The sequence below is a fragment of the Copadichromis virginalis genome, linkage group LG6 (assembly GCF_057382275.1).
Source record: "Copadichromis virginalis isolate Kocher_CV1m ecotype Utaka linkage group LG6, C_Virginalis_male_GT1.1, whole genome shotgun sequence".
Taxonomy (NCBI): Eukaryota; Metazoa; Chordata; class Actinopteri; order Cichliformes; family Cichlidae; genus Copadichromis; species Copadichromis virginalis.
Window position 1 is genome coordinate 30,975,406 of NC_140623.1, and position 508,831 is coordinate 31,484,236.

General features: G+C 38.6%; 1 protein-coding gene and 3 long non-coding RNA genes across 5 annotated transcripts; 2 read left to right on the forward strand and 2 right to left on the reverse strand.

Annotated features, from left to right (window-relative positions):
• The first annotated feature begins 4,686 nt into the window (after positions 1-4,686).
• LOC146708102 (zeta-sarcoglycan-like) lies at positions 4,687-384,526 on the forward strand. Its single transcript, XM_085459840.1, has 8 exons — positions 4,687-5,371; positions 210,079-210,288; positions 258,351-258,452; positions 286,202-286,289; positions 309,556-309,678; positions 312,017-312,089; positions 355,405-355,528; positions 381,893-384,526. Exons 1-8 carry the CDS (start codon positions 5,333-5,335, stop codon positions 382,097-382,099), a joined length of 966 nt encoding a protein of 321 aa, XP_085315966.1. The 5' UTR covers positions 4,687-5,332; the 3' UTR covers positions 382,100-384,526.
• LOC146708103 (uncharacterized) lies at positions 123,562-124,589 on the forward strand. Its single transcript, XR_014921101.1, has 2 exons — positions 123,562-123,750; positions 124,332-124,589. It is a non-coding gene; the product is annotated as an uncharacterized LOC146708103 (long non-coding RNA).
• On the reverse strand, positions 184,671-187,648 carry LOC146708104 (uncharacterized). Of its 2 annotated transcripts, XR_014920918.1 has the most exons (5): positions 187,362-187,648; positions 186,878-186,941; positions 186,367-186,519; positions 185,912-186,002; positions 184,671-185,307 (listed from the first exon to the last, which is right to left on the reverse strand). It is a non-coding gene; the product is annotated as an uncharacterized LOC146708104 (long non-coding RNA). The 2 variants fall into 2 exon arrangements; XR_014920917.1 differs by having other exon boundaries at positions 186,878-187,648.
• LOC146708105 (uncharacterized) lies at positions 249,760-250,370 on the reverse strand. Its single transcript, XR_014920919.1, has 2 exons — positions 250,017-250,370; positions 249,760-249,927 (listed from the first exon to the last, which is right to left on the reverse strand). It is a non-coding gene; the product is annotated as an uncharacterized LOC146708105 (long non-coding RNA).
• Positions 384,527-508,831: the final 124,305 nt, after the last annotated feature.

Genomic DNA, 508,831 nt, shown 5'->3' on the forward strand with positions numbered 1-508,831 from the left:
TTTTTTTATTTTTAGTGTAAAATATAAGCAGAGGGCAAGTAAACATTCCGTATAAATCAATCAAAAGATTGATAAATCAATCAATCAGTCTGTCAAGTTAAGATATATTTAATCGAAAACTGAAGCATGTGTTTTTTAAGGACTGAGAGAAGTTACTAGCTCAGTTCCAGTGGCTGTTGCAGACTGTAATGGCTTTCTGGAGAGAAAAAAACCTCCCCCAATGCTTCTCATCTAAACCACTGTTTTTAAGGGGAAAATGAATATATGTGTATGTGAATGAATAAATAATGAGTATATGAAAACACACAGACACAAACAAAAACCCGCGTGTGTCTGTGTTAAATTAAACGCATAATGGACTATTAAAGCCAGTGCACCATGAAACAATCAGTACATGTTACAGACTTGTTAATTCACAGTTCATTCACTCGATAGCGCTCAATCATGGAAACATTCCCAGACTTGTTGGCCGTGGCTGCAAAACGATTTCCTGGGAATTACCTTACTTGGTTATTGTTTAAGTTGTACTGCAGATTGCACCTGGTAAAAGTTTTGATCAGATGACCTCTGGAATATTTCTGTTTTCCTTAAATCTTTATTTCAAGATATAGAAAAACAGCATTGTATTGTGCCAGGAAATGCAATTTCATCTAGGGCTGCCACAAACGATTATTTTGATAGTCGACTAGTCACCGATTATTTTTGCGATTAGTCGACTAATCAGATCATCATCCATTGGACGTACAGCTTATTGCACCAGCAGCATCTGGTCTTACATAACTATCATTAGCTTACAGCTTGAAGTGTTTGTGCTAACTAAAAATAAAGACAAGATGGTAGTTTATTAATTTTTAATGAAATTTGCAGATTGTTTCGGTGAAGTTTAATAAACTCCTTGGTTTCTAAAATATAACAGGACACCGGAGTATATTCTCCAGCGTCTCACACTTCTGACAATCAGCTGTCTGCTTGACAGTTTTAGCTGTGCAAAAACTATAACTTTAATCTCAGCCAAACCGATTTACTCAGGAACAAATAAAATACTAAAGAAAGCCAAACAATAACATTTTTAAGTTATCTAAGTGACTTATATATATGTTTAACCTGACTAGCGAAAGACGGCGGTGGGTTTGAAAACGATTTGCCGGGAGTCCGGTGTTCTCACGGCTCTAGTTAGCCTTGCCCCCGCCTAGCTAACGAGCTAGTGGGTAACAGACGTCTCCGAAAACGTCGGAGCGCTTTTGAAAATATGTGGTGTCTTGATAAACTGAGCAGATATTTGAGGTTTACACAGCTACATTCAAGCCTGAAAATATGTTAAACGTTTATTTTGTGCCCCAGAAAGAATAATAAGAGTAAAGTTAAAACTAACTAGCTGCCGCCATTGTTGACAGCTGCGCTATGAATTCTGGGACACAGCTTCTTCTTCTTCGGGGTTTAACGGCAGCTGGCATCCTTGTACATGCAGTGCTGCCATCTTCTGTTTTAGTCCGTTATTACACTCTTAAATCCTACTACCGGTACTCATTCCTGCGTCCTTTGTGATCTTACAAAGCTTCAAACGATGCGTCGACTATTAAATTAGTCGTCGACGATTTTAATAGTCGACATAATCGTGACTAGTCGACTAATCGTGGCAGCCCTAATTTCATCTAATCCATTTTTCTTGGATAAGGATAAGGAAGCACTGCTTTAGTTAAATTAGGATTACTGGAACTCTCTCACTGTCCCATAATTCTTCTCTGGGGCACTGAAGCATTTTCATGTCAATCCTCTATGTTTTTCTCAAAGTATCTAGCACTCAGCAGTGACCTATAAGTTGCTGTCAAACTTTATACTGCGAGGCAGGGGAAAAAAGTGACCCTCTCCTGAGTTTTTGCTCTCTTTGCATCTAGCAAAGCAAACAGCCGCACTTTGCATTTAAGTAGAATAAAACTCCTGTCTGATCTGAAGCTAGAGGAACAGAGGGAGAGCAGAGGGAGAGCAGGGGGAGAGAGACACAGAGAATCATGTTAAGTCAGTTGCTGCTACTGCAGAACTCAGTCATGCTTCTTTAGACCAGTGTGACAGGTAAAATTACACACTGCATGTTTTGGATGGGGGTTTGTGTACTGACACAAAGCAACAAGGAGGGATACATAGAATCAGAGAGGTTAGTGTGAAAGATGGAAAAAATGAATTCCATCTCATTTAAGGAATTTTGTGTGCTGTAACTAAGTTTAAATAAAAAAATAAAAAAATTTTGCTTATTTTTTGTAAAGTAAAAATTGCATTCAGTACAGTGCTAATCCATTTTCATTTTTATTTGAAGACATCTGCACAGAATGCATTTGCTGCACTGAGAGCCCAATTCATAGGGCCACAAAGGCAAGAGAGGAGAGGCCAACGTGAAGTTGCCAGTCAGTCTCCTGACGTAGGTTCTATATATAAATTTGGGGGGGGGGGGGGGGGGGGGGGGGAACGGTAGTCTGAGTTGCCAGGTGTCCACCAAGAAATTTAAAGGATTGAGAATGTTTTCGTAAAGAGGAGTGGAACCAAAATTTCTCCTGAATTGTGTGCAAAACTGGTGACCAACTACAAGAAACATCTTACCATTATGTTTGCCAACAAGGGTTTATCCACCAAGTACTCAGTCATGTTTTTCTTGAGGATTAAATGCTTATATCACTAAGTGACATGCAAATGAATTTATAACTTTCATGTAATGTGGTTTCTTTTCTGTATTTTTTTGGTTGAAACTTTTACTCTCTCCATTAAAATGAAGCTACCATAAAAATGAGACACTGTTCATTTCTTTGTATGTGAGCAAACTTACAAATTCAGCAGGGGATCAAATAATTATGTCCTCCACTGTAAATGAGAGGCAAAGAGAGAGCTTGGAAGCACAGACAGGAGAGGGGAAAGATGGGTGATGGCATTTCCAGCTAGCACAGTAGCGAGTACCCGCAACAAGGGTCAGACTCTCCCATATGAAAAATCACAAGGACTAAGAAAAGTGATTAATTGCTCTGCAACACAAAGTTTACAGGAAAAAAAAAACAGAAACAGTGGAACTAGATGGAGGTGGTTGTGGTCTCTGAATTGCAGAGCTGCAGGAAAAAGGAAAATAGTGCAGCCAACAGAAAGGTTGAGAGAATGCAACAATAAAAGGGAAACGAGAGAGTGGAGGAGCGAGAGAGACAGAGAGATTGGAATATGAAGGAACTGGAGGCAAAGATAGCAGCAGGGAAGTTAGAGCGAGTCATGTATCGAATGAGCGTACATAGGAAAAGAGTCAGACAAACAGAGAGGGAGGAGCAAAGAGATTGACTGAGGCATTCATTAATATGATGTTCGTTATCTCTGACGGACTCCCTCAACAAATGTTCCTCTGTTCTCTAGTGTGCCATTCAATAAGTCTATGGCTGTGTGTGTGTGTGTGAGACAGAGAAACAGAGAGTGGGAGTTATTGTGTGTTTTCCTATGATTATGTGTTCATCAACTCTCAGTCTTAGCTCTGTACAACAATAATGCACTACTGCTAAATATGATATGACTGTGCAAAATGATAAACAAATCTTTCTTGTAACTGTATGGCTATATGTTTTGTTTCACTTGGGAATGCGTTCTGTGACAATATTATGTATCATAACCACACATCTCTTAGGGCTAGTGATAGATGCTAAAGTCAATTATAGATATTAACAATACTTTTAAAGCACAGGTCTTGAAGATTTTTAGACTGAATAGTCAGCATTTCTGACATTTCTTCCCAACATCTTGTCACCCTATGTTTCCCATTTTCTTCCTGGTCTGTGCAACTTAGTGCTTGACAAGCCGTTATCGTCACCTCTTTTAAATATTCCTCTCATTCTTTTGTACCCAACTACATTGCTCTTCTTCCCCGTCAGCTCTGTATTAGTTTGCTTTGCTCTCCTCTGGTCATCCTCTTCTCTTCGCTTTCTTTTCCTCACCTCGTTTTATGATTACACCTTCTTGCAAACATTTTTTAAAAGGTGTTTTATGGATGAGGAAAAGCCCTGGCAGTCAGCAGGCGGCGACAATTTAAGTAAAGGAATTAGGACAGTTTACACCATAACATAACAAAAAAGAAAGAAATTTTGTCAATCTATATATATGATCTATTCACTGACTCTTTTACAGTATTTTTCTGTTCCCAGGCAATCACAGTATGATTCGTCTTCTGCAATATCAAAAGACTGATAGTGTATCAGACTAATGCTTTTGCATTGCATTTGTACTCACAAACACACTTCAAATGCAGACACACACAAAACCACACACAAGCTTCCCCAGACTTTCTGAAACAACCCTCTTCCAACAGCCTCTGCATTTAAATACCCTTCTTGAGTTCTGTGGCAAGCAGCATTGTCCATTCATCTAATTGATTAGAATGCCCCCCCCCCCCCCCCCAATCCATCTCTCACTCACACACACACACACACACACACACACACACACACACACACACACACACACACACACAGAGAAGAAACAGCTAACATCACACTCTGGGGCGTCAGACACTGAAATTATATACGTCAACATCATTGCCTATTTTCTAGTTTTCCATCTCCTATCTTCAGCATTTCTTCCATCCGGTCTCTCTCTCTCTGTCTCTTTCTCTCTCTCTCCCCCCCCTTCTCTCTCTCTCTCGCCCTCTCTCTTTCCCTTTTCTTCCAGGGAGAGCTGATATCTCTGGCGGTTTGCCGCATGGAAGTCGCCCAGGCAAGGCAGAATATCATCTCTCTGAGCCGGACGTCTTCTCTCCATTTGCCCACCAGACACAGCACACTCACATTTACCGGGATTCCACGGGATATAACGGCATTTATCCGCTGACCGACTATCAGGAGAGTCTAAATCCCGGCTTCATTCCAGCAGAGGGGCGATATTTCTTAGTCAGATGTAACAACACAAAAACACGTAACGGATCACCAAGTGCGCAAAAGCCGCAGCTTAAAACATTACGCACGGCGAATTCTTTTCTTTTTCTATCTATTTTCAAATTCACCCATCAATTCTCTGCACGGACAAACCGGGGACTGGAGGCGGGGGGTACTTCCATGCTATGGAGTCCTGATTTTACCAAGCGACCCAGAGGGAGGCTTGAAACTGAGAAAATTCGTCGTGCCGTGCTGGAATATTAATAGCCAAATCCTAACAATAATCAAGGGGATATCGCAGCAGAGTTTGGGACTCTCGAGAGCACCCCAACTTTTTTTCTTCCTTTTTTTTGTTTCCGTTTTTAATCTCTTCCCCTCTTATCTTCTCCGCCTGTGGGACTTGTATTTTCGTGACTGATTAGCAGTAAGCTACTTCACTTTCTGTCATGGACCGCTCGACGTCTTTGGATATAGAAGCGCTCAAGGTAAGACAGTCGCAGCATAGAGACGCGCACTTATTCCTGCAGAGAGAGTTGCAATACCCTTCTGTATGGGTGGATGAGTGGAGACACTGGTGGCGTATTGGGTGACTTGGAATGATGAGTGAATTGTCTTATGGCTGTTATTGGCTGGTTGGATTAATCCGCAAATGACTGACTGGTGCTGAAGGGTAAAGCTGATATCATGAGACGATGCTTGTTAACTGTTGGTTAGTTGGATGGGCGGCCAGCAGGTTGTTTGTTCTTTCTGGGGGGACCAAGTGACTTTTCGATGCTGGGAGGTTAACTGGTATCTGAAAGTCTTGAGGTACAATCATCAAATGGGGTTTAACATTCGGGTCGAGTAAACGGATGTAGTTGCAGCACTATCGAAGATATGCTTTCCCTCTCTCTCTCTCTGTTTCTGTTAAGTATAAAACCACACTCGTGCATGTTGGTTAAAAGAGGAGTGTGAGGGCGAGCGTGTGTCAGCATTCAGCGTGTAAGGTAAATTTCACTAAGCTTTGCTTGCACAAAGATTTGTTGCAGTGAACTGTTGTGCGGTGTTGGGACATTCGATCGACGGGACGAATGCGCCCGACGTGTAAATGAATTAGCAAACATTCATAGAAACAGATAGAGAAGTAAGACTGCCACCAGACTTATCATTTCTATCCCCTTTCTTGAGTTATTAATCTTACTTTTCATTTCCCTCGGTGTAATACAGGTTTTTACTGGCTTAAAAGTGAAGCTGGCGATTCCTAATGTCAAGGGGAAGAAATAAATACCTGTGTGTACTTGTGCCCACAGATTTAGGCTATGTGGCTGTGTAGACATTGCTTTCCCGACTATATTTGTGAAGGACGCTTATATAGTTCGCGCTATCCTTTTATTCTAACCGTTGACATTTTTGTCCAATTTCCTAGGCATTTGCATGTCCATGTAGGTCAAATTCGGTGTTTTGTGGGATGAATCTTTTTGCACTTCACAATGAGAGCAACATAATGGGGAAAAAAACAATAATAAGACATTGCTTCTAGTTACGTTTGACCAGAGGTAAGAATTAATGAAGTACAACTACTTTGTTACTTTACTTGAGTAGACTTTTCAGGTATTTGTACTTTACTGGAATATTTGTTTTTCTGACAATTGTTTACTTTTTACTCCTCATATTTTAACACAGATATATTTCCTTTCTGTTGCTTGTTACATTTTCAGAACAGGCTCATTACTTTAGGTTTAATGCATTTGATCTGTGTTGTTATTTCACATCACTGTGGAATTCCCAGTATCAAACCAATTAAAACTGTAGTCACTATATTCAGGGGTTAAAGTCTGGAACAGTCCATTTTTGGCACAAGTTTAAAAGATGTGTTCATGATATTATCGAGTGAGCAATTCAGAAGAGAACCAAGCATGCAGTCTCTTTTCATGGTAGTTTCATTTTAATGGAGCAAGACAGAATATTAACCAAAAAATCTACAAAAAGCACATTACATAAATTCTATATCCTGTCATGGATGTCACTGAGTGAAGTGAGTTTTTGATTCTCAAGCAAAACATAACTCCGTACTTTGTGGAGAAACCCTTGTTGGCAAGCACAGCAGTAAGGCATTTCTTGAAGTTGGTCACCAGATTTGAACATCAAATGAGGAATTTTGGCTCACTCCTCTTTAAATAAACTTTAAATCCTTTAGATTTCTTGGCTGCTGATTGGCAACTCAAAGCTTTGGCTCCCTCCACAGATTTTCTACATATATATTTTTTCCCCTTGATTTTTGGTTCGCCATCAAAATTAACTATCATGAAAATGAAAGACTGTTTATTTCTTTGATGGTGGGCAAACTTACAAATTGAGAAAGAGATCAAATAATTATTTTCCCCCGTGAAGGAAATCACTTTTTTTTTTGAAGCAGCAGGTAATTTCAAATGCAACATTTCTAACAGCTCAACAAATATCAGCTATGTTGGACTGGTGAAGAGAAGATGAGATGTTCATGGTCAATGTTAGGTTACATCAATGGTAGGAGAGCTCAAAATTCATTTAAGTTAAAGATTGGGATGCTGATTAGATTCATTCACTGAATTCCAGCCTTATAATGTTTAGGTGTCAGAAATCAGCTACACTTGCTCATGTAACATCGGCTTATGTTGAATTCTGTTTGGTAAATCCAGAAAGCGCAGTGAATATTGGAGCAGCAGCTCCAGCACATGGCAGCTGATGCATTAAAAAAATCCACTGCAGCTCAGAATAGAAAATATCGAAAATATTGTCCATATGAATTCTTTTCACCACCTTACAACACTACACTCGATTTTACTCATTTTTCTGTTTTGGTGCAGAGGCAAAGTCATTCACACTGTAGGAAACAGAAAATAGAGATGAACTCCATTTGCTTTTAATCTCTGTGTGTTCTAGATAACACCTGTTCAAGCGGACTAAATAGTTTAGAATTAGAATTTGGGTTGAAGTAAAGTTTGTATTATTTTTTTTGTGACATGAAGTTCAGTTTCGTTTGAACAAAATAGCTGGTAGCTGATGTCCTCCAAAGAACTATATTTTACTTTTATACTTTGAGTGAATTTCGGAACTTTTTCCACTTTGAATAAAGAAGTTGAATCAGTACTTTACTTTTGCCAAATCATTTTTTTAAACAATGTGTATGTGTAAGTGTCCGTACTTCTACCTAAGTGAAGAATGTTTGTACTTTTTGCCACCTCTGTTAATGTTTGCTAGTCATTTATCACTCAACTTTCACTCAGTATTTTGGCTGTTTTTAATGCGGTTCTCTATTTATATATGCTAATTCAATTCATTATACATTTGAATTATATAATGAAAATACATTCACTCTAACTCTAGAGTAGGTCATTGTTAGCAGTCATGGACATGTATTGAAAGATAAGTAAATAATTCTAGTTAAGAAAGCTCACTGTAGTATACACATTAATGGCCATTAATGGCCACATACATTGTACACCTATTATACCACTGAGTTTTCAATAGGGAATACAATTTAGACACAGACTGTGGGTGGAAATGTCTATTTACTGCGTGCTACTGCATTTATTGGTGACCAGTAACTAGATAAATTAACAAATCAATAAAATTCCTCCGAGGTTTGACATTTCAAGCAACATTTTATGTGATCAAATTTCTGAGAAGGGAACCTTGATACCGCACTGATGCAGAGCTCCAGACAGACTTGGACTCAGCTGGCTGGTTGCTGATTTAAAAGATCAAAATTGGCGTTCGGATTTTAAAATGACCTTAACTGTTAGCCAATGAAACTGATCTGCAGAATTTTGTGAGTACTAATGTTTTTGTCTCTGCTATTTTCTGGTGTCTATTTGATGCTTGTTCCTTTTAGACATGCACTCATTTCTGTTAATTTGATGAATCACTTACCGACTTATTAATCATCGGCAAAGGTAATTATTGATAACAAGTTTAAATAAGAACTCTGGGAACTTTGTGTAAAAATATTATGGCAATCTGATAGTTACATTTATGCAAAGATATATATGAAGACATATATATGCGCATCTCTGTTATGAATCTTTGTAAGTTGCACAGCTCACCAACAATCACAACTGTGTTGGATACACACCTAAACAGCAAAAGCAAATGTGTAGTTTTAAAACTTTTAAAACAGCAATGTGGTTGCCGCTAATGCAACTGAGCTTTTTGAATAAAATTCAGCATCGCATGTATTATTCCCATTCTCTCTGAATGACTAAAGGTAAATAATTAAGTTAAGCTGTCATTGCTGTCATTAGATTATGTTTTGTTAATCTCTGTACAGTGGAACTTACTGAATGTTACTGTGATTGCATATTAAAAGTTGGTGGCTCTAGTTTTATAGCGCTATGTTAAAAGAATAATGACCTTTCCTTTCCTTAAAAAAGTAAATGACCATGCAGGATTTCTAGCTGTTATTCTCTAAAAATAATGATCACCCGTACCTCCCATTCCACGTAAGAACTACTACATCACACTACATATTGAGTTTAAAGTATTTCCATCTAGTTCTGCTACGTCCATCTCTTTATCTATCTGCTTGATGTTTTCTGCAGAGCTGGTGACATGTCCTTGGCAATGGTGACAGTCCCTAAGTTTGAGTGCATTGGGTTTTGGCACTCAGAAGTACTCACACATACACACTCCTGCAGTATGCTCTGTATAGTGAAGGTTTGAAGGTATGCACATCTGAGTGAGTTTATATGCAAGAAATCATAATTCATGATTAAATGCTGAAAAGTGTAGGAACTGCAAATGAATGTAGTGGCTTTTCTAATACAGCAAAAGTGTGTGTGTGTGTGTGTGTGTGTGTGTGTGTGTGTGTGTGTGTGTGTGTGTGTGTGTGTGTGTGTGTGTGTGTGTGTTTGAGAGGGAGAGAGAAAGAGAGAAACTGCACAGGCTTACTGACCACATAGCCTTCTGGACTAGTGGAGACAAACACATGCAGTATATACACACAGCAATCCAATCTAATGAAAAACCAGATTTTTTTTCTTCAGTTAGTCAAATGTGTGTGTGTCTAGTGCCTGTGTGTGTGTGTGTTTCAAAAAGCACTCTCAGGAAATGAACAGAGAACAAGGACAACATCGGGACATTGATAAGACACTGCATTATATAAAATCTACAATTGGTATGTGTGTGCGTGTTTGTGTGTGCATGTGAATGTGTGTGTTTTTAACCAAAGACCTATGGGGTCATAAATCAGTGCAGGTTTCAATATCAATAGAGCAGTTTAAGTGGTATTGATCTTTAGTAATAGCTGCACCATAAATTATATACAGTATAATAAGGGCAGTCAGATTGAATTTGACCCTCTAGATCAGAAGCTCTGGACTTGCAACAGGCAAAGGAAACCTGGAGTTTATCTTTCGTAAGTCTACAGATTATGAGTTAACACTGATATAACTATAACTATACATTATAAATAGTGTCTATAAATTTGTGACTGGTGAAAAAACAAGGAAATGTAATTCCTTTTCTAGCCACCATAGAACATAACTTCTAAATTATGGTTAGTTAATCACAAAGTGGACAGCCAAATGAACCAACCTATGATACAAGCCTGAAACTGAATGAAACAGCATTTGCAATGTGGCTGTTTTCCCACCTTGGTTACACTCTTTCACTTAAATCCATTTGGTAACCACCCAGTGCAGCCACAGTTTTGCATTTCTGGCCACTGAGCAGCTCAATTGGAGCAATTGGGGGTTCAGTGCCTTTTCCAAGGGCACTTCAAAAGTAGCTGCTGAGGGATGGGAGAACATTACTCATTCATTTAAGTGAGCTGGGCTGCAGCTTGCCTCTCTAACCTCCAAGTTAGAGAGTGCAATTCTTCATCTGTGTATCACCAGTTCAGTTCAATTATGTTACAAGTGCAAAAACACACATGAACTGATTACTCAATGTGCTCCAGTGTGAAATACATTATATTGTAGTGACAGTCATGTTTGTTGAGGTTGCCAATGTGACAGCTGCACAATTTGAAAGTGGGGGCCTCACTCTCAGCCACACTGACTTCATTCCTATTGTAGTGGAGACTTCCCAAACATTTGCATGCATCCTCATTTTCAGTTTTGAATCCATAACAGATAGGCTGTGATGCATTACGATTCCTGACTGTGGCATCACATTAATAACAAAGCCTTTCCGGGTGGCAAATTATTCCACTGCAATAGGCAGCTGAATGTGAATTTAACCACTTTGAAGTTTCTTAGCCATTGGAATTGGAACATCACACGGCATTGCATAATGTGCAAATGAATAGAAAACACAAGACTGACATATTAATATTTCTGTTTTTTTTTTCAATTTTGGTATTTAGACAAAATTGTTTGTCTAATTAAACTAATCAACACTTGCTCAAATCAAGGTAACTTATTAACCTATACTATTTTGAACTAAGATAAATCCCTCCCTTCTATCATTCATTGATAAATTTGACACGGACTTACGTTACATTTGGGGTTAAAGTGATAATCAGTGTTGACTGGTAAGGTACTGATGTATTTTAATTTCACTTAACAGAGGCAACCTTTAGTAGCTAGCCAGTGTACTTCAGTTCTCATGTATGCAGAGTTAAAAATGTATTTCAGTTGATTAATATCACCATTGCCTCTGTATTGAACAGTCGTCTACTTTTCCCCCTACTTTCTAACACCTGGAGTAACAATGAAAAAATATTGAAAAAGATAGTCAACTATTAGTGGAATTACAGCAAAATGGAAGTGATTGGGAATAGCAGCAACTCAAATGCAATGTTTTAAATGTTTTAAAGCATGCTGCCACTGGATTCTCTGGAGTGACGAATAACACTTCTGTGGCTTGCAATCCGGTGGACGAGTCTGGGTTTGGCAGTTGCCAGGAGAATGGTACTTTTCCGACTGCACTGTGTCATGTGTAAAGGAGGGGAGATTATTGTGTGAGGTTGTTTTTCAGGAGCTGGGCTCAGCCCCTTAGTACCAGTGAAAAGAACTCTTAATGCTTCATCATAGCAAGACATTTTGGACAATTTCATGCTTCTGACTTTGTGGGAACAGTTTGAGGATGGTCCCTTTCTGTTGAAACAGAACTGCGCACAAGTGCGCAAAGTAAGGTCCATAAAGACATGGATGAGCGAGTTTGCTGTGGAAAAACTTGACTGGCCTGCACAGAGTCCTGACCTCAGCCCAACAGAACACCTTTGGGATGAGTTACAGTGGAATTTGTGAGCCAAACCTTCTCGTCCAACATCAGTGTTCAACCCCACAAATGCATGCACTTCTGGAAGAATGGTCGAGTTGAAGCTGTTAGAGCTACAAAGGGTGGGCCAGCATCATACTAAACCAAATGCATTAAGAATGGGATTTCACTCATGTTCGTATGTGTGTAAAGGCAGACTTGTGAATACTTGGCATTACAGTATATAAATGAGTACAGGTTAAAACTATTCCCAAATTACTCTAGGCTTCCTTTTTTAAAATTTTTTTTTTTACCTTTTTCTTACTCATACCACAGTGTTTTTTAATTTCATTATAAATTCAATAATGCACACATGCCCACACATTCACTTAGAGATGGCCCGGAGCAGGAGTGTGCCATATTGAAGGTAAGTTTCAGAGTGAAGTAGTCAGTAACCTTCTTTATCCACATCAGTTCATTTTACAGTTAATTACCCAATTTTGCAGAAAGAATATTTCCATTACACAACATAGTGTGGTTGTGCATGTGTGTGTGTGTTACATAAATAGAATTTCACTCGCAATCATGGCTTTTCTGTGTTTATGTTTATTCATGTTTGTGTGCGTGTGAGTGTGTGCGGGGGTGGGTGTGCGTGTGTGTATTGCTTGGGTAGCAGTGTTTAAAGGTCTAATAGCTATGGGGCTAGAATTGGCCTTTTAAAGGTTAATTTACAGTGTTTAGACTTCATGAGTGTGTGTGCATATTGGAGTTTACGAGTTTTGTTATGTTTGCTGAACAGTAAAGTAATTCACAGTATGAACCCCTCTCCTTCACATTGCTTGTAGGCATGTATGTGTTCTGTTCTATGTGTATGTGAAGTTTAAACCACCTGACATTATGAATTGCTTGAAGATGAGCTAACACAGCTGTGCTGCGTAATAATTAAGGAAAATACACTGGTAGTTTGGAAAGTAATGCTGTTTTCTTTCTTCTTAGACTTAAAATGGACTGTTTTTTCTTAGCAAAAATGTTTCTTAAAAAATGTTTCTTGAAACAAGAACTAGAAACAGCTGGTCTAGCGCCATCAGAGGCTCCCTAAGAGAACCTTACCAATATGTATTTCCCTCTTTCCTGCAAAAACAAAGTAAATACAAAATACAGTTTTAAATAATGATTTCTTTTATTAAGGGAACAAAGTTATCCAAACCTACAGTGGGGCAAAAAAGTATTTAGTCAGCCACCGATTGTGCAAGTTCCCCCACCTAAAATGATGACAGAGGTCAGTAATTTGCACCAGAGGTACACTTCAACTGTGAGAGACAGAATGTGAAAAAAAAATCCATGAATCCACATGGTAGGATTTGTAAAGAATTTATTCGTAAATCAGGGTGGAAAATTAGTATTTGGTCACCTCAAACAAGGAAAATCTCTGGCTCTCACAGACCTGTAACGTCTTCTGTAAGAAGCTTTTCTGTCCCCCACTCGTTACCTGTATGAATGGCACCTGTTTGAACTCATCATCTGTATAAAAGACACCTGTCCACAGCCTCAAACAGTCAGACTCCAAACTCCGCCATGGCCAAGACCAAAGAGCTTTCGAAGGACACCAGGAAAAGTATTGTAGATCTGCACCAGACTGGGAAGCGTGAATCTACAATAGGCAAGCAGCATGGTGTGAAAAAATCAACTGTGGGAGCAATCATCAGAAAATGGAAGACATACAAGACCACTGATAATCTCCCTCGATCTGGGGCTCCACGCAAGATCTCATCCCGTGGGGTCAAAATGATCATGAGAACGGTGAGCAAAGATCCCAGAACCACACGGGGGGACCTGGTGAATGACCTGCAGAGAGCTGGGACCAAAGTAACAAAGGTCACCATCAGTAACACACTACAACGGCAGGGAATCGAATCCCGCAGTGCCAGACGTGTTCCGCTGCTGAAGCCAGTGCATGTCCAGGCCCGTCTGAAGTTTGCCAGAGAGCACATGGATGATACAGCAGAGGATTGGGAGAATGTCATGTGGTCAGATGAAACCAAAGTAGAACTTTTTGGTATAAACTCAACTCGTCGTGTTTGGAGGAAGAAGAATACTGAGTTGCATCCCAAGAACACCATACCTACTGTGAAGCATGGGGGTGGAAACATCATGCTATGGGGCTGTTTTTCTGCCAAGGGGACAGGACGACTGATCCGTGTTAAGGACAGAATGAATGGGGCCATGTATCGTGAGATTTTGAGCCAAAACCTCCTTCCATCAGTGAGAACTTTGAAGATGAAACGAGGCTGGGTCTTCCAACATGACAATGATCCAAAACACACCGCCCGGGCAACAAAGGAGTGGCACCGTAAGAAGCATTTGAAAGTCCTGGAGTGGCCTAGCCAGTCTCCAGACCTCAACCCCATAGAAAATCTGTGGCGGGAGTTGAAAGTCCGTGTTGCTCGGCGACAGCCCCAAAACATCACTGCTCTCGAGAAGATCTGCATGGAGGAATGGGCCAAAATACCAGCTACTGTGTGTGCAAACCTGGTAAAGACCTATAGTAAATGTTTGACCTCTGTTATTGCCAACAAAGGTTATGTTACAAAGTATTGAGTTGTATTTTTGTTATTGACCAAATACTTATTTTCCACCCTGATTTACGAATAAATTCTTTACAAATCCTACCATGTGGATTCATGGATTTTATTTTCACATTCTGTCTCTCACAGTTGAAGTGTACCTCTGGTGCAAATTACTGACCTCTGTCATCATTTTAAGTGGGGGAACTTGCACAATCGGTGGCTGACTAAATACTTTTTTGCCCCACTGTACCTGGCCCTGTGTGAAAAAGCAATTGAGCCCTAAATCTAATAACTGGTTGTGCCACCCTTGGGAGCAAGAACAGCAATCTTCTGAGTCTTTCATATTGGCGTGGAGGAATTTTGGCCCACTCTTCTTTGTTTTACTTCAGCCACATTGATGAGCTTTCAAACATAAATGCCCCGTTTAAGATTATGCCAAAGCATTTCAATTGGACGTCAATTAGGAGTGCCTGGTTTGGGCAATCCAAAATCTTCATTTTGTTTTCTTTATTTTATTATATTTTTTGTATTTTTTTGTGGTTGAGTTGTTAGTGCGGTTTGGATCCTTTTCCTGTTGCATAACCCAACCGTGCTTGAGTTGGGTTATGCAACTTAATTAATGGCCAGATGCATCAGGATTTTCTGTTACAGAGCAGAATTCATGGTTCCATCTGTTACGACATCAATTAAGTCATCAAGGTCCCGAAGCAGCAAAACAGCCTTAGACGAACATGTTGGTCTGTTGGCACAATGTTCTTTTTAAGAAATTTACACGAAATGCACAAAATGTAAAGGGACTCAAACCTTCCAAAAAGTTCAACTTCGGTCCACAGCATATTTTTCTAAAAGCCTTGCAGATCATCAAGATGTTGTTGTTGTTTTTTTAAAATTTGAGATCTTTATGGTCAGCAGTGGTTTTCACCTTTTGTTGAATCACTAAGCTTAACTGAGGCATGTGAGGCCTGCAGAATTTAATTAAGCATCAGGGATATTTTAGGAATGCATGCAGCATACCTAAGTCACATTCGTCGATATACAAGAAATCATGAAATGGGAGTTGTCTGGGGATGCATTACTCAGTAGATACATGGGGAAAAAGGCAGAGCAGACTGCAGACATGTTTTGTTAGCAGAGAGAAAACATGGTGGGGTTGATCTTGGCCCTGGGGAGACTCTAGGGTCCGCATCACTATATGATTTAAACAATTACAAACACACACAGTTGGCCAGACAGAGTCCTGCAGACGACCACTTTATGCATATAATAACCATTGAGGAAATAGGTGTAAATGTGTGAATGCATTACTATATAAACCTTTTGCATCCACGGGCAAACACAAATGAATCCATTTGTGTTTGCCTGTGGTGCATTTACTGTGTACTTGTCCCCAGATCACCACTCATGGCAGTAATCACTAACATACATACTCAGACACACACACAACACACACACACACACATATCCCAGTGGAGCCTAAAGCTTCCAAACGAGCGATCAGTCTTAACAATGACTGATGCCGCACCTCGCTACTTGCCACTCAACCTTTCCTGTGAAAGCCTCAGTGTTGTGCATTTGTTTCTCATTGTGTGACCTTTATACCCTATGTTAGCCAGTTTTGCACAAGGGAATGCTCTGTCCACTTTATGTTCTCTCATACTCTTGCAACTACTTTCTTCCTTTTCCACAGCAATCACATCTGCACTTACTGTAGAGTGTGTGAATGAAAGGAAGAAAATTTGGGTTTTTGCTGCGTTAATAATGTGAGTGTATATTATAAAGCTATACACATTTTTGCAGCAGCATTACAGCATACGCAATACCTCCAAAGTTACAGTGGTTTCTTTTAAAAAATATTCTTCTATTTCTCCAGTTAGGCCGAAATAAGAGCACTAATAACAGTAAACAATTTTAAAACCTTGTAGTGCAGTGGTATGTTTATTACTTCTTTGAAACCGTTTACTAAAATCTTTTATTTCAGCTTGATACCTATCTGTCTAAATTCCAAAGTATAACTGAGAAAAGGTGAAATAATAAGAACTGGTGAAAAAACGCACTTTTTCTGTCACTTTGCACACAGCATTAAGCAAGAACAGCAAACAGAGAAAGAGTGGCTCAGCAACGCCAGATTCATCATTCTTATTTTTTTGATATTTTGAGCTGAGTGGAATTTAGTGAAATCATCCAGAATTACCTCAAACAGCATTCACATTCATCTATTGCTTTTTGCAGACATATTTCACTGGTAAACTGAAAACGCTGATCGACTTTTGATGCAAGGGGGAAATCAGGTAAGTGATTAAGATTCAGCCCCAGTGGGAGAAAAGGAAATACATTTACAAGCTTTCATATTAAATAATCTAATAGTTGTTGCTGCATTTTTAGTCTTGGCCAGAGTAGTGGCCCATACTAGCAGCATGTACACCGCAATGTCTAAAAGCAAAATATCACTTTGAACACTGTATCAGTGTAAATATCAATATAATTTTAAATGTTATACAGCAGACACAACAGGTGCCATGGTATGTCAGTGCATAAAGGATCCTTCCTCAGTTTAATGAAACATTTTTATGAGGAGCAGTATTATCAGCACTCTACCATGAAATGTGGCATATGAAAAATACATTGCAGTATCAGCATCATGATCAAGGCTCATGGCACAGTTCATCCTGGATATGTCACATAGCTCGACTACATGGCCTTGATGTTTTCTATACCCCTGATTCTGGCATTGACGCTCAAATGCTTGTTTCAGCTGACCTGTCACTGACATATTGAATGAATTATTTTCAGTATTGCAGCACTATTGAAATTGTGTTGCAAATGACCACAACAGTCTCTCCTTAATTCACTGAAAATTGCAATCAAGGAAATAGCGGGTGTGCATTTGTTCTGCAGACTTTCATTATCTTGTACATTTTTCCTCTGTCCACTGTGACTACTTCAGAGATAGTGGTTTTGAGAGATGTACAAATTTGTCTCTGTCCAAAAGAATGAAACGATGTGGTGCCATTTCATCTGCAGCATAAATGTCACAAGGCTGTTCACTGTTCAATATTAGATTTTAATTTGAGGTGTAGCTCACCATGAAGGGACCTTTACAGTTGTCATCATGTGCACTGCTGCAGGCTATGTCCCCCTGTCCAGCAATGACAAGTTAATATGCTGCTTTGCACAGTGGTGCTAAACAGTCTCAGATCTCAGTCATTAAATTCTTCACAAATTGCTATGATCATTTGTAGCTTATTGCAACATGACTCTGTTTCTCAACAACAATTTTATTTCAAAATTGAATTATGTTGTAATGACAAGGTAATCATGATCTGGTAATTATGTGGTCCAGCTATGACAAGCTAATGATCGCCTGTTTTGTCAGGTACACAAATCAGTGGCTTTTTGTTGTGGCTTTAGTGTAAATCTGGCTGAGATAACATTTTTAACACTGGGCAAGCCTTAGCGCTGCACTTGGACTCATATTCTGTAATGCACACAGGCCATAAACTAAACTTAACTTAAATGGTAGTGCAGTATTTAGCTTAGCCACTCTTCAGAAAATCTGATTATTTTATACTGACAACACATTTTTCTCTAATTTTTACCTCATGATTGTGCAGGAGGCTATACCTCCAAATGCTGTAAGCAGATATGGACTTTTCACTCCCTGCATTCTCAGCCTCCAACTTGCACATGCGGCGTAACCTTTATTCCTTGATAACATTTATTTTGTCATTTCCCTGCAGCAAGCCAGCTATCATGTGCCCCAGCTTGGTTATCATTTACAGAGACTGTGGAACTGACACTGAAATGACAGGGTAATATTCGTCTCCGTATACACCATCTTGTCCTGTCTGTCACGTCCCAAAGCACAGACTTTGATGCCATTATGACATAAATTTAGCTCAATATTACAATTGAATTAAATATTAGGGTTAAATGATTTTGACCCAGGTTGATAAATACCAGCCTTGGCACTGTTAACACTCTAAAAAGTTCAGTTGTGTTAATTTTATTAACAAACAGTAAAAGTACTGAACAAATCTTATTTAAAGAATTTCACGATACTTCAATCTTGTTAGCAAAATTCTCTGTTAGGGTAAATGGGTTACGTTGGGTTGCTTTTTCAGTGACAAATTTGAATCTCTAAGATGAGACAAGATAGGATTCAATAAGGCATGTTATACTTTATTCATCCCAGCGGTTGTGGTGTCACAACAGCCAAAACACACAGCCTATATTAAAATAGCTTAATTACGCTCCCTGTTTTGTGAACATTTTATTATGTCCTTATATTGTTAATTTTTCTACTTTATTTAAAAATCAGTTTACTACATTGTGCTTTATCATATCAACTGTGATTTGATATGACAGCTGTATAAAAAATACACTATTAATTATAATTTTAACAAAGTAGGAAATGCTAGAAGCAGGTGATGTCCAACCCAAATGCAAAGAGCACTCAGAGAGTGCAATTCCTCCCGAAGAGCACTGGCTATACCAAAAATTTTATGTTTTATGATGTTTTTATTACAACATGATGACTTCAGCCTGTTTTTAATATATAACATGACGATTTTTGACATTGTAGGGCATTGCCTTAAGATTGCCCCTAAGATCCAATATATGCATTTGTGAATTGAAGATTGTTCAGCCTAATTGGATAGTGTTGTGTTAGAACCACATGACCACAGGACGTTCTAACTCTCTAAGCTGGAAAATAAGGTACAGCCAAAAATGCTGAAGATACGAAGGTGACACCATATGAATCATAATTTGAAACAAACATGACTGCAGGAGCCAGACAACCTGTGCCCCAACTCGCTCTGCATCAATGGTCCTTCAGCTGTACTGTCCCTGCAGTATTGCCTAGCATCTTTACATTATCCCACCAGCAGCAGTGCATTTATCTGTTAGCTGTATCTGCCTTCCTGTCCCTCAGCCCCCTGACAAGTAAATCATCTCTTCTCCTGCTGTGACAGCACAATCCTGATGTCTTTCACTTCTGCAGGCTAGGGTAGGCCACACACATGTTGAACACACACGCGCATGCACACACACATACACACATACACATTTGCAGCGAAAGGCAGGAACAGGCAAACACATTACACACATGCTGGGATCCATACGCACACACAAACACTTTTTGTCAGAGGGGATTCTCGTCTACTCAAGGACAGAGTGGTGACACCTCATCATGAGCCAAATGAAGCAAGAGCAGCACAGAGAAGAGGAGGGAAAGAGGAGAGATCGAGGGCTGGATGGAGCGGAACGACAGAGTAATATGGAGGAGGTTGAGTTGAGTTATATGCCAGCAAGGCGACCAACACCTGGTGCTAGATTTCAGGGGCATGAAATAAGCTCTGGGAAATGTAGAGGGACAGACAGAAAGTGAGGTGATGGGGGGAATGAAGTGTCCAGTCTAGTCCAGGTACAGACACCTCTAGACACCTTTCTCTCTCGCTCTCTTGCTTCCTTTATGTGCTGTTCTTATTTGTGCCAGCTTTTGCAGTAATTCATTGAAGACTGTGAGGAACTTAGTTTAATTGAGATAGCAAGTGTGACAAAAGGAGAGAGATAACATTAACATGTTTTCCACACCACGCTTCTCCTTCAATTTGCTTGGATTACATTCACAGCTGAAAAATATGCCTTTTCTAAACTCATTAAAATTGGATTTCATTTCCATTTTACAAAATGTAGCAGTCACCTACTTTACAATTTTCCCATCATATAGTGAATAAATGTTATTTTTCTTATGCATGTAATGTATCAATGTACTGCCTGATTTGGATTAGCAATTTACTTTAATATAAATACAGGTCTTGAGCTTTGTGCATGTGCTGGGTTTAAATGTGGCCAAATGTAGCGTCACATGTCACTAACGAATCAACTGATCTTGAAAGTAATTCAGGAGTATTTATAGTTTGTGATTATGACTGTGATCTTCCAGAGCCAATGTTATTTCTAAATAAAAACAGGGACCCAAAGGCTGGGGAAGAGAAAATAAATTGAGAGAAATGAAGCAGAATAGGACAAGGTCCTTGTCACTGTCTGTTCTCGTAACTCAGAAGTGGGAGAGTGAAGGACAGAAAGAGATGGAGTGATGGAAAGGAGGACAGAGGACTGTGTTTCACCTGAGAGAGCTACAGATGGATGATAATGCAGCAATAGACAGAGGGCAGAAAGGAGAGCACGCAAAACAGAAGAAGAAAGCAAGATCGAGGCAAGAAGTGTAGAGGAAGGTACAGTGGGGCAAAAAAGTATTTAGTCAGCCACCGATTGTGCAAGTTCCCCCACTTAAAATGATGACAGAGGTCAGTAATTTGCACCAGAGGTACACTTCAACTGTGAGAGACAGAATGTGAAAAAAAAATCCATGAATCCACATGGTAGAATTTGTAAAGAATTTATTGGTAAATTAGGGTGGAAAATAAGTATTTGGTCACCTCAAACAAGGAAAATCTCTGGCTCTCACAGACCTGTAACGTCTTCTGTAAGAAGCTTTTCTGTCCCCCACTCGTTACCTGTATGAATGGCACCTGTTTGAACTCATCATCTGTATAAAAGACACCTGTCCACAGCCTCAAACAGTCAGACTCCAAACTCCGCCATGGCCAAGACCAAAGAGCTTTCGAAGGACACCAGGAAAAGTATTGTAGACCTGCACCAGACTGGGAAGAGTGAATCTACAATAGGCAAGCAGCTTGGTGTGAAAAAATCAACTGTGGGAGCAATAATCAGAAAATGGAAGACATACAGGACCACTGATAATCTCCCTCGATCTGGGGCTCCACGCAAGATCTCATCCCGTGGGGTCAAAATGATCATGAGAACGGTGAGCAAAGATCCCAGAACCACACGGGGGGACCTGGTGAATGACCTGCAGAGAGCTGGGACCAAAGTAACAAAGGTCACCATCAGTAACACACTACAACGGCAGGGAATCAAATCCCGCAGTGCCAGACGTGTTCCGCTGCTGAAGCCAGTGCATGTCCAGGCCCGTCTGAAGTTTGCCAGAGAGCACATGGATGATACGGCAGAGGATTGGGAGAATGTCATGTGGTCAGATGAAACCAAAGTCGAACTTTTTGGTATAAACTCAACTCGTCGTGTTTGGAGGAAGAAGAATACTGAGTTGCATCCCAAGAACACCATACCTACTGTGAAGCATGGGGGTGGAAACATCATGCTATGGGGCTGTTTTTCTGCCAAGGGGACAGGACGACTGATCCGTGTTAAGGACAGAATGAATGGGGCCATGTATCGTGAGATTTTGAGCCAAAACCTCCTTCCATCAGTGAGAACTTTGAAGATGAAACGAGGCTGGGTCTTCCAACATGACAATGATCCAAAACACACCGCCCGGGCAACAAAGGAGTGGCTCCGTAAGAAGCATTTGAAAGTCCTGGAGTGGCCTAGCCAGTCTCCAGACCTCAACCCCATAGAAAATCTGTGGCGGGAGTTGAAAGTCCGTGTTGCTCGGCGACAGCCCCAAAACATCACTGCTCTCGAGAAGATCTGCATGGAGGAATGGGCCAAAATACCAGCTACTGTGTGTGCAAACCTGGTAAAGACCTATAGTAAACGTTTGACCTCTGTTATTGCCAACAAAGGTTATGTTACACAGTATTGAGTTGTATTTTTGTTATTGATCAAATACTTATTTTCCACCCTGATTTACCAATAAATTCTTTACAAATCCTACCATGTGGATTCATGGATTTTTTTTTCACATTCTGTCTCTCACAGTTGAAGTGTACCTCTGGTGCAAATTACTGACCTCTGTCATCATTTTAGGTGGGGGAACTTGCACAATCGGTGGCTGACTAAATACTTTTTTGCCCCACTGTATATAGAATGCAAAAAAGAAAGCCAGAGCTGAGTGTAAGAATTAAAGGCAAAAAGTGAAGGTCAGAATGAACATAAAAGAGCCAGAAACAAAGAAAATGGATGCTTCCTAAAATTGTAAAATTGACTGAAAAATGCTAGCTTTTAACTTCTTGACCCAAACTCCTGTAAAAATATCCTTGGCTGCTGGCCAGATTTAAGCCTGATTCTATCTGCTAAATTGATTCAGATCCTGAAACTGGCAGCTAAGATAACCATGCGTCTTGTGCCATATATCTTATGTAATTGATATCTGTCTCTGAATGCGCTATCAGGGTAATAATCACTTAAATCAATACCTTTGAATTTGCAGCTTATGCTCGTTAACATATGTACAATTGATATTCTTCAGTGTGACTGACAAATAGATTCTGTTTTATCATTCCTAGGAAGGCGTGAGGAGAAAAGACGCACAATTGCCTCACTATAGTTAAGGAAAGTAGTGGTGACTTATGGGAGCAGATCACGCAGGAGTTCTTCAGTGGCTGGCAAACTTCAGAGTGAGGCTTCTACCCAGAAGGCAGGACTCTCACACAAATTAGAACATCAAGTAGTGAATGTGCACACACTCTTGGCTGAGATCTGACCACCCACAGAGGTCTCTGGCATCACATCTTTGATTTCGAATGTCAGAGCAGTGTGTGTCTTTTTTTGTAGTTAAGATAACTACAAATTAATAGCATGTTGCCAGTGAATTAAATTGCTGTATAATATCAAATGGCATCACATCATATGACCCCCTATGAGCAAGCACTGTGGCAAAAGTGGGAAGGAAAAACTCCCTTTTAACAGCAAGAAACCTCCTGCTCAGGGATGGGCGGCCGTCTGCTGCGACCGGTTGGGGTGAGAGAGGGAAGACAGGATAAAAGATATGCTGTGGAAGAGAGCCAGAGATTAATAATAAGTATGATTCAGTGGAAAGAGGTCTATTAACACATAGTAAGTGAGAAGGTGGCTGAAGAAGAAATACTCAATGCATCATGGGAATACCCGAGCAGCATACACCTATTGCAGCATAACTAAGGGAGGATTCAGGGTCACCCGATCCAGCTTTAGCATCTTAAATATAAAGTTACTTGAGAGAGAAAGTCCCAGTTTTGGGCCCGCTCATGTCGTAGGGACCTGTGGTCACCCTTAGTTTTGATGAAACCCAAGGCTTGCAACTTCTCGCCATTTACTCTTTAGTGAAACTTAAAAATAATGCAAAATGGAAAAAGAGAACACTGAGTCAGTTGTTGTGTCAACACACTTCAAAAGGAAATTTACTATCAAATGTGACTGGTTCTTATTTGTGTCACACTTTGACTATCACTTGCCAAGTAGTTGGCAAGGGTTAGTTGGCAAGTTAGAATCTTCCATGCCAACTCGTCTGCAAATATTTTATAATTTTACCAACAAGTGGCCACCTTTACTCTTTTCTTCCAACTAAAAGTAACGCCAAGAGGGTTCTCCCGGATGGACCAGCCGGCAAGCTCCAATAACCAACCAACCAGTCGAAGAATACACGTTATGCCACTGTAACTAGTTTAATCAGATGGTCTAGGCCTGTGTAACTGGGGCCTAAATGAATGTCTTTGTGTGTACGCATGTGCTCATAGAGACAACTATAAGGATTGTTGTTCTCTTCTATCATCAATACAACATCAAATAAAGCAAAACTACAACAATATACTGAACCTCCAGTGTGTTGATCAGAGCCTGATCCATATGTTGTGACTTGAGCTCATTATTTGTTCACTTGTTTGCTCAGAAATAGCTTTACATGTTGTTCATGTCACAAAAGAAGATGGACAGCTTATGTGTCTTTCATTCCTGAACTTAAAAACTGCATTGTGGGTAAAATTACTTATTCCTTTTTGTCATGACATGAAAGAGACTTATTTTTGATATTTTGTTGTGATGTTATTTCTTTTTCCATGCAGGGATTCTCTTGATCTTGTCATTCTACCTGCTTTTGATGCTTTGTGTGCATTTGTCTCTGCAATATTAATGTTTGATGGTATCAGGCTACGTGTGTGTGCTTATTTTTGGGAATGCCAGTGTCTGAATAGTTTGATATCAGGTGTTTGTTCTTTTTTTTTTTTTTTTTTTTTTTTTTTTTTTTACAAAAGACCCTTTAAAAAAATCTTTATGCCCTTACTGTCATTTTTGAGGGTGCAACAGTGTAGCATAGCACATTTTACCAACTTCTATACAAAGAAATCATTTTAAGAATGTCATCAGCAAAAAAAGCTACCTGGAAGAGAGAGAAACAATCTATTAAAGTTTAAAGAGCATCTCTTTCCACCGTAGCTCCTTACCACAGCATTCCCCTTTTTATTCTTTTCATTGCTAGTTTCAACCCTTTTTCTCTTTATTAGAAGGGAAACAGAGTCAAAAGGAAAAAACAGAGTGTTGCACCTTTGATGTGTAATAGATACTCTGCTATTCCTTGTGAGAACCAGCTCAGTAGAAAAAAGGATTTTTTTTCTCAAACTTTTTCTTTTAATTTTTTTTCCTCTTGCATATTTTTTGTCTGTATTGAGTTTTCCAAAGACATGAAAGAAAGTGCAGATAGTTTCTGTTTTAGATGGATTTTGGCACATGCATGCATCGACGTGTGTGTTTCTTTTTCAGTTTACATCTGTAAGTATGTGTGTATGCTCTGCATTCCTGCACTTTGAAGTTCTTTATGCACACAGTTTTTTGTAATTTCACCAAGAAGAGGCCATCTTGCCTTTTTTCAACTAAAAGTAATGTAAAAATAAAGACTTTATTTGAAAAAGCCCAAAGAGTATTGTTATTATTATTATTTTTAACTTTGCTGTTATGAATGGGCATTGATCACAGCAGCATGCTTTACTTGCCTCTCGGAGACCAAGGTCTGGTTGAAAAATAGATCTGCAGCTTGTATTAACTGTAAAGGAGTTTTTGCTGAATCTATTTATCAGTCCACCTTAACAACAAAAAGCACTTTTACACAAAAACACATGTAAACACATTAACCTCACGCTTTTTTCTAGATATGTGGGTATTTCATGAAAGTTTGCTGAAATGGAAAAACAGAAAATACATTCATATGGAAACATAAAATATGTTTTCTTATAATGAAAAAAATACAAAAGAAAAAAGACTAGAGCTAGGAACATGTATTTATTACAATTTTGCACTGTGACATTTTGATAATGTCTTCATCGAAAAGCAAGTCCCCAACACGTAGATCCTTAAAATTAAGGTTGATGTTTTAAGTTTGGAGTGAGTTTAGAGTTAGACAGTGTAACCTTGTTCATCCTCTCCCAGTCCAGGCAGTGAGTCGTAAACTCAGTCAAAGGCAATGCAGTGGTGTGTTATCTGCAGCCCATGTTACCCATTGAATTATTCTTTGTCTTTTATATCCATCTTCATTAAAATGGGGAACAGTGTTGTTTCACATCAATGATTTCAGAATAATTTTGTTTTGATGAAGACGTTAACTGATTGGAGTTAACTGTCTAGCTTGCCTGACACTAAGTATGTTTGTTTTTTCAGAGTTGTTTTAAACTAGTGACAGTATAGTTTAGCCATGTTTGAGTTAAACTTATAGCCAGTTTCTGCTTAACAATACAATTTAAATTCAGTAGTTAGGGTTAGATTAATCTGTCGGATTGGTTTCAAGTGAGAGCAGTAGTTATGCTGATGTTGGTTTTCAGGAATTAAATGTAAGGCAATTTAATGTTGTCAGGGATACATGATTATGTGTACAATGCATTTGTGTGTGTGTAGGTGGTCAGGCAATCAGGAACAGTGTCATCCTGTTGCTATGAGACAGCTGGTCTCACCAGAGGGGGCGAGAGAGCAATAAGGAGGAAGAGGGGGGTTTTGCAGGACCAGCTGTAGGCTTTTGAAAGTTCTTGGCAATCATTTTTCTTGGAGGCTTACTATGAAAATGGAATTAATTATTATTTAGTTACAGTAGGTGTTTAAAGCATTAGGTTTCCCCCCCACTCTAACATATAATGTTAAAAAAATCTAAAGAGCAAACCTGTCACTGTTGGTGAATTCAGACACAAACATGTCAGTTTTTCCTTTTGTCAAAAAGAGTAATAGACTGACCTTATATTTTATATATAAAATAAAATATGCATAAAATATATAAAAGGTGGTTCCTATTAACCCATAATAGAAGAAAAGTGGTATAAGAGGTAATTTGTGCCGTTTAGTGTCATTAGCTATTTTATTTACATTTCAAAATATTTAATTCTACTTGCATTTAGCCTCCGTATAGGCCTAGTTTGCAACATTGTTCTTGAGAAGCTTCTGTTAATGGTATGGATCCATGCGTGGTATTTCAGGTTTTTGTCTATATAAGCAATTACAACTGCAATTACAAACTGAAAGCAAACCGCTGTCCTCCTGTTTTGGGAACAAATCCAACAGAAACACTCTGTGAAGGTAGGAAGGACAGAGAAGCGGAAGAGAGGGAATGGCCTGAGCACAAAGTGATACTAGCAAACTGTGTGAAATTATAGAGGCAGTAACAGATACACAGCAAATAAAAGGGAAATGGAGAAGAAAGGAAAAAAAAATATTTCGGAAGTGCAACACACAGTGACCCTGTAGCCAGAGGAAGTATTCTGTATACAGTAGCTGTGACACCACTCCAGTAACTAAATGCATTTGCTACTTCTCTGAATAGCTACCATCCACTGATGTTGTGAAATAGATATGGCATATCCTTGCTTACGGCCATACCACCCTGAACACACCCGATCTCTTTGATCTTGAATGATGGCATATGCTGATGTGTTGACGCTTGTCAGCTCATATTAAGACACTGCTGGTGTGTGAGCCTGCATAGGAGAAGTAGGCAGGGGTGTTGTGACATGTTACCCACAATTGTTGTGTGTTGCCCTTGGGGACCAAATGCCTGGTTATTTTAGACTGTTATCTCTGGAAGTGCGACAGCAATGGATATTCTCGCTAGTGCACTAAGTTAACACACTTTTATTTTAAATGGTAAAAAGTTGTAGCAGCCATGATATTTATTTTGAGAGCAAAGGAGGAAGTGAGTCGGTGTTATTAAAAAATGACAAAGAAGTCCACAGAAAGACAAGGTTACAGCAGATGGATGGGTCAACAAAATATCAGACTTTGACGGGAAACTTCCAACATACTCATGAAAAGTGATCATGATGGTAACCATGACGACTAAGCTACCATAACCTTTATAAAGTAATTTTTACTCACACTGTGATCTTTCTCTTTTCTTCCTATTATGATTGAGGAGTGGGCCTGGCTGAGAAAAACAGTAGAAATCCCACGCTCATATGCTCATATCAACTTGTAAATCACAAGTTATATATAGGTTTTATAGTTTTGTATTTTCTTGTTAGTTTTTATTTTATATTGTTCTGCTTTTGTTTATAATTCAATTTATTTGCAGTTTTATTTGCAATTTAGTTTTTACAATATGTTTGCTCATTTTGGTTTAGTTTTAATTAGTTTCAGCATTATTGTTATTCTTTTTAAATTATCATTGTAGTTATACCATACAATACCATATTACAATATAAACAGAACTTTCTGTTGTAGTCTATGAATGCCTCCACCCATTAAATAATTTTTAGAATTTTTTTAATGTAACTAAAAAACAAAAAACAGGAAATACTTTGAACCACAAGGAAGCAGTTTCTCTGTACTTCAAAGCTGCTCACCACCCAGAGATTTTGTCTTTGGCAGTTCCTGCGTCTCTCCAGCTCTGCTGTGATCAGCTGCTGTAAGTGTATGGGTTGAATTTGAGTTCAAATTCTTGAAGGGACAAGAACATTTAGTGGATGATGAAAATTAGGAATAAACAGAAAACAGCAATAAAAGAGAAAATATCACAAGGGTGGAGAGAATGTGTGTGTGTGTGTGTGTCTGTGTGTGTGTGTGTGTGTGTGTTTGTGTGAGGGACAGAGAGATAACTGTTGTATGTTATCTCCCTCTCTATTCTATCTTGGGCTGAAGGCAATAATATGATGATTGGGATATGATCTATATAGGTTTGGCCTTGAGTAGGGATTAGTGTTGTTACACACACACACACACACACACACACACACACACACACACACACACACACACACACACACACACACAGAGGGACGGAGAGAAGATCACACTTTAATCTAACATGCATTTAGGTGAGATAGACTATTTTGTCTTGTCCTCTAAATATGTCAGCTAGCACTCTCCTTACTTCACTTTCTTCTCTCTCTCTCTCTTTTTATACTTTCTCCTTGGTCCAGCTCTGCATCTTACAACACTCCCCTCATCCTTTGCAGACTTTCTTCTTTTCTGTCCTCTAATTCACCCTTATGCCTGTCTTTGCACCCCAGCCATCTCCACCTGCTTGCTTTCTCTTCCACTGCTTCCTCTTTTCCGATCTAATCTCTCTTTCATCCATTCCACCACCTTTCTGTCTTCCTGTCATCCCTTTATCTTCCCACCCCCACCCTGGGCACACGACACATATACACAAAGGTGTGATGCGAAGGCCAAGTGTGTGAGTGTGCATTGTATGTGTGTGTGTGTGTGTGTGTGTGTGTGTGTGTGTGTGTGTGTGTGTGTAAGTAAAAGTGTGTGTGAGCCAAGAATCTGTCACAGCTTGAGTGGTCTGACTTTTCTTGCTGTGGATCAATGAACACAAAGACTGGTGTCCCACACTGCCCCTAGGAATCTGTGTGTGCGTCTGTCTGTATGCACTTTCATGTATGTGTGTGTGTTTGTATGCGTGTGCATGTGTGCCCATGTGCGTGCGTGTCTTGTTTGGATTGAACTCCCCAAACAAGTGCATCTAACATATTTCCTGTCAACTCTGTGGTAGTTGGAATTGCTGGCGTGTTTTTTGTGAGTGTCCATATGTCTGCGTGTGTGTGTTTGCGTGTCGTGTGACCAGTGACCTATGTGGTTTGAGGCCTGTAGCAGTAATCCGTGTTGGGGCTGGACGAAGGAGGGTGGTGACGATATGGATCAATATGTCAGCAATGCATAGTTGTTCTCCATCTTCCTCCCTTCTTCTGTGATTGCCCTTTGTACCACCTTTTCTCTCTCAGTCGGCTCTTCCCACTTCTGCATCCAAACCAGTCCCTCATTTGAATTCTCTCTTTATCGTTACACACTCTCCCCCTTCCCATTTTTTTTATCTTTCCTTTCATTTATCAAATCCTGCTCTCGGTGTGTAGATCATTTTCCTTGCTTCTTTACCTCATCCCCCCCCCCCCCCCTTTTTACTCATCATTCTTCATTGCTAGCCCCCTTCCCCAGATTCCTCCCCCATGACCACTCCCCATTTGGCAAATTTATTTTTCTCATTCTAAATCAACGTCTTCATCATCATGTAGCACTCTTTCTCACTCTTTTTTTTTTTAACTGAGACAGCCAGTCTCCTTTTTCCCTTCTCGCCCCCACTCACTTTCTCTCGAAGGCGGGAGTCTATTCCTGTGCATTCCCAATCTGTCACTGCTGCCCTCTGACAAAAAGACATATTCTATTTTCTTCTTCTGTCTTTGTCCTCTCTCTCCCTTAGTTCAGGTCTATAACTTTATTAGCACAAATTGAAGAGCCAGTAGTTTGTAAGATGAGTTCAACATGAAAATAAATGTTTTTCTCCCTATCACTTGATAAATACGCAACATGTTCATTTTTATTGTGTGTATCAAGGGAAAATAACTTTTTTTTTTTCACTGGGTCAAATGATTAGAACCGCCTATGCCAGTGTGATTCATGAGTCTGTTAAAAACAATTGCAGAACTAGTGTGAATATTTTTTCTTAATAGAGAGGTCAGCAACTACGCCTATGACCTTGACACAGGAGGCTGTGGTTCATATTATATTTCCTGGTAGTTTTTATTTTTCCTCTTACCCAGAGCTGCAATATTCTCCTTACCTGAAGTAAACTTTAACAATAGGTAGGGCAGATTACATGAACAGTTGTAAGGAGTGTGCGTATTGTACACTTACAAAAGAGGCAGCAGCATTAGGAAAACGTAGGTAAGAACAAATGACCTTTTTTATGGGTTTTGTTTTTGATGACCTCTATGCTCATAATATTAAAATAGGAAAAATTTACGATAGTAGCTAGGAAACCACAATGTCAAGAATACGAAACTATTACAAATAAGAACTTAAAAGATGGGCACCAGGTCTTTGGTCTTGCAGGTCTATATATGCTTGCCACTCATCACGTTGTACGGTGCTGTGGGACAATAATGATGTTACATCCACTTGCACGAGCTGCCATGTTGGTGTTGCTTTAGCCAAAATTGCATCTCTCAATTTTTTCAGCCTGGCATGTTGTGCTGCTGGAGCCACAGCTAAAAATTGATGATGATACGCTTGTGTGATTATCTCCCTTTTAAAGCACCTTGAGGCAACTGTTGTGTTGTGTTTTGGCGCTATATAAATACAATTGAATCAAATTGAATTTAAATGCTATCTTAATGACATTATGCAGACATTCAGAAATTCACAGATTATACAGAGGAGGATGTTGCAACAACAACAAAAAGGCTCAACATTGTCTTTGATTCGGATTTTGAGTTCTTTGCTATTCTTCTTCTATTCCTGTATCAGCGCTGATTTGCAATACTGTCTGAGTGGTGACACCTTTCATTCAGGAGAACGACAAGTGCTACCTGCATCGCCACAGCGTGCATAAATAGAAGTGGCTGTGTTATGAGTTACCTGCAGCACTCAAAGCTGAGCTCAAAGTCTTTCAGCTCTTGCTTTTGCACATGTAACCAGTTTAAAATTAAAACGACACAACACCTAAACATTAGCTACTTACACTGAAAACGTTTAACATTTTTATGACATTTTTTTGATAGATGGATATTGGTCACCAAGGCAAATATTGACAGAGATCTGTAGTGTAAAGCAGGATTTGGACTTATCCAGGTAACTTCATGGTTAACCCACGGGTTGAACCTTTGCATTTGCATGTAGACCTACCTTTTAATTTAGTTCACTTCCACTTCCACCTTGTATTAAAGTACCAGTCAAAAGTGCGGACACATGCACTCATTCATATGAATGGTCTGGTAGTGTGTGTGTGTAACCTCTTCATTCACAGTTGTAGCTAAATTAGCAAACCATGGGTTGACTTATTGAATTGGTAACTTTCTGCATGTAACCGCTTCATCCCCTATCTCATCCCCTCCAATTTACTTTTCTCTCATTATGATTAGGTCCCCGCTTTGACATATGCACACATGCTCACAAACATGTTCGTGTGCATAAACTAGCATCCTGTGTCTGTGTATGTTTGTCACATGTGACCATGATGATCTAGTCTCATATTAGGCATCTCCAGGGCTACACTCTCTTCCATTTTGGCTTTCATCTCCTTCTCTGCTCATTTTCTTCCCTCTCATTCTGTTCCTGCGGGACAGAGCTTCCACCTCTCATTTCTTTAATTATGCTTTTTAATTCCAATAAGCCTTAGGCAATGTTTTCTGAATTTATTAGTCCTCCTGACATACGATATGAAAAGAAAATCCCTTAAAGAGACATGTTGTTAATAGCATTCCATATTCTTGTTCTGTTAGTAATTAAAAAGAAAAACTAAATGGAAATTGCATTTATCAAGTGATAGGGAGAAAACCATTTATTTGAACAATAAGGCAATCACCCAGACACTGATAGTAGCCATACTGAGTGCCAAGCCACAGACAGGACTTTTGAAATTATTTACATTTTAAAATATCATGTTTACCTTATACACAAACAGCTGCAGGTCTTCTATGCTTCTCTGTGTCCTTGGGCTCAATGTTATGAAGTGTGTCTTTACAAGAACTGAAAAGAAAATCTAGCAGAAACACAGAGGTAATGAATTCACAACTCTCCGTCATCTTAGTCCTGTCTTCAATCTAATTAATATTCTGCTCACGTCAGCTAAAAATCACAGAGTATCCTCTTGCCTCAGTATCAAATACCAACAAAAGCACCTGGGCAGCTGTGCCGCACTCACCCTACAGGAAGCAGTAGTATTACTTATCTAAACAGGTAATTTAAATTTAGGAAAATGCTTAAAAAATATATATACACACATAATAATATGTGTCGGTTTTATGCTTAGAGTCGTTCTCTTGTTGGAAAACCTAAATCCATGACTTGTGTGCAGGGTTCTGGAACATGAGGTGTAAAAGGGCAGAACTTTATAATTTAAACATAAAATATACCATTTACATTGTTAGCATAAAAACAGCCTCCAAGTATGTGTACTTAACTCATGGTTTTTCAACTTTTAGTGGTGATTTTGCTGCAGTGCCTGAATCAAAGCAACCAACTCTATACTCCAGCTCACTTTGCTCTGGCCTTGAGATTAAAGGCAATTTTAAAGGCATTTTTCATCAGTAATCTAGACGGTATTTCATCTACATAACATTTAAGATGGTAGTTGTGAAAAACCTGCAGGCAGCCAAATATGACTGGACCCTTTTTCGAAAAACCCTGAGTCTCATATTGAGAATCTGTGTCTTAGTTCTTATTGCAAAGTAGGACATCCATGTTAAAATGCTGCGAATGATATCCATTTTGATGTAGTGAACTACATTGTGCTGTCGCCATAATGTGGTCCAACTTGATGTTCATTAAGCAGTGTAGCTTGACATGGCAGATGCTGCATTTCTCTCTGGCCTTCACCTGATTAAGACAGCTGAGTCTGTGGTGTAAAAAGGCACACGGGGGAATAGTGTAACTCGGCTGCTGACTAAGGTTCCTGGCTGTAAGGAGCTGTTTTAGAAGACGCATTAATTCAAACTCCTTCAGCGGTACTCCATGAGGAGGTGAGTACATTTATCATAAAATGCTTTCTTTTTAATTAGCCGTACGAAATGCGTGTCAGCATGCCTTTGTTTCTGGTTGCTAGCTTATCAAGTGCAGCTGTAGTCTTGTCCTGTTTTGTCACAGGAAATAGAACCCAGGCAACGCCTCCATCACTTTTCCTGCATTGTCAAACTAATTTCAGGCATTTGATGACAAAAGGATCAATTTGTTTGTGAAAAGAGGCTCAATGCGTCTGCAGGGTGCTATTTCAGGAGTAATGAAGAAGGATGTGGCTTCAAATGATAAAGGAAATCCACATCTCGTTAAAATGACTTCTCTTTATACTGGAAGGAAGTAGTCACTCTGCAGCAGGCACGCTTCATAGAAGTTGGGGATCAGGGGAAGTATGCAATAAAGCCATGGTAAATTAAAATCAATCACCTTTGATTGCTGTTTCATAGCTTCTGACATTTGCTCGTAAACCTTCCTTTGGCCCTCTATCACTATCTCCATTTTCTCCTTCTTTATCCATCCCACACCCTAGCTTACAGTTCATCTCCCCCTCCCTCTATGAAATTAGCAGCAAGGCACTCCATCCATCTATTCTCTTCCATTTATTCTTATCAGGATCGCCAGGTGGCTGGAGCCTATCCCAGCTACCATAGGGCGAGAGCTGGGTTACACCCTGGACAGGCACACCAATCTGATCCAGGGCTAAGACAGAAAGAGAGACAACCATTCACACTCACAATGTAAGTGTTTAGAATCACTGATTAACCTAACCCCACTAATTGCATGTCTTTGTTCTGCGGGAGTACCCAGAGAGAACTCATACAAACACAGGGAGAATATGCAAACTCCACACAGAAAGGCGGTGGTGGAGTAAAGTCCAGACCTTCTTGCTTTGAGGCCACCACTAGCCAGTACGCCACCATGCTCCCTGCAGCAAGGCACTTCTCCTATAACATTAAAACAAAGAACCTATATTTAATCTTTTCAATTTGATTTCCTATTAGTCGGCCTTTTTTGCCTATTTATGTGTGATGGGTATTGCTGTAGAATACCCTCTCAGGTCCCTTAAAACATGTGTAGAACTTGTATTAGACATCTTGCTTTTTCAGATTACACACACACACACACACACACACACACACACACACACACACACACACACACACACACACACACACACAGAAACACTTGAACACAATGCTGTCATTGTGTTACAAAAATTCCTGTGACACAAACTGAAAAACAGATGAATAAGTAGTGAATTGCCTGTGTCCTCATACCTTGCCCTAGTAACACTACTATGTTCTCTTTCTCTCTTTCTTGCCCTCTCTCATGCAGTTGCTTTCTTTCCTGTACTGTGACTTGACTTCAGTTAGGTTTTTTATATATTTATTTTATTTTTTGTCTGAGCTAATGAAAGATGTGGAAGCTCAGCATTCATTTCTTTCTTTTGGAGGAGAATACACACACACACACGCACCCACACACACACATTAAAATTTTATTTATGTGCTGCCCAGCTGTTCTCCTATGCACCTAAAATAATGACACCTCCACATGCATATGTAAGTCCCCATTGTATATGCGAATATATTTCTGATCTTGTAATTGTGCGATTGTGTATCTTACATAATGTTTTCTCACAGCCGCACTACCACCAGAATAATATTAAGATTAGTTAGGAAACTCGTAAAAATCCTTACCACTTAACTTCTTGACCCCTAAGAGTTAGCAGTTAATTGCGATTTTAATTTCAAGGCTGTCATCTCTCTTGTTAGGGTCGTTATACTGGAGAAAGTAATTTGATGCACATTCCTTGATGCTTTTTTAAAAAAAAAAAAAAGTAATGTAAGTAATGGATTATGTAGATGCATTTTCACATAATTACCAGTTTACAATTTAAACCTTAGTCTACAAAGTGGAAAAGAAACATCACAGCCATAAGGCTCATGCCACCGATACTCCTCAAACCCCCTTGATGGCGGCTTTGCAGCTCTTTCAGTGTTAGATTTGATATTCCCGTGTGTGTGTGTTGAGATACCCACATGTAGGAAAGTGGTTTTGCCAATATATGTGTACTTCTTTGTGTCAGCATGTGTTGCAGATTATAGACTTTCACCCATCACTGACCAGACAGCACCCGTGGGTTCACTTACTCATCCTTGTTCTTTCCACAGTTTTACTGGTAACAACACACGGCTTTAAACTGTTGCGTCAAGACTTATCATAACTCTACCAAACACACACACACACACACACACACACACACACACACACACACACACACACACACACACACACACACACACACACACCTATCACATTATTTTGTATCTTTTCTTCTTTAGTTTTAGTTCCGTATTATTTACTGTTTATGTCAGTCCTCGTGGGTCATCTTAAGTATTCAGCATCATTGTGAATCAGCACCAGCCCTCATACGTTTTTCCAGCTTAAATATATTCTCATCAGGTCTGCTTGTTTGTGACCTGCTAATGTGTGCTTGCCCTTGGTCATTATTCAAATGAAGGCTATTTATAAATTTTGCATGTTGTTAGTTAGATCACCTGCAGGACTTTCTACCACCAGCAGCACTGTGCATCTTACCCTAATCCGGTTGTTCAGTGATGACACGACGAATCCTACTTCCGGGTCTAAAGTAGTCTGCGTTTAATATGGCTTTTGTGTTGTTAACATGTTTAATGTTATGTATTTTCTTCTATTTGATCTCAAAAAGCTCCTAAAACAGTCAGTGATCACTGTTGACCTTCCTTGGCTTTTATTACCGCTAATCATTTATTTAAGCTCAGTTTTTAAAACCTTGTAACTACAGCCCAGCCCATGCAGCAGTATATGAATGACTAACCTCGTATTATGGATGGATTATCTCAGTTGTTCTCCTGGCTGAAGTTTGGTCCTTTTACAGCATCCTGCCATGCGATTACATTTGTTTCTGACCACCGAGAACACTCACGTTAACTTTTATTGAGTGGAAAAAAAGTTAGCTTGTTTATATTATGCTAGCATAGCTGTGTCGCTAGCGGTCACGTAGCACATCATTATATACCAGCTAGCCAAACTTCAGTAACCCTACAAACGTCACTGCTTTTTAGTTTTCTGTCTTCATTTATGCTGGAAGTGATAACAGAGCTGTACGTTTTAATTTGTTTCCAAAACCCCGCAGTCAGGACATGCTATATTGTATTTAGATAGAAGCTAGTGAGCTAACTCCCTGCTAACTTCTAATCGTTAAATGTCATAAATTTCGTTTTCATGGATGCCTGGATGTTAAACTCAATTGTTACACCTGGTAGAGCAGAACGCTGATCATTTTATTAAAGATGAAAGACTTTAGACAGTTTTTCAACTCTCAGTAATGCCATAGTGATTGTTTGATATATGGACCTGCAGTGGAGTTTAGGTCCAGACACGGCTAGTGACGTCAGACTGAACAACCGGATAACCCCCAACCCAACCCAACCAAACCAAAAAAACCTCCAAACATAAAAAAAAAAAAATCCACACAAATACATGTTAAATAGATTTTTTTACAGCAAACACAAAACTGTGATGATTCAATGATTGTTATATTACTTTTTAATTGTGTAATATGAGCTCTACAGCCCAAAAAGAGAGGCAGGTGCAGCTGAAAGAATACATGTCATTTGATGGATTCTTATTTGTGACAATCAGAAGAAATAAGAACTGATATGGGATTACACCACACAAGAAAATACAATTCAACAAATTAATGAAAGCACATATTTTACTGTAAAGATTTTAAACATAACAATGTTATTTTGTGCTATCATTATCTGTCATATTATTGTCTGTTACTTTTAAATGACCCACAAGTAACCTTGAACATAACTTCAGGTGATTAGCATCACTATGTATTTTACCTTCAAAAAATGCCAATTAACTACATGAATGAATCTTAATCTGAATCACTTGCTGACAGTAGTTCTGTTGAGTAAGTTAGAAAACATTCAGTAAAGTTACATAAACTTCATGCATTATAACATATTAGTCATTTGCTATTAAAACACAAGTTATTATAATAATGATAATAATTGATGTGGTCTGTCTAAAGAAATCCTCAACAACATTTGGTTTTCATAGACGATAAACTTTATTGCCAGGCAGGCGGAAAAGAGGAACGCCACACAGAAGATTCATGGATTCTAAAGGACGACACACAGAGGGTTTGTGTGACAAAAGAGGATGCTATGGACAGTGTTGGGAAGGTTACTTTTAAAATGTATTCCATTACAGTTTACAGAATACATGCCCTAAAATGTATTCTGTAACGTATTCCGTTACGTTACTCAATGAGAGTAACGTATTCTGAATACTTTGGATTACTTAACATATTGTCATGCTTTTTACAACTACATGAATGTACTATTGCTGTGTGATTTATTACTATTACTGAAGGTCCCCGGCTCCGAACCGTAGTAAAGGGACCTCTGACTAATACGGGTTCCGTGTCGGGCTCGTAGCCGAAAACTAGCTTTACTTTGTTGTCTGGGTCAACTTAGCTTGCGAGAGACAGAGAGAGGCGTTGAAAGGCTGCTCCAACGGAACTTATTGTTTCGGAGGAAAACACGAACACGGTGTACAGTCGAGTCTTAATAGCTTACTTACAACTGGGCTCGTCAGGCACTCTTCTTGGCTGCAGTGGTTATTATTATATTTACATGCTTCCAGCTCCTGTTTCTGCTCGATGACAACTCTTACTTTTCGACTCTCCTTTTTCTCCCACCTCGCGCTCACAGACACATAACGGGTATGGCAGTCCATTCTCCCTGCAGCACGGACTACACTTCCCACGAAGCTACATTCTGCCTATTAGCTTAGTACAACAACAACAAAAAGGCGCTCTCTCACCCAGGAAACACGCAGAGCGAGAGCATCACCCTGTAACCATGGCAACCGTAACGCTGCCGCCTGGAACTACAGAACGTAGCTGTCAAACAAAACCGAAACAGTCCTGACCCGCCACAATATGAAACAAGAAAGTACCGCCGTGTAATCCATTTATTTCAACAAAGTACAGCGGGGAAAATAAGTATTTGACACATCAGCATTTTTATCAGTAAGGGGATTTCCAAGTGGACTATTGACACAACATTTCCACCAGATGTTGCCATCAAGCCAAATATTGAAGTCATACAATCAAATCAGAACATATAAGTATACAAGTTAAACCACAATAAATAAAGTGAAATGACACAGGGAATAAGTATTGAATACATGGAGATAACAAGGGGCAAAATGACATAGAAAGCCAGGAGATCACCTGAAATCTGTCAGTATTGATAGAGAAATCCTGTCCCCTATCAGTACTAATTGATATCAGCTGCTTTAGTCCTAATTGATGGCCTATAAAGGCTCCTCATTACCCAGAAGGCACACAGGAAAGACTTCATGATGGGTAAAAGCAAAGAACTCTCTCAAGATCTTCGTAATCTTATCGTTGAAAAGCATTTTGATGGGAATGGTTATAGGTGCATTTCCAGAATGCTGAATGTTCCTGTGAGCACTGTGGGGGCCATTATCCGGAAATGGAAAGTGCATCAGTTCACCATAAACCTGCCACGATCAGGTGCTCCACGCAAGATCCCTGTCCGAGGAGTCCAAAGAATAATCAGGAGGGTTCTCCAAGAGCCAAGAACCACTCGGACAGAACTTCAGGAAGACCTTGCATCAGCAGGTACTGTTGTTTCAAAGAAAACTATAAGCAATGCACTGAACCGCCATGGCATCCATGCACGCTCACCACGCAAGACTCCATTGCTGAACAAAAAGCATGTCAAGGCTCGGTTAAAATTTGCGCAACAGCATTTGGAGAAGCCTGTGGATTATTGGACGACTATAGTATGGTCAGATGAAAGCAAAATTGAACTTTTTGGCAGTCATTCTACACACCATGTTTGGAGAAGAAATGGCACTGCTCACCACCCCAAGAACACCATACCAACAGTCAAGTTTGGGGGTGGAAGCATCATGGTTTGGGGCTGCTTTTCAGCAAGGGGTACTGGCAGACTTCATATTATTGAAGGCAGGATGAATGGAGAGATGTACCGGGACATTCTGGATAAAAATCTGCTGCCATCTACCAGGAAGCTAAAAATGAAAAGAGGGTGGACATTTCAGCAAGAACACAAGGCCAAGGAAACAATGAAGTGGTTTCAAAGAAAGAAAATCAAGTTGCTTGAATGGCCCAGTCAATCACCTGACCTAAATCCCATAGAAAATCTATGGAGAGAACTGAAGATTAAAGTTCATAAAAGAGGCCCAAGGAACCTTCAAGATTTAAAGACCGTTTGTGTGGAAGAATGGGCCAGAATCACTCCTGAGCAATGCAGACGACTGGTCTATCCATACAAGAGGCGTCTAGAAGCTGTAATCACCAACAAAGGCTTTTCTACAAAGTATTGAATAAAGTGTGTTCAATACTTATTCCCTGTGTCATTTCACTTTATTTATTATGGTTTAACTTGTATACTTATATGTTCTGATTTGATTGTATGACTTCAATATTTGGCTTGATGGCAACATCTGGTGGAAATGTTGTGTCAATAGTCCACTTGGAAATCCCCTTACTGATAAAAATGCTGATGTGTCAAATACTTATTTTCCCCGCTGTAATTGTATTCTAAATACCACCTTTTTAAACGGTACCTGTAACGGAATACAGTTACTCATATTTTGTATTTTAAATACGTAACAGCGGTACATGTATTCTGTTACTCCCCAACACTGGCTATGGATAGGGGGAGATGGGTGCAGATATTTCCCTGTGGCGACCCCTAAAGGAGAAGTCTAAAGAAGAATAAGCTCTCCATGAACATTTTTTTGCTGAGTAAGGCTAGAGGTAATTAGATGAGTTTGAAACAACAAACAGGGCTGTTCCTGTTTGTGTGTCATTACAAATGTAATTATTTTTAAGTTTCTCCCAGATGATCATGTGGCTCTAAGGACTGAACAACTGTAAACTGTTAGCTAAAAAGTTAAAAGACTACATTTGCATGAGTATATTAGTTGTATTTATAATATCCTATTGTATTATATAACATGTACATATAACGTATAACATACCTTATACATCATGGCACAAATGCGTACAGTATTTTGGAGGCATGTTAAATGCTTAAATCATCAGGTAATAGTCGCATAAATTTTGCAGTGTATAGTCATATACGCTGACTAACAGAGACACTTCGGGAAGGCTGTGACTCCGTATAAGACTTCCATATTAGGTGTCTGATAGCTGAATCACTATAGCATTATACTGACTGTCAGTCATAAAAGAAATAGGTGCAAGGGTGCAGACTCACATACTCCACAGTTGCCTAACATTCATACTGTAATACATAATATAGCTTGCAAATCTCATCTCTTCCTGGCTGCTCCTAAATTGATTTGTATTTCAAATTGATTGAATTGACCCCAGACAGAGAACTGACTTGATGATTTAAGCTGTGTCCAAATAGCAATCAGTCAGCGTCTATCTTAATCAGACCATATCCTGGCCATACAGGACTCCAGGAACTTCTCCTTTCAACTTATCTCTTTCACTTCCCCTTGTCTGCCTGCCAGACTGGAAGAAAGAGCATTGGACTGGGCAAATGCCTGGGCCTCTACAGGGTATTCAGACATACAGAACACAAACACCAGCACACACACACAAACTATACAGCTTTTGTTTGGAAACGGTTTCATCTTCAGCCTATTATTTACAGTCTACTGGTGACAGCTCGCTATGCTGTGTACAGATCCAGAGCCGTGTGTATGTATGTGTGTGTTTGTGCATGCACATATTTGTGTGTGTGTGTGTGTGTGGTGAGTGTGTGAGTGCACGTGTGATGTGGCACTCAGCACTTTGACTCTTAGTATTGATGTAGGCTTTCTATCGCTTTCTAAACTGGAAACTGGGGAAAGTGCTTTTGGTTAAACTTTCTCTTACACACATACAGAGCTCTGCATATGTGCATGTGTTTCCAAAACCTGTTGAGCCACTTTGATGCCTCAAAGCAGATTAACAGATTTTTGACATACATGCACATATCATCTCTTGTTATTAACTGTACGAGTAAACAAAGCATTGAACAAATGTGCATATAGCAGCTTTTGAGCATAAAATAGAAAAAGCACAAAAGCTTTTTTACCTTTCAGCATACATACATTGTACAAATATGCACCTTTGTTCTGTGTGTAATTTTTGTTCATTTCTGCTTTAAAACATGCATTTTTATATTATAATTTTGTAAGTCATGAGCGTGTACACCAGTATTGCACATTATATATGTAGTAGGCTTGGTTCAGAAGCAGAAAGCGGAGAGTCTTTACCTTACAATATAAAGTGCCTTGAGGCAACTGAATTGAATTGAATTGAGAAAGACACTTGATTGGTGCAACATGCAGCTTTCTCAGTTTATTGTGACATGGCTGTGGAGTTCATTTTGAAAGCCAAGTTGCTTGTGAGAATAGTTATTCACTGACCACTAAAAGTATAAAAGTAAGTTATTAGCGAGTTTAGATGAAGAGCAGGTGCTGCATGACAGTCTATGATGGAGGAATGACAGCAACTTCCAATACATGAAATTATTTTCTATTTCTCTCCAAAGTCAAATATTTACTACTATGTACTATGAAGTTTAACGACATCGGTATGAGCTTTCAGTGAAACGTTAATAAATTTAAAGAACAAAATGCTATAGTCATGATATTATCTCAAACATGGCCATCAGCTTATTTTCAGTGGGAAACATCCCTCTTATGAAGTGTTTAACCTTAAACATGCTGACTTTTTAATAGATATAACACTTTCGGGTGTCAATTGTTAATTATAGGGTTAACAAGCAACAGTGTTTTAAATCTGTTAGCGATTAAGAATATTTTTTACAGAGGATATTAAAGGCTCTAAAGTTATCTCCAAAAATAGGCAGCTGAATGAAGCTACAGACAGTCCACTTCAGCCATTGCCAGTGTAACTTTTTTATAAGTGAATTGATTTACTTAAAGTGAAATATCGCCCCTTTTAAGGCTCACACATGCTGTCCTACCAGGACAGACACTGTATCGTGAATGGTAGAATTATCAATCTGTTTAATTAGCATTTTAAATAATGTCTTTCCTCTTGATTTTGATCGCTGAGTAAATGTTACAAAGCTCTTTAACTGTCATATTTCTACATCACATCTATTAGTTCAGCACTACAGATACATAATGACTGCACTATATTTTCCTCTTCTGACTTTAGGGACCAGTTAAAAAGACCCATCATAGCCTGGGTGCAACATCGTTGTCAGTCGATTGCAAATTTAAATGTAACTCGGGCCATAGTAGGCAATTACTTATATTTAAGCTTCTTTTAAACCATGAGTGTGCTGCAGAAAATGTGAGGATTGCAATGCTTCTCCTCTGTTTGTCTCACTCGATCTTCCTCTTCCCTAGTGATCATTGGTTCTATTGATGAGTAGAGTGAGTCTTAGTACATCAACAAGATCTGCAGTAAGAACTACTCGATCGATTGTACAGCCCGGATGAGAGGATAGCTGAATAAAAGTGAGAAAGGAAGGAAGCAGGAGTCAGTGAAATAAGTCAGAAGGATGGTCTTAGGACAGCAATGCTCATATCTCGACTTAAATTGAAGGGAGTAACGAACAAGTGATAACTCTCCTCCTTATTCCCAATCCCGTTCCCGTTTTACTTTGAGAGCAGATAGCCAGACCTGGCCAGCATATCAAAGGCCATCTAGAATTTTGCCTTTTTACTGTCCTTCTATTGAAGTAAAAGAGCATACTGGGGAAGCAGTGATGAGGGTGAAAAGACAAGATTGGAAGAGGAGATGACATTAGATGAAGGGGAAAAGAACAGACGAGTAAGAAAAGTGATTTTAGGAAGGTTTTACACACACTGTAAAAATATACAAGACCGGTTTTTGTTATTTTGTGGTCCTGCAGAGTGGAATGCCTTTTCTTTAATGTCATGCAAGTAAATGAACTCGGTGGGTGGGTTCTTAATTTTTTGATGAATTACACTAACTAAAAACTAAAACAATAGGCTAATAGGCTTTGAAAAAAAAACTTACTTCCAGATGTTTATTTAGGTTGGAGGTGGAGTCTTTTGATGCCGAGTGCAGCTTGGTTGCTGGTTGTTTTGCATTGAACGGACAGATTTTGCCCGTCTCTTTCTTTTTTAAATTTGAAGTGGTGTCGGAATTTCCAAGTAAGAAATGCAATTCTGCCTGTGCACAGCTGGCTCTAGTTGTGCAGGCTCCATTACAGAAATTTAGGTACACATACATATGTTATATTCATTTTAATACATAAGGCGATAAATCAGGAGGATGTTAATCTGACTAAAAATGGTCAGGCATAAACCTCCCTTCCACGCTTGCCATTCATTGCAGAGGTGAAGGGAGAAGTAGAGGAAAGGAGACATGAAAGGAGATGACAATGGAGAAAGAGATAGGAGAGGAAGGGAGAGCTGAAGAGATGAGCAAGAGAAATGATGAGAAGACATGAAGATAAAGAAATGAAGAGAGGATACAGAATGAAGGGCGAGAGTGACTTTTGCATGAACTACGAGAAAACACCTGCAGCAGTACAACTAATTGAGAGGGAGAAGAGGTACAGATGAGAGCAGAGAGACGGGACTGTGGGCAGAGAAGAAAGAGCATGTTTGTGCATTACCTGACTCTGCTTCCTCTATTGTTCTCCACCTGTTTATTTAAATCTCATCTGTCATTTTTTTGTCATCTGTCTTTTCAAACCAAGTTTTTCTACATTATGTAATGTAAATATAAACTTTAATAAATCAGTTTGGCCTGTTGTTGTTGATTATATTAAAGGTATTGCTGTTCACATATGCTCATCATAAATACTTGTTTTAAGTATATGACTAATGTAAATTGTAAAATCTCAAGGTTAAAACTTGGTTCATAGTCAAAGTAAAGTTTAGGTTAGCGTTGAAAGTAATTATGGCTAAGACTCATGGAAATGAGTGCAAGTCAAGAAAAAGGGATGCTGAGTGTTTGTGTCTGTGTGCATGTGCACATCTGTCTCTCCTTCTCCCTCTGCATGTTTGTGTGTCTCTGTGTATATGGTTACATTCTGTTGCTTTGCAGTAACAGTTATCTCTGCCAGAGCTGTTTTCCCCTTTTGCTTTTTATCGATTGCCATCAGTTTGACATACACAGCTCTCCAAAAGATAATTAGTATACACCGCTAAGCTAACATCTTCCTTCCAAGAGTGTTAATGGCCATGTGGGAAAAGAATTAGTATGCTTTATTTTCCTTTGTTAAAAAGTCATTCTGCAAAGAAAGTTAATTTTTTTTGGAAGTAGCTGCTCTATATAACATTGTACTGGTGTCTATTCATGCTTTGACTGCAGTACTGCAGATTTGGGTGGTCACTTTCGTTAGCTTAGCTTGCCTCTTTGACTTACTTTACATGAGTAAAAGAGAACTTCAGTGAATGTCATCTCACTATCGTCACCACTGTAATGAAGCAAACAACAACTTATATTTTCTTTTTTACGTTATTTTCAATGTCTAAGTGGTGAAGTCAATATATATCTGTGTGGGTGAGTGACAGAGAGAGAGAAAGACAGTGATTTAACTTTTAAGTGACTCTGAATGTGGGATGCACATCCGTCTCTAGGGTTTACAGAGAATGGCAGTTCTCTGGAAGAAAATGCCTTATTGATGCCCGATGTCAGAAGAGAATAGCCAGACTTCTTCAAGTTGACAGGAAAGCAACAGCAACTCAAATACTTGTTGCAACTCAGGTATGCAGAAGAGCATGTCTCAATGCAAAGCACACCAAATCTTAAAGCAGATGGATTCCAGCAGCAGACTTAATGCCACTTCTGTCAACTAAGAACAGAAAACTGAGACTACAGTTTGCATGAGCTCACCAAAATGACATAATGGAAGCTTGGAAAAGTATTAACTAGTCTGATGTCTCTGATTTTACATTTGGATGGTGGGGTCAGAATTTGACATAAGCAACATGAAATCATGGATTCATCCTGCCATGTATCAGCGCTTCAGGCTGTTGCTGTTGGTGTAAAGGTGTGGATTCTCACAAAGCTCAAGTCAGTTCAAACTGGTTTCTTTAGTTCTCTGTACTCAGATGGGCTCCACAGATCTCAACCCAATAGAGCATCTTTGGGATGTCGCGGAGAAGCAGATAATCTAAAGTAATAATGTATTTCATATGTCAAACACGCCAACTGTCAAACCAACAAAATTGAAAAGTTGCTAGATTCAATTCAATTCAATTCAATTCAATTTTCGCAAAATCACAACAAAAGTCGCCTCAAGGTTAGATGATATAAGCAGACCATATAGGTACCATATAGGTACCTGCTGTATGTGCTTCAAAACTGGCTATAATCATAACTGAAAATTCGTAATCAATATATGATTACAAATTTTCAGTTATGATTATAGCCATTTTTGAAGTACATGCATTGCAAACTCCAAAAGTTAATCAGACATTAGGACCATAACGTTAAATAACTGACTCTTTCCTTTGCTGCGTTTCTGCTGAGTTGTGCTTTTACTATTCATTGAGCATGATAACAATCTTGCTTTGTATGACTAATAGACATTTTAAACACCAGTTAATACACCACCTTTAAAAATGATGATGTATAAGAATAAAAAGTGATTGCCTTTCTCTTTTTTTTGCCTGTGTTCAGCGACTAGAGTTGCATTTTTGCTGCCAGAAAGTTATTTTCATAAATGCAAATTAAGATATTCAGCTAAGCTACCATATTTTTATTGCTACTTTAGTTTGTAATAGACCATTTTTTAAAATCTCAGGTAGTTTTACTTGTTCACAGAGCGTGACAGTACATTAACTTAACGAGACAAAAAAACAGCTTTCTCTGCCGCTGTAATGTCTGATATCAACATGGAAAAGCAGTTTGTTCCATTTCTGCCTCATTGCTTGGTATTTATTTTTCATGATGCCTGATGGGGTTCCCACAGATCTAAAAACACTTGTTTGACGCTCAGTAAATCCATTCATCTTTTCAATGTGTCCACAGGGATTCTTCGAAGTTAACAATAAAGATCTGACTCCATTTAGTTTTATGTAATTACTTCTTCTTCATGGTTCACAAAGCATGATAGCATGCAAGCTGGTTGAATGTTCGGTATATAAAACATACATCACAATGACTGCAACTGTGAGGGTAATATTATGAAACATTGCAAGATTTTTATCATTGTCATCCAGCTGTGTGAGCTAGAATTACAGTGTAATTACATATTTTATTAACAATTGTAAGCTATTCATAACACAAATAAAATGTTTGTAGCAACTGATATACTTAGAGTGGTAAAATAAAACAACTCTGTTTTGTGTACTTGGTAATCACCCAACTGTCTACTGAATGGTACTATATTTCACATGCGTCAGCAACAGAGGAGCTGATTCCCTGCAATGTTTGCCAATACATTTCAAATATTAATGTACCTCTATAACATTCTCACAGTCATCATATTGAGAATTAGAGATGTTGATTTGCTGACCAATGCTTATGGCTGAGTTGCACAAAAACAGGACAGTCTTTGTTATCACAAATACTGCACACTCACTGTTTTTGGTGGCTTTCCTTTATATCTAAGGAGTAAGTATTTTAGATTCTATCATGTGGTGAAAGGGTTCTGGCTTGTTTTCCTAGCACGAATATTACAAGCTTACTGAATCCTACGATACTACATGAACAGCATTGAGTGTGACTCGGCCTCCAAAAAATATTCAGTTATTTTATCAAATAATATTCAGTGCAAAGAAGCAGTACACACAGGATGAAAACGGGGAAGAGACTGTCAGCTTTCCAAAGAGTGGCTCAGGCAATATATACTGTAGTGTGTCTACTCAGCTAGAATTGTGTATCCTCTGACAATGGACTTAAATTATTTATAAATCGCTATTATTTAGGGGCTGGAGTATACCAATGAAATCACACACTTAACATTTATTGCTGACGGATATGACTCAGTGTTATAGAAACTTATTATTTGTGATAATGAAGATTTTAAGAATGGAGTAGTAATAACTGGTGCTTTTGGAAGTGCAGCATTGCTTGAAAATAGTAATAAAAAAATATGGTATTCATTCTCACAGCCATTTTTGGTTTCATTTGTCTAAAAATGAGACTTCTGAGCTACTTCCAATTTCATCAACTTTAGTTTTACAGTTTATGCTGATTTTGTTATTTAATTTCCCCCACATCTTTTATATCCTAAAGTAAGGTTAACGCAATAGCAATCTGTCAAGATAAGCAATGCAAACAGTGCTTGTCTAGTGAAACGAAAAAATAAAAATCCATTAGGATTAGTGTTGTTAGCATTAATCTCGTTAAAATGACATTAAAGCCAGAACCGCATCAATGTGGCAAATCTCTGTTAGCGAGTTAGTGCAGGGCTGCACGGCATTAACGCGTTACCACGATTAGCTCATTAACGGGTTAGCGCCGTGCAGCCCCACGCAAGGGGCAATCTGCGCTAACTCGCCAACGGAGAGATGCCGCATTAATGCGGTTATGGCGTTAACGTCATTTTAACAAGATTAATGCTGACAGCACTAATTAAGATATGTCAAAGTGAAAGCAGTCTCTCCCCGTTCTGTAAATTACTGCCATCTTGTCACTGCAGTTAGCTATTGTCTCTGTCTCTGTTAACTATTGCTTTACAAAGAGACACTGAAATCTGTACAGGGCCAGCGTTGTGGTATATGTTTCATCAACAAGTGGCTTGAATATGTCAATCTGAGAGGCCAGTAGCTTTATCTGGTTGTTAGAGGATAAACTTCCAGTCTTTGACAACAAACTGATGGGTGACTAGCATGCTAGACAAGCTGTCACTAGCTCTGTTTTATCTGCTATGAGATCAGTTACAATCTTATATGGTGTGGAAACACAGCTAGCATTAGCAAGTAAGTGAGCAGTCTGTGATTTATCATTGTAGGTTTCCTGTTAACAAATTGTCCAACCTATGTGATGAAGGGGAGTATAGAGTGAAAACATTTTAATAACTCCTTCAGCATGTTAGCAACGAAAGCCTCGATGAAAGGGAGGGTATATCTAATCCCGTGTAACCCCCAAATTGAACAGGTACAGGATCATTCAACTCTCTCAGATCAATCTCAGATAATCATTATATTTTAAAATAATGTGGGTTATTGCATAATTATATGAGATAAGAACAGCTACAGGATACATTTTGCACCCAACTTAGTGGATGAACCACCACAAATCACTCCAGAATGTTTTCCTTTTCTCTTAAGGGTAACTGCACTTCCTGTGTCCAACTGCAATTTAAGAGTTGAGGCATGTATCACACACACACACACACACACACACACACACACACACACACACACACACGCACACACACACGCATGCACACACACACACGCACACACACACACACACACACACACACATACACACACACACACACACACACACACACACACACACACACACACACACACACACTACTTTGAAGGATAGCATAGTCCAAGAGTGTGTAGAGTGATGACAGTCAGAGGATGAATGACCCAGAGGAGTATCACTGAGCTGACACACTGATAATTACATGCCAATCTCACACACTCTCATTTCCGGCATCACCATACACAGACATGCACAAACACACTATTTACAGTTACATACAGTACAAGAAATGATGCTTGGCTCTTTACCAAATACATATGTGAATTCATCCCATAGTCATAAAAATACTATGTTCAGTGTGTTTTTGGCAGGAACAAAACTTGAGAGTATGGTAGACACACAAATACACACACAGACTTGATGTATTTTCCGCATTGCGTCTCTCTCAGAATTCCTAACTGTGTTCATTTAGAGGTCTCATCAAACTTTAAGCAGGCAGCATAAACAGCTTCAAATGGAATAAAACACCACAGCCAGTTAAACTGGGACTACAGACACACACATTGCACAAAAAGAAATACAGTATGTACACTCATCACAGGGACTATATCCTTTTGATACATGTATATCACAGATCTATCTATCTATCTGTATGTATGTATATATGTATACACACACGCACACACAGTAAATATAGGCAGGGAAGTGCAGATGTTCATTGTCATTGTTATCAGTCTCAAGCCAGCAGTTTTGCTTTGTGTGTGTGGGTGTGGGTGTGTGTGTGTGTGTGTGTGTATGCCTGTTAGTGTGTGTTTGTTGTTAATAGACAGAGTGATGCAGTAAGACATTTTTTCTGTCATCACCCTGTGTGCAAAATCTTTCTCTATCACTGCTTGTATCTTTCTAACTAATGGGGTAAAATCAGACTAAGAGCCCACAAACCTGAACTGTGATTTTTGAGCTCCTTGCTGATGCTCAGCCAATACAATTGCAGGTGATGCATTAAGAGGTCATTTAACTAATGAACAATAGACTCATTTACCCAGAGGCCTCCTTATGACTTTATTGATACCTGGCTCTTTAGAGGCCCATTGGCCCCTTTGAGACTAAAGTGAGGACATATGATCTGTTGTCCCAGATGCAATAGGGGACATCCATTGACTGTTAGGATCAATGCAGCATGTCTCACTTGTCAACTCATACTTCCTCACTTGTTTCAAGGTGGCTAGCTGAATCATGACATACTAACAGAGAAGGAGGGGAGTCTACAGTCATGATGATTTAGCTCTATGGAAACACTGTAGTCCCTGAGTTTTAATTTAAATTGTTTGAAAGAGGTGGACGGATTGAGAAATGGGTAATTTGGAGGCCATGTCAACACCTCAAACTTGTTGTTGTGCTCCTCAAACCATTTCTGAACCATTTTTGCTTTGTGGCATATTAGCCTGCTGAAAGAGGCCACAGTTGTCGGCGAATGTGATTTCCATGAAAGAGCAATACTTAGGTACGTGGTGCGTGTCAAAGTAATATCCACATGGATGCCAAGACCAAAGCTTTCCCAGCAGAACATTGGCCAAAGTATAACACTGTCTACCTGCTTGGCCTCTTTCCATAGTCGCTTTGGTGCCATGTGTTCTTCAGAAAAGCGCCACAAACACACACATCATCTACATGATGCAAAATGAAAATGTAAATGTCAGACCAGGGCACCTTCTTCCATTCCTCTTTCCAGTTTCCGTGAGTGATGCTCACGTGCCCATTGCTCGTGCATCCACCAGTGGACAGGGGTCAGCATGGGCACCCTCATTGATCTGCGGCTTACAAATGTGTATTCTGACATCTTTCCATCAGAATCAGAATTAACCTTTATGGTGATTTGAGCTACAGTAGCTTGTCTGTTGCATTACACCACACAAGCCAGACTTTGCTCCCTACCTCCATTACTGCGCCTTGGCCACTCATGACCCTGTCGCTGGTTCACCACTGTTTCTTTGTTAGACCACTGCAAACTGGGAACACCCCACATGAGCTGCAGTTTTGGACCTTATGCTTGTAAGTTAAAGCATATATTTTTTATAATATATTGACAGACCCCTTTTCCTTTTATCACGTGTCATGTAGCCTCATACTGATAGTTCAATACTGCCACTGAGTCAGTCTTAATGGGGTCAACTGTGCTATTTATTTTACCACTTGAAATCCTACAGTGTGAGGTTACTGAAAAGTGTCTTCATATGGGAAAGAGAAGTTAGAAGGAGAGGAATTGTATTTTGATCTGCTCAAGGATCAGGTCAGGTGTTGGGGAAAAACAACAACACAGCAAAAACAGATGGTGAACTAAAAAAATAAAACACTTTAGAGGCCACATAAAGTTCATCCACCACTTTGAGCTGTTGTTCACCTTAATCACTTGAAGTTCCTTATGCCAGTAACGTCTATAATCTTTTAAATCTTTTGTATATATATCATTTCTATTAATGAAAACTTAAAAGCTATGTGGATGTTGATAAATATCCATTTTCTGGGATGACATTACATGTGAAATTCTGTTTATTGTTTAATACCTTCTCATAGTATGAAGTCAGAGCTTGTTTTCAGGCCAGCTGGCTCACTGTCTTGGCTCACCTGTCTGATGTAACTCATTGTAACACCTGACTTCACTGTGCAACCATATGGTACTCGTGTATGTGCGTGAGTAAATCCTGAGCCAATATCAAAACGCACACGTGTTAAAATATGGCTCATATTATACTTGTGTAAGTGAGGAGGTCTACGGTCAGCATTCTCTTTCTATTTGTAGGTATTTATAGTCATTGTGATGGACTGTGTGTATCTCAAAGAAATGCTTGGAGAAAGGCCTGGAGAAAAGGTCAGGGGAGAGTGTACGTGTTTTTGCATGGGAATGAATGTGTTTAAGCAGTTATGAATCCATTTGTGTGCTGTATCATTTTGACACATGTAGCATATGAGGCAACCTTGCCCTTAGAGAGAAGGTAAGCTTATGTGTTTTGTCAAGCTGCAAATTTGTTGAGATTTCAGGGTTAGTGCTTTGTGACTCAGCTTGGCCCTGAGGAGAAAAGATGACGGGCTAGTTAACCAGTGCAGATTATATATTCTGCCTCATGCAGCCTAAAAAGAAAAACTATTCTTAAAGATATTGCATTATAGTTGTTGCATGACTACAAGTTCTTGGGAGTTATTTGTTCTTATTGTTTTTTAGTGTAGATGATCCTAAGTAAAACCATGCTGGTGAATGAGTTCTCAGCTTATCCTTGCTTGAAATCACTTTTTATGCGAGTTTGTTGAATACGGCTATATTATATATAATGTAACATTGCACAATCTGAATGCTTATCCTCTCTAGAAATGTTTAATTTTACACATGAATGAGTTCAACTTTAGCTTACAAAATCTGGTATATGTTGTAGAAACCAATGAACACACGCATGTGCATTATTTAGCAGCCCATTAGGTAGAAACCTCAGATGTCTAAGCACATCATAGCTGGAGAAAGTGATGGATGAATGTGCTGCACTCTTCAATTGCTTCAAGCAATGCTTTTATTTTCTTTCTTTTAAATATCCCAGAATAGAAATTATCTACTCAATAACATGATTGTGTGAAAGTTATTTTTATGCTGCCTTCACTGGTATATCAGTTCTGGTTTATAGCTACTTCCATTTATTCCTCACTCTCATCTCTAATGTCACATTTGTAAATTTGCAAATACTTCTGTCTTATGCCTGCTTGTATATGTAAGGCCTGCAAATGTCTCTGTGTTTGTGTCCCTCTTTGCCCTGTATGAAATGTTACATCTGCCTGTTTAAATGGCACAGACTTCACTCAGACACACTTTTGGGTTCTCATGTCTACTTTAATACAAAAAAACATAATATAACCACACAAACACCCAAATGTACTGACATGGCACACACGTGGCACGAGCCATACAGCCTTTTTTTCTCTTCTTGCCTTGTCTGTTTTTCTTGACACATACCTGCTCACACAGAGCGTGGCTGGGCAAGTCTGTCTGTGTTAAAGCTTAGGTCTGCTTGGTTTAAAGTGAGTCTCACTCAGCAGCAGCTCAGCATCTCCATCAAAATCAATACAGAGAATTGGTGTACTGAATTCTCAGGGAAAGTTACAATATGGCAGTGTGTCTGCAGGTGCGCACGTACGTGTGCGTGGGTCAGGAGACATGGTATTGAGCCCAAGAGGCAGGAGTGACGAGAGTAAGCTTACTGAATGCCATAATGGATTCCCGTTCACACTCCTCTCTGCCCTTACTCTCGCTCTCCTTTTTCTTCTTTCCCCACCGAACTCCTGAGATGACCCCACCTCCTCAGACTCCTGTCTTAAAACCTTAAGCTGTCTAATCTGCTATCCTCACACTCATCTCTTTTTCTCCTCTCATGCCTCCCATCTTGGTCCTCCCTCTCACTCCTTTTGTCCTTCGCCTTGTTTGACTTATATGTCCAATGTAAAGTGCCAGAAACGTCTTCATCCTTTGTTGATAGAGGTATGTTCTTCTTCAGAGGCCTCTTTTGTGCCTGGATTAAAACATTCGAATACATCACAAGTGGCTCATTTATCAAGACCTACCATAGATGTTCCCAGGACAAAGAGCAAAGCCTTCCATTAAAGGCCACTTTTAAGAAAATAGCAGCCCTTTAGTTCATCATTCCACGAGGGCCTCTTTAGACACCGAGTGTCTCTAATATGTCTGACAGTTATCTGATGATACTTAAATGATTCCCGTGGGAAAACTGTTACTGCAGCAACAGCAGGAGATAAGATAAAAATAACACATTAGGTCAAGAGTGTTTACATCCTTGTAATAGGTAGATAAAATAACACGTTTAAATAAATATGCTGAAAAAACAAGACCTGACAAGATTTACTTGCTTTCATGCAGCCTCTAACTGATTTGAGGTTCCCCAGATTTTAGTTATAGTCAACATAATGATTTATTGCTATACAGAAATGGGCAATGACTTATCTGTTTAATAAGTCTTAAGAAGTCTTATGCTAAGTTCTAAGTTAAGCCTCAGTTAGGGCTGCTCGATTATGGCAAAAATGATAATCACGATTATTTTCACTGAAATTGAGATCTCGATTATTTGACGATATTTATTTAACAATAACAATGTGTTGAATACTGACTTTAAAGCTTGTCAAAAAATAATATAAAATAGTGTGCAAATACTGATAACAGTGCAAATGTTTGCAATATAAAAAAATAAATGAAAAATGTAAACATCTATGTTTAGTGAACTTTGCAGTGTTGCTCTGTGGTGCAGCTACGACACTGTACCAAAGTTTACACACTATGTCTACTTGATCCACGTCTGACTCCGCAAACCCATAATGTTTCCACACCACTGAAGTTTTTTTTACCTCTTTTCAACCAACGGCAGTCACTCTCCTCTCCAAATAACTTCTGCTTAGCTTTCCGAGCTTCCCTCGTGTCCTCTTAATTGTTGTGACACGTGTTCGAAATGCGGAGAGGTGCGCTCGATTTGCCACACGGAGCAGCGCGAGAGTAAAGCACGAGGGAGGGGCTAATAATCGGCTCAGTCATTTTTAATGATCGTTGAAAGCCCAGATCGTAATCGAGATTAAAATTCGATTAATTGAGCAGCCCTACCCTCAGTATCACCATATTTGCATTAGTGGGAAATTTGACTCTTGTATATGCTGTATGTGTTATATGTTATGTATGTTTCAGCAAAAAGGCATAAGGATACAAATTTTTACATTAAAACATTCTCTGATAAATATTGTTTATACAAGACTATGGATCAATTTTAACACAACTACTTTCATGTTTTTGTCTGTTAGCACAATTTGCCAAAAAAAACCCAAAACTACTGATGGATATATTAGTGGCTTTTTTAAAAGTCATGTTTTGGGTGTTTGTATTTGTTATTTGAGCCGCTTTTGAAATGCTTCTGTATCTAAAGATAGAGATGTCATCCAAACAGTGTTTTCAGGGAAAAAAAAGAAGAACACTATAGGAGAGCAGTTTAGTGTTTTGCTGACGGTTGTGTTCTCTAACACTTTCTCATTTAACACTAATTAAATGCACTACATGAGGAAGAGCATCTGTGTCAACCTTTGGGAATTTAAGCCTGGCATCATTTGAGTTTGGAAGCTTCCAGTCGACAGTGCACCGGGCAGAGGATCAGACTTAAAGGATTTCACAATGAACATTTCCTCACTGGCCATGGTGGAATTTGAGGGTGTTGCTCTGAATATCCTCCAGGTTTGCCTCGCAGAAAATGTACATATTGGTTTCTTAAGCTGAAAGTGAAAATCAATGCATCAAGGCTTCCTGGAAGAGAACTTGAGATATAGCTTCCTAGAGTCATATTCAGATGTCTTGAAGTTTGTGCGGTTGTAAAAAGTGGATGGGCCATTTGTGGGCAGCCAATGTATAGTTCACGACTGCAGCAGACTTTTTCATTATCGTTCTCTATCTCTTTCAATGTGTCTGCTTTCTGCTCATACAAACCTGAGGGACATTACCATTTTAAAAGATGTGTGTACCAACCACAATATTTTCACTTGCTGGCCTTCAGGATTAACCTTATGTTCTGGTACTCAGTATCTGCAGGTGGGCATTGGTGGTAACACTTCCCCAAAACACTTTGGCACTGCCCAGACATGCACTTCTGAGATCTGTGATCAGGACCATTGCTACAGCAGTCCTGACCTGTACTGCCATGTTGCCCTGGCGACCCAGCTCCAGATGTCTCTCTCTGCAGGACTCCATAGTAACACGCCATCCTAGCTGGCAACAAACCTACCCTGCACTAATCACTGATAGCACAGAAGCTGTGGGGTAGATGGACTGTCAGCAGGGTGAGCAGAAAGTGTTATGAAGTATTAGGGTTTATCTGTAGATTCAGTTTGCTAGTTAGAACAGGCTGTATCACCCAGGTTGTAATCAATTTTACTTTTTCTGTTGCCAAATCTGTTTTTATTCCAAAGGGACTGGTGTAAAGTGGAACATTCAGGCCAGGCAGAATGGAAATCCATTGATTATCATATTGTCCCAAATGAAAAGTAACACTGATTTTGATTCTGTGAGGATTAGAAACATATTGAACCGAACACTTGAAGGGATACACTGAATGTGCTTTGAATGTACTAGTACTGTGATATTTGAACAATGATAATGAAAAAAGAGACCCTTTTAAGTGAGCTCTGTCTGGATTCATTATACTATCACAAATAGAGTCAGAAATATGTTGAGCTTAGTGACATTTTTCAAAGCTTTCAGCTCAGGAGGAGCTTTGGTAATGGACATTCCTTTATTCGATTTTCAGCCACTTCACAGACACTCTATGAAGCTTTTTGAATGATCGTGTTCAAAAAGATCTCTGTTTAGCAACATTTTGAAATACTGCATAATTGGGCTTGCAGCCTTCCATTGTCAAAAAATCTGAAATGTCACCCTTTTTTCTTCCTTATGTCAACTTAAAGTTGAGATTAATTCTGCAGTTGTGTTATACAGTGGCTTGCAAAAGTATTCGGCCCCCTTGAACCTTTCCACATTTTGTCACATCACAGCCACAAACATGAATTAATTTTATTGGAATTCCAGGTGAAAGACCAATACAAAGTGGTGTACACGTGAGAAGTGGAACGAAAATCATACATGATTCCAAACATTTTTTACAAATAAATAACTGCAAAGTGGGGTGTGCGTAATTATTCAGCCTCCTTTGGTCTGAGTGCAGTCAGTTGCCCATAGACATTGCCTGATGAGTGCTAATGACTAAATAGAGTGCACCTGTGTGTAATCTAATATCAGTACAAATACAGCTGCTCTGTGACGGCCTCAGAGGTTGTCTAAGAGAATATTGGGAGCAACAACACCATGAAGTCCAAAGAACACACCAGACAGGTCAGGGATAAAGTTGTTGAGAAATTTAGAGCAGGCTTAGGCTACAAAAATATTTCCCAAGCCTTGAACATCCCATGTTCAAGCGATCATTCAGAAATGGAAGGAGTATGACACAACTGTAAACCTACCAAGACAAGGCCGTCCACCTAAACTCACAGGCCGAACAAGGAGAGCGCTGATCAGAAATGCAGCCAAGAGGCCCATGGTGACTCTGGACGAGCTGCAGAGATCTACAGCTCAGGTGGGGGAATCTGTCCATAGGACAACTATTAGTCGTGCACTGCACAATGTTGGCCTTTATGGAAGAGTGGCGAGAAGAAAGCCATTGTTAACAGAAAACCATAAGAAGTCCTGTTTGCAGTTTGCCACAAGCATGTGGGGGACACAGCAAACATGTGGAAGAAGGTGCTCTGATCAGATGAGACCAAAATGGAACTTTTTGGGCAAAATGCAAAAGGCTACGTGTGGTGGAAAACTAACACTGCGCATCACTCTGAACACACCATCCCCACTATCAAATATGGTGGTGGCAGCATCACGCTCTGGGGGTGCTTCTCTTCAGCAGGGACAGGGAAGCTGGTCAGAGTTGATGGGAAGATGGATGGAGTCAAATACAGGGCAATCTTGGAAGAAAACCTCTTGGAGTCTGCAAAAGACTTGAGACTGGGGCGGAGGTTCACCTTCCAGCAGGACAACGACCCTAAACATAAAGCCAGGGCAACAATGGAAAGGTTTAAAACAAAACATATCCATGTGTTAGACTGGCCCAGTCAAAGTCCAGATCTAAATCCAATCGAGAATCTGTGGCAAGATCTGAAAACTGCTGTTCACAAACACTGTCCATCTAATCTGACTGAGCTGGAGCTGTTTTCTGTGTTATTTGGTGTGTTTTATAAACAGGGAATACCAACATTTTCCTCTTTTGCTATGGGTTAACACTACACAGATACCTTTCAAAGTGATTAATGTATTTCTTCATTAAATCTCACAGCAAAATTACTAAGCAAATTATGCTTTCTATTGCACTTCTTATAAAGAAGGTTAAAAGACAATATTTGCTGCAGAGCAGTGCCCAGCAGCTGGAACTGCTCTAGTGTTTTGCTCAAGGACAATTTATCAAAGTGAATGCTTGCCAAAACACAAGCTTGAATTTGAATCCTCTTGAACTTGTATAATGCATGCACACATAAACACACAAACACACACGGGAGAGAGCGAGAAATGTAATTCCATCTTTCACATGGAATTATACTGAAACTCCAATCCTAACCTCTATTACTACTCATTTAACGTTTACCAGCCTTAACCAGTAACCCACCTTCACCCAAGCCATGCCTTTGTGGTAAGATTTAGTGGCCCTCATTTTTTTTCCTGAAATGATAAGCCATTCCCCTCATACAAAAAGATTTTCTGTAAGTCCACAGAGCATAAAAAATGTAAGTCCACACACAGTTACTATAACTCTCACTGAAGTCTTTTTCAGTATCAGCGTCCAGGGTGTGGGAGGGCAGGAATGGGTGTGGGAGGGCAGCAACCCCTGACGGGAGGTCCAAAGCCAGCATTCAGCTTAAGTGCAGTGACTGTCTTTCATACAAATAGCACAGGCTGCACACTTACAGCTGTTATATCAGCAGTTATATAGTTAAAGCATCAGCAAGCACCAAACACACACACAGATTTCCATGCTATAAGGCAGCTCGAGGCCTTTCTGTGGTTTTGACATGGGCTCTTGTGATGTGAAACAGTATGCCAGCTAGCTGGGTGGGAGGATAGAGATGTGTTCTTATACGCCTCAGTAAGGCTGTAATCCGTGAATCACACTGTGTGTGTGTGTCTGTGTGTGTGCGTTTCATGAGGTAAACAAATGACAGCTTCTGTTAAGGTAAACCGATATCAAAACATGATCTCAGAGTATGCTTGTACTTCAATACTTATTCAAAGACAATAAAGGACAGGGCAATGAAAAAAAACAAAACAATGAAAAGATTAGAAATACTTATTTTTAGAAATGCCATCTGTTTATAGAGCATCAATTTCCTTAAACATCCTTTGTTGTAAAGGTGAACCAGGAATTATTGCTATGAGTATTTCAGATAAATAAAGTAAACACAAACAACAGAGTGATGATGGAAACACTTTTCTTTATAGCTGTATGTTTCTGTTCGTCCAACTAAGTAAGCCTTCCTTTTAAAACAGCGCTTCTGCATATTCATACTGCCAAACATTAAATAACCCCAAGGCAGCTCTGAACAACAGCAGTCTTCTTGGCACCTTAAATAGTTGAGGGGTTAAGTGTCCTGCTCAAGGGCACCCACACAGTTTTTTGGGAGGAGTGAGTTCTGTTTATGTCTCTGTTGAGAATTTGAAAAGGATATCTTTCAAGCTTGTGGTTCCTTACTTATGGGTATTGATTTTTTCATGCATATTTTGTTTTACTTGTGCATAAAAAACCCAGTGCTGTGCTTCAGTTCAGTGCTATAATTCAATGTGGATGCTGCTGAATCGTGTCAACACATGTACTTAAAGAAATGCTAAAAAATAATGTAAATTAATACATAATAATGTGTAACAATCAATTTTTTTAAATGATTAATTTCATAAAATTATATTATTAATAACCATTAATCAGCCTTGTGAGCCTTGATGTTTACTTTATGTAAGCTGAAAGCAGAAATGAATTGTAAAACTTGTAACACTCTTCTTCTCTGTTTTATTCAAACTTTTGTTTTCTCTTACTTTTAGATTATTTAGAATTTTATGCTTTTCAAAAAAAATCTTTATTAAAAGACAACATTTTACCATGGGAATGTCGATCAAAGAACGGGTTAGATATCAATAGAGGGTAGGTGGTTGTGCTGAAATGGTGATTTGGAAGAGCAAAAGGAGAGAGAAAGCAATACATGCAACAAAAAAAAAAGAAGAAGAAAAAAAATGCTGCAGAAAGATCAGAGGCATGCAGAAGCTACTGGGTGTGACTTGAATAGTAATATTCCAAGAGACAAAAAGCAGTGTGAAGGGGCAGAGGGATGAGCGTAGTTTGACTTTTTCCCTTAGTTACAAGCAGAAAAAGAGAAGGAAGAGTAGCAGAAATCCATTACCAATGTTATCTAATGACTGCAGTTTCTGTTTCTGGATATTATGAGTTGCTTGGCCCCATGATGATTAATTATGGAAACTGCAGTTAATATGATGTCTGTAACTGCACTTCTAGTGTTGGTAATCATACTGTACCACATACTGTAACAGCATTTCCTTGATTTTCTTTCCTACTTTTGTCTGGACTTATATTTGCTACCTGGACTGAAGTGAGCCTAGAATGTAGACATTTGTAGAATGAATTAGTTCTGTCTAATGTAGCACAACAGAAACTCTACATGATGAACTGAACCATTCCTTAAGGGAAGGTATACTGCGATTGTAAAAGAAACAGCAGCTCATCTGTAATCACTCAACCGATGATTCTCTGTTTTTGTTTTTTCTATTTATGTCTATAACCTTTTCAGATCTATAGCTCTGGGATTTATCTTCTGATTCCACTTATGGAGATGTACTTTTCATTTTCAAAAGTGGGACTGCTTTCTCTTAAATAGCTACATGTAAGTTCAAATGAGTAGGAGGAGAAAATCATATGCACCGTGTGTTGTGATGTGTCATGACAAAAACTGTTTAATATTACATGAGTGACACCAGGGTGCTTCCTCTGAAATGAGCTGAAGTGAAATATATGAACACTTAAACCAAGTTAGCAGCAATCTATCATTCACTGTATGGTTTTCTGATGTCGTTTTACAGTGCCCAATAATACAAATGCAAATAAAGCTCACCAATTGCCTAAGTGTATTTTTTCCCCAGACACCTGAAAGCCACACTCTTGGAGAAGACACGTGTTTAAGTTTAAAGAATCACAAGCAGAGATTTGTCTCTTTTTTTTTTGTCAGATCTCAAATGTTAGTCGGAAACAGAACAATCGGAAATCTTGCAGTCTGAGCTTGTAGCATAAAATATGACACCAGTGAATTAGGGAGATCAAAAAGGCATGTTGAATGTCTGCCCAATTTGGACTGTCTCTTGTCTTGACAATGAAATGCCAAAAAAATCTAACCACAAAGGCCTCAAATGATTACAACTGCAGAGATCTCAACACAAGCAAGGCAATTCTTTTAAATTAATCCTGCATCCGAGCTCTTAGATCTTACAATCTTAAAAGATGTTTTGTATTTTCTGTGAAACAACACATGACCTATTGCACCATGTCATTATTTACTTAAAAAATAATCCAAAATACAGAAGCAGTGTCTGGAACATGATTCAGTAGCTTTTTTCTAACCACTTCTAGCAGCAATATCTTGAAGTAACATGTTTCTGTATAACTTTATTGGTCTCTCACTCTAACCCTTAATTATTTTCTTTTTCAGCCAGTCTGTTACAGATTTGCTTGTGTGCTTGGACGCTTTGGCCTCACATCCGACTCTAGAATAATTTGGTATACAGAGGGGTTTATAGTTAACCCATTTACTGCACGGTTTTGAGCTACTAGTTGCAAAACAAGTTTAAATCTTCACCTCTGTATCACCATGCATGATAGCTAGTATGTGGTGTTTGTGCTGATATGCTGTTTTTGCTTTTTGCCAAAAGTGTGGCTGTGCAATATGGCCAGACTTCTCTGATCATGGAGTGAATCTGCTGGGTTATCCCTCTTGGGACGACCGGCAACTTTCTTGAATGTTTTCCTGTTTCTCACTGTAGCATGATAGACTTCAACTTGTTTGGAAATGTTCTTATAAACCTTCCCAAACTGGTCCGCGGTAGCAATTGCTTCTTTAAAATCATTGCTGATGATTGCTTTTCTACCCAATTTTAAGACCTCCTGAGGAGTGGTTTTATGCTTTATTAAATATTTTATTATATTCTTTTTGCTCTGGTACTTAAATCTTTAGACTTTCACACAGTTTGTAATTTCTTTTTACCATTACAGCGCATATTGAGAGCTTTTTGATTTCATCTGTTATCTCGATCAGCCTGACTCACTCTAGTTTATTTGTGTTTCATATCTTGTGATACTCTTGAACTTTAACGGAGGAATGAAAAGTCTTTCAAATAATATTGCCTTATTTTGTGTTTTGATGATGGTGTTGAAGTGTTCTGTCAAACACAATGGACCAAAGTCTCCATAGGTGTTCAGATGGGTGGAGATGTGGTGACTGTGAAGGCGAAGCATTGTTCACATAATTTACAGACTCATCAAACCATTCAGTGACCCCTAGTGCCCTATAGATGGGTGTAGAAGTGTTTCATCATTGAACAAAAGTGATCACTCAGAGCTACTTTGTATGGGTTGGCAGTGACCCTTCCCTCTAAGGGGCAAACCTGACCCAAATCATGACTGTAAAATGTAACATGTAGCATAACAGAGCTGAGGGTTTCATTAAATTGATCACTTATCTATATATTCACTTTACCAGACAAAAAAAAAATCTATATATTTATATTTATCTTTCCAAGCTCCTTAGACTATATATTTAGTGTTTAATAAGTATAAATATATAACTCCAATGCACATTTTCCCTCTTCGTGTTGATATACACAGCCTCTTTTGTATGTCTGAGTAAGGTTAATGTGAAATTTTAATTTAATTAATCTACAATGGAATAAATGTTGAATTAGGATCTGAATATCAAAGGACATGGTTTATTATCTGCAGTGTATGTAAGTCATAAGGTCAACTATGTGGGGCACCCACTGATGTTTACTTTATCCCATACATAGTGAGGTTTGACTCTGGAATGTTAAGATATGTCGCAGTCATATGTTTCCACTGCATTCATGTAAAGCAGTTTTTTTTAACGTGCATTCTGTTGACAGTTTTATTTCAAGTATTTATGTCAGAAGGAACATTCTTCATGGCCATACCTTTCTAGCCTACCTTAATGCTTCCCTGAACTCATCCATACACACAGAAGACAAAAGTCACCTTTCTTTCATCTGTTCAGCTGGCTTGTGAAGTAAAAAAGGTGATTTCCATAGGCTCTCTACAGTTGACTGGGCAAGTGGGAAGGCATTTTTATTAAAGGTGTTTTCCCATTTTCACATGCAGATGAAGAATTTGAGACACTACAAGATGTTAGGTGTGTGTGTGTGTGTGTGTGTGTGTGTGTGTGTGTGTGTGTGTGTGGATGCATGGATGGAGGGAGCTCCATCTGTGTGGGGACACACATCATTCAGCATGCCACCATCTGAAGCAGAACATTGGGGAAATTTTAATCAAGGCTCTCAGTGAGCCTTGTGGGCTAGCAGAGGTGAATGTGTGTGTGTGCATGTGCGTAAGTGGGCACAGGTATATTTGAAATAGCGTCTGGGGTATTGTGATGAAACATTAAGACTTCTGCCTGTGATAAAGAAGCAAATAGTCCTGTGTGACCCAAGAGTGGCTTCTTGGGAGAAAAAGAATAGAGTACTGTGGCTGGCTGTTTAAAATAGTTACAAGATATATGCATGTTTGGGGACCTCTATCTTGCCCACCAGTTTAAACTACAACCAATTTTCAGTCTCACGAGTTTCCACTGACCTTCCTTTTTCCTTGTGATATGGTTTAGTTTAAAAAAAAAATCCTTGTGCAGTTTTAATTCTCCCTTTATCTGAAAAAAAGATATAAATTTGGCAAAAATGCTGTCATGACATACCGTCCCGTTTTGTTCCCACATTATTGTTTAGAACCAGCTTTTCTTGTGCCATTTGCCAGATTTGGATTAGGACACACATACAAAAAAAAAAGAAAGAAATGCATTTAGCAGTATTTTAGTAGGAGTGTCAGTTTGGGGAACTGCAGTAACTGCAACAGCACTTAAGAAAACATGCATGAAGATAAACTACAAAGGTCGAAGCTTTAATCTGTTTCCAGGCCCACTTGAAGATAAACTAGAGAGAGTTTGGCCTTTACACTCCTTACTGTTAGTTGCTTTCAGTGCCATCACTTAAATGTGTCACTGCCTACAGTGAGAATGGTGCTCTTATAGCATAGTTTTAGCACATTTATGCTCCAATATAATTCTGAAAGTGGCGTTTAGTTTACACACTGCTTTTCACAGATAAACACTCTCCAGCAAGGCTTTGAATGTGATGTCACATCATGCCAAAACGCACCATTTACATGGTCACCACCAACAGGCAGCCTGTGGCACAGAACCTCTCCCGATTGTGATTAGGGATCATTCTATAGAACATACTACATTACTGACAGCATCCCTCTAAATCTGCAGTCTCACAAAGTTTCACGGCCACTTTTACAACATCCTTACCAGTTTCATCATGTGTTGCTTCATGAGATATTTGAGCCCACTTCACTTTGCCACACAGGTGACAGTAATCAGGCCTGGATGAGGCTGGTGAAAATGAACACAGCTTTCCAAAAATTGTGGTTAATTACAGTTATTCATGTTTTAATTCATGATTTAACTGAGGGGGCAATTACTTTTTCACACAGGGACACGTATGTTTGGATAACTTTTTTTTAAAAACCTTAATCAATGAAATTATCATTTAGAAAAAAATCACTTTGTATGTACTTGGGTTCCCTTTGCCCAATATGAAAATGTATTCAATGATCTGAAACATGTAAGTGTGACAAATATGCAATAAAAAAAATCTATAATCAGCATTCCATCATAAGAATTAAAAGTGAGTGAATTGTTACCTGTGAGTTGGTACAATCAGTGCCACATTCATACGTTTGTTGGAAATACTAATTCCTGAAGTTCTCCTATCCACGTTTATTTGAAATAAATAATTTCTCCATTAGTGTTCTATTATACTTTGGATGTTGTGTTCTTTATTTTTTCAAAGCCATTTTAGCATACATAAATATTTGATTGCCTACCACAGCAGTGTAAAAGCTTCAGCCTTGAAAAGACATCTGAATATCAAATGCAGATTTATTACATACTAATTGTTGTGCAGTACTCTCAGCTTTGCATTTGAATGCTAGGTACCCTTAGAACTTAACTTAAAAACATTTTTCAGCAGATGTCTCTCAGTATGTGAAATAAACACCATTAGACTGTAGCCATTCTCTTACAACCTTCTGTCTTAGAAACTCCCGGCAACAGTCCGGTGACCCTCTATGTCAAACCTAATGCTAAATGTGCACTCAATGCTTTAAAATATCACAACAAGGATTTCTGAATATGTGTGTGATTGACTGAAAGTGAGAAGAACTTTTTTAGCCTTTTTTTCTTTTTCATTTAAACTGTTTGTGTGGACAAACAAGAAGTCGTGCTGGAGCCAAATCCAGAAACAGACACTCAGCACCATCCTAACAAACAGTTCGTACTTAAATAATTATCTGTACCACCAGAAACAACATACGGCTGATGAGTTTATATTGCTAAAGCTAGGTATTCTTAGTCATTTACTGACAGAGTGCAGAGTGATGTGGGTCATGCACCTGCTGAAATACATGAATTGTAAAAGTATAGGATAGTCATTTTGTTAAATGAGTTCAGTAAAACCCTTGAATGTAAAAATGTGCAAGTGTGCAAAAAAACACATCAATGCAAAAGTGACCCTTATTATGCATCCACAACAGTGTTGGTCAAGTTACTTGAAAAAAGTAATCAGTAACTAATTACTGATTACTTCCCCCAAAAGTAATCCCGTTACTTTACTGATTACTTATTTTCAAACGTAATTAATTACTTAGTTACTTAGTTACGTTTTAAAAACACGATTTACAACCTGAATAGGTGATAAAGCGATAGATCTTTCAGCCCAATTCTACTTTTTCTGCATAATCCATCATACAAAATGTAATCAAATGGAAAAGTCCCTTTTTAAAACTTGTTTTATTAGTTTTAACCTTTTAACTTTATGCATCAAGCAAAAATTTAATTATATGCAACATTCTCTGACTGGAAGAAATTTGTTTAATATTTACCCTACCCGCCTACCCTACTCCTGTAAAGCAGGAGTGGAGTAGGCGGAGGTTTACCCTAGTGCAGGTGTGCCGCAGCGGTCAGTGGAAGAATCCGCGAGTTTCTCTGTGAGTTTCCCATTACGTCGTAGCGCACTCGTGCTTGCTTGGAAGTTTAGGGGTTTTTTTCGCTGTAAAAAGAAGTTTTCTTCCCACGCACAACGGACGCTAATGTTTTTGTCACTTTTTATGGAATCAAACTCAAAATAAGGCCAGTACTTCCACGCTTTAAACACTGCACACTCACACTCTCTCCCACACTCGATATATGATCCACTGTTGATCTGCACACAGCTGTTGTCACGAACGTCGCACTTGCTTACGTCACTGTCATGAGACATTCTCGCAAAAAAATCACGGTTTTAGTAACGCAGTGACGCAGCGTTCCTATGGTAAAGTAACGGTAATCTAATTACCGTTTTTGCAATAGTAATCCCTTACTTTACTCGTTACTTGAAAAAAGTAATTGGATTACAGTAACGCGTTACTGCCCATCTCTGATCCACAATACCACAAGCTATTAGCTGCAGAAAGTACCTTCAGGTATTTCATCTTCCTTTCCATTGAGCTCCGATAAAGATGTTCACCTTGACCCTTGCCCTGAGATGCATTTTTAGCTTACTCTCAACTTACTCGAGTTAAGATTTCAGTCAAAGAGCATAGCCATCGTTATTAAAGAGTATGTCAAGGTCTACACTGCTGGGAACATTTTTTCCCTCTTTATCAGATTTATTTTAGTCCTTTTTAATCTCTCTCTAGGGAGCATGGAGTAAAGGGCTTTGAAAAGGACTTTGAGTCTTAATGTGTAGTGCTCATCAAGTCTTTATTGCACTCTGAGAATTTTCACTACAGGTGTGCATCCATAGGACCACAGATTTAACCAATAGATACTAATATAAGAGTTTTCTTGAAATGTATTTTTTTTTAAATATTGAATATGCTTCATAACTGATTGGTGACAATTTTCCTCCATTTGTTGTAATTAAAAGGCTGAAAAAGATGCAAAACCACCCAAAATGGGCTCAAACGCCAGTTAACACAAATTACTGCTTTTTTTTTTTTTAATTTCTTATGCACTTGGGCATATACAAGTTGAACTTGAACATATGCACATGCATAAACAAAATACAATTACTCTTCCCTCGATGTTGCCAACAGGAATAATTTGCAAGCTGTGCTATTATTTTTCACTACTCTGGTTTTGTGCAATTAACATTTTGAGATGGCCCTTATCCATGCTCAGCCTCATCTCAGTCAGCTGTGCAGGAGACAAGACACTGCTTCTGTGGACCTCACAGCAAATGAGACACTTCTCCCACAGAAAACTAAAATTAAAAAATAAATAAATAAATGAATACATAAAATTTAAAAAATTGAATTTTCAACTTTCCAGTCGATCCAGGTGTACTTTTTTCTAAGCAGCAGTATGCATAATAATGATCTCCCACTGGCGCAAACTCTTTACTCTGTGCTTTATGAACTTTTACTCATCCAGAATGGAGGTATCCAAACTTGGAAGTTTTGATACCTCCTTCACTACCGTCTTATTAACTCGTGCTCTGTTGGTGCTAACCTCCTACCCCCTGCTGTCTGTATTAATTATGCTCCTCTGTGGATCAGGGAGGATTTATTAGATAGAGAAAGGCTTAGGGTTGCTGGCATTTTGCTTATTAATGATGATCATGATAATCCCCTTTTCTACTAGACTGGGATTTAGTACCTGAGGAGATGATGCCCGTTTTCGTACTGTTAGCAGTAGATTACTGTTAACCCCTATATTTTGTGGTTGTCCCGTGTTCAGTGCCTCCTGTCTTTATCCCCTTTGTTTTATTCATTATTTTAGATACTGATGAGACCTCCTCCTGCTTTAATTCTTCTTCCTCTGTCGCTACTATTTCTTCTTCCGTAACTTCTTCCTTCTCATACTTTCTCATTTCATTTCAAGGGGTGCTTTCACTTCATTCCACAACACCTGTCATTTTCCTTCCTTTCTGCAACCTTATTTTACTCCTCGTTATCTTTGACAGGCGACACTTTATTACTTATTCTTCCACTCCTTTCTTTAATCTCTCCCCCCTGTCGTTTCATATAGACTTATTTTATCACTCTTCCCATTACAGTTTTATCTAACATGCAGATATAGAAGAATCGGGACCTTTATTCCTCTTCCATTGACTTCTCATATTCCTCCATTGCTCTTGTTCATCCCTTTACTTTCTCCTCCCCTGTGCTTATTTAACAACGTCCTCTCAGTCATCCTCCCTTATTTTCACTGTCTTATTGTTTGTTTCCTTTCATTGATTTCTTCATCCTTTCAATGTCAGCCTTTCCTCTTCCTTTGTCACCCTTACATCTCTGTACATGCTCTTTTTCCCCCTACAGCTTCCCTTCATTTATTCCCTGCTCTTACTCTATTCTGCCTCTTGCTCTGTCCTTTCCCTGCCCCCACCCCATCCCCACCCACCGCTTCTTCATCCTTACCAGAAGTCCTTGCCACTGGGCCAAGCCTGCCTGTTTACATTGGCATAAATCTACCTCATCACACCATCACTTTACTCTCCTTTTTTCAACCGCTGCAATCCTTTTAGGCACCAGGCTCAACAATTAATAAAACTCAGCTATAAACTCTTTCATTTTATTCCAACCTCTTCTTTCCCCCTCGCTATTTTCTCAATGTCAAATGATGGTAAATGTTGGTGCCAGCTCTGACGTAATGGTACTACAGTTCTGTTCTCAAATCTAGCCTCCATCACATGGGGCTCTTCGAAAGAGATAAAGGAGACAAATATGAATTTTCTAGAAAGATAGTATAGAGATTATGAAAATTAATTTAAAATACAAGACAGAATCAAATGCATCTCTGTAATGCGCCACAGACACAATGACCAGGGTGTTTAAAGATGTGGACCCTGTGTATGTAGCAGACCTGCTGAGGACTTATTCCCCTCTTCCTTTCCTTGTTCCTCTCTGATTACCTAATCAAGGATTTTAACTGTTACACACTTATTTTAAATCCAAAGGTCACCACTGTTTTGAGGTCGTAGCACCAAAACTTTGATTGAACAAGAGCCCAGGTCATCTGAATCAGTGGCTTGTCTTAAGTATCTGCTAAAAAAAAAAAAAAATTATAGGTGAGTTTTTCCTTAAGCTTTTGGTCATAAGTGTTTGTGCAAATACACAAATTTTATTATTTTGCCTCTGTATGCCAACATGGTGAATTTTAAATCAAATAGTGTGGTTTTGATTGAAGTGCAGACTTGCAGCTTTAATTTGGGGTGGTTGTACATAGTACCCCTTTTTTTCACGAGCTAAAATAAATGTAAAAATAAATTAACACAATTTTAAATATAAAGATTTAAAAAAAAAATCAGATTATCACTTTTTTTTTAAGTCTACAACCCATAGACATCACCAAATGCTAGTGATGGCTACACTCTTATTGCAGTGTGTTTCCTCCCTTGAGATGCTCTGCCAGGCCTTCAACTGCCACCAGTTTGTGAGTCTTTCTGCATTCAGCTTATTATTTAATAACTGAAAAGAAAAGGCTATTGATTGAGATCAGATGACTGACGTGGGTATTGAAGGACATCCCATTTTTTTGCCCTGAGAAACTCTTGGGTTGATTTTGGAGTATGCGTTGGGTCGTTATTTATTTACACTGTAAACTACTGTTCGATCCGTTTTTCAACATTTGGCTGAATTTGAGCATTTCAGAATTAATAGTGCTATTTTTATCAGCAGTTGCATCATCGGTAAACACTTGTGATGTGGTTCCACTGGCAGCCATACATGCCCCTGCCATAACGTTTCCTCCACTGCAGATGATATGGTATGCTTCAGATCACAAAGTGTTCTTTTGCTTCTCTCATCTTAGATTTATCTTTTATCTTTATCAGGCAAAAATACAAAAAAAGTGTCTAAATATTTACAGACCTAAATGTATTTATGTATACTTGGCCACATGTTTGTATGTTGTATGTTGGGTTATGTACACTCAATTGTAATATCATAATATATATTTTATTGAAACTGTGAAGAACAGTCTATTTAAAAAAGTGCTATAGAAAAAGTTAGGAACTTGTATTTTCCCCTGATTCAGTCCCAGTAGAAGACACTTGCTTATTAGGTGAATGTGTAAACCACGGAGCCACTATTAAGGTACACCAAAATGATCAAGATTTTTCCACGGTAGACTTTTCAGCATGTCTCAACAGAGAAAGCAAAGATGTAACTGATGATATTAAAAGGCAAATATATACTGCTGAGCATTTCTTAGAATTCAAGTATCCGAGTGAATCATGACAGTGACCCAGACTCTAAAACTAGCTTATCTAGCCTACATATAATTGAGTAATGTTCAAAGTTTAATGCCTCTCCTGCCGTGATAAGCAGTATTAAAGGTGACCAATATTCCCCTTTCTCAGCTCAGTAAATTAAGATGTGGAATATTCAAGTTGCCTTTTTATCACCATCAATCATCTGTCTCATATTTACCTTTTGTGGATAGTGTAAGATTTTACAAATCCTTTAAGCGGCTTTGTTAATGCTTCAGCAGTGTTAACAAACTTTCTGCAAGGCAACTGGAAAACTGATAAGCCCACACACTACACTATCTGACATTCACTTTATGGGTTACAGCTAAGCTCAGTGGGACACACACACACACACACACACACACACACACACACACACACACACACACACACACACACACACACACACACACACACAAAATAACTACACTATGCTCAGCTCTTCAACTCATTAGTCATGTAGAGCAGAAGCAGTTGACACTTTATACTCTTGTAATAAGGGAATAGGGCTCTGTGTGTGTGTGTGTGTGTGTGTGTGTGTGTGTGTGTGTGTGTGTGTGTGTGTGTGTGTGTGTGTGTGTGTGTGTGTACGAGTATGTTCCAGTGCTGGTGAGCATAAAGTAATTAGATTTAAGAAACACCTGCATCTCTTAGCTCTCCACATATACTGTAACTACACAAAGAGGTTGTGAAACAATGACATTACAAACCATTTGTATGTTACTTGTGGAAAATGGTCTTGTGCAACTCTATGGCACGCAAGTACATTGCTGATACTAGATTAATTCCATTTTTTTATTTGCTCCACTCAAGGTAACGCAACACAGACCAAGAATAAAAGGTCAACACAAGCATGGCACGATCTGAACAAATGAGTTAACTGCCTTCATCTGAATTTTTTTGCATGGTTTTGCATAAAGATCCCGAGGTTAATTCAGAGTGAGTGACACAGTAAGCCGTGGGCGTTGAAGTTACAGAAGACATCATGAGCTTTGGTATTCAAAAGACAGATGATAAAGAATTCACAAGCAGGAGACGAACAGAGGAGTCCTGTACTTGAGGTAGGGGAGATGGAGCGACCTTTTCAAACCACAGTTCTTCCACTGCCATTGTACCCTCATTTGTCATACTTTGCTGACTCTACTTTCAAATGACACGGATCAGCATCAGTCTCAGAAAGGGTATGGTCGAGTTTCACATTTGTAACGTTTCACTCTTGTGCTTTCAGACAATTTACATCCATGTTTTACTTCCTTACAAGCTGGTTACTGTAACTCTAATGGTAGGTAGACTTGGTTATAGTTGTTCAGGTTTTCATATGCCCTTAAATTTCCTGCTTCTGATCCAATGCAGTGGAGCTGAATGGAATTTTATTTGAGTATCTCAATATGTCGTTCTCAGTACCATTATAGTGACATGGCTCTTCATGGCTGAAACGGGGTCTATTTTTAGCTAAAAAATCTAAACAGCTTTGAAAAAGCTTGTAGTTTTTTTGTTTTGTTTTTTGTTTGCACAATGGCATGCAAAGTTATATTCACCTTGTTCAATATTGGGATCGAGGCCCTCGGTTCTACAGAGCTCATGGTAGTTTAATCAAAAAAAGTAATTTCTCTTAATATTCAAATTCAAATTTTATTTGTCACGTACACAGTCATACATAGTACGATATGTAGTGAAATGCTTGGACAACTGCTCGTGACCTAAAGAAAACAAAAAAGGAAAAGGCTATGAATAAGATAGGAAATAAATATTAAAAATTAAAAAGGGTAAATTTAACTAGGAAGGAATAAAATATAAATTGAGGTTAAAAATGAAATAACTGTACAACAAAATACACAATATAGAACTATATAAGAATGTATGAAGAAATATAAATAAATATATACACAATAACAGCAGCTGTACAAGTATTAACTGGAAATGAAGAATATAACGTCCAGTGTTGTGCAATCCACATTATGTCTTGTGCAGTGCAAATATGCTTAAAGTGATTTAAGTGATGAAGTGAAAACAATGTCCAGAATGTCCAGTGTGTGTGTAAGAACTATATGTGTGTGGAGAGGGTACACTCCATGAGGTTTCTGGGCGTGCAGATCTCTGATGACCTCTCCTGGACTGCAAATACTACGGCGGTGTTTAAAAAGGCCCAGCAGCGTCTCCACTTTCTGAGAGTGCTCAGGAGGAACAACCTGGAGGAGAGGCTGCTGGTGACATTTTACAGAGCCACCATAGAGAGCATCCTAACGTACGGCATAACAACATGGTATGCAGGGTGCTCAGCTGCGGACAGGAAAGTACTGCAGAGGGTCATCAACACAGCCCAGAAGATCACTGGCTGCTCTCTGCCCAGCCTGGAGGTCACTGCAAACTCTCGGTACCTCAGCAGAGCTGGCAATATCATCAAGGACCACTCTCACCCCAGCAACCAACTGTTTGAACTATTACCGTCAGGCCGACGGTACAGGTCACATAAAACCAGGACAAACAGATTCAGGGATAGCTTCTTTCCCAAAGCTATCACCGTAGTAAATAAGCACAAAAACAATTGAACCTATTCCATACTGTCACTGTCATTATATTATGCTGCTATTCATACTGTCATTATATTAATGCTGCTATCCTGTATATATTGTATATACTATTGTTTGAGTACTTATGATTGTTTTTTTGTACTTTTTATATTTTACATTTATATTTATTATTGAAACTTGCACCAAGGGAGTGGCACTCCAATTTCGTTGTACTCTGTACAATGACAATAAAGGCTATTCTATTCTATTCTGTGTGTGGGTCAGTATTGTGTGGTGGTGTGATTGAGAGACCGTATCACCTGCGGGAAGAAGCTCCTCCTCAGTCTCTCTGTGTTGGTCTTCAGGGAGCGGAATCGCTTTCCTGACCTCAACAGAGAGAACAGTCTGTTGTTGGGATGGCTGAGGTCCTTCACGATCTTCCTGGCCTTGGTCCAGCACCGCCTGCTGTAGATTGAGTGCAGGTCAGGGAGCTCGGAGCGGATGGTGCGCTCAGCTGACCGCACAACCCTCTGTAGAGCTCGTCTGTCCTGCATGGTGCTGTTCCCGAACCAGGTTAAGATGTTTCCCGCCAGGATGCTCTCTATGGTGCACGAGTAAAAGTTCCTGAGCACCTTGGAGGGCAGTTGGAAGTCTCTCAAGCGTCTGAGGTGGTAGAGACGCTGACGGGCCTTTTTCACCACGGTGTTGATGTGACAGGACCATGACAGGTCCTGCGTGATGTGAACTCCGAGGTATTTGAAGCTGTCCACTCTCTCCACTGGGCACTCGTTGATGACGGGGGTCTGGTAGTTCCTCTCCTGCTTAGTGCTGAAGTCCACTATCAGCTCCTTTGTCTTACTGACGTTTAGAAGGAGGTTGTTCCTCTGGCACCAGTTCTCCAGATTCCTAATCTCCTTCAGGTAGGCCGTCTTGTTGTTATCAGAGATCAGGCCCACCACGACAGTGTCGTCAGCAAACTTGATGATGGTGGTGGAGCTGGTAGTGGCCACACAGTCATATGTGTACAAAGAGTACAGCAGGGGGCTCAGAACACACCCCTGGGGGGCTCCAGTGCTGAGAGTGGTGGAGGCTGAGACATGTCCGCCCATCCTTACTGCCTGTGGTCTGCCAGTTAGGAAGTTGGAGATCCACTGACACATAGATGAGCTGAGTCCCAGATGCTCCAGCTTGGTGGTGAGTGTGGAGGGAATAATGGTATTAAATGCAGAGCTGTAGTCTATGAAAAGCATTTTAACATAATTCCCCCTTCTAGTGTCCAAGTGAGTGAGTGATGTGTGGAGGAGATGAAAGATGGCATTGTCTGTGGAACGATTTGGACGGTAAGCGAACTGTAGTGGGTCCAGTGTGTCTGGTAGTGAAGAAATGATGAAGTCTCTGACCAGGCGTTCAAAGCACTTCATCACTACTGAGGTGAGGGCTACAGGGCGATAGTCATTGAGAGAAGCAGGGTGGGATTTCTTCGAGACAGGAACAATGATGGACTCTTTGAAGCATGTGGGGATCACCGACTGAGATAAAGAGATGTTGAATATCTTAGTGAACACAGGAGCTAGCTGGTATGCACAGTCTCTTAGGATACGACCTGGGATGCAGTCTGGTCCTGCTGCTTTCCTGGTGTTCACTCTTTTGAAGGCTCTCCTTACTTCATGCTCGGAGATGACGAGCACGTTTCCGGTGCTGGCAGTATCTTCCTGTCTGCAGCCGTTAGCGCCGCTAGCACTAGCATTGTTGGAGTCCTTAGCTGCAGCCTCGAAGCAAGCATAGAAAGTGTTCAGCTCGTCTGCCAGAGTCACGGCCGCGTTCGTCATACCGGTTGTTGGTGCTTTATAGTCCGTTGTTGTCCTTAGTCCCCGCCACAGGCTCCTAGAGTCACTCTGTTGGAGTTGTGACTCTAGTTTCCTCCCGTAGCGCTGCTTCGCCTCTTTCACCGCCCTCCGCACGTTATATGACGCGGCTTTGTACGGGTCCATGTCCCCCGTCGTGAGTCCCGTGTTGTAGGCAGCGGTGCGGGATCTCAGAGCGTCGCGGATGGTTTTATCCACCCACGGCTTCTGGTTGGGAAACGTTGTGATAGTCTTTGTCTCCACTGTATCATCCGCTAGTTTCCCAATGAATCCCACAACCGCTTCCGCAAACACGTTGACATCATCATCCGAGCTATTTCTGAACATGCCCCAGTGAGTGCGTCCTGTAACGCGGCCACCGATTGATCCGTCCAGCGCGCGACCTTCCTCTGAACCGGAACTTCCTGTTTCAGCCTTTGTTTGTATTTTGGCATGAGGAAGATGGCGGCGTGATCAGATTTGCCAAACGGAGGGCGGGATTGTGCCTTGTAGCCGTCCTTGACTGTAGTGTAGCAGTGGTCCAGTGTCCTTTCACCTCTGGTGGGGCAGGTGATGTGTTGATAAAAGTTCGGCGCTGTGCGTTTGAGGTTGGCGCTATTAAAGTCCCCCGTCACAATAAGCGCAGCGTCCCGGTGTTGTGTAATATATCTGAACTGATCGATAATTGCTATAACATCACATCCTTTTCAGGTAAAAGAAGTCTGAAACACTAGCTTGCCATCTCTCTCTCCCTCTCTCTTTCCCTCTGTCTCTCTTCATCTCTTTCTCACTCGGCCCTCAGCAGGGAAAGAAAATTGAATATGCTGAATGGGTTTGTTTGACCCTTTAAATAGAAACCTGTCAGACTAAACCAGCTTGTACACATACACAACCCAATAGGCACACACAGAGACTAGAAGATATATTAACCAGTTAGTGTGTGTTTGAGACTTTGTGTGCACGGGACCTGGAGAAAGTGCCTGAATTCTGCTGAGTGATGTGTCATTGTGTTAGTATAATAGTTGACTTTTTCCACATACTGATGTGCAGAAGATTATTGAGCCTCAAATGTCTCATCATGGTCTCCGGTGTGTGATTTGGTGGTGACACAGTTGGGGCTGCATGGTGATAGGCATCTCTAGATCCCAGACATTTACCAAACAAATCATGCAGGTTAGATGTGATTCACTCATCAAATAAAGTAGGTGGGTGACATTCACTTAACAAAGCCTTTGGGCAAGACTTTAACAGCAGGAATGGCGGGTAACATTTGCTAATCAGGACACGTGTGTTACATTTATTAAAAAAGTGGCTATTTTGTAGCTGTTGAAACAACAGACATCAGGAATGCACACAGACCTTATTTACAACAGTACCATAACTACTTTAGATATGATTTAATAACATTCTTTTCAGACTTTTAATTTGTGTCAGTGGAGGGAAAAAAAGGAGGCTAGGAGAGACACGAGTGGAAAGCTATATTTCCATCTGGACTCCTTACAAATACTTGTAGTAGTTTCCTACAAATCTTCCTCAAATCTTTTTTTTTAATTAAACAAATAATTAAAATGTAATTTTCTAAAGTTTACGACTGACAAATTTGGACAAATTGCATCATTATTTAAATCAGATGAAAAGCATATGTTATTTTTGTTCCTGCTATGGGTATGAGAGTTGCTACTAGGAACATTAAATTATTTGGATTGCTAGCCCAGTTAACATCCACATTACCCATGGTGCTGATCAAAACCTGGAATGATGCTACTGATATGATCTGTGTGTGTGTGTGTGTGTGTGTGTGTGTGTGTGTGTGTGTGTGTGTGTGTGTGAAGGAGAAAGAGGGGGAGAGGGAGAAAAGAGGAAGACAAAGTAACAAAGTTACATCTGTGGTTGGTCCACAAAGCACACAGAGGCCACTTTGTAAAGTAAAAGAATATGAAATAAGTAGTCTTACATATTGAAATATTAATGCTGTAAAATGAATTATTGAATAAAATCAACAATGGGAATAAACACTTTAATGGCCTCGATTTTTGTTTTCAAACCAACTACAATCAGTGTGCTCTTACTACATCCTCCTACCTGAGCAGCCAGAAAGAGAAGCCAGAAAGTGCAGACTTCCTAGAGATCACTCAAATAGCGACTGGCTAAATGGCAGTTAGAGCAAAGTCTGCCTTCAGCTACATTAGTTTTAATTTCCATCCATGATCAGAAAAACAGAGTGTGGCACAGTGCAATAAAATCATTTTTCTTAGCTCTAAAAACATAGCTATTATATACATTACAGTGGGTTATAGTTACCAACTGCTTTTCTAAAGGTTGCAGTAGTTCATCTTTACTGTGGTACGGTGTTGTGACTGTGTAATTAAAAAAATAATTTTAAGCTTGTTGTGACCTTGTTTCCCAGTGCAGACTGGAACCAGATATATATATTATATACATTACACAGACTGCTGTGCTATGTAGCTGCTCTGAGCTTCTGGTGATTAATTAGTACATAGACAACATGGATATAGCTTGCACATATTTACACTCAAATTGACCCACACATGTTCCATGATCATCATCCCTTCCTCTGGGGGCTCATATGTCTGTCTGTGCTGTGTGTGTGTGGGTGGGTGGGTATTTTAGGGTGGGGTGGTGATGGGGTGACACTTCCTGTATCACGTACCACCGCCTGTTTGATCTTCCTTCTTTCATCTTCTCAGCAAAGAAACCTGACATTACAGGGTCTCTCTATACTCTCACTGGCTCCATTTTTAGGCCTGAGTGTGGCTGCCCCCCGTTAGTGTGTTTGTGTGCGAAAGCTAAGCCGGAAGAGGGGTGTGTGTCGGTGGTGGTGAAGGGGGGTGGGAGGTACATGAGTGTGTCCTTGCCACCTTAGGGTGAAAGAGAGCAAAGTGTACATTTCCCTTCTTCCTCTCGCACCCTGCATTAGCCAAAGTATTGGATACAGGAGCGAGTACAATGTGTGCAAGTTGACTCGGGTTATTCAGTTTGAGTGTGTGTTATCAATACCTACATTAATCTGCAGGATTCTCAGATTTTCCAACCTGATTTCCACAGAGGCTCATTGACATTCAAGGTAATACAGGCGATTCACCAGAAAAAACGTTTTCTAACCTTGGGAGTTTTGAAGAAGGAACAAGTCCGATATAAAACTGTAACATTGAAATTCCTTAACAGTAGAGTGAAACCGACATTTGTAAACAGCTCCTCATTATTATGTAGTAAATGTATAGTAATTGCTTGGTGCAGTGGGGCTTTTGTATTACTTGAAAAAGATAAATCTAGAACAAGGAATTGTTCTTCAGAGTTGAATATGCTGCCACAGTGGTAACTGATAAGGGAAAGTGGAGAATATTTGTTTTTTTCCTTCACATATCAAAGGTACAATGAAAAACACCAAAACAATGCCTCTCTTAGCCAACTGGAAGTATCTACTGAAAGTGAATATATGCAGTCATCCAACATTCTTATATGTCCTCAGGTATGACATTGAATGACTTCCAGCATTAGTGGTGCTCTTCTGGAAATAACACTGACTTCTGCCCCCTGTGTATACAAAGTTAAAATAAGTATCGTAACATAATTAGTGGGAAGTGGAATAGGTCAAAATAACTGACCTCAGTATAAATACAGCTGTGGCCTTCATAAAAGTCCATGACCATGTTATCTATGTATGGCTGGAGAATAACCTTCATCCATATATATAATACATTTTCTGAATATTGTCTCATAACAATGTTACACTTGATGTGTGGACCAGATATTTAATTATAAATTCTTTCCATTTCAACCTTTAACAAAAGGGATCAAGCGATACTGAATGTGCAAATTCCCTGCTGACTCGGCCTCAGGATGTCTAGAGGCAAGAACCAAGCGCACCCAAATGAGAATGAGCGCACCAGAGGCGATCATGTGCGCATCATGCAGAGGGAGAGTGAGGGACGAAAAGCAGCAGCAGAGCATGGCAGTTGTATCGCAGTTTGTGTGATTCCGTGTACGTTAATGAGACTACAAACATGCTTATAGTCACCGATACTGCACCTGCCACAATTATCAGTGCATATCTTCTGTGAAGCTTCATTAAAGACGGTGAACTAAACTCCTGGACTGCTGCAGTCTTTCTGACCGAAGACTTAGGCCAGACTTGTATACCCAGCACTTCCAGTATATATATATTCTACAAGTGGTCCTTCGAGCCGGATTATACAAGCTGCGCTATGGCTACACCCAGAGAGTTCAACGACAACCAGCCTGCACTGAGTCCCCGTCCCAGCAGGGTGCGACGCATTCCCGGACATCTGGAACTCACCTACCCAGCTCACCATCTTTATAGTACCACAGTAAGACCAGCATCACCACTGACATCAACTTACGCAGCACCACTCAGCCCTGGGAGTTCCCCTAACTACCCTGCAGCTGGTCATTATGGTACGGCAAGTGCAGGGGAAAGATGGCAGGGGCTGGAAGCACGTTGGCAAACGATAAGCCAGCAGATGAAAGAACTTGAAGTGGAAATGGACAGGGTCAGATTGACTTCGTATCCACAGAGTGCACATCTGCCTCACCCTTCATACCGCTATGCAGCATTTCAGCCACATTACAGTAGCCTCCCCCATTTAGAACTGGGTTACCCTGTTCGGGCCCCCAGTCCAAGAGCTGCACCTAACATCCAGCACGAGGTTCTGCACGCTCCAACACAAGCCCCTGCTCCTCAAGTGCAGGTTGACACTGCCGCATCAAATCCAAAACCTGCTTCAGAAGCGATGTCTGTACCAGCCCCCGCATCCACGGCTCCTTCAGCCTGCTCGCCGCCGTGGCTAACACAGCCTTCATTGCCCTTCTCACTACCTCCTGCTTCTCTAATGATGCCTCAGCCAGTGTCCCCTATCACACCGCAGCCAGAACCACATGTGCCTCCGCCAGTGTTCCCTATCACACCGCAGCCAGAACCACATGTGCCTCCGCCAGTGTTTCCTATCACACCGCAGCCAGAACCACATGTGCCCCCGCCAGTGCCCTCTACCACACCGTTACAGCCTGAGCATGTCCTGCCAGAGCAGCAGTATGATGCACTCCCCAGGGCCTGGCAGTCTGCTCCACTGCCATATCCACCTGTGCATCATCCTAGAAGACCCCGTGGTCAGCACTATTATCCAACACCTCACCCAGTAGATAGTTCACATCAGCCGAGTATGATGGAGATGGCGATTGCTTCATCATTTGGCATTCCTAAACCCAAACTGACTGTATTCAGCTCAGGGAAAGAGAGTGATTTTCTTATGCTCAAAAAGGGTCTAGACAGCTTACTTGGTCCGCACAAGCATTTAAGTGAAGACTATAAGTATCAGATCCTGCTTGACCATCTCACATTCCCCTCGGCACTTCAAGTGGCAAAGAGGTATGTCAACAGTCAGATCCCATACACAAGTGCCATGCAAGCGCTCACGCAGAGGTACGGACAGCCAAGGCAGCTAGTGCAGGGGGAACTGAAGGCCATTCTGAATTCCCCACCAGTCAGGGCTGGAGATTATCAAGCATTTGAGGACTTTGCTACCGCAGTTGGAACTCTGGTGGGAATGCTCAGCACCATGGAGGGCCCCTCATCGTCAGAGTTGAAGTGTGGGTCTCATGTGGACACCCTACTCACCAAACTCCCCACTAACTATCGAGATGCATTTGCTGAACATTGCTTTAATCGAGGAATTATCCAAAGTGGCAGTGATCGTACATACACTCTCCCTGATCTAGCGGAGTGGCTGGAAAGGAAGGCCCAGACATTGCAGGTGTCTCGCCAAATCACAAGCCCCTTCCCAGCTATACCAGCACATACTGAGTACAAGGACCGGAAAGCAGGGAGACAACAGAGGCTCAAACCTGCTACTATTCTGCTTGGGGTTCAGCAGGGATCGAAGCCCACTAATCCTTCTCCGAGCCCTGCCACTGTACCACACCTGAAGAAGAGGGACCGTTTCAAGCCCTTCTGTCCTTATTGTAATAACCAGGAGCACTACCTCAATGCCTGTGCTGACTTTGCCACGCTAACCTGTACTGCCAGAGCTACCTGGATAAAAGAGAAAAAACTATGTTGGAAATGTGGGAGAGGACATTCCCCAGTAAACTGCACTCTGAAGAAGCCCTGTGCAACATGTGGAGAACAACATCTGCACATACTACATGAAGTTGCTACTGCTGAGAGCATCCTGACCGTGAATACGTCCTCTAACATGGTTTTCTTGGACCAAGTCAGCCATTCTGGGCGAGTAATGCTAAAGGTTGTCCCCGTGCGGTTGCATAATGGGGAGAAAACACTGGACACATATGCTGTCCTGGATGATGGCTCTGAAAGAACAATCATACTACCTGCTGCCGTCCATCACCTTGGCCTTGTTGGAACAGAAGAGATTCTGTCCCTCAGGACGATTCGACAAGAAATCGTACAGCTGAAGGGAGCCACTGTATCCTTTCAGGTGTCAGGTATGACAAACCAGGGAGTGAAATACGACATTCACCAGGCTTTTACAGCCGCCGAAGTAACTCTGGCAGAGCAATCACGTGCCGCTGACCTCCTGACACAACGATACAAACACTTGAGAGGCTTATCCCTGCAGTCTTTTGACAAAGTCCAGCCCCTGCTACTTATCGGTTCTGATAACCCTCACCTGATAATACCTACCCAGCCTGTGCGTACCGGTCCAGTTGGTGGCCCAGTGGCTGTGTGCACAATGCTGGGGTGGGCGATTCAAGGACCAGCAAGCTTTTTGCAGCAATCAACAGATGAGAGAAGTTGTCTGCATTTGTCCACTCTCTCTTCCTCAGATGAGCTGCATCAACACGTCCAGAGACTCTGGCAGCTGGACACCCTACCCTTCCACACCAACAAGGAGGTGACGCGATCATGCGAAGATAAAGCAGCCATAGAACGACTGGAGCAAGGGACTGTCCGGGTCACTGTCGATGGAGTGGCTCGCTATGCTACTCCACTGCTGCGAAGAAAGAATGCACCTGTTCTTCGGGCACCTCCCACAGCTGTGATGGCACTCCTCAGAGCGACAGAGCGACGTTTGTGTAACAGTCCAGATCAAGCTGCTGTCTACAATGAGGAAATCCACAAGTTGGAGAAAGCTGGTTATGTAGTAAAGATCAGCATGAATGAGGTGAGCAGCTCTGCGGAATCATGGTTTATCCCGCACCACATGGTGTACCACAACAACAAGCCCAGAATCGTCTTCAACTGCTCCTTTAACTACAGGCAAGCTTCACTTAACAAGAACCTGCTTCCAGGCCCGGTTCTTGGGTCAACACTGCTTGGCGTGCTGTTGAGATTTAGAGAGTATGCTGTAGCTATCAGTGGGGATATTCGTGGCATGTTCCATCAGGTGCGTCTTCTGCCTGAGGACCAGCCACTTCTACGCTTCTTGTGGTGAGATGGGGAGAGGGAGCGCAGCCCAGACGTGTACGAGTGGCATGTCCTTCCTTTCGGGACCACATGTAGCCCATGCTGTGCTACATATGCCCTGCAGCGCCATGTAAAGGATCACAGCAAAGACAATGGAGAAGTACTGCACTCTGTGCTCCATGCATTCTATGTGGATAACTGCTTACAGTCTCTACAGTCTCAGACGCAGGCAAAATACCTGATAGACAAGATGAGAGCCCTCCTTGCCAGTGGAGGATTTGAGATAAGGCAGTGGGCTAGCAACGCACCTGAGGTTATCTCTCACCTACCAATTGAAGCCAAATCAACTGAGTGTGAGTTATGGCTAACCACTAGCAAGACTGATCCAGAAGAGTCTTCCCTTGGTCTCCTGTGGCGATGCAGCTCTGACACATTGGGATACAAGCACCGTACCATTCCACGTACTGCACCAACCCTGAGATATGTTTACAGAGTACTGGCAAGTCAATATGACCCATTAGGTTATATCATACCCTTTACAACACGAGCCAAGGTTCTAGTTCAGGCACTCTGGAAGAAGGAGAGGGGTTGGGATGAGCCGATTGCTGACGAGCTCCTGTCCGTGTGGTTAGCATGGGAAAGTGAGCTGCCATACCTGCCAAACCTCAGCTTGCCAAGGTGTTACACTCCTGGTATCTCGGCTGGGAGCCCTGTGAACCTACACATCTTCTGTGATGCCTCAGAGAGAGCCTATGGTGCGGTTGCATACCTGAGAGTAGAGGCTGACAGCAATGAAGTTAAAGTGGCATTTGTGATGGCCCGATCTCGCGTGGGACCCAAAAGGCAGCTTTCAATACCTCGCCTGGAACTTTGTGCTGCCCTAGCAGGAGCACAGTTAGCCACAGTTCTGCAGACCGAGCTAACCCTGCCATTACAGACAACTACTCTGTGGACCGATTCGACCACTGTCCTCCACTGGATCCAGTCTGAATCCCAGCAGTATAAAGTGTTTGTGGGAACCCGAATAGCAGAGATTCAAGAGCTTGTTGGAGCTGAGAGCTGGAGATATGTTCCCTCTGAAGAGAACCCTGCTGATGACATCACACGTGGGAAATCCTTAAAGGATTTAATTAAGCCAAACCGCTGGACAGATGGCCCAGCATTCCTCCATCAGCCTCACGCTAGCTGGCCTACGCACCCCATAGTGAGCTCGGTGCAGGAGGAAGAGATCCGCGACACCACCTTCTGCGGCAACATTTCCACAAGCAGCCCGCTGATACCTGATCTGACCCAGTTCAAATCCTGGACTGAGCTGGTACATGCCACATATCACGCCCTCCACGGGGCGGCCGCTCTACCCATGACTGCCTCCAGTCAAAGGGAGGCAGAAATTGCCCTACTGAAAAGGTCACAAGGTGAGAGTTTCCCAGCAGAGTTGGCTGCATTGCAGTCAGGTAAACCTATCAGCCCTAACAGTCGCTTACTGTCGCTTTCACCTGAATTAGACCATACTGTAGGGTTGATCAGAGTTGGAGGTCGGCTCCAGAGGGCTGAAAATCTGAAAGAGGACACCATCCATCCTATAGTTCTTGCACCAGACCACCCTGTCACAACGCTGTTAGTGCAGGACTATGATAACCGTCTGTTACATGCAGGTCCTGACCGTATATTTGCAGAGATGAGGAGGACCTACTGGATACTTCGCGGCCGACAGATCATCAAGAGGCATCAACGCAGCTGTGTGGAATGTTGTAAATGGCGCAGCAAACCAGTCACTCCCCAGATGGCCGACCTACCAGCTGCACGATTACGCATCACTAAACCACCATACTGGTCCACTGGAGTCGACTGCTTTGGTCCTTACACCATAAAAATAGGACGGAGGCATGAGAAAAGGTGGGGTATTATCTTTAAATGTCTGACCACCAGATGCATACATCTAGACCTTTTGTGCAGCATGAACACAGGTTCATTCTTGCTTGCTCTTCGGCGCTTTGTGGCAAGGAGGGGAAAACCCTTTGAGATTCTCTGTGATCGTGGCACCAACTTCAGAGGAGGAGAGAGGGAGCTCAGAGAAGATTTTGCTGCCATGGAACCAGTTTTGAAGCAACAGCTCGCTGAACAGAGTATTGATTTCAAATTCAATCCACCACTTGCTCCACATTTTGGAGGCACCTGGGAGAGGGAAATCAAGTCGGTCAAAGCTTCCCTGCGTGTTGTCCTGAAAGACCAAGCTGTCCCAGAAGAAGTGCTGATGACTATGCTTGTAGAAGTGGAGGGTATTCTTAACTCGAAACCCCTTGGTTATGCAACATCAGACATTGCGGACCCAGATCCCATTACTCCTAACCTTCTGCTTATGGGGCGGAGAGATGCATCCCTACCACAAGCAGTGTACAGCAAGAGTGACCTACTGGGACACCGCCGCTGGAGACACAGCCAAGTGCTTGCCGACCATTTCTGGGTTCAGTTTACTCGCAATTACCTACCTAACCTTCAGCTTCGTCACAAGTGGTGCATCAGTACCCCAGATCTCACAGTAGATCGAGTGGTCATGGTGATTGACCCACAGCTCCCAAGAGCCCTGTGGCCAGTTGGGCGGGTAACTAAAGTAATCTCCAGTGATGATGGCAAGATACGCACAGCTGAGGTTGACATCAAAGGAGTTAAATACATTCGCCCCGTGACTAAACTCATTACTCTTCCAAAAATGCCAGAGAATTGAAGGGGTGTATATATATATATGTATATATATGTATATATATTATCCAGCAAATTCCCTTAGTGAATTTGGGGGCGGCTGTGCAAATTCCCTGCTGACTCGGCCTCAGGATGTCTAGAGGCAAGAACCAAGCGCACCCAAATGAGCGCACCAGTGATCATGTGCGCATCACGCAGAGGGAGAGTGAGGGACGAAAAGCAGCAGCAGAGCATGGCAGTTGTATCGCAGTTTGTGTGATTCCATGTGCGTTAATGAGACTACAAACATGCTTATAGTCACCGATACTGCACCTGCCACAATTATCAGTGCATATCTTCTGTGAAGCTTCATTAAAGACGGTGAACTAAACTCCTGGACTGCTGCAGTCTTTCTGACCGAAGACTTAGGCCAGACTTGTATACCCAGCACTTCCAGTATATATATATTCTACACTGAATTAGTCTATCAACGCAAAGTATTTTATAGTTTATTCTGAGGGCACTGATGACATTCCTGCACTGGTGCATTCCTGCATAGTTTGAAATTCTTAAAGGTACAAAATAGAGATATGAATAATATAATGCAACTTTACATTTTTGTAAAAAAAAAAAAGAAAGAAAGAAAGAAAGAAAGAAAGGCATGAACCCAAAAACAAACACCCCCCCCCCAAAAAAAAAACAAACAAGAAAACAAACAAACAAACAAACAAAAAATTTAAAAAATGAGTACTGAACACATTTGGTCCCAACCAAAAAAATATATTCTTTGTGACTTTAATTTCATTTTAAGAAGCAACTTGCAAATCCCTCAACATCCCAAGGAAGAAATACCTACCACTTAGGGTTAGGAAACAATTACATTCCCTAAAGGTTTTGAATTTTTTATTTTTATTTTAAATGAACGAAATTTTCTTGTTTTGTTGCTACATTTGAAACTTTTTACATGTCAGTACAAAAACCGTTGTCAGCCTTAGAAAGAACAAACAAAGCCCTCTAACGGGAATTGAATTGTCACTGGGCAAATCTTACCTTGAGGCAGCATAAGCATGTTCATTGTGAGATTACTTTGTAGCTGGTCAGCTATTAACATGTGTAAATATTCAAATTAAATATTCTTCAATTCATGGTGGCCTTGAGAGTTCAAACACACGCAACTTAAGAAAACACCAGCAAAATGAAAAAAGCACTGCAAAGCTCTGCTAAAGCACACAAACAACAAAGAAAGTTGAATGTGGAAGTGATAGAAATTATGGAAAAAAGATATGTGGTGTTGTGTGTTTTAATATCATGGCTCACATAATACTGTAGATATATGTTAGCTTGTTACTTCCGCAGCTGTTCTGTCATGTTATTGACAGGTTTTTGTATGTGTGTGCATGTGTGTGTTTGTGTGTGAGGTTTAGTTGCGATTTTTATTTCTGTTTTCGTTGTATTTTATTAAACTTCCATTGTGTTTCATGTACTTTTGCAACATTTTTTCGATTTGCTGGTGTTTTATTATGTTGCAGTACATTTCACCTCTCAGAATAACATTAAATTCAAAAATTTTCAGTTGTTCAAAACAAAATTTGAGGATCACACACATTCTGTGAGTTTCTTGGGAATAATGAGTAAAGCATACTGGCAGGTACGCATTATTCATGTTGTTGACAGTGATACTTTCCTTGCCCAAATGCAAACATAAATTACTGTCTGTCAAATTATCTCTGCCAACTCATCTACCATGTCCTTTCTTTTCCAAGACTGTGAAATCATTGGCAGTAGTTTTACCTGTGGAAGATCCTTTTGCTCTGATTTCAAAAGCCCAAGTGCTGCTAGTCAGCTAGGCTGGCTTGGCTTTTCCCTCACTGTGATTCCCTCACAGCAAGGTGGTCAGGTTACTGTTGTGGCTGTTCTTGATGCCTTCTTTCTACTTCATTACAGAATCTCTAATCCCACTCCAAAAACTGCAGCAGGTAAAGCGCTGGTTCATGTATCACTGCCCCAAGCTCACTGAACCTTCGTAGCAGAACAAGGACTGTCAGCTGCAGTCTGTGATCATGGAGTTGGAATTCATCTCTGAGATTAGACATATTGTATGTGGAGAGGCAGCTGATTATTTTGCTCTAGAATTTGCCACACATACAAATGCAAATCTGTGTGAAGCACTGTGCTGCCTATCCATTGAGTAGCCATGGGGAAACTAGAAGACTGAATACGATGTGTGCACACACAAATCTTTTGAAACACATGCACTCACAGTATGAAAAAGACACTCAGCTATCATGCTGTGAAAGGCTGTTGTCAGGGTGTTGTAACTGTGCCATAATGCTGTTTGTATCACTGCTCACACAGCAAAATAAAAGCACTACTTAGGTGACAGGGCTCTGCCTCTGTTTCTTTATCTTTCTCCCTCTTTCTCTCTACCCTTCATTGTTTCAGTTGATTTTTTCTTTTCTCTCCATGCCCTGTCAGTCTCTTATTACACCATGCCTGTCTTTCTTTAGTTGTCTCAATCCTTCTTCCCTCCCTTTGTCGCGTGTAAATGTCATTTTGTCAGCCAGTTGTCATTTTGCCTGCTGTCTCTCTCATGCTCGTCTCCTTTTTTACCCTCCTGAAAGACTAATGAGTGATTGCATGCTGAGGGATGGTTAAAATATGGGAGAAAAGGTAACCTAAACTGTGATAGCAAGCAAGAATCTGAGATACTGAACTCGATAAAAATGATTCAATGAGGAAAAGAAATGGCAATGTATTTTGAAACTTTGCAAAGTTGATGGTTACAATGTACATAACATCCCTCAAGTTAGTCAGAGGTAATTCTGTAAGGACAAAACAACATAGAAAAATAGATACATTTCTTATTGATCATCAGCTTGATTTTAAGGTGAAAAGTGGGCATGACCACCCCTTTGGAAGCTCTAGTCTTAAACAGATTTAAATATCCCAGCTTCACCATGATCTCCATTACCAGCTGCTCTCGCACTCAACACACCTTAAGTTGTACTTAAGCCCCTCGCCTAGCTTAGGGATCACTGCACCTAGCGCTCTGATTACTACTGGGACCACTCATGCCTTTATCTTCCACATCTTCTCGCGCTCTTCTTTGAGCCCTTGGTACTTCTCCAGCTTCTCGTGTTCCTTCTTCCTGATGTTTTTGTCTTCGGTATCGCTACATCTATCACTACGGCCATATTCCTCTAGTTGTCCACCACTACTACGTCCGGTTGGTTAGCCATCACCAGTTTGTCCATTTGTATCTGGGAGTCCCACTCGACCACCCTAGGGGCCGTCTCCCATTTTGACCTTGGGACTTCCAGGCCATACTTGGCACAGAGTTTGGCCTGAAGTATGGCCTTAAATAACTCAAACCATGTTTTATATTTTAGATTCACCAAAACAGCCACCATTGGGTTTGATTACTGCTGAAACAGTTTTCCAACAGTCCTAAAGGAGTTACCAGAGATGAAGAACACTTGTCGGCCCCTTTGCCTTCACACTGCCCTCACACTGCGGTCCATCTCATCCCAAAACATCTGGATTGGGTTTAGGTCAGGTGACTGTGGAGGCCAGACCATCTGGGACAGCATCCCAATAGTAACTCAAATAACCCTTACACAGCCTGGGGGTGTGTTTGGGGTCATTGTCCTGTTGAAAAATAAATGATGTTTCAACTAAACCCAAACCGGATGGAATGGCAGGATGCTGTGGTAGCCATGCTGGTTCAGTGTGCCTCCAATTTTGAATCCCCAACAGTGTCACCAGCAAAGCACCCTCACACCATCGCACCTCCTCCTCCATGCTTCACGGTGGGAACCATGCATGTAGACACCATCCGTTCACCTTTTCTGCGTTGCACAAATACACGGCAGGTGGAACCAAAGATCTCATATTTGGACTCATCAGATCAAAGCACAGATTTCCTGGTCTAATCTCCATTCCTTGTGTTTCTTGGCCCAAACAGATCTCTTTTGCTTGTTGCATTTCCTTAGTAGTGGTTTCTTAGCAGCTATTTGACCATAAAGGTCTGATTTCCCAAGTCTCCTCTGAACAGTTGATGTAGAGATGTGTCTGCTACTTGAACTCTGTCTGGCATTTAGCTAGGCTCTAATCTGAGTTGCTGTTAACTTGTGATTTCTGAAGCTGGCAACTTGGCTGAATTTGTTTGGAGCAGAGATGACAGCTTATAGTGTATTTTTACATGCTGTGGAGACATTTTTTGGAGCATTTCAAGTTGCTATACATCAATACAACAATTATAGCCTTATGTCTGTATTAAGTGCATAGTAATTACATAAATTGCAAAAAAGTGCAATAAACTACAAAAACATTGAAAATCGTTTTTGATTTTTTAACATATATTTCTAGTTAGAGAAATTTAAGAGGCTTATCCCTCAAAACTGTAAATACAAAAAAGTTGCACAAACTAGTTTCCCACCAAAGGAAATTTATTTTAAGTGTCTTCATAGTTTTATTTTTGAGATACACCAATTTTCATATACTGCAGGAAAAACGAAAAAATATATTATAGTGCAAATTTGCAAAATAACAGCAATTGCATCAAAATAAACTATTTCCAGCAGTGCAATATGAGTCCTCAGCATCCCAGAAACGACACAGAAAGTCATAAAGTCAAACATAACTTTTAAAAACACAAGTATAGGCTCATAAGGCCACGATGGTAAAAAACTACATTTCCGCCAAATGATGTCACTTCCGGTTTCGGGCAGGTCATGCGGTCATGTGATAGTTCACGCTGATGGACGTAGGAAGTGTTACAAACAGCTGATCGGATCGGCAAAGCGTGTTTCTGGAATATTATGTTTTTGTTGCTGCAAGTGCTTTTTATGCAGTTTTTGCAAAGCTATATGTGGAAGGAAACTGTGACTTAGGACAAGCAGATGGCATAAGATGTAAGTACAACTCCTCCGGTTTCATATGCAAAAAAAATTATTGCGCTAGCTTACGTGGCTGCAGTGCTACCGGGATTTAAAAATAGTTACGCAAAATGGAGCGTGTCCGCTCCGACCGGCTTCAAAGGGTTAAAGTAATGATGGACTGTTGTTTCGCTTTACTTAGCTGATTGGTTCTTGCCATAGTATGAATTCTAACAGTTTTCAAATAGCTGTGTACCAGCCTGACTTCTGAAAAACACAATTGATAGTCCCAACCCCAGCCAAGAAATTCTAGAAATGACATGGCACACCTGTGAAGTGAAAACCATTTCAGGTGACTACACCATTGAGCTAATTAAGAGAAGGCCAAGGTTTTGCAGCACTATCAACAAAGTAAAGGGTGGCTACTTTCAGGAATCAACATTATAAAACATAATTATTTATTAATTTCTTTTTTTGCTACATAATTACGTATATCTTGTGTCATGTATTTATTTAGTATGTATTTATAATGTAGAAAGTAGAAAAACAATCGGAAAAACCATTAAATGAGAAAGTGTGTCCAAACTTTTGACTGGTAATGTGACATTTGAAAGGTTTTTCAGAGTGCTACCATCACCCTGGCAAATCAGCTTAACTATTCCTGTCATTACACTGCCCATTCACTACAGACAGCAGAGTATAGACCTGGTACATATTAAAATGCCTTTTAACATAAAACTATTACTCAAATCCAAAGTGTTTTAGATTAAGACTGCTTTAATAAATCCTTAATTACTACATGCATGAGTAAGGGTGTGACAGCACAAAATATTTTCTGTTTATCTTTTGCAAATCAGCTCTTACACATGGATTTATAATCACATAGGTTTATAATCCCTCACTCCATCTCGACTGTCAGCTTTTTCTTTTATCATGCACTCTAAATTTACAAGAACACACACAATTCTTGTCAATTCTTAAGAGATACGTTTGTCCTTTTATCAAAAACATATTTATTTTCCTTTGGCTGCATCTCATTGATCTCAATTACCATACTGTTTCTGGTGAGGAACACATGCTAAAAGTCTGCGCCTGCACTGTGTTATTTTTGTTAGTAGATTACGCTGCCCCTCATTGGGTCTACTTGATAATGACCCACTAAATTGTAGTTTTGGTAGATTGCATTGGTCATTACTCAAATAAACTATGCTTTTTGTTTATAAATTCAAACATTATTAGTAGTTCTTACACAGAACTTTTCACTTCCGTTGGCATATTTTTTGGGATTTGCAGCTTCAGGCTAATTTGGCTCACTTCGTAAATCTGTAGTGTCCAAATTGCAAAGGCTGAAGCTTAATTATTCACTTGGTTAATAATTGTTTCTTGTGCAAATGCATGTTGTTTGAGGGCTGCCATTTAAGACTATGGTAAAGACTAATGCTTATGTTTAGGGTGTTCCAGTGTCTTCTCAAATGTGTTGTTTCATGTTGATGCAAGCCTATTAACATTACAAAAAAAGAGCTTATTGCAATGCTGTATGTGGCAAAGCATACACCTTGATCAAGTCAGGGTTACGCATATTGGCAATAGGACAGGAAGTACAAGTGATATAATGTGATGCTTAGCTACTTAATTTTATTCAGTGTTATTGGCAGACAAAATATTGCTTTTCTCCACACTGCAAAAGCCATAAGATTAGCATTAAAAACCCATCTTACAACACACATGCAGTGTCAAACAATAAGCACTTGCCCTCTTACTCATACTGCTGTCTGTGTCTCACGTTCATAAACACACACACAAATCCACAAACACACTCACAAACACACACATGCAACACGCATCCCACTCCAGGGAGTGTATTGGCATTTCACTACAGCTTATTCTGTTATGACGTTACTGAGCCTCCCAGACACCTCTCAGACAGATTGGCTTCTCATCATTAAGACAGCTGATAATGAATTTAAAGCACGGCCCTTGGCTTTGGCATACCTGTAGAAAGCACAATCCCAGACGATGAAAGAGGTAGACACTATGTGCCTTGGCAAGACATCATAGCAGAAAATGTAAATAACTTGTGCTGGTGTGAGGGTAAATTGGCAGGTTTTATGAAAGGCAGTCTATCTCCATTGTGAGATGCTCCAAGAAATGAATGAGATTTGCTTCTCAGTGATGACCTGCAGAAATCTGGAATCTCTAAAGTGACAGATTGTTTAGAATACACAATATCTGGTTAAATTTTCCATTGACAGCCATGAGAGTGTTCGATAAGATTCAGTTATTTGGCTTGGTTACGTCTCAACACTTCATATGTCACACAACGTCAGCTGTCAATTACACTATAAAAGATTGAGATACAGTGTATTGTTTCTGCAGCCACGGTATAATTCTTCACACTGCAGGGGCATTTTCTGGATCACAGTGAAAAGTCAGTAAGATGGAATACATGAATCAAAATGTTCTATTTTTGGAAACTGATGATTTTTTTTTTTTAATCCTACAAGGTTTTAATTGTCAATTTACTATCAGCAATCACAACCAGCATACAGTGCACTCAAACTAGTTATTACTAGTTAATTCTTTTAATGTGCTCTAATGGTGAATAAGGTTTTATAGGGTGTGTGGCACTAAGCACAACCTCAAACAGCAATTTCAATCGTAGCTAGTTGCAGGCTTTGAAATTCTTTGGGTTACTCATGCAGCATTATTTTTGCTCATGAAAGTGTTTTGACTTTTTCCCAGAAAGCTAATTGTGTTCATCAGTGTTTTCAGAGGGAGAAACATTTATTACTCGTCCACAGGACTTCTGCAGTCTCAGCAAACAGCAGGTTTCATCAGTCTTATAAACAACATTGTTAAATAATGACTAAAACTAGCACGAGTGTCTTACAATGAGCCACAAGCTCAGTTTCATAATTGTTAATATGCAACTTATGATGACCGTTGATCAGCGGCCATGAGTACTGTTCACATAGTGTTGGAGAATGGCTGCAATCACAGCACTGTAATATGGTGAAAGGTGAACTCTTAGACCCCCACGTTGGTTCAGGGATGATTGTTTCCTTTTCACAAAAATGGCCAAACCAGCGTTCCTCCCTGTTCATGATGTTAGTCGTTATCATGGAAGGATATGCCACTACCCTGTTAGACAACAGTCATTGTTTACCAGGTCAACTGAGATTGAAGAAGTCTTTTGCACGAGTGATGAAACCTTTCTCCCACCAAAAAAAGAGTTTCCTATTGAGCATGCATGTATTGACGTCTGTATATGTCATAACTCTATGACAAACAAGTAGGAACCTTTTCATTAACTTTATTCAACAGTGCTACTCACACATTTCATTTATTTTGGTGATGTCATGGTTGTAGGATATTTTACATCTGATTTTTGAATCTAATAATATGACTATAACCATCACCCCAATCTAAGCATGTGAGGAAACCAACAAATCATAGGGTGAAGAAAGCCATAGGCAGATAGTCACTGCATTTTCACAATCATTCATACTTCATATATTGTGTTAGCAGCCACGGTAAAGAACAAATGGCAGTGCATTAATGTTAAACACAACCGAATGGCGATAACGCTCCCTTATTTCCTCCAAGCTTAATAGCTCCAGCCCCAACCACCTTTCACACAAATGCTCTTGTAACTGTGTACAGAGAGCCATCATACATCCAACTGCTCTCTTGAACTATTATATTCACATCACTGGTCACGTTGCCTCAGTAAGTGAGTCTGGCCTTTTCATATCCCTTTTTAAATAATCATCTTCACAATATGGTGGCGTAACTTACAACCCTACCTCTCGCAATAATATAGAAAGAGGAGTTGTGTTGATAATCTTGTCTCTTTCTGGAAGTGAAACAGGACTGAAATTCTTTTTTAAGATGTTCCAGAGAACTAGACAACCATGATGACTTGCATCACCAAAGATATCCTAGTAAGATGCAAATATTTAAAGTAATAACGCTCGCTCTGAAACTGTAAACTGACAAAAAAATGCCCAACTGATAACATGCTGATTAATTAGATCAAAGAAATTATAAGAGGTTATTGCATTAATCCCACTAACTAATGTTAGTAGGATAAGTATGGATAGATAGATAATGCGGAGATAATTTATGATAATCTAGGAGTAAATCAAAAATAGATTGAATACCAAGGACAATTACTTAGTCTAAGTTAGAGAAAACAGCATCAATATACTGGATCAGAGAGAGTTAAATGAGATTTTCCACGGGATGAAAGGCAGCTTGCAGATAACGAAGTGCCCTCCTTGACTAGTGGCCAAAATAAAAGGAGGGACACAAAAGCACAAGAACACTGTCTCAAATAAAGACACAGTGAGAAGACTAAAACCATAAACAGGCATACACCATTATCAAGTGGATACTGGCTTTTGCACACTAATCCCAGTCAAATCCCTTTGGAGAGCAATGAGACTGGCACCATCACACAGCCATGTGTGTATAGAGTATGTGTGAGTCTGTGCCTGTGTGGCATAATGTGGCTAAGTGATCATGCAGAGTGTAAATCCCAGAGTTGAGTGTAAACCCTCCCTGAGGTTGTGTTAGTCTGTTGGAACAGCATTTTACAAACTCCTGGGAACCAAAGGCTGTAAATTTAGTCTGTCCCCAGGGGTGGTGAGTGAGGGAAGCGGGAGAGGAAAGAAGGTGTGTTGGGGGTTCGGAGAGCTCTGAAAGCATACAGCTCAATTGTGAAGTGAGGAGACACTAGAGAACAGCCTGCCACCCACACTTTGTACAGTGTGCCATTTTAGAACCGTGTGTTTCCCTCCTGGAGTAAAGTATTGGTAATTTAATCGTTTCCAAGAATTCATGAATGTGCTAATGTCTAGATGCAAAATACAACACATGGCAGGTTTCTGATTGAAAACTGGGGGAAACAGGTGCTGCAGCTAAAATTGCTGTTGCTGAGTCCCAAAGCAGGAAAAGCAATACATATTTGAAAAAAAATGCTAAAAGTCTATCTATATATGTTTACTACATGAAATAAAGTAAAGAAGGCCACTGGAAGAGAGAAGGAGGGTGAAGTAAATGTAAACCAAATGTGGAGAGAAAACAACAAAAACCCAAATCAAATAAAGTTTTCAGGCCAAAGAGGGCTAAGAGTCCCCTGGAAATATGCAAGGCAAAGGCGAATGAGAAGAGAAATGAGGGAGGGAGGAGAATGATGTATAAAAAGCCAGTCCTGTCTGCTTGTGCCGCTTCCCCTCCCCCAGAGGATGGTGTGATGGGGTAGAGATGAAAGAGAGACTTTGAAGGAGTGATCCTTCCCTCGCGCCCTCAAAGGAGGAGGAGAGGGATCAGAGCAGAGGCCCCTGACACAGCAAGAGATGTCAAGATACACGCACACTCAGTACTTTTCACATTATGCACTTGACTTCTTTTAGATGTACTTTTTAAGGTGACTTTACAGTCCATTTTATTTTGCTTTGAGCACAGCTTTTTCAAACTGACCATATGGGTGATCTTTTTTTACACTTCCTCAGTGCTGACAGCACTGAACTCCTCACATAAGTCATATTTCTACTTACTGCTGGATAGCAACAGAGGTGTTTGCTAAAACTGTTTTACTCCTCAGCACTGTCACAGCTTACTTCCTGACTCAGCTTCGCCATCCTTCAATCTCAGGAGAGACTCGAGGATGACAAAGGAGGGGATTGTTCTGCACAGAGTGTTTTGATTCATGAATAAGCAATACTTTTGGACATTTTAAACCCAGAGTGAGTCTTTGGCGTGATCTCGGAAAGTGATTCCAGTTGGTGAAGTGATGGGCTGGAGTTTTTCCTTGCTGTCATAGGGTATAGAGGCAGGGTCCACTAAGAAAGGCCCCAGCTGGCTGGTGTATTCTAACTTAGGATGTTGCTGTGAGGTGATGAATCATTAAATTTAATAATATTAAAGTGGGGCTTCACATATTACAAAATACGTGTGTGAGATTGTCTTCCATTAGCTTAAGGTGCCCTACCTTGCACCGTGTGTTGGTAGCTATCCATTAAATATATTCTTCTATTAGATTAAGCCCTTGATAATCAGCTCCAACATCTTCAAGCACCAGAGGTTACTTCCAAATTCATCCATCTATGGCATCATCCTATTTTCTACAGTACATCCTTTCTCCAATAGCAATAGACTTGTTAAACTCAGTGCTTACTCAAGCACTGCATTTAAGGACATGGATGTATGTGACTGTTGATGTGCCTAATGAGACAATCACATGGGGTTTTTTTTGTTCTTGGTTGCAAGAGCCTTAAAAAAAGTAAGTATAGACAATTTAATTCTTAAGCTCAGAGTCACTGAGAAGTCAATTCAAAGCTCCACTGAAACATATTCTTCTTTCATGATATCCAGTGATTTCAGCTTAGTCCTAATTGCTTAACCTTTCCACTTTTCACTCGAAGACCTTCGTATTCACACTCACACTATTGAAGGCTGCACTCAACCTTTTGATGTAGTCACAGCAGTGGCGGTGTGGTAAGTTGAAAACTGTGAGATAAGCCAAATTTTTAATTGCTCTGAAATGTCACAGAAAAAAAGAAGAAAAAGAAACCCTGTGGGATCACCCAAGAGGGCCAGCAAACACAAAGAGTTGATGGATAAGGCAGAAATTGAGGAAAAATATCATTTTAAGCATATTTAATTAAATCTGAATGAAATTAAATTACATCCTCAGTGTTAAATGGGATTTGATATCCCCATTGTTGCTACAAGATGCTGGGTGGCCTAGTGATTTTAAAGATCATCTTCAGACAGCTGATGTTCAAAGTCATGTGCTAGGGGACACAACCCAGTCTGCAATGTCCAGGAATAGTCTGAATACCTTATTAATCAGTAGTTAACTCTGACATCTGGCTTTTTTTTAGTGAGAGCAAGCAAAACCCTCACCAATGTAATTACAATTAGAAATGTTTCATGGACAGTATTACAACCCTAAATATCATTACTGAAACACATTAGAACACTGTGAGCATGCTCCTTTTCCTTTTTAGAGGAGATGAAGTACAGTTGGTGTCACTGTGAAAGGCAACAGTTTTTAAGATGCCACCAATAAACTGTTTTTCTTTTCAAATTCCATAAGTATGAATTTGAAGTAATTATAATAATAAAAGAAAAGATCAACAGACATTTTAAAAATAAACATTGCTTATTCATTTAATAATTTAATAACGTCACCCCTAGCAAAGTACTCCTCAGATCTTGAATCAAATGGTGAATAGACTTTCGCCGTGCAAATGCATCCTCTGTAGTTCAATTTTAAGACAGTTTTAACATTGCCAAAAAATAATACATCACATATCAGAGGAGAGAATGGTTCAAAGACTGGTACAGTCTCTCTCTCCTCTTTGCATCTTCTGCTGTGTGTTTGCTTAGTGTAATGTTTGGAGGTGGAATAGCTCGTCTGAGTCAAAAGTGGAAGAAAATACATTGTGACAATTCCAGCGTTTATTTATTCACTTTGGTTCCAATGTATTTTGTTTAATATTGAATATATATTGTACATCCGTGTGTGGAGGTAGTGTTTGATTGCCTACCAAACACTGAGTATTACTTCATTCCAATTCTGATTCCAATCTAATGTGTGTAACTTTGACCACATATAGAATACTTGATGTGATAGGAAGCAACTAAGTACGGGGCAAAAAAAAAAAAAAAAAGATATTGTATGACCTCACTTTCTTGGTAAGAAGATGCGGGGGATGTGAAGGATATGAAAACAGAATACTGGCTTTGCTGATAAGTATGCTTCTTAATATTTCTTAATAGGGAAGATGAAAGTGTTTCAGCTATAAGACATAAACAGTGCTAGTTGAAAAAAAAAAGAAAAACAGAAAATAAAAACAGGGAACAAACCCTGTAGAGATGGACCTGACACACTGTTGTTGTGTTCACATTTGGGAGTGTTTATTGCAGTGTCTCTCGGTTCAACACACGATTCGCCTACTTTACAGCCGGTCTAAGCACACACTCTTCTCGCTCCGGTCTCCGGCTTCACTATCAATAAAGAGACTCTTCGTTAGGTAGATGATCACCACCTGTGGCCTCACCTGCCTCCTGGCACTGCCAGCTTGAGCTCACTGCACCACCCCTCCCCTCCAGCTCTGCCACAAACCCCAACATGTATAAAGGCCAAGTGAAGTACACCCACTTATCAACAGAGAGTAGCACAAGGATATGAGTGCGGTTACTAATGGCTGGTTGAACACATTGTGCAAGAGGAGATTCAAATCCTCATGCACTCCTAACTCTATACATACTGATGTTTGGTCAGAATCCCATCCAATGTGGAACGTGCACTGCTGCACAGTATAGGGACTAACGCATTATTAAGTAACGCGTTACAGTAACTACGTTATTATTGTGGTAACGAGCACGGTAACTAGTTATTATGCCAAAATCAGGAACGCGTTAATCGTTACTGGGATTTAGATAGGGTTGTTATTCGTTACTTGGTGTGGTGGCATCAGCAAGTGGTGGAGGCCAGCAGGTGGATGAGGAAAAGGGAAACCGGAAGCAGGAGCAGAGACCCGAGGTGGCCACCGGCCCGAGTGTTAGGTGAACTGAACTTCAGGTAAGAAGTTATGACCTGCAGTCTATCTGGGTCAGATATAAACCAAGTTTGGGTGGAGTTTATTTTCGTTATGCTGACTTTTTTGTACTGAGTACTAGCTAGCATGACGGAGTTTCTATACAGTTGGGTGGGTAAATGGCCTGTAAATGGCCTGTATTTATATAGCGCTTTACAAGTCCCTAAGGACCCCAAAGCGCTTTACATATCCAGTCATCCACCCATTCACACACACATTCACACACTATGATGTTACTGATGTTGAACTTTATTTTGTTCATAAGGTTAATTATTAGAGTTGCCAACCGTCCCGTAAAAAACTGAATCGTCTCGTAGTCAAAGAAAATATTATGCGTTTCGTATTGAGGTGAAAAGAAACACAGTTTATCCTATACTTCAGTTACACTGAAAAAGACACAAAGCTGGAGTTATTCTGTATCTTTGTTGCATAGCTGCTTCTTCTCCTCTCATTCTCTCCCCCTCTCTCTCCTGTTGCTACTTCAATCATGAAACTGATCAATGATCAGCTGATCGGCTTTTCTCTCTTGTTTATCGCCCACTTTGCGCCAGAAAGAAGAAACCAGCGGATGTCGCGCTTAACCATAGTAGCACGTTTAAGCTTGATCAGCTGTTATTAGAATTTATTTAATATTACTTTCTAGTACCAGCTGATGTTTGCTGGAGCCACAGCTGTAAAAGCTGCTGGTCATGATATCTGTTTGGATATGTGGTGAGAGGGAAACATGAAGATGAAACCAGGAGATGTCCTTACTGAATCATCAGAGCTGAACAGGTGATGGAGAAACAGGTTTATCTTTTGGGTGACATGAATGAGTTGAAGGGAAGTTATGAACTGTTTCTGAGAGACAAATAACACCAGGATCATTTTCTAAGTAGCTGACAGCTGGTAACTGTGCAGGGGCGGATCTAGCAAAGTTTTGCCAGAAGGCCAGGTAGGGCATTAAAAGGGAAAGGGGGGCACAAAGATATACTTTTCTTTCTTATTCTCATTTAAAATGTCTAGCTTTAAAAAAAAAATAATTATTTGAATCTTACAACAAAAAGCGCACATGATGCTGAATCATGACGGCGAACAATGACGGTTCAGGTGTGGGATTTCTCTCGTGGAAATATGCAGATTATTTTTTCCTTTCTATTGGTAGGTGGCACAGTGCACTTGTGGCAAGTAAGCAAGCTAGAAGACTGGCAGTCTTGCTGGGTATCCAGTTTTGGAAGCAACACATTAACAAGAGAATTCTGAGTAAAACCAAAGTTACTTTCCCTAGTAACTAGTTACTCTGAAAGTAACGAGTAACTTGAAGTAACTGAGTTACTTTTGATAGAACTAACTAGTAATGTAACTAAGTTAATAATTTAAAGTAACTTACCCAACACTGCTGCTGCACCATACCATTTTCCAGATAAAGAAGAACAACAATCACCAAAAGTCTGCAGGTGGGATGACAGATGGCATGATCACATGACTTCCAAGCAAAGACCACATGTTTCTTTTTTTTTTTTTTTTTTTTAAATGACATCAGAAACAGCAGTATGCGACATTACGTGATGGCAGAGCTTCAGTTCATCCTTTGTCATTTTTTTTTTTTTTTTTTTTTTAATAAATAGGACAGGGGGAATGAATGAGAGAGAGAGGGGGAGAGAAAGAAAGAAAACCCAAGGGGAGAAGAGACGGTGAGAAGGGGGGGGAAGAGAGACAAAAAAAAAAAAAAAAAAAAAAAACTCCTGGGTCACCTGTATGGAGAAAAAACAAACAAACAAACAAACAAACAAACAAACAAACAGAGGAGACAGCAAACAACAAAGAGCAACATAATAATAGAGAAAACAAAGCACCATCACAATAAACTAGCTAGTCATAGATATCAGTATTTACTAAGTAATAAACGATATTGTGCAGCACGCAAGATAGACAGCGCACAGTGTGCTTTGAGGCAGCAGCCAAGAAAGCTTTAGTCCGCGTCTGTGAATACCCATGTGTGCATACCTGTGTGGATCAGCATGCTTGCATTCCAAAGGTTTCTCCATGTAATGATCTGCTAGGGAGTGTGGGGGGGCCACAGCCCCGTCCTCCAGGGTGTGAAGCGGGTATGGAGGAGATCAAAACTCCAGACATCCAGAGGCCCCCAGAACACAAGAGACCATGGAAGACCAACAGAGGGGCAGCCGCGCCACTGTTCCAGTAAGAGCTGAGGAGAGTCCCAGATGAGGGCTCACTCAGCAGCCGCGGAGCAGAAGCCAGGGGGGGTTGCAGCGACGCGCCCGTGAGCTCCGCCGGCCCCCAGCTGCGCCTGAGTGACCGAGCCCTAGGCCGAGAGGCCGGGGGCACCCCACCTCCAAAGGGGCCCGAGCGAGCCCCAGGCCCCAGGCCCCGACAAGCGGCCGCCAAGGAGTGAGCCGGTGTGTACCCGGACGCCCACCCCCAGACACAAAGAACCACCAACACACCGACACCTGAGGGAGTCCGCCACCGGCAGGGGAAGTGGTGGTGGGTGGAGATAGGCCTCCAAACCTTGGAGGGCCTGAGGTGTCCCCAGAGAGGTGGCGTCTGATACCCAACCTGACATATAGACACAGACATACAGGCACACACAGACACAAACATCCATTCCCACCCTCATGCTCTCAATACCATCTGGGGTTACTCTTCTTATACGTTCATTTTTAACTTTTAACTTTCTTTTCTGTCACTGTTTGGTTAGGTTAGGGGTTTGATTTAAGAATTGGAAACTACTTGGCAAAATTTATAAAAAAAATATATATCATAATGTTAACCACATGTTATGAGACAAACTGTGGTAGGACTTGACTTAAGCGGTCAAAGAAGTGCAGGAGACTGATGCTGTCCAGTGTAGCAAGTGATTTATTCACCATTTTGTGACCCAAACAATATTTACAAAGAAACAAATAAGAAACTCAACTCTATAATTAACTCAGTTCAAATAAACATAACTGAACTTATTCAACGGAAATTAAGGTCAAACTGCACGGGGCAGGGATAGCTCAGTGGGTAGAGTGGTGGCCCCATGATCGGAAGGTCGGGGGTTCAACTCCACTGAACGGCTACCCTGAGGTACCCCTGAGCAAGGTACTGTCCCTACACACTGCTCCCCGGGCGCTGCATTGGTGGCTGCCCACTGCTTGACTGGGTGAATGGGTTAAATGCAGAGGAAGTATTTCCCTATGGGGACTAACACAACACATACACACACACACACACAGCTATACTGACCTGAACCTTTCTCTTGAAACACCTGAGTTCTTCTGCTTAAATAGTCCACTTAACCAAACAATTTCTCCTCTGGACTATTCCATTCAGTAGGTAGGTAAGATGAACATGATTATATTCAAACCTCTACTACTCCTCTTTACTGGCAACATAAACTCTGTGGTGTAAATAATACATATTACAACAATAAATCTATTTCTTCATAAACCCTCTAAAATCAACTTTATTAAATTATAAGAGTTCTTCCCCTTCTGCACTTCCTGTGACCTCAGATGAACCCAGAAGCTATAAAGCAGGACGTAAAACTACATTTCCTCCTTTTATTTCTGGAAGACAGGTAGGTAAGGTGAGTTCTAAACAATACAAATTAACAGTTGAAATAAAAACATGTTAACTTAACAAACTTGTAGAGATTGATTTAAACCAAGATGTTATATTATATAATCTGTAAAAGTGCAAAACATAAACAAACCTGGGATAGTAGATGTTTGCCTATTGCAGACCACATGTGAAATATGGTTAAATCAAAACAAGAATGTTAACTAAGAATATAGACAAATGGTCTTCTCACCCACTTTGTCACACAAACGTTTGTTGTTTTTTTCTAAAGCCTCCTCAAATCTATTCCAGACTCTCAGGGAATTCCCCTGACATCTGTCTGACTATCTTTCTCATTGAAAGATAACTGTAGAAGGAGGATACTTCTGGAGAGAGAACAGATTGGACTTTGCCCTTCATCTTATGATTACGCAAACAACATCATTATCTCTACCAGTGCTTACCATCTGATGTAGCTTTTCCTGGCATTTCAGCAGCAATTGATGTCACACGTCCAGCTCTCTCCATGTTAAGTGCCTCACTACATATTGATTAAGAACCTGTTACCTTGCATTGTTGTTGAATTCCAATAAAGTCCGCTTTCACTCCATGTCAATTTCTTTCCGGTACTCATATATACAGTCCCAACAATTCTCCAGGTAGTATTGGCGTAAGACATGCCATCTGTGTCCTGACATGTTTGTCCTTCATTATATGTGCGCATCTGTGTGTCTGTCTGTGTGAAAGTATGCATGCATGAAAGTTATAAAAATGATTACTAGATGATTAGATGCTAGTGGTGCAATGGATCACCGTTGATCCGTAATCCGAACCAATCCACTCCACGGTTCGGCACGTGATCCGAAGATTCGAAAAAGAAGAAAAAAGTATGTGTATGGTGCGCGTAGTCAGTCAAGCGATAGTTATGGTCAGCGCTAGCGGTCCAAGGGGAGGAGCAGAGGAGTTTGCGGTATTTAAACAGCCCTTTGCTGCCCAATCCGACCAGGCTAAAGTTATTACAAAAGCTACTGGGGTGTTTAGCTGCAGACGGGAAGCTGTATTCCGTTGTGCAAAACAAGGGGTTTAAACTAGTCCACGCGTTAGTTGACTCATTGACACCATGCAGCCCCATGCACGGGGCGATCCGCGGTAACTAGTTAATGGAGATTTTGCTGCGTTAATGCAGTTATGGCATTAACGTCATTTTAACGAGATTTACGCTGACAGCACTAGTTTAAAGTATGATGAACGTGCTTGAGCCACGCTATGACATCCCGTTGCGCGTCCACTTCAGTGACAAGATCACTACAAGCATGTATGAGCAGGAAAAGTTTAAAGTTATGGCTAAGCTGTCCCACGCATCTTCTGTTGCCCTAACTACAAATGGGTGGACCTCCAAGGCAACGGAAAGCTACGTGACCATGACCGCTCATTATATCACAGCAGAGTGGTAGATAGAAAGCCCTGTACTGCCCTATATTGCACCTTAATTTGTTTTTATATAATTGCATGGAATGAGTCTTGAGCTGAATGTTTTTAATAGGCAAAAAAATCCATAAATAAGTAAATGGCGAGTAAAATTTTTGTCTTCTTCTTTTTTTCTGCTGATCCGAAAATTGATCCGATCCGTGACGAAAAAAACATGATCCAATCCGAACCGTGAGACTTATGATCTGTTGCACCACTATGAGATGCCCATTAAAAAGTCAGCAAATAAGGTAAACCATACATGTTCTGTCATTTGGGCTCAGGGAGTTGGGAAGCGCATCTGTAACCTGAAGGCTGCCGGTTCGATCCCTGGGCTCTCTGTCCTGGTGCCTACTGGTGTTGGCCAGAGGGGCCGATGGCGCGATATGGCAGCCTCGCTTCTGTCAGTCTGCCCCAGGGCAGCTGTGGCTACGACTGTAGCTGCCTCCACCAGTGTGTGCACATTAGGCCCAAACTCGTGAAGACAGCATATACAATGAGGCAATTCCTTGATACATTTATAAAATTACTTTCTTTGTGATATTTAACATACAAACCCAGCATTGAGGACAGATCACACAAACAAGCACACACTGGCACACATACACACAAACAGACAAGAAATCTTGATGAATAAATCAATACAGTTTTAGTCACAGTGGGTCAATAAGTCTACAGTTAGTCACGGCTCAGGCTGTTATGTATTGAAGTGTGAGGTGGACAGGGAATGAAGAGGACTATGGATGATTACATTTTGGGAAGATGGTTGCATTTTCCTCCAAGTAGCATGTAACATGTCAGCGCTTGGGTTCAGTTGGCACTTGGTTCCATGAGAATGCAGCCATGAAGAATGGATTCAAAGGAGCAAAGAGCCTATGGACAGCCTATGTGGCTGATTTAGGAAGAAAAAAAGACTGCAGTAAAAATGACACACAAGAACTTCCATGCACCACCATACAGGCCTGCTGCACATTTATGTATTCAGAGTTTTTATACAAGCACTCGTACCCTGCCTTATGCTGTGTGCAAATGTGCCTGTGTGTGTGAGTACAGACTGCAGTACTGCAGCCCAAGTGATAGCTGAACACATTGTAGATTCCTTTCTGCGAATGTACTAAATACATCCAGAGAGGGAGACAAAAAAGAGAGTCAATGTGTGAGAGAGAGAGCTCTGATTTATTCAGTAGAACAGCAGGAGGTAGAGAGTGTGAAAGTCAATAATTTCAAAGTTTATTTGCTTATGCAACAGCTCCATTCTCTGATCTTCATCATCCTTCAAACTTGGCTCAGTAGTAGAGTCTAAACCTAGTAACTGCAGGCCTCTGAGTTAGTTGTATGTATGGCATGTTGTTGTTTCTGCTTAAGTCTGGCATTTTGTGCACATTCCACTGTATGTGCTCTGTTGTGAATGTGTGTGTGTGTGTGTGTGTGTGTGTGTGTGTGTGTGTCTTTGAGGTGAATAATAACTTTTTTCTTATTACCCTGGATACGGCACGGTGCTTTCAAGCTTCGCTCACTGGAGTTCAATTACTGGGTTCCCTCTGGCTCGGCCTTTATCACAGAATAAGTAGCTCCCCGATACTGTGTTTGTGAGTATGTGTGTTTGGATATATGTGTGTGAATATACGTGGTCACACAATTGCATAAGAAAGTGCAACAACATGCAGTGAGGTGTCTACACTCAGCATGTCTAAAAACAGCCAGGCATTGATGTCTGCACACACAGAGAGAATGCAAAATTTATGCATACAAGCACAAATACAACTTGTACAGACATATGCATCTGAGGCACAGGTGCACAATGATTACCTTTTTGTATTTCTCCCTCAGTGAAAAGCTTCACCTCCTACCCCCTAAGTTTTAAAACACTGTGTTTACCTTGTAAACACACAGATACACACAGATACACACAAAAGCAATGCAATGCCTCTGAACCGTGGGGACTTAGATTTGGGTCATCAACTCTACAATGAATGCCTGCAAAGGAGAGATAAATGGTGTCTTACTTGTTTTCACCTATTGTGATGTTGGTACACTGATTTTCCTAGAAAACCAAATAGAGCATTTTCACTAAGCGACCTGGTGGGCAGAAGCAATGGGCAGAACCAGCAGTGCAAAGGAAAAAAAACCAAAACACGATAGATTGTTCTCAGTTGAATGACCTTTATATTTCTATGAATACTAGAAGTGTGAACTCTGCTACTTTGCTGCCATAAGTGAAACATCTATAAGAATGTAAATCTTAACAAGTTTTACTATATGGGTGAAGTTTTTCAAATTTAATGAATAAAAATCAAGAAGTCTTAACCACTGCAACATCATATCTATCTATCTATCTATCTATCTATTAGGGGTGCAACGATACACAAAATTCATGGTTCGGTTCGAAACTTTGGTGTCACGGTTCGATATTTTTTCGATACAAAAAAATGTTCATGCCTTTTTAATTTGTCATTTATTAAAATTATAAATATATATTTTAACTCAAAAGTACAGATTTTAAATTTAATGTTGCTTAAACAACAAAATAATAAAAAATAAATAAATAAATCTGATCGAGAAATCACTCATCTTTGGAAAAGAGGGTTACAGAGAAATGGCTCTTTCCAAAATAAAAGCTATACTATACGCTTCTTCTGGGCTATATTCTCAGCAGCATAGTTTGTAGCATGTGCGCTTGTTGTTTTTGTCTGCTTCCACTTGTCTTTGCACTAGGATGATGTCGGCGTAAATGTGCAGTCATATTCATTGTGTTCCCACTAGTGCTGTCAGTGTTAATCTCGTTAAAATGACATTAATGCTATAATGGGCAAATCTCCGTTAACAAGTTACCTAACTGCGATAATGCACTAGTTCCCACCAATTGAGCATTGCGTGCCACATCCAACATACTGTTTTACTTTTGTCCATGACGCACTTACCATCAGGGTCATACTTCATATGAAAACCAAGATAATTCCAAAGGCCACATCTGAATGAGGGTGGGGGAGGTTCAATTTACCATGTTGCAATGAGCTTAGCTTCTGTCTTGCTAGCTTGCGCTGCGCTCAGTGGATCTGCGCTCGACAGTGCAGCCTAGGCACAGTAGTCGAACGCAGATCCACTGAGCGCTCAACACAGACAGCATTGTCAGAAGAAAAGTTGATAAAATAAATACATCGATATATATACGTACCGAACCGACAGCACTGTATCAAACGGTTCAATATCGATGCGAGTATTGTTGCACCCCATCTATCTATCTATCTATCTATCTATCTATCTATCTATCTATCTATCTATCTATCTATCTATCTATCTATCTATCTATCTGGCAAATATAGTCCAAATATTCCAAATACAGCCAGTGAGTCAAACAAAACTTACTTAATGCAGTTGCAGCAGAGTTTTTTGATCTAATATTTATAAAACATATGCATTATTATGCAATTTTGGATTTAATAATTTTACTTGTAATTTTTAGCATATGTTTTGAAATGGTGATTTTTCTGAGTTTGTTTAGAAAAAAATATCTGAGTCTATATAAAAACACAAAACACACAACTTAATTGATAGGTGGCGATATATTGCTGTGAAGACATGTTGGTCAGTCAAAAGCCCAGAATGAATAACATGGTGCACAGCCTGACATGAGAAAAGGAGGTTATGGTGAACTTTGACGTTTTCCTTGTCCACATGTAAATGTAGGAATGTAACCTATGAAAATCTTGAGTCGGGCAGAGTTTTTATCAAAAGTTCAGTTTTAAGTGTCATTTACATGTGGATAAAAATGCCAAACCACAAAGATAAAGCTAAGTTTATCCAAATTACCTGTGTACATGTGGATGCAGCCTATAGTGTTTTTGCTGGCAAATAGTGTGCCATAAAGATCTGTCTAAACATTTTCCTCAATTTTTGCTGATATCCCCTTGAGTTTAAAAAGTGATATGCAATCATATGTGAGTAAATCAAAACACAAAATCATAAACAATAAAATATGAGCCTATACTGAACCTTCTGGAAAGTCCCTAGATAAGTAGCAGTTATTATTCAGTCCCAAAAAAAGGAGGAAGATATAAACCTTAAGGGACAAATCAACAGGAAATGAGAAATGAATAACGATAACAAAAAGGAAAAAAAAGTAATATTTGTGTAGTGGATGCCAGGGATATAAAGAGAAGAGTGACCAGGAGACTAAATGAGAGATAATGAGAAAAGAAATGCAAAATAATGAAATAAATAAATAACAGGGAGAAGAAAGACAAACGACAGGGGCTGCTAAGTAAAGAACAACTGTGATTCATGTCAGTCAGGCTACTCTGTATCTTCTCATATCCACCAGCTCATGATTTACCATGTCCTCAGAAAAGTGTGTGTGTGTGTGTGAAATTGTGTGAACACTTTATATTGTGCCCCTATGTGGAAATGGTGCCAAGGCTTAGATAAGGGTACAGATAAAGGCAGGTAGATGGGACTGTAAATCACACACACACACACACACACACACACACACACACACACACACGCACCAGATGCAATTTGACCTTGACTTTGGCTGCTACCCTCTACCTCTCATGAACATGTTGTGTGTTATTATCCTTCTTCTCTTGCTGCTGAAAACTGATGCTTATCTACTTTACAGCAGATAACGCAGAGTGTATGGGAGAGTGTGAGAGAGTAACAGAGAGAGAGAGGAACGAGAGCTTGTTGCTGAGTAAGTGAAGGGGAAGAGATAGGACGATGAAACTGAGAAGAGTCTGAATAATAGATAATATACCCAAATAATGGATAGAATGATGGGCGAAACTGATGGGTATGTCCTACAAGTTTTCATTTGGGAAAAGATACGACCAAGTAGAAATCTAATGTTTGCATGTGTGAGCTGTGTATAAATTGATGTGTTGTTCAGGGGGCTCTCATAAGCATCAAAACCCACAGCAGTGCTACACATTAAGGTTTACTATATTTTTATAGCAAAGACTTGTGTCAAAAATGCCAAATACCAAAGGTTTAAAATGACTGGTCACATTCAAAATCCTGTTTATTTATCCTTTGATTAAATTAAAAGTAGCACTCTAATTTTTTGCACATAAAGGTCAGCTTAGTTGACTATTACTCAGCCTCTGAAAAATAATTGTATAATGTCTTCTGTGGTTTGATGTCACTGTAGAAATGTCAGCTTGGAGTTGAGACTGGAATAGTGAGCTGAAAAGCTTCTGTTCCAATGTGCAGGTGTGAAGCATGTTCACAACGTGGTTATTTACTAGGCAGTATAGGAGCTAGCATTTCATGCTTCAACTGATAGTGGAGATTAAGTATGAGTCTTCTGGGTTCTGTTGATGTAATTAAAACACTTACTTCATTAGTTCAGGAAATTAATGTGAATGTAGTACTTATAATATTGTAAAACATGACTGGTCTACACTCTTACAAGGGCTACAATAATTAATATACAAGGTATAGTCTGTATGTGTGTCCTTCTCCTGCCCTCTCTAAGCCAGTGCTATGAACAACCCCTCCTCCTGATTCATTATTGCTAAAGACATTCCAGAGCCTGTTTTTACCCCACCAATCCAAGATACAGGACTGTAGTGTTAGGAAAATTTCAGTGTGTCCTTGAGCAAGGCACAGAAGCAGGGATGCATTTGTCTGGTTCCTAGCAATGTTTCTTGTGGGAAAGACATTTGAAACACCATTTTATCATGTCAGGTTTCCCTCCAGTATGCAATGTTTAAATAAGTTATGCTGGCTACTGCTAAGCGCTTTCTCTGTGGAGAACATTAATAGAAGTATCTGATTATGTAAAATATCTAAAATTATGAATGCTGAGAATGATAATGCAATCAAATTTATCTGAATTGCGTTTGCACTTCTGTATGTGCATGTGTGTGCATATGCAAGTGACCAACTACCACCTACACTAGCTCTATTAATAAAAGTATTATCCATTGTGACTCATTCTAACGCCAACTCTGGCATGCTGACTCATACATATCATGCTCCACCAGCACAAGATGTTTCTGACTTCTAAATATTAGTAACTTCTCTTGACTTTATGCAATAGTCCCTCAGTTAAAGCTGATGTGGGGTTTTCCAAAGTTAAGTGAGACTAATTCATCAAGAAATCAATAGTCCCAAACCACGGTTTGCTCAGTATTATACTAATTTCTAAAGAGTTCTGGAGTCCCTTGGTCAAATCACTCTTCTCAAGATAAAATTGTGCAACCCATTACAACTTAAATAGTCCCCTGGCTAGAGTTTCTGCGTGATAAAATGGAACTAATTTGTTAGTACTTGAGAGTGGAGAGTTTTCCCTTGGCCAGAGCTGCACCTATTATTTCTTCAACTAAAATGTTACTAATTCATTAAGATTCAACAGTCCCTTAGCTAAAGAACATCAGTCTTTTCTCAGGAAAACATGTCATTGATAGATGAAAATGTGCTAAAGCCAAACTGTTTTGCTTGGAACTAAACTAAATGAAATGGGTACTAATAATTTATCAAGTAAAGACCCCAAAGCAACAAAGTCATTAGTGTAGTAAGTAAGTACTTGGGAAAAATTGGATGAATAGCAACATGATAACTTACACAGTACTTAGGGTACACAGTACTAGCTAAGAGAAACATGATGTTCTACAGATACAAATGCAGTTGTATTTTCTCTAGTAACAATTTTGTTACCTGCTATATAACATAGCGTAATACTTATTACTGAGAGGAATATTTTCACGTGTTACTTTGGAGCTTAAATTAGTGTGTGCACAGGAGAGTGCAGGTGAAGAAACAGCTCATCAACAAGAAGATTGCAAATAAAGAATGAGAGAAAATAGTGTTATATGTGGACAGCTAGCTAAACAACTGGAGTGGACACTTTTTTTTTTTTAGCTAGAAAGCATAAAGTGAGACACCAAAGCAGTTATGATGGCTTTGAATAGTCAATGTGAAATAATTAATAGATAATAACTCATGTGTGTTCCATGTAATCACATTTGGTCCTGCTTGGAGGCAGGAAGCAGAATCAACAGCACTTTTACTCTCATGGTCACTACTTTGGTTGCAAATGAAAATCTCCTATTGCTAAGATATTTTAACTGGTTGTCAACAGTTGGCAAAAACGGTAACCTCTAATCTACAGCAAGCCATAAATTATTATTAAATATAACATTCAGGTTTAGAAAACGTGACTATCAGGTCAGTTATGAGCTTTAGCTTCTTTGAATATAAGAATTTTACATGTAGCTTTGGTGATGAATAATTCCAGTATTGTGGCAACACTCGTTATTTAATTAAGTAATTGTGTATTTATTTTCTGTCAATTGTTCATAATTTTTTAAAGTGAAAAACTGAATGCAAACATACACAGACCATAATATACACGTACATAGTCAGGACCAATACTCACACACAAACTGCTTGGTGCTGACTCATTGAGATTAGAGGAGAATAATAATCCTATTATCCTGTTGTCTTTCTCCAGTGTCTTCTATTACACTTGACAAGACCAGAATGGAAGTGTTTTTGTGGCTGTGTGTCAATGCATGCGTGTATATGTGTGTGTTTGCGTGTATAAGAGAGAGAGAGAGACTGAGATAGAGTCAAATGTTGCAGGAACACAAAGAGCAGAAATGGTGTGTTGGTGTGTATCAGTATGAGGGGAAAAAAGCAAAGATTTTCTTAAAAAATAGTTGACAAAGTTTGCAATCTATAGTAAATTGAAACATAAAATACAGAATTACCAAAAATTTAGTTTTTTAACACTGACCCCAAGTTTGTGTTACCAAATTAACAACAGATGCAGTAATGCAGCAAAATGTCTGCAAATATAAGGTTTCAATAGTACAAATGCGCATTATAGCAAACAATACCAATGCCAAAGCTTACTATTATATTATTATAAGATTTTCTTTCCTTATGCTAGTGAGTGCATTTAATATTTTTGTGTATATATGTGTGCAGTCAACTAGGAAATTGTTTAACAGCTTTTTAAGAATGTATAGAACCCATAATGTCCATTAGAGTCTATGGAAAATCGATAGTTGTCATGTGCGTAAATGCAAGCTCTAAAAGCATCAAATTGTTTCTTTCTCTCTTTCCCGGATACTCTTCTCCTGCACCCTCCTGCTCCTTTGTCTTTACATCTCACTCTTCCTCTGTTATGGTCTCTATCTTTGTGATTTCCATCGCTGCCTCTCTTGTCACTGGCTACATAATTTTTCCTCACTGTCAAATGATTTTAAACCTGTCTCATAAATTTTTTTCTTGCTGTTTTCCAATCCATGGTCTTTTCCATTTTTAATGTTTCACCATTGCTACTCCATCCTCATCACTATCCTTTGTTTGACCATGAAGGTGTTTAAATATGTGTTTGTGTCTTTTAACTGTTGCTCTCCGTTAGCTAAATATCATAAAAAGCTCTTTTGCTCATTTTACACACTCACTTACACTCACACACCTAGACACACAAAAAATTACCCCTAAAGGTGCAGATGGTGCCGGCTTAATGCTTGACACTTGCAGGTAAGTGTTGACCTATTGACCAGTAGCCTCTTGCTATAGCTGCTTCTTAATGACTTTATACTCATCCCTAGCCTTACTTGCCCCTTCTCTCTCTCACTCAAGAGAGCAAATCTATCACTGTTGTTCTCACTCCATGTCTCCCCCTCCATCTTCTGCTCTCTCTTTCCTTCCTTCTTCTTCTTCCATCAGTTCTAACCCCCATCTTATTTTTTTTTCTCAAACACAGTTATATCCACACAGCAGTGTCTGGCTGTTTCCAAAGACCTGCCTAGAATAGACAGGGTGGGACCAGAAATAATCACATATGCTCTTCTGCTCTAAAGGTGTGTAGGTTTACTGTTATGCTGTTAAGTAAATATATTTGAATTCCAAAATCTGAAGACACGAACATTTTTGGTTTATTGTATTTTTTTTTTAAAGTGAAAAGCAAGAAAGAAACAGAAAACAGTAGAGAATCATTTTGATGTTTTCTTTTCTAAGATAACAGATAAAATCATGCTGGGTGGCATCATTATAGAGTCAAAAAGGCTGAATAGAGAAGAGGTCATGGTCGACAAATTTGTTCAACAAAATTTGTTCAGCGTTTTATTCTGTACCTTTGAGCACTTTCCATCACAGATTGGCTAAATCGGCAATTTGGAGTTTAGTATCCTGCTCAAGGGTGCTTCATCAGGACCAAACCACTGACCTTCCAATTAACAGATGACCTGCTCTGCTTCCTGAGCTACAGCTATCCCTAAAAATAGCAACACCATTTCTAATTTCTCATGTCTGACTGCAACATTTTTCGAAGCAAATTTAATATAAGGCATGTCCTACTTTCAAGGTATTGGATGTACTCACTTGCGCATTGTAGCTATGACAAAATATGAACTACTTAGCAATTTTAATGTAGCCACAATGCGTTTTAATTAAACCTTGATTATTTATAACAATTTCTTTGTAGTTCATTGCACTTTTCTGCAATTTATGTAGTTACTATGGACTTAATGCATATATATTGTTAGAATTTTGGATATAACAGTTATATTGCTGTATAGCAACTTGAATTGCTCCAAAAAATGGCACTACAGCATGGAAAAAATATAAAGATAAGTCTGGCAGTCTTGGTTTTATGGTGGGCTTAAAACAGTTGAAGGGGATGCCAAGTTTAGTTGGTTGCATGTTCACACTGAACTTGATCCTTTAGGATAACTGATGGTTATAATTTTCTCATCTTCATATTTACCACTATGTAAGAGTAAGAAAACCTGAAAAAAAAAAGTTAAGCTGAGTGCATTCACATGACCTGAATTCTGCAAGGCTGTATTTACTTCATGTATTATAGATTGAGTCTGTTATATAGAAAACACCTGGTGGGTATCATCACCTACCTCAGAGACAGTCCGCAAAAATGTATCTACTGAGTAAATATTAGGCTGCTTGGACATGAATGCAGGGGTTGTCATAGTAACTGGCCCATATGGGATGCTGAAAACTAAATGCCATATTTAGAGTTAGAAATTTTTGTCTGCTGTAGCAGGTGAGTAGAAAATTGATGGTGCCACTGAGGAAGTCCATGTGTGCGTGAATTCAGATAGCCGAGTCTGTAATCACTGCGTTTTAGAATAGCATGGGTTTGTCATATACTGTATATGATCAGTTCCTGGTCAAATTAGTAGAAAAAAAAGTAACAGTATATATGAACTTCCCTCCACACATTTACAGAAAGTGGGCCAGGGCTACAGAGGCAGAACAGATGGACTGTCAAGGCCCTAAATGCTTTCTGCAAGTCATTCTTAACACACTGTTTGCTGCTACAACTACACATGTTTCTTTTCCAAATATTTATTTATAAGTGACTTATGTATGTATGTATGTATATATATGTATATATTGTACTATTCTTAGTTAGCGTATTGTCTGTCTTGTCTTAATGTTGGTTTAAAATGGAGCACTGTAACAAAAAATAATTTCCCCCAGGGATCAATAAAGTATTCTGATTCTGATTCTGATTCTGCTTTAACATTAATTTTAATTGAGCATTAATGACAAAACAGCTAAATACTGTTAAATAAAAGTGTGGAACTAAATAACTTGTAGACTTGTAGTATTACATCTGACAAAAGATGAGAATGTTTTATGTCCGTAGTTGAGTATCACTGCAAAATGCTGCACCAGCAATGTAAAAAGGAGAGACCTAGGGAGGCTAAGACTGCTTTAGAGAAAGAAATAGGAGGGAGGAACGGCTGTATTGTGATGGCTGGAAACCAATTATCTACTAACAGTAGATTCTCCTTAGGGACCACTCAAAGACCAGCAGAAGAAGCTATGCGTGTTTGTGTGTCTGTTTGTGTAGGCCTTGGTCTGAATCTTTTCTTGGACAGGGCAGCTGAGGCAATTATATGTTAAAAGTTCCTATTCAGGGCTTTCTGAAAAAAAAGAAAAGAAAAGATTTGGTCAGGCAGAAGAAGGATAAAGTGAGTGCATTAAAGGGTAAGGCTGTTGATTTGTTGCATTTTCCTTTGGTCGACAGATTCCTTGAAAAGATCAAAGCCCAAAGTAACATTACTAATTAGTGTTGCTTCTGAATCTATGATGTGATATAATTTAGTCCTTTGTGCCACAAAGCTCCATTGATGAGAAAACACATTAGCCACAATACATGGTCATTTATTACAATGAAAATTATAGCTTTCCTGGGTCCAGAACTTTGAATCTTTCTACTCCTTCAAGATGAGTGATTCATCTGGTATCGCAGCATTAAATAAATTTCTGAAATGAAAAAGTAATAGCACTGAAGTAAACTTTGAGAATCAACTGTTGTGAAGCTAATGTCAAGCTTAGTGCTTCAGTCAAAGTGGAGTAATAACAAGAAGAAAAAGTAATGGGCAACAGGGAATAATAGTAAGACTAATAACTGCATGGTAAATGTATTTACAGGCATATAAAATTTTGCCTGATACTACATTAAGTTAATACTTCCCTCTGTTCAATGCATATATTGGCAAGGTTAATTGATCTTTATTGATCACTTAGAAAAATGGCTTTAATGCCACAAACTGATTGTGACAGTTTTGTCAGATATCAGGCAAAAGAGGTATTGCTCATGTTCATGCTCAAATCAGAAATTCACTATCTCAGTTTTTTAGAATAAGCACTTGCACCTGTCCAAATGAGGATCAGTGATCCACTCCAGAAAAAGGGTATGTCACAGAAAGCCATTCATGAAACACCTGGCTGTTCACAGTATATAAGTACCCACAAAGACAACATATAAAATGCACTGTGATGCCTGGGTTAAGAGTAATAGACAAACGTGTAGCTCAAAGTTTGAGTTTCCTTGTAAAATGTGATGACCGGTAATAGAAATATACACATACAGATTTTATGCTTAACAAAACTGCCTACAGCTAAATATGGATTTGTTTCTTTAACCTTTTCGAAAATGGATATGAAACACCTTAGACGAAAACAACTAACTTGGCAGTTAAATTTGATTCAGCGTGGTATGAAGAGAGGGTGTTTACAGAGATTTTTACTGTTATATTGACAGTCAGGCCTTGTGAGTAGAGGACACCGTGTACCAGACAGTCAGCCATATTGACTACATAAAACCTGTTTATGAGCACTGTAAACTTACTTGAAAATAACAGTGGGGGATGATGGAGAAGGCTTCTGTCTGCATATGAATGGAAGGTAAGCTCTTTGTGTGTATGGCAAACAGACGGTGGCTTTATTTGTTTGTGCATTCGGGTAGTTAGGTGCAGTTGTGTGTGTTGTTTATGTCTCTCTGTATGCGTGTGTCTGTGTGAAACTTTAAAATTAAAAAGAAGGCTCTGTGTGTGCAGACAAGCAGAAAATACAAGGGGTAAAGTCTGTGTCTCTACAACTACACTGTTACAAAAAACATCTTAAAAAAACGGTAATATTCCGGCAGCTGTAAAATAACTACTGTAAAATAACAGAAAATAACTTCCTCATAAAAATACGATTATTTCCAGTAATGACAATACAGTTTTTTGCTCTAATTTTACATGGGATCTTGCCTTTTCAAGTGATTTTAAACATTAAATTAAAAATCATTTTAACGTGATCAAACAATGAAATTACCTATAAACAAGGTCAATGAATGTGGCACATAATATGTAATATGTAAATGTACAGAAATATACAGTTAACAGTTGGTTTACATAATAATTGATTGCATGCCCTGGGACAGACTGACAGAGGCGAGGCTGCCATATCGCACCATCGGCCCCTCTGGCCATTACCAGTAAGTGATGAGTCTTGACCATGGACACAATAACGAGAGTGTCCGAGCCGGGGATCGAACCGGCAACCTTCTGATTACAAGGCGAACTGCCAACTCTTGAGCCACGATCGCCCCAACTTTTGTTTATTGGGGAGGGGTTCTGTGCCACAGGGAGTCTGTTGGTGGTGACCATGTAAGTGGTGCGTTTTGGCATGATGTGACATCACATTCAAAGCCTTGATGGAGTGTGTTTAAATAGCAAATAGCAATGATAATAATACTTATGTGATGTAACACAAGCTTATAGGAATCATGTTTATATACTTTTCCATAGCATTACATTTGAATTCAACAGTTCAATCTTTCAAATAACGGACAGATATTTGTGAAATCATGATACATTTGTGAATGTATTTTAACAATCTAAATATGCATATGTACAGACAGATACATTTAATAATCATGAAAATTATGTTTTATTACATTACAGTGATTTAACGTTAATTTACATTTGAAATGTGAAATCACAATCTATTTACGTAACTTTAATGATATTCTAGAAGAACAGAACAAAACTGTAAAATGCACAGTAAAATACTTTTATATTAGGATTTTTTCCTACAGTGCTGCCATACCCGCGACCTTGTGGTTGTTAGTTCACATTCACTGGCCGATGCTTAGCGTCATGTTATTATGTGTCCCAACATCCAATGGCATGTCACATTGTTTTCATGGCCACACCCTCACCCCAGGTGCAGAGGCCTATTTCTGTTCAGGAATGTTGTGAATACTTTGAGATTTATATTAATTGCAATTCCTACCTCTACATTTATTTTTTAAAATATATAATTAGCACAGCGTGGCCGTGCAATTATATTTTCACTTGTTACCTCTGAATTATTGAATCAGACAGATTTTATTTATCTGTTTTTTGATAAACACAATATACCCATAGGTAAACTGACTTAAGATGGATATTACTAGAAAGTTTTGAACATAGGATGTGTTTAGGACTAACACTATTACTACTATGTCAAAATCTCCCAATGTAGAGTTCTAGAATGTCAAAAAGTGAATAATGCCCCTTAAAAAGAAACAGTAGATATCAACATTGAACTCAATGGATAGCCATCAAGTTGTAGCTATTTTAAATGCCTTAATTAATCCCTTAATTAAAATTTAATTTACCTTCAGAAGAAAGCTATTGGCAATTAACCACAGTAATAATAGAATCACTGGAACTTTAAGCAACCTCTTTTCAGTTACCTTAGGTTTTCTTAACCATCCCAGAAACTTTTTCTCAGGTTTTTCTGTATGCAAGTGTTGTGTTTATGTATGCACCAGGATGTATGGGAGTGTACTGACTTATGCTTTATATGTTAGTTTCTGACTGTGAGGCTGCATATTTATTTAAAAGAGTGGTAACCAAGTCAATGATATGTAAAAAAAAAAATCCTGTAAATGATGCAGAGGTGTTACCATAAAATTGTGGATCAGAATGTTTTAACATCATGCCATGCCTCCTTATCACTGGCATACTGATGTACAGTTTTGAAAAATGTGTGTGTGCTTATTGTATGCCAGCCTGAGCTCTGTTATATTTCTGTATAAACGGGCACATGAGTGGGTTAAAAGGCTTACAGAGTGATGAAGAGAAGGGCCAGAGTGAGCGTGTGGATGACAGTATGAGTAACAGTAAAAACAGACAGATAAGATGTGAGTCAGGTAAAACATCTCTGTGACTGACTATTTGTGCATGTATGAGGAGTGGGCAAATGTTGTTGGCAAAGACTTGATTACTATTGTCAAGATAATATCTCACCTATACTTGTTGATATTTTTATCTGGCCACAGGCAGCATGTACAAATTGGAGTAAAAGACTGTCATCCATACATAGTTATAGAAATAAATTAAGGTTGCTCCTATAATAATAAAAACTATAGGCTAGATTGTAATTTGAATATTCATTTTTAGGGGGAAATTGGATTGATTTGACTGTGTTACAACTAGGGCTGCCACGATTAATCAAGATTACGTCGACTATCAAAATCGTTGACGACTAATTTAATAGTCGACGCGTCGTTTGAAGCTTTGTAAGATCCCAAAAGACGCAGGAATAAGTAGTAGGATTAAAGAGTGTAATAACGGACTGAAACAGAAGATGGCAGCACTGCATGTACAAGGATGCCAGCTGCCATTAAACCTCAAAGAAGAAGAAGCAGTGTCCGGTATCGTAGCTGTGTCCAAATTCAGGAACCGTATCCTCCTGTGCCCGCATTTGTAGGCTGATTACATTACAGCAGCACGACGAAGACTGTCCAAATTCGAAGACTCCGACAAATGTGGCCGACAAATGCGCCCTTCATTTCCCCAGATTTGAAGGATGGGTCGGGTGTATACTTTGTGGCCCAAACTATCCCAGAATTCATAGCGCAACCCTGCTCAGTTTCCAACAATGGCGGCAGCTAGTTTTAATATTACTCTTATTTTTCTTTCTGGGTCACAAAATAAACGTTTAACATATTTTCAGGCGAGAATGTGACTGTGTAAATTTCATTTTCGGAGAAAATGCAGTGGTTACCCACCAGCTCGATAGCTAGCCGGGGTTCAAGGTGAGAACACCGGACTCCCGGCAAATCGTTTTCAAACCCACCGCCGTCTTTCGCTACTCAGGTTAAACATGATATATAAGTCACTTAGATAACTTAAAAATTTTATTGTTTGGCTTTTTTCAGTATTTTATTTGTTCCTGAGTATATTGGTTTGGCTGAGATTAAAGTTATGGTTATTACACCGCTGAATAAACGTCAAGCAGACAACTGATTATCAGAAGTGTGAGATGCTCGAGAATTTACTCCGGTGTCCCGTTTTATTTTAGATAGCAAGAAGCAGAGGGCTGAGTTTATTAAACTCCACCGAAACAATCTGCAAATTTCATTAAAATTCAATAAACTATCATCTTGTCTTTATTTTTAGTTAGCACATACCTTAAACACTTCAAGCTGTAAGCTAATGATAGTTATATAAGAGCAGATGCATGCTGGTGCAATAAGCCGAACGTTTTACGTCCAATGGATGCATGATCTGATTAGTTGACTAATTGCAAAAATAATCGGTGATTAGTCAACTATCAAAATAATCGTTTGTGGCAGCCCTAGTTACAGCTCAAGTGTTTTGTCTTTTTTATGTTTTCCTCTTTAAGTAGTATTTTCAAAGACTTCATTTAATTCATTGCAATAGTTGTGCATTGTTGTATAGTTGCTGTTTATTGACATGTGGAGACCCTACAATATTACAGGATAAACCCCACCAATCAGACAGCCTCCTATGAGCAAGTGCTTGGCAAAAGTGGGAATAAAAAACTCCCTTTTAATAGGAAGAAAACTCCTGCAGAACCAGGCTTCAGGAGGCATAGTCATCTGCCGTGGCCAGTTGTGGCTGAAGGAAAAGACAAGAGAGCAGAGGGAAAAATGACAAAAGATACACATAATAGAAAGTTTAAAATGAATGATTAATGAGTAAATGCAATCGTTGTATATAAACACATGGAGAGTGAAAAAGAAGTCAGTGAAGAAGAAATGATCAGTGCATCATGGGAAGCCTGCAGCAGTCTAGACCTACTGCAGTGTAATTAAAGGCGCCAGTATACCTGCCAGAATGGTCACTTCACTCACCGCCTCAACCTTGTCTCACAGTCACTTGTTTTCATAACCTCCGTTATCAGCACAAGAAGCAACTGCAGTATTCTGCCGAATAATAGGTGTTGCCACTCAGAGAATAAGGCCACATAAGTGCTGCTATTGTCGGAGAAGTCAAAACCGGAAGTCAAGACTTTGTCAAGTGTTTTTTTGCAAAGTTTTTTCCATAAAAGTTTTTATCTGTATGTCTCTGGGTTTCTGTACTGAATATCATTGAAATGGTGGTAAAAACCAACACGATTGTATACACATGTTTTCAATCCAGCTGTGATTGCTGTGGCGGTATGTGCCAGGTTACAAAAATCAGGAGGTGCACAACCAGCCAATGTGCCACAAGACACAGGCAACCCGGTTAGCTTAATGGCCCCATAAGTGTTGGTTCAGTGTCACCTGATCAAGCCGTGAATATAAGTTTAATCAAATAGAACGGTAATCCTAATCTTAAAAATAGAGAGGATATTTGACTCTCCCCAAACCAAATTGGGAGTTGAATATATGATGTGTCATGATTACACAAAACCCTGTATGTGAGGAAAATATTTTTTTAATTTAATTAGTTTATATTTAATTTTACAGCCAGTTAAGAGAAGCTAATATGGAAGAAATATAGTCTCTCTTTCTACACCCAGTCAGTACTCTTGCTGCAGCATTCTGGACATATTCTGGTCAAAAATAACTCTGAGATTCGCCACAGTGTTACTGGATGCGAGGGTAATGCCATCTAGAGTAAGCATCTGGTTATACATTGTGTTTCTAACATCTTTAGGGCTGAGTTCAATAACCTCAGTTTTGTCTCAATTTATAAGAAGAAGGAAAAAATTGAAGCCTTAATCCAGACCTTTATGTCTGTAATATATAACTATAGTTTGAATAATTGGTGTTTATTATCTGTCTTCATGGAGATAAAGCTGGTCTACGTGACAGTAAAATGTATGTAGTGCCTTGTAATAAGATAAGATAAAATAATATACTTTATTGTCATTGGACAAGACTGTACAATGAAATTATGGTGCAAAGTCAGAATACCGACCTAATATTGCCTTAGCATAAATGACCCCACTATCACTGGAGTGCTGAGCCACTGCATGTACATGCGTTGCCATATTGCCTAAGGGAAGCATGTATAATGTAAATAGAAATGTTCCCAGCACAGAACCCTGACTAACGTCTGTGTACTGTAGAAGACTTCCTGATTACATGAAGAAATTGCAGTATTTACTGTCTCAGTCTCCCCCTTGTTCATCTCTTTGTAAGTGAGCAAACGTACAAATTTACATGCGGTTCAGATAATTATGAAAAAGTACATACGCAACTAAAAATAAACTAAAGCGAACTAAAGCAAAATCACTGCAATATTTGTGGATAGAATAATGAAGAAGGAAGTCTTCCAAAGTCTTCAGCTTGACCTCAGATCAGCAGCATGATGGTTGAAACTTGGACATAATTCCAAAAGGACAATAATCCCAAATACACATCAAAACTTGTCAGTAAAGTTGTATAGTGTACAATCATTCCAAATAGAAAATAATTGTGGAAATAAAAGTACACTGGTAACAAATAATGTGTCAGTGACATGTACACCTTTGTGTGTAATTGGAACCACACAGTTAAAGTCAAACTTACTTTAATCTCCTGTTAACACTATGATTTGTGCAAATGGTTCAGTAAACACTGTAGCTTGTCCCAGGCTTGTCTCCAGCACTGATGTGTATTTGCTTTTATCTTTGGCTTTATTTAAGAGGCTGCACATATTGGAAATGATTTTGCCATCCGTCATCCACTTGTTCAACCATCTGCCATTAACAGAAACCTAAAATCTGTTTGTGCCTTGAGGACAGTACTCGGTTTCTGTGTTGTAGTGCAAAGCTAATAAGATTGTGTGTCATTGGTTACACTTAACAAATAAATATGCAATAATTAATTCAGAAATTTAAAATTTACAAATGAAGAACCTTTCATGTAATAAAAAAAAGAAGCATGTTTTTTTTTATTGAAAGAATTTGTACATACCAGTTTTATAAAAGGATTTATTATAGTGACATAACCTGATAAGTGTTAAGATTAACGTGTAAAATCATTCTTTATAAGGTTTTGGAAAGCTGGTCATTTAAAAGCTTCAGTAAAATTCTAAAAGGTTACAGAGCAGTCAGAATTAACAAATGAAGACAGAGTAGTTAGGCATAGTGTCATGATAAAGATCAAAAAAAGAAACGAGTCATTTGTCAGTCTGCATTTGTAGTCTGTTGCAAACATGCACATTAATGCGTTGAACCTTTATGTGTATTTTAGATGAGTCTCTTGTTAAAACACTGCCAGACAAAAACTAACACACAATTGTTACCCACATGTACACATGCAGTGACAGTGAGACACTGAGTTACCCATCCACAGACGCACACAGCATCATACAAAATTGCCTGGAGTGTCCCAATAACAGCAGATGGTCTTTTTACTCCACCTTTCTCCCTCATTCTACTTGTCTGTGTTGTTCACTCCACCAGTCTCTTTTCAGTCTTTCTCCCTCTCTGATTTCCTTAGTTTGTCCATCTGTTGCTATGCTGCTTGGCCAACAATATTTTTGCTGTCTTTTTTTTTCTTGTATGCTCTTTTTCGTATTACTGTTTTTCTTGAGTTATGTCTCTTCTCTATTTTTAAAATGTCTTACGTCTGTCTTCTCTTCCAGTTTTACTTCTGCTGACTCTGTATGTTCTTCTTACCTCCAAAATTCACTTTGTCTTTCTTTCTTTTCAACTTCTTACAAATGATGTACACTTTCAGGACTAAATGCCTCTGTGTTTCCTATGGGAAGTTACGAGAGTTGACAAGGCCACTAGCACTGCCTTGCCATGCCACCTTGATGCTGTGCCAGGCTGTGTATTTGTGTCTATGTGTGTGCCCTGTGGACTAAGTAAACATCACAAGTTTGTGTGTTTGTCTGTGTCTATGTGTGTGAGTGTAGTATGTGTGTAATCGGGTTGACAGGGTTGGCAGCAGGCCCTTGCCACCTTGTCTGTATGCCAGTGTGGCTCAGCCGTTTTCAGTATATTATTTTCAGCCTACATTTGATGCTAAATTAGATTCAGAGATTATCTATCTATCTATCTATCTATCTATCTATCTATTAGGGGTGCAACGATGGTTCGGTTCGATACTTTGGTGTCACGGTTCGATATTTTTTCGATACAAAAAAATGTTCATGCTTTTTTAATTTGTCATTTATTAAAATTATAAATATATATTTTAACTCAAACGTACAGTTTTTAAATTTAATGTTGCTGAAACAACAAAGGGAAATCTATCTGATGGAGAAATCACTCATCTTTGGAAAAGAGAGTTTATTACAGAGACATGGCTCTTTCCAAAATAAAAGCTATACTATATGCTTTTTCTGGGCTATATTCTCAGCAGCATATTAAACATATCAGGTCCCCATAGGGAGAATCATGTGCTAACGGCTGTCTAAATGACTCTGGTAAAGTTTGTAGCATGCGTGTTGGCTGTTTTTGTCTGCTTCCACTTGTCTTTGCACTAGGATGATGTTGGCGTAAATGTGCAGTCATATTCGTTGTGTTCCCACTAGTGCTGTCAGCGTTAATCTCGTTGAAATGACGTTAATGCCATAACGCGGCAAATCTCCTTTAACAAGCTACCGCGGATCGCCCCGTGCGTGGGGCTAGACGGCGTCAACACGTTAACGAGCAAACTGTGCTAACGCAGTAGTTCCCACCCATGTAATTGAGCATTGCGTGGCACATCCGACATACTGCTTTACTTTTGTCCATGGCGCGCTTACCTTCAGGGTCATACTTCACATGAAGACCAAAATAGCTCCAAAGGCCAGATCTGAATGAGGGTAGGGGAGGTTCAGTTTGCTATGTTGCAATAAGCTTAGCTTCTGTCTTGCTAGGTTACGCTGCGCTCAGTGGATCTGCGCTTGACAGTGCTGCCTAGGCACAGTAGTCGAACGCAGATCCACTGAGCGCTCAACACAGACAGCATCGTCAGAAGAAAAGTTGATCAAATAAATAAAAAATTTTGTATTGTTCAATACATATGCGTACTGAACCGAAAGCACTGTATCGAACGGTTCAATATCGATACGAGTATCATTGCACCCCTACTATCTATCTATCTATCTATCTATCTACACAGCAAATTCAAAAGTGTTAAATGTTTTGGTGTTAATAGTCTTCTTGCAAAAGTAGAGTTAATTTTACTCTAAGTAGAGTCACATTCTTTTAATGTAACTCTGAGGAGTAAAATGATAGTAGTTAAAATCGAGTGTTAAAATGAGTGTTTCTATTTCAAATCTGGAGGTGTTACAATGGAAACATTAACTCTTGACCTCTTAACTCTGAACTCCTAGAGGGGCTATGACACCAATAGAGTAAATTCACAGACTCCGCCCCCAGCACCATAGGCTCCAATCGAAGCTGAAGTGAAGCCGTTTCAGAACATTTTGCTCTACATATTTGAGTTGTTTGCCATGCTTGGTAAGTCATTTTTTCAAAGATTGTTTCAATTGTTATTAGCTTTTACTTCTGTGGCTCTTTGGAGTTGAGACAAAGCTGTGTGAAAGGCATTAGCCATGTTGCTCGCTGATAGCATAATATTCTGTTTTAGCTAGCTGAAAGGTATTGTTTGCAGGCAAATACCACAGCCTTGAAAAAAAGCTTGCATGTGAATTTTCAGTCAAACCTTTGGTCAAATACACCTAAAACAATGTCTAGAATGTGTGTATAATGGTGCTACTTGAAGCCTGAAAACGATTTCCCATAAAAATAAAAATAAAAACGAGCAAACAGCAGTAGCAGACGTCCTGACTGGGTTCTACGTTAGCATTTAGATCCCTCCAGAGTTTTGTGCACACGGTTTAGGTAAAAATGAAAAAGGTTGAGGTTTTACATTTAGTTCAGTATTACCTGTTGCCTGTGTCCTTGTCTTTTGGGAAAATACTTTACACAAGTAATGGCTCAAAGAGGATTCCTTTTTTTTTTTACTGTGCTGCAATTGATTACTGGATTATTTGTGGCATTAATTAGTGTCAACTAATTTTTATTCAATCTCCACATAGGATATGCTTGTGAAGATGGAATATGGGGGAGAGCAGAAGTGCGTTGAAGTTCCACAAAGGGATGAATGAAGGACATGCATATTGTATTGAAGAAATAAGTGATGAGAATGCTGTTATTTGCATTTACCAGCTCACCTATGTCAGACCTTTTGATAAACAAAATTCTAATGAAAGTGAGAACATGTACACTGTTACATCTTTCAGAAAATGTTTTGAAATTGTGGTGCACAGTTCAGAATAAATGTTTTTCAAAAACCATTGCGTCTTTTTAGTAAATGTTTATTTCCAAAAGAAATTTCTAGAAGTTCAGAACAGTAAAATTCCCGCTGTTTAGAATTAATTAGAAGATAACTCTTACGTAGTTAAACTAAAATACTCTTTTGAGAGTTAATATATAATCTCTTAACACCAAGTGTTAAATTATCAACTCCAGACAGATTTGGTGTTTAACACTAAATCAGAGTTAACGTACCAACTCTCCAAAAAGAGTTAAATTAACACTCTCTGGTGTGGACCCATATAGACACTTTAATAGTGTTGAAATCAAATCCGACAGTGTTAATTTGGACATGCTGGACTATCTATCTATCTATCTATCTATCTATCTATCTATCTATCTATCTATCTATCTATCTATCTATCTATCTATCTATCTATCTATCTATCTATCTATCTGTCTGTCTGTCTGTCTGTCTGTCTGTCTGTCTGTCTGTCTGTCTGTCTTGTTCTTAGTTAGTTTCTTCTACCATATTCATTTGATTTCAACACTCTTGCAGGAGAAATCACCACAATTGTTCTAAATACCTAAAAAAATACAGGCGCAGCCACAGAAAATATTGGAAAATGAGGTGTTAAATGCCCAAACTGGTGTTCAGGCTGCTGTAATGTCAAACAGCATTTTCTCTACTCTCACATTCTGTCTCGTCACGCTTTCCTAAAATATAACACAAGTGAACCAACCAAAATGGCTCGGAGCTGAGAAGGGGAGAAAAAAAGTCTCTAAGGCTTCCTCTTTTCCTCTGCCACTTTATTTCCCATCAGCCTCTCACCCCTCTTCTTCATCTTTTTCCTTCCTTAACTCTGCTTTTTCTATCAACCCCCTTTCTCTTTTCTTTGTCCTTTTCCCTCCACCTGGCATCTTTTCTGTCTATCTCCCTTGTTCACCCTTTTCATTTGTCTCCCACTGAATCATTAATGCCTGCCATGTCATGATCTGTGTAGATGTGAGCTGCTTTCGGAATGATTATTCCTTCTTACTGTGTTCGCTTGATCTCCCACTTGCTGCTGCATATAGGCAGCACGCTCTCGACTTCTAACGCAGTTTATCATCAGACATTCGCAAAGAGGCTCAAATTAACATAAAATGACATAAATGTGCATGTAGCTGATTCAGCTGCATACATTTTTTTGCCATCTTCATTTTTTTAGTATCATTTCATCATTTCAAACTTAAACACTTGACATTATTCTGTGTGAAAAGACACTAAGATACCAGTACTGTTTAGATCCTATTCCTAGTCTGCAAAATACCAAAATGTGTTAAGTTCAGATGCCTCCATTTTAACTATTAAAATGCGCATCCTTGCAAATTATAAACCTCTTATTAATAATAATTCACGAGGCCAGATTTTCTTTATTAGCCGAACCCTTTACAACAGGTGTTTACTACTGTAAATTTAATTATGCTGAAGCATGTGTGCAATGTTGGTGGAGCATACAAGACATGCAAGAATCCATTTTCACGGTCTTGGTAGAATGCTGGTCATTTTTAAAATCAACTTCTTTTATAAATTCATGTCTTTCCACTCCACCCAGTACAAGTGAAATGAAGCTAATTTGCTCATGTTAGTGAAATTTGGCTGTTAATATATTCTACAACAGCTACTGACTGAAAGTAACACTACCAAAGTTAGTTATAGGAGAAAAGACATATCACTCTATCGGAGCAGCTGTGGCTCAGGAAATAGATCAGGTTGCCTCCCAACTGGAGCAGCCAGTCGTCCCCGATGCATCCATCGGAGTCTGAGTGTATGTGCTAATGTTAGACAAAGCCCTTACTGTAGGTACAAAAAAAAAACCCTGCTTGCATGAACGTGTGATTAGGTGAATGAGGGTTGTAGTAAAAAAGAACTTTGAGGGCTCAGTTAGAGTAGAAAGTAATTTAACCAGTCAATTTACCATTCACGCTGTCACTGTTAGTGAAATCGTGTTTTCTTTTGTTTGTCAACATGTCAGTAACTGTAAGTGTAAATGAAAGATTGGCAGATTGAAGCAAGTTAATACAGCATAGTTTCAGTTAAACATTTCCCCACTCTAAAATAAAAAAATAAATACTTTTAAGCTTAAAACTATACAACTGAGAAAGAACATCATCATCATATTTGTCACAAAGACTCATACCACTTGTAATTGTTCAAAAAGTAGATACTTTTATTTAATTATTTCATAAATATGCTAAAACATCAGCAAATGGAAATAAATAACAATGACATCTTTGTGTCATTTTTATCTTATTGACTTACTTTATCTTGATATTATTATTTTTTTTAATGAGATTTTCTCCTTTATTTATACCAATATTGACTTTGAGAGGAATAAAACATATTTTGTGCTATTTTATGTTCTTCTGTTTGAGCACATGTAACAAAATGTTGTGAAGAGTTTCACATATTGTTTTTACAGATTGCAACTGTAATTTGAGTATTGGCAAAAACAACCAGAAAGCTCCCCAAAACAGCCTGTGATGCTGGAATTTTTGATAAAATCTAAGTCAAAACTAGGAACATAATAACTAAGGTAAAAACAAAATAAAAAATACACGGTTACAAGTATAAAGGCACATTTGTGAAAAACTCACTCATTATTTTTGAGATGTGTATTTCCGTGTATTTCACTTATTTGAGCAAAATGGATAGTTTTTGTCTGGAAATCAAAGAAATAGAACATGACACAAATGATAATTATAAAGAAATGATATACATAGACTGGGAAAATTCACTTGTTAAATCCAATATTTTTCCATAAAACCTTCAGAATCACATTGAGGCTTTTAACATAAAACCTATAATAAATCAGCAGGTATCCATACTGATCATAAACTCCTGAATATTTGTTCTTAAATGACCAATCATAAGTTTGCTCTTAGCTCATGGCAGAAATGTTTATATTCAAACTGATTATGTCACACATGATCATGCATACACACTAGACGTTGTACAGTATGCAGAGTCTGGTTGAGCTGCAGTCTTATGTAACAGTTTAAAATGTCTAACAAATCTTAGCACTGCTCTGCCACTGTGAATAGCTGGAAAAGACAGAGGGAAGAGGGCTTGAATTAAGGAAGAAAACAAGGGCTGTATAAGACAGAGTGAAACCATAAGCAGCAGAATTAACAAAACATCATTATTAACATTGATAAAATGAAGTGTTACAAAGCAGAAAGTCTAGATGGAGATTTCTGTTACACTGCCAGAATCCCAAGTGACTGCAACAGCAAACTTATTATTTTGATATAAAGTTCTAAAACATTTATATTTAGCATAGTCCTGAATACTCTCTGTTTCCTCTTTAATTTTCTACTACATGTTAGATTTTGGGGGGACAAAAATCCTTCCTTTGCTTAATCAAAGCAGCATTTGTTGGTCAGAACCTTGATAAGGCAGAGGATAATAACTCCAGTGTCTACAAATAGACAGTGAGAGTGTCACAAGTAAAACTGACACAACTGGAAATGACCACAGCTGAACTTGGAGAGTAGTCAAAGGAAGCGATAGAAGGATAACTAGAAGTGGTGAAAAACAAGATGCAGGAGATCGTCAAAAGCAGGAGAAGAACCTTCTGACTGGAAGAATTTGTTAACGTTAAGAAGGAGAGACAGAAGCTAATGACAAAGGTGTAGACAGCAGCAAGTTTAATATGTAAAATGAAGAAAAGGAGAGAAAGAAATGCCAAAAAAGGTGTTAGTAATTTGAAAGGATTTGTCTTTGGTTTTTATCCGTCTACTAAAAGAGAACGAAAATGCTCTCTTTCAGTCACAGGGAGCACGATACTCTTTGCAGAAATAAGAATCTCTTGTTTTTATTATCCATATATATTTATGAGCGTGGGTTTATGTGAATATCAGTATGTGTAGATTTTGTGGTGCTGCACTTTTAAAGTTGATTTTTAGTCTTCTGAAAAGTCATGCTCAGTGATTTCACATTCCTTGTCAGTGTCTTTTGTTGAAAAGTCAGCTAAATGTCAGCTTAATGTGTTACTTTCTGAGATGAATGAAGAAATATATGCTTTAACGGCAGCTATTGCCGAGTTTTAAGGTGCCATGTGCATGTGCGAGTGTTGAATGAATGTGAGTTTTCTCTGCATGACTTGCTGTCTGTCTTCCCAATTAAGCTCCTGTGTTTTTTCCTACACTCTGGTCTTAAGGCACACTTTGCTGTCAAACTTCCCATAATCCCTTTTAGGCTGCATCTTGTCTGACTCATGACAGCAGCTAACCAGAAATCTTGCTTGTTTTTTCTCTCCAGCTTTCTTTTTGATCCCTTCATCTCTCTAAGATTCTGTCTACACAACCCCCTCATCCAGCCAGACCCCCCCCTACCAGCATCACATGCCTGAATCACTTTCTCTGTTCTGTTTCACATAATAACAGCACTTTGTATTCTTTCCTCTTTCTTCTATGGCTTCATGTGTACTCTGAATGGATATTAAAGGTTAGGCAAGTCTTGGCTACCGTCTGAGCTCAGTAGGTAGAGTGGTGGCCCCATGATCGGAAGGTCGGGGGTTCGATTCCCCTGAACAGCCACCCTGAGGTACCCCTGAGCAAGGTACCGTCCCTACACACTGCTCCCCGGGCGCCCAGTGGCTGCCCACTGCTTCACTGAGTGAATGGGTTAAATGCAGAGAGGGATTTTCCCCACGGGGACCAATAAAGTACACTTTCTTTCTTCATCATTATTTATTAAAATGTTGCCCCACTGATATATTGTTTCCTTTTGAAAACAACGATTGCATTTGAAATTTCTTTTCCCACCTCAATGTGAAAGTAGATCTAAACAAAATAAGGTTATTTTAATGATCACACATTTTTGTGTATTTCATATGTCACTATATACAGCCTTCATCAATGTGGAAAGTATAGCAAAATGTAAAAAAGAAAAGAAAAGTAAAAATATATTAGCTGTGCATGTTCATGCTGAACAACAGACTTGCACTAGCACTGGCCATATTAGGTGATAGGTTTGTAGCTTGAACCTATTCGCTGGAACGTTGAAGACAATATAATTACACAGCAAGCAAGACACGAAGTAGGCAAAGTTCTTCATGTTTCTCGTGCACGGGAGAGAACCGGACAAACGCCATTCCTTCACTTGACCCCAGTTGCTCTCGTCCGCTCCCCCGTAACACTGCTCTTTTATTGAGGTTACATGAATATACATAGAAGGTACGACCTCTCCCATGCTCCCAGAGTGCTCTCCAATGCACACAAAGTTTGCAGGCTATCAAGGATCAAACCTCTACCAATCTACAACGAATTATAAAACTCTAAGCATATATAAGTAGATATTTCTAAGCATAAACGACAATCAACAATACAAAACCTAACATTAGGTACATCTATTCAGGTGCTCATTAACTCAAATATCTAATCTGCCAGTCACATGTCACCAGTTCAATAAATCTAGGCATATAGATATGGTCAAGATAAAACAATCATCAGAATGGGGAAAAAAGATTTTTAAGTGACTTTGAACGAGCCATGGCCAGACAGGCTGGTCAGAGTATTTCAGTATCTCCTGATTTGTGGATTTTCCCACACAACCATCTCTAGGGTTTACAGAGAACAGCTTCAAAAACAAAAAAGAAAATATTCAATAAGTGTCCATTTTCTACACAAAAATGAAATGCAGCAAAAGACCAGAGGAGAATGGTCAGAGCTGATAAGAAAGCTACAGGAACTTGAATAATCACACTTTACCAAATACCACATAAGATATGCAGAAGTGCATCTTGTGGATGCACAACACATCAAACTTTGAAACAGATGGATTACAGAATGGGAGAAGGACAGACTGTGTAACACTCCTATGAGCTAAGAACAGGATACAGACAATGTTTTCCCAGCTTTCTACATTTTGCATGAGCCATTGCAAACTGTAGAAGACTGGAAAAACATTGTCTAGTCTGATGAGACTTGATTTCTGCTCCAATTTGGCGTAAACAACATGAAAGCACGGATTCATCTCGCCTTGTATTAACATTCTGGGATGCTGTAGGTAGCTTAATGGTTTGCCCAAAGTGTGTTTTCTTGGCACACTTTGGGCACTTACTACCAAGTGAGCACAACTTAATCTCCACAGTCTACCTGAATATTGTTGCTTCCTGACCATCTTCTGATGGCTGCATCGAGCAGAATAATGCATCATGTCACAAAGCTCAAATCATCTCAACCTGTTTTTTTTTTTTTCTTAACTCAAAGGCTTCTACAGTGACCAGATCTCAGTCCAATGAAGCTTTAGGGATGTGGTGGACAGGGAGATGTGAACCCAACAAATTGGCCAAAACTGTGTGATGCTATCTTGCCACAATGGACCAAAATCTCTAAGGAATATTTCCAGTACCTTGTTGAATCTAGGCTAAGAAGGAAAAGGGGGAACCAATCTAGTATTAGCAAGAAGTACCTAATAAAGTATCTGTTAAGTGTGTGTCTGCACAACAATATTAAACAAAAAGTAATGAAGCCATTTTGCTGCTGGCAAATTCTACTTCCAATGGCAGCAGAAGTTGGAAGTTGCTGTGCTTTAGAAATGTTTGTACAGCCATCTGTGAAACAGTCACTGGTGACCCTTTTGATCGTTCTCTTACTCATCCCTGCTTAAAATGCATATCTCCGTTCATATATATACTAACACAATTGCACAATTATTGTGATTCCTATTCATAGCTTGTCTTTGCTTACTCACCCTTCCACTAGAAAGGCTAATGTATGGCTTTAGTTCTAGCTGATAGAATTAACTTCCCCTCTCGGTACTGTTGCTTTTCTCCTACTTGACATTTTCAAACATTTCTTTCATTTTCAGGCTCTCTCATCATCTCATTGTTGTCTGCTTATGTGACTGGGTACCACTCTCAGAGCTGTGGTTACTCACCCTTAAAATATGCAAGATAATGTGCAGGTTTGAATCTTTCAACTAAGATTTACTTCACTTTGTCATCAAATCTGTTGTTTATTCACTCATTTTCCTCTGCTATTCCACGTTGTTTGTTTTCCCCCTGTGTTGGTGCAGGGTTTTCTATAAGTATACTGTGTTTTTGCCAATTTGCTACTTACTGCTTGAATACTTTTAATTTGAATTTTCTGAAATTCAGTGTTCTTAGTTGCTTCTGATACAAACTGCCAGTGAGTTAACAGGCAGTGGAAAAATAGAAATTGTACACAGAAACCTCCAAAAGAGGCTCAAAGAGCCAACAATGATCCTAAAGGGTAAAGTTGCAAATACAGACAGTTTTCCGATGCTTTAATGTGTCACTCGCCCTAATTTCATAGTGATTTATTAATGAGGAAAAATTACAGATAGAATTCTTAATATGACAGTAACATCCAAATGTGCTGTGTGCCAACCCACCCATTTTCTTGCAGAGGTTAATGTGGGGCTTTTTATTCTGTCTGCCCTTGCATTTATTCCATCTCCTGCAAACAACCCCTTAAATTTGTTTTCATTCCTTTATCTTTTTACTTTATCCCCTGCTTTACATGTTAATATGAGGATAACTCCAGATTACAGATAACTGTACCTCTCTCTCTCAAGTGAATGCCTGTTGCCGTTCATTCTTGTTCATTCGTTTGGTTTCCATCATTCTATCTTTTCACGTTTCCTTACTCTCTCTGATAATGTGACAATGGTAGATCTTTCACAATAAGCCTGATTGTTACAGTTTCAGCTACTCAAGAAAGGCTCCAATATAACTGTTAGGAAAAACAAAAGCTTATGGGGTACCACGGGTAGGATGCCACGTCTTTTCACAACAGCATACTCAAAGCGACTAATTATTTCCATTCACAGATTCTTAAAACCCTCACGACTCAGGAAACTCTTCTAATTGCTATCTGAGAGTGGTGACAAAAATCTGTGTTCGACATCCATATTTTGAATATGTCCAAGTTTCTTGGACATACTAACCATTTGTGAAGACTGCTTTTGGACTGTGAAGGATTGTTTTGGTGAATAAAGAAAAATAAAATAAAAAATTCTGGTTGTTAAAAAATTCAGTTGCTCGCCCAGTAACTTTTAGAAAAATAAAAAACTTAGAAGTCCATGTCCTTTCAGAACGGGATGCTAGATGCTGCTAAAAATTTCCACTGATCCTTAAAACCCTTATGACTCAGGAAACTACTAATTTTTATTTATACTGACAGAGGTTACGTAAATCTGTGTTGGAGCTCCAATTGTTGGGTATGGCCAAGTTTCTTGTGAATATTGTTGTATTGTTTGTATTGTTTTGTTGAGAGAAACAACAAGAGAGGTATTGTTTTTTAAGAACAGCAAACAGCAAACCAAAAGCCTTTTTTTTCTTTGCATGCCAAACCTCCTTGGACCCAGTTAAAAACCCTCACAGTCATGTAAATGATTACAAACACTTTTTTCCACTCTTATTTAATCATTTCATTGTTCTTCTTTTTTGTTTTTTTCTTCTTCACTGTTGAGCAAAAGAGGGCCTTCTACAAAATGTGCCTGGAGCTGTACTATCAGCACTTAAGGACAGGAAAAGCCTTTTATGTTGGTTACTTGTCATTAAATTTTACAAAGGATTGGGATCAGAGCTCCAAAACAATGTGAGCCACCCTTTAATCTGAAAATACTTTCAGAAGCTGTGGATTGAATGCTGCTGCAAAAAAAGGTTTCCATTGTTTATTTTAGAGCCAATATTACGGTTCACAGTAATTTGAGGAAACAAGCACACAAACACAACATTATCACAGAGCACAGTTTGCCATCATAAGACACTTGTGGGGTAATCTTACATAAAGAGATTTACATGCTTAATTAAGATATAATTTTTAGACAAGCTGGATAGTTTGGTGTCTCAGTCCAATGTGTGTTATATTCTGTGTCTGTTGTAATCATAGCACTATGTTGCTCAAGAATTTATTCATTTATTTTTTCCATCTTTACTTTCATAGACACATGCCTACACGTGCCTACATAAATATACAAACAAATGCACAGATAACTCGTGGAACACATATATAGACAGTGATTTGAATGAACTAGACCAGGCTGACTCATGCAGGTATGTTAACAACGACAAAACAGGAGTACCACTTTATGCAAGTGATTTTTATCAACTCGCATTCAGGAAGGCCACACGCTGAAACAGACACACAACAACTGATTAAACCTGTCACGTGTCACCTGTCTGAATAGAGTGAGGCGGGAAGGAGTGAATGAAGAGGTAAAAAAATAGAGAGTGATGGAATTTAAAAATATGACAATCTGTCCTTCAGATCCATTAGTGACTGAAAACAGATTATGTCACGGCTCTGCAGTTTTGCTTCACAACCATGCAGGTGACTAAAATTTTGAACAAGAAAAATTGGTTAATTTCTTGTTCTTTTACTTGTTTTATTCTTGACACCAACCAGTCCCTTGTTCTCTTTAACAGTGTGTTTACATTGAGCTTATCTGCGTAGCCAATTTAATGAAAAAACTTATATATAACGTCTTATTTCATTGTGTAATCTTCACGTGCTTTGTCCAAAGCACACTCTGTGTTGATTTAGTAGATAATTATATTCACAGCATTCACTCTGGTTCTGCTGGAGGTTTCCTCTGGTTTAAAGGGAGTTTTTCCTTCCCACTGTCGCCAAAGAGCTTGATCATAGAGAGTCATCTTATTGTTGGGGTTTTCTCTGTATTGTTGTAGTGTCTTTATTTTCATGTGATTTGATGCTATATAAATAAAACTGAATTGAATTGAATGTTTGATCCAATGAGATTAAATGCTAAAAAGGTTATCTGTTGCTCTTGGGTAAAATATAGGAGGCTAAAATGTCAGCTCTGGGAAAAAAAACAACAAAAAAACAACCAAAACCTGGTTTTAACACATAACTAATAATCTGACCAAACCCTGAATGTGTCTGAAAGAATAAATTGAGCCTTGGGGGTATTTTCCTCTATTCTACCATGCTGCTGCTTGTCCATATTTGACTAAGGGGATTCGGTAATGGCTTCTCCCCGTGTCCCAGAACCAAATAGTTTCCAACAGTGGCTGGCACATAGCATGACTGGGTATGCAACCGAGACGCCGTTATGGCCTTAACACAATGCCATTATCGCTGTAACACAGTGCTAATGCTCTCACTTGCTTGCACTCTTAAAACACACACACACAGACATACACACTAAGGCTGTGTCTCTCCGGAAACTAATGGGATGTGTTCCTAGAAAGACATGGATACTTAAGAGCTGGTTAGGGGCTGAAAGCAGATGGTGTGTGTGTGTGTTTGAAAGAAAGAGAGAGACTGACATATGTGAGTTCTGTTGTTTGTTTTTGCTTATGTTTATATACAGACTTTCTCATGAAGCCTCTAGCCACGGAAGAGTCTGCTGGTAATTGTCCAGCTATTTACATTTTGGTTAGTGTGTGTGTGTGGCTAAATTTCTGTCTGATTTGTTCTCTGCTCATGCTTGTGTGAGTCCCTAAGTGTGAATGCTCATGATGCTTTTTCACAGTAGTGCATCCTTCTGTGTCATACCTGCAAAATCAAGCTTGGCTAACAGTAGAAATACATTACTCTTATTTTGCACCTGAATCAAAATTGGGCTTAAAGTGACACATGTACCTTTGCTAAATATGATAACACACTGAAACACATCCACATTTTAAGTACAAGCATTCATGTAAATGAAACATACATTTCCATGCACACACACAAACATACAGACATAAACACACAATAGTGGTATTTTATAGTTTCAGCTTACATATCCATTCCGCATATATTCACATAGAGAACTAAGAACATGTGACAAAACCTAAAATGCTCCAATGGTGTGATGTTGCTGGTTCTTATCATCAATGTTGGTTAAAACAAAAAAGCAAGAAGAGTATGACTCCAGCGAGAGAGGAAGGTTAAAGTATTCAGACAGAGAGAAAGGGGTCTTCTCACCATCTTGTCATCTCATCTGTCCTTCTACATATGGTTCTGCGTTTGCCCAGCCCGTGTAATGCCAATGTAAGCTCGGAATTCAGAGACATGAATCTGATTTGCATTTTGCAGCTGTCATCTGTTCGAGGTCTATATGTGCAATCTGATACAAATTTAACATAAAATGTGGCTGTTTGTGATATTTAATAAACTGTTTCATTGCAAACCTCATTTTGTGCACTAATGACTTCACATTGGGTGTTCTGATAAAAATCTGGTTCAGTTAATTCTTATACCCTGTGTGTTCACATCGGCTTACTCTAGATGATTCAGATTACAGACAGGGCCTGGAGTTGTGCAATGTAGGATATTAAAAGAAATTTCCCTTTGGTATGAGAAGAAGTGGGAACAGTTCTCTGTCACTCTGTGTTTGACAAAACAACCTGACAGACACACAACCCGTCCTACAGTTTTAGTCTTTTCATTCACAGGAATTATATTTACTGATTAAAATTCAGACCATAAAATCAGGAAAAGGTTTCACACATCTCCAATCAGAGACAGATCCAATCATAGCAGATAATGAAGCAATAAAACTGCTGTTAGTCAACTGTAAAAGGCACATGCATCGTGCATGTATTCTGCTTAATCAGCTGCAAACTGTAGATGCAGTGTTTATTCATGAAGCTTTACTGGGTCCACCTGCTTAACTTTTAGGTTAGCTACTAACAGCATTAGCAATGGCTTTAAGCTTTCCAGCTGTTTCAAATGTTTAGCTACTCCTTAGTCCCCTTCAAGGATGATGGTACCTGTTATAAATGCAGACTTTCCATAGTTTTGTAGGCTAGGTTTTGTGAGTTGGAAGCACAGCCCTCCGCTGTTGAAAAAAAAAACTAGGAAACTAGAAAAAATATAAAACAAATAATCTAGAAAAACAAATAAGCTCTTGGTACATCACCACTGACCTATTTATGTTTCTAATCAGTCTTACAGTCTTGGTGACTTGGTCGGTGAAGAAAAAACTGTGGATCTTGGTGATTTCATACTCATGAAACTACTTTAGTTAAACAAGAGCAGACAATGATGAATCCCATTTAAAATAGTTGGCTAAAGATGACTGTAGATCAAATAAGATTGTACTTGATGCTGGCAATAATCATTAAAATTAAAACCATGCGCACCTTTGCAAAAACAATGTCAGGCTGTGTAGTTTTCGTTGATACTCTGACCAATATTGACATGTGGCTGCATGTTGTCCTTCAACCATTACATTACCTTCAACCATCAAGTGTCCAAAAAAACAGGATTGCCTTCAGAAATACTGTCTTCTCAACTTACAGATTCTCCCCATGAAGATTCAAACTTGAGTCTGCCCCTTCCCACTCTTCATGAGGTTCCTAATGTTAGAATCCTCAATGCCCAAGCCAGTAGGACTGGCAGCAATCTTTCATGCTACCTTAGCAATCACCCAAAGCCTTATTTCCAGTTAGGGTAGGGTGACCAACAGTCCTCTTTTCCCCAGACATGTCCACTTTTCACGTTCTGTCCAGGGCACCCGGGGGGATTTTCGAGATTGAAGAAAATGTCCGGGTTTGTGACTTGTAAAAGACTATGACATTTTTGTTTCACCATTCATTAACCGCACAGAGAAGGCATCGTTTAAATATGTTAAAATCTTCTTTAAGCAAACAGTATTATTAAAGTTCTTCAAGACTTGGCCAAATGTTCTCTTTTTTGGAAATCAAAATATGGTCACCCTAAGTTAGGGTGTAGAAGACTCACAGTCTTCTACACCCTAACTAGAAATAACATAACAAATTTTTATTTGTTGTTATTTAATGTATTATCTGGCTGTCCCTAACTCACTTTTAATCTTGTTTCACAGTTATTTTATTGGATTTAGTGTTCAGTTCAGTTATTGTGTGTGACTTTAACATCCATGCTGATGTTGAACACGACAGCCTCAATACTACAGTACATTTAATTCATTGTTGGGATGAATGTGAATGGGTTTCTCTCAAAATGTAAATGAATCTTTTTTAATCACATTCTTGAGTTTGTCTTGACACATAAAAACTCTGTATTTAATACATTATCCTCAAAACTCTCTTTTGTCTGACAATTTCTCAATTATTTAAATTTAAATGTACAAAAATTGACTTCATAGCACTAGGGGGGAAATGTCATTACAGTAGATGTATATCTAAAAGTGCTCTAACTAAATTTAAGTAAAGGACACTTCAGTATTATTTTCACATAACACCATGTGCCAAAACAATGCAGAGGATCTAAGTTTTACTCTCTAGAGCATGGTTATTTTGTATTATTGTAGGGTACAATAAAAAAGCCCATTTAGGGCAACTGTTGTTGTAATTTGGCACTATATAAATAAAACTGGAGCGAATTAAATTGTTAATAGTGTAAAAGCCTCACTTCATACAGCATTTGATGTTGTGGTTTCTCTGAAAAAGAAGGCAGGAAATTAGACAGGTTCACCTCCCCTGGTACAGCAAAAACAATGTGCCTTAGAACAGATAACATGTGAGCCGGACAAGAAATGGTCTTTTACTGCTTTTGATGGTAACGTCAGTACTACGTTATATGGAAGGATTCAGTAATGCTTTGTATGAAAATATCTACAATTATATTTCTCTGCTCATTTCTTTAGAATGTCTCCTTTTACTGCCTTTCAAGTTAAATAGAGTCACTGCCATTGTGATTAAATTGTAAAAAGTTGGGGATCAAAACAACTTTTATCCACTATCCAATTTAGAGTATAAGTAGAATTACATCTTTCAGTGTTAAAAGAAACATGCAGCTCCTAGATACTTTGCGAAGACTTGATAACCCTATCCCTTCCCTATTTATTTAATTACTAGTAGATACTTTTATGAAAGAAAAAGAAACCTATTCTGGAAATATTTGAGTTCACTGGGAGGTACAAAGTGGTGGATGGAAAATGAAATAAGGAAGCACATCTGGTGTTAGAATACACCCACTGAGACAATGAGAAGTTTATGGGGCTCTTCTGATTAGGACACATACACACACATACAAACAGGGGTAAAATGGCAACATCACGTTACCTGCAACTCTGTGCACTTCAGTGCATCGTGGTGGGTGTTTGATTGGATTTAAATGTGTTTTTGCTTTGTTACTTTGTTCTATTTGTGTTTAAGTACAGTATATCTCAGCATGGGAGTATATTTATTTATATGCTTATTCATGCGTTTCAGTTTGAAAATATCCATTGCTATTAGACTGCTATTAAATTCTTACTGCTTTTTACACAATACACAAAATCTGTGTTATCTTGTCTCAGTCATGCACTAATTAAACTCTGAAAGGTAGCTGTAAAAAACTGTTTGCTTGTGTGGATTCAAGCAGCAAGTCTTGGTCAGTATTTGAGCCCTCTTATATGCTGAAGTGTGCCCTATTTCATCACCCAGTTTGTAACCCTATTATTATTTAAAATGAAATTGTGATTATTACACACTATTACCAGTCTTGTTCTAGCCAACATTTTTGTATTTCCAGTTTAGGATCAGTGAGCAGAACGTAATGCGCTTTGTTGACATAAATATTTATACCGACACGAAGAACAACAACTTACCCATGCACTAATCACAAGCTTCTCACGTTTTGTGCTATAATCACTTTGTTGATGCATATTTCAGTGAGTCAAGTAAAGAAATAGGTTGAGATTACTGTTCCAATTCTTTAACTTTTGACTGCAGTTCGGAAACACTCCCGGGGTAGCCATTAGTGGCTTGAGAGGCTGTAATGAAAAGCTGGAGGGGGTCCCACAAGGTCTAGATGAAGCCCTTGCCACTTTATGCTGCATAGGCGTGAAATAACAGCATCCTGTAATTGCCCTGGATACTTTATGGGGGTGTGTATGAAGTCTGAGAGTTCTAATGACATGGCTGGAATATTGAATCCATTCTCTTTTTTCCTAAAATCTTTGTTTGTTTTTTTGTTTGTTTGTTTGTGCAAAGTTATGTAAAACAGAAGCTTGTTGAACTTTTAATGTATTCATGGAATCTCAACTAAGTGGGCTTTGTCTCCTCAATACTGCTGAGCAATTAAACATATTGGTGATAATAGAGTACAGTGATCTGCTTCTTCTTCTTGTTTCAGGAAAGGCATAGTGTGTCACTATTTGATGATATAATTATATATTGAAGGTGGAGGGTGCAGGGGGCTTTTAATAACTGACTGTAAAGTCCCAAAGTAGAAAAGCTAACAAGAGTCCAAAAAACATGACAAGGTAGGCAAAGCAGGTAGGTAAACACTAGGAAACAGAGAACATATCCAAAATGTGAATAGAGCAGCACAAGGACGAACACGAGCCAGAATGCATACACACACCACATTTAAAAAACAACAGGCCAGGTCTAGTCATACACTGATAGATCACTGGGAAATAACACAGATGGCAGCCATTAAACCAGGTGAGAATGCTGAGGGGAACCAGGGGAAAACACTGGAATTAAAGCTAACACTGAAGAAGAGAGAGTGGGCCTAAGGCCAGGGCCCACCCGCTTCAACAATGGGCTCATTTTAATAGCCCCAGTGAAGTATTTTCTTATTTTCAATGAATACGACTTAAATATTTAAACCATAATATAAAAACTCTAAATGTGTTTTCCTTTCTAAAATGAAAACAAAAGGCAGTGTTTATTAAGTTATCATTTGCAAATTCTGACTAACCCCAACAAGCCATTTCACATTGATCAATACTGGTTCAGTTATCAAGTTTCTCAGCACAAGATGAAGCAACTTTGTGTGTGACGTGTATGTTTTACTAAGTCTGAGTTTAGGGTTTTGGTTGTAACTCAACCTCAGTGCATTTGTCACGAGACAAGTTCATGAATTTACAGTGCAATGCACAAATGCTCTCTGTGTTAGTGTGAATGTAGCTTACTCAACAATCTCAATGACCAATAATTTTCATCAGTTTTTATTAATAACCTTTTTATTTATTTAATTACTTTTTGAGAAAAGCAAGATAACACAAAAACTACAATACAAAATTTACAAAAACACAGACACAAACTATGATAAAATGTATTGACATCTTGTCAGTGAATAAAAATAACATGAAAATATTCTAGGAGAGATTCAATTCAATCAATTTCCTTCATCAAATAGTGCCTGGAAGTTAGGATTTTGTTTATACAATAAATATATAGGTTACAAAGAAAAAGAAATACATGTTTTTATTGTTTATTTGGAATTTATGAAGAGACATTTTTGCCATCCCACTATATATATTGATTTAATGAACATAAAAAGGATAAGATGACAAAATTGACATTCATGTCTGTGTTTTCACACATGAGCAACGTGAATGACCACTTATGGCCTGACAAAAGATTTCATACTTTGGATTTAGGTGTTTTAAGTGAAAGATTGGCATACACTGGTCTTCACAATCCACAGCAAAGTTTATAATTACAGATCAGGCATTGTTTTAAGAATGTATACACACCATGTACCCACCTTTAATAAATAGAAATTAACTGAATTCCTAATCCTGCACTTGCTTCAAAGTCAAATAAGGAGTTATCAAAGGGTTAAATGCAGACACAAGAACATTCACATTAAATATCAACACTGAGACAAATGACAATGGTAAATCATCTTGAAAGGCTTGCAGAAGTCATTAAAAAAACAAAAACAAATCAAAAGGAAAGAAAAAACAAACACAAACAGGAACTAGAACTTGAATAATACAATAAAAACTAAGGATCAGCATTACAGGGATGAAAAGAGACCTAATGAGTAACAATTAGAATCAAAAGATCAAACACTAAAATACAAAAGAACCTAAAGAAAACCAAACTTAAATATATTAATGATGGATTTCGTTTAGATCTTCCACTTGGCCTTACATCATATAAAGTATATAAAGCTTATAGTATGCCAGTAAAATTTGTTTAATTTGTAGCATGTGTTAGAAATCTGAACTTGATAAGTCATAATACATGATAACACAGCCTACTCTTACATATGATATGATATATTTATGTTTCATTCTACAAAACAAAAGGCTACAAAATAATAAGACAGACTTGCAGTTTGTGAAGGAGTGTAAGCATTATGTGTTTGAACTCACTCAGAAGACTAGAGATTAAAATTATCTTAAAAGGCAAAGGTAAACAGTTGTATTATTATTATTATTATTTTATTATTATTATTTTCGTGAAGCCATAAATGTATTTAGGGAAAAAATTAATTACTATTTTTTGTGATTTTTGGATAGACCTGCTTCATTTTCTTTTTTGTTTCTGCTACTCTGTATGTCTGAGTCCTGGCTTGCCTTATCTGTTTTCCTCCATCTTAGCCATTACATAAATTATATTAGTGCTTTCTTGTTCTTTAGCAGACACCAGACAAGCAAAATATAGTGCATATAGTGCATAGGTCTGTTGTTTAATAAACACCTAGAAGTGCACCAGCAGAAATGTTTTAAAATGGTCCTCTATTATCAGTACAAATAACAAACTAAGGCTTCAACACAATCTATCTAATCCTATTCATTCAATCAGCCCATTTTAGTCCTCAGTCCTACGAATTTCACTCTGTTTATCCCGATTCATTTCAGGTTTAATATATCATTGCTGCAATAGAGTACTTTCTTTGAAGTGCAAGTATAAAACTGTTAAGCCCATAAAGTCAGCGAGTGTTATGTGGCCATTCTGTCATTCTGTGGTCATTTAGCTGAGGCTTCATCAAGAATTCACTTCAACCTTTTTTTTCAACTGGGACTGGGACAAGGCACTTGGTTTAACCTCCTAGGACCTGGCATCTACATATGTGGACATTGCATTTTGGGTTTTCTAGACCAAAATAATAAATATCCACTTACGAGGACATTATATTGCCACTGTTCTATCAAAATTTAAAGCTAATGTCCTCTGTTGTGGATCTCATTTTTCTTAGAAACAAAAATCAGGTAAAAATAATAAAAAAAAATCTCGCAATTCTTCGTTTTTACATTCATCAGGTCCCAATCAGCCCAAATAGCAAAGAGAAATTAAAAATGCATGCCATGAATGAGTTAAAAAGCAAAGCATTTATTTATAACACTCTAAAAATCTAATTAGTTCCCAGAACTTTAAAACATTATGCAAACTCGTTGCCTCAAATAAACAAAGTAGAGTGTACTTAAGAGGACTAAGTTACGACAACTTATTGTGAGTACACAGTACTAAGAATAACTTGATTTTTCTGAGTGAGCAATACTAAATGACAAAAATTTCAAGTTCAACTAACTTACTAAATTAAAACAAACTATTTTTTGCAACTTACCATTTTTTACTTTGATTACATATAAATTAAATGCAACTAAACCTTGAGCTTAAGTGGTTTCTGGTGCAACAGTACTCAATTAATATAAACACTGTATGTATAATAATAATAATAATAATAATAGTAATTAAAAACACTTCTTGTAACGGAGTTAAAATCAGCCCAACTTTATTTTCAAATGCAAAAACGTATATCAGTCAACATGCTGGACACTGTTCTGCTGAACAACAAAAAAGTATGTTGTAGCTGTTGTTATTCAATAATATTTTAAATATAATCAAATTTACAATTTATATTTGTTTGTTACACAGCTTACACCTTTAATAACCTTACCACAAAACAAAGATCAAATTATTCTGTAACTAAGTTTGAGCTTCCAATAACTTTGTATTGCAAGTTACATTACTGATATAATCAATATAAATTTTATTTATTGTTCAGCCACAACTCTTTAGCGCAAACAACACATTTGTTTTGCATTCAGACACAGAAGCTTGGTATGTTGTAATATTTTAAGAGTGGTTTGTTTCCCAGACCAGGCATTACCACCTGAATGACTGTCATGGATTTAGGTGATCCAAAATGCAGTTGCCTCAAGAAAGTCTTTAACATTGTCCCAACTTCCCTTAAGTACAGTGGTAGTAGATGTTGATTGGAGAGGCAATGACCTTGATGCTGCAGGTGAACATCTTTACTGAAAACACCATCTGTGACGGAGCGCTCACCTCTCCTGGTGTCTTGGAAGGAAACAATCATAATCGAAAACACCAAGAGTTGAAGATCTCCTGAACCTGGCCTCTACCATGTGCCCCCAGTGCACCCTTCACATTTGGGTGTTTCAGGTCTGTCTGGCATCCTCCCCTGCCACTTGATCCAAGTCACCACCATGTGGTGATCAGCTGATAGCTCAGCTCCTCTCATCTCCCAAGTATGCAGAACATACAGCCACAGATACCTTACTGTCAGCATCTTTCAGCCTCACGCACTACCCAGTGCCCAGCTCCACTGGAAGACTTATTTGTATGTTTTATATACAAAATTACAACAGTAATATAAACTGTCAGATAATGAAGTAAAATATAAATTATAGTGAAGCAACAATAGACAGAGGCATAAAAGGGGAGCCAAAGCTCAGGTAATGCAGGCTACCTGAGTTTTAACCTATTTAAGTACAATATAGAGTAAATGCACTTAGTTACATTCCACCACAGAAAAGCAATATTTCCAGCTTACTTGGGTTTTTTTTTTATAATTTAAGCCAACTCAAATAAACTGAGTTCATCAGCTTTTTGAAGAAAAATTACTGGTAACTTACTTAAAATGAGTGCTGATAACAAGTTCATAAAAAGAGTCTACTTAATATTTTTTATTAAGCACAATATTAGGCTTTACAGTAAATGAGCCAATTAACTTACAATTAATTGAGTTGTTTATTTTAAACCTTTTCTTCTATTATTAGAAATAGTAAATGTAATATGCCACTACAAATGGAAGATTTTTGTATTGGCACAAACACAAAGAAAAAAACATATTTCCCCATTTCTAAGATTTTCCACAAATCTTAGAGCAAATGTTCACTTTAATTCAACAGGCATTTCTTCTTAAATATAAATCTAACATAAATCTCTTACATAAAGACACTGCAAAGAATACCAGATCGCATGAATTCCTACCAATTCTGGAATTCTGGAACCATCCCATACAATGGTTGTGTATAGAATACCAATAATAAAAGCTATTGAAAATGTAACATCTATGAACAACGATAGTACTGTATGAGGTGTCCAAATTTTTTAAGACTGACAAATATCGACAGCTGCTGACTTTTTTATGTATCAAGTTCCCTGTAGAATTTCATAAACAGTACATTCTTGATAGGAACATACTGTGATAAAAGATTGAACTGCTCATCTGGATGAGTTGTCTTTTTGAACAGGACAGATAGCTAGATCGGCTGAACTACTGATCTGTGTTGAGGGACTTATCTGCATATAGTGGCAGTGATATAAAGTGATGTGCTAGCACGCTGAATTGTCACAGAGAATATTTTTTGATGCCACTACAAAGTGATAAACTAGATCGTAAAGACAGTTCAAACATGAAAATGGCACTTTTTTGCATGAAAGCCTACACATATGGTAATAGACTATGACAGATTAATCTCTGCATATTGTCAGCATCCTGAAGAAAAGATCCACTTTCTTGTATCTTTTTTTCCTTTTAATTGTACTTCACGGTAGACCTTGTCTACAGTTTAGAGTCATGTAATATGTGATCAACTAAAGCAAAGACTGAGAAAACTGCATGAGCATCAGTGAGGTACATCATTGCACTATTTATTGTACTCTGCATTTAAAATCAATCCATGTATAAAGGCTACAGCAGTGGCTGCCAAGACAGCATATATTATTAACTTGCTGGAGGCACACAGTAAATATTGGATGACTATTAGACATGAGAGTAGTTGGGAATATGCTGAGATGTTGTAAAATGTGAATGTTTGACTGGACAAAAAGATTGCATTGTACAACATGTCAGGCTGATATAGAATAATGTCCTTTAGAAATCTTGTACCTGTGTGATTTCCTCATTTTCTGAAACCTAAAAGAAATAGGGCATAACATGGTAGTTGAAATAGTTATGAACTAATGATCCTCAATTTGTTCACATTGTGACCTACACAAATCAGTCTACACAGAAAAATACACCAGAATTTGGGGATATGTTAGAGGGTATGTAACATAACAGCATTTAGAAAATTGCAGGTGGTATAGATGGTAGGGTTACTGCTGCAAAATAACCTTGGTACATGTTGGGTTGTTTGTTGAAATGCCACCCTTATGAGCAAAAACACAGCATGCATTCTCAGCATCATTTGTCCCATCTAAGCAGGCACAGCCGCACAGTGGGATAGCAATGTCACAATGCAGATGACTTTGTTATCAAAGTGTCGACATGATGTGATGCGGTGCGACTGTCTATCAATAAACTGTTTCTGTGCCTGGGCAGAAATGAATCACAGCTAGAGACGAGCCCAGCAGTTGGTGTCCACAGATGCAGCGTGGATGGTACTTAATGACTGTACTGTATGTATTATCCAAGTTGGTGCACAAAATAACAACAGCTGGTTACACTGGTTGGGATAGTAAGAAAAAATGTTGGTGTAACTGAGGTGTTGATTTTCTTTTATAGTCTTTTTTGAGGCTTTTAATGTTATTACATTCCATTGGATGATATTACTTGTGCTTATAATTTAGCTCATGCTCTGTGGATAAAAATGCAGCTGACTGTACTTGGTGGATGCATCACTGAAATAACTTGAAAAGGAAAAAAATTGAAAGGTTTCAATATTACATTTTTTTACATAGAAAATTGGAACAATCAACCCACATGTGTAGGTAATATATATGCAATCCAACCGTGCAGGGGCCTCCTTACACTCCGGACTCTGCGTTGTGTAATTTTTGTGTTGGATTGGGGTGCAGAGTAGAGAGACCAGTCGGACACAGGCGTTGAATTTGTGGCTCGGACCGCGCCATTATTTAGATACTGGGGCATAAACCCCTCCAACTCTCGTGTTAGCCCTTGCAAAGCAATAACAGTAAACACTGCCTAAGTGCAACAACAAAACAACAACAACAACAACAACAACAAAAACCCATATTGTGTAAACATGTAATTAATTCACCTTTACAACATTCCTTGGTTTCATGTATCGCATTTGACATGAAAATAACATAACAAGACTACTACCAAACTCTAGCTGAATAGCTAATGCTTTGTCTTACAATACTTTGCCTGCATAAGTGCTCTGATAACAAGCGGAAATGTAGGCCATAAACACAAACTCCTCACACTCTAATCGGACAGTACATGAACATATCAATAAACGCAATATATACATAGTTTGACTGGACAATCGCCATCTTACAAAGTAGAATACTTATTTTTAAACAAAACCCATGCGGGATGTCAGTGATGATGCTTACCAAACACTGAGCCAATATGGTGCTCGCGCGAGAAACTTGAATAACGGTGTCCTGTAGAGGACAAATATTCGAAATTGCACAAATCTACAGTGTATATGCAGTTCATCAGCGACACCCTGTGATTTATTTAAGTTATTACCTTACATATACAAAGTAAAAAAAAGAAAGGGCAGAACTGCTCACTACCACGTAGTTTTGTATGATCTTCAAGATGTCCAAATCAGGCATAATAATATAATGATCTGCCTAATATTGTCTTTGCCCTATTTCGCTAATAAAACAGCCCTTATGCATTGAGGCATAAAATTCAATAGACACCTGAAGGTACTGTGTGCTGTTGTATCTGACACTAAGATGGCATCAACAGATTTAAGTCCTGTAACATGCGAGGTTGAGCCTTCCATGGATGGGAGTTCTTTGTAAAGCACATCCCACAGATGCACGATTGTATTGAGATCTGGGGAATTTGGCCTGTTGAACACCTCAAACTCGTTGTTGTGCCTATCAAACCACTCCTGAATCTCTCTTGCTATGTGGCAGGGGGCATTATCCTGCTGGAAGAGGCCACAGCTGTCAGGAAACACGGTTTCCTCGAAAGGGTGTGCATGATCTGCAAAAATACTTAGGTGGTATATGTCAAAGTAACATCCATATGGCAGGACCCAAGGTTTCCCAGCAGAACATTGACCAAAAGCATGTTATTGCAAGCATGTTGACGCTCGGGTGCCCATTGTTGGCACATTTGGCACAATGGCCTCCAACTTTGCAGCCCCATACATAACAAACTGTGATGCACTGTGTATTTTGAGACCTTTCCATCAGAACCAGCATTAGATTTTTTGACAATTTGAGCTACAGTAGCTCATCTGTTGGATCAGATCACACGGGCCACCCTTCAATCTCTACGTGCATCAATGAACCTTGGCTGTCACCCATGACCCTGTCTCTGGTTCATCAGTGTTCCTTCCTTGGCCATTTTTTTTTAAACTGTCCATGGCAGACCGGGAGCCTCCCACAAAAACCTCCAAAGGTGATTGACATATATATATATATATATATATATATCTATATATATAGATATATATAGATATATATATTAGGGGAGCAACAATACTCGTATCGATATTGAACCGTTCGATACAGTGCTTTCGGTTTGGTGCGCATATGTATCGAACAATACAAAATTTCTTATTTATTTTATCGCCTAGACTGCATTGTCAAGCACAGATCCACTGAGCGCAGTGCAAGCTAGCGAGACAGAAGCTAAGCTCGTTGCAACATGGCAAATTGAACCTCCCCCACCCTAATTCAGATGTGGCGTTTGGAACTATTTTGGTTTTCATGTGACGTATGACCCTGAAGGTAAGCGCGTCATGGACAAAAGTAAAACAGTATGTCGGATGTGCCACACAATGCTCAATTACATTGGTGGGAACTAGTGTGTTAGCGCAGTTAGCTTGTTAATGTGTTGACGCTGTCCAGCCGCACGCACGGGGCGATCCGCGGTAGCTCGTTAATGGAGATTTGCCGTGTTGTGGCGTTAACGTCGTTTCAACGAGATTAACGCTGACAGCACTAGTGGGAACACAACGAATATGACTGCACATTTACTCCGACATCATCCTAGTGCAAAGACAAGTGGAAGCAGACAAAAACAACAAGCGCACATGCTACAAACTTCACCCGAGTTATTTAGACAGCCGTTAGCACATGATTCTCCTTATGGGGACCTGATATGTTTAATATGCTGCTGAGAATATAGCCCAGAAGAAGCATATTGTATAGCTTTTATTTTGGAAAGAGCCATTTCTCTTTAATAAACTCTCTTTTTCCAAAGATGAGTGATTTCTCGATCAGATAGATTAATTTTTTTATTACTTTTTTGTTTCAGCAAAATGTAATTTAAAAACTGTACTTTTGAGTTAAAATATATATTTATAATTTTGATAAATGACAAATTATCGAAAAAATATCGAACCGTGACACCAAAGTATTGAACCGAACCGTGAATTTTGTGTATCGTTGCACCCCTAATATATATATATATATATATATATATATATATATATGTGTATATATATATATATATATATATATATATATATGTGTATATATATATATATATATATATATATATATATATATATGTGTATATAACAGATCACATGGTGAAGCTTTTTTATAGCTTCAACATATGCCAGTCCCTCAGCGTCACTAAACCAATCATTAAAGCGGCCTGATAGCCAGATAACCCTTTTCCTTTTCTAGTAATAATCAGTACTTTTAGTTATTCAGCTTTATTGCTAATAAACCAAAAGATCACCAGTAAAACTACCGCTGGCTTTCTTGATGAGCAGTTGCAGAAATGGCAGTGGACCAGTATTTGTTACTGTAGGAAACACTGTCAGGATCTGTTGTTATTTGCAGTGCTGTGGTGCCTGTTTAAATCATTCTGCTGTGCAGATTTTGGATGTTTCTCAGAAGTGATTCAGTCTCGTCCCTGTGAGAGTGCTAGATTGCATGAGCAAACAGTCCCGTTAGGCAAGATGAGCACCAGCTACTGAACAATTCCCAAAAAAATGAAAGAAAATGATAGCAGAGTAAAAATAGCATGATCACATTAGATGATGTAACTGTGCTTTTTAACACCAATACCCACACTCATTTAACACAAGGGCACACACCTGGTAACAGCCACAAAATTGTTGTGGAAAGCTGATTACTTGTTTTGCTGTATCCTTACCTCTAAGAAAGGCAAACAGCTTTATGCTAGTTAAACTGGAACAAATCACCCTTTGACCAGTGCTCATCAGAATGGATCCACACAGTTAAACCTCCTCTTTTGTCCCTTTGGCACAGTGCGTTGACAGTCCAATTATTTAGCAGGGCAGTTGGCAGTGGTGCCCAAAATCAGGATAAGACTGCCTGTTCTCCATCTGGCTTTTCACATATTACTATTTATTGTAATTCCTTTGACTCCAGCTGTGAAAAATTAGCATAAAGATATTGCAAAATATTTTCTGTATTGCATGAAAAAGTACGAATAAAGAGAGAGAGAGAGAGAAAAAGAGTGAGTGAATGTTTGAAGTATTTTGGGGGATTTGGCTTGGATACAAAATTGGAGAGAGGAATTTCTCAGAGGAATGACTCTTTTAATGATTTTTGCATCTTCTCAGATTATTCAGTTAGACACCACAGACACAGTCCTGGTGTTCATATGTCTACATAATACATGAACTTAGACACACAGACACGTGCACACACACCACACTGGCTTAGGGAATCTCTTTCATTAAAAAGATTGACTGTTAAACACTTGAATGTGAAAAATAAAATAAATATGTTTTGATCATTTAGCTTTGTGTAACTGTAAATTTCCATCTACAATGACAAAATAGTTATTTTTAACACTTTGATTAATTCACTTAAATTGAATTGAATTTTATTATATAGTGCCAAATCACAGCAGAGGTCACATCGAGGTGCTTTATATTGTAAGTCCCAAAAAGTGGATTCTGTTCATCTGGACGTAGTGTTTTCAATGCGAGCTGAAGGCAGGACAAAAGACAAACTTTGGAAGAGAGCCAGAATGTCTTGGAACAGGCATGTTGCAGACAGAAGCAGGACCCAAGATGCCGGACTCATCACACAAAAGTCAACTCAAAATGATTTCTTTATTATCATTAGTTTAATGCATATCCAGATATTGTTGTTTTTTACGGAGGACTAAATATGTAAAGTAAGTAATCAAATTAAAAATAAATAATTAAATGTGTCATAAATTAATTAAGATTGGAAAAAAATAATTAATCAAATACATAATTAATTAAATGTAAATTGATTTTTTTTAAACAGTGCATCATAAATTCATTTTATTTCATTTACTGTCAGCCTCACCCATCACATTATTAAAATACCGTATCAATTATTTAATTATTTATACAATAATTTACTTAAACATTTTTTTTTGGGGGGGGGGCATTTTTTTTTACCTTCAAAGCTTCCACCCAAAAGGCACAGGAAAACCATCCACAGCAATATTAGTTAAATCCACAGCAGATCCGGATGTACATTCATGCTTTGTCGCATCTTTATTCAACCACTTTTCCCACACATGGTTGCTGTAACAGTACACTCAACAGCTGCAGCTCTCCCGCAGCCATGCACATCACCATCAACAACACCCACATACTCAGGACCCAGTACCGTGTATGCAGGGCGGGGTGATGAGCCGATGCAGCTCCGGTGCGTCTGCTTCCACTGCAGCCGTGCCACAACCACGCCCACCACATAGATAATTCAATGTTTTTAGTAAATACAGTGTTTACATTTAATTGAAACCATCTTAAGTCTACAAGGTCACTAAACTTAATATACTGTAGAGGGCAAAGGACTTATATTATAGAACAGTATAGAACAGTACCCCATGTTATTATTCCCTTTTATTTATTAATTTTCCTAGATATTTTTATACACTCTAAAATACTGCAAAAAAAAAAAGTATCACAAAATAATGACATATGCTATACAGTGGGGCAAAAAAGTATTTAGTCAGCCACCGATTGTGCAAGTTCCCCCACTTAAAATGATGACAGAGGTCAGTAATTTGCACCAGAGGTACACTTCAACTGTGAGAGACAGAATGTGAAAAAAAAATCCATGAATCCACATGGTAGGATTTGTAAAGAATTTATTCGTAAATCAGGGTGGAAAATAAGTATTTGGTCACCTCAAACAAGGAAAATCTCTGGCTCTCACAGACCTGTAACATCTTCTGTAAGAAGCTTTTCTGTCCCCCACTCGTTACCTGTATGAATGGCACCTGTTTGAACTCATCTGTATAAAAGACACCTGTCCACAGCCTCAAACAGTCAGACTCCAAACTCCGCCATGGCCAAGACCAAAGAGCTTTCGAAGGACACCAGGAAAAGTATTGTAGACCTGCACCAGACTGGGAAGAGTGAATCTACAATAGGCAAGCAGCATGGTGTGAAAAAATCAACTGTGGGAGCAATCATCAGAAAATGGAAGACATACAAGACCACTGATAATCTCCCTCGATCTGGGGCTCCACGCAAGATCTCATCCCGTGGGGTCAAAATGATCATGAGAACGGTGAGCAAAGATCCCAGAACCACACGGGGGGACCTGGTGAATGACCTGCAGAGAGCTGGGACCAAAGTAACAAAGGTCACCATCAGTAACACACTACAACGGCAGGGAATCAAATCCCGCAGTGCCAGACGTGTTCCGCTGCTGAAGCCAGTGCATGTCCAGGCCCGTCTGAAGTTTGCCAGAGAGCACATGGATGATACAGCAGAGGATTGGGAGAATGTCATGTGGTCAGATGAAACCAAAGTAGAACTTTTTGGTATAAACTCAACTCGTCGTGTTTGGAGGAAGAAGAATACTGAGTTGCATCCCAAGAACACCATACCTACTGTGAAGCATGGGGGTGGAAACATCATGCTATGGGGCTGTTTTTCTGCCAAGGGGACAGGCGACTGATCCGTGTTAAGGACAGAATGAATGGGGCCATGTATCGTGAGATTTTGAGCCAAAACCTCCTTCCGTCAGTGAGAACTTTGAAGATGAAACGAGGCTGGGTCTTCCAACATGACAATGATCCAAAACACACCGCCCGGGCAACAAAGGAGTGGCTCCGTAAGAAGCATTTGAAAGTCCTGGAGTGGCCTAGCCAGTCTCCAGACCTCAACCCCATAGAAAATCTGTGGTGGGAGTTGAAAGTCCGTGTTGCTCGGCGACAGCCCCAAAACATCACTGCTCTCGAGAAGATCTGCATGGAGGAATGGGCCAAAATACCAGCTACTGTGTGTGCAAACCTGTTAAAGACCTATAGTAAACGTTTGACCTCTGTTATTGCCAACAAAGGTTATGTTACAAAGTATTGAGTTGTATTTATGTTATTGACCAAATACTTATTTTCCACCCTGATTTACGAATAAATTCTTTACAAATCCTACCATGTGGATTCATGGATTTTTTTTTCACATTCTGTCTCTCACAGTTGAAGTGTACCTCTGGTGCAAATTACTGACCTCTGTCATTATTTTAGGTGGGGGAACTTGCACAATCGGTGGCTGACTAAATACTTTTTTGCCCCACTGTAAGTCTACATGATGTATCTTTAATATTTAAATACACGTACCTACACACATCGTTTACTGTTTACAGTACATGAGTTAATGTTTCAGATATTCATGTTGGTATGGTTAAAAGTTTGGAGTGAATTTAAAATTGTACTTATGCAAAGCAGATTTAATCACAAACTGTTGTAAATACCAGACTAATTAAAAATTGATGGAATTAGTAATTAGAAATGGCTTATCCAATGCAATGGAATCTATTAATCTACTCATGCTAGTCTAGTAATAAAAGGACCATTTTCAGAAATCTCTGAAACTATCTTTGCATTGGGGAATGGTTCCCAAATGCAAGTTTATCAAAATGAGATCACTGCTAATTTCAGAAGGAATAGAATTAGATGATATAATGTCTAAACTGTCAGCATCTGTTATTGGATTATAGTCTCACACGATACAGTTTTGAAAATAAAATAAGTGAAACAAATATAACAAAAAAACAAATCACAGAACAAGATTTAATACAACAAAGTGTACTACTCTCTGGAGTGATTGTTTTTGACAACTGGTCTCTGTATACCTATGCAGATGTAATCTGTAATCTGATCAATTTAAATCCAGTTTAAAATATTTTTCTCTTTAAAATCTTTTACTTTTCATCTGTTGTTAAGATTACTTTTCTATTGGGAAAACACACACACATGCAAAACCCATGACTCACATGACGCACACATGACTCATATATTAAACATGTACAGTCATCTCTGCTGACCCACATGGATAGTTGTTTGGGGAACGTCTCCATTCAGCACCCTACCACTGTATATAAATAAAACATAATTCATATTTACACACACACACACACACACACACACACACACACACACACACACACACACACACACTTACATGAAGCAATGAAACATTAAAGATTACCTTACAGACTGTAGTTTTCTAGATCAGCAAGAAGAATATATGGTTAAAGACATAAGTCCAACAGTTTTGCCCCTGTGTTTTGTGTGCTGCAGTTTCATAGGAAGACAAAATTAGTTGTGTGTGTGGTGCTTTGACACAGGTGATACAAATGAAAAATTAAAGACCTTTTGTAATTGTAATCTAGTAATTGCAACCTTGCTTTGGGGAAACACCTCAAATTACACACATTTTGCCTCTCTATGTCTTTCCCATTTTGTCAACAGTGCTGCTGGATCTTCATGACCTTTCAGTCTCCTGAATCTCTTTCTTTTTTTTCTTCATAATCATCAGACACATTGACCATGTGTGCATATTGGCAATTTCTTATTCAAAACATGTTCCCATGCTTTTTCTTTCTTCCAAACATCCAAGAGAGTGACTATTCAAGTCTAGTTGCACTCCTAATTATCTGTTGATTAGAAGATCTAGTTTCACCAAAGTGCCACTTTACAAGGTGCCTGCTGTTCACATAATCTTGTGTGAAAAGGGAGACTTACTATATGGAAAATCCGTGCATTACAAAATTTGATTTAATTTCACCTCATTTTTCCACTATGTCGCTGTAATGTAGAGGCAAACAGCAGATGAGGCCCATAGAGATTAAGTCAAAAGTGCCTTTGTGTTGCTGCAACAAAACACTATTTGTGTCACGGCTGGCGGAATGAGCCGTGTGGTGTGGAGGAAAGGGAGGACCCGAAATGCAGCAGTGACTGATGATACGAGTGATGTTTATTTACAAAGTGACAATGGCAGAAACAGGCAGTGAGGCATGACAAAACAACTGAAGAAACCTAAACTGGGAGAACTAAATGACAAACCTGAGACCATACAAAAGGGGTGCGGGGCAGAGAGACGCAGAGACAGGAACACCATAGAACGCAGAGGAGCCGACAATGAACACAGACCGACACCCACTAAATATACACACACAAGGTAATCAGGTAATCACACACAGGAGGGAAGAACAGCTGAACCTAATACACATGAGGGCCGGAGGACACAAGCTGAACACAATGACAACAGACACAGACCTTCAAAATAGAATAGGAAATCCAGAACATGAGCCTTCAAAGTAAAGCAGGAACACACAGACTGATTTACAACACAACACGGGGACATGAACAGAGCACCAAGGACAGACACAGGTAGGGCTGAATACACACACCAAACTACAGGTTCAACCCTAAACCAATACAAAATCAGAATAAACACAAAGCACAAAAATGAACTTCAAGGAAACACAAAACGCTGGGCCAAAATGACCCAGGACCATGACAATTTGAGGTTTCAGCTGGAGTACTGTAACTAGTAGACAGCCTTAAATGATCTCAATCCACTCTGTCTGCTCTTATTTGCATTTGGTCTGAGCATGTTTTGATTTCCTTTGTGTTTTCCTGGGATGAAATGATTGAGCACAGATCAGTGAGTGACTGTGGCAGTGGATTTGACGTATTACCAATGGAATGCCATCACTCTCCTTAAAAACATGTCTTGGGTCAAATGAGCCCCCACTAAATCAATACAGTGGGGCTGTTATAGGTAATTATTGTACTGAAGTAAAAGCTCAAAGAATGTTTTGTGCTCTAGTGATTTGGTTTTGTGGTAGGAATAGTTCATTAAGACTTTTCTCGGAAAAGAAAAAATCTGGGGAAAAGGGATACAAATATTCCAGCTCTGTATTTTCACTTATATAAACTGCATTTTCATTGCAGGAGCTGCTATCAATTGCTTTATGTTTATGATCTCGCAACGTCTTATGAGTAGATAAATCCATGGATTTATAAATTTAACATTAAATCCAGTAATGGCTCGAAATTTTAAAGACATATTTCCGAAATTCTTTGATACTACCTCTGTCTGTGTCCTTCATTATATGCAGAAAATGGTCCACTTCCATTTGCACTTTTACATTTTTCATGTGACTGGAACTGCCCAGAAGAGAAAAGCTTTTTCTCCCTTTCCCATCTCATCATTTCCCCCACCTCACTGTAAAGCTTGGTTAAAATATGTGTATGTGTGGTAATTTTTTCAGTAAACCTTAAGACTTTCTATGACTTCAGCCAAATTTGTGTTTAAATGCGGAAATTGATATGCAACAGGACATTAAAAAAGCTAAAATTGTTTTACATGCTGCAATTGTTTTACAACACTAAAATTTTCCTCCGGCAAATGGAACGTTACTCTTTCAGTTCGAATAGTCATTGGCTGAAATATCATGTACCACTGAGCCCATTCCATTTACATCCAAGTCTTCACAGATGACAGTATTTTTGACAGATAACATTGTGTGGTTTGGTTTCAAGCTCAAATTCCGCTTTTTTTCTTTGCACTTTCCTTTTTTCCATCATAGCTAAAGCTGAAATCTCCATTTGTAGTAGATATCTGTTTATTTAATTTAGAATATGTTGCAGCACATAGCCCCTCCAAAAATGCATACATTTCCAACTACTGGCAGTCTATAGTGTGAATAACCTAGTGCACACACGAGCACACACACTACACAGACACTGTAGCAGTCCTGCTGACATTGGTCATTAACAGGTGATGATCTCCTGCAGTGAGAGACGAAGCAGAAAAAAAACATATTTTTCTTTCTTTCAGAAACTGAGGGTCAAAACAAAGAGAAATGAATATTTCAGCTGCTCTGAATTCTCTTTACTTTGATGGTAGAATAATGAATAATTGCTCCAGAGGTTCTGCTCCCCTCTCGTTTGGGTGGTGTGCTTTCCAAGTATTAATTGGTTTTGTCGTATTTTGTCAATGGTTATTTTTATTTTTTCTTTCTTTCTTTCTTCCTTTTTGTTATTCCACATGTTAATCAAAAACATAAACAGGCAACATGCAAGCTGCTAATCAATTAGTGGCTATGTGAAACACCCTTGATGGTAACTGAAGCAAGCAAACAAACAAACAAACAAACATAACCCCTAACGCAGCCCATTCATTTTTTGAAATTTAAATGAAATTTCATAAGCCTCTTTATTTTTTAAACAAATGCAGTGCAATGTAAAATAGATCCTACTCCCTTACCAATAACTCTAAATCATGGAGTCTATAGAACAACTGAGAGGATAGCAGTGAAACTGAATAAAAGGCTGAGTCATTTATTTCATTCTTCACAGCTATTTTGAACTATTTTTGTCTTGAATATAGTAAATAGTACTACATTATAAAATGTTAAGACTTCAGGAGGAAGGTAACCTAAAAATGAACAAAATGAGCAGATTTTCACCCATACTTGCCCAAGCCAGATGGACCAACTTTTACCTAATATGGAGCAGATTACATACAATGACTGTGAAGAGACACTCCACATGGACACATATTTAGAAAACAACAACAACAAAAACCAACCAGTGATGACAAAAGATTTTATGAATCCTTCTTTGTGTGGATTCAGAATCTCTTTAAATATGAAGTACTTAAATGTCTCTAACAGGTCACAGCTCATCTCTGCAAATTTTTGCTTGCCAACAATTTTTCTTTACTCAGTGTTATGCCAAATGACATTGCTGTGATTGGTTGATCTGTACCTGTTCATACCTGTGAAACTGAGAAGGAAGTGAGCGGTTCCAGGCTAAGGTTGTCCATTACAATGGCCACTGTGTTCAGGAGTTCAAGAGTTGAACATTACTGAACTTGAAACATTCAGAACACTGTCCTTAATACAAAACTACACTGGTAGCATGAAGAAGCCTCCCATGAATATTACACGCTTTGCAGCCTGTAAAAAAAAGTCCTAAGAAAAAATGTTGGGAACTAAGTAATAGTCAGACATAAAAAGGGGGAGGAAAAGGTGACAAAGTAAACAAGAGAACTAGAGACACAAGGCCTTGCAAATATAGTGATTAAGAATAGTCACCTAAGATATGAGTCAATTTTTGTATGACAAAGTATCTCAGCTGGATGGCACATAAAATTGCCTTTATTCCCCTTTAAAAGTAAAACCTAGGCAGTCCTTTTAACTTACTTGTAGTTCTCTGTCTTACCGTCTATATCTGCCACTTTCTGTCGTCATCCACAAACACGTTTTTTGTCTCCACCCTCTTCTGCTTCTGTGTGCCCCTCTTCATTACATTCTGATACAATCTGCCAGTCTTTTGGGCTCTTCAACCCCCAATTGCTCTTCTTTCTTCTGGTGAACAGGAACTTATCATCTTTAAGGTGAGAAAGGTGCAGAACAGAAATGGGTAAGTCCAGTTACCAGGGAATAAGGTGCAAAGAAAAGAGGTAGGGGTGAAAGGAAAAGAACAAGTAAAGAAAGGGAAGTAAAGGTTGAGGAAGTCTTCAAATAATGTAAGAGCAGAGGGAAATATTTGGCAAAGCTTCTGAGAACTGAAGTATTGATTCTACCTCACATCATTCTTTTTCTGTTTTACCACAAGTTATCCATACGTAGACATTAAGGATATTTTCAGCATTTCATAGATGCCTCTGGGAAAGTGTTTTGATCTGGCAGTTGGCTGAATAGTTAAATCCCTGTGCATTGAATTTGGCTCTTAGTACACAAATAGCTCTCAGTGATGTGCCATAGAATTGTCACAGGTTCTGCAAGTTTGTGTGTGTGTGTATGTGTGTGTGTATGTAAGCTCGTAAGCTGTCAGATTGATGCAGGGGTAATCAGCCTGGCTAATGAAGTCCTCAGGCAATTAATGAGTGTCTTAAGTCCACCTAAGATGAGACATATAGAACGCACACACACACACACACACACACACACACACACACACACACACACACACACACACAGACAAATAAGCAGAAACATTGCTACACTATTTATACACAAAGCAGCACGCACACACACGGTAACCTCTGTGCTAATGCAGTAAACTTCTCAAACCACCCAAGTCAGCTTTTCCATTTAAAACCAATTACTGAAGGCATATTTCATTTTCTAGTAGATCTCCACTTGCTACACAGAACAAGAGAGCAAGTCATTGCAGCCATCAGTTATCAGTGACAATTAATCAATTCAATAATGCAGCTCAGTACAGGGAGTCAGTGAATGTGTCCACGGGGAACACACAGATGCACAGTAATACACAAATAAACACGCAGATGAATTAATTCACTCAAAAGTCTGATAGAAAATACACAGTCATTTTTAAGGGCACACCTGCTTTGTGTATGTGAGATGCATTAAAGTAAGTTTCAAAAACATCTATGACTGCTATACAGGATGTAAAACATCTCGTACTCTATGACTGTTGGGATGGCTCCAGCCAATCCAAGGCCCCTTGCTTAGATAAGAAAATGGAAGAATGGGCAGACTCCTAAAGTCCATTAGTGTTGTTTCTTTCTATTTCACCTTTTCTCCCACTCTTTCCTTCAATTCCATTATCAATGGTAGCTACTTTTGTAATTACTTTCCCTGACTTTTTGACAGCCACACTTGTACATTTTGTTTCTGGCGAAATTGCCAGCTCTTTTAATTATCTGTGCTTGTTTGAAAAGAAATGCAAATATAAATAAAATTCAAATTTATTTCAGAAAAATTGGATAATGTGGAAAAAAACTTTGCCAAAAACTTTGTATTGTCGTCCATCCAGGTGTGACCATTATACCCACTAGCTGATATTACCCTACTCTTCACAATGGGTTAAGCTGATGTGAGCTATATTACTGTAGCAGGAATGTGATCACAAACCAAAATATTGGAAAGGAAAAAAGAAATAATGTTAGGTTTCACCCTGTGGGCTTAAGCTTTCAGTTTTTACCAAATAGTGGACAGGACTGACGGACAGGCATTGCCATCGCCTAGAGCTACAACACTAGTGTGGCTAAAATTCTATTTATATTCTAATTCTAAGTATTCTCTATATGGTTTGGATTACACAAACTGGAAGTCAAACAAATTTGTGCATGCATATTTCTGTGTTTAAATCAAATTTTCCAAGACCACTTCACCCTATTAAAACTTTACAGTGCAAGTTAAAAATCCATGCTTGGAGGCTTGAGATAAGAGGTATTCCAAGCTGCTCTGAAAAAAAAAGTCTTGTATCTAACACTGTGTCCTGAATCCAAATCCAATCATCTTTCTGCACATTACCTACAGATATAAACTGTTTTGCAAGCTTTGTGACTGAATGTCTCTGAAGTTTGCGTCACAGCTGTAGTCGGTGTCTTTTTGTCAAGGCAGTGATGGAATTAGATGAGCTGCAGCGTTAACAATCTGGTGTCAGATGCTTTTTAGCACAATGCAATTGTTTTATTTTCTACAAGGTACTTTTAGTACAGTTGAAACTGCAAAACTAGAGTGTGTTTCTGCCGACAAATAATCTCATCTTGAATACCCTTTTCTGAACTATTAGCATGAGCCTGAGCTTCCGTGAAAAAAATAAAAGAAACCTGCATACATTTCAGCCATGTATGAAAGGCTTGGCATTATATAGTGAAATATCAATAGAGGAAACCCCTTTTATGAATCCTCTGGAGCATAAATATTAACCGATTATGCACAAGACATTATTTGAATTTTTGCTGATACATTGTTAGTTTTTTTCTGATGGCTCACATACACATTGTCATGTTAGCTTTTGTTCTCTATGCACTCTGCATCTCTAAACACACATAATGTGTGACATCCTAATTTTACACATTGAGGTAGTCATTATTTTCACTCATACTTTTACCCATGCTGATGCAGGCAGTCACCTGTTGCTTTTGACACCAAAGAAATGCACAAATACGAATAAAATCCTCCTAGCAACCTGGCAAATAATTTGAGACATAGTAAAATTTTATTGCACATGCCTTGTCACTATAGTGTAAAGCGCTATGAGGTTAAGTCTTACAGTTAAAGTTAGTGTTTTGCCATCAGTGAGTTTTATATTTGCTGAGAGCTCCCGCTTTGGTATGCAACAATAAATTGTTATTCTGTAATCAAGTGAGTAAGAGTGAATACTTCCATTCTGTATTCTTTAAGCAAATTTATAGCACAGAGTACAGCAAGATATTACCACTGCTCTTGTTACAAGGTCAATTTCCATTGGGTATCACCCATATTTAAATATAAGCTTTAATTGAATACAAATGTACAATAAATGGAAATCTGTCAGCAAAGCTTGCTGCCTGCATTATTAAACATGTTTTATAAATTTAACATAATTCTTCCTGGTTTGTTTGCCATATTGCAAAAATTAAATTATGGGTCAAATGTCATGATCCTGGGTCTGTTGACCCAGCGTTTTGAGTTTTAGTTTATGTAAGCCCTTCAGGTTTCCTAAGTTCACTTGTTATCATGCCTAGGTGTTTCTAGTTCTTATTATTTCCCCCTCGTGTTTCCAACTATGTTAAATCTCCCCTGCTCTTCATGCGTTTCATGTCTGTGTCTTACGTTGTCTAGTTCGGGTTGTCATGTCTATGTCTCATTATGTTTCCTGTTTTATTGTGAAGAGGTCTGGTGTTTCTGTGTTCATCGTGTTCAGTCTTACTCTCCCACTGTGACGTCATTATGTTCATGTGTGCCAGCTGTTTCCCCATGTGTTCCCACTTCCCTCATCATCCTCCTGTGTGTATTTAGTCCGTGTGCTTTCAGTCATTTGTTGTCAGGTTGTCTGCTCATCCATGTCTCATCCCCAGGTACCCATGTCAGTTCACTATGGTTAAGCTTTTTCATGTTTTGTTATTAGTTCACCCAGTTTAGGTTATTGTTTAGTTTTCACCGATGCCCGATTATTTTTACCCTCATTGCTAGCCTCAATAAACGGCTTGTTTTGTTTATCCACACTACGTTTTGGTCTGCGTTTGAGTCCTCCTCTGCAACACATACGGTCTGCCCCAGCCAGACCGTGACACAAATAACGCTAGCCTGAATGTTTTCTTACTTAAAACCCCCACTACACATTCTTTCATAGACTTTCTGTGTCTTTAATGTGTATACATTCAAAATCCTACATGCTTTTTGTGTTTACTTGAATGCATGTTGTGTTAAAATATTAAAAGAATGGGGAAAAAATCACAGTAATTTCATTGTGCTTGCACAGTGGTTGTGTGTAAGCCTGTTTTTCTTTCATTAAGCAGACACACAGGTGTTCAAAATGTAATTTTTAATACTTCTGTTGTAAGAGTGTGGGAGCTTTTATTGACGAGAGAACAAATATTCTCCTTGCAAACAAGAAGATCATTTTTTAGTACATAAGTTTGCAAAGCGACATTCATGGTGGTGCTTATATTCAGTGATAACCCTCGGCATACGTTTTTGCATTCAGGTGAATATTGTGAATCCATACACCCTTATTACTTTCTATTGTGAGTGATGGCCTAGTCATCGGCAAGTGGTATGTATTTACCAAGAGCTATTATACATCCCTACTAGAGTGTGAATTTCACACCAACCGTGTGACTTGCTCACTGGTGGAGTAATTACTCATCGCATTCTCCATGAACTGAAGAGGATAATGAGATTTGTAAACAAAAGGCGGCCATTTTGGCAGCAGCCAACTCACTTACCATCCTCAATGGTCTCCTTTGACAGGTGTGTGTGAGCAGATGTGTGTTTGTGCATATATGTATTACCTGCAACAATAGATGGAGATAAAGAGCAATTTAGCAGTAAGAAGTTACCATTAATTCTCTTGTGTTCCCTTTTCTCTTTGATCAGATAAACTCACCAGTTAATCTGATTAAGAAAGAAAGATTCTGTAACTATGAAGCAAACAGTTGTTGAGGATGGAAGCCTGTCCAACAGGTATGCTGTTATGTGTGTGTGTGTTACCTTTTAGGATGTTAAAAGTTCCCATTCTCTGAAATGCAAATGCATGGATGTGTGTTGCATGCTAAATGTTGTCACTATTTAATTGTACTTTTCTGTTCATCTCTTTATATTATCACCCTGACAACTTGGTCTATCTTTTATGCTTTTATGCCATCCTGAGTTACTCCATTGTGAAAAAAAAAACATTGTCTGAGCAAAAATGGCCTTAAAAAAGCAAGAAATTAGAATAGAATAGAATAGAATTCAACTTTATTGTCATTGCACATGCACAGGTACAGGGCAACGAAATGCAGTTTGCATCCATCCAGAAGTGCTTTAGTGATATAGATATATTACAATATATATTAGCAATAATATAGATATGTGAGTATATTACAGAAATGGGTCTATTATGGTATGTTATAATGTACACGGTATGAAGTATGTTGTGAATATTCTATAACTATAAGTATGTACAGGCTGTAGTGAGTACAAGCTATGTACAGGATATGAACAGGATATAAATATGAAAAACTATACAGAATATGAAATAAATAACTTTACAGAATCTGGGATATACAGCTATACAGAAATGGGAACTATGCAAGTTGTAAACAGTTGTAGGATTAAAGATTATCGAATGTACAGAATGATTATTTACACAGAGCTATACAGTAGTGCAGTTAAGATAAGTGAGGGTGTAGATAGTTTCTACAGAGGCTATATAAAGTGCTAGTGGTTGTGAGTGGTGGTTCAGTCCATGTTATTATTGTGTTTGAGGGTACAGTTGTCCATTGTGTGTGCGTGTGTATGTTCAGTCCATGAGTTTAACGTGGGTCAGATGTCAGGAGGCAGAGTTCAGGAGTCTGACAGCTGTGGGGAAGAAGCTGTTCCGGTACCTGGTGGTCTTAGTCCGGAGGCTCCTGTGGCGCCTCCCAGAGGGCAGGAGGGTGAAGAGTCTATGTGATGGGTGACTGGGGTCTTTGATGATTTTCCCAGCCCTTTTCAGACACCGCTTCCTGTAGATGTCTTTTATGGCAGGAAGTGGTGCTCCGGTGATGCGCTGGGCAGTTTTCACGACCCTCTGCAACGCCTTCCGGTCCGAGGCAGAGCAGTTCCCGTACCAGACTGTTATACAGTTGGTCAGGATGCTCTCGATGGTGCAGCGATAGAAGTTCACCAGGATGTCTGAGGACAGGTGGTTCTTCCTCAGAGTCCTCAAGAAGAAGAGGTGCTGGTGAGCCTTCTTGACCAGCTTGGAGCAGTTGGTCGTCCAGGTGAGATCCTCGGAGATGTGGACTCCCAGGAACTTGAAGCTGCTCACACGCTCCACAGCCGTCCCCTTAATGTGGATGGGTGGATGTGGGTCAGCATTCCTCCTGTAGTCCACGATGAGCTCCTTGGTCTTCTCGGTGTTAAGCAGCAGGTTGTTTCTGTCGCACCACTCAGCCAGACGATCCACCTCCTCCCTGTAGGCGGCCTCATCGTTGTCACTGATGAGGCCAATCACCGTGGTGTCATCTGCAAACTTAATGATGGTGTTGGAACCATCAGCAGGTCTGCAGTCGTGGGTGAAGAGGGAGTAGAGGAAAGGGCTCATCACACAGCCTTGTGGTACACCGGTGTTCAAATTACTCCATAGTAGTGCCTCCATTTATGATGATTAGTTTCCTGTGAACTGGCTGACAGTAATCAGCACACTGGAAAGTGGAGAAGTATCACCTGGCATCAATAGGGACAACCAAGATAGTAAAAAAAAAAAAAAAGAAAGAGTTAGGACTTCTGATTAACAGGACAATTTAATGTAATTTGTTTTCAAATCTGTATGCAGATACATTTTCTTTTCTTTTATAGTGCTTTTATATATCAGTTCAAGTCCTGAGCTATTAAAACACTAAAAGAACCAACTAGAAAAAGGGACAAAAAAATCAAGAGGCAGACATTAATGAAACTCTAAATGACTCTTCAAAACTAGCAGCATTCAAGGAAATGGCTTTGTTCTGTCAGTTTGTGGCCTTAAAACTGAACAAAGGCATTTTTGCTCACTAGCAGTCATACCAGATCAAGAACGGATGGTTTTCCTGTATGATAATTTCAGCAAACTGTACAACAAAATGTTAGATTATAGCTCAAACAGTGTAAAATAAAGTAAAGGTTGAGCTTCCTGATTTGCACTCATGTAATTTGATTTTTAATCTTTAGTAGATGAAAATAAAATTGACATGTTTTAAAAATGAAACTGAATAGCACAGTAGACACTCTTTTTACTGTTGATTTATAATGTATAGACAAATGCTCTTTTTAAAAAATAATATTCCCTCTGTGCACTCAGTGAGATATAACTGGACCACATGTAAGAATGGCTGTAATTCTCAAAAATGAGTGAAATACTTTTGTTAAATCTTATAGATTAAAGTTGAAATTCTGCCCTTTAAACACAACTTGACTGTTTGACTTACAATCGACTGAGGTGATGTACAAATGTATACAAAAAGGTGCCGTTCTATACCTGGGAGCTTGAGGGTCCTGCGCAGTATCTTAGCTGTTCACAGGACTGCACTCTTCTGGACAGAGATCTCCGATGTTGTTCCTGGGAGATATATATATATAAACAGTAATTATTTCTCAGTCATGGCAGCTGTTGGTGGGTGACATATAGTTTGACATGGGCGAAACTGTGATGGCTTCACAACTGGACTGGATCAGAGCATCTCCAAAACTGCAGCTCTTTCGTTCTCAGTGGTCAGTATCTATCAAAACAGCAGAATAGTTAGTGAACCAGCAACAGGATCATGTGTGCAGAAAAAATTGCAGAAAAAGTTCATGCTGATTCTAGTAGAAAGGTGACATTAAGTTTGACTCCCTCTTTTACTTTCCCTCTTTCAAAGCACATTTTTTCTTATATCTATGGTTTTAAAACATTGGATGAATGAAGCTTGGTTGCTCTCCACAGCATAAGAATAATGTGAAATAACATTGCTGGGGTTTAAGAATTTATTTCTAATGGATCTAATCCTTTTGTGATAGAATTCCTTTATTTTAGTGTGGGGTGAATAGTAATGCAAGTGCTATAAGCAAAAAAACACCTAACCTAACCTCACAAGTAATGCTGTTCTATAATCATATATCCCAACTGTATATTTCTGAGAGTAATTTTATGAAACAAAATAACAGTAACAGAATGCACAGTGTACAAAATCTGATTTACTGATCAAAAACCTAAACTAAAAGGAAGTAATTTTGTGGTAAGTTCCTTCTGGCCGAGATTTGGTCTGTTTTGTACACTTTTATCAGCATCTGTTCTTTCTCTTCTTATTGAACCGTATTGTACCACGACAGTGCAGCTGCGTTAGCCATCCTGACTAACTATTTCCAGGATACTGTCATGGATGTCATGGTCCTGAGTCTGATGACTCAGTGTTTTGTGTTTGTTTATATTATCTTATGTTCTTGTTTATTCTGGTTATGTCTTTTGTTTAGATTTGCTATTTGTTAGGTTTTGGTTCTGTACTCCCTCTGTTCCTGTTCAGTCAGTTTTGAGTCTGTCTCTGCATGTGTGTTGAGCTTCCTGTTTTACTTTGAAGGTCTGTGTCTTACGTCAGTGTTTTCAGTTTTGTGTGCTCCACCGTCTCATATGTGGCTTTACCACTGAGAAAAACAAGCATTTGCTGATAGCATGTGCTGACCCTCATTTAATTAAAATTCAACTTGGTTTATTTTTAATTGATCACGAGATAGATTGTGGCCATAAACTTGTTTCCAGGTTCTTAAGTAAGAAAAAATTAAATTGAGAACCCCCGGGTTAAGATTAGGGGAAACACAACTGAGGTGGTTCTGCTGGCTCAGCTGCCACATCTCCTTAAGAAACAAATATTATTTGAAGTAATGGATTCCACAAGTCCACCACATGCAAATGGTACTACTAGTTTTTTAGGCCTGGTAGAAAAGCAAGTAGATAAACTACAACTGTGTCACACAGACTTGACAGATGAAATGTATAATCAGTTTAGAAGCTGGATGCAGCTGTCATGACATCACCAACTGATTTCTGAAGTCTTCTTTTGGAGCCTTGAGGGTCTATAAGCCTTTCCACTGTTGCCATCTTGGTTGCCAAAAAACAGATGTGAGAAGGAAGGGCAGGTCTGATTGTGAAACCACATTCTTATTGGCTAATGACTGACAGCTCTTTAGCTAGTAAGTGTGTGGGTTCATAATACTGACCAAGATTTGAAAAATATATTTAACTTTTTTTTGCATTCAATGTGTCTCATAACAAGTGAGTGAGCCCATAAATTCACAATGAAAGTGTTTACGTAAGTCAAGGCAGAAAGCCATTTTCTCATAGACTTCTGTAGGACCAAAATAATTTTTGCAACCACAGATTTGGTATCTGGTAGACTCCAAGGTTTTAGTCATTCATGTTTTGGCTTAATTTTACTGAGCAGGACACCAGGCCCATGTGTTATATTGTCAATACTATAGAATAATGTACAAATGATTTATTCAGTAATTACTGTACGCTGTACAAAGACCATGGCTCTTTGGATACACCTTGTTTCAGTACATTTAGTCTAATCTATCTATGTTAGGTGCCAGGTTAAGCATGCTCAACTTGGTTTTTTTGAAAGTGTCTTTGTGTGCAAGAAAAATATAGTAGCAGTGAATGAGACAAAGTCAGTGGCGGGAGAGATAATGTTTCACTGTTCTGGAACATATCTGCATATCTGTGCCTCTTACAGGAAAAGAGAAATAGTCCAAGGCAGATGATGACAAAGTCGGAATCCAGGAGAATGAGAGATAAGAGAGGTCAAAGTTATTTTTTTAGAGAAGTAACTTCAAAGACCTTAATCTAAAAGTTTCCTTTGTCTTTCTGAAAGTCCTAATGGTAACAATTCAAACATACATCAAACTGCAGTTTGAGAGTTTTTGGGTTTTTTTTACTATTACTTTGTATTATTATTATTATTATTATTATTATTACTATTTTTTTTAAGTCTCATCTCTTGAAATTTGTCCTTTCCTTCAGTGTGTGCACTGTTGTGAGACAGCTGCAAAGCTGTGTGTCTGTGTGTGCCTTTTCATGGCACAGGTGGAGATGACAGCAGGTACTGGCAGAAAGACAAGGTTTAACAGTTGGAGAATCTGTACCGAACACTCACTGTGCTCTTAAGGAACACACATACCCGCACATTTGGATGCACCTTTTGTTGCACTAATGTCTGCTTGGGAATATTAACCAATATGCCTGTAATTTCCCACAGTAATGGCCGCACAATTTAAATAAACATGCTGCTGCCTCACAAGGGTTGTATCTCTGATTCTTTTTAAGGACTTTGGGGATTGACTACACTATATGTATTTTATAAGTAAATGTTGGTACATTTGTCTTATATTACCAAACATGTGTCCTTTACATATTCATACTTTTAATTTTACATATTCTTACATCCAGGCTAGACTTTTGTTTGTCCAGTGTGTATATTCTGTTTGAGTGGGACAACAGAGAATGACTATAAAACTCCTTATGGGATGGGAGAGCATTAGGTTTGTCTTACCTGTGCATTTTCTATGATGTATGGGCCCAATCTCTTCCCACACACTCCCACGCAGCAACTCAAGACCCCTATTTATTCTCTCTCACTCTCTCGCTCTCTCTCTCTCTCTCTCTCTCTCTCTGTCTTTTTACTGTAGTGAAACAATGAGAGATGACTTGATTACAGTATCAGTCGACTATGATTCATAGAGAAAATAAGCATGCATGGAGCTGTAAAGGTGGCTGGACAACAGTAGATTGTTTTTGCTGCTGCGTGACTATGCACTCTTCGGCATTTATGAAGTGCATTTAACTAAACTAAATGAGGTGTGGGAATCAATATGATCAGTGTTGTAGGGTGTAAAGGTGTGTATAGTTCTTGTAACTGCAATAAAGTTAACACACAGCATGAAGGCAGGGAAATATAGTAGGTGAGTGAAAGAGAGAATGAAGTGAGAGCCACAGCTTTACATTCTGTGAACGCGGGGCCCAGGTGTTCCCAGATAGCACTAAAGAATCCAGCTCCACCCACCAGGGACCTGGAACACATGCAGGTTGAGGGTATAGGTCATTGATTATCATATTATTAATCGAGCTGCAGAGATATTTGACGACTTTGGCAAACTATATGTCTAGTGTCCACCCACTATAAAACTGTATACCTCACAGTGGAGTTGTGAGTCAGTGTAACATCAAATCTAGCCCTTGTCTAATATGAGTAGAAGAACAAGTTGCACTGCCCAGAGAGTCGATTTTCTTTTATATAGCGTGTGATTATCAAGTTTATGTTAATCCATGCTGATGGAGAGGTAGTCTTTTTTTTTTTCTTACCCAAGATTTGTTTGCCACAGTTGGTACGGCACAAATAGACTTCCTTATATGGACAACTATATGTCCTATACTGGACAACTTGATATCTATGCACTGTAGAAAGTACAACAAAATCAAAAAATTAACTAAAAATCAGGGTATGCATACCCTGGCATAAAACAACATAGATCTCTGAAAGATAAAGATGTTTTACACATTCCACCCCTAAAGGTCTACGATAAACTTTTCAGACTCCATCTGTCACATTAAGCAAACTTTCAGGATCAGTCACACAGTTATAACTTACAATGTAGACACACACTCACTACTGCTCATCACAAGTTGCAGACTAGGATTTCATCAGAGACATCTCACTAAATTATGTCTTCTTTAACTCAGGCACTTAATTCAAACTACACCATAAAAGCGATTGTTTTTATTTTCTGTCATGTTTCACTTTATACATTTTATCTGTGAAAGCATAATGTCACTTTAAGGTGGCCTGTCTGGGTATTTTTGTAAGAAATCTCCAAATTGTCATTGATCCTACAACAAAGCTTCAAGCTAAATATGGATCTGTGCAGTTTTCCTTACTAATTTCCCAAAAGACAGCAGTGGATAAATTATTTAGAATTGATTTTCTGTAAAACACATTACAATATTTTCCCAGTCTTTCTGTCATAGTTTTGACATTTACTGACAATATGTATGCCACTTATTCACTGCATGCACTCATGTGTTTATGTCAGCATGTGTGAGTGTTAATAAACAGGCATAAATGAAATTGAATCCGCGGCTTATGTACATGAAAGCCATTATATCTCAGTGAGAGTGTATGACAATGTCCTCTCCATGGTGTGTGCCTTTTGATAGCTCATATCTATGGCTTATTCTGCTCTGATTGCTGCCTAATCACAACAGTGGCATCGTGGTGCAGTCCATTACTATAACACACACACACACACCTGTGCATATAGAAGCAGTGTGTATGTAAACAGTCATTTATAGAAGAAACCTAACACAATATTATGCACACATGGTTAGTCATTTTGGCTAGCACTTATACACAGCTGCATGCACTTACACACAGACACATTTGCGCACCCCTTGTGGAAGTTGCTATTATGTCATATTACAGGTAATGAAGAAGCCCATATGCTCCTAGTCAGTTTCAAAGTGAGTGAGAGGGTAGATTGCTGCTGGTATCACTAACTTTTTTTGTTCTGTTTTAAACCCATATTTCTCCCTTTTATCGCTTCTGTGCATCGCATTTCTAATCATGGTTGCTCTGTCTGACTTTAAACTTTAAAAAGTTAAACTTTCAGTGCTTCCTTAGGTTGCACAACCAATCATTCAATCATCATGTGTTGCTTAGAAGCAAGATGGTTTGTTACTTTCTAGTTACTTTCTAATGTACTTAACACTAGCTTATCAACTGGTTGCTTTGAAGTATGAAAAGTTTAACTGAGGACCTAGTCACTGAATAATATTGACTTTCACTAGCTGGGCCCACATCCTCATTTTAGGTTTGACAGCATTTTAGTAGGTAAAGGTGAACACTTGGACATGAATTGAGCTGCGGTTTGGGGAAGGCCTCGAAGGGGACTGACGACAGCTCACGGGCCTGGCAGATTCCCGTGTACTACATAGGAGTGAAGAAATTAAAGAATTGAGAACAAGGAGGGAGCGACGGTGGGGCACATAAACGAGAATGAACAGCTTGCAGAACTGGGGGAACCTATATAGATGATAACCAGAAGGAGCATTTTTGGAGGCGTGGTCCTGCTCCGAAATTCCAATACATAATCTCCAATTAAAGGTTTCTAATAAGCACTTTACTGTGAATCACTTCTTGTGTTGACACTTGCATTCAAAGCTAAAGAATATCATCTTCAAGTACAGTACTTTCTTTTTTAATTGGTGCAACCCTACCAGAGCTAGATGCAGTTAATGGTGGACACACTCTTAAGCAACTTCAAGCATTTAAGATATTGTTTAGGCTTTTCTATAATAATAAAATATATATTTACACAACGTTATTCCATTACATGTTAAATGAAGCAGTGGAGGTTCCTAAGCTTCATAAATATGCATTTCAGCTTTAGGGTAATAGATATGCTTTATTTAGGCATGCCAGTTGAAAATTGCAGTATCATTCGGATATCGTTCATTCAACAGACAGATTAAATAAGAAGAAAATGACAGTAATGAAAGAATGTCAGATAATTACATAAATCTGTTGAATTAAAAAAAAATCTTTATGTAATTTTCCAAAAAACACACAAACATGAAAACCCGATGTTCATAATACTGTACACATAAGTGGACTAATCATTACTTTTGTAACTTTTAGGACCTTTTTATTTTTGGGATCCTCGAGCAGTTTCTGCATTTCTTAAAATGCTCCACTCCTATAAGTGGATTACAACACTGGATACTGTTTCATCTATGATCATTTTACCGATTCTATGGTTATAGAGCATTTTAGTTTAAATGAGAGTCAGCAGTTATAAGAGTTATGTGATATGCCTTATTATTCAGATGTTTTTGGCCATGGTATTCAAACTGACTCAAAACTTCCATGCAGTGATCATTGTTGAAAATGTTGAAACTGAATTAAAACGAACTTTTTCAGGTTCTTTTTCTTACAGACAATAAAATATGACTACATAGTTGCATTTTGATCCGTGCCTGACTAGACTATAAAGTCTGGAAAATGCTTGCAAACACATAGACACAAATTTCAGCACGCTATTTGAGGTGCCACGAACATTGCCAATGCTTGTTAGGTATAGGTAATTAATCATGCAAATTATCTCCTCCTCTTTTGCCTCAGGGACAGATGGGGGGTCCTATGTTTGCATTTAAGTAGATGTTCACTATCACATTCCTCGTGATTAGCATATAGCTTGGCATATTAAAATGCAATGTACCCTAAATTAGAGACGCATAGGTTCTGCAGTGTGTGGTTTTTTTTTTAGGAAGAAAAAGTATCACTAGTGGGATTATCAACAGGAGGTTAAAATGTGTATGAGAGAACCATCTGTATACAATGCAAAGCAGTGTGGTCATATAGAACACAATTTTCTTCCGAGAGCACAGTGGTCAGGAGAAAAACAAGTGGCTATTGTACTAAAGCAGTTCCTTTAAATGCAGAAAGACTATATTTTGTTCTTGATATAAAAAAAAATATATATATAATAAAACATAAATTTAATTAAACGTAAATTAAAACAAAGTGGTCTCTCTGTTTAACTTTTAATCTCAGACAGTGGTGTCAGAAAGCTCCTTTCCTGTTTACATCCATTCTTTATATTCCTTCCTTTTATTGGTTGCAGTTCACAATTGTCACTGAAATCTCAGCTTGTTTCGTGCCCATAAGAAGCTGTTGCTTTCTCCATTTCATGGGCGTGTCTATTTCCCATCAACAATGCCTTGGGCTGAGTAACCTGAGAGGCTAGCAGCTTTTTTCTGGTGGTTTGCACATTGTGGATAAACCTCTCATGTTTCATTGTAAACTAACAGGAAGACCAGTGTGAGAGGGAAGCTGTTGATGGCTCTGCTTTCATTGCAATCCGCACTTTGTGAAGATTTAAAAATAAAAAAGCAAAACATAACAAAAAAAAATGTGAATTAGGTGGAAACGTTTGTAATCAGATAATCTGCAGAGGGTCAGAAGTATACATACATTCACTTAAATTTTTTAGTAAGTGGCACTGAAGTTTCCACAGTGTATTTTAACTTGACAAGGACGAGGCCTATTAGCTTCTTCTTAGTGATCATGATTGAGAACAACTGGTAATTTCTCTCTGACATCACTAAACTATTGCAAACAACTTTACATCGGTGCAATGTATTTGGATGTGTTACCAAGGTCTGGAAAAAGACCTAAACTGTCACCCTCAGATTAGAGGAAACTGGTTCGGACATTTAGGAAAACCCAGGAACCCCCAAGGTTTAAGCCCGGAACAAGGTGGAGTTGTTAATACCTACTCTAGGACATTAACAAGGAAAGCTCTGACCATGATGGGAGGGAAAAGTAACTCTGAACACGTCCAGTCTAATAAAATAGGCAGGTTGACCAGGAGCAGGCTTAGCAGCACTTTCAGATTAGCATGTAATAAGTTTAATCAGCTGGTTTGCCAACATTTCTATTCATATTTTAATTCCCCTGTGAAAATTGACAGTTAACCATGTCACACATGGATCAACCATTTTAATCCAGCTGAATTCTTTGTTATTAATATTTGCTTTTAATATGCTTAAAAAATCAAGTTGTAGACCTGTGTTTCTAAGTGCATGAATAACTGTGTTTTTTTTTTTTTTTTTCAGAGATACGTATCCCTCACAGAACCGTCACCACAAACGTGATTTATAGAGTATGATGCTGAACCTTAAACACTAAAAAATAAATTATTTAAAATGGGCTTTGTCTTAAATACATGCAGCAGTGATATTAATCTATTTAACACTGATGAATTACATTTTTCTGAAGAATTATTCATTTTACTTTTGATATTTTATGCATAATTTTCCGTTAATAAATTGTTATGTGTAGTGAGCTGTTCATAGTGTTTTATTATTTCTTTACCTAAAGGAATGGTTTGAAAAAAATCTCCACCACTTGTTATTTTAATTTATTATATATAAATTATTATTGGTAATATAGTATGCACTTATTTTTCTATTTATTCTATTTAACACCATAATTCCCTCCACACTCACCACCAAGCTGGAGCATCTGGGACTCAGCTCATCTATGTGTCAGTGGATCTTCAACTTCCTAACTGGCAGACCACAGGCAGTAAGGATGGGCGGACATGTCTCAGCCTCCACCACTCTCAGCACTGGAGCCCCCCAGGGGTGTGTTCTGAGCCCTCTGCTGTATTCTTTGTACACATATGACTGTGTGGCCACTACCAGCTCCACCACCATCATCAAGTTTGCTGACGACACCGTCGTGGTGGGCCTGATCTCTGATAACAACGAGACGGCCTACCTGAAGGAGATTAGGAATCTGGAGAACTGGTGCCAGAGGAACAACCTCCTTCTAAACGTCAGTAAGACAAAGGAGCTGATAGTGGACTTCAGCACTAAGCAGGAGAGGAACTACCAGACCCCCGTCATCAACGAGTGCCCAGTGGAGAGAGTGGACAGCTTCAAATACCTCGGAGTTCACATCACGCAGGACCTGTCATGGTCCTGTCACATCAACACCGTGGTGAAAAAGGCCCGACAGCGTCTCTACCACCTCAGACGCTTGAGAGACTTCCAACTGCCCTCCAAGGTGCTCAGGAACTTTTACTCGTGCACCATAGAGAGCATCCTGGCGGGAAACATCTTAACCTGGTTCGGGAACAGCACCATGCAGGACAGACGAGCTCTACAGAGGGTTGTGCGGTCAGCTGAGCGCACCATCCGCTCCGAGCTCCCTGACCTGCACTCAATCTACAGCAGGCGGTGCTGGACCAAGGCCAGGAAGATCGTGAAGGACCTCAGCCATCCCAACAACAGACTGTTCTCTCTGTTGAGGTCAGGAAAGCGATTCCGCTCCCTGAAGACCAACACAGAGAGACTGAGGAGGAGCTTCTTCCCGCAGGCGATACGGTCTCTCAATCACACCACCACACAGTACTGACCCACACATACAGTTCTTACACACACACTGGACTTTCTGGACTTTGGTTTTGCACAACACTGGTCACTATATTCTTCATTTCCGGTTAATACTTGTACAGCTGCTGTTATTGTGTATATATTTATTTATATTTAGATTTCTTCATACATTCTTATATAGTTCTATATTGTGTATTGTGTATTTTGTTGTACAGTTATTTTATTTTCAACTTTAATTTATATATTTATCTTTATCTTATTCTTCCCAGTTAAATTTACCCTTCATTCTAATTTGTGTTGTACAGTTATTTCATTTTTAACCTTAATTTATATTCTATTCCTTCCTAGTTAAATTTACCCTTTTTAATTTTTCATATTTATTTCCTATCTTATTCATAGCCTTTTCCTTTTTTTGTTTTCTTTAGGTCACGAGCAGTTGTCCAAGCATTTCACTACATATCGTACTGTGTATGACTGTGTACATGACAAATAAAATTTGAATTTTTGAATTTGAATTTGAATTTTATTTTACAATTCACACTAAAGAAGATTGTCAAGTTATGCCAGAAACACTCCAATGATATATCCAAAACAAATGCAAACTTGTGCACTCAATTCTTGTTTTTGTAAAAGTCAGTAAAGACATATGTTGTACAATCATTTCACCCTGGAAAAACAACAGTTCAGAGCTTGCCATGACATACCTGATGAGTGTACGAAAAATGCCTGACCCCGGCTGTACATTGCACAGACCTTAACTAATGAATGAGTCAAATAACAATCATATGGTAATGCTTTAAAATACTTTTGATAAGAGACTGAAAGCTATGGCAAACATGTCAGTCAGAACTGCTCAAAGCTGTTATGACCCAAGTGACAGACATCTAAGCTTTTTAAGTGTGACTTGAAAATAGTATGTTTTTACCGTTTGTGATCATTTGGATTTGCTTTTCTTAAATTATGCTGTTTACTTGTGATAACTTTTGCTGTTATTATTCAACTTTGAAATAAATAAGTGCAGCTGATCCTCTTTTAACTGTCAATAATTCCTTTTTTTTTTGTTAGTGTTTTAGTCTTCTGGAACCATGCTGAGTACCGACTCTCTCTGCCTTTCATCATACTAACAAAAATTATTATCTCAACGAACCGTGGCCCTTGTTGTTGCCACATTCAAATGATTTTCTTTAGGGAAAACAAAAAGTCCAAAGTGGAACAGATATATTTTTATTTGTTTGTTTTTTTCAGCTGCAATGAAATGCAAAATAAACACACAAAGGCTAAACAAAACAAAAAATTATATCTCGATAATCATTGTTATAAGTGCATTGCACCTGAGCTTGGTGCATGCATCAGTCCATTTTCTGCTGTTCATCCAGGTCTATGTCACAGAAGCAGCAGTAACTGCATTTCACTGCTTCCACTTTTTCCAGCACAGGCCGAAGTCCTCCTAAGCCTTCCCAGAGACATGATCTTAGCAGCATGTCTTGTCCCAAAAGCATCCTCCCATGATAAGGTAGGATACCTCCTACCTTATCATGTAGGAGGTATCCAGGTGGCATCCCAGTCAAATGCCTGAACAACAGGATTGCTCCTTTTGATGCAGAACACCAACGGCTTTGACACACTCCTCAAAGACCGATTTGCCCATCCTGTCTCCGTTATCTTTCTCTTTCAGTCACTAGCCACAGCTCGTGGCCATATGTGAAGGTAGGAGCATAAATCATCCCGTAAATTGAAAGCTTGAGTAGCTCATTTAAAACATCTGATTTCCACATACCCGTTGAACTGCTTCCTCGTGGGAACTTTGGGTTTTCATCTTCATCTTTCTGTTGTTTTAAATGCAAAATCTCAACAGTGTTAGTGTTTTAGTATGAATAATATTCTAACTTTTAGTGAAAGGCTGAGTGCTTCACACATTTTCATTAGTCTCATAGCAACAGCAGAAGCTAGTACCAGCAATCTCGCTGAGCATCTGTTTAGTGCTGCTGGCTGAAAAGTGATACCTGGTGGGTACATAGGTTATCTCTGACATCCGTTCCAAAACATGAGAAAATATGAATAATTTGTTTTAAAGATGGTGTTTAATCAGGGAAGGATGAGCAAAGGAAGGAAGATACAGGGAGAAAAAGAGGAAGCAAAGAACTAAGGAAGGAAGGAGAGGATACAAAGGACATGTCTCAAGGCTTGCATCAGCATCCATGAGGGTGCTTTCCCTTCGCTCTGTTTTACAGCGCCAGATGGCCTTGGTCTTTAATCATGGTGTGTGTGTGTGTGTGTGTGTGTGTGTGTGTGTTGGGGGGGCATCTGTGCGTTTGTGTGTGTGACTGAGTGTGCGCCTGAAGCATTTTAGGATGTGTGCTGATGGAAAATGTGTGTCTACCTGGGTACAGATTGTGATTAAACTTATGTTTATGTGTCAAGACCGAGTTTAATGTTGTCATTTAAAACTTAAAAAAAAATCGCTTTTCACTAAAAAAGAGGGTTCTTTAACCTTTGTTGTAGTGAGTCAAAAAAATGAGGGTGCTATTAGATGGCTATGTGTGAAATTAACCTATAAAATGCTCCTTTGGTTGTCACATCAGTCAAACTTGATGGACTGATGATTCCAAGAACACTAATAAATTAGCATTTTGGAGTTTTTTTTATCCTTCTCTGAATAGTTACGAACACTGTGACACTGGTCGTTGTAGTTATTTATACATTGTTACCGCCTGAGGGTGATGACAGACTAGAATAAATGGGAGGCAGGGAGGGCAACCAACATAAAATCTTTGCCAAATAAAAATATGAATCCATCCACTGTGGTGACCTCTTGGAAATAAGGAAGCAACGGAAAGCACCTGCCTAACATACAGTGACGTTATTAAGAGCAAGTCAGTGAGCTAGCATGTGCTGTTTAAGTGGCAATCACGCTTTTAAAAGTTCTAACAATGAAGCTAACAAAACATGTTAAAAGTCACTTCCTTTGCTTCTATTGGGGCATAACCAAATTTCTTGGCATCCTACTTCCTCCAACTATTAAATACTGAAATGCTATTGGCAGGACTGCGTGTCATGTCACCTAATGATTACAACACTTATATACCATATATTAAAAGATTAAACGAACACCCCAAATGACACCTTTGAAGTATGTTTACATGATATTGTGCATAGAGAAACAACACACAAAATTTTAGACTGGTAAACACACACACACACACACACACACACACACACACACACACACACACACACACACACACATACTGGTACCTCTTACACGGTTTATGAAGCTTTATATAAAATGGATGCAGAAGTAGCATACAGGACACTAGAGATGTTGACTCTGTAATAACGCACTAATTTTATCCAAAACACAAATGCATGCAAAAAACATGCATATGCACAGGCACACACTCACACTTGCACACAACTACCAATCCAGTGGATGACAGCATGTTTTAACCCCGGGGCTCTGCTGGCAAGTAGACAGAAAACAGAAGGAGAAGGTGAGAGAAAGATGGAGTAAAGCAAGAGAAGGTGGGAGGGAAGCCAATACAGGTTGAGTGAGGAAAAGAACAAGAGGGCAAGAAACACATGGTAAACCGAAAGAGATGATGGTGCAAAACAAGAAAAATTAAGAGCAGAGGCTAAGGCGTAAGAAAAGTGAGTCATGGAGGCAGAGAGGAAAGGAGGCAATGTAGAGCATGAAGTTCCCCCTGAGCTGGGCTGCATTTGTAGTCAGAGATAGTGAAAGGAGGAGACAGCCGCTGTACAAGATAGATGAAGGGGAGAGTACAGCCTGAAGAAGCACAGAGAGAGAGATAGCGAGAGGTCTGTGATGTATTGTATGTTGCTGACCCTGGAATTGGGTGAATCCAGTCCAGTCTGGCACATTTTGACCACAGAAAGACAGACGTCCAGGATGACAGCCAAACACATACAGCCAATATGACAGTGTGTGGCTCTTACAGCTTTTGGTGGTGGGTTTGAGGAAGAGGTGTATGGGTTTGGATGGGGTGGAATGTCCGAAAGTGAAAGTTAGATGTTTGTTTGAAATTATGATTTGATTCTGCAACTATTTGTCTGCTGGAGGTGTAATGAGCAACTACTGATAAACTAATTAGTTGATTTAGGTCTAAGCCATGATGAGGACACAGGTGTTAACCTGGAAAGATCCTTCAAAGTGTTACTGCATTGTTTGAATAGTAAGTAGCTGATTAATAAGCCCTTAGCACTCAGGAATAGTGAGTGAGGCAGACCAGGAATGTAGACAGATGGGTGGAGACAAGCTTTTCGTAATATTTCCAACAAAATCAAAATGTACCAAGGAAATAACAAAAGTACAGCCACAATTCTCACTTCTTGCTTCTTTATTTTGTCCATCTCTGTGCCTCTCTTTTGTGCCCAAAAATCTCTTTAATGAAAACCAAGTGGTCAGCTGAGAGTATTAGGGTGTACCCATCTGCTGCCCAACCTCTCTGTCTCGCTTTCTCTTCCTCTTTTCACCCTCCATAACTCTCTCAACCCAATCAGTTTCACTTCTATCCAGCCAGTAGCTCTATGCTGCCCAGCTGAAGTCTCATCATCATTATCTCTCTCTCCCTTTAGCCACTATTTCATTTTTCCCTCCATCTGTCCATCTCCAATTTCCATTCTTTCTCAATGTCCTTTCTCTCTCTATCTGCTCTTTTTTTTGTCTTGCGCCAGGCCCTCATCCAGGGTACCAGCTGCAAGCCCTGCAGCCCTACCTTATCTCCTATCTGCCAAGCTTTTGCTATTTTTTAATGCAGGATGGAAAGACAGGGAGGGGGGGGGGGGGGACTAAAAACAGAGAGGAGGCGAATTAATTAAAAATCAAACATCCATTTGGTGACAGATACTTGTCACATTCTATGTTATCACTCTGAACCAAGCAATAGGGAAATTGAGACTCTTTGGATTGATAATTTCATGATAATTTGTTTATTTGTTTGACTGTTTTAACTGTAATTTCCCAACTTCTATGGTAGGATGCACATATACATGCTCTTCTTTCCTACCAATATTATGTTCTTTTTGATACATTGAGGGACAAACTTTTTTTTAAGGACAAAACAAAGAGGAAACAAAGAGAAAGAGAAACATAGAATTAGGGAATTGTGTACGTCATAGATGTAGCGCTTTAAAAAAAACATATGCAAATGGTAATGGAAACATATTATGTACGGCAAAGTGAAACAGTAAAGAGATTGAAAGTCAGTGTTTAGTTTGACCAGCTTTATTCTTTAGGACAGTCTGAACTATCTTGGGCAAGCTTTCTTGTAATTTCTTTAAGTAGTCTTCAGGAATAGTTCTCCAGGCTTCTTGTCTCTTTCAACACAGTCCTACACTGCTTCAATAATGTTGAGATCTGGGCTCTTCCACTATGTGTTATTTTATCTTCTTTTCTGCATTGCCAGTGTTTAGGATCTTTGTCATGCTGAAAAGTGAAACTGATACCAATGGAATGCTTTAGAGATGGAATTGCACAGTGGATTAAATTGGATGGTTATTTGCTGCGTTCATCATTATTCCATCTGTTTTGATAGGGTCCCTAATGCCACTGGGTAAAATGCATCCCTAAACCATGACAGAACCTCTGCTGTGTTTTACAGTTCACTGTAGTCACTCACTGTTGCACCTCTCTACTGACCACTTCTGTGTTCTTTAATGAGAATTTCAAATTTGGATTTATTCTCCATAAGACATGCCGCCACTGATTGCCACTCATTTTTGGCCTAATTTGGCAAACCTCAGCATGTTCTCCTTGCATCTCTCCCTTAAGAATGTCTTCTTGACAGCCACTCTTCCACTGACACCATTTCTGATGAGGCTCCAGTGAACAATAGATGCATCTCTCAGGTTCAGTGTCAGATTTTTGCTGAGTTTTTCCCCCTTCCTTAAAGGCATGAATTTCAGATACTCTTTATCTGCTGCAAATAGTTTTCAGACCGGCCATTCCTTCTTTTGTTCTGCTTTTCCAGTTGCCTTAGGTTTTTTATGTACAGACTGCGCACCAAGCTGAGATATGCCAAGATTTCAGCTAATAGCTCTTTAGGAATTACATTAATGTGGTAAAAGTACAATTTTATGCCTGTCAAACTGTGTTATCTTTGGCATTTTTTTGTAGATTCAATTAGAGAAATGTGAAAGAGTTATGCGTTTCAGTGGCTGCTAGTAACAAAGTGCCTAAAGATACAATTTAAAATTTGTTCTTTGAAAAGTAGCTTGTTATGTGTAGATAACTTTTTATACTTGAATGATTTATAGGTCAGTGTTAATAGGCTTAACAAACCTTAACAAAAATTTAAAAAATTTAATTAGTTTCTTTAAAAATGCTCAGGTACTGAGGTAAGACTGGACCTCTACAAAGGTTGGCGCATGATTCTTCAAAACCAATTAAAAATATCATAAAGTCTGGATCACTGAAATCAAATCATGTAGAAGTAAGGGGTGGCTCAAGAGTTTTGAACAGTACTTTAAGCAGTTATATATTAGTACCTCAAAAATATTTATTTTCACCAAAACATGTTTTTTTTTTATATATTTTAGATGATACAGTTATAGTTTTCAAAACTGAAAAATGCTTCTTTATACACATTCATCGGTCTTTAATTATCATGTCACTATCATGTCTTTCGCAAGGAGTGTAAGCCAGTTTCACGTTTCTGCTATGTTTCAAAGAACAAACAGCCCTGAAAAGAAGTGTTAACTCATCCATTTGATTCCTACTGATGGTTGTATTTGTGCTCTCAGTGAGGTTACACACCTCTTTCATACACAGTAAAACCTCTGTAAACTGATCCATAACGTCAAAATCAGCAGCTTTTGCTACACATCATCTTCTCACTCAACATACAATCCTGTTAAACTAAAAAAAATCAAAGGCCATATAAACAAGATCGTATTAATAATAAAAAGTGCTGATGTAAAAGAAAGGCAAGAAATACGTTTTTACTTCTTTTTTCTTTTTTGCAGGATAAGAAGCAATACAGGTGAAGTAAAGGAACTACTTTCAGTTATAATGAACATTGCAAGGAAATTAGAGCTAAAGGACCATGCATGGCTTCTCTAACCTGAAAAGATCATTACTTAAATTATAAGTATTATATTATATATTATATATATTATATTGTTTGGTTCTTTCGCACATAGGAAAGTTTATATTTGGCCAGTGTTGCAAGTGAATTGGCTTTTTGATTTTGTTTCCCATGGATGTGAAACCAGTGTGAGACCACATGCTTCTGGAGCCTCTCTGTTGTCAGAATGTACTGAAATGAGCTGGAACATTGGGGTACTCTGTGTGTGTTTGTGTGTGTGGGTGGGTGTGTTTGAGTTTGTGCCATGTGCGCTATATCTCTGTCCTCATCTAGCCCTGTTGTCATCTCCTTTCTGCCAGCTTTTTTATGCCCTCTTCTTTCATATGCTGTTTTTTCCTCTCCCTTGCAGTTTACACATATCTCCTTCATGCTTCCAATATATGCAAGAAATGAAAAAAGACAAAAAAAAATGGAGTTAATGCACTGTCTATTCCATTAGGAAATTAAAGCTAAAATATTTGTGTGTTCATAATTTTAGTCAAATTTTATTCTTTCAGCATTGTTGCTTAAATAAAAACAAACATATATAAAAAACATATATGAGTACTACATTTTTTCCATCCCTGCTTCGATTAGTTGTGTCTGACAAATAAAGAGATCAGTATGAACAAAATAACAGGACGCTATTTTGCTTGCCGAACAGCAATATTTCCTCAAAATGTATTTCCACATTTAGCCTCACTAATAGTAGGACTGTTTTTTAATTCTTTATACTTTGTATTACATAATTATATGAAGGTGTTTCTGTTTAGCCAAGCATTTCAAAGTAGAGCTTATTTATCGCAGCAGCAAAACAACTTAGTATTTCATTGTTCATATTTGTTGTTTGTAATTTAGTGGTGTAATTCTAATGCACTGCTAAATTTGCTCAAATTTAGAGAAAACTGGGTATAGTTTGTTATAGCAATACCTATTTAATAGGAGCATATTTATAAATATTGGGATGAAGACCTGTTTTCCCAGGCATGAAAAATATAAATCAGTGCTCTGATGACAGTGACGGATGTGGATATTCCTACAAGAAAGCAAATGTTTCGTAGGTCCTCACATGCTCAGACACTCCTCAGAATTAGTTTGGTACTTCAGTGATCTCCAGAACTGGCAGAGAGAATGATTTTCATTACAGTCATCTCACCAATGCTAATTAGGCCAATAACTTGGATGATTATAGCCATGTGGCAGCATGCTGCTGAGCCAACATGTTTGATGAACATACCTAATCATTACATAAATTAGTAATTGTAACAGATGTAACAAAGGGTCATAGCCACTGTCCGACATTCAATATTAATTTTGCTAATAAATGAAGGGATACGGTTGCCTTCTTCTTGTGTGTAAGTGAACTGACAGTAATGTTCATCACACTGCTTTCATATTCATTGGTGAAAATACTCATGACTCATATAAAAATGCCTTTTAGAAAAAGGTCCTAACTAACAGCAAACTACACACAGACATAAAAAGCCACAGAGTGTTAGCTGCTACACACATTTTTTTGCTGAAAGCATAAGGCATGGACACATATTCTGTCTCGTCATGTTTAATGGGCAGACACGGAAATGTCCACCAGGGGAAAGTGTACTGACTTAATGCAATTTTGCCCGTTAGCTTTGTCAGATAGACTGCAGCAGTGAAGAGCTTAACTTGCCTGGAAGTGTCAAGATGGGCCAGTTTAAATGTAAAGTGGTGGGGTGGTTAAAATAGTCTTGCTGACATTACATGGTCTATTCCTTGTCTTGTAAAGCACCAACTAATAGAGCGAGTGTCTTTATGTTGTATCTCTATGACTCTGCCGGCTTAGTTGTCAGTCAAAAAATGTATACTTGCTTGAACCCTTCAGAAGGTTTTGTCACTTCGGTTTTTTCATATAATTAGATCCAGTAAAGCTTAACAATGTGGTCAACCTATATCTTTGCTGTCTTCCAGTTTTTGATTTTTGTGCTATTTTCCACAACAGCCTGGTGCTGTTTTTATTTCCGTGTGTGGCTTTTGTTTTGTATACATTTCATGTGTGTGTTTGAAAATTGGATGTAAATGTTCTTCTCTTGTGCCCGTCTATTTTACTGGTAGCCTCTTAGCAATAAACCAATGTTGTGTAAATGTGTGTGACTTTATGCTCTTATGCATGATTACTAGCTCTCGCTAGCTTTTAATTTTTTCATGTTTTCATACATACCTACACTGAAAAAAATATGTTGTTGGATTTACTTAATTCAATGGTGGACATTTGTTGCACACAGATGTTTTGCTTTGGCAGCAACTTAAACAATTGAGTTAAATTAACACAATTTATTAATGTTCAATAAACCTGTGCAATTTGTGTTGATAAAATGTGACTTAAACATGTTTTGATGAAGTAATTTGAGCTCTTGGAATATTTTAATCCTTCACAATTTTCTCACGTTATCCCAACACGATTCAATAACTTTTACCCAATACTACTTGGTCACTTAAATACTACATGTTATCTTCAAATTACATTTTGCTATTATATTCTAGTATCAAATACACAATTTTCAAATGGAGGCCTTATAACAGATTGTATTGTTCTCTTCCAAGATGGTTGCTGGCATCCACCAGTAACCTTTCAAAACAACATGTCTAATTTCACTGCAGTAGGTAAAGAATTAAACTGACATTACTCCTCTACTGAATCTATATAAATCAACAGTTAAATAATGTCAGTTCTTCCGTGTTCTCTGGAATCAATCGCAGCAAAGAAATTAGACTGTTTCTTTTGAAAAATGTTGGGAAAGAACAATACAAAACATTCTATTTAAGGCCTCTGACATCAAGATTCAGTTAAACAACAATTATAACTAAACAATTTGAGGTAATGTTAGTTTCCATTAACATTAAATTAGGTTACTGAATTGGCAAACACCTTCCTATTAACACTACCCATTTTACCCCAATAACTAAAGAAATTAGCACTTGCAGGTCAAAAACTTTATTCAAGAGACGCAAAAATAACATTGATACAGTGACTGTCAAAAATTACAGCACTGATCATACTGTGACATCTTGGTTCAAAACAGCACACTTAGAAATATTCAACGTTCTTTACTTCAACTGAATGAAACTGAAAATACCATTTCACACGACCCATATGGGATATTTAGACTGTATAACTGTTCACGCTACATCTCTTCACTAGTAAAAGAAAGAAAAAATACAAAGAGAAATTTAAAAATGCTGCCAAACAGACAAACAGAACTTGTACAGAGCAAAAGGAAAAACAAACAACAACAAAAAACAGCTCGTCCTCATGGCAGTTGCAGTGTATATAAAAATGAACCCTGCGATCCGTTCCTGGAATTGAGCTTCAAAAATGCAGCAGAACAAGTGTGAGATTTAAATGTCCTCTCACCTAGAGCTGGTCACCTCACATGCATAACAGTGAGCTTCGTTGCAGGAGCAGTTTTGTCTTAGTTGTGAGCTTTTCTTGAGAGCTGAGTTGCATCCAACTCCATTACCACCCATTGAATCACCTCAAAAGTGTAGCAGAGTTGTGATGGGTAACTCATATTGAAGGAATAAAAAAGGTCCAAACAGCATGGCTACTGCAAAGGTCACGTTATCCAGATCTTGAAGAACAACATCAGAAAAGTCATTGCCTGGCGCATCTCTGGAGACAGATGTTCATTGTGGTTTTCTCAATCTGTGCAGTGGCCTCAGTCAAGTCCTGGTTAAACACAAAACATTTCTTTAAGATTCCTTTTTAAACTCATTTCTTTTGAATCTACCAGTTCTAATGTTAGAGTAATTTAAACCAATGCAAGCAACATAGTAAATAGCTATAGCCAAAGAGTGGCCTGCCATGCTGCCATTCATGGTCTAACAGAGTTTCTAAGAGAGAGTGAAAAACATAATAATTTCAAATGCTTTACATTAGTTTTTGTTAGAAAGACACCGGCCCATCAGAAATCCAGGCTATGTCACTCAGAAGATGTTAGAATTTAGACTTTCAGCCCCACAATTTGGTTAGCTGTTGGTCAGTTGGTCTTTTTTTTTTTTTTTTTCAAACAAAAGCTAATGTAAATACTGGTGGGATTTTCCTTTGTTCATTAGAATGACAAATTTAAAGTTTTTTCACACTGATGTGACCCCTAATACAGGGGTGGGGGTGGGGCCTCAAGGGCCGGCGGCCGAGTTCACTACCAGGCCTCATGTGAACTTCAAATTATTAAAGAGGACTACTGGTCCTAACCAGTCCAATGAGGATCAAGTGGATAACTAAATGCATTTTTAAAGGTTGCAAATCCACAATCTACTCATAAAACACTCACCATGAACTCCTGCACCAAGATGTTGCAATTGTCTTTCACACAGATGCGGAGCACTTTGATGAGGGACTCCGAGCATTAATGTCATCCTTGACTATTATAACAAAGAAAACAGAGATTTGTGAACTTTTCAGTAGCACAGAAGAAAATGATTCCAGACAAAAACTCTTGACTTTTTAAACCAGTCAACATGCAACACCAGCATCTACAAAGCAATATCAAAAGTTCCTGTTTGACATCAACTTTATGGATATATAGTTTCCAGAACATTTATTTTTTAAAAAAGATAAATTTTTCTCAGTGGGCCAGTAAATGCATGACGAAAATTATGGCATCCTTTTAGTGGAATCATTACTCACAGGTAATAGTTGACTGTTTCAATGGATGTAGCATAAAAATTTTACTGACCTAATGCAATACATATACACTTTGTAGTTAAAGAATTTTAAAGTTCTTACTGTCATAATGGCAGCTACATCCTTTAGCTTTGTGCCCTGTTCCCCCGATCACTTTGCAAACACTTTCAGCAGACTGTCAGAGAGAAACTCAGCTCCGTCAGAAACCTTGACTGTAAAGGCATGGTTGGGATGCACTGGAATGCTGCATTTTATCTGAAATGACATAAAATTATTTTGAAATAACAGCAGGCACTGTGCTTGGTTAATCAGTAATGTTTTGTTGAATAAAAACTGTGTTTCCAGATCTTATGGGATTAAAAAAAATCCAAAGATGTTTGTTTCTGATTTGCAACCCAACAACCCACAAGTTACAACCTCATTTCAGTTCAAGTGTGCATTAATGCGAGTCCAGTAATCACCTTTCTGGCAATACATACAGGTATAAGTTAAACCTATGGCAGATTTTGGATTTCTCAGTTGTATTAATAGGGTGAGTATGCATGCACCTAATAATTATAAAAAACCCATTATAATTAAGTTACAGAAACGAAAATAGAATATACTTTCTTACCATAACACCTTGAACCCACAATCCATCAGCTGACTCCTGGTGAAATGCAGAATAGAGGTCGTCTCTCAATGTGCAGCAAAAAAAACAAAAACAAAAACAAAAGGACAGCAGGTGAGGGCAGGAGGGGTAGGGATGTAAGCTAGCATAATGCCGCTGATGATATTAGCTAAAGCTGTTCAATGTCCAAAATCTCACTAACACCACGGTGCAGTAAATACACAATGTAACTGAAGAGTCAGTTGGCAAATCTATTCACACAGAAAACCAAATTATGTTATGAGTGCCTCGTAATTAGGTTTAATGTGATATTACGGCTCTTGTGCCAAAGACAAATTCAAATGAAAAAGCGCCAATTCTTTGACAACAGATAAAACAGCAAATAAGCTAACGGCTCTTTTTTAGCATGTTACATGGCGACACTCTAGACGTTTAACTACATTTGGCTGAAATATGGTAAATATTAATTCAAAAAATCAAGACATACCAAAAACGTAGAGTTGGCTGCTCGACTTGACTGAGATGGATGCCTTTTTTAAACCACGATCCAAAGCCCGCGAGATGAAATCACGCGTGGTTTCACGAGATTTAACGTTGCTATCTTATTGACTTACTTCACCTGAACATGATATGAACAATTTAATACACCCTTTCTGCATATCATGTAGTTTTTACACTATATAGTTACATTTAACTTTAAAACATGAGGCAATTGTGTTAAATACATGCAAGATGCTTACATAAATCCAAGAGATGGCCAGTCCCTTTTTTTCAGTGTAATTGTTTCCATTATATACGTACTTTAAACGACTCACACAAGCATGTGAAAATGCTTGAAATGCTTCTAGGTCTTGAATTCACATGAACAGCACCATATTTGTTTTCATTAAAATGACTTGAAACTTAAAGATCTTCATATGAAACACAGTTAGACTCGGTTTGTGTATTTAGTTCATAGTTTCAGATTCATTGCTTTTGAATTGCCACAGTGTACATTTTTAAACATATTCCTGGATGGATAAAGGAAGACTGGACAATGACTGGACAATTTCGTTCATCTCAAAAAGGACTCATGAAATTGTTTACTTACACATCATACATGTAACAAAGTAGTCAGGTTTTGTTCAATTCTCTTTTTTCTCTAACTAATTAGAACAAGGGTACAAGAATGCCATCTTTATCACCATATCACTATGTAAGCATGAAATTGCCCCACCCTTGCATCTCGTGACCTTTATGTAACCACTGGTAATATTAAAAATTGTAAGATGCTGCATACCTAATCACCCAGGGCCAAACACATTTCAAATGTTAATCTCACTTTATCACTAAAAAAATACAAATGAGAAACAATGTATACGGTTATCTCATTAGGTTCATTCACGTATTGTGGATGTAAGAGTGGCATTTTCTTCCTAAATCACCAGTGACTGACACTGTTTTGACACCTGGGTTAGAAAAAAACACAGTAACAGTAACAAACATGTAAGCTGCTCCATCCTCTATTAGTATCATCAAGTGGTGTACAAGCAGATGTTCTTTTTTCGCTTGGTTTCTAGATAGCTGATCCCACAGCTAGGAAAATGACAAATTCACCTATAGGTTAATTAATGGCACACACCAAATAACTTCTTTGTTATAATTACAGTTTGAACTTTTAGTGTCTGGATCAAGCAGCTCTTTTGTGGCAAATTTTGAATTTTGACTCCTTCATTTCAGTGTGTCAAATACATTTTCAATTACCAAAAGTTAAACTTATCAATTTGACACATGCTGATATTTAGGGGTGTGAAAAAAAGTGGTTTTGCAGGCATCCCCGTAGCATCACAAAGGAAATTTGGGCCATAACTCAAAAATTCATATCCTAATGCTTAAAAAAATCACCCCAAATAATTAATTTATGACATTTTACATCCAAAGGGTTGATGGTCAGCTTCATATTGACACGATAATATTCTGCAAAAACACTTATTTAGTGCTATATTTTGGCAACAGGGGACATTGTGACAGTATTAAACATTTAGCTAGATGGCACCTGAATATAAAGTCCTTCAAAATCTCCACTAATTATTACATATATAACAAGAGTTTGAGTAGACAGTAATGTTAAAATACTCCTTAACTCATTGCCATAGGAATAAACTCATAGAGGTATAGAGTAGAGGTGTATTTTTTTTTTTGTATTGTCTTATATTAGCACTGGTTTCAGTTAGTTATGTGAATTCCTTACATATTGATCAGCGACAAACTTTCTTGTTTCTTCTATGTCTTATACATTATTTGACATTCAGTGTTTATCCTGTTAGGATTATGTGTCCTTTAGGCACAATACATGCACAAGTTCTTCCAAAAACAGACAGAGCTAATCATTTAAAAAATACTATTAGAAACTGGTAGGATATAATAGGTTTTCAAAAAAAATCTGCAGGGTATTTTTATTTATTTATTTAATTATTTTACCTTAAATATATTAATAACTCTTGGTTTTATTATTCTGAAATGATCATTTTTCATTTCCTTTTTCAGATATCCACCTGCCAAGAGCATGTGTTGTCAACTTTTTCAACTGAATTTATTTATGTGGTAATGCATGTTGTGCTCTGTCAGAAGATTATTGATGAAAAAATGGAGAAAAGCAGGCAGGTAAGATGAACAGGAAAGCTGGAAGGGATATTTTGGATGGATTGAGGAGGATGGAGGAAAAAAAAGTCACAGGAGGACATTAAAAACGAAGGAAAGAAAAGTAACGGAGAGAAAAACAAGAAATACCAAAAAAAAAAAAGATCAACAAAGAGAGCATAGGGGATAAATGGCACAAAGCGGCAAAGAGAAGAAATTTAGGAAGTAGTTTGTGTGGCTGTTTTTCCCTGTGCTTGCATGCGTGTGATTGCATGTGTGTATGTGTGTGTGTGTGTTATTGCAAGGGCACCAGATGCTCAGATGATGAATGGGTTGCTATCACAGAAACGGCAGTGTAGTGACACTGAAGACCTTAGATCACATGGCTGACATATACACACACACACACAAAAACAGCCATGTGCATTTTCTGCCATGACAGCGCTGCAGTAGAGCTGAAGAGTTATCTTTCACGTTGCAATACTCACTACTTTTTTTGTTTTTTATATTTTTATTTTCCCCATATTCTGTATGCAGTTTAGTTAAATATATATATATATATATATATAAATATATATATATATATATATATATATATATATATATATATATATATATATATATATATATATATTCTAAGAGCAGATTTAGAAGTGATACAGCTCATATATGTGGATGACATCAAGCTGTATGCCAGGCATGAGTTTGTCATGAACTCACTGATCGACCAGGATCTACAGTGAAGATATCGGGATGTCGTCCAGACTGGAAAAGTATGGCTGAATTGTTGCAGAACAGAGGGAAGGTGATCCAGATTGAAGGGATGGAGTTGCCAAAAGGCAGAATAGCAGATATGCAGGACAGCTACAAGTACCTGGATATCCCACAGGCCAATGTGAACAACAAGAAGAGATGTATGCCACTTATATTAAGACATGAAAACTCTTCAAAATGCACACAAGTCATCACCTACCAGCATCCTGAGAAACAGAAAGAGAGAGGGTAAGAATTAACAAGTGGCAAAACCACAATCCAGATTGAGACTTCAAGTATCCACATATACATCAAGAATATGGCCCACTGAAAACCAGACACTGTGGTGGTTAAGAAGGGGCAGAAAATTGCAGTTGTGATAGTTGAGGTGATCCCAGAGGACATCAACATCAGGTAGAAGGAGCACAAAAAAAAGTGCCGGGGGCTGAAGGAACAATTGAGTAGATGTGAAAGGTGAAGTCCAAAGTGGTCCCAGTGGTAATAGGAGCATTAGGAGTAGTAACCTTAAAACTGGAAGAGTGGCTTTAGCAGATTTTAGGTACAACATCAGAGCTCTATGCCAAGAACAGTGCAGTCCTTAGAACACCTAAGATACTGCGCAGGACCAAACTCCCAGACTGCACACATACTACCCCAGGATGTGAAAGGGAGATTTTTCTTTTTTCACAGCATCTTTGTATGTTCCTCCTTTACATTCTCCTCTTTTTTACTTACCCTGATGCTTTTAGATTATCCTAAGTATATTCATACCACCTACATGTTTTTCCACAATAGATTGCCGAAGGGGAAAAATAAAAAAGGTTTATTTTATGCCAATCCTGGGACATCTCTCTGATGCTTAACATTGTCTAGTATTTTTGATACTCACTCAAGTACAATGATACTTACTGAGATATGATTCAATGATTTTTGCACATGTGTCTTGGTATCATTGTGTGTATGTTTCTGTATATACTGTATACAAGCAGCAAAAAAAAAGTCTTCTTTTCAAGATAGTTCTGATTTACTCCGACCTTTACCTGCCCCTTCCTATCCAAATTCACTAAAAGGTGAAATGTTTTTAAACACTTTTCATCTGTAATATAAGTCAAGCATTTATATAATTGCACATTTCATGTAAAGAGTAGGCATCTACAGTTTACTGCTTGTTGCAAATAGGTCACATGAGTGTGAGCTTTTTTTTTTACTTTTGGCAATGCAACTTAATTCATTTACATATTTCATATATTATTAAGCTCTTTAGGAATTTTTTGTGGATTTGTCATTTCAAATATGGTCTGAAATGAATTGGTGTATTGGTTCAGCTTTAAGATGCCACTCAATAAGCATGGCCATTTATGAATTAATCACACACATTATTAGTATATTATTAATTAAGAAAAAAAGCATGTGCCAGCTTGCCATGTATTATTAAACTTATTAAACTTTCATTCATCCATTTTCTTCCTATCCAATACAGTGGCAACTGGCTGGAGCCTGTCCCAGCTACTGACAGGCAGTGAGAGCCACAGTAGTCCCTATAGATATGTTGACAGGCCATCACAGGACTAACACAGTGAGACAGACAACCACAGACTCTTACATTCACACCTATGACCAATTTAATCACCAATTATCCTAACAAGCAGCAGAGAGCCTGGAGGCACAAGGAGAACATGCAAACACAGACAGAGCCCAGACAACCAGGAACTTCAAAATAGTAACCTTCTTGCTGTGTGGCCACTGCACCAATGTGTAACTCTGCTCTGACAAAAAACAAAACAAAAAAACAGCGTTGTTACATTTGGAGATTTAACAGTTCTTCTAATTTTTCTTCTCCTGCAGTTAATCACAACTCACTGCTTTTCTCCGCCACACTTCACTGTTTAGTTCTATTTAAACTGCTGTGCTCTGGATGCGAGATCCTGCTGTAGTAGACGGGAACCTGGTTCATGCGCAGTGAACCCAGACGCAAACAAGAACACCTTGCCGGAGTACAAGGTTAACACTCTTTAAGTGTCGTGTGTGCAATTTTTTGTGTCCGTGTTCATGTCTGTGAGCAAAGATTATCTCAACTGTGTGTTTTTGTGTGAAGGTGATTGGCATCAGCGATAAATCACTTCCACCTCTCTCATTTACAAGCACCTCATTAGATTTGTCCTTTAACAAGCCAATCAAACAGTACTCTAATTAATAAATCATATCACCACGGTAACAGCAGCCACAGGTCAATGCATCCTGGGAAAGAGGCATCTGTTTGCTGCTTTTAGAAACAAGTGTATTTGTGTGTGTGTGTGTGTGTGTGTGTGTATTTGTGTGTGTGTGTGTGTGTGTGTGTGTGTGTATTTGTGTGTATTTGTGTGTGTGTTCCTATTTGTGTCGCTAAGAAAACTTTATTTTTATTTTATTTTAGTTGATATAGGTGCAGATTAAATGAAGATATAATGCCATATGTCTATGCATTGATTAATGAATTAATTAGTTACAGTGGGGCAAAAAAGTATTTAGTCAGCCACCGATTGTGCAAGTTCCCCCACTTAAAATGATGACAGAGGTCAGTAATTTGCACCAGAGGTACACTTCAACTGTGAGAGACAGAATGTGAAAAAAAAAATCCATGAATCCACATGGTAGGATTTGTAAAGAATTTATTCGTAAATCAGGGTGGATAATAAGTATTTGGTCAATAACAAAAATACAACTCAATACTTTGTAACATAACCTTTGTTGGCAATAACAGAGGTCAAACGTTTACTATAGGTCTTTACCAGGTTTGCACACACAGTAGCTGGTATTTTGGCCCATTCCTCCATGCAGATCTTCTCGAGAGCAGTGATGTTTTGGGGCTGTCGCCGAGCAACATGAACTTTCAACTCCCACCACAGATTTTCTATGGGGTTGAGGTCTGGAGACTGGCTAGGCCACTCCAGGACTTTCAAATGCTTCTTACGGAGCCACTCCTTTGTTGCGGTGTGTTTTGGATCATTGTCATGTTGGAAGACCCAGCCTCGTTTCATCTTCAAAGTTCTCACTGATGGAAGGAGGTTTTGGCTCAAAATCTCACGATACATGGCCCCATTCATTCTGTCCTTAACACGGATCAGTCGTCCTGTCCCCTTGGCAGAAAAACAGCCCCATAGCATGATGTTTCCACCCCCATGCTTCACAGTAGGTATGGTGTTCTTGGGATGCAACTCAGTATTCTTCTTCCTCCAAACACGACGAGTTGAGTTTATACCAAAAAGTTCTACTTTGGTTTCATCTGACCACATGACATTCTCCCAATCCTCTGCTGTATCATCCATGTGCTCTCTGGCAAACTTCAGACGGGCCTGGACATGCACTGGCTTCAGCAGCGGAACACGTCTGGCACTGCGGGATTTGATTCCCTGCCGTTGTAGTGTGTTACTGATGGTGACCTTTGTTACTTTGGTCCCAGCTCTCTGCAGGTCATTCACCAGGTTCCCCCGTGTGGTTCTGGGATCTTTGCTCACCGTTCTCATGATCATTTTGACCCCACGTGGAGCCCCAGATCGAGGGAGATTATCAGTGGTCTTGTATGTCTTCCATTTTCCGATGATTGCTCCCACAGTTGATTTTTTCACACCAAGCTGCTTGCCTATTGTAGAGCAGCTTCAAGTTCCTGGGAGTCCACATCTCCGAGGATCTCACCTGGACGACCAACTGCTCCAAGCTGGTCAAGAAGGCTCACCAGCGCCTCTTCTTCTTGAGGACTCTGAGGAAGAACCACCTGTCCTCAGACATCCTGGTGAACTTCTATCGCTGCACCATCGAGAGCATCCTGACCAACTGTATAACAGTCTGGTACGGGAACTGCTCTGCCTCGGACCGGAAGGCGTTGCAGAGGGTCGTGAAAACTGCCCAGCGCATCGCCGGAGCACCACTTCCTGCCATAAAAGACATCTACAGGAAGCGGTGTCTGAAAAGGGCTGGGAAAATCATCAAAGACCCCAGTCACCCATCACATAGACTCTTCACCCTCCTGCCCTCTGGGAGGCGCCACAGGAGCCTCCGGACTAAGACCACCAGGTACCGGAACAGCTTCTTCCCCACAGCTGTCAGACTCCTGAACTCTGCCTCCTGACATCTGACCCACGTTAAACTCATGGACTGAACATACACACACCCACAATGGACAACTGTACCCTCAAACACAATAATAACATGGACTGAACCACCACTCACAACCACTAGCACTTTATATAGCCTCTGTAGAAACTATCTACACCCTCACTTATCTTAACTGCACTACTGTATAGCTCTGTGTAAATAATCATTCTGTACATTCGATAATCTTTAATCCTACAACTGTTTACAACTTGCATAGTTCCCATTTCTGTATAGCTGTATATCCCAGATTCTGTAAAGTTATTTATTTCATATTCTGTATAGTTTTTCATATTTATATCCTGTCCATATCCTGTACATAGCTTGTACTCACTACAGCCTGTACATACTTATAGTTATAGAATATTCACAACATACTTCATACCGTGTACATTATAACATACCATAATAGACCCATTTCTGTAATATACTCACATATCTATATTATTGCTAATATATATTGTAATATATCTATATCACTAAAGCACTTCTGGATGGATGCAAACTGCATTTCGTTGCCCTGTACCTGTGCATGTGCAATGACAATAAAGTTGAATTCTATTCTATTCTATTCTATTCACTCTTCCCAGTCTGGTGCAGGTCTACAATACTTTTCCTGGTGTCCTTCGAAAGCTCTTTGGTCTTGGCCATGGCGGAGTTTGGAGTCTGACTGTTTGAGGCTGTGGACAGGTGTCTTTTATACAGATGATGAGTTCAAACAGGTGCCATTCATACAGGTAACGAGTGGGGGACAGAAAAGCTTCTTACAGAAGACCTTACAGGTCTGTGAGAGCCAGAGATTTTCCTTGTTTGAGGTGACCAAATACTTATTTTCCACCCTGATTTACGAATAAATTCTTTACAAATCCTACCATGTGAATTCATGGATTTTTTTTTCACATTCTGTCTCTCACTGTAGGTCAAACATTCTCTGCAGTTAGTGGCTCCAGTGTGTCACTTTCATGCCCATCCTGCACCACACGTTTCACTACTCAAAGTACTTTTCTCATTTATATATTGATGAAACTTATATTTTTATTTTTCTTTGATTAAGAATAAAAATGCTTTATTATTAGATAATATAGTAAAGCTCTGTTTTAGCACTCTGGTCAGTTTTACTCACATAAAACTTGATATTAAGACATTTTAACCTTTCTTTGCTATGTTGTAGAGGCAACCAGGGGGAACTTACTCAGTCTCTTCCTACCCCAGGTCACACAGTTTCTAGTTCCTAACATGAACAGCTTCTTTGCTAAGTTACCCACGAAGCTGCTCTTGAGTTTGGTGTCTTTTTCATGATTCACTGATTCATAGGTCAATATTAAACAACAAACTGAACTGAAAATGTTCTTGTACTGGACTGAAAATGAGTGGAAAAAACAGCCAATGTCCTTTGAAAAACTTTGAAAGACCTTCAGAAAGCCTGGAGAACTGTTGCTCAAGGCCTCTTTCTGGCTCCTTAGAAGCAAATTATAAAGAAATGAGGCATGGTTCCAAACTTTTATAAAGTACTGGAGATTTATGGCAAAGTAACACATCTTAACAAAGTGCTCAGGGGTTTAGCTCTGTTCTTATTTCTTTTTTATTTCTTATTCCTGTGTGGTTTATGTATGTATGCACTTTTGTACACTACTGTATGTGTGAAGAGTATTGACTTAATTATTGAGTTAAAGTGGTCATAAGTTTTATTTAAATTACCATTAAATCCATTGAAAACTCACAAAAATAATACATTTTCATACAGTTTCAGAAGCAGAAGGAGAGACCTTTTCAAAGACAAGTCAGTACGAGATTGAAAGGGTAAACAGGGATTTGATGTTCACACGCTGTCAAAGCATCAGAAAGCAACAAAGTCTGACTTTGTGTCAAAAAATACCAGAGAAAAGTATGTACCTGTTCAAGAATGAATTTTTAATTAATATGTCTTGTGATTTTCTCTGAAAAGAGGGGAGTGAGAAAGAGTAACATGATTTTCTTCCACTTATGCAATTCAGGGTGGCAGGGGCACTAGAGCTACTTCAGCTACCATAGGGTGAGAGGCAAGGTACTCCCTGGACAGATTGCCACTCTGTCGCAGAGCTAACACAGAGTGACAGACCACCATTCACATCTAAATTCACACCAGCTCCCAATGTAGAATCACCAATTAACTTAAGCCCACTAACTGCACGTGTTTAGACTGTTGGAGGAAGCCGACTACGCCTGCACTCGTGTGAAGAACACACATATTCCATGCAAAAAGGCCCTGGTGAAATGGGAAATCACATCCAGATTTGTGCAGTGCTAACCACCATGTTACCGTGCTGCCTGAAAAAAAGGCTATTAAGTTGATGGAGACTAGACGGGGTAATCCAATAAAGATTAAAAACTTGGGAAAAGAAAATGACTAACAGCATTTAGCCCTTTAGAAATGAAAGAGTTGAAAGTGCTGTGTAAAGTACTTGAACAGTGTCTAAAGATGTTTTTTTTAGACAATAAAACAAAAGATAAAGAAATGAAAGAGAGGGAATCGTACAGTCAATTGCCTGTCTCCCTCTCACTAAATTCCATATCACCAAACTCTTTTCTCATTCTCCTTTTCATCCCCACTTTGTAAGCCAGTCTGTCCTCATTCCATTATATGGTGCAGGGGCTCAGAGGTTGATGTATGAGTGCTCCATTGAGGGACTTGGACATGAGAGACTGCTGGACATTCATCACATACATCAGTCACACATACACTCTTTGGTCAAAAGCATCAAAGGGAGCTTTGAGTGGAGCTGCTTGGCTGACAACACACAACTCAATTAAGATAGAAGGCATAAAGAAATGCAAGTACTGTAATACAGTGAACGGAGATGTGTGTGTGTGTGTGTGTGGTGTGTGTTTGTGGGGGGTTATTGCAGCTGGTGTTCAAAGAAGAATGAGGTTTAAGTGATGGTGCGACCAGCGTAGAAGAACAAGATGGAGTGAATTATGCTTCATGCTAATACTAAACATGTCTAGTACTTTTACATTTTATGGTCTAACTACTACTGTAGGTAACATGCAAGGGATAAATTTGTACAGTTTAAAGTTGTGAGTTCAAAGACATTAACACTGTAATGCAACAATGCCCTTGCCTTATAATTTATGGCAGTTTCAAATCAAACTCATCAATTATTATTTTTTTTGAGTTACTAATTTGAAAGTTTTTTGGAAACGGGCAAAAATCCAAAAAACAAAACAAAATCCAATGAAATGAAATGATAGAATAAAAAGTAGCTACTAGGACATAGTAGTTTAAAAAAATTATGTCATCAGTGACCCTTGCATGCATCATAAAGAATAATCAGATGCATTTTGTGTTGTTCCCTTTTTTATTGTTTATATGCCTCTTTGCTGTTTTGGCCTGTATTTATTTTGCTTTTCTATCAAAGGCATGATGAAATTGACAAAAATCATTGAATTATTGTGCTCTTTTAAAAGGAACATTCTTAACGTAAAAGCTGGGGCGAAAGCTTGCTGAAAGTTCCAAAAGCATGATGGCTGGGTGGGTGGTGGGGTAATGATAGAGGAGGCCCTGAACGGGGTCATAAAGCCTGTGTGCTGATTCTGTCACCAGAAGATTTACACACACACACACACACACACACACACACACACACACACACACACACACACACACACACACACACACACACACACACACACACACACAAGCATGTGATGTACTTACAGAAGGCGTCCATCACATCTCTCAGAGTATGACTCCCCTTGGAAATTGTCTTTCTCTCCCTCTTGTTATTCCTCGTTGTATTTTTATTCTCTAAGTGTCGCTATCTCAATCACACAGAGTGGTCTACACCATTGTTATACCCCCTCTTAGTAATAACACAGTGGGAAACAGAAAGTTTTTTGTTTTTTTTTAGTCCCTTTCTCAAAGTCACAGCGATTATCTTCTCGGCTGTAATGCCACACACAGACACACACACAGACACCAGCCAATGGACACTGACACACCATCACTAGGTTTCCTTACATGGTAGAAGGGACTCGTTTAGCGTTTTGTCATTGACGTATATAAATATGAGATCATGACTGTGTGACAGTGATAATAAGATAAGATAAGATAAGATAGAACTTTATTAATCCCTCGGGTGGGTTCCTCTGGGAAATTCGACTGTGAGTTGACTTGTTTTTGTGGTGGTAAACTAGCTTGCAGGACGGATGACTACTTGCTATTTTTTTTCTTCATTTATTTATGTTTGATCAAGAAATAAATGTTAATAATAAATGTCAACTATGTTAATACTGGTGGTATTTTCTACTTCTACCCTCATAAAAAATGCAACATTTTTATGCAACTTATTGCTCACAAAAAACATATGACAGGGTTAGGGTTAAACACTGAAATATATATTTGGCAAATCACAGCCAATCATAATGATTTCCTTATGTTGTGTACTGTGCTACCGAGCTAAAAAGCATCCCAGAAAACAGTTTAGTCTCTCACCATCTTTTTTGGTGGTTTTCAAAGAGTTTTAAAAAAAGAGGCCACATTGCCAGCAAAGTCTCTTTCCATGAGGCTTTCCATCTATCTCCTCGTGATGAGAGAGCACAAGAGAGAGAGAGAGAAAGGATTTTAAGTCTGCTGTTGGTGTTGGCGGTGTTTAACAGTGTCGGCTTCTTGATTGACAGATACTGACTCAGCGGGAGGCAACATGCCAGAGAGAAGGGAAGAGAGGGAGGAAGGGAAAAAAGAAATCAACAATATTGGAAGAGCAAGAAGGGGGCTGGAAGACAATTTAAGCGGAGAGAGAGGCAAACATAATGACAGAGAAAGAAACAAAAGGGAAACCGCAATGTGCTTTACAGATCTTACTCACAAAGATGCACACATAATGACAACCAAAATAACATTACTCTTTGGAGAGCACTGCATTTACACATTTTGCATATGGGACTATGTGGATTCTGTCTCGGTGTTATATCTGTCTCAGTACAGCATTCAGCTTCTAAATAACTACATAAACGGAGCTGTATGTTAAAACCAAATCATCATATTATTAGAAAAGTAGATTCTATTTCAGGACGTCGGTGACATCTTCGTGACAGAGCTGCTCAAGCCTTTGAAATACTAATGGACAAACTCTACAGAATTCTGTGTGGGGTGTTTTGTTCAGAGTTAAGAAAGATATACTGTAATAATAAAAATTGTTCAACTTGAATATTGAACATCTGAAAAGTCATGGGGTGTCATGAATCAGTGTGTGGGAATCTTTGCCAGCTGTCAGTGAGTAAGTGAGATGAGCGATGATTGTTGAGCCTCTAAACTACAGCTCATAGCTACTGTCTAACCAGCTATCAATCATATTTTACTCCTATTATTATTACAAAGCTGTCATCCCTTAATAATTTACAGATACTGGAGGTTTGAGCAAATACTGTAGAGCAGAAAGCATTAAGTCAGTTTGTAAGACTTTAAATATAAGGGTATCGCTGTTTGCACAATGCAGAAAAAAAAGTGTTGTATCCATTCAAATATTTAAGTGAGAATATGTCTTCTTAATAAAGATGATAAGTTGGTGGGCAAGAACATTATAACTCAAGCCTCATTTAATGTTGCCTGTCTTAGAGCTAACTCTAAAATGAAACTAAAATTGATTCTGAAACAGTACAGTGTCTTTTTGGTGTAAGCATGCAGTTCAGGTCTGCTGTGAGTGTGTGGCAAAAAGATAACATTTTTCTAACCATTATTTAACGATTTTGAGTAGCCAAGCAGTGTAAAAAGACCTTCTTCAATCATCTACCTGCTAGCAGCACATGATTATATAATAGCATGAGAGGACACTTGCTCCATAGTGGGGAAACATCCCAGTGGGGGGAGTAAACTTGCCAATCAGAACACAATGCAGATTTATTTATTTAATTCTCTGCCTGCTGTTTTTTTTAGCTCTTTTTCAAAATTGAATTTTTTTTCTGGTTTTTCCCATTTTCCTTCTCCATTTTAATCACCCACTAATTAGTCTCGTGGGCCCCGAACAAACGAAAGACCTCATTCGAGGTAGATAAATCTAGACAGAGACAAATCTCTGTCTAGAGACAGTTTCGTTTCTATAAATAGAGATGACTGTAAAACATCCCTTTAGCTCCAAAGCAGGGTTTCAAAAAGCATAAACATCAGAACAACAGGATAAACAAAAATGAAGGAGGGTAGAAAAGAAAAGGCTTGTTTCTTTATAGTTTGCTGACAATCCAACATTGTTACAAACTATGGCTTGAATGTTTTAATTTGGTGCCAAGTGGTGAAGTTGAACAAGTATGGTAATGTGGTGGGTTGATACGTGTGTTAAGCATTTACTTTGAGCTCTGATCTTAACCAGTGAGTAGATGCCATTATTTAGGAGCTGGACTTCTCAGTGATAGTGCTATCATGTTGTCTTGTTTCTCTGTCCATCATAAGAAGGGTAGACGAGGACACCTGTTTGTGCTTTTACTTAAGAATGTGTTTGACCAGGAGAACAAGACCTGTCCTTTTTAGTCTTCTCTTTCTACACTCGGCCTACAGCAGAACCTCTTGAATCTGTTGGAATACTGAACGGCTCACTGCAAAGGAGCCCCGTTTGTGTGTCTGAATATATTTAGGTGTGACCACATTGTTTATATTTGAATACATCCCTGTGTGTTTGCTGGTGCTTGTAGCTGCAGTGTGATTTTGTGATTGTGTTTACTTGTTTGTGTGGATTTTTTTTTTTTTGGTGTATACATGTGTGTGTGTGGTAGAGGTGGTGCGTGTGTGTGTTGTCCATTCCAGTGGCTGAACACCTGAATGCCCACAGTGACAGAGAGGAATGGCAGGCTGTCCAAACCAACAACCAACAGCCAACAGCGAGTGCTCCCAATTCAGTTGGCTTAGTGTTTTATCACACTAGTGCAAACACACTCACACAAACACATGAAAACAAAAACAAAAAACAAATGTAGCATTGCGACATCAATAGTATTTTGCATGCGTAAGCGTTCAATCCCCTGTTATAATGACCAGCACACATCATAACAACTGATGCCTATAGTGCTGCTACTGATTTTGTTTGTGTATCCTTAGTTAACAAGGAGAATGGTCTTCCTAAAAGGCAAATAAGTCTGATATTTTTTAACTATCATAGTGAATAATGAAACGATAATGGATGGTGAGAAAACTGGTTGCTTTGGATATGAAATCAAAACAGACTGTGATAGAGTGAAGAAATGTATACATGCTTTAAAGTTTAATTTTACCTGGGCCAACTTTTATAAAATGGAAGAGGGTTTAAAAAACAAAACAAAATAAAAATAAATTAAAAAAGCAAAAAAAAAACCAAACCCTGGGTCCGCTGTGCCTTTTATTATGTACAGTAACATATCATTTCTTCGGAGAATCTGGTCAAATCTTTGTTTGCAAGAGAAATCGATGAATTCCAGATTGAATGGTTGATCCCATTTAGAAATTCCTTTTTTTTTTTTGAAACCATGGACACTCTCCTTTTCAGGGTAAGGTGATAATGTAAAGTTCAACTTAGTATGAATGACCGTTTCAAAAACCAGCATCCATCATGGTACACAAGTGCAAGTGGTTTATCACATGTAGTAGAAGCACAATGCCAAACCATATTGTTTTCACATGTTTCTATAATTAAAGACTTTGTGTGCTTAGCTAACCTTTCTACATTTGTTGGAATAATTGTTGCATCTTCCATTTTTTAAGACCACAAAATTTGAAAACCTTGGTAATTAGTAATACATTTTGCTTTAATGATAAAACAATTTGTTCAATTCAATTCAATTCAATTTTATTTATATAGCGCCAAATCACAACATAAGTCGCCTCAAGGCGCTTCATAGATACAGAGAAAAACCCAACAATCATATGACCCCCTATGAGCAAGCACTTTGGCAACAGTGGGAAGGAAAAACTCCCTTCTAACAGGAAGAAACCTCCGGCAGAACCAGGCTCAGGGAGGGGCGGCCATCTGCTGCGACCGGTTGGGGTGAGAGAAGGAAGACAGGATAAAAGACATGCTGTGGAAGAGAGACAGAGGTTAATAACAGATATGATTCAATGCAGAGAGGTCTGTTAATACATAGTGAGCGAGAAAGGTGACTGGAAAGGAAAAACTCAATGCATCATGGGAATCCCCCGGCAGCCTATGTCTATTGCAGCATAACTAAGGGAGGATTCAGGGTCACCTGGTCCAGCCCTAACTATATGCTTTAGCAAAAAGGAAAGTTTTAAGGCTAATCTTAAAAGTAGAGATAGTGTCTGTCTCCTGAATCCAAACTGGAAGCTGGTTCCACAGAAGAGGGGCCTGAAAACTTTGTCTCCTCAGAACTCTAAAATGTAATGGTAAACATGGCCCTGTCCTGCCTGTTTCATTCATTGCTCTCTGACAGATACAGTGGCATGCCCACAGCACTTGAAATTCCACAGCAGCAGTACCAATCAGCTATGCATGCATGTTAAATTACGCTTTGATCTGGATTTCAGCTGTGAACCAAAATTCCCAAGTTTCCTGATTTTCTTTTGGCAAGTCCATTCACTCTTCTATTTATTATCCACCCTTGCCCCACCCCACTGGAAAACGTTCTACCTGGCACACTGCAGTGAGAATGCGTGTTCATACGCTGCCAGAAAAATATGGCGACAGTGTGAGTCGCAGACGAGGAAGGGAATGAGACTCGCTGTCGTTTCGATTTCACAAGGAGGATGTCGAACAAAATGCGGTAATTTGCAAAACATGCCGTAAAACTATTGCTGCAAAAGGTAGCAGTACCACGAATTTATTCCACTAGCTGAAAAGTCATCCACTGCACAATTAAGACTATTTTAAACTCCACATGTCAACGTCTAACCACGCACCAAAGAAAACGCTAAATAAACCAGCTATGATACCTGTGACTGTTTTTATAGACACTATCTGGACTTCTGTTTCTGTCATTTGCAGGCATTAGGGCTGGGCCATATCATACCGTTCACGGTAATACCGGTATAATGTCGGGCAACGATAAGAAAATGAAATATCGCGATAGAATATGGGTAAAACGCGCATGCGTACCTTTGTTTTCATACGCACATGGCGGAAAAAGCATGGCGGCGACAGAGAACGAGAAGGGCGAAAGCGGATCGGTGAATGAAACAGATGAACCAGAATTGGTTTGTAAAAATGCTGCAACTTCAGTGGTGTGGAACTGGTTTAGCTTTCGTCCGTCAGATACACAACAAAGCACTATTTTTGGTAGCGCATGCTAGCAGGCCGTCGTTATTACCGTGTTGTTTGGAAAATACGGCACACTTAAAATCAATCCTTTGATTTTTCTGAAAATCGACAGTGCCCCTTATAATCCTGTGTGCCTTATGTATGAATTCTGGTTGTGTTTACTGACCTCGAAACGATTTTATGTCGTACACGGCGCTCGAAAATCTGTCAAATGTTTTAGTACGACTTTGCTAAGCTACGAACCTGCACCGCTTGATGGATTGTTGGAGCATTACGGCTATCGTAGGCAGGAGCCTCGCGGAGTGATACATACCGTATATTGTGTGTATAACCTCTTTTTAAGCATGGTTATGCTGAGGATATGTTGGCCAATTTCCACTGGAAATGCCTTTTGGTTAAACTTGTCAGCAAGGAACTTGCATTTGCACTGTTACATTTTTATATAACTTTAATGCACATAAAAAACAGCTGCTTGTTTAAGTGAAAATACGTTGATTTTTTTTTTTTTTTTTTGCATGAATAAAGTTGTGGAGTTGTAAAGTATTTTGTCTAGTGTCAATTATATCGTCGGTTATATCGTTATCGCAAATTTTCAAATGTATATCGTGATAAATATTTTTGGTCATATCGCTCTGCTCTAGCGGGCATCACATTTTTTACTTTACAATTTCATATGTAATAAGCACAAAAGAACACCTTTTTAATTTCGGTTGTTTTGTTTTGTCTCGTCAATTGTTGCTTATCTGTTTTGATTTTATATACTGTTTTGTTTGTTTGTTTGTTTGTTTGTTAATTAGTTAGTTAGTTTATTTGCTTGTTTTAATCAATTTTAAATCATGCTTTTTATTTGTTCTTGTTTCTAATGTCTCTGTAAAGCACTTTGAATCACCTTGTTGTTGAATTGTGCTATACAAATAAACTTGCCTTGCCTTGCCTTGATGTTGTTTTTTGTTACTATGATCTTTTGTTAGAGGTCAAGTGTTGACCACAGAGAGACAGATACTGTGACAGTATTGTCATCTGTGAAACACCTCTGTGTGCAACTGATATTGTACAAATAAAACATTTCAATTCATTTAGATTTTTTGTTTTCAAAGTAGAAAAAAATATTAATTATTGGGACTATAAAACACAACTTTACTGAAGGCTATTTTTGCCATTATTAAAATAATATTTTCTATGACATTGCTTTCAGTCTGTACTGAACTATAATCTGGTATCTGCAAGGAACCCACAAGACCTCCATATGAAGACAAATTTGCGATTTTCTCATGTCATAATGGATTTTGAATGTCTCTTTTTATGCAAAATGTCACTGCTTGAAAGATGAACTACAATATAATGGAAAGATTTTTTTCTAGTACTATCTCCTGTCCTCTAATTCTCATTATTAGCTTTTTGTAAACTAATGTTGTTCATTTTGGGCTGCTTCTTCTGGGAGGTTGTGGGGGTGGAGATGTCACATGGATGGATCACAATCATATTTTTCTCCTGTTCATTTTTCTCATTTGTCGTCTCTTCTCCCCACTGTTCATATCCACGTGTCATCTCCTATCAGCTTTTTCTCGTATTTTGTCTTCTCTTGCTTAAAAAGATAGATAATATGATGGCGCTATCGTAGTATGTACTTAGGTTTGTCATATACACCACATCCACACCAACCTCATCATGCTGGCAGTTTTGTTCATAAGTGTGCAACCTCTAATTTCTATAGTTGAACTTATATTTTTGAATATTTGTCAATTGTAAAAGTCAAAGTGTTGTTTACGCACCTCTACAACACATACAACAGAGAAAATGAAGCAGACTAACTGAATTGAAAGAAATCACTGTTATGGAGCTGATAGTGAGCTATAATGGTATCACTTGCAATATAGCTATAGTGCCTCTTGTTTTTACAGCTGTCATGGCATTATGATATTAATAAAGTTAGGTCACACAGTGCAAGGCCTCTAGGCTGTGGTACACTATAGGATTGATTGATGGCTCTCTTGTCAGTTCAATCTACAAAATGCATTAGAAGAGAAGAAGGGACGAGTGTAGGGCAGAAGATGTGAGGGGGAGAAAGGGGAGAACAAAATTGATTGATTAGCAACAACGAAAATAGAAGAAAAAATGCAGTGAGGAAGAAAAGAAGGAAAATTTAAAATAATCTGCTAAAAAGGAAAATAAAAAATAGTTTTATATATAGCACAAGCTTATTTTATGTTATTTTGCTCAATTTATGTTACTTGATAAGAAAGGAAATGTGCGTTAGCAAGGATAACTGAAAGAGATAAGTGAAGGAGAGGTGAACAGGAGAATAATAAAAAAAAGAAAAGATTAAGCAACAATTTGTTTTTCTTTTGGCTTTTCTGTAGCAAAGGGCCTAGTGGGCGGACAGACAATATTTTGTCAGACTGCCGAGTTAGACTGATAACCTTGGATATCTCTGAGTGAAATGAGACATAAATACACTTGCAAGACAATGAGTGTGTCAGTGAAAGAGTGTAATGTGGGGTGTTCACAGGAAAATACACAGTGACAAATGGCACAGTCACAAAACTGACCACACGCAATTAAGCAGTGACATTATGCATCTGACTGCCACCTGTGGAATTTAAGAAAAAACAAAAACACATCTGACGTTCATTTTACCAAGTGACAGTGTGGCCCCAGTGAAACATGCAAAGATGATATATACACATCGACGAACAAGAATATCTATTGATTCCCATTCTTGATGCATGCATGGAGAAAAACGATAAGCACTCTTGGTCAGTACAGACTTCATTAAAGTTCAGTACACACATATCAGCACAGAGCTACACACGGTGTGCTATCGATTAAGTGTGGACTCTGAATTCAGAGATAAAATCATCAGCAGCCCATTTCTCTGTCCTATTCTACAGCGATGCTGTGCTATTGATTCATATGCATTGTGTCTGCACACACTGAACAGATGCACCCAAAAAGAGAAATAGCTGAAACTGCTGTGTCTGTTGCAGGAGATTTCTTTTCACTGTGAAAAGGCAAAAAATATTGTAATCCATTAGCCCATTTGACAGATATTAAGCCCTCATTGCACTTGGCATTAATATGTGTTGCATACCCAAATTACGCTTGGATATAAATCAGTTGGGTTACATTTTGATAGAAGGTTGAATGCTTGTTTTTTTATGCACATCTAAAGTAGCCTCAGCTTTTCTTTTGCCAAAAAAAAGCAGATTGCAATATCTATCACATCCTTTCATCACCTCATTTAAATCTGGTATTCAAAAGTGTTTTTTTCTTCCTCCATTTAAACAAATATTGGCCTTAAAACTGACATGATTGCTACAGATGCTAATGGTAATGTTGATCTGCTCTTGACTCAGTCTTGGGCACAATTCTGCCTCATATTGATGTACTTCTGCTTTCTCTTGTCACAGTTTATTCATCCAGTATTTTTGTTAATTTAGTTGGAAAAGGGTTCCTGCCATGTAAAGGAAAGCACAGTAATACTGCCGTGTGATGACGCTATTAGATTATAGTTAATTAGAGTAAGATTTTGGATTAGATTAGTTAATATTGGTTTGGTTAAAAAGTTCTACTGATATCCTAAAATTCTGGCCAAGGGCTGAGGACTTTGGAAACACAATAGCTGTGTATGAGTTCAGGGGCTGCATCCTTCCGCATCCCGGCCCATGTAGACTGCGAAGGCCAGGTCCTCCGAAGACCGAGAAGGCTGGAAGTGCAAAGCTGTGAAATGGGATGGTCTAGCCTTCAGATTTGCGTCACAAGCAGTCTCGGTGGAATTTAATAAACTCAGCCGTCTGCTCCTTGCTATGTAAAGTATAACTGGACACTGGAGTAAATTCCCTACCATCCCACACTTCTGTTCAATCTGTTTTCTTTTTGACGTCTGTACAACTGTGTGAAAACTATAACTTTAATCTCAGCCACACCGATTTACTCAGGAACAAATAAAACACTGAAAAAAGCCAAACAATAACATTTTTAAGTTATCTAAGTGACTTATATATCATGTTTCATCTGATTAGCAAAAGACAGTCTGAAAACGATGTGCTGGGAGTCCGGTGTCCTCGCCAGCTCTCCGAAAACGTCGGAGCACTTTTCCAAATATGTGATGTCTTGATAATGTCTATTGTGTGTAAATGGTTTGGTCAAACCACTATAAAGGTTACCCTCCTGTGTCTTTGTGTTTAGGTCAGTTTGTAAGTTAGGTCGTGTCTACTTTGTGTGATTAGGTTTCTGGAAGTTACTTTTGAGTAGCGTTATATTTAGTTGACCTCTTTTATGGGCCCGATTATTATATTTAGAATTTTATCTTTTTAAACTTTTTGGGGTTAAAAAAAAACATTCTGAAGATATTTTTCCTGTGTCCTCTTTGTATTTGCTGCTTGGTACACTGGATACACTGGATTTAACTGAATCCAATAAAAAATACTATGTAATGAATAATTTAAATTAAAATTTATCTTATGCCTCATCTTATACTTAGTAATCTTCATCAGTTTGAGGGGCAAGACCATCTAAGAACTGGAGTTTAATCCTTAATGGAAAGAGGAAGAAAACAGTGCTGTTTCCCAAGACATCAAAGTAAATCTTCAGCCACAACATGTTGTTATTCTGACTCATAAATATTAAAGAGTCATTTTTTACATTATTACATTATTTTCAGTGCTAAAACTCATGGGTCAGACAGCCCTAGCCTTAAGGAGACAGAGGAGCTGAGGCCCCACTATCAATCCTCCTCAAGGTTAAGCTGTTAGCTTTAAAAGCTTGTTAATGTTTTTTTTTAGACTTCCATGGTGTTTATACACTGTCATGGCATGAATAACTCAAGCAGACCTTGGGGTTTGCCTCTTACGTATAAGAAACAGGACCCCTGTGGAGACACCAATCACAAGCTGATAGTTGTTTTAGACGCTCCTCTCCCCAAAATGAAACAATAAAACTTAGACAAGCAAAGCCTGCATTTCTTTTTTTCTTTTTTTTCTGCAGGCTAAGGCAAAAGTCAGCATTTTTTGTTTATCATCAAGGCTTGTTGGGTATCATCATGTGAGACTATATAGAGAAAAGGCATTGCAGGGGGGAAGAAAAATCAACAGTCACTGAGGTGTTAAGGTCATGCAGTCTCAGCAAATAAAGACTTAATGTGTGTTTGTGTGTGTATGTGTGTGTTTGTGTCGTGTGTACGTAAAGAGAGAGACTGATAAAGAGGAAGAGAGAGATGTGCAAAAGTGAGATAGGAGGTGAATTAGGGAGAAAGCATGAAGGAACCAAGAGGGAATCTGAGGTATAGCGAGTGGGGTAAAAGAGTGAAAGAGAGTTAGGGAGTCAGATGGACAGAGATAATAGTGCCTTGCAGCCAGTGTCCATATCTCTTGCCACCAATGACTCCAATTGCTGCACTACAACTAATGGACTCTGTCCTCCTCTACCATCTTATCTGCCCTCTCTCTCTTTCTCCAGCCTCCCTTCCTATCTCTCAGTACTCAATGCTGTGCTATCTTTCCACTTTACAGCTCCACCTCTATCTCATTTTTATCATGCTTTGGTCTTACTCTTTCTCTCTCCTGTTATCTCACTCTCAAAACTCTAAAATGCTTCCATTCTTCCTCTTTTTTGCTATCTTATGTTTTTTGTATTTTCTGTTCTTCCTTCCTCCAAAACGCTGAAAGTTTAGCCTCTCCTCTTCCTGTTGTTGCTTATGCTGCATACAGAGACATTTCTGAACAATTTGATGCCCTACACAACTTTTTAATGTAACACTTCCTAATAACGACTAAGACTTTCTTTTAGTCATTTCCAAGTTATCATTGAGTTTTATTATGATAAGGTCTAATGCTGGAGTTTTTTGTTGTTTTTTTTTTATGTATCCACATCTCAGGGTAACTTATTTCTAGTTTTCTTTTTAATGAGCTGCAGTTATAATCAGTATGAGATTGGCCCGGATCTAGCGCCTGTGGATCAGCTCCAAAAACTCTTATTTTGGATGCAAAATGTAGAGACCATTTATCTTATGCGTTGGCTAGATCTGACTGTATTTTAGTACACACCTGCAAATAAAAGACAAATCACAGTTAAATGGTGTAATAGCTAATACCGATTGTACATTAACAGTGTTCCTCCAACTGGAGGCATCTGGTACAGGCTTACCTATGCCTTAAAATGGCCACAACACTGACTGAAAGGGAGAAATAAGATTCCATTAATTGCTTGTTTTTGAATTTGTTTCTTCACAGTCATAACATTTCTCCACATTTGTTTATCATCCTTGTATAACTAAATGAATACAAACATTCACAATAATAGACAACATATGTTCAGTATTTTACTAGGGCATCTACAGCTGACAAACAGGGATAATAAACCCTCTGCATTTCCATTTCTTAAAAAAAATGTCAGTATATAGATATTCTTCAAATAAAATTGAAGAATGAGAGAAATCTCTCAAAAAAATGTTACATCTTACATGTAACATTATATTTGTGTCTCCCTCAGATGACCCAGGAGCAGTATATCCTTGCAGCACAGCCCAACCCCCTCCACCAGAGAGGGGCTTCAGTTTGTGGTGCGCAGGTTTATCCAGCAGTGGGAATCTATGGCTGGAGAAAGAGATGCTTGTACTTTTTCATCCTCCTCCTCCTCGTCACCATGATTGTCAACCTGGCACTGACCATCTGGATTCTCAAAGTCATGAACTTCACTCCGGTAAGAAGCGCGTGTGTGTGTTTATATCATTAAAGTGCCAGGATGTTATATGGGCTTGTGTTTATGTGGGGGATTATGTGAAAAATCTGAGAGAGTGCATTTAAAAGGGCTTCTGTAATGTAATGGAACATGGGAGTGATGATAATTTATGTGTGTGTGTGTGTGTGTGTGTGTGTGTGTGTGTGTTGGGGGGGAGGGTTCTTTCTTCAAATTAAATCTTAATCAGTTGTCTTCACTCTATATGAAGTTTGTTTAGTCAAACATATATTATTACGGTTACTGATTCCACTTCATTGTCGTTCACATGAACACATTGTTCATATCTTTGTCCACATCTCTTGGACCTAAGCAAATACCTGCATAGTGGCTGACATTGAAACTATAAACTCTAGATTCATGTTCACTGTGGGAGGACACAATAAAGTAATCCAGGAGAATCAACAAAGACATTGAAGGCTCATCCCCAAACCTGTTTTTCTTCATTGTGTATTCAGTATAGGTGGTATTAGACTTTGCTCCTCTGTTCCATCATCACTGTAATTTTAACTATGTCCTTATTTTTTGTGTGTTTTATTAATCCTGTTAATATATACACACCAAGGCTCATGTCCTGCTTTGTAAACACTTTCTAAGGCTTACATCATACACACATGCAATATCCATTATTGCCCCGGGGCCTAAGAAACTACACTGTGATAGTAGAATGTGAATGAGGCAGAATTTGACCCCTGTAAACCTCTAGTAAAGTCTTTCCACATAATGCCTTATGTTTCAGTAAGCAACTTCAGAATATTAAGATGGGAGAAAAAGGGTCCGAGAGGTGGATGGGTAAATGCCTCAGGGAAGACACAGCAAGCAAGAAGTATAAAAGAGATGAAGATATGGCATAGGCCATGCCGTTTGTGTGAAAATAACAGAGGCAGATACAAATATTTTTCACAGACAATCCTCAAAGAATTCTATATATCAAAATAAATACATTTATAGTCTTGTAAAAAAGTAGTTCGTTCAAACTGCCTGTTAGAGGTGTGACTGGTGTTATGTGATAGGTGGGTGCTAAGGAAGCTATTCAGTAAACTCGACTCAGGTGGTTAATTGTACTAAAAGCCATCTATGTTATGTATTGTTTATATGTGGCACCAATTATCAGCTATGTCTATGAATGATGCATATGATACACATGATGTTGTTTTTGCTGCTGCAGAAAGACAATAATTAATTTTTCTATTTTAAATGGACGATTCTTCAGGGCCTGGAAGCATGGCTATTTCAGTGTCTCATGGAGGGAGGTGGGTGGTGGATGAGCTGACATATAGTCTGACATTCAGTCACTGGTGCAAAAACTTGTTACCAAAGTATACACTAACACATTCCAGCCTGAAAGTAGTTCAGGTCAGATTTTAGCAAAAAGCAATAAGCGAAATGCTAAGTCAAGAAGACACAGACGTAATATTGGAAAGGAGTTACTTATATCTGTGATAGATAAATAAATCAGACATGGGTTTATCTAGCATCCAGACTAAAACATAGTGACTGTATACCACATTAGGATCTGTTTAAATAAATAACAGGAGATGGAGCAACACACCTTATACACAGTATTATATTATTTTATCTTTTTAAAACTGTCACAGTAAACATGAATCTCATGTCAGAAAGAAGACATATTAACGTGTTACTTGTTAACCCACTGCTGGCTGCTGCACGTTTCTTTCACAGAAAAGTAAGTTTAGTGAGTTTGTGATTGACCTATGGAGAAAGAGAAAGCAAGCAATGGTGGGAATTTACTCAGAAAAAAAAGGGTGGTAGCAACTGGAGCAGAGGAAAGTTACAATTAGCAATTTAGACTATGAAGTGCCAGTGTAATAGCTGCATGATTTCCCTGCCAGCTTTAAGCCTGTTTCTTCAGTTGGTTTAGAGATAGAGATCAACAGATGAGATCACAGTTGGAGCAGAGCAAAGTTATAGTTTAGACTGTGAAGTATTAGTATTGACTGCAGTTTTGAAGCAGAAGACCTCGGGCGCTTACTAATTTCCTCCAAAAAAAAAAAAAACATTATAGTGCATAAAAGAGTGAACAGTGTAGAATTTCGCCTTCTAAAAATTCCAGGAGAGGATTGTTGCTCACTGGAGAAATCTGAATATTTTTTTGGAATTTCTTATGATTTACTAATTTCCCTTCTAACAGCCAGCTCTGAGTCTTCAGCTGGTTCAGAGATATGGATCGACTTATCTGAGAGGAGTAGTTTGTTAGTTTATGAAATCAATGAATAATTGAAAAAATAAGCAGCAACATGGTCACGCAGCACCCTTTTTCTTGATGAGTATAACTTGTTTACAGAAAAATGCAACCATCAAGTATATTGCTTAAAATGCGCAGTGCATGATTTAGACCTCAAATCATGGTGCGAATAGCTAAATAGAAAAAGACTGAATTTATAAGTGATGCAATTCTCCATCATAGTTCTTTGCTTATTTGAAGATGTGTATTTATATTTACTGGAGCACAGCTGTATGACAAATTAAGTCTGCCAGCAGAGAAATTTGGCAATATGAGTTTTTAGTAATTTAGCTGCAATCTGGCACAAAGTGTACTTTAAAAAGTGTTCATGCTGTGCTTACCAGGGAGCCTCCGTTGTATTCCAAAAAAAAGCTGCATGTAGTGCAGTTACTGTATTAGTGAGCAATTCAAATACAATGGCTTTAAAAATTCCATTAAAATCAAATGTTTGCGATAAATTATTGAAACTTTGCTAAAGAAGTAAAAAAACAACAACACTATTTTCATCATGTAAATAATGTGCCTGTACTGTATCATTGTAATCACAGCAAAGTAAGTTCAGAGGTAGCTAATATATACCATTCAGCCACAACTTTGAAATCACTGGTTTATTCTTACATAGGTCCCCTTTGTGACAAAGGTCACAAAGGGGCTCTGCAGGTATCTTGTGGTATCTGTCAGTGGATGTTAGCAGAAGATTCTCTGGGGTGTATTATGTTGACTGATTTTGCAAGCACAGTTATCTGCTATTATTTTATAAGGCATATGCCATAAGAATAGAAACTCTTTAACTTACAAGCTCAGAAACACCAATGCACAACTAAATTTCCCTTCATAATTCCTAAATTTCTCTTCCAAATTTGGCTAGTGGGAGTTGGCATCATGTGTGGCCCAGTGATTGTCATTTTCATCATCACAATTCAAATCACATCTAGCTGGCCACAGTATAATGATGGCCTTTCTCAAACTTGTTGTTTTGTTTGGAGCTGCCAGATGTGATTGCCATTGTGATGTTTTGGGAAGAGAAAAAAAAAGAGATTTGCTTTTGAAGAGACAGCTTTGGCAGTAAATTGGAGAGCAGGGACTGGTGGGGATATAAGTTTATATGTGTGTGTGTGTTTGTATTTGTTCAAGAGAAAGAGAACAAGAGAGAAAGCGAAGCTGAGGGAGAAAGAATATGTGCGTGTATTTGTGTGTGTGCCAGCAATTATTCAGCAATTGTTCATGCTGACGTGTGTATATGTCTGACGTGTGTGTGCCTTTTCATGCCTGTGTGTACCGATACTCACATGTGATTGTGTTTATGTTCTCCCCTGAGTCCTTTGGGCCTTCACAGCAGAGAAATTCAATTTCAGTTGTCACTCACCAATCAGCCTGCCTAATTCCTGTCTGGACTTGAGCGTGGTGTGTTTGTGTGCATGTGTGTGTCTTAGAGTGTGCACTGTGTAGAGTGAGTGTTTTCTTTTTTACCTGCTTATTCTTTTTGGCTAAGCATAATGTAATTTGTAATGTGCTGCCTTGTGTGCTTCCATAATGACCTCTTTTAATATGTGCGTAAATTATTAAAATACTTCTGCTACAACATTAAGCCATAAACCAGATGCGATTTTACAACACTGAGAATTGCATTTCAACTTTGGCCTTACAAAACCATTGTCCAGTTTTGCTAAGTGTGTAAAACAGCAGAATTCGTTTTTATAGTGTGGTTGAAACTCCTGAGTTGAAACATTTATGTGTAACTTTGTGCAGAAGCTTTATTCTTTCACCACACCGAAGCGATAAATAGTCTATGAATAACTATAAAACTGTCAGAGGTCTGCAGTGTGTTTCAGCATTCATACACACACACACACACACACACACACACACACACACACACACACAGCTTTTATGCTGATAAAAATTTTACTGGCAGTGAGTGCAGTGGGCTTTTATTGTTTTTAAGTCCTGATTGGCTGCCAATCAGTGGGGTCATAAAATAAAATCGTATTCTTGTGGTACTTCTCAGATCAGTGTCACAAAAGGTTTTAAAACAACAATTGGAAAATCTATAAAAATCGCCATCATTAATTAGCAATGTGGTTATAGCTACATAAATAGTTTGAAACAAAAAAATACGACAGGGTATAAAAGAGGCCAAAACAATTCTAGCTCATGTATCTCATAAAACTAAGGGAACAGACAGACAAAGACAGCAATGACTACAGGTCAGGGTCATCAGCTTTGATTGTCGTATTCTGGGCTGACGTGACTCCCGTTAATGGCTTAATTTTGCTGTAAACTCAGCCAATTTACTTTAACCCCCTGAAACCCACCAAGATCCCAGCCAGGCACTCCACATTTCTCCTTAAAGGCCTGTGACTGAAAGTTTCTAATACTGTCTTTTGGATAAAAGCATTTTTGTACATACTATATTTTAACATACTTGAATATCAATACTTAGCAATGAATCAGGAATTTAAAAATGGACCTGTGTCAATAAGATATTTTGCAGTAATTTATATTTTTACCTCCTAGTCACCACAAATGCTCTGGGTGGCATTCATCTGAATTAATTACTCCTCTGCTTACCTTTATTATTACCATGCACAGTGCAGAGTGTAAATGTTTATTTACTCTTTGATGATGGTGATACTGAGTTGAGTTGTTGAGGATATTGTGAGTTTTCAGTAAGTGCTGCCGTTTTTGCCAGAGTTGACGACTGTTCATGGGTGTTACTGAAACTTTCTTTGAAGTGGATCTAACATAGTCAGACTTGGAAAATTAGTTTATAAAGTCTCATATGATGCGATATAATTAAATGTTGATGCACATTTTCCTGTTTATGAGCCCTGACTTCAGTATTTTATCTGCATTCCATCTTTTCTTTGTATGTGAATACTCACTACAAAACTAAGTTGAGATTTTGGGCCTTAACGTCACCCTTTCATGAATGTGCGCTGTACACTGTTTCAGCATGAATTCCAGAGTAAACATTTGAGCAAGCATCTTCATTGACTTGAGATTGCTTTCATTTTCAAGATATGTATACTAGCTGCCTACCAAGAAAAATGTTTAACCAATCATGTTTGATGCTCACATCTCCACAATGAGTTACTGAGATGCAAGACAGTTTCAGAAGATCTGATGTGCAGTAAGCATTGGGTCCTTTAAATGTTTATGCCTTCATTTTTTGTCTAAAAAATCTTTATTATTGGCAAATTATTTGCCAATTGAAAATGAGGTACCAGTGCTTATATGTAAATAAAGATGTGTTGTTCTATGCCAAATTAGATTAAAGGGACGAGAAAGAGTGGAAAGCATTCTCTGTCTGAAGCTTTTAGTCAGTGCTGTTTAGCAGAATGTTTGTCATTTCCTTCAGGCAAACAGAGCAATAGGCACATGATCTCAATTAGTGGATGGATTGGTCTTTGCTGTCACAGCTGCATTGCAGTTTATGTTGATCAGATGTGCGTGTGTGTGTATGTGTGTTTCATACTAGACTTGATATTGAAAGCTTAATTTCTTTACCAAAGGAAAAAAAACTAATCTGAGTGATTAGTGTGGTAAAGAGAGACGAGCGATGGAAACAAAGGGAGGTTTGAGTGAGAGAGGCAAGCAGAGGAGATGGTGAGTGATGTATCGAAGAAGACGGGAAAAGGAAGGAGAGGGAGTGAAAGGAGGAAGTATGTGTTCGTGTCGTTTAAATATCGTCCCATCATCCATTCTCAGCCTCTCTCTCCTATTGGCAGACTCTGGGGTCCTTTGGGACTTGGAGAGGTGTGTATTTCACCATCTCATGAAATGGAAGGGAGCGGATGATGGGCTGACAAAGACAAGTGTGTGAAGCTTGATGTGTGGCTGTTAAAGTGTGGCATATATATATATATATATATATATATATATATTAGGGGTGCAACGATACACAAAATTCACGGTTCGGTTCGGTTCGATACTTTGGTATCACGGTTCGATATTTTTTCGATACAAAATAAAATGTTCATGCCTTTTTAATTTGTCATTTATTAAAATTATAAATATATATTTTAACTCAAAAGTAAATTTTTTTAATTTAACCCTAACCCTTGTGCGTGTTTTTTATTTTGACAGCGAATGCGCACCTGCGGACCACATATGTGCACCCCTGGTTATTTAGCTCATCATATCGCAGCCACAGAAATTATTTGGGGGGGCTAGACAGCATGGGGCTAGACAGCCAACACGTTAACGAGCTAACTGCGCTAACACGCTAGCTCCCGCCAATGTAATTGAGCATTGCATAGCACATCCAACATACTGTTTTACTTTAGTCCATGAGCGCTTACCTTCAGGGTCATACGTCACATGAAAACCAAAATATTTCCAAACGCCAGATCTGAATGAGGGTGGGGGAGGTTCAGTTTGCCATGTTGCAAGGAGAGCTTAACTTCTGCCTCGCTAGCTTGCCCTGCGCTCTTCCTTCTGACTATGCTGTCTGTGTGGAGCGCTCAGTGGATCTGCGCTCGACAGTGCAGCCTAGGCGGAGTAGTCGAACGCAGATTCACTGAGCGCTCCACACAGACAGCATCGTCAGAAGGAAAGTTGATAAAATAAATTACAAATGTATATATATATATATATATATATATATGAGAATGACCGAGCTAAGATCCCGTGGGACTTCCAGATACAGACGGACAAAATGGTGGTGGGTAACCAACCGGACATAGTGGTGGTAGACAAACAGAAGAAGATGCGGTGACTCCCAAGCTAGGCGAGTGGCTCCAGCAGATCCCGGGAACAACAGCGGAGATCTCTGTCCAGAAGAGCGCAGTCCTGGGAACAGCTAAGATACTGCGCAGGACCCTCAAGCTCCCAGGCCTCTGGTAGAGGACCCGAGCTTGAAGGATAAACCGCCCGCAGGGGCGTGCTGGGTGTTTTTTTTAATATATATATATATATATAGCATATATATATATATATATATATATTAGGGGTGCAACGATATTCGTATCGATATTGAACCGTTCGATACAGTGCTTTCGGTTCGGTACGCATATGGGGCGATCGTGGCTCAAGAGTTGGGAGTTCGCCTTGTAATCGGAAGGTTGCCGGTTCGAGCCCCGGCTTGGACAGTCTCGGTCGTTGTGTCCTTGGGCAAGACACTTCACCCGTTGCCTACTGGTGGTGGTCAGAGGGCCCGGTGGCGCCAGTGTCCGGCAGCCTCGCCTCTGTCAGTGCGCCCCAGGGTGGCTGTGGCTACAATGTAGCTTGCCATCACCAGTGTGTGAATGTGTGTGTGAATGGGTGGATGACAGGTTGTGTAAAGCGCTTTGGGGTCCTTAGGGACTAGAAAAGCGCTATACAAATACAGGCCATTTACCATTTTACCATGTATCGAACAATACAACATTTGTAATTTATTTTATCAATTTTCCTTCTGACGATGCTGTCTGTGTTGAGCGCTCAGTGAATCTGTGTTCGACTACTCCGCCTAGGCTGCACTGTCCAGCGCAGATCCACTGAGCGCTCAACACAGACAGCATCGTCAGAAGGAAGAGCGCAGGGCAAGCTAGCGAGACAGAAGTTAAGCTCTCCTTTTAACATGGACCTCCCCCACTCTCATTCAGATCTGGCGTTTGGAATTATTTTGGTTTTCATGTGACGTATGACCCTGAAGGTAAGCGAGTCATGGACTAAAGTAAAACAGTATGTTGGATGTGCCATGCAATGCTCAATTACATTGGTGTGAACTAGTGTGTTAGCGCAGTTAGCTCGTTAACGTGTTGGCCGTCTAGCCCCATGCACGGGGCGATCGGCGGTAGCTCGTTAACGGAGATTTGCCGTGTTGTGGCGTTAAGGTCATTTCAACGAGATTAACCTGAAAGCACTAGTGGGAACACAACGAATATGACTGCACATTTACGCCGACATCATCCTAGTGCAAAGACAAGGGGAAGCAGACAAGAAAAAGCAAGCATGCTACTAACTTTAGCCGAGTCATTTAGACAGCTGTTAGCACATGATTCTCCTCATGCTGCTGAGAATATAGCCCAGAAGAAGCGGATAGTATAGCTTTTATTTTGGAAAGAGCCATTTCTCTGTAATAAACTCTCTTTTCCAAAGATGAGTGATTCCTCAATCAGATACAGGGCTTGCAATATCGCTAGCCCGACGTCCCGGAGCTAGCGATTTTTTTCAGACGGGCTACCAAAATTCTATCTCTTCCCTGCCCGTCGGGCTATTGTAGGAAAAATATATGTCAATGCTTTTGCATTCTTTCAGAAATGTAGCTGGGTAATTATGTCATTGGCATCGGTGAGCCACTGTCAATATGTGACATATTGAAGTCGCGTTTGAATTTGCTCTTGTTTTTTTGCTTTCACTTTGCAATCGTGCGAACTGTGTATAGAGAGCGACAGCACTGATCTGTGAGTGATGATAATTTGTGCACCAATTCCTCTGACATCGTCTTATTAATCGTTAGCTTACTATGGAAACATGACAAGTGAAATCTCCCGCAGCAAGCTTAAACATGTGAGAGGTTGATCGCGCAGAGAATCGCTGAGCTTATGTGAGTGAGTGTGTAAAAGCATTTCAGTTCTGCTGAGCCAAATAAGACAGGTCAGGGTGAAGAAGTGACAGCCAAAGAAAAGCTTACCACAAAACGGAGAAGTTATGACAAATCAGACTATAAAGCAAAAAGAAAGTGCAGCTTTATGGTTTCATGGACAAAATAATTTCTGTGGCTGCAATATGACGAGCTAAATAACCAGGGCTGCACATAAGTGGTCCGCAGGTGCGCATTCGCTGTCAAAATAAAAAACACGCACAAGGGTTAGGGTTAAATTTAAAAACTGTACTTTTGAGTTAAAATATATATTTATAATTTTAATAAATGACAAATTAAAAATGCATGAACATTTTTTTGTATCGAAAAAATATCGAACCGTGATACCAAAGTATCGAACCGAACCGTGAATTTTGTGTATCGTTGCACCCCTAATATATATATATATATATTAGGGGTGTCAGTCTGCCCCAGGGCAGCTTTGAGGCGTCCCAAAAAGTGCTTTATAAATGCAATCCATTATTATATGTATGAAATTCAGGGTCATCATCTTCCACACCTCTGAACAATTTTCTGTGTGGATGCTATTTTTATATCTTTTTTTTTATAAGTTCTTTTAATGAAAGTCTTCTCATGCCCCATAAGCAGGGCCGGCCCGTGGCATAGGCCATATAGGCAAATGCTAAGGGCGCCGTCCATCAGGGGGCGCCACGCCAGTGCCACAAATGTTGAAAAAAAAAAAAAGTTGGTACTATTATTTCTAAATACAAAAAATAATCCCACGTTAATTAAAATGCAAAGTAAAGCTCATTTAATAGAAATATTATTTGTTACAACATTACACTACACTGCTGATGTAGGGGGGCGCCACCTAAAATCTTGCCTAGGGCGCCAGATTGGTTAGGGCCGTTTCTGCCCATAAGACTTGTGTCTGGGTACTGGACCACCTCCATTTTGACAAAATCATGGTCCCTCAACTTGAGTTACTTTTTTTGGGACAGAGGATGAATTCACTAGGAGACATATGATGGGTGAAGAATGTTTTTATGACCAAAAACCTCCTGTATTTTTAATGTTCTCTCAGGTAGCTCAAGATGGTATGCTGGCATGCACCACAGTTAATATCGTTTACACTGAATGTTTTCCCTAAGTCTAGTCTCACCCTTGGAGACCACTTCATGATGCACAACCCAGCAAATGGTGAAGAATATAATGAGCACTCTCCTGGTCTCACTCCTCACCTGAGGCACTGCCTTTAGCTTTGGAAACTGTGGACTCTATAAGAGAAAACTGCTTAAAACTATTTGAATGTAACTTCCACACAAAAAGTCGACTTAGTAGGAACCAGAAGTTGCTTCTTTTCTGCAATCACAGTACACAGAGAAATCTAAAAATAGCAGCTAGGTATGCACCTGTCTGGACATGCCCAAACAGTTGCCCGTGAATGGTAAAGGCTTTAGGTTGTTAGGACCCTCCTGTGTGCGGGAGGTTAGAGTGAACTCCCATGACCCCAGACCAGCTGTACTCAGCTCCTGGTTTAGACCAGCCACTGTCACCGTGGCTCTTCACACCTGCACTGTGCAGTTTATTGCTCACACACATACAGACACACATGCATGCACACATTTTTCTCACTTTGTCAGTAACAGTGCTGACCTCAGGTAATGGAAGAGTCTAGCATGAAATACCTTGTCTTCTGGTGTCACAAACACCCACACACACAAACAAAAACTAGAGTTAATGTGACATATCCATCAGACTGCTGACATATCTGATGTTAATCTCTCGAATGGCCAGTAAACACCCAAACTCACATACTGTGCACATTCTTACATGAAAGAAATATAAGTAAGGTTTGATATTTTTCCCATTTGAAGTAAATTTTATGTCAATATAAATTACTGTAAAAAAGTGATTAGTGTGGTAAAGAGAGAAGAGAGAGCTAAACAAGTTATATTGTTTCTTTTGCTCAAAGTAGGCCTTTTGGAAGATTTGGAAGACTAACATAAATGTGATTTACTCTCACAGATAACTTACTTCGAAGGATACTGTACATTTTCTGTCATTTCTAGCCATTTAATAAACAAAATGGTTGAAATGTCCAATTTAAGGTACAACACAATGTTGCAAAATGTCTGCCTCAGCAGGTCAGTGTCACCTCATGCAATATACAAAAACTTGCCAGATCCTAATTTGATCGAGTATTCCCAGGGTACAACAGATCAAGACCAGTCCACCGTGGCCCGATCCCTGCAACCTACATGACCTCAGTGATCACCTCCTAACATCCTGGTGCCAGACATTATGTAAATACCACTTCATTTGCAATAATCGGGGGGGCTGCACAATATTAGACAGGTGGTTTTAATATTCCAATGTTGCACTGATAAATGAAGCTTATAATACAAGTGGTGAGATTCCATGAGCACTGTGAGCCACTGTGAACACAGAATACTGAAGCTCATCAAGCTCATCGAAGCACTGTCGCCACACAGTTTGACAGACAATTTTCTGAGAAAACCACTCCAACAAAGAATGCACAGCACCAGGGAGAGGGGGAGGAAAAGAAGGAGAATCTCCTTGATTACCACTTTGGACAGAACAAAGACATCTTTTTATAGAGTCAGCAACATTTTAAGTTTAAACTTAGAGAGAGACAAGAAATATAACATTGAATCACTGTGATGTGTATTTTTATGCATAGACCCAAGAGTATTTTTGGCTCTGTAAGACAACCATGGAGTTTCTGCATCTTTATGTAATGTATAAATGTGAATCAGTCAGCAGTTTAGTCCTGGTATTTCCAGTAGCAATATTTAAAATAATAAAAAAAAAAAAAAAAAACAACGAATATGCAGACATAATCACAGGAGACCTCTTTGTTTTCTGTCCAGCTCTGTAAATTCAGTACGTGAGTGCTTGAACAAAGAAACCGGATTGTTCAATTTAGTGTGTAAGTGTGTGAAAGCAAATTACCCAACAGTCAGCAGTTTTAGCCTTGTTATCTTAGCTGGCATTCAACCAAAGATATAAACAATGATAAATAATGAACACACACTCATGTTAATGGACTTTGTTTGCGTGTGCGCGTTTGTGTGTGTGTTCGATGGAGATACTCTGAAATGGCACATTTGTTTGTGTGTATGCATCTTCAGGGAAATAGAGGTTTGCTGTTAACGTTTATGCTGACGTCCTAGGTTGTTTGCTTAGATGTTTGTATTTTTAACATCACATGGAAAGTTTAAAAATAAACTACAATCCCTACATTTATTGTGAACATTACCTTACCTTGATTATTGAGAGATGAAAGAGTATTTTTAAATTTGGCATTGCAAACAGGCAGCAGTCAAATATAAAAGGATAAAATGGCTGAGAACATTTAAAATTTTTTCTTTTACATTGTGTTGATAATTATTGCAGAAAATGCATAGGCATGCCTGGGCATGTTGTATTGGTCTCCAAACTGACGTTCTGTAAAGATGCTAACCAACACTCACTTTCAAACAGGCACTCACTGTGACTGTGGCACTGCTGTCGTACAGCTGTTACTCTGATTCTGCTCCCAGATTTAAAATTCCCATCTGAGTAAAAGCAGAAAAGTTAAAAAACAAACAGAGAAACAACAGTTGAAATATGTATCATGTTTTGCAATGCCTTATGACTGGGAAAAATATCTTAAACTTGATATAAAATATATATATAAATAGACAGAGAGATCTCTACTTTCAATGAAAATAATATTTATTTAAAGAGAAACAGATGACCATATGAAGTAAATGTACTAAGACTGAGTGTACCTGGAAGGGAGCTAAACTTCAGCTGACACTTTGCATTAAATTCCTTAGTTGAACCATCATATGTCTTATTTATCCATTAGTAGAAAATATACAGATGTGATATAACCGGTATGGCCTTGTAGCGAGAGCTATCATGAATTGGTGTCAGATGTATTCCACATAGACTGAACAGATGCATTCTCTGTTCCATTGTGCATTAAATGATTTCTAGAGGAGATGAAACTTTGAAAATCCCCAAGGGGAAATTGGATCATTGCAGCGGCAAATGAGATACAGCGAAGGAAAAATAGGGTTATAAATAAGAATAGAGCCAATTACAAGATTTCAAGTATAAGAAAGCAGATAAATACAGTGTGTCAGCATATTCAGCAGGTATAATAATGCTGTATGAGTTATGGTGTAACCAAAATCTCCTACCATAAAACCAAAAAAAGTCTCTCTCTCTCTCCCTCCCTCTCTCTCTCTCTCTCTCTCTCTCTCTCTCTCTCTCTCTCTCTCTCTCTCTCTCTCTCTCTCACACACACACACACACACACACACACACACACACACACACACACACACACACACAATATGGAGGACTAGGTGGAGTGACTTCCAAGTTAGGTGAGTGGCTACAGTAGATCCCAGCAACAATATCTGAGATCTCTGTCCAGAAGAGCACAGTACTAGGAGCAGGAAAGATACTGCACAAGACCCTTAAGCTCCCAGGCCTCTGGCAGACAACCCTAGCTTGAAGGATAGACAGCCTGCAGGGCCAAGAGGGGAATTTATGCAAGCAAGTTATATGGAATTATGTAGCAAAGTCACCCTTCGCTTTGGCCTTCTCTCGGAGAGCTTCATGATGTAGTCACCTGAAATGTTTTGCACGTCACAGGGCCTTTTCAGGGTTCATACGTGGAATTTCTTGCCTTCTTAATGGGGTTGGGACAATCAGTTGTGTTGTGCAGAGGTCCGCCAGCTTCAGAAGTTAACAGCACCTCAGATTAAATCCCAGATGAATGCCACAGTTGCAGTAGCAGATGTGTCTTTACATTAACTGTTCAATCAGGTCTTTATGGTCATTTAGCTGCTAAGAAACCACAAAAGCAACAAGCAGATGAGAGTTGTGTGGGCCAAGAAATAGAAGGAATGGACATTAGACCAGTGGAAATCTGTGCTTTGGTCAGAGTCACAATCTGAGATCTTTGGTTCCACTTGTAGTGTCTTTGTGTGAAACAGAAAAGGTGAACGGATGGTCTTTACATGCATGCTCCCACTGTGAAGCATGGAGGAGGGGGTGTGATGATGTGGGGGTGCTTCTCTCGTGACACTGTTGGGGATTTATCTAAAATTTAAGGCACACTGAACCAGCAGGCCTACCGCAGCATCCTGCAGTGACGTGTCGTCCCCTCAGCTTTGCATTTAGTTGGACCATCATTTATTTTTCAACAGGACAATGTCCCAAAACACACCTCCAGTCTGTGTAAGGGCTATTTGGCCCAGACCTCCACAGTCACCTGATCTAAACCCAACTGAGATGCTTTGGGATGAGATGGACCGCAGAGTGAAGGCAAAAGAGACAACAAGTGCTCAGCATCTCTGGGAAAACCATTTCAGGTGACTGCCTCATGAAGCTCATCGAGGGAATGCCAAGAGTGTGCAAAGCAGTAATCAAAGCAAAGGATGGCTATTTTGCAGAATCTAAAATATAATACATGTTTTGAGTTATTTAACATGTTTTTGTTCACTAGACAATCCCATATGTGGTCATTCATAGTTTTGGTGCCTTCAGTGAGAATCTACAATTTAGTAAAATTGTAAAAAATTAAAATAGTCATGAAACTAAAGAAAAAACATTAAATGAAATGGTGTATCCAAACTTTTGACTGGTAGTGTGTGTGTCTGTCAAAACATCTCCAGCACTGAATATTCTCACTAATATTGGGCACTAATATATGCGTCGATCAAACATGGTCAGAACTGATTACCAGAGTACACCAGGGAAAAGAGGATTTTATGATCTAGGTTTCCAAGCTTGTATTTGTTTTTGGGGGTTTTTTTTGTTTTTGTTTTTTTTAAGATCTTCATGTTCATTGTTAATCCTAAAAACAATATAGTATTTTAAAGTGCATGGTCATCACTATCATCTACCATATTTGTTCTCCAGTGATCAAAGTCTGGACAACAAAGTTTGTACTTTCAAATGTACTATTTTATTCCTTAGTTGATATGAACCTTTTCTGCATTTGTACTCTCAGTGGCGCTGGTGGAGGATCAAAGTGTGGACTTTGGATTACTAAAATCAATGCACAAGTTAACACACGTTCTCATTCTGTATTTTGATATTTCTTTCATCTCTCACCCTGTATGATTTCTTATTCATGATGTCCTTTGATTTCTCTCTTTGTTCTTGCGCAATAAGGTGACTTAGAATGATCTTTGAAAAAAAAGGTTAGACTTTCTGGCAAGTTTAAATGATTAGTAATCTTTTTTAACTTTCTTTTTCCCTTTCTTCTTTCTTTTTCTAAGGGAACTAGGATGTGAGCTTCTTTTCAGTCATGGTACTTTGTTTGTTTGGTGAAGCACATGGTGACAGAATTATATTCAAGTTGAAAAAAACAACAACATCTAAGCAAGTCAAGAACACTTCTGAGTAGGTTGATGTATCATTGTCAAGGTCTGCGACGAAAAGCCTCCAGGAATATAAATGCAGAAGCTTTACAGCAAGGTGAAAAACTGTTCGCCCTCAAGAACAGGAAGACTAGCTTAGACTTATCCAGAAAACTTTTAAAAGAGGCTGTTCTAAAGATGTTTTTCTTTGCTCAGATGAAACCAAGATTAACATGTACCAGAATCATGAGAAGAAAAGAAAATATGTAAAAGGGAAAAATTGAGCATGATCTCAAGTATACCATATTATTTGTCAAACATGTTGGAGGCATTGTTATGGCATGGACTTGTATAGGTGCCAGTCGAACCAGGTTACTAGTGTTTATGATGATGTGAGTGCTGATAGAAGTAGCAGTATGAATTCTGAGTTGTACAGGGTTCAGACCTAATCAGACAACACTTCACAGTGCAAATGGATAATGACCAAATCCTACTGTAGAAGCAACCCAAGAGTTTCCCATGGTAAAGAAATGAGATATTCCTTAATGGATAAGTCAGTAACCTGAAGTTTGCGCAACAGAGCATGCCTTTCAATTATTAAATACAAAACTGAATGCAGAGAGACTCATAAACAAGCAGCAACTGAAGGCTGCTACAGTAAAGACCTGGCAGAGGTTCTCCAGGGAGATTTTTTGGTTTTGTTAAGCATCTCACTGCATGTAGTGCCAACTAAGGACCCTCTGTCCATGACTCTTACCCTAACCATTCAGTCATTTCGGAGTGTTGAATGACCTAAAATGTGCCTGAAATGTCAAGCTAGTTAGACCAAATTTATATCACATCTGCTGAAGTTTATTAAGGTGTTATCAATTTATTTATAAACCAAAGTGAAACTATTCCTTTACATTAAAATCTCACATCTCAAATTAAATTAAACCAGTTCTCATTGGCCACCAATCATAATGATTGTGATTTGCCTATCCATTTATATAATTTCTTCTCATCATCTAAAATTTATACTGCAGAGATTAGACATAGTAACTAAGAACATAAAATGTGTAGGTTAAAAAAAGAAAATTATTGCAACAATGAAGCGTGTAAAGTTAAGAATATTAATACAAATACAATTTTGACCAGTAACCTGTTCAAAAATCATCGCAGTTAACATCACTGTTAACCATAAATCATGTATATAGTCCATTAAGCGAGGCTGAACCTCAACTCATTAGCACAAAAAAATGACATGAGATGCTTACCATAAGGAAAATGAACACCCAAACTCATATTCTGGTGCATTTCATGGGTGCTTATACTTGCTCTAGGTCTCACATTTTTCACACTTGGCAAACATATTATACACTGACTTATAAAATAATATCTGACCAGGGTGTCACTAAGCACTCATCATAAAATGGTGATCTTTAATGTCAATAGTACACTGCCATCATTTCATTTATATGTGTAAATAGAAAACCATTTTATAATAGGTTAAAGCTGTGCGAATTAAAAAACAGTTATCACCTGTGGTCATAATGTTTATGTACTTTCGCTGTCTGTTATTTCGTCATTTCTCCTCTTGCCCGAAATACCTTACTCAGCCGTAACTCATTGCAAACACCCCTCCCGCTACTCCTTTCCTCCCTCCTTTTTCCGGGGCTCCTGATTCCCATCTTTTTCTTTCATGCTTAATCTTTACTTGTCTTTTATCCATATCCCTGGCTGCCTTTCTCTCCATTTACGTTATTGTCTTTGGAAGCTCAAAAGTCTACGGTCTTTGTGGGAAATCTGTCAGTGTCTGTGTGTGTGTGTGTGTGTGTGTCTATATAGGACAGATTGCCAGACTTCCTGCCTGAAAACAGCGGGGATCAAAATAGATCAGTGATTTTTTTTCAGTCCTCCTCCTTTTTTTCCACCTCTACAAAGAAGATGATTGGAGAGTGTTTTATATTCTTTGTGATATGCCCTCTTCTGGTAGAAGACAAAAGTGGAAGAAGAAAATATGCAACGAGGGTTTATGTTTAAAACACAATAAAAATAAATCAAAATTGTTGAAAAGGGAAAGTGAGGAATGAAAATGAGGACACAGGGAACCAGAAGATGATATCAAAAAATACAGAACGGGCAAGTGAAAAGAACAAATGATAATTGGTGGTTGAGGAGAGAAAAGTAGATGAAGTTACATTATAAGAGGAAATGATGAGGGGAAGAGGAAAAGTTATAAAAGTGATCTGATTGCATCTATTGTATCAGCGGAACAAACCCGGTGCGAAGATTTCAAAGCATTTGATTTGAACTGGTTCTGTAGTCAATTTCCTCTGTGTTCCTTTTGTCTTGCTCACACAGAAATACACACACGCAAATGCAGCACCCTTGATAGATCATTGCTGATGACTAGCAAATTATTGCCATTATTGTGTTTTCACACTGTGGGAAATAAATTTTTACTGGGGAAGTAGTATCGTATTGGCTACTGTGTAAATCAAATAAATAGACAGACACACGGCCTTTAACATGACAATGTTGTCCACAGTAGAAACAAAGTATTAAACACTACAAACAATAGTCTCCACCAAATGTTTGATTATTGTGATTATGTGGTTCTCTTGAGTAGTCTTTATTTATTACAACATTTTCCTAACAGAACCGTAGAGTAGTTTGTGTGTCCCACCTTTCCTTTAATTTGCATACCAGCTAACATGTACACAACGTAAAAAATATCAGCAAATATATGAAATACATTAAAGTAAAGAAAAACAATCTCAGTTTTCTTATCTGTGCTAGTGAAAACAGAAGACTCATGATTAGGGTTTACTGAACTGCACACTCGGACCAACCTGCTTTCGATGCCTTCCAACTACTTCAACATGAGCTGGGGGTTATCAAAACCTTAGAAAATCAAGGCATTTCCCTGCCCCTGCAGAAGGAAACAAAAGCAGTACGCACAGGTATTAATGTGGTTCTCCCAACAGAGCCTTCATTATGTGCATAGAATTAGAAAAGTGAAAGAAAGACACCACCCCCTCAATAAAAAAAGAACAAAAAATACTTTTGAGGTATACCAGGCTTGAGTGCCAAAAGATTTGTTCCCAACACAACATCCTGCTTCACTTCAGACCGAACAACACTTCAAGGATAGAAAGGCCAAACACAATGTTGTGTATACAGTCCAATGCAAGGGGAGTTAGATAGACCTATAGGGAGTCTAAATAACTACAAGTGCATGGTACAACACAGGAGATTGTGCTCTTCAGTTTACTACTCAGAAGCCCACCTGCATCTAAAAGATAAGGGGAACTCCTCCGAGGGCAGCAGTGTGGACATTTTGGACAAAGGAGAGAGAAAGAAGCCAAGCATGTCAAAGAAAAGAATGTCTCAGCCAGACATCTGACTGTTAACAACACATTTTTTCATCACCATTTACACTTTGAATCATTAAAGTGTTGGATAGTAACAAGCTTTGAATTAGTTTTATTCTTGAAAGAAATTTACTAACTTCGAGCCAGTTAGAACCGAGGAAGCATCCTAGTAGTTCAGTCAGAAAGAAGTTCAGATGTCTTCTACTTAAACACTGTTGGGTTAAAAAAAAAAATTTTAATCAAAGCTTCTCAATATTCACCATGTCTGTGATTGATAATGTTTTGCTTCTAAATAATCAAATAAAATTCCATATTCGATATACAGAAATTTCCTTTGTTGCAGCAGTTGAAATATTAATGCCTATTTAGTAGCTAGGGGATAGCAGATCATTATCAATTAGCATACGTTTGACTTTGTAAGTGCTCTTTTCTTTGAATGGCTAAACCCTCTCTCTCGTAACACCCAGGAGTAGATTCACGGTATCATATAGAGTAAAATATTTACGATCTTGTTCCACCCTTAAACATGGCAACAGTATGCTGACTTCTCATTTGAAACATGTTGTTATTTGTTTAACAGTTTTACATCACACTGAGCTGCCCCAGTCATTATCTGACAATGTACATGATGTTGACATCCTTGTCACTGTGATATACTGCAGTATCGAATACTAATGTTAGACTATTATTAACTCTAGTTACATACTATGGTTTTGGATATGCTATCCCATATTACATTTTTGTTGACTGTAAACAGCAAAATAAAGAAGCCAGTGTTAATAATGCTAGCGTTTAAAAGCCCTGTTTTGCCCATGGACAACTTATCCAACTAGATGTGAACAATCTTTTAAGTTTCATCATCATCACTGGTGACCATAGATGGGCAGTAACGCGTAACATCTCCACATGTAATTATTAGTCATTATTAATCTCTTCCTCTCTACAGCATGTCTTTGTCCGCAGCATGTCTTTGTCCTGTCTTCATCCACTCACCCCAACCAGTCGTGGCAGATGGCTGTCCCTCCCTGAGCCCAGTTCTGCTGGAGGTTTCTTCCTGTTAAAAGGGAGTTTTTCTTTCTCATTGTCTCCAAAGCGCTTGCTCATAGGGGGGCATATGATTGTTGTGGTTTCTCTGTTTTCCTTGTATTATTGTAGGTTCTTTACCTTACAATATAAAGCAACTTGAGACAACTGTTGTTGTGATTTGGTTCAGTCCCCTGCCCTAGTTACCACCTTTATAAAAGTGGATTCGATTATTTTTGGCTATAATGCACAGTGCCATGTTTGGGGAAAAAATCACTTCAGCAAAAACACCTCCAAAGAGTTGTCGAGTACAGTGGTGGAGTGATGATCACATGGCTATGTTGTTACAGCCATGGAATCTGAGCATGTTGCACTCACTGAATCTTCCATGAACTCCTCTTTGTCCCAAAGAATTCTAGTCAAATGTGAAGCCATCTGTTCAACACCTTAAGCTTGGCAGAAACTGGGTCCTGCAACAGGACAATGATCCAAAGCACACCAGGAAATCTACATCTAAGTGATTAAGGGGTGATCAAAAGTGATCAAGGCGTTGCAATGGCTCTGTCAAAGTCGGGACTTTAACCCAGCTCAATTGCTTTGAAGGGACCTTAAGCGAGATGTACATGAACAAATTCCCACAGATTTCAATGAACTGAAGTAAAGCAAGAAAAAAAGTCATACAAAAAATGATTACTTCAAGTTATTTCTGTTAAAGGTGATCTTACAGGCTGCATGTGGTCCACTTATTTTTTCTCAACACTGCATACAATCAAACTTATGTTTTTTTTTCTTTTTTATATGACTACAGTTTTTAAGATGTTATAGGTCATATTCATCACAGATTTAAGAAAATGGTTTATTAATATTTTTATTATTAATTAAACTGAAAGAGATGAGCAGGCCACTATCACCTTTATGAAAAAAGAAACAAAACCCAAAACCCAGGAGCTGGTCACTAAACTGAAAAGTAAGTCAAAAAGTATAGGTAACCGAAACAAACACACATCTCCACAGACCAAGAGTAAGCAGCCATAACACACAGCTCACTAGCTGAAAACCAAAAAGGCTTTCTGGCACTGGATTCTCCTTTCTCTGGCCTTAAGTTCTCTGGTTAATTGCTATGTAGAGTCACCTGTACTGGAAAAAGTGGCACCTAAGGCAGGACACACCCATACAGGGTAAGAATCGCAGAAGGCCCTGCCTGGCTGCAAGAGAGAATTATTCTCATGTAATGATATTGCTCAGTGTGAGCTATTGCAACAATGCCATTGGCATGATATAACCGGAATTTGTTGATGGGATGCCACCTATAATGTCTGGTAAGTAATTATTATAAAAAAAAATACATTTCAAAACATGATTAACCACTGAAGGGCATAGCACTAAACACAGCAAACTATGAATGATTAGTTCTTGGGACAAACTTGCCACCTGCTTGGATAAAACTGTCTACACTATATTACGAAGTTAAATATGCCTTTACAAATTGTTTTATATGATACTGGATGCATGAGATCGAGTTAAAAAGAACTGTTTACGTCGGAGCTGCTCGTGTTTTTAACAAGGGAATCACTATTGCTTTGTCCTTGTTACGAACAATATATTGGTTACTGAATAACTCTCTGCTGAGAATTCTCTGCATTATACCCCTATTCAGAGTTTATCCATAGTCATGAAGGCAAATCCAATGAAAACACAAGAGCACATTCATCTCTCATTCATTTTCTGTTATGGCTGATTTTAGTTTCATATTGTTACAGACACTTGAACTTTTTTTTTTTTTTTAAGTTGCTCTAACAATATTAATGCAATACAAAAGGTTACAAAGCAATGTAAAGACATTAAAACAAAAAAAGTTATTAGGGGCTAAAAGGACTTCTTTAAAGTTTAATGGGACATATAATCAAACTTATTAAATAGTCTTTATTTATTCATTTATTTTTAATATCTCACTGGGGAACAGTCTGTTAATCCAAATTACCTCTAGGTGTGAATGTGCGAGTGAATGTGAGTGTGAATGGTTGTCTGTCCCTGTGTGTTGGCCCTGCGACAGACTGGCGACCTGTCCAGGGTGTACCCCACCTCTCGCCCTATAACAGCTGGGATAGGCTCCAGCGCCCCCCGCAACCCTGAAAAGGATAATCGAATGGATGGATGGATGGAACAGTCTGTTCTAGTGTTTTCAGCTCCCCACTGCTACCTCATGGAAACAGAGTTAGTTTCTTTCATCTTGTCACGAAACAAGATAACAAGGAGTCCAGTTTAATCCGATGGTGGAACAGTTGTTAATCCTCCTTAAGTGACACCTTTCGCCAAAGGCCTATTCTCCAAAATTACTCAATGAATCTAAGGTTTTTATTAGCCTGGTTAAGATAATCTGATTTGTTTAGTACTTCAAAAAGTTTAGTACTTCAAAAAGAGAGCACAAGAATGAGATATAACAGCTGTACTCAGTCATCAGAGATGGCTAAAACTAGCCACGCGCTCTCATGATCAACATAAACATGATTAGTAATTCAATTAATTATTTTTATCATATAGTGCCAAATCACAACAACAATTGCCTCAAGCTGCTAATTATACTACTGAAGCAAGGCTAGTTGGAAGAGCTCAAAATTTCACCTCAGTGGAAGAAGAATTTCTGTGTAGTGGTGTAGAAAATTAGTCAAAGTGCTTTGTAATATTAATAATATCACACAAATAGCTGACAGAACAATAAACATGTATGCAGTCCTCATGCTGCTCAAAAGTTTTCTCTCCAATAGCGTGGCAATCAGTTGTAACAGAAAAAAATGAACCATATTACATCAACGCTACAGTAGCCTAACTACGTCATAAAATTTTGTCATGAAAATCAAAGTTAAGGATGATGTACAACAAAAAGAAGGATAAGGGTCAACTTGAGCAGCAGTGGTGGTGATATAATTTTATGGCAAAAAAAAAAATTGCTTGTTGGACATTTCCTCAGACCATTTCAAAGAGCTTGTGATGCAGCCTAATTTCTTTATGTTGCCCATAAATATGTGAGCGGTGTTCCAGGAAATGTTACTCTTGGCTGATAATAAGGTATAATTTCCTCCATCTCTTAAAGTAATAAATTATATAAAATTCTATTTGATATACTGTAACTATACATATACAAATTACAGGTTCCTCTCATAAGATTGAAGTAGCCATGTTTGGGGGAATTTTCAAATACAAAAGCCATTTTAAGTCCATTATCCAGTTAGTTTACACTGAATAAACCTGCTCCTAGGTAATTTTGACCTTAAGCATACACTGCTGGTTGAAAATCAAGCCAAAGTCATTTATTCCGTTTATTTGTTGAAGCGGAATATGTAGTGCTTTGTTGAAACTTGTTGCTGAATTGTATGTGTACTTGTTGTACCCTGTTTCAGCTGAATTTTAAATACTTTAGGTTTGATTTATTGTTTAGTACTTATTAGCTTGGATTGCTAGGTTCTAGAGGAACAATCCACACAAGGTAATGTTGCAATGGGATTGTACATCCTGACCAGCTAGTGATGTATACACAGTCGAGCCTCTTTGAAACAGCAAAGTTAACAGCAAGGTTCAACTCCTAAATGGCCTGTGCCACTTTGACTTTGTTGCGAAACAAGACAAAATGTGTCAAAGAGTACATTCTGTGCCATTTTGAAGTCAGCTTAGACACCAGAAATTCTCATTTGACAGATAAAGATGATAAAAAGACATCCCTCTGACATCCAACTGGGAGAAACTTACCATTTCTTTCCCCTTAGAGAAAGGAAGGAGAATCTTTCTGACATTTACTGCCATCATATTTGTTTCTTTTATGTCAGATAGAGAGGGACAGGGGTAAAGTAATTTTCTGATTGAAGAAGCATAACAGAAAAAAAAATAAAAACCAAAAAAGAAGACTGACATAAACTAACAAAAAAAAGTAGCAGCTTTAGAAATATTGCAAAGGCCAGTCACCATGTTGTTGTTTTTTTAGCCAGAAATGACTATTTTTGAACAATAGAAAGCAGCGCTTAGTATGGGTGCAACCAATAGACACAGATATACTTAATAATTAGTTCTAATTCACATTAATTAAAACAAAATCTCCTTGATTGATTCAGGCATTAGATTGATTTTCACCACCTGAATTTCATCGCTTAATCTGGGAATTTTTACAGTTTATGGGAACTGAATCTCTTTTGGAGTCAGTCCAGACATTAGAGGAACTGCAGTTTCTTGCATTTCCACATAGGCAATTTTTTTTTCAGCTGTTACTTATTGAACACTCTAACACTTATCACTAGAGTTCCTACTGGAACTGACTCAAGTATGCTCAAGTAAACTGTATATAACAGCCCTTTAATCCTTAAGGGGATTTAATGTTCCTTCAAATCTCCTCGGCATATGGTTGAATAGCCTGAGAAACCCCTTGATTTCTTATACGATATTTTAAATATTAAGTTTAGCAAAAGATCAGCAAAGTAACAGTGGTTCTGCATGAGCTGGGAAACGTTCGTTTGTCCTAATACAGCATCCTGCCAAATTCAGTCTCCATTTGCAGATGTTTATGCTCCAACAATCTGGACTACACCTTCTGTTTAGTTTGTACATGTCAAACACCTGTTTATTAAAATTACAGACAGTGTCACAATTGAATACTATCAGTATGTGAGAAGAACTCTAAAAACAATAAACAATGTAAGATACGAATTAAGATAAATTTGGCAGTAAATCTAATGAATGATTGATTTTTGGCACATAGGAGTAGCAAATAGATAACTCTGTTGGCCACATAGTTCTTTGTAGGGCATTTGAATATGAATTTTCTTGGTATCGTTTTATTTTCTCAGCCATTCTTCAGTAGCCAGCGAAGAGTGACAGGAAAAGAGGGATGTTACGCTGCAGAAACGTGACCTGCTCTATAAACTTTGCTGTCATCAATCTGTATTATGTGCCTTTTAGGGAAGTCACAGGACTTCTGAGCTAAAAAAGAAAAAAAATGCAATCCTGCTCAATCTGGCAAAACATTCAGCTAACCCTGCAAGGCTGAATATTTTTACTCAGCACCCATTTTAAGCTTTTACTGCACATCAATTCAGTATTTCTGTTATAATTTATTGTACAGTGTTTGCAGCAATCACACTAATCAGAAAGTTGTACGAATATTAAAATAAATCTTTTTTTTTCAATTGTCAGACAGAATTTTCAAACATGGTAGCAAAAAAAAAAATCAAGATGGGAGAATAAGTATTTGATCTCCTACTGAGTTTTATGTGCATCAGAGAAGTTTTCCACAGAGCAGTTAAAAGAAACAATGTGCTTTTAAATTATATCAAATAATGAACGCATATATATACAAAACAGGACGACTGTTTTAACTGTATTAAGGTGTAAAGGAGCCAAGAAAATTGCTGTTGAAGATAAGGACAAATTACCAAATTACCTGTTTGACAAATGTGGAACACCAAGCTGCGGTAGAACTGGAAACCCCTACCCTGATTTAACCTAAGATTGAATCTACAGTAAAGTGGTCTGCACATGTATTTAAGAATAAGAAGACAGAGCAATTGCCTAAGTCAACAGCTAGTAGGAGGTCATTACTTACTCCCTGTAATGCACACTCTGCACTGTGAAGAGCTTTGAAACCAGCTTTAACCATGATGAAAAGCAGCTGAGAACAGGACCTCTTTCTTCTTCAGGAGTTTAGAAGGAAAATGGGATTTAGAGATTGATCTGTATTCAACAGTGAAGGATCTGTCGTCCAAGTGTTTGGACAACTGCATTTTTGAATGATTCTGGAACACAGCCAGCTACCATGAGGTTTCGATGATTTGCACAATTCCAGTAATGCCAAAATAGGAATTTAGTTTTAATTATATTGAGGGAACAGCTGAAGGTTTTAATGTTAGATATGATATGACAAACTGCAGACAGATTGATGGAGTTAAAAGAATTTGGAACCACTGTGTTTTCAGAGATGACAGATGGGATGTGACAATAAGTACTTTTCTATGAAGAAACAAGGGAAATCCTTGAACTTAGTGGGACTGTTTCTCTGTAAACTAATTACCATTCAACCCAGCAAGTTATTGTGAATATGATGGGTACTGACAGGTTTATAGTTGTGTATTTCCCCCATTAAATCAAAGGGAACATTTTTGTTTTGTTTTGTATGTACACACAGACATAGACAGTACAAATTACTGTAGGTTAATTGAACATGTAAAGGTTAGGCGTAGCTCGAACTTCTGGCTAAGGTATGTTGATAAGAGCCATCAGTCAGTCAGCATGTTTATGTGAACTTGTGCAAGTCTGTAAATGAGAGAAATACAATGACAAAGGATGAAAAAGAAGACATGTCCTCTCTTGTCACTTCTGCGAAAACCATCCTCATTATTGCTACAAAGGTCTTTCTGGTTGTTTTGTTACTTCATTGTCATGAACTGACTGCAGGCTGGATTGAACCACCCACTGCCTGTAAGACTAAAATTGCATGTTGGCACAATTTACAGGAGATTTACTCATTCTGCTGAATTTGTTTAATTGTCATCTGATATTTGTTGTCAACAAGGGATTGGTCTTTACACATATATTCCTTTTTATTGCACTGGTATAAAATAAAATCTGAATGTACAAAGCATAAAATCGAGTCATAAAGACCAGTGAATCCAGCTGAAGCTGGGCTTAAGCTATTTCAAGAATTGCCTCTCTAATTTTTTTTAGAGTCTTATGATAAGATTACAGTTTACTTTCCCCGGTGGAAATGAATTTATGTCACAACCTTTTTTCCAACTGCACCTATGGAACTGGTAGTGATTCATGAAAAGGTCTTCTAACTTAATAGACAAATCAGTAAGACATAGGGAGCGCTTAGGGAGTCCTACTATCAGTTTCATTGGATTTATTCTCACAAAAATACTAAGGCTACACTGCACTGAACGCTTTTCCTAAAATTGCCGTTCCTACTCTTTAATATTGCACCTTTTCTTGTTCACTTTATTTTAATCCAGGTATAAATTCTGTGTGAATTCTGACTTTTTATGAAGGACAAAAAAACAATTAGGAACATCAGATCAGTTCTCTGAAATCATCATAGATTTAAACGACTTTATATTCATACCATCTGTAATGATTTATTTAATCTGGTTTATATTATTTACGTTTTAGATTTTCTATCGGTGCTTTCTTCTACAGGGTATGTGGCACCTTTACACTACTTGTAAAGTGACAAGTAGACCTTGGGGAAAGAATGTTATATCACCAAGGTGATGCTACATTTATATACGTCTCTGTGTGTATGGCTTCAGTGCACATGAGTCATCATTTATAATGTACAGAGTGCACACCCTTGAGAAAACCTCCTCACTTTTTCTGTCTCTCTCTCGACACTTTTGCTAGTGCACTCTCTGCCACTGATGCCCTTTCTTTCGCTCTGTCTTTCTCTGTCTCCAGTTCTCTCTGTCTCCAACTTCCTTTGTGTCTCAGTTTTTCTTCCTCTTTTTCCCATGTGTGTATCTCCCTGTTTCCTTTCATCTTTACTTCCTTCCTGCCACATGTTTCTGCATCTCTCCCAATTTATCTCTCTTGCGCATTGTTTACCCAGTGGCAGTCTGCAGTGACTGACAGCATACAAACAAAGAGTTTTTGGCTATGGGCTAAAGGCTACACACAACCAAGCACACTCACTTAGTCTCACTTACAAAGAAGATTTTACAAGTCATGTAGGAAATTTGCACACATCCATCTGCTCACTGACACTTAAATTCACATACTGAATGTAATACATATCATTGCTGAAGCAGCAAGGTGATGCAGTAGTTAGCATTATCACCTCACTGCAAGAAAGGTCAAGGTTTGAACCGCTTGATCTGGGGCCTTTCTACTTGCAGTTTGCATGTTCTTCCTGTGCCTGTTCCATCTAGTTTAGGTTTTCTGGCTTACTCTCACAGACATGTCAGGACTGTAAATTGGCCCCTCTTGACCCTAAGTTGTATAAACGCTTAAGAAAAATGGATAGACAAATGTGAGTGCTATGCGTTCTGCCCTTACACAAATGCACACATTTCTCTATCAGTATATTTATATATCACACTGCTGCAATCTGCTGCACTGTTGTATCATCTAGAGGCATACTTAGACATACACTAAACACTTGAGATGTGCAAAAGCACACAGTTTCACTGTTGGCTGCTATATACATGTTTAATGATAAATAGACTTAAATCCTATAAACTCAGCGCCTAATTTCACTCAGTGCTCAAGAAAGGATGTTTTTATATCCCCACATAAACTATTACAGATACAAAGAAGTTATATTTCAGGTGTGTATTAGAAATGTAGCAGCTGAGCTAGCGACTGGACTTTTCAAAGGTTTATGAAGATATTCCACTTCTCATCCAAGAGGCTTATTTAGTTCTAAAACCACAAGGTGGAGAGTCTCAGGTATTTAAAGCCTAGTGGGGGTTGTCCCTTAGGAGTCATTGATCCACTATTAATCATGTGCACCATCAATTAATACCTGGGACTCTCCACATTTTGGTTTTAGACCCGAAGAGGCCTCTTAGATGAGAGGTAAAACATCTTCAAAAAACTTAAAGAAGTTCAGTGGCTTTCTTTTCAGGCTCCTTCCTGAATGACTAAAAACTTACACAGACAAAATCTAACAACTTTTACAATTTTGTACTAAGGTTTAACCTGCATAAACTGATTTATGTTAATTTGTTTTTACTGCCACCTGCTCTTATTTAAAATAACATTATTGTACCATACCATTATTGTAACCATAGACGTGAACCGGACACACAGACTGTTGTCAGTTTAGGTGGGCTCTCATCTACCCATAACACAAGACGAAGGACATGTGCAGAGACAAATAATGCATCCGGATATTAACATGGACAGCAGCACACAAGCATCTACTATAACTTGTCTGTCAGCAGTGAAGCCAGTAATATTTTCCACTCTGTTTGATATTCAGGTCATATCAGTTCCAGGCAGACAAGTGACCACGTAGTAGGCATGGGATTTCAGCCATATCAACAGTCACTTGTCATTCAAGATAGCCACTGTCACGCACTATTTTTGTTATGTTGTAGTACAGATGTGTAACATGTTGAAAGTACACTGGCTATGCAGTTACATAGCCATTACTACTAAATGCCTGCTCACAAATAATTTATGCATCGTTATACATTATTCTGTTTTCTTATCCTCTTCTCTTTATTTTGTTATGCCACCAGTGGAGGACAGAGAAATGTCTCGGACAGGGTTGAAAAAAAATGGCAGAAACAAAGATTGGGCAGAAAAGAAGGACAGAAATGGATGGGTGATGGATGAAACCAGACATATTTTGTCACTTGTTACTCACTGTGTCACTCAAAAATCAGATGCATCACAGACAGTAAAATACTGAACTTTGTCCCTTTATTTTCTGCCTGTTTGCCAACAATGGATCAATATAAACTCTGTGGATGAAAGTAGATGTATTTTTGTTATGCTTGTCACTCAGAAACAATCCCAACAGTGGAAGAAGACATGCTCTCTGTGTGGGTGCTCTTTGGAGGCAAATGATTGGCAGACTGGGGAGCTAGTGGCCACAGGATCCAGCAATGATGATCTGTCACCCACAAACCATTAAACCAGTCACATATGTGGTATCCAGGGTAGGATGGATGCCGGTCACCTAGTTTATTTTGGTCTGCGAGTGAAGGGTGTGAAGCAATATAGACTGACGCACTGACTCTGCAGCAAGACATCATGTCATATGAGTTGCTAATAATAATTTAAAGAAGGCGATACAGATGTAATGTCATTGTTACTCAAATACAAAAAATAAAAAATAAAATGAGAAAAATATTTTTTGGAAAGTTTGGTTTAGGTTCTTTTTCACAGCATGATTTTTTTTCTGCATTTTCATCCTTTCAGTGGTGGTTGTGTTCTAGTCATGCTTGTCATGTTTTGAACGCTAAAAAGCATTACTCGAGTCACATAGACACACAAAAGTGGTTTTACTTCCAAATTCTGCCTTCATTGAAGTGAGTGAGTGAAAGATGTGATTGAATATGACACAGTGTTGGCTTTCAGTAGAGTATGTCTTTGCAACTCCAGGCAATGTATGAGGTTTCAGTTTTTTTCTGATATAAACCATGCCATGCAACATCACATCACATGTGCATCAAGTGTAATTTAAACTCAGAATGTAGTGAATTGCTGCTAAATCAGCTGTGGAATTGTATTGAATGGCATGGTTATTACAGAAATGTATTAACAGCTTCCAGTGACTTGATTTAGGCTTAATGAGAATTACAGCTAACATTGCCCATTATTTTGTGTACTCTATAAAAAAAACTATAAAAATGTTTCATCTGCTAGCACACTTATGCTGGACAAGGCTGTTGACATGGATGGCAAATGGAATGTAGCGGCTCAGATCAGACTAGGATCACATAACAGGGACTACTGTGTAAACTATATATATGTTATAGATAAAATGTGGTGGCTTCTCTGGCTATAGAGATATTTATTATCCCTAGACTTACATAAGGCTTCACTTCATGTAAGTCAAGCAGCCTTTCAAGAGTGAGTTGACATACTCATACCACAAGTTCTACTGGGCTGTGGTTATGTTTTTCATCTTGGGATTTTGACTAGCATTCCCTAAAGTACTTTGGCCCTCAGGCATGTTTTCATGAGCAAACTCTGTTGAAAATAGTATTACTCTCTTCAGGTATTCAGGGAGAAGGATTGAAGTCATGCCAGCAGATTCAATAGCAGACATCAGCCCTGTATTGCCCTCTCACTGAAGTTTGCACCCTTAACCAAAGTTTAGAAATGCAGTAATATAAGAAGATTAACATCCAGTTTTTTCATTAAAAAAGAAAAAAAAAGAAAGGAAAAAAAGGAAGAAAGAGGGACTTTTGCTGAGTTTGTTCAGGTTGTCTGTGAAGGTTCTCAGTCATCCAGGTCATCGTAGTCAAAGGAGCTTGCGAAGAAAAGCGTCTGGACTTCTTTAAGTTACTTGAAGACGTTTCACCTCTCATCCGAGAAGCTTCTTCAGTTCTAAGGTCAAATGGTGGAGAGTCCCAGATATAAACCTAGTGGGAGTATCCCCCCACAGAGGGACAATCGCCTAAGCCAAGGTGTGAAATTGGATGTGGGTCCCAATCAGCCAGAGTTTCGGGTGAGCTCATTGTGAAACCTGGCCCCAGCTTATCATGCGAATTCCTGAGATCAGATGGCCCAGGATGTGAGTGGGCATTAAGGCGTCTGGGAAGGGATCTCAAAACTGGATTATAGATGGCAGAGAGTTGGTGTCGTAAACCACCGCCTCTGTTCAAAGATGGTCGCTCACAGTGGACATAGATGGCTTCTTTCACTCCTCTTTCAAACCATCTGTCCCCTCTGTCCAAAATGTGAACATTGGCATCCTCGAAAGAGTGTCCTTTATCCTTCAGATGCAGATGGACTGCTGAGTCTTGTCCTGTGGAGGTGGCTCTTCTGTGTTGTGCCATGCGCTTGTGAAGTGGCTGTTTGGTCTCTCCAATGTAGGGGTTTGGGCATTCATCGCTGCACTGTACCGCATACACCACATTGTTAAGTCTGTGTTTTGGCGTTTTGTCTTTCGGGTGAACCAGTTTTTGTCTGAGCGTGTTGCTGGGTCTGAAATACACTGGGATGTCATGCTTGGAGAAAACCCTCCTGAGTTTTTCTGATACACCGGCTACACAGGGGATGACAATGTTGTTGTGTCTGTCCTTCTTATCCTCCCTCGCTGGTGTCTGGTCTTCTTTTCTGTGCCTCTTTGCTGACTCTAAGAACGCCCATTTAGGATAGCCGCACGTTTTGAGTGCTTCCTTTACATGTGTGTGTTCCTTCTTTTTTCCTTCAGGCTTAGAGGGAACATGTTCTGCCCAGTGGTGTAGGGTCCTAATTACTCCAAGTTTGTGTTCCAGAGGGTGATGGGAGTCAATGAGGAGGTACTGATCCGTGTGTGTGGGCTTCCGGTAAACTTCGATGTTGAGGTTGCCGTTCTCTTCAATGTGCACAGCGCAGTCCAGGAAAAGCAAACAGTTGTCCTTTGTGTCTTCCCTGGTGAACTTGATGTTTTTATCCACAGCGTTAATGTGCGCAGTGAAGGATTCCACTTCTTGTGTCTTGATATTGACCCAGGTGTCGTCTACATATCTGTACCAGTGGCTGGGTACTCTTCCTTTGAAAGAGCCAAGAGCCTTCCTTTCCACTTCCTCCATGTAAAGGTTGGCTACAATAGGTGACACGGGGGAGCCCATGGCACAGCCATGTTTTTGTCTGTAAAAGCCTTCGTTGTATTTGAAATATGTAGTGGTGAGGCAGAGGAGCTGTCTTCTTGTAGTTGTTTTCTGACAGTCTCTACTGCCTCCGTGGTGGGTATGCAAGTGAAGAGAGAGACTACATCAAAGGACACCATGGTTTCATCTGGATCCAGGGTAAGTTTCTGGACCTTGTCAGTGAAGTCGGTGGAGTTCTTGATGTGGTGTGGGGTGTTCCCCACGAGAGGAGCAAGGATGGTAGCAAGGTGTTTTGCAATGTTATAAGTGGCTGAGTTTATGCTACTGACTATGGGTCTGAGTGGGACAGCTTCCTTGTGGATTTTAGGAAGTCCGTAAATGCAGGGTATGGCATCCCACGGGTAAAGCGGTGATATGTAAGGCGGTCAATGATTTTGTCCTTTTCAGAGTCTTGAAGGCAAGATATAACTTTCTTTTTGTAGCTGCTTGTGGGGTCTCGCTTTAAGGCTTCATAGGTATTGTTGTCACTGAGGAGAGTAGTGATCTTTGTATGGTAATCTGTAGTGTTTAGGACCACGGTGCATCTTCCCTTATAGCTGGTAAAACAGTGATGTTGTGATCTTTGCTCAGGGAAGCGACGGCCTTCTTTTCCTGTATTGTGAGGTTGGACGGAGGGACTTTGGCACTGGAGAGGGTGGCTGAGACTTTCATCCTGATTTGCTCTGCTTCTGTCTGTGATAATTTATTAATCCGTATGGCAGATTCTGTGGCTGTGATGAGGTCCACTATGGGCAACTGTTGTGGAGAAATGGCGAAATTGAGTCCTTTGGCTAATACTCTCTTTTCAGGTTCAGTGAGATTCCTGTCTGTTTAGGTTGAAAATACTTAATCTCTTGAAGATGATTTGTAAGCACTGCCAACAACCTAGTACATGACTCCTACAGACTCCTGCAGATGTTGCATAAATGCTGAAACGTGAGATTGCTGCTAGCATCAAAATTGCAGTAAATCTGATTCTGTTTTACCTGGGCCAGATTATTTTATTATAACCCCACAACACCACTGAGATGCAGAAGACTCACAGTCTTCTACAACATGGATGCACTATTGATTAAATATGATCTCTTTGTTATGAAGGCAAATAAATGACGGCAGTTGTTCTGAATATCTGCAAGTCAATATTAGCATTTCTGTGCTTCTCACTTGGTACCTTTAAATAGTCCCTGTTCAGACTATTTAGCTAATGCAGTACATGAATGTGGGGGCTGAACCGCTGTTGGGATTTGTGTGTTGCTTTCAAGATGTAGGCTTTACCCTTGAAACCAAGTCGCTGTAGATTCAGACAGTATGTCTTCCCACGACTAGTTTTGCTTCTCTTTTGAAATAAAAACAATACTGGGCTACCAGTGATTGTGGAAACACCCTCAAGGTGCCTGAAATTTTAGCACCTTGTACAATATAAATGAATGTATTATACATGTTTAACAACTGAGAAGCTAGTTAAAACATTTTTTCATTATTGTTAATGCAGACTGCTGTGTTTTTATAAAGTATCTGTTGAGTTTTGTTTTCTGGTTGTAGTTCATTTGTCTTTCTTTCCTCCCCATTTCTCTTGTGTTTCCTCCTTGGCATCTTTCTGTCTGTAGTGTTCCCTTATCTATTGTTACTTCCAATTTAATTTTGATAATTGCTTTTCCTTCTGCATTCAGGTCAATATTAGCTCCCTTCGTGTACATATGTGTCTTCATTTTCTGGTTGTTGGTTTATTTGTTCATCTTGCTTTATGTTAGTTTGTACCCTGCCTAATACATTGGGCTTGTTCTTTACACAAACCCAGTTCAAATTGTTAAAGAAGCGTGTGAGTCCTCTGAAGTAGTTCTTGGACTGGTGAAAACAGCAAGCAACAGAGCCAGGCCACTTCTGCAGTAGATTTGTTCACTGTCAATACGATTAAGTTAAATAACACTTCCTATTAGTGGTCCAAACCGATCCCACTCCACGGTTCGGCACGCACGTGATCCGAAGATTCGAAAAAGAAAAAAAAAGTATGTGTATGGTGCGCGTGGTGGGTCTGTCAAGATGGTAGTTATGGCCAACGCTAGTAGTGGAGGAGCAGAGGAGTTTGCGGCATTTAAGCAGCCCTTTGCTGCCCAGTCCGACCGGGCTAAAGCTATTACAAAAGCTACTGGGGTGTTTAGCTGCAGACGGGAGGCCGTATTCCGTTGTGCAAAACAAGGGGTTTAAACTGTGATGAACGTGCTTGAGCCACACTATGATATCTCGTTGCGCGTCCACTTCAGTGTGACAAGATCGTTCCAAGCATGTATGAGCAGGAGAAGTTTAAAGTTATGGCTGAACTGTCCCAGGCATCTTCTGTTGCCCTAACTACAAATGGGTGGACCTCCAGGGCAACGGAAAGCCACGTGACCGTGACTGCTCGTTATATCACAGCGGAGTGGTAGATACAAAGCCCTGTACTGCCCTATAGATTACATTAGATTAGATGAAACTTTATTTATCCCTCGGGTGGGTTCCTCCGGGAAATTCAGTTTCCAGCAGCACAGCACCGACAGAAGTTGCAGAATGTGAGCAGAAATATACCATATATACACATATATAAATACAGAGAATACAAAAGGGATAAATAGAATAAATAGGAATAAGAATACAAGGGAACGGCACATTTCAAGTATTGTGAGTCCAGAGGTGGGACCAAGTCATTGTTTTGCAAGTCTCAAGTAAGTCTCAAGTCTTTATCCTCAAGTCTCAAGTCAAGTCTCAAGTAATGTCAGGCAAGTCAGAGTCGAGTCTCAAGTCACTGGTGTAAAAGTCCGAGTCAAGTCACAAGTCTGAAACTTTGAATTTCAAGTCCTTTCGAGTCTTTAAAAAAAAAAAAACGAAAAAATAATGTTGCAGTTATGCTAAATGTAAATATTAGACCATGTAATTTTAAAATCTGTGTTTTTCTCAACACATGACAAAATAGTGAACTTAGAAAATATACACAAATTGTGAAATTGCACCTCTTTAAAATGCAGCTCAATTAAACCTAGCTCCAAGAATAATTTTCACCGACAGTTCTGAGATAAGCTGCATGTTATTTTTGGATGCGGTTGTAGGACCAGCTTTAAAATCGCATGACAAAAATATCATACACATAAAAAAAAAAACTGTATCACCAACGTAGCCTGTACAACATTTGCTAGTTAGATGAAGTCAGCTATCTCATCTTAGCATATTTATATGCATATTTATAATCATACGGTTCTTGGAGTGAGTGCATACACTCATGAAGTTTAGTAACTTCAGGTCACTGCAACAAGCCCAGGTACAGTTTACCGACGGATGGGTGCAGGACCTTGAAATGCACCGTGTAGAAAGTAAAGACCATCGTACGTATCATAAGTTTACCAGTCTCACAAATTGTCTTCATAAATACACATTCGTTAACCGTTTATTAATAGGACCTTTGAGCTCAACGGTAATTAATTAGTAGTGGAAATAATTTCTGGTACCCATCACAGAAATGTAGCAGTGACAATAATATTGTATGCTGTAATCGTACTGGGCAATTAGTGATACAAAAAACCTGTTTTATCCTGTGAATAAAAGTATATGTTTTTGTCAATGTACCATAATAACAGAAGCGAAACGCAATATTGTGTCAGGACAATTCACTATTTATGCACAATAAATAAAGGAGCATAGCGCGACAATTTCTGTTCAGCGCCAGACTTGCTTGTAACCTATATCACCAATTATGTTATGAAAATGACGTATTAACTACTACAAAACTCTGACCTTTGTGGGAATGCTTGGAGCAGACTAACCTGTGAGCTGGAGTGTTCTGGGACGTTATATTTGGTCTTTGAATGGCTGCAATCCAGGCCATCCGTCGCCTCTTTGTTACTTCGGAAACATGGCTCGAACAATTTCTCTTCAACGACGTAATCCGATAACAACCGATCTCTTTACCCGTCGGCTTCCCGTGGCTGTCATGCGACCGGCTATTGCAGTTAATAATACAACGGCTTCTTGCCATTTTTGTGTTTCTTTTTATCGCTGTGTGACTGATTTCAATTGAAAGCCTGCGTGCGCTAGTACCGCTTGCCACGAGTTCCCAGAATCCTTTGCGGTTCTACCCGTGAATGACGTCACATTTTCAATCTCTATATAATATGCATGTTAAATTTTATATTTGGGGTAAAATATCAAGTCTTTTCAAGTAAACCGGTTCAAGTCCAATTCAAGTCCCAAGTCATTGGTGTAAAAGTCCAAGTCAAGTCAAAAGTCTTAGAACATTTTTTCAAGTCAAGTCAAAAGTCATAAAATTAATGACTCGAGTCTGACTCGAGTCCAAGTCATGTGACTCGAGTCCACACCTCTGTGTGAGTCTATTACACCGTTGGATATTAACAAAAACTATTGCACAGTGAAAAGGCACTACAGCTACTTGTTCCCCCCTCCTTTGTCCCTGTTTCCCCTCCCTCTCCCCTCCAGCGAGGAGTTAAACAGTTTAATGGCGTGTGGGACAAAGGACTTTTTAAGTCTGCTGCATGGTCCTTGACTTTGGGAGAAGCAACCTGTCACTTGTTGTGGAAGTTTTCCATTTAAATAAAGCCTGCAGACGAGCGGTGAGCGGTAGCTAACATTCTTTAATCAAAACACACAAAGAACAGAAAACCAAGCTTATGGAGAGCCTACATGACCGCGGGGCAGACGGTCAGCAGAGTCTCCCTGAGCCTAGCATGGCTCTCAGTTAAATACCTTCTCCAGGAACAAAAGGCAGTACACAGCTGTTTCACATCTTAAGGTTCACACTCCCTTGCTACCTCCCAGAGTCCTCAAAGAGACAAAAGACTCTTCCTGTGGAGCTGTCTGCTTCCCCCAACTTCCTTACTAGACCCCCACCATTTGTCTTAATGTATGAGTGTGAGACTTGTTAAAATCCAGTGGCACCAAGGCATCATACAATAAAATAATGTGATTAATACATAAGTCAAAGAAATTCCTATACACACTGAACAGAATCTTCTGGTTGGTTATGGCCATGTGCAGAGGATGTAGAGGCTGCCCAGCATGGTCCATAATGTCCATATTGCACCTTAATTTGTTTTTATATAAGTGCGTGGAATGAGTCTTCAGTTGAATGTTTTTTAATAGGCAAAAAATACTTAAATAAGTAAATGACGAGTCGAATTTTTGTCTTTTTTTTTCTATTTTTGCTGATCCGAAAATTGATCCGATCCGTGACTTAAAACCGTGATCCGATCCAAACCGTGAGATTTTTGATCCGTTGCACCACTACTTCCTATTCAAGATACTTTTTTCAATTGTTTGGATTCTGCTGTTACCTTAGATAAACTTTAGCTAAACCTTGTTTGCTAAATGTCTGTATGCGTGTGGGAGGTGATTTTTAAAGCATTTTTTAAAAATAAAACCACATTTTGTGTTATTTCTAGCTTCATATGTGTAACTATAAATGCTTGAGAATACCTTGGGTGTTGTCCAAATATAATAATGACATTTTAATTACCCAACTGCATTGGCATTTATTGACTATTAAATTAAGAGGAAGGAGCTATTGACAAGAACAGTGCACATTATTATTTCTCTTTTGTCTAAGGTTCTAAACCTGCTATGTACAACTATAGTGAGTAAAGGATTAACAAGTAAAGTAAAATGAAAGATGAATAGAGGAATAGGAAGAGGTTAAAATAGAAGGAATAATCTGGAACAGCATTGTAAAACCTTGAATTAATGTGTAGTTGAGAGCAATACTACAGATAAGGCTACTGTCACGCCAGATACTTTTTCATGGACTGCATCTCGGTGGTCCTTCGAGCTGATGTGGTAGAGACAGTTAATAGTCCTTTTTGCACACGTCCTTTTTTTCCTTCTCTTCCCACTCACTGTCAGAACTTCAGCTTTCAGCGAGTTATACTTAATGGAGGAAACAGAGTGACTTCTTTTTTTTAAGTTACAGGTAATTTAAATTGCATCATTTCAAACAGCTCAGCACATGTTAGTTCGGCACTGAATGCCTGCAATAGATATAGTTACTTTATTTCCAAAGGGGAAAAAATGATGGAAAAAGATGGAAAAAAGTGAGAGAGCAGTGGAGAGGAGAGATTGTTTTTAAAGGTAGGGATTGCTGAGCAAGCCCAACTGTAAATTTAAAGCTTACATGTACAGTTTGGTCCTAATTTATGTTGTTGTTTTTTTGTTCTTTTTTGATTGGGTTTTTTTGTTTTTGTTTTAAGCAGGCACTGGGTCGGATGTGTTGACATTATACAGATCCAGAGAGAAACACACCTGGCAACAAATTAAATGATAATAACTTCATGTTATTCAAATTTATACCAGAGAGTAAATGCAAGCTAAACTAGGTAATTAGCAGTACAGTTTTCAGTGATGCATGCTCAATCATCTAGGGAAGGAAATCCCAAAAAAGTCAATTCTATTCAACTGGACGTAACGTTTTCAGTGGGAGAAACGTTTCACCTCTCATCCAAGTGACTTCTACAGTCAGAGACTGAAGTAGCTTAAGGGAAGAAATGGAAACTATTGCAGAATTTTGCAACTGTGAAATTGTGCTAGAACTATAACTTCCAAGCAAAAAGGAAGTGTTTCTGTCATATTTATATATGACAGAAACAGATATATATAAATCATTGACTGGAAGGAGTTTTAATGGAGTTCATTTACATTTACTATTTTAAAATAACTGCCCAAATAAATGCCTAAATGTGTTTTAATATACTTGCAGACTAATAGGAGTTGGTTCTGGAAGGACTTTGAGAGGAGTCATCAGTTTAAACTGATGATACCTAATTCCCCGTTTTTGCTATTTTGGCTTGGAGGTGTTGAAAAGAAGCAATAATGCTTCATGTAACATCTGCTTATGTGTTGTAATAAGCATTCAGCTAAATCAATGAAGAGCAATAAACCTCAGAGCACTAGTAGCACAGGTAGCTGATTAAGCTGGAGCTTTAAAAATAAATTATTAAGTGACTCGATTTCAATTTGAGTCGGATTTTCTACGCTGCACTGCCACACTGGAACCTAAGCTTTCCCCACCTGCCAAATTCCACTCTAACCCCTGAGGATAGCTCTATCAATAACAGTCTTAATTCCATTATAGTGGAGTTAAGACTGTTATGATTGATGTTCTGTGCTATGAACATTAATCTTTCTTAAACTAAAATAACCTATGCAAAGTTTAGGCAGAATTGCATAACAGAAACATGGAGACTTGTTGAAGTATTGAAACAAGTTAAATGATGAATTTCTAAAAATATACATTGATCTTGCACTCATTAAACCTCAAAATAATACACGGGTCCTTTCAGTAATGTGAGTTTTCGGCGCTCCAATGTCTTGAAAGTCGCTGACAAGTTTTTTTGAATTATTTGTCCAATTGTGAGTGGCAAGCATTCATCTAACCACTGAGCCTTGCAGGATTATTTCTTTTCTCTCCCCATTGACCTAACACTTTAGATTTATTTTATTTTATTTTTTTACAACAAGAGTGAGTGGGGTGACAGCTGTGGGGCAAGTAGACAAACACAAGTGTGAGAAGTGTCACGGTCTCGCTGGCAGACCGTGGGGATGTGGGGAAAGGAGGACCCAAAATGCAGGACTCTACAGTGCAACAGTGTTTATTTACAGTGGTGACAATCCGAACAACAATAAATCCCCCCGTGCGATCCCAACTCCCGTTCCGTGTCTTCTCCTTTATCCCGTGCTCCGTGCTCTGTCTCCGTTCCCTGTGTACTCTCCGTGTGCTGCCTCCTGGTCGCCACAATTCCTCCTGAGGAAACACGCATACCAAAGGCAGCCGTGAGTACAAAACCTAACAGTAGACTTGCACTAACCTTGCACAATACACTTAAGACTGACGGGAAGTCACTCAACGATCCAGCGTCGAGGAGCTCTCAGCCACACTGTTTTGAAGCTCCTCTGACGAGGCTTGATCGGCGCCAGGTGTGTGTGGATTCCTGGGTGGGACCGGTCAGCTGGCAGGGCCACACCCACCAGGCCTAAAAGTGCCTGCCACGACCGCACCCTCACATACACAAGCACACACCCCTAAACACCTGACAGTACACCAACACGGAAAAACAGGACAGCAGACACAACCATAATAACAACAACCACAATAATGATAATAATAATAATAATAATAATAATAATAATAATAACTACAATAGTAGTCCACACTGCTCACGGACCCCGAATCCCTGGAACTGGGTCCGTGACAAGAAGGCATTAAACCTTTGCTGTCATTTGTCAGTCAGACTGTCTCTCAGGCTATAGAGGTGAAGTGGGGCACAGCTGTTGGTGAAAGCAAGGTGATGTTAACTGCACTTGTCAGCTTGTCCCTTTGTGATATTCTGTGCAATTTGTGTGGATGAGTGGTTTGTGTGGACTGGGCAAAGCAGCAGGAAACTCTTTGCTGTCATTTGTCAGTCAAAGGTGATTCAGGACGCAGGTGGGGGCTCACACAAAGGAGACAGAGCAAGTGCATCATTTGTGGACACTAAGGGATGTCTATTCGTGTGCAGCTGTGGTCAACGCAACCCAGTACTTAAGAAAGGTTAATATTTGTCATCCTGTGTAGAGCAGTCTCTCCCCTGTAGCTACATCATCATAACAGAAAGTTCACTTACTAAAGAAAGAAAAGCCCTTCCAGAACGTGGGGCCAGGGTAAACCCTTAACAGGCTGACAGTTCATTCAAAGAGAGACAGACAGACAACCACACACATGCATCCACATTTACAGCCAATTTAGTATCTAACCATTTCTTGTAGACACAGGAAGAAACCAGGAGGTTTGCACCCACAATGCTTTTGGCTCGAGATGACAGCGCCACTGCATCACGATGCGTTTAGATTACAAAACTTGATTAAAGTTCATACTATTGCATGAGAGTGGTTGGAACTTTTAGTTCAAGGTTAGTTTAACTATCTGTTTTTATGCTTGGTATTGATCTGGTGCCTTAGGTTATAATAGAAAATGTTAAATGGTCAGTTTCAACTGCACCTTCAGTATACAATAAACAACTAATGTAAACAGAAATGAAAAGACTTCACATTCTGAGAAAAAGAGACATTAAGTCAAGCTGTCTAGCTTGTTTCTCTAGCCTGTCAGAGCTGCTGGAATGCCAGCATATTTTGAAGACACTATCTTGGAACAGTACTGTAATTACTAGTGTGTTTAACTTGAACTCTGTCAATTTCTTATTTCTGTGTTGAGAACTTTGTTAGGGTTGTTTTTTAAAAAAGTAATACATTACACCACAGAGAAAGTAATTCATTACATTACATTACTTTATTGTTACGGTGTTCAATTAACAGGTACAGCTATGGTCGCACACATCAACACGAATAGTATTGACACCACCACTGGTATTGGATCAATACCAGCATATGAACCTTTTCGTGGTGACTGTCATGTCTACTTTATTTATAGCCTATAGAATATTTAAATAACGAAAACTGACCCAGAGTGTTCAGAGTGTTATAGAGATACAGAGGTACAGTCTCCAAAAAAACTCAGTTACTGATGCAGCTCATAAATCATGACACACTGCTATTCCTTACATAAGTTACCCTTATAGGTAAAACGTATCAGTATCGCTTCTAGCAATACTGGCCCTCTATTTACTTATTATCAAACTGATACAAAAACTTCTAGTACTGCACAGCACTACCGCTGATTTTAGCACAAGTGCTCAAGAAGAAGAAAGCTTGTTTGATTGACTTTTGTTTTCTTTCTATCTGCTTGATATGCAGATAAAATAATCATAGCAACGTGAAACTTCTGACCAGAAGCACAGTAGAAGCCTTGCAGTTTAAAATATGCCTTTTCATCTGGCTGTGATTGTTATTCCCTCGTCAATCTTCTTGATTCCACATGGTAAGTATGAGAACTGATTGTTCAGTTAACAACAAATACTTCCCAACATGCGGTCTAGCGTATGCAAAATTACTCTAGATTAAAGGAAACAAATAGGAAAGGATGAAAAGTACATTTTGGACTTTATATATTATTAACACATTACATCATTTATGGCTATAATTATGATCGCTTTTATAATAGCGGTTAGTCTCTGACTTTTCTACATCAGTGCTGATAGATGAGAATTGCTGCTGATATTTAACAAAAAAAGGCCTTGTAGGTAAGTGAGCAGTTAAGGAGGTTTAATTCTTTCAATGTGTTTTAGTGTGAAACAGATGGGGAATGTGCTGAGTTTGCATTAACAGCAAATGGCAGCAGCAACAGCAAATTAACAGAGCACATGGGAGAGGAATCCACAATGGCTAATTTTAAAACAGCATGAATTCGATATGTAAGCATGTCTCTAATAATAAACACATGGCTTTATTTTTTTTATTTATTGTACATTAAAAAGCCTGATGTGGAAGTAGGACAATATACTTTTTTAATGTGCAATATGGACAGTTATGGTTGAATTCTTTAGTTACTCTTCAATGACTGCTTTGCTACTTGGCTGTTGTGAAAGCTAACTGGACACCTTGGTAATTTGCAGACATTAAAGCTTTACTTTTAACAAAATTTCAGCTCATATATACAAAACACTTCTCGATAAAGGAAATTACTTTGGCTGCACTGCATGACACGTGTGTGGTTTAACCATTTTAGACTCCATCCTTTAATCTGAGTCTGGCACTGTTAGAGCTGTGCTGGTGCACCATAAAATCGAGTGAGTTGTGTAATATGTGGAAAAAGCAAGCAAGAAAGATAAGAGGTGCAGTGGAAGAGTGAGAGAAGAGAAAGATAACCAATAAAAATGCTATAAGTTCATATTTTTTGCCATACATTCCAGAAGGAGCTCTTAAGCTATTAATGCCTCATGTGAAAAATTGAATGTGACATGGCTTTTGCAGTTTGTAAAAATTCATAGATATGCCAAATTATCACCTAAAAATGGTCATTTATATTACTCACTAAGCATTCACAGAAATTATTTTGAATTCAACTTTTATTCAGTGGTATATCAAAATGAAAAGGTCCAAATTAACTTTTAAAAAAGTTAATATTTTGCCATACAACGCTTTTTTTAAAACCCTCACATAGTGTCTCAGTTCAACAAGCCAAGGAGCAACCAAAGCAATTTTATAGTTTCCCAATTTGTGCATCCCTTAAGCAATTTTTCCAGCTGTTTTTTTCTAACCAAAGGTGACACTGTACTCACTCCCTCTTGCTCTCTGTTTTTCTCTGGGTCTACTTGCTGACATAAAAGGTTGTATGAAAAATTACAACACTCCTGAATATTAGAAGCCCCTGCAAAATAGTTTCCCAGCCTATCCATCATCGCAGGGACACACAGACCTATTATGTGTCTTTGCACGTGCATGTCTATGTTTGGACACTGAAAAGTCATTGTGGTAAACATGTCTTTCGTTTGTATGTGACTGGTGTGGGTGTACTGTGTGCATAACCTTGCACATGGTATTGTTTCATCTAATGGGACAGTTTACTAGTTAACCTCGTCATGATAAGGGAATCCATCATTCCCTTTAAAGGCACTGTGTTGAATAGGACATCTATAAATGTGCACATTCTGTTTACCGTACGTATAGGGAACACAAACACGCCCATTCTAGGTATGTTGCATCAACCCCACAGCACCCCTACCACAGCTATACATGGGATTCCCGACAGGATAGATGTGTGATTGCAAGTAAGGCCATCACACTGTTTCTCTATTAAGCTCTAGTACAGCAGTGTCAATATTGGCCTGGCAAAATGTCCAATTAGAGGTGCTAGGTGGGTTTGGAAAACATGAAGGAGGCTGAAGTTTTTCAGCTTTTCCTGCTGGTGAAGAACTCCCCCATAGCTATTCACACTAAACCAGAGTGGTTAAGTAATAGATAAACAGTTAAATGACAGAAAAATTCATGGGTTTTTTTTACTGTATAGTATAGACATTTTGGTTAAAACAAGAAAATCTTCATCAAACAACAAAAACTTTAGGTTTTATAAATAGAGGACAATCTGGGCAGTGAATTACAGACCGTTTTCTGCTTTTCACACTTTTATCATGTAAAAGAACTGACATATGCTGTTGATATTGCACTTCTTTATCTTAATATAAAATATCCCATGAATTAAGTGTATAGTTAAAAATTGAAGTTTTACTTTGGTCACTAACTCTTCCTACAGGATGAGAATTGGTAAACACATACATCTTCAGCTGCTGAAGGTTCTTATTGATATCACATATTAGACATCTTCATATTCTCTAGCAACCACATAGCACCAAGCTAAAATTATCTTTTTATACTTGTACCTACAACAAAGAAGGTATAAGGCATGGCTTGAAAAATATTACTTTTTTTCATTAATGAATGGTTACTGTTATCCAACTGTTATCCAACAGTAAGGTAGGTAATTATGTATTTATTTGGGGGGGGGGGGGGGGGGGGGTTCATGTATGCCCCATTACTCATTGTTTTCATTGTTTTGTCCTACAAATTTCTCCAAGTTGCTCTTACAACCAACTTGCACTATTACAATTTGAAAGGCTCTGCTGCTTTGCTGTTGCTAACAATTAATGATAATCAATGGGATCAGAATCACTATTTCCATGAACACTTTGTCAAACATTTTGAGCATGAAAAGGAAACTGGAAGCCAAGCAGGCAAGACTAATCTGTTGTCACTGAATAACACATATTTCAGTTGAAGCTGGAAAAGGTTCAATACAGAATGTTTTAGTTCCACCTCTGAAAAAAAAGTCACTTCACAGACTGTCTGACTCATAAAACTTCAAATAGCAATTGCACTGCGAAGTAATGAGACAGTAAGACAGTTGCCATCTCCCCAGCCTCTATTTACTTTGTTTAAAATTTCTTGATCATTTTTCCAATTTTTGTATTTTTTTTACTTCTTTTTTTTAAGCATTTTAACTCATTTCTTTTGATTAGTAAACCCTTCAGAGTTGTTTTTATGCTTAATAACTGAATAACTGACAATAATAACTGCTCAACAACTCTTACGGAATCAAAAAGACTCACCAAACTCTAACAACACTATATTCAACACATCTGTTACACATTTATGGACTCTGCACTCTCCTAACCACCGATCTGCTGACAGATTTTTAATTTGGTGATAGAAAGACATAAGACATGTAAAAATCTTGAACATAGGGATGTCCTCTGGTCTGAGGTGCTGGGGGGACCAGTTAGAGACCAGCAGCTGGACGTCAATGGTTGGACTGGTGGACTACTTCAGTGAAGAGTAGACGACGTCTGGCTCTGGTTTAAAGTCTCTGGTCTTGTTTGGTCTGATGGTTATTTGTCCATAACTGACTTCGTCAGTTGTCACTGCTGAGTAGACAGCAGCTGGATCACTGTCTTTTGTGTGCCACGGACCTTTTTTTTCTTCTTTTTCCTGGATCACCTGTTGAGAAAGAAAAAAGAAAACAAGCAGAAGAAGACGAGAGCAATAGAATAAACAACATCGTGATGATCTATGGGAATATAACAGTAAATACTAAATGTTAAACATTATTGTGCAGCACGTAAGATCGACAGCACACAGTGTGCTTTAAGGTATGAGCATTAACGTGCTTGTTTTTAAAAGGTTCCTTCATGTAATGATCTGCTAGAGGGTGTGGGGGGGCCACAGCCCTGTCCACCAGGGCATGAAGCAGGTATGGAGGAGATCAAAATTCCAGACATCCAGAGGCCCTCAGAACACAAGAGACCAAGGAAGACCAACAGAGGGGCAGCCGTGCCAGTATCCCAGAAAGAGCTGACGAGAGTCCCAGATGAGGGGTCACTCAGCAGCTGCGGAGCATAAGCCAGGGGGGGTTGTAGTGACGTGCCTGGGAGCTCCTCCGGCAGCCAGCTGTGCCAGAGTGCCCGAGCCCCAGGCCGAGAGGCCTGACCCAGGTGGTGTTACCCTTTTCCCTGCGGTGGGGAGATGCAGACCGCCCCGACTCTGCAGCAGCAGGGAGGCCCCACATTCCAGACCGCAGTCGGACGGCCAACTCCTCCTCCTAGCCCTCCCACTCTAGCAGGCCGCAGAGAACGGGGGTGTGAGAAGACTCCAAACCTCCCTCTGCCCGCTCATATGTAGTGTTGATGCATGTGTGTTCTAAGGTGCATTTAAAACCCAGGAGGGCATGGAGCTACCTGCCAGAGAGCAGCAGGTAAGCGCATAGCCCCTCCTGCTGGCCCTCAATGTCTACGTGTATTTAAAATTGAGAGGTGGGCAACGACGTCAGGGGTGAGGTGTACACCCTGATGGTAATTTGAAGTCCGTGTAGCGTGCCCACCCCTAAGATCCTATATGTATATGTTATGAGAGTGTGAGTAATGTGAATGTCTAAGTTGTGAGATAATTGATCTGATATACTACAGGAGCTGCCTTTTTACTCTATTAGAGGCTTGACTTTCTTCATACCCGGCATGTCTGTTTTAAAGGAACTGAATTTAAGCCATTTTTATCAAACATAGTCAGCAAGCTCATCAGAAACATTGCTTTGATGTGAGCAGAAGCACAAGCCTGAAGCTGCTTTTATGGTCGAGCAGAAGTAGGACAGCACGTCTGCCTGCAGTGAGCTTTGTTGTCAGATGGAGGCATTGTACCAAGTATGTGGTACAGCAGGTCTGTGGGCCACTCTTGTAAGGAGAGCAAAGTTATGACATACAAAGTGCAGAAGTGGAACTGAGTGTTAAAAACAATGAAAATTTCCACTGCAGCCTCTGTCTGTGCTTTTGATGCTGTAATTTTTGATCTTTGAAGTTTTTACTCTTCCGGGCGAACTCTGCTGTTGCGCCTTTCTCTATTTCAGCCCACTTGTCAACCAATTGACATTCGACAATCGCTTCTGTCATCTGCTTCCAGCGTCGCATAGTCAGGATCTTGGAGAACTGCATTGGGGCGTGTCTGGTGGGGGGGGGGGGGGGGTGAAACCCCCCCTGCCTCCCGTATCATGTACGCATATAGACACATTCATGAGACCATAAAACCAGATTTAGTCAGAGCAGTGATGCGCATATTTATATAACCCTTAGTTATCATAAGAGCTTTTAGAAATTTAGGGAAAACATTAATTTATAATTATCAAAATCTTTCTTGGCAGTTATTGTAATGGCAATACAAGTTAATAGCAGTTCACAGGCAATGCAAAGTGAAAGAAAGTTCATTTTAGTACAAAGCCTTTCTTAGAAGATGGTTGCCACAACACATCCTTCTTCCAGTTATCCTCTTTTTCATTTGCCAAACTTCATGGATTTCTTTGATATGTCTTTCTGACCAGCTAAAATTTGTTTCTACTGTTTTGTTTCCGTGTTGTAAACTAAATGGTTATCTGCCACTCCATTGCTTTGACTAGGATAAAGCAACTATTGCGTTAGCATAGAAAAACTAGAGCTCTCATGAGACTTTGTTGCTGAATGCCAAATCAATAGAATATGTGTATCCAGCATGACTTTATTTCCAGTTACACATTGTTTGTCATTATTTATTTCATAATTACATAACATAATTGGTGTTGAATCAAATGATAACGTAATAAATGATAAAAAATAATGATTCTCCATTGATAATTAAATATAATATTTATATATTGACCATTGATGAACCCAGGATTTGAGAATAAACGCTGCTTGTCAGTGCCTAATATTACTCAGTATTTGGTATCTACAGAGCCTTAAAAGCTGTCAACATATTTTCAATTATTTCCATTTAAGATCTTCAGGTATATATAATTGTGTCAAGTACTGCTATTCACACTAATTGATAAAGCAAAAGAAAAAAAGCTTAAAATTATTTATTTATCCTCCATGTGTTGCATAGGAGCTTGGATTTTGTAAACTTAGCTCCCTTGTATGTTTGTTTTTATGAAATATATTTATTAGTAGACGAATAAGGGGCATCCACATTAACTATAGGCATTCAAACAATTTTGTGGAAAACACTCCAACTGTGCCAGCATGGGAGTGTTTTTCCCATGCTGACACAGTATGCACAATAAAATGAAGAAAAAAACTGTGTAACTTCTCAGATTACTGTGTGTGTTTGTCTGCTTGTGTGTAATATCATTGTACACTTTAATAATACATTGTTGTGCCCTTTTTAATATATATAATAGACAAGCAAAGCAAAACACTGGATGAGAATTTCATTTGTATTGTTTTGGCTTGTCATTAACTTTTTAAAAACTGTATTTTTCTATCTCGTACCTTTTTCTAGGATGGTATGGGGAATCTCCGGGTGACCAAAGAAGGAGTGAGACTTGAAGGAGTGTCAGAATTCTTATTGCCTTTATATGTGAAAGAGATCCAGTCTCGTAGGGTAAGAACACGTCCATTTGTGTGTGACCATTTGCATGTGACCATTTGGATGTATATGTATATATAACATTATGTGTGTCTGTGCTCTATACTGCTACAAAAAGCCCTGCCCCATTATAGAAGAAAGATATATGAGTTGATTGCGTGCCTCTGTGTACACCTCTGTTTTCCAGCCTCTATAATTAGCAGACATCAGATGGTGTTCCCTGCAGTCAGGGTCTATTTGTTATGTGTGTAACATAATATAGCTGTCTCCATTCATCATACACAGAGTCATCATCGATCTCAGCAGCTAAGGCAACATGAAAACTTACTTTACAACAACACTTGTGTCAGTGTGTGCACATGTGCTTGTTTATGTTTTTATATGAAATCGAGCAGGGGGCTTTGTCATGCTGCTACAAAGATATTGTATGGGTGTATTCATGTTGAGCGAATGTGATTCGAAGAGGCTGATATTCAGTTGCACAATAAGAGATTAATGGTACGGTAAAGTAGAACAGAAAGAAACAGGACCATACATTTATGAATGATACCCCATTTTTTTATTATTGTTTTATTAGTGTTCAACTAAAATGCTTGGAAGATAAATGTGTATAATCCAAACATTGCTCAGAGATGTTCTATTATCCAGATAAAGCTAATGGTTCTTCAAATCAAATTCAAATCAAATTCAAATTTTATTTGTCACGTACACAGTCATACACAGTACGATATGTAGTGAAATGCTTGGACAACTGCTCGTGACCTAAAGAAAACAAAAAAGGAAAAGGCTATGAATAAGATAGGAAATAAATATGAAAAATTAAAAAGGGTAAATTTAACTAGGAAGGAATAAAATATAAATTAAGGTTAAAAATGAAATAACTGTACAACACAAATTAGAATGAAGGGTAAATTTAACTGGGAAGAATAAGATAAAGATAAATATATAAATTAAAGTTGAAAATAAAATAACTGTACAACAAAATACACAATACACAATATAGAACTATATAAGAATGTATGAAGAAATCTAAATATAAATAAATATATACACAATAACAGCAGCTGTACAAGTATTAATCGGAAATGAAGAATATAGTGACCAGTGTTGTGCAAAACCAAAGTCCAGAAAGTCCAGTGTGTGTGTAAGAACCATATGTGTGGGTCAGTACTGTGTGGTGGTGTGATTGAGAGACCGTATCGCCTGCGGGAAGAAGCTCCTCCTCAGTCTCTCTGTGTTGGTCTTCAGGGAGCGGAATCGCTTTCCTGACCTCAACAGAGAGAACAGTCTGTTGTTGGGATGGCTGAGGTCCTTCACGATCTTCCTGGCCTTGGTCCAGCACCGCCTGCTGTAGATTGAGTGCAGGTCAGGGAGCTCGGAGCGGATGGTGCGCTCAGCTGACCGCACAACCCTCTGTAGAGCTCGTCTGTCCTGCATGGTGCTGTTCCCGAACCAGGTTAAGATGTTTCCCGCCAGGATGCTCTCTATGGTGCACGAGTAAAAGTTTCTGAGCACCTTGGAGGGCAGTTGGAAGTCTCTCAAGCGTCTGTGGTGGTAGAGACGCTGACGGGCCTTTTTCACCACGGTGTTGATGTGACAGGACCATGACAGGTCCTGCGTGATGTGAACTCCGAGGTATTTGAAGCTGTCCACTCTCTCCACTGGGCACTCGTTGATGACGGGGGTCTGGTAGTTCCTCTCCTGCTTAGTGCTGAAGTCCACTATCAGCTCCTTTGTCTTACTGACGTTTAGAAGGAGGTTGTTCCTCTGGCACCAGTTCTCCAGATTCCTAATCTCCTTCAGGTAGGCCGTCTCGTTGTTATCAGAGATCAGGCCCACCACGACGGTGTCGTCAGCAAACTTGATGATGGTGGTGGAGCTGGTAGTGGCCACACAGTCATATGTGTACAAAGAGTACAGCAGGGGGCTCAGAACACACCCCTGGGGGGCTCCAGTGCTGAGAGTGGTGGAGGCTGAGACATGTCCGCCCATCCTTACTGCCTGTGGTCTGCCAGTTAGGAAGTTGGAGATCCACTGACACATAGATGAGCTGAGTCCCAGATGCTCCAGCTTGGTGGTGAGTGTGGAGGGAATTATGGTGTTAAATGCAGAGCTGTAGTCTATGAAGAGCATTTTAACATAATTCCCCCTTCTAGTGTCCAAGTGAGTGAGTGATGTGTGGAGGAGATGAGAGATGGCATCGTCTGTGGAACGATTTGGACGGTAAGCGAACTGTAGTGGGTCCAGTGTGTCTGGTAGTGAAGAAATGATGAAGTCTCTGACCAGGCGTTCAAAGCACTTCATCACTACTGAGGTGAGGGCTACAGGGCGATAGTCATTGAGAGAAGCAGGGTGGGGTTTCTTCGGGACAGGAACAATGATGGACTCTTTGAAGCATGTGGGGATCACCGACTGAGATAAAGAGATGTTGAATATCTCAGTGAACACAGGAGCTAGCTGGTATGCACAGTCTCTTAGGATGCGACCTGGGATGCCGTCTGGTCCTGCTGCTTTCCTGGTGTTCACTCTCTTGAAGGCTCTCCTTACTTCATGCTCGGAGATGACGAGCACGTTTCCGGTGCTGGCAGTATCTTCCTGTCTGCAGCCGTTAGCGCCGCTAGCACGAGCATTGTTGGAGTCCTTAGCTGCAGCCTCGAAGCAAGCATAGAAAGTGTTCAGCTCGTCTGCCAGAGTCACGGCCGCGTTCGTCATACCGGTTGTTGGTGCTTTATAGTCCGTTATTGTCCTTAGTCCCCGCCACAGGCTCCTAGAGTCACTCTGTTGGAGTTGTGACTCTAGTTTCCTCCCGTAGCGCTGCTTCGCCTCTTTCACCGCCCTCCGCACGTTATATGACGCGGCTTTGTACGGGTCCATGTCCCCCGTCGTGAGTCCCGTGTTGTAGGCAGCGGTGCGGGATCTCAGAGCGTCGCGGATGGTTTTATCCACCCACGGCTTCTGGTTGGGAAACGTTGTGATAGTCTTTGTCTCCACGGTATCATCCACTAGTTTCCCGATGAATCCCACAACCGCTTCCGTAAACACGTTGACGTCATCGTCGGAGCTGTTTCTGAACATACCCCAGTCTGCGTCATCGAGTGCGTCCTGTAACGCGGCCACCGATTGATCCGTCCAGTGCGCGACCTTCCTCTGAACCGGAACTTCCTGTTTCAGCCTTTGTTTGTATTTTGGCATGAGGAAGATGGCGGCGTGATCAGATTTGCCAAACGGAGGGCGAGATTGTGCCTTGTAGCCGTCCTTGACCGTAGTGTAGCAGTGGTCCAGTGTCCTTTCACCCCTGGTGGGGCAGGTGATGTGTTGATAAAAGTTCGGCGCTGCGCGTTTGAGGTTGGCGCTATTAAAGTCCCCCGTCACAATAAGCGCAGCGTCCCGGTGTTGTGTCTGGTGCTGTGTGAGTGCCTCATGCAGCTCGCATAAGGCGGTGACCGTGTCCGCTTGTGGTGGAATATAAACGGCACTTACAATGACCGATGTAAATTCCCGAGGTAGATAAAAAGGACGACACATGATGGACAGTAGTTCCAGATTTGGTGTGCAGGAGCGTGTGAGAGGAACAACGTTCGCACTGTTGCACCAGTTGTTGTTCACCATTAAACACACGCCGCCTCCCCTTGACTTCCCCGAGTCCCGTGTCCTGTCCATGCGGTGAACCGAGAAGAACACGGCCGGCTGGATGGCGTGGTCCGGCACCGCTGGGTTCAGCCATGTCTCGGTGAAGCAGAGGAGATTGCAGTCCCGAATGTCTCTCTGGAACTTTATCCTGGCCCTGAGGTCATCAAGCTTGTTCTCCAGTGACTGGACGTTGGCGAGCAGGATGCTAGGCAGAGGTGTGCGGTGTGCACGAGCTCTCAGCCTGTTCCTGACGCCGGCTCGCTTCCCTCTAGGCCGCCGCCGCTTCCCTTTGTTCTCCCTCGAGATCTCACTCGGCCAGCTCGGATCCGGAGTTAAAAACTTCGAATTGTGAGTACATTGTATACCAATAGAAACAAGAGTGTCACTGTCATACCTAATGTACCCAATGGTGATGATTTTGCCGATTTAGAAACGCTGAAAACTAACTTAAAAAACAAAGACAAAGAAAAAGTGGTCGGAGCAGTCGTGACGGCAGCCGACCTCACCGGCGCCATCATATTTCACATGAAGTGTGACAAGTAGGGTTGTAGAATAAGTAAAGGGGGATGAACACAAATGAAGGGGAGAACAAAGAAGAGAAGTGAAAAAGGCAGAAGTGTCATAAATGTTTTTAGTTGGATTCACATTCACATTGTTGCATAATATGGCATGATAATCCGAAGAAATTTGAAAGAATCAAGAAAAAAAATATTGTGGCGAGCTCAGACAAGGAGGAAACAGAGGTGTCCTTTGGTCTTGCTTCCCGCGAGTTAGCCAGGGAGCACAGCCGTTTATTAGCATTCACAGAAACACAACAACAACAAAAACGCGCTCTCTCCACCCAGAAACGCACAGTCGCCGAGAGAGCGCGTCACCTGTAATCATGGCAACATAACTGTGCCGCCTGGAACAACAGAACATAGCTGTCAAACCCCAAACAGCCCTGACCCGCTACAATATATATTTTAAAGTGTATTTGATCACTTATCACAAAGAGGAAATCTGTCAAATGCTTGTTTAAAAATTGCATTAGTCATAAATTAGGGAAATAATAAACTGAGCTCACATTTTTATACCAAAATTTGAACTTCTCAGAAATGAAGCAACGATAATATTCAAAATTACATTCATTTTGACTGATCCCATAACATTCAGCATAATATTCAACAATTATTCAATTTTCTGTTCAGGAATGCAAGTAAACTATAATTTGGCATCTCAATCAAAAACTAATAATGTGCATTGCTATTTTTTCTGCTTTTTTGTCCTCATTACTCATTCACTTGAGTTCATACATGAGCTGAAGTGATTGAATTAACCTACTCAGTAGTTTGATGTAATAATTCCTAATGGCATGCCGAAAGTAAAATGATTTACTTGATGGATATTGTTTCTAAACACTGTAGCTTCTTTCTATTCAACAATATATATCTTCAGCGATGTCAGAGAAATTGCTGTTAATGTATTCCAGCATTAATATTTATCAAGTGTAATCTGCCATCTTACTGTATTCCCCTGAATACTTTATACTCACATCAGCGACTTTATCTCAATGTCCTCTCTCTAGTATTGCCATGAATGACGCAGTATTGTCTAATCTGAACATAGAAATTGAAGTACATTGGTCCCTCATTTATCGCGGGAGTTGCGTTCCAAAAATAACCCGCGATAGGTGAAATCTGCAAAGTACCCAACTTTATTTTTCACGATTATTATAGATGTTTTAGGCGCGTAAAACCCCTCACTACACACTTTATACACTTTTCTCAGAAAGGCACAAACATTTTCTCTCTTGTTTAAACACTCTCAATGTTCAAACCTTTGTAGAAAAATAAGTCCAGTATTATAGAATGAAACCAAACAACATTTCGTCGCATCCTGTACAGGAGACTCGGCACAAGATTGATTGACAATGGTCTACAGCCACTCGGGACGCAGAACACAATGCGCTATAATAAAAAAAAAAAAAGGTGAACCGCGTTATAGCGAGGGACCACTGTACATGTTATTAACCTTGTCTCACGAAGTCCCTTAGTAAAATTTTCTTAGTAGGTATAAAGCCAATTTAAGTCACTTGAGTGATAACAGTTTGCTTATGCGTGTCTTTTTAGCAACACACTGTGTGCTTTGGCTGTATGTGATTTTCTGCTATTGTGTCTCTGAGTCATCATGTGCACCTTTTTACATAGCTTTCATACTTTTACCCCCAAATGTTTCTCCTTTACTTTATTTTGAATAGATATTGATGTTTTGTGTTTCTGTGAAGGCCGAGGTATATTTGTGTATTTGCAAGTTTGTGTGCTTGAGCTGTATGAATATATTGCTTTACATGAAAGCAAACAGCAGGTTGCCCTCACATTTTCTAAAGAGCATGCATGCTCTTATTTTGATATTGACAGTTGCCACACTTTTACTGTGAAGTTTGTTTGTTTGCATTCAGGGAGAGCATGTTGAATAAGAAGTATCCCCCCCCCCCGAAAAAAAAAATCTCCTTAAGAACCTTAGGTCTACTGCTTGTTTTGTGAACTGATACAGAACCATAGTAATGAATAGAAAAAGAAATAAGCCTAGGAGGAAAAATAAGGTGCAGGAGAAAATGCTGTGATAAGGGAGTATATTGCAAAGTTAATTTAAAAAAAGCTACAAATGTCGCTTTATCTTACACTGTTTAGCACCTGCTGGGCAGTACAAATCATCAGATTTTTCCTGGATACATAACAGAAATTTTGTTGCATCTAATTTAAAGAGAAAACATTTCCCCCAAATGCAAAGGCTAAAATGCACCTGATGACAAATTTCCTTTTCAAAAGTTTTTTCTAGTAGACAGTCATTCCAAAGTTTGAATTGTGCAATGACATACCCCACAACTTCTCATAGAATCGAAGCGATCACTGAATAAATATCCATAACTTTCCATGACACAGCATGCCCAAACCTAACCATAAAAAAACTACCATGAATAAATAAATATGCAATTCTAATGCCTTTACTCAGTTATATAAGCTGGCCCTAATGATTACATACTGGAATAAGCTTCCTTTGAAATCATAAACATATCACATTATTAATTGTTATACATGATATTTGGTCATCTTGTCTCTTTTCGACAGTCTGCAAGTATGTAATAGTTCAAATCACACCCATTCACAACCTTTGTAAATACAAATCATTTGACCGTGTTGTTTGTGTATTTATTTATTGGCACGTGGCTATAGTAGTACTAAAAACTTAAAAGCTCATTAAAGACAAAAGAACAGCAAAGTTATTAGCATACATTTTGTTTAAAAAAAACAACCAAAAAATATTCTCATGGGGTAGCTCCACATTTTTGATTTGACAGATTTTTACGCCAGATGTGTACAGGATATGTTATCCTGCGAAATTATAATGCAAATCTAAGACACTTTGAACATTTTCATGATGTGAAATACATCTCTTGCTCTGACAACACTGCTTGTTTTAGCTTGTATTTGCTCTGCAGAATAAAATGCAATGTAAATATAGAAAAATCCATAAATATCTATGCAGCTGAAAACATCAGTATTCTTAGTGCTGTTTAGTGGACTTTTTAATGCTTATGTATGCACAACCATCAGGGTTCTGTCACTGGAGTTTTCCAGAGTGTTCCAAAATAGATGTCTGCAATTAATGCAGATAGTGATGCAGTTCATCATTTATTATTTTGCTAATATTTCTCAACTGCGGATAACTTTTTTTTTTTTTTTTTTTTGTCAGAACAAAACTTTTTATTAAATACATACCATCCCTTTTCTCTAGCAAGGTGCTTCCAATCTATGAAATGTAAATGAATGGTCAAGAAATGCACAGATACGGTAAATTAGGATTTGGTTTAAGTTTATTTAGCCAACTGAACTTAAATGAGTAGTCAGCTGTAGGAAGTTCTGCAATAAAAAAACAAACAAAAAAACCTCCTTAGACAAAGAAGATTCAAGTGTTGGCAACCATGGTAGGAGATTGCTACATTAATTAATACTCAGAGGTTTTGTATAGTTTGGGCGATACAGTATTTCTACAAGCCATCAAAAAGAAGGGAAGAGTTAGAAAAAAAACCTCACAAAAGTGGGGCCACAAAAACAGGGGAGAAAATCGAAAATAGAGCCTGAAATTGTGGGATCAGTGGGAGGCTTCAGCTCAGATATGTGTTTAGCTGTTCACCAGAAAAAGTCTAGGATTTGAAGAGGAAAAATATTTGATTGTGATAAAGAATAAATTTCAATCAGAACTGTGACAGATTTATTTTTCACTAAATGGTTTGTTCCCATAATATGAGCCCAATTTTCAACACAACTGTTTGGTGTCCAAAAGACAGTTTGATAATCCACAAAAGTAAATAAATACTGCAAATATGAAAAGTTTAATAGCTTTTTCAATTTTAGAAAAAAATATATGATATAAAGAAATGTAAAAGAACAGAGGAAAAGGATGAAGATGACATCCCTCCCACACAATTATGCCTTGCTCAAAACATCACATCTTTACACACAAACATTTTGCATAATCGAGGCCATCCCCCAGCAGTGCATTGTCAGAGCAGTAAATGGAACATTGTGACTCCAAGTGAGAGCTAAATACAGAAAACTGCATATAAACCACACACTAACAGAAAGAGAGACATGGGGAGAAAGTAGATTGGAGGGGTGGGTTGTATAAGCTGAGTGCAAGAAAGAGAAACATAATCGCTGAGAGAGGAAGGGAAGGAATAGAAAAAAGAGGGAAAGGAGGTCACAGTGAAGTAAAGAAGTGAGAGGGAGGCAAAGAGACACATGCAGGTATAAAGAACAACTTCAGAAAGACTGAAAATACCAGATCTAACTATGCCAAGTTTAACATCCCAACATGAATTGCAATTTTTGGCATGTTGTTTGTAGACCTCTGATTGTGTTTCACATTTTTATTGGGAAGGACAAATGGTATAAATACAGTGTATTTTTGTTACACCTGCCTTACAGGTAAATAGATTACTGTGTAGGCTGAGTGTGAGGTCAGATAAATCAGCATTGCTCACAAATTTGGCAAAATAAACCTTTCGGCAAACTTATTTAGATTTGTTTTTAAGCCAGGTTTTAATGATGTGCTCAGAGATTTTGGGGGAGAAACAGTTGGAAGTTATGCTGTTTGTGTGTGTGGGGGGTGTATGTGCACGTGCACAATTGCAGGTCATGATCATAAACCAGAAGAACAAATGAGGAAGAAAATAACACCTAGAGTACACCTAAACCATCAGCACACATTCCCAGTGTTTGAGTACTTCCCAGCATACTTGTATGGTGTACCCAGTACATATAAAGGCTGTGTGGGCACAGAATGAGGCCCGTAACAGATTAATGGTTAATCCAGGTGCCAGCCATGCTTGGAAGACACCAGACACATTAGTTTGTATGCATTCTGACAGTGTAGAGCTGCATAGTGTAGGACACTTCATTTGCTGCTTCCACTTAATTTATGCTGAGCAATTAATCAAAAATTAATTAAACCCAACATTCAGAATTAGTAATCTATGTGATCTGACTAATCTAAGTACTTCTGTTTTCTTTGTTAATGTTTTCCTCAGTGGATATGTTGTCATGTGACTCCACCCCATCCAGCTTGTGTCACGGAAGCAATATGAAAAAAAGCACTGAGCCTAAACCACAAGTCAAACAGCTTATACTAAACAAAAATGCAACATATTTGAACACATTTTGCAAAGATGAGTGTGACATGAATGAGGACCCGCACACACAGTTCGCATGTTACTACACGTTTTATTTGTTTGTGGTTTTTTCCAACACTCGGTCGGGTGTGGGTGTGTGCCAGTCACACACACAACCACAGCTCAGGTCCTGGCACATCGTTCATAGGGGAGACATGATCAACTGATGGAGCTCAGGTGTGTGTCAGCCTCCTCCTCCCCTGCAGCTGAGCCACAAACCACAACCCGCCACAACGACATTGAACAAAAAGAAATTAAATGTAAAACCTGTGGAAAAAAACAGTTTTACTAATCAAAGGTAATACCATTAATCTGTTTCAGCATCTGGAGCACAATCATATTAGCAAAAAATATCCTAGCTTTAATAGCTGAGCAAATTTAAAGTACAAAATGTCCTTTTACTTCCCTCCTGAATCTAAAACTCGGTGTTTATTAGACTAAAAGTCAAAGGCTTTGGGATGATGTTAAAAGTAGCTTTCGGGGGTGCTTCGTGGTGTTTTGGTGTTTTTCAACTTTTAGTCCTTCTGTATTTCACTCTTTCTATTTTACATCCACAAAGATCTTTCTCTAGTGACACACAGATACATGACTGCATCCGTTCACATACACACTCAAATACTGACTCTTGCCAGTAGGTCCTATAATTGTCCCCACAGGGACCCCATGAGGACCTATCACCACCACGGAAGGCACACAGAAAACTTAATTTATTCTGTTCTTGCTGTCCCTCTCTTTTTGATTCAGCTTTTCTTTTATGTGCCTCTGTTCCCTTTTATTAGGCCTTTCTCTCTCTTCCCCCTGTCTATGACATTTCTTTCTCTCTGCCACTGTACCCTTCTTGCTACGTCGGTTCTTGGTCTGTATTTCTCTCTCAATCCTGTACTGATGCTAGCTCCCCAGAGACAGGCATAGTTAGATGTAGTAGACTGCCTGGATAGGGCTTCACTTCCTGGGAAGGAAAAAAAAAATACCTGCACACACAGTGGAGATCTATATGTAAAAGGAGTTAGGTAAGATGTAGGAACAGTCATGTCATATGGAGCAAAACCTATTAAAAAAACAAAAGAACTGGAAAAGAGATGTGTGAGATTGAAAAATAGGAACGATGATATAAAATGACAACAAAAAAGTTCAAAGCAGCAATCATTAAAGAACTCCAGTCTTCCATGTCCTGTACTGCAGCTTCAAGGAATGCTGAAACATACAGGGGATGGGTGCCATAACTTTATTTTTTGCTGTTTGTCAGTTTTAGATTTATTACTCCTTCTTTCTGCCTCATACTTTCTCTGTGGTTCTCCTCTGGGGACCTGAGCTAGCTGAAACTTCTCCAACTCTGGCGCTGTAATCGAATAGCAGAGAGTTCTAATGGAGCATTAGGCTGTTCCTGTCTTGGCAGGACCTATTGATTTTGACTTTGCAGCATTGTAAACAGTCTCAGATAAATATAACTGAACGGATGCAGACCTTAGTATAAACTATGATTCTGAGGCTGTTGCTGTGGAACTGTTGCACTGTGGCTGGTATCACACGGTTTTGCTTGACGTTGATAGCATGTGACTTACGAGAGCTCAGGCTCACAACTTTCTCAGAAGAATAAATGCATGTAAAGTTCTATTCCTTTGTTTTTGTGTTTACATCTTTTGTTTATAATTAAGAAAATGTTTCAAAGCTCAGCTGTCAAGTACACTTGATTTTAATTGCAATCACCTGAAGCACATGGTGTAGGTTGGTTTCTTTATAGTTTTTCATTATGCTATTTTATTTGGGATAGAGCTCGGCATGCTTTTATGTCTACAGCGCTATTTATCTTTGTTCATTGTCGTTCCATCAAAGGGTCACCTTTCATTGAAATGAGTAAATGAATAAAATAAAACATGATAAAAATTGGACACACTGTCAAGTACAATAGCTAGAAATATTGTATTTGAATTGTTTGTGATGTGGGTCATTGAAAGTGCACAGCAGAGAGAGACTGATGCAATTTAAGGGATATTAGACACTGTCAGTATTTCATTATGCACAGCATAGCAATAGCAATATATATTTTTTTTAAATTCAGAACATATTTGACTAACTTTACAAGGTCCTTAAATTTTGTTAGGCTAGAACAGTCGCTCTCAAACTGTGAGGCAAGCCCCGTGTTAACCGGCATAGAGTCACTGCAAGATGTGCTCTTATATTCGATTCTATGTTTGTGTCTGTCCTGTCTGCGCAAATGTCCAAATTCCTGTGTGTCCATTGTATAAGTCTCTGATACATATGTGTGTCCCAGATGTGGTCATGACCCATGTAAAAATAGACTCCATTAACATTTAATAGCATTTTTTAGAATGTCAGAAGAATGAAAGTCACATTGGCCCTAGAGACGAGAGAGGAAACGAGACAAAATGAATGAGAATATTAATCCCTTGCTCTTAAAGTCTCAGGAAGAGACTGAACAGGGTGATCCGAAGGGCCAGCTCTGTTCTAGGATGCCCTCTGGACCCAGTGGAGGTGGTGAGTGACAGGAGAATGGCGGCTAAGCTGTCATCCCTGTTGGACAACGTCTCCCACCCCATGCAGCAGACTGTGACAGCACTGAGCAGCTCCTTCAGTGGGAGACTGCGGCACCCACGGTGTGGGACGGAGAGATTTCGCAGGTCTTTCCTCCCCACTGCTGTCAGACTCCACAACAAAGACTTTAACTGAACAAACACACACATCCACACATGTGCAATAACACTAAGTGCAATAATCTTTTCTGGCATCGTTGTATTTTTACTCAGTTGTATATAGCATTCGTATTCTATTTTTATCTTATTGTATATTTTTATTCTATTTTATTCTACTGTATATAGTATATTATTTTATTCTATTCTGTACAGCTGTGTACTGTATTTATTCTTATTGTATTCTAATTTTTGCGTCATAACTTTTGCACTGTCCACTTCCTGCTGTGACAAAACAAATTTCCCACGTGTGGGACTAATAAAGGTTATCTTATCTTATCTTATCTTATCTTATCTTATCTTATCTTATCTTAAAGACCATTCAATTCCTCCCTCAAGCTGCTGTCTCAGAGGTCACATCATCTAAAAGCCACAACAAATCCCCTCATCACAAAACTTGACTGAAGAGAAAGGGCACATCATGCCATACCATGTTAAATCTAAGAATTTTAATAATGCTGTCATTAAAATAAAAATCGCTTGACCTAAAGTCCATCAAAATACTCTTCCAAGTTTCTTGTCAAGTTGTACCTCTGCCTTTGGCAGCAAACCAAAAACCCTGCATTAGCCAACAAGATGGTGTTGTAGCATCCAAATGCTTTATCCTACATATTTATATGGACAACATCAAAGTGAATTAAACTAACTCAGCATAGAACTTTTAATTTGTGTGCAGAGTACTGAGCTCTACTGCACTTTCATAGCCACGAAAACTGCAAGGATGAATATAATTTAATTTAAAAAAAAGCCTGCTAAGGAGATTAGTGTAATAATATTGGCCTATATTATTGAAACCTTGACACAATGTAAAAAGGAGAAAATAAGACTGGGATATTTTCCTAAGCCTTTCCTTTCTAAATCTGACTCAACATGCTAACTCTAGTGCTAATGTTGAAAAAGCAATACCTTCTCTTGAACAACTCATTTCCTTATAACCAGTCCTGGCTCAAGGCAGCACATCCCTCGACATCCATAATTGCTGCATTGCTGGCATAAAGACAGTAGTAACTATTGAGCACAAGGCTATCAACTCTGTGCCAGCACTCCAGTTAACATCTGATTTAGTGAACTACACACACTCAGGGTCATTCATAGCTGGCCGGGCATCTTCTTGAGTGCTGTTTTATTTTCGATTTCATTACCTAAATCTAAAGTTAGCCCCATTTAGCACTGTGCTTTTTCTATCCTTCAGTAACAACCATGACCTCAGATATATTATGGCAGCCATAATTTATGCAAAAAGAAGAATCGCAATGCTTCACTTTAAAGCATGAAGAGCTGATATTTCTCTGTATTTTCAACTTTGAATACCCTCCAATCTTGGTTTCTGAGTAGTAATTGGCATAGTGATCAGGCGAGCAGATAGCTTTGTACAGTCAAATTTATCTTTTAGCCCATAGCTATTTTCAATGATAGCATCAGTGGAAAATGAGGGCCTATATTAGGTAAAGGGACAGCCAAGATAGAGATGTTTCATTCTCAACCACGGAGTGCCCGTTTACTGAAGTGTTTTAAAGCATGTGTTGAGTGTAATCACCAGGTCATGTAGACTGCATAATCTGTCATGAGAGGAATTTAACTTCATGTGGCATGAATACAGCATGGTCACTTTTAAGTAAAGCGGTTGGTTTGGTATGGCCAAATCCTGTTAGCAATATCCACTCCCTTACGTCTTCTTTAAAATATGTTATAGATTCTGCTTAGCCAGTTATCATTCAGCACATACATATATACACACTTTTTAAAGTATATATACAATAAGTATGAAATTTAGTCTTCATAAAAAACTCCATTTACACACACTTCCACATGTATACAGACATATCTGCCTATACACTCAACTACCATTCATTCATATTTTCTATTTTGATGTGCTTGTGCTAAAATTACTCTCTGGCCTACCACTGTTAAAATATACCTAACTGACAGTCATTGTGTTTACGCACACCCAAGCACACACCTTGGAACCTACAGGTATTATGTTTTCACACATTGTTTCCATGGGAACACTCCACCGTGTGAAATTAATTAAGGGTGGACATTTGAATTAATTAACTAGGAGTGTGGCATTACACTTCTCTGGCCCTATGACATTAAACACACACTCACACTCACATACACACACAATCTTGCAGTAAGAAGACACACAGATTCAATTTAATTACCAGTGTGCAGATCACTGGTACAATGTGGATCATCCCAAATTACATATTGTACTATGGCTGCATGTGTGTGTATGTAACATTAATGTGAGTACAACAGTATGTGCTAACTTAGCTGAAGTGGCAGGCAGCTAATACTGAAGCACACAAATTTCCAGAAGCTAATATTCGACCAAATACCTGTGTTTTCAGTTTAAAATGGGCACAATTCCCCCACCCACTGGCTTGAAAGGCAGCTTTCTGCTCTGCACTGGAGCATAGGCAGCTCTAGTCAGTTGGAATTCATTGACGTTACAATTGTGACCCAGTTTCCCAGCAAAACAACACAAAAATAAATAAAAACTTTTGTCTCACTCGTGCAGAATAGCCAATTGTCCACCAGTGAATCTGCATACTCATCATAATCAAACTGAATATTGTTCCATGAAATTCAACGATGTGTTCACATTAGGCAAGTTCTCTGCAGGTCTGGTTTTGCTTTTACACAGAAGTAAATATCATTCATGCAAGCTATGTAAGCTATACTTATTATACACCACTGTGACGCCTTTATTCCGTAGCTAAATAGGTCATGAGCTGCCTATAGCAAAGTCCTGTCCTGTCCTGGGCAGACCCATTTAATCTTAAAACCACTATAGTAGCATGCTTTATTTCTATGTGCAAGAAGGGGAATAAAGTTAATAATATTTTGCTAAGAACTTATTACAGGTGGCAAATTTCCTGTCATGATAAAAAACAGCCTCAGGATGAGTAATACAAATGCATGGGCAGAAACCTTAATGTAAACTGAAGGGACAGCAGTTAATGCTTAAGGTCTAGTGAGTAATTCAAGAAAATAAATACATTCAAGATATTTAAGTGTCAATGTGTGTGTGAATGGGTGGATGACTGGCTGTGTAAAGCGCTTTGGGGTCCTTAGGGACTAGTAAAAGCGCTATACAAATACAGGCCAGGTCATATTTAGACTCTGGTGTGTCTTTTCCCTGCCTTCAAAGCAGTAAAACTTCTTTTTGCTGTTTTGTTGTTTTAGGGATTGTTGGTTTGTTGCAATTCTCCAGTACAAAGATTTGTTAGATGAGGGAGTATGTGTGCAGTTTTCCTGAAGTCTGTTCGCCAAGTTATTTATCTAAGCTGGTGTTATCTACTATTCATTTCTTATGTGATCTTTCCATATTGCCCCAAAAATTCTTAACGTGCAGAATCGATGCTGTCAACAATTTCTTGTTTGTGCTTTTAGCAAAGTATATACATAAAAAATGTAAACATTCTGAGGAACTTCAGACAACCTTTCAGAAAAGACTGAATACATACATAATCAAATAGATATAACAGAATTGCACACTGAATGGGGAAAAGTTATGGCCAACCATATATGTCTCATTTGAAGCAGGTCTAATCCAATCCCCAGAATAGCTGCAGTCTTTCTTTTCGACTCTACCGACCTCAGTGCTTAGATAAGGTAATTTAAGCTACTTTAGATTTAATTTTTAATTTAATTAAGGAATGAAGACGTAGATAGACAGACAGACAGACAAACAGATCTGGAGCCAGCGCAGTAACACAGCAATAGATCTGCCACTAAGACAATCCCTGTGCTGTACTCAAATGCCAAACTGGTACAACTGAGGTGATAACTGAAGAGCCTGTTTTCCCTTAAGATGTTGGAACTTGGCAGAACTGTAAAACAGGAAAGCCAATTATCATAGCAAAACAATGGAAAAATTCTAGGAGTATGAGGCTCTAAAGATGGCGTTTGGGAAATTCAGTATTCCAGCCAACAATAAATTGTCTGTAATTAAACTGGCGATTCATAGCTTAGCCAGAGGATTGTTCCATATGCTACAAACCTGAATTCTGAAATTACAACACACAGGATAATAAATGAAAATGCCCTTAAACTTTAATCCAAGGGCCAAATATGAGACACTTGGAAATTGAATTCAGTGAAATTCACTGTGTGTGTGTGTGTGTGTGTGTGTGTGTGTGTGTGTGTGTGTGTGTGTGTGTGTGTGTGTGTGTTTCATTTATTTTTTATTTTCTTCAATAAACAATGTTACAATATTGTTTATTGTCATATTTTTACCCTAAAACCCTCTAAGTCCATGATCACTGAATCATTTCTTTGACAGAGAATTACTTGAAAACACTTGACTACACATTAACTATTATTGGCAAACATAACGTATCAAAATCCAGGTGGGGTGTTGACAAAGCAACTGGTAAACATAATATGATTTCTCAGAGACACTAGTATGAAAGCGTTGGCTTGCCTGTTCCTGTTGCCTGTTTTATTAAACTTGATGCGCTATCTCCTCTGCATCATCAAGGTTTTCATTCCTAACGTGCTAAAGGTATTATTAAAAAGATTTTCACACTGCTCTCCTCCTTCTCTACAAATATGTTGGTGGTCAATAAGAGAAAATTTCTGTTACAATGATAAATCACAGAAGTTTATCTGTTTGCTAGTTGTAGCTCTGCTTCCACACAGGGCACCGCTCCTAGCTAATCTAAGAGCTGTGAAAGCAGAGCCAACTACACCCTGTCTAGCATCAGTCTCCGGCCAAAGACCTGGGTTTTATCCACAATACACATGTACAGGCACCCTTAAAAAGCTGCTGGAAGGTTCTAGTCATTGTTAATGTGGGACTGACAAACTTGTGAAATGGAGACACGCTACGGTTTCCAGTGGGATCCAAAGCAAGCGTGCTTCATGCAAAAATAGGAATGGATGCAAACAAGCAAAAAGCTTTATGACAGAGCACTGTTTGAGCTGAAAGGAGAGGGATCAGTTTACTTTGGTGTATTTTAATTGATGTCTATTTTTTGGTTTGACTAAGTACCCACTGCTTGTCCTGATAAACGGTAATGCATAAACAGTTGTTAAGACATACAGGACAACTGCTGGTTAGATCTCCAGGAAGATAAAGACCCAGATTACTGTGTGTGATATGCTGTAGAGTAAAACTATATAAACCAAAAACTTATAGGCAGTCCTAATATAAAGAGAGCAAAGACTTAAACTAGAGAGAGAGATCGAGAGGGACAACTTCATCTGTTAGGACTGGATTTCATGCAGTCTTATCTATCCACCCATCCATCCATCCATCCATCTATCCACCCACATGGAAGTTATGTACAACCTCTGATGCCCTTAAAATTATTCAGTTCCTTATTTTTTTAAAAAAAAATTCTGTTTAGATGTCAAAGAGTAGTGAATGCAGAGTCACGGTGTAAAGAAAATAAAGACTAGAAACAAAGTAACACAACAAAGGGAATTAAAAGTAAGGGCTAAACATTACATAGAGATCAAGGCAATATACACTCAACAAAAATATAAACGCAACACCTTTGTTACTGCTCCCATTCCCCATGGGATGGACGTAGAGACCTAGAATTCATTCCAGATACACAATATAACCATCCCTCCCAAACAGTGGTCACAAATCAGTCCAAATGTGTGGTAGTGGGCACATCTGCTATATTGAGATAATCCATCCCACCTCACAGGTGTGCCACATCAGGATGCTGATCTGACATCATGAGTAGTGCACAGGTGTACCTCAGACTGCCCACAACAAAAGGCCACCCTGGAATGTGCAGTTTTGTCTCACAACAAAATGCCACAGATGCCACAAGCAATGAGGGAGCGTGCAATTGGCATGCTGACAGCAGGAATGTCAACCAGATCTGTCGCCCGTGCATTGAATGTTCATTTCTCAACCATAAGCCGTCTCCACAGGCGTTTCAGAGAATATGGCAGCACATCCAACCGGCCTCACAACCGCAGACCTCGTGTAACCACACCAGCCCAGGACCTCCACATCCAGCAGGTTCACCTCCAAGATCGTCTGAGACCAGCCACCCAGACAGCTGCTGGAACAATTGGTTTGCACAACCAAACAATTTCTGCACAAACTGTCAGAAACTGTCTCAGGGACGCTCAACTGCATGCCCGTCGTCCTCATCGGGGTCTTGACCTGACTCCAGCTCGTCGCCGTAACAGACTTGTGTGGGCAAATGCTCACATTCGATGGCGTCTGGCACGTTGGAGAGGTGTGCGCTTCACGGATGAATCATGGTTCACATTGTTCAGGGCAGATGGCAGCTGAGAATGTCCCAGTTCTTGCATGGCCAGCATACTCACCGGACATGTCACCCATTGAGCATGTTCGGGATGTGCTTGACCGGCGTATACGACAGCGTGTACCAGTTCCCACGAATATCCAACAACCTCGCACAGCCATTGAAGTGGAGTGGACCAACATTCCACAGGCCACAATTGACAATCTGATAGACTCCATGCGACGATGTGTTGCACTGCATGAGGCAAATGGTGGTCACACCAGATACTGACCGGTTCTGGGTCCCCAGACCCCCAATAGCGCAAAAAACTGCACATTCCAGGGTGGCCTTTTGTTGTGGGCAGTCTGAGGTACACCTGTGCACTACTCATGATGTCAGATCAGCATCCTGATGTGGCACACCTGTGAGGTGGGATGGATTATCTCAATATAGCAGATGTGCCCACTACCACACATTTGGACTGATTTGTGACCACTGTTTGGGAGGGATGGTTATATTGTGTATCTGGAATGAATTCTAGGTCTCTACGTTCATCCCATGGGGAATGGGAGCAGTAACAAAGGTGTTGCGTTTATATTTTTGTTGAGTGTATATCAAAGGAATAAATAAGCTGAAGCTTGTCACTAGACAACTTTAAAATTAAGTGATGAGAGAACAGCTAAAGTTGGAGAACAGTAAGAAGAAAATAAAAAAGACAGATAAAAGAAATGTGTCTTTGTATGTATCCTTTATTCCGTTTGTCCTATTTCGGCTTTCTTACCTTTGGGTCATTGTTACTGAATTTCTTTAATATCCCATCATTTACACGGGAAGTACAACTGAATACTAAGCACAAGAGATAATTTGTCATCAAAATAAAACAGGAAATGAACTTGACACAGACAGAGGGAAAAACACAGAGATGAGACTAGGACATGAAAGGGAACCAACATCGTCAAACAAGAAACCAAGAACTAGAACTATAGTTCTTGAAGCACTAGGAAATACTGAACTCAGAACAGTATTATACAGAGCATGAACTTAAATGATAAAAAAGCCCTCCAAAAATCAAAATGCCACGTCAAAGACCTGGATCATGACAAAAGCAGCACAATGTTGTACTGTATTTGTATTTTTTTTATGGTGCACTGATAAAAAATTTAAAAAAGCAATAGATAGCATAGCGCTGTTAGCCAATGCTGAAATGCAAATAGTAGCTTACTATCTACTCCAATTGCAGTTTGTCAAAAATAAATGAAAAAAATAATCACAACATCCACAGGTTTGATATGTTTTAACAGCATATGTTGCAAGGAGATGGTTTTCATGAATGAGTGAATAAAATAGAATAAAACTGAGTACTGTGTACTCTGAAGGTTAGCAATGCTATACATTATATTTAATTTTGCAACTTGTTATAATAATCAGATTATGTTTTTAATCCAGAATCATTTTATATTCATTAAACTATTGAGTGACTCCTCATGTCCTCTGGATCAAGTCAACTGTAATTTGCACTTACCTGTAAGGAGGCAGTTATTATGAACAAATTAAGTCCAAGTCACTCTTGCATCTCTGTGGTACTTAGATGGCAGGCAGGAATTAGCATGAACGTGATGTGACACATAATGAAACATTGTATTCAGTGCATGTTACTAAAAAATAAATGATTTCCAACAGGTTTCTTTTTTTTAGTCCACGGGTTGGAACTATATTCTGTCCTTTTTGTCGTTGTCATCTCTTATTTCTCCTCAGTATGTAAATTCCCACTTGTCGCTCTCACACTCTCCTCTCATCTCTGTAAACCATTCCCATGTCCCATTTTATTCAATGTTTTGCCATCAAGAGAATCCACTTCATCTCTCTTATGTCCCACCCTTGTAAACCATTCCCAGTAATTATGAAGGCAGCAACTCGACTGGGGATTTCATCACATGGCTCAGAGCTCTGAGGAGAGGCCAACATCAGGAAATCCCTGTCACAGCAATGAGACACTAACAAACCACAAGATATACTGAACTGCTAGAAAATGAGCTAAAAAGCCCAGAGGAGCTCTGATTAAAACCTCAGTTTGGAAACGAAATGCAAGCACAAAGGTTGCCCCACTAAAGGATGTTAGAGATGGGGTTTGAAAAAACAATTATTTTCCTTGCTTGATTGTCTTCATGCAAAGAGTGATAAAATTGCATGGAATTTGCACGGCTAAACAAGCTTAGTGACTTATCATTTTGCAGCCAAAGAGCTAATTGTTACACTTAATTGGTTTTTGGCACAGAATAAATTATACAAATCCTATAAGATAAACACTCTAAAACTTTGGTTCATTGGAAAAAAAAAGTTCTGAAACATCTTGGAAATTCTGCCTGATTCCTTCTTCAAAGCTTTTCTAAGCGGACAAAGAATTGGACAGCATTTTTCTTGTACTGTTTAAAAGGCTTGGGTCTTTATAGAAAATAGGAACATGAAAATTCCCACCAGCCTCAAGCCCCCAGTGAATCAGAGTATTAAATTTGAAGCAGCCATATCCTTCCAACACTGCTTCTCTAGGGTAAGTAGGAAAGGCCTAGCATACATTATTCAGTGGTTATTACTATAGGATTGTGGCGTTGAGCAGGATAAAAGTAAGTACTGAGGGTAAAGTGAAAGACATTTAACTCACTGGTCACTTTGGAACAGATGGATTTATATTATTATAATTTCATTCTCTGACTGCATACATCAGTGACCGGAAAAACAAAACTATCCGGCTACAGACAGCGGTGGTGCTATTACTTATTTCCACATGAGGTTCAGTTATGTGCAATTTATTGTTTGCGCATTAGGCTCGAAATGGATAACCTTGAGGCAAAGGATAAACCAGCAATGATAACTGATATACATTAGCAGTAAACCTGCCGCCTGTAGGCTAACCATAGACCAGAGATGTAAGTATTTATTTCTGGTAGCTGCTACCTGATCCTGTCTGGCTTTGATGGAATGGATTGTCCTGACTTTGCAGGGGTGACGGGGTTAAAAAGAAGCGTCTGTGTGGCCATTAAAGAAAAAAAAAATGGACTCTCTCACATATATATAAAGCAGAACTCACACACACACACACACACACACACACACACACACACACACACGGGTTTAGCACAAATGAAAAGGGATCTGTTATGATCCCTTGGAGAATTGAGTTGAACAGGGACAGAAAGGAAACCACAAGAGGAAAGACGGATACCAGAGGAATGAAATAGATATAATGATTGGTATGAAATCTTCAATTAATTTTTTAATACAGTTTCATTCCTGAGATTGCTGTGCAGAATCTATGACTCTGCAGAACCAAGCTTAAACCCAGGTATTGGAAACTACCAAAGTACGAGTCCTTTAAGAGTAAAAAGTCAAATCAGGAAGTAGCCATATTATATTGTTTTCAGTAAAAAGTATTCAGAAACCGCAAGTCCGTGTTTAAGTGTGTATCTGTGTGTGCCGCTGAAGGTCTAAGAAACTGACCCTGATCAATAATCTATGAGCACCAACACGTCTGTGTAGGCAGGCAGAAATGCATGCAAGCAAACACAACATATGCATTTAGAAATATTCATGGACAGAATATAAAATATATTGTCTCACACATTGCACACACACTGTGCACTTCTTCCACATATTGACTCGGGCAAACAGCAGTCACCGTCACCTGCATACTTTTACAAACAAAAACTTGTACAGAGTAAACTTATTTCTCTTTCACCTCAAGTATTTGAACCACAGGAGAATATTTCATGGTAAATGGAGCATTGCAACTTTATCTTCTCTGCTCTCCTCACTACCTCTATCCTCTGCACTTATCTTTTCTCTTTTCCTGTCCTCAAGCATTCCACAGGACACAGGACTTGAGGGAGAATTTACTTATATGGCCATGATGTAGCCAAACACATTTGTTACTACTGATATGGATGTTCTGCGTGTCTCCCTAAATGAGATGTCTGAATTAGGTTCTCAAAGCCTGTTAATGTTTCAATATAAATGGCATACTTTATTATAAATGCCTTGCTTGTGAGGACATACAGTTATACAGACCAATGTGGAGAGCAAAAAGAGTAAATAAAATAAACATTATAATCACTATTTCTTTTAAGAAAGCTCCAGTTTGTAATGCAGTATTGTAAAAAGTGGTACATCTAACTTTAGTATCTTGAAGTATTTCTTTCTCAGCTGGCATTTATTTTCCTTGAGCTGTGTGACTTTGTTGACTGGTCGCTTAAGCACCATACATTATCATGAAGAAGCAGAAAGCAGAGGGCTGACGTAGCGACTTCAGTTTATAGATCTATTTGGTGTCTCTATCTCTAAAACAGATGCTCTGTGGTTTACCCTACTCTGCCTCCCATCTCTATCTTTCTCCCACTCTTCTTTTTCTCTCGTTGCTCTTTGTAAGATTTATCACTCTGCAACCCTGGAGCCGGGAGGTCCCTGCGTACACCTCTTGTCCCTCTGTACCCGTACCTCTTTGTCCCACCCTCTGCCCTCAGTGTTCTTGAGGCCCTTCAGGCTTTCTCACATTTTCTTAATTTTTCTTTGTCTCTCTGTGGTGAGTAATTACCTGCTTTGTGCAGGCTAGTCTTGCAATGAAACCTGGTGACACAGTTGCTGTGTTTCATTTGGTATACTTCTGCACTTGCTATTTTAAGTGCATTAGTGCATTCACAGTAGATGCATTGCTCTGAGTACAAGGAGGGTATGATAACGGTGAATCAGATGTGAGTAGAATGCTATACACTTCTTGACCCGAAAACTTCAATAGTGACTGAGCTGGAGTCACGAAAGTTAATTTCCCATTGATTCTCCTCATGGACATTTCAGAAAATTCTCATGTAAATGAGACAACTATCTATGAGGTCAATAAAAGCAATGAAGAAATTTGCTTTAAAAAATGTCATTCCTTTTGACAGTGAAGGAACTGCTCATCCCATAATGCATTGCAATTCCCAGATTGCCCAAAGGACTTCTAACTTTCTCAGATTTAATCCGTATCATAATATTAATAGTATATCCTAGTCATCAGTGTGGTACAGTGCTCCATTCCTGACTTAATCACTCTCATAGCTAATAGCAAGTTTTCTTTGGATGGATACAAGATTGTGGTGGATTATCAAAATCCAAATAGAGAATATGAATGAGGTTTTTACTTACATAACCTATCTCTTGAGCTCTATAGTCACCATTCTGGCTACTTAGTAGAAAAGGACGAACTGCTAATTTTTAATCGATTCAATCTCATTCTTGTCTTGAGATTTGAACAGATTACACAGATCTCACATCTGTAGATAAAAGTCTTGTAACGAACACTGGTGACCAGTTAAATAGATGATAAGGCTTATGAATGGACATTAAGAAGCTTGAACATATTCAGTCCAAATACCCATACACACAAGGGCACTGCTAGTTTATTGTCTCTGGCTGTGGGAACAGAAAACACCACATTAGCACTGCATGCCACCAAGCACATTACTTATTTAATAGTCTATGCTAGATAACTGAATTAAGGTTGAAAGAGGAATTGGGAAACCCCCACAGGCATTTTATCATACAGTGTTTGATTAGTATTGTATTTAGCCCTGAACGATTTACTATATACTTGACTTAACTGATAAATTAAAACAACTTTGTAATTTTAACCGCATCAACAACAGAGCTTTAGAGGACATTTATAATGAAAAGGTTCCACACGTATCAATAGAGAGACATAAAAACACAGCAGACTAAACATAATCATTCTACTATATTGAGATCTCAGTTTTCCATAAATGAGTTTCCTCATATGTTGCATCACATTCAAAAAGTAACAATTCCTAAAGGTTTGAGTTTGAGGGGATATTGCAGAAGAAGCAGTCACTTGCATAGTCGGAGAGACAAACATGAGAATCGAGCTGACCAGAGACCAGAGAGATTAAAGCTTTTTTATTAGCATGACAGCCAGAAGTGTTGCTTGTTCAGCTTACATCCATAGCCATTTAGAGTCAGTCTGTTAGTGAGACAAGCAATCAGCACGACAGTCAGGAGAGCTAAAAGCTGTTATGATGCTGACGGCAAAGATGAATCAGTCAAATGCATCTTGTATGAGGCTTGACTATATTACTATCGAAACAGCTAATGTATGAAGTTAGACCGCTTGTGAGACCAATCATGAGAGACAGATAGGAGAGTTGAAAGCTGGAGTAATAACTAAATAAAAATCACTTTTGAACCATGTGTCCTGACCAGACTAGTCAGGCAGTCAGTGACATACCAATGAAACAGGAGAGCTGAGAGCTGCTTTTAGGACCCATCTGTACTGGGGGCTGGAGGCTGTGATGATGAGCCACCCGTCTACAGCTTATTATTACCTGACTAATTACATTGGCTACCTCAGGCTGGCAGCCCTATGCCTGTATCCATAATCAAAGCAAAAATTTAACTATTAACTTAATTAATGGTGCAGTGGTGTATGTTGTGTCAGCTCGCAAGAGAGAGTATGGTGCTTGTGACTGTATTTGTTCCTCAGTGCATAGTTTGCATTATTCGATGAGATTTATGAGTGAGACGTTAACAACAAAACCAGAGGGACAATAATGGATGAACAACACAAAGCATATGTGAGATATGTATGGATATTTCCACGCTATACCTTTGCACTAGTACTGGTGGATTTGTTTTCTATGCATTTGATACGATACACATTGTATACATTTGTTTTTCCTTTTATTTATACCTTTTTCTTGCTACCCTGGTGTAAGGGTTCAGTGTTGCTCCAACCAAAATGTGTCCTCTAATAAATTAGCGGACCGCAACAATGTCTTTAAATTTTAAAAGCACAATCTGACAACCATAGCTAATTTACTTCACTAAAATAAAGTTTGTTACTTATTATTGTTTCATTGTAAACTTTTTCCCCCCTAAAATTTTGTTTTAAAAGCACTAGTTTTATATGTGTGTATATGTGTGTGCGTGTGTAACTCCGTGGTAACTTGCAAAGTGTGAAAAGAACAAAATTTATCTCAGGATAAATGTGTGTATTTTTCCATGCAAACAAGACTAAAATTATTTATTTATTTGTTTATTGCTAGAGGCCTAGCTCATATTTAAAGGAGCCAGTTTTTGCATATAATTGTCCTTTATACTGTTCAGGCTACTAGTGGTGCTTTCTTATTCTGGGTAAATTGGAGCTAGTTTGATCAGTGTTAGGTGTCACTGCTAGCAAAGAGACAAACAACTCTTATTGTTTGCTGTTTGTGTGCTTTTGTGGCATAGGTTTTGGGCAATAGGCAAAGCTGAACATCACCAAATGGTAACTCAATTAGTATTCATACTAAATATGAACTATGATTGCTGAAACTGAGGTTTTTCTTAAACTTGATCTGCAGCACTCTCTTAGTAGCTTTAAGGGAAGCAAACAGTAACAGCAGGTTGAGTATTTATAAAGCAGCTGCCCTGGGCCCTTAATTATCTGAAGACTGCGTCTATAGAGCGTTCTTCAGATGGTAGGAACATGCTCTGAACTAGTACAGTGGGCGCTATGGGTAGATAATACATTGTAAAAATGTTGCCTTTATTTTCTACAGAGATAATAAAGGCTGCACACTGGGGTATTGTGTGTCAAATGAGTGAATAAAAGATCTTATTTTAATAGAATTAGGAATGCAAGTGACGAAAAGCTTTTGATTTTCAGTCTTTGATTACTGCTAATGTCTTTTAGGGGGAGCTGACAATTTTCTCATCAAGAAGGACAAGACAGTATTGTTACTTTTTCATACATCGTGGGCAACATTCAGCTGTCGTATAACGACGTTAGCAACTGTTTAACACGTAGTCATTATTTGGAAACTTTATATCCATAGATTATATATGCATTTAATAGAATAAGACTTCCCATCAATGGTTGCGCTTTAAAATGACAGAGTCCTGCGCTAACACAATAAGACCAGGCATGTTCGTCCACACCGCCCATTGAGCTGGAATGATTCAAGGCATATTACATCTGTCATAGTTTTCAAAGCACCCTTCGCTTTTAACAGAGTGGAAAGATAATACAGTGAAGCCTATCACACGCCCCGTTGAAAATAATTAATCCAGCGTACATGTGTTAGGAAATAGAAGAGAGACGCATTGCACAATAAACTGAGTGGAGCACTCATTTGTTGTTTAGCAAATTTGTTACCCGAGTCTGTATGAGTGGATTATGTGTTTCTGCGTACACATGCACACAAGCTTGAGTGCTTTGAACTGCACCTAAGTGCCCTTTCAGGTGTTAATGTTTGCATGTGTTCATATCTAGAATGTGCATTTATCAAAGTGTGTATGTGAGGTGTACAGTCATACGCAAACGTTGTTTGCCACATGTTGTCTTGTGTACGTGTAAGGCTGTTGTATGTGTGTGTGTGTGTCTGTTCATAACTTTGTGTACCCATAACACTTATGTTCATGTTTGCATTCGTGACTCCCAGGAGCCCCTGATGCTCTAAAATAGAACACAGACAGGTGTGCCATATTAGGAATTTGGTCTTCACTTGCATAAGCAGAACAATAAATATCCATCCATAACAAATAGCACGACAGAGAATGGGTGGGTGAATGAGGGAGATTCAGTCAGAAGAGGATGGAAAGGGCCCCCCCCCCATTTCAACGGATCAACGACTTTCCAATTTTAACACAATACTCATTTGGAATTCAGACCAGAATGCAGCAAGATATTAATTTGGGGAAATCAACAGAGAAATTGGGTCACCTGTGAGCTATTCATTTCAAGCAGCCAAAACAAATAAGCAATTTAAAGGGTAAGAGTGAGAGACGCAGGGCAGAGGAAGAGAATAAAAAAAGAAAATGATGCAAGTGCAGAGATGTAATGAAAGAGGTGGAAACTTGGTTAAGTATATAAGTGGGAAGAGTCAGCAGACTGGGAAGGGCTGGGAGCGACAGCCGAGGTAGCTCTGAGAGAAGGACCCAGAGAGAGAGCGATGTTAGATTGTTTTTGTAAGCCAATGAAAATGGCAGACATCAGGTTTGCATTCATTGCAACACATATCCACTCAATGTAAACCAAAGTTGTCCCAGTCAGACTTTAAAAGAGGAAAGCAGAGGTCAGGGTCACAGCTGTATTTATATCATTTAGGTTGAGAATAATTGGCTTTTCGCAGACATACACACAATTCAACACAAGCAAACACAATCACAGATGGATGCCATTTTGAATGGATTATGTAAATTGAGTGCAAAGGATCCGGTGCTGGCAGAGAGGAGAGGGAGTCAAGAGTGAACTGTGGAGGTTGATACAAGTTATGACAGTACTGGCTGGTTGGTTGAAAGGTGTCCAGTGAAGCAAGAGCCTACAAGGCACAGACAGAAAGTAAAGTAAATAGGTGTAAATGAAAACTATGAAGCTATTTTGGTATTCGTGGTTATGTTTGTGAGAGTCCAATAAATCTACATTTTGATGTTCTTTTAGTCATCTCTCTCTCCTCTTCTTTATAGGACAGTCCACTGATCCTCCAGTCAGACAGAAATGTGACTGTCAATGCTCGGAATGAACAGGGACAACTGACTGGTCAGCTAACTGTGGGTAAGACATACACCAAAGACATACAAGATTTTCTCTTTAAACAACCTCCAAACCGGATCATTTCTCTAAGGCATTGTTTGTACTTGAATTCCTAAATACATTCCACTGCTTTCTGTTTTGCAAACCGAATGCTATCTGTTTCCATTGGCGTGTTTCACTGAGGCTGAGAGCCGGGCTTTTTGGGCTTTTGTCTTGACTATATCATCTTTCCAAGCTCTTATTGAATTAGTGAATGTCCTACAGAATACAGAACTCAAAGGACATGTAGTGTCACGGCTGCACAGCAGTCGTGTGGTGAATTGAGTAAAGGATCCAAGATGCAGGCACTGACTGGGGTGCGAGTGAATATTTATTTGCAGAGGTGATAAGGGGACAAAAACAGGAGGAGCAGAGCGGGGAGTAAACCAACCTAAACTGGGGAAAACTAAAGAACTCAACTTAAACCAAACACGCACAGGGGGAGGAACAAAATACACAATGAAAGATGGCGGAGAGACGCAGACTAAACACCAGGTTACACAGAATGATGCAGACGGACACGGCGTTAAACAGACGACGCGACAGAGAGCACAGGAAAACACAGGGCTTAAATACACGGGGAGTAATCAGGGAATGGGCCACAGGAGGGAGACACAGCTGGGAGCAATAAGGCTAACGAGACAGGGGAGAGGTAAAACTGAACACACTGACATGAGACATGAACTTTCAGAATAAAACAGGAAACTAACAGACACAGAGAATCAGACAGGACACTGAACATGACAGGCAGACTCATGAGCAGACACAATAACACCATGGACAGACAGAGGGAACACAGAGAAGTGGGAGCAGGCAGGCAAAGAACAGAAACCTAACAAATGGCAAAATCACAACAGAATACACACTCGGAATGAACAAAAGCATAAGGAAACACAAAACACTGAGTCCTCAGACTCAGGACCATGACATGTAGTCTATATAGCATGTTTCAGGGGACTCACTAAAAAGGTCATGAATGAAAAGCTGTGGGAAACTATACCCATAAAGCAATAAGTTAATACATAAAGATAAATATGCTTTTTGAATTTATTTTCTGGTCTGGATGTCATATTTATCTTTCTGTGGTTGACCAGTGTAGGGAGGTCAACGTCAATGTAATATCTAAAAAAGAAAAAACAATATTATTAACCCTTTAAGACCTACCATAGAACCAAGGCCGCCAGAGCTTACTTTATATTTTTACATGCTATAGTTCCATTTTAGGGAGCATTTCAAGTTGCTATACATCAATACAACTGTTATAGCCCATATTATAATAATATGTATGCATTAAGTCCACAGTAACGAGATGAATTGCAAAAAAAGTGCAATAAACTACAAAATAATTGAAAATCGTTTTTGGGTTTTTTTACGTATATTTCTACTTGGAGAAATTTAAGAGGTTTATCCCTCAAAACTTTAAATGCAAAAAAATTGCAATAAATAGCTTACAACAGCAGGAAATTTATTTTGAGTGTCTTCATAGTTTTATTTTTGAGATACACCAATTTTTATATACTGCAGGAAAAAATGAAAAACAATCCTATGATGCAAATTTGCAAAGAAAACAGCATGTGCATCAAAATAAACTATTTTAAGTAGTGCAATTGGAGTTCTAAGCATCCCAGCAACTATTCAGAAAAGCATAAAGTCAAACATGACTTATAAAAACACCAGCATTGGCTTTTAAGGCCTACAAGTAAAAAACTACATTTTCCGCGAAAATGACGTCACTTCCAGTTTCGGGCAGGTAATGGCGGACATGCCATCATTTGCGCTGATGTCTGTTTCAATGTGGGAAGTGTTACAAACAGCTGATCGGATCAGCAAAGCGTGTTTCTGGAATATTATGTTTTTGTTCCTGCTAGCGCTTTTTATGCAGTATTTGCAAAGCTATGTGTGGAAGGAAACCGTGACCAAGGACAAGCTGATGGCATAAGATGTAAGTACAACTCCTCCGGTTTCATATGCAAAAAGTAAATTATTGCGCTAGCTTACGTGGTTCTGGTTCTACAGGGATTTAAATATAGTTACGCAAAACTGCTTTAAAGGGTTACATTAAAATAATTTTTTTTAGCTACTTCGTCTCAAATGTTTGTAATGCTGATTCTTTTAAAAGGAAAAATCTGACTCAAGGTCCTGCTACTTGCCATATAAATTCCCCAGTCTTTCATTGTGTGTTGTGTGACTTTTCAATTTAATACTGACCCAATTCCCAGTGTCTTTAACCCCGTGGCATTTTTTATCCACTAAAACCCTGTTCCTTGCCTTTGATTCGGTCTGATTGGTTTAAATGAAATGTTTGATGAGGTCTGGCTGTGCACTGATTCCAAAATATAATCTAATGTAAGATATGATTGCCACCATTTTCATACTTATACAAGATATAGCTGACATCATATTTTGATATGCAACTGTGTTTCTAAAAAAATAAAATAAAATATAGTGTTTTGTGATAACTATGTATGTCCTAATTTTATATGTGATCCACATTGTTGCTAAGATATGGAAATATAAATACATTTTGGATCAGTATGTGGTACCATCCAAATGACTGGAAGGCCAAGTTTGAGCAAAGGCCTTGCCTATTATAGCAGGACTGAACCTTTTACAACAGCATGTCTCTTTGGTAAAAAATAAACCGGCTGCTGCAGTCTAGACCAGTCAGCCACTGAAAATATTTGGCACACAATCAAATTAAAAATAGATCACAAAAGGCCCTGGTCAGCTTTTTTATGTTATTAAAAACACCTGGGTGAGGTGTTCCGGGCATGTCCCACCGGGAGGAGGCCCCGGGGCAGACCCAGGACACGCTGGAGAGATTATATCTCTCGCCTGGCCTGGGAACGCCTTGGTGTTCCCCCGGATAAACTGGAGGAGGTGGCTGGGGAGAGGGAGGTCTGGGCCTCTCTGCTTAGGCTGCTGCTCCCGCGACCCGGCCTCGGATAAAGCGGATGAAGATGGATGGATGGATGTTATTTTATGTTATTATTTATGTTATTACAATTCATTGTTTTCTGTTCTTCTAATATACAATTCCTGCTTTTTTTGAAAAACAAATTATTTTTGTTATATATTATGGTTCTGAAACATGGAAAACACAGTAGGATCTATTTTTAATCATTTTTCATTTTGGTTTTGTTCACAATAGATACTTTGTGGCATTTTAAAACTGGATGTGATGACTGGGGCATAAGTGTAACCAAAGAATAAACCAAAGTATACTGTGTCCTCTCATGGTAGCGACTTTCAAATGTCACAATGTAGCCAAATCCTAAAAGCAACAATTTGATCATCTGTTTTCTGAATGAATGAATCCATTCACAAGATCAGTATTATGTTTTGTTTTCTTTCTTTCTTTCTTTCTTTTTTTTTACAAGACCAATGATAGTAAAACTAAAACCTAAACCATAATGACAGAATTCCCACGTCACAGATCAATGGGGAAATAACTTTTACTATATCTTCCAAAGGAGCTGTCAGCAAGTCTATATTGGTTCAGTTCTCAGACCTAGAAGACCAGTGTTTTAAAAGCAAGACTTGACTTTGGGTGGTTGGTGGTGATGCCAGAATTCAGGTTGCTGCAGACATGAAACATCATTTGCAGTCTGACAGGTGAAATAAATGGTATTTTGAGGCAGAAACTTCTCATCCAAAGTCTTCCATTTGATGTTAATGCAGCATATAGATATTCATCTCCTGTAGGTCGTCCGGGCACTTGCAGTATCGATATACACAGACTTTCCATTTCTGACACTTCAAGGGCTTGAAATTCCTGACAGATCACCTCCTCCTGTGAAAACCCCCCCTAAAGCTCCCTTCCTCACTAAGAAAAGCATTTTAATGCTTATGTGTGTCTGAATAAGTATCCGTGTGCCTGTCTTGCAGTCAGTAGAATCAGCCAGTTTTCAAACTATACAGCTAGAGAACCCACTGCAACCAGCCTAGTCAGGCTGTTTGCAGTGGTCAGGTTTGGTCAGACATGTACTTGTTACCCTCTGTTACACACACTTGTACAGTTAAACTGCAGGTACAGCTTAGAGCACAGGTGTCAAACTCCATGCGTCCATGCTTGATCCAACACAGCTGATTTAAATGGCTAAATGACCTCCTCAACATGTTTTGAAGTTCTCCAGAGGCCTGGTAATGAACTATTTATACCATTTGATTCAGGTGTGTTGTCCCAGGGTGAGATCTAAAACCTGCAGGACACCAGCACTCGAGGCCTGAAGTTCCACACCCCTAGCTTAGAGCTTCGAATCCTTAAACACAGGGCACATGCCAGTAGGAGATCTAGCAGTAACCACATAACAAAAAAAAACCCCACAGATATGATCACATTTTGAAGTTCTCACAGACTGACTAATAACATAAGAGGGGAGGGAATGAATCTTCTTGAGGAGCTTCTTCTATCTAGCAGCACAACCGTTTGGTCTCATCCTGCTGCTGCTTCTGTGTTGACTCATCACCAGAATTATCACAAAACACACAAATACAAACATCCATCCTCTCTAACCTCATTTTCTTTTCACTCTCTTCATACAGCTTCTCAGCAGTTCTTAAAGTAAGGCAGTTATTTCCACTCACCAGAAACTTGCCAAATCTGAAGCAGAAAAGTTCCACTTCAGCAACCTCCTTATTAGTATTCATCACTAAAACTCACCAGAGGAACAGCTTGCTTTAGCTTGTACAAGAGGTACAAGATCATCATGGTTAGTGGTATGGAAAGGTAAAATGGCCACAAATGTTTGGAGTAGTGCATTAATATCCAGACACAGGTACACTGACACCTCATTATATACTGGATTGTTAAATCTGCACAGAAGAATAAGAAAAAAACAAAAACTAAGCTCCAAATATTTAAAAATGAATGGATAGCAAGACTGGGATTAAAGTCATATATTAGCTCTAGGTGAAAAAAAAATGTGTTGTGATGTTAAAACAAATATTATTTATTCAGGTAGGGCTCATATTATGTAATTAGTCGTATTTTAAATGAGAAATACCGTACAAAACACACAGCCCTTCTTCTACCTTTAGCTTGCAACCTCCTGAAGCATCATCTTTTGATTGAGAAGATCTGAGTACATTTGTTGGCCTTGGGCTTTTCGTCTCTGTTTTATTGCTCTCTTTCTTTCATCCCTCCATCCCCTCTCATCCGCTGTGTTGCTGTCAGCTCGTTAATGTGAGTGAGAACCTGTCATCTCTGTCTTCTCAATGGCCAACCATAAAGATGATGAGTGAACTTGGAGTTTTGAAGCCATACCCTTTCACCCACCTAGGTGATCATGTTCCAACATTACAGGCTGTGGAGTGGTGTCTAAACAGCATTGTGGAAGCAGTTGTGCAGCATGAAAGACTATTTCCTATTGCATTGTGAGTGGTTGAGTTAAGTTGAGAATGTGTACATTACTTATATAAAATAGCACCTTATAATCAGTACAGAGAAAGTGGTCGTAGTTGGTTGATTGGAAAAAAAGAAGAGCTTATTCTTACATTGTTATACATTGTATCCTTTAATTACCCTGTAGTGGTGGTAGTGTGGGACCCATAGAATTGTAAGGCATGTTAATACACATTAATGGACATCCCACCTCCCAGTCTTATTATTTTTATTGTCTGGGCTTATTACTGCTATTATTATCTTGGCCATTTGCAGTCTGACAGACAGTAAACTAATTTTAATTATTGCCTGCATGAGTGAAGCTCACACAGGCACTTGGGGCAGCTTAGGCTTTCTTTGAGTGGGATGTGCGGGAAGGAGAGGAGGGGTCTGCAGAATGCACCCACGTTATACTAATGTGGTTGTGTTTTTGTATTTCCAATTAGCAAAAATGGCCAGAATTTCTATAAACACAGGGACACAGATGAATAATGAATATGTTAGACCAATGCACTACATTGAATGTAAAGAACACATTCATGTTGGGAATTTGCGAAAAAAAACAATGTAGTGTAATTTGTTAATGCATATTTGTTAATATGCAACTACCTGTTGCATATTCTCCAAGTCGTGTAAGTGGGCATAGTATTGCCCGTGGGAGTTTGATAAGATGTAGTACAGAGGACGTAGGAGCTTCTTTCCTCTGTGTAGTACAGAGGAGTATACTGTAGTATAGAGGACATTTTATGATTCATACAACTTTCAAAATTGTATGAATTTTGAAATGACACACACCAAATGACACACACTTGTTTATGAAGTGTGTGTCATTTGGTACGCAGCCTGCAGAGTGCAGCCAAGTTGCACACTGCAGGCACCTGAACCAAAGGAAACAAGTAAAAGTTATTCTAAACTCATGCAAGCTGGGAAGTGTGTTTTTGTTGAAGTGTACAACAATTAAAATGTACAACTTTCTCTGAAATATTATGCAATGCTCTTAAATGTCTGTGACCTAAATCTTAAACACAAATAAAACACTGCATCTATAATATTGACATCTCCATTAACTGGTCAGCTCAATTATTGTTCACAGCACATTTTCCATTTAATTTACCTGTGCATCTGTCCATTGGGAAAGCTGGCATTCATTACAACTTATGTGGGTGTACATTTAGGTTCTGGCTATTGACTTTTCATTTTCCTACACGTGTTGTGCTGTTTGATGCAAAGGTACTGATAGCGCTCATTACCAATGTGGTTGCATTTGTCTGTAGCTCTCTCTCGCTCTCTGTATTACAGCTAATATTCTTGCTGCTCTTGCTATTGCTAATATTCTTATTCAGTCACAGTTAGTCTTGGGTGAAGAATAATCTGTGATTTAGAAAGAGCACATTAAAAAATGTTCTGCAGGTGAAAAGTTGCTTACATGTCTGTTTTTTTTAATAAAAAACTTTCAATATCAAATTTCTTTCTTTCCACCTCCCTTTACATCCGTTAATTCACACACACATGCCTCTTTCTTTTGCCGTTCTCCTTCCTTTTTCTTGTGTTATTTTTACCTTTCACGTTTTAGACATGCATGGGCCTCCATCTCATATTAAACCAATGATTTCCCAACTGACCTTCATCTAAACTCAGACTTGCATTTATCACTTCATTATCTTTACCTTCTTATACTAATTATGTTCCCTTTTATCTTAGCAGAATCACTCTGGCATTTGGCTGAAGTAGCTCAAAAAGCGGCTTATCAAAGCAGTAAAATTAGAGGGCTAAAAGGCAAAGGCCATACAGAATATTAATGATAATTAACAACTTGTAGTAAAATTGGTGGGAATTTTGTTGTAGAAAGTAAGATTATTTTTATGAGTTATTGCACTTAGCTCTGCATTATTGGCCTTACAAATTATATAGCTGTTAAACTTAAAAAAAAAAAGCTTTCATTCTTTTCAGTAACATGGTGTTTCCATGGTAGTTAAACAGTTGAATGCCAGCTAAAATTGGTTTCTGATTAGTGTGCGGAATGAGAACTTGCAAAGCCTTGCATAAAATTCAATTGTTCCATTACACACAGTCTAATTATGAATCTACATCTTTTCAAATCCCCCTCTGAGAAACAAATGACGTACATAACAATCATATTAAGCAGGGATCATATTATCGGCTAAAGAGAGATCTTCCTGGCTTGGCTGGATGAGAAATACAAAGATACCAAATAGTCTGTTTCTACATATGACTTTCCCCTCACCCTACCAGCAAAGTTCAGACAGCACGTCTTCCTCATTTTGCTGCAGCTCGAAGATCAAATCAATGGCTATAATGAGGCAATTAAAAATACATAGAGCAGCACATTAACAAACTGTAATACACTTAAGGGACCATCAAGGACTCAATAAAGGCATGGATTTACTGGCATTGTTGTCATTTATCCTTTTGATTGCACTTTAATTGCACAAAGTGTAATTGTCTGCATACAGTTTGGGTTTCAAAATGGCAAATATTGTTTTCGTAACTTGCCCATATGTGTAGGCATGCCCCGAGGAATGGATTTAATGGACCATATCAAGTCATTCTTCTGCACCACTGAATTGCGGCCTTCATGCTGTTGGTGGTTGGACACAATAATAAAATAACAGCTATGTTGTATTATAAAGATCAGCGTTCTCTCCTTGCTTCCAGCACTGCAGGATTTAATAATATTTTCCAATTTCAATAAAGACATCTTGAATAGCTTATGATTTTTTTATTATAATAAGTTAGTGACAATTTTGGGATTTAATAAAGGCAATTAGTAATCAAAACAATTTAAACTGTTATCCACATATGCAGCAGTCAAGACCCACATAAATATTTGCGCTAAATGAAAAAACTTATAATGCCAGTCAGTTATCTTAGGAGTGGTGATTATTACAAAATAGATTTTATCCATGGCTAAATGACATACTTTGTGGGTTTGTTTACTCGGGTATGGTAGACATTTCAAAAAATAACAGAAAAATAAAAAGATTTCTACAAAACCCAGACTCGCATCTGACTAACTGCCGACGGGCATATAGTCACCACTCTAAGACTCTTTCTGAAAAAGAGAGAGAGAAAAAAATTGTCTCATGTAATAGCGTATAGTGTTGTTTTATTGGGATGCATTATATTATATGGCACACATTTTTTTTATTTTGTCCATGTTGTGTAGCTACAACATTATGGGTACTGGAGAATATTTTCCCTGGTAAACTATGCCTTGAAGAGAACATTATAAAAGCTACAAGATTATTTCATTGTTTATGCAGTGGATGGAGCTATAAACAATACACATTTGTTATTTGTGGGCAATAAAATATCCACAAAAAGCTGCTTGGTGGCATGAACCAGATGAAAAAAGTGTCTCTTTGGGAAATAATTAAAACTTTATATGTGTTATATTTTATAAGCTATAAATATTTCTTCATTCACTTTTTCTTAGCACACCATTTTCCATCTGTATAAAATCATTTCTAAGAGAGCTGGTGTTTAGGAACTATGACATTAATATGTGTTTAATAAGTAAATATGCCATCATCTTGCTTAAAATTAATTGTTCTAATTTTAGCTGGTGTGTGAAATATAATATCAATAAAACTTTTAGTTTGCAAAAAAAACCCAAAACAAATCAAGGGCCCACACTTCATTGTAAAATCTTGTCTCTGTTTACATTGGATTAGCCGTCAGTTTGAAATTCTTTACACTAGCTGTGTCAATGTGAATCTGTCTGTGACCACGAGAATCATATATCAACTTCACATTCATGCTATATTTACCTTGATATGTGTTTGATGCCTAAGTCATGAACACATACTTTATAGATTATATTTAAGTTACACATAAGTCTTCAAAAGTAGGCTGTGTGAAGCCATGCACTGCTCAGTGTGATGCTTTTACGGTAAACATCATATTTTTTAAAGAGAGTAGCACCCAACCAAGACAAGGAAAAGAGTAAAATCATGGAATTTTTTTTTTAAAATACAAGAACTGATTACATCACATTTACCTTAAACATAAATCCTCAGTTGATCTTTTGCTGAATATAAAGTGTAGAGGAATGTATACTCTATATATTTTGTTTACTGAATAATAACTTCTGTTTTCACGCATAGCCTGCCCCAAGCTACTAACATCACTAATTGTGTTAAGCCTGGCAGTAGCTGTTTGGTTGTGTTTGAAGCTTTAAATTATAAAGAAATATGTATAGCTGTGTGGCACAACCTTTGCATGTCTTTTCATCAGCACTTCTACCACTTCATCTTCCCTCCATCCCACAGCCTTGACACCAGAGATCGTGTTGATTAATGTAGATAACAAATGGCACTCATTTGTCTCTCCCTCTGTCGCTTTCTCTCCTCTCTTACTATATTAATGACTATAATCAACTCTAAATAAATAATTTGTGTCCCTCCGTGCATGAATCTTATCCTCCCACCTGTAGCAAATTCAGAAGTTGAATTAAAAACTGCTTTGCAGTGCAGTTCCTCCCATTCTCCCTAGTACCCTCTGTATGTTTTCTTTCCGGATTTATCTGTGTCTGTTTGTTACAAAACATCGAAAAAATACCTCGAAGAGATTTAAGGTGAGCTGTGGCGCACCAGAGGGCCTGTCTTTGTCTTTGGTAGAAACACTTCAAATGATATGGTGACCCTCTTGTTTCCTGCTGTTGCATCATGGTCATGTTGCATGCTGTTTACTTTCAAAGGGCCGAAATAATGCAGCTGCTTTCTATTTCCCCCCCTGCTCTGCCACTTTTATTCTCTCACTCCACAAACACTGTCACATATTACTTTGTATATCTCAAAATTATTGTGGTTGACTTTCAAGTCAAAAGAAACATTTTTATTTTTACTTATTTCTTTATTTTTGTGTATGCTAACCAAAGCCTGCATATGCATTAAAATTTGCAACACTACCCTAATGTGAAAGCAGGTATTAGGAAACGATCATTTTTGCAGTCTAACTTGAGGTAATAAAGGAAAGACACATGGATCGGTTTTACATTGGTTTGCGACAGATTTGTGCTTCTGTACAAAATACCCAGATTCCCATACACACACATTGGGTGGCTGTAGCTCAGGAGGTAGAGCAGGTCACCTACTAATTGGAAGGTTGGTGGTTCAATCGCTGGCTTCTCCAGTCTGCATGCCAAGTATCCTGGGACAAGATACCAACCCCAAGTTGCTCTCCGATGCGTCCATTGGAGTGTGAATGTCGTTAGAAAAGCACTCAGTTTAGAGTCTTGTGAGAATGGGTGTGAATGTGGCATGTTGTACACAGTGCTTTGAGTACTCCGGGAGAGTAGTCCATTTACATTCCTGATTCCTTATGACGTTTCTTACATATAACAAACATCAGATGGGAAGAACAACAGGCCTTCCACAAAAGACAAAATGAATCACATTTCTTTAGGAATGGAGCCCACTAATCACTACTAAACTACTGGCATAATACATATTGAAACACACAAGGACTCCAAAACAAAACCTAATAGTGCTCTAGTCAGTATGTTGCTAGTGACAGAGAACAAGCAAGCAAGGTACATTTTGTCTTCTCACTAGCTGCTATATTGGGTTTCAAGTAATTTGCAGGTAGGCTTATGTTATCTAACATATATGGCCAAAAGTATTCGGCTGTGAGGGACATCCCATTCTTAATCCAAAAGGCTTAATATGCTGTCAGTCCACCCTTTGAATCTGTGACAACTTCAACTCTTGTGGAAGGCCACAAGGTTTAGGAGTGTGTTTATGGGAAGCTTTGACCATTCTTTCAGAAGTGCATTTGTGCAGGCAGACCCGGGGGAGAAGGCCTGTCTCGAAGTTACTGCTCTAATTCATCTTAAAGGTGTTCTGTCAGGTTGAGTTCACACCAGACTTGCTCATCCATGTCTTCATGGACTGTACGTTGTGCACTGGGGGCAGTCATGTTGGAACAGGAAGGGGCTATCCTGACTGTGGAATATTTAGTATCAAGGAAATTTCACAACTGTATTTGTTGCACAGGTAGCATCCTATCACGGCACTATGTTGGGATCCAATGAGACCCCAAGAGTGACCCATTATTTCACAAATGCAAGCAGACTGCATGCCTAGGTGGTTAATCTTATACACCTGTAACTTGAACACTAACTTGGGAATAAATACTTTTAGCAATATAATGTATGTCTTCTCAGACTAGCCGAAATTCAGCACTGGTGTCTAGAGAAATCCAAACCTAGCCAATCAGTGTGCTTAAATTTTATACTAAAAGGTGAATTATTTTATCACCCCGAGCCTCAGATAAACTAAAAAGAGATTACATTAACCACATAACAATAGCAAACAAGAATCCTACTTCTACAAGACCCAACCCGCAGTCATTGAAACTCTAGATTGAGCTGTTGGACAGCATGTTGATTACAGGAGCAATTTATGAGCTCCACAAAAACTCAAAACCAAAGGTCTAAAGTAAATACTATATTATAATATTGAATGAAAGCTACTGTCTCCTATAAAACATGATAAAGTTGTTGGCTTGCCCAATTCATCGTAACTTGCAAGCAAAAACCCATTTTTTATAACATTTTCATAACCTTGGTTTTCTGAAAGGTTGGAGGCTTTGTGAGGATCCTTGAACATGAGAATTTCACTTTTTCCTGTCATTCTTCTTCAAGAGCATGCAACATATAATATACTACATTTTGTGTGTGTGTGTGTGAGTGTGTGTGTGTGGTGCGTGTGTGTGTGTGTTTATTGTTTAATGTGTGGACATACTGCAAATTAATTTCCCATTGGGGACAATAAAGACCATTGGAACTATTTGACCACTGAAACTATTCAGCCTATTGATATCTATATTCTTTGAAGCATTGGATAAGCAGTAGAAGATGGATGGAAGATTCAGGATCAATTTTGTAATTCAGAACATACACAAAATTTATGTTACTTATATTATATAAAATAAACAAGAATGAATATCTGATAACAACTTAAATTGAGGTTATTTGTTGGGACTAGTAGAACAGCAGAGACTGGCTTTAGAGTTGTGATGCAGATTTTTTTTTTAAATCATCAATTATTATTATTAGTAAGATTATTTTGTCATCTTCATACATCGGATATATATTCTGTATAAAATATGTCATAATATTTAATATGAAAAAATGATTAATGTAATAAAATGACTATGTAGACAATGATTCATTAATGACCAATATTGAATTAAGTTAAAAACAAAACCACTAAAAAGTAAACATACTGTAAAGTGTGTGAATAATAGTGCTTAAACATTATGACTCATATACTTCACATGGACATGGGCACATGTTCAGGTAGAATTTCTTACATCTAAAAAGATTTAATGCATATTTAATCTTGTCATGTATTTTTGATAGGCGTGTGATGCAATCTTGAAGCATGCCATGGAACGCTTCTTCTGCATTCAGCATGAAGAGCTGCTTTCAAAACATAGTGCTGCTGTGCCTGGTATCAGTGGTTTTTTTTTTTCATCAAGAACAGCCTACAGAGCACTTTCACATACACATTCAGTTTTCTCAAGATTCTCCTCACCACACTCCTGACAATAACTGAATCCAAGAGGTACTTTTCTGCTTTTGAAAAGGATCAAGACTTTCCTGAGAAACACCATGACACAGGATCGTCTTAATGCTCTGGCTGTGCTCCCCATGGAGTAGAAACTCGTCAGAGACATCCCTGACTTTAATAAGAAGGTCATCTAAAGCTTTGCCACTGAAAAGGCAAGAAGAGCAAAGTTTCTGTACTGGCAGTCGAAAGAAAAAATGTTTTCTGTATGTTTTATCCCCAGATTGTTTTTTATGCATAGTTGTCACCAATTTAATGAAAATAACATATTTAAATTATGAAACTAAAAGAAAAACTCCTGATAGCTTCTATGTTCATTCATATTTGCTCTATGGATAGTTAATATTTAAAAACAAAAAACAGTCATTAGCAAGCATGAAAGATCAGTTAATATTTTTAAATTTCTTATTAATCAAATATTTATTCATTTATTTATATATTATTTTCTATACTTTAATTAGATTAGCATTTTTAGAAGCATTTTTTAAATATTTCAAAGAAAATATGTAGTGTGTGTCTCTGAAATATTTACTTCTTGCAATAAATCATATTGTGAAATTTGTTGAAATGACTGCTTGCCAACATTACTAGTGGCCATATTGTAGCCATCATGCGTAGCTAAATTATAGCCCTTAAGCAGTAAGTATTTGGCTACTTTGTCACAGCCAAGTCAATTTTCTTTCTGTTTTACTGATACTCAAGTATACGTGACATGCAGCGCGTAACACATGGGTAATAATAATAATCCACAACATTGTCATGTGTGTCTTAGGACTTTTTTGGCAAATCCTAGCTCATATGTCCAAGCATAACTTCACTTAACAATTGCAGTTGTCACTCATAGCAGCAAAACTGTCAGATAAAAGTAAGGTCAACTTTCATTCTGTATATTATGGGAATACAAAGTAGCTGTATACTAGCATTTTGAAGTGTCATTCACTGAAAGAGAAAATGTTGATAAAGCCTGTTCAATGTGATTCACAGCTGAAGAGCAGTAAAATTGAAGCTGATTGGACTTAAATGACAAAAAATGGCAACAAAGACACTATGAAGGTGCTAGATTATGGTTCATCAAGTGATCGCTTGTGTATAAAATGGGTCCCAGAGAGAAGCATAACAAGTACCAGCATTTATAAATGACTTTAATCCAACAAGTACTTTAGTAGTGCAAGATGTTTTTCAGTAACTCAGTAAGATGCAGTAATATTGAAGATATTCTTTTCAAGAGCTTTTATTTGTTATTGCTATCATTAAAAAGTTAAAGCCTATGTTTTTAGTTAACAGATGGCAAGAAGTGATGAATAGAAACATATTTTCTTGGTGGGAGCAATGTAGTTTCACCTGCAAGCATGGAGCTAAATGCACCCTTCTCACATCGCGTTCGAAAACGAAGAAACATTTGGTTCAAGATTTGACTAAATATTTTAAGACATGGATTGTGTGTTGCTTAATGCAAAATGCAAAATTACCCCATAGGAGCAGTTCCCTTCGCAATACTCACAAAAGGACCCACTGGGCTTTTGAATATTCATTAAATTTGACATTCCAGACAGGAGGGGAGCTGACAGGCATATCAGCCTGACTCACTCAACAGAATGCTCATCTTAATCCACTGATAAGTTGTACCATGTCTGAATAACTAATTAGAACAGTTAATGAGTGAAATTCTGTCAGACTTATTTGCCTGACATACAGTGTAGCCGGAAACTATTCACAAAGCTTCACTTGTTCCACATTTTGTCATGTTACAGCCTGATTCCAAAATGGATGAAATTCATTTTTCTCCTCAAAATTCTGCACACAATACCCCATAATAAAAAAGTGCTTAAGGTTCTTGAATATGTATAAAAAATGTTTATATTTTTAATACATTAAAAGATTAATAAGTATTCGTAGTCAGTTTTTGCTCTTTGAAGCACCTTTGGCAGGAATTATAGCTTAAAGTCTTTTTGAGTCTGATGCTACAATATTTGCATAGCTGTTTTTCCCATTCTTCATTGCAGAACATATCAAGCTCCATCAGGTTGGATAGGGGATGCTGATACACAGTCATTTTCAGATGTTTCCAGAGTCGTTCGATCAGGTTTAAGTCTGGGCTTCTGCTGGGCCACTCAAGGGCATTCACAGAGTCTTCTCAAAGAAACTCTTTTGTTATCTTTGCTCTGTGCTTAGCATCATTGTCCTGTTGGAAGGCGAACCTTCACCCCAATCTGAGGACCAGAGTACTCGGGAACAGGCTATCGTCAGTGTTCTCTCTGTATATTGCTGCATTCATCTTTCCCTCGACCCTGACTAGTCTCCTAGTTCCTGCTATTGAAAAGCATCCTCACAGCATGATGCTGCCACCACCATTCTGCACACTAGGAAATTATAATGGCCAGGTGACGAGCTGTGCCTGGTTTCATCCAGACATAACACTTGGCATTCAGGCCAAAGAGTCCTGTCTTTAATCAGATCAGAGAATTTTATTCATGGTTTGAGAGTTTTTCAGGTGTCGAATTCTAGGTGGGCTCTCATATGCCTTTACTGAGGACTGGGTTCTGTCTGGCCACTGATTGATGAGGCCTGATTGCTGGAGTGCTGCAGAAATGGTTCTCCTCTCTCCACAGAGCAAGCACTGGAGGTCTGTCAGAGGAACCAATAACCAATGGGTACTTGGTCACTTCTCTGACTATGGGACCCCAGTTCTAGGATGAGTCCTAGTGGCTCCAAACTTTTTCCATTTACTGACCACTAGGTCTTTCTGACCTTGAATGCTGTAGACATTTTTCTGGATCCTTCTCACAATATGTGCCTCACTACGGTCCTATATCAGAGTTCTACAGACAATTCCTCGCACTTCATGACTTGATTTGCGCTCTGACATGCCCATAGTTGACACGTCAACTATGTGACCTTGTGACCAAATCATGTCGAATCACATTAAATTAATTTTCCTCAGGTGGACTCCAATGAAGTTGTGGAAGCATCTGACAGAAGATCAGTGGAAATAGCATGCATTTGAGCTCAGTTTTGAGTGTCATGGCAACAGCTACTCATCTACGTGTTATGCTTTTGTTTTTCAATTTTAATAATTTTGCAAGAATTTCAAGCAAACCTTTTTCACTTTGTTAGGTTGTAACATGACAAAATGTGATAAAGGAAAACACTGAATGCTTTTCATATACATTTCTATTCACTGCTATAGATAGAAGAATAATTTGACATGTTCTTTGGTGTCTACAACTAAACTTTTGTGTCACATGTAATAGATATAGCGGTGGTTTTTATTTTTATTTTTTGTTTTTCTGTTTTTTTCCTTGTCTGTTTGTGTCACTCTATTATTTGGATGCCTGTTAATAAATTATTAGATATGCACATAGACATTTAATGGTTGAATTTCAATTAAATAAAGGAGGTGTGTGGGAGGTAAAACAATAATGCCCTTGTCTTGTACCTTATGTTACTAGACAAATCTTTCTGGGCCAAGTAGCGTGGCCTCAGTTTTAGTAGATCTTCCCGCTAATGCCTGAAAATGCCTGAAATTCCTCTAACCTTTTAGTCTAACCTGTGTAGCTGTAGAACAGGACCTGCCTGAAGCTCCTAGGCTGTACTCTGATTCGTAAAAGGTGAAAAGTGATATAGCCATTAGCTAGAACCAGCCAGGCATTGAAAGTGAGCAGAGAAATATCAAAACCAAAGCCCACATTTAAGCAGTAAAAAGACATTTGAGTATGAGTTATATAACTTTGTCTCATATAACCTTATTTTTACTCACAGAATCTTGACCTTAGGAAAACTGTAGAGATTTAACCATTGTCACCTTTCTCTATAAAGCCATAAGACAAAAACAATCTAAGTTTAGATGGATTTCTTGGCTGAAAATGTCATTGGTATTTACATAGGCACAAAGTCAAATCAGTATGGCCTGGACTGTAGGAAGAAAGCTGCTTATCTGACTCAAGTCATTCTACATTGTGAATAATATCAGTGAAGGACAAAGTAAAGAAAGATGTGGAGGAAGGATGGCATGATGAAAAAGTGCATTAAAAGAGATTTTAATTAAACATTCATCTTGACCTGCTTGGGAAAATTAACCATGCATGCAGTGTTTGCTTGGCTATGCCATACTCTTCTTTGTACCTATGCCTCGGGCCTTTTACAGTTTCTTCTTGCACCATATCACTTCATTGCTAGAAGCTCTAATTTAAAGGCTTGAATTAAAAATCCAGGAGAGCAAATCCATATAACTTTATTATGGCCTCAATGCTATTATGTGCAGTAGTAAAAAAGTTACACAGGTACCTCTTTAATGTGCCCCATTCATTAATAGCTGAATACAAATTGGGAATTCAAAATTTTACTACGTGGAACATTTATTAAAGTTTTTTTTTTTTAAACACAAACCGGGACTTCAAAGACAGACACTGAACTGACAGTTATAGTGAAAAAAAAATGGAAATATCTATGTGACAATAAGAATGAGCTATAGTGCAGCGGAGTCATATTCCTGGTAGGTAGTGGGGATTTGAATCAAATGGCATTTGCATGCTCAAAATCTCCCATAGGTGTTCAGTTGGGTTAAGAGATGTTGACTGCAAAGGTCATAGCATATGATTCACATCAGTTTCAGACTTAAACCATCTGGTAGCCACTGCCGCCTTAAGGTTTTGTTTTTTTCATGTCTGTGGGAGTAGGTTGACCAAAATCATAATAACATAAATAATAGAATAACAGAACTATCTTAATTATCCCCTTGCTCGGTACAATGTTTTTGAATCACCTTTTTGGCTGCTAAATACCAATATTCTCTATTTTCTCTTCATTTTTTAATTCTTGTTATTATTTGTTATTTCTTCTTTGCTGCTGTATACGTAACACACAGCAGTCTGTGGCGTAATCATTCACCATGCTTCTTAACATTAATGTCTTTTCACAAGTCAGATATGACTCAGGAGCACACTCATCACACACGCGCTGCTGCTTTTTTCCCCATTATTTCATCTGTAGCACCTCTTTTCATCAGTGAGGTATTCTTAAAGCATTATTATTGCTGAAGGATCCTGCTGAGGGAGGCACTTGTGACAACAGAGGAGATTCTGTCAGGAAGTGATTATTTAAATCAGTGCATCAATTAATATGTCTGCCTAACGAGGAGTCGTGCTGTTATTGGTGACAGCAGAATTACTTTAGTGTTATCAGTGGGAGAGACATTTGCAGGAGCAAATTAATTGTTCAAATGCACTTCATTTACACAGATTTAACATTTTCTAACTGGGGCTCACTAACAAGATGAACAAATATCAGCTAGTTATAAAAGTACTCCCTAGGTTGTTTGTAACTAAATATTTCTTCACTTGATAATTTTGTTTGTTACCCAAAGGCTTAGAAACATGTTTGAAAAAACAAGCACAACATGAAAGGAACCTAAAATAACACCATTGGGTTATACCCTAGCAGGTTAATGCAAAAAGCTCATGTCATTTCAAAGTGTTTAGAAATTATTAGAAATGAAGGAGATGCATACTGTGCTTTTTTATGCTTTTTATGTTAGTCCTAACAGCCACTAACAATGCATTTTAAAAGTGACTACTTTTCTTTCATTTCACAGTCTAGTGTTATCGACTATCACATCTATTAAAGCCATAATCACTACATTTTGCAGCAGAAAAAAGTTACCCTGAACACACAATACATCTGCCATATTATTTAGCTACACTGTTAAAAAAAAATCCTAAAACAACGGTAATATTCCGGCAGCTGGGGCGCCAAAATACGACCGTGAAATAACAGAAAATAACTGTCCCATAAAAATACGGTTATTTCCAGTAATGAAAATACAATTAGTTGCGCTAATTTGACAGGGGATCTCGCTTTTTTCAAGTGCTGCTAAACATTAAATCAGGAACATGTTAATGTGATTAAACAATGAAACCATCTATAAATAGGAAAAAAAACCATCTTAATAAACGGTAATATTCCGGCAGCTGGGGCGCCAAAAAAAAGACCGTAAAATAACAGAAAATAACTGTCCCATAAAAATATGGTTATTTTCAGTAATGAAAATAGAGTTTGTTGCGCTAATTTGACATGGGATTCTGCCTTTTCCAAGTGCTTTTAGACATTAAATTAGGAACATTTTTACGCGATCAAACAATGAAATTACCTATAAACAAGGTCACTGAATGTGGAAATATGAATCATAATACGTAAATGTACAGAAATACACCGTTAACAGTTGGTTTAAATAATAATTGATTGCATGCCCTGGGACAGAGGCGAGGGAGCCATATTGCACCATCGGCCCCTTTGGCTATCACTAGTAGGCGGTAGGTGAAGAGTCTTGACCACAGACACAACGACGGAGAGTGTCCGAGCCGGGGCGCGAACCGGCAATCTTCTGATCACAAGGCGAACTGCCAACTCTTGAGCCACGAACGGCCTAAGTAGCAATGATAATAATACTTATGTGATGTAACACAAGCTTATAGGGCTCATGTTATATACTTTTCCATAGCATTACATTTGAATTCAACAGTTCAATCTTTCAAATAACGGACAGATATTTGTGAAATCATGATACATTTGTGAATGTATTTTAACAATCTAAATATGCATATGTACAGACAGATACATTTAATAATCATGACAATTATGTTTTATTACATTACAGTGATTTAACGTTAATTTACATTCAAAATGTGAAGTCAAAGTCTATTTACATAACTTTAATGATATTCTAGAAGAACAGAACATCACTGTAAAATGCACAGTAAAATACCTTCATATTAGGGGTTTTTTCCTACGGTCGCAGCGTTACCCGCGACCTTGTTGTTAGTTCACATTCATTGGCCGATGCTTAGCGTCATGTTATTTATATTAATTGCAATTCCTACCTCTACATTTCTTTTTCAAAATACATAATTAGCACAGCGTGTCCGTGCAATGTTTTACACTGTGGCATGCAGAGAAATCTTAACATAGAAGCTCACAGAGAGAGATTGAGCTTGTTATTTAACCCCAAGCTGGTAGGGGGAGCTCCTTAATAAAACACTTGCCAGTGCAACAATATGCCTCAAGGTTCAACAACAGCACAACAGAAGTCACTCATGGTACAGCACTCTCTCTACAAAACAACAACTGTCAGTGACGCTGCACCACGGCGTAAACACAACATTCAAGATAACAGTTAAACGTAAGTATTACATTTACAGTGATGTTATGTTATTTTACATTTGACGTGTCAGATCACAGTCCACTTATGTAAATGTAATGATATTCTAGAAAAACAGTACACATCTGTAAAATACACAGTAAAATAATTTTACATTACTATTTTTTGGAACAGTGTACACCACATCACTTTTCATTTGCATAAAATACATCAACTCAGGAGAGGTGTTTCTGCAAGCTATACCTGCCAATCTCTGTCAGTCCTCTAAGCGATCATTTGAATTAAATAACCTCTGGTTACTTTGTCTCATCATGTTGTTGCCTCAGAGCTTTAAGTTGACTATACATATTTTTTTCCATTTCCTATTAGTTTTGAAGTGAGCATTAATGTCATTGGGTGCATTTATTGTTTCACTTAAACACAACTCTTCCGGCAAACTCTGCAATCCTGTCATCTCAACACTGTCCGAAAATGTTTCGTACTTTGATGCAGTCATATATATACAGCAGTTTATCACAACCACAGTTTTCATGCAAAGTCCAATTTCCTGAATTTCCTCTTCCATGCAAACTGCCTTTTTGAGATCTTGAATGAAACTGTAACACTGGCTATTTGTCAATTACTGTTTTCACCTGTAAATAGACTTTATGTAACTTCAATTATAGCTCGATATTGTCTTTGCTGGTGCCACTGCACTACTAAAGTCTGTCAGGAGCATCAGCAGGTTCCTTTTATTTCCTTTTCACTAAGTTTGGCCACTAAACTTTTCCATCTCCTGCAATTTTAGAATCCTTTATTCACCCCTACTGAGAAGACAAGAAGAGCAATTTCTGTGAATAAAACACAAATCTCTGGAAATATGCTGACCTGCGCCCATACTGGAAATCTGCACTACAAGATGTATTATAGAGCAAGAGCTGAAGAGCCAAAGAGAACTAGCTAGATGCCTGAGACAGCAACTAGCACAGCACATCTCCAATTTAAACTTCATTTTCTATTCATCTTTCCGTCTCAAACATAAACCCTCCTTTTTCTTCCTTTGATTCCTCTCTCAGCATACGTCTCCCACCTCTAACTGCCAACTTCCCTTCTATCTGCTACGTCTTTGCATATATTTGTAACACACTCATACACACCTCACTTTAGCGTGAGCTTTTGACAACACAAATCTCAATTGCTTTTTCACACAGTCACTGGAGGAGTGAGAGGGTTTAAGGAGATAGAGCTGGACAGGATAAAGGCAGTCAGAATGAGACGAGAAATAGAGCTTAATCCCAGATTGATAGGTGCTAATAACGTTTGATTATGACTGACAAGGCACTCTGACTTTCTAATTGACACAAAATAGCCGGGCAGCCTAGAGAGTGAAGAAAAGGGATAGAATGAAATGGAGAGAGGCCTCTTTATAGATTCAGCAAGGATGGAAAGCCATCCAATCACAGGCCAAATCACAAAATCACCTGAATAATTACCTAGTAATTAATTGTCAACGTTTTACATTTCTATTAAAAAGCCACTACTTAATCAACTTTTTAAGTAGCTTTTATTTATTTATTTATGCTGTTGTTTCCTCATTATTAGGAACACTGCCTTTTTTTTTTAATTGTGAAATGTTACCACTAAGGTCCAAGATTAGAAATCATCTTTATCCGGGCAGCATAGTATATGCAGCCCACCTTCTTTGTTACATTACATCAAGTCAGCACATTGATGAGTAAATGCTTTTAAATGATTCAAAGTCTATATAAATGGAAACATGCATGCCACTTCACAGCTGGGTCCTAAAAGGATAAATAGGAGTGGAGAATATGTGCATCTATACAGAAAATCGCGCATGGGTACACACATTTTGGACACTGATGAAATATTAGAGGTAGTTATTAAGACGGTAAACTGAAGCTAGACTGAGCAAAGAGTCACGTGTATGTCTCGACTCACATTTCATATAACTTCTATATTGAATATGAAGAGAAATAAGAAGTGTTTAACTTTAGTCCCGATTTTAGCTTTAAGTTCATTTTTGTGCATAAAATTAGTGAAATGAATCTGACTATGCTCTCAGGTGAATAGTGTCGTCATTATTTTGGTACGCTGTACAGTCTTAAAGTCTGTAGTTTACAGTCAGTAAACTACAGAGGGGAGTAAAGTGTTTACAGATTTGAAGTGTCACTTCATGGAAATCCTTTCCAAGCCAACCCATGGATTGGGCTGGCAGAGCACTTCAGCCTTGAGAAAACTAAACTCTGCTTTAACACCACGGCACCTGAAGAAGAAAGCAGCAAACACACAGGGAAACAGAAAAAAAGGAAGGAGAGGTCACTCTTCAACGACTCACTTGAAACTTTAATGCATAACATGCCTACAGTGAAATGGGACACACCAGAGTTTTCTTCTTGTGAGTCTCACAGCACATGTTCACTGTTCCAATCCCCTACCCACACAAACACACACACACAGATGTGCTTAATCAAGGTGGAGGTGAGCTAGTAATACAGGTCTCTGCTGTTAAAACATAGCAGCCTGGATTGGATTAGGCTATACTCACACTAGTCACGGTTTCGTTGCACCGTTCCCAAGCATAATGTCCCTCCTACCCACTACCCACTAGCCTGCACTGACATTGCATTTAACATTCCAAGCCTGCTGCAGTTTGTCTTATTTTCGCTCCCCAGATTTCACTCCACTGAGTTTTCACCGTCGCTCCTTTCCCAATGTGAAAAGAGAATTTAAATCCTTTCTCTCTTATGCACAAGAAGACCTCTAATCAAGATGTGGCTATTCATATTGTAGAAAAGCGTTGTAAATGGCCTATATTTGTATAGCAACGGGTGAAGTGTCTTGCCCAAGGACACAACGACCGAGACTGTGCAAGCCGGGCCTCGAACCAGCAACCTTCCGATTACAAGGCGAACTCCCAACTCTTGAGTCACAATCGGGAACATAGACTTGCTATTCGCAAGACAAAACTTGGAGATTTTCTGGTTTAAAGCTCAAATCACTTTGGCTGCTCAAGCTAAACTAACGGTTCTATCAGGTGCTTTAGATATATGCAGAACAATACCAGATGCTAAGGTTTATGTGCTTTTATGATACATTCTGTTTTTCCCACTGTCTCAGGTTCAGAAATGGTGGAGGCTCAGTGTCAGAGGTTTGAGGTGAGGAATGCTGATGGAGAGAGAGTTCTGTTCTCTGCAGATGAAGAAGAGATCACCATCGGTACTGAGAAACTCAAAGTCACAGGTAGGGTTACACAAAAGCATAAAACAGACATTGACATCGCTGCACCTTCTCCCCACCTTCTATAACATACTAAAGGTAAAGTGTACAATTTGAATGAATACATGTGGCTGAATTCATAAGGAACTTATTTCTTTTATTTTTTTCATGCTTATTTTCAGTAGTGGACAGCGAATTCAAACTTATTCATGTTGAGTAACAAGGGTACAGGAATATACACACATACAGACACAGAATAAGCAGTTAAACAGAGTGCTGTTGATGAGTGCAGCCAAACAAGTTACGGGTCAGCAAGCAGAGCAGCTTTAGCAGAGTTGAGAAAGAGGCCAGTGCCATACAGTTAAAAAAAAAAAAAAAAAAAAAAAAAAAATATATATATATATATATATATATATATATATATATATATATATATATATATATATATATATATAATTAAAATAATGACACGGACAGAAGGGGTAACGAGGCAGATGGATGAGAAATATGTGACATGGCATGTAAGCATCACTGGGGGGAAAGTAGTTAGCTCAAATTAAAAAATGGAAAAAGTGAGAGGGGAAAATACTCTCACTCTGCATCATCTATTTGTCTTTTTCTCATTTATTCATTTGTGTTCTCTCGATCATTGGAAGTGAGAAAATCAAATGGAAGCTGACAGAAGATTATGAGTCCGCTCATGTCTGTTCACCTGTACACTTAAAATTTGTATGTAATACAACATGTACACCCAAAAGTTTTTGAGTGTATATTGCTACGAAACCACAAATTCAAACAAACTACGCACACCTTAGCACACGTACACACACTAACCTGGGTAATTTGTTCATTAGAGGCACTCTGAAGGAATAAGGGTGCAGAAGAACAAGGGGAGGGTGAGGAGATCGAGGTCTATAGGTCACTGTTGCTGTCATTTGCTGTTTGAAGGAGGTGAACGAAAAGAGCGTAGATAGCAAAAAGAATACAAATATGGGCACATCATTCATTCAGCTCAGGCACTGAGGTCTGCCGGGTTATGCTGTGCTACTGTTTAAATTTTAGATTTATAGATTGATGTATTTTTCTAATGAAGATAGATCATATTTCCACATATCGCTGCCCTTTGCAGTAACAAGGTGTAAATAGATAATGAATCAGCCAATGCAAGCCAATACCATGGCAGCAAGTTTGGAGTGATACCGAGCTTATCCTCAGTTGACGCGTCTGAAACTGTAAACCCAGTATGAAAAGTTGATTTCAGTTTATCCGCTTTAAAAATAGTTCAAGGATTGTTGTGTTCAAGAACAAGTGTCATCAAACAAGCTCATAAAGTTTTCATGAGAGCAGAACAATAGTAGAAAAGACAGAGTAGCAATAATATGGAAAAGTAATATCAGCCAGAAGCTGTGGCATGGTTGACTAAGTTATGAACATCATAGAGGCAGACAGTCAAACAGGAGAACACAAAGCAAGGTTTGCCCTTATCTGCCATTTTACCTGTTGTTTCATTTACTTGGCAGTTCATAGGCATAGTTCAGTGTTCCCTGGAATGAACCACAGAAAGTGAGATTTAACTGAAAAATACAACAGTACACAATAACTTCCAAGTTTAGCTCCTGTGGGGGTTCAGTTGCAGCTTTTTGGAGATGTAGGTTCTCATCCTACCTACGGGACCTCCTTGAATCTTCTAGAATTAAACTTGGCATATGCTGCTTCAGTATCAAACAGCTCAGACTATGCAGTTTCTTATCTGTGTGCCTGCCAATGGGAAAGATAGCCTCATGCAGTATTAAATCCGCAGCAGTGCTGATATTCCAACATGCTGTCTGTGGTCTCAGCAAGAGCCAAAAATGAGCATCTGTTCACAGCTGCAAAGGTGGCTACTGCACACGGGGGGTTAAACATTGCATTATATCAGAGCCAGACTTTTCTTACAAGGAAAAAGCATGCACATCAGTTGCATGCTTGAATGTATTTTGCATCAGGAAATTTTGATTTTGGAGGAAAGTAATGCCATATGGTTATTATTGTTATTAACATGCAGGAACAGAAAAATACTGAAAACAGAGAAAAAGATGGTTGAGATATAATTAAATACTTTAAATTGCTTTGTTAATAAGAGAGAAATATGATGCCTGTGGTTAAAGTGTTTTAAACATTAAATCAACTCTGATTTTCAGCACAAAGGACACATACTTCTTAACAGTGACAACCCAGTGGTACCTTGTTTTTGAAGGAAATTGTGTTTCTGACACAGAATACCTCAGCACCCTGGCGTGCATTTGAAATGTCTGCTAAGTTTATAACTCAAGAGTTCAGTGATTGCTTTCCTTTTTGTAATTCGTTCTCATTCTCTCGGCAGGAAATGAAGGAGTAGTGTTCAGTCATTCTGTAGAGACGTCACATGTAAGAGCAGAACCTTCCCAGGACCTAAAGTAAGTAGTCTAAATAATTTTGTGAGCATGGATTTGTATGGGTGTGTGTGTCAGACAGGGAGACTGGTACATTGGTCCACTTAACAAGTTTCCCTTGTTAATATTTTAGTTGTGCTTTATTATTCATGAAGTCTATGTTCTTGTGAATAATTTCTAAGATAGTAACACCACAAATAACAATTTAGTGAAAATGTGGTTTTAAGTAAAAACTTAAGTGGGTGTTTTAGTTAGCCAGTCCTGCTGTACAGCATGCACATGATTTTAAGTAGTATACAGCAGAATGATGTATGCTGTTGACTGATAGTTTGTCAGGGCTTACGGAGGAAACAAAGGCCCTTTGGGAGCCAGTGAACAAGGCAGTGAATGGACTGTTTCTTTGAAACAAGCACTGAACACATGTATAGGTATATACATGTGTGGTATATACAGGTATATACATGTGCAGGGTATATCAGCAGCGTTTATTATTGCATAGAATTTCAAAAGATGATACTGATGGTGATGATGAGGATGGTGATGATGAAATTTGAATCTAAATGAAAAAAGGTTTTGTTAACCTTAACTGAATGATTATATTAATATGTAAATACCTTTTGAAATGTTATTTTATTTTGACTTGTTGGGACTTGTTAGGGCTTTTTTCCCCAGCTCGTTCTTCTCATCTCACTGCTAAATAGTCAATTTTAGTTTGTATAAGCTGGAACCACAAAACCAAACAACAAAACAAACAAATCAAACCAAAATGAAACAGGCTGTAGGGTTTGTTGTCTTTATAACAAGTATATATAACAAGGGTCACTTGCAAGTCATGACGTAAATTGTTTCTTGTTCAGCTTTTAAATATCACTCAATTACAGTTTTACTGCAATTAAGGTAAAGTGTCAATGGTGCTCGATCCTTAATTAGGTACAGTATATGGCTATTGAACCACTTTGGCAAATACTTAGAGTATTATTATATGCTGAAGAGTTTTCACTTAAAAAATTCTGTTTTGGTTTTGTGACAGTAGATTCGGTGTTATATGAAATGGTGTAATGGAGATAGACGTAAATTAAAGCAAAGAAACAAGGTACATTTTTGAACCTTGGACCGTAGTTTTGCTCCTAGCATGATGCACAGATTTTACTATGGTGAATTACACAGCAGAAGATAGCTGACGTTAGTCCAGTTCAATGCTGCTTCTGATAATAACTGGGTTGGAGTCAAGAACATGATTCAAAATTCAAATTAGTAAAAGAAAAAACTAACTTTACATGTAGACAATGACAGACAAACTAAACACAGTGCTCAGACAGAAGCGAAATCCGGATCACAGCCGAGGTAGAAGAGAAAAAGAAAACAACACAATGCCAGAAAGCAATTGCACTTTACACAAAGACACAATCTGGCAAGTGAGAGATGGTAAGCGGGGGTGATGCTGCAAGGACTAATCAGTGAAGTACATGGAGTTGAGTGGAGAGAAGGGGCAGGTCAGATGACTGGTGGAAAAGACAGACAGGTGGGAGTGGCAAGGTCTGAAATGACAAGAGAGCTCGGTCACTGGAGGACACAAAGCACACTGAATGATTGACTAACTGAATGGAAGGAAAACTAAAATGGTGTCAAGCTTGAGTGTTGGTCACTTTGCCACTGCATTCGTTTGGGTCACAGCAGCTAACTGTGTAGTTATGTGCATATCTTTTTCTCATACACCCTCTGAAGTGAGTTTCAGGTACTTTTAAGAGGCATGCTGCATTTTTTTATTACTAGTGTCTTAGCCTCATTTGGGAATTGTCAGACAGGATTAGGCTGAAGGGGCTTTTTGCCAGAGAGGAAAACACAAACTGAGGGAGAAGGTGAAAAAGATGGAGTCAGGGAGGACTGATGTAAACTGAGGAACAGATAAGGGGTGGTGGAAACAAAGATGCTCTGAATGCTCTATACAACAGAAAGGATTAGAGATTGTGGATGAGATATAATTGACTGGACAGATGATTTTGGAAGGAAAAACACTGAGATTAGACATTAAATAGGATAGACAGTGGGTGAAGATGGCCGAGTAGGGGTGATGAAGAGGACAGTCAAAAGATACAAGAAGAGCAATAAAGAGGACAGAAGAGGCTAGAAGGGGGACGAAATAAAAAAATGCAGGAGGTGAGGATGGAAGTCAGGCTGTGGAAGAATATATAAAATCAAAATTGGCTCTGACACAGAGACTAAGTTGTAGGAACAGCAGATAATAGGATACAGCAAAATATGCAAGCTTTTAGTGAGTGCAAAATAATGACCTTTCTTTTACATTAAAAGTATAAAGAAGTTAGAAATGCAGAAACACAAGAATCAGACTAAGAGACAAACTTTTAACTGAAAAAAATGCCTGACTGGAATGTTTAAATGGCTTAAAGCAGGGGTGTCCAAACTTTTTTCACTGAGGGCCACATACATAAAAATATAGGAGGGGCTGGGCCACTTACTAGAAATTAGGTATATAACCTTAACTTTACTGTATTAAAGTTAGAAAAATCACTTAAAAGTGGTCAAATGTGTTATATTGTCGAATATAATTAAAGACAAAACTTCCTTCATCACAGCTTTCCATAAATGGATCTTTATTGATTGATTCAGAAAAAGCTTTGGTAGCTCATTCTCAGAACAGCAGCCTCAGATTTCTTCTTAGACAGAAGATTTACAGTACAGAGAAAAAAAACAATAAAGGGGAAAATGAGACAGGTATATTTCAAGTTTGTATTTAAGTTATTAGGCTTAGCAAAACATCTATTAATGTCTGTTTGAAACGATTATCAACATTAACAGACTGAACTGGACTTAATAACGCCAAGCCAACCCATGGATTGGGCTGGCAGAGCACTTCAGCCTTGAGAAAACTAAACTCTGCTTTAACACCACGGCACCTGAAGAAGAAAGCAGCAAACACACAGGGAAACAGAAAAAAAGGAAGGAGAGGTCACTCTTCAACGAATCACTTGAAACTTTAATGCATAACATACCTACAGTGAAATGGGACACACCAGAGTTTTCTTCTTGTGAGTCTCACAGCACATGTTCACTGTTCCGATCCCCTACCCACACAAACACACACACACAGATGTGCTTAATCAAGGTGGAGGTGAGCTAGTAATACAGGTCTCTGCTGTTAAAACATAGCAGCCTGGATTGGATTAGGCTGTACTCACACTAGTCACGGTTTTCGTTGCACCGTTCCCAAGCATAATGTCCCTCCTACCCACTACCCACTAGCCTGCACTGACATTGCATTTAACATTCCAAGCCTGCTGCAGTTTGTCTTATTTTCGCTCCCCAGATTTCACTCCACTGAGTTTTCACCGTCGCTCCTTTCCCAATGTGAAAAGAGAATTTAAATCCTTTCTCTCTTATGCACAAGAAGACCTCTAACCAAGATGTGGCTATTCATATTGTAGAAAAGCGTTGTAAATGGCCTATATTTGTATAGCGCTTTTCTAGTCCCTAAGGACCCCAAAGCACTTTACACAACCAGTCATCCACCCATTCACACACTGGTGATGGCAAGCTACATTGTAGCCACAGCCACCCTGGGGTGCAGTGACAGAGGCGAGGCTGCCGGACACTGGCACCACCCGGCCCTCTGACCACCACCAGTAGGCAACGGGTGAAGTGTCTTGCCCAAGGACACAACGACCGAGACTGTCCAAGCCGGGCCTCGAACCAGCAACCTTCCGATTACAAGGCGAACTCCCAACTCTTGAGTCACGATCGGGAACATAGACTTGCTATTCGCAAGACAAAACTTGGAGATTTTCTGGTTTAAAGCTCAAATCACTTTGGCTGCTCAAGCTAAACTAACGGTTCTATCAGGTGCTTTAGATATATGCAGAACGATACCAGATGCTAAGGTTTATGTGCTTTTATGATACATTCTGTTTTTCCCACTGTCTCAGGTTCAGAAATGGTGGAGGCTCAAGAACATGATTCAAAATTCAAATTAGTAAAAAAAAAAAAAAAAAAACTTTACATGTGAGACAATGACAGACAAACTAAACACAGTGCTCAGACAGAAGCGAAATCCGGATCACAGCCGAGGTAGAAGAGAAAAAGAAAACAACACAATGCCAGAAAGCAATTGCACTTTACACAAAGACACAATCTGGCAAGTGAGAGATGGTAAGCGGGGGTGATGCTGCAAGGACTAATCAGTGAAGTACATGGAGTTGAGTGGAGAGAAGGGGCAGGTCAGATGACTGGTGGAAAAGACAGACAGGTGGGAGTGGCAAGGTCTGAAATGACAAGAGAGCTCGGTCACTGGAGGACACAAAGCACACTGAATGATTGACTAACTGAATGGAAGGAAAACTAAAATGGTGTCAAGCTTGAGTGTTGGTCACTTTGCCACTGCATTCGTTTGGGTCACAGCAGCTAACTGTGTAGTTATGTGCATATCTTTTTCTCATACACCCTCTGAAGTGAGTTTCAGGTGATGTTGGAAGGAAAAACACTGAGATTAGACATTAAATAGGATAGACAGTGGGTGAAGATGGCCGAGTAGGGGTGATGAAGAGGACAGTCAAAAGATACAAGAAGAGCAATAAAGAGGACAGAAGAGGCTAGAAATTAGGTACTTTACTATATTAAAGTTAGAAAAATCACTTAAAAGTGGTCAAATGTGTTGTATCGTTGAATATAATTAAAGACAAAACTTCCTTCATCACAGCTTTCCATAAATGGATCTTTATTGATGTATTCATAAAAAGCTTTGTTAGCTCATTCTCAGAACAGCAGCCTCAGATTTCTTCTTAGACAGAAGATTTACAGTACAGAGAAAAAAAACAATAAAGGGGAAAATGGGACGGGTACATTTCAAGTTTGTTATTTAAGTTATTAGGCTTGGCAAAACATCTATTAACGTCCGTTTGAAACGATTATCAACATTAACAGACTGAACTGGACTTAATAACAGGAGTGCATATAATTTTAGTAAATTATTCTGGTGAGTATCAGCTGCGCTGGGTATGTAAATCGGGCCATCCAGCTGCGGTGCTGATCGCCACTCGTGGCAAAAATCCAGACAAATGTCACTTGATTAAGGAGCAAATCTGCATCAGATGACATCAGCTGACTACGTGTGCGTGCGCTGTGCACAGCGGTGTGTACTCTGTGTGTCAACAAGAAAAACGGATATAAGAAAGTGGTGCGCAAAAGCAGGGTAGTGACAGAATTGATGCGCATAATTGATATTTGAAGCATGTGTACCTGCATATGCATGCTTATTAACACACGGGTACTGTGGAATATATTTTTTACTCACCTAAAGTGCTCGTGCTCTCGTCCACTCCCCGCAAAAAAAATTTGCAGCTGTGCGGTGTCTGAGGCATCGGTGCTCTCATCACATGCAATGGAGTAAAAACGAGTCTTCAATGCGTCGCACAACTGGATTTCTGGACATGCTGACGTTGTTGAAGTCCTTCACTTTTTCCGGGCATATTATTTCGGTGACTTTAACGAGGCCGTGTTTTATGAGGTCTCCATCTGAAAAAGGCTTGCCATGTCTTGCAATGAGTTGGGCGACTTCATAGCTGGCTATTGGAGCCTTTTCCTGGATAATTTGAGCACAAAAAAAATACTGTTGCTGACCCCGCAGGATAGCTACAATTTGCTTTAATTTCTGCTCTCGCTCAGCACTAGTGTAGAATGCATAGGCCTGATGTTTGGTTTCATAATGACGTCGTACATTATACTCTTTCATAATTGCCACAGTTTCAGTGCAAATCAAACAGACACACTTCCCCTTGAATTCTTTGAAGAAATATTCACTCTCCCACCGTGTCTGAAATTTTCTGCACTCACTTTCTACCTTTCGCTTCTTTGGTTCTGCCATGTTTAGTAACTTGGGGGTAAATTTCTTCTGTGATTGTCCTTTTTGGTGGAGCAACTGCCTTGATCAACAGCAGCTCCCCCTGGTGTTAAAACTAAGAAGTGCAATGCACTCAAGCAAAAGTTGAAGTGCGGGCCATATTCTATTCTATTTATAAAATTACTTGCGGGCCAATTAAAAATGGACCGTGGGCCAAGGCCGGAGTTTGGACACCCCTGACTTAAAGAATAAGTAAGGATTATTACAACAGCAAATTGGAAAAGGGTTATTGTCCCATTCTTTTCTGATATAGGATTCTAGCTGCTCAACAGTCCTGTGTATTCTTTTTTGTATTTTTCTTTTCATAATGCACCATTTCTTTATGGTAAAAGAGCTGGATTGTTGTCAGGCTAGGCCAACCACCTGTTGGCAATGCAGTGCAGGCTTGAAACTTGCCCATACAGATTTCTTTAGATTCTGTCTGTCTTTTTAAGAAATTATGCACCATAGGTGATGAAATATTCAAAGTGTTTGTAATTTTACATTGAGGAACATTAGTCTTGAATTGTTCCAATCTGTTGATGCATTTTGTTGCAGATTGATGAACCTCTGCCCATCTTCAAGTATGAGAAACTTTGCTTCTCTAAGATGCTCTTTTTATACACAATCATGACCGGCTGTTTCTTTTCAGTACCATTAAGTTTTGCATATTTTTTTGTTTCCCTATCCCAACTTTTTTGAAACATGTTATTGCCAACAGATCATTCAAAATGAAGTAATATATTTCATGAAAATGTCTCAGTTTAAACAGTTGATGTTTTTTCTGTCTTCTGTTGTAAATAAATCATTTTATCCAGTTAGCAAATTATTAAATTTTATTTTATTTGCCTTTGGCACAGCTTCATAATCTTTGGGAATTGGGTTTGTATTTTGAAGAATATATATATCACCACAAATGAATGGATAACTCTTTTTCACATATTTTTTCTTTCTTTTTTTTTAAACTACAAGGGGTTCCCCTTGATTGATTTTTTTTTTCTCTTTTTTTCTTAGGGGAATTTCAAGCAAATCTTTAAGGACTAAAGAAAGTTAATGTTCTAGAAAAAAAGTAAAGTTTTGAAACAAAGACAGCGATATTAAAGGAGTGTGGGATAGATATACATTTGGTTATTAAATAATAGTTGGATGAAAAGCAAATGTAATACATGAAATAGGGTCCCATATAGTCTCAGGGATCAAAAGAGAGCAGGGGAGATAGAGAGTGCTGGAGAAAGGTAGATTAAAAGGAGTTAGCTTAGCTGAAGTAAACTGAGAAGTGATATAGGGAAGTTTGGAGGTTAGGTGAGGATAGAAAGGTGCTGAGAAAAGGAGGCATGAGAACACTGGGTCAATGCAGACGAATAAGACGATGACATCTGTGATGAAGGTAAAGGAAAAAGAAAGTAAGCTTAGCATGCCAGTATATTATATTAAAATATCAGCACAAAAAATGTATTTGGGCTGTTTTAACAGACCGTATCTAATTAGCATGATAGACGTGACAAAATGAGAACAAATGACCACTTTTAAGAAACACTTAATGTATTAGTGTTGCTTGAGTGACCTTGTCATCATCAGTGTCACCTTAGTACAGTACAATATCAATACACTGATACTAAAAACAATTAGCACATACATCTAACTCTGTATGCAAACACAGCACAATGACATTACTCACGTACGATAACACATATACACTTAACAAATGTTAGCACAGCATTGAAAGCACAAAATAAAAGGCAACCCACACGTTGCCAAATTTTTATACACACATATATAACACGTACATATGGCATGCATGACGTGAAACCATTTATCACCCTTCACACAGCAGTGCAGCCATATGAAAGCATAGACTACCCTTTGCATCTACTGAAGGGTTAATGGAAGTCAAAGAAAAATAGCACTGAAAAAAGGGGCGATTACATGCTTCAAATAATACCCCTCCCCCAGTCCCTCCGTCCCATCATTAGCTGTCAAATGGTAGGGAAAGAAACAAATTGCTGGAGCACAGAGGTGTATTCAATATAAGCCGATCTTTTAGATTACTGGTGGATATCAACACAGAAAGAGTCTCTATTCCCAACTCTTTTTTTAAACAAATGTTTATTTTGAAATCATATTTTTGTCCAAATCTTCAGATCCTAAATATGACCCCCACCCCACCACTCCCACCCCTTCTTGTTATGAAAGGAGAGTGCTATGCAGTGAAGGTAAATGGGACATGTAATGAGAGGACTGAAGTCCATTTAAAGCTAATGATCTATCTTAGCGTTTAACAGCAGGACAGGGAGAGAAGTAAAGAGGGAAACCTTGAAAAAAATATGGCACACACTTTACATGATTACATGATGAAGTGCAGGTCAAAAAATCCCTATCAATTAGGGCTGGGCGATATATCGAGTTTTTTAAAAATATCGATATATTTTTATACGAGATATAAGATGTGACCATATCCTTTATATCGATATATACGTTATAATTATAGTTGTGGAGCCGCAGGTTTGCCTCTCTTTCGTCCACTTTTGCCTTTACGCAACGTTACTCCGCCTCGCCTCTCCTTCACTGAACACAACTCCCCCTCCTCCCTCATAGCTTCACCTCCAGGCAGCGACAAGATGAACATGGCAAATCTCCGTTAACGAGTTACTGCGCATTCCTCCGTGCGTGGGGCTGGATGGTGTCAACGTGCTAACGAGCTAACCACGCTAACAAGCTAACCACGCTAACGCCATGCAGCCCACAGGGGCTGCACAGCCTAAAATCCTTTCATTTTCTCAAAAGTTGACAGCGCGCCTTATGTATGAATTCTGGTTGTGCTTGATGACCGCGAACTGATTTTATGTGGAACACGGCGCTCAGCAATCTGTCAAAAAATGTTTTAGTACGACTTTGGTAAGCTACGGGGCTGCACCGCTTGATGGACTGTCGGAGCGGCTACCGAGGAGCCTCGCGTAGTAATACGCACTGTGCTTCAACGTAATATTACCGTATTGTGTGTGTATAAGGACCATAAATGTCACCTGTTAACAAGAGACATGGTTACAAAGAGGATTTCAAACTCAAGGCTGTCAGTCATGCAGTAGAAGTTGGGAACAGAGCAGCTGTGAAATCTGCCTATGTTATTATGCTCAGTGTCTTTTAGTTTACATTTTGACTGCACAATTGTGAGCTTTTTGTTATGGACAAAAACAACATACTATTTTTATTTATGGAGCATTATTTTTAATAAATGCTCATAATTTATTTTTGAGTAGTTTTTTTCATGTACATCTATGCTTTATGTTAATAAAAGTGCCTGTGTGACATCTGGGACACAGCTTTGACTAAGAACTCTCTTTTTGTTCTTACTTTATGGCTTTAAAAAAATATCGAGATATATATCTTATATCGCCATCCAGCTAAAAAAATATCGAGATATGAATTTTGGGTCATATCGCCCAGTCCTACTATCAATAAAAGGAGTGTATTTGCAACTATTTGGTATATAACCTCTGCAAATTAATATTTTACGGACACACGTAGTTTTCTGTGAGTAACTTTGCTTCTTTGGACAGAATGACAGGACAGCAGATACAAAAATAGGTTAAAGACTGGACGAAACACATAGCATCAAGTTGGAACATTCAGTGTGTGAAAAGGCTATTGACAGTTTAAAGAACTGCTCAGTTATATAATTGACATTTTACATCTTGAAATAGGAAAAAGTTTAGCCATTGCATTTGCAGTCCATTACTGAGCCACACTAGAGGTAACTGTTAGTAGACTTGACGTTATGGAAAGTGCCATCACAGTGACCACAGCAGAATGCCGTTAAGATTTCTGTCTGTGTTGTTTGCTTCAGGAGTCTTTCAGTGGATAGCAGATGTGACTGCAGCTAGAGAGACAAGAGCAGGAACTGGGTTATGCTAGTGGTACAGAAACAAAATGCTCAGAAGTCTGCCTGCCAGAGAACATTCAAGGAAAGCTATGCCGTGTGTTTTCAAAGCCTCTAGTGTGTTCACCACTTTAAGCCATGTTCAAACTCTTTTGCTTTTTCAAACTGCTTTTCCACTTTAAAGTGTATGCGGCCGCAAGGCAAACGGAAAACAGTTGCTTTAAAAAAAAAAGTGCTGTGCCTGGCATCTTTTTAAGCAGCTCAGTTCAACATCTTATAAAAGCATTCATGACAGTGATTGACTAAATACCATGAAAAAGGAAGTTGGGTTTGACAATTTGTATGCTGCTGACAACAACAACAAAAACTGAAAATGGAGAAAGTAGCTGTAGAAAAAAACTGGTGCATGTTTTGGGTTGGTTTTTTTTTTCTTTCTGACGGGAGCACATTCACTGTAATGTGGGAATTTCTAAATGTTTAAGAGTTGTAGCTGGTACAGTTTACTGATAGAAGCAAAGGGTCACTGCGATAAGAAAACCGCTTTTCATTATCAGTACAGCATGTTGCTGAGACAGCGCTTTACCTATGAGAACCACAGCAATACATGCACACCCTTAGATAGATGAGAGCATTTGCCACAACAAAACAAGGATGGCTATGTAAAATGGCTGAACAATTGTTGACAATAATTCTTTTTCCTTTTCCTTTTCCTTTCACCAGTCAAATATTTTATATTTCAATGAGTCAGTATCTGTAATCATATGATCACATGTATCAGTAGTCATATTAGAAGACTCTTTATATTACCAGCGTTTTGCAAATGCCACTGTGTTGGAAGTATTTATGTTAAATGTAGGATGGTGCACACTAAAAACACTTGTCAGTAACAGTTGCATTCACCATAGAAAATGCATAGTTTTTCAGATTTTGCTATTGTGTCTTTTTATGTCTGTTAGCCTTGACCCAAGGATTCATGTTTTCAGCAAGTCTGAGTGACTTCATTCACAAGGTATGGTCAGTAGTTTTTGTTAGTGAGATATCTCTGCAACACTTATCAGGAGCAAATGTCCACTGGCAGTCAATTAAGAAAAAAGGTGAAATTGCAGGGAACGATTCAAAGAAATGTTTTCACATAAAAAGACCAGGTACAGGTCAAGTAAAGATAAAGAGATAAAGTTGAAATTATTGTGGTTGTAATGGTCAACACTTCATTGTATATGTTGCTATTATTTTCTTTATATTACTGTATGGTCTTGACCTCAGAATATAAAGTAACTTGAGGCAACTGTCCTGATTTGGTGCCATATAAATAAAACTGAATAGAACTGAAATTGTCTGACTGAGCAAGGCTTTTATCAAACCAAACACCCGTCAAGATCAAACCTATTTCTTTGTACTTTACCATTCACATGGTACTTCTCTATTTTGTCATGCTCCTTTCTGGTTTTGTTGTTGTCCACTGGGATTGTCACATCTATCACAACTGAAGTGTTATGCTCCTTGTCAACCATCACTATCTCTGGTTGGGTGACCAGCAGCTACTTGTGTGTCTGGAGATTAAAGTCCCACAGGACATTGGCCAAAGGTGGTTCAGAGGTGACTCTCACTGGGATTTGGGGACTTTGAAACCACATGTGTATCTATTCTATCCCAGCCACCTAGCTGTGCCTCTCAGTGTATACTGTCCCAGTTTGCAGCTTATATCCTGGTATATGCTGGATAGTCTCTGGGGCACTTTTGCACAACGTGCAACTTGGGTTCCTTTGGCTTTGGAAGACTCTAGTGGTTAGGGCCTGTTGCTATGCTGCCTTGATCAAAGCCTCTGTGCTGTCCTTTCAGCTATCCTTAGGCACTCTAGATGAATGAGTACCTGCTGTTAGCAGCCCACCTATTGGTGCTTTTCGTCATTCATGGCATCTTTTTCGGCCATTAGGCATGGATCATTTTAGGTCCCGGTGTTGTCCAGCTCTTCTAGTAGCACTGGACCAGTCTACATGCTACCCAGGGAGATGTACTGGTGCCCGGTTCATTCTCAGCCAATGGTTGAGTGGTTTTTGCATCCTTGTCCTTGTGCTTTTGCTGTAGACGGTCACTCCAAACCTCCCTGTCTGATTTTTGTTGGACCATTTATAGTCCATCACATAAAAATGATCAGATGCCTCACTTCATGCACCCCAGGTGCTACTGTTAACGATGTAAACACCTCTGTCCCTCAGCTGCTTCATCAACGTTCCTCAGTCACCACTGTTGTGGTGCATGATGAGCAAAATTCAATAAAGGTCAGTTTTATTGATATAGCATCAAATTACAACAACAGTCGCCTTAAGGTACTATATGTTGTAAAGACCCTACAATAATAAAGAGAAAACCCCAACAATCAGACAAACCCATATGAACAAGCAACTGATGACAGTGGGGAAAGAAAATCTCAGTTTTATCAGGGACAGGGCAAAAAAGACATACAGTGAAAAAGGTGAATAAGGGAGAAATGCTCAGTGCATCATGGGAGGACTATTGCAGCACAGCTAAAGGACATTCTGCAAATACCACACCAGTTTTCCACAAATAACAAGCAACCAGTAAGCAATCGGTAAATACTTGCTGCTTTTGTACACATTAAACAAATGAGTCATGTATTATTAATGACACCCTCATTAGTAATAAACTGGCTTTTATCCCTTTAATGGAAACCTGGCTTGATTATACAGGTACCACATACCTGACTGAAACAGCGCCCATTAGTTATATACCTAAAACAGTTGTAAATCTGTGTTATTTCACAATTATCTGAATTTGAATAATTTAGGTTTAATACTTAATTACTTCTATCTCCTGCTGTATTAATCCTTATTATATATTAGAGTTTAGTAAAATCATTTGATTTTAAACATGTGACTGAACCCACCCATACAACAGGTCACCTGTTGATGTTACAGTTAGAAATGTTCTAAATCAGCAATCCCCAACCCCCGGGCCACGGACCGGTACCGGTCCGTGAGTCTTTTGGTACCAGGCCACGAGAGTTGAGGCTTGGGTGTGAAATTGATGGTTTTCAGGGGTTTTATTGGTTTTTAGCGTTATTTTTTTAAAATCTTCTTTATCGTTAACTCAGTTTCCCGGGGTCTTTTCCAGTGTGTTATGAATAAATCTTCTTTTTCTGGGTACCGGTATTGGTTTTATTTTGTTATATTTATCCGTGACACCTTAAAGGCCGGTCCGTGAAAATATTGTCAGACAAAAAAACAGTTTGTGGCGAAAAAAAGGTTGGGGACCACTGTTCTAAATGTTGCCATCTCTGATCATCATTGGATAATTTCAGAAGTATCCTATTCATTTGTGAAAATAAATACCAGCCAATTTATCAACAAGCATGACATCAAGGCAAGTATAGTTTAAGTGTGATCTAGGTATGGCTGACACATTGCAGTGCACATTGCTAGTACTATCTATCACCATATGATGAAATAATGAATACTTTTTTTAATGCCATTTCTCAAATTATCCATCCTATTGCTCCCATCAGAGCTGTTAATATATGTGGTACCTAAAATGCCTTAGATAAACTGTAAAAAGGTAAAGATATCAAAAAGAGAACTAAGAGAAAATATAGAATTTTTTTTAATCTATACGAATGCATTCCATTCCTGAAACAATGAAGTCAAATCCTTCAGTCAATCCTTTATGTCTTAACTTATTAACATAAATGTGTGTCATTCTGCTTTTTAATTTTTATTCACTGAGAAATTGGCTACTTTTTTCTACAGTAAAGTTTTCAATATTAGAGCCAGTATCTCAGCCCCGTGCTGTAATTTTGTCTTTGACTGGTTATTGTTCCAGGAGGTTGCTGTGGTCTCCTCTTAGGTCCACTTGAGAACATGGATTTGATGGGAATCTTGTGGCAAGTGGTTGTCAGTTTTGAGTTCATTTGTCAGGCTAGAAAACACTGAGTAATGGTTGTAAAACAGAGTTACAGTAATCCAGACAGAAACACAGAAAGTTACAGTGTATATTGTATAATTTTAGAAATAAAAATCCAAATGTTCATCAGAAGTAGTAAGAAGTAAGTATTTGTATTATTGTAGGGCCCACCTTACAATATACAGCACCTTGGGGCAACCATTGTTGTGATTTTGGACTGTATAAATAAAAGTGAATTTAATGAAATTGAATTGAAAAGTAATACCAAGATTCTTTGCAGATGGTTTGATACTGCTGCAGAGAGGATTTACTTCCTTATTAAGGTTGCCAGGTCAGGTTAAAGACATCCAATTAGTAATATCAGTGAAGCAGTCAGTGAGGTAGAAAAGGCTGTCCAGGTTGTTAGGCTTAACAGAAATGTATAGTTGCATATCATCAGCATAACACCGGTTAGAAACAACACTGAAGACGTTAAGTGGATGACCCACTGAAAACACATATTAATAAAAAATAACTAATCCAAGGATTAATCGTTTGCTTACCCCACACAGGAGAGGAGTGGATGAAAACATATAAATCTTAATGTCTGGTAATAAGTTTATTGAAAACCACTTGAGATCAGTTAAATTATCTCTCTGTTAGAATGCCTTGATGGATGATGTCAAAGGCCACAGGCAAGTCAAGTGGAACTAAAACAGAATAGTAATTGTTATCTGAGACCATAACAGTCTCATTAGTAGTTTTTTAGTAATGCTATTTTGGTGCTATGATTTTGACTGAAACCATGTTCAGTTTGTCAGATATATTGTATCCCTTAACCAGTAATGATTCAACAGAGAATACTAAATAAATAAATATATACACCAACAAACAATGTACCAAAAAAGTTGAAGGAATCTCATGCAGGAAAAACATCATGCAGATTCTAGTTGACATCAGGTTACTGCAGGTCTCCAGTATCATCTAGTTGGCTCCACAGCAGAGGGAAACAAGCTCCTGCTGTCAATATTCTCTGTTTCTATACACCTTTCATCCTCTTATCCCTCCCTCTGAGCCACCTTCTCCTCTGCCCGCCCTAGGGTCATAAGGGAGCTCTCTAGGGAGAGTTAGCCCTAACTCAGACAAGGGCATTGGAAAGGAATTTGTGCACAGTGCTCCTTCTTCCTAGTCATTGCTTTATTTGGATGCATCTATCTAGCCTTCCATCCAAGAAAGTCAAGAAGACTGCAGTGGAACTCAGTGCCCCGTCAGGCTAAGAGGTATGGGAAAGGATTTTATTTAGAATTGATTATTTAGAAAAGATAAGACAGACAGCAGTTTACAAAAGTGGACTTTGGCAGCAAGTTTCTCAGACACAAAACAGAATTACATTTTCTAAAAGAAAAACAGCCAAAAGACTGTGCACTATACTAACAATAGATATGTCAAAGAATTTTAAAGCTCTTGCAAAACAAGGGTTTTTTAAGCTCCTTCACTAGTAGCATGTTTTAGTTGCAAATATAAAAATATAAAAAAAAATTTCTTTGAACTAAAACTAATCTATGCAAGTACTATCCTTAAACTCCAGACTGAGGGAAAACATCGTGGCAGTTTAAATCCACACTGAAGGTTTTCATTAATTTACATTCACATTGACGTACATTACATTTCAGGTGCAGTATTACAGGATTTTAGCGACAAGTAAATAGAATCATTAGAATCACAAACCGTAAGACTAAAACGTAGTCATTAATGTCACTGCACTGAAGTTGTAAATGGGACAGTTCCTAGGAATGGACTCATTAAGCTTATAAGATTGTCCAGTAAGATACCAACAAAAACAATGTCAGGGAGAAAGGGCAACTAACAGTTATCATCAGGATGGAGACACAGCAACACCTATCACAGACAGACCTTGGCTTCTATATCTTAAAATATAACATAGTTAAATTTACCCACACAATAAGCAGTATAGGGCATTAGAAGTTTTTCTGATTTTTGTTATGGAGCATTTTATATTTGAATCATCTTTATTTGGAATCTGATAGTTGCCACATACACAATGAAAACTTCTGAAAGCACAATAAATTATGTCACTTCACTAAGATCAGTTTTTCTGGTATGCTTACACACTTTCATCAAGGAAGCCATTGTATTTTATATTAAAATATTTACTCCCCCCATACAACTATTTATTATGAATATTTGAAGTTGGGGGAAAAGAAATTGGTTCTTAACATTTTTCCCCCTCAGCTACACAACTAATAGATCACAGAAAAAACATGTTTCATGTTTCACACAACTAAAGTTGAGTTTTGTGATCAGAATGTATCCTTAGTTCTGTAATATTCTTCTTTTTAATAAAAAAAATGATTATTTCTACTTTAATGGCCAAAGATCAGTTGTTCATTGAAAAACCTGCAACACAGTCTGTGTTGAAGCACCCTGTCTTCCAGTGCAAATTCTCACAGCAGAGTTTTGACCATGTTTTCCGGGAAGCCCGATTGAGAAGCATGGTGTGGAATGACAAAGTACACAACCTAATTAGCTCAGTTTTTTGTTTTATTAAGACTGAGGTTTGTGTCAAAGCCATTGGAAATCACTGAAATTTCAGATGAGCCACATTCTCTTTGCACTTTTCTTTTCAGACTGCAGTTCTCTTTAAAGAATGGCAGAAAGAAAGGTTAACTGAAAAGTTTGACAGAAGAAGAAGAAAAAAGTTTTGTTTGTACTCAATTCATTTTTGTCTTTAAGTTTTCAGTCATGACCACAACAAGCAGTGCTGTCTTCAGAGCAATTTAAAGAACAATATTTGATATCTACAACTGTGATGCTGATTGTATTTAATAATAATTGTTTTATAAACAAAAAACAAAAAACATTAGAATTCTGCTTATGAAGCCTATTTTTTAACTGAATTGTTGACTTGTGTTGCGGCCTCCTGTCAGTTTGAGTAGCATTAGCGTTAGTACTCAATATATCCCGAGTCTTTCTCTCAAACACTAGAGTTTTCTGTAATCACGTAAACCAAAACCAATTTTGAGCTCCTTAAAGAAAACGCGTACACATACAATCTGCTGTTGTGTGATTGAATTTTGGATGCATCGATCACTTTCTTTTACAACAAGGACAATCAGTCCAGCCCTCCTTTGATCCATCTCTTATTGAGTACACGCACAGGGAAATCACTGAGAACAAAACGAGAGAGGGAAGGCAAGCCAATTGTCAAGCAAGGATGGTTATGGGAACAATCCATAACATATCTGAATTTCTGTTTTTTATGTTGGTTATACTGCTATGTTGTGTAACTGAAGCAGTTATTATTTCTTTCACATCAGTAAATAAAGAAAAAGTTGCCGAATGACTGCAGAAAAAACGGTCAGATGTTATAATGATATGGCTAGGGGCAATGCACTACATTTGTTTTTACTAGGTCCACTCTAGGACTCCTGCTTTTAGAATTTTAAGCTTTAACTCACATTTTATTCACTGATAGGTTTTCAGCAGCTATTTAGGCAGAGGTTAGAAGTAACAAAGTACAATTTCAGTTACCTACTTACTCTTTTCTTTTTCTGTCAAGTACGTTTGACTTTGTTATTGTACTTAAGAACAATTTTTACAAATCTGTACTTCACTTATGTAATTTTTTTGAGAACTTTTTACTTTTACTTCCTAAAAATATCTGTACTTTCTACTCCTTACATTTTAAAAATAGACTTGTTAATTTTGGTTTAACGCGCAAGTTATTATTTCGTCACCTCGAGCCTCCAAAAAGACCTGATGTGTGCCAAAGTCAGGCGTTAAAAGTGGGACGGTGTTTGGTCTTTTGAGGGGGGTTCCACAACACCAGAATGACTGCAGGTTTCTGTAAGTTGCAGTTGCGGTACTTTGGCATCTAGCTAGTCCTACATAAGAGTAGCGAACATAAAGGAAAAAACTGTAGTTAGTAGTTTGTCACACAGTGTGTTGCTAGCTAAAGGTCCAGCTGCTGTTTTTCAGTGGGAGAGAAAAGAAAGACAAAGAGCTAAAGAAACAGCTAACTTCACTTAGAGTTGGAGAAAGATAAGAAAGACAGGACAGAAGGGGAAGAACAGAGGTTAGTTTTAAAGGTAAGGACTGCTCAGTAGTGTTTGATAAACTATTTAAAGCTTACATTTGTTCATTTTTTTCCATGAGAGAAGACAAATATACTGAAATGATAAGCTTTCACAATTTATTATCGAACGGTTAGAATTTCAGATTAGTTTTACATGGCACCATGGATCTTCCATCTCTCTGGCTCAGAGACAAGTGCTGCCACACGCAGGCAACAAACACTTTTATTGCATGTGGTAACGATAGAATATTAACATGATTGGTCAAAATGTTGGAGGAAAGCTTTTAGACCCCATGTCAGGCTCACGTTTCATCTCATGCTCCTTCGGACACTGCCTATAAGGAGATGATGTTTCTCACATCACCATGGCAACACTGCCATTACCATGGCAGCGACCTCTTGCCCTCTGATCAAGCCTGCATGAAGAGATAGGAAGGCAAAGGTGCTTCTTTAACCCTCTACTGAATGCCTTTTTAATTTTTTGGGAAAAACATATTTCACTCTATTTTGGGGGAGCTTTAGGGTCCCTAATAATATATAATCACCCAAACAGATATTGGGTTGTTGCTTCAAGGCAACATTGTGCGACAAGGGTAGTCAAACACCAAGTTAGACAAGACAAGTGGAAGCAGACAAAAACAACAAACAAGGAGTCATTTAGACAGCCGTTAGCACATGATTCTCCTTATGGGGACCTGATATGTTTAATATGCTGCTGAGAATATAGCTCAGAAGAAGCGTATAGTATAGCTTTTATTTTGGAAAGAGCCTTTTCTCTGTAATAAACTCTCTTTTCCAAAGATGAGTGATTTCTCGATCACATAGATTTAATTTTTATTACTTTGTTGTTTCAGCAACATTAAATTTAAAAACTGTACTTTTGAGTTAAAATATATATTTATAATTTTAATAAATGACAAATTAGAAATGCTTGAACATTTTTTTTGTATCGAAAAAGTATCAAACCGTGACACCAAAGTATCGAACGAACTGTGAATTTTGTGTATCGTTGCACCCCTAATATATATATATTCCCTTTAACCTCATGTTAATTGGCAATTCTATCTGCAGAAAGCTTAACGTGGAACCTGTGCCACAGCTCTTATAAGACAAGCAGAGAAAATTTACCTATGTCTGTTTCAGATTTTTCAGATTTTAGTCTATAAATCTAGAAATTGTCTAGGAATTGCGTATATGATACCAAAGGTTCCTTGTGATGTGATAGGTCACCAGTGCCTTCCAAATTAGGAGTGATCGGTCTAGTCTTTTACAGTCGAGATATATATATATACAGGGAGTGCAGAATTATTAGGCAAATGAATATTTTGTCCACATCATCCTCTTCATGCATGTTGTCTTACTCCAAGCTGTATAGATCGAAAGCCTACTACCAATTAAGCATATTAGGTGATGTGCATCTCTGTAATGAGAAGGGATGTGGTCTAATGACATCAACACCCTATATCAGGTGTGCATAATTATTAGGCAACGTCCTTTCCTTTGGCAAAATGGGTCAAAAGAAGGACTTGACAGGCTCAAAAAAGTAAAAAATAGTGAGATATCTTGCAGAGGGATGCAACAGTCTCAAAATTGCAAAGCTTCTGAAGCGTGATCATCGAACAATCAAGCGTTTCATTCAAAATAGTCAACAGGGTCGCAAGAAGCGTGTGGAAAAACCAAGGCGCAAAATAACTGCCCACGAACTGAGAAAAGTCAAGCGTGCAGCTGCCAAGATGCCACTTGCCACCAGTTTGGCCATATTTCAGAGCTGCAACATCACTGGAGTGCCCAAGAGCACAAGGTGTGCAATACTCAGAGACATGGCCAAGGTAAGAAAGGCTGAAAGACGACCACCACTGAACAAGACACACAAGCTGAAACGTCAAGACTGGTCCAAGAAATATCTCAAGACTGGTTTTTCTAAGGTTTTATGGACTGATGAAATGAGAGTGAGTCTTGATGGGCCAGATGGATGGGCCCGTGGCTGGATTGGTAAAGGGCAGAGAGCTCCAGTCCGACTCAGACGCCAGCAAGGTGGAGGTGGAGTACTGGTTTGGGCTGGTATCATCAAAGATGAGCTTGTGGGGCCTTTTCGGGTTGAGGATGGAGTCAAGCTCAACTCCCAGTCCTACTGCCAGTTTCTGGAAGACACCTTCTTCAAGCAGTGGTACAGGAAGAAGTCTGCATCCTTCAAGAAAAACATGATTTTCATGCAGGACAATGCTCCATCACACGCATCCAAGTACTCCACAGCGTGGCTGGCAAGAAAGGGTATAAAAGAAGAAAAACTAATGACATGGCCTCCTTGTTCACCTGATCTGAACCCCATTGAGAACCTGTGGTCCATCATCAAATGTGAGATGTACAAGGAGGGAAAACAGTACACCTCTCTGAACAGTGTCTGGGAGGCTGTGGTTGCTGCTGCACGCAATGTTGATGGTGAACAGATCAAAACACTGACAGAATCCATGGATGGCAGGCTTTTGAGTGTCCTTGCAAAGAAAGGTGGCTATATTGGTCGCTGATTTGTTTTTGTTTTGTTTTTGAATGTCAGAAATGTATATTTGTGAATGTGGAGATGTTATATTGGTTTCACTGGTAAAAATAAATAATTGAAATGGGTATATATTTGTTTTTTGTTAAGTTGCCTAATAATTATGCACAGTAATAGTCACCTGCACACACAGATATCCCCCTAAAATAGCTAAAACTAAAAACTACTTCCAAAAACATTCAGCTTTGATATTAATGAGTTTTTTGGGTTCATTGAGAACATGGTTGTTGTTCAATAATAAAATTATTCCTCAAAAATACAACTTGCCTAATAATTCTGCACTCCCTATATACTTTACACTGGAATAAAAACTAACTTTCTAGGGCTGAGTCCATTGCATATGTCAGTTACTCTATGCCATCAAAACAGTACTCAAGTAAACGTTGTCCCCCATATCGCTACAATCGTCATGTTTCAAAATCAAATCTATTTCAAAACATCTTTGTGGTGAGTTTCACCTAGCAGCTGCCAGTTACCTCCAGCAACCGCTGGTAACTGCAACCTGTGCCAAATGTCTACAATTTGTATAAACAAGGCAATTAAATGTGGCATGCTGCTTTACATTTGCTGCAAACAAGCACTGAAGTGATTAACATGGATGCCCTTCTTCCTATTAGAGCTTCTTTTTTTGATAGAGCTTTGGAGCATTTCCTCATGAACAGTGTTGTTCTGTCATTGTTTGTCTTTGCTGATTGTTGTTTATTTTTGTTTATCAACTGCTGTTTATCAGTGGTTGCTGCTGTAGACATCTTGGGGGGGATGTGCAAAAGGAAGAACAACAAGTAAATATTCAACAGTCTCACCATATTGCAACACATCTGTTCCTTTTGTGAAATTTAAGTGCGTGTGTGTGTGTGCGTGTGTGTGTGTGTGTGTGTGTGTGTGTGTGTGTGTGTGTGTGTGTGTGTGTCAGTGCCAATAGCTTACTGTGTGTGCATTTGAATGTGTGGGTTTCAAAGATAGACGGTGTTTATTATCTGATTTTGTGACAGAGCCAAATGTTCCACTGTGGATAAAGACTATTGTAAATGGCTACAGGCTGTTTCAGCTAGACACTGGCATCACAGAAAATAAATAACATTAGAAATTATTGAACTTACAAACACATAAATACACACAGACATCACAGATTCAAAAACCTCAAATGCGTACACACACATGCTCCTGTTCCAAACAGAGCAACAGAGAGGTTTATAGTGTTCATGGTGGGATTTCAAGGCAGGAGAAAAAATTTGTTTTTTAAAAAAGGAACAAAAAAACCAAAGAAAAGGCAGTAAAAACATGACAAAGACCACCCTGGGGACTCTAAAATGTATCATCCCTCATGTAGCCGTAAAGTTTTTAGAACTAAAATTTGAAAAGGATGCATTATCTTGGCAAAGCCAAGCATTATGTGATCATCATTATTTGTATGTCTTTTTCTCAGCAAGGTTATGCAAAAAGTACCAGGCTAAATTTCAGGAAACTTAGTGAAGTAGTGGAACATGAGGGGAAAAAATTCTGGATATTCAGTTTGCTTGAAATTGCAAAATATATCATTGGCCTTTGTTCCCTTTGAGATCACATGTAGTTATTGTTAATATATTTCTGCAGTAGGCCCTCAAACAAAACGTGTAATGCTGTGGAATTTTACAACTGACTTTGAATTAATTCTATTATTTGAGTTGCAATAAAATATATTGCATGTATAAGTTCACATTTAAATAGGATGTGTATCAATAAATGAATGAATGAAAATATGTTTAAATTAGTGGAATGTTCAATGACTAATGAGTAGAGGAATATTTTCATGAGAACTGCAGGTCAAAATAATTTTGACTTACCAGCAATTTTTACAACATTAAATTAAAAACTCCCTTTAAAACAAAAACCACTGAGTGCACGACTAAGATAAAATATATAATAACAAAAGAGGAAAATGAAGTGGTGGGAAGGCGTGTTATTATACCACCAGAACGTATCTGTTTGTACATTTTAGTTAACAGAGAGTGAGCACAGCCAGAATCTAGCCAGGAGGTAAGGGACGAGGAGGAAAAATGAGAGAAACACTGATAGCATGACTGTAGGAGGGCAGGCAATGAGGCAGAGAAATGAAGAAAACTAAGCACAGAGCTGATCTTGTGATTGCTATTGCTTTTGTGGAGGATTTTGTTTCTCCATTTCAAAGTATTCTCGTTTTTTGTTTTTTTTTCTTCTCTTCCCCATGCTTTGGTCTGATTCCTCAAGCATTTTCTGACTCTTCTTTGTGTCCACCAGAGGGAGGAACGTATATAATCTTTTCACCTATTGTTTGGTTCAAATCCTTCATTTGCTTCATCGATCCATCGAGCATGTCTTTCTGTAATTAGTTTTCTTTGAATACTGAACTAATAAATTCTACTGATATTCATTTTTGTTAAAGCTCTGAATTAAATAATAGCATTGAGGTTCAGAGCTCCCTGAATCTTGAAAGATGTAGATGTTTTCTCTTCACTTATTAAACTTTTTCCTGTACCTACTTTCTCTAAAAAGCTGAGAAAATTGCTCACAAATATATTGTCATCATTTCCAAAAGGTTTTTTCCCCCACCTCAATTGTGCAATTTTACAATGATTGAATATGTAATCATGAATAAGTGCCACAAATGTAAAAAAATAAATAAATAAAAAAAGCTAAATAAACATGAAAATCCATGAGTGCAAATAGGGATATGTATTCAAGTTGTTAAAAACAAGAATCCTCTTTAGTTTTTTAATGCGGACTAATTGGCACCAAAGGGAGGTAAGATATAAAGGATATGAATTCAAAAAAGAATCTAACATCAATACAACACAAACTGTAGCTAACTATTTTTGTATCTATTTCCCACTTTCTATTTTTTATTTTTGTCACTGTGGTTGATTTTATGTTAAAGAAACCTCAGGACCATCAACTTCTGGTTAGCGTATAAGTGTGATGCAATAAATATACACGCAATAAAAAACTGTGCTCTTATTATCACTACCAAAGTTCAAGGCAGTGTTTTCTGTACAAGTGGAACAGTGGGGTTAGGTACCATCCCAGGTGCACTTTATCAGTTTTTATGGGACCAGAGTGACATTCACAGTCTCATACCCAACATATGCTCTTCCATCTATATAATCAGTAATGTGCACAGTTAAAGTCAAACACTGCAAATACACTTCTGACCTGCCCTCACTTTCCTTGGTGAGGACACCCTGTCTTTCATTTTATATCAGTTTCCTTAATTCCAGTATGTTCTGCTGTGACAATTATTTATCAAATTACCTTCAGTGCTCTGTATTTGTGCTGTTCTTATCGATCTATTCCTCACTGCTGCAGTAAATATTTGGCTTCCCCGTAGGGATAATTAAAGTTTCATCCAATCCATACAAAATACAAGATTACATTTGCCAGGCATACTAAATAACAAGGACTGAAATACAATAGCTACAGATGTCACTAATGCAGCAAGGGATTGTAGCCTCTTTAAATGATGTCTTATTCCAACTGTCACACTGAGCCTAAAGTCTGCTAACATGATTTGTCTCCTCATAAGCAGCTGTGTGACTTCTAAAACTTTAAGAAAGGCTTATTTTTACATGTAAAAGATGCACCTTAGGAATGTAAACATGGTCAAAACAACCTGTTGACATGCACGCAAAAGCATCAGAATAGTGTAGATGATTTACATGACTTGAAATGGATGTTTATGCCATATGGGGTTGCCTGAGTGTTTCAGGAACTTCTGATCTATAGGATTTCCGTACGCGACCATCTCTAGGGTTTACAATGATGGTCCAAAAAATACAACATATACATTGAGCAGCAGTTTTCTCAGCAGGCGTCAAAAGGTCATGGAGAATGATCTATCTTGAGCTAATAGGAAGGCAACAGTCACTCAAATATTACTTTTTACAACCAAGGCACACAGAAGAGGATCTGTGAATGAATAACACATGGAGCAGACAGGCTACAGTAGGGGAGGACCACACTTAATGCTGCACTTCTGACAGCTAACAACAAGACACTGAGGCTACACAGGCACAAGCCCACCAAATTCAGACAATAGAAAATTGAAAAAAAGAGTCTTGTCTGTGGTGGTGCAGTGACATTTAGTTAGTACTACTGGCCATGTTGACCATTGTTTAAATGCTACAGCCACTCTGAATGGTGGTGCTCTTGCTTTCAATTGCTTTGTGACCACAGCACATCATCGCCTTCTGGTATGATCACCACAGCTCATCTCTTCTTGCAGTAGGAAACAGAGATACCACACCATGTCACAAAGCTCAAATAATCTCAAACTGGTTTCTTGGATATCAAAATAGGTTTACTGTACTCACATGGCCTCCACAGTCACCCGATTTCTATCCAACAGTGCACTCTTGGGATGTGGTGGAATGAGGGATTTACATGTGGAATGTGCAACTGACAGATCTGCAGCAACTGTGTGAAGCTGTCATCTCAGTATGGACCACAATCTCTAAGGAATATTTTCACCACCTTGTGTAATCTATGCCATGAAGAATTAAGGCAAAAGGGGAACCAAACTGGTGCTAATGATTTGCACCTTCAGTCCCATAAAAATGTCAAATTTGCCTTAGATAAGAATAAATAAATAAATAAATAACCTAGACTAAATATATAAAAACAGAAAAGCTACATTTAATTTATCTCTTTAATTTTTAAAGTCTATTAAATTAAGAATATGACCCACGGAATTAAATGTTTGTTCTTATCTGGGAATGCTACCTACTCATTATTTTAAAAAAAAGCCATGTGGCATTACAGAAGGAATAAACCACAGATGGGTAAAGAGAATACACATTCCAGAGACTAAATGCAGTGTAGCCTTTTTATTGCTTTTGTGAGACAATCTAATGTTTTTCTGTGTTGTCTGTTATGCTCCTTTGTATTACTGTGAGACAGTAATAATGAACCAAAGAATAAGATACCCTGCTGTTTTTCTGACCTTATGTCTAGTCTTTGGAGAGAAGCAAATGCACATACCTTTCTTCATTTGTTATATCTTTAGGCATCAGGAAAAACAAGGCTTGTTTTGTTGTTTTTGTTTTTAAGCAAACAAGCATGTAGCTTTGCACTATAGCTCAGTAGTATAAGTCTTTTTCTCATGGGGTGAATTAGTTTATATTCTACAAAAGATACAGGATTGCAAAAGTTGAACCACTAATTTAAGTTTTGTTCAGAGAGAAATGGACTTCAGTGTACAAGCAGAGTTATTTATGGGATTTTCAGTATTCATTTTCATTGTTCACATCATCGCATATATTTTAAGTTGAATATTCACAGTCAGACTTTGTCATGGTTCCAAGTGGTGCACCCGTAAGTGCATGATTTCCCCAGGTTACTTTTGTTACTGTCACAAAGTAAGTCAATGCTATGTCATTGTGAAAATGCACAATAATTTTAGCAATCACTGCTTTGTGAATCAAGAACATGAACAAAAATGCAAGATAGTTATTCTGAAATTTGGAATTTTAGTGCATATTGTGCAACACTGAGAAGCGCCATGTATTAATGGAGACACACATTGTACAATGACTTTAACCTTTTTTTTTTGACATATCCATTTGCCGACCCTATTTCTTTCTTACTTGCCATCTTTTTCATGTAAATTGCTCTCCAACTCTTCCTTTTTCCTTGCAAAAACAAGTCAATGAACAATGGATGGAATGGTTAAAGTTGTGGAGGAGTGAAGCTAGTCTTTCACTACTGATTAAATTATCAGCTTGGCACCCCATCGGAGGCACAAAGGCATGAAATTGCTTGACATTTTTTCTCCCTGTGCACTCTGCCATTAGCCATTTCCTCAGCTACATTTCACAGCAAGGAGGACAGCGAGAGCCTCAGAAAATCATTTTTAGTAGTAACCTAAGGATTTGTCAGGCAATGTGTATCATGCATAGGGACACAGAAGTATGGGACATCATGATGAGACAGCTGTATAAAGGCACTAACTTCTGGGAAGTATGTGATTAAGTGGCTGATTGTTAAGATACTAACTGAAAATAAATACGCTAACACCCATTGCTAAATCTTTATGTGTCTATTCTCACAATATGCGTACATATAAAATGTAATTTTACCATCAGGAGCCAGATGTATAAAAACTTTGCTAAAACTTTCTGTATATAAAAAAGCAAATCTGATTACACAATATTTTTTCGGATTGTCAAGATTTCTCTTGTAGGTTGTCCAATAATAAAGCCATCATCACCTATAGTTAATTCTTTCAAGAAAACAATTAAATGAAGTAGAAAATTACTTAGAACTCATTTAATCATTTATGCCTCTCTCTCTGTGCAAGCTGGGATCAGCTCCAGCCCCCTCATGACAGTGAATTGGATAAATGGAAGAGATGGACGGATGGATCATTTATAACTTAATTTGTGAATGCTAACCAAAAAAAAAAGGTGATGAGCTGAAATCCATTGTTAATAAGTCAAATTCCATCCCGTATTTTTTATCTCCATTTTTATTATATCAGGTTTAACTTGCTAAACACACACATCAGCACAAAAATATATATTTCTTGATCTTTTATGGCACACAAACATACACACACATTCTTTCCACAAAGACAAATGTCTAATGTACCTTAACTTTCTCCTGTCCCACCTCAATAACTCAGTAGGGACTCAGATAACTTTTTAAAACACCCCAAGGCTTTCTCTTCCCACTCTTTTTTTCACACCTGCAGGATTCATGGTGCAATTTAAACAAGCTGCATCGCCCTCCTTCACCCAGACACAGACTCACTGAAAAAAACAAAGAAAAAGGTAGAGAAGCTTTAAAATGCCATGTTTCTGGATTCTGCCTCAATTTAACTCTCTAAAAGTCAAAGACTGACGTGTTTCCCCATCTTCAGTCCTGTCTCAATGCATCACTCAACACCATTTTTTAAAATTTAAAAAGTTTTTAAAGTGCTTCTTGGATGGGGTTGGACCACAGCGACAGGGGCACTGAGGCAAATGATGGAGCATTTAGCGTGAAAAGGTTAAAGGTTTGCGTCCCAAATGGCAAGGTGGCGATAAGGTGTTGGCCTTCATAGTTCTGAAGAGGAAAAGGGCAGGATGAATGTCAGCCAAGTCTTCTGGGAAATATAAATCACACTAAAAAACCCAAACTTGAATATTTTTTGCACAACTTCACTCATTGCTTTCAGAAATACACCATACTGGGTAATTTCTCTTGAAATGCAGATTCATCTAAGGCATTGGATGGAGTTCTATAATATCCATCTTGTCAGACTTCTTGGACATTTTTTTTACACTTGGACAGTATGAATTCTTGGAATAAATTAAGTGTTGCTTCTTTCCAGTGGTAAGAAGCAGGAAGGACAAAGGAAATGAATCCTGGGCTCCTCCACATTCTCAATCTGGTCAGAAATTCTCTGACCTGCTTTACTCTTAATTTACAAAATTACACAGTTGGACAGAAGTTGTTTTCACCAAACTAAAAATGACAGTTTTTTGCACAGTAACGCTATAGCATCAGATCTTATATATGCGTGACACAAATCCCTGCCGTTACAGGAAAAACATATTCAAAATCTTTTTCACTAATTGAGCATTGCAAAGTTATTTCAAACTACTCCAAGGAGCATTTTAGAGGAAAAAAATGATGAAAAAAGAAATAAAATTGTAGAAACTGATTTTCTGACCTGCTGAAATGCATACACTCAGTTTGAGCATTGCTGACGTTCTATTGATTTTTTATTTATTTATTAATTTTTTAGCTACTAGCTTTTTTAGTAGCATGTTACTTTTTAATTCAATTCAATTCAATTCAATTTTATTTATATAGTGCCAAATCACAACAAAGGTCGCCTCAAGGCGCTTTATATACTTTTCTGTCATTTGGCTCTCAGTTTGATAGCTGTTTCTGGCCTGGTCATAGTTTACACTTTACTGAGATATTCTTCTATTAATTAATTATCTTCACCCATAAAACAATATAGCTTGCTTTGGCATGCTTGTGTTTTCTCCTGTCTGAGGTCAGCCATTGGTTGTGCAAGTATGTATACAAAGATGTATTAGGGGGTTGTTGTTTTTTTTCATTTTATCTATAATTGTCATAAAATGCATGTTTACTAACAAATGTGACTGCTAATTACATGAGTGCATTACAAATGCTTTACAAACAAATTGCTTTGTATAGTGTCAAACCCACTACTGGCCTTTTCAAAAAAAAAATCTACTTTCAGAGTTTGCAATGGCACAAAAATACAAATTGTCTTAAAGCGTGGTTTGCAAATTTTTCTACAATGCAAGTTTCAGAAATGGATTTATGTTATGAGTGCCCAGAATACAAGAAAATTAAACTCAGTGGCTCAACAATATGACTCCGTAAAACACTTGTACGGAGTCATAAAAGCAGAAAAGTAAATAATTATGAGGGCTGATGTTCACCTAGGTAATCCACTTTAGTTTTTTCATATTATGAATACTAGCACACTGTGCTCACTGGGACACACATAAACTGGAGATTTGTTAATAGTCCTGCAATTATATATTTTTTTCAGTCTTTCGCCCGATATGATGTTTTTACTTCAACCAGTCATTCACTCCACAATGCTTTCATAGCCAAACAATTGAAGGAGTTGCCAGTATATATCCTATTGAAGTTCTTACAGATATCAAAAGTCAAACCTAGTCTTCTTTTTTTATTAGTGTTAGATATTGCAGATGAAAATTATGATAAATGTGTTTATAATATTATAAACACATGCAGTGTTGTTTTTCTATTTTCTATATGCTAATATTAAAAAAAAAATCACGTTGATTTATTTCCATCCAGCTTATCTTGTCAGATTGGACAAATATGGACAGTGCATTAAAAAGGCATTGTCACAACTGAAGGTCAAAACAGATCTATGAAAGGCAGGAAGGGATTGCTGGTATATGGTAGAGAGAAAAGGGGGAGGAATACTATACGAATTGGAAGCTGAGAAGGAGGATAGGCAGTTTTCTGTAATAATAATGAATTGCAAAGATAACAGCATAGCTGCAGACTCCTGTTATCTGCACCATGAAAAACACAACCTTAGGGCGCTGACCAGAAGTTTTATGCCGTGTGTGTGTGTGTGCATATTAAAGATCTTGTATTTCATTATGGTTTTTTAAATCAAGAAAGGAAAATAGTAAATTCTGTGTATTTCAATTGAATGTCCATATGGTTTGACAAAAAACAAAGAGAATGCATATAAACTAATATGGGGGCTTTGTGAAGCTGTATTTACTCATTGTGAAACAGTGTAAAGCATGGCAGCATGCTCACAATGATCATTTTAACACGCTGATGTTTATGTTTGATGATGTTTCGCTGAAAAATTCTTACCCTAATCAGTATCAACCTGCTAACATGTACGAGCTACAATTTAAACAAAGTAAAGCTTACATTGATGGGATATGTTTTTAAAGTTTTTAAATTTGTTTGTTTGTTTAGTTTGTTTTTTATCACAATTTATCATTCAAAACATGTATCCACTCTCTCTCTGTCACTCTTGGGGAGGCACTTCAAGTCCTTGAAATGAGGAACCAAAGCTGTGTAAAACACGTGTTCTCAACGATATTAATCGGTCTGCTGTTTGTTGCAATCCACTTGGCAATTGTATCAGTCAATATTTCCGAGGTAGACTTACTTCGGTCAAAAAAGAGGACAGTGGCAAAAATACATGTAGTATATACAGTCTTAATGCAGTGTGGGTAAAAATGTAGGTAAAGTAAACGATCAGTCATATAGCTGATAATCAAGCTACATATCCTTGGGGTGTAATTTGTTTTATAACTATTACATCAAATTGATCCATCCATTATCACTAATCCCTGAATTATGAAACATGCAATGATGTGAGTTATCTAAAGATTGAATTTGATACCCACCCATTATTTGTCACAGATTTTGTCACAGAGTCTTTCTTTAAATTCACAGAATGCCAATGGCCATTGAACACATTAATAATTTAAAATTGCACAGCATTTGTTTACAGTTTTTGAAAAAATGGAGGTCCAGCATCCTGCAGAAATTGAGTTCTAGTGATATACAAGTGTAACACCCATTCATAAATAAGAAAATAATTTTTCAAAGAGTAATTGACCTCCAGAATATTCTTTATTACGTAGAATTTCTTAGGTTAATCAAGCTGAAACTTGTATGAGATCACAAACTCAATTTTTCAGCTGTTAATCGATGTTCATGGCAATTTTATTATGAAACCCATCCATCCTGGTCATTCTCCCAATAATCCATCCATGGAACATTAGTGTGTGTGTGTGTGTGTGTGTGTGTGTGTGTGTGTGTGTGTGTGTGTTGGGCAGGGTGGGGTGAAGCTAAAACTGTAAAGCTAACTTGTTCCTTCAGTGAACGAAAATGAGGCATGATGCTAGAAATGACAGAAAGAGGTGCGAGTCGTAGCAGGATAGTATGTAAGTGTCTGCTTGTCCATCACAGCTGGTTTCACCTTGCAGAAGCATCACTATAATTGCTTCAGCTGTCAAACCAGCCAAAGACTCTCACATCATCAGATTTGACTGGGTCTAAAACTATTTCTTTCTCCCTTGCTAGATGTCTGTTTCATCTTCTGTTTTTTACGTATGCATGTGTACCGTCTTATATCATGATCTATCTATTGATCCATTTGGTTTCCTGCCTGTCCTACCATTTGGTTATCCTTTTCTCAACCTATGACTGAAGTAGCGTATACTCTTTGCACGGATCAATAAGTCAGACCCAGTGTGAAGTGTCTGCTTACAACACTTATTATGTCACTTGGATGCTCAGTACTGCACGACAGCAAACCTCCCATCACATTTAATCCACCTCATGACTCCTCTTCACCTTGAATACCTTCACCTTCAGCTAGGCAAGAGTCATTTTTAACTAATAAACTAAAATAAATAAATGCAAATCAAAATTTGGATTTATGGCTTCTGTTCAGTGTATATTTGCTCTAAAAATCTTAACACCAAAATTAATAAGTATCCAGTATGGTTGAAATTTCTGAATGGCAGACGCATCCATAGTTTTACACCATAAAGTAGACCATCATATGCTGGTTATTATTTAAATAATAATTTATTCAAAATAATAAAAGCAAAAACACACAGATATCGAACTCCTCACCACATGCAATACGATAGGAACAGCTGAATGCAATGCAATAATGATACACAGTAACTGCTGTACTTATTACAGAGTGGTCACTTGTATCCTTTGTTTCCTTCCTCATTGTCCCAACATCTTAGAATGTGTTAGTTGAACATGCCTAGTATTAGAGTAGATTAACTAATGTGTTGACTCTCAGATTTAAAACTGTATTGCTTACCATTTGAAAACTGGCTTAACAATTAAGTGGCCTACCAGGAATGCTCAAAGAGTTCCAGATGGGCCAGTCTGTATTCTTTTCAACCCAGACTAAATACCAAATTGACCTCAAAGAAACATCTAACGGTGCGACAGAAGACATTTACTCAGCTATGAAGGTTTTAAGAGACAGCTACAAAAAGAAAAACCACCAACTTTTTTTTGGTAGGTTTCCATTACAAAGCCAAACATTTTGAATGCTAATAAAAGTGATTAAATGTAAAAACAACAAAGACAATACTGAGAAACAATGACAATTAGCTCTAATGTAGCTTTTCATTACATCACACAATGGGAACAACACACCAGGAGTAATTTAATCTAAAAAGTATTGAGTAGTAAATTGTGGTGAAATTACTTAATTCTGATGCAAATCAGCCTACTTCAAGTATTTCTAATTCAGGAAACATTATCGTGATGCTAGTGATCTACTCTACTTTAGCACTTAATGAAGTAAACGTCTGAAATGAAGTGAATCTGCATTTGAAATTAGTGTAATTAAGACAATTGTTTTCATTTTGTCTCTAAACATGAGTTTGGAAAAGCAATGTCCACCTAAAATTACTTCTCCAGAGAGTAATTTTAAAAGGAACACCTTTCTGTTACAGAAACAACATCAGGTGAAGCATAAACATCCTGAATATAAACCTGATAAGAGAGTCGAAGAAATGTTTAAACAGAAATATATTCTAAATGTTCATTACTTGAGTGCAGCTAAACATAACAACAACATAATGCAGTGGGCTGGATGAGAGAGGTTCTAGTTTGGACACATAGAAAGTGGGGTAAGTCGCATAGTCTTAGGAAACTTAAGACAAAAAGCAATAGAATTGCTTTTTTACCCTCACGTTCAAGGAAGTGAGGGTACAAGTTTGTTAGTATATATATATATATATATATATATATATATATATTATGGCATGCCCTTTAGGAAAATATTATATATATATTCCAACCAAAGTCTGAATATATAGAATGAAACTTGAATATATAGAATGAAGCTTGAATATATAGAATGATCTTTTGAATATATAGAATGAAGCTTGAATATATAGAATGAAACTTGAATATATAGGATGAAACTTGAATATATAGAATGAAACTTGAATATATAGAATGATCTTTTGAATATATAGAATGAAGCTTGAATATATAAAATGATCTTTTGAATATATAGAATGAAACTTGAATATATAGAATGATCTTTTGAATATATAGAATGAAGCTTGAATATATAAAATGATCTTTTGAATATATAGAATGAAACTTGAATATATAGAATGAAGCTTGAATATATAGAATGATCTTTTGAATATATAGAATGAAGCTTGAATATATAGAATGAAACTTGAATATATAGGATGAAACTTGAATATATAGAATGAAACTTGAATATATAGGATGAAACTTGAATATATAGAATGAAACTTGAATATATAGAATGATCTTTTGAATATATAGAATGAAGCTTGAATATATAAAATGATCTTTTGAATATATAGAATGAAGCTTGAATATATAGAATGAAACTTGAATATATAGGATGAAACTTGAATATATATAGAATGATCTTTTGAATATATAGAATGAAGCTTGAATATATAAAATGATCTTCTGAATATATAGAATGAAACTTGACGTCACGGAGGCGCTTGCGCCATCTAGTGTTTTCCTTGTTTGTACCTGCGAGGAATGGCACTATGAGCCAGTCCGCACGGAATTTTGTGGCTCAAATTCTAAGTAATGAGGAGCTAATTAACACCCTGGCAAATGCATGTTCTGGGCAACCTAATATTTGTACTAGTGTACCGCATCGTACTACTGATGAAGAAATTTATTCACTTTTTCGTCGTGGAAGACCAAATGCAGTGAACCTCTCCGGTCAGATAACCCCTGGTTATCCAGCTAACGTTACTGCGGTCAAGTGAGCCCTCACTTACGAAGTCGCAGTCAAGCTAGCCGCCCCGCCAGCCGCACCTAAAATGTTGTTGCACTACTCTTACGCATATTACGGTATAGGTGCCGACTGGCTTAGAAACGCAGTGTTTTCTGTCCTGACACTATTTTACTTCACAATCCACTCCCAGTTTTGGTTAATCTCCACTTTCACCCCTGTGATCCACAGCCCAAATTACTGTATGATTCAGAGAAAATTAACAATAAAATTTACCCAATTTACTCAACTATACTTTTAATGTCCTCATCTTTGAGCTCAGATTACAGGAAAACTGAAAGAGGTGACGCAGATATCTCACTGGATTCTGACTCTGGGTGACCCCCACTCTGCATGCTGTGATCCACAGCCAAAATTACTGTACAGTTTTTGAGAAAATTGATAGTAAAATCTTCCCATTTTGCTTTACTGTACTCTACATATTGACATCTTTGATCTCCGATTACAGGAAAACTGTAAGAGGTGACGCAGATATTTCACTGGATTATGAATCTAGGCCATCTCCACTCTTCACCCTGTGATCCACAGCCAAAATTACTGTACGGATTTTGAGAAAATTGATAGTAAACTTTGCACAATTTACTCTACTGTACTCTATATATTCTCATCTTTGAGCTTAGATTACAGGAAAACTGTAAGAGGTGACGCAGATATCTCACTGGATTATGACTCTGGGTGACCCCCTATCCGCACCCTGTGATCCACAGCCAAAATTACTGTACGGATTTCTGATAAAATTAAATCCTATTCCATTACCAAACAAAATGAGTTCATTGAAGTATTTGCTTAGCTACAAGAAATGTCTTTCCACACACAATTTAAATTTTTCAAAATGTCATTCACACACCACCTCAAGTATCAACTTCAGTTTTAGACATTATTTATTCAGTGCTTAATCACAACAATAGTCAACTTAAGGCACTTACATAATAAGTTAAACCTTACAATAATACATACAGAGAAAAACCCAACCCAATCATATGACCCCCTATGAGCAACAGTGGGAAGGAAAAACTCCCTTTTAACAGGAAGAAACCTCCGGCAGAACCAGGCTCAGGGAGGGGCGGCCATCTGCCTCAACCGGTCAGGGTGAGAAATTACATTTCTCAGATTACTGATTTCTCATATTACTACTACACAGTTTAGATACACTCAACAAAAATATAAACGCAACACCTTTGTTACTGCTCCCATTCCCCATGGGATGGACGTAGAGACCTAAAATTCATTCCAGATACACAATATAACCATCCCTCCCAAACAGTGGTCACAAATCAGTCCAAATGTGTGGTAGTGGGCACATCTGCCATATTGAGATAATCCATCCCACCTCACAGGTGTGCCACATCAGGATGCTGATCTGACATCATGAGTAGTGCACAGGTGTACCTCAGACTGCCCACAACAAAAGGCCACCCTGGAATGTGCAGTTTTGTCTCACAGCAAAATGCCACAGATGCCACAAGCAATGAGGGAGCGTGCAATTGGCATGCTGACAGCAGGAATGTCAACCAGATCTGTCGCCCGTGCATTGAATGTTCATTTCTCAACCATAAGCCGTCTCCACAGGCGTTTCAGAGAATATGGCAGCATATCCAACCGGCCTCACAACCGCAGACCTCGTGTAACCACACCAGCCCAGGACCTCCACATCCAGCAGGTTCACCTCCAAGATCGTCTGAGACCAGCCACCCAGACAGCTGCTGGAACAATTGGTTTGCACAACCAAACAATTTCTGCACAAACTGTCAGAAACCGTCTCAGGGACGCTCAACTGCATGCCCGTCGTCCTCATCTGGGTCTTGACCTGACTCCAGCTCGTCGCCGTAACAGACTTGTGTGGGCAAATGCTCACATTCGATGGCGTCTGGCACGTTGGAGAGGTGTGCGCTTCACGGATGAATCATTGTTCACATTGTTCAGGGCAGATGGCAGCTGAGAATGTCCCAGTTCTTGCATGGCCAGCATACTCACCGGACATGTCACCCATTGAGCATGTTCGGGATGTGCTTGACCGGCGTATACGACAGCGTGTACCAGTTCCCACGAATATCCAACAACCTCGCACAGCCATTGAAGTGGAGTGGACCAACATTCCACAGGCCACAATTGACAATCTGATAGACTCCATGCGACGATGTGTTGCACTGCATGAGGCAAATGGTGGTCACACCAGATACTGACCGGTTCTGGGTCCCCAGACCCCCAATAGCGCAAAAAACTGCACATTCCAGGGTGGCCTTTTGTTGTGGGCAGTCTGAGGTACACCTGTGCACTACTCATGATGTCAGATCAGCATCCTGATGTGGCACACCTGTGAGGTGGGATGGATTATCTCAATATAGCAGATGTGCCCACTACCACACATTTGGACTGATTTGTGACCACTGTTTGGGAGGGATGGTTATATTGTGTATCTGGAATGAATTTTCGGTCTCTACGTCCATCCCATGGGGAATGGGAGCAGTAACAAAGGTGTTGCGTTTATATTTTTGTTGAGTGTATCTAAACTGTGTAGTAGTAATATGAGAAATCAGTAATCTGAGAAATGTAATTTCTCACCCTGACCGGTTGAGGCAGATGGCCGCCCCTCCCTGAGCCTGGTTCTGCCGGAGGTTTCTTCCTGTTAAAAGGGAGTTTTTCCTTCCCACTGTTGCTCATAGGGGGTCATATGATTGGGTTGGGTTTTTCTCTGTATGTATTATTGTAAGGTTTAACTTATTATGTAAGTGCCTTAAGTTGACTATTGTTGTGATTAAGCACTGAATAAATAATGTCTAAAACTGAAGTTGATACTTGAGGTGGTGTGTGAATGACATTTTGAAAAATTTAAATTGTGTGTGGAAAGACATTTCTTGTAGCTAAGCAAATACTTCAATGAACTCATTTTGTTTGGTAATGGAATAGGATTTAATTTTATCAGAAATCCGTACAGTAATTTTGGCTGTGGATCACAGGGTGCGGATAGGGGGTCACCCAGAGTCATAATCCAGTGAGATATCTGCGTCACCTCTTTCAGTTTTCCTGTAATCTGAGCTCAAAGATGAGGACATTAAAAGTATAGTTGAGTAAATTGGGTAAATTTTATTGTTAATTTTCTCTGAATCATACAGTAATTTGGGCTGTGGATCACAGGGGTGAAAGTGGAGATTAACCAAAACTGGGAGTGGATTGTGAAGTAAAATAGTGTCAGGACAGAAAACACTGCGTTTCTAAGCCAGTCGGCACCTATACCGTAATATGCGTAAGAGTAGTGCAACAACATTTTAGGTGCGGCTGGCGGGGCGGCTAGCTTGACTGCGACTTCGTAAGTGAGGGCTCACTTGACCGCAGTAACGTTAGCTGGATAACCAGGGGTTATCTGACCGGAGAGGTTCACTGCATTTGGTCTTCCACGACGAAAAAGTGAATAAATTTCTTCATCAGTAGTACGATGCGGTACACTAGTACAAATATTAGGTTGCCCAGAACATGCATTTGCCAGGGTGTTAATTAGCTCCTCATTACTTAGAATTTGAGCCACAAAATTCCGTGCGGACTGGCTCATAGTGCCATTCCTCGCAGGTACAAACAAGGAAAACACTAGATGGCGCAAGCGCCTCCGTGACGTCAAGTTTCATTCTATATATTCAGAAGATCATTTTATATATTCAAGTTTCATCCTATATATTCAAGTTTCATTCTATATATTCAGAAGATCATTTTATATATTCAAGTTTCATCCTATATATTCAAGTTTCATTCTATATATTCAAGCTTCATTCTATATATTCAAAAGATCATTCTATATATTCAAGTTTCATTCTATATATTCAAAAGATCATTCTATATATTCAAGTTTCATTCTATATATTCAAGTTTCATCCTATATATTCAAGCTTCATTCTATATATTCAAGTTTCATCCTATATATTCAAAAGATCATTTTATATATTCAAGCTTCATTCTATATATTCAAAAGATCATTCTATATATTCAAGTTTCATTCTATATATTCAAGCTTCATTCTATATATTCAAGTTTCATCCTATATATTCAAGCTTCATTCTATATATTCAAGTTTCATCCTATATATTCAAGCTTCATTCTATATATTCAAGTTTCATCCTATATATTCAAAAGATCATTTTATATATTCAAGCTTCATTCTATATATTCAAGCTTCATTCTATATATTCAAAAGATCATTCTATATATTCAAGTTTCATTCTATATATTCAAGCTTCATTCTATATATTCAAAAGATCATTTTATATATTCAAGCTTCATTCTATATATTCAAAAGATCATTCTATATATTCAAGTTTCATCCTATATATTCAAGCTTCATTCTATATATTCAAAAGATCATTCTATATATTCAAGTTTCATTCTATATATTCAAGCTTCATTCTATATATTCAAAAGATCATTTTATATATTCAAGCTTCATTCTATATATTCAAAAGATCATTCTATATATTCAAGTTTCATCCTATATATTCAAGTTTCATTCTATATATTCAAAAGATCATTCTATATATTCAAGTTTCATTCTATATATTCAAGTTTCATTCTATATATTCAGACTTTGGTTGGAATATATATATAATATTTTCCTAAAGGGCATGCCATAATATATATATATATATATATATATATCTTTGGTTTGAGAGCAAAACTCTGACTTGGAGTGTAGTTGTGGGGCAGGGTACTCCTGGGGTCCGCCAACTGCGTTTTTCACTCAGCTGTCCAGAGAATTGCAACCTTGGTCTGATTCCACACCATGCAAAAGCATCATGAATGGTGTTGGACTGAGGGCACTGCTATGTCATCCTCATGGGCTGGTAACAGAAGAGGCAGGCAGCCTGGGGATGCTTCAAAAGGTGTTGCAGAATAGAGTTGTGTGCATACTCAATTCAAGGCCAATGTAAGCTTTAGGTAGATTGCAGATTGTGAGTAGATCGTTTGCATCATCCCCATTACTTTTTGGATGATACTCAAGCTAACTTTAGCATGTAGTGCTTTAAAAATGTCTTCTACACTTGAGAGATAAACTGGGAACCTCTGTCAGAAACAGTGTCACTGGGGAAACTATGGAAGAAGAAAACATGCTGTAGTGAACCGATAAATTAGTTGTCTCTGCAGTGGAGGACAATTTGGGTAGTAGTAAAGTGGGCTGCCTTTGAGAACGTGTCTACAACTCTTTAATAACACTTATGGAGAAGCTGGCAAAACCCAGGATTCACTGATGCTGTTTTCTGGGAGAGGGAATTTAGCCACTGCTCTCATCTTTTCTGGATGTGCTTTCATTTACCCACTCTGAATTATATACCCCAAAAATGAGACTAAGAAGAAATGTGGTAATGGTTCTAGGGTCTATGACTCAGCGTTTATGTATTCTGGGGAGACATCTGGGAAGACTCTTTCCGTCTCCCCAATCAGTCATGTTCCTATATTTGTTTCTCCCCGTCCCAGTGCCAAGCCTGTCTGCCTTTGTCTTTGTCTCCATGGGTATCATACTTTTTGGGTTTTCTTGTCAGTCTCTCATCCTGTGTTCAGTGTGTTGAGTTTTTCGTCCCCTGTCCTTTTAGTCTTTATTTGTTCCAGCTGTGTTCCCTCCTGTTTCCCATCCTGTTGTTATCCTGTGTGTATTTAATAGTCGTACATTCCTAGTTGCAAAATCATAGTTCCTAGCTTATCTTTTGTTTGTTTCTATTAGTGTTTTCATATTTTATTTCGAGTACCATATTGCAGCAAATAAAGCTGCCTCCTTTAGTTCACTCTCTTTGTTTCTGAGTCCTACGTTTGAGTCATTCACCTGCCTGCCACACAGCTTTACATGAAACATGGAGCTTTGACACAGAGCTGGTTTTCTAGGAGCCTCTACAATAGCTTCCTCACATACTGTTGATACCCAGTATGAAAAAGATGAGGATGTCATCAAGGTATATAAACACTGATTCTCAAAAGTCATTTACTGGGGTTTGGAAAACTGCTGGAGTAATGGTTAGTCCAAATGAAATGACTACATATGCAAAGTTTCCTGGGGGTACTGACTGCAGTTTTACATTTATCTTATCAATACATACTAGAAATGATAAGCATTTCTGAGACCCAAATTGGTGAAGATGGTGGCTCCCTGCAAAGGCTATAAGGTTGTACTGTTTGAGGGGAGGGTGTGTTTATTCTTGATTGTGATCTGGTTTAGACTTTTATAGTCAATACATGTTTTGCTTCCACTGGTGAAGAGGATAGCCATAAGATTGCTGCTTCTAAGGACTCCTTAACCTATTTTTCTATAGCGTCTTTCTCTGGCTGTGACAGATTCTATAATTTGGTCGTCAGGATGGGTCACGGTCATAGTGAAAATGTGTCATGTGCAGTGTTGGTCAAGTTACTTGAAAAAAGTAATCAGTAATTAATTACTGATTACTTCCCCAAAAAAGTAATCCCGTTACTTTACTGATTACTTATTTTCATAAGTAATTAATTACTTAGTTACTTAGTTACTTTTTAAAAACACGATTTACAACCTGAAGAGGTGATAAAGCGATAGATCTTTCAGCCCAATTCTACTTTTTCTGCATAATCCATCATACAAAATGTAATCAAATGGAAAAGTCTCTTTTTTAAACTTGTTTTATCAGTTTTAATCTTTTAACTTTATGCATCAAGCAAAAATTAAATTATATGCAACATTCTCTGACTTGAATAAATTAGTTTAACATTTAAACCTATTTTCTACACATTCCAGCACATAAAATAAAATATTTTTTGTGTTTACGCTCACTCTTTCAAATAGATGCAAGTAAAACACAGCAGAAAATAAATAAAGTCAAAGACTCAGCGGTCCTGTTGCTCTATTTTCACCTGTAAAGCAGGACTGCGGTTACAAGTAACGCGTTACTGCCCATCTCTGGTCATGTGTTGAAAATGAGAGTGTGTTGAGGCACCTAGACCACAGTAAACCTCTGGCAGAGAACAGAGGTCAGGATGGAGAGTGGCTAAGGTCAAATGACAGCTGATATGGCTGACTGAAAGCAAGTGGAAAGACAAAAGTAACACCAACTTGCACGAGAGACTACATTGGAGCTGTTTAGTGGCTAGCTAATCCTTAAATTGTCCATTAAAACTGTTAAAATTATCTCGGAGAGCAAAATTTCACCATTGCGATCCAGTGGTCACATGAAGCTGCAGTAGCATAGCTGAAATAATCAGATATGCTGCCAGAGATTGACATGTCTATGAGCAGTACTCTCCCAGAGTAAAGAGGTCATCAAACTCAGCTAACAAATCATTAATAGGCATGGGTCCTAATGGCTAAATAAACTTTCATGAATAAATGTATCTATTTATTTTTTCTAAAGGCCTTCTCTTTAAAAGACTAACCTGGGGAGAATCTATAGAAAACAAGCAGGGTTGATGACTAAAAGGAAGCAATTGCTGAAGCAATTACCCACTACCAATATAACCTCCCTCAGCCTCAAGCATGGGGGAAGAAGCATCACAGAAGGGAGGTGGGGAATCTTTTTAGGCTTGTAGGGGTTTTAGCTGCGGACTGAGACAAAACTAAAAGTGCTTGGTGAAGCTAGAGATTGGAGGAGAGCTCTGATTACAATAACTTGTTTTGGGATGTGATTTTGTTCCAGCAATGTGCAGATAATCTGTTGACTGAGTATAATCCTTGGTTAATAAGGTAATTTTTTAATTGATGCAAAGCCTGTACCGGAAGCATCAATCTAAAACCACCCTCCCCTTGTACATATTCAAGATCATTGCAGCTGTGTTTGTCCATTCTTCCAACTGGTTCAAACATGACTACCGTGCCTTTGTGGTTCTCCTGTGTCTCATTCGATCATTTTGTCATAATGAACTCAAAATGGATAGACCTTTATATGTAGTCCACAACTGCAAATCAAATTGTTTATTAACAGAGGCTAATCTGAGCAGTGAATAATTGTTGCAGACAACTAATGAGTGGGCTAGAAGGTCAGTGTTCAGTGTCCAGTTCCAGTGAGATTGGGGGATCCACAAAACCTTTTCAGAGAAGCCTTGAAGATCTGGAGCACATACCAAGGGGTTTCTAAAGACAGAAACAACAGATAAGTTACAAGGAATTAAAGAAAGCATGAAACAAGTGAAGCTTGATATTACTGCTACAGCAGTTGAACAACCTGGTAAAGGTGGATGAAAGAAGGTGGTCTTTATATACAAAGGATGAATAATGGAAACCAGGTGTACACTGCCTCCCAGTCTTGATTAACTGCCACACCCCAGAGTGGCAACCTGTTATGCCTTCATGAGCAAGAATAAGGGAGAAAATGTGAGTGAAGGCACAGAGACCATGACACTACTAAAGTAGCTTTTTTTTCTGTCAGAGAATGTTTAATTTTTCAGATTGAATCTTCAATTGTTCATTTTTTTCCCCACCACAGTGCGTGTGTCAATTGTGTGAATAAACAGTTTTCAGCTTCTACACAGTAAAAGTAAATGACTTTAGCCCGGGGACTGTAGTCTAGTGAGGACATTAACAGTGGAAGCTTGATATCATCACCAAAGTGCTCCTGGCCAAGGGCTTCTTTCCTATTTCTTTTTTACGTCCATCTGTTTTTTGAACACAGATCTGACAAACATCATGAGTTCAGTTAATTTAGTCTTTGGCTTGAACACTTTATCCTTTCAGCCTCTCCGTATGGATTGGGAAACCAATCTTTTGAAGTGCCCTTGAGCAAATCTTGTCTGGAAAACTTCCCCTATACTGAAACATGTTTGTTATTTGGTCTTTGGTGTGTATGTGGTGTGTAACTTGTTATACTTCACATCAAAAATTGCTCTTTATTCGATTTAATTTGCCAATATGTCCTTGAGCGAAGCATTGTGCTTATCTTACTCCACCAAACTGTTTAATCACCTTGTATTATTTTCAGCTTCACACAACCTTACCTACTGACCCTTCAATGCACCTGTATTCTCTGAAAGAAAAATACGTTTCTGCTCACTAAAATTAAATTGCTTTTTTTTTTTATCAAAACCTGAAAATGGATGTGTCGCTCTGTAAACATTACATTCTGTTTATTTTAATATGTATTAAACATGTGAAAAAAAAGACTAAATAAAAAGTTTAATACAATTTTCTATGAAACTTTACTGTGCAATGCTAAAAAAGGAGTGTACTTTTATTCATTGATTAGCAAAAATGGCTGTCTCAACAAGCTTTTCAAGAGCTTACTTGATAACCCTGAAACAGGGAAGTCTAAATACATGGTTATGTTAGTGCTTATTACAAAGTAATCACAAATTCATTGATTTCATGAAATTTCTTAAGAATATAGTAGGGCTCTATCCAAAATTTTCAGTGTACATTAATCATTAAATGAGTAACTGTGAAAGTTCAAATTTTGTGTTCAAGAAGTTGTATTTTATTGAATGTTTTACCTTGTTTACCTACAGAGTACGATGCTCCGTACTCACTCAAGAGTAAATATTCAGTTGTTATACAAGAACCTTTATTGCTTTTGATTGAAAAGCTGGTGGATTAAAAAACTGTGTTCACAAAACAGTCACTGAGAAAGTTAAAAAAACAAAAACAAAATCATCTAATGGCAGCTGAAGCATCAACCTAAAATCACCCTGCTCATGTTCATAATACAAATCCTTGCAGGTGCGTGTGTCTATTCTTTCCAGTGCTTCCAGCATGACTAGACTGTGCTAATGGTTCTCAGGTTGGAATCCCCAACTCGGACCCTAACTCTAGAGGCCCCCAGAGGTGTGGAGGTCAGTGCTGGAGTGGGAGATTTTACGGCATCTTGTAGAAAAGACCTCCTCTTGCAGTCCTCAGAAGGAGAGGTGAGTGTGAGCTTACATTGTATTTGTTTATGCATGTGTGTGTTTGCATGTAAAACTGTTTGTGTACATACTGTTATGTTTTACTGTGTTGGGTATCTGTGAGTGTTTGGAAGAGAAATGGAAGTTAGAAGCTAGGGTGGGCGATATATTGAATATACTCAATGTATTGTGGACTTTTCCACGTACAGTGGTTAAAATGGCTTTATTGTAATCATCGAGTATAAGTTGCCATGGTTATATTAAGCTGTCTGCAGGTAATTTACTGAGTTTTTTTTATGAGTTTTTTTATGCCAATGCTGCGAATGTATTATTAACCCGTAAAATGTTCACTGCGTTGAACATGGGTGTTTATATACTACCAGACAGGGACAATATGGTGACAGCGGGAGTTTCAGACAAGTGAGGGAATGAGACTCACTGTCGTTTGGATTTTACAAGGAGGATGTTGAACAAAATCCGATAATTTGCAAAATGTGCAGTTAAACTATTCCTGCAAAACGTAGGCGTACCAGAAATGTATCCCACCAGCTGAAAAGTCATCCACTGAAAAATTCAGTCTGTTCACACACCAAAGAAAACATTAAATAAACCAACAGTGATACTTGTGACTGTTCTTGGTCAGTCATTTTTATAACCACTGTCTTGACTTTTGTTTCTGTAATTTGAGGTCATCACATTTTTTATTTTACAATTTTTATATGTTATAAGCTCAAAAGAGCACCTTTTTAATTTCGGTTGTTTTATTTTTCCCCGTGAATTCTTGCTTAATGTCCTTTTTTTTCCTTACTATGATCTTTTGTTTGTTAAAGAAAGAGACATACTGTGACAGTATAGTCATTTGTGAAAAACCTTGGTGGGCAATGGATGGTTAAAAAGCGGTTAAAATGAAAGATTTTAATTAATTCAGTTTTTTTGTATTTAAAGTAGAAAAAAAATATTGAACGGTTGATTTGAATGAGTACACAAGTGCAATTTTAGGCACCATGTGGTTGAAAATAACATTGCTTTTTGGAGGTTATTTAAAAAATATCGTGCTAAATATTGTGTCTCGTGATATAGCCAAAAGATATCGCGATATTAGATTTTCCTTATATCGCCCAGCTCTATTAGAAGCTGACAAAAATAGCTATATTTATATGTGAATACAAGAGAACACAAACCAGTTGGGTGTTTTTGTTAGTGTGTGTGTGTGTGTGTGTGTGTGTGTGTTCTTTAGACTCTGTGGCACTTCATTAAAGTACCTTATTAGGCTAATGAGCGTCATCAATCCATGCGACCTTGTCCTCCTTTTTCTCCCCTCCTCTGCTCATCACTCCTTTCTTCCTCTTTTCTATTTGGGAAAAGTGACTTCATTAAAGCTGGTTTGATGAGATTCCCTGTCAGTTGTTGCTGCTGTGTGTGTGTTTGTATGTGTGAAGTGTCATTGTTAGCCTGTTATCTCACTGTCAAGCTCTTTGCATAGCAGCCTGCCACATTGCGTGAGCACCGAAGCAGACTTAGCCATTATCCTTATGTGTGGCTGTAAGTGTGTGTATGTAAGTGTGTGTCAGCCTGCCATATTGCATGTCCGCTGGAGCATAGTGTGTCATTAACTTACTAATTAACAGAAGAATGACCCCCACTCGTTGCACTCACTGTCATTGTCAGTCACACTCACAAACTGACTTCTACTACAAATACACACACTCACATTTTCTCACACACACACCAACAGACACAAACAGGTAAAAGTTGGGTTCTCTTCTCCATTTCTCATTTCCTGTGTTTTATCACAATCTTCTCTCTTCTTTCTTCTCTTTCCTTCTGCTGCTGTTGATTCTTACTGCCTTATTCTCATTTCCTTATCTTTTTTCTTCCACCGGGCCTTACTTGGAAAAAGTACATAACAAAAGCTACATATAACATGATATTGTGGATACAAATTCTAACTTTAGCATATGATAAGAATACAGTAGTCATAATAACAAAATGGGAGAGCTAGGACAACATCTATAGGATTACCCCAATATATGTAGTCATACGGACTATACAGGAGTGAAATTGTTGATGATGTGTAGAGGGCATGGTGAGGTTTAGTGCACTGTATTGTCGTTATAGTAAAAATGGCATAATAAAACTAAATGAACATAAACACCTGTTTTGCAGACAGTGTAATGTGTTTGTATCTGGACAACAGTCCATTTATCTAAACAGTAATTGCAGATCAGGCTTTGACAAATTGCACAGACATTTTCCACAGTATTGTGCTTTATTGTGCAAATTTTGAAGTCATGTTTAATGACGTATGAAATATATAATGTAGGTATCTAACCGCACAATCGTAAGAGTGTCTGTTATTTCACAATACTATTTTTATTGCCAGGACTAAATTATTTAAAATGTTTGTATCTCCAGCTAACTGGAAACACTGTCACTTCATAGATACTAAATTACCTTTGGTTTATTTAAACCTGGCATATGTTTAGTTTTTAGGCTAACAGCATTTTAACTTTAAACCCACACCACCACAGTAGAAATTCCGTTTAAAGACATGAGTTTGATGAACCAGATTTACTAGTACTTTTCTGTTAATTGCCTGTTCCACCCAGCAGAGGCTGTCAGTGTTTTTAACAATGCCCAGTCACTCCAGCTTGCCCCATCAGCTCACTTGTTCCACTTTACTTATGCTATGTGTATTCGTACTCTCGGTTCACCACTTCACTTGGTAACTCAACTAACAATCCAAGAATCTTCCACAAGACACAAGCAAACAGATTAAGTTAAAATTATTATTTTAATTAATGATATTTTTCCAGAACAAATAGAGGGAAGAATTGTAACTTTTAATCTGTTTCTAATATAAATACTGTAAAAATCTAATACGCTGCATTTAAAGTACTTTCAAGACATTGCACCTCGCTGAAAGAAAGCATGACCACAACAACAGAGCTGTCAGGTGAAACAATGGAAGGGATTATCCATATAGTCTAAGAAGGAAACCAATATCAAAAATTTATATCATTTACTACACAGAATCAGTTCTATCTATGATTTGGTTCAAATACAAACAAAATGAGAGGGTTATAAAAGGAAAATATTCAGGTAGACAAACGATATCAAAGGATATCAGTGGACTAAAGTGAAGCAATTTTGGTCATTGGATGACTGGATGAAAGTAATGTTTAACAGTGATGAATAACAAATCTGCTTTAGCAGCGGAGGTGATACTAAAACTTTTAAAACTGAGAAAACAAGCAGTTTTCCTCACTCATTTATGATCGGGATTTTTTATGCCATATAAAGGATCAGAGCATGTGGGAATCATTACATTATCAGTAAATGCACAGGTACATGCTGAAATGTTCTCATTCTGTCCAAACATTAGCTGTAAATTTGGGTTAATGAAGATGAAGGATTTTTTCAGAATGATAATCCCACCAAGCAATGTTTTTTTTTTTTTTTTTCGTTGTTGTTGTTTTCAGAAAAGGCATTTCAGCTCAGTAATATGATGACAAGTAAAAAGTCTGGATGTCAATCAGAAAATTGTTTTTGAAAGGAAAGGATCTATCCTGGAAGAAGGATATTTTTCCCTTTACTTCAAATAGAAAAAGAAACAAAAAACATCCTATGAATACATTTTTTGAGGAGTGCCAGAGGGAAGCCAGAATGTTCAGCTACTAAATAAAAAAGCGTTTTATGTTGTGTTTATTATTTCTTTTGTGTGTTTATTATTTTACCCATGGGTTGTAACTTCCACTCAAAAGAGATTTTCAGAACATATAGTTTTCACTCAGATGACAGCAGTCTGTGTGACATACATGGCAAGCTTACAGGGAGTTCTAAAGGAGGTTATGAACTTATTGAGTGTTCAGAAGTATTAAAAATCCCCAAGGACTGTCTGGTTCCAGTGAGTGGGTACTCATTCGAACAGTGAAACATTTCTAGGGACAGAGAGTGCGTGAGTCTGCAAGTTCAGTGGCATTTGTTTTTATCCTGTTAGGATTGTTGTTAGGATGTGTGTCATGCATGGAGAGGAGACATTCAATTGCCTGCCTTGCAGTGCCGATGATATATTTAAGATTGTCTTTTAACCAAGTTCATTGTCAGAGAGCATCATGAAAGTTTTATTGCGAGACAGATGATTTTGAATATGTGCATATTGCTGATTTTTTTCTGATGTGGCTTGTGTGACTACCATGTAGTTGTTTCTGTACATTCTTACAGCTTCAAAGAATAAGAAAATAATTTTGACAAGGCTTTTCCCTCTTATTTCATCTTTCCCTCTACAACTTTACTTTTCAGCAAGTCTCTCATTCTGTCTATCATTGAATTATTACCTCATCTTATTTTCCTTTCTCTCATCATTTGTCTCATTCCTCACCTTTCCTATGCCCTACTTCTCCTTTCTTTTCTCCTCTTGTTTTTTGTGTAACCTTCTCTTTCTACATCTTCTTCTCTTCCTCCACCTCCCTCTTCTCCTCTGCAGCCCCTCAGTCCTTCATCTCTCAGTAACCCAGCCTATCTAATTAACTTTCCACTGCTAGGGTTATACATCACTGTAGCTGTCACTTCACAAGAAAAGGGGAGGGGAATTTTAATTCTTACCTCTTTTCTGTCATCTCTTCCTTTCTCTCTCACTCCCTCTGTTTCATATGTTTAGTCTTTGGTCTCTTTGTGGTCTTTGTTCATCCATTATCTCTCTCTGTTTCTGTCTCCATCTCTGTCTGTCATCCCAGCATAAATAGATGTCTCCCTATTGATGGTGAACATTAGCATGAGGCAGAGTGTAACAAGGGTTTTGGTGTGGGCCTTTAGCAAGACTTGATACCATGAAAGGCTTGAGAAAATGAAGGATTTGTGGTGCACTGCTTCTCAACCTCCTCACCCTTTATTACAGCACTTGTCAGCTTTAGATTAACAGAAAGAAAAACCTTGTTCACCAAAGGTATAAGTTTTGAAATGCTAAAGAGGGCTTATATAAAAAGCTTTAAATTATCAAAATATAGAAATGAATAAGGTCACACTTGAAAAGAATACAGCTTGAGTAGAAGATGTGAATGAATCTAAGAATAATTACTGTGGAAAAACGTGTTATCATGGTAAAATCTAAACTCCAAACAGTATCCTTAAGAGAACCGTCTGAAGCTGCAGTTTTTTACTACTAGAGTGCAGGAGCACATAATGCTAATGGTTCAAGCAAGGGTCTAAGGCTGTGGCAGGCTTTTGCAGATTTCTACAGAGTAGCCAAAGGGAACACATGTTCAGCTGATCACTGTATCTGAAAGTGAGTCTGTTCCACAGCAGGAAGCACAAATACTCTATCAACGTCCAAGTACGGTGCAACTCCACAACTTTAATTACCAGTGCCATGGCTAAATACCCGGGGTCCAACTACAATTCCTTCATTTTGAAATATCATCAACCTTTTTCCAGAAAATGAAAGATGGTGGTAGCGGTTTTTATATGATTTTTTTTTCTTTGGGAACCCCTCATAATGAATTAACTTATTAAGCTTGTATTTATTTTCTGTAAGGAGTACATTATATTTGGGGTGTCACCCTGGTCAAAAACATTGTGGCTTCATGTCAATCTTCACATGGAATAATTAATCATGGGTCAATACTGAAGCTTACAAAGTTTCCACCTACTTATTTAATGGATTAGGTTTGCCTGCATTGATTTCAGTCTGAAATACATACCTTGCAAAAGTCTGGAGCCAATCATCTTTGCTTTACATTTTACTAGAAAAATAAAGAATAGGTGCAAAAATGATGAAACTATAGTATAGAAGGCAAAACCAAGTTTGTACAATTTGAAGAGGCTTGTTGGTATTTTAAAGGGACCACCTTTATCCTTCAAAACAGCCTGAAATGTCTTAAGCAAGATTTCTTCTGATTTCATAAAGTAGTTCTTGAATGACATCCAAGGTTTCTTTTTATGTTGGCTGTCTTTTGTTCCCTTCTCGGTCAGGACGAACCCACACTGCTTCAACAATGTTGAGTTCCAAACTCTGGAGAAGTCCATGAATGATAGTGTTTCACTGTGTTTTTATATTCTTCAGGAGTATGTTTGAAAATCATTGTCAATCTTAATAATAAAGCCATGGCCAATCAGATGCTGGCATTGTATAGTAGAGCAAAGGCTAACTGTACTTAATGATAATTCCATCAAGTTTGACAAGATCTCCAAAACCACTGGATGAAATCCAGCCAAAACATGACAGATCCTCCACCAAGTTTTCTATATGGCTTTAGACACGTGGTGTTGACCTCCTGTCAGAAGAGAAATGTCAGTCTTGGCTTTACTTGATCTCAGTGTAACATTTGATACAGTTGACCACAACATATTACTCAAACTACTGGAGAGCTGGGCAGGTCTTTCAGGAACTGTACTAAACTAGTTCAAAACATACATAGAAAACAGGAAATACTTTGTATCAATAGGTAACTTCACATCTGAGCAGACAAGTATCACATGTGGAGTTCCCCAAGGTTCCATCTTGGGACCCCTTCTGTTTAACATTTACATGGTCCCACTGGCACAGATTATAAAGAACAACAAAATAAACTATCACAGCTATGCAGATGACACACAAATATATATCACAATGTCACCAGGAGACCGAGGCCCTGTACAGGCTCTTGGTAAATGCATTGAGGAAATTAATGACTGGTTGTGCCACAATTTTCTCCAGCTAAGCAGAAACAAAACTGAAATAATAGTCTTTGGAGCCAAAGAAAAACAATTACAGGTCACCAGAGAACTTCAATCTTTACACCTAAAACCACCAACAGGGCGAGAAATTTGGGTGTAGTGATGGAGGCAGACCTAAAGCTCACTAAAGACCTCTGAGGTCTTTGCACTGGCTGCCTGTCCGTCAGAAGATAGACTTTAAAGTTCTGATGCTTGTCTATAAAGCTCTGAATGGTTTAGGACCAAAATACATCAGTGACCTCCTGACCCAGTATGAACCTTCCAGATCCCTCAGGTCATCTGGATCCTGTTTTTTATCAGTTCCCAGAGTCAGAACCAGACATGGAGAAGCTGCATTCAGCTTTTATGCTCCATATATCTGGAACAAACTCCCAGAAAGCCTCAGATCAGTTGAAACACTCAGTGTATTTAAATCTAGGTTGAAGACTCACCTGTTCTCAGCTGCATTTGAATAAACCACCAAATTCAAAATTTACATTTCAACTACTGAATTCATCTACTGTTCCTTTCTTGCTTTTTTTCCCATTTTAAATCATGATTTTTATTTGTTTTGGTTTTTTAATGTCTCTGTAAAGCACTTTGAATCACCTTACTGTTGAATTGTGCTAAATAAACTTCATTTTATCGTTCCATGAGACCAGTTCCCACTGATTTTTAGTCCAGTTCTTGGGTAAGTTGTGTAAGACTACCTCAGCCTTTTCCTTCCTTAAGGAGAAACAGGGAGTAACACTTCCATTGAGACCATCAGTGTTGGTCAAGTTACTTGAAAAAAGTAATCAGTAACTAATTACTGATTACCTCCCCCAAAAAGTAATCCCGTTACTTTACTGATTACTTATTTTCAAAAGTAATTAATTACTTAGTTACTTAGTTACTTTTTAAAAACACGATTTACAACCTGAAGAGGTGATAAAGCGATAGATCTTTCAGCCCAATTCTACTTTTTCTGCATAATCCATCATACAAAATGTAATCAAATGGAAAAGTCTCTTTTTAACTTGTTTTATTAGTTTTAATCTTTTAACTTTATGCATCAAGCAAAAATTTAATTATATGCAACATTCTCTGACTGGAAGAAATTAGTTTAACATTTAAACCTATTTTCTGCACATTCCACCACATAAAATAAAATATTTTGTGTGTTTACACTCAGTCTTTCAAATAGATGCAAGTAAAACACAGCAGAAAATAAAGTCAAAGACTCAGCGGTCCTGTTGCTCTATTTTCACCTGTAAAGCAGGAGTTGGGTAGGCGGAGGTTTACCCTGGTGCAGGTGTGCTGCGGTCAGTGGAAGGATATGGCAGCTCTGTGAGTTTCCCATTACGTCGTAGCTACTCGGTGCTTCCTTGGAAGTTTAGGGTTTTTTTCGCTGTAAAAAGAAGTTTTCTTCCCACGCACAGCGGACACTAATGTTTTTGTCACTTTTTATGGAATCAAACTCAAAGTAAGGTCAGTACTTCCACGCTTTAAACGCTGCACGCTCATACTCTCTCCTGCACTCGATATGTGATCCACTGTTGATCTGCACACAGCTGTTGTCACCAACGGCGCACTCGCTTACGTCACTGTCGTGAGACATTCTCGCAAAAGATTCACGGTTTTAGTAACGCAGTAACGCAGCGTTCCTATGGGAAAGTAAAGGTAATCTAATTACCGTTTTTGCAATAGTAATCCCTTACTTTACTCGTTACTTGAAAAAAGTAATCGGATTACAGTAACGCGTTACAAATAACGCGTTACTGCCCATCTCTGGAGACCATTACATTCAGTAAACAGTAGATGGGCCAGGTGTATCTCTCAGGTCCAGTGTCTTTGCTGGATTTTCTATTTCTTAATGACTTTCAGATGCTGTTCACTTACTGTAGAATTTTTTTTTAAATCTGCCACTTCCTCTTTTGTCCACCTCTTGTCCAGTTTCAACAAGGGAAAAAATATGTGTTTTTGAAAACAGTTTTTTCCCAAGTCATCTATAATGCGTTGGACATCAGCATGTGTCATTTAGTTAGATGCCTTTTTATGTTTAACAATTCATATGTCAGTGTTAAGTGCCCTAACAAAGAAAAAACATTCCCTTGAAAATGGCCAGATACAAGGACTGGACTGAAAATGAGTGAAATTTCCAAAAAAAGAAACCAAAAAAGTTAATAAACCATTGCTCAAGAGCACTTAAAAAATTAGAAGAAAGTATAGATCCCTGAAAGAAAAACATAAAGAAATAAGGGTTGGCTTGAGGCTTTTCCTCGGTACCATTCTCCATTTTATTTCTACCTCATATGACTTGCTAAACTCAAGAGAGTGATAATGTCCACAGTATAATAAAAGTGACAAAATCCACATAGGCTTGGGTGGATATAGTACATGGATCAAACACAGAAATATCAACTGGGAGATTGCAGTTAAATAAAGACCAGTCTGGTTTGAACAGAAACAAAAGTGACTTTTCATTTGGGATGATAAAACCTAAGTGCTATATTAAACCTTAATAAGGATCTGGAAATGGGCAAAAAAAAATCTGAAACATAAAAGGTGGCAATCTCATAATTGCAAAACACATATCATATAATATACAGAACTAGAAAAAATCAAACACAACCAGGCACACATGGTGAAATGTGCTGAGCATAATCTTCAGAACAAAACGAACAAAAGTAAAAGGTTATCCAAAGTAGTGCATTCAGTAAAATGACGTCAATTTGTTCAAATCTTAATAAATTTTTCATGGATTACACTATTTTAAATAAGGTTAAAAATATGCTGTTTTTAAAATAGATTAAATTAAGAGCACATTATGAAGATAGATGATAAATATACCCAAAAAGAGGTCAAATAAGATATGAAAAAGTGGCATATTTATTGCATTACTTTTTTGCCTTCATGATTGCCTTTGATGGCCTTTGGGACACTGAAATGCTGGTCATCCAGTTCATATTCACCCCCCTGAGCTTGTGGAGTCTCTGCTGTCATCCTGAGTCAGCCAATTCAGTGCATCAGGGATTCATTTGTGGCCTGTTGAGCCTTGACCAGAGCACACACAGGCATAGCCAGATAGCTCTATCATACTGTGTCCTCAATGTCAGTCTCATCTACTCAGTTTGTCTATTTTTTTTTTTTAATGAAGTCACTGTCACCAAATCTGGTTCCAAACTGTGTACCTCTGTTAATGTTTTGAAATCATATAAGCCTATAAATTAAGTATGATGATGTTAAACTTTTTAAACGTAACCTACAACATCCATCACTGTGTATCGCAGTGTTTTCTGTCTAGCCAATTTCTCTTATTTGCTCTCACATGAACCACCTTCGTATTGTTTCTTCCAAATAACATTCACTTTTTTTCATCTACAGTGCCTCTACCTACATGGAAAATATATGTGTCGCGGGGTCCTCTCCTAAACTTCTCCCAACAAATGCAGGCGTAGTCAGGAAGCATTCAGTGTGGATAGTTTATTCGGCCGGCCTCCCAGGTGCACAAAAAGATTATTTACAAAGAAAATAGAAAACTAACTCAATTCAACACAAAACAAACATCTGTACAAAACACAAGCGGCTGAGCCAGTCTGCATGTTACCCTCTCTGTAACATCTCACATAATGCCCAGGTAGGCCCTGACAGCCTTCTTTTATACCCCATTGCCCCTCCCACTAGGCATAATAGTCATCCCTTCACCATTTCTTTTCCCAAAACACTCTTTTTTTCCTCAGCTTATTTCCAGCTGTATTCCTACAATACATATATATGTGTATACAGACATTTATGGCCACTTCCAGGCAGTCTACAGTGTTTCACAATAACAAAAAAACCAAACAAAAATAATGCAGTTCATGTGACCTTTCAAGCGCGTGCGAACCCACTATTTGAACCCCAGAACACCATACCATCGGCTTGCATAACCACTCGTCTTATTGGCGATCACAGAGAGTATGCGACCGGCTTTATTAAAGGTAAGCAAAAAAGAATATGTTGGCCACCCTCTGCTCAAAATTAGGGATGGGTATTAATAAGATTTTCACGATTCCAATTCCATTTTCAATTCTGTTTAACGATTCTATTCTTTATCGATTCTCTTATCGATTCTTTTTAAAAAAGGAGAACACTAAGATCGATTAGCTTAGAACTTTGTTTTATATCTTCTCTTTGAACAAGATAGAAATTTAGGAGTAACATGGCCTTACAAACCCAACAGTGAGATCTTAAGAGATCCATAGCCTACGGCTCTTCAATGGGGTGTCACAGGGTCCCCAGGAAAAAAAAAATTGTAAATGTAAAATAATAAAATAAATATTCTTCTGTAGCAATAACAAAGTATAAAATAAATTATCCAGTAATGTCCCTGCCTACAATTAAACGCATTCACTTACCGAAAATCGGGGCATCTGCTGTGGCAAATGGGTGCAAGCCTTTTACCACAAACCTAGTCACTGCTCGGTGACATTCGTCTATCATGGCCTGAAAGGAGACGTTACCGGTAGACTGCAGCGAGAACTGCCAGCATCTGAGCCAACCAGACTCTGTCTGTCTCTCTCATCATGGTCACCTAAATGCACAGTAATGGCAGGTTTTGTAATAAGGCAGATCGCACTAACATAATATGCACTGTTAGTTGATTATTTACCTTATTTACCAAACTTTTGAGCGTTTGAGTCGCTTAGGCGCCGTGTTTCCTCCCAGGTAAATGACGCTCCGCAACGTGATGACGTCATTCGGGGCGACTGGAATCGATAAGGGAATCGTTTGCAAAAATGGCAAACAATTTCAAGGAATTGAAACAGTGGGAACGGGTTCTCAACAAGAACCGGTTTTCGATACCCATCCCTACTCAAAATATACCTCTCACCCCTTTTTGTTTATCCTCCCGGTCGACTAAAAGACGCGCAGCCACGGTAATTGTACAACTAATGGTGGTGGTGCGTGTATGCGCCCAGATCAGCTGTTTGCGGCCCGGGACGGTGTAACTCCGTCACATCATGTATAAATCTTATAAAGTTGTATCTGTCTTGTGTGAAACTTGTATGAAAAGCATACAAGAGTGTAAATAGATATAAGATCCCTTGAAAAATTATATAAATGAAACTTGTATGTTTTGGATACTTCCTAAAACAATATATGAAAGTAATGAGAAAGTGGCCACTTTCATGAGTAAATCATATAAGCCTTATATGATTCACTATATGAAGTAGGCCACAACGTATGCAAGTTTTTTATAAGTTTTTACTATTTCTTTTCCATATGGGTAACACTGGCCTTTCCCATGATGATGTTCCAGACGTACCTTTTGTGGAGCAGTTTGTACTTGCAAAGTATTTTTCTGTAGTTTCTCTTTCATAAAAATGTTCTCCTTCTGATGTCTCTCCTTGGTCTGTGCTGTCATTCTGTTTCCCAAGAGAAACACATCTGTAGAACCTATGCCTTTATATATTATGATTGACGGATTACTGTTATGTTAGATTACTCACATTATCACATCATCAGACCTTATGTTAATTTGCCCTTGTAAATCTGGCCCCTAAAGAGATGGGATAATAAGCAGCTTGAAAGGCAGGAAAAAAAATAATTTTAACAAATGGCATCCAGGGTTTATTCTAAAGATCATACTGTACCCTTGAGCCATTTTATCACAATGAAGCCCAATGATGCAATGTCTAGAGAAGCTCCATTTGAAAACGGTCCATTATGAGGAGATGTGTTATCCGTATAGAAGAACATCTGATTGATACCTAGATTACAGATTCAAGTTCATACCATTTTTTCTGGCATTTATGAATGTTACAATCAGTGACATTTTTCATATAAATTTCATATTCTTTTACTGCTTCATCCAACAGTGGTTTTGCATTTCGCATGACCTTTTCCAGTTATCCCCAGTTAACCACATCCACCTCAACATGACCCTGTGAAACCGAAAGAATTGTCTATACTGGTTAAAAGATCAAGAAAATAAACATATTACAGTGTTTTCTTTCATATCTGCATGAACCGCATGCACACTCAACAATATTCTCAGCTTTTTATAAATTTGAGCTGCGGTCTTGTTCTAATACAGAACTTGGACTTGCTTTTTAGTTAGTTTTTTTTTTAAGCAACTAATATCTTCAACAATTTTTAAACTTTTTATAAGTTAACCATCAGATTGAATCCCTGAATTTCCTTCAGTAGTAAGTTTGGTGGGGTATAAAGGTTGTTTGGGTTTTTTACATGGGCTCCTGGTAAATCCACCTACTTATTAAAGAACATTTATCATGACCCGTATTTCCCTTTGTGTTCCACTTTGGGCAACACCTAAAGGTATTGCAGTGATACCACACAGGAATATTCAAATACATTAGAAAAAAAAATCTCAGCTCTGTTCTGTAAAGATTCACGACTGAATGGCAACCAAGCTTTTCTTTAAAAACAAAAAATACATACATTCTAAAAAGAAGACTTTATCCAAAAGCATTCCTTTTCATCCAGTCTCATACAAGCGTTCCTCGACTGCTGACACCATCAAATGAACAGAGAAGAGCGGATGAAGGGAGGATAGAAGGGGGATCGGATGAGCAGGAGGTGGAGAAGGATGGCAGAAAATAGATGTTTCTGTCGATTTTGCAGGAGAAAATAAAGGCGTGCAGGACAGCAAGGCTTAAAGCCAAATCAATGTTGTCAGCAGCTGGCACTTAAGAAGAGGCCATTAAAGTTTAAAAAGTTTGGAAAGCAGTGCTGGAATTAGGGCCAAATGGGTTAGAGGTAGGGGAGCGCTGGCTTCCATTAAAATCAAAGCCAACGAGAGCTGACAGATCCTCTCAGGATTCTTGCAGTCCTCCTGTGTTTTTTTTTTATTGTCTTCTCCCCTTTTGTCATCTCTCTCTCTCTTTCTGTCTCTTTCACTCTCCCTTTGTCGACACTTTAGTCTATGTGAGCTTTCTATTCTTTTAATTATTGTTACTTCTCACCTTTGCGTCTTCATAACTCAGAAATCACTGTCCCTCTGTGATAACCACAGACTGTAGTAAAAGATGGACAGAGCTTTTGGGGCTAAAGTAGGAAGTCCCTAAACCTGTTTTCTGGGCCGCTCCTCTGGTTGCAAAACTATTTTTAAATCCCTGTAGAACCAGAACCACGTAAGCTAGCGCAATCATTTTTTTTGCATATGAAACAGGAGGAATTGTACTTACATCTTATGCCATCAGCTTGTCCTAAGTCATGGTTTCCTTCCACATATGGCTTTGCAGCAACAAAAACATAATATTCCAGAAACACGCTTTGCCGATCCGATCAGCTGTTCATAACACTTCCTACGTTGGAATAGACGTCAGCGTGAACTGTCGCATGTCCGCCATTACCTGCCCGAAACCGGAAGTGATGTCATTTCGCGGAAAATGTAGGGGGTTTTTTGGGGGGTTTTTTACCATCGGGGCCTCATAAGCCTATACTGGCCTTTTTATAAGTCATGTTTGACTTGATGCTTTTCTGAATAGTTTCTGGGATGCTTAAAACTCAAATTGCGCTGCTGGAAATAGTTTATTTTGATGCATATGCTGTTTTTTGGCAAATTTGGCAAAAAATGAAAGAAAGAAAAGGAAAAATGATTTTTAATTTTTTTGTAGTTTATTGCACTTTTTTGCAATTTATGTAGTTATTATGGACTTAATGCATACATATTATTAAAATTTGGGCTATAACGGTTGTATTGATGTATAGCAACTTGAAATGCTCCCAAAAATGCTCCCAAGCATTTCACTGCATATCGTACTGTGTATGACTGTGTACGTGACAAATAAAATTTGAATTTGAAAATGGCACTGCAGCATGTAAAAATATAAAGATAAGCTCTGGCGGACGTGATTCTGTGGTAGGTCTTAAAGGGTTAACTAATTGAAGGTTGATAAACCTGAGTATACGTTAATGCGATGGTCAAATTGCTAGCATATGAGCATACACAGTCCCTCGGTTTTTGAGTCAGATCAACTCCCTTTCATTATATCTTCAGTTTGAAGCTGCACATCAGGACTTTAATAACCAATGGGCATATCCATATCCATCTTTTTATATACAGTCTACAGTTATAAGTGAGACTGTTTCTATCCGAGAACAGAAAAGTATTTTGCAATAATGTCCGTGTTTATTGAAAGGAAGAGAGAAATAACATATTCAAGTTAATTTCTATGCAAATTAAACCTTGAAAGAAAGTCTTGACATTGTTTTTACTCAGATACTTTGTTATTGTTTTGCGGACACCCTGGCCCTAATAAGGGAGCATAACAGTTTGGAGTCTCATGCAGGAACCACTAAAATCAGTTTGGAAGGAGTCAAGTTGAAAGGAACATAAATGAAATGATGCAAGAAGACATGTATGCCACATAATATGCACTTACTTAATTGTCTATTCTATTTCATTTTTTTATATTCTGTCCCACAGGAGGTACTCACCATTTTACTCACCATTCACATAATGAATGGTGAGTAAAATTAGAGTAAAATTACTCACCCTTACTCATCATTCACATAATGAATGGTGAGTAAATTCCCAACATTTTGAACCACTGGACTTGTATTTTCTAAAGCAATGCACTTCTATCATTAATGTGGCTTCATTTTATCTGGAAGACTGCTTTAATATTAACATTTTAAAGAATTACAAATAACTTTGGTAGGTGAGTGTCTGTGAAATAGGGAATACGTAAGCACCTAGATGTGGGAGTTCAGTAGCTCAGACTAGTTATTAAAAATTCAGAGCAGAGAAGACTGCCAAATGAATACATAAAAAAAAGTGAGAAGTGTCTGAAGTAAGCTGAAGTTTGCAGTGAACAAAGTCACAGGAGAAATTTGTACTAGATCAGGTCTGGCTGAGAAGAAAACAGTGGAAAGACAAAGCCTGACCGAGAGCGCGAGGGATGTTGGGAGCACAGCAGACGCAGAGTAGGCACGTGCGGAAAACAACAGATGAAGTCGAGTAACCAAGCATACAGGATTCAACATTTCAGTCAGGAGCAGTAAACATACAAGGAACCAACAAACTTGACATAAGTAGCCAAGTTTGCTACCAAACAAGCACACAGAATAATCTAGCGAGCACTGAATAAACACTGGGGTAGATATGCTACTGAGGCTGATTGAGTGATTAAATGCATCTGTGCCAAACTGGTAGTTGCCAAGAGCTGGAAGGAGGTGCTACACAGGGCAAAATACAGACACAGAAAAAAAAAAGCAGGGGCAAGAAGAAATGAAAAGGAAGACACAGAAGTCCTCATGAAGACTGAGCTGCATAGCGTTGGAGGTGAGCAAAATTAATAAGACACTTTTGTTGTTACGTAAAAAGTACAGAAATATGTTCCAGTAAGGCAGACCTTCCCAAAGTGTGGGGCCCGCCCCCTAGGGGGGGCGCAGAGCCATTGCAGGGGGGGCGCGGCATGAAAAGGGAAAAAACAAAACAACGCTTGGACACTGCTAGCACGGGGCGCCCACACAAACGCAAAGCAGGAGATGAAGCATAGCTGAATATGTTTCCAAACCAACTTCATTCTAAGCCAAAGACTCGAAAATATGGTGAAGCATATCTTCCCTTTGGCTTCCCCTGCAGAATTGGTTTTCCCTGCGTCGAGAGCACGCGCTGGGCTGTTTAAATCACGGACAAACTGTCAGGGCTCTGTGTGCGGGCAGGCGGAGATGAGGATCCAAATGCAGGACTCGGAAAACGGAATGCAACTCAAAACCTCAGCTTTATTGCTGGCAAGAAAACAAAACATGAAGTGAAGACTGAACACTGAGACCAAAAAAGACACAGGCATAATCTGATGGTACGATGCAACACTGGGTTGAGGACAACACAGGGCTAATATACACAGGGTGGTAATCAGGGAATGGGTAACAGAAGGGAGACACAGCTGGGGGAGATCAGGGCTAATGAGACGGGGGAGCTAAGCTGCACACGCTAACATAAGACAAAGACTTTCACAATAAGACAGGAAACAAGAACCACTAAATAAAGATGCAGACACGACACTGAGAGACAGACTAGACACTGAACAGAAACTGCAATACACATGAGAACCCAAAGCCTAAGAACTGATCCCTCACCAAGAATAACAGAAACAGATCTATAATGATAATAATAATAAACAAAGCACCAGAACATCAGAAAACAATCCATAACGCAAAAATAAACCAAAATATAAGAAATTCAAAATGCTGGGTCAACACTGACCCAGAACCGTAACAATGGAGCAAAATGTGGGTGTGTGTGGTTGGAGGATGTGTTTGTGATTGTGCGTGTGTGTGCGTGCGTGCGTGGGCGGGGGCGAGGGGGGGGCAAATATTTTTCTTTTAAAACAAAGGGGGGCCCAGCAAAAAAAAGTTTGGGAACCACTGCAGTAAGGGAAGCTACAAACAATTAGAATGCCCTTGAGTAAGGTCTATGAGTTCTAACAGTGGCAGTTTTCCAGTGAAACTACAACTTTGTAAATAGAAATCATTCATTTATTTACTAAGTGGGAACAAAATCAACTGCAGTGATGTGTTTTCCATAAATGCAAGACATATAAATTCCATGATGACTTCCCCATCTGTGGGCAGGGTGTTAGTCCCATTTTTAACAATTTATTACATGCAGAAATCACACAAACCATTGTAGTTTACATACTGGTTTGCAGACGCTAAAGAGCTTTTGCATGCTCATACATTGGTGTAGAGTTTGCTTTCATTTGCAAAATGTGTAATAATGAGAAATAGAAAGTGACTTCATGTTGCATATTGCTGCTTGCATGTTGAATATTACTGCATTTGTTTATTTAACCTGGCGTCCACATATGTGGACATCACATTTTGGGTTGTCTAGACCAAAATACTAAATTTTGCTCTACAGCGGCCTGATATCACTTACGAGGACATTATACTGCACTGTTCTATCAAAATTTAAGACCAATGTCCTCATATGTGCATCTCATTTTTGTCAGGAACAAAAATCAGGTAAAAAAAAAAAAAATCTGGCAATTCTTTGTTTTTACATTCTTCAGTTCCCAATATGCCCAAAGTTCAAAGAGAAATTAAAAATGCATGATATGGAAGAGTTCGGGTCTTAGGAGGTTAAAGATATCATTTTTTCTATATGTAAAGGTGTGAATGTGGTATACCAATTTCACACCTCCCCTGTCACCAGGAAGTGGAATCCACAAAGCTGTATTATCATGTTGTTGGCACAACAAAACCATTTGGTCTTTACTATGACTGCTATTATTACTATAATCATTATATAGGGAGTGCACGTTAATTTTTGTTATCATGGTGATAATAGGAACTAGTTACTATGTTTAAATACAATTTTTAGATAACTGAATTTAATTTAATTAGTTCAACCACATGTATTTTAAGTGTGGGCTGTATTTTCTCACCTCAGGAGCAAGAGCTGTGTGAAGTCTGAAGCAGTCTGAACAAATAAGACAAATAAAAAAAAAATGAAGACCAAAATCTCTAAATGCAGAATTAAACCTGATAAAAACCGACAACTTTTTTCACTTGCAGCTTTTTTGGCAAAGTTTCTTGATCACCTTAAACTCTTTCAAAAGATGTCTACAATACCCAACATGGCACATTTGCACATCTGTATGTGCTTTCTACCAGTGAGTTCAGCGAGGTGAAATCAGGTCAGCTTACACAAACTTTTGACAAAGTTAGGTTACCATGGAGTTTTATTGTTTGTTGACACAATGATGGGGCTTATTAAGAAACTGTAGCCTGGAGGTATTATTGGGGTGGTACACTGGGACTAAATTTTTTTTTTCCTCACTACTTCATGTTTTACCTGCGGGTAAGGGAGAATAGTAAGTAAATTAGAATGCTGGCAGGGGGTAACTCGCTGTTGTACCAAGTGATGCTGTGCTGTGGAAGCCTCACAAACATATAACTATATACAAGTTAAATGCAAAACATGCACGCAAAATCTTCAACCCACAGATGAAGATGCATTTTTATGCACTGATACACACACATACACACAAACATGAACTCAAAGGACACGTCCACAGCTGCCCCCCTGCTCTCTTGGTCTCCAGAGCCTTTCTGTTTACTTCCAAAACTTGTTTTCATCAGAGTGTGAGGAATAGATTAACAGATATCTGCCAATAGCTCTAAGTAGTGTATGTTTTTTCAAAGGTGTGATTAATGGAAATTTATTAGCCTACTTCACACTCCCTGAGGTGATCGTCATAGATGTGTTTGTTATTTTGTCACTCTCGGTCTGAGTGTTTCATTGTGTGTGGGAGTTTTGTCTGTCTGTCTGTCTGTCTGTCTGTCTCTCTCTCTCTCTCTCATTTGTTTTACCATCTGTCGCTGCATATGTTTGGGGGCTCATTTATTCTGCAGCTCTTACTTCCTGCATTTGTTGTGTGTTTGTACACATCATTTTTATAGTCTCTCTTCTTGTATACCTGTAGAAGTTTGGGTGAATGAATTTGTCTATGCCTGCACCTGTGTGTGTTCTGAATGTGTTTGTTTGTATGGTACAGTAGAGTAGGCTGATATTGCTTTATGTCCCTGCTACATCTGGGTTACTAAACTCTCAGTCTCTCTCCAGCCTCTGTCATTTAGTCCGTTGTCAGCTCCCATTCCAGCGTCCGTCCATTCAACAAGCCTAATGGTCTGTGTAATACACTCAGAAAGCTTCACAGCCTCCCACCTATTGGTGTTGTTGGAGTGTGTGTGTGTGTGTGTGTGTGTGTGTGTGTGTGTGTGTGTGTGTGTGTGTGTGTGTGTGTTCCATGTCCAAGTGCAGGGGGAGCAAGAGAGGAAAATAAAAAGAGAATGGGAGGCAAGGTGAGCTAAGGCTAGATGAACATAGAGGTTGAACTGAATCTATTTGTGTGGGCAGAATTCTGTGTGTGTTGTGAAGTAGTACTAGTGTCCTTTCAACCTCTCTTCTTCTACTCTTTTATCCTTTTATCCTCTCAGTCAAAGATTATCAAGTTAACACAGTTTTTAGTATTTTTCAGTTATGATTCAGTTTAAGTCAGTTGATTATATTTTGACACTGGAAACCGAATATACTTATTCAGTTTCTCGCTGAAAAGGTTGATATGAAGATCAGTAAAATTCTCACATCTTTCAACAAACAGACAAAAAACTTTCTATGACTACCTGAACTCACAAGTTTCCATATTTTATCAGTTCATTTTATCAGTTCCCTATTAAACCCGGGGTATTTCTTAGCAGATGCCAGACATAATTGCAAAATGAAAGAGAAGTTCATAGGGAACCAATCAAATTCAGATTAGCCCATGGTTATTATAATAATAATAATAATAATAAAAAAACGTATCTATTACCATTTTATTTATTATTATATTTTTGATGAAGGCAGCTACATTGCTTTCATTTTCCCAATAGCCACAGCTCATTTCTTCCTATACATGTCATACATTATGTGAATACTTTGGGGCATTCGATACAATAAATAAATGCAAGAATGAATCCATAAAACCCATTGCAAAGAGAGCCCATTCATTCTGAAATTACCACTTGGTTTTGTGGATGTGCCAATAAGGATTCGCTTTTAGCAGATGAAAAAAGTAGATAAAGACAGCCAAGAATGGTTTGAAAGGAAAAGGTAGTTGTGTAAAATCATTTTTAATATAATTTGACAGCTGCTTTAATGACAGTGATGCCAGAAACTATATTTATACACCTTTTTAGGACACTGACAACTGAGAAGTATCATGCTACTTACACACATTCAAGTGCAGAAAGTGTCCTCTAGGTATTTGTAGAAAATGAAAGATGGCATTGTTTGCATTTAATGGAAAACCTTATGGCGGTAATAAAATAAATTCTTGAAAAAAAAACTTTTTTCTGGCTTTTTTACTCTTATGTGCTTTACTTTTGCAGATGCAATTTTGCACCCTCGTTTTTGTCCTTAACTATTCTTCCTCATGCATCTGGTTTCATCTTAAATACACCTAAAAAGGTGTCCTAAAAAGATGTTTTTTCTCCTTTGAAACAACTCCACTGTATACAGAGAGCTCTTTTTCTCTCTCCTGGTCTCTTTCCAGATGTTCTATCTCTGATATGTCCTCTGATGTTTTGCTCTCTCCACCTCCCTTCTTTTTTAATCCCAGAAAAATCTTGTCCTTTCACCGCCACCACGTCCCCCTTCTCTCTTTCAGCTAACTTGCCTTCAACCCTTTTGTTCCTTTGTTTTGCCAAAGGAAATCATCCATGAAAAATGCTTTGAACCCCCATAATTGCTACTTCCTGCATGTTTCCGTCTTCTCAATGCCTTAGCAATGTGCTTGCTAAACTGCTGCTGGAAAGAGATGGGTGTAGACACATTTCCATTCATACTGTATCCACATAAACAGCCACCCACACAGACTTGTATATTTGGACTGAAATGTGCAAGGAATGCATATGACACACAGAAAACCAAAATTGCTATTTTTAGAGCTTTAGATTAACTTGTAAGATGACAATGTTTATATTTTATTTTAATTTTTTTTGTTTTATTTTGGAGACTACATTTTTTTTTAAAGAATTCTGTACATTTAACTTGAAAGATGGAATATGTAGCTTACCAAAAGAAGTAGCATAAAAACCAAATTTGGACCAAAATGATGTTTTATCTTTGAGGACTATTTTAACTAGGTTATTACCGCATAACTGTTATAAACACACTAAAACAGCTGTAACTGTTGGCCAAAGACAAAAGGAAGAGGAGAAGAAGAAGGCATGTTTGGTGCCAGCGAGAGAGAAGGAAAGGCAGGACTGCAAAGGTTAGAGGAACAACTTTAAAAATAGGCTAAATGATGATGGTAAAGAGAGAGAGTTTGCTGATAGGATGGAGAGAAGGTAGATAAATTGTGTGCGCAAGAGACTAGACAGATGTGTGAAGCAAGGCAAGAAGCACTGGAGATGGATTCAAACTGTTAGTCTTTACTGTTTCAGTTCGCTTATATGTTATTTAATATTTAAATTAAATTGGTAGTGTTTGTCAAAAGAAAGAATATTGATTCTTCTGTTTATAATTATACCATTTTTTTTAATAACAATGACTATAAAAGTGAAATCTGAACTGGAGTGCTATTTAATCATGACGACGTGTACTTTGTGCAGTCATGGTAGTAACTTCAGTGCACCCCATGAAAATTAATAGTTTAATCATAAAAATAATGTGTAAAACACACACATTTTAATGTAATGAAGGCATGTCAGTAAGTACACGTATAAACAGAAGAAAGAATGAAAAGCACTTATTCATACTTGTTCACAAACAATATTATATTCACAGACACATCCTTTCCCACACTACTTGTTCTCAAGCACACACTGTCTCACGTGTATAGACAGCTAACGTCGAGCCACCTAATACTTACAGACACTTTCATTTAGAATGAATGTCATCACTAATCCGATCTTAAGCTTCATCAAATGACTTTCTCCCCTTTCTATCAATCCATCTGTCTGTCCATCCATAGTCTCACTTCTGTTATCCTTATTCCTTCACATAATCACCGTACATACATTTCTCTTTCTTGAATTTCCATCTTCTTCACTTCCTTTTTTTATTGATCTCTTCCTCGCTCTACCCTTCCTTGTAAGCCATTGTTACCCACTAATTGCCTTTTTGTCTTTCCAATGTCATATCCTCTTCTCCCCTTGTTTTCTTCCCCATTATTTCCTACTCTTCACCTCTATTTCCTCCAACTTCATCCTCTCTTTTTGCTGCACCATTTTGTTGCACTGATGTTTCTATTGTTTAGAGGAGAACCGATTTCCATTTCCTCTCTTAAACATGCATGCACCCAACTCTTGTCGCCGCCACATTCGGGTACGGTACCCAAGTTTGTTTTAGATGTAGCTTTCTGTTACTGTGGCAAGTAGGTTGTTAGAATTAGATTTGGGCTCTGTTGCCAACCGTGACTGAGTCCTGCTCCTGTAAGGCTATAACTGAGCCCTGGCAGCTTTTGTTGGAAGCCAAAGGGAAGATGACAGGTGTGCACCAGGGACCTGTTAAAGGAATACCTTGACATTTAGAGATACTGCGGTATTTTCTTTTGTTCTATACATAAGTAAAGAAGTTCACACACCCGTTTTTTCACTGGCTCTTAAAGTGTCTCCTTTTCATTGTTACTATGTCTCATTAAAACCAATAGGCATGACAGGCTAATGAGATAGCTCTACACAGCTCTGTTAAAGAGGTTGCCCATTTTATTTAACACAAAATCATCTATTTCTTTTTGCCCATCTATTTCTACAGAGACAGAACTATGATATTAGTAACTTCTATTTTGTATTAAAGTCATTTTATCTACACTTGTTGGAGGCTAAGCGGTTCGAAGCTGTTGCCATTTTTTGTGTGAGACCAGTTACCATGGTTACGGTTGTGTGCCTTTCTTTAATGTTAGTAGAAGAATTATTATACCCTTTTTCACAAACACAATGCCCATGTCAAACTGCCCTACAGTAACAGAACAGACTGACTCTCCGCTTGTAATTTCCAAATTAAATGTCTGAACGGAACCGATCACTCCCCACTCTACAACTTGGTAGGCTCTTGACTGCAGAGTTACTGAAAATACGAATAAAAAGAAAGAACTTCTTTTAAATAAAATGAAATTATTAAGTGATGCTGAAGCCTATTAAGATACGAGGGAGCGCATTGGGGCTGGGAATAGCATTTACTGTAATCTGACTATTAAAACATTGATCAGGATTCATTTCTCATTTCAGTAAAATATACATTGTTGAGTGATGCAGAATTGATTCGATTATGACTTTATGAGTGTATTGCAGCAAGTGTAGGTAAAGGTAGTACTATAAACCATTTTAGAGATTTTTTTTTATTTATTTTATTTTGTCTCTTGTGTGTAATGTTGATAGAGATCAGGCCATGTTTTAATTTTATGATTAATTAATTAATGTTGAGATTATGAAATTCCAGTTTTTATTTATTTATAGGAATTTGAGTCTCTTAAGTATCAAAGAAATTAATCATTTCAAAAGTTCTGCAGATTTGTCTTCATGTTAATGCATGTACTGCTTTTATCGAAACAGATACTCAAAGGAAACATAAGCAGCACACACAGAGCGCTTGAGTGTGTGTGTGTGTGTGTGTGTGTGTGTGTGTGTGTGTGTGTGTGTGTGTGTGTGTGTATACACTATATGTACGGATGTTGTTTATACAGCTCAAGATGTGCCCCGTCAGCTAACGTGAAATCATTAGTTATACTAATTGGTTCCTCACTACCGGCGTATCTTAATCCCTCATTCCTCTCTTCCTCTTTTTCCTACATTCATCTATTTCCCTCCTTCTGTGTCGCCTATCTTCTTCAAACCACTTCTGATATGACATTTTGTCTCTCACTCTTTTATCTGACCCTCCTTTCCATCTCTTCTTCCTTACTCTTGCACTCATGGCAATTATATTCACACTTTTTCACTTCCCCTGTCCTCATTTCTAAAATGAAGTAGACAAATAACAGGGATGCAGATGTCTGCTGAGATTACCGTCCAGCCTGTGGGTATGTGTGAGAGAGCGAGAAATAACAAGCAGAGCTTCCTTGAACATTACAGAGTAAATAAATAGGCAAGTGAAGCTGTCAATAGAAGCGAAGATTGTCTAATGATTATTGCTTAAAACTCACCTTGTATCTTATGAAGACAGGAGAAAATAAGGCAGACAGAGCAAAGGAAAAAACAGATAGTTTTTAGAAACAATTGTGTTTTTTTTAGCTGTCCACAAAGTTGTAATTAAGGCTAATACATCAATAGCTGAAAATGAAACTGTGTTCTTTTTTGATTACTGTAATCTCTTGTGATTCTTTAGAACATGATTTTTGTGACTGGGAAGCCACATCACTCTGTGCAGCCTGATAGTGGATTATACAGTATGTTTTCAGTAACTGTGCTTGATTATGGTTCAAAATGTATTTTCAAAAAATCAAACCAAGGTTATCATGTTAATCTACTGAACTACTTCTGATCTTATAATGTTCCAACATTAGAGTGCAATACATTTTTGATTTTTTGACTGGGTATTTCACTAAGCTTGTCTGGACACATAACCCAGATCCAGTGACACCAACAAGAAGCTGCTAAAAAACAGTGATTAAGTCCATCAAAGGATGCATTAAAATAAATTAAAAGTGGCCTTTATTGTTTTGTTGTTTTGTTTGGTTTTGTTTGGGTTTTTTGTTTTTCTTTTTGTTTTGTTTGGGGGGTTTTTTGGGAGGGGGGGGGGGGCGGTGTTTGCTTGCTTGCTTGTATGTTTGTTTGTTTGTTTTTTTGGGGGGGTGCATTTTTTGTATCAGCTTGCTGAAAACTGTACAAAGGTTCAAACACTGGAAATTATTTGTTTAGCTAACTTGACATCCAGATATAGCAAAGAAGTGTTTAAGTATCAAATATTATTATCCTTATATTTATTTTTGTGTTAATATCAATAAATATTTACTTGATTTTAGAGAATCCAAAATAAACGACAACAAAAAAAATCACTGAACACAGATTTGAAAATATGTTTTTTTGAGTGATCTCATGTTCAGATATGAATATTTGTTGGATGCTTTTTTGGTATTCAATAATGTTACTGACCTTGCCAACTAATATAATAATCAAATTATTCTCTTTTAGAAACAAGACACATGGAACTTTGCTGGCCTTTTGACCCTGTTCTTACTTTATTTTTATTTTAACTTGTTTGCATTTTTCTGTGTAATTTTGAGTATGAACTACTTTTGGACTTATTGAGATTTTTTCCCCCCTTTCAATCTGTAGTGGTTCAGTCCAGTAGTGGTGGTACTGGCTTAACCAGTCAGCTAGTACCACCTTGTTAAATGCTAATTGGTCAGCATTTGCAAATGTGTGATTGGTCCACTTTCTTCTGTTTCCTGTTTTTGTGTTTAAACACAAACTGTTTGATATTGTGCAATGAACCTGATGAAGGCCACAAGGCGAAATGCGTTGGTCACCCAATAAAGTTGTTCCCTAATACTTTAAGTTTCTCTGGAGTCTTCACATCATCAGATCTTTGTCTTCTCCATGCACCTTGGAAGTAAATGAACTTGTGCAAGTAAATTTTGTTGGCCTTTCAACCCTTTAAGAAGTCTGTTAAATTTCAAATAAGCATATGTTTTTAAAAGAAACTATAGAATTCAGATTCAACAGTTTGTGATCATTTTTTTTAATTAAATGTGGCGCTTAAATCATCTATCTTAGACAGTCTTATTCTTTTAAGTCTGATTTGTGATAAGTGTGATACAATATCAAATCACCTGGAAAAAAAGAGCTGCTTCCAGTGTGTTTTTTTTCTGTTGCATGCTAGTACTTCACTTCTCTTTTCTCCCACTGATTTCCTTCCATTTCTCATAATCTATCTTGCTCTCTGCCTCATTCACTCCCACCCTACCTCTTTATCAAAAGAGACCTGTTCTACATAGAAATTCCTTTTTGTGTCTTCATAGATCTTTCATGATGACAACCGTAGTCAACAGCAAGAAGTAGTCATTGCCTTCAGCAATGTGACCTCTCTTTCGACGCACCAAGCATTCCTTGGTTCCCTTTTTTTTCTTTTTCCCTTTTTCAAATTCTCTTTGTTTGTGCATTACTTTCAGCACCAAGACCATCCCTAAGAGCTTTGCCCCCTACAGCTGGATTCTTTGTAACTTTTGTTTCCATGTTTTATGCATGTTTTTTCTTTTATGTTTACAGATCTTTCTAGATGCCAACACTATCAGACTGGGCAACATTCCCCTTGGTAGTGCTGTGGATCCCCTGGAGGGAGCGCCTGCAGGTACCACCTACACCAAACAGACTGTGTACGAGCTTTGTGCCTGTGCTAACGGCAAGCTCTACCTGTCCCCTGCTGAGAAAGGCTCTACTTGCCAAACCACCAGTAACTTTTGTCTCTGGAGCTGAAAGCGGGAGGTCGAAATACACACGGGACATATGGACGATTGAGTTTGAAGCTAATATAGCCAACAGACTGAATCACCATGGATTTATGGCTTGATGGGAAGCTTTTGCCAGCTAACAGACTGAATCAGCATGAACTGTAACAAGGCGACAATTTCATGTCTGTTCACCAATCAAATAATATGGATTACAGCTTGGCAGGAAGCTAATGGTTGCTAACAGGCCAAATCAACATAGACTGTAGCTCGGTGTTAAGCTAATGCCAACTAAAGGACTAAATCAACAGAGACTAGAGCTTGAGCAAAGCTAATACCAGCTCACTGGTTGAATTAATGTGTTGGTGGGTAGCCAATGCCAGTCCAGAGCATGGATAACTTTGTGGGACACAAAAGCCAACAAGATCAGCTGATGGGTTTCATGCTTAGACCACTCTTGGACATATGTGAGCAGTCTCATTCTGGGGCTGTTGTTGAGTGTCTTTCCCATTGTTTAATTGCTGCCATGATGATTGCTGAAGGTCGCAAAGACTTTGGGTTTTTTTTTTATGAACAGCAACCTTTGTGTGTTCAGAAAATAGCCAACATGTCCTGACAAAACATACACTTGTTGCTATAATATGATGAAGGAACACATACTTGGCAGTGACATGGACATGAAAACTTGGTTATCAGTTGGCTAACAGACATCAATGATGACATTTGTTTACCCCAGTGGGTAGCTAACAAGAAAATCAAAATATAGTTTTGTCTCTAGGGAAGCTAAGGCTAGCTAACGGACCAATCTATACCAGAAAGGCCTTCTCCCTCTATTTCCTCTCCAGCCCTTCAACTCAAACATTGACATGTGACTCTTCTGCATTAATCCGCACCTGATAGTAAAAATGTTCTCTATCCCCACTTTTCATATGATAACTAATGCAAATTATTGTGATTTAACCATTGTATTCACCAGCTTCTTTTCCTAGTATTTTTTTTTACATTCTTCATATCTATTTTTACTTTCTTTTAGTTTTTTCTGATGAAATCTTTTACTTCTTCTCTTTTTTCCCAATCAATGTTTTTGTATTCCTTTATCATTTCATATTTTGCAAATGTGCCCCTCTCCATGCGCTAGTTATTTGTTCTGTCTATGCACCTACTAGCACTGTTCAGGTAAGGAAAAGGCCTATCTATTTCTTCCAGCAGTGTAGTTTAAAAATGAAAAAAACGCCACATACAGACTGCTTCGACTTCCTCCTCCACCATTGTCTCCACGTCTTTTGTTTCTCACAAGTTATTCTATGTGGACATATGATGGTTAGCTACAGACAGCAAATGGAACATAAAAAGGGAGGAGAAAATGAGATATCAGTCTTCGATCATACTCAGGTAGGTGCTGTAGCAGACAGACCACTTTCTGGTATAGGGCCAAACTTCCAACGCCAGGCAGAGGCAGCAGTCAGCTGAAAGACAGACCAATTTTAGTCCTCTTATGGGGTATTATACGTCTTCATCCAGGCTGTCTTGTTGGTCATACTGTCTTTACATCTTTTTTGCTTGACCTTTCTGCTTTTCATGCCAGGTTTGTGCTCTTCCTTCTCAGCCACCAAGAGACATTTTCACTCTTTGTGCTCAGTCCATTTTGTCCTTTCTGTATTTTATTGCAGTATGCCTGCCACTCACTATTCATTGTTTATCTTCCCAGTTAAGAAGCATCTCACCTGTTTATCTCATATTTTTATCCCAATCATCAATCAACTAGCATACATTAATGTTGTTTCCACATCCTATCCATTATGCTTTCTCCAGTCTAAGTTGAAAATGTCCCTCTATAGTCATTCAAAATATCTCTAAATCTGGGCAAGAAAATATGGAAATCTTGGGAAATACTATTTTGGGGTGTATTTTTGTTTTTTATATTATTCAATCAGTCCCAGAAGGGGGATCAGTGTGAATGGCCATCAGCTGGTTAACCTGGTGCCCAAAATCTGTAATGGCTGGCGGAAAAAAAATTTGTGTGGAAGAAATCCCCCTGCAAGAAGTGATGGATGGGTTTGGTTTATATGTGTATGGACTCAACGAGAATAAGGCCCTGCAGCTTACTTTCTTTTTTAAACAAAGCGATACACAGGTGCCTTTGCTACTGTTGGTAAAAGCACATCACAGTCTGAACATTCACACTACCCTCAGTGGACCATCTGCAAGTGTCTCTGAACTATCTATTTTATCAATCTACCTATCTAGTTTGTTTTCCCTTTCTGCCCCTTCCCTCCTGGTTTTGTAGAACTCTCAGTATATCCAGCTGAACAATGAATAATTCAATCATTTAAAGTTTAATTTTCTGATGTGTTCCCCTATGGTTTATTCTTGATAATAAAAAAGCACAAATTATGCCATGTATATAACAATACCAATAAAATACAAAATAAAATAGTATTGTTTTTAAAAAGAATCTCTTGAACTGGTGTTGTAATTAGTATGTAACCATCACTTTTTTATGTTCCTAACAATGTTTTTTTAAGGTATATAGAACATCGAGAAGCACTTGGTCAGACAAGAACACAACTATCTTCTGGGACTTTTTATCTTGGGAAAGCTATACCATATTTAACCCTGCTCTTATCCTTTTCTTTGTCTGCTACCTTTTACCTGAAGAACTTGGTTTCAACAGGAGAAGAATTTGAAAGACCGCTGCCAGCTGTATCGCTCAATTACAGTCTGACAACTCACTTTAACAATACATAAAGCAGAAAGGTTGGTCTTGCACTAGAATGCAAACATGGCCAGAACTGCTACCAAAGATAAGCTGAGAATATAACTGTCTCTTAAGGACACCATCACTTTGCCACGTCATTCCAAAGAAAATAGTTTTATGGGTTGTTTTTTTTGCTATATTATTAATTGAACATGAATAAAACTAAATGACTATCATTGCATCATTTCAGATGGACTTTGACTGGGCAGTTGTGACACCTTGATGCTTTTCGTTGTCAGCTCTTCTGCTGTAAATTTGCTGTTGTGCTTGGGATTCTTGTCCTGTTGCATGGCCCAGTTTCAGCCAAGGTTAACCTTTTTCTCCCATAAAGATCACAACTGACATCGTTCCCTTGTACCCTTGATTTCACATTTTGACCTCTCAGTGTTTATCAATAAAGATGTGGTTTGACGACCATTAGCATACTTTCCAGGATTTTCTGGGGGTAAATACACAGGCAATGACCACCCACACTAACTTTTGATGCACACCTAGTTATTTTGTTATGTAAGCATGCCTGAAATGTGGATGAAACTGCTTGGTTCAGAAAAGAGCTTTGAGGGTTACTCCTAGTAGGCTTTCAAAGGATAAAGGGCATACTTTCAATCAAATTGTGTCAGATTTTACTCCAGAGTTCATGGTTGACTCGGTGACTGCAAGGTATCCAGATCCTGGCTCTAAAATACCCAAATCATCACCCCCTCCTCCACTGTGCTTGACAGGTGGTATGAGGTGTTTGTGCTTGTATCCAATGTTTGTATTTGCTCGGATGTCTACTAATGGGAAGATTGGCAACTCACTTGAAAGTTTTCCATTTGTGAATAATCTTTTTCATTGTAGAATGTACAGTTGTTTGAAAATGGCCTTATAACCTTTTCCAGATCAATGGGAAGGAACAATTACTTCTTTAAGATCACTGCTGATGTCTTTTCCCATTGGGTATTGTGTCAACTCAACTAAATGCTCAAGCAGGGGTGATTTTAGGATCGAACATTTATGGAAGCCAAGCCCCCAATTATAAAAAAAAAAGATTCTGAATGAATCATCACAGTTTTTACTATAATACAGGGTGGATACTTGAGTTATCAAACTTGAGGCAAAGGCATGTTGATCAGGATTTCTTTAAGTAAAGTTAAAGAACTATTTTTAGCAAATACGAGGAGAAACTTGCACGGTTTGTTTCAGAGTCTTTTCACCACGTAAAGGCACTAAGAAGGGCAACAATTAAGGCAGTATTTTTTTTTTTGAAGTAACAGGTCATTTTAAATGCAATGTTTCGATCAGCTTGTACTGAGGTATCTCAGAGATTAATTGTGCAGCTAAACTACTGTACACTGACAGAAATGGGGAAAAAACTTTAGACTGGTCCGGCCCACCTAAGATCAAAGTGGCATGTACGTTGGCTTCAAAATGCATTTCACATCCATGGTATAAATGGTATACTGTTAGAGCAGGGGATGGAAATCAGCCAAGATTGCTCCTGAAACTTCTGCTTACATCTTGTTGAATTCAGCTGTGTGACTCCACAAAGAGCAGTAAACCTCAGAGCAGAAGCAGGTCAGCTCATCACACCCTGTACACCAAGAAAACATACTAGAGCTTACAATAGGAATGAATGTGAGTTGTGATCGTTTTCACCTTGCTCAGCTACTAAAACAGATCTTAGGATTCTGCCACCTGCCAAATGTCACTTTAACCCCTGAGTATACACATTTTTCTATAGAGGTAAACTCACCCTCTAAACATTTATTTTCGTGTCTTTCAAAAATCATGAAAAAAATTGTTTACAGACACATGTAACCACATAGATGCTTTGGGGCAGAGCAACCCTGACCAGCACATTCAATTGTCATTTATCAGTGAGGCCGGTGGGTCACATGACCCTTAGGCTTCCTGACAGTAATGGAAGGATGTTATATGCTCTAACCTATTTTAAAAATGTACAGGTAGAACCATTTAAAATTGTGTTGTGGTCCTATAAAGACAAGTGATTCAGAACCTTATTATACCTAAACCTTATTTGTATAGAACCTTATAGTGATGCAAGATACAATGACAACTTGTGGGAGTGAAGTCTATTATCTTGCATTATAGTTTGTTTTGAAGGGCACTTATGAAGGAGGCCAAATTTACTCAAATTGGCTTTAATTAGTGTGAGGTTACAATCTTAAAAATGACAATGTTTTGAGTGTAATTTATTTGTCATGGTGCCTGGTGAGCCAGGGTTTTGAGTTTTGCAAATGTTTAGAATATAATGTAATATAGTGAAACAATGTGACAATTCAGATCAATAGCAGGCAGCTGAAGGAGAATCATGTAAACAAGCTGAAATCAGACCCCATTTCCAGCAATCTGGTTATTGTGGTGGGAGTGAACTTTTCATAAGTTCTGGGGCGATCTGCTGCATCTCCCCTGCTTCATCGCTGCTCCCTGTAGTTGGCGTGCTCTGTCAGAAGTTGACTAATTACTGACACAATACCGCTTGACAGTATAAAATAACACGGCCAACTGATTCAGCATTGTGCCCTCATTCAATCCACTCGACGGTGAGTCAAGTTACTTTGTTTGTTTTCTTATAATTAATAATGCAGTCAGTGAGCTAATGCTAGGCTAGTGAAGCTTAAATTTCATTACTGGTTTTGATTTCTGTTTGAAGCTGTAGGTTTTTATTAAAGATGATATTCTCATATTATAACAATATGAAACATTTTTGTTGCCTAAGCAACAAAACATAAAAAGTTAAATTAACAATTAAAGAATCCTTTTTCTTATTAAAAGTGCTCTCCTTCTATATTTTGTTTTTTGTTAATCATTTTTTGTTATTTGGATGTCACCTCTTTCCAGGACCGTGTTCAGTGGAATGTCTTGTATAATTCTGTCAAGATTTGCACAATATAGTAATTTTTATTATTTGTTAATGTGGTTTCGAAGTTGTTTATGCCACCTATTCCTAATTCCCTAAAGTGGTGGCAGAAAATTCAGATTCTCAACAAAAAAAGGAGAATGGGCCAAATGTGGTGTTTATGTGGGGTCCACAAACTGCAAAATCCAGGCAGATTTTCCATTTGGCAAGTAAATCTTGGAAGGCCACACTGGAAGGTGCATCCATCAAAATATGCATGTAATAAAAAACAATGCAGAGAGTCTCTACTGTGTCTTGATGTCACTTTTTTTTTGCACTCCTTCTGTCCTCTGCGCTCTGTGTTAGAGTTTGAGACATAACAGGCTCATTATTCTTTTTCCCAACACTCATTACTTTTTAGCCTTTTGTTTTTTTTCCCTTCTTTGTCAGCTTGTGTTTACCTGCCTATGTTCCCTGGCTGTATCGCCTAACTTCTGTGTTTTCTCTACCCTGTTTTTGTTCCCCTTTTTGCTTGATTTATACTTGGACTTACCTACTTTTTCTGGATCTCCAGCTAATCTTTGTTTGGCTACCTTTATTTTCACCACAGTGTAAGTTTTATTTAAAAAAGTTTTATTCATTTGCCTGCCCACTTCTTTGTCTAAATTTGAACTGAATGCTGCATTACAAAACAGACAGTAGATGACTCGCCATGTACTCAAGTGACAGCATTTACTGAGGTGCTCCAACAAATCTCTACTTATTGATGACCCAAGTTGTACATATGCACAAAGAAGAGGTCTAGTACTGCCGGTGTGTGATAAATGTGTGTGCTTGAATGACAAGCACTGCCAACAGAGGTGCAAGATAATACTCTCATTTCCTCCTTGTACATTAAGACACATTACTTATAATAGGAGAATGGTTAACCACTATGGTCACTACATATGAGAAAAGAAAAGAGTACAGTGGACATGAAATGGGAAGAAGAAGAATGACACTGGTTAGATAAAGGTCCTATGTTTCCATGAATATAGAACATATTTTTGGTCATTCTTTAAACCACAGGTATGTGAAGTGAAGGTTACCTTCAATCATGGCGGCATTAATCAGCTTTTGTTATCCTTTCCAAATATAGCAAATCACCATAGCATTCTGATGTGCTTAAATCCCAGTCCCAGCTGTAAAAGATAAACTTAAAGAAAAAAAGATTTTATGGCTCCCAGGACACACCACAAAGAGCTATTTATGTTTCTTTGTAGTCTAAAAACACAAATTGCGCTTCCAAAACACCAATACACAGTGTTCTTTGTAATGACAGGCATCAACAACTCTGTTACAATTCTGCCTATTTTCATGTGTGATTAAGCTTGTTTTTTGATGTTAGAGAGCATGCAAAAATACTACAATTATGTGACTAATAGGAAAAAAGAAATTATCTGCTCATGAATGCAGGAGCTGATGACGTTTCAAAACAATTCGATTTACATGACTGGCACAGTGATTTTGTACTTAGTTTGACTATTCAGTGACACTTGTGGAAACTTTTTGTTGTTATAAAAAACAAAATGACATGTTTTCAGAAACCTGCCTCCTTTCAATGAGAAAGGGAAATAACTGTGCACTCTTGATTAGGAATGATGATACACATATATTACAATGTTGAAATTTCCTGATGACCTATACAATGCATGGTATCCAGAGGATGTGTTTGTATCATGTTCAAATGAGTCCACCAAGATTTTTTAAAGATGTTTAGTTTATGAGAATAAATATTTGTCCATGTTCAGTAGATTGGAGGTGATAGTCATCTAAAAGATAAGAAAATGCAGAATTCATCTTTGTAAAGAATTATGATGTAGATGATTCAAGATTCAAGATTCTTTATTTGCTACATGTATAGTTAACACGCAGTGAAATGTGTCCTGAAACGCTCATCGACTGTGCAAAAAGAGAAAACTGTATACAGTAAGTGAATTATATACAAACGAGGACATTATGTGTAGTAGGTAAGTGAATTATATACATTAAGTAAATTAAATTAAATAATCTGGAAATTTTAAATTGGGATTCTGAAAATGTACTTTGTGTGAGTGGAATGTTCAAGATTCAAGAAGTTTACTGTCACGTACACTGCAAAACACAAATGGTTACGTGTCTTGCAGACGTTCAGCTGGAGGTCGTTGTCCTGGCACCACAATACCAGGTTCTTCACCTCATCCATGTAGGCTGCCTCATCATTGTTGGAGATGGTGCCCAACACCACTGTGTCGTCACAATTCACAATGGTATTGGAGCCATGGGTGGCCACACAGTCAGAAGTATAGAGGGAGTAGAGCAGTGGTGAGAGTACACACCCCTGTGGCGCTCCCATGTTGATGGTGATGCTGTCAGAGACACACCTACCAACCCTCACCACCTGAGTTCCGTCAGTGAGGAAGTCCAACACCCATGCACATAGACGGCCGTTGAGTCCTGGATGGGCACTATTGTGTTAAACGCTGAGCTGTAATCAACAAACAGCAATCTCACATAGTTACCCTGTTTCTTGTCCACGTGGCTGAGAGTGGTGTGCAGGCCATAGGCGATGGTGTCCTCTGTGGATCTGCTGGGTCGGTAGGCGAACTGGAGCGGACCTGTGGTGATTGGGATGGAGGAGGAGATGATGTTCTTCAACAGCCTTTTGAACATCCTGTCTTCCTTCTCTCACCCCAACCGGTCGCAGCAGATGGCCCCGCCCCTCCCTGAGCCAGGTTCTGCCAGAGGTTTCTTCCTGTTAAAAGGGAGTTTTTCCTTCCTACTGTCGCCAAAGTGCTTGCTCATAGGGGGTCATATGATTGTTGGGTTTTTCTCTGTATCTATGAAGCGCCTTGAGGCGACTTTTGTTGTGATTTGGCGCTATATAAATAAAATTGAATTGAATTGAATTGAATTGAATTGAACATCTTCATTACCACCAAAGTCAGTGCAAGTGGCCAGTAGTCATTCAGGCATGAGGGCAGGATTTTTTATTTATTTATTTATTTTAGTTGTGAGTTTCTGAAACACAGTTTGTGGCTTCATTTAACGATCGCAAATAAATAATCATAGCGTATCATAGCCATACCCTGAAAAAAAATATTTTTTTACCTTTTTAAACCTTATTCTTACAGTATGTGACCTCAATGCTCATGTTCAATTTATTAGTTCTGACAGTGATTCAAAGTGATCCTGAGACATTCACATGCATACATTAAGTGGTATGAGTGTTAAACAAGTTAAAAGAAAAGTGTTTCAAGTTTATAGCACTCTTAATCGACCGTGTGGGTAAAGCTGTGAAGTGTTCCGCATTGTTTGATTAAATACTGATTGCTGTTATCACTGAATGTGTATTCTCAATTGCTGTTGTCAGTCTTTTTAGTTTTTCATAGTGAAGTTCTAAAGTCAACAACAGTAAATACAAAACATTGTTCAACTTTAAAACATACTGGGAGAAAACTGCGAATGGACTGTGTGTCTGTGTGTGTTTGCAAAAGGGAGGAGCGTCTAGCTCATAAAAGAGTAACAGGAAGGGGAAGTGGAAATTATCAACAGTGGAGCTATTTGTCAATACTGCCACACACTTTATGTCATTGATCATTTTTATGATTTCATCGTAAACATGGTAAAAATCAGTGGATGTGCTTTTATTCTTTCTGGTAAGTTGTTGTTGTTTTTTTTGTTTTTTTTTGGGGGGGGGGGGGTTGCTTCTTTTTTTTTTAGTATTTGCACCTAGACAATAAGCAGGTGCATAAACGTGGTAGCTGTCAAGTAATGTTTGCAAATATTAAAATACAATTCATATCACTATTGATAGAAATGTTAATATTTGAAGGTATGCATTCACTGAAAACGTTTTCTTTTTATTTCTGCTTATAGCTCTCAATATTGTGGAGATAATGACACTCAATGTACAAGGTGAAATTGGGGGAAAGGTGTCATTCACATGTTCAAACTGGAACATTTGGTTCAGTGTGACCACTAATAATAAGTACCTTTGTGAAAGTCCATGCTCAGATAAAAAACACATAATCATCACTGCTGCACCTGGAAAGACTAAACATCAAAACAGAGTAATCCTAAAAAACAAAGGGAATGATTTGTTAGTGACTTTCAATAATCTTAAATTGGTAGACTCAAAAAAATATTACTGTGGAGTTGAGAGACTCGCCTCTGATCCACTTATAGAGATCAATCTAAAAGTTGTACACGGTGAGTTTCTTTTCTTTCTTTTCTTTCAAGAATTAAACAAAACAAATCCTTTGTTCAAATCAGAAGGAACTTACAATCTTAATTTATTTATAAATGTATGCTGCATTTGTGGTTCCAGGTCCCAAAAAACCTGCTAAGACAGTCACTGCTGGGTCAACTGTGTCCTTTGCTGTTTTAAACAGAACGACTATGCCTTCAAGCCATTTGGATATTATTACTAATTTGTCTGTCCTATCCTATATAACACCAACTACACCACCCATTCAAAAAGATGGTAAGAACACACATGAACTAAATCAGTGGTTCACATGCTTTCTTCATGTTGTATTCTGTGCATGCACGTTATCATGTTCAGTCAGAGTTTGATGTTTGCATTTTCTTCAGTTTTCAGTAGTTTCAGATGTGAGTTCAAATAAATTTCTCTGATGAACTGTTTCAATGATAGCACGATAAAGAATATACTGAATATTATGAAATGTGATAAAGATTTTGTTCTGAATAACTTTATTTTTTTCTTTGTTGGCCAGGAATTTTGCCATATTTAATTTTAGGTATCATTGCCATAACAGTGATGATAGTATTGATGGTCATGTTGAAGTTTATGCAAACTTTAAAAAAAAAAATGGGTAAGGTCACACACACCACCACAGACATTGTGCATGGAAAATGTGGTACAGCGTCCATGACACATTTCCTGTTGTACATTTGTAGAAATTGTGTCTCCACAGGAAGATGCACATGTGGTAAGTTAGTTTGCTTTTTCTTTTCTTTAGATGTCTGTGGGTGGGGGTGGGGGGTGGCAGGCTGGTGTGTGCGTTTGCATGCATATTATTCAGTTAACAGTTTTGTTATTTCACCAGTAACGTCTATTGAGGTAATATATTGATTACTGAACTCTCTAAAGCTTAATTCATAAATTAAAATATTGATAGCTAAAACCTTATAATGCCATCTTCAGTAACAAGATAACATCAGCTGTGTTTAATAAGGATGGCAGTGACTTTTATGTCAATGCTTTCAGCATGGTAATAGCATTTTTATGTTTTACTACTTTTTTTCTCTTTTCTATCTTTAAAACTTTAAGGATTTTACATATGATGAAACTGGACCTGAAGACCAGCAGACTGCGAGGCCAATGGTCTTGAGTGCAAGTCTCACTAGAATGAATGCTGATGTTGACTCTGAAAGTCTCTATGCAAATTATCTCCAAGACAGTCAATAAGCAGTGATAAACGATTCATTGTACTCTTTTGCTCAACTACTCAAACATAAAACTGAACACAATGAACAAAAAAGTAATTCTATATATTCCCTTGTTTACCTACCACAGGCAACCTGAACCTGACAACTGTGACAGGAAATAATTAGAAGGGAATGCTGTTAAAATTTCATTTTTCTTTTCTTTATCATATAGCAGTGTATTGTGTAACGCATGTATGAATGCAAATAATTCCAAAAATTAAGTCCAAGTCTATTCCAAATGATCAAAATAAGGATTGGAAGAAGGATTACTATCAAAATAATCCTACAAGCAGATAGATGTTCTGTACACAGAGCATCAAACATGTGCTTTATCCTGTGTTACTGATAAGCATTTTCATATTTTCCATCATTATACTGTAAATGAACGTCAATTTCAGAAACACAAGCAGAACAAGAAAAAGAGAACATGATAAGGAAGGTGAGCAAGAAGTTTTAATTCATATTCAGGTCTCAAAGATGAATAAAATAAATATTTACCAGCACAAACAAATATCCTGCACTGTGCATTAAACATCACATAGTTTCTTAGTGAGTAGACTGAACAGCACAAAATCTAAGCACAAAACAGCACAGTGCTATGAGCACAAAATCATCAAAAACCTTTTAACTTATAAGAATTAAAGTAATCATTCACTTGTTCTGGAAAATTTGATATTTTTTAAGGTAAAAAAAAAATACATCATACCGAAATATTCAACTCAGTTCAACTCAACTCGGTTTTATAGTGCCAACACATAAGAGTCAACTTGATATTAAAGACTCTTTAGTATTACAGAGAATCAGATGATAAGCAAATACACTGGCACAGTAGGAAGAACGAACTCCCTTTGAACAGGAAGAGACCTTTAGCACGGTCAGGGAGATTTGGCTGTGAATAAAAGCAGGACTCAAACTCATTTTATATCGAGGACAACATGCAGACCACTTTGATGCTAAGTGGGCAGCACCGGCGAAACTCCCCTTTCTGTCAGTGTAAAGATGTTTCATTACAGATTAAATGCCTCAATATAAGAAAAAGAATTTCAGTTCCAAAAGGATGTCTCAGTCTTCCAACATGATAAAGAAATACTGCTTGGTAAATGAAAGAAATGTGTCAGCATGACTGTTTGGGCTTAAACTGTAAGAATTAAATATGTATATCTGTTAGCTCAAAACTGAACCCACTGAAAATGTCCTTATTGTGGACTCATTGCAAAAAAGAAAAGAAAAGAAAAAAGAAATCATTATAATCAGTAGGATGTTTTCTGTTATTTAGTTACTGTTGTGTAGTATGGGCCCAGGCCTTCAGTTTGACACCTCTGAATGAAAGTGATAGGTTTTTTTGTATTTATTAAAGAGACATTATACAGTAGACTTATGTTACCAAGCATAAACATTAGAATTGTTTTTAACAGTGTAACTTTGACAGCTGCGTCTTCCTAATAAATCTGAAATCTGAGTGTTGTACTGGATTCTGATGTATAATTGTCTCCACTGGTTCTATATTTTTTGTGAAACTGACTTCATGAATTGAAATTCCTATTGAAATTCTTGCCAAACAATGGCCATATTATTTTTATCTGTCCAAAAGCACAAGGTAGACCAAGCCAGATGTTTCAGATTTGCATGAAGACAGCATCTCTCAAGCTCAGCTCTGGTATGTGACCTTTTTTTTTTTCCTTGGCCTGTTGCGGTGGTTTTCACTCCTAACTGGTCACGGCAGATGGTTGGCCCTCCTTGACACTGGATCTGCTAGTGGTTTCTACCTGTTAAAGGGAGTTTTTTCCTTCCTACTGCCAAAATGCTTGCCCATATGTGTACGTCTGATAGTTGGGATTTCTCTGTATTAATGTAGGGTCTTTACCTTACAATATTAAGTGCTTTGAGACAACTGTTTTTGTGATGTGGTGCTATATGAATAAAACTGAATTGAATTGGGAGTAGCTCTTGCAGAAGATCCCTTGATTTAAAAAAAAATATTTTATCACCTGTTAAAGTTTACTTTTCTTGCGCTTTGTGATTTCTGTGAAGGTTAATTGGTCATTTTTGTTCTGCAAGTGTTGTAAAGTCAAATTTTACAAATCCACGAGTTTTCTACACATTACACTGCAATCCAGGAGGAACTATGGAGGAAATTATGGGTTTTCAGCAATGGTGCTGATCCACCTGCAAACATGAAGACTGTAAGGTGTTATATGGGCAATATTGTGGGTGAGCTTGGTGAGCTGATTAAGACCAATGGGAGCACAGTGAAAGGATTAAGTTCATGGAGCATTGCAGTGAGACGTGACAATACTCACACTTCCTGGACCACAATGTGACCATAACTGGCTTCAAAACTTTTCAGGAGACAGCAACCTTAATCTGAGCTGTAGGAAGAAATGTGGATTACACTAGTTGGGGAAGTTGTGTAAACCTGGATATGTAACTGTGAAGTGACATTTTTGTGGCTTCAGGACTGAACTGCTGTTGAAATGCACTCCTATTACTCACAGAGAGAAATCATCCTTTCTGTTTCAATCTGAATGTGATTTCAATCAACACTATGTGCATTCCTCCATTAACTGACGCAACAGTCGCTCTAATGTGGCTGTGGTGAATGGCTGTAGATATTTAATGGATCCAGACTGCCCTGTGCACCACTTACTGAAAATGCAGCTGAACATTTTCTCTGGCATCACAACACACGCAAAAATATTTACCATCTTTTACAATAATACCTGCATTCATTTTATATTTAAGCTTACGCCTATTTAAGCTTTCGATTTTTTTTTTTATTGAATATTAAAGATGACATTAAATCTCTCTTTTGACATTTTCCTTTTTGATGAATGATTTGGTAACAAACCAAAATGCTCAGAGTAATACACAGCCAGGTGTTTTAGCTGTTTTATGAATTTCTGTTGTATTTCTTCTGCCAGTATGTTTTGTTTTGTTTTGTTTTTTTACTCTTGCTAGATTCATTCACACACAGAGGCAGCTGAAGTCACCTTGGCAGCGGGTATGCCCTCCAGTAGCTGATCTTGTCAGACTCAGAGTGAGAGCAGCTTGATGTCGTTGTTATTGTTGTTGTGTACATCACCCACCAGGGAAAGAGTATGTTGGCCTGGGATGTTCACTCTGTTATCAGTGACAGTCAATGACAATACTACTAAGTGAAAAGGATTAGCCATCTGTTTCTCTCTCTGTCTTTCTTTCACTCTCAGTCACTTCCAACCATACACTATACTGGTTTTGTTTGAAGAAGGGTGCAAGAAAATTTAAGGTAGATTCATTAAGTAGGTGAGATGAAAACTGCCTGAGGGTACACACTGCTCAGTAAAATTAACAGAACGCTCAATCATCACAGTGAAACACCAAGTCAGTTAAACTTCATGGATATCAATTAGTCCAGCTTGAAAGTGTAAACCATTATGAATCCGTTTCACCTGCATGGAAATGAAAGTGGCAACAGGTCACTGGAAAAGCAGCGGCAACACAACTCCTAAAAAATAATTACAGGTGATTGCCACAAACCATTAGCATCTCCTTTTCTCTCCTGACCTTTTTGTTCTATAATTTTGCTATTTGCTAATGTTCCTCTCGCTTCTGTTGCATGAGACATTACCTGCAGCCACTCAGGTTTACCCAGGGAGTCCAAATGCTTCAAGATACCATTGCCACGTCTGCCAGTTGCAAGGTTTAGTGTGTCTCCCAGTGCAGTCTCAAGAGTGCGGAGTAGATACCAGAAGATGTGTTGTTACATTTAATTGCAATTTACAACAAAAAGCAAATAGATATTTTTGATTTTAAAAACATGACTGGTTATTAAACTATGAAGGATAGCTTTGGGTATAATGGTTATTAAAATATATTTATTCATTTTTAAAATATTAATTCATATTCTTTGCCAAATTAATAGTGTGGACTGTTTTAGGCAGTATTACACATAAGTTTCTTTTTTTCTCTCCAGTTGGTATGGACCCCCAGTCTTGCTAAATTATCCTGTTTCTGACTCATCTGCAGAAATATTTTGAAGGACTTCAGCCAAATTTTACTAGTCCTTTATTTATCAAGGTAAAAAAATCTCATTGAGATTAAAAATCTAATTTCCAAGAGAGACCTGGCATCATGGCCACAAACGTCAAAAATACATGTACCACATAAGTACATTTAAAACAAACAAAATTTAAAACAAATACAATATCCCGTTCAAACATGTGAAAAATATACAATAGCAAATCAATTAAGAGTGACATTAAAAACAATCGCACTGAGTAAAAGAGTTATCCGGTTCCTTTAAAATGGACTTAAACTCCCCCAAGGTAACTAATTCTGATAATCTTCAGTTCCTTCTGCAGATTATTTCAAGAAACACAGACAGAATATTTAAAAGCCTTTTTTCCTCATTCTGTTATTTATTTACAACGACACATTCTGGTTGAAATATACATTATATACATGTGTGAGCATGGTGGTCATTTAACATGAACCATGAGATCAAGTAGCTAATAAACACCTTTACGATCTGTGTTCTAAAATTAGATTAACCCAATAACAAGCATACCTAAAATCCTTTAAGCTCATAATTACAGACTTGAACTTCTGATGTTGCATGTACAAAATGATTTGTTCCAATTAAGTTAATTTACTTCCCTGGACTCTGAAGCTGAGGGGTTGGGGGTGGGGGTGGGGTGGGGGGGTTGGGCTCATGACAACGCTCCCCAAATCTTTTTATGAACTTCAAACCCTCTTACAAGCAGCTATCAAAGCCTAAATATGGCTTCCTGCCTCCAATCCAGCTGAGGCCATGCATATACTCTCTGATCAGGATCCTGCACTTTAAACTCAATTTAATTTCACTGAAATAGAATAAAGATTATAAAGAGATTGCTACTCAGTGTGCAGTATGTCATCTGTCTAGAGCAGTAACAAGGGCTAATTTTATCTCACTGCAGTGAGATAAAATTAGCTACTTGATCTCATGGTTCATGTGAAATGAACAGCATGCTCCCAAATGTATATAATGTATAATGTAAATAACTTTAAAGATTCAGTCACACAATAGTAAACATAGAACTGCAACCTCCTTGCAACCAGGAAAGATCATTGCAATCTGTCTAAAACTGAGAGTGAGTAGTTGCAGTGATCCACTGGTTGCCCAGAGGTTTAGACTTTGGGTTGCAAGGCAATTGCACAGGTCACCTGGTGGAAGGCAATTCAGATTGCAGTCATTCAGAGTCCGTCTGTACCAGTGAGTGCAATTCATCTGCTCTTCCATTTATTTCCCCAAGTGAGCATGGAATATAATCAATCACACAAATGCAAACTCTGCTTGATTTAGCACCAAAAAGCACCTTATATATATGTGATAGTTACAGCTAGGGAAAGAAAGTAGACAGGGAGATGTTATTATAACAAAGACATTACTGGCACAGCTGCCATTAGATCAAAACTCTGATCTCAAAACTCTGATCTAAAACTTTGACTCTGTGCCTTAACCCTTTACTCACTCTTCACTCTAAGTGTTTAGAGTGAAGCCCCACATATTTATGCTTTGCATTAACACTAGTATTTTATTAAAACAGAACAGAGCTAAACTGAACTTTATGTGATGAGATAAGAATCCCAACACATTTTGTTCTCTGTACAGTGGACAGAGCACGCTCCAGTATTTCAGGATTTTAGTAACATTTCTACTAAAAACTCTTTTCTTTTCTCAGCGGTGCACACACAGCGCAACTTCTATTTTTCTTTTTTTACTTTATTTGATAAATGTCATGTCATAACAAAGTGATATATGATGCTGATTGTCTATTAAAATGCAGTGATTATGGTGTGACGTGTTGGATTAATGCAGTGGTTCTCAAAGTGTGTGGCGCCCCCCACTGGTGCGGCGCAGAGTTCTGACAGGTGAGGAGCAAGTTACCTGGCAGGAAAGTCATGCAGCGCTAATGTTTAACATAGGAATCACTTTTATGTCAGAACAAAGAAATTCACAGCAGTTACATTTATAATATGCGCATCCGCTGAAAAGCTGCAGCCGTGTGTGTAAGTTGACAGCCACAATAAAAAAGTGTACTGAAAAGTGTGAACATGTGGTCGGATCTGTCGTGCATCATTTACAGTGGTGCCGAAACCCAGGACTGGGACACAAGAGACCGAACCACATACTCACACTTTTCAGTACACTTCTTTATTGCAGCTGTCAACTTACGCACGCGGCTGCAGCTTTTTAGCTACAGCCTACGCACTAACCCTAACCCCACTGAATCATACTTCTTATTAATCTCTGGCTCTCTTCCACAGCATGTCTGTTATAGTGTCTTCCTTGTCTCACCCCAACCGGTCGCAGCAGATGGCCGCCCCTCCCTGAGCCTGGCTCTGCTGGCGGTTTCTTTCTGTTAAAAAGGAGTTTTTCCTTCCCACTTTTGCCAAAGTGTTTTCTCATAGGGTGTCATATGATTGTTGGGTTTTTCTCAACAATTATGGTGGCCACAGTGAAGAGGTTAACAAGTTGAGCTGATTAATGGTAGAAAAACTATTATAATAGTATAACCAATGACAAAAAACTGCAAGCGTGTTGGTTTTGTTCTTTCTTGTAAACAGGGGACACATGATATGAGAATAATGAAAGAGAATAAAATGAACTGCTCCATGGCTTCATGTTTACTGCATGATAGATTATAAATCTGGCTGGAGGGAAACAGAGCCGAAGGGAGGACATCTGTGGTGCACTTGTATGGACAGTGGGGAGGTAACATCCGAGGCCCAGCCTTGCTGAAGGCCTGTTCAAGGTTGTTATATTCTAAGGAAAGCAACTACTCAGCTCAAACAAGATCCTTAACTGAAGTCAGGGTGGACGGAAAACAGGTAGCAAGAAAGAAATTACCCCACCTACCAGCTGATCAATCAATGATAGGATTATTGAGACGAGGGAAATTATATTAGGTGATATAAGTAAAAAATCTTTGTTTAAAGTTGTGACTGTCATCATTTCAGAGAGTGTGTGGCTCTGTTTCTTACTTAGAAAACTTTTCTCAAAACCACAGTCAACCAAAGCCTGATGTGAAAGGAATTTATAGCCTGAACAGAGTCAGGCAGATAACAGGAGAAAGGGCAGGACGTTTATTTGAGAGCCACAAGTCTGTACTCCTGCCATTACTGATGTGTGAGTCTTTTTTAGCTTCATTCTGATGCAATAAAGGTGCTCACCCACTTGGATCTTCCACCGAGGTTCAGTAGCAGAGAGGCAAGCTCTCTGGAAATGCATTGGCTCCTCTTGTTGTGGAAAGGTGGAAGGAAAATGGGTTGATAGCACTTTCTGTTGAGTCATTGTCTTAAGGTTATCATCAGTTTTAACAAACAGGCAAACTATGGAGTGGAATGTCTTGGTGTCTTTATTTAATCATCGACACTATGTGAATACACTTATGGGTCATTCCACCCTGTCCATAGCTTTTCATACACTGCAAGGATGTGAAAGGCTACGGAAGACCCGGCCAGACCATAATTCCCCAGGTTAATATATCAGGCTTCAGTTACAATAGAGAAAACAGCACAATGCAGCACAGCTTTGGCAATCAACACACAGATCCCTGCCTTTGAAGTGGTCACTTTAAAGACAGGGACTAGGTCTGAGATGACTTTATTTTCAAAATGACACTGTTGCATGAACGTGGCGAGAAAATGGCTATAAGACAGGGATCCATCTGCCACCAGTTTTTTTCGATTGAATGGGGTCAAGTTGGTAATTACATTCAATCTGTTTGCAATAATACTGTGATTACTTGTGATAAATCTCAAATCTGTTGCCTTTGCAATTCAGCTGTTTCGTCTGCATCAGACTTGTAGTGCTGTACAGACCCAGGGATGGACACTACCAGTGAATCACATGAAATCAACACGGCAGAAACAACTCTCAGCCACAGACTAGGCCTTATCTAAATTTATAAACAAACAGATGCACCAAGTTCATTTTAATAATGACCAGCAATCTGCAAGCTTGTGGCTCAAAAATGATGGAGAAGGTAATGTACTCAGTGTAAGCATGTGTTTTACACATGTGTTTCTTGCTTTAAACAGCATGTCTGTTCACAGAAATGAGAGAAAACTGAGGAAAAGTGAATATCTATATGATATAAGGCTGAACTCTTATGTTAAAAATTGCTAGGGTCCATGTATTGTCCTGACAATCACTCTCATTTTCCAAACCATCTGAGTGTTTAAAAAATACTCTTACATGGTAAATGGAGATGGGTTTATGCACTAGGGCTGTTGTTTGACATCCCACAGTTAGAATGCCTTGCTTTGAGGAGCATCTTTGAACAAATGTTATATGTATGGTTTGTTGGCTTTGCAAATGATGGTGAAGCTGCTGTGATTGGCCAATGGAGAGGAACAGCAACGTTCCTAAATGAAAAGATCGACTTTATCCTGACCCCAAATTATTATATCATTCACAGATTTGTGATCCATGATGCTGTAAAACACATTACAGAGCTAAGTAAACTTAATATATCTGTTACTTTTCAAACTGTCTACTGATATTGGTAAATTGAACAAGTTGCCTCCTTCCCTATGTGGATATTAATAAATTTGTGTTGAAAAAGTAAATAAACAAAAAATAGAAAAAAAAAACAGTGGTGATGCCGACGGCAGGAAAGCAGAAAAAGTCCCTCACAGCAGACAGTTTTCTTAGAAATGTACTCAGTTATATTTAATCATTCTTTCTTTAAACTGACTGCATTTTGTGCTGTTGCGTTTTGAGATGATTTCCTATTAAATATTGATGTTAAATAGCACATCTCACCACATAGTGCTAAGTGGACATGGGATTTAATTCTGGCATTTTAAATTGTTTGTATTGTTGCTTTTGACTTTCAGTGTCTGAAGACAAAAGCATATTGTGCATATTAATTTAACTAACCCTAGTGCACTGTAACATACTATTTGAATAATAATATAAAAACCAGACAACAGAGTGTGTCAATTAAATATTATTCAGAATTTTACGTTTTTAATCCCCGAGTCACCTCAAAAACTCTAGCCACCTTTCATCTGTAGTGAGGGTAAGCTGTCAGTCTACGGTTTAACTCAGCTGCTAATTAGGGATGGGTACCGGTAATGGCACCGGTTCTGACATAAACGGTAGTAACCAGACCGAAAAGCAGCGCACATTTCGGTGCTTTCTTTCAGTGCTTTTTTCCCCCCTGAGATGTCACACACTTTGAATTCTAGCCAATCATTTTACCTTTGCAAGCGTAGTAGGCAGGCCCAGGTACGTACGTTCTTTTAGAGCAGAACTACAGACTAAAAATGCCCAAGGTGAAGCGCTCAAAAGTCTGGCTATACTTTACAGCAAAATATGCAAACTCAGCAGCCTGCAACAAGTGCTTTAAGCTGATACTGTGATTCTGTGCAAAGGAGTTAAGTCCTGGAATCTGATGAAATACCTGGCGACGTATAGCATTATGTTAAAAGCCGAGAAATGCACCGTATTTGATAGCTTGTGGCAAGACCTCACACCGTGCACATCTACTGCGAGTGTGGTGCCTGTTATCGGTCCCGGAGTTAGCAACATCCCCCAAGAACCCGAAGAGGAGAGTCCTGGCCCCTAGCCCTGCCAGTGTAGCAGAAATGATGACGGATGATGATGATGGCAGCAGCAGCCGTTCTTCTCTGCGTGAGTAGCTTAATGTTGTTCGTGTGTAATTTAAGTTGAGTAGGCTAACCACGTTATTACATTAATGCATGTAAGGTGAACTAGCAAACACTGTCGTAGTTACATGCGGTTGTCTTCTTGTTTGATGGCAGGTACTCCCTTCACCCTGGCCAAAAAGGCTAAAATGACCAAAGAAAAGTGGGAAGCAGCTAAACATGAGAGGTTTTTAGACAAAGTTTGTGTTTTTTTTCCCCCATTGATTAAGCACTGCTTCCAGCCAAGAGTCATACCATATATCCCCTAAAGCTGCAGAAAAGGCTAACACTGTTATCTTTTCACACAAAAAAAGCTAAACATGAGAGGTTTTTGGACAAAGTGTGTGTTCTCCATTCTTTAAGCACCGGTTCCAGCACCGTTTAAGCACCGGCACCGTTTCAAAAGTACCATTTTGGTACTGGTATCGGATAAAATCTAAACGATACCCATCCCTACTGCCCATAGGCTGGGTCTTTACCTCTATTTACTCTGGAAGAGACTGTCAAACTTTGTCAGTAAGTCAGTAAAGCTCACTTCTGACACCGGTACTGGGGTGAGTTGTTGAGGATATTCATTCCCGTCAATAAGCTCTGCTGTTTTTAGACCAGGGGTCTCGAACTCCAGCCCTCAACGGCCGGTGTCCTGCAGCTTTTCCATGCTTCCCTGTTGCAACACACCTGAATACAATTAGTAGGTCATTAGTAAGACTCTATAGAACTTAACCGAATGCTGAAGTGGCAATTCAGCCATTTGATTCATGTTACAGAAGCTCATTAGTGAATGAACATAGTGCAATAAAAGTACTTTTAAAAGTTCATCTACATGCCAAAAAGTCAAGCAGCATGGTGGCGCAGGGATTAGCACTGTTGCCTTGCAAGAAGGTCCTGAGTTCGATTCCACCTTGCTGTGTAGATGTTCCTTCCACAGTCCAACAGCATGCAATAAGTGTGGTTAGGTTCATTGGTAATTCTAAATTGCTCACAGGTGTGAATGGTCTCCATGTGTTAGCCCCGCCCAAGGTGTACCCTGCATTTTGCGCTATAGGAGCTAGTATAGGCTCCAGCCTCCCTGCAACCCTTAAAAGGATAAGCAGAAGAGAATGGAAGGATGGATGCCAAAAAGTGGATTCTGTTCATCTGGATGTTCAGTGGGAGAAACATTTCATCACTCATCCAGGTGATTTCGTCTTAGCTGACTGCAGGTTTCCCCAACCTTATAAACAGTACATTTGCATAATGATAATGGTCAGTATTTTGGTTATTAATAATAATTGTCATGACCACTGATCAAAGACCATTGCAGCCATTCCCCAACTCTCTGTGAATGGTACTAATGGCCATTGATCAATTGTCACTGATCAATGGCTTTTGCTCAAAGATTAAGGATTAATTCTGAAAAACGGCTTTGATATAAATTCAATCAGTTAAATGTTTATTCCTAATAAAAGCTCATGATGTTTTACTGCCAATCCATTTCTATACACACATGCAAGCATAGACCTACATTTCTGAAGCTTTATATTACCTTATATACAGTTCAAAATAATCATAAGAAGGATAGTGATACTATAGTCATGTCTTTCCAAGCAACAGAAGTGCTTTAGTGGTATTCTCCTATATCTATATGAATTAGAATCCTTTTAGCAGTCTTTAATATGTACTCTTCCAGCTCATGCATGTTACTGAAAGGATGACTCTTGGAAAATAAGGGGAAAATATTTTCAAAAGGGCATAAATATTTAAAAACACATTAAAGTCCTTCCTAGGAACTCTGTTTTGTGGTTCACATTTAAAATCACAGTGGTATATTGGAAACAGCAATTATCATGTTTTTATCTTTATTGTGTTGTAATCCCCCAAATTTGAGAAAGATCTTAAAAATAATTGATTGACCTTTTGTCATTGAGCCACTATCTCAAGGTCTGTTAGTAATTTAAATTTAACACAATACTAGGTCATTCTCCAAAGTCCAGTTTTATATTTATTGTCCTAAATATTTATGCTCTTTTGCAGTCTTATTCACACCATGCCCTTCCGTTCCATGCAAAACCAATGTTCAGTGAATAAGAGAACATATTAATATTTTATTCATTGAAATCCAATGTGTGATTTAAGTTTATAATCCTTACTGAAATACCTTGTACAATTTCTTAAATGATAAAACAGTGAAAACCAAAATTCTCCATTTGAGGACTGGCATCCAAAGCACACAAAGTTAAAAATTGTTCAGAAGTGTTCATATTCTTTTTGAAACATAAACACACTTACATGCAACTTGTGTTTCCCATTTGGAATAAAAGAAATGAAGCAGTACTGCTCATTGAAAGCACCACAGGAGTCCCTTTCATTTGTTTAGATTGTTTGTAGCATTTTTATAATTGAGCTGATCCCATAGCACCCTATGGTGAATTCCCTTGTTGCTAGAGAAAACTGAATTGCTAGTCCACTTTGCTGTTCAATTAGTTTTTCTTTCTTCTACTTTTTGTTTTTGTTTTTAATTATACATACTTGACTTTGGGCTTGCACCATCCATCAACCAGAGTTTCCCAAGTCATACTGTGATACCAACCTCTGCATTCAACACTTTCATATTTTTTCTCTACAGGAGATAAAATAAAAAGCAAAATGAGTAATGTTTATCTGGTTAAAAAAAAAATCCCTCAAAGTGCCTGTTTTCTGTGGAAGTTTTTGCCTTTTGTAGGACGTGTCAAAGCAGCTGAAGACTAAGGGTGATATAGTAACTCCATATTCAGTTAGTTACCTTCCAAGGGGGTTGTTTGCATCCCTATTCACAGTTTTAATGTAGTTATAATTTGCTCTCTGGCACTTGTAATTCAGTTCTTGTACTACAACTGAAAACTAATTGCATGTGCTTGGGTTTGTATGTGTAATGACTTTACAGTATATCCCTTGAAGTTTGAATCAACTTGGATGGATATGTAAAAGTGTTTGTGATTCATTTCAAGTGCATCCTCCTGTGAGGGAAGAGCCACTCGTGTTTTCAATCTTTGATTCATTAGCGGTCATCTGGCTTTCGGTCGATGCCATTGACCAGAGGCATGCCTGGTCATGCCTGGTCACGTAGGCCTCTTAGTAAAAAGTAAAAAAATAAAACCATGTTTACCTTTACTTGTGTGCAGTCATTCTTCCTGTAAAGACTGAGGTCAGTTTATTTTCTCTTCCCAACATTTCCACCATAAATAGCAACTTTTTGTCTCCCTCCAGGCTTTTCAACCATGAGACAGTACGCTTTTTTGTATTTGTTTCACATTTACCAGTACACACATACATATGAGTTTTGATTTCCAGCTTCAAATGCTGCAACTATTAAGACCACCACTCTTTAAAATTTTGCATTGTGTTAATTGTTTAGGTGGAAAATGTGAAATGTTTTCTACTTATTTTTAAATTTATAATTTGGTCACTTTTAAAGAGAGAGAACAGAAACAAATTCTAGGTAGGGCAAAGTTTTGCTTCTATGTTATAGCATGCACATTTAAAAAAATTTAATACAAATTACAAGAAATTACAGAAAATGGGGAAAATAAATGGCATCAGGTGACAGATAGCAGGGGGGAAAGGAAACAAGGATTAAGGCTGATAAATGCTGTGGAAGAGTAAAAGGGAAAGAGAAATGATGATAATGGAAAGTGTTTCTACTCCAAGAACACCTATTAACCTGTCCCCTCCTATCCAACCCTGAGCTTTCAGCATTGTACAGGCAAGAAAAGGAAACGATGGACTGAAAAAAGGGGAGAAAAGAAAAAGAAAACCCTTCATTTAGTGTCCTGTCCTGATCTCATGAGGAGGAGAAATTGGAAATAGAGACATGGCTCATGAGACCTTGAGGAAATTAAATACTGAATTCAATGGGCGGGCTGACTCAATCACACCACACATTTGAAAAATGACTTAGGAATTGAAACCATTACCACTTTGCTGGGGATGCGATGCTCTTGTAGCTATTTCTGGTTAACTAGGCTCTGGCATAAGCCAGGTCAAACACACATATGTGCATATCTGTTCAGATAAAGAAGCATAAAGACATACAACAGGACTGCAATACCAACACAGTACAGTTTCTTTGACACTTACAGTATTTTTATTGTAGCCAAGACCTCACACACACATACACATGTACACACATAAAGCCTCATTTATAAGCCAGTCAAGATTTCTCTTTTATATACAAATATTTATATGAGTAGCTGTTTAATCCAGTAAAAGATCAGTGGAGACAGAAAAAAAAGAGGGTTTTTTAAGATCTTATGGGAGAGTAAGATCAGGAGCTGAATTTAAGAATTATGAGGAAATGTTCAAAAGCTGTAAAGTTAAATTTAATTTGGATATCTCTAGAAAAAATAAGTTGGAGTTCTCATTAGAAATGGTCCTTTCCTTACTTTAGCCTTAAACTAAAACATAATAATAAAGTCTGTACTCTGACATTTAATGATTTGCAGTAGTGCTGTGCTGCAAACAAGTAATTTAATACAAACACACACATACACACTGACATATATTTTTTTGTTTTCGTTTTGCCTGGACTGAACCCTGAAACAGAATAAATGTGCTTAGATGTTCACACCAGAAGAAACAAAGCAGAATCCTCAAATAGCTCTGAGCCTAAGTCCTTGTAAGAACTACAAAGAAAAATGAAAAAGTATAATGTAAAACATACAGATCATTTTTATTATTTGCTTTTAATGATATCTTCTGTATTGAGGGGTTATTATAGTTTCTCTCCTGAGCCTCTCAAGAGTGACCCGTGAGTCTGACAGCCTGAGGGTAAAATATACTAAAAATCCACTTTTGTGGATGAAATACTGTTTTTTTACTGCTTCTATCTACTCCTATGTAAACAGCAATAGCACAAAATGCATCACTCTACTTCTTAAGCATCATTTGCATCAAACTATTATCCTGATTTACTTTATGATACTTATCTGTAAAGATTTCTAATGGGATATGTAACACAAGACATCAAACTCATCGTACTGGAACTAATACTCAGATAACTCATGCAAATTCTAAATAACTATTAAAAAACATACATTTATATATTGCTTACCTTTGTCTTTGTCCAGAGACGTTCTGCAACAGGATGAGCACAACTTTAACTGAAAATCTTAAGACAATGAATTCTGATTTCCATTAACTGCAGCATCTTGATATATGCACAAAAACATGCCACAGGTAAGCTGGAATTAACAAAATATAAAGGAAGAATAAGCGGACAAGTGTACACACATTGCTTTGGAGTAAATCAAGTTTATGAGAAGCTATGGAGATTAAAATACGGTGATGAAGTGAATGTAGCCGGTCTGGCCTTAAACTCTTATTGCCGTTAGTTCTCTGCGTTGTGTTGTGCGAATGACCAGAGGAGTCAGCTCTCACTTTGCCAGCTGGGTGGATTTATTCTCCCGGAACTGTTTAAAATAAAAACAAAACAGTACAGCAACTTCACTTTACTGGACTTCTGCATGAACACCTCTCCTCAGCGGGGCCTCTAGGCGACTGAGGTGCAACATTACAACAAATCCAATTACCAAATAATACTGCTAAAATGTATTTATATTCATATATAACAAACAAAAATGCACTGCATCGTGAACATATAGTGACAATTACCTCATCAACAAAATTATACTTTAGGGAGACTTCATTTACCAGTGGCAATTTTACATATTTACAGTAAGTTGAAACAGTGAACATGAATCACAAACAAACAGAAGATATAACCAGTTCACATGACACAAAAATAAAAGAGGGAGCTCACATACCTGTTTAAAATAAAAACAAAACAGTACAGCAACTTCACTTTACTGGACTTCTGCATGAACACCTTCAAGGGAGAGAGAAGGATAGCGGACCACATGAGAAGCCACGTGCATGCTCCTATGCTCTCATCTGAGACATGCTAACTAGCATGTTACAATAAAGTGCTGTACTCGACAGAGAAACAATAATTCACACTAAAACATCTAACAGAACTATGAGACAAAATGCACAAAGGGAACGAGCAGTGTTTGAATTACTTTTAGTTACTTTAACTGTGTTTATTTGCTCTGTAACTGAGAACACTAGCGTACGCTCACCTCTCCTCAGCGGGGCCTCTAGGCGACTGAGGAAAATAGCGCGCAGCTACAGGAAGTGACTTCATGGGAAGTCAAAGGTCACACAAACAAAATAAAAGCTCCCAAAATATAAATACAGAAAATAAACATATATAAATAAACACATATACATAACCAATACTGACAAAGCGAGATAACACTGCAGGATGGATCTTTGGTGAAATATAAATTATTTTTTAATACACCCGTTACATCCTCCCCTCCTAGATTTCACCAAAATCCAGAACAGTCAGGTGAACAATCTAATTGGAACACAGGGACAAATCTACAGAATTTATGGCTCCTGGGCACGGGTTTAAACCTCCGAGCTATAAGCTCTAGTATCAGCTGTATAAGCCACCTACCAGATAGGTTCAGAAAGAGCATGAGGGTGATCAGGCCTCAGCCTTTCTTAGATCAGTGTGATGCCATTTACACCACACACATTCCCAGCCATCCACACACATCAATACCTTAAAAACACACTATGTATTTAATTGTGCCATAATGATACTGTCCCCTAGAATCAAAATACAGAAAGATCTCTAGACACCTGGGTTTACTTAAAACAGCGTAAGAAGAGACTGAGACCTTCTGCTAACTGAATTTGCCAAACGCTTAAAGCCAAAAGGCTTTTGAACCATGGACTCAATGAGTCGATTAACTCTTTTACTAACTCGGCCGGCTCGCGTCATGACAACATTGTCCGGGCCTGCCCGTGGCTGTCCTTGCGGACCCACATCATGACATACATCCGGGTCACGGCACCACTGTAGCCGGTCTGGCCTTAAACTCTTATTGCCGTTAGTTCTCTGCGTTGTGTTGTGCGAATGACCAGAGGAGTCAGCTCTCACTTTGCCAGCTGGGTGGATTTATTCTCCCGGAACTGTTTAAAATAAAAACAAAACAGTACAGCAACTTCACTTTACTGGACTTCTGCATGAACACCTCTCCTCAGCGGGGCCTCTAGGCGACTGAGGTGCAACATTACAACAAATCCAATTACCAAATAATACTGCTAAAATGTATTTATATTCATATATAACAAACAAAAATGCACTGCATCGTGAACATATAGTGACAATTACCTCATCAACAAAATTATACTTTAGGGAGACTTCATTTACCAGTGGCAATTTTACATATTTACAGTAAGTTGAAACAGTGAACATGAATCACAAACAAACAGAAGATATAACCAGTTCACATGACACAAAAATAAAAGAGGGAGCTCACATACCTGTTTAAAATAAAAACAAAACAGTACAGCAACTTCACTTTACTGGACTTCTGCATGAACACCTTCAAGGGAGAGAGAAGGATAGCGGACCACATGAGAAGCCACGTGCATGCTCCTATGCTCTCATCTGAGACATGCTAACTAGCATGTTACAATAAAGTGCTGTACTCGACAGAGAAACAATAATTCACACTAAAACATCTAACAGAACTATGAGACAAAATGCACAAAGGGAACGAGCAGTGTTTGAATTACTTTTAGTTACTTTAACTGTGTTTATTTGCTCTGTAACTGAGAACACTAGCGTACGCTCACCTCTCCTCAGCGGGGCCTCTAGGCGACTGAGGAAAATAGCGCGCAGCTACAGGAAGTGACTTCATGGGAAGTCAAAGGTCACACAAACAAAATAAAAGCTCCCAAAATATAAATACAGAAAATAAACATATATAAATAAACACATATACATAACCAATACTGACAAAGCGAGATAACACTGCAGGATGGATCTTTGGTGAAATATAAATTATTTTTTAATACACCCGTTACATGAACACAAATAAAACATCCAGTTTTATTTATTGCATTTCTTATTATCATCTAAATATTTATTCAGCTTACAAATGCAGCAATATTGATATATACAGTTTAACATTCATAATCAGTCTTGTAAATAATTGACTGTGTATTGAATTTATCATGTTCTTATTACTGTTTTCACATTTACTTATTTATTTAATTATGATTATGCTAATGCTGACGCTATAAATTCCTGCAGTTGTGCAAAATGATGGCTGCTCAGGCTTTGTTGGAGGATCTTGCCAATATATTTATGCTGTGACCATTTTATATTTTTTGCTTTCCTCAATGCAGACCTTGCAGAGTTGATCGAGTCGATTTTGTTCCATTTTTCCATTCAGTAGTTTCTATTTGTTTCACAATTCCATGAATTTGACATTCAGTGAAATTATGCTACTTCTTTGCTGTTTTTTGCATTGCCGGTTCTAATAACTTGCGGTTTAAAAAAAAAAAGACTGTCTACATCAGTTTATTGCTAGAGACGGGAGTGGAAGCCAGGCTTGTACATAATGACTGACATTTATGAAAGAGGACCCCTACCTGTTTATTTAATAAGAATGCGTAAGCACGTCTCTGCCTTTGTGTGTAAATACAGTTCTAGTTTTCATGCTTCTGGTTCTAGGTAGTGTGTGTGCTCAATTATTATTATGACTTAATGGAGCTGGCCCGTCATTGCTGAAATTTGTTTCAGTTGTGTGTTTCCTGCATTGATGAGTCATTATGTTTTTTTGTGAAAATAGGTTTACAGTCAAACAATTCAAACTAAGGCAAGAGAGTGAAAAAGATGTGGACAGATTAAGCAGCTACCACAAAAAATGAAAGGTTAAAACGCGTATTAGTTAAGACTTTGAAACTTTGGAGTTCTTACATTTATGACATCCATCCATCTTCATCCGCTTTGTCCAGGGCCGGGTCGCGGGGGCAGCAGCCTAAGCAAAGAGGCCCAGACCTCCCTCTCCCCAGCCACCTCCTCCAGCTTATCCGGGGGAATACCAAGGCGTTCCCAGGCCAGCCGAGAGATATAATCTCTCCAGCGTGTCCTGGGTCTGCCCCAGGGCCTCCTCCCGGTGGGACATGCCTGGAACACCTCACCCAGGAGGCGCCCAGGGGGCATCCTTGTCAGATGCCCGAACCACCTCAGCTGGCTCCTTTCGATGTGGAGCAGCGGCTGCTCTACTCTGAGCCCCTCCCGGATGGCCGAACTTCTCACCCTATCTCTAAGGGAGAGGCCAGCCACCCTTCGGAGGAAGCTCATTTCTGCCGCTTGTATCCGCGATCTCGTTCTTTCGGTCACTACCCACAGGACGTGGCCATAGGTGAGGGTAGGGACGTAGATCGACCGGTAAACTGAGAGCTTCGCTTTTACACTCAGCTCCCTCTTCACCACGACGGACCGGTGCAGCGTCCGCATTACTGCAGCTGCAGCCCCAATCCGTCTGTCGATCTCCGGCTCCCTTCTCCCATCACTCGCGAACAAGACCCCGAGATACTTGAACTCCTCCACTTGGGGCAGGAACTCATCCCCGACCCGGAGTGGGCACTCCACCCTTTTCCGGCTGAGAACCATGGCCTCAGATTTGGAGGTGCTGATCCTCATTCCCGCTGCTTCACACTCGGCTGCGAACCGTTCCAGTGCGAGCTGGAGGCCCTCACCCGATGAAGCCAACAGAACCACATCATCTGCAAAAATCAGAGATGAGATTCTGAGGCCACCAAAGCGAAAGCCCTCCGCCACTTGGCTGCGCCTAGAAATCCTGTCCATAAAAATTATGAACAGAACCGGAGACAAAGGGCAGCCCTGGCGGAGCCCATCACCCACCAGGAACGAGTCCGACTTATTGCCGGCAATGCGAACCAAGCTCTTGCAACGGTTGTATAGGGATCGAATGGCCCGTAGCAATGGTCCAGACACCCCATATTCCCGCAACACCTCCCACAGGACACCCCGAGGGACACGGTCGAATGCCTTCTCCAAGTCCACGAAACACATGTAGACTGGTTGGGCAAACTCCCATGCACCCTCAAGTATCCTGGAGAGGATAAAGAGCTGGTCCAGTGTTCCGCGACCAGGACGAAAACCGCATTGTTCCTCCTGTATCCGAGGTTTGACTAACGGACGAACTCTCCTTTCCAGCACCCTGGCGTAGACTTTCCCAGGGAGGCTGAGGAGTGTGATCCCCCTGTAGTTGGAACACACCCTCCGGTCCCCTTTCTTAAAGATGGGGACCACCACCCCGGTCTGCCAGTCCACAGGTACTGCCCCTGATCTCCACGCAACATTGCAGAGGCGTGTCAACCAGGACAGCCCTACAACGTCCAGAGCCTTCAGGAACTCGGGGCGGACCTCATCAACACCAGGGGCTCTGCCACCAAGGAGTTTTTTAACTGCCTCAGTGACCTCGCCCCCGGAAATTGGCGGGTCATTCCCCTCATCCCCAGACTCTGCTTCCTCCTCGGAAGACGTGTCAGTGGGATTAAGGAGGTCCTCGAAGTATTCCTTCCACCGCCTGACAATTTTCTCAGTCAACGTCAGCAGCGCTCCGCCAGCACTATACACAGTGCAGGTAGAGCACCGCTTTCCCCTCCTGAGACGTCTGACGGTTTGCCAGAATCTCTTCGAGGCAGTCCGAAAGTCTTTTTCCATGGCCTCTCCGAACTCCTCCCACACCCGAGTTTTTGCTTCAGCCACTGCCCGAGCCGCATTCCGCTTGGCCTGTCGATACCTGTCGGCTGCCTCCGGAGTCCCACAGGCTAACCAAGCCCGATAGGACTCCTTCTTCAGCCTGGTGGCTCCCTTCACCTCTGGTGTCCACCATTTGGTTCGGGGATTACCACCACGGCAGGCACCAACCACCTTGCGGCCGCAGCTCAATGCAGCAGCTTCGGCAATGGAGACGCTGAACATGGTCCATTCGGACTCAATGTCCCCAGTCTCCCTCGGAATGCTGTTGAAGCTCTGCCGGAGGTGTGCGTTGAAGATCTCGCGGACTGGGGCCTCTGCTAGACGTTCCCAGCACACCCTCACTACGCGTTTAGGTGCACCAGGTCTGTCCAGCGTCCTCCCCCGCCACCTGATCCAACTCACCACCAGGTGGTGATCAGTTGACAGCTCAGCCCCTCTCTTTACCCGAGTGTCCAGAACATATGGTCGCAGGCCTGCTGATACGATTACAAAATCGATCATCGACCTACGGCCTAGAGCGTCCTGGTGCCACGTGCACTTATGGACACTCTTATGTTCGAACAGGGTGTTCGTAATGGCCAAACTGTGATTAGCACAGAAGTCCAATAACAGAGCACCGCTCGGGTTCAGATCAGGGAGGCCGTTCCTCCCAATCACGCCCCTCCAGGTCTCGCTGTCGTTACCCACGTGAGCATTGAAGTCTCCCAGCAGGACAACAGAGTCTCCAGGTGGAGCACCCTCCAGCACCCCCCCCCCGGGACTCTAAGAAGGCTGGGTACTCTGAACTGCCACTCGGCGCATAAGCGCAGATGACAGTCAGGACCCGTTCCCCGACCCTAAGGCGCAGGGAACAAACCCTCTCGTCCACCGGGAAAAACCCCAACGTACCGGCAGCAAGCCGAGGGGATATTAGGATACCCACCCCAGCCCGCCGCCTCCCACCAGGGGCAACTCCAGACTGAGACAGAGTCCAGCCCCTCTCCAGGAGACTGGTTCCAGAGCCCAAGCCATGTGTAGAGGTGAGCCCGACTATATCTAGCCGGTACCTCTCAACCTCACGCACTAACTCAGGCTCCTTCCCCACCAGAGAGGTGACATTCCATGTCCCTATTGCCAGTCTTGGCAGCCGGGGGTCAGTCCGCCAGGGCCTCCGCTCCTGGCCGCCACCCGGCACACAATGCACCCGACCCCTATGGCGCCTCCTGTGGGTGGTGGGCCTGCGGGAGGATGGGCCCATGTCTCCTCTTCGGGCTGTGCCCGGCCGGGCCCCATGGACTAAGGCCCGGCCACCAGACGCTCGCCCTCGGGCACCCTCCCCGGGCCTGGCTCCAGGGCGGGGCCCCGGTAACCCTATCCCGGGCAGGGTAAACTGTTCCCTCGGTGTCCTTTTCATAAGGGTCTTATGAATCGCTCTTTGTCTGGTCCCTCACCCAGGGCCAATTTGCCATGGGAGACCCTACCAGGGGGCAAAAGCCCCCAGACAACATAGCCCCTGGGATCCCTGTGACACACAAACCCCTCCACCACGATAAGGTAGCGATTCAAGGAGGAGTGGTCATTTATGACATGACAATCATAAATGCACATTTAAAGTAACTGAGACTACAAATTTGGTTGAGGTGAAAATAAATAGAAAACAGGCTCATTTTTGGTCCCAAGAATTTAGTCTATGTCATACATAATACATAGTGCAAAGTAATATTACACTAATACCAGACTTGTATATATTTAGATACATTATAGCTGATGTTTTTCTGGGTGGTTCAGTTCCATTTTAAACCACTATTAGGGCGACTGTGGCTCAGGGGGTTGGGAAGCCGGAAGGTCACCGGTTCAATCCCCAGGCTCTCTGTCCTGGTCGTTGTGTCCTTGGGCAAGACACCTTACCTTACCGCCTACTGGTGTTGGCCAGAGGGGCCGATGGCACAATATGGCAGCCTCGCTTCTGTCAGTCTGCCCCAGGGCAACTGTAGCTACACCGTAGCTTGCCTCCACCAGTGTGTGAATGTGAGAGTGAATGAATAGTGGCATTGTAAAGCGCTTTGGGTGCCTCGAAAAGCGCTATATAAATGCAATCCATTATAAGCTAGTTTGACAGTACAGTTTCTTTAACTAGTGTGATAACTGAGTACCCAACTTGGATATATTTAAGCATGCCATTCCTGAGTGTGCTTGAACAGGTTGGATATGAAGTACAAGAACACTCAAGATGCAAAAGTGTATTGCTTTCTGTACAGCTTCCTCCACAAAAATCACTGCCTTAGGTCATTAACAGGAGAGGAAGTTGGGGTGCTGATACTGAAACTGAAACATACTCAACCTAGGTCACAGTAACACCCAATACAAGGTATTAAACAAAAGAAATCAAATGCTTTCCAATTCTAAAAAGTCATTTATTCAGTTATGTGATGCCAATGATAAGACATTGTGCTACTTACAGGGAAATACAGTTTTTTGAACAGTGACATGTTCACAGCTTTAACCGTGTATACAACCACAACAGATTTTAAATAAAACAATCAGTATGCAGTTGAATTCTTGAAATGCGTGTCAACAGCATGTCTTTTATCCGGTCTTTTTTCTCTCACCCCAGCCGGTCGCGGTAGATGGTCGCCCCTCCATGAGCCTGGTTCTGCAGGAGGTTTTTTCCTGTTAAAAGGTTTTTTTTCCTTCCCACTGTTGCCAAAGTCCTTGCTCATAGAGGGTCATATGATTGTTGTTTTTTCCTCTGTATGTATTATTGTAAGGTCTACCTTACAATATAAAGCGCCTTGAGGTGACTGTTGTGATTTGGCGCTGTATAAATAAAATTGAATTGAATTGAAAACAAAGTTTACATATTTAACAATACTACATTCACTGTCAAGGAATTATAGTCACTTTTAAACACAGTCCTCTAGTTTCAGACTCTCATACACAACTGACTAAAAAGCTTTTTAATGGACAGGTGTGTGCAGTTCCTCATAAATTAGACTGGTGAAAGGTCTGAAGTTGATTCTAAGTGTGGGATTTGCATTTGGAAGCTGTTGCTGTGAACCAAAAACATTTAAATGCAAATGAAGGTAATCCTTAAACTGCAAAAACAAAACAAATTTATCAGGGAGATAGTGGGAATATTAGGACAGTTTTGCACATATGAAAGAACAACATAAAAAGACGCATGTGCTCATGAGGTAAAATAGTACTGGATGTTTTCAGTGTCTTTTACCTGGTAAAGTAAAAGGGGAAAAAAGACTTTGCAATATCCAGCCAAGTGAAGAACATTTTTTAGAGATGTGAAATCATTATACAAAGGTTCAACAAAACATGAAAATCTGCTATCCATCTGAAAATTAGAAAAGTCGAATAGAAAATTCAGATCACTTTGGAAAACAATTTTTTTTGACAGATAAAGATTAGAGGAACAGCTCATAATCCAAAGTATGTTAGATCACCTGCAGTCACAGTGAAATAAGCAGGATGGCATTGAAAATAAAATCTATGAAAGTTGTGCCACTAACCAGATATTTCCACTTGTATGTATGAAAAAAGACAATTACCAAAAGAAGGTAGAGGTGTATTGTATGATAACAGATAGGCCTATAAAACATTAGCATTACATCACACCAAGAATTAGAGACAGCTCTAGACACTTACAAATAGTTTTTGGGCTCTAGGTACTCTGGCTTCCTCCCATAGTCCAAAGACATGCAGTTAGTGGGGTTAGGGTTATTGGTGATTCTAAATTGGTCATAGGTATGAATGGTTGTCTGTCTCTCTGGTTGCCTTGTGACAAGCTGGCAACCTGTTCAGGGTATGCCTGCCTCTTCCCCCCTTTTTTAAATATATATTATTTTTCTTTCTCTCAACACCAGATAATTGTCTTCACAGGAAATATAGACACAGTTTTCACTGAGGAAAAGAAACTTCAACTCTTGTTTAGTCCTTTTCTTTTTCCTAACTGTTGATAACAGCAACAGCATATCTGTAGACATACTCAAACCCAACGTGGCAGCAAGGGGAATTTGTGTTACAGATTGAGTTTCCTGTTGGCTTTAGGATCGTGTGTGTTTTTGTGTCTGGGTGTGTGTGTGTCGTGTGCATGAACATGTGTACTTGCTTTCACCTGAACCAGTACATCCTCTTTCCAGAATAAGCTGCCCTGCCTGTCAGGGGAATGTGATCAACGTGGCCACCATATGGCAAGGCTAATGATTAATGTTTACCTGGGCCAGAGCGCACACACAGGTTTCCAGACACATCCATAAATAACCCTAGTAGATACTGAAACTTGTGCACTGGGATATACGCATGCCCTTAGATTCAATAATGCAGAAATTTCCTAGATCTAGTAAACACTTTTGGGTTAATCAAAAATGAGATTTCCTTCCATTTGTGTTGGTGCATGACATCCTGAGCTAAGTCTTCTGGTGCTTTACTGTAGGCTGGAGGATGTTGTAGAAAGAAAATTCTCAGGTTAGTCAACACTTTTTAAAGTATCTTTGTGCATACCAGCAGCTACTTATGGAGTTTATCCTTCAGATTCTGTATCAGTAACACATTATAACCTGTAAAGCCAGCATATTCAGTTTGATTTGTGTTAAAACTTTCATTTCTGTTTCTGCATTCACCTTTGTGTCTTCCTACCAGCTGATTCAAAGTGAGGTAAACAAGACACTCTAATTAGTCTATACTTGTGAATGCAATTGCCATAATTATGTGATGACTGGCAAACAGTCAGTACTCCCCTCCAGTGAGTATATCTTGGAAAGGCTCCACAACTCTTTGGCAGCTTGAAAAGAAATGGATGAATATTGATAATTAATAAATGAATGGCCCAGAAAAGAAAATCAGTGACTTAGTATTTGATTCTCAACAAAAGACCTTATTCTAGTGATTCAAGCCTAAACTTAAGAAGTTTTCCAGCATTGATGCATGCTCAATCATCCAGGTAAGTCAATGTTTGTGTCGGGGACCCGATCCATGGGGTGGACCGGGTGTTTTTGAGCAGCGTGTTTTTGGGTTTAAAAGTCATGGAGATGCTGTGTTTAGAAAAAATGCATCTCAACTGTTCCAACACTTTTGACAAATAAGGGATCACTAAAGAGAGGAGCACAACTGCTGCCTAAACCAAAACCCTTATTAATAATTTATTTGCACTTTTCAATTGAATTCTGTTAAAAAATTAATAAATAAATATCTGCTGATTGTTTTTCTTTTTCAAGAGATGCCATTTTATTACAGGCAAAAACAAAAGGGAGGGCTCAAATGTGGCCATGGTTGAGACAGTTTTATAAAATTCAGAGTCTTTATTTTTTAAGAATTTGCAGATGCCGGGAAGCAGGAACTGAGGGCTGGATCCTCAGGAACACTGAGGAAGAGGAGAGGGGAGTTAATCCAGTTTCAGGAGAGAGAGATCTGCAGAGATGATTGTTGACAGGGAAAACATTGAGAAACTATTGCTTACTTGAGAGTTCCAGGAGGGCCAGCAGAGAGGGGTAGGAATCTGAATGTAGGTGAGTGTTTTAAGGTAAAGAAGACCAGTCTTGTGGAGTCAGGTAAGCTGTACAGGTAAGTGATATGTTCCTGATTCAGGCAAGATTAAGCACTGAACAGCAGCAGACTATCTGGCAAAGACCGGAGGCTCAAACTGATCCTTAAGTACTGGTGGTTGATTGCAGCTTGGTGAGAAATGGGTGTGCCTTCCTGGTGAATGGGAACTCAGACTCTGCCCTGCAGGTGGCTGGAGGGCCTCCCCATCCCACAACCTGGACTCAGAGGAGGAACAAACTACAGTACACAATAACTAGCTCAGACTATGTCACATTTTCATATTCACATCATAGTCTGTGTCTGACTAGTTGATCCCAGTTTTGTATTTTTCAGTGATAATGTGTTTTGTAACAGGTTTTGTAACACATTATTATTGGGTTATGTGTCAACTCAGTGACTTTATGACATAGACAGCACTAACAATGTCAAGGTTACTTAAGAAATTTGTGGATTTAATTGCTACCCCCACTCCAACAAAAGCCATATTTTTTTCTCTATATATGCCATGCTTGGATGACCTTCTTAGCCTTATGCACCTCTTCACCTACATTCATCATCATTTTTGCCTGTCGGACATTACCTGCACATTACAAAATACCCATATCCATGCACTCACATATTGTCACAGTGAGGGCATAGAGGGGTTGCCTTCCATTTGCATGTGTTTTATGGTAAGCTGAAAATTACATTTGTCGATGTTCTGGGATTAGCTTATTTAGGATTTACTGGAAAGCAGTGGGTTGTCTAAACAAGCCAGAGAGGATTTGGGCTGTGGGGGGACTGTGCATGTGTGAGAGTTTGTGTATGTGAGTGTGTGTGTGGGTACATATTAAACTGCATGTGTAATGATGTGCCTATGTTTACCTTGCTAAGTCTGCACTCTTTGAGTTTGCCTTTATGTATGAGTGTGTGTATCTCTGTTGATGCGAGATTGCATTTGCGTACATATCTCTATGTGCATGTGTATATGTGGGAGAGAGATAATTAAAATGTTTATTCTGTATGTGTGTGTGTGTGTGTGTGTGTGTGTGTGTGTGTGTGTGTGTGTGTGTGTGTGTGTGTGTGTGTGTGCCAGTGTATCATTCTGGCACAAACAGAAGCAGTGGAAAATTTGGATAGGTCATGTGCATTTTTCCCAAACACGCCTCAAACTTTTGTAATCCTCTTCTAACATTTCCTCACACGGTCTGTGCTGTGAAGGCATTGGTGAAAGCTGACATAGTCACAGACTGTATAGAAAAGGAGGACAAAGCTAGAACTGCATTACCCCATTGATTTGTGAGCCCTTGATTTGACACATCTCTTAGAAACATGCTCATAACCATAATTCATGACGTAACCTTAGTGAGAAAACTGCACCCATGCACTATATCTTCATGTTGCACAGACAGATTTCTGCTAAGTAGTGCTAAAATATGAAATTTAATATTTTTTTTATTTTAATGTATCCTTTATAAACGTACTTTTGGCTGATTTTTTGTTCGTTTGTTTGCGGTTATTGCATTTGAGTTCAGAGATCATAAGGTTTAACTCTATCTATATGTCCAACTGGCTACCAAGAGATAGGAAGTTACACAACACTTCATCCATGATCATGTACTATCATAGTAGCCAAATATATGCTAAACTGTTTATTTAGAGGTCTGTGGAAGCTGGTGTGTTAAAATATCTCCTGGCTAAACATTTAAGAAGCAGATTTATTGAGTTTTCCTACTTTGTACTTTGTTTTTACACAAAACAGTTAAAACTAAAAAGAAATTCCTAACATTACTTCTATGTTATTTTGTATCACTTTTGCATTACATGGCCTGCGGTGCATTGTCTCATAATTACAAGTTAACAATATAAACCTTTGACAACTGACAAACAACATATATTTTTTGAGTAGGTACAGGTGGAGGTTTTAGTACAGTGGAGGCCACAGTACTATAAACCTGGCAGCTCATTGCTGCTTTTGATACCTGTTGAAAATCCAGCTTTTGCTGATTGGTTCGGGGTCAGCATACACTCATCTTGAGCACCACTCTGGGTTTGGGGGTTTTACGCTTGAAAAGAGAGGGTGCCAGGTTAGCAGCACTAAATAGTTATATCTGGTCTAGGTGCAGTGTGCTCATGTCTCATCATATTGCCTTTTTGTGGATAATAGACACATTAATATCTATATTATGAAGCTGAAGGGTTTTTTTGTATTTTTTTGCTATCCTCTCATTGTGCAGAGAACTTATGTAATGCAAGTACTGTTATAATTGTTTGATAAGTTAATGTAATGTGATCATTTTATTTAAATGATGCATTAAATTAGGATTCAATGAGGAAATGCAAGATGATTATGGTAATATAAAGTTAACAATATATTAACAATATTAAGTGTAGCGTCATTCAGCAGCCAGCTAATTTAACACAATTACCCACATGTACACACATACACGCATATGCATCATTTGTGAAAACAGGCAAGTTTTATAAACTACCAAAGTTTTAAAGAAGCAGCAGCAAAGGGATGACAGCTGCTTGGCTGCACTAAGATTAATTGTTGCAATTTAATCCCTCTTATGCTAAAAGGAAAAACAGATTGATTCATTTCAACAAAAGAAAGTCACAATTCCTCTTACGTCCATATGTTTTTGGAAAGTGACACTTTTGTAATTTTGCCTCTCTACACCAGCACTATAGATTTTAAATCAAATGATTTAAAATCATTTGTACATAAGGAGCTTTGAGAAAGTATTTGCCCATTCCTCATTTATCACACTTACAGAGAGTCTTAGAAAGCTTTTTTGCAGTGGGGACAAAGGACCTCCTGAACTGATCAGATCTGCAGCACAGTGACAGGAGCCATCTACCTTTGTTCCTCTGCCCTGCCAGGAGGCTGTGGAGAGGGTGTTTTCTGTTGTTCATTATAACTTTCAGTTTATTCATTGTGCTCTTCCCCACCACAGTCTTAAGCGAGTCCGGTTTCCTGCCAAGCACCAAGCTGTGTTTTTTTCATCAGCATGTCCAGCCACTTGCTATATTTGTCCATCAGGCTGCACTCTGAACAGCATAAAAGAGACTACTGGCCACCACAGACTAATAAAGTATGTGCAGCATCTTATCACATGCACCAAAGGATGTCAGCCTCTGCAGGAAGTAGATGCGGCTCTGCCCCTTCATGTAGAGAGCAGGGACTGGTTCAGCTTGTTATTCAATAGGAGCCCCAGACATTTATAACAGTGCTCCACCCCAGTGTCCTTCACATGGAAACTGGTGGATGGAATGGCCTAACTCTTCTGTGATCCACCACCATCTCCTTAGTTATAGTGGTTTCGAGGGGGAAACTCTAGAACAGTACCAATCTCTACAGGCTTATGTTCAAAGTTTACTTTGTTAGTCCTAATTTATCCTATATTGTCTAGTGTTCTAGTTTAGGTTTCCTGTATTCTCTGTTTAGTTCCCTGAGTATTTAATAAGTTTCCCTCATATAGTTGCCCTCTGTGTCCTCCTCTGTGTGTCTGTGTTTATATTGTGATGTTAGTTCTGGTGCCGTGTTCCCACTCCTTGTGTTCCTCATCCCAACATGTGCTCCTCCAAGTTCTCTTTCCCTCTCCAGGCTGCCTCTGTGTACTTCTTGTTTTACTTTGAAGGTCTGTGTCTCATGTTAGTGCATTCGGCCTCGGATAAAGCGGTTGAAGATGGATGGATGGATGGACAGTGGCTTTCAGCTTGGAGCTCTCACATGGATACCATTATTATCCAGTTTCTTTCATAATTTTGAATAATAAACACTGACCCTAAGTGACCTCAGTGTTCTGGGTACTTTTGTGGCCTCCTGGAACAGTCGTTGATGCAATACTAGAATCATTTTGATACATCAGCCACTCCTGGGAAAGTTCACCACTGTTCCAAGTTTATTCCATTTGTGACTAGTAACTTTCACCGTGATTCATTGCAAACCAATACTTTTTTAAAACATTATGTATGCTGCATATAAGTGCAATATCCATAATGCTGGAGGAGGAATTTATTGGATGTTAAATATGTAACTCTTCCTGCAACAGGAGGCAATTTGTCAAAGCTGCTGTCACAGAGAGAGATGCACTGGATCCCAGCACTCAACACAATGTCACCTGCTAGACTGAATGATGATTTGAGTTGGAAATGTTTCCTCTGAACCAGTCTACATAAAATATAGAAATAAATGTTTACTACAAAAACAGATAACCTTGTTCAAACGTACTACTTTGTTTTTGTTATTGTTATTACTGAATATATCCAAAATTGGGAAGTGAATTACTATGTGACTCTTCAAACTAATCATCTGTCAAACTGCTGTATATAAATGACATGATGTCCTTTTTGTTTCATGTTTTCATAAGGCCAGGATAACCTGGTGAAATTGAGGTTTGTGCTCCCTTTTTACCCTTTGGTACTTGACATTGGAGTTATATGAGTTTGGTTTAGTACCACAGATTAATATACTTCTAAAGCACACCAGAGAGAAAAGCAGGAACATATTACAACTTGTAGTAAAGGTCAGATTTCTCAGTGCTGGTGTACACACACACACACACACACACACACACACACACACACACACACACACACACACACACACACACACACACACACACACACTGACAAATACAGATAAATATCTACAAATATGGTCAATAAACAACAAACAATGTTGATAGTATTATAAACTTGCAATTCTAAACTTGCTTTCCCTCTGTGTATTTTCCTGTTAATGTTGCTGTTTTTGTCCTCACATCTCAACTGTCTGCATTTAGCATTTAGATTAGTGCAAACTTCGATTAAGATGGTGTTCCATTTCAAATGCAAGCTTAAAAGTAAGGCTAAGACAAAAGTATGCAAAACAAAAGTAACTGGAGTAATACAAATCCCCAATTCAAATTCTCTGCCTCTTTTTTGTCTTGGAAGCATTATGGAGTGGATTATTGTAGATTATAATCACAGGCAGTAAAAATTGCAGAAACTAGACTTTTTGTTAAACAACTACTTCTTATTGTCACTTAGTGAGTGGGGAAAAGAGAGATAATGGAAAGAGCGAATGCGTAACATCACTAACAGCTGTCCAGTAAGTGCTAATCTTATTTGGACCTCTCTGCTAATAAGATGTTTAAGTGGGTTTAGTTTATTTAAATGTGGGTGGGAATGTTTTGGGTTTAGGTCTCTCCAGACCTGGAACAATTTCCATTTAGGTGAAATGACGAGTTTCTTTCATGTTCTCTAGAGGAAAGTAATTGAAAGGCACTTTGTCTGTCCTCCCTGCTTCTGCATTTTTTATTTTTTTTTTTTTGCCTGAAAACTCGTCGTCCCCATCTTCCTCGACCGTTCCGTTTCACTTGTGTTATCCTGTGACTAAATCCCCTTTTTCTTCTTGGGTGAAGAAAGGAAGTGTGTCTCTCACCTCACATAACGCATCACACAAAATCACATCAAAAGAAAGAGAGAGCTTTGTGAATAAATCATACATACGAGTGAGCGAAACTACCAACATGGTTCTCATCACATTTTACATTATTTAACACTCACCGACTCCCTGTGTGTGTGTGTGTGTGTGTGTGTGTGTGTGTGTGTGTGTGTGTGTGTGTGTGTGAGAGAGTGAGAGAGAGAGAGAGAGAGAGAGAGTGTGTACTAAGCTATTTGTTCTTTTCATGGCCCATAGAGTCACGTCACACCAGGAGTTATTAGATATAATTAACATAAGGCTAATCTCATGCAAGATGACGCAGCGTCTTAAACCATGAATGGAAACCCAACTAAACTGATAGTAGGACACTGCTGACTAAAATTTCAACAATAACCTTTTTTTTTTTTTTGAAATCATGTTTCTGTCTTCTGTTAAAAGATAAGTGTGAATTTTAAAGTTATACTTCTACCCCCACACTCAAGACTGTTTTCTTGTTCTGGATGATGAGAAGATTATTCCAGCTGGGTTACAAGAAGATAGCTGTATCCTCGTCCTCGAGGAAAAAATGAAAAGTAAAAATGCTAGCCTGTGTTCTGTCCATAAAACAAGCTCTTTGGTCTACACTGTGTTTCTTACTGTTAACTTCTGTCATTGTGCAAGGCCACTGAGGTAATTTCATGCTTGGTTGTGGGAAATCAGACTTTGGATCTTGCCAGATACCCAAAAGATCCAGATTAGGATTGGTTTAGGACTTAATCAGGCATCAACACTCCCTGTAAATTGCAGAGGAAAACAACTACCAGAAAGTTTGCCAGACTGTAAAATCAGTTGCAAATTGGTTTGATTACAAAATTGGGACTGAAGTTGGGCCAAAGTGAGTGACCATGTAAAAATAGCAGATACGGTAAAAACATATATACAATCAATTGAATGCATGTATTGCAATTTTCCCTGTGTAATGAGTATTTTTGGTATCATATTTCTTTGTAAATTTGCTTTGTATGTGACCTGTGGACAGTATACTTTTTGCTAAACCTCAATAATTTAACAAAGGGGTGTAGTATCATTGCATACTTGTTATTATAATTATAGAATAAGATACATCATTTCTTTTTTTATTTCAAATTTTTGAATTCTTTTTTTTATTTAATTTCCATTAAAAGCACTGGGACAGCTCTGTGTTTCCCTATGTAAGACACAGTGCTACAGGCATGCCTTAAAGCCATAAAGGCCTGGATAACTTGTAATTTTATACTTCTAAATCCGGACAGTACCGAGGTTATTCTACTTTGCCCTTATACCTCAGAAACATGGCATCCAACCAGAAACCTACTCTGTGTGGCATTACTCTGTCCTACGGTAACACTGTGAGAAGTCACTGGAGTTATTCTTAACTGGGATGTGTTCTTCAACATGCATGTTAAATAAATATGCAGAATTGCTTTCTTCATTCACTCTAGTGTAATTCCTTATTAGGCTATTCAGTCCAACTGGCATCTCAAGCCATTCTACAATTTTATTTAAAATGTCACACTTTTGGAGTACTAACAGGGACTAAAAAGAAAGATCAGATTCCTCCCTACACTCAATTTGGAACTTAATTTAAAGCCCTTCTTATCACGTACAAAACCTCATCATGGCTCGTCGCATCTTAAAGATTTTTTAAGATCTGTAAGATGTGAGGGGGCCTGATTATGTTACTATAAGGCTAATAATAACATATTGTCCCAGTAGAACACTTCTGCTCTCAGACTGCAGGGTTATTTGTGGTTCTTAGAGTTTCTAAAAGTAGAATGGGAGGCAGAGCCTTCACCTATCAGGCCACTCCTCTGTGGAAACAGCTCCCATTTCAGATTCAGGAGACAGACATACTCTCTACTGTTAATATTAGACTTATAACTGTCATTTGTGATTCAGCCGATAGTTAGGATTGGATCAGTCCTCAGTTATGCTGATATAGGCTCAGGTTTCTGGGTGTTTCTTCTTCACTCACTACCGCTGCTACATGTCATAAATACTTTGTCTTCTGTCTCCCATAGTTTGTGTTTTGTCCTCGTCTCTGTGTGCCCTTCTTTTTTCTTGTCTTTCCCTTCATCCCGAAGTAGGACACAACTGTCCCTCCCAAAGACTGGTTCTGCTGGAGGTCTCTTCTTGTTTAAAGAGAGTTTTTACTTCCTGTTGTTACAAAGTACTACTTGTAGATGATTGTCTGATTGTTGGGGTTTTCTCTCTAATATTTGTGGGTCTTGAACTTACAATAGAAACTGCCTCTAGGTTATAATTATTGTGAGCCAGTGCTATATAAAAAAAAAATTTGAATTGAATGTCAACTACAAAAAGTGCTGGACAGTTTGTCAACTATGACTATGTTGTTTATGAGAGACAAAATGCACACAAATGCTTTCATGACTACTCCAAACCCGCCATGTCACTTTTAATTATAGTTTTCATTTGTGCGGCACCATGCAGGGATGTATTGTGTACAGTTTATCCCCCAAAAGGAAAAAATGGATAAACTTATCTGTCAAATTAAAAGGACTTGGAGGAGGTGGTGCCTTTGTAGAAATGAATCTTCCTGAAAAACTCCCCACTGTAATGTAATGGATTTGAGTTTAATTACAAACTTCATCACACACATACATACACCGGTGTGCAAAAACACACACTCAAGATAAGAAAACAAACACAATCCTTGTTTGTACTGAAGTAAACACACAGAGTAAATTCTGCCTCTGTTTCCAAACAGAGACAGAAGGACATCTATACACCAGAACACACAAAAGCATCTCGGCAAATAAGTATAGAAATATGCAAGTACATAGACAGCACAAGTGTGTGTATTTGTTGTGTCTAGTAGAGAGAAATTGTTATAAAGTTTTTGTTATTATTATTATTATTATTATTATTATTATTATTATTATTATTATTATTATTATCATTATTATTATTATTATTATTATTATTATTATTGTATTAAAGGAGATGACACAGAATAATCCACGGACTTAATTTTTATTCTGAAAGCAAAATTGTCATGGTCCTGGGCCAGTATTCTTAGTTTTTGTGTGTTTTGTATTCTGTTCTCTATTTATGCCTTGGTTCCTAGGTTGTTTAGTTAAGATGTTCCTTATTTGGTTACCTCCTGTGTTCCCCTTTATGTATCTGTGAACCCTTGTTTCCCCTCCTTGTGTTTTATTCCATGTTTTCCGTTATGTCCGTGCTCTCTCCTCCTGTCTGAACCTCTGTGCACTTCCTGTTTTACTTTGACAGTCTCTCGTCAGTATGCGTCATGTTGTGTTCACCCCTGCCCTGTCTCGTTACGGTTATCTGTGTCAGCTGTGTTCCCCATGTGCTCCCACTTCCCTCGTTTACCCTCTGTGCATTTATGTCCACATCTCCCTCAGTTCAGTGTCGCGTTCTCCCTCGTGACTGTGTGCCCCTCCGTGTGTTTCCTCGTAAGTCAGTTCCTTAGTACTTCCCAATTCAGTTTCGTATTATTTTGTGTCGCCGTTATCTTTTGTCAGCAATAAAGCTGTATTTTGAGTTCAGTCCTGTTTTCCCGTGAGTTTGCGTTTGGGTCCCCATCCTGCCTGCACACAGCCTGATCATGACAAAAATACTTTGTTGCCGTAATATGATTAGGGCTATTTTATATTTTGCCCTTGGTTTATTTGAAAGAAGTTTGCGTAACACAGTGAGCAGAAATTAGTACGTGCTATGGTAGAGGGCATTAATCTCCTTCTCTTGAATTTTTCACAATAATTACAAGGCCTGATGCTGAAACCTCCATTGTCGTGTGTCCTTTGGTAAACCTTGAAAGGGAAAATTGGGGCTTGCGTTTGTGATGACAGAACCTGACTGACTCTAGTCGATTCCAAAGTTAAATGAATGCTTACATAACTTTAGAAATGAATGCAGGGGTATGTGATAGAGAAGCATTCCTTAGATTCTCAGCATCCCATTTACTGAGAATGACACTAAGTCCCACACAGTTTGCCGCTGAAGAATCATTACAAGCAGAGCAGTTCCCTTCTACAACTCTTTAGAGAAACCTTTTGTAATGCAGCTTACAGATGTGAAAGAATAAAGTTAAAAAAGCTCAGTGTCTACAAGTAATATCATTCAGTATTTTCCTGGCACCGACTAACATCCTTTCTAACAAAATCTCATTCTTAGCAAACTACAGTTCTTCAGATAATCATTACCATTTGAATATGACCACATTTAAACTCCAGTGTTTTTAAAAATTAACATTTATTTGCTGCCAAGGAGTACAGGTAGGTACAAACCAGAAGGTCAGATAGGCAAAGGTTATGACAAAGAAGGCATGATGATTGGTTTGAAAGTCAGCAGTGTCCTACTATCAGTTTAGTTGGGTTTCCATTCATGGTTTAAGACGCTGCGTCATTTTGCATGAGATTAGGTTTGGATTTCTGAGTCTACAGAAATACAGATTTTCATGTTCTGTAGCAGACCTGTAAACCTTTTCTTCTGCAATCCAAAGGGATATTACAGGGACTACAATCATATATCTATTACCCAGGGATAGCCAAAAGGAGACAGTTCATGCAGTTTACACTGAAGAGATTATTTTATTTGTATTGTGTATTACTAAGTAAAACACTTGCAAATGGGCAACTTGCCTTCCATAGTCTTAGTGAACAGCATAGACAGTATATATTGCATATCTGCAAATCCCTGTTTTGATAGCATGCATTAATTTGAGTTCTCCTATATTTTATTTTTTGTCCTTGTTAATATCATGTTTTTTGACCAAGGGGAATATTAATGCTTCATCCAAGCCTGGATTTTGCAGTATTTTGGGTTAGCTCTTATGTAGGGATGTCATTTGTATTATTTTCATTTCTATGGTTATTTATGTAGGGAGGGTTACAAAACATTACACAAAATACACACTTTTGTATATTTTAAACATACATACAGAAAAATCAACTTGAAACCTTCTGATTTGGGTGGATGAATGGCTGTGTGCTTAATTCATCTTTCCAAAAGATGGCATTTACCCTTGGGGATTTCCACTGAACTCCAATGTAGATGATAAAGTAAATGAAGCCCCCCCCCCCCCCCCCCCAATTTTTTTCTACTTTTTCTGCTTTCTTTTGCTAAAGGAAAAAGACACAAAAGCTTTCTCATGTGGCTATTCCCTCTACTTTCAGCATTGATCTTTGTTTGAGGAAGCTCCTTCAGAAATGCCTGCAGGTGAGAATAAAAAGACAGAGGCTGAAAAGAAGGAATGCCACAAGAGCCTTATATAAGATGCTCAGATGGTATTCACAAAAAAAGGCGGGGAGGGGGTGGGGGGGAGTTGACAGTTGTGTTTCCCAAAGTGGAAGATGGTGTTATAACCTGATGGTAAGGGAAGAGTCACAGGAGATACTCAAATTCTCTTGCAACTTGTCTTTAGTGAAAACACCAACCTATAGAGATTCTCTTTCTTTCAAACCTGCAGAGACACTTAAAAATGCTGTCAATGAGAAAGATGACACAGTGAGTTGATACTGTCATCCTCAGTGTGTGTATCTATGTATACGTGTGTGTATGTTATATGTGTGTAAGTCAAGAAATGGGATTTTTATGTCAGCAGCCCCGTACAATGTGTCACAACACATTGTGATCCAAATCCATCACTGAGAATTCTTTCCCATCATCTATCACAGTCTTTGATAGCTCAGAGTGTGAGTGGCTGAAAGGGTCGTTCACTGCTGGCTGCCCTCCATCAAAGACCATACATGAAACAGGGAAAAGTAGAAGAGGGGAATGCTTTCAGTTCAGGATGAAAGGGGTAGAAACCACATCTTTTACTTTATATTTGTTTAATTTTTGTCTTTACTATTTTATCTTTGCTTTATCTTTACTCTTTACTTTTGGAAAAATAATAGTCAAACAAGACACGTCACATGCCAAGATTAAAATAATAAATAGTCAGTTGCACTTCAGCCTCTCCATCTGTCATGGTGCTGGGTCTGCAACCCAGTATTTATGTTTCAGATCTTGATTTAATATTATTTGACTATTGTTGGTGCTGGTTTAGGTTATTTTTCTGTTGTGCTTAGTGATCTTAGTTCTTCCTTCCTCTGTATTTTTCTATTTTTCTTAGTCTGTGTCAATTCCTATGTCTTCTCTGTGCTAGTCCTGGTCCCACGTCCCATGTCTAGTCACCCTTGTCTCTATCTTCCCTGTGTTCCTGAGTCAGCCATGTCTCAGAGTGAAGCCTGTCTCTCTGAGTCTGTGTCTTTGCGTATGTCTCGTGATTCCTGTTTTACTTTGACAGTCCTTGTCCTATGTCAGCGTTTACTGCCTTGCTTCCTCCCTGTCGCGTGATGTCTGATTAGCCCCAGCTGTGTGTCCCTCCTGTTTCCTATCCCCTCAGCTTTTGTTTGTATTTCACTTTCCTACTGTAAATAAAGCTCACTTGCAGTAAAGTCAGTCGTCAGTGCCTGCACTTGGGTCCTTCTCTCATAACTCTATATGTCTGCTTCTGCAGCCATGACAGCATCACTTATGTCGTGCTTTGAAAAGTAAAGGTCTGTGTGTTCAATTATCATTTTCTTTTGTTTGTTAACACGAGCAGTTAGTTATCTAACTTCCCTAGAAATAGTAATATAAAAGTTTAAAACGTCAAGAAAAATCAAATACAATAAAAAAAATCAGAAATACTGTACAGCAAAATAGGTAGTAACATTAAATGTATTGAGGTCATGCAAATTAGGATTTTCAATGCAATAATTGTTTTGTTAAACAGTTTATCTGTACATGCAGTAAACAAACAAATAGACAAAATCAGTATTTCCCAAAATATTTTACCTTTTCTTTGTTGTTATTGTTGGAATTCTGACTTCACAGAGACTTTAAAAGCCTCTTTATGTTTCTTTGATAACATCCTCATCATGACTACAGACCCGTGGCTCTGACATCTGTGGTCATGAAGTCATTTGAGCGCCTAGTCCTCTCCCATCTCAAGACCCTCACGGCCCCCCTCCTGGACCCCCTGCAGTTTGCATATAGAGCCAACAGGTCTGTAGACGACGCCATCAACATGGCCCTACACTTCATCCTGCAGCATCTGGACTCCCCAGGAACCTACGCCAGGATCCTGTTTGTGGACTTCAGCTCTGCCTTCAACACCATCCTTCCAGACCATCTCCGAGACAAGCTTTCCCAGATGAATGTGCCTGATCCCATCTGCCGGTGGATCACTGACTTCCTGACGGACAGGAAGCAGCACGTGAGGCTGGGAAAGAATGTCTCGGACTCCCGGACCATCAGCACCGGCTCCCCTCAGGGCTGTGTTCTTTCTCCTCTGCTCTTCTCCCTGTACACCAACTGCTGCACCTCCACCCACCAGTCTGTCAAGCTAATCAAGTTCGCAGATGACACCACCGTCATTGGGCTCATCTCGGACGGGGACGAGTCTGCCTACAGGAGAGAGGTTGAACGTCTGGTGTCTTGGTGCAGCCACAACAACCTGGTGCTGAATGCCCAGAAGACAGTGGAGATTATTGTGGACTTCAGGAAGCACACAGCTCCACTCCCCCCCATCATCCTGACTGACACCCCCATCACCTCTGTGGACTCATTCCGCTTCCTGGGTACCACCATCACCCAGGACCTGAAGTGGGAGCCCACCATCACCTCCGTCATCAAGAAAGCCCAGCAGAGGATGTACTTCCTGAGGCAGCTGAAGAAATTCAACCTGCCAACACGGACGATGATGCAATTCTACACTGCAATCATCGAGTCCATCCTCACCTCCTCCATCACCGTGTGGTACGCTGGAGCCACTATCAGGGACAAACAGAGACTGCAGCGTGTTGTGCGCTCTGCTGAGAAGGTGATTGGCTGCAGACTCCCATCTCTGCAGGACCTGTACACCTCCAGGACACTGCGGCGTGCAGCCCGGATCTCAGCTGACCCTTCTCACCCTGGACACAGTCTGTTTGACCTGCTTCCCTCAGGCAGGAGGCTCCGGTCCATTCGCACCAGAACCTCTCGCCACAAGAACAGTTTCTTCCCCTCTGCTGTTGGACACATGAACAATAACCACATGATTGTCCCCGCCACTAACATATGACCCTACGCTGTGTAACTGCATCATTTCATGTTTGGCACTGATCACCACCTGCACTCATGTATATATGTTTCTACGTAGCACTCATAATTCTTATTCTCATGTATATATCTCATGTATATCTCATGCAAATATCTTTCTTTCTACATAGCACTTTAATTCTTATTGTCTGCACTGAAGCACCGCAGCAATTTCCTAATGTTGTAAACCTCAACATCTGGCAATAAACCCATTCTGATTTCTGATTTCTGATCAGTCTGATCTGCCAAAACAAGAAGACCAGACACTTTACACTTTACTGTGCTTCATGGAACTCTGCTTGTAGAGAAATTCTCTATGAAACATACCAAACCATATATCAAAGATTCGTTCTCACAAGGCAGAACCAAAGCTATGATTTCCTCATAAACTGCAATGCAAAGCCTGATAGGGACACGAAAAGAAACAAATAAAAGACAAGACATAATGAATCTGATGAAGAAAGATTTACTTCCATCAATAGTCTTCCGTGGGTGTCAAACAAATCTGGAGACATCACTGAGAGCACCACAATTTCACCATCTGATCTGAGTCTTTGGATAGATATGATGACTTTTGAACATTTAAAAACTTAGTTAACATTACTTTAATGTCAAATTTATTCGAAAACTTTCATCTTTATCATGTATCAATGTTTTAGGGGAAAAAAAGAAAGTAAGAGTTATATTTCCCAAACTGCATGAGGAAAAAATCCCATTCACAGTAAGCCTATCTGTTACAGTAGACCCCAAGGGCCACAGCGGGTAGCTCTGCATGTTCGATTTGGCAGATTTTTTTTATTTATATTTTAAAACCAAATGCCCTTCCTGATGTAACCCCCGAGGGATTTGTGTCTGCTCCTGGGACTAAATGAGGAACCTTTCACTTGTTAGGCGAATGTGTAAGCAACTATACTATGAAGCTTCCATTAGATAGAGGATAATTGGAAATAATTGCCAGTATTAATCTTCTTTATTTCCACAAGTGCGAAATTTTCTTGTTTTAACTAACTGATGAAAATGTAACATACCCATGAGAAAACTGTGTACATGTAGATCAAATCAGTCTTCTAGCTTCAAAACACTTCACAAATCACACAGAAACACATGAAAGAAGTGCATGATTTTTGCATTTTATGATACAATTTGGAATGTGTGAAGCCAAATTAGGGCATCCTTGTATGACTTTAGCAATGCTAAATCTGATCTTATTTCTCCCAGACTGGGACAGATCAGAATAAATAGTGAGAGAAGGCATATTTTTATGGTAGTATAATGATGATTGTCTGCGCACCTAAAGCGGTCACACACAAAAAACACAGTCTGTTAGTCACTAAACCCTTAATTCAGCAGTTTGAAACTAGGCCATTAGTGTATGAGAGAGCCTGAAAAGGAGGGAAAACAAGAACATGAAGGCCTGTGTGTGTGTGTGTGTGTGTGTGTGTGTGTGTGTGTGTGTGTGTGTGTGTGTGTGTGTGTGTGTGTGTGTGTGTGTGTCCTGCAGCTGAAACAGAGATAGCTGTGTGGCCAGGACAAGTTGTATTCTCTTCTAGTACTTATATCACCTCCTGTCCCTGACTGTATATGTGCACATGTATTCATATCTGCAATGACAGCAAGATTAAGTAGTTTTTTCAAATGTTAAAAGTCAGCATCTTCATTGTGTATGTGTACACCATCTTCACCCCTCCTCTCTTCTTGCATGCAGTAGTTAATCCCCTGGATTGCTATTTAATTTAGTGCATTGATTGCTGACAAATAGAAGAAGTGTGTGCCTCATACTGGTCTGTCAATCAGCACTTGTATGAAGGTGTCTCCTTTGTGTGTTTGTCTGTGCAGAAAGGATGATATCAATTTACATATTAATAGCACTGAAAAAATAAAAATATATGTGTATAACTGGTGAAGCAAGGACAACGAGGAAATAGTTTTCTCTGTTCAGTTTGTCTGCATTAATTTCTGTATGGGATTTTGCTGCTGAGTGAGTTTTTGGAGCATGTAACAGAATAGCAGAACAAAATAATAAAATCTGCAAAACCAGTATTTAAAATTACCACAATGAAAGTATAAGCTAATGCCTTAGTCACACATGCATAGAAACCTGTCTATACCTGTGTGCCCTATCCAAGGAATATTGCATATTGCTTAACAGGATGGCGAAAGGTTGCTGGAAGCTGGTGGTTGCTGCCAGGCAAAATCAATCAAAAATCTGATAGTGATTAAAAACAAAGTTGTGCCTTAAAACCGCAACTAGCAGGTTTTTCCCTAGAGTCCAGTGGTTGCCAGATGTTTACTAACTAGTTTATGGGCTTGTGTGACTCAGGCTTTAGCAACAGATTCAGAGTGAGTCATCTACAGCAACCACTCACCAACTGGTCAGGAAATAGATAATATTTTCCCTAGCAACTGGTTGCAGACCAATTTCTAGGCCTGAGTGACTGGGGCAAGACATTTACACTTTTTTTCTAAGAATTGCAGGCATATATACTTAGCATTAAATCACTTCCTTTTATGCATCAGCATTTCTGTTCAGTCATATTCCTTGGCGTACACCTGGCTGAGGATCTTACGTGGTCAGTACACACAAACAAAACAGTGAAGAAGGCGCAGCAGCGCCTCTTCTTTCTCAGGAGACTGAAAAGATTCGGCATGAGCCCCCGCATCCTCAGGACCTTCTATCGCTGTGCCATTGAGAGCATCCTCACTGGATGCATCACCACCTGGTATGGCAACAGCACCGCCTACAACTGCAAAGCTCTCCAGCGAGTAGTGCGGTGCTCTGAACGGATAATTGGAGGTGAGCTTCCCTCCCTCCAAGACATCTACAGGAAGCGCTGCCTGAGGAAAGCGGGGAGGATCATCAAGGACTCCAGTCACCCCAGCCATAAACTGTTCAGACTGCTTCCATCAGGAAGGAGGTTCTGCAGCATCCGGTCCCGTACCAGCAGACTGAGAGACAGCTTTTTCCATCAGGCCATCAGACTGCTGAACACGTCATAGACACCTCAGCTTCACTACTGGAACTTCAACATTATGCACTCCACACTGTATATAAATGCCACTTGTTTTGCACATATTCAACTCTGTATATTTTATATATTTTATTATTATTATTATTATTATTATTATTATTATTATTTTATTTTATTTTTTTACTATTTAATTTGTAAAAATGTGTATACACACACACACACACACACACACACACACACGTAGGAAAATATTTAGTATACACATCCAGAAATGCATACACTATTATATATTGTACATATATTTATTAGTTTCAGGTTGGCCATTCTTGTATTTTGCTCGTTTGTGTTGTTGTGTTTGCACATCTCTGTTGCTTGTGGGGCTCGCACACAAGAATTTCACTCGCATGTGCTGTGCCAGTGTGCCTGCACATGTGATGTGACAATAAAAAGTGATTTGATTTATTTCTGGCCATATCCAGTTTGGAGTTGGAGAAGTGACCAAAAAAGACAATGTTTTTGGCTGATCATTCCAATATGCTCAGAAGCCACTGATATTTATTCTGTTTGATGAGTTTTTGTGCAATACCACGGAACCAAAACTTCAAAGGGAAAACTTGCCAGCAAAATTCAAGATAACTGCTATTAGGAACTATTACTCACTGTGCGTACACTGAATAGTGTTATAGGTTTTATATAATGATATTTTGACGAAGAAAGGGTAAAGTAGAAGAAAATAGGGACAGAAAATGCACACTGGGAATGTCAAAACAGATGTTGCTTAGCAACTATTTCTGGCTCATTAAGGCTCATTTCAAACAAAATTCAACATCAGTGCTCTCTCTGTTTTCCAGCGTTGGTGTTTTATTGCCTTTTAAGTGTGATAAATCATTCAAGGCCAAGCAGTTTTATTCTGTTGGTTCTGCAAATGTATCTCTTAGATTTTTCTGAAATTATTATACATCATTATTTTGAACAGCTTCTTGTTTAAATATATGCTTACATCTTTGCACAGCCTTAGGCACAGGCTTGTGCTCAGGTCTAGGGCCTTCTTTCCATTCTTTCAACATAGTTTTGTTTAATTTTATATGTGGATTAGCATTTAATTTCTAACTTCATGATATATAAATATTTAGTCAGGTGGTTGCCTCACTGAGAAAATGGAGGTAATGAGCTCATCACTGTTTGGTGTGTCTGCCTGCCTTTCAATAGTATCCCATAAAACATTTATTTTACAGCGCAGAAAGAGGGCTTAAACCAAAGATCAGATGGCAATTTGTTATTTTTATAACTTTGGAAATATGTTGGAACTTTTTTAAGCTTGTAATTTCTTGAAAATGTGGGCCTATTTGAGGTCTTATTTTGTTTATGAGTTGATTTTTATGATTTATAGAAACTCACACTCATGGAGCGATTGTGGCTCAAGAGTTGGCAGTTTGTCTTGTAATCGGAAGGTTGCTGGTTCAAGCCCCGGCTCCAACAGTTTCGGTCATTGTGTCCTTGGGCAAGACACTTCACCTGTTGCCTACTGGTGGTGGTCAGAGGGCCCGGTGGCACCAGCAGCTGTGGCTACCATTTAGTTTGCCATCACCAGCGGGTGGATGACTGAATGTAGTGTAAAGCGCTTTAGGGTCTATAGGGACTAAGTAAAGCGCTATACAAATACAGGCCATTTACCATTTATAGCGCATTCCTAATTAGCATAGGTGTCAAATAGTGTATTTTATTTTACTAAAGCAATAAATGCTTAAAATTACAATTACTAGGCTGAAAAATTTCGATTCTGGATTATGATATTAAAAGGTTTATAAGCGTGTGCAATGTTTAGAATAAAAATGTGCAAACAAAACAAACACACATGAACAACTCATCACTGTGTTATTGTTGATCACTTCCAAAGTTCGTTGCAGCATGCAAGAGTTTCCATGAGGTGAGTGGAAACATTTCTCCAAGTGGTGAAGACGGCTGCACGAAGGGCATTTACTGTCTGAAACTGTTGTCCATTTTTGTAAACTTCCCTTGCCATCCATCCCCAAAGGTTCTCAGTTGGTTGGTCCAAAAGAGTGATGTCATTATCCTGGAAGAAGCCCCTTGTCCTGCCAGCATTGTGTACTGTAGGGTTGTCCTGTTGAAAAATCCAGTCATTATCACACAGACGAAGGCCCTCAGTCATGAGGGACGCTCCCTGCAGCATCCAGACATAGCCAGCGGCCGTTTGATGCCCCTGGACCTCCATTGTTCCACTGAAGGAAAAAGCACCTCACACCATTATGGCACCCCCTCCTCTGTGGCACTTAAAAAACATCTTAGGTGGGATTAAGCGTCATTTTCAATAAATTGCATGCTCAAAAATGTTTTGTCTCACTCCCATTTCTTCTTGTTGCATGTTGAAGCTCTACTTGTAATCTCTTTAAGATCCAACCATGCAAAATGTGATTTTTTTTGCCAATTTTCAGGTTGTCTTAAACTTTTGATCGGAACTGTACCATGGCAGTTCAGCATAAACCAGCTACCAGTTAGTTTGGTAATGATCATGAAATGATTACATCCTAGTTAAAAAAAAAAGGTTTTGTACATTGAAAATGTAGAAACAAACAGTTTTCTCATTTATTGTCATATGAGATATACTTTGGTAATATAGTGTGTGGCCCATCGTTACGTGCAATTTAGTCACCGTACAACAACTGCAATAATTTGGTCTGCATTGCTGGCAAGAAGTTGGACTTGTTTATGGTGGGTGTTGAGTCCACAGGGGTATCCTTTGTCACTGGTTCTGTTCATAATTTTTATGGACAGAATTTCTAGGCTTCTCTGCTAGAAATTGTGGTCCTGTTGGCATTACAGGACCATAACTAGTGGTTTGTAGCCCAATGTGCAGTGGAAAGAATGAGAATTAGCACCTTCAAGTCTGGCCTGGGAAGATCTTGTTCTCCTGGATAAGCTGGAAGAGGTGGCTGGAGAGAGGTCTGGGATTCTCTGCTTAGGCTGCTGCCCCCGTCCATAGATAAGTGGAAGAAAATAGATTAATTGTATTTGTTTAATTTTTTTAATTATCTGCCGTGTAAATCTCACCACCAGATGTAAGCTACAACATTATCACAATACTTTATTAATTCATAAGGAAACTATGTCAATGGACCACCATGCCAAAAACCAAGCTTGAACCAGGGACCTTCAGATCTTCAGTGTGACGCTCTCCCAACTGAGCTATTTCGGCAACTGTTGTAATTCAAAGAGCAACTTATCAGATTGATACTGTCATTCCAGTTATCTCAATAAAAGATAAATGCAGATGATATTCTTGCGTGGACCAACAAATATTTTCAACTCACTCTCCATCAGTTGTTGGTCTGCTCGCACTCAGGCTGATTTAAGTTGCTAACTAAAAACAACCTTCAGAATTTAATCACTTGTATCTTTCTCAACCCTGTGGAAGAAGGAGAAATTTAGCTGTTTCTTTATAAGTGCTCTTCTGGTATTTTTACTGCATTTAAAGTATTTCGTTTTGTGATTAGATTGTGATTGTGTGATTATTTTAATTTATAGAAAGATGGGAATTTCATCAAAGCATCAGAGTATTTTTCTGAATTCCTCTCCGCTGCCTTACCTAAATTACACCTTTCATATTCTTGGTGATTACATTTAACCTCCTATAGTCAGTTAATGTACCCACTCACTCCAAATATCACATCCCTCACCTGGTTCTTTCCTCTGGGGAGAACTTGAGGTGGTAGCTGTACACAGCTCAAAAATAAAAGAAAAATAAAGAAACACTTATAGCATCAAGTCAGTAAAACCTCTGCGATGTTGATCTGGTCAGTGAAGTAGCAGAGGGGGTTGTTAATCAGATTCAGCTGCTTTGGTTCTCTTGAAATTAACAACAGGTGCAGTACAGGGGAAACAATGAGACCCCCAAAACAGAAACTGGTTTTACAGATGGAGACCACTGTAAAACCAGTTTCTGACTGTTTTGTCACTAGTTTTGTATTTGACTCGGAATACCTGAACCCTACAGAGGTTTCGCAGTCTAACACCTCCAGAATGACACATCAATACATCAATACAAAGTTTGCTGTGTTTCCCAGCACAGTCTCATGACGGAGATTCCAGGAGACAAGCAGTTACTCTAGGAGATCTGGAAAGGGACGTAGAAGCGCCGTAACCAGCAGGAGCAGTATCTGCTCTTTTGTACAGAGAGGAAGGGGAGCCCTACAGAATGTCCTCCATCAGGTCACTAATGCGAAAGTCTCTGACCGGACAATCAGAAACAAATTTCACGAGGGTTGCCTGAAGGCCCTACATCTTGTGGTGGGCCTTATGCTCACTGCTTGGGACCATGGAGCCCAACCAGAATATAAAATTTGGCGGGTCCACTGCCACACTTTGCTTTTCAGAGATGAGAACAGGTTAACCCTGAGCACATGTTACAGACATGAAAGGGTCTGGAGAAGCCGTGGCGAACACTATGTTGCTTGTAACATTCTTCTACACGATCAAATTCCAGCAGTTCTCTCCTTTCCGTGTCTGTCATAATGAGATCCTCTATCCACAGCTTCTCTTCGGACACTTCACGCATGAAGGTGAGTAAAGCGCACAATAATAATTAAACAACAGACGAGTAATCGTTTTGAGCTAAGCTTGCAATACCGCATGCGGTGCAACAGTCTGGCTATGACCGAAAAGATGCTCCAGCTTTTTTTTTCACCAAACAGGAATCAGTCCAACAGCCTGTAGGTGTGTGATTTGGTATGAGGCTCAGGTGTGTGATCAGCAGGGTGGAGACCTCAGGCACACTCTGCCACTGGAACACAAAATCCCACACATCCACAGAAAGGCTCTCACACCAGTAGAAGAGGGACAAAGTATAAGGCACAATTTTTATTTGAAGGACTAGGGTCTCAGGTTTGCAATGTACTTTCTACGGCTTTATTTACATTTGGCGAATGGTTTGCAAACAGAGATGGGCAGTAACGCGTTACTGTAATCCGATTACTTTTTCAAGTAACGAGTAAAGTAAGGGATTACTATTGCAAAAACGGTAATTAGATTACCGTTACTTTCACGTAGGTTCACTGCGTTACTGCGTTACTAAAACCGTGATTTTTTTGTGAGAATGTCTCATGACAGTGACGTAAGCGAGTGCGACATTGGTGACAACAGCTGTGTGCAGATCAACAATGGAGAATATATCGAGTGCGGGAGAGAGTATGAGCGTCCAGTGTTTAAAGCGTGGAAGTACTGACCTTACTTTAAGTTTGATTCCATAAAAAGTGACAAAAACATTAGTGTCCGTTGTGCGTGGGAAGAAAACTTCTTTTTACAGCGAAAAAAAACCCCTAAACTTCCAAGCAAGCACCGAGTGCGCAACGACGTAATGGGAAATTCACAGAGAAACTCACAGAGAAACTCGCGGACTCTTCCACTGACCGCTGCGGCACACCTGCACCAGGGTAAACCTCCGCCTACCCTACTCCTGCTTTACAGGTGAAAATAGAGCAACAGGACCACTAGTCTTTGACTTTATTTATTTTCTGCCGTGTTTTACTTGCATCTATTTGAAAGACTGAGTGTAAACACACAAAAAAAAATTATGTGCTGGAATGTGCAGAAAATAGGTTTAAATATTAAACAAATTTCTTCCAGTCAGAGAATGTTGCATATAATTAAATTTTTCCTTGATGCATAAAGTTAAAAGATTAAAACTAATAAAACAAGTTTTAAAAAAGAGACTTTTCCATTTGATTACATTTTGTATGATGGATTATGCAGAAAAAGTAGAATTGGGCTGAAAGATCTATCGCTTTATCACCTATTCAGGTTGTAAATCGTGTTTTAAAAAGTAACTAAGTAATTAATTACTTTTGAAAATAAGTAATCAGTAAAGTAACGGGATTACTTTTGGGGGGAAGTAATCAGTAATTAGTAACTGATTACTTTTTTCAAGTAACTTGACCAACACTGTTTGCAAATGTGGCAGACACTTTGATTAACACGTAAAACACTACCATAGAAACCTGCTAGCAACTAAAGCAATCACATGGAGGTTTTCAGTACAGAATCATATATAGTACCTCTTTGTGGCTAATTATACACCAGAAACCACTTGCCAGCCATTGCCGAATACACACCAGAACTGTTTATAAATACTTTATAATCATGATTTGCTGATTTGTAATGTCAAATGAAAAAAAGTGCCATCTGCAACAGAAAGTTTGTGCCTGGTTGTTCTGTTGATGTGGCCCAGAAACAATGCAGTGTTAGAGAAGGGCCTGGTTTCTCTGAACAAAAATTATCAAAGTTTAGAAAGTCAGGAAAATATGCTGAGGATACAGATGAAGAAAACAAAAGAGGCTGACACAGAGACAAAAGTACAGATGCTATTAAAGGTTTACAAAGACAGACGGAATGAAACATCCCAGAAATGAGAATTTAATGAAGACATTTGGCACTTGTCATTTTTATCCATCTGCATCTCACTGTACCATTTCTATTTATCTCTTTTATTCCCTTAACCAAGTTTACACAAAAATATTACAACATAAAAGGATGCGTTCACTTAAAATACACTCAGCACTGTTAAATTATTCACAAACACAATGCAAAGTGGAAATAATTACTCCAGCAATCACTGACAGACTGACGCAGTACAAACAGCAATAAACCTGTTAGTGCTTCTACCACAGACAAATAAACATGTGAGATGTAGGAGAGAGCAGGGGGACATTTTCAGTTTAATAGCTATCAAGGTAAATTAGTTCAAAGTTTATTTCTTTAAATTATTGTCAAAAGTGAGATAATGAAACTACATCACCCACACACAGAAGTATACACTATGTACAGAAGGACAATTTTCATTTATCAGCCTCAGTGTTTGGTAAGGGAATAGGAGCCTGTTTAAATGAAAACCACCCCACAGAGAAGCAGTGGCAGAGCAATTTTTCACACACAGGTGTACATAAGCACAGGCACTGCACACACTGTATGTCTATGTAGACGCTCAATGAAAACATGCACTGCAAATAAATGATCAAAAAGGTGTTCAATTGCTAACAAAGGTAACACAAATGTGCATAAAATGTCTCCTGAAAAGAAAGAAAGAAAGAAAGAAAGAAAGAAAGAAAGAAAGAAAGAAAGAAAGAAAGAAAGAAAGAAAGAAAGAAAGAAAGAAAGAAACTTCAAACTAAAATAAGAAAGTTCATTTTTTTTCTTTCTACATTTCAACATGGTCACAAATTCTGTAACCCTTATGAAATTATTCTCACCAGAAACTTGGGGTCCAATATATATATATATATAAATATATATAAATATATATATATATATATATATATATATATATGTATGTATATATATGTGTATATGTATATATGTATATGTATATATGTATGTATATATATGTATGTATATATATGTATGTATGTATATATATATGTATGTATATATATGTATGTATATATATATATGTATATATATATATGTATGTATATATATGTATGTATATATATATATGTATGTATATATATGTATGTATATATATATATGTATATATATATATGTATGTATATATATGTATGTATATATATATATATATATATGTGTATGTATATATATATATATATATATGTGTATGTATATATGTGTGTATATATATATATATATATATATATATATATATATGTATATATATATGTATATATATATGTATATATATGTATATATATGTATATATATGTATATATATATATATATATTAGGGGTGCAACGATACACAAAATTCACGATTCGGTTCGGTTCGATACTTTGGTGTCACGGTTCGATATTTTTTCGATACAAAAAAATGTTCATGCATTTTTAATTTGTCATTTATTAAAATTATAAATATATATTTTAACTCAAAAGTACCGTTTTTCTAAATTTAACCCTAACCCTTGTGCGTGTTTTTTATTTTGACAGCGTATGCGCACCTGTGCAGCCCTGGTTATTTAGCTCATCATATTGCAGCCACAGAAATTCTTTTGTCCATGAAACCATAAAGCTGCACTTTCTTTTTGCCTTATAGTCTGATTTATCATAACTTCTCCGTTTTGTGGTAAGCTTTTCTTTGGCTCACTTCTTCACCCTGACCTGTCTTATTTGGCTCAGCAGAACTGAAATGCTTTTACACACTCACTCACATAAGCTCAGCGATTCTCTGCGCGATCAACCTCTCACATGTGTAAGCTGCGGGAGATTTCACTTGTCATGTTTGCATAGTAAGCTAACGATTAATAAGACGATGTCAGAGGAATTGGTGCACAAATTATCATGACTCACAGATCAGTGCTGTCGCTCTCTATACACAGTTCGCACGATTGCAAAGTGAAAGCAAAAAAACAAGCACAAATTCAAACGCGACTTCAATATGTCACATATTGACAGTGGCTCACCGATGCCAATGACATAATTACCCAGCTACATTTCTGAAAGAATGCAAAAGCATTGACATATATTTTTCCTACAATAGCCCGACGGGCAGGGAAGAGATAGATTTTGGTAGCCCGACTGAAAAAATCGCTAGCTCCGGGACGTCGGGCTAGCGATATTGCAAGCCCTGTATCTGATTGAGGAATCACTCATCTTTGGAAAAGAGAGTTTATTACAGAGAAATGGCTCTTTCCAAAATAAAAGCTATACTATCCGCTTCTTCTGGGCTATATTCTCAGCAGCATATTAAACATATAAGGAGAATCATGTGCTAACAGCTGTCTAAATGACTCGGCTAAAGTTAGTAGCATGCTTGCTTTTTTTTGTCTGCTTCCACTTGTCTTTGCACTAGGATGATGTCGGCATAAATGTGCACTCATATTCGTTGTGTTCCCACTAGTGCTTTCAGGTTAATCTCGTTGACATGACCTTAACGCCACAACACGGCAAATCTCCGTTAACGAGCTACCGCCGATCGCTCCGTGCATGGGGCTAGACTGCCAACACGTTAACGAGCTAACTGCGCTAACACACTAGTTCACACCAATGTAATTGAGCATTGCATGGCACATCCAACATACTGTTTTACTTTAGTCCATGACTCGCTTACCTTCAGGGTCATACGTCACATGAAAACCAAAATAATTCCAAACGCCAGATCTGAATGAGGTTCAACTTGCCTGTTGCAAGGAGAGCTTAACTTCTGTCTCGCTAGCTTGCCCTGCGCTCTTCCTTCTGACTATGCTGTCTGTGTTGAGCGCTCAGTGGATCTGCGCTCGACAGTGCAGCCTAGGCGGAGTAGTTGAACACAGATTCACTGAGCGCTCAACACAGACAGCATCGTCAGAAGGAAAATTGATAAAATAAATTACAAATGTTGTATTGTTCGATACATATGCATACCGAACCGAAAGCACTGTATCGAACGGTTCAATATCGATACGAATATCGTTGCACCCCTAATATATATATATATATATATATATATATATATATATATATATATATATATATATATATATATATAATGTATGTATATATGTATGTATGTGTGTGTGTGTGTGTGTGTGTGTGTGTGTGTGTGTGTGTGTGTGTGTGTGTGTGTATGTATGTATGTATGTATGTATGTATGTATGTATGTATGTATGTATGTATGTGTGTGTGTGTGTGTGTGTGTGTGTGTGTGTGTGTGTGTGTGTGTGTGTGTGTATCTGACACAACATTGCTCTACAAAACCTTGATCATTAAATTAGAGCCTGCAGGCAAAATTATTTTGTTTTCCTTTATAGAAAAAAGTTCCTGTTACCCAGAGGACTTGTTGACATGTTGTAATAGAAAAAAACACATATGTTGATAATGATTAATAGCTAAATTTTCAGGTATTCTGCATTCGGGATCATATATACCTTATCATGGCTTACTGGGTCTCAGAACAAGCTCATTGTGAATGTTATTAGCTGCTGTGAGATAATGCTTTTGATTTCTTTTTCTCAATCTTTAATGAATGCCAAGTTATTTTTGGGTCTCAAAAAGATAAATTAAAATCAAGTGGAGCAGCATGTGATAATAGGCACTCGGTGTATTGAGTGTGTTATTGACGGTGTGAAAACAAAGCCTAAGGCTCATTATTTCCCTTTCAGTGACTAGTAATGTTACATTAATAAATCTGTTTGCTTTACTTACGGCTGCTCTGCCAAAGAATGTTTCATTGTCCGCTGTGCAAATTGTACTGGTACGTGGAACTGATCATATTTACTTCCAAATGGCTGTGAGTGCTGTCACAGTGCTGTTCAATTATATTCTGCATGTATTGGGGTGTATGTGTGTTTGTGAGAAAGGGAGCATTGTCTGTCCAGCCATGTCATGGCCAGAGGAAGTATTAACCAACTGGTAGTTACATCTTCATCAATTTCAGTCTTTTCTTTGTGCAAAAGAGAATTACTAGCTAAGTAGACTAGATGTTTACAGTTCAGAGAATTCAGTGTTGTAAAATAGAACCCACAAACTATTTGCTGAACAAGAGTCACTAATGTTTCTAAATCGGCATATTCAAAGTGAGGTTTTGCTAGTGTAACGATCACTGGACAAGATAGAATCAGGTTTTACTGCTAGCTTTAGCGAGAGTTTCTGTTGCAAACTAAACATTTTAAACTATCAATTTAGAGCAGGGGTGTCCAACTCTAGGCCTCGAGGGCCAGTGTCCTGCAGATTTTAGATGTGTCCTTGATCCAGCACTGCAGATTTAGGTGTTCCTGTGCCTCACTTGTGTTCCTTCTTGTCATCCTTGTCTCCAAGTTCGTGTGTTTCCTGTTTTACTTTGGAGAGTGTCGCATCCTGTGTTCAGTGTTTTGAGTTTTGCTTCCTCGTTGTCTCATCTTGTTTGATTAGTCTCAGCTGTGTTCCCTGCCTGTCTATCATTTCCTCATTTCCTTGTGTGTGTGTGTGTATCTATATATAATGTGTGTTTCCCTCTGTTCTTTGTCGGATCGTCTGCGTTACCTCTGTTTGTCATCCCGGTGTTTTCATTCAGCAGTTCCTCCTCAGTGTTTCATGTCTCAGGCTCCTCGTTCCCGATTGTCAGGTTTTGCTATGTTTTCAATGTTGCACTTGTTCCTTTGTTTAGCTAAACTCCAGTTTAGGTTTTCCTTCATGTTTTCAGTTCCCTGTTTGCCTTTTACTTTGTAGTGTTTTCTCCAGCCAATAATAAAGGCTCGTCTTTTGTTAAACAGTCACCTCCACTACATTTTGCCTGCGCTTGGGTCCGCGTTCTGTCATTTCTATACATTGGAAAATGGTGACAATTTCAGTTTTGATGACTATAATAAAATACGGAACCTGTATGCCATGCTAAACTGTGCAATGCAATGGTTGGAAATGCTTCTCCTTAGCAAGCATCTGATTGCAGTTTGTATAAGAAGCAACCAGTTTTCCAGGTTTGGGTCAGTCATTGCCAAAACTGCTTCCTTGAATAAATCTACCCCTTTAATAGTGCCATGTGTGGCTTGCAGTTGCAGAGACATAAGTTGTTGTTTTTGGGGTTTTTTTATAAAAAGCCAACACAAGTATAGTTAGTTGAGCAGCATTTGTATGTCTAATTGTTTAGTGCAGGTGAAAGAGGAAAAAGTTGAAAATCTTGCTATGTTGCTGAAGGGTTTTCTGTTCTTGTTTGATGGTTTGTTTGTTTTTCCACATGCTGTATCATATCTGAAGAAGCTCTCCAACAGTTCTAGTTTTTCTGCAATAGGCTGAAATTTTCTTTAAATAACATTGCCCTTGTCAGAGGCCATTCAGGCTGTGCGCTCTTTACCCAAACTCTGTCAACAAGCATTAACATATTCAAGAGCAGCTCAAAATTGACCACATCCCCACAAGAGGACAGTGCCTTGGCCTTTAATTCTTCAACAACAACAAATAATTGTTGTCAAATAAGAAGAATTTATTTTAGAAATTTAAATATTACTACTTTACTTTTCATTTCTTGACACCCATAATGTAGGTCAGCAATGCCATGTTGCACATTTGTGTCTATTTGCATAACTCTTTGGGCACACTGAGAGAAGCATTATGGGAATTCGGCCAATGCAGTGGCTATGGAGGCATATTTGTGTCTTCTAAAGAGCCAACAGCAATTCACCAGATGTGACTATGCATACATCGAAGCTGATTGGCTGAATAATTGGACGTTTTTTGTTTTTATTTTGCCCACAGGGAACCATACATAGCAACAACATGTATATGTGGTCTGCAAAGCTCTGCGTAACACCTGAGGACTACAAATGCAGGACAACGAAACTAAGTTTTGCCTGGAGATTTCACATACACGCACGCACACACACACGCACGCACCATGCTCGATAATATCCATTTTTTGGTGTGCTTTTTTTTTTAAATTCCATTTAAAGAGCACTTAGATTGCACATGCTATGTAGTTCTCTACAGGGACATTTAAATGCCAGATCAATTGTTAATGTAATTAATTACAACAACAAGCATTACAGCTTTAATTAGTGTGTTTGTTTAAACAAACATGCTGTTTTGTTGTTTGGGTGCTTTCATAAAGCCTTTCCATTTAATATTAATCTCTTGTATAAATAATGTGACCTCCAAAACATTAAAACACATTTGGAATTTGAACATCCCAAAGGTGCTCTACTGGATTGCAATCTAGTGACTGTGGGGCCATTTAAGTGCAGTAAACTCAGTTTCATCGTCAAGAAACCAGTCTGAGATATCAGCTTTGTGACATGACACATTATCCTGCTAAAAGCAGGCAACTTGGGTACGCTGTGGTCACAAAGGGTTGGACATGGTCAGCATGCTTTCATGCTGTTTACACCAAACCCTACATCCCATCCCAAAATCTGAACATTCTAGAACAGGTGTGGGCAATCTCAGTCCACGAGGGCCGGTGTCCCTGCAGGTTTTAGATCTCACCTTGGGTCAACACACCTGAATCACATGATTAGTTCGTTACCAGGCCTCTGGAGAACTTCAGGACATGTTGAGGAGCTAATTTAGCCATTTAAATCAGCTGTTTTGGTTCGAGGACACAACTAAAACCTGCAGGGACGCCGGCCCTCGTGGACTGAGATTGCCCACCCCTGTTCTAGCAGATATCAAGACTCCAGACATCAGGCAACAGTAATCGAGTCTTCTCTTATCCAACTTTGGCTGATTGGATATTTGTGTTAATGAGCAGCTGAAAAAGTATACCTAATGAAGTGACTGCTGAGCGTATGTTTGACAGGGTGTACACTGGTTGTCAATGGTTTGGGGCAGTTTTTACACCTTGGCTCATTTGATGAGAGACATGAATAATAGTGGATCAATGTTTCAGAGCTGAAAAGGCCTCTCAGATGAGAGGTGAAACATCGTCATGAAACTTAAAGAAGTCTATTAGCTTTCTTTCCAAGCTCCTTAGACAGATGTCTAATTAACCAAATAGAGAGCTGACACTGCAGTTAAAAAGTTTGAGTTCCACTGATTTTCCTGCTGCTGAAAAAATTTGGTAAAATATCTTAGTGACTGGCTCTCAAAGATGGGATTACTATGTTGTATGTTTTGGTCATGCAACATGGATCTTGTAAGCCTTTTATCTGCAAAAGCCAGAAGCAGACTTACATTTCATTTGATCTAATTCACTACGTGAACATTCATTTTTCTTTCTTTGGAGTTTTGAACCTTTCTCCTATCAGTGAGTGACGCAAACGTAAAGTAGATTTTTTTCCATGTAATGTAAAAATTGTTAATTAAATCTGCATGTTTAAATAACAAACGTAAATGCTTGACTTTAATATCGATATCAGACTGCTTTTTGTGTGTCATAATATTATCTGATTTAAAATTCAAAAAAACAATAATCAGATGTAGTGGCCACATACACCTTAAGAAGATGGGAATTACAGGGAAGGTTGTATGGAATTGGCCTTGATAAGACTCTGGCGCCTGATATCTGAGTTTGTGTTGCCACCTCATGGTCAGCAGTGGAAATCAACATGACAAGGCAAATGTGTCACTGGCATTTGGGTAACTAAAATGAGGGCATAAAATTGGCTTAGAACACTCTGTAATGAACACTCTCATAAACCCAATTACTTTAGGAGCCAGCCTGAGAATGCAGGTAAGCACTGCTATTTTTCTAGGTTGGTTTAAAAAAAAGTGCAAACACTGGATTTATTTATTTTTTTATTTTTTTTTTGTACATGTACATGATCGAATTCCAGATAAATCCATTGAGCAGCCCCGGAAGAGTTCTACTGCCAAAAACAAGAATGCAACTATTTTCTCTTTCAATTCCAGTTAAACAGTTGTGATTCTGAGGTATTACAACAACATTAAGCTGTACACAAATACTTACTGAGCCAACTGTAAATTTTTAGTAGCAGTGTAAATCTTTTTTTTATAGCAATTCCAAAATGTAGAGATGAACACAGAGTATCGAGTACAGTCTTTGGATTGTACTTGAGTTAGGTTTAGTAGAACTGAAGAGCAGCTTAGCAGAGCTTCACTGTTTGCTGTTCTCATCAAATACACTAAGGATGTAAGCACATATGAAAACTCTCTGATGAATATTGTGCCATAATTCAAAAAGAAATTGAGGGGCGCAAGATGGCTTATCTCGTTACGAGTTCATTCTCAGTGTCATTGCTTGGTTGCATGTTGTTAGATCAAGCTTTTTCATACTCGGCTATGATTAGCTTGGCTTTTGTGGGCATAATCATGCTCTTCCATGTCTTCTACGAAGGGAACCTTTTTCTCCTTTTACCACGTCAGTCTTTTCCTCAGACTGATATGACTAAAATGTTTTTAGTGTGACACTCAGAATACACACTTCAGAGTGAAGTATAAATGTTTGAGTAGAGAAAAACGGATCAATAAACACATTGTTGAGTAGAGGGAGACTTTGAAGTCCCTGCTATCATCGACTTCCACAAAGAAAGAAAGAAAGAAGAATCGCATTTCCTGACACTATTTTTAGTTACATCAAGTTTAAAAAGCAGCTGCATAGCTTTGCTAGCTAGCTATAACCGTTACGATGATTGGCTCACACGAGTGCTAATATCATAACTTTACTTTCTAATTTAATAAGTTTAGCTTCACTTTTTACTCTGTGCCAAAAACGAGATTGTTAATATGATGATTAACCTGGAGAACATTTTTTCCCCTCAATTATACAAAATGAACTTGGATAAGGACATTTCTTGTGCAAATGTCAATCATACAGACCTACTATTGGAGAACATTTGAAGCCTAAAATTTGCATAACATTAACAGAAGTTCCACTTTTAAAACTTTCCTCGTACTGCTTAGGCTTGCACATTTTCAACATATACCTTCACTAAATCCAGTCAATTCTTTGTCTGCCTGCCTTATTAATATCAACAGTGAAGACTGACTTCAATTGCTGCAAATCAAAAGACATCCACCGATACTTCCTGGGTTTTTCAAAGCTCTATGCTGCTGAAGCACAAACAAAATCATTGGTTTAATTCCACCAATGTGCTCCCTTCTGCATCAGGAGAAGTCCCTTCCTCGTATGAATGTTTTTTTGAGCTAAAACTCCAACATGCCTTTTTAAAGATTAGGCTTCCAGAGCTACACATAATAAATAGACAGTCTCTGCCTTTTACCTCAAAGGTGGGACAGATAAAGGCCCTGCAGTTCAGTTAGGTAAAAAAAAAAAGCACACACAAACACACACAGCGAGAAAAGTGGATGGATAGACCACCTAAGTGGGTTTAGACTCTCAGGTACTGCGTGTCCTTTGAGTCCTTAATTATTGCACAAACTTGCAATTTGTTACCCTAAAGGAACATCAGGCTCACCAAGCTATTATCCTGGTGCATGTGATGTGCTGCGGTGTGACTTTGACTCTTATAGTGATGTTTTTGCCATTCTATCTCCTGCAGGTTCAGTCTCTGTTGTGACAGTTTCACGGGTAAAGTGTTGACGTAGATAATAAAATCTTAAAAGAACCCTTTTAAATGTTCATTCTGTGCTTTCTGATGAGTTTCTCTTATCCCTGAACAGACATGTCATTTAAAAGCCAAGCAAAAACTAAATGAGTAAAGAGCTCACATTAATATTCTGGAAAAATTTGCACTTCAAATGTACATTTTGTCAGGTGGTCTGTGATTTGGTCCGAGCTGTCAGCACTAAGACGAACAGAGTGTTTGATTTCATACTTCTGACAAAAGGATAGCAGCTCAGCTGTAAACAGAGGAATGCTGGACATTATTCAAAAGGGGCAAAATGAAAGGAGGAAAAAAACGGTTTGTATTCTAATCGAGGAATACTGCTTTTTTTCAGGAGTAGTAGAGTTAGTACCAGCCTGCTGTTTTATGTTCTGTTTTAATCAAACAGCGTGTCTGAAATGATTGACAGACTGGCTTTTGCCCCACACATCGGTGCATAAACAAGCTGGCAACTGACAAGGTCTTCATGTGGTTGCAGCATGAGTGTGATCAGTGTAAGCTACGTGCGATGTAATATTTATGATCTCAAGTCTCTCAGATCCTCTTCCTTTGTCATGTGGGAAAGCTTCTGTGATTGCAATCAGTTCTCTAAAAACGTCCAGAACTTACTTAAAACATCCTCATTCAAACTCTTTTTTTTTTTTTCACTTTTCATAACAAAACAGTGATAGCAACTTTTACGGGCCCACACAAACAAACATGCATAACACAAGCAGACTTTCCTGTGTATCACATCTGCTGTCAGGCTACAGTCCTCGATGGTTTAGGCTCATGGCAGGTTGTTTAGCAAGAAGTGTCCCTCCATTTGTGTGTGCGCATGTGTTCTCCATGTGAATATCTTCCTGCCTGCTATGAATAATTAGTTTTGCCTTCATACTGTTTGTCACACTGTGTTTGTGTGCGCCTCTATTTGCGTGGGAGTGTTGGCACAAACACTCTTTCTCATTTCTTTATATAGAAGCACATCAAGCTGGCAGCTGGATATTTTGAAGGAAGTCTCTGAGGTTCTGATTTAGGAAAAGTAGGGATAGACTGAAATATGTGCATGTCTCTCTCTCTCTGTGTGTGTGTGTGTGTGTGTGTGTGTGTGTGTGTGTGTGTGTGTGTGTGTGTGTGTGTGTGTGTGTGTGTGTGTGTGTGCTTGAGCCCTCATAACACTACACAGGTGCAACCATTCACTTGCACACACCACTCTATAATTTGCTCTCTCCCTTGACAGTGTAAAACTACTCCACTTCAAGTTCCACTTAACCACCTTTTGCATCTCTATAGTAATTTAAAAGTTAATTGCCACTGTAATCAATTATTGGTTGTCATTCCACTACACGGTGAGTGTACCAGAAATACATCCCCACTCTCCTGTCTCAGGGCAAGAACGTGTCTTTGGAGTGGTGTTTTTATTGAGATAAATGATCCTGTACTAACTATTTAGACACATTATCAAATCGAGGACACAGGAACAATTCTAACACTGGCCCTGAGCCACGCTCAACTCGACTCTGCAAATGTCACCTTGATCAACCCATCTTGGATGAATATGATACACAATCAGATTCTAACAGAGCAAGGGCTTTTGAGGGGATGTATATTATTTTGTAATGTATTTAGGAAAGGACACTGTAACCTTACTAACTGTTACAGTTTTTCTCGATTGCTTAAACACTATAACCAGGCCTCTAAACTAAAATTTCAAAACCGTAACGCTACTGTTCAAAAAGCTCACCCATTTCCCTGAACTATAAACACTATTCCCTGCTTTGACACATGACTCAAATTTGGTGAACTGCTACTGCAAAACTCTACACACAAATCCCTACATTTTACAGTGCTTACACCATGTAGTCATTTAGAAAGCACTAGCATGCAATAATGTTAACTTAAGTCAGCATAGCTTGAGCTCAATTAGCACACAATTAACCAGGTGGAAACACTAGGAGTCAAAATTTAGCACACACCAATCAGAACCTGTGATAGATAGATAAAAGGGCCAAAGTCAGCTCATTCAGGTTTGAAACAATGGATCCAAAGAGATGCAAAGGAAGAGGACGTGGTGGAGAAAGAGGACGTGGTGAAGGAGGTGGAGAACGACGGCGACAAGGAAGGGGAAGAGCAAGGGCAAGAAGACAGTCAGTCTCGGATGAAATTCGAGCCACTTTAGTTCACCATGTCCTTGTCCATGGGATGACTATGAGGGAGGCTGGGCAACGAGTACAACCAAATTTGAGTCGCTTCACTGTTGCCTCCATCATCAGAACCTTCAGGGAGGAAAACAGGTAGGTGTACTTGCAGTAAGACTGCTTTGTACAGTAACGTTTAAGTTACTGAACTTATGTGTCTTGAGTTTCAGTATGTTTCCATTATTTGCCTGTAAAATGACTGTGTGACAGTTACAGTAATGAGTGCTTCTATTTTTGTAGGACACAGAGACGACCACCTGGTGGAGGCAGGTTAAGGCTTTTGTCGGAGGAGCAAGAGAGGGAACTTGTAAACATGGTAATTGCAAATAATGTAATCCGCCTGCAAGAGATTCAAAGGAGAGTGATTGAGGATGATCATCTTTTTCGAGGCATAAATGCCATCAGCCTCTCCACAATTGACCGCATCCTCCGAAAGAATCAATTCCGGATGAAACAGGCATACCGAGTCCCTTTCGAACGAAACTCTGACAGAGTGAAAAACCAACGTGTGGAATATGTTCAGGAATGAGTTTTGATACTGTATAAAGTATTGTGTACCATCACAGCATGGCAGTTTATGCTGCCATTTCAGCACTCTTGAACTGTGGTTCAGGGTACCGATTGACTCTACTGTGTTATGTGTTTTGCAGAGAATCTTTGAGATTGAAGGACGGCCTGTTCCCCATGAAATAATCTTTGTGGATGAGGCAGGTTTTAACCTGACCAAAAGAAGGAAAAGGGGGAGGAACATAATTGGCCATCGGGCTATTGTAAATGTCCCTGGTCAGCGTGGGGGGAATGTCACTATGTGCGCAGCCATCAGCCAACGAGGGGTACTCCACCGCCATGGCGTACTAGGACCCTATAACACTATGCTTCTCCTTGCTTTTCTTGATGGTTTAAGACAACATATGTTCCAGCTGGACTACAGGGAACCAGCACAGCCAGAGCAGCCTCACTACGTTGTTGTGTGGGATAACGTCAGCTTCCATCGCGCTGCTCTGGTTCGTGATTGGTTTACCAATAACCCAAGGTTTTCTAATATCTTTCTGCCTGCATACTCTCCCTTTCTAAACCCGATAGAGGAGTTATTTTCGGCATGGCGGTGGAAAGTGTATGACCGAGAACCTTATGTCCATGTTCACCTCCTTCAGGCCATGGAAGAGGCCTGCCTAGACATATCAGTAGATGCATGCCAGGGGTGGATCAGGCATGCAAGAGGATTTTATCCCCACTGCCTGGCTGGGGCCAATATAGCCTGTGATGTGGATGAGATTCTCTGGCCTGACCCAGACCAAAGACAAGATGCTGAGGTGGGATAATGTTTCTGGTGTGTGTTGTACTGTATAGTACATGAATGACAATGTGCCACTGTACATACATTGGTTGCGTCTTTTGTGTTTATCATGTGACAAGGGTTTTGAAGGGGAGAACCATAAGCAACCTATTTGTTTTGGAACTATTGTTTTGAATTAATTGTACCAGTGTGCAAAACTCTGTTGTAGTGTGTGTGTTTTTGAGGGCTTGTGTTTGATGTCTGTGGGCAAAGTTTGGTTTTTCAGCAGGAGTGAATAGTTTTGGGTGTAGAGCTTCATTTTGACCTGGAAATAGGATGTTTGGGAAATTGAGTGAGATGTTATGGATTTGTGTTTACTGTTGTGAGGATATGAGGCGTAGTTTCAGGAAATGTGTTTTAGCAATCGAGAAAAACTGTAATGGAAACTCAAAGATTTATACAAATCTGGACTTCTCTGAGAACCCATTCTGGCTTATTAACCATCAAAACATAAAAGATGATTTTGGTAGACTTACACAACATGCTGAACATTACACACAGTACACATGACACACACACACAGACACACACCTGTTAGCACTTTAGCATTTAACAAAATTTTTGCCTGTTTACATATCAATCTGACCAACAACAACATTAACAATATTATGGTACTTCAATATTCACTTTGTTTTAGCTCACTTTGGGCTCTTTGCATTCCTGGGAACTATAAAAAGTGTTGGAGCAAACAGCAACAACATCATATTAATCAACGACTTCAGCAACTGAGACTATAACTGCTTTGCTAATATTGACAGCTGTAATTAAGGCTTTCGATTCTTTGTTAAATTACTTTTTTTGCCATTTTTATGTGGTTAACTGTTATACTAGGACCATAAAAAACATAAATTGTTTTCATTGTATTTTACCATTGCTTCTCAGATTCTGTCCTGCTGCATTTTCCCTTTTTCCACCATCCTGACTGTTGTGAAAGCATTCATTAGGCAGCAACCACCAGGCAGTCATAGAGAACCAGACATGCTTTGAACAAGTGGGTATTTTTCACTATGAATGTTTTGCATGTGACGTTTTATATTTTACAGTATTTTGTTACAACTTTGTATCACATGTACAGTGAGTTTTTTCATTAATTGAAACTATGTATCGATTGAGTAGTTTGTATTGCTTTAGTTTAACTTTCCCATATAACGATTTTTTGCTAAGTCTCGATTTCAAGATATGTTTCTATATATACAAAAATACAACTATATATAATTTTGTGCTTATGAAAAACTTTGCTGGAAACTGTGAATCCAAGTGACAATTGTTAATAACACCAATACAATGAGCTGAAAGTACTCTGTACAGTTTAGAATGACAATGAGAATAAAAATAAGAAACTTTATTTATTGCAAATTTAAAAAACAAAGTTTTTCACAAGAAAAGATAGGAAACAAACAGCAACTAAGAGGAGAAGGTATGGAAATACAGTCAGCACAAGATGAGTAAACGTGAGGAATAAAGACTATTTTAATTAAAAAGACAGATAAAAGCAAGTATAAAATAATTAAAATAAATTAAAAATGATCACTAGGAGAAGCTCATAGGACAATAAAAATAACAACATTGAAATAGATCAAGATGGATGCAATGAAAAAGCCGTCTTGTAAAAATGCGTCTTTAAGAGGGATTTAGAAAATGAAAGTGAGCTTTCCGATATTTGTTTATTTGTTTATTTATAAGGAACCCCATTAGCTTCCACAACAGTGGTTGCTAGTCTTCCTGGGGCCCAAACCATCAAATACCATCGAATAAAATGTTACACAATGAGTTGGATGCAAAATATCCACATAATTTGGCTTTTACTTCCACAATAAGGTTTTACAATTCTGAATATGATCTCCTCGGGGAAATTATTCCAAAGAATGAATGTCCTAACTGTATTTTGCTGATTTAGCAAAATACTGGTTAAATAAAACAGTCATTGTATAAATTGAATAAATTGGATGGTTACAATCAAGTCTGTAAAATATGACCATGTCGAAGGTCTAGAGTGTTGAGTATAGTAAGGCTAACAGCCCTGTAGTTTAGCTCAATAATGGCCTTGAAATGGCATCCTATTAAAAGTAGTGGAGGAGTACAAAGCAGGAAGAATTGAGAAAAGGATCCAATAAGCTGGAAAAGGTGGAGGTATGGGGATAACATATATTAGGAGGAGAAGTAGAGGACAACAAATGAGGAGTTTAGGGACGGGCATGGGAGAGTGTGAAGAAAGACAAGGTGTCTGAAGGGAAGAATAGAGGGAGCAAATGACGGTTGAGAGATTGGGGTTTAAAGAGGAAAATGGATAAGGAAGAGGAGTCAGGGGGAGAAGTAAGGTGTCTGGGGATGCAGGAGTTCATTACAGAAGATTGTAGATGCCTGCGCTCTATGGCAATTATCTAGATGTAGTGTAAAGGAGGGGAGGTGGAGTTTGCTGTGCCTCTCAGGGGCTTGGCAGGTAACTGATGCTGTTGTTCTCCATGGTGCACCCCACCAACGTGTGTGTGTGTGTGTGTGTGTGTGTGTGTGTGTGTGTGTGTGTGTGTGTGTGTGTGTGTGTGTGTACTAACAGCACTGTAGTCAGGACTAATTGCCTAAAGTAGATGTAATGTTGGGAAAAAGAAGGAGTAAGGAACAAGAAGCTGCAAGTGTGAATGTGTGTTTTCCATTAGTCTCTTATAAGCCCTATATGGGATAACAATATCAGAAAAATAACATCTTCATATTTTCTAACAGAAACTTTTTGATCAATTTATACACTTCTTGATGCAGCATGTTTGTAAAACAAAGTTGCACAAAGCAAAGGACAAAAAATCCCTAAGTCTAAATTTACACCTAAATTAACTTAAATCCATTGTTGAGAAAATGTGCAAGAATCAGTTGAAAGTATAGCAAATATGAGCCACTCCTGTTTTCTTCATATTTTAATAGGAAAAATGAAAAATAGGTCCAGCAATTAATTTTTAAAATGTGCAAGTGTACATGGAAATACAGAATAAAAGGCAAGAAGAGAGTTCCTAAAGTTCTACAGTTCTGATTTTGAAAGTAAGTATTTAGTATGACCACCTTTATTCTTCAACTCAGCCTGAACTCTCTTGGGCAAGCTTTCTTGTAATCTCTGTAAGCAGTCTTCAGGAATAGATCTCCAGGCTTCTTGAAGGACATTCAAAGCTCTTCTTTGGATCTTGGCTGCCTTTTGTTCTGTTCTCTGTGGAGATGATCCCACATTGATTCAACAATGTTGAGATCTGTGGGAAGTAAGTCCAGGAGTAATGGCGTTCCAATGGGTGTTTTTCTCTCCAAGTATGCTATTACTGTATTGGCAATGTGTTTGGGATTGTTCATAATTAAAATGAAGATGCTGCCAATGAGACACTTCCTAGATGGAACTGCACGGGGGATCAAAACCAGATTTTTCTGTGTTTGTATTTCCTTCTATTTAAATAATCAATTATCTCCTACAGATATTTATTAGCCCTGGAAGTTCTTCCTTTGTCCTCCACCCATCCAGTTTTATCAAACAATTTAAAGACAAACTGCACACAGTGCTAAGATATGCCAAGTTTTGGAATCACCTTGCTGGTGCAAAAATACAATTTTATGCTTGTCAAACTGGATATGAAAGTGTATTTTTTGTAGACTACCCCAAAGAAATGGGAACAAATCATATTTTTGGAATATGCTGCTAGAAACAAAGAGCATAGAGATACAATTTAAAATTGGCTCTCTGCTAAGTTGTCTGATGAACCTTGGTTCATCCCTTAAGTTAGGTCCCTTGTTGTCCTTAAATGATTAATGGAAAGGGGTGCAAATAAGTGGTCCGCAGGTGCGCATTCGCTGTGAAAATAAAAGACACGCACCAGATAAGAAGTTGCAACGCACGTTTGCGTACATAAGATTTTCTGGGGGCGGACAGACATTTGTTTAGAACTCTTAAAGATGTCGAAGAAGCTCCTTTAAGCAATTACTTTGGTGTTTCTCCACCTCCAAAGAAATGTCAGAAGGAGTCCGGACCACAAAAGAAGCGCATATTCTCGGAAAAGTAGTTGCAGGAGGTGAGCTGGCTTCAAAGAAATGATGAACGCACAGAGATGTGGTGCAGAATATGCCGTGAAAATCACACCCTAGCGGACAAAAATAGTGCCTTTTATATGTAAGCAAACGCGCGTTGCAACTTCTTATCGGGTGCGCGTCTTTTATTTTGGCAGCGAATGCGCACCTGCGGACCACTTATTTGCACCCCTGTTAATGGATCAGAGAGAAGAAAAACTTCTGAAAATGCTGAGCTACAAATACTAGACTGAAAATAAATGAAAAAGCAGCCAATGACATTCAGAAAGCACCGAGAACTACTGCTCAGGACCACCTATATCAAACTCTTTTCTGTTTGTGGGACACATGCAGATGAATTTTATCAGAGTAGGCTAGATCAGTAAAACTCGTGCATAATATTCTTTCAGTGCAAGGCTGGACTGGGACAAAAAATTGGCCCGGGCATTTTGACTAGAGACCAGGATAAAGATTGACAATGTGACGTCATTCAGGTGTAAAACCGCAAAGGATTCTGGGAACTTGTGGCAAGAGGTACTAGCGCACACAGGCTTTCAATTGAACTCAGTTACACAGCGATAAAAAGAAACACAAAAAATGGCAAGAAGCTGTTGTATTATTAACTGCAATAGCCGGTCGCATGGCAGCCACGGGAAGCCGACGGGTAAAGAGATCATTGTTTTTTTTATCGGATTATGTCGTTGAAGAGAAATTTTTTAAGCCATGTTTCCGAAGTAAGAGCCGACGGATGGTCTGGATATACCAAATATAACGTCCCAGAACACTCCAGCTCACATGTTAGTCTGCTCCAAGCTTTCCCACAAAGGTCAGAGTTTTGTAGTAGTTAATGCGTCATTTTTCTTAACATAATTGGTGATATAGATTACAAGCAAGTCTGGCGCTGAACAGAAATTGTCGGTCTATGCTCCTTTGTTTATTGTGCATAAATAGTGAATTGTCCTGACACAATATTGCGTTTCGCTTCTGTTATTACCATGGTACATTGACAAAAACATATACTTTTATTCACAGGATAAAACAGGTGTTTTGTATCACTAATTGTCCAGTGCGATTACAGCATACAATATTATTGTCATTGCTACATTTCTGTAATGCTGCCAGAAATTATTTCCATTACTAATTAATTACCGTTGAGCTCAAAGGTTATATTAATAAACGGTTAACCAATGTGTATCTATGACGACGATTTGTGAGACTGGTAAACTTACCTTTGTTCCTACGATGGTCTTTCGTTCTACACGGTGCATTTCAAGGTCCTGTACCCATCCATCGGTAAACTGTACCTGGTCTTGTTGCTGTGACCTGAAGTTACTAAACTTCATGAGTGTGTGCACTCACTCCAAGAAGCGTATAATTATAAATCTGAGCGTGGTGAAAGTTGGGCAGCACGCTAACGTCTTTTGTCCACTCTGTGTGCTCGTAAGGGTCTGACCCTTTCACTCCTTTGATTTTTTCCTCGTATCTTTTCTTTGTCTTTTCGTCGAGTCTGTCTTTGTACGGACCGGCATTGTTCTCCTTTTGTTTTGTACTGTTAAGGTTCACAATTGAGGAGGGAGAGTACAAACCACCCATGGTCCAGAAGCTCTTGGTCCAACAATGATTTTAATGAACACACGTGTGGGAAGACACTCTGTACGCAGACAGCCAGTAGTCCTCGACTCAATCAAAGCATGAACAGATATTTTATAGCATCAGGGTTTGATTTACTGACGCCCCTTCATGCGTCACAGATACATTTTATACATAGATCAGACTTTTAACCCAGAAGATCATCTTCTATTTTCATGGCTGGTACTTTCCGTTCTTATCTTAAAGTGAATTGTTCCTCTTTCTTGCCGAGACAACAAGGACGGTTCCTCTTTTACCGAGACACTTTTGCAGTTACAACCAGACATGACTAATCTCTCCTCTAAATAAATCTAACTAATGTGTGTGTATGTGTTGACCTCACATGCTCTTTGTGTCACCTCTTCACCTCCAACCTGCTGTGTCTCGTCCTCAAATGCTCTTTCTCAATTCACCTGTTGCACTTCTGACCTTTCACCAGGACAGAGGCTCACTGAGACTATGTGTATGTCTTCTACTAAATAAATGTTTTAACCAAGAACCTCTACTAAAACCTTAATATAAAATGATCTGATATATAAGTGTTTTGTAAGCATGTATTGCAATTCCTTCTATGGCTCCAAGTCACTTGCACAATAGATTGTCCGAACATCGCGCCGAACAAAGCTTCCGACCCCCAATTAATTGACCGAGCTCCAACTCTTTAATAAGCACAGATATGCATTGTGTATAAAATAGTCATAACTGCTTAAGGCCTTCTTAAAGCTATCTGTTACATTGTTAAAGCCTCGTCTTAGCCTGCTGCTCAAAATAACTTCCACTTCTGCAAAACTCTCCAAGCCTGTTTCCTGTCCTGTTACTTTTAGCCTTTCTGAAAGACACACTGTTTAACCCCTGAATGCAATATAAACTCCAGATTATATTATTAATGCAATGGTAATGATGACAATTATTTAACAATAGCAGTAAAATAATTTCCCTGCTCCACACTCCCTCTCTCGACCTCTGGAACACCAGAGGTCGCAATACATTGTGTCCTCGCTCAGACCCTCTCTAGCCGTCCTCTGGCTCAACCAGCTCCCATTCGAGAACACTCCATGTGTAAGCTTAGGTTTTCTCGGTCCCTCTCTGGTGGTTCAGCAGGCCTCGAGATCTCCAGGATCCTCGCCCCTCCTGTGGTCGCCGAGATCGATCTTCTGCAAAGGAAACAAAACACCTTTTCCTGCATCTCCCTAACTTATCCTATTTGGGACTCTTTAATCAAAAGCCTGATCCTAATTATCTTCTTAACTTATTGACTTATATTTATATATATTCTTCAACGTCCTATGTGTTAACTTCATTTTAACCTCACATTTCCTATGTTATCACCTGTTTTTGGTATAGCCTTTTTATTTCATTTGCTCCCTTTAATGTAACAATACCTTCTAATTCTAATTTATCAGACTTAACCAAAATATATGCTTTCCTTCCTCTTTGGTCCTTCTTTAAGTTCAGTTAAAAGCTAAATGAATTTGAGGCCTTTTGCCTGGAATCAATACTGTCATGTGTGTTTCTGTGTAATATCTGTCTGTGTAAGCCTACATTATAACCACTACTTCTAGAAATCAAAAAGAAATCAAAGCTGTTCTACTCCTTCAACCCTCACTAATTTTCCCTCTAAGAATTATTCACAGCTTTGAAAAACCGGCATTGTATCTTCTAAACAGGATTCAGTTCTGTCATGGTCCTGGGCCATGTTGGCCCAGTATTCTTGGTTCCTTGTATTTTCGCTCCTTATTTAGGCCAGGTTTTCTGAGGTGTCCTGTTGTGGTGTTCCCTAAGTGTTTTTCCCTTTGTGACTCTTACCCCCTTGTGCCCCTCTGTGTATTTATGAGCTCTCGTCTCTCTTTGTGTTTATTCCATGTTTCCCCCAGCCTGTTATGTCTGTGTTCTCCCCGTGCTTTCTCTCCTCCTGTCTGAACCTCTGTGTACTTCCTGTTTTACTTTGACAGTCTCTCGTCAGTATGCGTAATGTTGTGTTCACTCCTGCCCTGTCTCGTTATGTTTATCAGTATCACCTGTGTTCCCCACCTGTGTGTAATCTCCCTGTGTTCTCTGGGTGTATTTAAGTTGTGTCTTCTGTTATGGTAGTTGCTGGTTCGTCTGTGTTGTTTCCCCTCGGTCTCCCTGCGTCTCTTGTGTATTTCCCCGGACCTCCCTGCATCCTCGTTTCTGGTTTGTGTTATTAGCTTACCCAGTTTAGGTTTCCGGTTTCTTGTTTTTCCACCAGTGCTGTTTTGTGCCCACCGTTGTAAATAAATATTCACCTGCACCAGAGCTGCCGCCTTTTGGGTCCTTTTCTACAACTCCACACGGCTTGCCCCGCAAACCGTGACAAGTTCACTTTAATCCTTTAACCTTAACTTAAAAATAACAGTTTCAGTTTTACCATATCCAAATGATCAAAAACCCCAAAAGGTCCTAAAATGATCCTAAATTATTAAACAATTAAATTATTAAACCCTAAACCCCCCTTTATCTTGATACATTTCATGTGTCAAGATACTATACAAAACTTAAAATGCTCAGTTTCCCCACTCATGATCCAATCTATGTCATAAAAATAAACTTAAAACAGAACAGTTATCAGTCATGTGTTTCTTCAATTAATGGTAACTGAGTTACATCAAAAAATATTTCCCCTTTAGCATTTGGCATTCTCCCAACAATATACTATAATCCCATAATCTAACCCCAGTCAATAAAACAAAACAGAAATTTTCTCTGGTAAAAGCAAATTGTTTGTCCACATTTATTCATCCTCACATTCACTCACACATTCACTCCATATTTTTGCTAATAGTGGAGCTTCCCGCGTCAGATTCTCCACCCTCAGCAAAATGAGCTCAGTCATTTTTATTTTCCATAGGAAAATATTTCTTTATGCTTTAGGACTGGATTGACTCGCATAAAATCCTTTTTACAGGGACTTACGACCTGAATAGTCCCCAGGTAGCTTTCTCCTCAGCCAATTGTAATTTGGAAAGCCCCCTTATATTTGCTCTTCCCGAGAATTTTCAGCGCCGTTATTCACTGTTGCAGGCCTGCTTAAAACAGAAATGAAAAAAATAGAGCTGATTGTTAGCTCATAAAAACAAAACAAAATCACCTGACAGGTTTTCTTTAAGTGCACTGTTACAAAATAATGGGCCCAATTTTTAGACATGTCCATGTTTCCTAAAACTCCCTCTATTAAAAACAAAAACAACAACCCAAACCCAACTGACAGAGTCAACCCATCACCACAACAACCTCAACAACCTTAAACACACAAATCTTGCCACCACATAATTTCACCTCCTCAATACACCGAAAGTCTCATTAAAACCACACAATTTGCACACAAAAATCACCCCCTTATGCTCTGTAACATACTTACATTCAGCATAAAACCCCCTTACAACAACATATCACTAAACTATAAATTTCCTACCCAAATCTGTACTTCTCTTGTGTCTGCTATGCTTCCTCTTCTGAAAGTCACTTCCTCAGTCACACACATACAGGAAGCTCCTACGTCACCACTCACTCCAGCTAATGTGCATACTGAGTCATCTCTCAAAAAGCTGTAACAACCGAAACATATGTTTAAACATTCCCAACTCATTAAATCATTTTATTTCTTTCTACAGTGATCACTGGTTTTGATCACTCAGTACGAGAGAGCACTCCTAAGTCACTCTTTTTAAAACTACTTTAATCACTTTTTGTTTACATAACTCATTCCCTTTGTCATATGGCTTCTTCTATTCCTCAATTACAAACTCAAATGCATTTTATTAAACATTCACACCATTGTATCATTCATACAAAATAGCAAGCTGTTCTTCATTGCATATGTTTGTGTTCTTAGCCAGGTTTAATCAGTGTCTATGCATTAAACTCCATGAGCTTGTCTTGTCTTTATAAGGTTAATGCATTTTCTGTTTGTGTATGTGAATTTGCATATGTTGCTTTTGCAGTGTGTCAGACTCCTGCACAATTCTCCACTCAAGCCGTCAGTTGTCTTTCCCAAATCTGCTAACCCAAATTCTAAATTCCCACCTTATTAACACCCTTCCTGCTCCTCAGCCAGAAGTTAGGGCCCACTTGTCAGGTTTATGGAGACATGGCGCTGTGAACAATTCAACCAGAAACTTGCCTTGGCATGTCCAGTCAAGTTAACCTACAGGTTTCTTCCGACCGCTGCATGGGGAGAATTGATCCAGGTCTGTTTAGCCCCTAAAGAAACACAACTGAGACATTTTCATTATTATCATAAGTACTTAAACTACCCGTTTCCCTTTCTCTGGTCAGAAATCCCAACTTATGTCATGTATATACGTGTAAGCAGGTCTTCATTGCTTTTCCTATGTATTTTGTTAATGTTCAGTAAGTGTAAGCTGCTTTCTTCATTGCCTCTATATGTTATAGTCAAGTTTAATTCATGCATCTTTTCCCTGATTTCTTAATTCAAAACTATCTCACTTCTGATTCTTTCCAGAAATAATTTCACATGTAACACTTTGTCTATGTATGTTTTCTATTCTTGTTTACCTCTTTGTTTGTGACGGTGGACATCTCTAAACCATCATGAGTTCAGGCTTTCATTTCAATCCAATTACACCCTGTATTCTCACAGTCGAACTCGTCCGGCTTCACCTCTCACTGGTCACTGTCCTCTTCTCTCAGTGTCCTTTTGTTGTCTTGAATTCCAGCAAACACAGTCTGTTTCTTCTCTGTTTCTCTTCAGTATTTTCCTTTTGGATCAAGTCCCAGCCTGGCAAAATACCACATTCAGTGCCTTTAAACAGTCATGTCACACTGTTCTTACCAGCCTGCTGTCCACCGTGCATGTTTCATCACGTGGTTTCTTCTTTTCTGTTGATCCTCTCAGTCATCTCTTTCAAGATTACTCCAAGCATGGCAAATCTGACAATCAGTGTCCAGTGCTTTCCACAGCTCATTATCCCACTGTTCAACTGCCCAGCCTGTATTTTACAGTACATGTTTCCACCTCGTGGTTCCTTACATGCTGCTGCTGGTGTCGTCAGTGTGGTTTCAGTGTTAACGAGTCAGTTGCACTGTCTTTTGGCTGCTGTTAATTCTTGAAGTCCACGATGTTCTGTCGGTCTTCATCAGGAGATTAACTGTCCTTTGAGCTTCTTCTCAGGATGGGGACAAGTGCGAGGTCAAGCTGTAAAATTTTAAGCCAAAATCTGGCCTGTTTTCTCCCAATTATGCTACTCTAGTGGTTTTGGCGCCGTACTCAAAATTCCAGGTTGAGAGAAGTCCACCTTTATTTATCTGTAATCTGTGTTAACACACTAAAACATACAATTAATATCCTTTTTATTTCTTTTCTCAAAACCTCCATTCGCTTTATCTGCCTAGAGTTTAACTCATCTGTTTCTCTCTCTGGGTGCTCACTCGTCACCTTATATGGGCATGCAAACTTCCTGTCACTCACACCATTTCCTGTTACACACACACAGCACGCAGCTGCTCAGAGCAGCTCAAGCTGCTTTGCTGTTTCTCCAGGCTAATCAAACTTATTTTGTATTTACAATCTACAAACCCTCTGTAATTCTACTAACTTTTGATCTAAAATGTAGCCTCATTCACACAATGATTTCATGATCCTCTCACACACACACCTTTGAAATAAACTAAACTCTTATAACATCACTCATGCATCTCTTAAATTAAAAACACTTTCAAACTTTAAAACATCCTACTTTACATCACCAAAGAAATACCTCTCACACCTTTATTCATCATTCAAAACCTTCTAGTCACCGCATTCACACACTTAAAGTGTGACCAGAGTTGAGGAATATAACTCAAAACACACTTTCCTAAGAGTATTTTAGACATGCTTGTCATAATCAAAAAGAGCACGTAAAAAACAAAAAACAAACGAAAAATTGGAACCTCCATTAATTCTCACCGCACACACAAGAAATTGAAAAAATAAAACACACCAGCAACTATTGCTGGAGAAAAGTTACTACTGCAAGTAATGTGTTAGTCTTAAATATATACAGTGCACTCAATATATTTATATATCTGCATCCAAACTCAGTCAATTACTATACATCCACTACGGCAACTCAAAACTTTATTTATAACCCTCTAATGAACATGAATGGCATTTGAAACACACACTCAACAATGTTTGCAGCAGTATATGTAAAACCAACTGTGGTTTAAACAGTTCACTGCTTACTCATTTGCATTTTCACTCACACACACACCGTCTAAAAATAGCTCCAGCATTGCCTCAGACTCCTTTCACACAGAGATCTCTTATTTTATATTACAAAGACATCTTATATTTACAACCACTGTCAGATCTGTCAGCTTTAGCGCCTACACAATTTAGACAAATTTAAAATAACCGCCCAGCGGATAAACTCCCTGAGTTTTTTGCGACCAATTAACCAGTATCAAGACTTTAACTGTTTCTGGCCTCATCTCTAAAATCCCTAACTCAATTTAAAAGCGTCAACCAACCCAAACTTTGCCTGAAGCTCTATTTTTGGCGTTTCACAGCCAAGGCTTACCCCAAAGTGTTAAGTTAAAGTTACACGCCCGAAGTCCAACTTCTTCTGACCAAAAAAGCGCAGGTACCGTTCCAAACGGTAAGGAGACTCTAACTCCTAGCTTAATTCCAGGATAACCTGTACCCCACAGTTAAGCCAAACTGAACTAACCCTGTTCGCCGACAGGTCAATGTCGCGCGTCCACGACAAGGAGGGAGCATAACCTCCGGGCTCTGCGCTTCCTAGCAGACTCGAACTGCCGTTCTAGAATAATTTATAATACTTTGAAACAACAATCAACACCCAAAACAAGTGTATAACTGAGGCAGATCGACCCTGATGGACAATGGGGACTCTAACCCACAAATTGACCAACAAAGGTCTGACCTAATGACCAACCGGGACTTTAACCCACAAAATGACCAAATACCCTACCAAACTACTTGAGACTCTAACTCAATTTCTTTGGGACTTCAACCCAGTATTTAAACTTTTCCTGGCAGACTCAAACTGCTTTAGCAGACTTTACTGCTTTCATTTCTTCTTAGCAGAACTCTAACTGCTTCAACTCATGAGATTTTTCATCAAAATCAAAACAGACATCCACCAGTAACTTCAGTGAGTAGACTTAAATTTTATCATGTCCAATTTGGCACACTTTGGAAATAATTCAACAGGTAGTGCCTTACCTTTTGGATAAGCCGGCTTATGCCCACTCACTTCGACCACTGGAATTCATGTCTGCCCGTCAGACCACCTCAGAGACCACCAAATTTCTCCATCTAAACCTCCAATTCTCCCTCCTCAACCACCGGACGAAGCCCCCAAATGTTAAGGTTCACAATTGAGGAGGGAGAGTACAAACCACCCATGGTCCAGAAGCTCTTGGTCCAACAATGATTTTAATGAACACACGTGTGGGAAGACACTCTGTACGCAGACAGCCAGTAGTCCTCGACTCAATCAAAGCATGAACAGATATTTTATAGCATCAGGGTTTGATTTACTGACGCCCCTTCATGCGTCACAGATACATTTTATACATAGATCAGACTTTTAACCCAGAAGATCATCTTCTATTTTCATGGCTGGTACTTTCCGTTCTTATCTTAAAGTGAATTGTTCCTCTTTCTTGCCGAGACAACAAGGACGGTTCCTCTTTTACCGAGACACTTTTGCAGTTACAACCAGACATGACTAATCTCTCCTCTAAATAAATCTAACTAATGTATGTGTATGTGTTGACCTCACATGCTCTTTGTGTCACCTCTTCACCTCCAACCTGCTGTGTCTCGTCCTCAAATGCTCTTTCTCAATTCACCTGTTGTACTTCTGACCTTTCACCAGGACAGAGGCTCACTGAGACTATGTGTATGTCTTCTACTAAATAAATGTTTTAACCAAGAACCTCTACTAAAACCTTAATATAAAATGATCTGATATATAAGTGTTTTGTAAGCATGTATTGCAATTCCTTCTATGGCTCCAAGTCACTTGCACAATAGATTGTCCGAACATCGCGCCGAACAAAGCTTCCGACCCCCAATTAATTGACCGAGCTCCAACTCTTTAATAAGCACAGATATGCATTGTGTATAAAATAGTCATAACTGCTTAAGGCCTTCTTAAAGCTATCTGTTACATTGTTAAAGCCTCGTCTTAGCCTGCTGCTCAAAATAACTTCCACTTCTGCAAAACTCTCCAAGCCTGTTTCCTGTCCTGTTACTTTTAGCCTTTCTGAAAGACACACTGTTTAACCCCTGAATGCAATATAAACTCCAGATTATATTATTAATGCAATGGTAATGATGACAATTATTTAACAATAGCAGTAAAATAATTTCCCTGCTCCACAGTACATTCCTTTGTTGTGCAGCAAATAAAAAACAAGAAGGTATTGGAACCGGAGAATGAACGTTTTGCGGTGCCGCAAATGCTTGCATTTGATGCGGTACTTGGATTGTTTTGCCACGAGTTCCCGGCATGCAATGTGCGAAAATCACGTGATTGCTAAACAAGGGGGAGGGTGCATCCGGCCTCCTTGGCTGTAATTGGTCCAGCCCAGAGTCGATCATGACCAATTGGCCAATCCAACACCTTTCATTATATATACGCTAAAAAAAAAACTAAAAAAAACCATCGGCCCATAAAAACAAAAAATCGCCAGCGGCCCACCGGGCAAATGCCCGGTATGCCCGATGGCCAGTCCAGCTATGTTTCAGTGTAAAGAGTATAAGTCCATTCTGATCATGTGACCATTTAATGACCATCACTGAAAAATGTCTTCTTGAAAACTGGTTCAAAATTCAAACATGTCTCATCAATGCCACTCTTTTCATTTAACAATGTAACATAAACAAATATCAGCTTAATTCTCTACCTTTGGTGTGGAATGGCAGGGTCTCTGTAAGGTCTTTTAGATAAGAAGGCTGTGAAACTAATGATAGACCTTTGGCCTGGACTAATGAAAAGCATATAGATGATTTAGAGCAACATATGCTTCCATGGAGATATTGTCTTTTTCAGGGAACCCCTTGTATATTTCAGCAAGACAATATTAAACCACATACTGCAGAGTCCAGGTGCTGAACTGGCCTGCCTGTAGCCCACACCTTTTACCAAGTGATAACATTTGGCACACCATGCAGCTATAAGACAAGAATGGGAAAACATTTCTCTCCCAAAAGTTTGGTCTCCTCAGTTCCCAGACATTTACAAACTGTGCTTAAAAGAAGAGCACAGTGCTAAACATGGCCCTGTCCCACCTTTTTGGAGACATGTTGACGTGTTCTTGGTTCTTGACTTTTTATTATTATATTCAGTTGTGTTTTGCAGCTGAGGAAGAGCAAAAGTGGAATAACAACACATTAAATAATTGCAAAGTGTGTGTTTACTGTGCTTTACAGAGAAGAGAAAAGTGATAACCAAGATTAAAGATGGTGAAACAGAGCTAACATCCTAATGATAATGATACTATCTTTTGTTTATTCTGCTATCATCTGCCCATCATCGTTATCTGCTCTATATGGTATCCACTCGAGTATTCTCTAGCCATATGGAAATATGCATATTAAAGAGAGAGCATTCTCATGGTGGGAATATGGAAATGATGATGCTAAATTTAGTCATTTATCTGCATTATGTTTTCCTAAGGTCCCTTTGCATTTTGGGCTGCATTTTAAAATAATATAAAGAAGAAAATGTAAAATAGAAAATGCTAAATCTGCATACCACATATTTATTTAAAGGAAGAGTTTTCACTAACTGCACTGACAGAATGCGTATTAGAATAACGAGAAGGAATTTATATCAGGGGGGGAAAAAATGACAATTAACTCAAAAGATGATTTCATATTGGCTTCTGCTGGAGGATTTTTCCCTCGTGGCAAGTCCCAGCTGCATAAGATGACTCATCCACATTTTAATTTCCATTACATTTTTACTTCTGACAAATGAGGGGAGAAAAATAATTTATTTTTGCCAACTAACCGTTCTTGGGGAGAAGGAAGAAAGCAATATTTACTTCCTCTTTTGTCAAAAATCAAAAGTAATTTGAATTTTTGCTTCATCTCAAACCCCATAGTGCAAGAAGCAGAGCTTTCAGTTTCTTAAGTTAACATTGCTTTGACATTCATTATGAATAGAATAGTAATGCTGGCTCAGGATTTGTGTTGCATCAAGGGGAAAGAGACAATGAGAGAAAAATAGAAATGGTAAGGCGAGTACTGCACTGGATTCAAAGTACAAAGTCGAGTCAAGGGTCAACAAGATTACTTTGAATCAAGGGAAGCCCTGAGGGGAGAAAAAAGTGTTGGTGTAGAAAAAGAAACCCTCAGCAAGGCACTTTATCCCAGAGATCAATGCCTAGGGCAGGATTCTTGGATTTCCAGAATCTAACAGTCATAATACTATTAAAAAAAAAATTAGTCCTTACAATGAAAAGATCCAAACAACAGACACTGAAAATATCATAGCTTCAAGTTGGCCAACTCAAAGCCTTAACACACATCCAATAAAACAGAGACTATTGTGTGGTAAGTAGCATCCATAAAGCTACCATATAAAGAAAAATTAGGCAGGCACTTTTGGAAAGTCTGGTTTAGAGACGAGGAGAAAAGATGCATAAAAATGTGAGCTTTTACATATTTAGTTTGTGTAAATAGTCAGCACCAATTTCTACGTGCAATCATGATGGTAAAATGATCAAAATGTTCCCTCCCTGCTGAAATCAAGTTATAATTAAACTGCATAAGCATTAAAGTTTGTTTTAGTGGCAGATGGAATTGTAGTTGGTAATTTATTCAAAGTAGCTGTTGGAGATTATCCAACACATTAGAGTAGATGATGAAGTTTGGAGCATTTTACCTTTCAACTGTTTTCTTTTTCATATACACATAAAGCCATCAATCATCTTTGTGCTGTATTTATGTGATGTATGTGTCGTTTGACTGTATAGCTCTTTATGTGGTTGCTCTTTTTTTATGCCATTGTCCACCAGTCACTAACCACTGGGCAAGTCTTTTATGAAGAAGGTAGGAGTGTTGGGATAAGCTGAAAGACAGTATTAAGACTTCTCCCTAACGGTCATTTTGACATCTCTTTCTCTCTCTCTGTCCCTCCAGTCTACTAATTTAGTTCATATTCAGGCCCTGCGCAATGACTCAGGTTATATCTACCCACAGCAACTCCAGGATATTTCCCAACCATCTAAATGTCAGCCCAGTGGAGCAATAATGCTACATAACCATCTGACTCACCAAGACACACTTTTTTGCCAAGTGGACATGAATATATGTAGGAATTCTGGTACACATAGACAATAACACACATAAGTGAGCACACTGCCATGCTAATACTCAAAGTACCCAAATGCAAATAATGAAGTGATATCCTGACAGACTGTCACTCAGTGGCACTTGGCTTTTCCTTGTGAAGAGACTCGCTTGTGCTTATATATAAAGTGCATAACATCCTGGTTTATCAGCCTGTGGCAGAATGGGGCCTGGGGTGTTTGGCCTGCAATAATGTAGCAAGCAAGCATTACTTGGCTTAGCTTTTCTTAATCCATGCATCAAGCTATGATGTGTGTATGTATATAATTCTCTTTTTAAAAAGATTATTGAGCCTATAATGCATTTTGGGGTTAGCTTGAAAAAAAGGTACCATCATAGGTCAAATGTGACATATTTCCACGAATATTTAGTATCCACAGATATCAGTGTAATTCCATAAATGTTCTCAATACAAAACAGGCAGTACAATTTTAAGCATAAAGATAAAATACATTTGAAAGTTGACCTTATTTGACATTGAAGTGGTCAGAGGTCCAAAGGAACGTGATACTTACAATTCCTATACCGGTATATCATTCTCTGTACGCTTATATGATGTCACTACAAACAATGGCAGTTAGAAATACTGTTTTAAATAGCATTATTATCACTTTGACCTTCAGATCAATTTATTTACCTTAAAATAGAGATCAAAGGACAAACATGACATAATTTTTTAAAAATCTTTAAATGCTACTTACTGTAAGAATGATAGTTTTTGGGTTTCCAAGGCTTTTTTTCAGTTTTCAACCAATGAATCATTAAATTAACGTTGGTGGATGTAAGCTGAATTTTAATATATTGTTAACATGTTACATTGTTCCACCCAAGCTGTCAGGTTTACATATCATTACATAACATTATTTATCTAAAAAATATATTTTTTACATTACTTGTTAAAAACGTAACCTTACACACTGTATTTAACAGCTTAAACATTTTACATAAAATTTGTTTAGCCTTTTATTACCATTTAAGAACGAGTCATCTCATGGGGTTTCGTACTGTAAGATAAAGGCTTTACATAATGATACATACAAGGGAACCCAACAAAACCCTTTAAGCAAGCACTTGGGGACAGTGGGGATAAAACAATTCTCTTTAACAGGAAAAAAAAAAGCGATAGCAGGGCAGCCTTCTGCCTAGCCTGGATGAGGTGACAAAACAAAGAGAAAAGAAGAGCAGAGAAACATTTTGTTTATTTGTGGTGGAACAAGGGCAGGGATAGTGGGAAGAAAAATATATGTGCAATATATATTCAAGATTTCAAGAAAAGCGTATTTCAGGTTTGTGAATATTTTATGAGGAACGAAATACATTGCAATACAAATGCATTTTGGTGAATAACACTGAAAGTTTCCAAATATTCTTTTTTAAAAGAAAACTCCAAAGGCCACCTCTAAGTGCATGACTTAAACATTTATCTGTCCAATACAAATAGTAAATTTTTTTACATGAGAAAAGAAAAGAAAAGAAAAGAAAAGAAAAGAAGATGGTGAGATGTACAGAAGGAAAAGTAACTTACAACAGACTCTGGCAATTAAGAGCACCTCGTTAAGAAAGCTCTCAGTGACTAATGGACAAAACACACAGGCACAGACACACACCACAGGGAATGAGTGATGGCCAAATGTAGACATTTAGCAACGTCAGTAGTTAGATCTTTGCATCCTCCCTCTCCTTCATTTTTCCTTCCCTCCCCCACCTCGCCCTGTCACATTCACAGATTGCAAATAATGAAATCTGAAAAAATAAAAATAATTATATTACTGAACCACTGAGGTTTCAGAGTTCCCTCCAAATGGTACTGAATAATAATTGGATCTATGTTTTAGAGTTCATCACCACCAAGATATCCAAAAAAAAATGGTGCTGAATGCTGAATGCTTCACAGTGTGCCACTAATAACAGTGCACTGCCTTTGTTTCTGCTTATGAAACAGTTTAATTTCATCACTTCTCTTCCAAAGAAAATCCTCACTTAATGCCCATGCTCAATATCAAAATTTAATTTGGGTAAATAGGTTGCCGCTGTAGTATCTCAATTAACGGGAATGGGATGCCTTGCTTCTGCGTGCAGACTCACTTTGTGATTTGAGATGATTATAGTGAGATTTTTTTCCTCCCCCAACAGTCTACTCTAGCATCACAGCAGTGCCATTGTTGCTCACTGAATTTCAATTCCTTCTCTCTGTTTGTAATGCCGCAACTCTAATCTGAGAGTGGCTTGTGTCCAGCTGAAAAAATAAAAGATTCTTTGTTTTCTCAATAAAATTACAGTCGGGTTCAAGACATGTTTGAGACATGCTGCTGTCCCGTTCTGTATTCTTTCCCTTGTGAGGCTTGAATCCACCACGAGCAGCCTCATGTTGTTACAATCAATTCACTCGCACACACCGTGGCTTGAGGCATCTATATTTATACACAAGTCGTGTGGGTCACAGAGAGGGCCAGGCTGGGTTGTTTGTAGTCTGGAGATTGAAAAATCCAGCTTCTGATTGGAAGGTCACAACTCTGAGTCACAGTAAGGGATGAGAACATGGTGCAGACCTTAAAGGTTCTGTCAGTGAAATATGTCTCTTCAGGAGCATCTAGTGGCTGACATTATAAACTACATGAACATCTGCGCCGACAGTCATCCATGTTTTACTTTTTACCATATTGGCTTTCATGTTCACGATAAACTCCAGAAAAGCATAAGAACACAAAACAAAGTGACTTGAGTAACGTAATGTCAAATTTCTCTTTTACTTGATGCTTTTCATTTCTTCTTTATTCAAAATTTTACAGGGACCTTTTAAGCCTCCTTTTCCTGTGATATTTTTATCATGACTGATGAAAACTGAAAATGTTTTCTAGGTAGATAACGTGGGGAAAATAACATCTCTTGGCATTTCCTGCAGCTGTGAATACGTATTTTGTCCTCAAAGACTTTTCTGTCTGGCTGAAAATAAAATATAAAAATGGCTGCAGTAGTTTTAAATTAATTTCCTAATCCAAAAATAAAGATGGCAGTTCAACATGACAATGTTCTGTGCTCGATTGTGTCACAAATAATCAAAATGTTCACAGTGATACTATCACATCCTTTATTTTGTAGAGGTGTGATTGTTGATCAAATGCCTATGTTGTTTTTGCATCCAAAATGTTCTTTAATTTTTATTTAGTTTGGGAAGCACAGTGGAACAGTGGATTAACACTGTCATCTCACAGCAAGACCAGGATTTGAATCCACCAGCCAGCTGGGGCTTTTCTGCGTGGAGTTGGCAGGTTCTCTTTGTGCCTGCTTGGGCTTTCTCTGGGTACTCTGACTTCATCCCACAGTCCAAAGAAATACATGTTAGGTTAACTGGTGATTCTAAGTTGTCAGTAAGTGTGAATTGTTGTCTGTCTGACGAGCTGTCCAGGGTGTATCTGACTTGTTGCCCTAGTATAGCCCTACGCCCATTGTGGCCTTGAATTGGATAAAAGAAAAAAAAGGATTCATTACATTTTCATTTTTAGCTAATCACAGTTTCGGTTGGTTCTGGCTCAAACTGGTAGACCAAAGGGTTATATAGCATAAGGGTAATAGAAAGAGAGAAAGGGACAACTGAGCCATAAGTTAATTATAATGATCTCGTCCAACAGTGACGAAATCTTATGCAGTTGTGACAATAAATAAATAAATACTTGTTGAATTTTTTTTAAATATCTATGAAATTGTGCACAATAGCCAAACGAACCATTGTAGCGAAGACATTTTTTGCTTTAGAAAAAAAAAATTTCCAGTTGGGCAGGATGTGCCTGTTGAAAAATCTTAAAATTGCAGCAGTCGCAAACTGAGGAGTTACTGCCATTGATCAGCAGCATTTACAAAGTGGCTGTAGCTCAGGCAGTAGAGCTACTGATCGGAAGGTTGGTGGTTCGATTCCTGGCTTCCCCTAGTCTGCATGCCAAATATCCTTGGACAAGATACTAACCCCAAATTGCTCTCCGATGCATCCATCGGAGTGTGTGTGTGTGTGTGTGTGTGAATGTTACTTAGAAAGCACCAAGAAAAATGTGAATGGGTGAATGCACAAGTTGTGTAAAGGGCTTTGAGTGCTCAGAAGAGTAGAAAAGCTCTATATATGAACCAGTCCATTTACAAAGTCTCTTTTTGAAATTACAGGCACTGTGTGCAAGGATATATTACAGATTGCACCTTTAGTTGGAACACCTTCTCCCTGAACAATTTCTGTAGTGTTGATTGCGGCGAGCTGCCACCAGCAGTAATTGCAGTTCCATGGTGTGAGCTGAAACGAAGTCTGTAACTTTTAACAAGTTCAAGAAACAATTGATGTGCTTTAGAAACTCTCATTGCAAAGGTATAAGCACTTTCAGTTCAACCAATTTTGCTCTCGTACGCCATATAATTTGACTTCTTTTTTTTTTCTTTTTTTTTAAATTGCTTACATGTGCCTGATGATTTCCAACCATAAAAATAATGGCACTTGTGACTGCCCAGAGAAAATGATAGGAAATTAGATTGGAGAGTGAGTTGGGGGCACTTGGATTGGCATGAAAATAATGTCTGGCTATGGGTATAAAACACCCAGCACTCTAGTTAAGAAAAAGCAATAATTTCTTTCCTATCATTTTAGTTTTGATTTTGAAGTTTTGATTGAATCACTTTCTCATCGGGTGACACAATTACATTTTTAATGGGAAACTAAATTGAGTTGAAATTGCTCCTTGCATTAAAAAGGAAGTGCCTGCCACTTTGATTGAAGAATAAAATCACATTTCCCTCCTGCTTTTTTATGTTCACGCTACCTGTCTTTAGGGATTCATTTTAACTTGACACTGTTGTTTATATTCACATGGTCTTTTGTCAACTATGGCAGCTTTTGAAGTGGCAGTCTGAAATAAATGCAAGCACTTACCAACCCAAGCAGATTAATCACTTTATTCCTGTGTTGGTGCTGTTGGTAAAGTTTTACTTCCTTTATAAACATCCGAGTTCTCGTCATCAATAACGGTTGATATTGTTTTATCACTCCACTTTACAATATCTTTTTGAAACATGCACATACGCCGCACTCACTTTTCACATCCCACAAAACCTACAGTGACAGATGATGATGGTATATTCTGATAAGATAAATGATGATACGCCTGAACAGCTTAAAACAGGAGACGCAGACTGAGAGAGGAAAAAAACAAAGGTAATATTAGATAAAGGGGAAAAAATGGCTCTGGAAAAGCAATAAGGGGCAGTCATGAAGAGACAAACGGGAACATTAACAAAAAGTGGGCGCAGATCCTAAGATGGAAAAGATCTGGGATAAATCATTTCATTTCATTTCATTCATTCATTTCATTTATTTATTCATTTTCAGGCACAACAAATACCTATATTGAACATAAAATACACAAAACAAAAAACAAAACTTGCCTGAAAAAGGAGTGGGACGAAGAAAACTTATTAAATCCCACCCCTATACTCACTCATCAACAAAAAAAAACAATAAACTTCCCGCAGCTACGCCCATCATTGCATACAGACCCATCAACAGCCCCGGGCAGATACAAGCATCTAAGCGGCAGCTCGCAACCAACAATTAGAGCCTTCATAACTGAATACAGAATATATAAATTATAAATTGCATTACCACAGGTAACAGGCAGTAATAACTACAAGTAACAAACACACATACATATACATACATATATATCTACACACACAAGTACATATATGTACATACATACGCACACTTTATTTTTATTTTTTTTATTTTGGAATCCATACCAGCAATGGTAAGAGGACAGACATTACAGAGCACACTAAAACCCATCATTGAGTATACTGTGACCAGACCAACTGTTTGTAGAGAAATTTAAATCTATGAATATTTTTGCATTGTTTCAATTGTAAACTCAGACTGTTCCAGATTTTCACACCACATACAGACACACAAAAGCCTTTACGGGTTGTTCGAGTTCTGGGTAATTTGAATTCTCCAAAGCCTCTCACATTATAAACCTTTTCTCGAATTTTAAATCTAGTTTGTAAATTTGCCGGTAAAAGTTTAGTAAAAGCTTTATACAAAATTATGGATGTATTGTAATTAACCAGATCCTGGAATTTAAGTAACTTTGCCTGAAGAAAGAATTTGTGAGTATGATCTAGATAACCAGCCTTGTGAATTATACGCAGTGCTCGTTTCTGTACTGTGACTAATGGATTAGTTGTATTTTTATATGTATTTCCCCACACTTCCACACAATATGTAAGATATGGAAGAACCAGGGTACAGTACAGAGTACGAAGTGCATCTTTATCAAGGAATTGTTTCACTTTGTTCAAAACTGCGAGGCTTCTAGAAATTTTGGTTTTTATGTGTCTGACGTGGGGTTTCCATGAAATTTTGTTATCAATTATAACTCCCAAAAATTTGTTTTCACTCACATTATCAATTGGTACACCTTCAATGATAATTGGTAATTCTATATTATATTTTAAATTACCAAAAAACATTGCTTTAGTTTTATTTATATTTAATGATAATTTATTTATGTCCATCCATTTTTTTATTAATTTTAGCTCCCTGTTTACAGTCATTACAAGATCAGTATAATCATCGCTACTGAAAAATATGTTGGTGTCATCTGCGAACAGTATGAGTTTAAGTACTTGAGAAACATCAAAAATATCATTTATGTATACATTGAAAAGTTTTGGTCCCAACACTGACCCTTGGGGAACACCACATGTAATACCAAGTTTCTCTGAATGGTAATGCCCTATGCTAACATATTGTTCCCGACCTGTTAGGTAACTTTTTAACCAGTTACCAGCTTTCCCTCGAATACCATATCTTTCCAATTTATCCAGTAAAATTGAGTGATTGATTGTGTCGAAGGCCTTTTTGAGGTCAACAAAAATACCAATATAAATCATCAGGCTCTAAAATTATGAATTCTTTTCAGTTCACCTTTTTTCCCCCACTCACAATTCTGATTAAAAGAAAACAGCTTTGAGGGCAATGAGAGCAGCATCTGCCTCAATAAAGACTAATCTTTCCACTCATAGTTCACATTCTCTTGTGTTTGTATTTTTTCATTCAGAATATTTTTCATTCTTATTCACTTAGTTTTATATATTTTTTTAAAAAGGCCTAATTTCTCAAATTAATCCCTTAAAGTCTGATGAGGCAAAATAGGACACCAAGAAAAAGTTAAGGGATTAATTAGGGAGAGAGTGTGGTAGACCTAATGTAAGCATGTGTTTAAGGAAGAGAGTTACACAGGAAATAAAGAGAGCAATACCCTTGTGAGACCTCAGTATTTACTGCACTGTTAAGCAGCACTCATTTATCTTATGAAAAAGCTCACACATACACACACACACACACACATATCTATACATATGGGTGTGTGTTTGTGTGTGTGTGCTGATTAGCGGTATATATAAATGGCCCAGTGAGGGCCTTATCCCCAGACAGCTCCTCTAATTGGCTTCATCTAAATGAATGGGTTGAGCCAAGTTCTTTATTTCCTGGCACTACTAATGCTCGATATTTAATAGTGTAGTGCCACACACAGGTACGTCCACGGCAGAGTGTGCATATATCTATAAAGCACAAATTTCTTCATCGGCACTGCATTCAGGCTACTACATTTGGATTTGTGGGACAGAAAAGAAAAATTTGCACGATAAGTAAAACTGAGCTTCAGCTGCTGCTGAGAAACACTCAGGATTCATTTTGCATTCACGAGCACGAAGCATAACAATTTAAGCAATGGCTGTGGACAGCTTTGCAAATCAAGAATAACAAAGACATAAATACTGTAATCACCCTGGACCACAAGGCAGGCGGGTATAAGAGAACACAGCATTGTGGGGAGAACAGAATGGAACAAGTAAAACTGAAATAACAGAGGTAAAAATCTAAGGAGAGGAATGAGTGGCGCATAGTGAGATAAAGAGAAAAATAGATGGTTTAGGTGTCATATACCATGATTACAAAGCTGGACTAAAACAAGCAGAGTAATATCAAAACAGAAAGTGGGTCCGACAAAGGGGATAGAAATGAAAGAAGGAAAGAAAGGAGAAAATAGCTCCTGAGGTCCTGAGAGAAGCTGTGAGCTGAAGTTATCAAAGGCACACGGAACAGAGAAAAGTGCAGCAAGGCCCTTTTTCTCCACAGGGGTTTGAGATGACCAAGATCATGTTTGTCAGTAACTTCACACTTACAACTGGGAAAACATTTTAAATGGAAGTGTAGTCTCAATAAATGAAAATGTGCTTCTTATTTGGCAATTTGCATGGCAACTCAAGAAAGAAAGATAAAAGAAAATCTAAATGAATTTGTAGTTATGGGAACGTGGAAGCATTGTATCCAAGTTTACTTGCAAATTCATATAGACATTCATAATAACAACCTTTTCTCATCATTTTTCACTCACTCAGCTGGTATCGCAGTAAATGTTTCCCCCTGCTGCCAGTCCTCAATGTAAAAGTACATCCAGTACGTTTTATAGTCAGCTTAAGTGTCTTCACAGCTGCCCTGACCCCATACAGTGACAAGAAAATGCTGACAAGACACAAATGTTATTCTTTAGCGGTAAACTGTAATGTACCCTGTATGTGTGTGTGTGTGTGTGTGTGTGTGTGTGTGTGTACACACGCACGTGTATTGCACATTAAGGGGACATATTCCCTTCTGAGGCCAGAGAGTCCCTACCATATTAATCATGCTAATGTCAAGATGAAACAAGGGATTTAGTTAGGCATTTAGCAGTTATGGTTTGTGCCCACAAAATGAATGTGAGCCACTGTAATTTCCTGAAACTGCAGTGACAGGAACCTAAACCTAACTCATTGTGAGGGGCACATGAAAGTCCTAGATTGAACTCCAGTCTCCAGGCATTTATCTAAAAACGACACTACTGTGCTATCTCTGCTGGGCAACAACTTTAGCAAAATCTTATATTTTAACGGCCGTGTAAATATCAGATCATAGAAATACAAAGTTGGAAAGAACACCAGTTATAAATATGTGTTTGCTCATGAAGTTTGTGAAAAAGATCTGAAATTCGGAGTGAAGTTTATCAGTTTATCGAGGTAACTCGAAGACCTAAGTTAATTCATAATGCATGCATAAACAAAGTCAGTGTTAATGAGCACACAAAAGCAATCCTTCCCTTCATAATGAGCATAAATTCTTATTATTTCCTTCCATCATTCATCATCTAGCAGTCTCCTCGGTCACATCAATAAGTCATGCACATCCTTTTTGGCCATAACACCACCTAATACATCAGCAGGGGAAGCAAGCTGGTGAGAAAATCTGTGTACCCCTTAAAATATTTATCAGCTCTGTGTTCAGCAGCTGTTAACCTGCATGTACTTTGTGGAGGCATGCTGTGTGCACACGTGTGTGTGTGTGTGTGTGTGTGTGTGTGTGTGTGTAGGCTATAAACTGCTTATGGCTCTGATTACCTGTTTGAATGCTATAAATATTTGAAATGCTTCAAATTCAGTTCTGAAGGTCAGTGATGATGGAAATGATTATGATGATGGCGGTGATAATGATGATGATGATATTTACGTGATTTAATCTTGTAATTACTAATGGCATTTGATCTCATTTCATTTGAGTTTTTGCAAAGGTTTTTCACTTAAATGTCCAGTATGTAAATGAATTTACTCTGAAAGGACTTGATGTTTTGCAGTAGCACAGCAGCCAATACCAAGTGGCGTTACGTTACTTTGCTTATGTTTTATTCTTTATTCTATTTATCTTTATTATTTTTCCAGTGTTACTTCAGTAGATAGCTCTGCTTGTGGTATTGGTCTTAACTATCAATTTACACCATTTCAATGCTGTATACACATCATTTAAGTAATAATGCAGTCAAGTAAATGCAATAATAAAAAGCTTCAAAAGTGATGTTCATGCTAGCGTATCTGATACTAAATCAAATCAAACAATCAAATATCTATTTTTCAAATTGATATAGTCGTGCTGCAATTACTGGTGGTATAGTTTTTTGGGTTGTTTTTCTGAGTTCCAAAACTCAATAGATTGTGTTAATTGTAAAGATAAAATGAAAAAAAAAAGATCTTTTGTTTTCCTTAAATGTGTTTTGTTTTGGATATATGGAGGCGTAAACTATGTAATGAAAAATGAAAATATGAGGGTAAGTATTCTAATCATAAAGATAATAAAATTAACTCAAAATGACCAGTGTATTTCTATAACATACACTGTAATTAGTTCATTACTAATTATTTACTTTTTTCTATTGTTTTCTATTGTTTAGCTAAAGGACATTTTTATTGTTATTTAACTGCAGATTGACAAAGATAATTTATGTAACATCATAGAGCAGTTTAGCCTAAAAATGACTTTGCCCACTTTTTAATTTATTTATTTATTATTTATTTGTTTTGTGCTTTTAATCAAATACATTTTTTTTAAAAGAAATATAAGACCAGAAATAGCCTTAAAAACATAACAAAAGCTTGAATGATACTGATAAAGAGCATCCTCTGCAAGGCCAAATGCCCTTGCTTTTTTATAGAAGCCTTTTAGATCTGTGCAATAGGTTAGGCCTTACACTTTGCTCTATGTCTTCATTATCCATCCATTCGCTTCCGCTTCTCCTTTTCAGGGTCGCGCTGGAGCCTATCCCAGCTGTCATAGGGCAAGAGGCGGGGTACACTCTGGACAGGTCGCCAGTCTGTCGCAGGGCCAACACACAGGGACAGATAACAACCATTCGCGCTCTCATTCACTCGCACATTCACACCTAATGGCAATTTGGATTTTTCCAATTAACCTATCCCCACAAGCTGCATGTCTTTGGACGGTGGGAGGAAGCCGGAGTACCCGGAGGGAACCCACACAAACACGGGGAGAACATGCAAACTCCACACAGAAAGACCCCGGCCTGATGTTGGAATTGAACTCAGGACCTTCTTGCTGTGCAGCAACAGTGCTAACCACCGTGCCACCGTGCTGCCTGTCTTCGTTATGTTTTTATGAAATGAACCATAACAGATTTGCATAACAGATATTGTCTAGCTGTCTTTCAGCAGCACTGAAATATATATTTCCCCTTAGCTCTTGCCTTGGTGGATGAAGCCTGATAACCTTCAGGAATAAGAGGTTTGCAGTCAGATCTTAGTGTCTATTCAGGGCATCCAAGATAAAGCTGCAATGACTGGATAGTAAACATCATCAAAGAGGCAAGAGACAAGTTTATTTCCATCTTGAAAATGAAAAATACCATGTTTCTATTCTAAGTCACTTGAGTGCTCAATTTTCCCTAGCTGAAACTGCATGAAAACTTATTTGTTGCAAAGTGAAGTATTGCTTTGAAAGCAGGACAGGCAGGGTGAGAGTGGAGAAAAACTAGTAGAAAGAAACAGGAAGAACAAGGGAGAGAAACTAATTAAGGAGTAAGTGGCAGAAGGAGAGACGAGAAGGAGAAGGACTTCAGTCAGAAGGCTTTACTTCGCTGTATGGACGTGTGTGTGTGTGTGTGTGTGTTTGGACATGCTTGTCTTACTTCTAAATCCTCTGTAAAGTCAGAGGAGTCTTTCATTCCCAAGATGAGTAAACATTGGCCCACGTTCTGTCATCACAACTTCAACAAAAAGCTGCCTGTTTGTTTTTCTCTCTCCCTCTGAGGCAAAAGCCCATTTTATGGAGAACAGATATGAAGAGTAAAGGATTGAGCTGCACCAAAAAAATAATACTGTTTTAAAAAATTGTGATTATTGTTCCTCTCTACACTTAATGAGAAAATAGAAGAGGAGGCGAGAAGGTAACATCTGTAGTCCATAATGTTCCGGCTCCCTCACACAGTCTGGGATGCACACCTCATAAATAATTCATGTTCCAGATGTAGTTATTATTAAAGGCATGGTTATGATTTCTCATATTCTTACTATTCATATGCAAAGTTGGTGATTGGTTAGCTAGTAGGAGGCTTTTTCATTTTCTGTTGCCTAGTGGAGTGAGATATTCAGCATTCATCCAATTACAGGTTTATCACATCTCCTTCCATTGCTATCTTGTCATTCACTCCCCACAGCACCCAGTGAAACCTGCTGGAATGCTGTTATCATATCAGGAAATACATGCACCTTATATGTCTCTGCTAGCATTAATATACATAATTAATCCTAGCAGATGCTAGCAGATTAATTAATATACAGATTAATTAATTTATATATATGAAAAATTCCCCACTCGCCCCTGTGGGCGGTCAATCCTTCAAGCTCAGGTCCTCTACCAGAGGACCTGAGCTAAGATACTATGGGTCCTGCATAGTATCTTAGCTGTTCCTAGGACTGCACTCTTCTAGACAGAGGTCTCAGATGTTGTTCCCGGGATCTGCTGGAGCCACTCGCCTAGCTTGGGAGTCACTGCACCTAGTGCTCCAATTACCACTGGCTTTACTCTCTGGTTTTACTTTCTTCAGAGTTTAAATGGTAAATGGCCTGTATTTGTATAGCGCTTTACTAGTCCCTAAGGACCCTAAGGCACGTTACACATTCAGTCATCCACCCATTCACACACTGGTGATGGCAAGCTATATTGTAGCCACAGCCACCCTGGCACCACCAGTAGGCAATGGGTGAAGTGTCTTGCCCAAGGACACAACGACCGAGACTCGAACCGGGGCTCGAACCGGCAACCTTCCGATTACAAGGCAAACTCCCAACTCTTGAGCCACGGTCGCCCCATTTTAACACATAAAATGAGTAAAATTGAATTACTTGGACGGTAAATCCTATTTCTGTGTTCGTTTCCAAGATGAAGAATAATTACAGAGGTAAAACAACTTTGGTCTGTAACAGTTTTTGTTTAGTTTTTTTAGGAGGATTTTTTATTATTATTATTAGCAGCATGAGAAGAGTTCACAGATCCTTAAGCCCAAAACAGTACAATCTTTTACAAACGACTAAACAGCAACAGTGCTGGTAAAGCAAGACACTACAATAATTCTGAAAGTCTAACACAATCTTCAGTTGTGTTAGACTGAAGATTGTGTTTAGACCACTTAAATGTTCAACATTTAAATTAATGTAAATGTTGTGATGACTGAAGCCTTGATAATAGTGATCTACTCTGTGTAGAAAAAATATGAAAAACCTCAAATTTGAGCTATTCAGAATTGCCTTCTTTCAAAAAATTTCAAATATGGAAAACTGGGGCATTTTACATCACAGGATTGTGGTTTAAAAGTTATACGAATACAAAGTGCAGTTCAGCAAACTTTCTAAACACTTTGCCTCTCTTATTCTCCCCAGCCCATTTTGAAAGCATTAGTATCTTTACTTTTACAATTTTTTTTCACTCTAATGTGTTTTCTGCCCTCTGGAGTACCAAAAACCAACTGAGAATAGTTTTTGTGGGTAATCAGACTTACTGAACTGAATCTAAAAACAAACAAGTGGTAGTAGATTCTACTGACCTTGATCATCCTTCCCTGGTTTAATGAAGTTTTCTGTTGAACCAGGAGATGAAGGCGTCTCCTAAGTGGTCAGGACACTGCATTAAAGCCAAATAGCTGAGAAGTCTGCAAAATGCCTTTTTTACTGGCTTTTCCTGAAGCATATCTGGGATAGAAAACCTGATACCTGGGCAAGTTTTGGTTTCTGAGTCCATGAATTAATAAACAAGCCATATAAATTTGATTTGAAATAGTAGCTGACAGGAAGAAATTCAGCGTTAGATCTGAGAGTCCTGGATGTTATATAAATGATAAGTCAGATTTAAATTTGCAAATCTTATGTTCTCCTGTCACTTGTAGATTCAAATTTTTAAAGCACGTTTTAAAAAACATGATTTATATATATTTTGTATTTTAGGTTCTAAAATAAAGTCATAAAAATATAGGTTTGTACAATGTTGGAATGACATGACATGTACAGCATGTCTTCAATGTATGACCAGTTTAAATGTATGCCATTTATAGGTTGTCCTGTGCTTCTTCTTCTTCTTCTTTTTTAAGAGGGACTAGCAGATTCCATGCAAGATCAGTTATATTTGTCCATAACCTGCTGGAAACCTTTTTACAACGTACTGATATTCTTAAGAGATCCTAAGAGTTCATATTGACATGATAGCATCACAGCTGCAGATTCATCATCTGCCATGTTATCATGGTATCATTGGCTGCACTGGAAGGTCTGTGACTGCAAAGGCCATTTGAGTGCAGTGGGCTTACTGTCATGGTCAAGAAGCCAGTTTAAGATAATTTGATATTTCTGATTTGGTGTGTTATCCCACTGGAAGTAGCCATCGGAAGATGGGTGCACTGTAGAGATAGATGTGGTCAGCAACAATACTCATCCAGTCTGAGGCATTCAAGCAATGCTCTATTGGTAGTAAGAGGTCCAAAGTGTGCCAACAAAATATCCCAGCAGATGATCAGTTTCTGAAATACTCAGACCACCGGTGCCAGTCTGACACCAAAAACCATGCCGTGTTCAAAATCTTTTGAACCATCTTTCTTTTTCCTATTCTGGGAATGTCAGCAGGTTGTCCTAACCATGTCTACCTGCCTAAGTTTACTGACTTACTGAAATGTTATCAGCCAATTTGAAGGACACGTTAATAAGGCACCAGTAAATTATAGATTACTATTAAAACTTTCCACTCTATAGATACAGAGTACCTGCAAGGATTTTTTTATTAAGAAATCACACATGGTGCCTTAGTACCTTGTTAATTTTCTCATATTGGATTCAACCTTCTGACCTTTTATCTCTGACTTTTAAAGTTTATCTTTTAACTTAAGCACCTTACCCCCTAATTATACCTATTTATGTGTGGGTGCCCTTATCCATAAAATATGAAATGCATGCATGGTACGAACAGACTTCTGGCTCCTGAAAATGAGATGTGTCCGTGCCACAGTTATTACAGATTTAATTGACAGTGTAAGGCTTCTTACCATAGATTAAGTTCTGTGAAAATAAGTGCTGACCTTACTGATATTCATTATTTTGGAGTTCAAGTCAATTTATTCTTTCATGTTTTCTTGGAAGGAACTTTTTATGTAAAAATGTGAAAATTCAGTTTTCTCAGTTTTATATGCAGTTGCCTAACCTCATCCAAAAGCTAGGAACAACAGTTTAAATGTAGGACTATCGCACAATGTTTCATTTTAGAACTTTGTTTGCAAATCTAACGTACAGTGTGGTGCAGAAAAAAGATGTCCCCAAAAGATTGTGAAATTATTATAAGGATTTGTACCCATTGGCTCTAACACTGAACATACCTTACAAGCGTGCTTTGTGTGCTTGTACAAAAATGTTCACTCTAAATCCAATTACAATTGTTTATTAATTTTTTAACAGATGTGCTGTGGTGTTGCATGGAGAGAGAAAAAATAGCTCAACTTTATGTATCAAACTTTACTGAGTTATGATTAAAGACAAGATCACACAATTCCTGTGTGATACTGATACTTCTCCCTATTCAAACTGCTCTGCTTTGGCATTAAGCAGGACAACACCCTGGATCCTCACGACCCACATGAAGATGACACAATCTGGCTTATTGCTGACATTTTTTTTTTTTGTTTGGTCACTTTTGATTTATTTTTTCCTTCCTATTAGCTTGAAGCAGTTCAGCCATTCCCCTCTGACCATTGGCATAAGCAAGGCATTTTCACCCCAGAACTGTCACTAACTGGATATTTTCTCTTTACTCTAATTCTCTTATACAGCACTTTGAGGAGCCACTAATTCTACTCACGAATACCCTCTGCTGGAAGATGTGTGAATTGCTCAAGTTCCAAAAGTAGTCCTTTGTAATCAGAATCGGCCAATAAACACGATTCTGATTCTGATTGTATCAAATCTGACTGTTTAGCTGAAGGCAAAGGCCCTGAAGTAGAATGCCATTCTTAATATTATAACTTGGAATTTACAAACCAATCTACAAAGTGCATGGCCATTGATGTGGCACAGCTCACTTATAGAAATGCCTGTACAGTGACTGTATTCATGCATTGAAGGAGGTCATTCCATCAAGGCTGAATCCAATATGATCAAGCCAATCAATGGTCAATCAATGGTAACTTTATTGTCCCTAACGGGAAATTGATTTGCAGTATGTCCGTACAAACAAACAGACAGCCAACACATCACATACACTCACCAAGATAATATAATAAAAGCCTGATAAAACAACCTAGATTTTTCATCAAAAAAGTGCAATGTGCAATGGCAACAACACTTACGGTTTAGTGTTGTTAACTATGATAATAGCACTAGGTACAAAAGACAGTCTGTCTCTTTGTCTTCACTGCAGTCACTTTATAATGTGTTGTCGTTCAAGCATAAAATTGGCACCTAATTCAAAGGATGAAGTAATGTTGTGTCTACACATAACAGAAAACATAGCAAAGAAATCGCTCATTTTAAAGTGTAGCTTTAGGCACTTTGTTACTAGTGTCTGATGCAAAAACATATAATTTGTTTCTTTAGTTGAAATCATGAAAAATGTCAAAGATAACAAATTTTGACTTTGGCTTAAGAGGGCATTTTTGTATCAGCAAGGTGATTCCCAAAGAGCTGTCAGTTTGGCGTGTTGTCTGTTCCGAAAACATTTAAAAAGAAGTGGCAAGCCTGAAAAAATTATCCACAGCAGATGATACTGTATCAGAAAGTCACGTCTTTAAGAAACAGGGGAGAAAAATCCAACAAAGACCTGACACAGGACCTGAACGCTCCATCCCTTCAGTCGAGCCACCTACTCTGTGATCAAGCATAGGAGAAAACAGCCAGCTGAACATTATCAGTCATTGATTGGCTTTGCTGGAATCTGACCTTAGCATTACTGAAACAGTGTGGGATCAACTGGACAGATCACACCAGCCAACATACAAAAAAAGAGCTTTGGATTTGCTTCAAGAAGCTGGTATAGCTATTCTTGAAGACTACTTAAAGAAAGAGAGATCAGGCTGTGTTGAAGAATAAAGGTGATCATACCAAATATTGACCTTCAAGCTTGTTAAACTACGTTTAATTCTTATATAATGTATACCCATTGTGTTTGCTACACGTGAGGGGTGATAGAAGACTTTTGTAAAGCACTGTATACTGGACAGAAAAGAAGCCACAAATAGGGCCCCATTAAGACAATAAATTAAGAGTAACATTACATGTGATTCCTTCTAGTCTTAGGGTCATTGAAATTGTAGGAGCCTAGATGCAGTTTGTGGAGTTTATATGATTAACATAATTTGGATTGCGTGTCTCTCATGTTTCCTGTTTTACTTAGCATCATCCTCTGCTTGTTCCAGGGTTCCTTGTCTCAGGTTTTCCTGTTCTGTGTTTCATGTCTCCAATCAGGTTTTTAGTTCCTTTGTATTGCTTTTGTAGTTGCTTACTTTAGTTTAGTCTTTGACATTTTCCTGTTTTTGTCTGTCCTCACTGTAAATAAAGGCTCACTCACAGTTATGTCTGCACTTGGGTCCTGTCTCCCTCTGCTCCACACATCTGCCACTGCAGATGTGACATTAAAGAAGAGAAAACAGAATGTTGCTGTTTTTGTGGAAGTCTCATTAAAGGTTGTAGAGCAAAGTTGCATCAAACCTGTTGGTTCCACATTTTTCTATCTAAATTCTAAATTTGTGCTTTACATTGAAGTAAACATTTTGACGTGTAAAAGTTTCAGTACTACTTAAAGCAGCACTGACTATTTTTTTTTTTAACTCTTTATTTTGTACATTTTCCTTTGTTGCACTGACTATTTAAAATGTTAAAATCAATGCCTGGTTCTGCTTGGTTAACTCTTTCATTTTTGCAACTGGGGAAAAAAAAAACCCTCAGAGTAAACACCCTTGGATGAGGAAAGGCAAGAAAACTGATTCTTTTCTTTTTCAGTAGATGATTTGAGTGACTGTTCCATTTTACCTGAAATACAACAGCTATCAATCTTATTTCAAGTCTCTAATGTAACTTTATTTCTCTGGCTGTGTGAATTAATACTTCAAACCATCAAAGGCTTCATGAGTATTTTGCAATTAAATTTCCTTGGATTGTGGGAACATGAAGTCTAACATATTTAATAAACTCAGGACTTAACTCTTAAAACACATTTTAGCAGGCTGACCAAATCGAAGCTGTATGACAAAGTTGTAAAATACACTACATTTGTTGACAATCTTCAGCTGAACTGAATCAAATTTAAAAATCTGTTGTTATAGTAAAAGCAATGCTCTAACTCTGCTGTGAGAGTATGTAATACACTAAATCAATGGAGCATTTTTCTAGGATGACAGTATTTCTCTGTAAATGTGACTAATTTCACACTATTGATGTCAACTCTGCATTCGCACTGATGCAAGAGATAATCTCACTAGATCATCAGGAGTTAAAGATCAGAGTTAAAGACACTCTGTGTACGTTAAAGAGTTAAAGACAGCATTAAATAAGCCTCATTACTTCATACGTCATATCTTTGTACCTTTTAGAATGGTACAAAGTGGGAAAGGTCGAAACAAGTTTTTAAAAAAGGCAAATACAATAACCAAGTGAACTGAAAATGTATACAGATGTTTTGTTTCACAAAAGTGCTTTTCCAAATGTGGTGCAGCAGATGGCGCTAGAGACCAGCATTGCCATTGCTGCTGGTCTTGCTGTTGCAGCTGGAGTCCAAAGAGAATAAGATGATTCATTCCACGGATCCAGACCTTCATGGTCATTTTGAAATTATATTATGTAACAAGTATGGACAACAACATATACATAGACTCTACAAGAACACACAGAAAAACAAATGCACACTAAACTGAAAGACTGTCCTTCATGAGAGGACACAATGCACCTGGGACCAACCAGAGCAGACTACACAAAGATACTGTGGCCTTCATACAAAAACAGCACTGACGGGAAAATGCTGCCAGTGAAGCATTACCAGGAATAAGATGCTGTTACCATAGTAGAGAGAAGAGGTGAGGAAAGAAAAATGTATCCTTTTCTGTATGAGATTTTTCAGATTAGCAATATGTATGTTTGGAAATGGTAAATGGCCTGCTTTACTTAGTCCCTATGGACTGGGGTGCAGGGCGTAATGAAGTTTTACTACTGTTAAAAATATTGTTGAAAAAGAAATGTCATGAAATGTGTTTAAACATGTCGATCAGTTAATATAGGTATATATTTACTGATCGACATGTTTGTCAACCAATAGATTTTGTCTATTTATATAGCTAAATGTTATGATGTGATAGAAGTGACCAGAGAACTCAAAAAAACTTTAAGGGAGACACAAGGACTACTTGAACAGATGAGAGAAAATGCTATTAGTGAGGCTGCAGACATCATTCTTCAAGTTTAATAGTGTTTTTGTCCTTTTGTGCAAAGAAGAAAAATTGGAGACCATTCTTCTAGTTTCAGTTCTATTTTAGGAATATAAAAGCAAACTACTTTGAGAACACATCGTCCTCACATCAGGCTAAAGGAAATGAAATACAAGACTGACAGCAGAGACGTTCACACCCTATTGGTAAATGTAGCTGAAAGAAATGAGAGTTATCTGTTCCTACTTTTCACCTAGAGAATTTAATGGAGTTTCAGTATGAGATATCAGGCATTTCCTTGAGGCAACGGCCCACTCCCACAAACTAACTGCTCGCATGACTGCTTAGGTAAGGCTTCATTATGATACTGCTGCTTGCTGCAAGTTTTTCCTGTAAAAGAAATAACTAGCCTCAGCCTCAGTCACGTTGTCAAAAGTTTTTGGACTCGCTTGTTAAATATGTTTTATGTATACACACATCAGTGTGTTTTGTTCAGTGTGCTGTGCATGGATTTGACACCAGGATAAGGGATTCTTCCAGGTTTCATGGAGACTAAGAGGCTGACTAAATCATGATGGAATCCTGTAGCTGGTTCCCGGGTTCCACTGGCCAAAGCCATCACATGACAGATTTATTTATATCCCCAAATCACTGGCTTCGCCAAAAATCGCCAAACCAGCTTTCAGCAAACCAGCTCGGGTTCACAGCAAAAAAACCCTAGCACAAGCACGTGCGTTTAGATGTCTTTTGGGGTCATCATCTTGCTATCAAATATACCCATTCTTAACATTTTTTCTTTTCCTTTTTAGACTTCTCTTTCCATTTATCCTATTATCAATTCAACATTTAATTTACAACTTTTTTCTTATATTTAGCTTTAACTTGTGCTTTTTGTATCTTATTGCACAATAATAATATTTTCTAAATACCTCACTGTTATACCAAGACATTTTAAACCTAAGTCTTTAATCAAATAACTTCTTAAGGAGGGTTTTTGGCTGAGAGATGGCGCAGGTTGCCATGCAGTGGTTTTTAGCCCTTTTCTCCTCATTTCTCTGCTTCTCCCCTCCTTCTCCTTGTCTCTCACGTGGATGCGGCGAGAGCAGCATGAGGAGGAACGTTAAAAAAAGAAAAAAAGGCTCATCTTTTTTCACTGGGGCAGCTGTGCTGGTTTGCTGTCCCCTATTTGTGTCCTCTCTTCTCACAATCTATACACCTCTGCTCTTTTTCTTCATTTTTCCATGCTTCCTTCATTTTTTTCTCGTTTGAGTTGTTCAGCTTTGTCTTTTTGATCTCAACTAGGTTTTCCTTTAATTTGCTTTCACTAACATTGTAGCAGATCTGAAACATGTGCAGGCAAGTGCAGGTTCCAATAAAAGTGAATTGTGTGTTTTTGACAGTCGCTGGACTGGAAAAATGAAAATCTACTCATGAAATTGAAGTGAATAAAAGACATTTCTGAGGCTTGAAGAACTAATCTTTAAAAATGTAATTGAAATGTTTTTCTTAGATTATGTTTTGATCTAAGAATCAGCTATCACCATCACAATGATGATCAGTCACATGTTTACACACATCTGGCATTCTAGCTGTCTGTTATTATGCATCATATGGTCAAGCGGGTCCCACAACAATTTATTGGTGTTGGTGTGCTACCTGATTCACTAGAGACAGAATGTCAGATGACTGCTTCACTTTCTAAATAGTTGTTACAAGTTTTGGAGCAGTGCTTTGGGTCACTGCACTGTTATGGGAGGAAAACAGCTCTCATTGATGTTTGTCCACAGGGTGTGGTGCTGTGTTAGAAGGGAGTATGATACAGTAGCCTTTATCAAGCACAAACGTCCCACTTTACCTTCATTAAAATACCCCAAACTCACAATTTTCACAATGCTTTTTTTAGTCACCTTAAGCTGTCTCTTTGTAAAACATTACAATCCCCTCCCCCCCCCCCCCCCCCCCCCCCCCCCCCGATATTCCATCCAGTATTATTTTTATTTAATTTTTTTCCCCACTCGCCCCTGTGGGCGGTCAATCCTTCAAGCTCGGGTTGTCTACCAGAGGCCTGGGAGCTTGACCCCAGGACTTCCAGGCCATTTCAGCACAGATGTTTCTGTATACTATGCCGGCCACTTGGTTATGGCGTTCCATGTATGCCTTGCCTGCTAGCATCTTGCACCCTGCTGTTATGTGCTGGATTGTCTCTGGAGCATCTTTACACAGCCTGCACCTGGGGTCTTGCCTGGTGTGATAGACCCCAGCCTCAATGGATCTTGTGCTTAGTGCTTGTTCCTGTGCTACTATGATTAGGGCTTCCGTGCTGTCTTTCAGTCCAGCTTTGTTCAGCCACTGGTAGGATTTCTGGATATCAGCCACCTCCTCTATCTGCCAGTGGTACATACCGTGCAGCGGCCTGTCCTTCCATGATGGTTCCTCGCCTTCCTCCACTTTCTTGGGTTTCTGCTGCCTGAGGTATTCACTGAGCACTAGGTCAGTTGGGGCCATCTTCGTGATGTATTCGTGGATGTTCCTTGTCTCATCCTGGACTGTGGTGCCGACACCCACCAGTCCCCGGCCCCCTTCCTTCCGCTTAGCGTACAGCCTCAGGGTGCTGGACTTGGGGTGAAACCCTCCATGCATGGTAAGGAGCTTTCTTGTCTTTATGTCAGTGGCTTCTATCTCCTCCTTTGGCCAGCCTATTACCCCAGCAGGGTACCTGATCACGGGCAGGGCGTACGTGTTGATAGCCCGGATCTTGTTCTTACCGTTCAGCTGACTCCTCAGGACTTGCCTGACCCTCTGCAGGTACTTGGTGGTTGCAGCTTTCCTAGCAGCCTAGGTACTTGTAACTGTCCTCTATGTCTGCAATGTTGCCTTCTGGTAGTTCAATCCCCTCAGTTCTGACTACCTTCCCTCTCTTTGTTACCATCCGACTACACTTCTCCAGCCCGAACGACATTCTGATGTCATTGCTGTATATCCTGGTGGTATGGATCAGTGAATCGATGTCTCGTTCACTCTTGGCATACAGCTTGATGTCATCCATGTACAGGAGGTGGCTGTAGTATCCGTAGCCAGTCTTGTCAATTATCTCACTGAGGGGGTTCAGGCCTATGCAGAACAGCAGTGGGGACAGAGCATCTCCTGGGTAGAGCCCACACTTGATGGTGACTTGTGCTATGGGCTTGAGCTTGAGGTTGGCCTCCAGTGTTGTCCGGCACATCCCCATTGAGTTCCTGATGAAGGCTCTCAGGGTCCTGTTGATCTTATATAGTTCTAGGCATTCCACGATCCAGGTGTGGGGCATTGAGTCATAGGCCTTCTTGTAATCAATCCAGGCAGTGCACAGGTTGGTCAGTTTGGTCCTGCAGTCTAGGCTGACTGCTTGGTCTGCCAGTAGCTGGTGTTTTGCGCCTCTGGTATTCTTGCATATATACATATGTATATTTAGAATATACATATATATATACACATGTATGTATGTATGTATATATATATATATATATATATATATATATATATATATATATATATATATATATTAATCAATACCTTAAAGGCGCCATACATCTATGAAGTTGTATTTTTCAGTTCTTTAATCAGCAGAGCAACTTGTAGCCTTTTAAAAATGTTGAACTTTATGTACCACAGTGTGCCACTGCAATTTAAGATTGGTTGCTGTCATTGGGCCTCTCATTAGTATTATCTCTGTTTTTTTAGTGATATTGCATTTAATAGCAAATGTGTTTTTCTTTTGAAAGCAGGCTGTTTCTCACACAGCCAGAATTTTCAGCTCTAGTATAAGGTGTTGTACTTTTCAGCTGTTGTACATTACATAAAATGAGCTGTGCATGTTAATAATTAACCTCTGAAGGTACCACAGACAGATACTTTTATCACTGGCATTTACAGATAGACTTGTTGGTTTTCAAGTTTCCAGTTATCTACTGAAAATTACTTGAGAAAAATGAGGAGACTGTTTGTTTGTTTGTTTTTTTTGTTATATTTATAACTTTAAACTTCTGTTTTGTCATTTGTGTTAATGCAAATTATCTTACCAGCAATAATTTTGTCTCTCTCACTCTAGAGAGGATCACGGGGGTTATTCAATCCTTTTTCTATAAACCTCTCTCACTCAGTATTAAGTCCTCCACACTGCCAAAAATAGCCACGGGTTCTCCTTTGGGAACGACAGCAGAGCTTTGCTGTAATAATCTGTTTGTATATGTCTGTGTACATGCATGCGTGCTTGCATCTGTGTGTGCCTAGTTTCAAAAGCGTTTACAGAGACATCTTCCCCAACACAGCATCATTTAAGATTGAGAAAGAATAGCTGTCAGCTGTGTTTTATTACATGCAGGGGAACTTTCACAGCTGAAACCAAAACCTATTAGGAAATAAATTCCTTTAGCTTTTCTAAATAAGTTGTCTCTGAGCATGGCATTGAACTTGGTTGATGAGACTCCCTGTGTGTTGCTGGTTGTGCGTGTGGTTGTGCATGTGCGTGTCTGTGAGCATGAATAACTTGCACAGGACATAAATGTTGCTTGATCAGCACAAGCAGACAGAGGCCCTGACAGGAGAAAACAACCGCGACAGCAGAATCAGAGAAAGAAAAATATAGGACAAGAATTCCAAATGGCGGGGTGAAAGAGGCAGAACAGAAAGAGGGGGTCAAAATAACATAGCATTACTTCCCTGCAAACAGTGTGCAGAGATTCCTAAAATGGCTGAAAGTTGTCAGCGGGGGTGAAATGTTTAAAGAGACAGGAGCAAAATAAAGGAAACGAAAAGAAGATCTGAACACATAAAAACAGGTTATCTCTGCAGAAACATTCTTAAATTATGTTCCTGTTCACCTTTTTAGACTGTGAGACCACCAGCGGTTAACATAGAATACATTAAGATTACTTAAATAACAACATATTTTATGCTTTTATAGCTAACTTTAGCTTTGCTTGCATGCATAGATATAATGTAATAATGACACCACCTACAGGTTACTCATCTGTTTTGAGTTAAAAATTATCAGGAAAACTGGTGAACCTAGCTCTACATTATAAAAGCTGGCATCAGCCAGCAGGTCTCCTGGGTTCAGTCAAACAAATTACACCCATTGTTTTTCTACTTCATCTTCCTTCAAGCTCTACTTGCACTGGGCTTTTTGAAAAGAATTTTGAAACAGGTTTTTTTTTTTAACATTCAAGGCTCATATTTTGACCACTACTTAGATGCATTTTACACAATTTCAAATCTTCTCGAGCAAAAAAGACTAAACACCCTTAATTTTGGTCTCGCCCACAGTTAAATCAGTGTGTTTGACATTGGTAGGTTTGTTACATTTAATCTTGAACCCAGTAACCTTGTCGCCTTGTTACTTTCCACTCCCCTGTGTTACAGGCTTACTCTTAGTCTTTTAAACATTTAGCACAACACTGAGGCAGGACAACAACACAACAGCAACTTATTGTTTTCAGTGAGATCGCTCTGTAGTGAAACAAAGTTACAAATGTGATCTCGAGCGTTACCTTTGAAAAAGTAAAGAGCATTTAAACAGATGTTAAATGGTGCGGCTGGGATACCACATGCAGTGTAGGGACCTAAATACTTACTAAATGCTAGACTGAGAAAAGAAAAGCAGACAGACAGAGAGAGAGAATAGGCGGAGGTCAGTGTGGTCGCCAGCTGTTTGAGAAGAATAGACCGTTATATAGAACAGAGGGCGGCAGATGGCTAGTCAGCACTGACACACACACACACACACACACACACACACTATTTACACATTCAAATGACAAAATATGAAAACTTGCCCACTGTCTGACTTATCACATATAATAACTTCTATATCATTTTAGATGTTTGAGGTCCCTTTCCTGTATTCCTCACACATTCAGCACAATGGAGGTCAGTTAGAATTATTATATTCTGTGAGAAAGTCCATTTTACTGACTCAACCATTACTATAATTGTGACTGCTTTGTTTGTTTGCATAAAATATCTACATTAAAATTCTAATATAACACAAAAATAGGGTAAACTAGACTCCAGTTTCTCTTATTCTGCTATATCTAAAAAGCAGTGGCACAGATCCACAACAGCTGGTTTTTATTATTCCCAGTATGATTTATGTTTTGTGTCTGGGGCAATCGTGGCTCAAGAGTTGGCAGGTCGTCTTGTAATCGGAAGGTTGCCGGTTTGAGCCCCGGCTCAGGCAGTCTCGATCATTGTGTCCTTGGGCAAGACACTTCACCCGTTACCTACTGGTGGTGGTCGGTAGCGCCAGTGTCCGGCAGCCTCGCCTCTGTCAGTGCGCCCCAGGACGGCTGTGGCTACAATGTAGCTGCCATCACCAGTGTGTGTGTGGATGACTGAACATGTAAAGCACTATACAAATTCAGGCCTTTAGATTTTCAGCTTTAATCTGCAGATGTTTCTTTGATGGTTTTATTGGGACTTATCTGTTCTTCCAGAGGCTTTTTGTTTGCCAAAAGCTTTTATTTAAGTCACTATTGTTTATTTCACCTTCCAGTTTACTTTGTGTGTCTAAGTCCTGTTTAAGTCCTTTTTGTGATCACGACATAAAACATGCAAGCAGCTTACAGTAAAAGTGCAACTCTAATGCATAAATTTGTCTCTGTGACCTGCTTTCTGTGACCTGCAGAAGAGTCTTCTTCAGAGTTATCCAAACATGCAAGACTTGTTGCATTCCAAAAGGATATCTGATCATGTGGCATAAATTATCCACATTTATAAGGAAAGGAATTCCTGTACAAGGTCGGGAATAAACTGACAAAAAGTAACATCGTGGTGTGGTTTACAGCCCATTGGCAGTGAGTGAGAAAATATTTTAGGTCATCAAAGCAATGAAAACTTGAATGAAAAACAAAGTGCAACAGTTTAGTTGACACTTTGCTGACACCTGCTTGCTGATTTTGTGAGGAGTTTTCAGTGAGTGCAGCTGCGGTTAAGATATCCACTGAGATAAAATCAAATCACATATAAATATGTTCACATAAACATCCTTAAATTCTCACACATACGCTCTGGTCAGGTCAAAGAAAAGTTTACAATAGCAGCCTACTAAAAGCACACTGTAAACACATTATGCAACATACTGTATTCAACAAACAAGTTTCACCTAAGCTAAATCATGTGATTTCTTTTGATGAATGTTTTCGTACTATCATCAATCGAACTTGAAAGGAAATGTGTTTCTTTTCTTTTCATATTGCAAGAAAAGGTGTCAAGGACAGGAGAGGTGTTATGAATGTTTCATTTATGAGTTTATATATCTGTAATATTAACTGTAGCCCATTTATTTAAAAAAAAAGGTACTGATCTTTAAAGTTTCCTGTGAGAATGACCTAAAAACAATAAAAAGAAAAGGTTTTCAAATCCTTGCCTGAAGATAACCGTATCATCTTGGTGACACAAATTAATCAAACATGGCAAGATGTAAAGTCTTTTCATGCCAGTAGGTCTAATTATATCCAGTTTAACTCCATATTATTACCATATAGTGTTAATAAAAGATCGCTGTCTTTTTGATGAAAGATTGAAGTGTCATTAGCACCAGATACCTCGTAATTAGTGCTAAGTAAAAGACTAATAAGATAAAGAAATGTCAGGATGGCTCACACCTTGCAACAGGCCGAGATAACCATCAGATAATCTCATTAAAAGGCTCCAAAAGAACAAAGACCACAAACACAGTTGAGATGTCCAGGTCAACGACTCACATTAGCGGAGGCGAGGCCTAACAGAGAGATACTGTCTACAGCTGCCTGTGTTTACACACACCAACCACACCATAAACCTAACTTAACCCTTAGCAAAATGTAAAAGTTTAAAAAAAATTGTAAATCAACCATCATAATGTTTTTTTAAACCTTTTCTTGTTGCTTTTTTGGTGTCAGACTATAAACATGTCCTTCTCGTGACTAAAGTTGGGTGTTTTAACATAGAAGAAACCCTCAGTAGCCATACCAGAAACTACAGTTGTCCACTTTTCACTTGTCACTTTGTCACTATATGAAGTTAATGCTATATTTTTCCCATGCTTTTATTTCAAAGGTCAAGACTTAACTTTTCACACCCTTCAAAAGGGCCTTTGATATCATTTTAGAGATGATTAAACAAAGTATAAACAAGCTGTGAAGCCAATAAGCTTATTATAAGCTTCATCATAGCTGGATTTGTTGCAGAGATGTTATAATGGGAACCAAAAAATAGAACATTTTATAATTGTGTATGGATCTATTTGTACAGTTGGTCCCAAAAGCTGAAACACTTGTTTACCACTTGCTTAGAAATGCTTGCTTAGAAATAAAGCAGGACATAGGGCACATAACAGAATACAAATTAGTTTGGGTCATGACTTGTGAGAATACATTCTTTCAGATGGTTCCCAGAAAAAAAAATCAAAAATCTGAAACCCAGTGGAACAACAACAACAACAACAGGCTCATTCAACAACTGCGAATATGTAGGTCGTCCCCAGTGGAGTGAAAGAGCTTCATTGCAGCTACATGGAAAATCATTATTCAGTGTGTGAGTTACTGGTCATGAGTTTATGCAATAAATCAACAAAGAGACAAAATAAAGGAAAACAATGCAGTTTGCATTTTTGTCGCTAAGATTTTGAGATATTTAATAGCAACTGATAATAGCCCACATGATCAAAAAACAACAACATACACATATACACCTTACATACACACAAGAAAGCAGCTCAGTGACCACACTGTACTCAACACAAAATTTGTACGGTCACCCAAAGCTTACTTATGTGCCATCCTGGTGATTTTTTTTCTTTAGATCTTTAAATTACAATACAGAAAAGTTTATTTATTCCTTTGACTCTGTCATAGGTCATGGATTCAAAGCTGTGATCCTTTCTCGACCCTTTCTTGTGATTTAAAACCCCAGGTCCTCTTAGAACTTCTTGCCACATTAGAGCCAATTAAATCTGATGTATTACTTATCCAGTGAAGCACGGATTGACCTCGCAGCATATATAGTTCATTCTGAGCTGCGCTTGTGTCAGTTTCTGCTGTTGATGTGACCTGGTTGGATCCACAACACACAACTTGTTTAAAAAGGAAACAAACAGCAACGATTCTGAGATTTAATCTTAAATTATCTGCAGCTATGGATCTTTAAATAAGTGTTGAAGTGTGGCAATGAAAATAAAAACAAACATGTTAAGTGAACTATTAACAAGTCATTAGTTGACAGATGAAAAGCCTCTTTGTTTATGATTATGAAACAGGAAAAAGGAAAGGGAAACAAAACTGTTCTAAAACTATGCGGTATAACTGACTCCACGTTAAATGAAACTGTAAGTTTAAGAAATGTAAACTTAGTATCTCTGTCCTGTTCAGATTTAAAACATGCTTTAAGTGATAAATTATTCAAGCGTCTTCGCTGCTGTATTTATGCCCAGTAACCATTTCCAGTAGTCTCGGCGTCTTTATTGTTCTCATCCGTCGGCTAAGCAGTGACATCATTCCCCTTTCACCCAGTTCTCCGTCGGCTGCAGTGCGAGGTAACTTGCGGTCAAACCGCGATGCGTTCAAATGCCGTTCTTAACCTCCGAAAACCGTAAGATTAAAGATGGAAAAAGAAATAGAAAAAGAAATATGTCTGTCCCTTGTTGGGCCTTTAAAAAATATTTAAATGAATAACATACACAATAAATATGATAAATATACATATTGTAACACAAAAGTCAAACACAAAAAATATCACAGGGCACAGACTGCAGTAGAATAAAGTACCATTTTTTAATTTATTATTTTTTTTAATAACTCCAGCCAGCCTCCTGCTTTAGGCAATGATTAAAGGCAATGACTTCCACACTGATGTTATATTCCATTAATGATGTCCACAGATAAATCGCTAGTACCTTCACCTAGATGTAGATACTAGCACACATCTTTAACGTGGGCTCATTTTTCCAGATAGGCTAAATATGTATGTCCGCTGACATCTGACAAATATGAATTTAAAGACTATGCTGATTGTGTTATGCATGTGTCTTTAGGACATTCTGCATTTTTCACTTCCTGAGAAGAGAGGAAGGTAAACTGCATTCTGTGGAGCACTTAAGGAACAGTGACACTTGCTGCCATAATCATAAATGATACTGCCCTACACGAATGCCAGACAATAGAACACAATAGTCCGGAATTTAGAACAAGTGGGGGAAAGAACCTCATTATTATGTTATGTTACTAATGTTTTAGTCAATCAAATTTCCCACAGCTCCTTAATGTTACATAAGATGTCTACGTTGCATGCAGGGAGTCGGTATAACAGAACTCCTGAATACGGGAGTCATTTTTGTAGCCTGCTGCACAGTTAGGAGAAAGGTGTCCTATTGTATTTAGACCAATTCAATGTTATCTGTGACAGTCATTAGATAAATATATGCAAATATAAGAAAAAATAATAATAAACTCCCGTGTCGTGTTTATCTCGCCGCATTGCTTAGTGCAAAAGACCACGGGTGTAATGTGGCACTGACACGGTTTTAAAAACCATGCAGTTTTAGGGCAGTAATTTCTTTAAAGCACAGCAAACAGATGTGACACATTTTTGCGATGCGGAGTTAAATTTAGGTGATATGTACACCACCCCCTCCTACTCTGCTTTTCTCCATCATTCTCTGTGCCGAGGTTACTATCGGACAAACCTCCCTTCCTCCACTGCCCGGGTTACTATCGGACAAAATCATCCTCCTTCTCCTCCTGTTCTTCTTCATTTTCATCCTGACCTGTTTTATTCCTGTTTTTCTGGACCCGCATATTTTTCAAGCATAGGTACTCCTTAAAAATTACGATATGTTTCTCCAAGGACGACAATTTACGAGCTGCACGGCTGAAAGTGAAACATGTTGCATGTTAATTAAATCCTGCAAAAAGAGAGAGACCCGGGTTACTATCGGTCAACCCGAAAACGAGGAAGCTGAGACACATTTGGTCCCTTATTCAAAAACGAAACAAAGAAACGATTCATTAACTGAGACAAAGACACATTAAAATATTTACTCACAAAAATAGGAGATGAAAAAATCAGTAGATATGCTTTCAGTTGCATAAGCGAGAGAATCAACAAGCTGTATTTTAATGGAAACCCACATTCAGAAACCCAGAATAAAAACTGCCTGCAAGAAATTCTTGAGAAGTCCTTATCACTCAGGTCAACCTTGACATGGGAGCCTTGTTCCCCTGTTAAGTCCATGTCCTTCTCTTTTGTGTTTTTCACATTTTAGACACAAGTAAGTGTCTCAGATAACAAGCTTTATATGATGATTGTGTTGTGTTTTTGAAACAGCAAACTACACCAGTGACACTGATATGTTTTGTTTTCAAAGAAGGCTTTAGTCCCGTGTAATAATAACTATGGTCTTTCTCAATGGTTTCAAGGTTTTAACCAGTTAATTAAATTAATCATTTTCAATGCCTTTTCTAAAGAGACTGACTAGATGTGCACCATAACTGTGGACCCTTATTATTATCTCAGAGTTTCCATCACAGTATCTGTGCAAATTGCGCTTTAGCACAAACAAGGCTGCTAACATTGGCTTGATTTCTTAGTCACAATGAGTCACAATAAGAAAAAAGTATTTTCTGGCATATTTCCCTTCCATCACTTTTTCACATTTTCAGTGGGAAGTACAAAAATGCTATGACAATGACATTTAGGAAAAATAAGAAGTCACAGTGTCTGGTTTCAGAGTATTTTAAGACAGCAAGAATAAGAGGAATAAAACTGACTTAAAAATCACACAGCAAAATCTAAACGGTGCACACGAGTACAGCATTTTCAGCTCTGCCCAGTCCAGAGGGATAGTTGGAGATGCCTGTTTTCATTAGAGTGAGGTAGGAGGATTGAGAAACTGTGTGATGTAAAGTTAGTTTCATGAAAACTGATCAGAATATCTGTCGTTCCTGTGAAGTGTTCTTCACTTCATTTATTGCAATTATATGTAAAGGGTTGGTGTCTTTATTACCACTGACTGGAGAACAATAGTTTGCCATGGCTGGCACAGTGTGAGTTCGCTTACTTGATCACAATACTACAAGCTCTTGGGAAATTAATGTGCTTTTGGAATCTCTTCTAATTCAGACTTGTGACCACATGAAGATATGACCGTTGGCTTGGATCATTCAAATGTTCTTTATTGGTAAAAAAAAATAGTTAGTTAGTTACCTTTGTACTGGTGATATATATACATTATTGGGTTGCCAGCTCACCAATGTATGCTATTGTACTTTCAAGACACATTCCTCTACAAATGCTGTATCATTAACTCTTACTTTTCTTGACAGTGCATTTATTAAACTGTTTTTTGAACATTAGAAATTCATTAGTCTTTATGTGTGAGAATTCTGCTTTATTGATATGGAAAACAAACTTTGCAAGAAAATGGGGGGTGGGGGTTATCATTTTGGCCCCTCGGTGGGCTACAGAGTTCAACAAGGACCAATTTTGTCCCCAATAGTTTTTAATCTGCATGTTTATGAATTATCAAAGGCATTCAGAGCCTATAACACTAAGTGCATAGTTGGTAATATTATGTATGCAAATGATCTTATGGTATTTAGTCCTAGTAGTCTCTAATTCTTCACACGTTCTGCTTATGGTGTGGAAAACAGTATAGAAATACAGAGAAACAGACACAATGCCAGAACACTGCATGATGATTTGTAGAAACAAGGAGGACGAATATCAAAGATTTTCAAGTTTAAATAATCAGATAATAATCTTACTGTCTGTAATAAGGTTAAATATCTTAGACATCTTTCTGCAGATCAAATGACCAACAATGATGATATTTAAAAGCAATGTCGGATGATGTATACACGAACAAACATCCTCTTACATAAATTTAATGCATGTACAGGCTGAGTGAAGATCTGTCTAGAGAATATTGCTCTATATGGCTCATCTGTGAATGAATCATAGGAGAATGAGTTTACAGAAACTTCATGTAGCTTATGAAGTATGAAGAACTTTGAATGCTCAGGTAAATTGGAAAAGCACTATATAAGAACCAGTCCGCTTACCATTTAGTTCATAATGAGGCTCATATTACTGAGGAAACCAGTCTCAGTGCATGTGAGACATTTGTAACTGCTGGAGTCAGTACATTTGAAGCATTATTAAGAATGAGATCAGTGTGGAGGTTAATGGATCTAAGGTTTGGCACCATATCAGTCTTCATTGTGGAAACACTGGTATAATTGTCTCTTTGTAGGAAGGTGATTTGGGTGTCTCAAACATTGTGGTGTATGATTTGTTTTGTTTCAATGGAATAAATAAAGATAGAAGATTATTGTTGGTTTCACTCAAGATTACTTTGGATAGCCAAAGAAAATGGACAATTATTGGAAATATCAGTTTTGAGAAAAACACTTGCTGTGGTTGGACTCTCGTTTTTAATGCAGACACATGTTTTTAAAAACTATGGAAACTTGAGCAAGGTTTTGCTATATTTTTTACATTCTTTTACACAGCAGAACTGTGTCACAATGTGTCTCTTTATGGATAAAATAAGCTGTTTTCAATAAAGAGATTACACATCTTACATTTTATTTCAGTTCCCTTTGTTTCAAAGAGAAAAGAAACTACGATTTATCCAGAGAACTTAAAGTGTGCAGCTCAGTCAAAAGCTAACTGAAAGACTAATTACCTTAGTGTTTGTGTACGCTGCCTTCAGTCCAGCACTGACTGAGTTAACAAAACGTAAACACAGACTCTAATGAAACAATGAACTGTCCAGAGATGTTATAGTAAACTGAGAAGGAGACATGCATCTTAGGATCCACTTGGCTTTGTCAGACAAGCGTTTGTTTTGTCTTTAAGTACTCTGAGAGCTTTCATTTAGATCTCTGTAATGCCTGCTGGGTGAGTTCTGTAGCCCAGAAGCAGTTTAAATTGTCCCTAGTTAGTCCAAAGTCTTCAGATAAAATAAACAGCTAAACAGGTTATTGTATAACTCAGTCAATTAATTACTGTTTCTGTATGACCTAGATAACTGTGATCCATCTTCACCGATTCACAAAATTCTGGAGATTCTGTAACTAATTACTGTGACAGACAGGAGATGGTGCTTTAATTTCACCCCATGCTTAGAGAACAGTTATAGTTACATAGTTAGTTAAATAGAGGTGTATAATGTTTCTTTTATTTTTTAAAGCTGAGTAATATGAAGTTTGCAAGATCACAAAGGACGATAAGACTCTGGACAGATTCTGCAGTTCATTTAGTCAGAATTCATTGCAGTATATCAAAGGACATGTCATTGCCAGATGATTGTCATGTTCTTTGTACGTCAGAGAATCTGTGTAATACATCATGCACCCATCTTGCAGCTTTTCTCAAACATCAACAAAGGCTTACCAGTAAACAAATAGAATCAGTGTTGGAGGGGATTGCTGGTCTTTATCCCTTTGATACAGACCAGAGAGAGAGAGAGAGAGAGAGAGAGAGAGAGAGAGAGAGAGAGGTCCAAACTTTTATCTTGCAAAAACTTGACAGTAGTAGTGCTTAATTTGTCAAAATATGTTTTTTTTTCTTACAGCAGAAGTTGTTGCCAATTGTCACTGACGTTGTGGACATGCAAAGGTTTTAGAGTTGTTCCTGAATGGAAGTTTGTTGGACAGCAGAGCTATCCAGTTATCCATATTTAACCACACTTAGCAAGTTGACAAAGGTTTTGGGGCTAGTGAGCAGGCAAAGTAATAGAGATAGTGTTCTCTCATTAGAATAGATTGTAACAATTTTTCTTGATTCTTGAAGGCATTGGTTATTAGCATTTCATTAAAGAGCCCGAGTTTACAGATTCTTACAGATTCTGTTAAGATTAAACAGAATCTACAAGAATTTCTGTTTTTGCTTCTCTTTACATTCAAAGAAAAAGAACATTTAAAAAGTGATGATGTGAAAGTTGTTGTTTTTTGTAAACTTGGGCACAGTCACTGATCAAAGTGAAAGTGATGGCCAGATAGACGCATATGAATGACCAGCAGCAACTTGTGGCAGCTATAATTAAACTTTTGAGCTTAGTCAAGTTACACAAGTTATTAAATATTAACATTGTTCAGTCAGTCAGTAAGTTATGAACAGGCCACATTAAACATATCTGACCACAGTGCAATACAAAGCAAAGAATTACAAATAAAAGCTTCCTAGTTTCAGAGTTTGGTGAAAGACATCAAAACTCAAACTCATCTCGAAGGGGATTCTGCTGGATTGCATCCCTTTGAAGTGGATCTATTTACTTAGCCCAGCAATGTTATCCCAGCTGACTGTGATAGCACTGCTGCAGCTCTGAAAGAGGATAATCTCATTTCTTATCCAAATCACTACAGCACATAGTTGCTGTACAGCATCTACTGTTTATTGTGCATTACCAAATCACTCCACGTGACCTGGAGTGGTCTTAGCCTGCCGTGATCTGAGTTTAGGTTTGAAGGATGAAAGCAGCAATCAGAAATGAAGCAATGACAAGCTAACATCCATGCGCTTTCTAAGCCGCTTATCCTTTTCAGGGTCACAGAGGGCCGGAGCCTATCTGTGCACACATTGGCCAGGAGGCAGAATACACATATACAGATAGAGCCACATTAAGACTCACCTATAGTATTGCGTTTCAGGAAGAATACAAGTGTACAGTTTGTTGACTGAACATCCAGTATTGTTGCAACTCCCTTGTTTATCTACAGGACCTTTTGAAATAGAAACTGTTCTGTGTTTGTATAGGCCTTTTAAACATTCATTCTCTAAATTATCAATATATCCATGCCCTTTACCCACACAACATATGGATATGGAAATGTTATATTTACAGAATTTACAGAATCTAATACATATTGTGTTCTACATTTTTACGATTATGTTGTATACCTAATATCATTTTAAATTTCTTGAACTCAATCCACTGTGCATAATTTTACTTAAATTATCAAGAGAAAGAGATAATAACGCATTATTATTATTATTATTATTATTGAATGGATATAGAACAATGGTCAGTAATCTGATTAAGTCTAAAAGAAGTGTTGTTGCTAATTGAATTTTTCCATGAATCATCCACTTATTGAAAAGCGGCACAGTGCACAGAGGCGCGCGAGTGTCGCTGGCCCTTTAAGACATGTTTTGCCTCCGCACGTGCTTTCCTTATATGGGAGCAGCAACAAACGGTGACCGTTAGTTACCTCTGCTGCTGCTCTTCTCTGCTCCGCATCGAGCTGCGCTATAAAACCCTGGCGGACAAGAAAAAAACATTTTGTCAGCCAGTGAGAGAGAGAGCAACGGTACACCGTAACAACTGAGGAGAACATTTTATTCAACCTTTGAACGAAGGATTTCAATGTATGAGAAGGAGTGGATATAAACACCGTGCAGGATACAGGTCGGTGATTTGGAAGCGCAGTTTTGACTTTTGTGAGAAACTGTGCGTTTCTTTGTTTAACAAAGAGTGTGAGAATATCTCTTTTAAAGAAAAAAATTCATATTACTATTTATGAAGACGTTGTCATCTTAATATTCTCAGTCCGCGTGAGTGAAAATTTAGTTTTCTTCTTTGATGAAAATTTATATTGTTTAATTATTGGCTAATTATTAGTCGACGTTTTTGCATTAACGTCGCGGAGTTAACCAGTGACGTTAATGTGCCTGAATAGACACTTTAAGTTTAAGTCAGTACTGTTTGGGGGGTTTTTTAAGTACAAGTGAATGCATTTTTTCTTACCTTATTTTTTGCTCTTTTGTGGCGCAAGTGTCTTATGTGGTGTTAAAAAAAGCGATGTCAAGGTAGCTATAGTCAAGTACAGGACTTCCGGTGAGGTATACCAAAAATAAAAGGCAGTTTGTTGCAATGTCCTCTTTTGCAAACCCTTAAAGAAAAACTAAAGACGTAAAAACAAACAAACAAAAAATATCTACATTCTTCCTCAATTAACGCAAATCCACGACAGAGCGCTTTGCATGGTAACAGTTGTATGTATAGGTGGTCTTTGTTACATCGATATTTTCTCGTCCCATTTGTTGCCTCTTAATGCTGAAGATTTGCTCACCCTACTTGTGCCTTCACTTTGGCTTACTTGATGCTGCTGCTGTGGGTCAGCGTCGCAAAGCTGATGACCGCCAGTAACCTCAGCTCAGTAACACAGTGAAACAGAAGCACAAAACTCTGTCAGACGATGATTTGAAGTCTGCTATATCGTTGACATTTGGTTGTAGTGCAAAAGGTGGCCAATTTCAACTATGACTATTAACTATATGCTGCTTATAATTTCTTCCTTTATTTTAGTTTTTTGTTGTCAGTGAAAAAAAAGTCTTTTTCTTTTAAATCTATGTGTATGTGCGCAGTGGTGACGAGAATGTAGGTTTTTTTTATGTGTAGCTATGTACGCAGTGATGACGAGATGCATTACTGTAGGTTGTTTTTTTCATTCGTGATTTAGGGAAGCATAAACGCGTCTTTCCAGTAAAGCATCGACGATTTTATATTTCTTTTTTTCTTAATATCGAAAACGCTCTCTATAAAAACTCTTGAGTGATTTGTCAGGTGTTTTACACAAAGCAAGACAATG

Excerpts from the sequence above, each read along its gene's own strand:
- LOC146708102 (XM_085459840.1), top strand. The coding sequence starts at position 5,333 with ATGGACCGCTCGACGTCTTTGGATATAGAAGCGCTCAAG. Across the intron at positions 210,289-258,350 it reads AAGTCATGAACTTCACTCCG|GATGGTATGGGGAATCTCCG; the intron begins GTAAGAAGCGCG and ends ACCTTTTTCTAG. Across the intron at positions 286,290-309,555 it reads GACTGGTCAGCTAACTGTGG|GTTCAGAAATGGTGGAGGCT; the intron begins GTAAGACATACA and ends CCACTGTCTCAG.